Source organism: Aspergillus versicolor, assembly GCF_001890125.1.
Source record: "Aspergillus versicolor CBS 583.65 unplaced genomic scaffold ASPVEscaffold_4, whole genome shotgun sequence".
NCBI classification, from domain to species: domain Eukaryota; kingdom Fungi; phylum Ascomycota; class Eurotiomycetes; order Eurotiales; family Aspergillaceae; genus Aspergillus; species Aspergillus versicolor.
The window spans coordinates 1,314,897-1,825,699 of record NW_024467527.1 but is presented as its reverse complement, the minus strand read 5'-3'; the positions used below and the strand labels follow the sequence as shown (position 1 = coordinate 1,825,699).

The following is a 510,803-nucleotide window of genomic DNA, read 5'->3' as shown; positions in this document are numbered from 1 at the left end:
GAATCTATCCGGGTGATTAACTCTATTGCTGAAATGGCATTCTTGCGCAATAATGCCTCTAAGGCGTTGATAGAGGCTTTGATTCGAGATCGAGGTTCGCCAATTATAATGGCAGGAAGAACAGCGTCCACAAGCTCTCTCCTAATTTCGCCACTTCCAGTCTCATTTCTAGACTTGGCTATGATGGTTGCAAGTGACTCTAGGACCTGTTTCATAGGTCTAGGCTTTACATCTTTGAATCGAGCCAAGAAACTGTCAAAGATCGGGACTATAGTCTGCTGGGACCGAGCTAGAAGTCGAGTCCCCTCACATTGCGAAACAAAAGCCGCGTCGAGAAATGCGCTCAATGCATTGCATGCAGCTGTGGTATGGGCATGAGAGATGACTGCTGAGCTATAGGTTTGCAACAGCGAATTGAAAACTCTCGTTGATTTTCTGCAGATAGCGTCAGAAATTTGTATGCAGCAAGAGTGGTCAGATAGCTAGTAATACGAGGACGTAGTCTTACTCAATATCGTCGCATGTAAGGGTGAATTTCACCAGAGGGCCCTTGGCGATTTTGTCTAAGGTGGCTTCGGGCAGTATTTGTATATTTTGAGAGATCTGCTCCATGTCTATAGGCCCGGCGGTGGCCTCGGCCCTGCGGTCAGGTTTATTTTCCATGACTGTCGCCATGGAGCATTTCCGTACGAACGAGCCGGTCGATAGCGACCAATTTCACCGAACAAGTTGCTTTTTGCAGCCCAATCCCCGCCATCTCTGGATCGCATCTCTTTTTGCCGCTTGTGGATTTTCCAGGTGGGTCTACCGAAAGGGTTTAGCGTCGGCATATCATTTCTCCGGCCACCGGGCGACCGGCTGATCACGGGGCTGAAGTTTTTATTCCCGATTCCTCAGAATTCGAATCCAAGCGAACTCGGAGGCGACGTCCAAGAGCATCAGTGCCCGGCAGCAGCTTGCATCAGCCCCTTTCATCTCCTTTTCCCGTTCTTCTCTTCGAACCTGTATTCTTTTACCGACTTGATTCAGTTCTTTTCCTTCGCTCAAAATGTCTATCTGGGATTCGTTCAGCGGCCGCAAACAGGCCAAGGATAACTTCGACGCGCCGGATGCCACCTCATTCCTCTCCGAGGTTGCCATTCCCGACCCCTCGAGCCTTCACCCTTTAGCTGGCTTGAACGAAGATACCCTCGACTACATCACACTTGAAGACTCCGCCCTTGATCAGCTCCCCGGCTCAGAATCTGTTTTACCATCGCGAGGATGGTCGGATGACCTTTGCTACGGAACCGGAACGACCTACATTGCAGCGCTGGGGCTCGGAGGAGCATGGGGATTGGCTGAAGGATTGAGAAAAACACCAGTAACGGCGCCCCCCAAGATTCGCCTGAACGGCGTATTGAACTCGGTTACTCGGAGAGGTCCCTTCCTTGGAAACTCCGCGGGCGTGGTGGCCATGGTATACAACGGTCTGAATTCATTTGTTGGCTATGTCCGAGGGAAGCATGATGCTGCCAACAGCATTACCGCCGGCGCTATCAGTGGTATGGTGTTCAAGAGTACCCGGGGACTCAAGCCTATGATGATCTCTGGCGGCATTGTCGCCGGTGTTGCTGGAACATGGAGCGTAAGTGGAATTGAACCCGTATCTCGCAATGTTCAATGGCTAACGGCATTATAGGTGGTGAAGAAGGCTGTTCTTTGAACGCGTCCATGCCCGACTGTATTTTTGACGTCCGCCTTTACTCGTTTGCTGCATTTCGGTCAGCGGGGAGGTGTTTTAATTTTATATCTTCATATACTGTGTATTAGAACGACTGCCTTGCCTTTTCACAACTCTCTTCACTCTGGCGCTTCGCATTCGTCTTAAAGCATTGTCCATGGTTTTGGGAACGGGCATGGTAATCGGTTTTGTTAAATTTTACTGTACATATACCAGACTCCTGTGTTTGTGTTCTTGCTGGCGAAAACTGTTGCAGGTTTCAGTCCGTCTCACCAAGCGCCTTTAATGTTGTCAGGAGCATCGAATGAAAAATCTTTAAGGTCATCTGGGTCTGTCGTGTCTGCCAGCGATATAAAAACCGGGGGTCAGTTTAGAGCCGCACAGCTGGCCCCATTTAATTGGCCGGATGCCGACTTTAAGAATCAACACCGTGGGCCATGGTCAATGGATCTGAAACAAGGGCGTCGTAGGGCGATTTCAGTGGATAGTATAGGAATTAGGGCTGGTTCGAGATGTTGCCGGCTCCTGCAAACGTAGACGCGCCCGGTAACGTAGATCTCAGCCGGTTTCTTAAACAGGATCAAATTCTTTTGTCGAAATACTTGGACAGGCAGAGAGCTATGGGAATGTGCCTGGAGCGGCTATACAAACAGTGTTTACTAGTAGCGTTGCGAATAGTGTCGATCGATTACACCGGCCGGTACGAGGTATGTTACAGCCTGCGGTAATCTTCCAGCGATTAGCTTTTTTAAGTTTTCACAGTCGATAGATCACAAAACTTGCAGTATCCCAATCATCCCAGACTAAGCGAAGTGAGTATCTGCAGTAGCCGCCGGTGAGATTAAGATCTCCGAGACTACGTAGACTTTGTCCGTCGCGCGAGGTCACGGGAATCTTCCGCTGGGGCACGATGTCGGCGCGGATTGGCAGGGCGCCTGGCCCGAACAGGAAATTAACCTGCCGGAAGTGGCGATTTATTCAGGGCCTTTCCTTGATGCGGGGACGACTAGGCCCAAAGGAGCGACAAAAACGCCCGGAACAGCCCGCAGTTTACGTCGACAGAACGAAAGAGGGCAATCAAGGAATCAGCTGACCCCGCCCAACGAGCCAAATTTTCCTGCTTTGAGCCTTCAACATCAAAGCGCCAAACGCAAGCATGCAGGAGCTTGATTTAAACTACGCCGCCGGTGCTATTAATATACGGCCGTAATATTACCGGGTCTGCGCGCAGATTACGTCGCTGCCGGGCTTGATTTGATTCGGGCTTAATCTCTTTCATATTACTAGGCCCTGACCCGGACCAGCCCCCCAACCGCCAGCGCTTTCAACTTCCTTCCTGCTTTGCTTGCCAGCGCTTCTGTTGGCTTCAAGCCCTTTCGCTTCGCTTACTTCTGAGTTTGAAACTTACTGATGTGCTGAACCGTCATTATCGTTGTTTCGCTCACCTTCCCTTTATTTTGAGGCCTCTTCAACCTCAGTGCCACCCTCAGGGCTTTGTCCGAGGCGCTCTGTGAAGATTCGCCGGTCTCACCCGCACGCTTTCGCAAGTATGGCTCTGGCTTCGTTAAATGTCGTTTAACGACGAAAAGGGTCATCTAATGTCAATGTAGCGTTCTAGGCTTCATACCCGTTCGATGGTTCACCCGGAATCACCTCCACCGACCGATAGGTCAGGGTCTGTCGTCCACCACTCCGAGTTACACGGGTCTAGCGCCATAACGGTTTCGAGTGATAATGAGCTTCATTCAAAGTCTTCACTGAGTCCAGGCCGTGACGGCCCCGATTTTGCGCCTTTATCCCCCGACAACTTGTCCAACGTCTCCATTCAGGATGTGACGTATAAAGAGCACGACGATGCTGCCGCTCTCCCATCCCTGCAGATTCGCACCGATATCTCGGGGGCTCAGCATTCAAGCCCTCATCGGCTGAGTCCGCATAGAGAGGCCGACTTGTTTGTCCACCATAGTACCTCTGCAAGCAGCCTTCCGCATCGTACGCCAAGTCTACGGGCCTTGATGGCTGGACCAAGTCATAGTGGGGGTTCCCTATCTCCAGCTTCTCTTTTGTCTTCTCCTCAACTAATAGCCATGGGAGATATTACACCTTTACCGTCGCCGATTGGAGGCGCTTCGCCATGGAAACTTCCGCCGCGTCGTAACTCGCAGTCGTTATCCCGGACTTCTTCGATCGCCTCTAGGACTGGTTCGAGCCTGGGCATGCGACCCAGCGACCCATCGCAGTTATCCTTGTCTGGAACCTCGGAACCTCGATCTCGCGGCAAAACCTCTGGAACCACGGATAAACCTAGTACTGAGAAGATCTTGGACTCCCCGGCGGTCCCAAAACATGCGCGCAATCGTAGTTTAAGTGAGTATGTCCCACCAGGTCGAAGTGTTGCGATTAAGCCCCGCCCCGTTGCTGTTTCTGGAACTGGTCTCCCTCAGGGGATTGTTTCCTCTTCCAGCACGGATTCAAAATCGAACAACCTGCACCGAGAGCAATACTTGGCCATCCATCGGGGTATCGCTTTGCCTACAGTTCGGCCGCCTTCTCCTCCACGAAGCAGTGGATACGGGATTGACGACAACAAACCGGTCCTCATCCAGTCGTCTGGCACACAAGGTGCAGATGAAATCTACTCGGTGCGCTCTATTCGGACCCAGCAGCCGCGGCTGTATCGTAAGCTCCGACAGCTTGGACACGGGACATTCAGCCAGGTTTCTCTCGCTGTTCGTGTAGAGATCGAAGGAACTGGCGACTCTAGGCACGGTCACCCCGCAACCCAGAAATTAGTTGCAATCAAGATCATCGATCACGGACCGGCGGGTGGAGCTGATGAGGAGCGATTGGAGGTTTCGCTCAAGCGCGAAGTTGAAATCCTGAAGACCCTGAACCACCCGTCACTTGTGCAACTGAAGGCCTTTGGAAGCGACGAAAAGCGCGCCCTTCTTGTCCTCGACTACTGTCCCGGCGGTGACTTGTTCGAAGTCGTTTCGCACAACACGAGGCCAATGTCACCGGGTCTCATCCGCCGTATATTTGCGGAGTTAGTGGCAGCTGTACGCCACTTGCATGAGAATTACGTGGTCCATCGTGATATCAAACTCGAGAGTAGGTTTTTCCTATCTGCTTTTCCACCACGGTAGATACTGACTGGCTACTTTCACAGACGTTCTTGTGAATCTTCCTGCAGAATCCTTGCAGAAGATCACGGACTGGCGCACTTATGACCGTGCCATAATAACCCTCAGCGATCTGGGTCTCTCTAGACGTATACCCGAACCCCCCGAGAGCCCTCTTCTCCAAACCAGGTGTGGAAGTGAAGACTACGCGGCACCAGAGATTCTTATGGGACAACCGTACGATGGACGGTCCACCGATGGCTGGGCGCTTGGAGTCTTGCTGTACGCTATGATGGAGAGCAGACTCCCCTTTGATGCATTGCCCGGAACTCGGGGTGACCCCGCTAAACTTCGAGCTCGAACCCCACACCGTATTGCCCGCTGTGAATGGTCCTGGTACCGGTATGCTGACAGCGATGGTGAATGGGACCCCGAGAAAGGCAGCCAACTCGAGGGTGCCCGGGAGTGTGTTGAGTCGCTTTTGAAGCGGAATACGAAGCGCAAAACCCTTGAAGAAATTGCGGCTATGGAGTGGGTGAAGGACGCGATTGATGTTCCTGGTGGACTGAAGCGAGGCGACAAAGAAGTCCCCTAGAGCTGGTCTCTCGCGTCTTCTTTGCTGTAATATTGTCTTTGCTGTTCTTTCTCGTGTTTTATGCCATGTGACGCATGATTACTAGGTCGGCGCAAACGCCGAATACTTGGCTAGATCTGATTTATACCCTTAGAAATGATTATTATTATACGCCTGAATTAATTCCCGGTAAGCTGGTCACCATAAACAAGCAACTGTTAGTGGAGTTCCCGCTGCTGCTGCGGCCCTTAGTAAGCCCCACCGCTGATTGGCGCCCGGGGAGACTGGTCCCAACTCCGGCCCCGACCTCGCTGCGGAGGAACTTCAGATCGCCCTCAACTTTTCTGACTTTCTCTTCCTCCCTCGCTCAGAACTCCGAGGTCTTTTTTCGATCTTGCCTGTTATTTAAGCTCTAGCTGTGGTGCGGTGTGATCTTTGAGCATCCAGCTGTGATCCGGGCAGACGTCAATGCTTCTCTCTCAGACTCGGGGCCGCGTGCCCTCTGCTCTCCGGAGCTTGGCTATCCGGACTTCCATGTATGCTACCACCCATTGCACGCTTATAAGGTGACTGCGTCTCTCAATTGTGTTTGTACTGACTGCTGCTACCTCTAGTCGACCCATTTCTACTACCCTCCCCCGGCAAAAAGCCTCCCCTACCGACGATGAGCCGGCTCTCAACAAGGTCTCCCGCCATATCACACAGCCGATCTCGCAGGGTGCCTCCCAAGCTATGCTGTACGCCACGGGTCTCTCGGAAGCCGATATGAACAAGGCCCAAGTCGGAATCTCCTCGGTCTGGTATAACGGCAACCCCTGCAATATGCACCTTCTGGATTTGAACAACCGCATCCGCGAAGGAGTGCAGAAGGCCGGCCTCATCGGTTATCAGTTTAACACTATCGGTGTTAGTGATGGTATCAGTATGGGTACTAGCGGTATGCGATACTCGCTGCAAAGCCGTGATCTTATTGCCGATTCTATTGAAACCGTTATGGGCGGCCAGTGGTATGACGCCAACATCAGTATTCCCGGTTGTGACAAGAACATGCCCGGTGTCTTGATGGCCATGGGTAGAGTCAACCGCCCCAGTCTAATGGTCTACGGTGGAACTATCAAGCCTGGTTGCGCGTCAATGCAAAACAACGCCGACATTGACATTGTCTCCGCATTCCAGGCCTACGGCCAGTACATCACGGGCCAGATCAACGAGCCTGAGCGTTTCGACATTATCCGTCACGCCTGCCCTGGAGGCGGCGCCTGTGGTGGAATGTACACAGCCAACACGATGGCCACAGCCATCGAAGTCATGGGTATGACCCTCACTGGGTCCTCATCCAACCCTGCCGAATCCCAGGCCAAGTACGATGAATGTCTCCAGGCTGGTCAGGCCATCAAACGCCTCCTGGTCGAGGACATCCGCCCCTCAGACATCCTGACCCGCCAGGCCTTCGAGAACGCCATGATTGTTGTCAACATCACCGGTGGATCAACCAACGCCGTCCTCCACCTTATCGCCATTGCCGACTCCGTCGGTATCAAGCTCACAATCGACGACTTCCAGGCCGTCTCCGACCGCACCCCCTTCCTTGCAGACCTCAAGCCCTCCGGTAAATACGTCATGGCCGACCTCCACAACATCGGCGGTACCCCATCCCTCCTCAAATTCCTCCTCAAGGAAGGAGTCATCGACGGCTCCGGCATGACCGTCACCGGTCAAACCCTCGCGAAGAACCTCGAGAAGGTCCCCGACTTCCCCGCCGACCAGAAGATAATCCGCCCCATGTCCGACCCTATTAAGGAAACTGGCCACATCCAGATCCTGCGCGGCTCTCTCGCCCCCGGCGGTTGCGTTGGTAAGATCACCGGAAAGGAGGGCACTGTCTTCACCGGAAAGGCCCGCGTTTTCGACCACGAAGACCTCTTCATCGAGGCCCTCGAGCGCAACGAAATCACCAAGGACGAGAAAACTGTCGTCGTCATCCGCTACACCGGCCCCAAGGGCGGTCCTGGTATGCCTGGTACGTTTCGTCCTTTCCCAAATCCCATCTCTTTCTCCCCTATTCGTCAATCAATCAACAAACTAACGAATCCACAGAAATGCTCAAGCCCTCGTCCGCCCTAATGGGCGCCGGCCTCGGCAACACCTGCGCTCTCATCACAGACGGCCGTTTCTCCGGTGGTTCCCACGGGTTCCTAATCGGGCACATCGTTCCCGAAGCCGCCGTCGGCGGTCCTATCGGTCTCGTGCGCGACGGCGACAAAATCACCATCGATGCCGAAAACCGCGTGCTGGATCTCTACGTTGAGGAGACGGAGCTTGCGCAGCGACGCAAGCAGTGGGAGCAGGATCGGGTTGATGGCAAACTTCCTGTTACGGGGTTGAACTTGCGCGGGACGCTGGGTAAGTATGCTCGGAATGTGAAGGATGCTAGCGCTGGTTGTATTACGGATGCGTTGGAGTAAACGACTTTTGTTGTGGTATGGATGGTGAGCTTTGGATTCAGATGTATGGTATACTTCAAGTACAGTATTCTGTTTAATAGGCCTAGTTTATTTGGCTAGCTGGTTTTGGTTCTGGAGGTGGGATTCTAGAGAACAGAAAAGCGTTTCTTCTTTTCCCTACTGATGTTTGCTTTCATTCATTATATGTCCTGAAGTAGGTACCTACTACTTCTTGGTAGAGGCCGTAGTAATTATTATAGAACGTGTATGCATGAGCTGCAATTTATACAGTAGTTGTACTCCAATGCCTAGGTACAACCCACAGGCAAATCCGAGCAACTGATAATAATATCACTTGGTAGGGTCTACCATGTCGACTCCGTCATCGCCCACAACCTGATAAAAGCCAACTTATCCGCAACATTCAGTCCAACCCGGCCCCCCCTGCCCAACCTCGCCAGCGAGTCCCCAACGGTATCGAGGAGGTTCTTCTCAGCAGGGCTAAGGTCAATCTCGAGCTTCTCCTTCGACGAAACCGCTCCACCCTTGGAGCCACTTACCTCATCCAACACATCAAAAAAGTTAGTATCGTATGTCGAATCCTTCATTTTCTCCCTGACTCCAGGTTGACGACCACCGCCGCCTTCGCCCCCGATCCTAACGGGTTCGGCGATGCGCACGCGAATGTAGTGCGTTGGCTTGCTCAGGAGGGCCCAGATGAAACTCAGGTAGCAGCCTGGTAGCGGAGTGACTACGTCTTCGGGCTGGTAGCGCAAGGACACAGGGAAGACCTTCGTCTTGCTTCCGATGTTGGCTAATGCTGGGGACAGCGGAAGAATGCCGCGCCCATTCGTGGTTGTACATTCCGCGAACGCGACAATAGGGCGGCCACGGTATTTGGCTTCCAGCGCGGCGAGGCTCATGGTCCTCGCGCCGGGTGGAGGATAGAGCTGAGGCGAGGCAAACGCGCGCAAAATCGCCGATAGGAGCGATATTTGCTCTACTTCCCGCGTTGTGGGATAACACGCCGTGAAAATGGGGTCAAATATCGCGGCGAGATAGAGCGCATCAATGGGGGAGGTAAACGAGGCCGCAATGACAGATTCCCGGCCAGGGAGACGAGATTGTTGTCTTGAGAGGTGGCTAAAATAAGCAGACCAATCAGTACGTATGCCCCCGTCTTCTTTTTTCAGAATGTCAGAGAACTTACCCCTTCCGTACGCCGTCTACCTGAAGGTCAACCCACCATATGCTGGGTATCCCCAGTATAAACCACAGAGCCGCCTTTTTGCCCAACGATCCGATCGGGAGCCATCGCAGGACGAGGAAGTAACTAACACAAGCGAATATGAAAAATGGGAGCCGTAGACAGAATAGCAAAGCGCGTATCGGCAGCGGACAGCAGCCAGGTACGGGTTGTAGTGGGACAGGAAGGAAGGGTGCGATGCCGGAGCCTAATGACAGCTGTCAGTTGGGATGTACAAGATATGGATGTTTCAATGGGTATACAAACCTCGGTCCCGAAACTGGGAGTATTTTTCCATGGGGAGAGATGCCAATAAAATAAATAATATGTCGATAACGGTGCAAACGAAGCTGTGCTACTTGGCCATTGCAACAGTAAGCAGGCTTGCGGTGGGGTGTTTTAACTCTCGCGAGCTTGCGAGGAAGGAACGGAGCTGTTTTACGACCTGTTGGCAAGGGCTTTCAGAGACCAAGAGAGCGCCAGCGACTAGTTGCAAGAAAGAGAGAAAGTACCGTGGGGTGGTAGAGAACTTGTGATGAACAGCTATCGCGATATTTGCCCGACCTGAAATTAAACATGTGAGTCGCAGCCTTGTTGCCTCAGGCGCCGTACGGCGGGTCAGGTACATCCCGCTAAGTTGCGTAGTTATCCGGCGAACTACTGATGGCACCGAGATGAAACGACAATCTTAGGCTCTATACAGTCTATATAAAGTAGTATCCAGCGCAGTAATATATATATACATCCAAAAATCACTATATATACATCGAATCCAAGCCCAAGGGGCCTCAATCTCCGTGGTCTTCGGGCGTATCTTCCGCCGTAGAAGGCAGTTTAAATGTCCAAATAGACACGCCAACAAGACAGAATGCCGTAGACGTCATCATCCACGCAAGACCAACCCACGGACCTCCCAATTCAAGTCCAATCTGAAAAACATTCGTGATGGACAAACTGGCAATAACGTTGCCGATAGCTTGCAGGACTTCGATGACAGTGAATAACCGCGCGGTTTCTTCGCGCTTCACAAGGGTTGTGATCAACGACCGTGCTAGGTATGCAAATCCAGAGCCCGTTGTTTGCACAACGAGACTGGGTATAAGCACTGCAGTGCTTGGAGAAAGTCCAATTCCTAGCGTGCCTACCGCGAGGAAGATGATGCTTGCACGGGCGAGCTGGAGGTCTTTCATGTTGGATTTCATGCCTTTCAGTTTGTATTTGCTGATGGCAGGGATAATAAATAAGAAGAGAGGAATCGTTAGGGCCGGTTTGAAGGAAACCAGTAGGTTTGCTTGGGCAATTGTCCAGTTATACCGCGCAGAGATATACTGAACCAAAAACCACGAGGAACCGCGACTGAGTCGGTATACCAAGAACGAGGATAGTAGGAGAAGGACACGCTTTGAGCGCAAAATAAAGGCATACGGCTTGAGATATGACCTGAAGACGCTGCCCAATGCAGCAAAGATCGAGTGCGGTCTTGGTCCGTTCCTGAAATGAGTATCTGCATCGTCTTCATCACGGTCTGCAGTGAACTTCTCCGATGAAACGGAAGTTTTGCGCACTCCGCTCGGAGAGGCTAGCGAGTCAAGCTCCATATCGCGACTTGGCCCAAAAGAACGAGGAGTAACGGCATTCTTCGTCTCGGGCAAGAACAAGGCCAAGAGAACGCCCACAATAACAACGCTCCACCCAACTATCAGAGGAACCCAGGGGTTAAAGACCATTAGCCACGAACTAGCGGCACTAGAGACGAAGTCGGCCGCCATGCTCGCGACGCCGAATCGGAAGAACATCGTCGCCCTGGTACAGTTAGCTCGCGCATTCAAACCGAGCAGGCAGATTAAAGTGACGTCTCACCTCTCATCTTCCGTCGTCACATCAGCCATCATAGTAAAGATAATAGCAACAGTCACAACTGGCCCACCGCCAAATACAAAAGTCAAGCAGGAAGCCCATACCGCGCGCAGCGGAAAGATATCAGAAAACCACATGACAACGAACATAATCACACAATTGAGAATAAACCCCGGGATGCCGAAACAGAGCGCCTTTTTGCGACCAAATCGGTCCGCGAGAAGACCGTATGGCGCAGCCAAGAAAACACCTAAAAGGATCAGCTTAGTTTCAAACAAAAAAGAGAAAAGAAAGAAAAATATGGTGAAACGCACTCAAAACGCCCTCGAAGAACTCCATATACCCCTTCACAGCAGCGACCTCGCTCTGGACTTCCTTGCCCTTACACAGCTCCTCCGCGACTTGGCCATCGGGACCGATCTTGGTCGGATCAAACTCGGAAAAATGCTCACGACAGGCAATCGCTTCGTAAATGCGGGTCATTGGGCCGCCGGCCATTACGAAGCCAACTTCAACGGCTAGAACAATTGCGAGGAGCGTAACCATGAGTCGCGAGCGGATGGCGCCGTTGATAACCACGCCTCCTTTCTCCCCATAGTGAACAGAGGAGTGCGAGTGGCCGCGGGCGTGGCCACTACGCTCACCATCTTGCTGGGACAGAAACGGAGCGTTTTCTTCGTCGCGGTCATTGTTGTCCCGGTATGGGTGGTGCTGGTGCTGATAATCAGACGACATGGTTTCTGTCCATTGAATATCCCCGCCGCTTTGTTGATAAGAATAGAATCGGTTAGATGTTTATATATACGGTCGCCTCACATGAGGGAGAGAAAGGGTAAAAGAGAGGAGATTGAAAGGTCCATTGAAGCCCAGGGGACAGACGGTCTGGTGGAAGACAGTGACACAGGAGGCCTGAAATAAGGGCCACGCAAGGACGAAAGTCGGGGGCGTGGCTGAATTCCCTGCGGAGCGACCGGAGGTGCAGGAGTGCAGCGTCAGATCGAGAGTTGGCTTGGGCGAGGAGCACTTATATGCAGAGCGATGAGCATCCGGAGTTCGGAGCAGCACCAATAATTAAAACGACACAGTTAGTGCCAATCAAGCTGAGGACACTCAGGACAGACTTATTGGGCGTTCGCAATCTCAGCCATCAGATGGGGGCGAGTGGTCCCGCCATTGGCTGCTAATTAAAGATGATTCAGTTGCTGTGCTGATGCTTGTAACAAGGCAACTGAAGAACAAAGCACTGGAGCAGGACGTCCTGTCAGTCACAATGATGGACAATGGCACAGGGGTTGCAGCGCTGTCAAGTCTCAAGTAGACTATGAAGAATAAACTTGCGGGAGTGGATTCAAGGCCCATTGAGTGCTGCCCATCGTTGCCCCTTTTCTTTCTTCTCCACCGAACAGACTGCGGCCACTGAAACTGCTTACTGCACTGCCTGCAGATGATTATTGGGGCCGACTATTTATTCTGGCAGCCTTCTTCGATCTCCACTTATTGGAACAGGCTGAAGATTAAACTACATACTGGTAAACTCTTCATCATACTGGCTCACCATGTCCAGACACTCTCGTGCCCCCTACGTCGTTGACAGGATCCTGGACGCGCTGTATGAATTTCTATGCAAGATCCACAAGCTGCCTTCGCGGCTACTTGATGATGACGTCCTGGATAGCATACTCGACAGGTTCTTCAACATGCTTCTAAACAAGTCCCACGAGAGGTTGGTCGAGAGGCTTCTGGGCGATGTGCTGAATGGCATGGTCAACAACCTTCCGACTAGATGAGACAAGGAAGAGTTGGAACTATTTGAATCAGGGAAAAATATAATAATTCCGTCTTCCGTTGGGTGGCTATCTGGAAATTTGTGTGAATTTCGTCCTTGTATTGTCCTGGTTTGCTTGTTTTACCTTAGTGATATGTACGTATGTATAAACTCGGCTATGATACAGTATGGCAAACTATGTAGCCTACTTCTGAAAGCTTCTAATCTCTTCTAAAAGCAAGGCGCCGCATTTGGTCCAGCCACGAACGCCAAATCACACAACCACAGCTCACAGGTCACCAGCCTGCGGGGCCAAGCCGAGATCCTGGAAGCCGGCTTCATCAAAGAGGGTGCCGCGGGTCTGGACCACTGCCGAAATCTCCAAGAGGAACTCGTACAGAATTACGACGTTGGTGAGGACGTGGCCGAGACTTGCGGTTTCGTCCTTCGGGTTCTGCCCATCATCGACTGCATTTGTGCTCGTATCAGGCGCCGCTTGGCCTGATTCGGCTGTTTCTTGCGCGCCATCTTCAATAGGCGAGTCGGATTTGGTAGGCGTTTCGCTCTTGGGGAAAAACGGCGTGGCCAATCGCTTGCGCAGTCCCTCGGCTACAGCAGAGCGGTCCTCAGAGTCATTCGGCGGAGGAGGCGTGTGGAATGTTGTAGGTTCTCGTAGCGGGGACCCGACAATACTGCGCTGCGGAGACGTGATGTTTCGTAGGTCACGTCGGCCACGCGGTGTTCCTGGCTCGGAGCCCAATTGCGGCTTACGCGGTGTACTTAACGAGTTTCGGTCTGCGGAAAAGATTGTAGTAGAGGTGGCTGGAATCTGTTCGGTATTGCTAGGCGACTCTTCTGCTTCGTGCAACAAGTCTCGACGTGCGGCTACTAGGATATCGAAGTCCGGAACTTGCCTTCGCCATTCTTGTACTTTCTCAACAAGTCGCAGTAGAACGCTGGTAAGGGCAGGCGCATCGGCAGAGGACCAGGATGGCATCTGGTAAACTGAGTGTACCTGATCGAGAATGTCGGTCATATCGTCCGTCTTCAATGCACCCTCAGTCCTGCTATAGCTGTACTTTGTAGGGTCCACAAGTAACCATCCGTCGAGTGCCATAAGGTTCGACGATGCAATGCTCATGAGAACTTCCGTCAAGGCCAAGTTCACAATCACCGTATTAGTAAAAAATGTCTCTAGGCAGTCTAACAGCTCGCCGACGATCAGATCATCCTGGCGAATCTCAAGAGGGACCACTTCTCCCGGGCCAGTACCGGGAGGGGGGAAGTAAAGCCGTGATTCAAGCATCCACGAAGCGTCTTTCAGATAATTTTCAAAGGATTCATCCAACGTTGGCTCATCCATGATCGATGTGGCCATTGTCAGGAGTTGCTCTAGCTCCGCATTCAGTGCGCCAACGGTTCGTTGCTTGGCGGGTTGCCCGGGAATAGTTCGGATCAAGAATCGCGCAAAGGAAGAATGTCGCTGCAGAATGACAGTCAACAGGCGCAATGTTGCTAGGATAGTCGGACGGTTCGTAGACCGTAAGCCAAGGAGGGCGAGGTCTCTCAAGTTGAAAAGGGATGGTGATGGACGAGCCGCCTCCTCCGAAAACGCAGCGAGCACATCGAGAGATTTTCGCCGACTAGCGGACATGTTCTTTTTCTTCTCAGCGATTTGTGCGTCCGAATCAGAGGTCGACGCGAGCAGAAAATGAAGAATCCGCTGGACCAGGTCTTCCTGATCCACCGAAGCGAGGATACGGTAAAGGTAAGTGAGGACTGCAGCTGTAGAGCCGCCTTCGACATCAGATGATTCTAACAATGAGGGATACCTATTCGGTCATAAGTAGCCGCACATGGAATGAATTTTCGAGAACTCACAGTAGTTGTTCTAGGAACAAAACCTGGAAGTGATCCAACAAGGTTGCAACCACCTCGGGCGATTTGCAATGATCAATTGTATCTTGCCAGAACAAGAGGTAGGCCATGAAGGAATCCATCGACAGGCCAAGCGCAGGAGGGAGCGCCGTCTCCTGCTGCGCGTGGTCTGAGTGTGAAATGATATGCGGTACGTCGGAGTCTTCCTCAAGACCAGACGTTAAGCTGCGCGGAAAATGTTAGTTCGTCTTCAATCTGATGGATCAACATGAGTACTCACTTGCCCAGCTGGCTGTACAAGGCACCTAATCCGGTGGCCATTAATGTCGCCAGGTCACTTTCAATCAACCATCGCTCCAGATCCTTTGACCGCGATGCCGTCTCTATCAAATAGAGGAGTCCGGTTCGAGCGAAATCACCCGCCCTTCCCGCATGATGTACATATTCCACCAGCACATAGAACAACGGGAAATCGTCCGTCCTCATGGTACCCGCAAACTCAACATTACTAGTGCTCTGATCATCGTCATCCGATCGGGGAGCAAACCACGCGGGAAGAATGTTAGGTTGAAGACGAATGTTGTTCGCGACGCCAAACAGCAATTCCACGAGCCGCCCTTCAATATCCTCTGACTTCTTATCCGCCCGACGAACCAAATCTACCAAGGCGCGCGCGAATAGCCGGTTATCGACAACACCGTCAACCTCCGAATCTATCAGAGTATTAAAGAGGAGCGTCGCTGAACGAAGCATAGCTTCATCGTAAGACGAGAGCGCAAGTTTGGTAACGGTCACAAAGATCTGAGAGGACGAGGCATAGGCGAGACATGGATGAGGCGCGGGGCCACGAGATTCATCGCCTAGGACAGAATTGAGGCGGTCGATGCAATTGCGCGCGTGTACAATGGCTGCTTGTTCCGCAACTGCTGCATTGCTGGAGCGCCATATTTGCTAATGAGGGGCAGATAATGTTAGGAACTTGGCGAACGACGCGCATGTGGATTCTGGCGACTGACCTGCAGTGTGTTACACGTCCGTTTAAAAGATGTAAGTCGCTCCGTGGGGGAAGCAGACCGCGGGCTCTTTGGCAATGAGCGGGAGCCGCCTATTATTCGAGACCACTATCGTTTTGATTAGGAGAAGCACAATAGGGGGAGCGCGGCGCGTGCAGGTCGGGTGAGGGCGTATCCAACATACAAAGTCCATTTTTCTGTAACCGGCGCATGATACTCCTCCGCAGGAAGAAGTATGAGCAGGGAGTTGACTGCTGGGCGAGAGATAAGAGGGAGAGGAGTGGAAGTACTCCGTCGATATGCGGCCTGATGTCCCTGAATCCGAAAGAAGCATAGCGTACTATTTCCTACTTTGGACTAGCGCGCCTACATTGTCCTCTGTACTGCAGAGTACGGGTCACTGATTTCCACACTACGTAGAAGGGGGATCAAGAGATGAAGTTGAAAGCCTGGCTGTGGCCTCGAAATCAGATAAATAATAAACAAGATTAAAGCCCTATTCACATCGAGGGTGCACGCCGGACCACCTCCACAACGCCGAAAGTATTTGCGCACCATCCCGGTCTAAACACAAAAGAAACGCTACCCATCATCCCAAATAAAAACACGAAGAAACAGAATGATTAATGATTGCAAGAATTCAATCGCTATCATCCTTTGGACGCCGACCGCCACGTTTCCGTTTCGGTTGCTCGTTTTGATCGCTTCCATCGTCCTCGTGCTTTCGCCCGGTCGGTTGATCTGGGACCTTGGCGATGATCTCTGCCAGGAAATCTAATACTTCATCCTTCGAAACCGCTTGCTTGAGATGCGACGCGGTCACGCGTTTCGAATTCCGGTCTTTGGCTTCTTTGGCCGCTTTTGTGACAAGTGAGATCATGAAAAGTTCGAGTGCTTTGGCTATGCAGCATGTTAGCATCGTTTCTCAACTAATAGGAGTTGTTAAATACGTACAGACAGCAATAGGCGTCACTTGCGCGACCTTGCCTACATCTTCATCGGCCTGCATGATGCGCTTGATGCGCGCAACCGGAAATTTGGTCTTAACCTCAATACTTGCAGCTGGGTCTACCTTGGGAGGCTCTAGGGGTTCTAAAGGCTCTAGCGGCCCCGCGGGCTCTTGTGGCTCCTCTGGAGAAACGGGCTCCATGTACTTTGGCTCTGGTACCGGCGCGACGTCAAGTGAACGCGCCAAACGAGAGGATCGGCGAGCCATTTCGGACTCGTAACTGTTATCAGCGAAGGGAGGGACGTATTGCTGGCTTGCCCTCGTCGACGCGACTGGTGGTTGTTGGTATTGCGGGGTGAAGAAGGGTGAGGCGTCGTAAGAAGCGCGGTGGGAGAGGTGGCCCGGGAATTGGTAAACGGGTTGGGAGGGAATGGTGGGCTGGAAGGTGGAGAAGTCGGGAGAACGGGGTCGATAAGAATTGTCTTGCTCTGTCATTGCTGGCAAAATCGGATCTCAGCAATTGTTGACAACGATGATTATAAAGTCGTATCAACCACAGGGTTGATACTTGATAGACTTTGTATGTATATGGAGTATACGGCGCGTCGAGGGACGGACGGGCGTAGAGCAGCAACGAGTGCGTGCCCAGAGTGGGAAAGAGGAAATGGCGCAATTACCTCTGCTGCGAGATCTTCTGGAATCGTAAACTGATCCAAATGGAATCAAGGCGGCTGTGATATCAAGTCGTGATGCAGTACTGCGTAGATCGTTGTTGATGGCCCAAGCTCCGGTGCGTGGGCCCAAGGCGGTCGGGGACGTGGCAGTGAGCCAGAAAAGAGATTCGAATTCTTTCCTCCGGGGGGAGCGGGCGGACCTTTTTAGCCCTTTTAACCCTGCCTTGCCGCGCTAATTTTAAACAAAAATCAGCAAAATCAAAATCACTTTTCGGTTTTTGGTCGAATTCCTTGGTGAACCCTGCTTACTTAATTTCCTCCTTTCTTTTTCAGTCGCTTCGTCTTCTTTTATACCAACACTCCTCGACCTTGTCTCTCTCTCCGACTCTCAACTCCAGCCTGTTTAATCTGCAGCCTGCTCTCACCCACATCACGTGGCACTGTCGTAATGACTCTTACCTTAGCACTGTACTGACGTCGCCACTGCAACCAAACAGTCATCCCTGGTGGACACAGCCCTCATTGGCCTTCTGGCGCGTGATCCTGCCTCTGTTGTTCGTTGATGATGCAAATTAACCTTAACTTATCTCTTACGGAGTGTGTTTTATTTATGATTATTGATTATTGATACTTGTTTGCTATTTGTTTGCTGTTTACTCGTCCCTGTGAACACCTCCATGCCCCGGACGCTACATGATGATACACAGAGCCTCGAGATGTAGAGGACTCGCTGTGCCAGGCTGAAACCTCCACGTCATTGCGGCGGGTATCGCCTGCCACAGGAATCCGTCTTACTGCCCTTTGGCATCTACACCGTGAGGGACCAAAATTACTTGATCTAATCTGATATCGCGTCCTCGATCCCATTCTCAACATAAATGCCCTAAACATGGATATAACGCACTACTAGGCTTAGCGGGGCAAATGAGAGAGAAGGCTGGGAGCCTCGTCGGCAGTCGATGTCACTCTGACATGCACGTTCCCAGGCCTCAATGCTTCGAGCCCCTTCCAGTCAACCTTGCGTCGGAGCCTTGCAGAGCAAGGGTCTAGGCATCCAAGTAACGTAGCTGTTCTCGTCAAAACAAGCTCCTTGTGAGACGTAACCGAGTTAGTGTCAGCCAAAGTGAAGGGTGGGTGCAAGTTCTTCCGGCTCCGGTCTCCGCCTCCACTCCGACGGCTGTTGCGACAGAGATTCTCCTCAGGCACGTCAAGTCCTACCGCCGCCCATTCTCGTGTGACCAGTTGGAGATTGGACTGATGGTCGATTGAAGTCATGTCGCCCTCGTTCGCCTGCTCGGCCACCCTCCCCTTGTCATAAACATAAATATAATTCTCGAGTCGAGTCCGCTTGCTTGCTGTGCACGTGTAGCTTATCTTCGCCATGGCTGCGGCTCTTCAGCCTTCGGGCTTGATGGACATTGCCTCGTGAGTTACTGCCATGATAATATGTTTTGTGCGCCGAGTGCTAACACATCTCATTTATCCTTCAGCTCCTTGAGTCAAGATGATATACCGTTCAAATTGCGCTGCGCCATCTGCAACAAGCTGGCTGTAAACGCCTTTCGCCTTCCCTGCTGCGATCAAGCAATTTGTGAAAATTGTAAGCATTTTACAACCAAACCTGGCCATAATAATCTGTCCTGGCTCTTACAAAACTTGCAGGCCAGGCATCCCTTCCGGATACATGTCCCGTATGCGCGCATACCCCACTCTCCTCCGACCTCTGCAAACCAAACAAAGCCCTCCGAACAACCCTCAAAGCGTTCCTCCGTACGGAAGAAAAGAAACGCGAGAAAGAGCGACAAGCGTCATTACCTGCTACTCCCGATGCTGCACCCTCAGAAGAGACCGCCCCCAGACAAGATACTCAGCAAGAGTCGAGGACTACTGAGACTCCAGCGGGTGGAGCAGCATTGCCGAATCAAACGGAGGATTCATCTACAGCGCAGTCTGTTGATAATGCAACTCCTGCTGTCGTCGAATCCAAAGCGCCCGATGCGGAACAAGAAGGGACGAACGGCATAACTCAGGTACTAGATTCTACCACACATATCAATCTAGGGTGGAGGGCTAATTGGTACTCACAGGATGAACTCACTGAGCAGGCCGGTCCTGACGCAACGAATGAAACGCATGATGCAGAGCAGGATGAGACCGCTGAAGGAGATAACGCCGGTGATAGCGAGTCCGCTCTAAAAGCTGAGCAAGAAAAAGCCCAGGACTCTGTTCCCGACGCTAGTTTCCAAAACGCCATGGGATTCAATATGAACTCCGCAATGTTTCCGAACATGGCATGGGGTGCAAATCCGATGGCTCAGTTTATGGGCAACGGAATGATGGGCTTCCCCAACCCTATGGGTACGTTATCACACTTTACTATCGACCTGGAAAGCATAGAACTAACGAACGTGTACAGGAATGGCGGGAATGGGCATGGACCCGATGGCCGCGAGTCAGGGCATGTTTGGGGGCTACGGAATGAACATGAATGGCATGAGCAATGGCATGAATATGGGAATGAATTTCAACGCTGGTCAGGGGATGTACGGTGGTTGGGACGGCTCTCAAAACAATATGTGGAATGGAGGCGAAGATAAATTCAATCCAAATGCTTTCGCGAATGGTATGGGCGCGCAATTTGGGGATCCCTCTGGATTTGGCGGATATAATATGTCTCAATCCAACGGAGTTCATCCTCAAATGCAGCAACAGCAGTTTTCTAGCCAAGATTTCCAGAATGGCTACAATGGCCCTGGTAATTATCGTGGTCGCGGTCGTGGGTACTACTCCGGTGGCCGCGGCCGCGGCGGCTACAGTGGCCATATGCATTCTAATTTCCCTCATAATGCTAACGCACCAGCCCAAGATAATGCATATTCTAGCATGGAGCAGAGCATGGAGCCCCAGCCTGAGGAAGGCGCAGTGGGTGCAGCGGCTTCTGGGGAAACAGGAAAGAACGCAGATGAGGGTCCAAACCCAGCGGCTGACCCAAGTTCCACCAAAGATTTAGCATCAGGAGATTTGAACGATGCGCCGAATGGTGCTGGCCTGGAAACGCCTCGTGGAGCTCCTGACCAAGTCGCAAACACCGATGAACATCAGTTACAAGGTATCCCTACAATTGACAGTCTTGATCAAACCAATAGTGCCGGTGGCATCGGCGTACCTACTCATATGAATCAAGGCTTTGGTAGAGGCGGTGGTTATATTCGTGGAGGCTTCCATGGTCGTGGCAGTAGCTTCGGTGGACAGCAGTTTATGCCAGGGAATACCGTGCCCCCGCGAGGGCCGGGTGTTGAAGGTGCTCCAGCTGCACCTAGAGCAATGAGACAAGGGCTCCCTAATACCAGCGTCTTTCGTCAGAGGAATTTCCAGCCAGCTGGGCGTGCGTCGATACCAGCAGAACGAAGCGCTAATGCCTCCGAAACGTAAGTCCCTTTCTCATATCACGTATCCTGTATCATAACCTAACAGGATATTTCGCAGGCCACATTCAGAGGCAGTTCAGGAAGATCAGCATCCTCAATCGACAACCCGGTCTGTCTCAAGAGCAAGATCAAGATCAAGAAGCAGAACGCGGTCTCCCTCTCGCTCCCGATCGAACAGTCGTCGATACCGTCAGCGATCTCGTAGTATTGAGAATGACAAGGTCACACATGATCGGCCACGATCACGACATAGAAAACATTACGAGGAGAAAGACAGGGTTGGAGGAGAAGATGGTCAACGCACCCGATCGCCCTCTGTCGAATCCCATCGGTCATCCCGGTACAGGGAGAAATCCAAGCGTTCTCATCGGTCCCGTCGGTCCCAGCGTCATCGCAGCCGCAGTCGGAGCGCAAGCCCTGCTCGTAATGGTGATAGCCGAGATGATGACCGCCTCGCACCCATTGAGGAAGAGAGGGGTAGCTCCAAATCTCGTAGTAGAAACGCCGGTGCTCCAGAAAGTTCGAGTTACTCTCGTCGATCCGGAAAGGATCGCTCAAGTCGACGTGAAGAGGACCGAGAAAGAGATAGGGAAGTGCGTCGACGTGACCGCGATCGAGAGCGTGATCGAGAGCGTGACCGTGACCGTGACCGTGACCGATACCGAGAAAAGGAGAGAGAACGCGACAGAGAGCGAGATCGTCCTCGTGAACGAGAAAAAGATCGGAAGCGATCTCGACGAGATCGGTCTGAATCAGCGATCGATAGTGATTACCACTCTAGGAAGATCAAGCGTAGCCGCGAAGATGATATTCGCGGCTCAGGCAGTAACAGAGACCGTCCGAGAGACTCGAGGGAAAAGGCGGTGCCGTCCTCGAAACCATCTGAACCCGAGAAAGACCCCCATACTCTAGAACGTGAAGCTCGAAATCGTGAACGTTTGCTCAAAGAGCAGCAACGCCGTGAAGCAATGCAAGCTGACCGGGACACCACCAGCAAACCCAGCCGCCGCCGAGACAGTCGTCAGGAACGAGGCGGGCGTCGACTTAACTACAAATACGATGATGAGAGTGATGACGCCAGGGCCGCAAGAGTAGAAAGAGAACGAGAAGCGAGCCGATGGGATTAAGACTTGCACAACATTTTTCCTACCACCATATCTTTATACATGGAAACCCCGAAGTGTATCAAAAGTTAGCAGATAGATGAGGCGTTTACTCGTTACGACAGATGATGGCCCGGGCCCAGTTCTTGCATAGAAAAGGCGAGAATCTACCTTGTGTCTAATGAGTTACAATGGGAACTTAAATATCCAATACACTCTTGAAAAGTATATACTCCGTGAAGTAGGACATACTTCAGTAAACGAGAAGCGTAAAGCCAATAAGTAGGTATCCACATTGCTATCATGCTGTAAGCTAAGCTAAGCTATACAAAAAGAAACGACGAGATCAGTGCATCACATCTACTAACATAACAATGACAGAACCAGACCAGATAGACAAACAAACAGACAGCTATGAACAGGGCTGAAGGGTAAGGGGAAACGAGAGACTCGTCCTGAATATCCTTTCTTTCTATCTTTCCAACTGAATTGAAGGGTACGTCAACTACACGCTAGCTAGAGCACAGCAACCAGGATTGGGAAATCCCGCGAGGCACACAAGAGAGGCAGGCAAGTAAGTAAGCAGAGTAAGATAAAAATTCGGACCAGGAGTGGGAGAGGTTTGGGTGTAATGTGTATGCGTGGTAGAGTACAAGAGCAATAAGGATGGAGGCTAGCCCAGCTGAGCCTTGAGGGATTCGATCTCGGTAGTGAGTTTCGACACTTGCTGTGCCTGTGATGCGATGGTCTTGGTTTGCTCCGCAATAAGGTCCTTGATGGCACTGATTTCGCGCTGGACAGTGTCAGTTGGGACGGATCCAGTGGTGCTTGACGGGGCTGAGGGCTGGGTGCTTGGAGTAGTCGGCACAGGGGAGCGGTCGCCAGTCGTAGGTGAGGCCTGAAATGACGAGTTAGTAAAATCTACGATATAGCTGTTCAAAGTATAATATGAATAGCTTACCGTGGTAGGGGACTGTGCTTTGATCGGATCTTCCTTTTGTACGAACGGGCTAGCCTTGACCGATGGTGAGGAAGTTCCGGGGGAACGAGTAGACCGTTCGACTGGCTTCGAGGGCTCATCAAAGCTTGACTCCTCCACTTTTTCGGGCTCCTCGTCATCCGCGAACTTGTTCACCATAGCAGCCATAGATGCGCCCTGGTCCTTCATGGACGGTGCTGGCTTGGCCACTGGTGTTGGCTCGGAGACAGGCTCAGGCGCCTTCTTGACTGGAGAGGCGGGCTTGGCCTCTGGCTCGCGCTTGGGCTCGGGCTTAGGTTCGGTACTCAAGCTAGAGGTGGGCTTGTCCTGGATACCGGTAACCTCCTTCAAACCTTGGCCATCGTAGAGACTGCCCATGGATATCTTAGGTGGGATGGCCTCCTTGCCGGAGAACCATTCTGAGGCATTCATGGCGGGTGTCACGCCAATGGTAGGTGGGTAAATATCGTCCTGGAATGTTTCGGCTCGACGAGGAACAATGAAAGAAATCGGCTCGATGTAGGTATCGTTAACGGTCTTGAAGGCGCGGGTAACCTCGTTGTCGTGCATGTCCACACCACGCTTAGGCATGAATGCAATACCTCGCTGGGGGTCCGCAGACTTATATTCCGATAGGTACTCAAATTTGTCGTTCTCCAGCTCGTAGTATCGAATGTTGCCATCACTATAGTCATTAGCAATCTACATCTAAAATCCGCGCATACGAACTTACCCTCTACCAGCCAGGTACAGGCACTGGGTACCGTCGTCCCAGAACGGCATGCACACACCAGAGATAGAGTCGAGGGTCTTGAAGCCATCAATGGGCAGTTGGGGGGATCGCATATCCCAGAGAGCCAGCTGGCGGTCACTCATCTTGGAGAAACCGGTGGTTGCAAACCTGTCACGTTCACCCAGCCATACTGAACGGCTGTTCTTGGCCCCTGTGTGCCCCGGACCCTCATGTGCAGGCCGTTCTTGACGGACATCCCATACGCGCAGCTTCTTGTCACGGGAGGTGGTAACGAGAAGAGAACCGTTCGCGCTCCAGGATTGCGATTGCACAATATCACCCACATTCAGCGTCAGCTTGGATGCGCCAGCCTCAATATCCCAGATTTTCACAGTATAGTCTCCGGATGCCGTCGCGAGGATGTTTTCGGCCGCGGGGTTAAAGAGCACGTGGCCTACCTTTCTGTCGTAGGTGTGAGAATGTTAATCGCAAACAGGCTTAATGTATAGGTACTTACTTCGGGTGACCGCTAAGTTTTCCAACAGGCGCGATGTCTTGAATATCATCGGAGTCTACGTCGGGGTTGACCGTGAACCCCTCAGGAACTCGCCAAAGGTAGACCTATGGACCGTTTAGTCTGGCTGGGCATTCCACGAAAGTGATTCAAACTAGAGGTGCACATACTCTGCCATCATCGGATCCAGAAGCAATTAAGTCGTCGTTGAAAGGATTCCTGCACATGTTGGCCTGTGTTGACCATTGCGACAAAGGGTGGTAATGGATCCTGCTTACCAGTCCGTATCTAGAACAACTGCGGTGTGCCCACGAAACAAAGGTATCCGCTCGGGAAGTCTGCCTCGCTCGCTGAGAGGAACTACGGCAAAGGCACCTCCACCACCGGCTTCCCAGTTGACGGAGAGATAACGGGGGTTGACCTGACGGTTTGTTAGGCGGCTGAGAGCGGCGGGCGATTGAAGAGCGGTGACGATCACGAACCTTCACCAGGTTGGTATCCCAGGCATTGCGGGAAACACGGAGGTTATCATAGCATTGATCCTGCGCAATTGTAAGCCTTGTTAAACTCCTGTGACGTGGACTGAGGGGGTTGTGTCGTACCTTTCGTGTTGGTCGTCCGAAGACGTGGCCTTGCTACCTGTCAGATCGCGGGCAGCGCGAGGGGGAGGGAAACAAGCTTACGGTACTTGGATGAGCGCACGAAACGGCCAGACATAGTGCTGGGTATAAGAAGAACCAAAAAGCAGGTTCAACGAGAATCCAATGAAGAAAGGGAGGAGAAGTGAAACTGGGGGGGTGAAAGGGAGGAGCCCAGAAAGCAGTTCGAGGGCGATAAGTAACTTGGAACAATTAAGAATAGAAACGGTGGTAATTACTGGGGCGCCGGGGGAGCTTGAATTCGGTCCAAGTTGAGCACCACCGCATTGAAACAGTTCGAGGGCAACAGTGTTTCAGCCGGTCAAGCAGAGATGGAGCGATAGGCTAGGGCCACAATATTCAAGTAAAAAGGAAGTAAATTAATGAAGATCATCGAGTATGAAGTTGACTCTGTTGCGCATGAAGCCCTTGAAACGTTGAAACGTTGTGACTCCATTACCGCTAGTCCCAGGATGGTATAGCGCGGCCCCGCTGGAAGATGGCTCAGTCAGCTGAATTTGTTTACCGCCCTCCGTCGCTCCAGAAACCAGAAACTAAAAGCAGTTCACCAACAATCAATCACTCGTCCACCCATTCGATATCAATCAACCCACTTTGTCGATAGATACTCCGCCAACTGACAACGCAGCTCGGCTGCCGACACGCTGCAGGTCGCTCATTGATTTGTTTATTGTCGTCCTTGCATCCTTGACTTCCCCATCCATTCACATAGTTTTGTTGTCTGCGAGGAGACTGGTATCATGGAGAACGGAAGCCCGGTACTTGACTGCCATTGAAACCCCAGACGAGGCGTGTCCGTCCTAATATGAATACCAGGTACAGTCGAGAATACAGGGATCGCGCATCCCTGGGCTCAAGGAGATGAACCCGTCCGGAACGAACTCTCGCTCGAGGTTGCCGCAACCAGGCGCAATTGCGAACAAGCCCACCGCGGTGCCGCGTAGGTATCCCGAACAACTCAAGCCGAGTATGAATTTAACATGACAGGTAAAGAACCCTCTCGTACGAGAAGTACCACCGAGAGCGCGAGAGCAGGCGCAGGCACGCCGTCCGCATCGAGATCCGTTAATGGAACGACAAAGGCTCACGGCCGCGCAAACTCCTACGCCTCATCCACCTTGACCCGGTCGGCTTCAGCGGCCTCACGATCCAGGGGTCCGCATTCTTCGTCAACCATGGGGCGCCCCAATTCCTCCATGAGCACCTCCCGCAGACCGAACGGACACTCGATTCCCCGTCCCGCAACGTCCTTGGATACCCATGAAGAAGAAAACTCCCGCAGAGTACTTGGCAAACGTAAGGGTATGCACACCTCATATTTCTTGTTATCCCCGCCTACCCCCCCTGCCCCACTGTTTCCGTCATGGCAAGCCGGTCTTGGTTCTCAGAGGGAAGCACGCGCCGCTCTGTCTCCTCTTCTGGAACCCTGTTTGGAGCCCTCTCCTGACGAGAATTCAATATGCACATCCATGAAGAACTTGAGTTTGGGCCCATTCCCTTGCGATATCACGAGTTCTAACATGTTTCCCAAACATGACAGAGCCCCAATTTTTACCCCGTCAAAAATACCCGTCCCCAAGCCTACCATGTTCACCCACCCCAGCCCTCAGTTCCCTAACCACTCACCCAAAAAGAAGCGGGCACCATCACCTGGATTCTTGAACAAAGAAACCAAGATCAAGGGATTTAACTTTTCTACAGGCGGCGAGTGGGATCAAGACGCACGGGAACAGAACATGGAGTATCTCTTGAGCAGTTTCGTGTCTCAATTGAACCAACATGGCCAAGCGAGTTCAGGCCTCAAGGAGGCAGTCGAGGTGTACAAACTAAGAGGTAAGCAAGCCACTCACCTGATCAGATACAGGGCTTACATACCTTGAACTACAGTTGGCGAATTGGAAGAATCAAAGAAGGAGCTGACCGAGCGAAACCTGGAGCTCCGTGTGGAAGTCGAATCTATCAAATCACGTATCGGAGCGGTGGAGGATACCTTCAAACACGCCCAGCGTGAGCATGAAATTGCAGTGGAAGAGCTTATCTCCCGTCAGCGCACCGAACTTGAGACGGCTAGATATGATGGCCAGAGGCAGCTGGATATGCTCAAGGCACATCACGAATCCGAGATTCGTGAGCTAAATCGGCGTTTTGAGCATGAGTTGAATGACGAGAAGTCCAATCGTCTTCGCGAGATGAACCAGATCCACTCGCAGACCGCGCTTGATGCCCAACTATCACAGATCGAGCTTGACAAGAAGGTGAAGGAACTTTCCTCCGCCCAAGATGATCTCCAAGCCTTGCGAGCCGAGCTTGAGCGGGAACGAAGGAATACCAACAATCTCCGACAGAACTTGGATACAAGCAGCGCCAACAGCGTAACCTTGGAGTCAACTATTAGTGCGCTGAAGGCGCGAATCGAGTTCTTGGAATCCGGAAGGGAGGAGCAATCCGAGGCCTTTGAGCGATTGAACCAGCAAATGATGGATGCTGCGGCCGAAACCAATGCCGCCAAAGAAAAACTCAGAAGAGAAGAAACATTAAGGCGGAAATTACACAACCAGGTGCAGGAACTCAAGGGCAACATCAGGGTTTTCTGCCGCGTTCGTCCCACTCTAGGGATCGAAGATGTATCGGAAGCAGCGCAGTTTACCTACCCGGACGATATGGAAGATTCCAAGGAGATCAATATCATCGGCCCGGAAGAGAAGAGCAGTCTTGGTGCTGTGACCAGAAAGAATCACAATTTCTCATATGACCACGTATTTGGCCCAGCAGCGCAGAATAGCGACGTCTTCGATGAAATCAGTCAGCTTGTGCAGAGCGCGCTGGATGGGTACAACGTTTGTATATTCTGCTATGGCCAAACCGGCAGTGGTAAGACTCACACCATGTCATCGTTGGATGGTATGATACCCAGGGCTGTGCACCAAATTTACGAGACGGCTACAAGCCTTGAGGAAAAGGGCTGGAGATATAAGATGGAAGGCAACTTCGTTGAAGTTTACAACGAGAACCTGAACGATCTACTGGGTAGAGCAGAAGAGTTGGACAAGAAGAAACTGGACATCCGCCACGACATGCAGAGAGGGAAGACTATTATCACCGACGTTACCACCGTCGAACTAGAATCCCCGGAGATGGTTGAGTCTATTCTCAAGAGAGCGGCCGCCAACCGCTCAGTGGCTGCTACGAAGGCTAACGAGCGCTCTTCTCGCTCCCACTCGGTCTTCATCCTCAAGCTGATCGGGGAGAATTACATTACCGGCGAGCGCAGTGAGGGAACCCTCAATCTGGTGGACTTGGCTGGGAGTGAGAGACTAAGCCACAGCGGTGCAACTGGAGAGAGGCTAAGAGAGACGCAAAACATCAACCGCAGCTTGAGTTGTCTGGGTGATGTGATTGCAGCTCTAGGACAAGGCAAGGAAGGGGGCCACATTCCCTACCGGAACAGCAAGGTATGACCCCCAAGTTCCAATCCCACGGAGCAAAAGAACGAAACTTAACATTTCCTACAGTTGACATATCTTCTTCAATTCTCGCTGGGCGGAAACTCGAAGACACTCATGTTTGTCATGGTCAGCCCACTACAAGCTCACCTGTCCGAGACCCTGACCAGTCTCAAATTCGCTACTAAGGTGCACAACACGCATATTGGGACCGCGAAACGACAGACCCGTGTTCGTGACACCTAGGTCACTATCCGACTCTTGCTTCCTATATGTTTGGCCGATATGATCCTGGCCCTTCTTCTGACGATACTGGTGTTTTGGGCGTTTGACTCTTTACTTCTGTTTTCTGCATCGTCAGCTCTTTTGGAGATATTTCCCCCCACTACTACCCCTATCATTTTCTGTTCATAGGTAAACCGAACATTTCGTTGGTTCTGTTTTGTACGGGTTGGTTTGGTGGAATGAGGATTTAGCATAATGATAGTTTTGAATTAAACTCAGTAAATGACTCAGGCACCACCGGTACCATTCTTTCTGATCAGATTACCTCTTCAGACCTTCCTCTTGGTTTATTGGTGCCCTGGTTATACTAAACCATGTCCGCGCCTATATGCGAGGGCCGGGATTTAATCTTATCGGTGCTTGGATTTTGTTTTTCTTCTATAACTAGTTCAACACGCAAATATATATAGTTATATCCTTTAAAAGTTTTTGCTTTCCACAGACTTTAATTAGTATGTATTTCACGTATTTCATCAAAATAAACTTGCCCAGCAGCCGAGGTCGAATGGGGATATAGTGCCTGCCGGGCTTGACAGTACTGTATAGAATGGGCACAGCTGCCTTGAGGCCCCAGGCAGGTAATTCTTCGAAGTGACATGCAGCGAAGAAGGGGCATATGCGGGGCGATAACAATTATTGGAGAAGATGGTAATAGATACGAGACGGGTTGCGCGACTGTCATTAGGCCCGATTCGGGGTATCTCCAAATGTCTTGACTAAAGCGCCGTCCTTCGTGTCCGTGTCACCTCGACAAGCATCCCATCCTGCTTCCCTGAGAACCACGCCCACAACGCAGTCTCAAGATGACCACCCCACGCCAGCCTCCCCCAGCATACACAGCTCCAAAGGACTCCACGGTCCATGGAACAACCCAGATTTATAGGAATATCTCCGAGACGGTATCCAACCCCTCCGCACGGGTTCTCGAGAGTTCATTTACCATCCGTCCCTGCTCGGCTCAGGCGTGGGTAGTGCCGGCCGGACATATCTGTCGCTTGACAACACCAAACGGACCCCAGGTGGGGGATCTCAATATTTGGAACGCCAAAAACCCCCGCGAGCGATTATGGGCTGCGCGCACGCGCCAAATTCACGCCTCGCATGTCTCCGTGGGTGATCGTCTCTGGTCGAACTTGCCGTATCTGCGGCCCCTTGTGACGATCACTGGCGACTCGCTTGCCGGTGGACAGCTGCATGAGGTACTAGATGTTGATGGGAAGCAGAAGGAGGGCAAGGGGTTTGGGACTTCGCGATGGGGAGGACGTGTCCATGACCTCCTGGGTACACGTTGTGATCCATATGGTACGGTCATTCGCGGCATCTTTCTTACATTATGTATGGACTGCGCTGATAATTTGGCTTTCCACAGTTAATCTACTGATGGGAGGGGAGCAATTCGACTTCCACTGTCACTCAAACCTTACTCGTGCTGTGTTACCGCTCGGCCTGACCGAGCTCGATGTTCACGACGTCCTCAATGTCTTTCAAGTAACAGGGTTGGATGAGAACGCAAAGTACTTCATGGAAACCTCACCGGCGAAGCCTGGCGAGTATTTTGAATTCTTCGCCGAGGTCGACGTGCTATGCGCTTTATCTGCTTGTCCTGGAGGTCTGTCAATCAGTCTTGTCGCTCTAATATATCCTCTGGCATGTACTAATTGTTGTTTTAACAGGCGACCTTTCGAACTGGGGCTGGGAAGCAAAGGAGGACGCTATGGGTGCAACCACGCGTCCTCTGGGAGTGGAAGTTTATAAGATCACTGAAACCAAAGCTTTGGAGGGATGGAAAGAGCCCGAGAGCCCGAGGTATACTGGGCTGCATGGGTTGAAAATGCCCCCACGCGAAGACGATGGATCCGGCTTGGTTGGGTTCTGAAGGGTGAAGACACACTGGCATCTTCTGAGGAGCCAGTCGATTCGGACTACATGCTCTTATCATTTGCCAGAGGCACTCCACAATTTTTAGTTGAAGTCTGTTGCTCAAAGTCAATGCTCTTGTCAACCCCTCACTGTATCAGAGTTCGGGTTGCGAGGGGTTCTCCGTGGCGTCCGCCATAACTACCAGAACCTTCCACCCACATGTAGATTGCTTAAAAGCGCCCAGGTACACAGTCGAGAAGACTGAGGATTAAAAATATCCAGTGCAACCTCGAAGTCGTCATTCTGCTGCGGGCGTGCTTGCCATATCACGTGCATGCCCCGCATTTGCTCCCAATGTACGTCATCTGCCACACGAGGCTCGAGCCGATCACGCCAGATGCCAGGGCTGGTTGTATGTGATGCTGAGATGCGACTGCGATGCGAGCGCATTGATTTTACAAACTGTAGATTCTAAGGACAGGGCAAGAAGTCGCAGAGCTTAAAATACATCCTTCAAATTGGCTAAGAGTGGCAGGTAAATATAGTGTTCTACAAAAGACGCACACCTAAAATAGAAGATACTGGGTAGTACGACTATCCATGTAGGCAACCGCTATGGGCCCCTGGTCTTTATCAGCAACTAGTTGCGGTAAATGGTGAAACCCCTTATCTAATTACGGCGGATTGCCTATTGAGTCACCCCTCCCCGGCAACGACAGGCTATATAAATCCGCGCTCCCGCCCTTCGGCTGGAGGACCCTCTAATCTACGATCCACCCTATCTTTCACCCAAGCATCACTCTCCCTCTGCCGCTACTCCCCCACTTGTTCTGCAATCAACCAAGATGCCTCTGTACAATGTTCGCAGCTCTTTCCTATGTTCATTTACGTGATATTGACCAACTCCAGGTTACCCTGAAGAAGGACTCCCCCCCTGAGGAGCTCGAGAAGTGAGTCTATCTATTCCTTCCATCCAATATATGCAAGCCGTGGCTAACGCCGAGTGTTCCACAACAGGGCCAAGAACACTGCTAAGGATAATGGTGGAACAATCAAGCACGAATATACCCTCATCAAGGGCTTCACGTAAGCCCGCCTTCCTCATCTTACAACCACCTCGGAATAAGGCCCAGCTGACCTTGAAAATACTTAGTGTTGAACACTCCGATGACCTTGTTGTTGCTTTCAAGTCGAGCCCACATATCCACGTTGAGGAGGACGCAGAGGTCAAGACCCAGTGACCGCGGACTTTGTTCGTGCGCTTCCTGGGTTTTTTGGCAATGACAAGCGATAGAGCAAGAGATACCGATACCTGGAGGATTTCTCCTTTTTCTTTTCTTTTCTTTCTTTCTTTTTTTTTAAGAAGTCGATGAAGAGATGTACGAGTTACGAATTTGATTTTTATCTCACGATAAGAGGATACATGGATTCGCCGAGGTCTTGTGAGCTGTACAAGTCTCAGTCCTTAGTGTACTACTTCGGTGTTGAGGCGTTCTTCCACTGGATAGTTTGCAAACTGAGAGACAGCAAGATAGAAAGAATCACTAGAAATCCATGTCGAGATGACGAAGGTAAAACTGCTCTGTTAAGAAAAGTATAGGCGGCGTGTTATGAGGGGCTGTGGTGGATGTCTCTCTTTCTGACGTATCTTATCGATGAGCAACACTAGCTGCGATAAGCATGAGCTTATTGCTCCAGTCGCTCAAGGATTGAAGCACCCTCTGCAATGCCGCCAAGGCAACAAAATATTTTTGAACATAACCAGAGAACGGAAATATTGTAGATACCTATTTTTGGGAATTGCGGCAAGGCGTTTGCTCAAACTCTCTGGGCCGCATAGTCGACAATCAGTCTATGGAGCGCTTGGCACGTGAGTCCGTGCTTCACCGCGGACAGCCAGGAATGATTCACCAACTTTTGCTCCTCAAACCACAACGCAGGATGGCTGATATTTGCTATGGCTACAACGATTCCTTTTCAGGCTCGGTCTGTAGGTTGTGGCATTCGAAACAGCATCCTTCGATACCGTAATCCCACCGCAGTGCGCTGCTTTACATTCTCACGCCATTCCCGGTTCGACACCCAGAGTCAACCGACACCCCGGGCGAATGATCAGGTTGCTCAGCTTGCTGCCAGTCGGCGGCATCCGCTGACACTTGCTGATTTGTTAAAGTGAGAATGGCAGTCCATATTTATTTCTTCTAGGTTGTAAATGCTAATGACAACTCCCTAGGCACGGTCGCCCGCCACTGTCGAAAGATGCCCTGCTTGCCTCCGCTAACTTCACCCTTTCTCTCCTCCCCGCACGCCTAGCCTCCCGTATTGAAGCTCTGCGGAATCTTCCGTTTATCGTCGTCGCAAACCCCCATGTATCAAAGATTTACGGCAACTACGTGCACTCATTGTCGACTTTACTCCCCTGGCAAAAGCGCCAGGTGACGAATCTGGAAGAGGAAAACCAATTCGCCGAGGTGCTTGCAGACCTTGTCCACACACACGCAAACACGATTCCGATTCTCGCCAGGGGGTTTCTCGAATGCCGAAGATATATAGACCCTGCGGAGGTAACCCGGTTTTTAGATACGCATTTGCGTGCTCGAATTGGCACGAGGTTAATCGCCGAGCAGCATCTAGCCCTCCATTTTGCGTCGCTGCCTGTTGGAGATGGCATGTCTGGGTCTCAAGAACCGAAAGAATCGCGGAAGAATACGATACCGTCTAATTATATTGGGGTTATTGATACTGCCCTGCAACCAGCTCGGATTGTAAGGACATGCGAGGAATTTGTGGGAGAGATCTGCGAGTTGAAGTACGGAGTGCGCCCACGATTGGAGATTGACGGGCAACCGGACGCCAGTTTTGCCCACGTTCCTGTACACGTGGAGTATATTCTCACCGAACTATTGAAGAATGCTTTCAGGGCGGTTATTGAGAGCGGAAACGAACGGGAGCCGATCGAGGTGACAATTGCGGCTGCACCGGACGTACCGAGCCGCCAAACTCACGAGCCAGTTACGAGGCCGGTAGAGGCCCAAGGCACCCAGTCCCACAGCGATGTTGGGTTCCATGTCGACACTGTCGTTGGCACCGCAGACGCAAACGAGTCCATAAAATTCTCAACGCCCTCGTCGCAGAGTATTACACTTCGAATCCGGGATAGGGGTGGCGGCATATCGCCGGAAGTTTTGCCGCAAGTTTGGTCATACAGCTTTACGACGTTCTCCGATTTGGACATGGGAGAGGGAGGCAGTAGTATAGACGCCCTGAACACGATATCGAACAATAGTGGCCAGCTGAGCAGTATCGCTGGGCTCGGATATGGGCTTCCACTTAGTAGAGCCTATGCGGAGTATTTTGGCGGCAGCATTGCCGTCCAGAGTCTCTGGGGCTGGGGGACTGATGTATACTTGACTTTGAATGGAGTGGGAAAGATTGCCTAAACTAGGCCTTACACATAAACATGGTACCTTTCTTTGGCAGTATATGTCCAGTGTTCGTAGCATGCCCTTTCTCCGATGTCGCGGAGGTATACCTAATCCCCGAAGTCGGCAGTCCCAACCACCGTCGCCATAGAGCGTAGACCATCACCCTCAACGACCACACTTAGTTAATGTGGGGAAGATGGATCCATCCAAGATGCACAACCCCGCAGCGGAATTCGTGCGACGCTCTGGTCAATCTTCGGCTGTACACTCGGAGATATGGCCGATTGATTGCTTTGTGATTACTTTATTAAGCACGTCTCGCTCGTCATGGCCGGCACTCATATACCCACTCTCCCCTCCCTTCAACACCATTGCTGGCCACTTGATCCTCTGTGCTTTGACTGGGCCTAGATACTCTATATCCATCGCAATGTATACGGCCCCTTCGATTGAGTTTAAAAGGTCTGAACTAATGCTCTACCTAGGGTCTACACAGCTTCATTTGCCTTTTTTGAGGCACTATGGGAGGTACTTCTTTTCTGACAAACTGCTACTCTCATAGTATTTCGCCGAATACTGACGGTTTTGCAGGCCGGCGTCACCCATTGCTTCGTCAATCTTGGCTCTGATCACCCCTCTATTCTCGAGGCCATGGTCAAAGGCCAGAAAGAGAAGCCGGATGAGTTCCCCAAGATTGTCACCTGCCCCAACGAGGTACGCCCGAGCTTTTGAGTGTCTGCCCTTTAACAAGGTGCAGGTGCATTATGCTTAGTAGCCGTTACTAATTACGCTCCCAACCCTGCAGATGGTGGCCCTATCGATGGCCGACGGTTATGCAAGATTGACAGGAAAGCCGCAATGCGTGATCGTACATGTCGACGTCGGCACCCAGGGTCTCGGAGCTGCCGTGCACAATGCCTCCTGCGGGCGTGCACCAGTTCTAATCTTCGCGGGTCTATCCCCATTCACGCTGGAGGGCGAGATGCGCGGTTCCCGCACCGAGTACATCCACTGGATCCAGGACGTGCCTGACCAAAAGCAGATTGTCTCGCAGTACTGCCGCTACTCGGCGGATATCCGGACAGGGAAGAACATTAAGCAGATGGTTCACCGGGCGTTACAGTTTGCCACGAGTGATCCCAAGGGGCCTGTTTACCTTGTTGGAGCACGCGAGGTCATGGAGGAGGAGATCCAGCCGTATAGAGTTAATCCGCATGCGGCAATTGGGGTGGCGCCTTCGGCGCTCCCTTCAGAAGGGGTTGAGCTTATTGCGTCTGAGCTTGCTGCGGCAAAAGAACCGCTGGTTATTGTGGGGTATTCTGGACGTGAAGCTCGAGGGGTGAAGGAGCTGGTGACCTTGGCGGATACGTTCAAAGGCGTTCGTGTTTTGGATACTGGTGGAAGTGATATGTGTTTCCCGGGAGACCACCCTGCATCATTGGGGATGCGCTATGGTTTGCATGATGCCATCAAGACAGCAGATCTCATTCTTGTGGCTGATTGCGATGTGCCCTGGATACCCACGCAGTGCAGGCCCTCAGAATCTGCCAAGATCATCCACGTTGATGTTGACCCCCTCAAGCAGCAAATGCCCGTTTTCTATATCCCTGCCATTGCAACTTTCCGCGCCGAGTCGGCAACTGCGTTCAAGCAGGTCAATGAATACGTCTCATCCAACGAGCGATTAAAGCAGGTGGTCAACTCAGAGGGAAACACAACAAAAGGGAAAATCCGAGAAGAGGAATTCCGCAAAGCACGACGTGCTATAACAGCGCTCGCAGTAACACCACCAGGCGGCGACGAAGCAGCTCTGAATGCCCCCTATCTCATCAGCCAGATCCGAAAAGGCTGCCCAATCGACACTCTCTGGGCGATCGAGTCCGTAACCCTCACACCAATCGTCTCCGACCAGATCGCAGCTACAATCCCGAACTCTTGGATCAACTGCGGTGGTGGTGGTCTGGGTTGGTCAGGCGGCGGGGCATTAGGGATGAAGCTCGCAACAGACGTAGAGCATGGCGGATCTAACAAAGGAAAATTCGTCTGCCAGATCGTCGGAGATGGAACATACCTCTTCTCCGTCCCAGGATCCGTGTACTGGATTGCACGAAGATACAATATCCCGGTGCTGACGATCGTTCTGAACAATAAAGGTTGGAACGCGCCGCGGAAGAGCATGCTGCTGGTGCACCCCCATGGAGACGGGTCACGCGCCACGAATGAAGACCTCAACATTTCGTTCGCACCTACCCCTGACTACCCCGGAATCGCCAAGGCAGCGTCTGGAGGACATATCTGGGCGGGTACTGCAGCCACGGTTGCCGAGCTGGGTAAGCTGCTCCCGGAGGCTATTCAGAGTGTGTTGAATGGGACGGGCGCTGTTTTGGAGGCCCAGCTGGACGGGAGAACTGGCAAATATGTCGCGAACTCGTAGAAAGACATAGATTTGTTGCCATATACCAGCTAGTTAGTATATTGCGTTTCCCATAACATACAGAATCACGCGCACCCCGCAGGCTGACTTTGGAGGCGATAAGAGGCCGATGCCGGGAGTAGCCTTATCTATGCGTAGTGGGGTTAGGCATGTGGTGGTCGAGTTGCGTAATTATATTTCATGTATCTTTGCATTTTGTATTGATTGCGGAGTACCCTACTATAAGATCGTCCTTGGTATTGCTGAAGGTGGCCGGCATAGGTTGAGAACATATGTACAACCATGATCTCACTGGCTCAGATCTCATCTAGATATTGGCAGATTTGCTTATTTGTCCTTGCACCTGGCAGCACTCCTACACAGGTAGAGCCGTTGGTACTACGGCTGTATCGCCATACAAACCGGAAATGTTCGATACGGCTTGTCCAACTGTGCTCCACGCCTCACGCCCTTGCGGTGATTCCAGTTACATTCTGATTCAAAGCGACGAACCAAAGTCCGCGCCACCATCTCCAATTAGATAACAAAAACTTAGCTCGCGATTCAAGGAGGCATTGCCTCATTCACCCTCCTCTTGCGATCTGCGGGGTGTCCGATTTAAAAGATGGCGGCCGACCGGCCTACATCTGCCGTCGTCGGAACCGCTCCACTATTCACAACCAGAAAAAAACATCTTCGACTCACCAAACCCTCTTTTGACGACTGCAGTCTCGCTCGCGCATATCTACTTTATAATCACACCTTGGTCAAGAAGCGCTCGCGTTCGAACCTTAACACCTGCCACCTCTCTCGTCTGCCCCTCACACCGAATAAGCTCTGAAGTACAAAATGTCGCCGCCGGCTGCTTTGGATGTGGATGCGAACGGCAATGGCGTTCCCAAGCCATTAACAGTCGATGGGATCGCCGCTGTCAGAGCGCAGAGCGCCAAAATGCCTCCTGGTGTTGCGCCGTCCACCAGCAGCGATATGTTCAAGAGTCCGGTGAGTTTCGCCTGAGTACGATGGTCTTCACAAATTGAGTGGAAGCTAAACTGGGGTGCGCATTGGTAGGCCTGTTACACCAAACCGAAGGCGAAGAGGTTCGATGGTACGTTTCTTGTGTTCGGGTAGCGGCCTGTTGATTGTACGGTTGTCGCTAACGGAATGGTCTATAGATCTGTTGACGCTTGAGGCAAAGGCACGCAAGGTGTCGACATTGAAAGGCGCGGCGAGATACTTGAAGAACCCAGGTAAGAGATTGTTACGCTTTTTGGGGTTATAAATAGATAACTGACATTGTTTCTTCTTCAAGGGCTCATTTCTTTGGGTGGCGGACTCCCTTCCCCAGAATACTTTCCGATTGAAGAGGTCTCGGTCAAGGTCCCTACTCCACCGAAGTTCTCTCACGATGCTGCCGGAGATTCCTTGGTTGCGGGAAAATTTGATATTCGCGAGGGAAAGAGTTTGTATGATCTAGAAGTCTGTCTGAACTACGGACAGGCCACGGGGTCTCCTCAGTTACTCAGATTCGTGACGGAACACACCGAGGTGCGTTGAAAATACGTGTGCGAAGATAGGGCGATAGCTAACAATGAGTAGCTTATCCACAACCCTCCCTATTCCGATTGGCAATGTTGTTTAACTGCAGGCAGCACGTATGCCTGGGACACAGCTCTTCGACTGCTTTGCGAGAGAGGAGACTACCTTTTGATGGAAGAATATACATTTTCTAGTGCCCAGGAAACCGCCCTTCCTCTGGGGGTCAAGGTGGCACCGGTCAAGATGGACGAACAGGGTCTCTTGCCCGATGCGCTCGATGACGTTATGAGTAACTGGGATGAAACGGCTCGCGGTGGTCGGAAGCCTCGTGTGCTCTATACTATCCCAACGGGTCAGAACCCCACAGGTGCTACCCAGTCTCTGGAGCGCCGCAAGGAGATCTACAAGGTCGCGCAAAAGCACAACATTTACATCATCGAGGACGAGCCGTACTACTTCCTGCAAATGCAGCCATACACAGGAGCGAACAGCGAGCCGGTGCCCCCTCCTGCCAACCACGAACAATTCCTCAAGTCGCTTATCCCGTCGTATTTGAGCCTTGATGTTGATGGACGTGTTCTTCGCATGGAATCATTTTCGAAGGTTCTAACACCCGGCTCTCGCACTGGCTGGATTGTCGCCTCTGAGCAGATCGTAGAACGCTTCATCCGAAACACAGAGGTTTCGGCCCAGCACCCAAGCGGTATTTCCCAGTTGATCATCTTCAAGCTTCTGGATGAACACTGGGGCCACACTGGGTACCTTGACTGGCTCATCAACCTTCGCATGGAATACACAAGCCGCCGGAATATCATCGTCCAGGCTTGCGAGAAACATCTCCCACAAGAAATTTCTAACTGGATTGCCCCCGCCGCGGGCATGTTTGTAAGTTTCAAACCTAGTTCTGACAACATGCAGGTATAGCAATAACTAACCGAATTTCGCAGCACTGGGTCGAAGTTGACTGGAAGAAACACCCCGAAATCACATCTGGCAAGACCCGCGATGCCATCGAAGAAGCCATCTTCGAGGCTGCTGTCAGTAACGGCGTCCTTATCTCCCGCGGAAGCTGGTTCAAGGCCGCTGGACGGAGCGAGGAGAGGATGTTCTTCCGCGCCACATTCGCTGCTGCCAGCGAAGAGAACATCACAGAAGCTATTAAGCGGTTCGGGGCCTCGCTGCGCGCTGAGTTCAAACTATAGATTATACTACACTGTAGATACAATCCCTAATATGCATGGCCTCCGCGGTTGTCAATACCCCCAGCCGAGTCCTATAGATAGCAACGCTTATAGCGATATTTAATGAACCCAAATGTCGGTCTCATTGAACTAGATACGTTGCTAACAGTATTTGACATATTTCATTGATTCTGTGGTTTCCGTAATCCAAAACTTCTTTAGCTTAGATTGGCGACCACCAGGAATCCGAAATGGAGGCACCGACTATGTACGGAGACGACTCTTCTTTCATAGGAACAACCGGATGTTAAAATTGGCCGCTCGAGCCGAAACTGCTGATATAGTCTAGAATTAGATCACCTGACTCACAACCAATTTGATGAAGACTTTTATCTCAAGCTATCTCTTTCAAAATATCTCTCTCTACCTTTTTAGACATCTTGGACATGTAGAAGTTATGTAATCAACACTCTTGGATAACTAAAGGTTGTGCACCGTTCGCTCTGATTTGCCCCTGATAGCGCTAAATTAGCGGAGTGGGTTCTTGGCGGCGCCCAGACTGACTCCAGAGTTCAACACATGGAACTTTCCAATGTTCGATATTATTGTTGTTCCAGCCCACCACCACTATATCGCGCTACTAAAAGCACACCCAGGAATGCGTTGGACATACACCCGATGCAGCTGTGCGGTATCAGATATCTCAGCTCGGATTGGAGGTCGGATTTGAAGCGCAAATTTCCACGATTATAGGCCGCTGCAGGCGGCTGGCTTTGGCACGAACATTCGACTTGGTCCTGGCTTTATCGGGATTTGCGATTTGTCGTGGCGCGAAGGCTGCTCTTTAAGTGCAGTGATTTTGTAAGCTTGGGAGCTGGTGACTGCCTGGCCTCATTGTTTTTCGACCTCAAGTGCGAGGCTGTCTAGCAGCCATCTCGAAACACGCTCCTCGTCCTGCTTGGACAAGAACTGACTCGTGTTGAGTCCTTTTGTTCGAGCTTCTTTTCGAGTACATACTTGACTACTGTGAGAAAGGGGAGTCCGCAGTGTTTCGCTTGGGCTCTTTTCTACCTGCGGAACTGCCTAACCAGTATCACTTTGAAACATCAATACTTGGCTCAACGTCGTCATCATCTAATATCGACAAACTTCATTCGCAAGTGTCCTTCTCTATATCCTGAAGTATTACGTGCGGGTCTTCCTTTTTACGCCGAGGATTTTACCATTTTTGTGAGTGTGGAAGGGTAAATTATACTTAACTGCACCATGGAGGCTCCTCGAACGTCCCGTTTCCTGGACCCCACGTCCGCTATGGCTGCCATCACGAAGCACAAAGCAGAGGCCATCAAGCTAGCTCGTGAGCAAGGCATTGCGGTTCGTGAGATGTGTCGCAGAGCAAAAACAGAAACACCGGCATACGAATTTGAAGAGCTCATCGGGAAGGGTGCCTATGGTCGCGTGTACAAAGGCCACCAACTCCCATCTCGAGACGTTGTCGCTATTAAGGTTCTTGATATCGACTCATTAGATTACAAGTCGGTGCGCGACTTTAAGGATGAGTCTATCAAGGATTTCATTCACGAAACGAAGGTTATGAAACAAGTTAAAGATTCCGGAGCGAAGAATATCAACGAAATTATCGAGGCCGTTTCCATTCATTCGCAACTCTGGTTGGTGTGCGAATATTGCCCTGGTGGTAGTGTTAGGACTCTGGTAAGTGTGGCTCATTTTACCTAGAATCAACCCAGGAGACCCTGTCACTAACGGCCCAAGATGCGAGCAACTGGTGATAGATTAGAGGAGAAATTTGCCATCCCGGTAGCCCGCGAGCTGGCTGCTGGATTACGTGCTATACATGATGCAGGCATCATTCACAGAGATATAAAAGGTATGCTTCCTCTCACTTTGGACGCCCAGAAATAGATACTCTGCTAACCTCGAATTCTAGCTGCCAACGTTCTTATCCATGAGGAGGGTAGGTTACAAATATGTGACTTCGGTGTTGCCGGTGTTCTCCAATCCCATATGGATAAGCGATCGACCTGGATTGGCACCCCCCACTGGATGCCACCAGAAATGTTCAGTGCTGGCCAAGGACATCAGTACAGTAGCGAGGTTCGTAAAACTGATTAAACCGCATCATGTGGCGTGTGACTAACCGCAGTAGATTGATGTCTGGGCATATGGGTGTACAATTTTCGAAGTCGCCACAGGAAACCCACCAAATGCCAATTTACGAGAGAGAATGCAGATCGGCAGGCAACTGAATAGGAAGACGCCACAGCTGGCAGACAGTGATAGATACAGTGAAGGGTTGAAGAATCTGGTGACATTCGCATTAAATTCTGACCCCCTCACCCGTCCCACCATGGCGGACATCCTACAACACCCATACATTGCGAACACCGAGGAAGAGTACCCAACATCATCCCTAAGTGAGCTTGTCCGTATCTACTATCAATGGTCCCAACGCGGCGGTCAGCGCATTTCGTTGTTCCATCCTGGCGGTGCGGCGGCGGCGGAAGTTCCAGACGCCGAGTCGGACATAGATGAGGACTGGAACTTTAGTACGACGGATGACTTTGAGCGAAGATTCTCCGTTATCGATCTTGATCAGCTGGCTGCTTCATTAGCAGAGATGGAACAAGAAATTAAGGCCGCGGCGAAGAAGGCCCAGCAAGAGCCGACGGACGAGCCGACGGATACTGAGATGACCGAGCAGGACAAGGCTAATTTCGACGAACGAGTTCGCCGAGGTGCCGCAGCAATGGAAGGCCTTTTCGACGAGGAAAAGCCGAGCTACACATATGAGACGAAACACGACTTCGTACCAATTGAGGAGAAAGCTCCTGTGTCCGATCTGCCGCTCCGTACCGACACAGACCGGTCTTCTGTCACATCGACATTCATTGACATCGACATCGGATCGTTTGATTCATCCCATTATGCCGCTGGTGCCACGACGGCCCAGCCATTCCAACTCGCAGATGCCGACACCATCCGTGCCAACAGATCTAGCGGGCGTCAAAACCGCGGCTCCAATGAGGGGCGGTCGCGCTCATCCAGTAGTGAATTGAGCAATAACCTTGATTCGCAAGAAACTTTCCAGCCCCGTACTGGCCCACGTCCACCTACCATGGACTGGAAATTTCCAATGTTCATGCAGGCTCCCACAGAAGAGTCAGAACCAGAGCCTGAACCTGAAACTGACTCGGGAGCGGAGGCTGAATCTGAATCTGAGCCTGATAATGCCCAGAATACAGACGTACCTGTGTTTGATCCTGCTGAAAAGCGAGCTACAATGGAGTGGACATTCCCCGTTATGACCTCGTCAACTGATGACGAAGCCGCCAGCGAGTCCAGCCATGTGGGAGATTCTAGCCGCACTGATACACTCAAGGCTAGCACTACGAGGCCCGAGCCTGCGGATATTTCGCGACCATCAACGTCTGCGTCTGGCCAGTCCAGCATATCTACAAGCTCCGATACTGACTATGACCCATTCCGATTCGACCGCCCTTCCACTCCTCCGGATGGTGTACCGCCACAGCAGCAGCATTTTGCTGATCACGAGTACCCCGAACTACTAACATCAGTTGACTACCCTTCTTACTCACGATCTTCTGTATTAGAAGGGCCGGGACCAGACGAAGAAGAAGACACCACACCGGCTTGGCAAAACGGCATCCAGACTACGGGGCCACCTCCCCCTTATGACGAACCCTTTCCCACTGCAATTCCGCACAAAGACATGGACGTAAAACATCCCTTTCCCGCCATTCTCGACCAGCCTGAGCCCCTACATACAGCGCGATATATGCCTCCCTTGTCTGCCGCGGAAGGAATCGAGCAAACAATCAAGTTCCCTGAAATCATCCCACCACGCCTCGAAGTTCTGATGGATGGTGCCGGGGAAGGGGCTGTAACAGCTGAATTAGATCGACTACTAGGTGATTTCCTGGATGCGCTGTCTGCAACTGGCGAAGCGTTGTCGAGCGCAAAGGTCAGCTCGGGACCGGGATCAGGAGGGAAAGACGATAGCTCAACGACGCCTGAGAGGTCAGATTAGAAGATTAAATATGTCTGAATAGCCCCATAATGTCTAGCGAGCCATGCAAATAAAAGAATGTAGCTAGATACTAATACCACATAATAACACTATTGACTCAAACTCTGGGTTTGAGAAAGTAGATTACCGAGGAAATTAATCTATTTAAGCTTCTAAGGCGCAGCTTAGTTGTCAGTTATTTCGCAGTCCAAGAAGCCAGCATCGACCGCCGAATCTTCGAATTCATTATACGTACCAGAGGCAATAACCCTGATGTCCTGGGATAATGGTCCATGGATACGGTGGGCCCCTCATCTAGAAGCGGACTAGCTCAACATATCTTTATCGATAAGATTTTCCGCCTGAGGCAGACTGCAGAAAATTATTCGGCGCTAAGAACATCCGCCCCGAAAGAAAAGAGAAATGCGATTTCATGTCGAGCTAGCTTGACAGAAAAATAGAACAGCTCATCGTTGACTATTTCCGGGAGACCTTTCTTTCGGTGCAGGAGGAAATAGACTTCCTGAGAGGTCTTTGACCTCGTTTTCTCTCTTTTTTCCGCAATGGAGCAACAATCGAACAGGGCCCATCGGGTCACGAAAGAAAAGAAGAAATATGATGGTCAGTATACCGTTGAACAAGCTGGGCGCAATGGCGCCATGTTGTAATGGATTATATGGCCAGTTGCTTACTTTAATATTGGAAATATAGGGCCGAATCCGAAGGCTTTCGCGTTCTCGAACCCCGGTAAAGGAAATAAAGCTGGCGCGAGATCTCACGATGTATGGATGATTTGTCTCGCATTCCTAGTGATTTTCGGAATTTGTCGCTAATATTTACTGCCGATATAGATTAAAGAGAAAAGGCTGCATGTCCCTTTGGTTGATCGTCTGCCTGAAGAAGCCCCCCCGCTCGTTGTCGCTGTGGTTGGACCGTCTGGTGTGAGTATCCTTTTTGCAGAGAAATTCGAGTACGCGGCGTTTAACCCATGTTCTTTCCGTATAGGTTGGCAAGACGACTCTTATCAAGTCCTTAATTCGCCGGTACACCAAGCAGACACTTAGCACACCCAATGGACCGTTGACCGTGGTGACATCCAAGCGCCGCCGTCTTACTATCCTAGAATGTCCTTCCGACTCGCTTGCAAGCATGATTGATGTAGCCAAGATCGCCGATATTGTTCTCCTAATGATTGACGGGAATTACGGATTCGAGATGGAGACAATGGAGTTTTTGAATGCCCTATCTACAAGCGGTATGCCCGGAAATGTTTTTGGTATCCTTACGCATCTGGATCTTTTCAAGAAGCAAAGCACCCTCCGGGCCGCCAAGAAGCGCCTGAAGAACCGGTTCTGGAGCGAATTGTACAACGGCGCGAAGCTATTCTATCTGTCAGGTGTTATCAATGGTCGTTACCCCGACCGTGAAGTACATAACCTCTCCCGCTTCCTTTCCGTCATGAAGAACCCTCGGCCTCTCGTGTGGCGCAACTCGCACCCTTACGCCCTTGCAGACCGCTTCCTGGATATCACACCGCCGACACAAATCGAAGAAGACCCGAAATGTGACCGGACCATTGCGCTGTACGGTTATCTGAGAGGAACAAACTTCCCTGCCCAAGGTGCACGTGTTCATGTTCCTGGAGTCGGTGACTTGACGGTTTCTGGGATTGAATCTCTACCCGACCCTTGCCCCACTCCGTATATGGACCAGCAGATACAGAAGGCCACCGGAAAGGCAAGCAAGCGCAGATTAGGTGAAAAGCAAAAGCTACTTTTTGCTCCCATGTCCGACGTTGGAGGTGTTTTGGTCGACAAAGATGCTGTCTATATCGATGTGAAGACCTCTAATTTCAACAACGAGGAAGATGAGGAGAGAGACACAGACCGAGGTCTTGGTGAGCACCTTGTGGTTGGCTTACAAGGCGAGCGGAAACTTCTTGGCGAGGCAGACAGCGGTGTCCGTCTGTTCCGTGGCGGAGAGACCATCACGAAGGTCGATGACGAAGATTCTGGTACCGGAAGGAAGCACAAGAGACAAGTGCAGTTTGCCGGCGATGACAAACAGGACGCATCTGAAGAAGATGAGGGCTTTGAAAGCGCAGAGGATGAGGAAGACGATGAGCCAGATCAGGAAGACATGGAAGATGGCAGTGATGACGAAGGCGAAGGCGATTTGGACGCTTCGGCGCCTGCAGACTTTGGAGAACGCTTCAGAGAACGGCAAAATGGAAATGCATCCCATCAGGAGTCTGATGTTGCGTTTGCAGATAGTGACTCGGACCTTGGCTCTATATCCTCTGTGGAAGACCAGGTTCTTGATAGCGACGAGGAAGATGAGGATGAGGATGAGGATGAGGATGTCGATGAGGAAGACGATGGAACCGTGCGTTGGAAGGATAACATGCTTGCCAACGCTAAGTCACTTCACTCCAAGCGCCCACGTTACCGCATCACGGACCTCTCGCGCACCATATATGACGAGTCGATAACACCGGCTGATGTCATTCGACGCTGGCGCGGCGAGGAAGATGATGACGAGGAACCGGAAAATGAAGATGACGAGGATACATTCTTCAAGAAGACAAATGTTGAAGAAGAAGAGCAAGCAGAGTACCGCGCTGTTCCCGAGTATGACTACGACGAACTGGAGCGGAAATGGCGGGACGAAGAATTGATCGAGTCGCTACGAAAACGCTTCGTGACCGCTAAATTGTCTGGTGACGGCGAGGATGATGAAGATGAGGATCTTGAGGATGGCTTCGGCGAGGACGATGAAGGGGATGGTGATTTTGAGGACCTAGAGACGGGAGAAGTGTTCAATGGAATTGAAGACGGCGAAAACGACGACGGTGAGGACGGCGAAGAAGACAGTGGTCCCGAAGACTTGGAAGCCGAGCGCGCCCGAAACGCTAAGAAGAAAGAAGACTTGAGGCTTCGATTCGAAGAGGAAGATCGCGAAGGTTTCGCGAACTCGAAAGACAATTCGCGGCAAGACGGTGCTGAAGCTGAGGAGGAATTCGGAGAGGATGAATGGTACGACGCGCAAAAGGCAAAGATGCAAAAGCAGACCGACATCAACCGCGCAGAGTTCGAATCCTTGGACCCTACCTCCAGAGCCAGAGCAGAAGGCTTCAAGGCAGGAACATATGCGCGCATCGTGCTTGAAAAGGTGCCTTGTGAATTCGCTACCAAGTTCGATCCTCGATATCCTATCATTGTTGGCGGTCTGGCACCAACCGAGGACCGTTTTGGATATGTCCAGATTCGTATCAAGAGACACCGCTGGCATAAGAAGATCCTAAAGAGCAACGACCCGCTTATTTTCTCCCTTGGCTGGCGCCGCTTCCAGTCTATCCCTATCTACAGTACATCGGACAGTCGGACCCGTAACCGAATGCTGAAGTACTCCCCAGAGCACATGCACTGCTTTGGTACATTCTACGGACCACTTGTTGCCCCCAATACCGGTTTCTGCTGTGTGCAGTCTTTCTCAAACAAGAACCCCGGCTTCCGGATAGCCGCCACCGGAGTAGTGATGAGCGTGGATGAGCACACGGAAATCGTGAAGAAGCTCAAGCTAACTGGTGTGGCTTACAAGATCTTCAAGAATACAGCCTTTATTAAGGACATGTTCAACTCGTCTCTTGAAATCGCCAAGTTCGAAGGTGCAGCCATCCGAACTGTATCTGGAATCAGGGGTCAAATCAAGCGAGCCTTGAGCAAACCCGATGGATGTTTCCGTGCAACTTTCGAAGACAAGATTCTCATGAGTGATATTATCTTCTTGCGCGCATGGTATCCCATCAAACCTCATCGTTTCTATAATCCCGTGACCAACCTATTGGACTTGGAAGAGAATGGAGAATCCGGTGACAACGGATGGCAGGGCATGCGACTGACGGGCGAGGTCCGACGTGACATGGGTATTCCAACGCCCTTGAACAAGGATTCCAAGTACCGCCAGGTCGAGCGACCCGAGCGCCACTTCAATCCTCTCCGCGTCCCGCGGCAGCTGGCTGCAGACCTTCCGTTCAAATCGCAGATCACACGAATGCGCCCACAGAAGAACAAGACTTATCTGCAGAAGCGTGCAGTTGTTCTAGGTGGCGAGGAAAAGAAAGCGAGGGACCTGATGCAGAAGCTCAACACCTTGCGAAACGAGAAGCAGGCCAAGCGTTCTGCGAAGCAGGAGGAACGGAGGAAGGTTTACCGTGCCAAGGTTGCAGAGGGTCTGGAGAAGAAGGCAGAGAGGGAAAAGAGGGAGCGCAACGACTACTGGCGGAAAGAGGGCAAAAAACGAAAGAATGATGATGAGGGAGGTGGCGGAGGAAAGAAGCGCAGGTAATGAGCTGGCTTCTTCTAAGCCAGCTGCGTATATATCCGCTGTTAAAAAGTGTATGGGATTATATTGTACCTACAAGTCGAGTCGCATTACCGATGGCGTTCAGTGATACCTACCCAGCAAAACAATCCAAGATTTTAGACACTGGCAGATTTGATTCTTCCACGAAGCTGTAAATCTAACACGCCTTCAATATTGATTGCAATTCTGTAATATGGCCATTCTATCACAGATGCATATACTGACGCCTTAGGCAATAAAAGGCACGTGACCGTGCCACAGACGCGTCGATCGCACGTGTCGGGCCGTTGACGCCGTGACGGCGTCCAAGTACCAAACCAACTCTCTCCTCGCAGCAGTAGCAGCAGCCACTAGCAGACCTGGACAAAAGAAACAGCTTCCCGGCAATTATCATTGTATTTTGTGTCGACGTTTACGGGTCCAACATGTCCTGAGCGTTTTCGCCTCTGCCTTCGCAGCACCTTGGCTCCCGAACCCCGACCCATGAGCCCGCAACAACTTCAAGTGGAGACATAAACCGTCAACGTCAACTTGTTGCTGGGTACGGCTGGAAGGGCCCGCGTGTGAATCTTCTAGAGACATACTCCTTGCGGCGATCGGCTTGACGAATATTGCTTAAGACACCAGTCCTTCAACTCAATCACTTAGATTGGAGACCTCGGTTTTTGCATGTTCTTACGTCAACGCCTAGAGAGTCCGGGGTATGCCGAAGTCATCCATACCTCGCGTTTATTGGAGCCATTGTCTTTTTTGCGGACATAGATCTTTTCCAAGCACCCATTGAAACTGCAAATTTTGTGCAGTCTCGGCTCGTGGATTTGGGAAAGCGTGCACGGCCAGTGTTGACAAGTACGGTGGGCGCTGCTGTCCTCCGACCACAATGGATAGCTCGCTGCAGGTCGATAGGCACCAAGGCGTGCAGAGTCCGAAACATTCATACCAGCATGAGACTAGTTCACATATTGAGGTACCTGGGAGGCCAGAGCATTATTCCGCGCGCTCTCCAGGAGTACGGCCCGTATCCCTAGAGCCGAGTTCAAGGGCGCATTTGAACGCGAATGGAGCTTCTGCAGCCTATGAAAAGTGGCCCCACGAATCTCCAGAGATGCCTCAAACATTCTCGTTGTCCCAGGATGGCTCGCGCTTAGGGCACGATATTGAAACGACGCCGGTGGGCGGTGGCCAAGGTGTAAGTGACGAGAGCGATATAGTACGGCTAGAAGCTTCAAGCTATACGAGGCCCTCCACAAATCCACCCAGTGTTCCAAATGCGTCGAGACTTGATGCCATTGGGCGGCGCCGCTCTCATAGCATAGGCTCTGGACCGCGCGGCTCTAGAATTGCTGCAGTAGGCCCCTCGCATTCTTACTCTCTCCCCTGATAAATACTGATCTTATTTAGTTATCTGTCCAGTTGCGTACGCGCTTATCCCATGCGGCCGCCAAAATTGAGAAAAAGCGGCGTCCGCATTCAATTCAATACCAGCCACCGATAGGTCTGCTGCAGAAAAATAGCTCGACACCCATCCTCAGCTTGGAGACGTTGTCTCAAACGGGGCATCCGCTTTCGATACATGATATTGATGGTCAGCGTTCGGTTGAAAATGGCTCACCCAGCGGAACCACTGTTTCCGCACCGGATGCTCCAGGAACATCTAGTCCTCATCCTCTTGAAACTCATATGGGACCATCCCTAGTAAGGGTAACGAGTGGTCTATATCCACAACCGCAGCCAGATCCCCAGAAACACATCGGGCGTGCATCATCAGAGCGGCCGGCTCCTCCAATACTGGCGCCACCAGCAGACATTGGTCCTGGACGTGGAAGCGGCCAGCGTCGTCGTCCAAACCCAAATATTCCGGGTAACTCCTCACGCTACACACCATTTCCCTTACACAGACGCTATCATTCGCAGCAAGACTTCCAAATGGATTCAGAAGTTGACCGAGTTCCTGAGACACCGCCCCTTCGACCTTCAACTCTGAACAATATAGCCCCTTACAACGGATTTTCTGATAACTCGCAAAGCTCTTCAATGGAGCAAGATGCTATTGAGACTCTTCTTTTCATGTCCAGCCCTGGTACTTCAGGGTATCACTCCAACTCTCAAAACTCACAGCCCCACCAGGACGTTAGGAATGTTGACAGTAGCACCTCACAAGGTGCACAATGGCACGGAAACCTTGATGACAATCAATCGAGAAACAGGCAGCCTGACCGTCTTTGTAATATTGAAACCCAGGCTGGGGATGAGATTGATTTAATCCTCGACCAAATGCACAGTGATAGTGATGACGACGCCAATTATGTCTCGAACCGCTCAACTCGTGTTGACACCAACTCCCGGGAAACTGAAGCGGAAGGGCACAAGTTTCGGTATCGAACATAGCGAGCTATGAATTAATCATTACATGCTCTCGGTTACGCTGATTAACGCTCATCGAAGACACAACCACTGGGCTCCACGATTTCGGCGCGTTGGTCCTCGTGAAATCTATCTGCGCTATGATTTTTCTGAACTGGCGTTTTGCGAAATGGGTAACTATGAGAGTCTTCGCAGATATGGGTATTTCCCGTGGTGAGCCGGGGAGTTTGTGGACAGCCCCACGGGGCAAGCCGCAGTACACCACTGAAGAGTCTTGCACTCGCCTTTATTGGCGCAGAGAACTACCCACCTATATGCCGTTGCTGAGATAGAAATACCTCACTCTCCCCCAGTTTTCTGATGTGCGAAAGCATTATTTCACAGTCTGATGCGTTTAGCTCCTCCCTGTTCCGAGAACGTTGAGCGTTGTGATCTACATTGGTTGCCAACTCTTCCCACACAGAAGGAACACACTTCTCAAAGCTACAGCATTCACACCCTCAATCTCGAATTTCGCAGAGGTTATACAAGACGGCCAGTTTCTGAGAATGGGCGATTCGCAGACCTCTCCGTCACCCTTCGAAGTCGGAGCTTTCCTCCCCGGCGGCCACCATACCGACCCCGCGCTCCCGGAAAATAGCCCCACGGCAGGGTTCAAGCTAAACCACTTCATGCTTCGCATCCGCGATCCAAAGCGCTCCCTCCACTTTTACATTGAACTCATGGGCATGCGCACGGTATTTACCATGAACACTGGCCCCTGGACTATTTACTATCTTGGGTATCCATCAACCGAAGAAGACCGCGCAGACCTCTCCGCCTGGTCCGCCAAGGTCGGAGATCCCCGCACACTCACACAAACCCTAGGCCTGCTTGAACTATACCATATCCACGGCTCAGAAAAACCAACTGCTGACGGTGGGTACGAGGTATCTACTGGCAACGCCCCTCCCAACCTGGGTTTCGGGCACTTAGGGTTCACAGTCCCTAACGTTCCTTCGACTGTTGAGCGTCTGAGAAAAGCGGGCGTGCCCATTCTCAAGGAACTAGGCGTCACTACTCGCGAGAGCATACCGCTGAGCTCATGGGAGGAGAACCGCGGTGTCGGCGTTGGCGAAATTCATCCTAACTATAAAGCAGTATTTGACCAGATTGCTTTCGTGACTGATCCGGTGAGCCCGCTTCCATCCCCGAACTGATACCTCCAAAGTAGTTGAACTTAGCTAACGAGGCGTTAGGATGGATACACGGTAGAGCTTGTCCCTCAGGCCATGAATTAGTCGCGGTGATAAGTTCACTCCCTGTCCCTCAGGACGACCAACATCATATACATTAGAGCAATCTATTAGAATAACATAAATTTGCCTGTTGAATTCTCATATTGAAAAGACCTGTGCCTTATGGTTTGGAGGGAAGATTCTGCCCCCCACCCCCCCCCGGCTATATCTTGTTTCTTTGACTCTCCCAAAGATGCTCATTGACAACGAATCGGAAAAGTTAATGCCATTTTTGTTGACTATTTAAAGGTGCCCTCCCATCTATTACCTGCTGCTCCTGTCTGATTTAGGGTTTCAGCTCCATCGCGCCTTTTCTCCCGACAGCGCACATGAAATAAGCGGGAACGTGATTGCCTCTACCAAATAGACAACACTTGCCCCTGTAAGTTGATGATGGGAAGAAAAAGAGAGCAGAACGAGCATGGTAGTTGGCAGAAGTAATCAAATGTCAAATGGTAACTAAGTAACCAACTAGTTATTCTTACTTATAGCCAAGTTGAGTTGCCACAGCGAAATAAATATATATTATCTAGACTCCCACGCCAAACTGACCAGGAGAGGCAACCCGGCAGAACTTGAACGACATATTACGCTAGATGGTACAAGCATATCAGATCACTCCACACCCCAGCTATCGTCGACCTCTGCGACATCATAATCAACGTCAGCATTCATGCTCCCATGACCCTCCTTCCCGCGAAGACCACCGGCTGGATCGACAGGTGCCGAATCCATAATCATATCTTCGTCAGAACCGGCCTTAGCATCCAGACCAGACGTTGCCGCAGAAGTTGATAGGTCGGTTGGTTGACTTGGTGAGGCGGATGGGATGGAGATAGGCGGGTTTGGAACCCACGTGAGCTGCACTTCGCCAACCGAGGGGATATCCCGGGGTCCAAACATGAACTTCTCGGCGATATAGCGTTCCTTGAATGCGATGATAAGGGAATCGCTCTCGTTGGGGTTTGGGGTGATTGATTCATATTCACCGACGCCCTGCGATTGCTCAGTTAGTTAGGGCTACTTGAAATATTTTCTTTTCTTGGGGATTGTGATCTAGAATTGGACAGATCAGGGATCAAGGTGACGCAGACTTACAATCAGGAATTGCCGGAATGCCTCGTCCTGCTCGGAGTTTGGCTTTATGCCCGACACTGCAACGCGCTTCGGACGATTATCAAGGCGCAGGACGCCACCTCGGCCGCGTGCAGGGAACCCGCCCCGGCCACGATAGGAGCCGCGAAAGCTCGGATCGTAGCCGCGACCACGTGGTGCGAAACCGCCTCTACCACCAAAGCCTCTCCCACGGCCGCGGAAAGACGAGCTGGTGTCAGGGGAGTTGTTGGGGTCTAAGCCTAGGCTCTTAGCCTCAGCTTCAAGGGCTGCAAGCTGGGCTCGTAGTTGTTTGGTTTGCTCGCTGGCATTTTCGTCAGACGGGGATTGGGTTGCTCCTCCATCTGGAGTGGCACTGCCGGATGTGGTAGCGCCGCCGATTCTTTGCAGGAGCCGTTGCTTTTCCTCTTCCTGCTTCTTGAGCAGCTCTTCTCGCTGTTTTTCTAGGTCTTGTTTCGCCTTTTGTGTTTCTTGACGTTGTTTGTGTTTCTCTTCGTAGGACTTCTGTGCTTCTTCCTGCTGCCTTTGGAATTCCTCTGCATCAAAAGGTTGGGGCTCCTCGCGGTTGCCATTTGCACCAGGACGTTGGTCGTGGTCCCTATCTCCCTTTGGCTTATGCCAGTACACTTTGACAAATCGGTTATCAAATATCACCTTCGGGCTAGACCATGCTGCCTTGGCCGTAGCATGGTCAACATATGTGATTAGAGCAAGTTTCCGGTGCGGCTGGAGTGAGATGTCTGTTATCTCTCCGTATTGAGAGAAGAAATCCCTGACTGTGAATTCATCAAGCTTGTCGTCGGGAATCTGCTCCACAACAATTGTTTTGACGGACGGGTCTTCACTGGGGCCAGCAGCGGAAAACTCAGACCGACGACCGCGGTTGGCAAAGCCGCCTCTGTCACCACCACGACCACGACCGCGGCCGCGGCCTCGATCGCCTCCCCGCATTGGAGCATCAGGCCGGCGTTTAAAGTCAGAAACAATATTGGATGATTTAGGGTCGTACTCTGCAGAATCCAAAGTCAGCACATGTATATTTTTGCAACAAAAAGTCTGAAGATAGCATGCTTACCATCATCCTTCGAGGCACCTTGCACTGTGTCATGCTGGTACGGACATGCAGCACCCAAGTAACAGATGCCCTGTGTCTCGTAAAAGGGGCATCTTTCCGTACTCTTGGGTCCCATTTGGTTTGGCTGCTCACCAGGGCCACCACCTCCCGGCGGCATAGGCATGGGTGGCATACCTGGCATCTGCGGGAATCCCATGCCTTGCATGGCCATCATCGCTGCCATTGGGTCATTTTGGTCGAAGCCAGGAAAACCCGGCGGCATGGCCGGGAATCCACCAGCAGAGGGATGAGGGAACTGCCCGTGTCCAGAGTGATTTTCTCGGCCCATCCAATCGCCTCGGCCACCACGCCCACGGCGGGGGTTCTTGAAGTTGCGGTGATGCGGAACGCCCTCACGCCCCTGGTCTTCGTTGAAGCCATCATCGTAGGTGCGTTTGCGACTCATATTTGAAGTGTCTCCAGGTGTCTGAGAGCTGTATGCGCCATTTGAAGGTCCTGTCGGCGGGTATGGTCGTGCGGATGGTTGGGGGGCTGACCCTGCACCTTGGGCATCTTGTATCTGGGCCTTTGCCGCAGGGGTCTGCTTAGGCGCAAACGTAGCAAACAGCTCCTCGACAAATTCGGTAGTATCTGGATATTAACAGCGAGTTAGAAAACGTATGATCTTCCATAATGAAAGCCACAGTGAAGGCCAAACTCACGCTCGCTCAAAAAGTCCTTCAGACTCTCAACAGAGGCGTTTCGTATTTCCTCGTCTGGTGCGTCAGACCGAATGAGAGCTAAAACGTAATCCGCAAGCACATCTGAATCTGCATCCGAACTATTTTACAGTTAGCCGACAAGATTGCCACGAAACGTCTGCTGCGCGCCTGATTTAACCGCCTTACATGTCCTCCAGCTTTTTCACCACCCACGCCTTGACTTCCGTCGCCTGGTCTTCTGAAAGCTGCATATCGAAGCAGTATTTATTGAAGACGACACGTCGGGAAAAAACGGATTATTCGTTTCGTAAATGTAAGCGAGAAACGTGGCAGCGAGGAGAATGGGAGGCAGCGCCGTGAAAGTCGTTCAACGCACAAGCGGCGCGGTTCAGAGAATTGGTATTTGGCGCGATATCAAGTCATCGCACGGATGATATATTGAGTGCGATAATGGATGTGCAAGACAAATGATGCAAGAGCAATGTAGCAAACAAAAAAAAAAAAAGCGACCTTGCGGACCCGAGGAGCTTGGGATGCGCGAGAACCAGACGCGGAGGCTCACGTGACCCCATGGGCCTCCAGCTTCATCATCCGAACAGTCAGCCAAAGGCCAAAGGCAAAAGGCAGAAAACTACTCTTACTACTCCGTACGTTCAAATAGATTTGAACATTGAACAATATAATATTTTTTCGTGTCCAACTAGAGAATAGCAACTAATACGTAAAAGTCCTCATAGTCGTTAACGTAACAAAAGGAAAAGCAAAAGGCCATCGCAAATGCATGAGCACACCGGTTTCTACTATTCTAGTTAATCGAAAACCCATACGATGTTAAGCTGTATTGCATCGGTTTAATTTTCTTGCACGGTTGTCTCCCTTTTAGCGTTGGCCGGGTATTGCGTTCATCAATCTCATAAACATAGGATTCCAATCCAAACAGACTTGAAACCTAGTCGTTTTGCATAGAACGTTTTTACAGCTTGTCGTAGTACTGTCAAGAATGTTAGCAACTGGACGGATCGCATACATGAATCATTGGTAGGAAGACTTACGTTCTCGTAACCAGGGACCACCTCCTTGATACCCTTGCGCTTACGCATCTCAGTAACGATCTGACCAGGCTTCGTGGTGGTGTCGAGAGGAGAGCCACCAGGAAGGATAGCCCAGTGGTCAAAGACGGACTGAGGGAAGGCCTGGCCACCAGTGGCCTGGCGGAGCTCGCCGGGGAAACCGAAGGACTCGTTGACGGGCAGGTAGGCCTTGACGGTGAACAGAGGAGTACCAACACGCTGCTCCTCGGAGTAGACGTGGCCACGACGGCGGGTGAGGACACCATAGATACCACCCATGGCCTGCTCGGGCACCTGAATTTCGACGTTGAAGATGGGCTCCTGGATACCGGGGTCGGCAAGCAGAGTAGCAGCGTACAGGGCACGACGAGCGGTGGGGATGATCTGACCACCACCACGGTGAATAGCATCAGCGTGAAGGGTAACATCAAGGATGTTGAAGCGGATGGAGCGCATGGGCTCCTCGGCAACGGGACCCTCACGGGTGGCCCATTGGAAACCGGAGACAACAGAGTCCTTGATTTCGTTAAGGTACTGGACGGCCTTGGTCTGGTCAACCAACAAGTTGGCACCAGTGGTGTCGGGACCGAAACACCAAATCTTACGGGCATCGGTGACATCCCAGCCGTGCTCATCAGCAAGGACACGAGCACGAGCCTTGAAATCGTCACGGGGGGTGATCTTGCCCTCCTCGATAGCCTTGGAGACTTCCTCGTCAAGGGGCTCGGCAGTGAGGTAGAGACGGTTGTGCTTGTTGGGCGACTTGGACAGAGCAGTCATGCTGGAAGTGCCACCGACAGTCTCACGGTAGGAAACGACAGGGTCGGAGATGCGGAGGGGGACACCAGCGTGGTCTTCCTCGAGATCCTTCAAGCAAATTTCGAGGTGGAGTTCACCAGCACCGGCGACAACGTGCTCACCGGACTCGTTGATCATGGTCAGGACACAAGGGTCAGACTTGGACAGACGCTTAAGACCTTCGACAAGCTTGGGCAGATCACCAGCGTTCTTGACCTCGACGGAGCGCTGCACGACAGGGGAGACAGAGAACTTCATGACCTTCAAGTTGTGGGCGGTGTCGGAGGTGGTGAGGGTACCAGACTTGAGCAAGAACTGGTCAACACCAACAAGACCGACGATGTTACCAGCAGGAACATCCTCAATGGGCTCAACGAAACGACCCATCATCAGGATGGTACGCTGGATGGCCTTGACGAAGAGATCTTCCTTCTTACCAGGAGTGTAGTTGGGGCCCTGGATGCGGACCTTGAGACCAGAGCGAACAGTACCGGCGTAGACACGACCGAAGGCGTAGAAACGACCCTTGTCAGAGGTGGGAACCATCTTGGAGACGTAAAGCATGAGAGGAGCCTTGGCGTCACAGTCACGGATACCAATGCAGCACTCGTCATCAGAAGGACCCTCGTACAGAGTCTCGGCACGGTACTTCTGGGCAGTAACGGGAGAAGGAAGGTGGATACAGATCATCTCCAACATGGCATCAGCGGCGGGAAGGAACTTGCGCATGATGGTCTTAAGGAGCTGCTTGCCAGTAAGCTCCTTCTCGTCGTTGGCGAGCTTAACTTCGATCTTCTCGAGAAGAGCAGGAATCTGGTCCTTCTTGTCGTTGTTAACGAGGTTGAAGATCTTGTAGATGGGGTCGAGGATGAACATGTTGAAAGCACGCTCAACGGGCTTGCCATCGATTTCGGGCTGAGTCTTGGTCCACTTCTTGGTCTTGGGGTTGAAGTAGTTGTCACCCTGAAAATAGAAATTAGCCAACCCATACCATAGAAAGCAATAGTTCAAGTTGATTACTTACCCAGAGGCGCTCCAACATCTTCTTGCGGTCAACACCGAACTTCTTGGCGAACTTGACGGCGAACTGGCGGACGGTGAAAGCCCAACCGTGGAGACCTGAACCGAAAGCAACGGTACCGTTGGCCGGCTCGACCTGGACGTTGCCAAGGGCAGGGTCTTCGTAGGTAGCGATGATGACGTTGACGGACTCAACGGTACGGAGGAAAGACTGGTACAGGTCCTCCTTCTCGACCTGGAGTTCGAGAAGCGAACGGTCGACCTTGTTGATGATAAGGACGGGCTTGATACGCTCAGTCAGAGCCTGGCGGAGCACAGTCTCGGTCTGGACGCAGACACCAGAGACACAGTCGACGACGACAAGGGCACCGTCAGTAACACGGAGGGCAGCAGTGACTTCAGATGAGAAGTCAACGTGACCGGGGGAATCGATCAAGTTGATCAAGAACTCAGAGCCATCGACGGCCTGGGGAATTTCCTTAAGATCCTCCTCATCGGGGAACTTGGCGTAAAGAGAAATGGCAGTGGACTTGATGGTAATACCACGTTCCTGTTCATCAGGACGGGTGTCCATGAAACGGGCATCACCAGCCTTGGCCGCAGCAATGATACCGGCACGCTGGACCAGGGAGTCACTGAGGGTGGACTTTCCGTGATCGACTATTGTAACACTCAGTATTCAAAATTCACCAGTGAACAGAAGCAGGTCTTCATCTAGTACGCACCGTGAGCAATGACCGACATGTTACGGATGTTGGCCTTGCGGTCCATGAGGGACCGAAGCTAGTAATCGTTAGTTTCATACCACCTCCAAGTCGATAAAAAAATTTATAGCTCCGGGGACTCTCGGATATCCATGGGTGACGGGGGAACGGCATACCTCCTCGATAGTGAAGCTGTAAAGGCAAATGTTAACACACAGATCAAAAGCATTCTGATAATCACCATGATGGTGAGGGATGAAAAAACATACTTAACCATTTTGGCGGTTTTTTTCTGTTAATGCCTTAGAGGCGGGGTTCTTGTGAGGAGGGGAGCAAAAAGGGAAGAGAAAAAGAAGTAAAGCAGAAAATGACACACAAGGGACAGGACCGAGAGCTAGCTCGACCTGAAGATGACCTGGGATATGGGAAGGTCTATGTGCGCTGCTCCAGAGGGAGAGACTGAGGTAGAAGAGGGTTGAAAAAGAAGAGGAGGAAGAGGAGGGAGAGGAGGGGAAGGGCAGTGGAAGAGTGCAAGCAAGCGAGTTAAGTGGTCGTGGGGCCGGCCGGTGGTTGGATTTTTCCCGAGTCCAAATCTGGGATGTGCGTTTTTTCCACCCAATTCCCGCTTGTGCCCCTCCGCCGTTTATCTCCGGCGCCAGCTTTTCTTTGGTTGTTTTTGGCCCTTTGACTCGATATTTACTTGATAATGACTGTGTAGATGCAAGTGACTGTTTTTTATTGGAACGGTATCCAATCTCTTGTTTGTACTGGAGGTGGCTTTCGTCTCCGCCCTCGGTCGTCCATGGGCTTTTACATCATGAGATCCAGTAGCTAGTCATCATAGACTTCCTCTCGGAAAACTTACTCATTTCTGACTCAAAATAGCCCTCCAGAATCCTTTCTACACGGCCAGTCACATACCAGCTGATACTAAATCTATCTGAGGAAATCCCAGGAGTGCAACTATGGTTGGTAAGCGCTTGGCTACAATTTTGCAGGACCTTGATCGCAGGGCACACCGCTGTGCTGTTTGGACGCTCTCCTGACCAATCATTGTTGCCAAATGAAATCAGTGTCGACCTCCGGTTTGTTGCCACTCCATAGTTATCCTGTTGGGAGAGCTGTGCTGCTGCTAATTTCCGTAGCCCTGGTGAGGGGCATTGGTGGGGTAGTAGCCGCTTATTAATCGTCAGAAGCTCTGAAAGCTCTGCAAAAGCACAAGATTTGATTGGGCAAGCTTGGTGGAATTGGGACTCACAGTCCCAAACAAGCTTAGCTTCAGCTGTTGACCCCGCCCGATTCGGCTTGACATGGCGCTGCTTTTACGACGGATGTACTCCGTACTTGCGGACTCTTTTCTTGGTCGGGACTTGATTCAATTCCTGAAGTTAGCCAGATGAATGCCATTTATAAACTTGGATATAATCGCACTGGTAATAATATTCAAATTTAAATACATTATGCAAGGGCAACGCCGCTTGGTAATGGCTATTAAGAGGACCACAGTATCTTAGCATAGGCGTCCTCGACCTCCTTGGCTATCTCCAACAAAGTCACAATGATGATCTGGTGCGTAACATTCGGAAGCTTCTCTCGTTGAAGGCCAATCCACTCTAGCGGCGGTGTCGCCTCGCCCATATCACGCAGTTGTGGGGTCTCGATCACCGGCGGCTCCATTGCCACATACTTGTATTTGGATTGCGGCACATTGACAACCGCAGTAATCTTTTCTTGCTGTTCACTCTTATCCCCGCCACCTTCTGCATTCAGGCCTCCTGTAATGCGAACGGCCGATGGCGGAAGCGGCTTGCCTAGTCGTGAAGTCAATGCACGAGAGTGAGCCTCCCACATATCGCGGATGAAACTGATGCGTGCGTAGTTCCAACCAACGTCGACTTTACCTTCAAAGCTGCTGCGGAAAACATACTCAATTTGCGTAGACCCTGGTCCTTGCCACGTTTCCATGCCGGCCACCACTCGGGGAACTTTGAGGATCGTTCCGCCAGTGGTTTCTATCACGCGGGTGGCAGTCTCGTTGACAAGCAGTTGCTCAACAGCCACGGGGTCAGACCGAGAGATGGGGGAAAGCGCGACACGTAATTGTCCTAGTGTGAGTCCCAAAGCGCTATGTATTTTACCTTTGTCCAGCGACACGTCGAACCGAGCTTGGGCTTCGCGAGCTTCCAACTTGAAAACATGGTTGTCAAAGAATGTGCTTGGGAAAACTCCAATATGGACTGCATGGATTGTCACGACCACACCGGTATGCAGAGAAATCGGGGCAAGCTCCGATTTATCTTCAGTTCGCTTCGCCGCTTTGTGAGTCGACAATTCGGTCCGATCAGAGAAAACAGAGCCTTTTCGACGAAGATACCTTTCAATCTCTCTCAGTGAGGCTTCATAAGCTGCTTGTTTGTCTTGCATAAGCTTCTGCCAAGCCTGAAATAATGCAAGAGATTGTGACGCAGTCAAGGTTGTGCAGAACACCTGGACCTGTCCACCGTCGAGGATACTAAACAGTCTCTCATTCGAATCATCAGAGGATCCTTCGACATTATACATCAAAAAGTCAAAGGATGCTATGTGTGCAATAAGGAAGGGCTGGTAATCAAAAGACACCTTAATCTGAAGCTGATCAAAAGATATCGAAGCCTGTATCAAAGGTGTCTTGATGTCTGAATTATCATCCGGCCAATTGATAGAAGAACGGAGTCTGATAGTTTGAAATTCAGCCAGGCCACTGAGCCTACCCTTGCTTTCGATCCCTACAGATTTGAGGCCGACACAAAGGATCTGCTCACGAGCAGATGTCTTTCTCGATGACAGCCATAGGTCATCAATTGCAAATTGTGCCTTGCCTAACGTAGATCCCATATCAAGTTGAATGGCCACTTTTTCGATCGCAATAGTGGTGTTCAATGGGAACGCCGGTGTCGAAGCTAACTGCTGATAGCGCTGTACGATGTAGGCCTGTGTCTCTGTGGGCTGTGGCTCGAAGCTTGGGCTCGAATCCAAGGACTCATTTGCTGGCACCCAGATCTCACGGAACAGTAGGAGATCTTGGACTTGCCTCGCGTTGAGCATGACTTGCATTGGGCTTACTCGTAGCGCGGCCGAGATTCCTTTCGATTTACCTAAATGTCGGCTGTTCATCAATGACATGATTATCGAGTTCACCTCAAAGCCTGCTGTCGACTCGTTGGAGTATACGTGTTTGGCGGATGCTCTGAAATCGTTGAATGCCATTGACAGTGCGAGGAACCGTTCGTCATCATCAGATTGAACGGTATTTACTGCGACATAGACACTCTCAAATCCCGCGGTAGCAGCGACTCGAGCGATAGGTTGGCAGCTCAAGCTGAACTCTTGTTTACAAATCAAAAGGCCAAGGTTCAACTTGCAGCGGCCCAGTACCGAGGCGGGATCTTTGCCGTCGAGGGGCGTCTCCTGCATAAGCTTTTGCGGCTGCAGCATTGTGGTGTTGGAGGGTCTTCTAGGCTTTGACTGCTGCTCACCCATGACTTCTTTCACTGTGGCAGACACCTGCTTCACCAACGGCACAATGCTTGGGTATAAGACATTTGTGGACGCGTCAATCTTCAATTCTGCATTAAGCGTGGAGTCTTCATGAGCAGCATCCTCAAATTGAACCTTCAGTGCAACACCGGGTGCACGTAATGTTGCAGTAGCTGAATAATCGTCTCGGGCAGACTGGCCGTACTTCGACTCTGATGGTCTATTTCCTTTCAAAGTAGCTGAAAGAAGCGTTTGTTGGTCGTTACTCTGCCTCCCTTGCAGGGAAACAATTGCCCCGGCAAAGTCAACGTCTACAAGAACCGAGCGAAGACGTTTGTTCCCAAATAGAGAACGCTGTTTCACACTGTCGTCAGACGGTTTTGACATGCTGATAGTGTTGGCATCGCGGATAGTCTTGACCGCGGAGGCAATCGAGTTCCGTATCATGTTTCCGGGCAAAATGAAATCAGACGTGGCTCGTATATCTAACGATTTTCCCGCAGCTTGGAGGGCCACACGAACGTCTTTGGCCATTGAAGAGTAGGCAACATTAAAAACCAATTCAGGTAGTAAGGCGGAGTTAAGAGACCGTTTCCTCCTATCCCCTGAGATAGGGACCATCTGTAGTTGGACATCCTCGATCCGAAGCTTAGCAGCAGTAGTTTTCTTGTTTGACAAATCGACACGTTGGATTGAGAACACCATGTCATCAGGCCTGCGGTTTGACGTGTCCTGGGAGAAAGTAGCCATGTTCCAAACCACCTGAATATTATTAAGGGCGAATGAGAATATGGCACCAAAAAGGTCATCTCCATGAGCGCCATCACCGGGCATATTGACAGTGGGGATTTCTGGAGCTTTTGTCTGGGAATGAACTCGATGTCGTAGCTTCTTCAAACGCTTGACTTCATGAGAGAGGTCCATGGTTTTCATCCGTTCCTGAAGATGAGCAGCTACATCCACGACAAGTGCAGCCGCCTCGGGGAAAAGTTCGATATCACAGCTTTTGCTGGTAAGGTGGAAGGCTTGCAAGGACTTTCCATTTTCATCGGTCGTAGAAGTCCCTTTGATCTTGGCATCAACGGCGAAACTGCAATACGAACGAACACTAAAAGTGCCCTTCTTGCTCAAATCAAAGCTTATCTTGGAGGTGTCAACCTGAAATTCGGGGTACTCCATCGGGTAGCCAGCTTCTAGGCCATTGTCAAGACGCATTCGTATCATTCCAAGATTGAATCCCATGTCAGCCGAGTAATTTTTGCCGTTTAATCCAGGCGCAGTTGCGTGTATCTTCGTGCCTGCCATTGTTGTTCGGGCCCTATAGAGAAATATCGAGTCCGATGTGCCCTTGTGTTGCGACGGTGTACTATCCAGGCCAAGCACTTCCCGAGAGTGCAGTTCCAAGGAGTCCATGTTTTGTTTGAGATCAGAGATCAAGTGCGAGAATTCAGGCCTTGTTAGGACGCCAAGGAGGCTTCGCACCGCGCTTGCCTGAAGCTCTATCAGCTCAATTGTGATATCGGCCTCCATTTCTGTACGGTTTGGAGATATGTTCGCCATTACTCGACCGTTGATTGGTGGGATTACAAGCTCCGCTAAGGGTAGCCAGTTTCCCCTCTCGTTGGAGAGGAAAGTATGACGGTTCTGTTTCAAGTCGAAGTCGATTTCCATTTTCGGTTCAAGCCGAGATATGATGGAGGCTCTTGCTACATCACCAGAGATAACGTATGCCAGAGATGGGAGGATGCTTAGGGCTAAGCGATAGTCATCCAGGAATGTCGCAACCTGGAACTTATTCTGCGAGGATTTCTGGATTGTAGTCTTTGTAGGAGACTGGGGCTCCGGCAATTTCAAGTTCTTGATGAGTCGGTGAACGAACTGAACTTCATCATCTATTAGACGGTCCGCCATATGAGCAAGGCCCAGCGGGTCATCATTCATGTCAAATCTTAGTTTTCGGCTTGACAAGACGACCTTCCAATCATGCTTCATCTCAGTCGCTGTTTTCTCAGTAGTGCGAGAGCAGTAGACGTGGGGATCGGTAAATCTCCATTGCATCATGACCTTCGAGAGACTGGAGAGGTCCACAGACGAAGTTCCAGAACTAATTAGCAGGCTGGTGCTCTTGTTCTGGTTGTCTAAGGGCTTTAAAACGGCTGAACTTCTGAGAGCTTTTCCAGTGACAGCCAGTTTAAAATTGATACCGTCGACAATCAAAGCTCCTAAATCTGTACCGAAGATTAACTGCAGCTCGTCCTGTTCTTCTATCCCACTCTCAGGGGGCTCATCCGAAGTTGCAGATTCTAGTGTCACGGTAGACATGGCTTTCACTAGCCCCTCCACCAGATCTAGAATCTCCCACCTAAGGTGAAGATTAATCGAAGAGCAGTAAGACTCCACAGTGACCAGAGAGTCCGACTTCAGCACAGGGCTCATTTGCTGGTCTTTTCGGATACTAGATGTGATGACCGAGGATAGATCCTGGACGACAAAATCGCTCTCTCTCGGTCCAGGATCAATAGAGAAACGAAATAATTTGACTGTAGAGGAAAAACAAGCCGTCGGCGAGGTGCCTCCAGAGGTTGTTGTATCAAGTGAGTCCCATATTCGTCGCATCACGTAGCTCTTTTCGACGTGAGCTAGATCCCAAGCTCGCCACTGATCAAAGCCAGAGAGAACGACACTCTTCGCATTTGGGAGCAGTGTAATGTCATCTAACATGCACTGGTCGACCAATTCTCTTTGTTGCTTGGCTGAGAGGTTGTTAAAGACGTTTCGGATACGAGAGAGGATCTTCCAAGAATCGTGGTGTCGTAAATGTCCAGAGGCAATTCTAAGCATATAAGAAACGCGAGTCAAGAATGCAGGATCCGGTATATGTGCAGCAGATTGCGTAAGGTGATACATTAGGAAGCGCAATCTTTTATGTCGACGTGTGGAGTTACTCTTAAACCCGGATGTTGCAGAGTCAAGCATGGTGGTTGTGCGCCGAACAAGGTAGGCGAGCTGTTCAACGGACTTGGTGGAGGTGACTGTATCAAACGCACGAACCTGCAAGCTTGATCTCGTCATGGGCAAGGTCACAATCCAGAAATTCACGTCTCCCAAGAGACAGCTGACTTGAGATTTCTGCCGGTATTGGTCAATTTGGCTACTTTCGACTGATATCGATAAACTTTCAGCGGCCGCATGCGCAGTGATAGTTTTGGTGATACCCGCAGAAAGATCCCCCTTTTTTCGTTCGATTCTTGTTCTAAACTGGGTGTTCAGGCGAGAAACTTCCAGTATGTATTCGTCTCTAAAATTGGCTTCGTGGTCATCGGAAGATTCAGAGTTGTTGACTAATTTCATTGAGATCGCTGGAGCTTGAACAGAGAAACTCGTAGCTTTCTTCGGTCTTTTTAAAGATTTCTCGGAGGTTATTATATCTGATATGATGTCTTTCTGCAGCGAATCAATCATTTCAACCGGATGTCGAAGCTCAAGAGAATCGAGTAATTCCGAAAGTAGGAATAGAAATCTTGGTGTGCAAATGCCCCTTACTCCCTTGTGTAATTCAACGATAAAGTTAGTATGAGTTGTATTGTCGTTTTCAAACGGTGAAGATCGATGGTCAAAGTTCGGTGCCATACGGTCAGCTTTGGAAGTGCGGGCATCTGACACTTGACTGGGAGGCAGTCGAGACGTGTTCAATTTCATGAGATGGAGAGTAAATTCAGGGATGCTCCAGGCGCTTGCATTATTCCGAGGCATCTTTTCGGAAGCGCTTTCCCCATATCGGGGTGAACTATGGTCTGTCTCGTCCCTACCCTGTCTAGTATATCCCTGATATCGGCGTATGGAAGACGACACACTCCGGGTTTCGTTCATACTAGCTGTCCCTCTTCTTACTCTGTTCCCGCTGCTTGATGCGTCTGAATGCAGAAGGAAGCTCCTTGGGCCGCTTCTGTCCTGAGCATAAGCTTCCGGTGATAGACCCAGCAATCCAGAATCTTTGAATAGAGGTTCAGGCATCGTTGGTATGGCGATAGTGGGCCCGGGTGTCATATCCTGATCCGGATATCGAAAATCCTGTTCAATGTCGTCCCAGTCAAAAAGTAGCCATGGTGTTCGTTGGGTTCTCTGGTCGTGGACTCTAATATGATCTTGTTGGAGTTTCCGGTCATCAACAATGTCATTTTTCCGTTGCACCATCTTCAGGCTTATGGAAGTTTGAATCAAAGCTTGCGGAAGGACATCAGCGTTGCCAGATTTGCCAATAGAGGTGCGGTCGATTGTGGCAACTGATAGGTCAGGAACAAGCAGCCCCATACGCTTTGTGAACTTAGCATTTGCCCAGTCATTAAACTTCGTCGTCACTGTCCCGGACTTCAGTATAAGGGCCTCCTTGTCCATGAGAACGGAAATATGAACCAAAGAAATCTGAGCCCGTAAGAATGTCACATCGTGGAGAGCAATTGGGACAAGAGGCGGAAGAGCATTCTCCTCGTTGTCAAAGGAAAAATCGAAACTCTGTAACGCACTACCCAACGACGATAAAAACTTGGGAGAGCATTCACCAACTATTCTCCCGATGTCAAAGTCCCAATTGCAAACGTAAGTTGGTTCCGCAGGAGGGAGGCCAAAAATACGATGCCCATATACCGAAGCACCATCGATAAATAATTGAGTGTCCGATATTATGGGACACTCTTCCTTCACGTGTGATTCCAATGCAGCTCTCAACGGAGCAAGTGAAAATTGCAAGTCCATGTAGTAGTTCGTAAATCTCAAGTCGATATCTAGACAAGGGGCAGTGAGTCTCACGTAATTATGATCGTCATACAAGTTCTCTGGTAGAAGAGCACAAGGATTGTCAACCGTGACATGCAAAACAACATCTAGATCATTCGTTTTCTTGTTTGGATTGATCCCATTGTGTGCTGCGGAAGCATCCCCAGCGTATGCGACCTCTTGGTACTCCTCCAGGGTCTTGAAATGCACATCTTCGCCAAAATAATTCTCTTTCACGGTCATGAATGACTTGATAAGAAACCCAAACAGGTAGAGTTTCGGAGACATTCCATGCAGGTTGAGCAGTAAAGTATCCGTTAGCTCAGAGGATGTGGAAAGAAAGTAGTTGTAGGTGCCATCGATTGTCAGGGTATCCAAGGCAGCTGTTGTTTTGTTCTTCAAGAACGTGTGCAGCGTGTCCCACATTGGGGCTATGAAGTCAATTTCCGCCTTTCGAAGAGAGACATTGAAGTCTACAGCATTTTGCTCTGCGCAGAATTTGTCCAGTGGAATAACAATATCCGAACTTAGCTCCATGCCCTTGATAGCAAGTAACCGGTTATCACCGAGGTCGGTAGGGTCGCTGACGATGTTCGAGTCGTTGACGTTGATGAAAAGCTGGATGTTCGTAAAAGACAGACTCAAACGGTAGATGAAGGGAACAAAGGTGTAGTAATCCGATGAAGGGCCGGAGCCCCAATCTGTGATTAGGTCTGTTAAAAGGAATATATGGTCCCTCAGCAGAAAGAGCTCCATGTCATGATTCTTGACGTCAAATTTCCAAGCACGGAGCGTTTTCCAAGAGAGTGGAACTGATAGGTCACAAGTAATGAGTTGCCTTGGACAGGTCCACAATAGAGCATGGTTGACACTCGACGACATCTTCGAATCACGAATGTCAATATCAAGCTGACTTGCAAATCCCGACTTCCCCGCCGCCATATCCATGGTATAGTTGATAGTTGAGTTGTCAGCGATACGAAGTGAAAACCACCCAAAGGGGCGAATATCGGGTCCAATGTTGCCTTTCTCGCCTTCCGCAGCTCGTGTCTGCTTTCCGCGTTGTTGCTTCTTCAATTTGGATGCGCCTCGTACTGCATCCCCACGTCCTTTCCACTGCCAATCTTTGGACGGTTCACGTGTGGGGATGCGAAGGATGGTTTCTTGATCGAATTCAACGCGGAACCTAAAGATTGAGCTTTGTCTTGGTTCACCTGGGTGCAGGGGTTCCGCAGGTTGGGAATTTCGGTAGGCATTTGGGAAAAAAATGTTTTGTAGTCCAACACGTTCCCTATCAGCCCATGGCCCGTAGTTAATAAGCCCACCGTCAATTTTCACGTCAATACCCCATTCCGGCGGAGGAGCGCCATTGATATCCTGAGATGTCGCGTGTGGGGCACCTTCAGAAATGGAATGTGATCTCACGTCCCCGGGGATATCCCAAAAATATATGACAGTCATGCCGGGGCTATCCAAAATCGTGGAAAACCTGCCATATTCTATGGCGTCCCATTCGGAATGGTCATCTTGACTGCCCTGGTCTAAGTAACGGGAAAGTCCAACCCAGTGGGAATCACGGTTAGCATTGATCGTATTCCGTGGGTTTGTGCCAGCACGCTTGTCAGATATGTGGAAAGATTCGACCGAGGTCTGAAAATATGGAATGAGATCGCGGATACTATGCCAAACCCTACGTTTCTGGAACTGGTAGTTGAATATGGTGTCTCTTTTCCTTTTTGTTCCAGGTTCCTCCTCCCGTGTTGTGCTTAGCCCTTGCGCAGCAGCTAGTTGAGTCTGTTTGTAATCTGGATTGGGCCTCATTTGCACAACTGGATGGTAAAACTTGAAGCTAAACACTTGCCGGTAAATATCAAGTGAGCTGGCGGCTGAACAAGCCTCGATTAAACCAGTCCCAGAGTCGAATGTTGTAGTCAGGACAGATCTTGTGTTTTCATTCCCCATGACTATCGCGCCCTTGTCACAATCAATTTTCAGCGGCAAAATTTGGAGCAAGCTAGGCAAGCATGACCCTATCTCCTGCCCGGAGGCATCGCCTTGTTGGGAATACCGTCTACCATCCTTTACCTCACTATGGGCAGTGTCACCATCAGCTGCAGGTACGCGATCTGATGGCCTCTCATTTGAGAAGGTGGCGGTAGGCGGGTTGTCCTTCAAACTAGCGTCTGACGAGGCGCTTTGAGAACCAGGTGATTGCGCTGGTTCTGCGCGGTTGAACCCAGCGAGAATGCCATCATAAGCCGGTGTCCGATTATATATAAACCATTCTAGTCCGTAAAGTTTAGTCGTGATGCGACAAGGAAGATTAGCGGGGCAGTCGATCCCTCCTTTCTCGCCACTGCTACCATCCTTGCTGCCGCCATCTTCAGCATCTCCCGGTTGTTGGAATCCTGTCCAGGTCGTGGATTTGAAACACGAGAGATTCGTACGCCTCACCGCATGCTTCCAGAAATTCCAGGTGATAAATCCTCCATGTATGAAGATCGTCTCGTTCACCCCGTGATATCGAATGCCCTTAAAGAAGACCCTCCCTCCAATAAGGGATATCTGGAGCGCGTTTATGTCGACATAGGCGCGGTAGTAATGCCATGTATAGGCCCGTATGCCGTACGATAAAAGGGTCGCAAAGAGTCGATTAAAATAGAGTAGGAAGAAAAGGACCCTAAAGCAAGATTCTTGTTAGCCAATGGCATGGGAGTTGTGTGGGAAACTATCCAACTTACAGGATACAAGACACGATTATTTGGAGAAGAAAGAACCTATAAAACGGTGAGAAAGGCCAGCTAACCACAGCAGGGGCCATACCAATTGAAACTTGGATCCGGGGTCAGGGCCAAAGTCGTGAATGATGAAGCGGACATTTCGTAATACCCGTGGAGTCGCCGATAGTCCTCAACATGGCCGCCGGAATCAAATAGTTTCCCTCAACACGACAACAAGCAAGTCAAGGATGATCGTGTCCATCAATAGTGTCATCTTCAATTCCGGCCCATGACAGCGCCCGAGACTCCCTTGGATTTCTAAAGCAGAGGGGATGGATGGTGGAGAGTGGATGTGATAAGAGAAGGTCCGAAGGCGGTGGGAGATGGGGAAAAGAACGGGGAAGCTCCAAATGGGGTCACGTCAAGCTGCATTTCTGCAGCCTGCTTGTATGTCCCCTTTGCAGGTATCTGTGCAGTATTCTACATTCTCGCCTATCTCCAAATCGGCTTATTTCGCGCGTACATGGTCGGCCGTGTGTGATCTCCTTCCACAGAACTCTCCTGTTCTCCGCCATGCTTTGATCGAGCTGTGGTCAACGCACGCGGTCGAATACCGCGAGTCTTCGCGACAATGATAATAGCTTCGTCGTCTGGTGGGACAGGCTCGAGCTTAGCCCGAGCTGCAGTAATAGTCGCTGGTGTCTCCTCACTAGTTGCCACACTGCTCTCTTTTGTGTACGGACACAGCTTCTCCCCTTCTTGTAAGGAGTTATACTGACGGCGCATCTCCCTACTAGGTCTATATGGCTTCAAACGTACGACCACGGCCCTATAACCCTTGGCCTTACTCTTGTTCTCGGATCTGTACTTATTTATATATTTCAGGAAAAACTACCGCAAACCGCTTCTTCAGCGATATGTTGTTCGCATATTATTGATGTCAGTATTGGACTTCAGTGGACTGCTGCCTGTGCTCCGCTTACTGTAACAGGGTCCCAATATACGCAGCATCTTCCTGGGCGAGTATAATATCACTGAAAGCGTCACTATGGCTGGCTCCTATTCGCGACGTATATGAGGTAATTCCGAATTCCAGCAACATGTTGCATAGCCAGCCGTTAACGGATCGAATCGCAGGCCTTTACGATCTATACTTTCTTCCAACTCCTCATAAACTTTCTCGGTGGTGAAAGGGCTGTCATTATCATGATGCATGGTCGCCCTCCAGTTCAACATGCCTGGCCACTCAACCACTTCCTATCTAAAGTCGATATCTCCGACCCACACACCTTTTTAGCCGTCAAACGCGGCATCCTACAATACACATGGCTAAAGCCAATTCTCGCCATCGCTTCCATTGTAATGAAAGCCACGGATACATATAAAGAGGGCTACCTGGGCTTGTCATCCGGCTACCTTTGGACTGGCATCCTGTATAATATCAGCGTTTCCGTTAGTCTTTATTCGCTGGCACTGTTTTGGGTCTGCCTTCACCACGATCTAACGCCCTTTCGACCGATCCCCAAGTTCCTCTGTGTCAAGCTCATTATATTTGCCTCCTATTGGCAAGGATTCTTCCTGTCTATCCTTCAGTGGCTTGGAGCTCTTCCCAACGGTACCGGAGACTATACTCCGAATAACCTCGCCGCTGCAATCCAAGACAGTTTGACGTGTTTTGAGATGCCCATGTTTGCGGTTGCTCACTGGTATGCGTTCTCATGGCACGACTATGCGGACTCGACCATCTCCGCTGCTCGGCTGCCGGTTAAATACGCCCTTCGTGATTCTTTCGGCGCAAAGGATTTGATCGAGGATACTAAGATAACCCTGCGCGGCGAGAACTACGGGTATAGGCTTTTTGATTCAGGTGACCATATCATTGCCCATGAAGAGTCCAATTCACGAGTGAGGCGAGTCATGCACGGTATGCGATACGAGCGCGGCGGGAAAGGGAAGTACTGGATCCCCAAACCCGGCGAGGTCAATAGTCGAACTCCCTTGCTCGCCGGCTCTGAAGGTAGCAGCGGCACTCGACGCAGTAGCACCCTTGACCGGTACCGTTCCCGCAGCGAATCCGAAGAAACTACTTTGGACAACGATGATGAAAACCTATTTTCCCAGGCCCGAGAATTGGAATTCGGCGACTTCAACGTAAGTGAACTGAGGACCCAATCCAGCTAGAAAGGAAGACCAAATACTGACCTGAGTTAGTATCCCGTTATCACCGCCAATATAGTTCCAAGAGACCAACGCCTGGCTAGTCCTACTCCTTCCCCATCTACACAGCAACCGCAATTGGTGAAGAAGGCGAGGAAAAGCAGAAAGATACGAGCATCAGACGGTAGCCATGGTGGCACCGAACGCCGTCTCTCTGGGAGTTCACGGCGAGATCGCCCTGAGAACCCAGATCTGCAACGGCGTGATTCTAACTCGGCCAAATCCCCGGGGTCTCATCGCAGTCAGTTGGTTGATCTTGTAGTGGAAGACCGAAAGGCGGAGGACGACGAGCGGGCGCACGTTCAACGAGCATTTGGATCAGTGGCCGCTGAACCGGAACACAAACTTTTTCAGTATGTAGCCCACTCCATTAATACGTAAACACTGTGCAACCATTGCTGACTTCCCTACAGAAGACCGTCCGGTGATCCAGTTGACGAACCACCAGCTGATAATGCAGAGGAAATCGCAGAAACCTCAAATGAACGAGACAGACTTCTTGATCCAGATACTGAAGAATTAGGTCCCAAAACGCCCTCCTGGAACTATGGAGACCTGGAAGATGGCAATGTCTGGAGCCGATAGTGCAGCGGGCATAATATCATGTGCAAGGATGAATGATTTTTTTTTCCCCTTTTTCGGCCCTTTGTTTATATTTATTCTCCTCTTCTTGAACCATATTTTTCAATTGTACTTGAAGCGATCTGTAGTATCAGTGAACGAATCTCGTGTTTATAAATATAAGCGGGGGTCAAGACTTGAACCCCTCCTTCTCTATCTTCAACTTCCCTTGCATAACTTTCCAAACACCACCTCATGCTCATCGTTATCTTGCCTATTGTCCACCATTTTTGCTTCAGTAATGCAACTAGTTTGATTTTGGACACTTGGCTCGTTTCCTGCAGACGAACGAGGCCCGTTTGGCCAACGATCAGCAACCCACAAGGTTTGCTTTTGAATTCGACTGACTCAAGCAATGAAATCCCACCATTACGCGCCCACCACGATGCAGCGCTCATTTAGCTCGAGGTGATCTGGCCGACGTCTGGTCGAGTCAATGTGATATCCCCACAGACTACCAGCAAATGAGACGCACGTTCTGCACAAAGGCGGATCGGCAGTCCGACAAGCTGGCTGGGGAGGGCTGCAATGCAGTACGATGACTGGCCTCCAACGATGCTCTGGCTGCTCCTTGTCATATCAGAACAAAAGGGTGCCTGGGATGGTGTGGTGGTTGCCCACGTTGCAGAACGCTGGCTCGGCTTGTTCTTTGAATGCTGTCCAACGAGATGGACCAGGCTCTTGAGGGGTCGCTCCTGTTCGTTTTTCTTTCATTATCTCTGTTTCTGCTGCCGCCAGCCTCCCATCAGCTGGCCAGCGAACTGTCTGATGCAGGGCCCCTCCTTCTTGATGGCTTGATGTCTTCGCAGGTTGATTCCTCGCCCGTCCTTACTTCTGATACCACTTCTTTTTAACGCTCCGTTTATTTCCCCCCACCTTTTCGGTTTATATCCTAATTCTTTGTCGTTTTTTCCCCCTTTGTCCTTCTCTTCTCTCTCAGGTCCCCGGCATTTCCCCACTCCAAGGGAATGGACCGACAGCTTTAAAGGCTCTGGTAGCAATGCAGAAGGCAATTGAGCAAGCAGGATCCGGGTTCACTGGCTGGATCTCATCCTGCTTTTCCTGCCTCGATTCAAGTGGCGATAATGGACGTGCCGACCATCAGCAAGCCGTGAAGCAGAAAGGTATGCTTGCATCGCCATGCGCCATGGCTCGTACTCAACTGACACAGCCTCGTTCGTAGGTGCTGAGCGAGAGATGCAGATATGCCACTCTCAACCTCACCTTGTCCCTCCGATGAAGCTTGTTGTCTATGAAGACCTGCCTAGTCCTGGCCCCCCTCGCGCATCATCATTCTCTACGTGGGTAATGGAGGAGGGTAAAAACATGGCTTCGCGGGCCTCCAGCAGGGCGAGCATGTCGTTCAGGCGCAAGTCAACCGCTCCAGTGAGGATCAGTGCTCCGACGGACTTCAGGCGGGTAACAACTTTGCCCCCAATCTCAGCAGTTTCGACTGAATACCGTCCCTTAGAGCTGAGCTTCCAGAGCCCAACAGACCCTCTGCCTGATCTCCCCCGCTTCAGCGATTTCGGGATTGAGGAAGATCAACCACAGCAGGCACCTATCGCTCGGCCGCCGAGGGCTTTCTCATCAATGACTGAGGCCTCATATCAAACTCGCCCTCGCACTCACCGTCCTTCGTCTTCCTTCAACCTACCTCGAAAGCCCGTGGGGTCTGGGTCCCGCCGGTCTTCCCTCGCAACTCTGGAGCTGCTAATGGAGAAGCAAGTCCCTGTTAGCCATCCTCTGATCCCACACTTTTCCATTCGCTATTCTACTGCTTCTGTAGCCACTGGCCTGGCTACCGCTACTCTTGACTCCCCTCCCACTTGGCCGGATTCAACTGTGGGAGTCCTACCTCTCTCAAATAACCCCCCTCCGCGAGGGTCTCACAATGCTACTGCGTCAACAACACACAGCCCTCCCAACCCAACAACACTACAGGACAAGTCACTCCCGCCAATCCCTGCAAAGCCTCCCCTTGCACCTGGTAGACACCTGTACGAATCCCCTGCCACCCCAGTGGATAATGGTCCCCTCGAGCCCTTAGCCAATCCGTCTCCATCTCGTTCCAGCCGTGTAGCCCAATGGCTTCTTCAACAAACCACTCCACCCAAAACTCATACCAACCCCCATCCAACCTCACGGAGACCAAGTTTCAGCGACAAATTTTCCATGCGCATCCGCTCCCGCACCTTGAGCGGGTCAACCCTCGCTCCATCAATCAACAACATCGATGCCATGCCCCGAGCCTTCAAAGCCACTCCAACTACGACAACGCCTTCGCTCTCCCATACCACCACAGCAGGTACAATGACAACAGCACGGACATCCACTCTCGATTCCCGGATCGAGAAGGAATGCGAAATGCCATACGTTTTCACTCTGAGGCAAACCCACTCAAGCAATTTGTCTGACGAGAATCCCCGCTCCCACCCGACAATTCACGAGGCGCGGCAACATAGCCCTGATAATAAGTCCAGTTACCACACCCCCGCCTACTACCACGACCATCATAATCACTCCGCCATTGGCGTGGCATTTTGATCTTCCTCTTTGCCCCTACCTACATACTTCCGCCACTTGATTCTTGTCAATTTGGCTTTCAATCTATTAGTTAGTATAAATACCCTGGAGGGGCTTATCGGCCTTTATATATAATAATCAAGCTACCCTCTATCAAACCGTAATGTTTTACAAGCTTTTCTCTATCGTTGACCTCCAAGGGACAGCCTTAGTCTAGTGTCAATCATAACTTTTGAGCGGAACCCCACTTGCCCCAGTCACTTCCTTGATATTATCCACCAAGTCTTGGGTATGGATAAGGAACCCACGGCCTATGGTTCCGGGAGCCAGGATTGCATGCCCCCTTGTAACATTGAAGGTTTCCCGCCCGTCGATAATCGTGGTTCCAACTTTGCGCTCTTTAAGCCCTCCGTAAAGCCCCTTTGTGACGCCAGCTCTGGTTCCTACTTTGAATAGACGTTCGTCCAGGTCAATGCGTTGTGAACGATGTGAAATAAGTTCCTTGACGGCGAGTGTCTTATCTCATGGAAGCTGTAGTGTAGGTTAGTATATCGCTTTCATAGCTCTGGGGCAAATCCCTCACATTGTAAGGTTGCTTGCTTCGGGTGGGCGTACGGCTTGACTAGAGCCCAGTTGATGATCCCTGCAAAGCCTCCCCTTGCACCTGGTAGACACCTGTACGAATCCCCTGCCATGTCACGAATTCATGCCGTTAACATCTCTGCTATATTTTATAGTTTAAGAGCCTCGGAATCAGGTACCCCTACTAGTCATTTCCTACTATTCATAATGGATTGTAAAACGACAATTTAATACTTCCAAATCTCCATTCTCTCTCTTTCTCATTCTACACTATACTATCAATAGTGACTCAACTGGGTAAACGACGTTGCAAACCAAACACGAAGCGAACCCCAAAGGAGGGGCTTTCAGAGGTATATAGAAACTAACTTGAACGCATTCAATCCAATCCAAAACGCACGATTGCAGACGATTGATTGAACTCCGAAGCGGAGAGGAAGGGATGAGAAAGAGAGAGGGAGAGAGAAGAGACGAAAACCAAGTAACAACAATAGGATATCAGACTCGAGGCACAAAGCAAACACTGTATGTAACTAACACCGTCGTGCACCATCATTTCACTTGGTATCATGTCTGTCGGGAGGTAGGTAAACGTCTTTTATAACGAGAATTGACTGGCAGGCTGGTATCCCAGTTGAAAAGGCACACTCGACTCCAGGATGTATTTATCGCACGGCTGCATGGGATAGAAAGCCAGCGGTCGAACAGGTGGCGAGGCCTGCGAACAGGATCACAGGGTACTATCCAGCACCAAGTCCTACCACTCTGTCTTTCCGTCCTTCTGAGATCCTCTGCTGTCATGTCGGGGTGGTTGAGTACTGCTCTTCGTGGTATCAAAGTGAAAAAGAAAGAACAAAAACAAGACAAAGATCCGAAACAAAAAATCGCTCGTAACAATGTTGAAAGCACAAAAATTGAAACTGAAATTTCTCTTGGGGTATACTGCTGCAAATTGACATTGATTTTAGCGCGGTGGCCCAATAGGGGCCGGGTATCCAGAAGTAGAATTGGAAGTGCTAGGACGACCACTATCAAAAGACGCCCGGAGGTCATGCTTGGGTGTCATGTCCCCCGGTGCGGTACCGAATGGAAATTTCGTGTCAAAGCGCGCGGGCCAGCCATTGCTGCTGCTGTGGCTGTGGGAACCCCCAAGAGCGGGCAAGTCGTCCTCGGGGAGGTTCACGCCAGAGTCGTTCCACGGGTTGCGGTAGCCGCTGTCCCGGGACTCCATGGAAACCAGTGACGCCTTCGAGGCGTTGCTGGAGGCGTGCTTGAAAAAGGAAGCGGGGGAGGCGGAATGATTCTTGCGGCCGATGAACGAGGAAAACGAGGAAATGCTACCAGGCTTCCTCAGCCGCTCGAAGAGAGATCCACGCTCGCTCGTGTCATCGGTGAAACTGGGTCGAGTCGGAGAGTCCGTTGCAATTGGAGTGGGTGCATGTTGCAGCAGCTTAGAGTCAAAGAACGGCAAGGACTCCTCGAACGAATCCGACTTGGGTCGCGGGATAGCCCCTTTGACCGTAGTCGCATCGAGGCCATGGGCGACGAGTCGAGAAATCAAGAAATCGATTGCATCTTTCAGACCACCAGCGTTGTTGCGCGTGTAGCCAAGTACAACACGGTCCTCGGCAGCTGATGAAGGCGAACTTGAGCCGCTCTCAGATTTGGCCGCTTCAGGAACATCCACCGTAGTATCAACCTCGTACTGGTCCTTGAGTTTGGCACAGACGTCCTCACGGAAGTCTACACCCCTGAAAAAATCGCGCAGTTCGGGAGAACTCTGGAAGAGAAGCTCATGGCTTTCAGGAACCATTCCCTAGATACGAGTCAACAAGATAATCACGCCTAGTAAAACGGAAAAAGTAAGCATACCAGCAACGCATCCACAGCTTGCGGGACCTGATACTCAGGGCCGGATATCGTGACGACATCACTCGCAAGCTCTGTGCTGGGGAACTCAATCTTGCAGTTCCATTTCTTCTCGAGCTCATCGATTTCCGACATGCGGGCAAGCAATTCACGGTGATATAGTCGGTTGATCACAACACGCTCGGAAACATACTCGGCGTCCTGTAGTTACATTAGATATGAACGACGTAAAGAAAATTCAGGAAGAACAAACCACTTTCTCGACCATATCCATGATTTCCTGTTTGACCAGGTCCAAGCTCTGAGCATTGCGTGCAGGAGTACGGCAAATAACATTGTCGACCTTAATGTCATCATCATCCTTGCCCATACCACCGCGGTCCATGGCATTGGAAAACTTGACGAAGACAGAGTACTTCTTCATAATCCGCTGAATATGCTGACCGCCAATACCGATGATTCGCTTGTGGTACTGATCAGGAACGTGGAAGGAAATCGAAGCCGGCATCTCTTGCTCAACAAGATCAAGACCGCTCTTGGTGGACTCAAACTGGTTTCCACAAACGTCAATGTGGAAGTTGTACTCGTTGAAGCCATCGAAGATAATTTGAACGTTGCCTATCAACTGTTAGTGGTGTGCATCAAGACAATTTCGAGTCTAGTAACTCACTTTGACCCATGATCTTGTTGATCTTGCCGTTCTTCTTGCCGCTGACAAACTCTTTGTGCTCGTTCGCCAGCTCAATCTTCACACGCATCTGGTACTGGCTGCGCTGGACGAAGGGAATCTGGTTGATGACCATCATAGCAGCCTTAACTGCGTCGTCGGATCCATTGATGGTAAAGTTCAGATTGTCAAAGCTTACTTCAGCACCAGAGTTCGTGCAGATATCAGAGAGCATCGTTCGAACTTCTGCATGGGATGGACTTCGCACAGCCCCAGGAGTTGGATCAACCGCAAGAATCCACCACGAAGCACTGTAAAATTGACCAGCCTAATGCGCTGTTAGTCAAGTCGGAGAAGGTTGCTTGCCTTAGGAGGAAAATACGTACCAATGCCATGATCTCCCTGACGGTACGCTCGACGTGCAGAACATCAGTTCCCTGAATGCGAATGCCGTTCCGCTGGCTGCCCAATTGTGGGAAAATGACATAAGAACCGTTCATCTCCATGACTTTCCGGACCTTATCCAGACGATCAAGCAAGATGTTGTCAATCTTGTTCCCATTGACCCTGACATCCTTAACATAAACCTTCACGCCCATAACCAGTTCATGGAGCTTCTGCTTGGCCCGAGTGATTTGCTCCTGAGTCTCGCCCGTGATGTAGACTTCATCCTCACTCCGGCGGTGGGCATTGGGAGGGATGTAGCCGAAGATGCGTGGGAAAGGCGGTGGGAAGTAAATTGCAGTGCCAGTAGCGGCCTCGATGAGCTTGACATTCTTGCGGGTCCGACCGCATACCAAGGTGTGCGTGGTAAGGTCGAGCTTGACGGCGTCCACGTGACGTTTGAGCTTTTCGCTGTTAGCGGAGGAAGGGCCCAAGTGGGACAACCAGAAAGGGAAAAAAACTCACAATTTGATCAATCATGATCAAAACTCTTGTTTTGGCATGTTCAGTGCTTTCCATATCTCCATATATAGCTACCCTAAAGCGCTGATCCAATCCATTGTCGGTAGCGTAGCCATAGGACGAGACGATGGCACTATCCGTATCGCGAAGCTTGGGCGTAAGCAAGAAGATATCGGTGCCAGTATATTTAGCCAGAGTGTCCAAATGCTCCAAGACCGGCTGGCGAACTTCCTTTGTCTGGTTATCCGTGATGAGATGCGTATCAACGTCGACGGTCGCACATCGCTGCAGTCGCGAAAATGTCAGTACGGCATGAACCAAAATTCAAGGTGCCGTAAGGACGACAATAAAAACATCTGAGCAACATACCAGTAGGATAGGTGTCTCATTGAGGACCTTGGCTCGCATTTTCTGCACAATCTCGCCGTCTCCCGTGATACAGACATTTGTGGCTAATCCTTGTGGCCGGCGCTGTAGGGATGGGACGGTTTTGGGCTCCGAGGAACTGATGAGAGCTTCAACCCTCCCGTTACTACTCTCCGTTATTTGGCCACACAGTTTCCGTAGGGATTCGACGTTGTTGACGTGAACAGGCAGCTGGTGAATGGGTGTGCCTTCGGGAGTCCCCTCGGGAAAAGACCACCGCTGAAGGGCCTGGGGGCTTGCGTGCAACACGTCATCCGCATCTGGACCGGCAAGAGTCGAAGAGAAGGGCACATTGAAGGAGAGGTTAACCGTTGGGTCGATACCGGTCGGCGGAGTCATCGGGGGCGCGCCATGGGGCCGTCGAAGAGAGTGGGAAGTCATCTCAGCGTGAGGGCGCGACATGCCGAAGGTAGGTGTCATTCGCTCCCAACCATGACGGGCCTGACCCGTAAAGTTAGAGATCTTGTGCATAATCAGAGCAAATCGAATCTCTGACCCCTTGAACGAATCGAGGGGAGAGAGACGATGGTAGTCAGGCGTAAGAATATGGCGGGCGTCCGGAGCGGGATGGGCAGGAAAGCGAGGAAGAGAGGACAAAACGGAAGGCGAACGAGAATCCTGAAGATTTGAGGACGTCTTGTTCGACAGGGATGGCGGTGGAAGAGGAATGGGCGCACAGGACGAGTGGGTTGGGATGGGAATGGGCGGAATGAATTCAGCAACCTAAAACGGGTATCGAGGGATAGAGGGCAGAAGAGGAATGAGGCCGAAAAAGAGAACAAAAGGAGGGCAGAAAAAGAAATAGAGAAGAAAAGGAAAATACAAAGGGACAAGAAGAAGTAAAGCTGGCAGAGAAGGGGGGTATGGTAGTAAGATCGACTGAGGATGGTGAAGGTTGAGAAGGTGAAGGATGAAGACAAGAGAGGACGAGACGAGCGAGTGGGAGTCGAGAGTTGGTGATCGAGACGGATCGAGATGGAGGAAAATCAATGGCTGAATTCAGCACCCAAGCCTGACTCTGACCGGGATCTGACCACCACACAGCTTCACAACAATCTCTTGCTCAATCACTGTCTACTGGTGTGCTTTCCGATGTCTAGATAATTATCTATTCGGGCTCTTCTCATCACTGCCACTTTGAATATTACGCGGGAAGTGCGGATGTCCGTCCCTCCACCACGCATCCAGTGTTACGCATACACTCTCAGCCGAAGGACAAGGACAATCGTATTCGTGACCATCAACATCAAAGCCCCTTTCGGCACAAGTAATACAATGTCTTCGAAGTCTCCAATCGAGGGTGTTTCCAAATACCAAGGGATGTGTCAAGGGCAGCTTGACGACAGAATGTTCCTGGAATCCAAGACTAAGTCGCACTATGTTTACTAGCTTGTGAACTGTGAAGTCTACTGTTGCGACAAACTACTACTACATTTTGCACTCGTGCCATGCCAAACAAGCTGGAATGGAAGCCATCCCCAAAGCATGAACGTCGAGCCCTCGTCATCGTCGCAAACAAGTCTTCAGCACGGTCCACCGGGGGTTCAGACTGGTTCTGGTTCCATTTCGAGAACAAGCGAGGCAGCCAGTCACGTGTGCTCTGGAAAGACCGGGTCTGGACTCGGGAACCAAACTGACAAAACCAGACTCTACACTGGGCTCACTACTGAGCACGGCATGTGTCATTCTCCGTCGTAGCGAGAAGTCATTATACAGAGACAATGCCCTGGGCTGCTCAATCCCTGCGTCTCCTCCCACACTTCAAGCCGAGGACAGCGCATTCGCGGTGTGACAGGGTGGATCGCCCTCCCCCCTTCGACCCGGCGATGATCAGATCAACACCAGTCAGATTGACAACACTGAAACGAACTGGCGGCAAAACAGCAGCACGCCGGAGTATTTAAGCTTACTCTTTGCCTCAAGGGGATAATGTTGCACGACGCAGAGGTGAGTTCGTCCTTCCTCGTCTTGTAGTTTCCCCGGAGTCCTACATATCTTTGGTCACGATCCCAACTCGCGGATCCGAGCCATCACATTCTGATTCAGCCCTCAGGCGCTTAGACCCACCTTTCTTATCCTGGTATCCTGGTCTTCCGGCAAGGATGACGTCGACAGTCTTTACAAACCCATTGTGCATAGGAAAGCCGAATAAAACAACTGCAAGGAACGAGTATTAACGATTGAACCGGATCTGGCAACCCGTACATTAACATTTAGTAGCTATTGCTTAAAGATAAGGTATCATCTCATTCAACGCCGTGGGGTGTGGAATAGTTATAATGCACCACCTATTATGCTTTTTTAAATCCTCACTATACAAAACTCTCTTTTCGATCAGAGAGCCTCCTATGCTAGAAAATCCTTCTACAGCTGCTCAGTAGCGCTGAGAGCTCCGGTGGATTGCATCCCTCGGCCCATCGAGCACCACTCGGTCTGGTTCGCCGTTCTCGTAATACCGCTCTTCATGAGCCATAGGTCGCGCAGCAGCTACGTACATGGGTCGCTGCTCAATATACTCTCTCGGCCGGCGGGCATCCTCGTCAATATATACACTCATGTCGCGACCACCAGGACGGACACTCTCCACGCGCTGGATTACTTCACGCGGTTCTTGATATCTGGCTGTTGTCGGCGGCCTGACACTTGGAATCCTCACTATCCTTTCGCGGGGAAGCTCGGCTTCTTCCGCGTAATGACTCTGCCGGGGTGTATAATCGTGAACCTGCACACTACCGCTCCGCGGATACGGCTCTCTCCCATCAAACGGTGCAGCATATGGGCGCCGTTCATTAGGAGCCGGTCGAGCGTACTCTGTGACCCGTCTATAAGACCCCTGTGGAGGCATCTCTTGTACATATCTTCGGCCGCCGTATGGATCTTCGAGAACAGACGCGGCGCGTACACTGGCGTGACGTATGGGCGGCGGGCCCTCGTATACATCGGCTCTCGGAATTCGACTACTTGGCGGAGGCATAGCTTGTACTCTTGGTGCAGGAAGTGTCTCGTAATACTGATTCCCATGCTCATCAACAACAATTCGTCGCGGCGGTGGCTCCACGACATAATCATTGTAGTAAGCTTCACCCAACTGCGGTGGAACAGGAGAGGCATAATATCTCTGGGGAAGTACTCCGGGGTCATCATAATATCGAACACCATCCTGCTGTGGGCGTTCAACGACTGTGTAAGGTCCGTTACGGGCAGAGTGAGGGCTTTGCGGTTCAATATATTCACGCGCATACTCTGGTTTCCGGGCTTGGTGAAGACTCGCGACTCTCCGCAAATCCTGATCATCGCGCATTGATCGTTGGGTGCCAAGTCGTGAAACCGTGCGCGGAACTCCTGAATCACTATGAGGGTCTTCGTAAGGATCCAGCCCATATGCTGAAGGTCTCACGAGCGGCTCTCTTCTTTCTACCACAGGGGTGTAACGGGGTGAAGAAACATCAATATAGACAGGCCCTTCCTGAGGAGCACGAGCGCGGTACATTGGTGTGGTATCGGCAAATGGCGGAGGAGAAACAGGCTCCTCTTTAATAAATGGCTTGGCCGAACTAGCACCGTGGGCTCTATACACTGGCGGGCGAGACTGATCCCTGTCCCCTTGCAACCTCCTACGCTTCCTAGTCACCAGAGGCTGGGGCGGTACCTCGGGGCTCCCTCGGCGTTCCGGATCATACTCCGAACAGGAATCATGGATCTGATTGACCGAGGGAACTTTCGCGATGGCGAGGGGCGAGACTCTTGATGGCTGGGGGGCTGCAGGAGAAGTAATATGGTTTCGGATGACTTGTACGCCGTCTACTGGGGAGATTGATCGTCTGGCGTACCGGTCTCGTGGGTCAATCACTCGGCGTCTAGACGCATTCGGATCCGCTCTAGGAGGCTCATAGCTTTCAACCATTTCCATCGGTGCCACACCGGGAGCCGGTGGTGAGTATTCGGGTTCATCTAACGGTTCGACCTGTTGGCGGATGTGTTGTACCCTGTACGCCGAAGGATCTTCAGGGTTATGGAACTGTCTTGGAAGATGAGATGACGTTCGGTGGTCTGCAACGGAGTAAGTATCTTGCATTGACTGATCCGATTCAGGACGGTTGAGGGCTTCAAGCCGATGCAACTCATCTGAGTATCTTTCTCCGGTAACTCCAGTGCCATGTTCGTCAGGGATGGAAGACGAGGCCGAAGACGGCTTCTGGTGGTCACCGTGCTGTGGGGAGTCAGGGGCTCTGCTAGAGTAGAAGGAATTCTCATCAAATGAATCGCTAGGGGCCCCAGGCCCAGGAGCCTCAGGACCTGGGGAGGGCTTGACTATCTCAAACGCCCGGTTGAGGACATCGGAGACATCGAAATCAGGAGTCGCGTCCTGTATGGACACCCTCTGCTTTGACTCTTGTTTCCTCAGTTCAACCTGTTCCCGTATTTCTCTCTCCACTCTTTGTCTCTGTAACTGGATTTCTGCTCTCACCAGATCATCCGATTTTTCCAAAAATATTGGATCGATTTCGGAGGCAGGTTTCTGTGTAATACGCGAGGCCGTCGTGTTCGATGGACCATTGGGGGTATTTGTGCTCTGAGAGCTAGCCGGCTTCGCTATAGACGCGACATATTGAGACGGGGGCTTAGAAGGAGATCCCACAGTTTCGTCCGCTTTGCTCTGAGGCGTCGCCGACGCAGGTTGACTGCGAGACGCGACTTTGCGAACAAACTGCTGTGGAACCTTCAACCTAGGGTGAGTTCCAGAAAAGATATCCTCGCTTATTCTGAGGATCTTCTCATACTCCCGTACCTCGTCCGCTGTTGGTACTTTAGACGCGACAGCAGCTGCTGGAAACTGCGTTGCTGCCATGTTCTAGGAGCTTCGTAGAAAAGAAAAAAGAAAACGCTATCCCTGTACAAATTTTGAGCAGTCAATTAGTATTGCTGCATGACCTTTTCAGGTCCAAACTGTAAATGCCAATTTGCTGCACTTTGACGAAAGCGACTTGGCCTTGTCAAAAGTGGATGGCGTTGTGAGCAAGAGCTGAGTATTTAGTGAAAACGAGAAAAGTGCACTGCTGCTTCGGCAGAGGAAATTCGGTCACCTGCCCGGACTCTTGGCCGTGTGAAACGCTAGACCCGGTATGGACCGACCCCGGCCTGCTTCCAGGTTCACCTTAAAGAAAGCAGGGGCCTGATTTCGAGTTCTAATTGTTGTCGCTGATTTGTAAATGCGGCAAGGCGACTGTGACTCATAGCTCACTTGAGGATGAGTTTTCTCGCTCCTCTCCGCCCCTCCAAGTCCATCCGTATTCCCTTCTCCAGCACATCGCAACTTCACCCCGCATATCAACCATCGCCTTCGACCCGCACTCCCTTTCGCATTCACGGTCATAGCCACTGGCCAGGAACCGCCCCAATCAAACACAGGCTTCTCAGCACAATGTCGGACTCTCGGCCGATTTTCTTCTTCGACATAGATAATTGTGTACGTAGCGTCGATTCAAGAATTGGCCTCGCGTCTACTGACAATGCTCTCCAATAGCTTTACTCAAGAAGTGCGAAACCCGTTCACACCCCGCGCTTGCGGAATATTTCATAGTTAGGCCGACAGCTGACCGGGACCTTCGTGCAGAAAGCAACATTCACGATGAGATGCAAAAACTAATTCGTATGTCAATACTCTCTTCACCTACTAGTCGCTCTAGCCATCCATGCTCACCAGCTCCGCACTCCGCGCAGATGAATTCTTCGTCCACCACCTCTCTCTCAAATCTGAAGATGCGCACATGCTACACATGAAATACTACAAGGAGTATGGTCTCGCCATCGAAGGGCTTACGCGCCACCACAAAATCGACCCACTCGAGTTCAACCGACAAGTCGACGATGCTCTGCCACTAGACCGGATCCTCAAACCCGACCTCAAGCTGCGGAAGCTGCTAGAAGACATCGACCGGGACAAGGTAAAACTATGGCTTCTGACAAATGCATACGTCAACCACGGCAAGCGGGTGGTGAAGCTGCTGCAGGTGGACGATCTTTTTGAAGGCATCACATACTGTGATTATGCGCAGCCACCACTCATCTGCAAGCCATCGCAGACGATGTACGATAAGGCGGAGAAGGATGCCGGTGCTTCGGGTAATCAGGAGATTTATTTTGTTGGTTAGTTTCGCCTTCCCTCTTCGCCTGCATTTGGAAGGGACAACTGGTGACGAATTTCGCAGATGATTCTGGCCTGAATTGCAGACATGCCGCGACTCGTGGTTGGCAAGTTGCTCACCTTGTTGAGCCCGAGCTCCGTGCGCCCAAAGTTCCGGTCTCACAATACCAGATCCGGGATTTGGAGGAGTTACGAACATGCTTCCCTAGCCTATTCAAGAAATCATAATCCCGGAGTGGTGGATTAATACTTCAAATACACGTTGAACGGTTTACAATACTTGATTCTACCAGTGGATAGGCGGTGTTTATACTTCTTACGGAGACTTAACCTTATACAGCACATATCTTTAGACGGACATGGATAATAGAATATATTATATAGGAGTTATTATAGTCATATAATCTCAACCAATCTGACAGTCCAGCTTGTCACGACAGGGGGAAAGCAAACAATAGTAAATGATCAAAAACAATGAAAAGGCGTCAGCAAATTAAAGAAGCCAATTTGCAACTCCAGAAAAAGCACACAGAAGAACCATGATATAAGACACCGTAGAGTCGCTCGCAGATGAGACATAGTCGTCGGGTGTATCCTCACCCACGGTCTGGTCATTCGTCACCGTAGGCGTAATATTAGGCGTGGTAACAGCCGGAGTGCTTGTAGGCGTGCTTGGAGGCGTGCACAGCGCGTTCTTGCGTCTCTGGTACCCACACAGCCCCGAACCATTCATCTTCTTAGCTGGGAAGAAGGCCTTTGGTTTTCCAGCATTCATCTCAACGGTAACATTGCCCTCGTCGTCGGCAGTCACTGTCTCGCAGCTCAGAACATCCACTGCTTCGGTACCGGGAGCGAAAGCCCCCGGGAGAGAGAGATTGTACCGGCCACCCTTCGCGCCCAGGTTAGAGAAGACAGATACAATCTGAGAGCCTTCAGCGCCCTTTCGTGTGGCGTAGGTGGATCCGTCGACATATAGCTCTTTGCTGTGGTTGGCTGCGTGATGTTTGTCGAGACGGATGGCGTGGTTGCGGAGCTTGTTCAGGGTTCTTGTTGTGTTGTAGAGTGGGTTGCGTGAGTTGTAGTCGGTCTTCCACAGGGGCTCGCGGTTGTACGGGGCCTCTGGGCCTTGCAAGTGCTGTTCTTGACCTTGGTAGACTGGTTGTCTAGTTAGTCTTCAGTACGGAGGGTTGATCTGTTGAGGGAGCTTACCAATGGGTATGCCGTCAGATAAGATGTTAAAGGCCATGGCATTTTTAGCCAGCTGAGGCCAGGTCAGTATAAACTGGGAAAAGCCATTGTCACTTTTGTGGAAAACTTACGTTTGTATCATTGGTCAAGGCCGCAAATCGTGGCAGATCTTGGCTCTCCGTATACGTCGCGAGCCGGGTGAAGTCACGGCATTTGCTGTGTTGCGACCGGACCTCCTCAGCAAGTCCTTGCATGTCTCCTGCAGTGAAAGCCTGCACCATGGGCTCGTGAAGAGGTTGGTTCAAAATACCGGACATGAAGTCTTCGTATTTGCAGGCATCGCCTGTACTCTCGGTGTCGACCTCTCCCATAGTAAACACACCGGCGGCCCGGCTAAAACTAGTCAAGTAGGCATCATTCATGTTTCTTGCAGAATCAACACGGAGGCCATCAATCGAGTAGTTGCCAACTAGTCCCTTCGCCCATTCTTGGATCATGGACGCAACCTTGTCGTTCTCGGTGTTGAGGTCAGGAAGAGCAACGACTTCGAGATCACGCCAGCACTTTTCAACACTCTCCGGGTCATTTGAATCCGCAACCTTGCAGTACGGGTGGTAGTACTGTTCTTCATCAAAGGGGGTGAGTCGAGACCAGTCAAGATCAGGCTGCTCATTTTCAGAAACTGAGTGGTTAAAGGCTTGTGCCATGTTGTTGATGGTAACATCCACCATGAAATACATCCCTCGCTTGTGCAGTTCTTTGGCCAATTTTCGGAGTTCGTCTGCTGTCCCAAAGTGATCATTCAGAGCATACAGGTTTTGCGGCCAGCGTCCATGGTATGCCTCTCCGTATGTGGTATCTTCAGGGATGTTCTCCACGACTGGAGAGATTTGAACAGCCGTGAACCCCAGATCTTGAATATAGTCCAGCTTATCAATGATCCCGACCCATGAACCTCCACAGTATTTGTAGGGCTCACAGGGCTCATTTGAAGATCCGGCAGGTCTGGCAAAACGGTCCGTCATCACTTGCTGTAATTCCAGGTATTAGTGTTGCTTTCGAAACTTGCATAGTATAGAAAACATACATAGATCGATCTCTCGGCCCATTGTTGAGCTGAAGGGGATGCAGCGGCTATGCTGGCAGAGACCGAAAGGATAGCCTTTAGATATGTGGAATGCCGCATATTTTATGTTTCTAACTTGGGAGTATAAAAGATAAAGGGGGGAGAAGGAGCAAATTCTGTTCAACAAGATGGGCCAGATATATATAATGGTTGTGTGGCCAGTTTTGAAAACAATTGAATGGAAATGATTTGACATCTGAGGATGGTGACAAGGAACACCGAGAATGCGACCAAGAGGTCATCTTTATACCTTTCACTTCCCTTGGATATCCATCCGTACCTTTACTAGATGCTCCTGAAGGGCAAGCCAAGCGCAACCCCCTCTACTGCTCTACTACTGTATATGGAAATATAGGGCACGAGGAGTAACCTAGGAGCCATGCCCCTTTCCGCGCAGTAATATCCTCCGAAATCCCCGGGTTCTCATGATAATCTGCGTCTTGACACATATTTAGCGGGGGATCAAAGGGGTTCGACTTCTAGGGCAACTAAAGTAAGGAGCTAGGTCCTTCTCGTCACATGCTCTCAAAGAAAGCTACGAAGTCACCGGGTGTTCCTGAAACTAGGGTTAACGAGGGGCATAGGAGCGGCATCAGAATTGAAGGGGCGATGGGTACAAACTACAACAACATCAAGGAGGGATGGGGGTGATGAGTTGTGGTGGCTGGTAGAAGTGATAGAGTTGATGCCTTAGGCTGCCAGGCATAATCGCCGGCCGATCGCGTCCTGAGGCCACCAACGGACCCAGTTCCCCTGGCGCGGTCAAACAACAACAATAATCAAGCAACCACTCACACCCACTTCCTGCCCCTCCTTACAGCGCCCGGGGCTTTCCTTTCTTCGCCATTGCTTGTGCAGGAGCTCCGATTAACCAAGATCAGCATGGCGGAGCTATCCACTGGCTGTGTCGTCACGCTTACCGACGGTCGGCAGGCCACCGTCCGGTACATGGGAGCTACGAGCTTCGCGGATGGAGAATGGGTTGGCGTCGAATTGAACGACGATTCTGGCAAGAACGATGGGTCGGTACAAGGGGAGCGTTACTTCGACTGTGAACCAGGGTTCGGCATGTTTGTTCGCCCAACTGTCGTTGCTTCGATCATTGAACGGCCAGCCCGAACAGCGAAAGCAGCTCCCAAAGCAGGCACCGCGACGCAGAGCAGAACCCGCGCCCAGAGTGGTATATCTACAGGCCCAGGTCTGAGGAGGCCGGGCTCTATATCGTCCATGAATCAGAAGCGAAACAGCGCCAATTCCAGCCCAACGCCTGCTCCAAAAGGGCCGACCCAACGGTTGTCTTTGAAGGTAAACCATCGGTGGATGTACTTGCGCTACGAATTTGCTGACTCGATCTGGATGTAGACCCCATCAAAATCACCTACGAAACAGCTATCAAGTTCCACAACCCCCGCTCCCGCTCGTTCTTCAATCAGCGGCGCCCCGAGACCCTCCGCAGCGACACCAAAGACTCGGCCAAGCACCACGAAGTCCTCTATGGGCCCTCCTCCACCTCCTGCTTCGTCTCGCGCTGCCCGTACCTCTGTATCTGGACCCGGCGCTAGGACGAACAGACAAAGCTTGCAGGGGCCCGCAGGGCCAGCGTCTTCAGGATTGTCTAAGCGACCTGCCCTGCGACCAACCGCTCCAAATAAAACACAAGAAGAGGAGACAAACACTGCCGCAGAAGACTCCGACTCTGCCTCTAACGATGCGGAAGGCGAATTCGTGGAAACGGAAGATCCAGTGCCCTCCAAGGTTACACCAACAACACGAACTAGTTCTTTCCGTCCAACACCTGGTCAGCCTGCACCGCAACGGCAAACCCAGAATATCGCGGTGACGAGGGAACTCGAAGAATTGAAAACTAAGTTGAAGGTCATGGAGAAAAAACGAGCCGATGACCGAGAGAGGCTGAAGACTCTAGAGCAGTTGCAGGGGGAACGTGATAAGTTCGAGGGAATAATCCAGAAACTGCAGGCAAAATATCAGCCACAGCAGCTTGAGATCACAGATCTGCGTAAAAAGCTCAAAGAGGCGGAAGCAAGAGTTGATGAAGTCGAAAAACTGCAAGCAGAACATGAGACACTTATGGAAATTGCGACCCTTGACCGTGAGATGGCGAATGAGACGGCCGATGCAATGAAGCATGAATGCGAAGCGCTTCGAATGCGAGTGGAAGAACTAGAATTGGAAGCAGAGGTGCTACGGGAAGAGAACGAAGAATTCGGACAGGTCATGAGCCCCGAGGAAAAATCGAGTCATGGATGGTTGCAAATGGAGAAGACAAACGAACGACTTCGAGAAGCACTTCTTCGCCTCCGCGATATGACCCAACAGCAGGAATCGGAGTTGAAGGACCAGATTCAGGAACTTCAGCAGGACCTCGAGGATTATTCTGCTATCAAGTCGCAATATGAGGCTACAAAGGAAAAGTTACTAGTATCAGAGAACAACGTTGAAGACCTCAAGCAACAGCTCGAGACTGCACTGGGTGCGGAGGAAATGATTGAGGAGCTGGCAGACAAGAACATGCGCTACCAGGACGAAATCAACGACCTTAGTGCAGCTATTTCTGATCTCGAGGCGCTAAAGGAGATCAACGATGAGCTCGAATGGAACCATGTTGAAACGGAGAAGCAACTGCAAGAGGAGATCGAATACCGCGAAACCCTCTTTAACGACCAGGTTCAAAAGATATCGCAGCAGGATGACGTGATAGAGGACTTGGAATACACGCTGACTCGTTTTCGAGAGCTCGTTTCGACCCTACAAGCTGATTTGGAGGATATGCGGGCGTCGCAGCAAATCACAGAAGCCGAAGCCACCGACCTGACAGCGCGCTCTAGAGCAATGATGGATCTGAATCTCAAGCTACAATCATCTGTTGCCAAATCCCAAACCAAGACAATTGATATTGAGCTTAAACGCATTGAATCTGAGGAGGATAGCCAGCATTTGTCTATCGTGAAGATGTATCTGCCAGAGTACTTCGAAGGTGAACGAAGCTCTGTTCTTGCGCTCTTACGCTTTAAGCGAGTCAGTTCCAAGGCGTCGTTGATGAACAGCACTATTGAAGGGATGGTTTCTGAGCAAGCATCCATATCGCCTGCTTTGGAGGATGTTTTTACTGCTCACGATGTCCTGGAGAAGCTTCTCTTTATAGACTCTATCTGCGGTCGGTTCGGGAACTACATCGCAACCTGTTCTGCAGAGGGCTTTGGCACCATCCAAGGTTCTTACTACGAGCTGGAGCCCGTGGAGCGTACATTGAATTTCTGGCTAGAGGCTCTGAAGAAAAATGAGATCAATATGAAAAAGTGCGCAGTGGAGCTGCAAAGATCTATCGCTCTACTGTCGCACCTCGCCGAGACTCTTCTCCCCACGTCGTTGGAAACATTTGCCGACGAACTCTGCATGCGTTCTACATTGACCCAGTCCTACATTGAGAACGCAGTGTCGTCGATGTCGAGACTCCTGTCGCTGTTGCAATCAAAACTGCCGAAGCCCGAAGATGGTGATGAGGAAGCCACCTTCCTATTCGGCAAAATTGAAACCTTTGTGTCTCAAGCCCGGAGCCTCAAGGTTGCTATGGTAAAAATCAACCGCGCGGTTGGCGATTTGCGGTCAAGGTCCCTCGCTCTGTCTCATGATGCTTGCGAACCGTTCAAGAAAGCAGAAGATGCCGCGAAGGACCTTTCCAGCTTGTCGCGACAAATGGGAGAGAACATCATGGTACTCTTTAGCGATGAAAGCCGGGCAGAACCAATTACCTTGCAGGAAGTTTTGACGAACATGTCTCAGATATCTGCAATGTACATCCAGTCCTCTGACGCGGGAAGCGAGAGCAATGGCGGCATGTCCTTCATTTTCACCATGCTGCGTGGCCTCGGCGGCACTCTGGAAGAACTCGGCTCTATTTCATCTGACTTGTCTATCACTTCCGAGTTTGAGAAGCGACGTTCTCCTTGGATTGCGCGATCTGCAGAGCTCAAATCAAACAAGGTGAACTCACCTGATGCTGAGGAGGAAATCCGTCGTTTGAAGAACGAAATCCATGAAGCATCTACCGCTCTGGGGGTTAAAGACAAGACCATCGAGGAGCAAACCATCAAGGTAGAGCTCGTGGAATCACGTATGCGAGAAGCAAGCAAGAAGGCAGCCGCCGTGAAAGACCTGGAAGCCAAGATTGAGGAAATGACAACAAAGGAGTCAGATCTCAAAACTACGGTGGAAAGCCAGCGCAAAGACCTACAAGGCCTCGAGGCAGAGCGGGATGAAATCAAAGCCCAGCTTGACAGGGTCAAGCGCCTTTCTGGAACCGCTGGGGTCACTGCTGGCTCCGGTACCATCGTCGACAACGCTGCCTCGCTGGCGGCAATGCAGGAGAACGAGGCACTCCGCGCAGAGGTGGAAAGCCTTCAAGCGGCTGTTCGCTTCCTTCGCGAGGAGAACCGCCGCCAAAACATCCTCGACCCATACTCCGTGCAACGCTCATCAGAACTCTACTCCTGGCTCGACGCACCACTCACTCAGAAACCCATCGCAGAGGCCCAACGAGAGAAGATCCAGCAAACCGCGTCCGAAAGCCGCGATGTTCTCTCTCACCTCCTCAAGCTCACGCAAGAGTCCAACGTCTGCGACCTCAAATCTACCCACAACCGCGCTGGCTGGCGTCCCTCGAAGGAGAAGCTCCGCTACCAGGTCCTTCAGCAGCGCGAGAACTTCGAACGCTGGGCTGAATGGAAGGACGAAATCGTCGGCCACGAACGCGAACAAGATCGAATGGCGGCTGCCAAAAAGGAAAGAGCTGTTCGTGGACCACGCACACATGGCCACGCTTCCCACCCCTCAATGGGGTATGGTATGATGGGCCGCGCGTGGCAGATCCTCGGCATGCAGCAGGACCGCAAGACGGCCGCTACAAATCAGTCTGTCGAACCGGCCATTGAGCCATCATTTTAGGTTCAACCCGAGTTCTTGCTGTTGTCGCTGCAGGTGGTATTTTGGTTTTGTTTGTCTTTATCTACCTGTGAGCGTATTCGTACATACTTATCTTATTATACCCATCCATATTTCAGAAATGTATAGTCGAAAGAGAATTTTATACACTTATGGCCGCCGTTATTCGAGAATGGGAGTCAATGCATGATCGGCCTCTGTAGGAGATATTCAGGATCAGGAAATGGTTTATCACCCCCACTAGATTCCAGGTGTGGTGAGGAACAGTTATGACAGATCTGAGAAGAAAGCATCACATGATATCATTTAAATTCTATATCATCAATCTCTAGTATCGCTCTATAAGTCTAGTATTTAAAGAAGAAGGAAAGGGCTATACCAGCCTATCTCCTTCTTCGGGTAGTAGTACTGGCATTCGGCCTAGAACTAGACGGACTCCGCCCCGTCGCAAACCCAATGAAGATAATGATAATCGTCGTTAACGCCTCAGGGAAGAACATGAGCACCAGGCGCACCGCGGTCGTCCCATACACAGGGCTAAGCTCCTGCCGTTGCGTCATAACCGCAACATGGGCGTATATTACCCTGATTCCGAGGAAGAAGAGGGCGATGAGGGTTCCGCCGAGAATCTAGACAATACCATAATTAGCCACAATGCATTGTCAAGAACAAGTATACGGGGAAGCATACCACAGTCCCTTGCCAGTACGCCGGGGCGTTTCTACGTGCCTGAGATGGTAGTAAAGAGAAGCCAGCCCAGGCGACCTCGAACACCCATGCGACGATCATCAGCGCCGATCCGACCTTCCAATGGAATAAACTAGTTTGTTTGTGGTGGCCCTGGTAGACATCCATGGCGCCTGTTGCTGTGAGGGCGATTGCGGCGGCCATCAGAGCCGTGATGATGTAGATGAAGCCCCAGCCGAGCCATTTGCTGAGGTTTTGGCTGGGATTGCGGTAGGAACGACTTTTCATAGCAAAATGGGGGTTAGTTTTGTAATTTCTTTATTTTATCGGGCTTGTTTATTTTATTAAAGTTGGTTGGACGTACGCTTCGTGCACGAGGCCATCGACACTGAGGAGTAATGGGGACGTCCCAACACCGATGAGAATGCTGGCAGCTAGACTATCCCCTTGAGAGGTACCGAGGGCACCGGCGACAATTCGTAGTATGCAGAACGCGGTGAGATAATACCAGGCGAACAAGCCAGCCCAGCGATGAGTCCAGAAGTTGTATATACTGAGTGGAAGGAGGATCATATACAGGGTTAGACTGGCCACATAGACCCCGTTCACCATGGTGGTGTATCTAGAGGGAAAGGGTATGGATCTGAGAGTACTAGAGCAGCAGCAGCTCAGGGCGATATACGCGCCGTTTTATTTTTATTTCATCTGTCTCCATCGGTAAATTTGCTAGGCCCGATCGTCGACTAAGTCTGATACCCGCAAGCGCGAATTACTCTAACGGGCGCGTCCAGGGTCGGGTTGGAGTCGAGACTCGAGACACGGGAGCCATCGAGACTCCAGGTCGATTTGGCGGCCGATTCATGTTTATGGCTGGATGAGCAATCAGGAGGTGGAAAAAAAAAACGAGTGGAGAGCAAGAGTCGCAGAGAGACCGTCAGCCAAGCTTCGGCTGGTGCAATTGGGCTGCAGGCTGTCAGACCCACGGACGAGGCGTTGGAGAGTCAAAGAGCTGAGGGTGGAAGATTGGAAGATTGCCCCAGGCTGCATTCGGAGACACAGCCGCAGCTCTCTCAGGCAGCATCGTTCCACTCCGCATCTTCTTAAACCCCCGCTATACTTCGACTCAGCCCGAACGCCATGTCCGTGATCCTTTGATGAAAAGATCTCGCTTATAGATCTTTCGCTCCCGCCTTCCATGGTACATAGAGGGAAACTCAGCGCTGCCTGCGGTCCTTGTCGAAGTCGTCATCTCAAAGTACGCTGGCCACCTTTCTCTTAGCCAACCTCGTATTAATGCCCAAACGCAGTGCGACCAGAAAAGGCCATTCTGCTCCCAATGTATCCGCGCCAAGAGAGAATGTTTCGGATATCGGGACATCTCTGGAGGGAGATTCTACGACCAGACTGACGAGGTAAGGAAGAGGAACTCGCCTTCATCGGCCTCCTCCTCTGCCTTGGTTCCTTCTCCATCGCATAAACGGAGATTGGACCAGTCTGCTAGTCTTCCCCTTATACAGCAGCATATTCCCGTCCTTTCCGGCCCGCTGGCCGACCAGGGTGCAGCTTTCATGCTGTCTCGATATCCAGCCCGAGACCGTGTTGTAGGCGGTCGAGGCCCAGTGAACGGTTTCCTACCCCACGTGCTATGCACACCAGCAGGACGTGCCGTCACCACGAGTCTCAATGCAGCAGGCTTAGCAGCGCTGTCTAATATCCACCAGTCGCAGCAGCTCATGCTGCGCGCACGGGAGACGTATATCTCGGCGTTGGCAGAACTGAATGAAATTCTGAGTGACGAGACGCAGTCCATATCAAATTCTAGTTTAATAGCAGTGGGATTCCTGGGCATGTTTGAGGTGCGTATTTGGACTATTTTCGAAACAAGACCCTCTGCTAATCTAATAGATATTGACGTGCAATGGCCGGCCCCTTTTAGAAAAATATCTTAACCATGCAGAAGGATCCGCCAAACTCCTCCAACTGCGCGGCTCCGACCAACTCAAGGATCCAATTGGGATGGGCTTATTTTCTCAATTTCGGACGAATATCGTAATTCTTCCTGACCTGGTTTTGGTAGTTCGGCTTCACAATGGAACGTATAATAACTGGAACAGATCCTAGGTAACTTCTGGCTTAAAAAGCCCACTCCTTCGTGGATGATCGAACTTTCAAACGAGGCTATCGCTTATCGTGGCAACGGGGCAAGCCCAGATGATGAGCTCTTCTTCCTTATGGCGCAGGTTGCCGATATATGTGCCAGTCTCCGCCACGGTGCATTTATAGAACCCACCAGAGTCGTGAAAGAGGCCCTCAAACTCGACACAGAGCTCAAGTCTTGGGCTATGTTTGTCGATTCCAGCTGGCACTATGCCGTTATTGATAACCCTGAATCTGCGAATGAGAACAGTTGTGATTCGCCTTCTCGACGCGTTTATGGCAAGCAGTACCATCTCTATCCAAGCACAGTGGTTTCAGCAGGGTGGAACGATTATCGCTTCGTGCGTCTTATTCTCTTGGAAGTCGTTTGCGCACTCTCCGATCACCTTGCTCGGAAAGATGAAGTGGCTGCCGTTGAACACCAACGGACAATATCTAACTGCACGGCCGTCTCGCAACAGCTAGCCGAAGACATCTGTGCCAGCGTGCCCTATCATCTCGGGGCAACCGAGAGCTCTACTCTTGAAGATTGGAACGGCACGCCAACCGGAGGCATGACTAGGTTGATATGGCCGTTGTTTGTTGCATCTGACTGCAATGGAGCGTCACCAGAGCTCGTAAAGTGGATTGCCAATACCTTGTCCCGGATAGGTCATGGAGTAGGTATCCAGCAGGCGGTGGTGATGTCAAACCTCTTGAAAGCAGGCCGGCATTTGAGCTGGCTTCCTGAGCTGGGGATGTAATTATTGGAGTTTCTCCCTGTTTTGTCCACTGTATATATACCGGTATATCTCTGATGGGTTACTGCGAAGAATCTATGTAACATACACCTTGTAACCAGGATTAATTTACCCAGTAAGATTTTGCTACTATTATAATTCGAGCACTAAAATGGCGACATGTTAAATAATAGTGAACTTCTCTCATCTAGCGCAATCTTAGTGTGGACCGTGGCTCTTCAACGGCTGATAGTGCTTGTCTTATCTAAATTGATCTCCGCGCAGAGACGCGACTTGCGCGTCCCGATTTTGTCTCCTCTCCAACTTCGCCCTCACGATGGAATTATGGCAACCATCAAGGCCATCGAGGCCCGCTCAGTATTTTACCCCTCGTCTATTTTGTATGCTCCTCCTAATCAAACCTTCTCCACCTCTAGGTTCATCAAATCCAGTCCGGTCAGGTCATCGTCGACCTTAACTCGGTGATCAAGGAGCTCGTCGAGAACAGCCTCGACGCCGGTGCCACATCAATCGGTCAGTCTCAAACAAGCGAACAGGCCTAGAATTCGCCTTTCTCAATATTATGTATTGGCTTACATTTCATAGAGATTCGATTCAAAAACAATGGCCTCGACTTAATCGAAGTTCAAGATAACGGTAGCGGAATCTCCCCGGCGAACTACGATAACGTGGGTACGTAACTGGCTACCCTCCCTCCGCTTCGCTTTCCTCCTAGATCGAGAATAAGCTAATGATAGCAGCCCTTAAGCATTACACGTCTAAGCTTTCTTCCTTCGATGACCTCCTCCGCCTCCAAACCTTTGGCTTCCGTGGGGAAGCCTTGTCGTCACTATGCGCTCTGTCCGATTTCCGCATCACAACCGCCCAAGCCGACCAGGCGCCGCGCGCAACCCGTCTCGAATTCGAACAATCGGGAAAGCTGAAAAAGACACAGATGGTTGCAGGACAGAGGGGCACAACGGCGTCAGTGGAGGGGCTATTCAAGAAACTGCCCGTTCGACGGCGGGAGTTGGAAAAGAACATTAAACGCGAGTATGGAAAAGTGTTGAACCTGCTGCATGCATATGCCTGCGTTGGTACAGGTGTGCGCTTCAGCGTCAAGAATACGCTAGCAAAGAAAAACGCGGTAGTCTTCACGACGAACGGGAACCAGACGACAAAGGAGAATATCGCTAATGTCTACGGCGCAAAGACACTTCTTGCATTGATACCGCTGGATCTTGAGTTGGAATTCGAACCGTCAGGACCTGGACGACGAACTGCTGGAGAAGACACGAATAGGATTCAGGTCCGCGGGCATGTCTCACGACCTGTTTTCGGCGAGGGACGGCAAACTCCTGACCGGCAGATGTTCTTCGTCAACTCGCGGCCGTGTGCACTACCGCAGATCGCTAAGGCGTTCAATGAGGTGTATAAATCCTTCAATGTTGCGCAGTCGCCTTTTGTATTTGCGGACTTCCACATGGATACGAATGCCTACGATGTGAACGTCTCTCCGGACAAGCGGACGGTTTTACTGCATGATGCCGGGGCCCTTATCGAGTCGCTTAAGCAGTCGCTTCAGAATCTGTTCGACTCGACGGACCAAACTGTGCCTCAATCGCAAGTTCTTGGGAAGTTGCCGGTTGCTAGGCAGCGTTCATTCCCGGAAACGCCAAGGGCTTCGATTGCGAAAGTTGATGTTGGGAGCCAGGAATTGGTAAATGCTGAGGATCAAAGTGAGGAAGAACAGGAAAAGGCCCCAATGAACCCGCAGGACAGGATGAAAAGCCTCCTTGGGAGCATCAAGGCGCGTGATACCCAGCCAGATGAACCGTCTCCTACGCGGACGCCTAGCAAACAGCAGCCTCCTGCTGCTCTATCTCCTCCCCGGACGCGCGACGTACCAGCTCAAGAAGAAATCCATGACCACCCTGCCGAAGAGGAACCCTCCGACGATGAGCTCTTCGTTGGTGAGAAAACACCCCACGGAAACACACAGACTACACACGATGATGAGCCTAGTACGCAGTCGAGCCAACCGCAAGAACCCACACAAGATGATTTCGAGACCCCAAATGCTATACAAAATGCATTTGACCGAATGAGACCAAGACGTGTACCAGCCGAGATGGCAACCATCACTATTGGCGATAGGACAGTAACATCAATGGTCGGGAGCGGCTTACCTAGGAAGAGGAGCACGACCGGTGACGCGACCGGCCGCCCAGCTCGAAAAAGACGAATTCATAAACCGTCTCGCCCAAGTATCTTTGGTCATATGCAGGATTTTGCGGCACCGGGGTCTCAAATGGATGCGTCTCAAGACAGTGAAGAAGAATACGAGGAAGAAGAGGACATTGAAGATGAAGACCAAGACGAAGACGAGGGCGAAGGCGATGAGGGCGTAGAAGAGGAAGCAGAAGAAGTTGAGGATGTGGAAAGCGAGGTTGACGAAGGGTTGGAAGATGCCGAATCCTTCGCCCCGACTGATCAGGATAATGCGAGCGAAGCCGGTGAAAAGGACACTCAAAAGACGCAAGAACAGCCTGCAGATGAAGAGATGAATGAGGACATGAACGACGAAGAGAAAAAGAAACACGAAGAAGCTGAAGTCCAACGACTTATCCAGGAAGCAGAGAATGCCGCACAGGCCAACAGCCATACCCGGGCAAATAAACTGAACAAAGGCGTCAGTAATCGAGATTCTACCGTAAACCTCTCGACCACCATCAACGGGTCAATACCCAGAATCCAGTCTCAAGCCGAGCATCTCAACAATGCTACTGAACAGAGTGACCCATCTTCTCAAAACGAAGCCGAGGACACAGGCCTATCCCAAATCGCAGCTGAAGAGCGTTTATCCCTAACAGTCACAAAAGACGACTTCGCACGCATGCGCATCCTCGGCCAATTCAACCTAGGCTTCATCCTCGCAACCCGCTCCACCGAATCTAAGGACGAACTCTTCATAATCGACCAACACGCCTCGGACGAAAAAATCAACTTCGAGCGTCTCCAATCCTCAACGGTCGTCCAAAACCAACGCCTCGTTCACCCCAAACGCCTCGACCTCACAGCCGTCGAGGAGGAAATCGTCATAGAGAACCAAATCGCCCTAGAGAAAAACGGCTTCGTCATTGACGTCGACGATAGCGGCGACGAACCTATTGGTCGGAGATGTAGTCTCCTCTCGTTACCACTAAGCAAAGAGGTCGTCTTTGATACGCGGGATCTAGAAGAACTGATTGTCCTCCTCTCGGAAAGAACATCTACAGCAAATACAAAACCGGATAGTGATATCGACATCCCCCGTCCCAGCAAAGTCCGCAAGATGTTCGCTATGCGGGCATGCCGCTCGAGTATCATGATCGGCAAGACATTAACGCACAAGCAGATGGGGCGCGTGGTGCGGAATATGGGCACGATCGATAAACCATGGAACTGCCCGCATGGTCGGCCGACGATGCGTCATCTTTTCAGCCTTAGACATTGGGAGGAGTGGAATGAATATGATCATGCGCCTGCACATGGACATGATGAGAATAGTGATGAAGATGGAAATGAGTCATCAAGGAGGTTGGATATCTGGAAGGAGTATCTGCAAGGGATGGCAGATGAGGCGGATTAGACTTGGATGCTTTTCTGTAGGAATCTTGGAATGTATTGGGAAGCATTGGATACGATACTCACCATCCTCGTATATAGTGACAGAGATTTTGAACATGAGGTCACTACAACTACGTCCTAGCCTTTTCAGGGCACCTCTGGATTCTATGCCTATGGAGACTAAACCACGTAGTTAATAGGTCAACTACCCACCTGTAGGTATGATTCAGTTAGGGCCTAGGCGTGCGACTAGGGTTAGGTTGCAATCTACTTTTGTATCTTGCATTTATAGAAAATCACATGACTGCCCGATTTCTTTGGTTCTCCCAAATTGATCCAGTCTACCATGTTTCTTCGATCTATACTCAGTATATGCTGGTATATAGATGCCGCCCTCGCTACACCGCCGCTCTGCATTCCAATAGGCCATCATTGTGATATTTTCTGCTCAACGCCAGTGCTAACTGTAGTACTCTCAGCACGGACAATCTGCAGCTAAGCTACTAGCAGTCATGTGTCTGCATAACTGGCTATAGTGTAACCCCTCCACCCTCCACCCTCAACACCAAACCCAACTTATATCCATCTTGTATCCATAGCTATTCCCATCATTAAGACATTCTAAAACATCCAACTTCCCAAAGAAAAGAAAAAACAAACAGACCTATTCCCACCACCAAAATGACCCTCAACCAACCAACCTCTCCCAACTCCCAGAATTTCCAACACCCGCAAGAAGACCCCTCCGACCCCCAAAAACCCAGCCGCGAAGCCGTCTCCGCCTTCACCGCCTCCCTCCACTCCCTCGGCGCAAACTACACATCCGACCTCGTCGACCGCGCCAAGAATTTACATGGGAACTCCGAGGCGCTGCGGGCGCAGGAAGAACAGCTCGCGCGGACGACGGCGGACCTGCACAAGCAGAATAATGAGTGGGGGAAGGTGGCGGATGATGCGCGCAATGGGCTGAAGGAGATTGGTGATGTGCAAAATTGGGCTGAGATGATTGAGCGGGATTTGCTGGTTGTTGAGGAAGTGCTGGGTGTTGTGGAGGAAGAGGATTTTGAGAGGGAGAGGGAGCGGGAGCGGCAGGGAAATATTAGTGAGAGTGATGGTGAGATGGATATTGATGGGCAGGCAGTTAATGGAAGTCAGAATGGAAACGGGGTTTTGAATGGTGGTTTGGATGGGAATGGGAAGATTGGTGGAGAGGATGGGGAGGATGGGAAAGCGATGGGAAAGGGCAAGGCGAAGGCCAAGGGGACAGAGAAGAAAGGGTGGTTTTCTTGGTGGTGATTTATGGATCTCTTGCATTTGCTATTTACTATTGACTATGATGAGTTACGAATTATGATGATAAGATGTTTTTGGGTAGTTAATGTATCAAATCAAGATACGAGTATTAGCATTGTAGAGGTATTTGCATCGCTGATAAATACATTCAGTTCAGTTCAAGATACATTGAGTAAAGTAGAAAGTGAGTCCCAAACGCCATTGATGCCCTGCTTTGTCCTCAAAATTGTTTTTGCACACGAGCGCTACATTAATATCAAATTCAACCCCCCTTAGCGCGTAAAAATATCAAATGAAAAGGCATCACATATTCGCCAACTCGTTATCAATCTGGCGGTCGAGGAATGCTCGCTTGTCTCCGACAAGTGTCGTCTGGAGTCGTTGCTCAACCAAAGCGCGAACTATTACAGAAGAATGAGTTTCCGTTTGATCCGTTGAATATATAAGGGACATAGTGCTTACCTTGCTTCTTAGTGATAGTGTCGAGGTCAACCTCTGCGAGACAGCTTCGAATGGCTTCCGTGATCGAACCCTCGTCAGGTCCATTCATGGCTCCTCCACGGAAATCGAATGCACTGGCAGGCCGAGAGTTGAACCCACCAACCGGGCTGCGCGAGTTTCGGTGCGGTAGGCCAAGAAGGTTTTCGGTGCTTTGCATCATTCCGACGCTGTTTCGGTTGGTCATGCCGCTATTGTCAAACTGGCTGAGATTACCCATGGACATGTGTCGCGCTTGCATGTTAGGACTCTGCAGGGGCTGGTCGGTGTACCTAGAGAAGGTGGAGAAATGAGAGTTTCGGTTGCCTGGTATGTTTCCGCCGGGGATGTTTCCGCCAAAGGGTCCTGGTGACTGTGGTGGCATGTAGGTGTTCCGGCCGTGGCCAGGGAACCCTGTGAGAATCGTCGACGCAGGTTTGACAGATGAATACTGCGAATGCATGTCGTCCATTTCCATCGCGGCGTCATCCATGTAGCGAGGACCAAAATAACCCTTCTCCTGACCCATGGCGAAGTCGCCGCGACGGCCGGGCAGGTTGTTGGCCAGAGCGTAATCATCCCAGCGTTGAAGTGGGATGCTGCGCGGGTCGAATTCCTCGTCTTCCACGGCAATAACACGCTGCGAACCCTTCTCTTCAATAACAACACGAGTGTTACCCCAGCTGAAGTCGTCCTGCTTCCAGAAGGAGTACAAGGGAAGAATAAAACTGTAGATAGGGTAAGCACAGAGATAAATTATCATCCATCCAATGTGCTGCCACTGGCGCTTAACAATGAAAATAATCGCCTGAAGACCGTAGATACCCGCTAGCATAATAATGGAAATAAGCGGGAAGGGACCAGTGTGGCTCGCAACACGGTAGATCAAATATCCGAGATAGACGCAGGTCGCGGGCAGGATAATGGTTCCCAGGAGATCGACCATCACGACGAAACGCATACTGAAACAACAGAACCCACAAAGGTCCTTCAAGGCCGCCAATTCAACCAGGTTGTGGATGGTTGAGTTGATCCAACGACGTCGCTGCGACAGAAGAACCGACCATGTCTCAGGTGCTGCTGTGCTAGCGAAGGCATCGGGTATGAACTTGTATGACATGGTTGGGAAGTGCTTCGTCATTAAAGTAGTGAGGTACCGATCTTCACCAAGGGCCAACAGGTTCTTCTTGTGGAGCGTATCAACGTTGATGTCCGAGTACTCTTCAAGAAGCTTATCCGATACAATCAAGGGTCGACCCTTGTCAGCCGTGCGAAGGCGATACATACAGAAACTGGAGCCGTTAGTTGAAAAGAACGTTAAAAGGGAGTTAAGGGGGTACGAGAGGCTTACCATCCTGGAAGACACGTAACACTGCCGAACAAGGACTCGAAAGCCTTTGCCAGATGATGGGAAATATAATATTCATAGACCTGAATCATCGTCCACCAGCTTCGTTCCTCGTTTTGAAGACTTGTCTCACCACAAATACCAGCAATCCGAGCGTCGTTTGCACATGCAGCCACCAGACGATTGAGCGAATCCTCGCGTACACTCGTATCGGCATCCACCATCAGACAATATTCATAAAGTTCCGGATCGACACCGATGACATTGTTGATCTGGTGGAAGACCTCGAGCTCAAGTGGGGACATTGGTGCACGGTGGTGAACGCGGTTGAGGAAGTTGAGAAGAAGAACCTGAGAGTCTCGCTTACCCCTGTTACCGGGCTTTGACTTGGTCTGCTCGGATTCCTTGCCAACCTTGACAACGACTACGTAGGGTACCACGTTTCCTTCATATTCATATAGGCCCGAGTAAACCTTGCCGTAGTTCAGCTGCTCGCTTCCCTGACCAACGCACTTGACAGGTAATGCGGGAGGGTCGATCTTGGGGTCTACACCAAGAATATCCAAGATGATCTTGGGAGTCGGCCGGTCATTACCACCACCGACGATCATACCATCACAAATCACAAAGATCAGTTTGCGTTTGTTATCATATTGAAGAGCAGTAAGAGAGTCGAGGCCTTTGCGGAGCGAGTCCTCGCCTTCGGTATAGGCGGGGACCATGCAAATGACAAATTTGTCCTGGGGAGCTGGGCGACGCTTGGAGCCAAGCTGGAGAGCCGCAAGGAACTTGATCAAAACAACGGCACAGATCAAAATGGTGAATGACAGGAGAATCCAGTTGTTGACCGTACACCTCGCCTCCTCGCGGAAATCGACATCTCCTTTGTAGAACACGTAGTCCATACAGCTTTGAGCTGAGCTGAAGGGCTCCGACGTCAGCGGCCACTTATCTGAGACGTCCTCACCAGGGTTATTCTTGACAAGATCCGTGATTGCGTTGGGGAGGAAGTTGTAGTCACTGTTGTCATTCTGTTGATCAAGGGTGTAGAAATAGTCCGTAAGGTCATAGATCTTTTTGTGCGCAATGACCCATTGCCGTTGACTGCTGCCCTCTGCTTCCTTTTTAACCTTATCTCGCGTCCAGACAAGTGTTCCTTTGTGATACCCCTTGATTTTGGGCAGGAAAACCTTTTCGTACCATGTAATGTCATGTAGTTTAGTATTCGGGTCAGGCTGGTCGCGGGGTCCAGTTTTATGCACGGCGAGGGGTTGGTCCTGGGTGGCAGCAGTATCATTGTTTCGCAAGCTGATTGATAGGTCAGACACAAAGTCACCACACATCCGGGTTAGTGGAGGCGGGAAGTAAGCATCCAAAATCAACCCCCCTAATGGTTCCATAAGCGAAGGGGTTGCTTCCGGCTTTGTATCGCCATGGGTGAGCTTCGCGAACTTGGTAATATCATAAACTTTGCCATGAACGCTGACGAAGAAGTCATTGTCTGCAGCATGCCAGCTAAGCTCCTTTTCATTCCAGGCCTTGTCCTTATCGGGGCAAAGAAGATCACCAAACGCAATGATGTAGAAACAAACAATACCGTTGAAGAGAAGGATCAAAAGGACCAAGATCACTTTTTCTCGCCAGGCCTGCCGCACATCTGGACGCTTCATTCGTCCGATGTAGCGTAGGGCAAATGATGGTATCCAAAACGTAAGGGCTGCTACGAACATAGTCCAAGCGCGACGGCCAAAGCTGATCTCGTCCTTTTCGAGGTGTTTCCGGTCTCCAAGTTCGGCATCGCCATCGTAATACACGCTGTCCCACTTCTTATCATCGCCCTTGCCTCCCAGGCCATAATCACCAGTCATATTCAGGGTTGGAGGGAGACTAGGTGCAATAGACTTGCCCATAACGCTAGGTGCCATTGCACTCTGTCTGTGTAGGAGGTTATCGCGGCTGCCACCGAGTAGGCTAGCTGATTCGGCCATTGGTGTACTTGCGTAGTTGGGGTCCAGCATGCCATTACTGTAGTTGTAGGAATGCATCGACGGCGGTTCATCCGGTTTGAGATCAATCATCGTCTCCGCTTCCCACCAGGCATTTTCTCGCATCCAGATCCGCTGGTGACCAACAAAGGCATCACCATTCGTCCATCCTCTTTCCATTAGCCAATTTTCCACCCCATCTCTGCCATCAGCGCAGCCTAGTCGAGCATAGCGGTTGACGAACTCATCCACGTCGAAGTCGGCGGTGAAGTCGAATTGTTTTAGACGACGATTGGCCCATTCCGCAAGCCGCCATTCACGAATTTGCCGAGAGACCACAGCTGCTGACCAGGTAGCTGTTGGCGAGGACGGATTCATTGCCTCTGGAAGGTCATCGCTGGGATGGACCGATATGTGATGCCATACTCTGCTGCTACCGAGAGTATGGGCAAAATCAAACCGACCTTTCTTTCCTACGGCAATCCCCTGACTCTCGTCTGGAGTCAATATTTGGTGCAGGAACGAATCTGTATCGAGATCGATCCCCACTTTTTCCAAAACACCCTGTCTCTTGTCGAGTTCGTACTCTTTGGCTGGGTCTGTGCTAAGCCCGAGATCTGGCCCAAACTGCTCCACTGCGGTCGTCATTTCGTTTGAAACGGCCTGTCCGATAGGGGGAACCGGGACACCATCTTCTTTCATCTCCGCATTGATCCCAAGGTTGTCGTCAAACACGTTCCGAAGCGCCACTGCTTTTCCAAAGGCTGGTCGGGGCAGGTCAACAACAGCAATGCTCACTGTGTCGTCATCATTCCACTGCCCATCGGATCCATCAACGCGGTTCTCCTGAAGCTCGCTAGCAATGGCCTCATTGGCCTTGCCTATGACCCAGTCAACCAGGGCCTCATAAATCCCAGTAACGAGAAGCTCCCGCTCATCGGTTGCACATTTGTGCAGAAGGGTCTCGGGATCTACACCAAGCAAATCCCCTACCTCCTCACACGTCTCCTCGAGTTCGTCCTGATCCACTAGGAATCCAGCTGCATTGCCAAGCTTTAGAAGGCCGGCGAGAACAGATATAAGATTTCGTAAGGAAGCTCCCTTGATCCCAATTGCTTTCAGAGCGGCCCTAAAATCTTCTGCGGCGGCGGCATCATCGGCGGTGGGAATATATGAAGGTGGATCATAGGTCCCCGACTTGTTCAGCAGGGCATATGCAGAAGGCTCTTTTAGAGCCAAAAATTCCCGCTCTGCCTGCGTCGAGGATGATGTCAACAGATAGTAGAATACATCAAATGCACGATACCCGGGTTCTGTGGGGATATCTAGCAGGCCCTTTTGAACATTGATGCCCGAAGTTGACAGGGCTAGGTTGAGGGCTACAAGGTCGCCCTTGAGAGTGAATGTGAAGTTGGCGGACAGCGCAGAGTAGAGAGAATACGAAGGGTTGAATGATGTTACAGCATGTAAGAACGGCTTCAGCGCGGCAAGAGCTGTGAAAGTAACGCCGGGAGTCGAGACCGGAAGTGTTGCTAGGAAAGGCTCAAAAACAGATGGAGTTGATTGGTGAGTCGAGCTACAAGGATATTAGCAAAGGGTGTGAATATATTAAAGGGAAACTTACCCTAGAACAATACAGCCATCCTCTGCTCGTCGTCGAGCATGTTCCCATGCCCTTACCGCCAACTCGTGGTCTAGTGTGCCTCCAGTGTGCCCGTCGGGGCTGACCTGGGTGGCAGTGAGCCAGTTATTGACAACGAGGCTTGACCCTGCATCCAGTTGGTAGGCCAGCCCTGAGGTGTAATGTGCATGAAGAGCATTTAATAAGGACGTGGTTGAGATCTGATTTCCGGATGGTCGGCCACTCGGCAGACCAGCCGACTGCGTCGAATAGACGGAAAAACGGTTCGACATGGTGACCGTTTCCGTTTTCTTCAGTCTAAATCGTTCGTTCGATCGAATTATCCCGGGGGTCGGTCCCCTGGAGAAGCGAGCAAAGGTATCGTGCGAGATTTAATGCATGGAATAATGGGGTGATCGCAGAACGTCAAACGCTCGGAAAGCAGATTGGAGGGAGCAGTGCCACTTGATTGCAGATAGTTGTCAGAGGCACGTTTGGGTGATGGATTAAGCGTCGAGGATGATTTCGATGTTTGAAACGATAGGATACGATCGGAACGACTGTGGGTGTCCTCTTTTGTCCGTCCAGCGATTTATCAAGCGAATGTTGGGGAACGAAGGTCGTAAAGCAAAAAGTCCGTCAACTCAGATTAGTATTAGAGAGAGAACGGGATTATGGGAGCTCGAAGCAAAGGTGAACGAAGAACAGAACAAGAAATTCGAAAGCTGGTAGAGAACAAGAAGCAAATATTGAGCAGGACGACAAAACAAAGAGGAGGCGAAACGGAGGAGGCGTGAGAAAAGACAGAGTCGCTTGTGATGCAGCGGAGTGAATTGCTTTGCTTCAGCGTTGTTTGGGCGACTCCATCCGAGCTGGACTACTGGTATTGGTGTTTTGAAATTTACGTGTTATTTTACACCAGTCTCCAGACAACAGGCCTGATGATCGACTCATAACAGAAACCCCTAGTGGCCAATTCTGGAGTGCCAGCTAAGTTTAGAGTTCCTTATCCCGCCCAGGCAGTCCCTTGAGGGCTCTCGCGGTCTCTGAGGGTCCCAGCAGCAACAAACTTTGATGGGATAATATCCTCAATCAGCCAGCATCGAACATTTAATGTCTCGAGATTTTGCATGCCCGAGGTTTGACCTTGAATCAACATCCTCCTCAAATGGACGAATCATGGCTTGAGAAAAAAAAAAGCATGAGCGGGGTCAGTGACCCTAAAATAACATCCAGTGTCTCACCCAGACCCGCGAAGAATTTGGTAAATTTTCTGGTGGTTGTCTCACCCACCACCAATCAATATTGGAGATCGCCACGATTAGCACTCTTCTCTTCTAATCGCCTTGCAGGTGATGCCAGAATAGAAGCAGATGACAGCTCCTTCTCCAGCGGATGGCCCTGTGGATGCCTTGTTGTTATTTATACTCGGCAGCCATCGAAGGTTCTAGCCGGATGGAATTTAAGCAGACGCTAAAAACAGCTTCAAACAATTGATTGTATTTTTCGATGCGCCGAACCCCCGAAAGACCCACTGAGTCTGATCATTGTCTGATCGGTCGACCACTTCCCTCAGAGCTTGTCACTCGGTTGCGCATCCCCTCCTGGTTTCGACTGCAAGCTGTTAATCGTCGGCTCAGCGAATCCACTGTATTCTGCCGTCAAAGCTGGGGTTGGTGCTGATCATAGGCATGACAGCCTATAACGGGCCGATGAATTTTTATCTCGCATCATATTTTGATCCTGCGCAGGCTGCGTGTCCGGCGAGGGAGGAATAGGGGAAGCTTGCAAAAGTTCCAGCCCCTTTTCGAGGATTGAGTGCCTCACTTGAGTCAGTAGTTGTATGCGTGGCGCTGGATGATTGACACTATATTGGTTTACCGATTGGACCAGTCTGCTGTCTCACATTCTTCGATCTGGTCTAGTCCCGTATCATATCTGAGACTATTTTTTTCAAATTTTTCTTCTCGCCTGAGGCCTGCTGTATTTAATAGCTATTTTGGGAACATCCCGTCTCCAGAACCGCATAACGCAGTCTGACCGGGACCCTTGGACCCGAGGTTCTTTTGGTTCGTCCGCCCGGAGCACAACCAAGGGACCAACCAGGAGGTTTTTATTTGTTGACGGTTGCGATAAGAGCAGACTCCCAGTCGAGGGCGAGTGGACAAATAAGTGCCAACTTCTCCGTCATTAGTTCCTGCTGCCAATAAATAGAATAATCGGTGCTTGAATAAAATCGGTAAGGTCGCGAAGAAGATGATCGAGGTCTTCTTTGCTCTATCAAAGTAAAACCGCGTGGAGGCCGGAGGAATGCGTATTGATGTTGTTGTGGTGTATGAAAAATACGTGCCTAAACCCACGCTTGTACCCAGACTGTTACACATTTTCTCCGCCATGGTTTTCCCTTTATCACAGGTCATCCCAGAGAACGCCGCCGCCGATTGTTGTCCGGCCTTTGCTTCTGTTGGTGTTGCTGTCTTTTCCACTTCATTTTCCACATCATTTCGCTTTGCTTTCGTTACTTGCTTGCTGAAAGTTCTGGCTTCTAGTCGTCACCTCTAATCCTAATCTACTTGTGATTGTCTCTCGTTCAACTTCTTGCTGCACTTCAACTTTCTCCATCTCACGATCGCTCCGGCCGCTCGCCTCCTCACGCCGCAATTTTCAGATACAACCGTTCGATCGGCCTTTCTTCACATTTACTCCAGCAATCTCCAATCACCAGCGATCTATAGTGTAACCTCACTTCACCATCAGTTCTTCTGGTGAAGGCGATGTACACTTGGCTCCATCGCTAGAAAGTGTCCGTCAAAAATCTACACGCTTGAAGCTTACGCCTTTGGATCAGTCAAGAGGGTGTTTCGCTGTGGATAAATAACCTATATAAAAATCTCCCGAAAACGATTCCTCGCGGTCGAGGTTTCGACACTCTAACCATGGCTGGGACATCACCAGCGGGACATACCCCGTCCCATGCGCAGTCGTCTCTCCCCTCATTACCTGCGCATCTACAATCAGATACCCATCTGACCGCGCATCTAGCTAGCCGGTATGGCCTTCCCTATCCTGTCCTGACTTACCCCCAGAATGGCCAATCTAACTGTCTACTGTCCAGGTTCCATGTCGGGCTTCCAACCGCACGGCTTTCTTCGCACGCACTGATCAGTCTTAACAATTATACTTCGTCGTCGAAAGGTCCTGATGGCGGCAAGGATGGTAGTGCTATGGGCGAAGCGGAGGATCTTGCCAAAAGGGCGTATACCCGTCTCGGTTCTCGAGGAGAGAATCAAGCGGTTGTTTTCTTGTGAGCATTTATTCCTATTCAGGCTCCAATTCTACTCACTAACCGTAACTTGATAGAGGCGAGAGTGGCTCTGGAAAGACGACCCTTCGCTCACACCTTCTCTCGTCGTTCCTCTCATACTCATCAACTCCGTTGTCGTCAAAGTTGTCATATGCCGCCTTTATATTCGACACCCTTACCACCACCAAATCGTTGACAACGCCTACAGCCTCTAAGGCTGGTTTATTTTTGGAATTACAGTATGATGGATCTTCCGCCGTCCATCCTACATTGATTGGTGGGAAGATCATTGAGCACAGACTTGAGCGTAGCCGAATCGCTTCGGTTCCTACCGGTGAACGGAGTTTCCACGCTCTCTACTATCTGCTGGCAGGAACAAGCGCCGCAGAGAAGTCCCATTTGGGCTTAGATAGTTCTATTCATGTCACAACTGCCGGCGGTAGGCTCACGTCTGCTGACCACAAGAGGTGGAGGTACTTGGGCCACCCAACCCAGCTGAAAGTCGGAATCAACGATGCGGATGGATTTCAACATTTCAAGACCGCTCTCCGGAAGTTGGAATTTCCTCGGAGTGATATTGCTGAAATCTGCCAGATCCTTGCTTCTATCCTTCACATTGGCCAGCTCGAGTTCGGCAGTGGACAGGCCACAACGACTGGTGCGGAAGAATCCGGAGGTTATTCTCACGAAGGAGGCGAGACGGTTACCGTTGTGAAAAACAAGGACGTTCTATCCATCGTTGCAGCCTTCCTTGGCCTTGGTCTTGGGGAATTAGAGACAAGCTTTGGGTACCGCACGAAGACCATCCACCGAGAGCGCGTGACTGTCATGCTGGACCCGAAAGGGGCGCGACGAAACGCAGACGAGCTCTCGCGTGTGCTATACTCACTTCTGGTTGCCTATGTCATTGAGAACGTGAATCAAAGAATCTGTGCTGCTGAAGACAGCGTGGCGAATACAGTCTCGATCATCGACTTCCCTGGATTTGCTCAAGCATGTTCTACTGGTTCTACCCTTGATCAACTTTTGAACAACGCGGCAATCGAGTCTTTGTATAACTTTTGTCTTCGGTCGTTCTTCGATCGCAAGGCAGATATGCTAGAACGCGAAGAGGTTGCCGTCCCTGCAACAAGCTATTTCGACAACACCGACGCCGTGCGTGGTCTACTGAAGCAAGGCAATGGGTTACTGAGTATCCTAGACGACCAAACTCGGCGCGGAAGAACGGATGCTCAGTTTGTTGAAGCTGTGCATAGGAGGTTCGAGAATAAGAACCCTGCCATCAACACTGGCTCCACCGGTGCAGAGTCTGGCTATGGTATGGTTTCACAAAACGCTCGCTCATCCTTCACTGTGAAGCACTTTGCGGGAGAAGTTGACTATGCCGCCACTGGCCTTCTCGAGGAGAATGGAGAGGTTATCTCAGGAGACTTGATGAACCTCATGAAGTCTACTCGAAGCGACTTTGTGAGGGAGCTCTTCGGCCAAGAGGCTCTGCAAACAGTGGCACATCCCAAAGAGAAATCTGCAATCATGCAGGCCCAAGTAAGCTCAAAGCCTACCCGAATGCCTAGCATGGCAAGGCGTAAAGCTAGCCCTCCTTCGCGGCTCACCTTCGATGCCGCTGTGGCTGAAGATCCGTATGAGTCGGAAAGTCAAGCAGGCAGCTCAGCCAAGAACTCGTCAGCGAAGCGTAAGAGCGGAATGCTCATGGGAGGCATGCAAGGCGCTGCTGGGCAGTTCCTTTCGTCTCTTGACATTGTGAACAAATGTCTAACTGCCAACAACCTAAACCCATACTTTGTCTTTTGCCTAAAGCCAAACGACAGGCGTATCGCAAACCAGTTTGATAGCAAGTGTGTGAGAGCACAGGTGCAGACATTTGGAATTGCCGAAATCAGTCAACGACTCCGAAATGCTGATTTCAGCGTCTTCCTGCCATTTGCTGAATTCCTTGGTCTCGCAGATGTAGGAAATATCGTGGTAGGCAGTGATAAAGAAAAGTCTGAAGTCGTCTTAGACGAGAAACGTTGGCCTGGCAATGAAGCCCGGGTCGGAAGCACAGGGGTGTTCCTCAGCGAGAGATGCTGGGCAGACCTTGCCAAGGTAGGCGAGCGCGTCATTCCTTCCTACGGTCTCGAAGATGATGGTGGCGATGCACTACTCCATCCCCGTTCGGCGAACTATGCCGACTCCAAGGTTCGACTACTCAATCCCGCCGACCATTCACCTGGTGCATATATCTATGGGGACGAATCCAAGCAGGGATCCAATGCTAGTCGAGACTTCGATGGACGCTCTGACGCTGGCCTTTCAGCATTCAATTCGGGTGACATGTTCCGCAACTTGGAAACAAGGGAGCAGATGCTTGAAAAGGGGAATGAAAAGCAAATGGAGGAGGTCGAAGAATTAACCGTCTCCGGTAGTCGAAAGCGCTGGATGGCCCTCGTTTGGTTTCTCACTTGGTACATTCCAACTCCTGCCATCCGCTTTATCGGTCGTATGAAGCGCAAGGACGTTCAAGTTGCTTGGCGTGAAAAGTTTGCGATCAACCTTCTCATTTGGCTGTGCTGTGGTATTGCGATCTTTATCATTGTCGGGTTCCCCATGCTGATTTGCCCTACTCAACACGTTTACTCCGCTTCGGAATTGTCGTCGCATGACGGCGAGGACGGTAACACTGCGTATACTTCCATCCGCGGTCTTGTTCTGGACCTTGGTGAATTCATGCCCCGACATTATCCTAATATCGTTCCGGAATCAGCGTTGAAAAAATACGCTGGTAAGGATTCAACAGGCCTTTTCCCAGTTCAAGTCTCAGCCCTGTGTGCTGGCAAAGATGGCAATGTCGATCCGAAAGTGTTGCTCAATTACGACCCGACGAACTTCACCGGCTCTGTTCAGACAATTGGCTCTGGCGACGCCAATTCTATGTACCACGACTTCAGATGGTTCCGAAAGGGTGGTGACTATCGCCCAGACTGGTACACCGAACAGATGAGGGTGCTCAAGGCCAACTATTACAAGGGCTGGATCGGTTACAGTTCGCAATATATGAAAACCCTGGCAGATAAGGACCAAAACGTCGCGAGTATTAACGGAAAAGTCTACGATTTGACAACTTATATCGCTGGAGGTCGTCGTATTCAAGGCCGGGAGGGCGAGGATATATCTGGTGTCGATTCTGACTTCATGGATCCGTTGGTGGTTGACCTCTTCCAGCAAAAACCTGGGTCAGACATTACGAAGCTCTGGGAGAATCTACAGATCAGCCCCAAAATGCGTAATGATATGATGCACTGTCTAGACAACCTTTTCATCGTCGGCCATGTCGATACCCGAAACTCGACTCAATGCCAATTTGCGCGGTACTTCATCCTTGCAATCTCGATTCTCATCTGTTCTGTTGTCATCTTCAAATTCTTTGCCGCGCTGCAATTTGGGAAGAAAAACCTTCCAGAGAACTTGGACAAGTTTATCATCTGTCAAGTTCCGGCGTACACCGAGGACGAAGACTCATTGCGCCGTGCTATCGATTCGATGGCCCGTATGCGGTATGACGATAAGCGCAAACTTCTCGTCATCATTTGTGATGGTATGATCATCGGTCAAGGCAACGACCGACCGACGCCTCGAATTGTTCTCGATATCTTGGGTGTTCCAGAAACAGTTGATCCAGAACCGCTTAGCTTCGAGAGTTTGGGTGAAGGAATGAAGCAGCACAATATGGGTAAAGTCTATTCTGGCTTGTACGAGGTCCAGGGCCATATCGTTCCTTTCCTCGTCGTTGTCAAGGTTGGAAAGCCATCCGAAGTCTCGCGGCCTGGTAACCGTGGCAAGCGTGACTCGCAGATGGTGCTGATGCGATTCCTGAACCGCGTTCATTACAACCTTCCCATGAGCCCTATGGAACTTGAAATGCACCACCAAATCCGGAATATCATTGGAGTCAATCCAACTTTCTATGAATTCATCCTGCAGGTCGACGCCGATACTGTCGTTGCCCACGATGCTGCAACCCGAATGGTCTCTTCCTGTCTGAACGATATCCGTATAATTGGCGTTTGCGGAGAAACATCGCTTACAAATGCCAAAACTTCTGCGGTGACTATGATCCAAGTCTACGAATACTACATCTCTCACAATCTCACAAAGGCGTTCGAGAGTCTTTTTGGGTCCGTTACTTGTTTGCCTGGATGTTTCACCATGTACCGCATTCGATCCGCGGAAACTGGGAAGCCGCTTTTTGTGAGCAAAGAAGTTGTGGAATCCTACTCGGAGATTCGTGTCGACACGCTGCATATGAAGAATTTGCTGCATCTTGGTGAAGATCGTTACCTGACTACTCTGCTCTTGAAATATCATCCAAAGTTCAAAACCAAGTACATCTTCCGAGCGCAGGCTTGGACCATCGCTCCGGAAAGCTGGGCTGTGTTCCTCTCCCAACGTCGTCGCTGGATTAACTCTACTGTGCACAACCTTGTTGAGCTGATTCCACTTCAGCAACTATGTGGTTTCTGCTGCTTCAGTATGAGATTCGTGGTATTTATTGACCTTATCAGTACTATTATTATGCCCGTCACCATCGCCTACATCATTTACTTGATTGTCTGGCTCGCACGCGACACATCGACTATCCCTTGGACGTCGTTCCTCCTCCTTGCTGCAATCTACGGTCTGCAGGCCATTATCTTCCTCCTGCGCCGGAAATGGGAAATGATTGGGTGGATGATTATTTACATCATCGCCATGCCCGTGTATGCACTGGCCCTACCGCTCTATTCCTTTTGGCACATGGATGACTTCTCCTGGGGTAATACTCGTGTCATCACTGGAGAGAAGGGCCGCAAGGTCGTCATATCAGACGAAGGAAAATTCGACCCGGCAACTATTCCAAAGAAGAGGTGGGAGGAGTACCAGGCAGAACTGTGGGACGCTCAGACGTCTCGAGACGATCGGTCCGAAATCTCGGGCATCTCGTATGGCACCAAGTACCACCCTACGGCGCAATCCGAGTATGGCATTCCCGGTTCGAGGCCGATGTCCCAACTCGACCTGCCACGCCATATGTCTCGGATGTCGCTGGCACCATCAGAAATGATGAGCCGCCACATGGACATGGAAATGGAGGACATCAGTCATTTGCCAAGCGAAGACGCCATTCTTTCGGAGATCCGCGACATTCTACGCACGGCGGACTTGATGACCGTTACGAAAAAGAACATCAAGCAGGAGCTCGAGAGACGTTTTGGTGTCAATCTGGATGCAAAACGCCCGTATATCAACTCTGGTAAGCAATTCCGATGCTATTCTTTTTATGGTCTTCGATACTAACTTACAATTTGCAGCCACGGAAGCTGTGCTCTCCGGCAACCTCTGATCAAACCATCCAGATGTCATGGTTACTTCGACTTCGTTAAACGAATTAGCGCCTCTTTATGTTGGATTCAATCGATGAATTTGTGTACAAAATGCCCCATTTGGCCTAATATTTGTATTTTTTCCAAGAATTGTTTGTCTGGGGGATCATTTAGCCGGCGTTTTGATTGTTTTTCCGTTTGCATCTTGGTGCCGAATCTCTATGCTATGTCCTTGTATTTTGCATGGTCGAGCGATCCACTTACTCGTGCCGACCTGTCCATCTTCTAATGACAAGAACCTGTATTGGCCTGTATATAAGAGTGGTAGCGATAGCATGATCAATCGTGGAGTCGCGCCACGCAGCCTCAAAAGTCAAATTCCCACCATCGTGGTTATACAAATCCACGGTTCAGTCCGATCTAGACTTCCATCGTGGCCAAATTCGCGAATAGATTATATTACCCAAACAAACCCTCGAGGGCATGAATCATAGCAATCAACATGGTGCAGCTTCTTTTGGCTTATAAGCAGCTGTGTGCTCACTGTCCCCAAAGTAGTCCTAATCCCAATTAAACGCAATTAAATGCTCTCATACTACTAGTCCATCGTAATCAACATGGCGCCCTTTATGCACAACGGCCCCGAAGACGAGGAATCCTCTTCCTCCACCACAACACTGGCTTCAGCCAAGTCTCAATCCCAATCCCAGCCACCCACCCTCACCTCTCTCCTCAGCTCCCTGCACGCCGACCTTCTAAGCCAGGCACACCGCATTCCCGCTGACCTTCGGACCCTCCGTGAAATCTCCCAGACCGGACTGAATGGCGGCTTGATCGATGATAGGAAGTATCTCGTTCGTCTACTTCAATGCACAAGAGATAAGTTCGGCAATGCTAATTTTGTCTTCTGCAAGATCGAAAATATAATCCAAGTCGCTGCGTCCTTGCCAAATACTTCAGGCCTGAGAAACAAACTCACAGATACATTTGTCTCAACGCTCTGGAATAACCTGCAGCATCCCCCTCTGTCGTATCTGGGCGATGAGTTCCGCTATAGACGTGCGGATGGGAGCTTTAATGTACTACACCTGCTCCCTTTTCTAATCATGGCTCCAATGTTATTTTTGCAAATACTAACGGGCTCACTATGGTAGAATATTATGTACCCCCATCTCGGGGCATCAGGGAGTCACTATGCGCGGACCGTGACACCCAAGCATCCACGACCAGCGGTCTTGCCCGACCCCGGGCTTATTTTCGACAGTAGGTCCTCAGCCATTTCTTCAGGGATACATAGTCTTGGTGTCTAAATACTAATAACTACAGCATTGTTGGCCCGTCAAGGGCCCGCAAGAGAACATCCTACCAAAGTCTCAAGCAACCTATTCTACCTCGCTACTATTATAATTCACGGTGCGGTGTCCTTTACATAGTCTAGCATCCCAAGCAAAAGCTGAAAATATACAGATCTCTTCCACACTGACGAACTAAACCCCACCACCGTCAAAAACTCCTGCTATCTCGATCTCGGCCCACTCTACGGCCACAACCAGGCTGAGCAGACCCAAGTGAGGACCTTCACAGATGGACTCTTAAAACCAGATACCTTTGCCGAAAAGCGCCTTCTCTCGCAGCCCCCTGGCGTCTGTGCGCTTCTGGTCGCATTCAACCGATTCCATAACTACGTTGTCGAAGAGTTAGCAAGGATCAACGAGGCAGGGAGATTCGACTTGCCAGTTGGGAGTGAAGAGAAATCACCAGATTATGTCTGGGCTCTCGGGAAGAGAGATGAGGCGTTGTTTCAAACGGGGAGACTGTACGTCTACACCTGAGCTATTTTATGAACGCCAGTCCCCATTCAAGCTAATCCATTGCAACAGGATAACGTGCGGTCTGTACGTCTCCATAATCCTAAACGACTACCTGCGCACAATCCTCAACCTCAACGACAATCCGCTCAATTCAGATTGGACGATCGACCCGCGCAAGACTATACCGGCTTTCGATTCTGAGGGGCTTCCTCAGGGCGTCGGAAATCAGGTCTCCGCTGAGTTCAATATGATATACCGCTGGCATGCGGCGATCAGTGACCATGATGAAAAGTGGGCGAACGAACTTGCGACTAAGGTTTTTGGCGGGAGGGTAGATGTGAGTATGTATTTCCTGCCTCGTCTTATTTTGTTCTTTGTATTTGTTTTTAAGTGGATAGTTTAAGCTAAGTACTGGTATTTATCAGGCACATTGTCCGTGGAACGATACTTCGCCGGGCTGAGACAGTACCTCGATAAAGCAGCTCCGGATGAGCCATCGGCATGGACATTTGGAGAGTTGCAGAGAGATAAAGAAGGAAAGTTTTCAGATAAAGATTTGGTGAAATTATTGCAGGATGGGTGTGAGAATGTGGCTGGTACGTTTCCATAACTCAAGATATTCATGCAATTGAGGGACTGATCAATCTATCCAGGAGCATTTGGCGCTCTAAATACACCCAAAGTAATGAGAGCCATCGAAATACTTGGGATCCAACAGGGCAGGGATTGGGGTCTAGCCACGCTGAATGAGTTAAGGACGTTCTTTAAACTGAAACCGCATGCAACTTTTGGTATGAAATGCTTTATGTCACGATTCACGCAAAGCTAACAGATATTACAGAGGAGGTCAATTCTAACCCTGAGGTTGCCGAAGCGCGTATGTCTCCCACACTCAAACCCTTTGAGCTTGGGCATCCCAATTAACAATCCCAGTGGAAGCACTATACGGGCACCCTGACAACATTGAACTCTACGTAGGCGTGCAAGCTGAAGAAGCCAAGAAACCCTTCCTCCCTGGCTCAGGTCTCTGTCCTGGCTTCACAATCTCAGTAGCTATTCTATCTGACGCCGTTGCTCTCGTGCGCGGAGACCGCTTCTACACGGTTGACTATAGTCCGGCCAATCTGACGAATTTCGGGTGAGCCAGCAACATTTTCATAACATTTTCATGATAAATGACTTGAATAACTAATTCCAATCAGATTCAATACGGCAGAGTCCGATTTTAACGTTGCAGGTGGTGGTGTTATGTACAAGTTACTCATGCGGGCGTTCCCGGGCTGGTACAGCCCTAACAGCGTCTACGCTCTGTATCCGTTTACAACCCCGGAGAAGAACCAAGAGGTCTTCATCAAGAATGGCCGGGCTGATACCTTGGACTTTAAGAGGCCGTCGTTCACTAAGCCGCCTGTGCCTGTTACGACGTGGAGAGGCGTTGTTGATCTATTGAGTGATCAGAAAAATTTCCATGTCCCTTGTAAGTTCTTGCTCGCCATTCTGCATTGTTCCATATTCGCCGCTGCTAGTGCTTATTCTTCAACTACCAGGGGGCGAACATACCTTCCAGCTTATCAAGCATGATTACATGCTCAGCGGGGATTCCGTAGCAAACGCAGAACAGCGCACGTTCGTTGCAGAACGGCTGTATAGGCCGTCCGATACACTAGATCAAGTGCGGCAGTTCTACGAGTCCATTACAACGGATCTCATCAAACGAAACAGCAAAAAGCTTGGAGGCTCGTACCAGGTTGATATTGTACGAGAGTAAGTCCGCCAATGAATCCGCTTTGAGAAGAATAGAAAGCCCGTTAGATCTAACAAACCCAGTGTCGGAAACCTCGCACACGCGTACTTCTGCTCCGAGTTCTTCGATATGCCCGTCAAAGGCGTAAACCATGCCCCATCCGACGCATACACAGTCAAAGAGCTATCGGATGCGCTTTTCCTACTATTCGGCTACGTCTTCCTAGACGTTGACCCGCCACAGTCATACAGGAACCGTCTCGTGTCAGGCAAAGAGACCGAGCGCATGGGCGAAGTCATGACGAAAGTCGTCTCAGGCTCATCTGGGCACCTATTCAGCCACCCTTCACGGCTCTTCGGCCGCAATAAGTCGAAATTGACTGGGTTTGGGCCCGAGCTAGTAAAGAGATTGCGTGAGGGAGGGAAGAGTGTTGAAGAGGTTGTTTGGACGATTATCCCCACTGCTGCGGCGGCTTGTGCTACTCAAGCTCAGGGAGTATGTTTTTGTTTCTCTTCCAACGAGGGTAGTGGTGTACTGACAATACGGTAGTGGGCACAATTACTGGATTTCTACCTCTCAGACAAGTACGCAGTCCACTGGCCGGCAATCCGGAGCCTAGCACAGTCGGAAGACCCTGAGGCGTTCGAGAAGCTTAAGAAATACGCTCTTGAGGGGTATGTTACCGCCCGCCCACTCACCCACTTTGATGTAAACTTACCATGTTGCAGATTTCGCCTCTCCACTCCAGCCTTCGGCGTCCTTCGCACGGCAGTAAAAAACACCACCATTAGAGACGGAACATCCACAAAGTCAGTCGAGAAAGGAGACACCATTTTTGCTGACTTCATCACGGCCGGTCTCGACCCGGACCAGTTCCCTGATCCGGAGGAGATCAAGCTCGACCGGCCGTTTGATCGCTATATCCACCATGGCTGGGGCCAGCACTCATGTCTGGGCCGAGCAATTGTCACCACTGCTGGTGCTTGTGTGCTGCGTGTCCTCGGTAGATTGGACAATGTCCGGCGCGCTCCTGGGCCTCCGGGGGAGATGAAGAGTAAGATGGTGAACGGGGCGTTCAAGATGTATTTGCCTGAGGATGGGAGCGAGTGGACGCCTTTCCCTTGTAGTAAGTGACCTTTTCTTATCTTTACGAGATATATATTGGAAGAGGAACTAACGGACTAATTTCGTAGATAAAAAAGTGATCTTCGATGGGATGGATGGACTCCGCGGATAAGATAGTTAGGGCAAACTCTTGGAACCATCTGATGGTCATGCCACGAACGTTCCGGATATTCTGGATATGAAAAGAAAAGCACATGCTTGACTCACTTAATTCATGACACAACGACATTAGCCACAATGCTGGTGGCATAAATACCGTAGGACTACCACCACCTACGTAGGCAGTGGTAGTAGTGAGTGTGGTAAATCAAAATGGCCTCGTACAACCCCAACTCTCCAGTCCACGGCAACCCCTTCCTCGACATTCCCTCAGACACAGACAGCAATCCCTTCCGCTGGGTCCATGAGGATGTCCTCTCCGTCTTCCGGCTGTCCCGGCTAGTCCCATTGATTCTTCTCCCATTACACCCCTTCAGGTCCGGCTCTGCGGACGAGCTCTACCCCTCCCTCCCCAATCTGCGAGACCTGGCTCTGCATACCATTCTAGTCATCAGCCAGGTCTGCCTCCTCATATCTCTCCCAATCGCATTCATCACCTTTTGGGCCGTCCCGTTTATAGTGCACGCGGTGTTCTATGCGGCCTTTGCGCTCGTGACTGCGGTCCTGGTGAGGCTGTTGAATGGGCCACCAAGTGGACGCTCCCTTATTGGGGTTCCAACATCAAGACAGCCTGTTAACGATGAGAGAGAGCTATGGTTTTTTATTAATGGGATTGCAACGGGGTATGGACATTCTCTCAGTATCCGAACAGAGTACCTAGAATGCTAACACCACCTGCCCTCCAGAACTCACTGGCATCAACAAAACCTCAACCTCTTAGCAGAAACATTCGGGAGGGAAATCGTCGGCATCCATAACCCAACGTTCGTCTCTATCCCAATACCATGTCCTACTTAAACCAAAACCAAAATCAACCCGGAAACAGAAACTAACTACATAAACAGCAAAGGCCTCATCCTCGACCTAATAGAATGCCTCATCCAGCGCGACCTCGACTACAAAACCGCAGATATCCGACAAGGGCGCGCGCAGCTGCGCGCAGCGCTCGCGGCGCCATCAACACGAAAAGTCGTGCTGATCGCACACTCGCAGGGCGGCATAATCGCGGCCTCAATCTTGGATTGGCTTTTTGGCGAGTTGGGGCATAAAGAGTTACGGAAATTGGAGGTTTACACGTTTGCAAGTGCGGGAAGAGCGTTGCGGAATCCGCCTTTGAGGGATTTAGGGGATGTTGGCGGTGGTGGTGGTGGGCACCATGAGCACGAGCATGAACTTGGGCATGGACATGAGAGTGAGCCTGAGCATGACCATGAGTACGAGCATGGACACGATAATCCCGGACCAGGGGCAATGCCAGGACGCAGACGCGGACAAGGTCCAGGCCGAGTTGGCAGGGTTCTTCGACACGTAGAGCACTACGCGAACACCAAAGACTTTGTATCGAATATCGGGGTGTTGAGGTTCACGAGTCCCACAGCGGCGTACTCGAACGGGAGTCTGTTCTCGGGGTCTGTGTTTGTAAGGGAGGGGTCGGGACACTTGCTTAATATGCATTACCTGGATACGATGTTTGGAGAGGACGGCGGGTTTATGGATCGCATGGTTGATTTGCCCGTGAAGGGGCTGGATGGGGTGGAGAGGATCATGCAGAGGCCGCTGGGCGATTTGTCGAGGCTGTGGAAGTATCGAGATGGGGACAGTCCCGACGAGGATGAGGTTGCGGTTGATGTGAAGGATATTGAGTGAGTATTCTGGTTTAGGAACTGAGGCCAAAAAAAGGTGTGCCTTGATAATATCGTGTTTGGACTACAAAAGTTGCAATCAAATCCAATTCATGATTCACAAACGCTGCAAAATACATATACAACTGACAGTCTCGCCGCCAAAACGAGCGGGTAATAACGAATAAGGATATCAGAAAAAGGAACTTCGAAACAGCAAAACCAAAATGCACGCAAACGCCAAAAAATAATCCCATTTGAATAAATCAATGCACATCAAATCGGTCTGGAAGAAGGATCGGGGCAACCAAAGTCCACAGATAAATAGCATAGCATACCCAGGCGCTGATGATCTTCACCCAGCTGGCCCAGTAGGTCCGGCCCACTGGCGCAAAGTCGTCAACGGACTCGGGGTCCAGGTTCTGCGTCAAAAGGGTGGCTACCCAGGTGGTGGCCAGGAAGAAGATGATGTGGAAGAGCGAGTAGTTGTACTGCGTCGTGCCCTTCTCGTCGTCTTTCACATCATAATCATCATCTTCGTCATCACTGTCGTCCAGAGCACTGGCTGGAAGACTGCCACTGGCGACGGCTGCGCGGAGGGCCTCGGCGCGCATCTCACGGCGGCTCGACGGCTGCTGGGTGACAAGACCATGCTCGTTGTCGTCGGTTCCCAGCTCAGAGTAGTTGTGGCCGCCCTTGGATCCCAGCGCAAAGCCTTGTGTCGCAGCTCGGGTCGTAGTGTATGCAATGGTAGCCATGGTGACGATCGCACCAAGAACAATAGTGGCAGTCCGAGTACCACGAGCACGGATTAGCGGGTTGCATTGACGGTCGTCGGGTTCCATTGAGACAGCGGACAAGGTTAGATAGGTGCAATACGCAGCCACCATCGCAGCCTGCGCCAGTCCAGCACGAGGGTTGTGTTCCTGAACTGCAGGTTGGACTGAGATGAACGAAATGATAAGGAAAACAATCAAGTTGATCTTCTCCTGTCAGCACACACACATTAAAAAATGAGAGAAGATAAACATACCGAAATCGCTGCCTGGTTCATAGCGCATCCACTCTTCGCAAAGAAGACATACATCAGGATCGTCATGACAATAGAAGCGATGAACATGCCCAATGTAGATCCAATAAGCAGCCCACGCCACATACGGGAATCGTTCTCTTCAATCTTCTGCAAGCAGAGCTCCGCCCAAGAGTGCGCCAGGTCGACGAGCAAGATGAGGCCGAGGAGGAGGAAGAGCATGGCGCACAAGAAGGCAATGTAGTGACCGTAGACAAAGAAAAATGACTCCGGGATGAAGAATGACATCACAACGAACAGAAGCCACAGCACAACCTTGGGACCCCAGAAGCCATTCTGCAGTGCTGCACGGCCATCCTTCGACGACCTCACACCAAGCAAGAACACCGCTAAGACTAAGTGGAAGAGCCCAAGACCGAAATTGATGCGATGAACCGCGACCCAACCGTAGCACTCTTTCCCGTCACATTTGATTTCCATGTAGTCCAAAGTAAGATTTTGTAGCTTTTTGAGCGCCCATGGCGTGAGCATAATCCAGGAAACGATCGAGTTGATTAAGAGGATAAAGGCGTAGGCGATTCTCGTAGCCATGCTAGATTAACCAGCAGTCAGCAATCGGCTCCTCCTTGACAACAGTATTCATTATCATCGCTTTCTTACCTGTTGTTGAACTTTCCACATGCGCTACAAACAGCTGAACATGTCGCAGCTCCGCAGCACGAACCGACCGCCGTCAGTACCTAGAAACCCAGTCAGCGCCTAAAGATAGCGGGCAACGTCAGCGTAGGAAAACATACCGTGCCGGCACTTGGAAGCGCCAAAAGAGGCAGGGATAGAAGAGCCCCCATTTCTGTATCGCAATTATTCCCAGTAAGGCAGTGTGTGTTGGTGACCGAAGTCGCTTTGGAGAGAGTTGGAGGTAACCTGGAGTCGGTGATGCAACCGGCATGTTGATCCGACCGCCGCCTTCGTCAGGTGTCCCGTTACGTAAGCGACAGTCACGTGTTTTGTAAAGGTCCACACCACTCCACAATGCTCGGCTGCCCTATATAGCATTTTTTTGCCTCACAATCCACAATCCGATGTGGTGTAATGGTTAACATCGCCGTCTCTCACACGGCAGCTCGGGGTTCGATTCCCCGCATCGGAAGTTGCTTTTTTTTTTGTTTATTTACGTAGGTGGAATAAGGAAAGTGTAGTGATCTAGTTCAAGACAGTCTCAATAAATGTGGTACTGCCAACTATATACAGTCAGATGTCTAAGTAAAGCTGCAAGGAAATGCCAATTAGATGTTAAATAGGGCAGAAATGCATAGTCTCATCTCCGGCGAACCAATTCAAAACCACCAAGTCCGATACAAGACGCCACGAAGGAAAAACGTGAAAGTCTTCTATATATCCTTCGTTCAACCATGCGGTCCATGTACCAGGTATCATATTCAAACGTGGCGATCAGGCGATTCTATCATGTTCAAGTTTTGCATCGACCTGTCCACGCTTCCCATCACGCCAAATGCTCCATACACAAACGACGATACCAGCAACCCCAGAGAAAAAGGTCATGTAGTACGCGGCCTGGTAGCAGGAGAGCCCGTCGGGACAATCCCGGTCTCCATCCTTGTCGACAATGGAGTGGAGATCGAAAATGACACCGTAAAGCAGGTTGAAAACATTACCGCTAAATACCGGCGCGAGGGTCATCACACCAAAGTTCTGAGAAAGACCGTTGATGCCGAAAGTGTGAGCGGTCAACGAAGGGAAAACGCCGAAGAGGAAACCGTAGGCGATTCCAGTTAAAGCCGATACAATAGCCAGCTGGTTCGGGTTGACAATCGAGCCGCCCGCGACCTGTGTGAGCGTGAAAACCACCGAGGACAGAAACAAGCACCAAAATCGTGACATGTTAAACTTCTTAACAAGGATATCAGATCCAATACCTGATAGGTGTTAGCGTAAGCCAGGGTAAGTTGGTAGATACACAAACCACTCAAGAGACGGCCAGCGAAGTTCCCGAATGACAGAATGGACACGTGCATGACCTGTCGTTGCTGTATGAATTGTGACGACGCGCTGTCGTCGTAATGTTGCCAGAGAGATTTGACCTATTAAACAGTCAACATGCGTCAAGTACAGACAGAAGTGCTCCTTACATTGTTTCCAATATTGCTAAGAAGACGTTAGCCAAGTAAAGGAAGAAAGGTAAAGGTTGAGACATACTTAATGGTCATCAGACCAATACCAGAAAGAAGCGCCATTGTCAGGAAGAGTTGCCAGAACTCGACCTTATTGAGCATTGCCAAACCTCTGATGTCTGGTTGATGTGGGTCGGGAACAACATCAGACAGGCCATCATCATCCTCCTCTGGGTCACGCTCATGGAAATAATCCTGGGACGTTCGCGACGGGGTTTTCGAAACCAAGGACGAAAGTTCGTCGATATCTGCACCGTTCCCATGGGCTTGGGCTTTTGAGGCAGTTGAGTATGATCTGGAGTGGATGTCGGATTGGGAGAAAATGGTGGTGGAATGCATACCTGCGTCGCTAGAGTCTCCAATATGGGAGTGCAGTTCGGTAGACTTGGGCCTTCGCAGCGGCCTGGATTCCACGGAGCGGCGTGCAGACACTGGGGCATATGGCCCAGTAGGGGGGAGGGGCGCCAAAAGTCGCATAAAAGGAAAAGAGACAAGGTTCATGACAGAAGTCCCAAGGGACAGCAGGAGAAGGAATCGGCCAGGATCGCCATTGAACAGAACAGCCGACAACGTCGACCAGAAGAAAGCGCTCAGACCAAACGCGGCAAGAGGGAATGCCGTAGCCGTTCCACGGTGTTCGGGGAAGTTTGTTGCAGCTAGACTCGATATTAGACTCGATATTTGAGACAAGATTAAAGCAGGGAGACTTCTTGTGCGCACCAGTCTTGATTGAAGCGCCAAAGGCAGAGCAGCTCCCGAAACCAGTCAGGAACGAGAAGAAGGCCTGGAAGAAAACACCCATCGACCCTTGGCCACCATTATAAGCTATTACAGGTCAGTACATCCTTATCAAAAGTGTGCGCATAACACAATCGTACCGAGATGCAGCGGGAAGTAGCCCACTCCGAGAGCGACAGCTCCGATTAAAGTAGTGAGTCGCGGGCCCCGGTTGTCCGTCAAAAGACCCATTGGCATACCGCAGGCATACATTCCCAGGTTTGCTGCTGCTCCCTAAACAATGGCATGAATATATGGGGTCCATCAAGCGGCGACGTCATCGGCTTACTATGAGGTTGGTTTGGGTGGATGAAAGCTTCATCTTCTCTGCGTACTGGGGCGACCAGGCCGAGTATGCATACTGTTTCACTGTTCAGTAACCTTCTACTAAAGAGTATCTCCCTGCAGTAAAACCATACATTTGTTCCACAAGCAAGAGCCACCATTGTCGCGGCGACAATGGAGACAAGCCGCTTTGCTTTTAGCCCCGTATCCGCCATGTCGTCTGTTGGGTACAGTTACCCGAAAGAGTGTATATTGTCTAATATATCATATAGGTGCGGAATCGATAAGGGGGAGGATAGGGTTCCCCGCGAGGTCAGCTAGCCACAGCACGAAGTCGACGGTCGCGTGGGGGATGGATGGTAACAGATATAGCCGTTATCGGGAGGAGCGCAGCACGCAATCAGCGATTAATGAGGTTGTGAAGGACAAGGTCAGACATAGGAAACAGCATGTAAAGATTGACTGAAGATGGCAGTGTAAATAAGTAATAATAATCACATCGGAGTAATTGGAAAGTAGAGAGTGGAGAGAATAGAGCGACAGACAGCGAGCGACCTCGAGGAAGTCCGAGAGTGATCAGGAAAGGCAAAGTGGCCGCCCGCAGATAAGTTGGAGCCAGCACTGACACGCCAAGGAAGCCTTCCGGCTATCGGCTCCAACCCTGTAAGGCGGGCCAACCGTAACACGAGCAGCAGCAGTCACGCAAGCATCTCACCTGCCGATGAGAAAAATGGTATTATTCATGTTGGGCTTGGCCTCTAAAAACATCCAAAATCAAATTGGAGAAGTGGTCTAAGACTTCATTTTGGAGATAACATCCAGTTATCTTGGTCAATCTGCACTTCAAAAGTTATGCACGTCAATTTTGTCTGACAGTATGACAGTCTTGGCAGGCAGTTGGCTGTTTATGCTTATGATAATGAAGCAAAACTTCCTCAATCTGTTATCGGGGGTTCTCTTCGTTCATGGGGCTGGCAAATGTTGACGTCACTGCTATGACATAAAACTTAAACCTCGCCGTCTGTAGAACGAAACTTATGCCTCGCGGAAGAAACAATATAAAGTTATCGGAACTTCATAAACAAAAAAAAAAAGAAAATTCAGCTTCCGATGCGGGGAATCGAACCCCGAGCTGCCGTGTGAGAGACGGCGATGTTAACCATTACACCACATCGGATGGTTGGTGAAAAGTCTGGGACTATTTGACTACATACCCCAGCGACTATCCCCGGTGCCCAATAAGGTTCTGACGCCTGTCTGGGGTACATTGGATCCGACCATGGCCCTACCGGTAATATGATGCTCAAACATCTCATCCCACCAAAGAGATAACATATCGACCATGGTTCCGCCTCACTAGCATGCAGGGTCTGTTCAGCTTTATTATTGTCACCACCAAGTCGGCACTTGGCAACGCCTACACTGTAAACCTTCGAAGTTGTGGGTTGCTACCACCATGACTCGAAGTCGCCATACCTGTGCGGCTGTGCCGTGGGAGTATCTTCAGCTTGCCCTTTGGGAAACTGAATTAGTGCGATTGGTTAATTGAAGGCCGCCCTGCGAGGCTGAGCCTTGAAGTGGACACTGGCTTACGGTCAGGCACACTGTTAGCGCGGCTTGAGCGAAGGAAAAGCGGCCCAGGCAGGGTCTCCGGCAAGCTGGGACGGCCTTGCAGCGCTTGTGTCCACCATTTGGCTGGCTCGGCCTCTGATATGCCCAAGCTCTCATTTCCACAGGCGCATTTGGAGGGCCAAAGGCCGAGTGATCAACATGAGACCCACGGCAAACCACCGTTGAATTATACCTCACCATAAGCCAGGCCTCCCTGAAATCATACGTTCCTGGCAGTTTTTCAGGGTCTGACGGCTCTGATTGGTGTTCTGGCCAGGTTCTATTACAGAATGATCCAAGGTCGTCTAAGCCTCTTGCCAGTTCCCATTTCACTAAAAAGGTTATGACACTGCTGCGATTGGGGGCCAGATTAAGATATAAACCAGTCCTCACCTTTCTCAACTGATTCCTTTCGTCCTCGGCTTCAATCACCACATAATCTATAATGGCTTCTCGTTCATCACTCCTCGCGCTGCTTGCAGCAGCTTTCCTGTGTCTGGGGTTGTGCGCTGCACATAGCGACCCTACGCCGAGAGACTTACCCTCCGTATCATCTCCCTCTCTCAACGAGGCACTTGAAACAGTGCAGCTGTGGAAGCGCAAGGTACGGGACCATGATAGCACCAGGCGATGCGCCTCTCGAAAATCGAAGACCATCCACAACAAGGGCGGCTACGGCAGCTACTACGCCTACGAGCAGGGCAGGTTCGTCATCCACTCCCTCCTCCATATCCAACTCTCGCACTCATACTGACAGCCGCCTCTAGTAAAAAGAGCACCGCAGGTGGCACAACCCCCGATGGCTCCGGCACAGCGCCCCGCTTCGATAACAGCACCGGCACCTTCGTCACTCTCGCCGATAACGCCGCCGCCAACAACATCGCAACCGACCAGCAAAAGTACCTCAGCTACCTCGGCGGCGCCGCCGTGCCCTTCAAATCCGGCAACAAGTCGCCCAACGGCGTCACAGCCAAAAAGCTCGACAACCTCGGCTTCAACACCGTCGACGAGAACGGCGTCAAGAACGGCGACTGCGCCGTCCCCAGCACTGCATACGGATACCAGTACGAATCCAAGTACAGGCTTTCCACAGGAAATGTCCCGGTCTACTGTCTTTGCGATCCGTATAGCCTGTGCGGCTGCGACGACCACCACGCCAATTCCAGCTTTGTCCCGGCCATGCTCTCGTATGTTGGTATGGGCGCTGAGGCGCAGAATATCTCCAAGGCTTGCACTATCTCGCTTGATGGCGCCACTACCATTCTTGTTGATGGCGGGTTGTCGAATGGTTCGACCAAAGCTGACGCTGCTGCCCCGGCTGTTCGCACTCGCAAGAACACATGCGGTACCCGCGCCTGGGGTACTGGGAATACTGACGACGCTGACGATACTGGCGCTGCGGCGACTCTGTCTGTGAGCAGCTGGCTTGTTAAAGCTGTTGTTTTTGGGGTGGCTTCGCTTATCTGGTTATGAGCTAGTCGAGTTATAATGGTTGTATAGTACGGATAATTATAATGAATAGATTTCTCACGTTAAACATCGGGTCCAAGGACACGTAGGGGTATAGCGTCCAGAATACAAGGAATCCTCTAGATGCAGATGGGAGAGGGCATACTATAGGATAAAGCCGTTCTCGTCGTAAACGTCCTAATCATGGTATGCCGCCCTCACATGCTCCCTTTCAAACCCACCCTGATATAGTCGAATAGTATAATACCACTGAACCAGGACACACAAGCTGAAGTAGGAACCCAAGTCAGCGCTCTACACCTTCTTTAACTCCCAGAAAAATGGGATGAAAAAAACCTACAAAGCCGAAACCCCAAACGCCCCACAAGCAAGCGTGATATTCTCCAACCCACTCACGACACTCAACCCCAAATCCAACACACCACGCTTCTTCAAATCAAGCACCTGAAACGCCTCATCGTCGCTAGCAAACACAAACATAACAGGGAATGCAGCGGCCCAGATAAGCGTCGAAACTACCAGCGCCGCAGTCGCCCGCTGGGGCGGCCGCGGGTCTGTTTCCGAGGCGGGCTTTGAGCTGCCGAAGAAGATGAGGATGAATTGGAGTGTGGCCTGTTAAGTGGATATATATCATTAGTGAGCCTGTATTGTACAGTTTATTGGAGGGTGGTCCATACAGCGGCGACGTTATAGGAAGCTGCGAAGCGCAGCGGGCTAGGACGGGCTTTTGCGACGATTGCAGCGGCCAGGCCCAGGACGAGGATGCCAGAGAGCCAGGTGCCGAATCCGAGTGCAAACCGCCTTTCATGGTAGTGCGCGACAGGATTTCCTGGCTTGTTGGGCGCTACGGTTTGTGGTGTCATTTTTAACTGCTTTGCGTGGTATAGAGTGGGGGTTAAGTGGCCATGGTTGAGGTTTATCTCAGTTATATACCAGTTGGCAGAGTTGTTTGGTCTTGTATGGTCGAGGCATCTCTTCGTATTCGAGGGGTGAGGATACCAAATTTGGGGTTGTTGGCGCACCTGAGGCAGTTTTTGCCTCGTGAGGGAAGGTCTGTGCTTCGCCAACTATATATATAAACTACTCCGGCCAAGTTCTATTCGCAGTCCGCTATTGATTTCTTTTTTGTACCATCACATGATCACTTATAACTAATTAGATGACTGCCTGGTAATTGTGGGCGGGCTGGGCCAAGCGCTCTAGTAGTTGATAGACCTTTCCAGTTCCCTAAGGTTCCCTATACTCGGGTGTTTGAAGAGCGAACTACATTTTTATTTCATGTTAACTCTTATATGGGAAGACAGCCCTTGGAATTCAACAATTCGTCTTCGTGGCGCAACTGGTTAGCGCGTCTGACTGTTAATCAGGAGGTTGTCAGTTCGAGCCTGACCGAGGACGCAAAATTTTTTTCGTCACTTCACTCTCTTTTTTGGCCGACCCAGGGCATTTTGCTGCTGCTGCTGCTTCTTCTCTCTTTTCTTTCTTCCAGTACGGTGCGTCTAATATTTAATACTCTAGCGATGACGCTGACCCGCGACACTGGGGATGTGATGGCCTACATAATAACCAACTCACGTTAACTACTAGTTAACTAGCTGCTGCTTCATTCTCCTTATCAGGATTAACATTGAAGTGTATCTATTTGACGAGCCAATTCCAAATCTCGAATTAGTCTTGACATGTCGCTGTGCTCGATGTAGAGCACCGTAGGTCAGTGCCGAGGATAGAAACATTTAAATAATTTACGTTTTTTACTATTATAGTATTTTTGAGAGGGAGGTAAAGAAAGTCTTTAAGAACAGTTTTCTATAGAACATCGATATCGAAGGCCTTCGCTAATAAATGCTTACTTTGAAATGGAGGGTTCTTGACGAAGAGTTCTAGTAAACAGGTAAAAAGCCCATCGGTGCTGATGAAATGTTAGGTAATGGTGGAAGAGAAACATATCTCCTCAATAGGCGCCGAGAATAGTATATATAATATGCCTTCATCGACTATTTCCATGTCGTCTATATAGAAGACTAAGTCCTGGATAATACTTGGCTAGGTAAAGTAAACTAGAGACAGTAGCACTGTTAAACATGAGGCACTTTATAAAACAACTTTTCAATTTAGTGGGGTCTTGCTCCTCCTCGACTTTGAGGCATACTATAGACAGGATCAAAGTATCAAATATTACCGGCTTTATTAACCCCTTAGTATTCATTTGCACGACTTAAATCCTCCACAGGTCCGTCGATGATATTACAGGCTGCATCTTCGTCAGCCTCTCTATTGAGGCCCAAAGGATCTTCATCCAGCAACTAGTACCGTGGCCTACTAACCTCTATGACTATTGCTTCAACCGAAGTAGCACGCCTTTGGAATGTATTGGAACGGGCTTTGTGTACCAGATTCCTAGTTAGAAACAAATGATGTCTACCTAGGCGCGGAGGATATAGAAATACAACCGGATTTTGCCCCTGCACTAAAAAGGGCCAACCCTCCTTGAGACCTAACTAACGGCTAATACTAACTAATTCTCCGGCTGTCAGAATAGTATAGGTAGTCATCAGTGGCGCTGTTTTCGTGTGAATATTTCCATATTTTTAGATCCTGGTCACTAAAAAAAATGCCTGGGCCGCTTTTATAAGTAGATAAGGGGATGTCTAAGGTATGCTGAGTGAAAGAAATGCGCGAAGCAAATGGAAACTTCTCAAGTTAGGCTTGGTCAGCCGAGCTTCATACTTTTAGAGGGTTGGACCGAAAGACCTTAGAAACGTTTCTTTATGAAATATCAATATTGGAAACCTCCGATAATCAACACTGGTAGCCGGTAGATGGTTGCTTTAGACAGAGTTTTAGTAACGCAAGTAGAATATCATGACGGGGAGCTCCTTACAACAGTACTCGACTATTATACCGATTGTCGGATATATTTTTTGTGCTTTTTATAGGCCACAAGAAGCTGGCTTTAGCCTTTCAATATTAACAACACAAGAAGGCATAATTTAAGGGACTGAAATAGCCAATTTAGTTATGCCTATTTTGATATGGACTTCTAAAAACTTATATTTATCATCTTAGCTTGAAGACCTAAATACTATGAAGCTATGAAACAACACTTCTTGAGGATGGGTAATGAGTAACATCCAGAAAGTAAGAGACACGATGAAATAGAAAGATGGGATAGAAGACAATATAGGGGTAAAAGAAGTAGTAGAAGATGGGTATACACAGCAGATAGAGTAGATATAGACATAAGAGTAGGAGTAGAGTAGGAGTAGATTAGGAGTAGAGTAGGAGTAGATGTAGACGTAGATGTAGACGTAGATGTAGACGTAGTATTATCTATTTAACTGCCCCGGTAATCGAATATTGACAATACAGCGAGGGATAGCTAAGGATAGGGATTCTCTAAAGGTATTATATTAAAGGTAAATTCTGGAACTTAGCCTACTTATAGGAATCTACTCGGACTAGTTGGTAGCTATATATGGAAAACCATACCACCTCCCGTATATAATCCATCAGATTAAGGGTGGTGTTTACTTTGATTAATGACTGATAGTGGGCTCTAACTATCGTAACTATCGGTTAAGGAGTAGAACTAAGTATTCTAAACCCTTTTCAATCTAAACTATTTCCATTCCCCTTGGTTTGGCCATTTGGCAGGGCTTATGTATAGCGACTGCTGAAAGAGCTGGAAATTATATTCAACATAGCATTTTTCTTTATTACTCTTAATACTACATAATGGTTTTTACGGCGTGTTTTATGCCAATATATCATAATTATTCAGTGATTTAAAGAAGCTCTTACTAAGAAAACACTGCAGGGACCGGATGTTTTATACTACATATTTGATAAATATTCAAGGAATGTAGAATCTATACATGCCCCTGCACAAGTCACCCGGTCATAAAACTTTGGAGAAACGAATATTATAAAGATGCTGGAGTAGCAATACTTGGAACTTAACTTCGTCGGTAACAGAAAACAAACGGCAATGGATAGAGTTACCCACAACAGAAACTTCAAGTACTGGTGATTCCATGTCAACATAATAACCCATAACCTCTTACTCCGTAATCAGCAGTCAACCTTTCTCGTGCTCTTTGCTTGTAATATTCAAGTGTAATGCTGCTGTATGTTTGTACTGCCTTCCGCCCTCCAGTGACCCCACCAGCGCCCTGGAAGGGCCATCTCTTGTCTTTCCGAGTACGAGTATCCTTCTAAAATATCGACAAGGGTGTTCATTCTTTTGATGGCCTTGGGCCCAGATGTCGTTAGCCATATGTGAAACTCGCTGGTGCTATCCCGTCCGGTTAGGGAAATCGCCAGTCTACTGGCGGGATCAGTCGGCAAGGCATTGGCAGTGTACTTGAGTGGGTGAACATTGTCGGCTAGGTGAAATTGGACGAAAACTTTATCACCCTTCTTGAGATGCAGGTTAAAGTCTACCGAGATAGTAAACTGAAACTGACCGCATGTGAATGAGGTCCTATCCCAACTAAACCCAGCTGCTGATGTTGTTGTAAAGACATCAACCGCCCGCTCATTTCCTGAGAGGTACTGCCGCATGCTTTCTATTGCCTTTTGCTGCGTGGCATCGTGGGCTGCTTTCAAACTCTCCCCTAGCCTTTCCTTATGATATAACGAGGCGCTATACCGCTAGACCAAAAAGCCATGCACAGCTGGTGGTCAGCCAGATATCTCCAACATGATACCCCCGAATGACCGGGTCCGGGGCATCCCTAAGGGCATGGAACGCTGAACTTAGGTCCGTTACCCATTCCCGGTCATCGGGGTTGGCAGCAACGTATTCCGCGAAAGACCCCTGACTTTGTAAAACCTCGGCCTCCGCCTTCTCTTTTACCGAGAACGGTTGCAGCAGGGGTAAGGCTATGTTAAGGTGACAGCCGGCCCAGGGCTTCTCATAATGATTAGGGAGGTATTTGTCCAGGTGGTGCCCCGTTAATGTTTGGAATATGCAGCACGGCCACATCTCTGCCACGTTTAGGAGCAGTCGCTCCTGTCTGGGGAGGAGATCCGGGCGGCCTTTGTGTGTATACAGGCCCACCCACGTTGACTCCATGTCGTCAGAATTCCACACAGAGTAATGGAGAGATGAACTCTCCTTTTTCAGCCGGTTATAGTTATGGCTATATATTCGCTCCCTAAGGCAAACACTCTGGCCAATATATAACCAGAACCTGCCCGGGCAGGATTTTGGGGCGAGGATATGCAGGTATACACCTGCCTTTGTTGAATGTACCGGGTTTTCGGCATGTTTTCCGAGGTCATTCATTCTAGAAAGCTTAGCATAATCCATGGATGAACTAAACAGTAACTTACGATTCTATGTTAAACACCCCACCCTGGCATATGGATGGGATGGCCGGGTTTAGGCCTTCTTGTAAGATCTCTCTGATTCTTTCGGCGCCCAATTGTCGAGGCCAAATAAAAACCAAAGACGTTGGTCATATACGGTATTTTCAGCCGCGAAGTCTTTGGTCCCGGATTTACCGACAATGAGAGTCCAGACTGGCCAAGCGGGACATGTATAGAAGGTGTCCACTGACCATTTGGTCGGGAGTTGCAGCTCATCAACTGGGGTATTGCAGCTGGGGGGGGATTTCCAGTGTCCCTTTACCTTATCACCTTTGGGATGGTTCATTTGATAAAGAAGGCACCATGTAAACGCGGCCTCGATATGGAAGAGGTGCTCCTCTTTCCAATGGCCTCCGACAGCGAAATCAGAGTATATCTTGTACTCGCGGTACAATTGTTGAATGATATATTCCTTTGCCAGCCCTGCTGGTAATTGCTCCCGAGCCAACTTCCAGCAGCTTTCTGGGTTGAATCGAAGAAAAAATTGCGTTTATTCTAAGGAATAAGTTAGTATTGGCCATGGACGAATCGGCCAGCAACTTACGCCTCTGAACTAAACGTTCTGGCAGGTAAACGGGTTGTCCGGTCTCCCCCATGGTGGACAATTTGGGGGTTGCCGTAGGTGATGCTATTTGAATCAACTGCACAGAGAGTGTCCATATATGGATTTTGGTGTAGTGGTCGAATGCCTTGTCAGAAAGGGGTCCGTGTGTTGGTTTTCTCTTAAGAACGACGGGGTAGACAGGATGACGGTCATTGCTTTGGGGGCAACACGTCCATGGAAGAAACGGCAGATAACACAAGCAGGTGCGACTTGTGTTAAACATCTAATGCGGAATGCGCGTGTTCCAAATCATGAGCCCTGACATGCCCGATTACGGTCGACACTGTCTCCCCGCCCCCTCCTTTCCCTTCCTTTCCTTAGTGTTGGTTCTCATCAAGACCAGTATCAGTAGGACCATCAGGACCATAGGGTTTAATATTCTTGGTATTGGTGGGCTTGGAATAGTGCTCGTCAGATATTTCTCTACCTACAGTCGACTCCGTCATCCAAGCGCTCGGCGAGAAAAAGGAAGGAACGACCATTTCCCGCGCTGGCTTTCGTCACGACAGCCACGTGTTAGGGTTTTAAGGTTTAACACTTTAAGGTTATTGCCACACCCTTAATTCAGTTTTGCACTGGAGAGAGCCAACGCTACAAGAACAAAAAAAGTACGCACCGTACTGGAAGAAAGAAAAGAGAGAAGAAGCAGAAGTAGCAGCTAGATGCCCAGGGTCGAAGAAAAAAAAAAAAAAAAAAAAAAAAAAAAGAATGCGTCCCCGGTCAGGCTCGAACTGACAACCTCCTGATAACTGCCAAGCTGTATAGCTGACATAACAGTCAGACGCGCTAACCAGTTGCGCCACGGAGACGAATTGTTGATTGTGGCGCAGCTTTTAGAGCCAGTCATTCTGTGACTGCAGATATCCGCCAATCCTTTTCTTTCCTGCATGCTGGAGTCTCGAGGAACATATTTGGAACGCAGCCGGCGCCAGCTTGCTCTTCGGTTTGGACGACGCGCCGCAATATTGCGAGCCAGAGCCGGCTGTGATCATAGACCGTAATCTAAGCGCCCACCAGCTCCGAAAAAAAATAACAAAAAAGGAAAAATCAATTCCGGTGCGGGGAATCGAACCCCGAGCTGCCGTGTGAGAGACGGCGATGTTAACCATTACACCACACCGGATGTTGTTGAAAAGGTCTTCACTTTTTGACAAGATGAGGCTGAAGCTAGATATAGTACCGGGATATCGGGATACCTCGGCTCAACAACATATAGATTTCCCGATCCATTATACATTGTTGATGTTTGTCTTCACCGATATCTTGAAAATTATTTAAGCATTGATCGATCAATAAGGGGTTTGGCCCGTCACAAGTATAACTGGTTTTGGTTTCATGGATGCGCTAATTGCCGTCCTCCAATGCCGATGAAGATATATATGACCACCAACCTTACTAGGATAAAAATTCAAAATGCACACGATTCTCATTGCCAGTCCCAAACACTACGACATACGGAGGTCTATTAACTCAGTCGATTCTCGGGAAGCCCAGTCGAAGCACGAAGGAACTCGAAGCCCCCAGTATATCTTTGAACCTCGGCAGGGGACATCTGATAGGGGAAAGATAAGAAACAAGGCAAACAATAAGGCACCCGCCAACAGGATAGAATTGAGCAAGTTCAATGACTAGTTAGATATTACTAAGAACACGTTTGAAGAGGAATAAAGGAATATCCGTGGAAGAAACTCGCATGCACAGCCTTGGGACTTCCCCGGTCTGTGGGTGCTTCACCGCTGGACGGTTATAGGTTATCACGATGCCAGCGCATCAGCCCGGTTGATAAGGAGTCTCACGATGTAGATGGGCAGCACAGGCGCCTAGCGGAGAGACGGTCCCAGGCTGAGTACCATCTCCAGCCAATCACCTGGTAAAGCCGACGAAACGAGTAAAAGAAGATATGCGCATAAATAGAAACAGACAATCAATTCTGGGAATTATAAACACAATCATTGAACAGAAGCATTCCTCCTCTAGCTCCCCCATTTCAAAAGGCTTTTTTGTCATGTCGTTGAGATAAAGGCTTTTTTTGCGTCCTGTGGCCAGGCTTTAGGCCGTTATTTTCATATCAGAATTAAGAATAAGGTTGCATGATTCTATAACAAGCAAGTCGTAGAACACAAAAAATGAAAACGAAGGTAGCAACTCGGACGCGGACCGAAACAGAGGTAGATAGAATTCGATCGGATATATAAGTAGCCAATGTCAAGATTCGCGAAGGGTATCAAAAAACGTAACAGGACCAAGTTACTCGCGACATGCTGGCGGTTGTATCGACAACCTGCTCATTTCACGAAGAATGTCCCTGGATCCTGAAAGTCCGCGCCTAGATGCTCTTCGGCGATTTGGCTGAGTTTGAGGATTGCTCCACCACATCGGAAAGCCTCATTCGCTTGGCCAACGGCTCCAGAGGGTTCTCTTGGGCGGGATTCCCTCCGCCGGTCTGGTCGGAAAGCTGACGCTCCAACTCGGATATGCGTCGCTTCATTTCTTCCTCCCGCCGCTGGGACTCGTCGAGGGACCGCCGTAAACGTACTTCAGAATCGCGGAGAATCATCTCAGACCGGCGCGCAGTTGCATCGCTCTGCTCAAGCTCCGCGACGCGCCCTCTGAAGAGCCCATTGATGAGATCCAGCTCGCTAACACGAGTCTTCAAGGACGTGTTCGCCGCTAGCAGGTCTTCATACGTTTGCGGAGAATCATGGTGGCGGTCCGCTGGCGCAGACGCAGATGTGGGAGAAGGCTGGCGTATCTGGGTAGATGGGAGCGAACTCGGGAGCTGGCTGGTCTGGTCCATGGTCACACTATCAAACATATGCTGCGGCGCGATGTTCGAGTTGTGATGAGATTGCGCATGTTGCATGGCTGAAAGTCCGGGCGTTTCAGTTCGAGGAACTGGAGAGTTTGATCGGTCTGAGTGGCCGGGGGACAGCTTGCGCGATGCGCGACGGTATCCCTGCGACCCCAAAGGAGGGGTTCCCGCCTCCGATCTCGCGGAAGACAGTCCATTCCCATCAGCTGCGCCTGACTATTGCAGATAACTCAAGTATTAGCGACCGTTCCGAGACGTTTAAGCACCCTTGGTAAGGATCGAGAGGCCCTGAAAAAAAAAAAAAAATCCTACTGGGAACTCACTTTGCGCTTCGGGCCCTGGCCCGCAGTTTTGACTCGATTGCGGCTCTTAATGACATCTGTCTTGAGGCTGATAGGGCGCGGCCTGCCATGGAGCTTTAGAAACAAGCCACAGGCGTTGCAAAGCACCGAGCCGAGTTCGTCCCTACGCCACAAGGGAGTCTTGGAAGTGCCGCAATTCTGGCATATCGGCTGTAATTGGGGTCGCTTCTGATCAGCCAACGTGCTCTCCATAATAATTAAGAGAGTAGACAAGAAATGGGGAAAGGAAGGGGGAGAGACAAGATGAGGGGGCTGCGTGGGAAGATAGGCGCTGATAGTGGACGAAGGAAGATTGCAGGGTTGATAAGATTGAGAGATTATTGATGGGTTTGATAAGAGCCGGGTTCGGTGCGCTGCCAAGCCCGCTGATAACAGATTGGGTGAAAAAATAAACCCGACACGAAAGAAGCAAAGTGAGATCGCAAAGCGGAACAACGCAATGCAATTACAAAATATAGAGCACGTATAAGTGGACGAGGAGAAATATACTCACAGGGTTATTTCCTTGTCCTCCAGTAGTAGCAGCGGGAGACGATGTCGCGTAGGTCATGCTAGCCATGCCTGAATGCGCATCGCTACTTGAAGTTCTATCCGATCGGTCTCATTAGCTGGGGCTTTGAACGAACGTTGATAACAGGCAATAAAAGGAATTGGAAAGCAGAAATCCCTTATTGGCAAGACACCGGACACTGCATGTATTCGTACCGCGCCCGGCGCTTATCGCGACGAGGATTAGACCAAGAGTCGGGTACGCACCGTAGATTGGAAGTCGGTGCAGACGCGACCGATGCAAGAACTGACAGGCCAGGAAGCGACTGTCCAAGGGAGCTCGAGAATGCGTTGGCACTGTTTGTACCCTCCTCAGAACTTTTCTCTAGTGAACTCGACGCGAGATCGGGAAGGGTGGTGGAGTACTGCGACGATGCGGACGACACGCCCTGTGCTGTATCCGTTGCCGACTGACTCTCGATGGAGGAGGACGAAGGGTTATAGGCCAGATCGTTCGACTGGGAGTTTGAGGGCGATGGAGGGCGAAGGGCCGGGTCGATGGGCGACGCCCTGAAGAGAAGCGAAGCCACGATGGTGGTCGTGGCGGGTAAACAGCTAGAAACTCGGCCCCTGTTGACCGAATAAGGGAACTTTACGTCAATTGGCCCTCTTTCTTGATGTGTTGCATAAGACGAGGGAGGAGGAAAGATCTCGGGTCTGTCGCGAGGGGGGTCCAGCCACGCAAAAAGGGAGGGCGAAGTGGAATGTCCTCTCAATATCGCCCGCCAGTCAGCGTCCGACGAGGAGTGAAGAGAAATGTGTATGGATAATGGGTCGAGAAAAAGAATAAAGCCAGGAACGCAGTGTGCTCGTTGCGTTCTCGACGTTCGGTAGGATAAGGAGAAAGATCTGGACGAAGCCGATAGATAGCGAAAAGAACCGAAATCGGCGCGGTCTGCAGTGCAATACTGCAAGAAATAAGTAGAGAAGAATCTACTGATCCCGCGAGGCAGGAAAAGAAAACAACAATTAGGGTAACGATATTAAAACGATATCTGTGAAGGAGATGGGACAATAGACGGGGTGATTGATTAAAACGTATCACTATCGGGGCTGCTATCGCGCCGGAGACTATCGACGATTATTGATCACGATCTGTGGAACCCTTCTTGGCCTCATTTACAACCCTCCTTGTTCTGCTCGCCCCAGATCTTTTACTTCGCCCTTAAATGTGTTAAACCAGCGGCAGTTACCTGCTTGGTCTGCTGGCTTCGAGGGCGCAGCCGATAATCCACGATAATCCACGCCATCTTCCAGCCCTTATCGGAGGCTGAACGTCCTGAGCACTTCACCCCTGCATAGTAGCCCCGATGAAAACCAACATCCATCATTGTGCCCGGTTTAGTAGCGCTCCACCTGCGAGAGCCTTGCATGCTGCCATGCATCCTATCTGATAAAAGGTAGGGTCCTCGTCCTGGTTATTATGGGGGCTGATCGGAACGCAGTGGTCGAGTACGGTGTACTTTATTTTGAGGGACCGATCTGCTCTTTAGGGTAGATGGATCGAAGAAGTATTTCTACCTTTCAAATGCACATGTACTGTCCGTATCCTAGGCACCAGAAGCGACTGTAAAGTGTTCATCGGCTGCTTTGCAGCACCAAGGACCCTGGGACATGTCCTTCCAAGCTTCAGTCCCTGGAGACTAGCGGGGACGGTCAATGATCCCCATGCTTTGGTTTAGGGCACCAAATCAATGGCAGTTGCTTCAGAAGATTCAGAATTCGGAAGTGCCATGCCTTCTATTATTGAGATACACTTGGACCATTGATTGAGTTAAGGTCGGACCTGATGTGGGATGAACAATGTGGGATGGATCCGCCCGGCCTGTCAACACAGCAATCAAACTGGATTTTGTGCTGTCATGACGCTAGCTTCCATGATTTATTCCAATGAGAACTGTCAGCGCAGGTGCAATTTGGGCTGATACAGGGACCTAGGATCCCCGCCATGGGGGTTTACCCCGCATGTGAAGACCTGAACTATGGAGCCGCCTGTACTGGGTATAGCATACCTATCCGATGAAAGCTTATGATACCCGATCCATTATCCGACAACGTTCTGAGTACATGAAGCACTTGACCTGACAAACACTGCGTATTGGTCTACTCCGGGTGAGCGGGTGTAGCGAAGTCGAGGGAGAGCCAGCCCCCGCCAATCACCATCTCCCTATACGTACATTTTGAATCGAGAGGTGCCCCAAGCCCCGAGTATCCCATTCCTTGCTGGACGGTCCAATGGAAACTTTACCTTTCCGACGAGCACCCGATACTTGCGGGGCCCTATATGTTGGTGCAGGGTTCCGATGCTCGTCGGACATGGATTCAATGGATCAGCCTCCAGCAACCGTAGAAATTACTGATTGGGGTGCGGTCACCAAAGCGTGATTTTATCGGAGTGAATTTCGGATCGGATAGGCGTGAGCCAAGGGCTCAGAGCTGCTAGGTACCTTTGTAGTGCAGAGCGAAGATATAAAGTCAGGAATGCCGTGTTCGGAATCCAAGACCTGGTAGTTAACACTTGGCAGAACCAGGACACTGTCCTTCAAATTTGACCCAGGATATTAGCTGAATTCCCATCGAAACGAAACTTACAACAATGGGTTCTACTGGTGACGACAAATCCTACGTCGATGTGCTGATTGTCGGTGCCGGGCCTGCTGGCCTGATGTTGGCGGCTTGGCTGGCGAAATGCGGAGTGAAAACGAGAATCGTCGATAAAAGAGGGACCAAGGTATGTTTAAATGATTTTTTTTATTTCTTTTTCCCTTGAAAGTTGGGATATTGACGCAGTTATTAGGTCTTCAACGGCCAGGCAGACGGGTTGCAATGCCGGACCTTGGAGATTTTCGATTCCTTTGGCTTTGGTGACCGTGCATGGAAGGAGTCGAACCATATGCTCGAAATCTGCCTTTGGAACCCAGACTCGAACGGCAAAATCCAGCGCAGTGCCCGGATCCCTGACACCATTCCAGGGATCAGTCGATTCCAACAGGTCGTCCTTCATCAAGGCAGGATTGAGCGCTTCTTCCTCGATCATATGGAGAGTTGTGGCGGCCTTCATGTGGAACGCGGCGTATTACCCACAAAGTTGGAACTCGACGAATCTCTCCTTGATTCATCAGATGCTTACCCGGTCACCGTACATCTCCGCCATCTCTCGGAGGCTGAAGCAACCCCACAGCAAACGGGGACATCTGTCAACGGCTCAGCTATTCAGGACGGTCTTTTCCGGAGCAATCTCTCGGCTGACGATACAGCGGAACTAATTAGGGCTAGCGCGCTGGACGCAAAGGCCAATACAGAGGAAGTTGTCAAGGCTAAGTATATGCTCGGTGCAGATGGGGCACACTCATGGGTGCGCCAGCAGCTTGGATTTGCCCTTGAGGGAGAATCCACCGATTACATTTGGGGTGTCTTAGATATCGTGCCAATTACCGATTTCCCGGATATCCGCATGCGCTGCGCTATTCATTCTGCGGATTCGGGTAGCGTCATGGTTATTCCCCGAGAGAACAAGCTCGTGCGATTGTACATCCAGCTGACGACAGCGGCATACAATGGCGGCCAGAGGGCTGATAGGTCCAAGATTAACCCCGACGTTATCTTGGGCGCTGCCCAGAAGATTATGGCGCCGTATAAGATTTCATACCGCAGGCTGGATTGGTGGACAGCTTATCAAATTGGACAGCGCGTGGGCACCCAGTTCTCCGCCCACGAGCGGATTTTCCTAGCGGGAGACGCTGTCCACACACATAGGTGAGTCACTTTCTCTAAAGAGAGCCCGGATCTGGTGTTGACTTGTTCGTAGTCCCAAGGCCGGCCAGGGTATGAACGTGAGCATGCAAGACTGTACGTAGTGCCATCCGCATACAGCAGAGACCATCAGTTTGACTGACAGTCGAGAAGCGTATAACCTAGGTTGGAAAATTGCAAGCGTTGTCAAAGGGCATTCCCACCGCTCCATCCTCAAGACATACGAAATGGAGAGGAGGAAAATTGCTCAGGATCTCATTGCGTTTGACCACCGATTCTCTAGACTATTCTCTGGTCGCCCTGCCCGCGACATCATGGACGCGGAGGGAATCAGCATGGACGCCTTCAAAGATGCATTCGAGAAAGGTAACCTATTTGCCAGTGGTATTGGTACGTGCACCTTCACCCCCTCCCACAATATAGAAGCCACAGCTGACGCGTTGCCTCCAGCCGTCGATTACTGCTCGAGTATGATCGTTGCGAAAGAATCGGAATCTAACCCTGTAGTCAGTGTACAAGAGCTTGCACCGGAGGTCAAAATTGGCAAGAGAATGCCTAGCGTGAAGGTCCTGAGTCAGGCCGATGCGCGACCCTGGCATATCCAGGAACGACTGCCTAGTAACGGGCGCTGGCGCGTCATGGTGTTTGCTGGCGATGTGACCAATCAGCCCCAGAAGGAGAAGATTGAGCGTTTAGGAGCTGCACTTGGAAGCAAAGGCTCGTTCCTGCAGCGCTACAAACCAACGGGAGCGCGCTACGACTCCGTCATTGAGGTTCTCACCGTGCATGCCGGGCCACGCAATGCAGTGGACATTTTTGATTTCCCCGAGGTGTTCCGTCCGTACGATGAAATTGACGGCTGGGACTACGAAAAGATATTCGTGGATGACCTCTCCTACCATGAGGGCCACGGGCAACTGTACGAGACTTTCGGGATAGACCCGAACAAGGGGTGTCTCGTTGTCCTGCGGCCGGACCAGTATGTCTCGTACGTTGGACCCTTGGAGGATTATGATGCGGTGGATCGATTCTTCTCTGGTTTCATGATTGCACAGCCGGCGCACTAATCGCGGCTAAAGTTGGGTTTGAGCATTTGATTGATCCTAGTAAATAATGGCGTTTATTCAGTGGCTGGAGAATGGCACTGGTATTGAATTTCCTGGATAATCTGCACTGTAAAATAATGTAGAAAGGTTGAAAATCATCAGACTTTAAAGACAAACCCAGGAGAGTCGCTCTGGCACGTCGACGGTTCGAGACGGAGATCGTTTTCAGGGGCGTCTAGAAAAGTCAAGGTGTTATTTTTTTGCTTGTTTCTGTTTTTGGTGCGATGAAGCTTTGGTGGAGCGCCTGGCATGAGATTTGTGGCGGTGCGCCATGGAAATCCTGTAATATTGTGACAATCCCTTTCTGTAAGCCATCTTCTGGCCACTCACAAACCGTAGAATTATCGCCGCCTAGTTTAAATACGGTATAATACAGTACCACACTAATCTCCCGTTCCAGTTCCCACCGAGGCCGAAGCCACCTGGGCAGTCCTTCATAGTGAGACGTGGACGTGCCGGTTCTCGCCTCCCTGTCAGTTGTCTTCATTTTTGCTGAACACCACGACCACGAACTAGATGACGGAGTCGGTCTCAACTACTGGTTTTCCTTTCCTCCGTTGTTGATATTTGTCTTCCGCATATTCTCCACGCATCGCCTTCGCTTTTTCGTCCCCTACGACCGCCTTCTCGTCCATCCCCTTTTTTATACCCCGGATTCGAACCCAGCACCGGTGTAATGGTAATGCCTTGAAGAATTGTCATTTGTCCTTTTTACTTCCCTCTTAATTCGCGGCTTCGTCTTCTCGCCATTCATTTACACCTTTTTACAAACTATATTTTTTATTCGATAGAATTATGCCGAAGAACAATCGACCTGCGACGTCTGGTTATGCCCGTTTGGCCCAGGAGGAGGAGGATAGACATAACGACCCCTACGAATATTCGGACGACGATGAATTGTACAACACTTCCAGCACAGCCAATCCCTATGGTACACAATATGAACCCATTTCGACTCGAGGCTCGATGCCGCCCGGGTCAGGGACACCCCCGGAGCCCCGACGGAGATCGAGCGGGCACCATCGTCGAGGGCGGCGCAACTCGGCTGTGGATATTAAGGCGATCAATGCACGTCTTGAGCGCTGGGCGGAGGAGTTTGCCTCGAAATTTAAGATCCACCGTGTAAAAGGAAAGACACTGGAGGAGGAGAAGCTGGAGATCTATCACTCTGTTTTCCAGCCTCCGCCTGGTATCCAACCGATCACGGCTGAGGAATTGGACTCGGAGGAGGCCGAAACTGCTACAAGGAAGGCTCGAGATGGATTCGAGGAGGTTGTGGAGAGTGTGCGGTTGGCCATAGAACTGGGAGTTCACCCGCGCATGATTTCCCAAGGCAGTTCGGGGAGTTACTTTGCACGCAATGGCGAAGGCAAAGTTGTCGGGGTTTTCAAACCCAAGGATGAAGAGCCTTATGCGTCGCGAAATCCCAAATGGACCAAGTGGATACATCGCAATCTATTCCCTTGTTTCTTTGGCCGTGCCTGCTTGATTCCTAACCTCTCCTACGTCTCCGAAGCGGCTGCCTATGTGCTCGACTCTCGTCTCCGTACCAACATGGTCCCTTATACCGATATAGTGTGGTTGTCTTCCAAGTCGTTTTATTACGATTTCTGGGATCGAAGAAAGGCTTGGATGGGCAAGAAATCCCTCCCTCATAAGGCTGGCAGTTTTCAGGTTTTCCTTAAGGGATACAGAGATGCCAACCTCTTCCTCAGAGAGCACCCGTGGCCCGATCAGACAAATACCGGTTTCCGTGCCGAGGACGCGCCGAGACGCAAGAAACGGCCTTGGAATGAGGCATGCCGACCGTCTGGGATACAGTCCGACGATGAAGATGAGGAAGACGACATGGAAGACTATGCTCGCACGCCATCCCCACAAGAAGAAAGCCAGGAACGGCGGTTTTACTGGACCGAAACACTCAAACAATCTTTCCGAGAAGAGCTGGAAAAGCTAGTTATTCTGGACTACATCATGCGGAATACGGATCGTGGTTTGGACAACTGGATGATCAAGATTGATTGGAAGACTGAGGATGTCTCGATCGTTGCAGAGCCTCCGAAGCAAAACCAAAATGAAACCCAACAGGACGACGACGATTACTTGGTACCCCCACGGCCGGTCTCAGTCAACTCGGACAAACCACGCTCACCTTCATACCCCTATCGACGACACGAGACGATGCAGGCTGTGAGCCGCACGGGAACGCCCTTGAATGCCCAGGAGGCTCCGGCGACTATCCAAATTGGAGCCATCGACAATAGTTTGTCGTGGCCATGGAAACATCCCGATGCTGTGCGTACACTATTACCTACTATGTAGCCGTTGTTTTTTTGCTAACAATTTCTTCAGTGGCGTAGTTTCCCCTTTGGCTGGTTGTTTTTGCCGGTTTCTCTGATCGGGCAGCCATTCTCTAAGAGGACTCGAGACCATTTCCTGCCATTATTAACCTCGACCGCCTGGTGGAGTGGCACTCAGATGGCTTTGCGACGTGTGTTTTCGCAAGACGATGATTTCAAAGAGAGCATGTTTGCGAGACAGATTGCCGTCATGAAGGGCCAAGCGTGGAACGTAGTGGAAACACTAAAACACTCTGATCATGGCCCGCTTGAGCTTACGCGGAGAACCCGCGTTTGTGTTTGGGACGACCTGGTAGATGTCCCTGTTGCCATCCCTCTTCGTGGACCGTCAACGGAAGCCCAGCGACGTAAGGTCAGAACTTACGACGACCGCTACGACCCCGACAACGAAGAAATGGATATTGGCGCTGCTATGGCTGATCAGGACTTGATGGGATTTGCGTCCCCCCCGAGCGACCTTCCTAACCCAAATCGGTTTGAACTCAACCGCGCCCGTGGATCTCAGGATTCTGGACGCCCTCAAACAGCCAGCACCACAGACTATGGGCTTAGCCGCGGCAGTACTGATGCGTCTAGTTCAAGGAAGAATGGTGACGCAAACTGGCCGTCACTTCCACCCAGACCTGGTAACAAACATCAGAAACACAGTTCCCTCTCCGACGCACGAGGTCAAATTATCTGGAGCAGTGACGATTTGGAAGGCGACCTCGGTTATGCCGCCGCCGAGGGCATGGAAGGAAACCAGCGCAAAGTTATTGTTGAACGATTAGAGGCTGTCAAGAGTAAAAACCCTGTTTTTACGTGGTGCTAACGCTTTACTTTTGCTTTCTCTGCCACAATTTACCCTGTCTGAGTTGTTATACTAGATGCGACAGTTAGTTCGCTTGCATGACTCTTTCTCTTTCTTCACCTCCACCCCTACCCTCATCATGACTTTATATTCCTTTCATCTTATTTTTATTTAGCGTCCTTGTTGCGGCAAACAGGCATGAGGAGTCTCTTAGCTACGAGGAGTGGCTTTTGGCTGGGAATTACCACCCCAATGTTGTATTGTATATAGACGTATAGCTAGCTTCTTTACTAATTATCATGGTCCCCGGAGGAATCTCGCCATTTTTCCTGTAAGTTGGAGATGTCTCGAAATTAGGAAGAAAATGAGACTTGTTTTGAGAGGTCGTGAGGCCAGAGTGAAGCTCCGCAGGGTTTGCTGGTAGTGAGGCCATTCCGAGCCGGCGATGATGTCGTGCCGCCTGCGGATATCTTATCTTGGTCTCACTATCGGAATCTTCTCTTGGCGACATCACCGTCGAGGCAGCAGGACTGATCGCGACCTCGTTTTCTCGCTCTCTTCTCCTCCTTTTCCTTTCTTCTTCCGTGTCTCACCTTCCTCCTCTTTCTTCCTTCCGGCGATCTGCGTCGTTGCGATAGAATCCCCACGCTTAGATCGTTTCTCTTTCCTTGCCACCTCGTCATCCCTCCACTTCATCGAGTCCCTCCTATCCCTTCCGAGAAGGGACGGATGAAACCCCAATGGCCTCTCACGCTCATATGCTTCTTAACCCGAGGGCTTATAAAAAGCAAATTCCCAAAAATGGTGAGGATCTGAATGCTGGTCTCCAATTTTTGCCAGAGCCCTCACATGATTCGGACTTTGGCCCCGATACCCAACATGAACCCTCTTCTTCCCTCTCCTCCCCGATACAACAGCCCACCACTCCTGCGAATGGACCCCGCGACGTCGACTCGGAAGGCTCACATCAAGAAACAGGTCAGCAAAACATGAACCATCAGCAGCGCGGCGCCGCCTCGCCTGTTGCGCCGCAATCTGTCGCACACCATTTGCTAAGTCCGCAACGCCCACCTTCCGCTCATCGCGCGAGTCCCATGCGCTCTCAGTACCCTTCGTCGACTGGCTCGACGAGCGCCAGTTCCTCTCCGCAACCCCCGAGTACCATGATGCCGGACCTGGATTTCGAGTTTACGAATGCATCCGATATAGACTTCAGCGACGGGAAACGAAGCGTGGATTTGGTAGATTTGGACGATGATGCCGGCTTGAGGCACGGCAACCTAATCGAAAACATGTATGGGGTGGAGCGACGGACAGGAACGCCCTACAAGCGCATCAAAATGGATAACGATAATAACGAGAAAACGAAGCGAGGACCTATTGCGGGCAATTCTGGCCTAGGGGAATACATGAAAGAAAACGACGGGGAGACGTCCAGTTCCACTGCGATAACGCCAGACGTTGTCGATCTGACTCTTGGTAAGGAGCTGCCTGCGGAAAAACCTCAAAAGGGCTGCATGCTAATCATTTTGGACATTAGATGCTTCGGCGAATAACGACGACGACGATCTTCAAGTTACCGGATCCAATAACTTGAGTGTCCAGAGAGTTTGCTATGGAAAGTTGGAAAATGCGACAATCCAGGCATCGTTGATTCCTATGCCGGCGCCGCAGACGATTTTAGGAGACTCGTCATACTGGCCATCGATGAAGTTGGGAGTTCTTCGACAAGCGGGCCAGGGAAACAATCGAATTGAGGTTTCGGATCCGCATGAGAAAGTTTTTGGTGTTGTCGATTCAAAGACTGCTGCGGTGATTGTACCTCTGCTGGACTCCCCAGCTTTGAAGGTGGAAATTACTGCTCGTCTGGATTTGCGCAAAAAGCTACCTCTAGAAGTGCCATGGAGTCCTTGCTCATCGAACTTTCGAGCATCAATCAATCTATATGGTCTCCGCCAGGATGCGGAAAGGGTTGGCAATTATCTTGGCCAACACAACGTTTGGCTTGCTGCCCCGTTTTCTGTTGAGCAAGGTGTTCCTGTTTTTAACCCGCACGCCGAGAGGAGGCGCCTGCAGCCGAACTGGACGCCAACAGGAACACCGCGGAATCGGACACAGGTCAATTATGAAGTGCGGTCGGCCGAGGAAGTGACCGACGCGGTTATGAAAATGTTTGATCAACTCCAAAGTGCCGACAACATTCCTGAAAGGGAACCCCCATCGCTTGTTACAACGCCATTGCTCCGGCACCAGAAGCAAGCTTTGTGGTTTATGACTGAGAAAGAACGTCCTCGCAAATTTGGGCCCAAGGAGGAGGACAATAATTCTCTCTGGAGGCTAGAACATCGTGCCAATGGGGCCAAGATATTCCGAGAGGTTATTAGCGGCACAACTGTTGATCAGGAGCCACCGCAAAGCTTGGGCGGATTGTTGGCCGATATGATGGGTCTGGGAAAGACCCTAAGCATCCTGTCTTTGGTTGTTTCCACGCTCACGGAGTCCCAGGAGTGGGCAAGCATGATCCCGCCGCCCGAACTGGTGAAGAGCCGGCCGGGCATTCGGAACACGAAGACAACCCTTCTTGTGGTCCCTCTGAGCACCGTCAATAACTGGGTTACGCAAATTAAAGAGCATTTGCAGGCAGATTCAGTTTCGTCATACGTTTTTCATGGTTCTTCCCGAACTACCAGTGTTGATGAGCTCTCCAAATACGACCTGGTGATTACAACGTACAGCATTGTCCTCAGCGAACTTTCCGGTCGTGGCTCGAAGCGGGCTGGAGCCAGCCCATTGACAAAAATGAATATGTTTCGTATTGTCCTGGATGAGGCTCACACGATTCGAGAGCAGACCGCGGCTCAAACACAGGCAATATTCAGGTTGCACTCCCAGCGGCGCTGGTCAGTAACGGGCACTCCGATACAAAACCGATTAGAAGATCTTCTCTCTGTCACCAAGTTTTTGGGTCTTTACCCGTATGACGACAGGGGCCGATTCGGCATGCACATCTTGAGTAGGTTCAAAACAGGAGATACGACAGTGCTTGCTAGTCTGCGTGTCCTGGTCGATTCATTCACCCTCCGGCGCGTTAAGGACAAGATTGATCTGCCGCCACGACATGATAAAATTGTGATGCTCGACTTCACTGAGCCCGAGAAACAGTTGCACGAATTCTTCCGGAAAGAATCGAACGTCATGATGCGGGTAATTGCTGGCGAAGACAAAACTCAGATGAAGGGACGAATGTATCATCATATCTTGAAGGCTATGATGATTCTTCGTCAGATCAGCGCTCATGGTAAGGAGTTGCTTGATAGCGATGAGCGAGCGCGGATCAAGGGGCTGAGCGTGCACGACGCTATTGACCTTGAGGAGGGGCCTAGTGAAGGCGCGGGTGCAACTGACAAGAAGGCATACGAAATGTTCACCTTGATGCAAGAGTCATCTGCGGACACATGTGCCCTTTGCAGTAGGCGCTTGGAGGAACCAAATTCCGACACAAACGGGGCTTCCAACCCCGGAAAGACCGATATAATGGCCATTGTGCTTCCTTGTTTGGATGTTTTGTGTGCGGAGTGTTTTTCATCCTGGAAGCAAGCGTTCGATAATCAAGTTGGAGGCCCGGACTCTTTCGATATAAGGTGCAATGTCTGCGACGGTTGGATCCCGGCTTCGTACTCGAAAATAACGGCAAATGGCCTACAGGAGTACGTAATGGAACAGGCTCGGGCAAAACAAAGCCGAAAGCAAGCAAAAGTTCTAGGCGAGTACGAAGGCCCGCATACGAAGACCAACGCCCTCCTTTCACATCTTGTCTCCACGGCAGAGGAGAGCGCACAACTTCCTGAGGGCGAACCGCCACTCAAAAGCGTGGTATTTTCCGCATGGACGTCGCATTTGGATCTGATTGAAATTGCGCTCCGAGACCGAGGGCTGACTGGATATACGCGCCTCGACGGAACGATGACTCTAGCAGCGCGTAACAAGGCGCTAGATACTTTTCGCGACGACAACGACATAACAATTCTTTTGGCAACAATTGGAGCCGGCGGTGTTGGGCTCAACTTGACTGCCGCATCTCACGTGTACGTAATGGAGCCGCAATACAACCCGGCCGCGGTGGCACAAGCCATTGACCGAGTGCACCGACTCGGGCAGACGCGCGAAGTGACGACAGTTCAATTCATCATGAAAGAAAGTATAGAAGAGAAGATCGCCGAGCTGGCGAAAAAGAAGCAACAGTTAGCGGATATGAGTTTGAACCGGGGAAAACTTGATAAATCGGAGGTTCAAGAGAAGAGAATGAGAGAATACCGCAGTTTATTCAAGTGATGCATCACATTATATATTCATTGATTTTGTTTTCTTTTGCGCAGGTTGGGCTTGGTTTGGCTTCTTCATATTGATACCCAAAGTTTTTATTTTTTGTTATTCCCACTCACCATTTGGTTGATATTTTGCATCATGGACTTAGAACCATAAAGAGAGACGAGACGACGCAAGTCAATGGCATATCTAGCTAATGATAATCCGATTCCAATCTACGGAGAGCGAAAAAAAGTATAGGCAAGAGTGACCCTTCGTAGAATGTATTATTGAAGAAATGAACTTTAATCATTTTGGCGCTCCATAGATACCATTATCCACAGCGCCCAAAACCCCTTCCACCCTCTTACGCAGCACCCTCAACTCCTTCACCCTTCGCTGCCTCTCCTCCTCGACCCCCCTCAGCTCCCTCTCCAACTCCCTTATCCGCTTCTCTTGCTCCGCCTCACTCGACCCAATCCCCGGAAGCACCGAAATCAAGTACTCAATCTGCTGCTCCTTAATAACCAGATCGCGCGCCAACTCCCTCTGCCTTGCTGCAAAAGTCCTTGGTGAGTCTGGCCGCGGCGGTAGTCCTTCTTCCCCCACAGCTCCTGCGGCTTCACCTCCGATATTACTAGGATTTGGCCCCGGAGTTGTTGCTGCGCCTGGTCCTCCGGGCCCGCCGGAGGGAGACGCTTGTGATGTGGAACTGTTGAGGATTGCGGCTGCGCTGGCGGCGATGGGTGGGTTGGTTGAGTTCTTTTGGATTTTGGCGAGGGCGGGTGCAGACGTTGGGTTCTGGGGTGTAGTTGCGGGGGAATTGTCGTGGTAAGTTGTTAAGTAGCCGATTGTTGCGTAGAATTGGGTTGCGAGCTGTGATGGGTGTTAGTTTTGTTGCTGGAGAGGGAGAGGGGCCGACGTAGGTAGGTACCTGGTCAAGACATGTTTGGAGTTGTGTGAGTATGTCTGCCATTTTTATTTGGCCGCCTGATAGCTTGAGTGAAGAGCGGGATTGTATACAGGACTTGAAGTGCGTGAACGTGAAGGATGAGATTGAGATGAAGCTAAAGTGGTCCGCCTTATCAGATGCGATCGTCATAAATTGGAGTCGGACTTGGGTACACCGCCCTGGAGCTCCAACAACTGCATCATTTGGTACAGCAACAACAACAATCAAAACTCAAAATAATACTGTATCTAATCCTAAAATGCCGAGAAATGAAACCCACTCACCCCCTCCTCTCACTCCCGCTTTCGCCTCAAATCGCAACTAAACGATCCATCACCCCTCTCACCCGCCGCCTTTTCCAACTCCCAACTCCCCCCGCAAATCCCTCCCCCTCACACACCGATCTCCCCTCTTTTCTCTCTTACGCCCAGCGCACCGCCCTTCCCGAATCAACGACAACATACCAAGGCACAATTTATGAATATGTCGTGCAATCCCATCTTCGAACCGCTGCCTTCAATCTCCACCGCGTCGGTGGACGCTCAGACCTAGGCATCGATCTGCAAGGAACATGGCACGTCGGGCCAAATCAAGTGCTTGACCCGCCAGTCCGGGTAATAGTACAATGCAAGGCGTTGAAGACAAAGATTGGGCCGAATATTGTGCGAGAATTGGAGGGGGTCACGGCGCGGCATTTTGCACCGAGCGGGGGCGTCGGTGCGGGCGTGCTTGTTAGCCCGCGAGAGGCGACGAAGGGGGTGCGTGAGGCGCTGGGGAGGAGTGGAATGCCGCTCGTTTGGATTATGATGGGGCGGGAGGGGAGTGTGAGGCAGGTTTTGTGGAATGGGAGGGTGGAGGGATTGGGGCTTGGTGGTCTGGGTGTTGAGGTTTTCTATCCTGCCGATGCAGGAGAGGATAGTGATGGGCATGGGTATGGGAAAGGAAAAGCTAGGTTAACGTGGGATGGGACGGAGGTGCAGGCGATGGACGAGGTTGAGGAGGGGATGAGGCTGTTGGAGGATGAGTGGATGGCGAAGTGGGAGCGGACAGGGCTGGGAAGCATCTCGGATGAGGAGTTATTAGATGCCGTGGAGAGGATTTTGCCCGGCACGAGGCCGATAATGATCTCGGAAGGGGAGAGAGATGCGGTGGCTAGAGGTTTGTTATCGAGCTAACCTGGCTCTGCCAGTGTATGTTATTACAAAGATGATATGTATGATATCCCTCAGGTAATGTATATATAGTAAAATAATCAATTGGGTATCTGTCCTACACCGTAACGCCAAATAAACGTGCTTAGCCCTGCATAGTTGACCAGAAATAGTTCGAATAGAAGAAGCGCGAGAACTTCGGATCGAGGTTGACGACGTGAACGTCGGCCTTGCGGCTGTTGCGGATGACAGCCTTGGTGAAGTTTCCCGCCTCATCGGGCTCAATGTCAATGCCCATCGCGCGGTAGATCTTCAAACGTAGCCTGTTACTGTTAGCAAAGATCATGCCTATTTATAAAAAAAAAACATACAGAATGGCGTCGTCGGCCTCCCTCTCTCTCCGCGTCGGCTCATCGCCTTCAATACCCTGCGCTTCCAGATCCGCCAGCCGCTCCTTCAGCATCTCCAGTTCGCTCTCTAGCCGCTCGCTCTCAATTTCTAGCTCGGATGCAGCCTTTGCAACTCGGAATTTCTTCGTGTCTAGCTCGACCATGGCAGTAGAGTGTTTACTTGCATCGTGGGCGGTAACGGCCTCATCATGTTGGGTGTTTAACGACTGGAGGTGACGCGAGAGCTTTCGCAAGGCGGACTCGGCCTCGCGCATGCGAAGATCGCGAGACTGTTGGAGTGTCGCAAGGGAGTCATTGATGCGGGAGACGGCTTGTTTGTCGGGCGCGATGTTAAAGTTGCCGATTGTGTGATGGATAAGCTGAGACGTCAGTATTTAATTAGTTAATACGCGTGGAAGTCCTTACTGTAGAGGGATTCTCGTCGAGCAACATCGTGACTTCGTTAATAATCGTTTCTATTGTTGACCACAAAAAGAGATGAAGCTTTTCGATGACATGGAGGGGATGTATTGAATTTGGTATTGCCGATACCGTTGGGAGGGCAACCGCCACAACTCCACGTGCACCGCCTCGTCATTTGCGAATTATGAAACTGCCTGTTTTCCTGACATCACTCACGATAGCTCATACCTAGACTTTTAAGCCGCTAAAAGCTCTGGTCTGGTATTCTGAAAACAATATGACTTCTTCAAACCTTCCTTGTACGTGTTCCGAGCTGCTCCAGAGCGTGTGTTGTTTACTGACCAAATCCAGATGCCGCTGATGCTGAAAGGTCTCTTCTCTCCGCTTTAACAAGCCATGGGCAGTAACTAACTGAAAATAGCCCGCTAAAACCAGCGGAGCTTCAGGTCCTGCGCGCGCAGTATGAAAAGGAAGGCGACTACGTCGGTGTCCAAACCAAGTTCAACTACGCCTGGGTATGCCCCTCTCTGCAAAGGGTGCCTGAATCCTACTGACAAAGCAGGGTTTAATCAAATCCAACTCTCGAACCGAACAACAAGAAGGTGTCCGTTTACTATCTGAGATCTTCCGTGCTCACCCCGAACGACGTCGCGAATGCCTCTTTTATCTGGCGCTGGGCAACTACAAACTGGGCAACTATGGAGAGGCCCGCCGCTACAACGACCTTCTCATTGACAAGGAACCGGGAAATCTGCAGGCGGCCAGTCTACGGACCTTGATCGATGACAAGGTGTCTCGTGAAGGAATGGTGGGGATCGCTATTGTCGGAGGGCTGGCCCTCGCTGCCGGCGTAGTAGGTGGAATGCTGTTCCGTGGGCAGCGGCGATAAGCAAACGGATATACTTAGGTGGCGGAGCTGTATATACATGATGATGTTGACGATGATATCCGTCTCTCTCCCTCTCTGCTCTCACGCTTCTCTTTGTGTTTGTGCTTTGTTTTATTTTTTTTTTTTTTTTTTGCGTTGGACCGTGAGTGTTTGTCTGGGCTCTTAGCATGTCATACATACTTTAGGCGTTCTCGGCGGGAGAAGAAATGACCCCGAGATTGGAATATAATTCTAATTTTTATTCACCCGTTTATCATCGAATAATAAATCATTTGTGTCACCCAAGGAAAGTGTGAATAAGGCACTGCACAAGGCTCCTTATGGACTGCGCCACAGCAGCCGAGGCTAACGTCATCCAAGTCACAGCTGGACGAGTCAGGCAATCTTATCTGCCGTCTCATCTTCTTGTTCACAGCATCAGTTTGTGAAAGGCCTGATCTGCCTTGTGTATATTAATCCGCCTCTTGCTTCTTTGAGATCTCTGACGCTTCTTTGCGGTGCAAAATGATCATATCCGCTGGTGCCTGCCAGTCTTTCAAATCATGAACAGCGCCTTTATTGCTTGACTGATTGGTTTCATTCAAGTATCGCATTCGACCCCTCCTCCCTGGTCCTTGCCTTAGTTTTTCCATCGGGTTATATTCTGTCACTCTAATCTCTCTCATCTGACCTCTACTCCGCACTTCAACATCATGGATACCGACGATCGCGTTCAGTGTCACGCCTGCGGTCGAGTATGGCCCCGCCGCCTGCATGACAGCCTGGAGTGCCCGCACTGCGGCTCCGATTTTACTGAAATCGTTTGTATTCCGAATCTGACTTTGTTCAATGAACTATATTCACGCGCGCAGATTGAAATTCCTCCCGACACGGACCCCGAACCCGAACTCTCACACCCCGACCCCCCCGAGACCTTCCCTGGCGACCGCTCGCCATCCCCTCCGCCAGTCAATCCTTGGACTGACCACAACCCATGGGTCCGCATGGACCCTGGGAGAGACAATGGTATGCATGGATGGGACGGAGGTCCTGGCTACCGCTATACCCAGAGAACTTACCGGTCTCCCGGCGGTAACCTCCAGTTCTCTTTCTCAGCACACAGCATGCCACCTCGCAGAGTACCTGGTGTACAAAGAGGGATGGGTTCCGGCCCCGCGATGGATGGCTTGGACTCGTTCTTTCACGGTATTTCCGAACTCAACCGGGAAACTGCTGGAATAAACCGAGAACGGGCTGCGCGTGGCCATGGGCCTAGCTCACCATTCGATGATATGTATGGAGCAGGCAACCGGACAGGCCACAACCAGCCGCATACGGGACTGTTTCCCCGTGATGCAGATGGGCCCCAGCCCATGGACAACCCATTGCGGAGTTTGTCAGAGTAAGTTTACCACAAATATTTAAAAAGACAGGCCTTTCATCTAACCCACTACTGTAGTATTCTTCAATTGTTTCAGTCCAACCTCGCCAACACGCAAACTGGCCCCGGTGGGCCCCATGTGCGTGTTGTGACTGGAGGCGGAGCGCCTATAGGGCAGCTCATTTCTACACTCTTAAGCATGCGCAGCGGCGATGCAGTATACTCCCAGGAAGAGCTAGACCGGATAATATCACAACTAGCGGAGCAGAATGGGGACCGCACTGCTGCGCCCCCAGCCTCTCAGGATGCCATTCACGCCCTCCCGAAGAAAGCAGTCACCAAGGATATGCTGGGAGGCGTTGAAAGCACCGAATGTTCGATTTGCATGGACGCTGTCAAAGTCGACGACCAGGTCACCGTTCTTCCCTGCACACACTGGTTCCATCCGCAGTGCATCGAAATGTGGCTGAGTCAACATAACACTTGCCCACATTGTCGACGAGCAATAGACCCAACGAGTGAGGAAGCGACAACAACGGCGCCGTAAGTATACGCCCAGTACAGGCTCACATCATGAATTGGTAACTGATGATCTTTTCTTTTTTTCACCTTTTGTGCAGATCCGAGGGGAACCCTAACCAAACTAGACGACCAGGCTCGTTCTCGAGATCCAGCGCACATTCTTCATTTGATGAAGAGCAGGGTCCCAGTTCACGGACAAGCCGTGGTGAAGGATCGGGAAGTTGGGCTGGATGGGTTCGTAGTCGACTTGGCGGGGGAGATTGATGTTTGGGGTTTGCTTTTTCTTTTTGCTTCTCTTAGTGTTTAATTCCTTTTGTTTTTTTTTTTTTTTTGAAAGTGTTACCCTTAGCTTGAATAGCAGAATAGAACATAGGCCTACGATGTAACGAAAAACAGGAATGGCAATTTGGTATCCATGAAACGAACTACGCTGCGAGAATGGAATTCGAGCCGATTCCCCGCGTACCAAATGCTTCATTCTTCTCTCCACAACTCCAACTCACTACTACCCCGCCATGAAGACTCTCTTTCGCAACGCCGTTATCGCCTCACCAACGGAGGCGTCTTGCCTGGCCGTGGAAGATGATCGTATTGTTTACGTGGGCTCCGAGCAGAATGCTCCTGTGTCTGACCAGCAGGTTGACCTAGCTGGACGGCGAGTTCTGCCGGGTTTCATTGATGGGTAGGTGTATTATCCCACCTCTATGTATTTCACGGTATTAAAAGTAAGATAAAAACAGACATATGCACCTGCTCCTCTTCGGAGCCTCCCTATCCAAAATCGATCTCTCGCAGTGCAAAAACATAGAAGACATCCGGAATGCTATCTGCACAGGTGCCGCTCAACGCCCACACGCAGAACGCCTTTTCTGCAGTGGTTGGATGCATTCCATGACCGATGGCCAGGCACTCGCCAGCATGATCGATGACCTCGACACCCGGCCTATCTTCATCGACTCCAAAGACCTCCACTCCGCCTGGTGCAATTCCGCTGCCCTCGCCGATCTCGGCGTCGACGCTACCACCCCCGATCCAGAGGGGGGAGATATTGCACGCGACAAGGATGGCCGCCCCTCGGGACTCCTTAGCGAAGCTGCGGCCGTTACGATTGTCTGGCCGCATACCGCGCGCGTGGCCTCGGTAGCTGAGAAACACGCGTACGTGCGAAACGCCGTGGCCGCATACAATGCCGCCGGGTACACGGGGATGGTGGAGATGGCCACGGACGAGAATATTTGGGAGACGGTTGCGCAGCTGCGTGCGCAGGAATCCATCCCCATTCGTCTCGCCATGCATTGGATCATCTCGCCTGCCGCGACAGAGGCTGAGGTTCTGTCCCAGGTTGATCGGGCGATCGCCCTACATGCCGAATACAACAAGACGACCTCGCCGGATTTCCGTATAGCAGGGATAAAGGTCATCTGTGATGGAGTAGTGGATGCCTGCACTGCTGCTCTTACTGAGCCCTATAGTACAGCTGTGGCTTCGCCCGCGCCGCTCTGGGAGGCTGGTATCCTCGCCAAGGTCGTGCAGCGGGCCGACGGGGCAGGTCTTCAGTGTGCTCTGCATGCTATCGGTGATGCAGCTGTGCGTCTTGCAATTGATGCCTTAGAGACTGTGAAGCCGGCGGATGGTGTCTCGCGTCGCCACCGTATCGAACACCTCGAGGTCACGGCCCCAGGAGACGCAGAGCGGCTCGCAGCCCTAGGAATAACTGCTAGTATCCAGCCTGTCCATGCTGACCCAGCTATCCTGCGCGCCTGGACTCGCCTTCTCGGACCAGAGCGTGTGCGGCGTGCGTTTGCCTACCGGGAGTTCCATGACAAGGGGGCAAATGTGGCCATTGGGACGGATTCGCCGACGGCGCCGCACCTCCCGTTGCGGAACTTGTATACGGCGACGACGAGACGGTCTGCGCGGGAGCCCCAATGTGAGGAAACCGTGAACCCGGGGTTTGCCTTGAATCTTTTGCAGGCTGTTCAGGCGGCCACGGCTGGGTCGGCGTATTCTTGCTTCGCGGATGATATCACAGGATCTCTAGAGGTGGGGAAGAAGGCTGATTTTGTGATAGTTGATATGGATTGGGATGCAGAGAAGCTGCTGGAGGCAAGAGTTTGCGAAACGTACTTTGATGGGAAGCGTGTCTTTTCCGCTGATGCCAACTAGACAAACTATTTATGTATATATTTGACCTATGCCTCACGAGGGCGGGCCACTGAACCTCATTTATAGACTGGCTTTGGGGACCTTGAGGGTATTCAAAAACCCTTCTACCCCTCCCAGAATCTCCTTTAATATACCAGCCAACCACTCAAAGTCACTTCGATCCAGATAAATTTGCGCACTCAGCCTAGTAAAGAACCACTCTCCATGCGGGAAAATGGGCACGAAGGTGCCCCTTTCCACCAGTTGCGCATGCATCCAATGCGACAAGCTACTCGCATCCTCAGACCGCACATATATCATCCCATTTGATGAATCGGATTCCTTTCGGGCCGGAGGCAGAGATTCAATGATCCTCACCGGCAAGCGTACATTAACCAACGCACATCCCAACCCCCCAGTTTCTCCCTTCACAGCCCTAAGAACTTCCGTCCCCAGCGCCGCAGCGACAACGTCCCCTATTTCCCCCGCCAGTTTCTCAAGGTAGCCATAGATCGCTTCCTCACCGCCGCAGACTTCAGTGCGAAACTTCATTGCAGCGGGGACGCAGGCATATGCGCTGTCGTCGGCTGTCCCGGTGAACTCAAACAGCGTGACGAAGGCTGACTTTGGATCTCCTGTAGTGGGGAGCACAGACGGGAGGAGCTCTTCATCATCTGCTCCCTGGGTGCTCGTTGTAGAAGGAGCCGGTGGGACATAGTTCCATGATGTCGGCAGGCTGGTCCGAATCAGATGCTGGTTCCTTGTTGGAACATAGAGGACCGCGCAAGAGCGCGGGGTATAGAGCCACCTAAACAGTCGAGTTAGCAAAAGAAGAACCCAAGACCAAAATAAAGACACCCATACTTATGACAATTACTCGTAAAAAAGTCCGCCCCGAGCTTATCCAAATCAAGCTTGATCATTCCAACGCCATGCGCTCCATCAATCAGACTCAGAATCCCTAGTTCCCTACAGAGCCTCGTCACCTCTTCAAACGGGAATCTGATGCCCGGGTTCGAGATAATCGTCTCAAAGACAGCGACCCTGGGTACGAGCCCCTCCCGCTTCACCTCTTCCACGACATCGCGAAACCTAGCAACAAGCTCACCCTCTTCAAGCGGGAAAGTATACTTCACTTTCCGCAGCTGAACGCCGCAGCTCTCTTTAAGTGCGAGGAGGCTGCGCTCGACAGCGCCGTAGACTGTGTCGAAGTAGATCACGACATCGTTGGGTGTTATAGTGTGGGTGAAGGCAAGGTTGTGCAGGACCGTGTTCACCCCGGTAGTTGCGTTTTTTACAAGGACGCACTCAGAGACGGGGACATTAAGAAGCGTCGCGAGGGTTTGACGCGATTTGTCAAGAAGGGGTGGTTGGGTGTAGCGGATGAAGATGTCTGGAGCGGCCTCGAGTGACTTTTGAATGGATTGTTGAGCTTCGAGGATTTGAGTCGGGTATGTCCCGAAGGAACCGTGGTTCAGGTTTCGGTAGTTGGGGTCGATGAGGAAGTGGTTTTTCATGGGGCCACCAAAGGAGGTCCGTGAAGCCATATTGTGACTGTTCTTGAGATTTGAAAAGGATGAGATGCAAGGAGGGCGGGGGAAAGTAAAAATTACGTTTTTGGGAATGGAGAAAAAGTAAAAGACGGGGCGGTCCAGAGTCTCACATTAAACTACAAGTGGAGATACAAAATGCCAGCCATGCTGACTATCATACATACATGAGTCACATTCACCGTTTGCCCTTCTTGCGAGGCGCAACCATCTTGAATGCCGCACTGCTAGTATCCTCCTCTCGCGGTGTGCTAGCAGATCCCTTCTTAGCAACCTCGCTCCATCCCCCGCCGTTTGTCTCCGAAAGGGCGCTCGTGGACACCGACTCCACAATGCCCTTATCGGCCAGCTTGCGGCGGCGAATAAACTCATCGGCAAATCGTCGGCCATCGAGCGTCTGCGAGTTGGCATACACTGAGTCCGAAATGATTTCCGCCTCTGCGGGGAGAAGCTGTAGCTGCTGGACAAAGTCATCAACTAGTAGAATGTTAGCTTCGGTTTTTTCAAAAAAAAACTCATTAAGAGGTCATACCATTGATGTTGCTGTTCAAGCCCTTGCCCAGCGTCAGCTTAGCCCATTTGGCAAATTCCTCCATGGGCCGGCTAGGGTTCGAAGGTGCGCTGACAGGAATGGCCCGCGGTGCGGTAGGAACTGCTGTCACCGGCTTGGGTCGGACTGGCGATGATGCGATGGGAACAGGCCCACTGGTGGAGCGCGGACCCGTGGGTGCTGCAGGAGGTGCCTTGGCCTTGCCGCTGGCACCAACTGTGGTCCATGCGCCAGAGCTGGCATTGACTGGAGAGGCAGCTGGCGCTTTGCTGGCCAAGTCCGCATATCGCTTTCCAGCAGAAGAGGGAGCAGGAGCGGGGGCGGGGGAAGTAGCCACAGTATTCTGAGCTGCCTGGGCAGCAGCAGCAGCAGCCGAACGTTGCTTACGAGCCTCTTCTTCTTTCTGAATCTGGGCTAAGGTCTTCTTTGTCGTGGCAGTTGGAGCTGAACCCTTGTTATTCCAGACTGAGCCACTCGATGTGGGAGTTGCGGGGGATCCAGCGCTGGCCCAGTTGGCGCTCGATGGGAGACCAGGAGCTTGCTGAGCCTGAGCCTGGCTAAGGCGCTCCTGCTCCGCAAGTAGCTGTGCTCTGCGAGTGGCTGCTGCCAACTCTTCTCTCTGTGCTGCATTACGTGCCTCGGCCTCTTGGATTTCCTTGAGAGACGGCCCCTTTGGCATCTCGTTCACCTCCTTGGCCCATGGTGCAACGGACGTGGTAGGTGCCTCAACAGGTGTCTGGGTTTGAGAACGCGAGTTGGCAGCGAGGGACTCCGCTACATTCTGGCGGTTACGCTGGGCAGCTGGAGCAGGTAGGGGTGAAGCCGACGGTGGTGGAGGGAAGGGCTGGGGCATGGCAGAGTCACCTTTAGTAGCCCAAGCAACGTCACTGGCGGCTTGTTGCTTCTTCTGCTCCTGTTCCTCCTGCTCTTGGGCGGCCTTTTGGACCTGCTGCGAAAGGGTCAAGACGGGCTCTTCTTGTCCTAGCGATGCCGAGGTTTCCTCGATAGCTGAACTTTGTTCGACACCTTCAAGCGATTGAGAAGGATCGGTAGCGAGATGAGTTGGTAGCCCTTCGGCAGTTTGTAAACCAAATTCACCTTCTTGTGCCCTTAGAGCATGAAACTGACGAAGCCTTTCCTCGCGGGCCTGCTGGTCAAACAAGCTGTCACCGTGGGTGCTGTCAAATTGCTCTTGCTCCTGCTGCAGTCGTGCGCGGTCTTGCAGCATGGATGCTACCTGCGGACTGGGAAATAAATTATCGGGCTGTCGAGCGGCGAGCGACGTTGGGCTACCGAAGGCAAAAGGATCGGATCGACTGTTCACGTTCAAACGATCGAGAAGAGTAGGGAGCTGCTCTTGGCTGCTGTTTAAAAAATCCGTCCCGAGCATCTGGGAGCCAACGTTGGGCAGGGGGTTCGGCCTGATAGGGCCTGGAGCATCGAAAAAACCGGAGCCAGATTGTTGCTGTTGCTGTTGCTGCTGCTGCTGCATCGGACCTTGGATAGGAGAAGGTTGGAAACCAATTGGCGAGGCGATGCTGCCAAAGCTGGGCTGACTGTGAAGGCTGTGAGCACTGGAATGGTGTTGAAGTTGAGGAGGGTGAATTCCAGGAACTCCAGGCTGGAAATTGATCTGCTTCATTATAGCCTGTTGTTGAGCAAGATGCTCCTTCTGCCGCGCCATGAGATACTGTTCCTCTTGCTTGCGACGCTCCAAAGCATTCTGCTGCTCAGCCGTCAGGGTGGTGCCAAAGCTTGGGAAACTTCCTGGGAATGGAGGTTGGGCGGAGCCAGAAGGAGCAGGTCCTCCCCATGTAGCTGCGTTCGGCTCGGGACCATGGGGAACTCCAATCTGTGGAACGAGAAATGGCTCTCGCGAGTTGCCAATGCGCCGCACCAGCTGAGCTAGTGGCTCGAACTCTGGATCCTCTAGCTTCCTGATTTGCAGGTCCGGGCTGAAGAAACCAGCCTTGAACCAATCATGCATTTCCAATCCTGTCCATGGGCCCTGTATGTTTCCTTGCGGATCCCGGTAGATCCAGCGCATTCTGTCCGGCATCACCATGGTCCGCTGCTGAGCTGTGGGGACCGAGCCTGCAGTGCTTCCCGCTTGGCTTGTCTGTTGCCCTTCTTGAACGATGGAAGTCGGAATGGAGCCTACAGCGGAAACTGGCGTATGCGAAGTGGATGTGGTCGCAGGAATCGGCTGACCAGAAGCGTCTGCTTGTAGATCTGATTTCGCGTTAGAACTGTTCGAAATATACGATAAAATGAAACTCACCTTGCTGCGTCTCATCAAGACTGCCCAAATCTTGCCTTTGCTGATCGCCCTGAATTTGTTCCTGCATCGCTTGCGGAAAGAGCGAACCGAGTTTGCTTGAACGACCGATGCTTCCAGTGCCTGAGATTCCAGTGTGAGGACTAAAGAGTCCGCCTCCACCCAAGGTCGATAAACTCGGAGACTGGAGGTCAGCCATTGAGCCAAAAATAGGGTCGCCAAAGCCTCCAGCAAAGGCAGACCTCTCCTTGGTCGGAGTGCCAACAGCTCCGCTAGACGGCCATCCAGAGCCACCAAGAGAGGGGAGCCCACCAAGGCTACCCAGATTGCTGAAACTCCGGTTCCCTGCGACGCTAGAGGTTTGGCTACGGTCGAGAGATGGAAGATCCATTCCAGATCCCACACGACGGACGGAGCCAAAGGTGCTCGAGTCTCGCAGACCACTAAGTCCGGGATGGCTAGTAGTTTGAATGTCAGAACCGTCAGTGTCCACATCATCCGCATCCCCCCTCTCGCCATGTTGTGGGCTTTGGTATGGGTTTGTATTCGTGGGGCTGGTAGGTTCACGCCCATGGAGGTGAGGTGTCGGGTTGCGCGAGTTCTCGTGGCTCTGCATCAATTCACGGAACCCAGGGATGCTAGACGTCATTCCAAAGGCGGAGAATCCAAGCTGGTCCGCCGCCTGCGAAGGGGAACTAACGTCCTGAGACCCCCCTAGAGCAGCGCTCCCACTGCGAGGCTCGTCCGAAAATGGGTTTGTTTCGCTTCGGCCGGCGCGAGTCTTGAATTGTTCACCCCAAGGCGATTGAGACCGCTTTTCAGCTTCACTCTCACCGAGACGTTCCAGATTACTCAATGACGGCTTCTCCCTAATGGAAGAAACGTCTTCCAGGCTATCCTTTGAGAACAATCCCTTCAAGCGACTTTCCCCACGCAAACTACCAAATCCGGGTTTCTTCTCAGTCGTCGGGGTTTGTGCAGCGCTGGATGAGCCCATATTAAACGCTCCAAAGGCACCCATGGGCGAAAAATTGGCGTTCTGAGAAGCAGACGGCCAAGGAGAGGTCGAGCCAGGCATTGCCACAGGGTTCGTAGAGCTACGCTTCAAAGAACCAAAGGGCGAAGAAGCCTCCGCTGTCTCTCGGCCTTGAGCTTCTTTTTCCTTTTCTTCCCACTTAGAAACAGATGTAGTGTCTCGAAAATCGGTTTTGCGGCGCAGGAGCGACGGAGGCGGGGTTGAGGTATTAGGTTCGTCACGGAAAAAGCGAGAGCCGCTCGTCGTGGGCGACATGGGGTTCGCAACTGATTCGCCTGTTTCCCGGCGTCGTGGACCCGGCCGTGCTGAACTGGGGGACGAGGTATTGTAGGGGTTCGCATTTCCTTGCGAGTAGGATACCGAAGTTCTGCGGCCTGGGCCACCGGTAGTTACGTTTTCCTTAGAAGCGTTGGTGGGCGGCGGCTTCAGTGGGGAATTGACCGAGACGGTGAATATCTATAGTAGTTAGCACAAAACTTCGGAAGAAGCAATACAAGCCGCAGATGAGGCCTCAAACAGGGAAGCAAACCTCTTTCTCATCATCGGTCATATCCACCAACCCCAGAGGCTCAACTTCTCCTCCATGATCCCAACACACCTCAGGTCCATTTGAATTATCTTTGTGGTCATCCCGTTTCCCCCAAACCCCATTCATCGACGCATTCTCCACGTGAGGGTTCCATTCGGCGACAAAATAATCCGCAACATTTTTAGTCAGAATCCCAGTATCCCGTTGAGCCTTATACAGGTCGAGAAGCTGGTCCTTTGAATAACGGGTGTCGCTAGACGGCCCGTTACGTGACACGCTCGAAAGAGTGGAAGACATGTGCGTAGGATAGGCACCGCCGGTCGGAGTCGTGGCGGAGAGTGGTTCTCGAGTGTGAGAAGGATTTGTGGCAACTGATGGACGACGGAAAGTTTGTGTTGCTCCGTTCATACGAGTGCGTGACCTAGTTCGAAAAAAAGAAGCAATTAGCAGGCAGGGACGAAAACTAGATAGATAGATTGCTGATTGCAGCCACGGAGAGAGAACGAGAAAACAATGCTGGGTTGCATACCATTCTCCACCAGCGGTTCCATCACCTCTCCTACTCGAGGCATCTTGGGTGTTGCCAGCGGCGGCCGAAGCGAAACTCGAAGGGAGTGGCGTCGGCATTATGTCGAAGTTGGTTTGCTAAAGAACGATGTATGAAGATCGAAGGTTGATAAGAATGAGGAAGAAAGATGCAAATGTCGAGAGTTGGAAGCTATATTAAAGTTAGAACTGCCACGGAGCAATGTGCGGTGTTAGGACGAATCGTTCGACGGACGTGGAAGAGGGAAAGGGCACAAAATCCGCGCTGGATGAGGGCAGAAGAAGCGGGCAGGACGGGAGCAAACAGCGAGGCGAGGATATCACGTACGTGCTCTAGCAGAGTTTCTGAGGGCAGATAGCGGGAGGGGTGAGGTTGAAGTCGAGACGAAAGAAGAACGCTAGACGATCCAAGTCAAGAAGAAGATCTGGAGAGGCTCGAAGTTCCTGAGAAAAATGAAGAGGCTGCGGCGAATTAGCTAGGGCCGTGGCATTAGTGTCGCAGGTACTGTCGACGTCACGGCTGTATCTTATTCTGCTCGACACTAGCCAACCCTCAAATTTTATGAAATTTATTCTGCCACAGAACACACACAAACCATTTCTTCGGTAAAGCTCCCTGGAACACCAATCATCACGAAACCTTCTCACGAGAATACCGAGGAGTTTTTTTATATTGATTTCTATAATGGGCTCTTACTATTTAGCACCAGGAGCTATAAATCTCAGCACGAAGACTTTGAAGTGAAGTTATATTGCAGCTTCGAGAATCTTGGGAAATGGTGCGTGGTTGTTATCCCCTGCCAGACCGAATTGTTTGTAATGCCACGCGCGAAGACCACTGGTGCTTCAGACGCAAACGCCTTCTCAAGTTCGTTCCCTTCGACGTGTCGCTTTTCCAGCGTATGTTTTAACAGTTTGCGCAAAAATAAAAATAAATTTCGAAAAGAAGGTTCCTGCTGTTAAAAAGAAGACAAAGGGAAGATGCATCCAACCAAGTCATTGTTTGCTCTCCGTGAAATCATCCTAATCTTGAGATAAAACCCCTTCGACAAATGCCAGATTCCCTGGTATCTAAGAACGAACACAACCTGAACCTGCTTGCGGGGTGATGGGTTGGATCTGGAAGACTTGCGAGTATCACTAACAAAATCACACTAATTTCTGTGTCATTCAAGTCAATTTCCCTGCGAAATCTGAGTCAACGCAAACAGACTCTTGCTGATAGGTGTGATGGTACACAGCATATGTATCATTCGCGCTCCCCATATCCCGGTGCAATTGAATGGTAATTCTTCAAGGTTCAACTTTCAAACTGACTTCGATTATATCCCAGCCCTGTTTAGGGGTCGGTGACCCAGGATCTGCGAGAAACCCCCAGAATGCGATTGGCACGCGACCTCCACAATCCAACCCCAGCCCCTCGCTGTACTTCTACACTTGCAGGCTCACAGCCACTTGGGCACTTTCTGGACGCGTCTTGGAACGCCAATTACTGCACGGATTCAAAACCGGACGCGCCAACGGCGTCTGGGGTTCTCGCCTTGGCCCTGCCGATATTCTGCGGTCAGCGTTGCGTTGCAGAAGATCACTGGACATTGGACCATTCACCATAGCATGGGGGGCTTTGAACTTCGACTCGCAGCAAGGGTCACCCTGCCATCCCTTACAGGAGAGCACATGCAACTCTCAAGGTCTAAGCCAATTCCTCTCGAACAGCAACCGGGTTGTCATGGCTCCCAGGCCCAGTCAACATCATGGTCATTTACGCAGCCTACAGCTGATGCTTAGTCATCTCTGAACAGAGCTTGGTTGCTTTGGCGGGAGAATTTCGGCTCTTATGTTTTTTATGTTTGGTCCCTTTCCTTTCCAGATACTCGCTCCGCCGGGTACATCTGCTTTCATGCTTTCAGCACGTATCAGAAAGGCTCCCTGTTGTCGCACAGAATTAGTACCGAAGATTGTAGATGTTTCCCTTCTTTGTTTGTCGTATGTCGTACGGACTTGGGGACATGGGATACGGGCAAGGATACAGCGTTTCGGTAGACCCAACCCAATCGGAATAAATACTTGACGATGTCGAAAGACGCAGTCAAACCAACGGAGAACTCGATGAGTCTCATCCAGCATCCCACCTGGTCGAACGGGCTAGCAAATTCCTACTTCCCTTCCTCCTAATCCTCCCTTTCATCAACAACCATGCCCTTGCTTTTCTGGTCTGCGAAAAGGCAAACGAGTCGGAACATTCCATACTCTTGGTACTGGAGCGGCAAACCTCTTCGCGAAGGCTATAAGCGTGGGGAATACATCCGTGAAGTTCGCACTGACGTCTGCGGTCCTGTGCCACCCATCTACTACTCCGACCATCGGTATAGCTATCAGGAACGCAAGCACCACTGTCAGCACATATACAATAGTTGCGAACCGCCGAGATACAAATGTCCGCCAACAAGCTGTTACCACCCACCGGCGGATTTGGGATGGTGTCAACAAGAGAGCTATTATGAGTCTCTGTGCTGCTGTTCGAGATTCTGATATGGGTCCTTTTTTTTTTTTTTAGTTTTCCCACAACCGATGCATGATGCGCTGATAAGTGTGTCCTGATGTTGTCTTGGTACCATGTATATTTTGGCGAACGGTGGAATTGATTGTTGGACCGAGGCAGTTCTATCACAATTCACAATGCCCCAGTTGCATCACGAGTATCGGCTAGGATGAAATGATTGCTTCATCGTTTTGGCTGCACGAGTAAATAATGAATTGCAATACTGTTTATATCGCTTGTCGTCTCGAGTTTTCCTTCTTCTCGTGATATGTGTCGACGCTCCGGACAGCCTCGGCTATCGATAACGCTCGCCCATCCCCGCACGTCGTCTTTTTTGATGATGTGATACAATTTCAACCGAATACTTCTTCAACAATTGGAATCTGACATCTTCATCCTCGTTGCATTGAATAACTGCAGATATAGGAAATTGTCGAACTTTCTATCTCCACCATGTCGAAAGCAATCTTTCTCGGCAAAGCTGAAGGCAAGCCAGGGCAGGTCTACTATCCGCTCTCCCTGCAGACCTTACCCCAACCCTCCCCGCAGGGCACCGAGCTGTTGGTGAAATTGTCCGCAGCAGCCCTCAATCATCGCGATGTATTTCTGCGGCAGCATCTATACCCGGGTCTGACCTTTGATGTACCCATGGGTGCTGATGGAGTTGGAACTGTCGTGGGCGCAGGTTCCGGTGTCACAAACCCAGGTCGATGGCAAGGAAAGCGAGTCATTCTGAATCCAGGAACCGGCTGGAAGGATTCTCTTGAGGGACCTGAGGACCCGATGGGCTATAAAATCATGGGAGGAACGAAGCTTTACAATAAAGGGACATTGCAGGACTATATCACGATTGAAGAGTCGGAGGTTGAAGAGGCCCCCGAGCACCTATCAGATGCCGAAGCAGCCGCCCTGCCTCTTGCAGGCTTGACAGGATGGAGAGCTCTAGTCGTTAAAGCGGGGGAGCACAACACTGGCAAGGGTTCTGCGGTTTTAATCACAGGTATCGGCGGAGGTGTCGCGCTGTTTGCCCTGCTCTTTGCTGTTGCGCGAGGTGCAGATGTATACGTGACGAGCTCAAGCGAGGATAAAATTCGAAAATCCATCGAACTCGGTGCAAAGGGAGGCGCAAATTACAAGGAGAGTGGGTGGGAAAAGAAGTTGCTAGGCTTACTCCCCAAGGGAAAGAAGAACTTCGATGCGGTTATTGATGGAGCGGGCGGCGACTCCGTTGAGAAGTCGGTGCGATTGCTGAAGGTATGATTTAAGCAGGATCACAATGCGCCCCGGTGTTCTCTGAAGCTAACTCTTCATAGGCTGGTGGTGTCCTCTCTATCTATGGAATGACGGTTTCCCCCAAGATGCCATTTGTGATGCCCGCGGTTCTGAAGAACATCGACGTACGCGGTTCTACAATGGGATCCCGGAAAGAGTTCAAGGATATGGTCAACTTTGTCAGCACACACAAAGTCCACCCTATTGTATCACGCGTTGTTCAGACTGAGCTAAGCGATGTTGCGGCCCTCGATGGACTATTCCAGGACATGAAGGATAGCAAGCAGTTTGGAAAGCTGGTCATAGAATTCGGAAAGTCTTCCGGAAGTAAGCTCTAGACAAGAAGGTCTGGGCAAAACCGTATTCATGGTCTGTGTATGCACAGCGAAGTAAGTCAGCTTGGGTTGTTTGATACTGGGAGGATGTAAATGAAATTTGAATGCCTTGCTCTTTCCCAAGCCCGACCATCATGGGGCGACTCGCTCTTTCCTTACCAGCGTAGGTTTCCAATATTACGATAGACCATCCGAGGGCTCTGCCGGGCCCAAGAAACCATCGTTCTTTAGCAGTCAAGGTAGCTATTCCCTTATTTTATCGAAGTCCACTCATTGCTTCGTTGTCGCGGCCACAGCCTTCTCCTTTGGGTTTATCGCCATGAGTACCGACATTGTGCAGAGGTACGGTCCCGGATTGTCCTTCTATCGCTCGCAGATCAAGCCGAGTCGACCAAAGATAAGGCCAGAAGATGCTGCCCTCAAGGTTTGTAAATCTTGAATGGACAAATGGTCGCGGAGCCAATTTGCATGCTGGCTGAACAAAGTTCGAAGGGCAAGCTGACATGGTTTCCTATCAGGAGTATTGTGCGGTTTTGAGGGAGTTAACGATCACGAATAAACTGCTCGAAAGCAAAGTGAAACAACTTTGTTCGGAGAGTGTTCGACTCAACCTTGATATATCGGTGGTCAAGCAGTATATGAGTGCTTTCCACACCGAACTTCTTGTGACATGGCAGGCAGACACCCTCACCCGACTAGTTGAAGTTATTTACGAGAGACACGGTTGGAGAATGCCAGGGGAAATCCTCGTCGGTGACCACGATAGCCTGGATCGATATACGCTTTCGAAGGTATACGTGATGGCAGCAAGGAAAATCAAGAAGGAGACTGTCACAAAAAAGGCAGTTGGCCTCTCAGAGCCGTACTATCTTGCTCTGCAGCGGTTCGACAAAGTAGGTTTCTTACACCAAAATCAAGCCCTTTTACCGACCCACACTCTAATTCGAGAAGGTTGTGCATTTGCGTAGCACGAATCCCTTTCGCACCGAGGGTAATTTTTCCCGGTGGTTGCTGTCGGAAAAGTCAACCCGGCCAGGGATGTACCGTTTCTGGGCGAAGCTGTTTCCTGTCTGCTATAGTCGGACCATCCAGGAGAGCTCTCAGCTCTGACATGTTTTGAAGCAGCCAGCCACATTCAGGGATGTGTACGCGCACGGGAGAGCGTGGAGAACATGTGAGAGTCTCCTTTTGGAGGAGATGATAACGAGGTGAGACATTGCAGGAACAGACGAATGGTTTCGTGAGATACTCTCCACGACGGTGGCTCGAGCGAATGTGCGGTCACCGGACTATTCCTAACAGAGAATTGGCGGTCACTGAATTCATGTTTTCCTCGTCCAGTCTGCTGTATGAGGGATGATCTGGTGGTGATGCTGAGTCTTGACTGGCCAAGTTTCTCTTATTTTTGGTGCGCCTCCGACTTGACTGAGCAACAACTTGGCTTGACCCTATCATCATGAAGAGTTGAATGGAGCCTGTAACAAGCCAAACTTACGTCACCGTTTGAGGAGGATCATTCTCCCAAGGGTCAAGATTTTTGTTGGGATGGTGTTGTGATTATCCCCAATAGAAATGTATATACAGTTATTAGGTAGGCCAGCGGAGCACGCGGAGCACACTGACCACAAATCAACCAGAGTTCAACTTATCCGTGCTCACTGAGGTTTATTTAGATGTACCAAGCCCACAGATGACCGTTGACAGCAAAATCCCCCGGTTAGGCGATGGGAAAGGCATCCGGTAGCTGGGTAGATACAGATGTCGTCCACTCTCTCCCGACCATAAAAGCCCACCCATACCAAGACAAACAATAAGCACACTATCTCGATTAAGATTGAATTTCCCTATTAACGCCTGCCAGTTTACATCTAACGGCGTCGCCGAATGTGGGGAGAGCAAAAAAGTCCTGGGCTTGCGGCTGGTGAGTGCTCATCAAAGTTGCCTCTTAATATGCAAGTCCGCCCCATACGAAGCAGAGAGAGCGTTGAGCCGGAATCTCCATCACTCAGCTCTCCGCCAAAACGCCACACTGCCTTACATCATTACATGATCCCAATAGGAATATCATGATCGCCAGTAGAAGCTCCTTCCGGCAAGAGAACCTGCACCGGCACGCCTTCCGCAAAGTAAACTTGACGTCTCTGTTGTGACCCTTGTGGGAGGCCTTATTTATGCCCTGTGCTTTTTTTTGACACTTCGGGAATAACGCGATCATCATCCCTCTTATTCCGCAGTCCCTACTATTAGTGCTAGTAGCCCCAGTAGGCCCTGCAGGGCAAGTGGCCCTTGGGGAACCGGTAGACACACTAAGTAGATAGATGCCGACACACACGTTCGAAGTACGTCCGTAGTTAATTAACCGAAACCGGATAAGGGGAAGCGCTACAATAACTAATGTCCCCGAGTTCCTGATTACATACTAACTAGAAACTGGGATAGGATGAAATTGGGCAAAGAAAGGGTCAAAAACGTTCCGATAATGGTAATAGGTACCTACTCCGGACTTAACTTATGGATCGCAGTCGTGGGAAGTGGGCATTGGGCACGGGAATTGAGTGCCACCAATTTGAGAAATTCTTTTAGGTTACCTAAAGTGATTTTTGTATTTCATTTCTTTTACGTTTCATCTATTTTTTGTCCGGGACTTTTTATACCATCTCAGACAGACCGAAGCTGAAGAGCTATCAATGTGGCTGGACTGATCAGATAAAAGTTGTGTGGATTGGCGAGGTTCGCCCTCCCCGACTTCTAGTTCCTAAAAATAACCTGCTACAGGGAATTGGATGGTAATAGGGTATCACCAGGAACACCAGTTCTCACATCTGAAAAGAGTTTTACCAATGCCCCTGGATGGAGCAAGTTATTCTTGGACGTTGGAATCTTACGCGGGAAAAAGGTACAGTAATGGGATTTGGAGATCGCTGGATCTCACTCAGCTGAAGGCTTCGCTTCCCGTCCCTTTCAACCGGGGGGTCGAGGGTCAGTCGAATTCCGTGTTTCACACGACTGGTGAGACAAATGGTGTTTGGGCGAACCCGATCTGAGTCTATTAAGGTTTCGACTAGGGTGGGTGGGAGCCCTGATCAGCATCACACCCAATTAAGAGACTTTGAAGAAAAGAAAGAGGCTCCAGGTCCATGGAAGGCATGTAAGTTCATTCCGGTTGACGAAACCCGGTGTTTTGAGTATAGATTATCGAGAGCTGGAGGCAATTAAAACCAGCAAATTTGGACTCGAAATGCAGGGTGCAAAGTAGCGCCACACTATTTTTTTTTTGCTGCAACTGATCATCAAGGCGGGGGGCTGGTTTGCAAGCACGTAGACTACTGGTACTTGGTATTTTCCGCACGGATACAATAATGGCCGCAGAGCGTGGATGGTGTTCGCACTGGCGTGCCGCGTACGCACGCACGGAGGATCGATGGCTGAACTTCGGAAATCTGATCGACAAGGAGAGATCATTACACCAGGGACTCAAGGGATTCAAAACGTGTCGGTCCAATTGATCCTCGGAAATGCAGAAGGAATTGGCATTTCCCAGGTGCGAGGTTGGGATGGAGTTGCGCTGCGGGTAGGGTGGCCTTGCATCAGACAACAAACACTGATCGTGGTTCAGCTCTTGCGGAAAACATTGCTCGTTCGTCGTTCATTGCGTGCCTTACATCTCTTCCCCTGCAGGATGTGAGGGAAAGAGAATGCGTTGGAGATGGGGCAGTGCTGCGCTCCGGTGTGATCATAATGCAAGGTGCAACGTGCAGCTATTCCTCCCTTATGTCGATCAAGCCAAGAAGAAAACCGGGCCACTGTTTTGACGCTGGATGCTTGATGATAACTGGCTGGTCAGGCGGGCCACGGGACGCTTATTTTGGGGCTTGTGAGCCTGTCAGGAAGGGTTGTCAGCTGCAACTGCAAGATTGTGGATGGTGAGAGGCTGAGCGAGGGATCGTCCTACTCTTTGCTTGGAGATTATCGAGGTTACATGGCTGCGGCTGCTAAAGGGTTGTGTCTGTTGTTGAAGATCCTGAGGCAGTGATGTGTAACCTTAAGGTAACCTCACTGACTCGCCCTCAAGACCGTTGGGTTTCTCTCTTGGCCATTATTCCTTCTGCTCGAGTTCATCCATCTTGTTGGGATAATCGACCGAGTATTCGGGGAAGTGTGTGTGTGTGTGACTGTAAGCCAGTGGCCATGTTATTTTTAGTTTCCTACATGTGTCCCGTGTGGATTAGTTTACTCCGCAGTGCACACCGTATTCGCTGCTCAGCCGATGTACCCGGGAGAAATGTTTTGGAGTTTTCGGCCTCTCCAACTCGAAGCATCGTCGCCGTTAAGAAGCACTCTCAAAGTCTCAATTATCCGATCCCTCGGTGGGGTTGTTCTCCGAACTTCCGAGTCCCGGGTGACCATCAAAGATTGACCAGTGTGGAACAGTTTAGGACTGGCCGAAGATCAGCCAAACCCACCATATTTTTTCGTGCGGCTTCGTGCCGTGCTCCGCATGTATCTTTGAGGAATGATCTCCGAGTTTGCTGTGGCGGTGCGTTGAAGGAGAATTGGATAGTTAAGCAGGGCCGAGGATTCGCCGAGATGGGAGCCAGGTCCCTGACAGGTTGTTGTGCCTTTGCCTGAACTTGCCATTCGAGAGTCGGGGGACCGTTTTTGATTGTGGGAAGAATTACGGAGCAGTCAATTCTCAGTGATAAACTTGATACACTTATCTTGGGGACAGGGCCTTCAACAGTAAATAAATACTCACTGAGGACGGAGGTTCTTCACCTTGGTATGCTTGGCCGAGGTTAGCCGTCTGTTCAAACGCCCCGTATTCCGTATTGAAACAACAACAGGAAGAAAACCAAATCCTTCTGCCTATGACTGCTTCTTCCTTCCCCCACTTCTCGCTCGCACTACTGCTGCTCGGCGCTCGTTCGTCCCCTGGTTTTCGTGCGATGCCATCGGTCTACCAACCGATTCGAGGTAAACGAGGCCAAGTCGTTCTCAACCTCCAGTCCATCATGAGCGATGCGGCATTGAATCGAGTTGGGCCCACTTTGTGATAACTTTATGCAGTGTTGTTGGCGGTTTGGCCATCATCTTCCGCTTTTTGGATCCACGGAACGAAACGGTTCCTCTTTGTCTGTGGCTTGCCTTCAGATCACCGGTACTCTTTCTCCGATCATAAAGCCGAAACATGCTCGAATCACGAGGAAGTGAGGTGGGTGAAGCTCGTGTCCATTATGGGTTAGGTGTAAATGCCATCCTCGGATAGACTGCCAGCCTTCGATGAAACCGAAAGGCGAAGACGAGAACCTCACCACTTCCTCATTCATCGGAGCTAGGACTAATTCTTACTGGATCGAGGATGAGGCAACATGGGCCATCCAAGATTTCAACTTTCTTTTCACGAATGTTTTCCCACTCGATGATGAGACTACTCTTCCTTCGGGAGCGATGGAGACTATGTCGTCACTTCCTTGTTGCTGCGCCTTTCGTTTATTTGACCTGGCTCCAACACAACACACCTGGGGAACAATGTACCACTGTATCCGTACCACAGAGCGACTTCCTCGTATTTGCCTTCTTGAGCTTTGCAGCTCCGAAAAACAGATGACAGCTGATTCCACAGCCTTTGGCTCATGATGTCAGCATTTTGGTAATATTCCTCGATGATTTGATGTGGCGGCCTCTTCGATGTATTCCAAATTCACCATGCGCCATAATTATAATTGTGCGGTTCTGGGATGGATGAATACTCATCCTACCGATGTTAATTAACAATTGCATTATTGACTACGGTGGGGATTAACGACTCGGACACTTCTGCCCGTGCTTCTGCCCTTGGGTGAAGATCTAACGACATGACGGACCCTTGGGTGGATGTAGAACATTGTATAGAAATTGATTCAAAGCCTTTAGGATCGGGGTGACATTTGGTCAGGAGACGCAGTTGAGCAATTTAGCCGATTTCTGCCAGCGACTCGAAGCCTGTCAGTCCACCAGCTATACGGTAACAATGCAGCGTGACTTCGGTAACAGTACTACCATGCCTCAGGTACGTACCACCTTGACCGGGGTCACTCAGAAGGATCGTTTATGCATCCCATCGTGCCATTATCTGGGCGAATAAAAACACCCGAGAGCCAGACGGCGGATTCGAGGGAAAACTGAGTGCATCAGTCATTGGTGTGCCGGTAGGTGGTCTCCACATTTCTACCATTTTGTCTCCAATAAGATGGACTCTCCTTGCATCGCGTGGGAACCAATGCACGGTTTGCTATGTTTAGCATCTTAGATCCCCCGCTAAGCGGCCTCCGTCTCGATCTGGTGTGAGAGTCCCGTGGGTGCTTTCGTCGGAAAACTCGGGAGGACGAGGCGAGGAAGCGACTTCCATTATGATTGGTAAGATGGGCTTGCTTCTTTCACTAAAGAGACTTGGAGCCTAACCACGTCCGTACAAAATCCGAGCAGTCCTTCAGAGCTTCGCGGAGGTCCGCCAGAGTTGGACGGTTGGTGAATGGGAACGGCGGGGCCAACCAGCCAACAGCTCAACAGGGCGTTTTGATGGTATTGGTGCAGGTCACCGCCACAGCGTGGATGAACAGGGTTTCGACATCCAAACGATTCAGACGAGACTCCACGGGCAACAGGATGATTGTCTTAACTGGCTGGTGGATTCACAGGCTCGGTGTTTGGTTGTCACAGCTCAACCCAAAGCTTTTCTGGTCAAAAGATTTCGGCAGAGGACTCCATCCTTGAAGCCGGGCAGGGCTTTGCGGAATCGCGGTTGGCTGTTCAAAATGTATCTGGTGGGGTGTTTTTCTTTGGATTTGGAACTTGGAAGTTGGAAGGATTTCTTATTGACGTCTCCTCGGAGACTGGGGGTCCCTCGAAGTTTCGCAGAAGTTCGAGTGCTAACCCAAATTGTCAGTTGTAGCCCCCGCTGGGTACCTAGGGATCGCTGGCCTCCACTAGCACCACGCGAGGGGAAGAATATGGAACGGACGGGGGTGAATCTGGTTTTGTCGTCCCTGAGATGGGCCGGAGACAGCCTGAACAGGAAAGAAGCCGTGGCTCAACTTTGGTCAAGAAACTGGATGGGGGAGGCCGTTTCAGGCTTGCACCTGGCGATGCGAAGGAATTCCCCAGAGGGAAAGGGGCAGGACGGTGGGGGGAACTAAGAATAAAATTCTACGATCGGGTCGGTTTCCAGCGTCCCGAGGTCCTCTCAAGCCCTGGCTGCTGGTGCAGGCTGGGACAATGAAGGTATTTCCAGGCTTCTACAGAGAATAATTCCGCAGGTGACTCTGGACGGAGAACGACTGGCTTGACGACTCAAGGATCCATCCTCATTTCGCCTTTTTTTAGGGTTTTTCATTTTTATTTTTATTTTTTTTTTTGGCACCTCCCAGAACCCTGGGGGCGGCGCTGACTGCCGAGTCGGTGACCAGTACGCAAGAGGGTACGAGGGTGCTACAACTACGTAGTACGGGAGTCTCCCGACCGTGACCTGCGGGGCCCCCATCGTCCATGATATCATCCCGCGACGAAGTCGACTAGAAAGGAAAAGGAAGGAAAGAGGAGACCGACCAAAAGAGAATATGGATGGGAGGGAGAGAGTTGAAAGTGAAACTCCAAGAGCTTTTTTTTAGGAGCTCGTCTACCTGTACCCTTCTGGGGAAACTTAGTAGTGACAGGGGCCCTCGAAGGAGTTAGGCTGGACTTACAAGCTGTTTCCACCGATACCTCATAAATACGGGGTAGACTAAACAGGACCACCGCTACCTCGAGAATGACAGCACAGATCCAGCGAGCTGGGAGAATCCACGGACCCAGGGTCGTAGTGTCGCGGCCCAAAGAGCATGCATTTCCAGCTGCTGTCTCTGAGATGGCCGTGTTAATAATAGTTATCTCGCATCCCGCGTTTCTGAGTGGTTTATTTCTGTTTCTTCAGAGGGTCCACCGTGGTCGGGCGGCGTGGGCCGCCTAAACAAGTGTGAAGGACGGAGTAACTTAAGTTGTTAGCCGTGCAGTGTGAACTGCCAGATATTCGCTCCTAGTCTCTTCGCGGCCTAGCCCCAGAAATCAGTCCCCCTCTAAGAATAAACCTGGCGATTTTATAGGCAATGCCCATATTATTCCGACAGGCTCAAACACCCATCCACCCTCCACTCGTGACCTCACCACCGTTTATGGACCCCGGGTGGGAAGAGGATGAGAAAAGAGAAAAGAGAAAAAGAAAAAAAGCGAGCGCCGCAACCTCGGAACCCGCGATCTCGTTTCGTGGGAACAGTGCTGCTCTTCCGCCATGGTTGAGGACAACCGCCTGTCATTCGCTCAGATCAGAATAGCAGTAAATAAATAAGAATGCTCAAAATTAGCACCATAATAATAAGCAGGAATAAATATAAAATACCCTATCTGATGCATATGTCCAGTCGTGTATTATAGTACGCCCGTTAATCCCTCGAGTCACGGCCTCACATCCTCGAGTCCCCGCCACCCTCCGGCCAGTGCTGCTTCTCTGACCAACGCTTAGTGCGAAAAAAGGATTCATAATTATATCCTCTCTCGTCCTCCGTCGCCTTGCCTGTTCTTTTTCCTTTTCCTTTTTTATCCATCAGCCTTCTGAGGTACCTCACTCGCTTTGGTCACCTTAAATCCTTCTACTCCTCCATCTCGACCCTTCTACCTCTCCTCACATTTCCTCCCTCACCCTCCCATAACTCCCTGTTATGGCATCATAAGAACACGCCCAATATCCTCGTTGTTTTTTATTCATTCGCTTACATTCGCTCGCTATCACACTCGCTTGGTTTGGCATCGAAGTAATCTTACATTCGCTACATTGGTGTTGATCTAAGAAGACGTCCGATAAATCAACTTTAGGCCTTGAGAAATAACTTGGAACCCACCTCACAAGGACTACTGGACGAAGATTACACCTCCATACTCTAATATCTAATAACCAATACTAACGCGCTCGCTCGTCGTTGGACCACTCGCTATTGTTTGTACTCACGGCTTGCCCGTGACGCTCTCCCGGCACTTTCTCGACTACTGCTCTTCACCTGTCGAGGCCCAAGTAGACAATCAATCTACTTCCGTCTCGAGGCCACTCCCCTGCCTCGAACGAGAAACGTCTGTACCGATCGACAGCCGGTATCTTCTGTTTGGTGCGGACCACTCAGGGCTCTGCGTTTGTTTTCGTCTCAAGACTCGCCCCGGCTCTATAGCAACACCGTTTGTTCCGTCGACGGTGCAACTGAAACAATCGCCCAAATCGCGCTCCTCATTTCCACAAGAGCCTCCCATTTGCCATCAGCTCGCCCATCAAGATTCCAACCGAATCAGTTTTCGGAAGAGTGGAGTTCGCCCTGGTCCCATCTTCCAGTACACTGCATCCCTTTTCGTGGAGCCTTGTCTCGGTTGAGAACACCACGGAATACAGAATATAGCAAAAGATCTCACGCCCGAGCTCTTTTGGTTTGTTAAGGTTGGTGAGCCAAGTCCCCTTCAGGTCGCCACTGGCCGTGGTGCCTTGCATTTACACTTCCTCGTACCTCCTTTCATTTTACCCTCCTTGCTTCGTCCAGGTCGTGCCTTGAAAGAAAGGGACCTCGAGCAAGATTAGGGCCGACAATGATTTTCAAGCAATTTTATTTCCCCCTGTGATGTTCGTCATTTAGGTTTTGATTTTGATTGTTGACGTTGTTTTGATTGCAGTGTGTCTTGTCTGTCGCTTCCTGATCGTGAGGATTTTGCATATTACCACTCTGCAACTCCCAGTTACAGACTTGATCTTCTGTCATCTCTTTGGTAAGTCCTACTAGTGCATGCAACGGCCCGATTTATTACCCCCGAGTGTGGTTCGTACTTACAAGGCGGGTAGTTCATCGCTGAGATTGCATTCGGCCCTGGAACTTATCGACCTGGAACAGCCGTGAAACCAATTATTTCCCTTTATACGAAGGAAAGACAAAGAACACGATATACACTCTCAGATCCTTCTGTCTCTGCTCAGCTGTCGTATTCACTCGTTTTTCTGAAACCCAGCCACGAACTTCCGCCGCAATTTCCGTGGGATTGGCCATACCTCAGTCTATTCTTTTGCCTTCACACGGAAATAAGCCCCCTATAGGTGCTTGTGAAATATCTATCGTCAGCGTGGCTTGTGTCTAGCTCTCGCCCTGCAAGCAGCCTTTGGTAATTTCCGTCTTAATCGTTGGACACCGGGCTCTGATCGAAAGTCGCTATTTCCACCCTCGCTCGCTTCGTGTCGTCGCTCGTCCTGTCTCGGAAAGCTCATATCGGCTTTCCCGGCGCACCATCGTTTACCCTAGTTATAATTCAGTGTCATTCGCTTTTTTAGGTTATTGTGTCTCGTTGCAGGCTCTGCAACACCTTCAAGCTGGCTTACTCCAAGACACACGGCGTTTTGGTAAGTTCAAACAAACCGTCTTGTTTCTCCTTCCTATCCAATTACCAGTGTTATGGTTTCGCCTGTTTCGCTGTCTTCCGGCCGGAACCCGAATCGTGATTCACCTCCTGTCTCTCCGTAGGGAGGCGTTGTTTCTTACTTCATTATTCATTGCTCTCCATTATACGATCATCTGCTAAAACTTGCTTCGTTTATAGTTCGATCCGGATTTCCAGACGCCTTTAATTCTGGATGAGACATTGGATTTCTCGGATCCTGAAGAGGCCCAATTTTTTGACGTGTTTTCAGGCGGCCTGTTGGCCAAGTCTGAACCTGTCTTGTCTATGTCTGGTTTCCAGAAGTCTCAACAAGCGGTCGTATTAGGTGAGTACCATTTACAGGCGCACCTCCTACAGCGAGCCGCTCTCCGCAGCCAATCTTTTGTTGCAGCTAGAAAATGAGTTTTCTAATGATTATTATAGATTGTGATTCCACCCACTCTCTGCAGGATGGTGTCTCTTATTCTACATACGGCCAGCCTGCTTATATGTCAACTCCCCTTGCGCCGTCGCCGATGGCCGACCATTTGAGCCAGATGTCAGACTGTGTCCCCTACATGGCGAAACCCGACTATGCAAGCTCGTATGAAGACGAGCAGTCTCCAATGATCAATGCGGACTCTCACCAGTTGCCTGAAGTCATTTCGTACTCTCCTCAGAGAGGCACCGAAGGCACACGAGTTTTTGTGCAAATCCAGTCACCCTACGACCTTCACACTACTCCGTACGCAACACTGTCCATTGTTTTTGGAACGAAGAAGTGCGAGTGCAACCCACACTTTCTGGGATTCCAGGATTCTTCTTTTCAATATGCCCTCTCCGTGGATACTCCGTCCTTCATGACCACCGGTTGTCCCTCTCTGGCCGTCCCTCTCCAGCTATCTATGCGCGGACAGAATGAATACCCTGCCACAACAATTCAAGTGGGAATTTACACTTATGAGCATGCTGGACAGCAGTCACCATCTGATGAGAGCCGAAAGAGACGGATCTCATCATCCTTCTCTTCCGATACCCTTCCCAGGCCAATCAAGCGAGCATCGACGATTCCAGTGCAGGTTAAGGAAGAGCCATCAGCCTATGCCCCTCCTTACTCCCCTTACCTGCAGCCACCACCGCCTGTGAATGGATACGCTGCCTCATACCATACTGACTCGTCACCCCGAATTGGTGCTGCCCAATACTCAGCCATATCGCCGAACTCACAAACTTCGATGCGTGCACCGTCTCCCATGCAGTCTTCGTGGAACTCGTCTTTCCTATCGGCCAATCCAGATCAGAGGGGTAACGGATATACAGTTAGTCATGGTCTTCCCCAGCCAAAGCCATCGTCCTCAGCGAACCCCCCCCTAATCCGTACTTCGACCATACAGCAGCCGGGCAGCATGGTCCAAACACAGTCGTTCAACCCTTATGCCATGTATCCCTCAAAGGCGATCTTGAAGCTTAACGGAGACTTGGGCACTATGACGCAGAGCTGGACCCCTGAGGAACGCGTTGCTCAGCGCCGGCTGGTTCAATTCACTCGAATGCAAAGCGGCAGCACTATCCATGCTGATTTCAAGCCCGTGACCCCCGAAGAACGGGTGCCTAACAGTATTTGCATTAGTTGCATCTACTGGGAGGGCAAAGACGAATGTTTCATCACGAGTGTAGATACAATCTACCTACTTGAATCACTCGTGGGGGTTCGGTTCACTGTGGAGGAGAAGAATCGTATTCGACGGAACCTGGAAGGGTTCAGGCCGCTTACTGTGTCCAAGTCCAAGGCAGACAGTGAGGATTTCTTCAAAGTTATCATGGGATTTCCTGCACCAAAGCCCAGGAATATTGAGAAAGATGTAAAGGTTTTCCCCTGGAAGATCCTGGGCCATGCTCTGAAAAAGATCATTGGGAAATACGTAAGTAACCAGCTAGCTCTGATGAATACCCTCGTCGGCGTTCGCTTACTAACAAATTGTTTTCTAGTCTGCAAGCTACTCATCCACCGCTGGAGCCCTGCCCACTCCTGTTGGATCCAACTACCCAAGCACCGGGCCTGCATCCGACTCGGGAACGGAAGGGTTCAGCGCTCCCTCTCCTCAGTCGATGTCTGAGGGCACGCCTTCTAGTAGCTACCACCCTACTATCGCCGCTCCAGTTTACTCCCCTCCGACTGCAACCGATGGACCAGTTCGAACAATTTTGCCCGCGGTTAGCCAACCATACTCAGCAATGAGCACGCCGTACGCTTACACTGCCGTGTGCCACCAGGGCCAGCTTACACAAAGCGCCCCAGCCCCTCCCACGAGATCTTGGGAATTCAACTCACTTGGTGCGCCATCAAACGTTGACGGAGCATCCAGCAGCTACCAGTATATGCCTCCGATGACCTATACTCTACCCGGTCACCACTAGGGACACCGATATGTCTCTATTTTTTGATTTATCGCATTCAGCGGTTTTGTTTAATTCTGCGTATCCTTTTCTTTTTACATTTCATTGTCACTCCTTCAATTGATACCATAGCGCACTTGGTTTTAATGATGTCTTTGCATACGAAACCACCGTCCGGTTATGGTTTTGACTGACGATTATTCGCAACGATTTCATGTCTCTCCTTTACTACTAATGCTTGATGCTCCCCGAATTTTGTCTATTTCTTAATTTTTATTTATTTGCCTTTTCACGTTGACACGATGCATTATAGATGATCTGTTGTCCATTCCTTTTGATCGTTTTGCATTATACAGGGGGCATTGAGATACCATTCCTTTACGATATATGTACTATTACGCCGCATGGGTTGGCGCTGCTGTCTTTCCTTATTAATTCGCAGGTTTGGGATACCACTATCTGGATTGGAAAAGTGTGGAACGCATTCGTGATTTTGTTTGGGATACCTTGATTAGGCTTGTTTGTGTCTATTTGACAGCTTTTGTGGCACCTGTTTGTTGTTATTTAATTTTGCTACGTCTTGCGTCTTTGTTTGTCTGCAATTATATTGGAGCTCCAGACTGCGCGCGCTCGTGCCTGGTCTCTGCTGCATAGCTTTGGCGTTTTTTTTTGACAGTTTATTTGGTTTCTGTCTTTTATGGGCTGTGTTACCAACTGAAGTGTTCATGGATGGTGGATAATCTTACCATAGTACCTGGCCTCATCATCCTAATGTTGACTTATTCGTCCTGCATAACCTTCGCTCTTACCTTGATCATACAGAAAGTAAATGAGTAGTTGAGCCCTTGGCCGGTATCGGCGCCGTACTCTATCGAACCAGGGCAAGCCTTATCTTATCGCCACACAGGGTCACCTGACCACCCTACTTTGCGGTGGTTCAATACTGGTGTGACTGCAGAAAAGGTGAGTCAACGGCAGCATTCACCCTTCCCTGCAACTATTCCTCTCTTCACTCTCAATTATACTGATTCTGAGTCATTCTTTGCCGCATCCCTTTTAAAACTTCCACTCCTTTCTGAAACTCAACCCCTCCTATCCCCTCCGCCTGCACTCAGTCTTCCCCGCCCCCGCCTTCCATCATGGAGCATATCAAAAACACCTTCGCCAGGGTTAAGCAGGAAAAGCGTGCTGCTTTGGTCGCCTACATTACTGCTGGATATCCTACCATTGAAGAGTCTGTAGATATTATTCTCGGGTTGGAAAATGGAGGTGCTGGTATGTGATTATTTCCCTCGGAATCCTCAATTGACTCACTCATTGTCCCGCACCTACTGCAATTCTTTCCCCCCTTGCTTTTAAACCAGACACTCACAATGTCTACCCACTGTACAGATATCATCGAACTTGGGGTCCCATTCACAGATCCTATTGCCGATGGGCCGACTATCCAAACGGCCAACACGAAGGCACTTGAGAATGGAGTCACTGTTACCACTGTATTGGAAATGGTCCGCTCTGCTCGAAACCGCGGCCTCAGAGCCCCCATCATGCTGATGGGATACTATAACCCAATGCTGCGTTATGGCGAGGAGCGTATGCTTAGGGATTGTAAGGATGCTGGCGTCAATGGTTTTATCATGGTCGATCTTCCTCCGGAGGAGGCCGTTCGGTTCAGAGACCTTTGTACTAGCACAGGGTATGTTAATCATTTGCGGGTTTGGCAGCTTCTTTCTGCCTCGGTCTATTCTTTGGAAGTGGACTGTGCTAACCTTGTTGTGATAGTCTTTCATATGTCCCACTCATCGCCCCTGCCACATCCGAGTCCCGCATGAAGCTCCTCTGCAAGATCGCCGATTCCTTCATCTATGTTGTCTCTAGAATGGGTGTGACTGGTGCTACAGGAAAGCTTAGCTCGAATCTTCCGGAACTGCTTTCCCGTGTGCACAAGTGGTCTGGAAATGTCCCTACCGCTTTGGGATTCGGTGTGAGTACCCGCGAGCACTTCCTCTCTGTCCAGGAAATGTCCGAGGGTGTTGTCATTGGCAGTCAGATTATCACTATTTTGGGCCAAGCACCTGCTGGCCAAGCGGCCCTAAAGGCCGAGGAATATCTCACTAGTGTTACTGGTCGCAGATTAGAAAGAGATACCCAGGGCACGCTGACTCGCGAGGTCAATGTATTGGAGCCTGTTTTGAGGGTTGAGCCTCTTCAGGGATCGCAACCCACCGATGTTATTACAGACGAGGATACACCTGCGGGCCCTGGTCTTGGTGATCAACTCAAGGCACTGAGTGGTACTGGAAGCGCTGATGCATTGCCCGCCCGTTTCGGCGAGTTCGGTGGACAGTATGTTCCCGAGTCCCTTATGGACTGCTTGGCCGAATTGGAGCGAGGCTTCAACCATGCTCTTAACGACCCATCCTTTTGGGAGGAGTACCGTTCATACTACCCCTACATGGGACGGCCCAGTACACTTCACCTGGCACAACACCTCACTGAGAGAGTTGGAGGTTCGAACATCTGGTTGAAGCGTGAGGATCTTAACCACACCGGTAGTCACAAAATCAACAACGCTCTAGGCCAAATTCTTCTTGCGAAGAGACTTGGGAAGACTAGAATCATTGCTGAGACTGGAGCTGGTCAACACGGTGTCGCCACCGCTACTGTCTGCGCCAAGTTCGGCATGAAGTGTGTTATCTACATGGGTGCCGAGGATGTGCGCCGCCAGGCCCTGAACGTTTTCCGCATTAAGCTTCTAGGTGCGTCCGTGGTCGCCGTCGAAGCAGGCAGCCGAACCCTCCGCGACGCTGTCAACGAGGCTCTCCGTGCCTGGGTGGTTGACCTTGACACAACCCACTACATCATCGGCTCTGCCATCGGCCCACATCCATTCCCAACGATTGTCCGCACGTTCCAGTCCGTCATCGGAGACGAGACCAAGCAGCAACTGCAAGAACAAATCGGCAAGCTCCCCGACGCCGTTGTTGCCTGTGTCGGCGGCGGCAGTAACGCAGTGGGCAGCTTCTACCCATTCTCCAAAGACACTAGCGTCAAGCTCCTCGGTGTCGAAGCCGGCGGCGACGGCGTCGAGACAGATCGTCACTCCGCCACCCTGTCAGGTGGCAGCAAGGGTGTATTACACGGAGTCCGCACCTACGTTCTACAAAACGAACACGGCCAGATCTCCGAAACGCACTCCATCTCCGCTGGTCTTGACTACCCGGGTGTTGGCCCTGAGCTGAGCAGCTGGAAGGACAGCAGCCGCGCGCACTTCATCTCCGCCACTGACGCCCAGGCCCTCTCTGGCTTCCGTACGCTGGCCCAGACAGAGGGTATCATTCCTGCTCTTGAGTCATCACACGCCGTCTGGGGTGCCATTGAGCTCGCAAAGACCATGGGCAAGGGCAAGGACATCGTTCTTACTGTTAGCGGTAGAGGAGATAAGGACGTGGAAAGTGTTGCCGAATCCCTCCCTAAGCTTGGCCCCATGATTGACTGGGACCTGCGATTCTAAGCGATGCTGTAGTACATAACCAAAGGAAACCATACGACGTAGCAGTGGTTGGGTTCCCGTCTGGGGTTACTTAGGAACCGTCAATCTTCTGTTTTTCTTTCCGATTTTCTAGATAATACTTTCAAAAGCGATTTCGGTGATTTGATAGAGATATGGTGATTACGAATTTTGTTTATTACTTTCTCTTTCTTTTCCTTTCCTTTTTTTTCTTTTTCTTTTTTTCCCGGCATGCACATGCTATGAATAGCTATGGCACTTTTCAGGTATATTCTAGACTTACTAACAGTACTAGTTTTCAAAGCCCCCCATGTAGATGAATGTCAGACCTTGGCTACGGAAGTGAAATGAATATACTGAAGTATATATGCAGCTAGATGTCCGTAGTACAGAACAAACTTCAAGACGCAAAAATGACAACGACACCAAAAAGTAACAGAGATAGGAAGTATCATCATGGCAATCGTAATGGAGCGCCAAACATGGAAAGTCAGTCAGTTGGGCAGGCCATTTCATCTGCAGGGATTCTAGCAGAATGCTCGATGTATAGATGGAGAAGTAGATAATATTGATAGATAGGCAGGGACGGGACGCAAAAGCAAGATATTTACAGCCACAATTCAGCTAGGTCTCAATCAGATCCGCGTTCTTAGTCTGTGCTTGCTCAGGGGCAGAGTTGTCCCGCGTGTCCTTGTTAGGAATCTTGCGCCCTGAGCGGGCGTAGAACTCGTCGAGGACGCGCTTGGGGATACGGTTGAGGAGGTGTGGAGGGTAGATGCGCAGGAGGTTCCAGGCGATATCGAGAGATTCAAAGATGGAGCGCGATTCGTAGGCGGACTGGTTAATGAAGGTACGTTCAAATTTGTCGAGGAACTCGAGGGACAGCTTGTCTTCAGAGGAGAGAGCTTCTTCTCCGACGACGGCTTTCATGGCAGCTATTTGGTAAAACTAGGTTAGTTACTGCGTGTACCAAGTGCAAGATATCACTAACCGGCATCTCGTCCAATGGCGTACTTGGCGTACAGCTGGTTGGACACATCAGAGTGGTCGTCACGAGTACGGCCCTTGCCAATAGCTGACTTCATCAGACGGGATAGGGATGGCAGAACGTTAATCGGAGGGTAAACACCCTTGTTGTACAGTTGACGGTCAATGAAAATTTGGCCCTCGGTAATGTACCCCGTCAAATCAGGGATAGGATGTGTGATATCTATACCAAAAGTTTAGTAGATGCATGGCGACGCACATGAAGTTTGCGCAGCTAAGGGTACATACCGTCGTTAGGCATGGTCAGGATGGGAATCTGGGTGATAGAGCCATTGCGGCCTTGCACTCGTCCAGCACGCTCGTAGATGGTCGACAAATCAGTATACATGTAACCGGGGTAACCACGACGACCAGGCACTTCTTCTCTGGCAGCTGAGACTTCACGCAGAGCGTCACAGTAGGCCGACAAATCAGTCATGATAACCAGAACGTGCTTTTCTAGTTGGTAAGCGTAGTATTCGGCTGTAGTCAATGCTAGACGAGGAGTGATGATACGTTCGATCCTGTGATATTTGGTCAGTCATTCTGAAAACTACGGACAGATAAACGGAAGCTGGGCTTACGTTGGGTCATTGGCCAAGTTCAGGAAGAGGGTGACCCTCTCCATACTACCGTTCTCCTCGAAATCACGTGTGAAGAAACGGCTGGTTTCCATGTTAACACCCATAGCGGCGAAGACAATGGAGAAGTTCTCTTCGTGGCCGTCGTGGACATCCTTGGTCGGCTTGTTAACCAGACCAGCCTGGCGACAAATCTGAGCAGCAATTTCGTTGTGAGGGAGACCGGAGGCTGAGAAGATGGGAATCTTTTGTCCACGGGCAATTGAGTTCATGGTATCAATGGCGGAGATACCCGTAGAAATCATCTCTTCTGGGTACACCTATATGAAATTCCGTCAGCACTATCCGCTTGTAGCATCCCGGTGTTAGAAGGGCATACTCTCGAGTAGGGGTTAATCGGTTGACCGTTGATGTCCAGGTAGTCCTCCGCCAGCACCTTAGGACCCTTATCAATGGCACGACCAGAGCCATCGAACACACGACCAAGCATGTCCTCGGACACACCAAGCTTCAAGCTGTGGTTGGTGAATTCGACTTTGGTCTACGAGAGTCGACGTCAGCGTTATCACTTTCTCGAGCACCCTAGCACTAGAACGAAAATGGTATATTATACCTTCTTGACATCGATGCCTGAAGTGCCCTCAAACACCTAGTTATATCGCAGCTCGTAAGTTAGTAACCCGTCAAGAATAGGAAGCTCAACCGCTGCGATTGTCGTATAGCGCACCTGGACGATAGCTCGGTTTCCTGTTCACAAGAGCCAGAGTCAGCCATCGAAGCTTGATACACATAAAGCTGTCTGCTTAATAGCCTCGAGAGCATACCTCTAGCTTCCAAAACTTGTCCCGACCGCTCAGTTCCATCGGGGAGCGTCAGGGAGACGATCTCGTTGAAGCTGGGGAATTTGACCTAGTTGAGCAGGTGGTTAGGCTGATGATCATGGCACACAACTATGGGAGAAGCTGAAGGAAAGAAAAGGCTTCATAATAGGAAGATACTGACATTGTCGAGGACAACAAGAGGACCGTTGATGCCTCCGATTGTATTGTAGCGGATGCGAGGCTGGACGGAGGACATTCGCGGGTCGATGAAATCCGCCATGGTTGAGAAAACCGGAGGAAAACACCGGTGGGAAAACGATAAAACCAAGAGAGTAAGAAAGTAGAAGGAGAAGGGCCGCAGTGAGGAGCAGGAGGGAGCTCTTGATGCCGTCCGTCAACGTTCGGGGAAGTTCGACCCGCTCGTTGTTCTGTCGATTTGGCGGAGAGCACGGGGGCCACGTGATGTGTCATCATACAGTAGCAGAGCGAGCTACAAAACCGTCCCAATAAATTATTCCATTCGTCTCATCATTCTCGTTGTCATTAAGGTAATAGCATAGTTATACACATTCAGAATGCAAATTAAAGAGCCATTAATAAAACAAATCAACATAGCCTTCCCGGTCCAATTTATGCGCCTGCCAGATCATCATCAACTCATCAAGGTATTTCGCTAGCATGCGGGCAACAGAAAAAAAAAAAACGTAAAATAATAATTTACTAATCTATTCTTGCCGATGCCAACTTCTTTGGTGCCGTCAGGTTGTTCGAGAAACGCACATTGGTCTTGTTCTTGGCCTTTTTCTTGAGTTTCTTCCGCGCCACCATAACCGGAACAGATGAATGCGTAACAAGATAGTTTGAGAATGATCCAAGGAGTACACTACCAACATGCATTAGCTACTTCCTCACTGCGTTTATCTTGGCAAAAACGAAGACTTACCCTTTCAGCGCACTTCGCCCCCTAGCCCCAACAATCACGAGTGTGGGTTCCAGCCCATCAATCTATAACACGAAGTTAGCAAAGTTTTCAATTAGTGTTAGAGTGTGAAAGAGAATGAACATACAGCCTCTGTGATCATATGCTTGGGACTCTTGCAATGGATTACTTCAACAGCAATTCGGACCTGTAATAAGGTCTTTCGCAGAAGTCGAACACAGGTTTGAGAAATGAGATGGACTGCATGCGAGCGTTCGGCTTCTGCCTTGGACATTCCACGTGAATCAGCAGATCCAGGCCTGCTATCAGTTCCCGAGCCCAGGCGGTTGAGGATCGCACGGGATATATTGGGATTAGAGGATTCGTTTTCTGTTTTCCGAGCCGTCTCGGCTGTTTGGGAGCCCACCACAGCAGCAACGTCTTGTGTTGCTTTGGCACCTTCTCCAATTTGGGTCCCTGTTTCCTCGTGCATAGCAAAAACGGCGAACATGGTGTCTCCATCTCGTAATATTGTCCCAATCGTCCATTCTAGAGCGTAGACAGACTCCTCACTGAGATCCGTCGTCACTAGATACTTGCGTTGCCGCCCTCGGCCGCCCTCGCCATCCTCCTGCATGTTGGTATAATCCCCGCGGATGATGGTTCGGATGGATCGGTTGCGAACTGAATTATCAACGCTAGACATCTGGATGCTGAGTTTCTGAGCGCGTTTGATATCGGATAATTCTGCTTCATCATCGGAGCCAAATGGCGTGTTAAGTACTGAAGGTGAATCGAAACTCGTATGCGGCTGAACCTCTGGGGTTTTCGGCATCGGTCCGGTCTTTGAGGAATGAATCAACTCTGGGCCTTGAGGTTTGGTTTCCTCACCGTCTGTATATTGTCTGTCAGCAACTCTTACTGGTAACTCGGTGCACATCAAAATGCAAGACTTCGGAGCACAAATAGGAATCAAGTTACATACCAGTCTCATCCGAAGCAGGTTTTGACTCTTCTGAGGTTTCGCCTGAACTGGAAGAATCCGGTTCAGCTTCCTTCCTTCGACCACGCTTCACGTCTTCACTGTTATCCTCAGAACCAACTTCGTCGTCACTCGAAGACAGCTCGTCTTCTTCCTCGCTAGAATCAGACGCGTTATTGTCACTGTCGTACAAGCGCTCATCTCCAGACGCGGAGCCTTTGACGTCACCTTCCGAAGATCCGTTGCGAATCGCAGGGGGGCGAAGAAGCTTTTCGTCTGATTTTTCAACTTTACTTTCTTTTGTCTTATCGGTCTGGGACTTGGGGGCATCAGATACCGCAGTGCGAAGATTGGAGTTTGGCAAGCGGCGCGCTGGCGAGCCGGACTGCGCCCTCCTCCCCAGTGTGGGAAGGTGCGAGTCTAAGGAAGTACCCCTCTTCGTGGCACTTCGACTGGAATCCCGTCCTCTGCTGAAACTCGGCAGTCCGACCTTGAGATCGAACCCTGACATCACTGCGGCCATCGCATTCTTGCCCGGAAGCGCCCGGGGAGCCTTCTCCTGCGGCGGGCCGAATCGCCTTCCATTAGCACTAGGCGGCATATCGACACCGGAATCCCAACGGATACTTGGTCGCCTAGCCTCGGGAGAGCCTGCCTTTCTATCACCGCTCTTCTCCTTGTCATTCGAGGCCGGCGGATCCGGACGTTTGAGCGGGGGAGGAGCGGTTTTCAAACTCGTGTAGGGCGTTTTGGGAGTTGTTACTGGCGTAGTTGATGGTGTAGAAGAGGCTGAAGAGGCTGAAGAAGAGGGGGTTTCGTTGGAATCGTTATTCATTGTCGGTGCCACGGCTGGTGAAGTAGGGGGAGAATCTTGGTAGCCGCGACCAGCGGGCGGAGTCACACCAACACCGATGCCCGCAATGGAACCATGCCGTGGGGCGACGAAACCGGGAGAGGGACCGGTGGCGGTGTCGAGTATACTTCGTCTCGGAGGTGCGTAGGTCGTAGTTGGGCGATTTGTGGCCGAATTTCGAAGCTCAGCAGCAAGCTCAAGACGTTCTTCTTCGAGCGCAGCGGCCAGCCCGCCGGGTCTGCGATGCGAAGACATTCTTGTGGGTGGCGCCGCCCACGGCTGTTGACGAGCGTGTGGAGAACCGTCCTCTCAGCGAAAGAGGTGCCCAATGTGGAGAGCTATCTGGACGGCGACAGTTAGTTCCACTGGAACTTTGCGCTTCAGTTGTAGAGATAAGGGGGGGGATTTTTTTTTCTTCTTTACCTAGGATTTGGACGATTTATCGGATATAGGTGGGGGGGGGCAATGGATATTGATATATGCCCAAGGCTGGGCAAGCAGCTAGGCTGCAGCTAGTAAAACTGGAGCTCAGAGCTGAAGGAGGGTTTCGGGAGGCCGTCTCCACGTGTAAATGGTGAAGCCTTGAAGATCTAGACCGGTGGGAAGGCGGCCTTGGTTCGCCGCGGATGGCTTTCAGGATCGGGATCTTCTTTGTTCAGTGGTTTCTCTCGGGCTTAGCATTCCTCGTTCCTTCACCCTCGGATAACGAGTGGTCCAGCGGAGCCAGCGGTGACGCTGTGAATGCAGCCCGCCCAATACCGCGGTAAAAGAAGATTCCCTGCCAATCACAGCGAGAATCACACTGTGCAATTCCGAGTATTTTCTCTCGGACGACGGGGCAGAACGCAAGGAAGGTGATTTCCGGGGAAGGACGACGGGGCCGGGGGACTTGGAAGCTATTTGGCGGGGCTGTGAGAGCGGGGAGTAAAGCAGTCGTCCTCCAGGTGGGATTAGATCAAGTTAAATCATCGCGGGGGATGTGAAGTTCCCATGAGGAATCACAATGGACAGAATGGATAGCCTTTCGAGTTGCAATCCTCGGCATGCGGGGTATAAAGCCAAACAGGCCACAATCATTCAGCAAGCCCGTCCACACCTGCTCCATCTCCCTTGCAGTTTCTCGTTAGCTCGAGCAGATCAGCTCAAGGGACGCGACAAGGTGGCCTCAGCTGTTGGACAGAGGGTGACACTGCAGCTCCCTTCCCTAGCCGATCAATAGTTGAAATGCATTAGGAATGACGCACAGGAGATCTCCAATCAGGCAGCACTAGGAGCTCATTACTGAGTCACTGACGGCGACGGTCCCGGCGTGGTTCTTCTGTCGTGTGATGCTTCTGTGTGGCTGTGGTGAACCAGACTTGGGACGGCAATCATTTGAGCTATTTGAATCACCAGTAAAAGAACCAAATTTCCCATCAAGGCAAAGGCCAAGCAAGACAAATCATGGGATTCTACGAAGACTTGCGACTCTGGACAGCGCGGATGCGATGATGATAACTCCCACAACGCCCCGATACCCAATAAATACAATAATAGACTATGGATCAATCCACTTTCATATCCAAGCTCCTCTATGCCTTTGTCTTGGATTTTGTTTTCTTCGAGCTCCGCCGCGCAGCAGTAGCTTCAAACGCCTCCTCTGGTGGCTCGTCCATCGCCACTCGCTTTTTCCCAGAAGGGTTGTACTTCGCTTCTAGCCGGTCAAAGAACGAGTCCGCGCGAGACGCTTGTCGCTGCTGAATGAGGGCAGCCAAATCATTATTGTTCCCCGGCGCACTGCCTTTGTTGCTCCTTCGCCCCCCCGCTTTTGCGTTGCTCCCCTCCTTCTCCTTCTCCAGCTTCTTCGCTAGCTTTTCTGCCTCTTTTGCCTCTTTCTGTGCACGCTTTAGTCGTTGTCCCCGCTTCTTCTCTGGCTCTTCCGTATAAGCCTTGTATCCCTGGACTCTCCCCGACTCAATGGCCTTGTCTATGATGGTACGGAAGCGGTCGTCGTCGTCTAGAACATTGCAAAGCATCACCGACTCGTAGATCTTATCTAAATCACCTTCATGATTTTCAAAGGCAGCAAGCAGATCCCGTTCCTCTTCCTCTGATCCCTGGTATTCCTCCTTAAATTTCTCGAGGGCGTTCGTGTCAATCGCATTCGAGAATTGTTCCCGGTAGAAGTCCACCCAGTCAAAGGCATCGTCCAGATCAACAGCCTCGGCGGTGCTACCAGTCAGATCGAAGCGCTGTCGTCGTCGGGTATCGGACAAGATTGCATAGGCGAACGCAATCTTCTGAAACTGTTGGTTGGCCTCTTCTCGGGCGTCTTCTCGGGCCTTGTCTTTGGCTTCGTTAGCTCGGGAGCGTACAAGTACATAAATCAGGAGCTCAAGAATAAGTACCAGGATGATGTCTTAACGCAAGTTTCCTGTAAGCTGACTTGATCTGCTCTGGGGTGGCATCTTCCTTGACGCCTAGGATCCCGTAGAGATCTGTCTCAGCAGGCGGCTCGTCGGGGATTTCGGGAATTCCATCTTCCTTGGGGGCCATTCTATTCAATTTCGCGTCGCAAAATCTTCGTAAGAGTCGTAGTGAGCGAAAGCAAGGTAAGTTGAAGAAATAATCATTGAGACGACGACGCGTTGCGACGCGACCAGGGAAGCTCTTTGGTTGCCTAATCGGGTATAGACCAGAACAGACCTCTATTTGGCCGGAGAAGTCACAAACAAGAGTAATAATAATATTCACGACATCCCATGGTCCCCCCTGCTATTACAACGGGCCATCTCAGACTACTCCGATAACTATTCTGCCTAGGTGGTACTTCCTACCTGGTTGCTGCCGGGGCCACATTGGGAATGGAGCTAATCACTTTCCCGACGGGCAACCCAAACTAGCGGTGCTTCTCCGCTATCGAACCTGGTAAGGCTGATATGCACGCTCTCACTCCTTGCACCTATGTATGGACGCCCTGCAACAGAAGAGGATTTGAATATGACCCAGCGTCGTCCATACCGCTCCCACAAGTTCCCAGCGTGCGACAGATGCCGCCGATTTAAGCGGCGGTGCACGGGTGGTGCGCCGGATCGCCCTTGCGTGCTATGCAGCCTTCAGGAAGCTCCCTGCGAATTTACCTCCAGCCCGCTGCAGAAGAGTCGGTCTGCGTCAGAGCGTGCTGCGAGACGCAATGTCGATCAACGAACAGTTGTGCAAAGCCCATTACCCAGACCTGAGCCGGATTCGTCCACTATAGATGAAGAGGCGGGACAAGATCGGGTTGGGCCGCATTATCACGGTGGTCCAAACCAGGATCCCTCCAAGCCAGTCCTCTCTATGGTAGCTAATCCGGTGATTTCGGAGGATATTCGAATCCTAGAGAGATATACGTCCTCCCAGGCACCAACGAATAATCCCATGGTGTACATGAATGTCCCCCGACAGAGAGAAGGGCTCGCAATGGCCGAGAACCCAGGGAAACAACAGGTGGAGATCCTTATGCAGATCCTAAAGCCCTCTGCAAATGAATTATTTGACTTGTGCGTCCTCAAAAAGCTTCGTGGAAAGCTTCTCACATGGTTTGTGTGCCCTGGCTAACGCTGGTCAAGATACTTCGAGCACATTCACCCGGCATTTCCGGTATTCGATCAAGATTCGTTCACTCAATTGTATCGCAGCAACAAGGTTTCGCCAACCCTTACTTGTGACTTTTTTGCCGTGGCACAGATTCTGTGGGACTTTTCGCCCACTCTCAAGAAGCTGCCGCGGCCGGATTCCTTCTTCCTGTGGAACCTAGCTGTCGAAGCGCTGCAGCAAGATTTTCTTGTCCCAGGCTTATCCACGCTTTATGGAGTTGTTTTAGACATGGCAGGGCGTCCCATTTGCTCCGTTGCTCAAAATACAATCAACACAGGACGTGCGGTCTCGCTAGCGTTGAGCCTGGGGTTGAATCGCAATCCGACGGGCTGGAAACGCCCGGTTATCGAGAGAGATCTACGAAGGCGTCTCTGGTGGGCTGTATTAATACACGATTACTGGTAATATCATTCCCTTCTTCTTTCTTCAAGTACTGATCCTGCTTTTCAGGTCAAGTTTTGCGCATGGTACGCCACCGATGATCCGCAAGGATCAATATGATGTCCCGGTCCCTGCCGTTCATGACTTTGTCACATCATCGCATCACTCGGAGCGGCATACCATAGCTTATAATTGCTTCTCGAGCCTATGTCGTCTAACCATAATTCTCGGAGACATCCTTCCGCTTGCATATAATTTGACGATCGACCAAGATGATATCTGGAAACAGATCCGCCGTTTGGAGTCTGATCTAGATGCGTGGGATGATTGCCTCCCTGATGAAGCGCGACCCCGAGATGGTGATAAACGAAGGATCCCGGGTTGCAGCAACTTGCGTCTGGGCTATCTCTCTATCAGGTTACTACTTAAACGGATAACATTGCACGTATGTATATCTTCGCCCCAGTCTGGAACAGTATTGACGGTTTGTAGGCCGCGGCAGTATCAACAGACACGGAGCGCAAACAAAATATGGCATATTACCTTGGTCAATTGCGCAGATCAGCTCAAGACATCGTAAATTTCTTCTGCGCTCTCACAAAGGCGCAGTTCCAAGAATACTGGCTCCCCTGTACGTATATCAACAACTAATACTGTCCCCATACTGATGTAATAATATCGCAGACACCGCCCACCACCTCATTCTAACCGTTATAATTCTCCTCCGCTGCACAGTTGAATCCCGCGAACCAGTCGTCGCAGAAAAATGCAGAACAGACCTTGACCGATTTTGGACGAAGCTGCAAGCTGCGGCAAAGGACGGATGGGATCTAGCGAACATTTGCATTACGCAGTTTGCAGAATCCGTTTCGAAGATTCTGTCCATGTCCGCGTCAACTACAGTCACCGTTGATGCACTCGAGGCGGGGCCCTCAGTTCTCCTTGAGCCACCCGAGGGCAGAAACGGAATACCAATGCAGTACATCGCACCGGACCTATTTCCCGACATCCTTCCATACTCGAACCCAGATATGTCATTTGATAACCAGTGGGATATTGGGAGCTTGTCGGGGCTGGGGTGGATGGATATGTTCCCGAGTACCTGATCCTTTATGTGAGCATGGCGTGATTCCAATGATTTTTTTTCCTGCATGAGGTGCATAATGATGTGCACATATCATTTTGGTTTCTTTGCCTAATCATTAAGGCTGGGTTGTTATTAACCCAACCCTTCCCTTTCTTGGCTGCCGCCAACAAAAACAAGAGTCGAATTGTTCGAGAAGCTGCGCAGCACGTTTCAGAGTGAAGTCCTAGAGTTCAGTGTTGATCGCCTGGCGCTATATAAAATGTGATGGAGAATCCTCCTTGCGTTCAGAGAAGCATGTGATCAACAGCTGCTCAGGACACTGGCACAGGAAGATGAGTCGGTGAAAATCTAGCAGCCTGCAGAACTGGTTGAAAAGGTAGTATCTGGAATTCGAGTTATAGACGTGTTGAGATACTTGTTGGAGCAAGGTGAAGACTGGAGCTGGAGCCCTGGAGCGGGCGGGCGGACGATAGGTCGCACCTTCCCTCTGGGAAATCGCTCTTTCCTGGGTGAGACTGCCATTGTCTGGCCTGCGAGGCAGGTGCGATGGAGACCTTGGTTTTATGGGCTGATGGTTCACTGCTCCTTCCCTTAGGACCTGGATCTTTTTATAAAAGCAGGCCTGCAGAATAGGCGTGAGATCACGAAGATAGGACTCGCGACTATATGTCATCTTATTCAGGCCGAGTTTGTAGGGACCCCCATCTGTCGAGCCACTGTCCACGATAATAGCCTTAGGCGAGAACTATTCAATGCTATACCAGAAGTGCTCCACTCGGTAGCCATAGCCCAGCATGGCATTCGGTGTTAGGATGCTGAACCCAGAGGCCACCGTCGTGATTGCATATGATATGTGCAGATGTCAAGAGCATCCGACTTACCGATGGTTTAAATACAGTAATCAATGATGCTAGTAATGTCAATATGCCAACCACATGCCTGACACGTCTGACAAGTAGTTTCCATCCAGCCAACTTACACAGAGGCCAATTAGGAGACCAGATGCTCAAAGTAAAGAATACAAAGGAAATATTGAGAGGCTAGGCACTGACAAGCCCTAATCCCTTTCATCCTCAGGCTGACCTTGGACCCCGGGGAAATCAAACTTTGGGTAGAGATATATAGGTGAATAAAGCTCACTCCCATATCTCTTCCAATAGTTGCAGTCTAAACGTTTCTCCAAAGAATCCAGGTAAATACCGCTCTCTTATCGTGCAGATGAGCCCGGCCACCCTCCATATGCAAGTGGTGAAGATTAACTTAGTTAATACGACCATCTGTTCAACTCACTCAACAATTTTCTAATCACTTGAAGTGATGTTGTCTTTCTAGATACTGTGTCCACGATAGCTTCAACGCCAAATTGTTATTCCCTGAGTTCGACAACGGCGTATAAAGTTGGGGCATGCACAGCGGAAATACCAAGATGGCAGCCGGTGCTGAGGGCGCATTATTCAACCTCAACATCGTTACGATAAGCATCAAGCAGACTAAATCCTTCGTGACAAAGCGTGGGGATGGAGGCAAGTTCGGACCCAGATGGGGGCCGGACGCTCTATGCATGCATCGTGCACACTAAAACAGGATTTTGCATTAAGGGATCTTGGCGTATTCAGACGTAGGATTGCTCGTTGGGACTAATACTGCCCTCCAAGGGAGAGTTCATGGGGTGTTGTTAGAGCTGCCCTGGAGATGTCTTTGATCGGACTGGGACACTGTTGCGGCGCATCAAGGTTGACGCTGAGGATGTGGCGGTTTGTGGCTTAAGCAGGAAGGTGATTGTATATCTTTAGGAATAAGATATTTAGAGTTAAACTTAAGACAAAGGAGGCCAGGCCTGGTTTCGCTTATACTCTGATGTGGTATCCTGATGTTGGCCTAAATGAGTAGTTTAGGTATAAGGCAGTGCTAACTTAAGTGTAATCAATTGGGAAGAAGCCCATGAGGCAGTTGTATGTGCCAGGAGCGATTAAGCAAGGGATAGCCCGAGGAATATTACTCTGTACTACCTTATGTATAGACATGTAAGCTGCCTGCCCTTCTAAGGCCTCCAAGGCGCATGCCTGAAGACGGGACGGGCTAGCACCTTCCTTGGGGGAAGGTGCACTTTCCTGAAACACTTGTACGTATACATCTAAACTAATCAGGCAGGAGCGATCGGGCACTGCACCGTAACTGCCAACAAGCTTGGCCGTTCCTTCCAAGCTTCCAACCGCAGTCGCACCTTCCTACCCCTACAAGGCTTGTTGTTCCTACCACAGCTGTTGTCTTATCTAAGTAAACGAAGCAGACTGCTCTTGCCGCCCTATGTAATATATCTCTCACCTCACTAGTATTAGAAACGCTGTTCGCACCCCAATTCTTGCCGGCGTTTACTAGTAGTACTGACGGGTAGTGCGTTGTACCTTGCAGAAGACTGCATGCACACGACAAAGTTATCTGATCCGACTTCGAACCAAAGTCTGGAGCAAAAGAAGAAGAAGAAGAAGAAAAAAAAAAAAAAAAAAAAAAAAAAAATTCTATTCGCCTCCACCTCCCTGGACCAGGTGTGAAGTTAGCGGCCGTCACCGATATCGCCTGTTGTCGGCGACGTCGGCAGGTTACAGAAGAGGCATGGTATATACGGAGAACAGAATGGTAATCTTAAGAATACGACAACACTGTTCTCATCCGAAGTTCAAGCGAGACCTGGACAGCCTGGTCTACCGGCCCGAGAGCAGAGCATCGGATGGTAGACCGGTAGCGAAGCTTCCGTTATATTAATCCCGCTGCGAGATACTCCTTAATACTGGTGTCAAGTGGATCAAATGTTCCTGTAGGGCGCACTAGGCAGCATGCATGAGTCAATCCAGTATATTCTAGCGAAGGAGGGGACACTAAGCGGATGGAACTCTTGAACGAGCTCGCTTAGTCCGTACTATGGAGTGCACCAGCCTTGTACCTCAGTGGGTAGTGGGGTGTCGGTGTCCTTCGAGACGTGGGCTGCTAAAAAAATGGGCCCTGCGAGGTGAAAGACAGAAGTGTATTTCGGCGGTCGGTACCGGTATCTTATCAGATTGATAACAAAGATGATCTGATACGGGAATACTTACGGTACACTAACCCAATACCGTGTGGTTAGCGCCCGGCGTATTGTTTTACAGATACGGATGGGTATCATCAAAGCCCACTCAAATCCATAATATGGATCCATCCATGACAGACGACCCGCACCGGAAAAAAGAAAACATAAGGAGGATTGGGACCCAAAAAGCGATTCATGCCGCGCAGTGCGCTGAGGCCCCTTCTCATCCCACACCTCATTCTCGAGTCAGGTCCTGCCTCTGGACTGAACCTTGGGGGGCCCGAAACCGGATCTGCATTAAGTTCTTCACCTCTTCAAATCCAGAACTACGCTCATTGGGCCTCACCAGTTCTCACTCAGCTGCATGAGCTCAACAGCGGGTAGTAACAGGCAAAGCGGGGGAGGCCTACGGAGTTTGGATGCAATCCACAGAATCCACAGCCTCGGCAATACTGGCGCCTGTCTAGACTCCAAGAAGCCAATATAAAGAGCGAAGCCCCAATGCGCACTTCGGTTATATGCTTGTATCATGTCGATCTTAGCGAAAATAAGGCAAACCTCAACGTCGGTCTGGGCCTCTGAGAACTCCAAAGTCATTATCTGATCATCTGATTAGACAGCCATCAATCCAGTTAACAGTCATGTCTCATATATGTGGATATCATAGGATAATGGGCTTTTATGGGAATTTCTCAACAACGAGCTAGGGGAAGCGTTTTAAAAGAAAAAAAAAAAAGTTTGCCGCTCCACTCGCAAGCAGTTGGACACCTACACCGTATAAAGGATATTGATTGATGGTAGATCGTGTCGGTCTTTCCAGGTCTCTGTGCAATTGAGGCTGTTGCCTCAACTGGGGTGATAGAGAGTGGTCGACACGGAGTAATCCAGCTTGCAATTTTAGTGATGGGGTTGTGTCTCGGAAGATTATCTGATTTAGATTAGATTGATAGCGATGTTGCAACAACTCCAACCCCCGAGTGGCTTTTGCTAGTGCTCTTGGCGGAGGAAATATTTTCGTCACCCCGGAGGGGGACAGGGGAGGAAATTCTTTTGCATTCTGGTCTGCAATCAATTGAGGCGCCTGGACTACTGGATGAAAGATTCAGTGTTTTATTGTGCGCTTTATAAATTCATTACCTTGTTAGGTGTCTTCCGAAGTTATAACAGTCCAAGGCCATGCTCCACGAGAGCGGAGGCATCTTTGTGGACCCACTCATCTTCATATCCACTGACTCGAATTGATGCCCCACTGCATTTAGAACAAAAGCTACAGGTTTGGAGTAGTTAAGCGGATTTCATAGTGCGACAAGAACATTATTATTCTGACTCGGAATGCGCTTCCGAGGTAGATTTCCCAGCACTCTACAGCTTCGCGTTCCATGCTGCGCGGTCTGCGCTTTCCAGCGGGCGCTCGCGCCCGTCCCACCAAAGCGGGCAAAGCTGGAACCATTTCTCGCGGCTGCAAAAGACATGGACGGAACGTTTGTGGCCCAGGTCAACATAGCTCTGGATAGTAAGCCCCTGCGCGTTCTCGTAGGAGAGGACAGTGCCACCAGTGGCCTTTGGCTCTCCAACCACGCATTGAGTTCGGGGCTCATCGAGGAAACAGTAATGGATACAACTTGACCACCAGGCGTTCACACGCTCGGCACCGCGGATGCTATGCTCCCCGACTAGAGAATGGCGACCACGATCGTAGTCTCCAGCATCGTAGTGTGCTCCGTAGTGATCCTCCTGTTTATGTGAAGAGCAGTTGTTAGAGTCTAGATCAAGAAATGTAAGTGTTGAGATATTGAACATACCTTGGCCCAGTAGATCTCATAATACCCGAAAGCAAAATCATCAAATCGCCCAAACAGGCACAAGGTGTGCTTGTCTTCATGTAGACGTCGCAAGTACTCGCGGTGCTCGTCAAGCGTGCCTGTCTCATTCCAGCCCTTGGCCACGCGGGGGTCATTTTGCCATCGGTTAAAACGCTCAAGATGCTCGTCGTTTTGCCAGTCAACCACCATAAGCGAAAAGTGCTTATCCAAATGTGGGATATAGCGACTATAGACAAGCGAGCCTGGAGTAGGCTTGGTAGGGCGAACGGGATGGCGGGCATAGATACGCTCTTGTGGGAATTTCATCGAAACCTCGTAGTTCTTAGGCATCGGGGGATATTGACTGCCAGATCCGCGGAGAAGGCCGTGAGTTCCTTGGTCAACTGCCCAGATCGGTCGTGGTCCGAGGGGCGAACCAGCGCCCTGCCAGAACGAAGACCGAAGCAAGATAAGAGTGTCAACACCAGAGGGTTGGCTCTCGTTGCCGAAAGGAACCCGAGGAGATGGATAATCGACTGCCAGCCCGGTGCGAATGCATTCTTCACGCACAATCTCTTTACCGGTACCCTTGAGGTCCAAGCGAAGGACCTCCCGATCGGGGTGGGTTAGAAAGGTAGCATGGATAATATTCCAGATCTGAGCAAAAGTAGGCGCTTCAGCACCACTCCATTGAAAAGTAATCCCTGGAGCTCTCTGGCTGCGTGCCCAAGGACTATTGTCATTATCCGGGATTTGTTTTGCGGACTCATCGAAAGAAATGTCTGTGTAGGTTAATGAATCATTGTGCAAGGTCTTCGGCAGTGGCTCTCCAGGCACTTGCGAGTCATGGAGTCTGAGTTGAAGCACTCGAGGGTTGGAATCGGAAACCACGTGGATTCTGTAGGTAGTGAGGTACGGGTGAGGAAGTTTCACCCATGGATATGCTGCGGTAGGCTGTGTTGTGCTCATTGTGAGGGGGTATTGAAAGAAACGTGAAGAAATGGACTCCAGATCCTGAGGGATCGGGGATGGCGCAGTTTATATATATGGAGGCACCTCAACGGTTACCTCGCCCCATACCTAGACTGCACGAGGTCGGAAGTGGAGAAATGCCCGGATCAGCGAAGATACCGGCCGGAAATCACTCCGAGGCACAAGGGCTGGAAGATCAGGCGACGTGGGACCGCCTATAAGGCTGCTTAAAGACTGCGAGCTGCTCCTCTTCCAAAGGGCCTCAGCACTCAAAGAAACCACCAAATATGCAACATCCACCGGTACAAGGATGTCTGGTCTCGTTTCCGACACCCGAGATTCTACTTCTCACACTTAACAGGCCAGAGAAGCGGAATTCCGTTCCGCTTGCTATGAGCGCGGACATCATACAGCTCTGGAAATGGTTTGACGCAGAGCCTACGCTGCGAGTTGCGATCATTACTGGTACAGGCGAATCCTTTTGCTCTGGAGCTGATCTCAAAGGTATGTCCAAGACTTCGAATCCTGTTGGGGGCCATTCATCTAAGCTAATATGCCGTCTACCAGAATGGAACGAACTCAACCAACGCGGCACTGTAAACAAGATGACAGCCCCTGGGCTGGCCGGTCTCCCTCGACGACGAAGCGTGAAGCCAATTATCGCCGCTGTGAATGGATACTGTCTGGGAGGCGGATTCGAAATGGTCGTCAACTGCGACATCGTCATCGCGAGTGAGAAGGCGAGCTTCGGGCTCCCTGAGGTTCAACGAGGAATTGCGGCTGTTGCTGGTGCTCTGCCTCGGTTAGTACGGCTGTTGGGAAAGCAGCGAGCGGCCGAAATAGCCTTAAGCGGCGTGCCTTTCCCTGCATCCCAGTTAGAACAGTGGGGATTGGTAAATCGGGTGGTGGAACACGATCAGCTCTTGGCAAGTGCGGTCCAAACCGCCAAAACCATTTCAGAAAACAGTCCGGATAGTCTGCGCGTTACACTGGAAGGTCTCCATTATGGATGGGAGATGGCAAGTGTGGAAGAAGCCAGTTCCACTTTGGTCGATTCGTGGTATCCGAAGCTCATGGCTGGCGAAAACTTCCACGAGGGAGTGAGAGCATTCGTGGAAAAGCGAAAACCAATCTGGAGGCCAAGTAACTTGTAACACCTCACACCTAATAATATGATGAACACGAGAATTGCAGAAAGTCATCGAGCTGGACTGGTTTTTCCTTCGCGCGATAATTACAGATACTCGAGACCAACAAAAAAGGAACCAGTATTACGAGCTTGTTACCGCGCTAGGAACGACGCTGCGTATTGTGGATGTGCGTAATTTACCACCAATCTATACTGACAGTACGCGATGTATTCAGAAACAGAGAACCACCCGCTCAAGTCTGCTCCAGTTTTCTGTGTTAGTGCGGGTGCTTGTCAAGTCCACGGCCCACATCCCACCTGCACGACCCGATCTCGGGCAATCCAATCATTTCAATGACTTGAGTCTATCCCCTATGCCGTCACTAAGCGGCTCGTCTATATAACACACACACACACACACACACACACACACACCGATTTCGCATGTCCGACTTATGCGAAGCTCCAGCTGATTCACGGGCTTGACCAGGAACGCTAGGCTCCGGTAACATGGGGTCTATACAGGTCGAGGAGTTCCTCGATCAGGGTCAGCCTAATGGCGACAGCTCCAGGTCTCTCAAAATTGTCGGTCTGACGCCAGACCGGCCCACTGCGACTGGTTTGAGAGAAGAAATCATCCTTTTATCCTGGTACATTGCGCTCCTTCGGACTAGCGAGGGCAGCCAAATCAGCTATGAATGGGCGTACGGAAGTCGCGGTGGTGGCCGCCCAACAGAGCTCGTGAAGAGACGCCTGGCGATAGACGAGCTGAAGATAGGCCTACAGAGCAGCATCGGAGAAGCTGCAATCGCGATTTCTAGTCATCTCGCGACAATCACGTCACGCGAGCATGAATATACTGGTCCCGCCTCTCTCCTTCTGAGCACCAGCTCCCTATCACAAACGTTTGAGTCTAAAGATGAGGTGAGTTGGGTGCGACAATGGTCGGATTATCTTACTAACGGTTAAAGGATGCACTTCGTTTGGAAGTATGCTTCGAATATGGGCGCCTCGAGATCCATCCGATTTGGCATAGTGATAACATGCTACCCTACACAATCACCCGATATATCGAGACATTCGCCGACGTCGTAAAATTGTGCCTTGCGAACCCCCACGCACTGGTTCGAGATTTCTACCTCCGCCCTACCGATTACGACCTGGATAGCATATGGAGCTGGAATCATATTCTGCCTCCGACCTACCAGTTTTGCATGCATGAATTGGTATCAGAGAAGGCTCGCGAATTCCCCGATAAAGAGGCGATCTGTTCCTGGGACGGCAGCTTGACATATGGGCAGATCGATCTGTATTCCTCATTTGTGGCATTCTCACTGAGGGAGCTGGGTGTCAGGCTACATGACGTACTCCCCGTGTGTTTTGAGAAATCGAGGTGGACGATTGTCGCAGTGCTTGGAGTGATGAAATCAGGAGCGACTTTCGTGCTCATGGACCCAACACTTCCTCTTGCGCGACTTCAGAACATCGCGCAGCAAGTGGGTGCGAAGATGATGCTCTCATCGAGCCAGCAGCAAGATCTCGCGACATTGATCATGCCGAACAGTGAACCTTTTGTTGTATGGGAAGACACATTTGCCGAGCCTTCAAACCTGGAAAATATTCCAGAGTTAAGCCCCGTGCCTTCATCCGCCCTAATGTACATGATCTTCACATCCGGCAGCACGGGAACTCCGAAAGGAGTAAAGTTATCTCATGAAACATATACGAGCAGTGCTATTCCTCGAGCCCAGGAGGTGGGCTATACAAAGGAATCGAGAGTGCTTGATTTTGCGTCCTATGCTTTCGACGTCAGCATCGATAGTATGCTTCTAACTCTTGGAAACGGCGGATGTCTTTGTATTCCATCAGATGAGGACCGAGTGAACGACATTAACGGTGTAATCCGCAACATGCGTGTCAACTATGCAGGTCTCACCCCGTCTGTGGCACGGATATTAGACACAGATGTCATTGAGTCACTCGAGGGTCTCGGGCTCGGGGGAGAAGCTGTCTCTGCCAGAGACTGCACGGTCTGGGGCAAACTTGCCAGGATTATTATTGGTTACGGCCCCTGCGAGTGCACGATCGGATGCACAGTGAACGGAAACTCTGCAACCGGTAGAGACTACATCTCCATTGGAAAAGGCAATGGGGCGGTCATGTGGATCACCGACCCCAACGATCACGAGCTGCTCGTGCCAGTTGGCGCTGTGGGTGAATTACTTGTCGAAGGTCCGATCGTTGGACAAGGCTACTTGAATGACCCCGAGAAGACCGCGGCCGCTTTCATTGGAGATCCGGCTTGGTTAGTCGCTGGCCACAAGGGTTACCGGGGCCGTCGTGGGCGTCTTTACAAGACAGGAGACCTCGGAAAATATGACCCTGACGGCTCTGGTGGCATTGTCTTTGCTGGGCGGAAAGACACACAGGTCAAGCTACGCGGGCAGCGTGTTGAGCTTGGTGAAATCGAAAGTCAACTTAGGGACAGGCTGCCTTCAGAGCTCAGCATCGTTGCCGAAGTCATTGTGTCCCATGGCCAACCAACTTTGGTAGCATTCGTGTCAGTTCAACCTCCAAAGAAACAAGATAATGCCGAGATACAGTCGGCAGAGCTTTCTGAGGAATTGAACAAAACAATATCCGAAGCCGACAAAGATGTGGCGAAAGTCTTGCCGCGTTACATGATCCCAACCGCATATATACCTATCAACTACATGCCTGTCCTAATCTCAGGCAAGACTGACCGCAAACGGCTCAGAGAATTCGGAACAAATGTGGACTTGAGACAGTTGGATCAAGGCGGCGCGAGCAGTAGCAACCAAACAGGAGAGCTGAGTGAACTTGAGCAACGCCTACGACTGGCATGGGCTGAGACATTGAAGCGCGACCCAGAAACCATTCGAGCAGACGACAACTTCTTCGCACTAGGTGGCGACTCTGTCTCGGCTATGAAACTTGTATCTATCTCTCGCGCGCATGGTCTTGAGCTCACCGTCGGCCATACTTTTGGCAGCCCTGTGCTAGCAGATATGGCAGCCGTTGTCACCATCTGCGACTCACAAGCACGAAAGGAAACACCTGCGTTTTCATTGTTATCACAGGCTGTCGATAGCGCCACTCTCGAGGCAGCACAAGCATGTGGGCTAGAGCCGTCAGCGGTTGAAGATATCTATCCTTGCACACCCACACAGGAATCACTCTTCACTTTCTCTCTCAAAGCAGTCGTAGCTTACGTCGCCCAGAGAGTCGCTACAATCCCATCACATATCGATCTTGACTCTTGGAAAAAGGCCTGGGAAGATGTTGTCGCAGTAAGCCCAATCTTGCGCACTCGTGTGGCTCAAATTTCAGAACCCGGTCTCCAACAAGTCGTGCTCAAAGAGAACATCTCCTGGAAACATTCAACCGACTTAGCTCAATATCTCAAGGACGACAAGGATGAGAAAATGGAACTCGGTCAAAGTCTAGCCCGATATGCCATTGTTGAAAGCCCAGATGACGGCAAGAGATACATGGTCTGGACGATCCACCACGTAGTCTACGACGGGTGGTCCGAGCCGATTGTGCTTCAACAAGTCAGCAACGCTTTACAAAAGCAACCTATTGAGATTCAATCCCAGATGAGAGAATTCGTCAAGTATGTGCGCGAGACGGATGAATCTGCAATGGAAGAATTCTGGAAGCGCGAATTACGAGGCGCCGTCGGACCTCAATTCCCCCGTCTGCCTTCTCGCGACTTCCTGCCCACTCCGGACGGAATGGTTGAACGCCACATCAGCCTTGAAATTGGTGCTGGATCACCTTTTACGATGGCAACGCTGATTCGGGGCGCTTGGTCACTCGTGGCATCACAATACACCGGGAGTGATGATATTGTGTTCGGTGAGACCCTTATGGGTCGTGATATCGCTTTACCTGGAGTCGAAGGCATTATAGGTCCCTTGATCGCTACTGTACCCGTCCGGGTACATGTCCACCGAACAAGCTCTGTTGAAGCTTATCTTCAGAGCGTACAGCAGGCAATGCTGTCACGCACCCCTTACCAACATATGGGTATGCAGAACATCAGAAAAGTAAGCGAAGATGCTCAGCGTGCATGTGAAACCGGCACGGGCTTGGTCATCCAACCAGATCCTGAATATGTCGGTGGTGAACTAGGGTTTGAAGTGGGAGACGTCGTACGCGAAGCACTGCACTTCAACCCGTATCCAGCTATGCTGGGCTGCGGTATCCAAAAGGGCGGCTTCAGGATTTGTGCAAGTTTCGATACCAGCCTGGTTGATGTTACACAGATGGAACGGATTCTTGCACAAGTAGAGACAGCGTGCTCGCAGCTGTTAAAGGATCCTTCAAGAAGAATCGGCGAGATCTCCTGCGTGCCCGGCGAAGAACTGAACCAGATATGGCAGTGGAATGAGACACCGCCGTTATCTCTGGACGAGTTAACCGGTAAGCTTCGTGCGGGTTCAACAATTAAGCAAGGATCACAGTACCCTCGTGTTGTCGTGCCATGGGTATGCGACCCGCGAAACCCATCTCGGCTGTCACCCATTGGCTGTGTCGGTGAACTTTGGCTCGAAGGCGCTCTGCTTGCAGCCGAAACTGTTGATTCTCCGGCCTGGCTTGTTGCTGGAAGTCCCGCTTTTGCTGGTCGTGTTGGACGAGTGCAAGCAACTGGCGATATGGTCCAGTTACGAGAAGATGGCGGTCTGATCTTTGTTGGCCGAAAGGAAAATGTTGTAGGAGTTCAGGGACATGCGGTTGATATTGCTGATCTCGAGGCTCACCTCCACAAACAACTTCCATCAAACGTTCGCGCCGCTGCTGCTGTATCCCAGGCTCCCTCGGAAGAACCTGAGCTGGTTGTCCTTGTAGAGCAACAACCCTCCGGGGAATCCAATATCACCCTTACATCAGAGAAACATGATATTCCTTTCAACTTGCCGGATTCACAAAGCCCCGAAGCAAGAATCAGTACTGTGATTCCAGTGAGCCTCGGTTTGGCACTGAAGAAGCTCGACAAATTCATCCGCGACAACCTTCCAGCATACATGGCCCCATCGGCCTATGTCGTCGTTGACAAGCTTCCCACAGAGACAGGGCAAGTCGATCACAGTTTCCTCAACCAATTCGCCTCGAAAATCCCTCGAGATACGGTGGCTCAGATACGTGAATCCCTCGAAAGCGCATGGAAGAACATCAATGCACAGTCCGATCTTACAAGCAACGAAAGAATTCTACGAAATTCTTGGGCAGCAATCTTGAAAATCAGCACCGAGAAGATCGATCTTGACGATAACTTCTTCCGCCTTGGTGGTGACTCCGTCCTAGCGATGAAGCTGGTGTCGAGTCTGCGCGAGCAAGGACATAATCTGACTGTGGCCGACGTCTTCCAGCACATGCGTCTTGGGGATGCCGCTAAGAGAATGAAGGTTGACATAAGACCAAAGGGGAAGAAAAAGCAAACGTACAAGCCGTTCTCGACGCTAGAAGACTCCCAGGGCGTGGAACGCTTCTTGTCGGAGATCATCCGCCCCAAATTATTGGATTCAAACTGGTCTATTCGCGACGTATGTCCCGTTACAGATTCGCAAGTGCTGGATATCAAAGGAACCGTCAGCGAACCACGGACTTCTATCCAGTATACACTCTTACACTTCGACCGAGGTATTGATGCAGAGAGGCTTCTTCGCGCCTGTAACGACTTGGTCAAGACACATGACATCCTACGCACAGTCTTTATCGAGCACGAGTCGGTTTTCCTTCAAGTTGTTTTGGATGCGTTGGATGCTCCTGTAACCAAGCAGCAAACGGACAAGGATTTGGAACAATATGTTACCGAACTTTGCACAGCAGACATTGAGTCACCTTTTCAACTCGGCTCACCATTCCTCAATTTCTTCCACATCGAGGGAGCCGCAGGCCAGCACTCCCTGGTTCTTCGCCTATCCCACGCCCAGTATGACGGGATATCCCTACCCCGTCTCCTCCGTGATCTCGAAACCCTCTACACTGGTCAAACCATCACCGACTTCGAGCCCTTCCCCTCATACATCTCCCAAATCCGTGACGGGTCTGCCCAAGACAAAGCAATCTCCTACTGGCGCAACCTGCTCGGCGACTCCTCGCTCTCCGTGCTTCCGGGTAAAACAACCCCCCACAACCCAACAGACAAGGGCGTGTTCCACCACAAAGCCGTCGACACTCCAACCCAACCCTTCGAAGAATTCACCACAGCCAGCCTCCTCACTGCGGCCTGGGCTGTACTTCTCTCCCGCCGCCTGCGCACAAGGGACGTCACCTTCGGCAGTGTCACGTCGGGCCGCATCCTCGAACATATCGACAACACCGAGAACGTTATCGGGCCTACTTACCAATTCACTCCCATCCGCGTCCCCTTCCAGGCTCAGCAGTCCTGGACCCCAACCGCCCTCCTCCATTTTGTGCAGTCCCAGAGCGCGGAGTCAGCTGCGCATGACTTCCTGGGCTTCGATCGTATTGCCAAAAACTGCACAGAGTGGCTGTCGTCTTCATCTTCGTCTTCTGCGACCTTCTTCGACTCCATGGTGCACCACCAGGACCATGAAGACTTTGATGCCATGCCGTTCGCTGGTGGAGAGTGTAAGGTTGATATTTCCAACCCGCATGGTGACGCTGCACACCCGGTTAAGGTTGTCTCATTTGTGCGAAAGGGTGAGTTGCACTTCGGCGTTGTTGGCAGCGAGAGGGATGTGGAGTTTGTGGATGAGGTCTTGGATCAGTTGGCGAGGACTGTTGAGGAGTTGGTTAGGGCCCCTGAAGATGTTTTGGTTTTGGGTGAATGATTTCTTGTATAAACTTTTCAGTATGATATATATACCGTTTTTTTTTGTCGTTGTTCTCATAGATAGCCAGCCCATTGGATGTTAGAGATAGATTATTTTATCTGCGTTTCTTTTTTTCAGGCACAGATGTCTGTCTTCAACTACAAAGTTTGTTCGTCTAGACTCCATCACCAAGCAGGTTTAACAACACCATACCAGCACAATCCAAGCACGGCACCTACCAAAATCGCCACTGCAGGAGGGACCCTAAACCACGCACTCTCGGCATAAGTGACAGCAGCAACAACAACCCACCAAGGCTCCTTAGCCAGACTCTGCCCGTCTTGTTCCGACGGAGCCAAATACCCAATTTCCCAAAGCCGGTACACCGCTGTAAATACCAATCCTACAGCAGCTGCATTCACGCCGCGCAGGAAATCAATAACATACTTCTGCCTCCGCAAGACACGCCAGAAGGATTGGATTGCGACAGCAAGCGTGATTCCGGGGAAGAAGATCCCAAGTCCACCGAGAAATGCACCGAGGATAGTTGGGTATGGTGTTGTCCGGAGAGCGAGTGCTCCAAGAAAAACCGCAAAGTTGAAATTTGGGCCGGGGAAAGCTTGGATTATAGCGAGACCAATTAGGAAGTCTCGACTTGACACCCAGCCTGGATCTACAACGTACGACCGAAGCATGGGGATGACAACAGGGCCGCCGCCGAAGATCACTGTACCGGCTAGGTACATGTTCGCGAAGAGGTCAAGCGCTAACGGTGGTGAAGCGAGCTTGGATCTTGAAACGAGAATGGCGATGAAGGATGCTGCGGTTTCTAGATCAGCTTTTACCTATCTTATTTGAACCTCCAGGTGGGGCATACTGAAGAAGAAGACAAGGATTGCAGCCCCAACACGAGTGCGGATTATATGGTCCTGTGACGGTTGCTCTTCCCTCTCCCCTGAAGCTGAAGCTGGGATATTACTTGGGCTTTGCGCCAATGCCTCCGTACCAGATTTCCTCAGTCGTAACATCTCTGTCCCCGTCCCCTGTCCCGAGTTCCTCGCAGATGTAGGTTCCGTGCTCCGCAGACTGGGTGCATCGCCCTCTGGCTCAGGTTGCCGGTTTCTATTCTTCCAGGCCCTTGCTGCCCTCCCAATCTGCTGATACAACCACCCATCCCATATCGCAGTAGCAAGACCGCCAATAACCATGAGGATAGGGAAGTACCAAAGTGCGCTATAGCAGAGGCCAGCGCACGCGCCGAAGATTACCAAGATCCGGGAGATCTTATCGCGGATCGCCTTTTCAGCTAATTGAACAGCAGCAAGAGCAATTATGCCTACAGTTGAGGCATTCAGTCCAGAGAGAAGGGCGTAGACTGGTGGGGGGAGTGTTTCGTCAATTCGTTGCACGCCGAGGGAGAGGGCATACATTCCGATTGCACCGGGGATGCTAGCAGATTGCTAATAGTAAGCTTTGAAACCATCATAAATGGCGATTTGATAGTCGGTATACATACCACCAGAGGAGAAATACAAGCAAGGCCGGGATAAACCCCGCGTGGAGCAGCGCTAGACAGAATAACATCTTTGTAGAGGCCGGCCCCGGAAGACCCTGGCATATGGCAAACAGCTCTTGGTACTATGTGTATCAATTAGTTTCTCACTATAGCTGTCTTCAGCCAAGCAAATATGTACCGTCTGCTCATCAACCCACTTCTCCTGCTCGACAAACCGCGTATGGAAGATCTGGAAATGAACCGGTGGTCCCCCAAAAGATGTAAATCCTAGATACCAGGTATGGCGAATGGTCTCACTCAAGCGACCCAGCATGCGATCTTTTTGACGCCCAGGGCCTGTTGCTTCTGCATGACTCCGCCATTTCCGATTCAATGCGCGTAGGGACGAGGCAAGTCGCGAGCGTGTTGGGATGAGCATGACAAATTGTTCATCCCCGAGACAGTTAAATCAAAGCGGGTGAGAGAAAAAGAGAAAACAATTATACAAGAAGATGAAAGGTTATAAACCCCGGATGGAGCTGTCATTAATCCAACAAAAAGTCTCCGGCCGAGCACATGGCCGCCAAGAGACCCCCTCAGCGGGAGTCTTGGCATGCTGTATGTCACTGCGCTCATTCAATTGGCCGCGGTCTTTGAAGTTGATTTGAGGATCTTCTCTAGCCAACAAAAAATTACAAATTCTATATTCTATACTCTATAAATTAATAGTACCAGTGCCCGAAAATCACGCTTCAAATCCCTCAGGTTGCCACCGTCTGGTGCATAACGTTGGCCCTGTAGCTCTCCGAGCTGGCCAACAGCTCGTCGTGCGTTCCGTGCTCAACACATCGACCAGCCTCAATCAAGAAAATTACATCTGCTTTTTTGATCGTATGCAAGCGATGCGCAATAGCAATCACTGTGATTCCCTTCGCAGCCCTCTCAAGCCCCTCTTGCAGAAGTTTCTCAGACTCCGCATCAAGGGCGCTAGTGGACTCGTCAAGAATCAACACCTTCGGTTTCCGAACAAGAGCTCTGGCAATGGAAAGTCGTTGTTTCTGGCCACCAGAGAACTGGCTCCCGTTGGGACCACAGAGGGTCTCATAACCGTCTGGTAGGGCTTGGATGGTGTCATGGATATTGGCTAGCTTGCAGGCTTCTTCAATATCGGTCATGGAAGCTTCATGACCAGGTTTCGCGCCGAGACCGATATTAAACTTGATTGTGCCTTCGAAGAGGACACTTTCTTGAGGAACGAGGGCGACTGAGTTGCGGAATGTGACGTCTCGGTGCTTTGTGATGTCGTTACCGTCGATGACAATGGAGCCTGACTCCGGCGTATAGAGGCGCTCGACCAGGGAGATGATTGTCGATTTTCCGGCACCACTAGGACCAACGAGAGCGCAGAATTTGCCCGGTTTAATGTCAATTGTTAGCCCATTGAGAACCTTAATCTCCGGCCGGGCAGGATATGAGAAGTGGACGTCACGGAGCTGGACGCTGGATGCCTTGTTGTCTGACGGGTGAGACGGTTTTGCTTCAATAGCGGCCTCAGCGTCTTCTGATGGTGGTGGTGCAGTGAGAGAACGATTGTGTACGTGTCCCTGCATTTTGTCTGACCCTACCTCGATAAGACCCAGTAATCTAGCCATTGCAGCTCGGGCATTTGAAAGCTCCGGCGCGAGGGCAAACATTTGACTCCATAGCAATGCACTGACAAGAAGCGAGAATACCACAATCAGGAACTGCGTCTGGTCATAGTTGCCCGCTAGGATTTGTTTGGAACCCCACCAATAGGCCAAGGCGTTCACAAGGTTACCCAAGAAGTAAGTCATCGCTTGCCAGAAACTTGCTTGAAGCGTGACCGAAAGCGTCTCCTTGCGTGGACCCTTCAAAGAGCGCCGGTAAGTCCCTAACGTTTCGTCCTCTAGAGAAAGGGACGCAACTGTCTTGATAGATGTAATTGCTTCAACACCAATGTCCACTGATTTGGTATAAGCATTTTCGTGACGCTCTTCAAACTTTCCAAGTACTAGAAGCTCCATAATACCAGCCCCAAGCAGAAGTGGAACCAGAGCCAGACACACCAAAGCGATTCTCCAGGCAACGATATGGGTCATAATGATGGCCGCGATAAGATTGACAGTAATGGAAAACAGGGTTCCAATCACAGAACCACTCAGCCCGGCCAAAGCATTGCCATCTCTGGTTATGTATGAGAGGAGTAAAGGAGGTGTCCGGCCTTTGGATTGATGCCATTGGAGGTCTTGCTCCATCAGCGATCGGAAAGATAGGACACGGACGGTGTAGACAACTTTCTCAGAAACCCACCCAAATCCAGCCCAACTGGCTATGTTCCCAAAGAACTCGATGATTGCGAGTACGAAAAACATGAGTCCGAAGAATTCACCCTTGTTCCGGATGTCTTCCGCACTGTTACATGGGTTCAGACTCCCAACTGTTTTTCCGAAAATCACGGCTTCACCAGAGAAGGCTCCTCCAACGATAGTAGAGCCAAGAAGAGCGAGAGCAATCATAAGCAGGTGTGGCCTCACAGCCGGTGCGTAGCCCCGTATAAGAGCCCAGAGTGATTTAGTCGGCGTCTCAGGGTCTTCCGACTCCTCTACAGAGTCGGTGACCGGGGTTTCACTCGTTGTGGGTTTCTTCTCGTCGATGTCTCCTATACTGGTGTTCTCTAGGTCATCATCGGTTGAAGAGACCTCCGTAGTCTTGCTGTTACTATCAACGCTGGCTGTTGATTCATTCTTGTCAAGGGTAGATCCGAGAGTTTGTAGTTTGACCAGATCAGCATATGCGCCGTTCTTCGCCATCAATGTTGGATGATCCCCTTCCTCCACGATATGACCTTTGTGCATAACGATAATATTATCTGCGTTGGTAATTGTCGATAAACGGTGAGCAATTGTAATCATAGTTCTTCCGCTAGCAATATTCGAGATGGCGCGCTGGATACGCTGTTCGCTTCGCGAATCTAATGAAGCTGTAGCTTCATCCAAAATTAGGACCGCGGGGTCCTTAACAAGGGCCCTAGCAAGAGCTATGCGTTGCTTTTGACCACCGCTAATTAGCCGCCCACTTGAACCGACGATAGTACCATATCCATGCTTCAATGCCGTGATGAAAGCAGCCGCATCTGCGAGTTCTGCTGCTTTCTGGACCAGTTTGACGATTTCGACAAATTCTGGGCCCTTCTTCTCTGCAGCACCCATTAAATCATTTCCCTCTCTAGCCTCTCGCGCTATCTCCACAAGTTCAGGGCTATGGAGAGCAGTTTTCAAAGACGCATGGCTAGCATTGCTCGAATTAACCAAGCCATGTGCGATATTCTCCAAAAGGGAACGGTCCAGTAGGGATGGCTCCTGCTGCACCAGACTGAGGAAGCTTCTCAGATCACGGGTATTGACGTTACGAAGATCGTGACCATCGAAGAGGATATGGCCCTCCGTAGGGTCATACAACCTTGTGACCAAGCCGGCAATAGTTGACTTGCCACTCCCCGAAAGACCGACGAGGGCAGTATGTTTTTTGGCCGGTATGCTGAGAGTAACTTTGTCGAGGACGGTAATCTCGGGCCTCGAGGGATAGGTGAATGAAACCTGATCGAACTCGAAGCCGCCTTCAGCCTCTGGAAGACGAACGCCCGAAGGTGCAGTGCCGTCGATCAGCGGTTCGCGGTCGATATCTCCACGCAACTTCTCAAATGAGGCGACAGCTTGTACGAATAAGTGTAGGAATGGTGCAACCTGGCTCAGCAGCAAAGTCGCTTCGTCTATGTCAGTGCAAACTGCGCGGCAAGGCCGATCCTAGGGTCACTAACCTTCGACCAAAATAAAGATGACCGTGAATGTAGCACCAACAGTGATTCCACCAGACCCATCACCGTTTATGGAACGGGCAATCTGTCTGCTTCCTTCCCAAAATGCCAACCCGTTCGCACCATAAGCAATGAAATACAGAACTCCGGATTGTATGCCAACCGCCGTGGCCTTCTTTAACCCCTCATGTTCTGAAGACTTGAGAGCTTTGGAAAATTTCTCCTCCAAGCGGTCGTTTGCCCCAAAGGCCTGTACAACGACGAAATTTGAAAGCGCTTCTGAAGCAATCGAAGCGGCGGAGGCAGCATAATTTGACATAACGCCAGAATACTTCTCGATATAGTGGCTTCCCACAAATGACATCAAGAAATAGGCTGGAATCAACGAAACCAGCATTCCTGCAAGCTTGGTATCCTTGATAAATGCAATAATGTACGCCGTGACGAAAAAGGAAAAACTTGCAAGGCATATTCCTACCTTCTCCGACGTACCCGAGCGGATTGTTTGGATGTCATTATTTAGTCGCGAGGCTACCTCTCCCGGTGGAAGGTCATCGAAGTATGATGGCTCTTGGCGAAGTAGATTCTGCAGGTAATTTTCTCGCAGTCGCTGTGCCAGTCGAGCGCCGTTCAGGGTCCAAAATGTAAGGTGAATGTAGATTAAAACGAACTGGGCAATTGCCAGGTAGACAATGAGCAGGATCTTGTCGTCGATGCCTCCTTGCTGATCGGAATCGGAATCAGAGCCGGAGTCATTATTACATGTCGCCGAGTTAAAATCGTCGAGAAGCTGACCGAACACGATACCAATCAACGGAAATGGGACACCCGATGCTATTGAGCTCGCGATCGCGACCAACAGCATGCCCAGGTCGACTTTCGAAGGATTGCCGGCCAGCAGCAAGCGAGGGAAGCCCGCAAGATTCTGAGCAAGCTTCATCCTGAGTTTGAAAATCTGCAGTGTGAGCTTGGCGTAATCGCCAAGTGCACCAGCTGGGAGTTGCTCAATTTATCAAAGACCATGTCGTTCGGCTGGCGGCGATATTGCCCTACAAATATGGGTTCCACGCAGAAAAAAAAGTGGCCCTCCCTCCTATCTGATGGAATCCCCACCGTGTTTAGGACGTTTGAAGAGCCACGCTGATCATGCGCAAACAGGTAACAGTGTCTGGAGTAACAAAATGCGCGTCAGTAAAGCATGGGATGGGCAGGGAAAAGCCATAGTTACGTAAGTGGGTCGCAACTATCAATCTCTAGCCAGTGGATGGAAAGATCCGAGATGGGCTGAGAGCCTGAGAGGGCGAAGCGACGTGCCGACATCGCGATGGAGCCTGAACGCTGTTGAATCTTTGGACGAAGAAGCTCTGATGGATACCAAAATCAACAGTCAATTCCGAGTGCGTGGGATCAGTTTCCACAATACTTAAAATACATGGCACATGGGTCCGTATTGTTCCCGCCTGGTAATAAACGGTAATATTTGATCTGATGTAATCTATACAAAACCATACGTACAGCCTGAACCGTTCAATCCTCTCGGATTTTCTCACAATTTTCCCACAATTTTCCTCCGCAGCTCCATCGCTTCTTGGTGGGCGATCATGGCCTGAGTCCCGCGCTTTCCGGCATTTCTTCACCGTCATCTTTGTCGCAAAGTCGCCAACTTACAACCCCCGGCAGAGGAAACCTGCTGTCTCCTTGAACAACTGTGAGAAAGCAGCCAATGCCACAATGTCGGTGTTGCAGAGACCGCAGTCTTCAAACAGTGAAGACTCCCCTTTGCTGGGGGGCAGTCCATTACCGAGAACAGGGCATCATGCCCCCACAGAAAGTCCAGATACCGCTCAGGATGGGGTGAAGCAAGCCGAGGCCATCACGTTGGCCTGGTCGAAGAAATCTTTAGTGGCGGCCTACGTCCTGTGAGTATTCCATGCGATGGGCTTCCAGTTAAAAGCAATAACTGACCGCGACGGGGCAATAGGATGTTTCTTTTGTACTTTGTGAATGCCTTCCAATCCTCAATCACCAGCAATCTCTCGGCCTTCGTCACTAGCGGCTTCGAATCGCATTCCTTAATTCCCGTCATCTATATCGTGTCCAGCGTCATGTCATCCGCAACTTATATGCCTCTCGCAAAGATATTGAATGTTTGGGATCGCTCCATCGGCTTCTTGATAATGGTGGTGTTTGCGACACTGGGTTTGGTCTTGTCAGCGACGTGTACGGGTATCACAACCTATTGCATATCACAAGTAGGTTTACCGGTGCATGAGATAAACATGCGACAAGAAGCTTACTATCGCAGATGTTCTATACCATCGGCTTTGCTGGCGTGATCTTCAGCATCGACGTGATCACAGCTGATACATCGTCGCTCCGCGATCGAGGCCTTGCATATGCTTTCACTTCGTCACCTTATATCATCACCGCGTTTGCAGGCTCGGCTGCCTCTGAGCGCTTCTATGCCTACAATTGGCGGTGGGCGTATGGCAGTTTTGCTATTATCCTTCCCATCGTCGCTCTTCCAATGTTTGGTCTACTGCAGTACAATCGTTATAAGGCGAAGCGCCAAGGTCTTTTGCCCAAAAAAGAACACAACGGCCGGACATTCATACAGAACATTGCCTTCTATGCTATAGAGCTAGACCGTAAGTGACGATATCGCTTAATCTTCATGCATACGCTGATTTCTTTTATCAGTTCTGGGGGTCTTTCTTCTGGCGACTGGTCTGGTGCTTTTCCTCCTTCCATTTACCATTGCTGGGTCTACAGCCAATGAGTGGAAGTCTCCCTATATTATTACCATGCTTGTTGCTGGCGTCGTCTGTCTAGTCGGGTTTGTCTTGGCAGAGCGCTTTGTTGCCCCGGTTCCCTTTCTCCCATGGGAGTTGCTAGCCTCTAGAACGGTTCTTGGGGCTTGTCTTCTAGGGACCTCGTATCAGATCGCCTTCTACTGCTGGAACGAATACTACACATCATATCTGCAGGTAGTCTATGGGACAAGCATCTCAATGGCGGGATACATTAGCAGTATCTTCAACGTGATTTCTGGGGTGTGGCTTCTGGCTGTTGGTTTCTTAATGAAGAAGACATCTCGGTTCCGATGGCTACTTTTTTGGGCCGTCCCATTATACATGCTTGGGGTGAGCCTGATGATCTACTTCCGTCAACCCGGTTGGTCTGTGGGTTATTTGATCGTGTGCCAGGTGCTCATTGCATTCGGAGGCAGTACCATGATCAGCTGCCAGCAGGTTGCAGTTTCAGCCGCGTCTGATCATAACAACATCGCTTCCGCCCTTGCCTTTCTGGGCGTTTTCGGCTCCATGGGAGGTGCCGTGGGAAGTAGCATCTCAGGCGCAATTTGGACAAACACTTTACCTGGGGCGTTGAAGCGCCTACTCCCGGAGTCTGCAGAGGCGGACTGGCGAATCATCTACGAGTCGCTCGACACCCAACTGAGCTATCCCATAGGCTCACCAGTCCGAAATGCCATTGCCTTTGCTTATGCTGAAACACAGACCAAGATGCTGACTGCCGGAACGGCTATTATGGCGCTTTCTCTGATCTGGATGTTCCTGATTAAAGACATCAAGCTCAGCAAAGGCGCTCAAAGAAACGGTGTCGTGTTTTAGCTTCTTTCTGAGCCGGCCTTTACAACCTATTTGCTTACGACCTTTGTACGAATTTACGACTTATTTACTTGACCATTATCGAATGTTTAGACGCAGTTATAAATTGATAGAGAACTACTCTAGATATAGATAAACGAAAGAGTCTATATACAACAGCTGTATCTAGCATTAATCCCTCAATTGAACACTTTATACGCCTTTCAAATACGCCATCACCCTCCCAACGAGGTTTTTCCTCGGCTCTGCCTGATCATCGTTACTCAAGGCATGCGAAGCCCCAGGCACAAGCCCACTCCCCTCTTCATCCCAAATCTCCGCTTCACCCTCAGCCCTCCCACCATCTAGCGCCTTCCTCCATTTTCGTAATAAACCGTCCTTATCAACCCAGTCCGGGATCGCCTGGTCCGACCCGGAAATCAGAATCATCAATCTATGCGCCAACAATCCGCCCTGCCTAACCTTCCCAAACGTCTCCGCCAGCTGCTCGTCGCCCAAATCCGAGCTAAACAAATCATCCTCTCCCGGGCTCGCTGGACTCCCCGGCGAAACCAGACTCAAAAACCGACGCGCCGACAACGGTACATTGCCGGGATACCCAATGACCCCAGTCATATGGAGCGGTAGCAAGCTATCAAACGCCGGGTCCGGATTCCGAGCGACCTCTTCGCGCGCCAGCTTCTCGAGGTCCTTGTAGATTTGTTGCACTTGCGCCGGGGTTCGGCCCATCCAGCCCTGGCTAAGGACCCATTGGATGGCTTCGCGGTCTGAGACAGGCGCTTGCATGATTGCGCCGTCGAGCTTGGTACGCGTAACGTGCTCGAGATCGGTGTCGAAGCCCTTGACGCTTGTGTGGGGGTTTGGTTTGGTGAGATAATGCAGCACGCATTGGCTGCCCGTGGAGTGGCCCATTAGGACTATTTTTGCGTTCGCGTTGAGGGTGGTGTTGGTTAGTTTGCCGGTCTTGTAATCTCGGATGTAATTCAGGCATTGTGCGATCTCGTCTGTGTCGCGGTCTAGGTGGCCTAAGCCCCAGGCAGAGTGTGAGGATGTGAGGTTCAGCGTGAACAGGGACCAGTCTGTTGGTTGGAGGGCTTGGGCAAGGTCCGCCATGTAGGAGGTCGTTGCGAGGCCATCGCCGAGGCCTCCGACAAAGAGGAGAGTGTGTGGTTTAGGAGTTGGGGATGTTGTGAATTCAAATGTTACGAGGGATTCGGTCTGCCGGCGCAAGAGGGTTAGAGCTTGGAGGATGCTAAATAGAACACTTTATACATACGTAGTGGTGAAGACGGCCAGGGAGGCCTCCTGCAGGCCAAAATTTGGAGTACATTCTGGGATATGAAGCTTTGAGGGTGAGGACTTGGGGATTGGAATTTGTATGGAGGGGTAGAGTTGTAGGGAGAGACTCAGGTTGAGCTCTTATCAGATGGTTTCATCATGTGCCTAGTTACTAGCTGGTATTCTAAAATGAGTCCGCTTCTATTTTCCTTCACAATCCCACTTTTCCGTCTTCTCGTCAACTGGTTTCTCGGTCTGTCCAAAATATACGCCTGTATCGGCGTAATCAATACAGTACGTGGGTCATGCCACGTTACAAGTGGATCTCGTTAGCCAAATACACGCTAGTAAATACGCTAAAATGACAGATCCAGGATCTGATAAGATTGTGTCTCGGCGCAGCCACTCGCTTCGGTTAAAGGGCAAAAGAAAATATTATCAATCACTCATGATGGAGCCAAAAAGCCCACATATCGTGGAAGAAGAGCGAGGAGCCGAGGACTCGTCATTTGCTGGGCTGTTTCGAGCATGGTTAGCTAAACAACTCGAATGTTCCATGCAGAGAGTTCTTTTTTCGACATTCATGGTGGGGACCAGCATGAACACTACAGACGACTGGCTCCCTTGCATTTTCTGAATGCACAAGTTTGTGCTACGATCAGATAACAGGAATCTTGGCAGGTACAGGATAAATCACCGTTAATTACGGTGATATGATAAGCTTTTCCTCTCTTATCTGAAAAAAGTTGCAACTTGGATGATATTCATAGTTAAATATATATTTCCATTCTCTTCGTGCCGCATCCAAGTTAACTAAAGCCTCTCTGATTCAAATCACTGGCTCTAGCAATTCAAAAAAGGACTTAAACTGTTAATATGAATGTCGCTCAAACGTCGAATCTATGACCGCTTGTCCCGATGCAAGTAAACAAGGTCACATGACACCATCAACCGCGACCCAAACTCCAAAACTGAGCGGAGGTTCAAAACCGAAGCCACACCATCAACGCCTATATAGACAAACAAAAGTCGCGCGCAGAATTATCGCGGGATACTACACAAATCCAAGAAATGGGAAAATGAGCCCGTACTACGATCTGATCTCATGGCATGGCAACCAATGACACCAACAACAATGCCGCGAAGCTCAAGCCAAAGCCCAGCCTCACCTTCTACCCGGCCTTTTGCTTCAAGGCCTCGCCTACAAATTTCACATGGGTGAAGATAGGTGCTGCGGATGTGCATCGGTTGAAGAGAAGGGTGGGGTTTGGAGGAGGTCCGTTATCGCTATTCCCCTCGCGTTTTTGCTTGTCGAACCTATTGCTAATGCACTCAAACCGGGGGTTAAACAGAACAAGGCCTATTCTTCTACCAAAACCACCCAATCCGCTTTGTAAATCTAGTCGGCATAATCGTGGCGCGCACTGACGTTCCGCGCCGAACGATTCTAACGCTCGACGATAGCACCGGCGTGACGGTTGACATTGTTGTTTTGAAAGGGGATCCTGCGTTCATTTCGACTGCGACTTCGTCTAACTCGCGTACCTTGAAGGGGGTGAATGACGGCGATGGCGACAAAGATGAGACTCAGAAAGAGTACCACGTAACGTCAACAACCCAAACCCCGATGGACATCACATCCTTACTGCCGGGACGGCTTTTCCAAATCAAGGGCACGTTGTCGGTTTTTCGCGCGACGATGCAGGTTCAGCTTGAGCGGTTCTTTACAGTCCCCGATACTAATGCTGAGATGCGCTTTGTTGAGGCGCGCTGCCGGTTTCTACTTGAGGTGCTTTCTGTGCCATGGGTATTGGGGGAAGAGGAGATTGCTGCTCTGAGGGTGGAGGCTGATGAGGAGGGGTGCAAAATCGAGGAGGATCATGCGAGGGTTAGGAGGAGGGAAAGGAGAAAGGCTGAGAGGGAGGAGAAAGATAGAAGGAAGATAGAAAAGGCATGGGAGCGGGAGGAGGCATTGAGAGAGCAAGAGGCTAGGGTCGCTCGGGAGGCGGGAATGGAGTATATGCGCGAGGTCGAGAGACAGCGCAGCAAACCAACCTAAACGGTTGGGTTATATAAGTGTTTATATCACGATTAAATAAATTTAAATAACAGCGCATACATTTGTGGTATACATTGGCTGATAACAAACAGCATATGGATATCATTCGTTCGTCATAAATCGTCAAAGCAACGCTACTTCACCCAAGAGTAGTAAACCATACGAAACTAAGACAACACATGTAAACGACAAATATTAGATGTACAGATCATGAACACATTATGTCCCAAAAAAAAAATTAACAAAAAGCAGCAATTACCGATAGCTCTTGTAGTCGTATCCCGACCCAACTGGTCCACCACCTTGTCCACCTAGCAAGCCGCGGTAGTAATCTTCGTCGCCCGACCAGGTAGACCGCGAGGGGAGGCTATCATGGTACTTGCTCTTCTCGCGCTCCTTTTCACGTTCACGGATCTGCTCGTAGAGTCTCTGGTCTTCTGCACTCCTGTCAAGTTCGCGGTACTGGTCAAGTAGTTCGCCTGTGTGTGCCGATGAAGGCGGCTGGTCGTAGTAGTAGTCCCCGCTCGACGTTTGTCCTGGATTCCGTGGGCCATTCATGAGGTCAGGCTCTGAATGCCTGTAGTCATGGCTGGGATGAAATCCGCGCGAGTGACTCCTGGATCGCGTAGATGTGTCTGCTCTGGGGCGTCTAGGCCCTGTAGACCCGCTACGATATGGAGGGGAGTGAGTAGCACGAGTCACTGAGGGCCGGGCATCTTTGGCGCCTGAGTTTGTGGAGAATGAATTCGCATGCCGGTGTGTAGGCGTTCCCGGTCCTTCATATACTTTCCCTCCTCCTGGGTTTGCAGAGTAGGGTTTGCGCGTTCGTTCGATAGCAGGAGGAGATTGTTCTTCATCCTCATCATCGACAACAGCTACACTTGGCGGGCGATATCCCTTCTTGTCCCGTTCATTCGTTGAGTGATTCGCCAGGTGACTCGCTGGGTGGCTCGACTCTGCGATAGGAACACCAGGACTTGCAGACGACTTATGGCGCTGGGAGGCGACCTTGTCGATCTCTTCATCGGTAATTGGCGGCAGTTCAATGCCACAGTGTTTCATGATATGTTGGTCAAGCACATCGCGCAAACGAAGATTGGGCGTTTCTGGGAATAGCCGCCGGGGAATTTCTTTCGGGAACCGCTCTTTTCTGTTGTCTGGGTTGCTGATTGGCATGTTTAACACGGCCTTCTGCAACCGTTCATACTCTTTGTCCGGATGTGCTTGAATCATCAGTGTAGCGAAAACCTCAAACCCTCGTGGGGTGAGACCAGGAATGTCAGGTCGCTCATCCAGTTTGGCCTGCACCAGATGATGCTCAGCTTCGATGTCACGGAATAATCGCGAAATTGAGGACGTTCGGTCGTCAAAAATATCTAATTCGTAATTAGTAACAAGATAGCCCAAAGGGGAGAAAACCTACTCACCTTGCCAGGGATAAGGGTCTGATGCGATACTGGTATCTGCGTAGAACTTCTGGAGTTTGTCTGGCACCACAACGATTGTGTTCCCAGGAGGATAATTCTCGATCTAAGCGGGTTGGAAGTTAGAACGGAGTTTGTACTAGGTTATTCGGCCTTAACCTACTAAGTGCATTGCGATCCCACGTAAAAATTGTCCCAGCCTTTCAGTAGGCTTGCCTTCGTCAAAGAGCCTTCCCCATATCTTCTCTAAAGTTGTTGGGAAGGTATCCGTCCTCTGCGGAGGCTTCGGGCGTGGATCTCCTCTTTGGCCGTTCTCGCTGAACTGACTGGCAGGCGATTCCCTTGTCTCTTGAGGAGGGGTTGGGCTTGGTCTAGGGTGTACATGGGGAGCACCTGAGAAGTCCGGAGGGGGAGGAGGCTGTTGGTATACCGGGACGGAGGGCGACGGTGTGCTGTGCGAAACTATAGGGGTATGCGGCGCCGAAGGATGCTGATATGGCTGAGGTGACCCCCATTGCGGGGGAGGCGGCTGAGAAGGGTGTTGGTTGCTGACTGGGCTGTTGATGCCGGCTGCACCAAGCTGTTGTATCACATTCGCTGTTATCTGAGCCACGAGGTCAGGCGACACATAAGATGACGGAGCACCACTATTTCCGACGGCTGAGTTCACTGCGTCGTTGATGCGACCCGTTTGGGGGGGAGGTGGAGGGGGCCAAGATGTTTGCTCGCGCGGCGGTTCAGGATAGTAACCCTGAGGAGGGGCAGCATTCATAGGGGCTTGCGGTTGAGGCATATTGAGTTGCTCAGACGCGGACTGGTATGGATAAGGAGGATCGTAGGATGTTGGGTGGCCCTCCGGAGGGTTTATAGGATTGGCATTGTCCGGCTGGCCGTAAGGATTAAAACCATGCTGAAAGCCATCGTATGCCATCAGGACGGTTTGGATCTCCGTTTACCGAATAATCACCATGCAAGATCGGCGTTTGTAAGAGAGGGTCTGGGATGACAAGAGTTATGGAACAATGATGAAGAGACAAAAAAGAGCTTTGTGTCCGGGAAGGCTTTTGTGAGTGAGAGTATGTGGCGCACAAAGCACTCGAGGCAGTGAGGGGCAGCAGAGGAGCTTTGCGTGAGACAGCCGTCCTTTCAGATTCCCCGCAGAAATTCCCTTGTTGTGTCGAGGAGTCAAACAAATCACGAAAGGGTAAAGAAGCGCCAGTACCGGGACCTGCAGTCAGGCATCGAAGAAGAAAAAAAGTAGAAGCTGTCTTCTCTTTCAGCCGCGACCGTTGATGCAGATTCAGGCCATCGGTCATACGTCACAGACGCCCGACTGAAGCCGCCTCCTCAGTAAGCGTGAGATCGGTGGCGGGGATCGTCGCCCTCCCGGCACGTACTTCTGAGCAGGCACCTTTATTTATTTCCTGCATTTACTCTCTTGGAATGACGATAAGAAACGAAGGTTGGCTGGATTGCTCAAATCTAAATCTACCTAAGGCAGAAGAACCATGGTTGCTTCCAATCTGGGTTGCAGCGCGGAACCATTAAAACGGGCTGTAGGGCACTGCATCTAGAGATAGCCAGTGATGTCCTCATCCTCGTCATTGTCAAAATCAACATGATTCTTGACCTCCGGGGTTCGATCGGGAGGGTTTTCAGGGTTTTCAGAACGCCACGCCTGGGATTTTTAGTTAGTACACTGAGTATATCCGTAGTGTCTGGATATATATAAAAGGCTTACTGGGACTTTCGCAAACTTTCTATCGCGAGCATAGGTACGCGCACTTGCAGCAGCGTTGGATCTCTGCACCCCAAATGATGTCCATCCGCTGTGAACCGAGCTTGCGTCCATAGAAGCAAGGTTGTCATGACCGTAAGATCCGTACGCCTTACTACTGTGGGTATCATGGCGCTCGGGCTCAACCCACACCCCTCCTCCCGAGGGAATATTGTCGTTCACGCCAGCAAAGGACGAGTCATATCCAGGATTGTAAGCAGTAAGTTGCCTGGTCGAGCCGGTGATAGAACTATCAATGTGGCTCTTGTGGATTTGTCAGTGTACAAGTCAAACCAGACGTGTGGGTAGATAATCGGAGTGAAACCAACCATAGTAACTGTGGCCTGGGTGTCCGAAATCCCGCCGTCGGTGATCAGTTTGTTTTCGTCCACGACCGGATCTGCCTCCTTGTGACCCTGGACGCAGTCGACGCAACGCTATTCCGATTAAGCCGTGTTAGCCTTGCAGCAACACAGAAACCAGAAAGCGAAAGACTTACGGCGTGCTCGTGCTCCTTGCGTTGATTGATAGCAAAATCATCCAGACCTTTTATCTGATCACAGATACAGCACCGCAGCTCCATGACTTGTCCTCCAGTGCAATTGCGACAGGCCGCATAACCGATATTGTTGGCTCGCTGCCCTTCAACCACGCGGGCGTGGCGGAAGATATCAAGTTGTCTTTTCGAGTAGGCATGCACGTTACGATATTTCTTGCATATCTTACATTTGAGTCTATCTATTGTTAGGACGGGCATCGTTCGGATTCGTGGGAGGCTTGGTATTTCGCTCACTTTTCGGGCAGGGTGACTCCTTCGAGCCTTCGTAGAAGAGGGTATTGTTAGTATGCGTAGTTAGTGTGAGAAGGTCAAGGATATTAAATACTTACTGCCGCTTTTTGGCCTCGCTATAGCCGCCAGCAAATGCACTGGGGGCGCCTGAGACACCATAACCCCGGTGACTTCCCATGGTATCGAAAGGAAAGTGGCCGGGAGTCACAGAGGTTTAACTATCGAGTAGGAGCCCACAACAAATATCCACGTTCAGAAGAGGAGATAAAAGGAGACCTAAACGGCTTCCTGAGCTGCGAGTATTGATGAGTGCTGTTTTCGAATGCTGAGGTTGTTTTCATCCAGCAATCCTTCCCATAGAGATATGTACCGAGAAGCCAATCAGGATTTCAGTGAAGAGCGGGCAAGTGAATAAAAGAATCCAGTCCGTGATGAATGATGGGTAAGGAAGGAGTGTTTAGGAGAAGCAAACGTAACCAAGACTGAAGCTGCAGAAGAAGAGGGAAAAGAAAAGAAGCCGGCAAACAAACAACCTGGAATGACAACATAAGGAAATGCCTGCCACCATTTTAAGTAAGGAAAACAGCGCTGAGCCCGAGCACAAATTCATTCCCATCTGTTTGACTTCCGCCTCACACTCAGAAACCAAAGACAAAGAAACACAGCACCCAGCGTCATCAGGATGGCTAGTTCAGCCCAAGCTGGCTTGTTTGGATATGAAGCAACCAGTGTATGTTAAAATGAGATGTATTATGTCGACACGCGGCTTCCTTATAATTACCTCTATTCTGGAACAAATAAAAGGTATATATCTTCTCCTGTGAATATGTCAGAATTGCTCTAGAACTGACCACAGGTCTTAGACATACCCATACACATTGCGACAACACGCTCAACAACACCGCCAAAACCCAAGATTTTTAGAACCTGCCCCGGCCACAGAGCCTCCTAGGTTATCTGACAATTGCCAGAATAATAAAAAAAGATGCTCGATGAAATTGAGACCAGCTCTCGATGATCGATCATTATGTTTTTCGTCACCAGGGAGGAGCCGTTGATAGGGTGACACTAACATTTATTGTGGTGAGAACAGCTCGGACCCAGATCGCACCCACAGACCACAAGCAAACAGCCTTGCTGGGCCTTCTCGGAGTTTAGTTGTGAAATCAAGGTCTCAGAGTAGGGCGTTGGGCTCGAACATGGTGGCAGTGGGATGGGTACGGGCTGTATGGTTGGCTACCCAATCCACCGCAATGTTCCAACAGAAGTGCAATAAGATGTTCAATTAGACGGAATGGCAAATTTAAACCAATTTCATCAGACTCGGGAAGCGGGAGATCTATCAAGGTCTGCTAACAAACACTTGTCTTCTCGCAAGACTCTGGGTTACTTCTACGTGAGTTAACGAGCACGCCGAAAACTACTTTTATCAACTCCTTTCCTACCTCTTTTTATACCGCTTCCTATGCGTGTTTATTGCGCTTGTGGGTGTAGGGGGGAATAATTGTTTCCAATGTATAACTGCCTTTTTCTTTTCTTTTCTTTTCTTTTTGGTCCTTCAGTAGGATTCAAGCCTTAGGGCACAAGTCAAGCACGAGGTTTGTCACCGACGCGCCAAGGCTGGCAAGGGCGACGGCTGACGAGACGCTTCCCCAACCTCGATCTACACTACTGCGAGAGAATCGAATGACGAGCATATGCGTCAGCTACGATGACACGCATCATGGCGTGTGGGTAGTTTATGCTGTTGGTGTCAGTCTTGATCGCGGTCTCTACTCCACCAAGGCCGGATTACGCTGCTGCCCTCTAGGGCTGCAAACTTATGCAACTAGAGTAACGCATATGGAAACAAAGCGGACCGGTGTTTGCTATGGCTCGTTCTAGATAGGGAGTCTGGCGACCTACCAGGCTACCATCACCGGGAGGAAGCAGTCCGCAATCTGCGAGTAATCGTTTCCTTGAGCCATGGCCGAGCAATCGGATAGGGGCCCCATTTCAACGCCCATGGGGGTTGTGTTTTACGCGAAGTGCCTTGAAATGTGGTGTCAACAATGATTCGATGGGCTTGTTGGATTTCAAACAGTTGCCCTGGGAATCCGGCGAGCCGGAAATTAATTCGGTACATCGGCGTTTGTAGACCATCAATCTGTAACCACTAACAGTGCAAGAAACGGTGGGCGACGACGCAGTCCAAGGGTGATTATTAACCCAGCGGCCCCGTTGATGTCCCGCTGGGACCGTTGAAGGCATGGGGCGTGTTGCGAACTCGTGATGTGCAGGAAAGGGTCGGTTGATCTTCGCTGATGACCTGCTTCTCCAACGGTCTGCTTGCAACAATAATGCTCCTGTCGTCGACGGGACGGGAGGAAGTACCCGAGGCTTCCACCGGATGAAAGAGCGCCAGACGGCAGTCCCACGTTGTCGAGCACCAAATCCCCCTTTTTGCGTCCAGCGCAATTTACGTCAGTCGCCCCTTTGCGATATTCGATGGGTTCCCAGCACTCTGGATGCAGCATCCTTCTGCCGAGTTTTGGGCCCCTAAATCCTTCTGGAAGACTTGGGGAATCGACGGCCCCAGGCGCTAAGGGCACCATTGAGAGTCCGGTGCTCTTGGGAGGAGACGACCACTTGGTGCTGGTGCGCTTTCCCAAGCAGGCAAAGATCACGGGAGCTGGAGGAGCGTGGGCGGATTCGCGGAAGCACTAACTGGGACGGCCCTCCGCCGAGTGGATTCAGTCCGCATTCCCCGAGCGACTCAGCCTGCAATAAAATCGAATCAACCGACCGCCCCACGGCCGAATCCGCAGGCTCGATATCCAGTCACTGGCCATTTCCAGAGACGCGGAACCTCATCTTGCCAATGGTCAGCCGGTCGGCGGGTCACGCACCGTCTCCAGTTGGCCAGGAGGTGGAGGTGAGCCTGGTGAGAAGTTGGGCCACAATAATGCCCATCACCGGCGACCGTGTCTGCGATCCTGCTGCCCGACTTTCGGGACGACAGCAATACGTACTCCCTGGATCTTTGGTTATGGATCTGACATTTGACATTGCTGCGGGCTTTTCCGCGCTTTTCTCGGCTGTCCCTTGGGGGAACCTCCAGCCACGAACCGGAAACCAAAATTTGTGATCCCCGGCTCTCTTCAGGAACACCCGACGCTAAACCAAACTAAAGGCAACGCCGTTTGCTCCCGTCGGGGAGAGTTTGGAACAGGGGAACATCACCCAGGCAATATCAAACCAACCGTCAAGCCTGCACCAATGATAATACATTTTTCAGGCGAGCGTCGGTGGCAAACAGCTTGGATAATCAGTGGATTTTCCTGGAGGGGGCAGGAAAGCCTCCGCTCCTCAAAAGGAATTGGCCTTTCTTTTTGGAACCTTTTTAGGGACCCATGACTTATGGTCGATCATCAGTTTGTCCCAAGTACCGAGGGCAGAGCAGAGCACTCCTTATACTTGGTACTACAGGGCCACCAAGAGCTCAAGATAGGCCGCGATCCGAACCATTTCGATACCTCGGTTTGGTAATATTGAAGTGGTTTTGTTGACCGGGAGAAGGGGAGCTCCTTACTTACTTCAGCTGCATTATTGAGTAGCGATGCCGTCATACGTATGACCACCAAGGGCGTCTGAACAGCTTGACATGAAAGTTCAGCGTCACACCGTGACTTATTCTATCTCTCGCAGCCTTATTGAAATGACAAGAGCTGCGATACCGAAATTTTGCGAGTTGCCGGAGATTCGGGACGATCTGGCATCGAAGTAGAGCTAGCCTTGACTAAACTTATTCGAAAGATCGGTTAGATGACCACCCGACAGCCATGATTGACGCTTCCAGCAGATCGAGGCAATTATTGGTGTAATAGTCCGGCTTGGGAGCATCCCCGAATGCATGAGGCGGAAGCATCTGTATTGAGGTGCATATGAAGCGCTTCTCAGCGATCCAACGACTCGATATCATATCAAACAATCGATAGACCCAACGGGAACGCCTCTGCCCTGATCAAATCAGAGATTTGGACGCAAGTGTTGATGGTATTTACTGGTCACATCGAGAGCTTGGCTCTGTAACCTGGGATCGCTGGTCAAAGTACGAGGTTCGATGCACTGGCAGGAATCATGAGACTATCTTTTCTTTTTCTGCTTTCCAAGAGGAAGTCCGAGCAGGACTTCTCCAAATCGCCACCTCGAGCATTACACCAGTGTAGTTGCCTGATGGATAGAGACGGACCAGCCACGCAGGCTTCTGCGATTATTGCAGGCTTGCAGGTGAAGTCTTGCGTCCCTTACTTGCACAGCAGATGCTAGCTTATTCACAGCCAGGCTGGTGCAGATAAAACATGCATGAACTGTACTGACCCACAAGCTCGAAATATCAAACACAGGTTTCCAGAGTATGGCCAGCGAGAGGCCGAATGAGGGAAAACAACAGGGACCACCGTGTCGCACACATGTCATGCTGTCACTGGAACAACCACCAAAACCACCACACAGTGCACATTCTTGTCTCCAAAAAGGCTCGCCTGACGATGACCATGATTCGAGGCCCAGTCCAAGTGGGCCTCACTAAGGCAGGGCTTTGGCTTGAACCTTCAAGGCCACGTCTAAGATAGTTAATGGAATTTAACCTGAAAACTCTGATCACAATAATCAATCCTTTGTTTTATTGAGCTACTTTGCTCTCGGGTTCCCCTCATTCTTGGTCTGTGTGCGACATTCAGAGACCTGACAATTCATACCTGACAGAGCGGCGGAGGAGAGTTCGGGCCAACAGCCAACCAATGCCCCGAGCAGAGAGACTAAGCAGTCTAACTCGATGTGATGAATTAGCGACACGCCGGGGCGATAAAACGCGCACTGTATCAGGCATCTGTCACTTTCGAACGCGAAGGACAAAGTTCTGAGATCCCGGCCAGGGGCTGGGAACAAAGAAATCCTCCCACAACGAGGTTGGTGGCGAGGTGGAGATTGCGAGTATCAGAAGCCATATTGATCCATCAGTAATTGAGAATCGGAGGCTGTACTTCTGTCCTCGGCGAGGCGGAAGTGAGAAGTTGAAGCTCATCATCAGTCTTCACATTTCTCCATCGGGTAATCCAGTAACAAACTCCTTTTCCTCCCATGGGCGGCGGTGGGGCTTCCCTCCCACCTTATCCGCGCTGACAAGGTACGATTATTTTTAGCTCGCCCATGGACTCTCATTTCTCTGCCTCGATGATGTCCCCGTAGCGGTTGCTGTGCCACTGGAGCGATCACAGACGACTCTCCCGTAACCCCGTCCGTGGAGGTAAAATTGTCATTTGCGATCGCGAGTGAGCCGCGTCTTGAAGAGCGCGGAGCTCAATTTCGGGGGAAAATTACGGGACCGTTTTGGTGGCAGCGCTAGCTAGGATCCTCGTCGAATAACGTCTTCTTCACTGCACTAAGTCGTGTTAGTCGACCTAAAATCCTGTAGCCAGAGTTAGTTCTGCCCAGCAGAGTCGAGAGCAGACGAACTCCGGCCTTGCGCTGTTTGATTCTTCTCGCGTTGCTTCTCCCTCTCTCTCCTGCTCTCGACCACTCGCGTCCCCCGTCACTCCTTCAGCATAATCATCACACTCACGGGCTCTGAACCCGTAATACAAACTGCCGTCGCTCTCTACTTTTGTTTTCCTTTTGGTATTCCGTTTTCCCCCGTGCTCCTCGCTCGTCGCTCTCTTGCCGCTCCCTTGTTCTCTTGTTTTGCTCCTATACTCTGCGCCTCGCGATCCTGTATCATCAGACTGATTGCCTTTCTTTTTCACCCCTCTGTCAGCAGTTGAGGACGTGCCCCCTCTGTCAAGACATAATAACCCCTCTCTTATCCACCTGCATGCTTTTTTGATTTTTTGATTTTTATTACCTGCTGGGATCTACATCACCGACTCTTCATCTGTTGTCGACCGCCTCTTTAGTCTCCAGTCTCCACGCCGCCGCTTTCGACCCTCTGCAGAGCTCGGAAAGCTGTCACCGCGTCAGGGGCTGCGCGCTCTCTCCCTCCCCCCCAAAAGTCCGCTTTGTCCGCAATTAAGCCGGAACCCCCTTGGGATAGTGGTTCCCACTTGGAACGGGCCCGCTCATCTCTTTACATCGATCACGTCCACTGTCTTGGGTCTTCCATCGTGCTTCGAGACACCTCCTTCTTCTCTCAGCTTCTCATCCTGGACCTACATGACTACCCCCTTCCCTCTTCCCTCCTCGTCCTTCTCTACCTCAATCCTCACCCACCCTCATCCCAACCTCCTACATTGACTCTCATCATTGATGGGCAGAGACCGTTTTCACTCCCCGCAGGCTTGAAATCGGTTGACTCCGGATGATGAGGACAGCCTTCTGTTAATCACACTCAAGATTCATCGGAAGAGTTTATATACTCCTAATTCCCTGAAACCCTCCACACTATAAGGGTAAGTCCTCGGAATCGATGCCGCCAGCTTCTGAACAACCCCGGCTAATTTGTATACCGCCCCAGTCTTCAAAATTCCTTCTTACTTTCATCTGCTGGCAGAGAAGATACAAGGACGCAAGATGACAGTCACATACGAGCAACCCTCGCGGGGCATCGCGCCTACCTCAATGGCGACCCTCTCAGATCGATTCGAATTGATGAAAGAAATTGGCGATGGAAGCTTTGGTAGCGTCGCGGTAGCACGTGTACGGACCGCCGGTTCCAACATTGCTCGACGGGGGACAATGGTAAGAGCTCCTTATCTGATTACTAAGAGACCCATTATACTCATCCGAACCACAGGTTGCAATCAAAACAATGAAGAAGACTTTCGATTCATTGGCGCCATGCCTAGAGCTACGGGAGGTGATCTTCCTACGCTCTCTTCCCCCTCATCCTCACCTTGTCCCAGCCCTTGACATCTTTCTCGACCCGCTCTCTCGCAAGCTACACATCGCCATGGAGTACATGGATGGCAATCTGTATCAATTGATGAAGGCGCGGGACCACAAGTTCTTGGACCAGAAGCATGTCAAGAGTATCCTCTACCAGATTCTCTCCGGTCTCGACCACATCCACGCCCACCACTTTTTCCATCGCGACATCAAGCCTGAAAACATCTTGGTGTCTACATCCGCCCCCAACGACTCCACCTTCAGCCGCTACTCCAACCTCGTCACTCCCCCTTCTACTCCTCCGACTTACACAGTGAAGATTGCCGACTTTGGTCTTGCACGTGAAACTCACTCAAAATTACCCTACACAACATATGTTTCCACCAGATGGTACCGTGCTCCAGAGGTTCTCCTGCGTGCAGGTGAATATTCTGCGCCCGTTGATATGTGGGCCGTTGGTGCCATGGCCGTCGAGATTGCCACTCTAAAGCCGCTCTTCCCTGGTGGGAATGAAGTCGATCAAGTCTGGCGCGTCTGTGAGATTATGGGCAGCCCCGGTAACTGGTACAGCAAGACCGGATCCAAGCTCGGTGGTGGTGAATGGAGAGACGGTTCTCGACTGGCACAGAAGCTGGGATTCACATTCCCCAAGGTTTGTTTGTTCTTGCGTCTTGAAAGGGGAAAACTTGCTGACTTAGTGCTAGATGGCGCCTCATGCGATGGAAAGCATCTTACCCTCCCCGCAGTGGCCGGCAGCTCTCAGTAACTTCGTGACATGGTGTCTTATGTGGGATCCGAAGAATCGACCTACCTCTACGCAGGCTATGAACCACGAATACTTCGCCGATGCTGTGGACCCTTTAAGGCCCAAATCCTCTACTGCGCGACTCCTCGGTCGCAAGCAGTCGGAGAAGAGCGTCAAATCCCCTGTCAAGGAAACGCACGATTCGCCCACTCTTTCGACCAAGCCATCATGGTTTAGAAGGTCATTGATTGGCAAATCTGAGAGTCCTGCCCCTACATTTGAACCAGAGCAGCCATCCAAGCCAACCCTAATTTCGTTTGACTCGACCGCAGACTCACAAAATCTGAAACCGAAACACTCAACAACAAAACGTGCTACTTGGGCTCATGGGGCTCCGATGCCAATTCTCCCCTCAATACGCCCTGTCTCGCCGCTGTCTAACGCAGTGACTGCTCAAGCCAACCCCCCTGCTCATGCGGACTCAAATAGCAATGGAGCGAAGTCAACCAAGAAGATTGGTCGCCAGCTCTCGGTTAACTCCCACGGTAACCACTACGGCGATGTTCATCGACAAGAAGCAGAGAGGGCACTCAATGGCCTTGGAAACAACAGCACCAGCACTATCAACCAAAAGGAGAGCTTCTTTTCTCATCTTCGGAAACGTGCACGCAGGCTGTCTGGTCGCAACCAGAACGTTATGAATGATGACATCGAGGCGAACGCTGGTTGCATGCCGTGGTCGAACCGCTCATCACTCGCCTTGGATTCCACCAACATTAGTGATCCGAAGCAGAACTCCGATATGTCAGAGTTAGACAAGGCTCTCCAGAGCGTGAAATATTCTATGGACTCGACAGCCCTTGGCAACGTCCCTGTGAACATCACTTCTCCTGCCGATTCTACGAAACGGCAATCAATGCCACAGGGTTCTGTTCGCTCGCTAGGGGACAGCCCAGCTTCAACTAGTGGTAACGGTGGGCCAATATCGAGCCGCACTCGCCGTGCGATGCAAATGTCCAACCACCCCGTCCACCGCTATGAGACGCCCGAAGAAGAGGATGAGCTCTTAGACGAGGTCCTCCACTCGGCAAGCAGGGCTGCTAGACGCCTTGCACAGTCAGACACGTCGTCGAATTACAGCCGTCCCTTGGCCAACGAGAACACCAACCCCTTGCCTAGTCCTTACCCCACTCCTTCACCGTCAGCAAAGTGTGATGGCGTGTCTTTCGGTAACGTGGACAGTACGCCAGATAGACGCCTACCGCTTTCGGTCGGGAAATCGGATCCTTCCAGCGCCACCCGCCAGTGGCCTACACCGCCATACGACGACGGTGACTGGATGAGCCCAGCCTCGACGAAATTCCTGACGGGCTCTACCGACAGATAGTGCATGTTCCAATCCAGATTTTTGTGAACGTGTGGAATTGTGCGCATCTCCTCGTGACATATTACCTGCAATGTCGTGTATAACCTAATTACAAGGGAAGTTTTGTGGTTGTTTTGCTCAATAAGGCGCATGGGATATGGTGTCAACTATTTGCTTTTGCTCAATACCTTCATTCCCCTTACTTTCCTTTTGCCGATTAAATTGTGTTTCTCTTCCTTTTTCCTGTTTTATAGGGCACGGTGTAGCCCATGGGTTCTTCTCATTTGTCGGCCTTTTGTCTTCATACCCCAACGGCCTTTTATAGATACAGTCGGCCTCGCACAGCGTTTTCGGCACACCAGTTGCCCTTTTTCTTCCTGCCTATATTTGATCTCTTGCATACTTACACTGTTTCGACCCCACCGCGCGGGTCGTGGATTCACCATTCTTTTCATAAACATATCATGTACCTTATATATACCTACACACACACACACACACTCTCTCTCTCTCTCTCTCACCATCTTATCTCTCACTCGAGCTCTTTCGTTTGTCCCTACCATCACTTATTCTCGCTCCCTAATTCCTACCTACCTATTCCCTCATTCTCTCCTGATTACCATTGACCATGGGAAATGATGTGCCACCACTGAAAACTTTCTTTCTGATTTGTACACTTTTTTCGATTATTCCCCATGACCACAGGTGGTCAGGTTGACTGCAAACAACATTGTAATATACTGCTCTTATACGGCAGAGGAACTGTCTTATTATATATATACTCTACAGCAAATGGACTCCAAAATGAATCAACTAATCAATAATTAATTTTGTGTTCTCGGAAGCAGCCTAGACCTCTATTAACTTTATCTTCGCCGTCCTTGCAGCGTGCCTTAACCTTATACTGGCTAGTCGGTATGGAAAAATGATGATCCGAGTGAAGCAGAATTTCCCAAAGAAGCGGCATGAATCCGCATCTGCGATGAAGCTCAACTCAACAGGACAATTCTATTACACATTTGCAGCATGGAATATTTCTACCCGTAATCCCGATAACCATACCAAGCGGGCTATATCCGAATCTTCCCCCGCGAACTCACACATACATACAGTAAACTACCCAGCTTCGGCTGCGAACTACCTGCGCAAGCGCAGTAGTTCCTCATCCTCGCATTTTACTCTCCAAGATTTCTACATCTCCTTCCAATCCCAATTCAGATCCAGAATGACAGCCCAACGCCAAGCTTCTTCTGCTTCGCAGACGCCACACATCTCCCCCGCCGAGCTCTCCTACCTCTACACATCGCTCTCCCTCCCAGGCACACCAATCCGACCGGACGGGCGTTCACCAACCCAGTTCAGGCCTTTGTCAGCAGAGACTGACATTTTACCCGGCACCAACGGCAGTGCGCGAGTCGGGTTCGCAGATGGCACGCAGGCGATTGTGGGCGTGAAGGCGGAGGTGGAAAAGACTGCGCTTGGGGTCCAGGCTCTCAGTCAAGCGCAGCAGCAGGAGCAGGGTGGTAATGATGGTGCTGCTGATGGGAGTGACTCTGGAGCTGCTGGGGGTACTTCGGGACAGGGTTCGTGGGTACAGATGGCGATTGAGATCCCGGGGTTTAGAGACGATGATGCCCTGCCGGTTTTCTTGTCGGAGATGATGAGGGAGCCGTTGGTGGAATCTGTTTCGGGCGGTGCGAATGGGAATGGGAATGGGGATGAGATGGCTGGAGGGTTGAAGGGGAGGCTTGTGATTAATCGGAGGTGGCATTGGAGGTTGTATATTGATGTGAGTTTTTGCCTTCTTTACTTTTATGAAGGGCTTTTGTGGATGTGTGCTAACTCCAACGATGTATAGGTTTTACTACTTTCCCAGCCGCTATCTTACCCGCTCCCTCTCTTATCACTTACGACTCACCTTGCGCTTCTCGCGACGAAGCTACCAAAGCTGAAATCGAAAGGCGAGGAAGATCCATTTTTCGACGACGACTGGGATGCCGCTGAGTACTTGTACCCACGGGTCAAATCCACGAAGAGCTCTATTCCGGGCTCTGTCCCCACACATAAAGTCCGGCCTCCCGTGACCCTCCTTGTCATCTCCGTCGCGGAGAACATCATCTTCGACCCGAGCCGAGAAGAGATTGCCGTCGCGGACGCCGTACTTGCAATCTCAATCACCCACGACACTGACTCTGGTCGCTTGAAACTGCTTTCGATCCGGACGATCGATCCTCCGTCTCGGCTTACGCAGCCTGGTATCGCGAACTCAGAGAACGTGGCGACTGTGAGTTCTACGGCTGCTGCAGAGGAATCCGCTATTGTCAACCCTTCTACTGGTGAAGAGGAAGTTCCTGGTGTTTGGAAGCCGAGACGTGGTGGCGTGAAGAGAGCTACCATTGCACGTATGGTAAAGATGGTACTGGAGCAGGGAGGCGTTGGGGAGGAAGTCTTGGAGGGGCTTGAGGGGGTGGAGGTTGGATGATTGGTTTGAGAAGAAATCTGCCCCTTACTCTCCGGTACACATGTTGCACGGTGTGATGCGGAAGCACTCCACGGACAAATACGATTGCAAAGCTGTGTCTCAGTCTGCATACGCCGCAATGCGGGGAAGCATGAAGACACTGCATACAAACTCTGTTGAAACCGCAATCGTCAGAGTCCGCCATGAGACAGAATATCGCAATGACAATGAACATGTATATACACATAATACATGAGAGATGAGAGAAACACTAGACGAACAATATCTTATATTATACATGGTCGAACCTCGCCCACCACAAACTAAGCCAGTAGTTGTAAATCCCCTCTGTTACCATGGGCATCCCGGAAGTTCCAGGACACTCCGCCTACCAAATTCCCAACCACTTCTTCACAGGCTTCTTCTTCCCCTCCCAATCAACATACTCTTCCCCACCACGAGCATGGCCCTGAGCTTCAACAGCAACAGGCGACTGATCATCAATCTCCGCCTCCTTCCCCTTCTGGCTTTGGTTCTCCTCACTCGGCTCCTCCAATCCATGCGCAACTCGGAACTGTCTCCTCTTGTCCGCATCCTCTACCCGTCTCTTCCTCTTCTCCCGCGTTTCCATAGAGGTATGCTGAACGTGCATCCGGTACACCGCAAAAGCTTGCGAGATCGTATCGATCGGATGAGTAAGAAGGTCCGACCAGGGCGGGAGTAAATGCGCAAAGGGACTCGAGTGCTTGAAGTTAGTCGTGAAAGTGAATGTTGCAAGGCTTGTGAGGACGCCCTGGGAAACCATACATATCAGTATACACAAAATATATAATCAAAATAATGTAGACAGAGCACATACCATGGCAATCCAGACGTGAATCCATCGACTCGTCAAAAACCGAAACATGACCGTCCCCTCGGGCGGGAACATATTCGGGTACTGCTTCGTCTTCCGTTCGGCCTCTTCCTTCTCGCTGAACTTGGGGCCCGGGTAGTTGACGACCTTGCCATTTCTAGTTTGGACAACGCGCCGCGCTGGGTGCGATGGCGGGCGGAATTTATCTGGCTTTTCGAGCACACGCGGTTTTTGGTCCGAGGCTTTTGTTGATGCGCAGCGCCGACTGTAAGTTCCGCCGAGGGCGCGCGGTGTGGGCTTGGATAGAGCGAGAAGGGCTTTTGTTGAGGGAACTCCTCGAGGAAGGAGGAATGGGGCGATTGAAGCTGGGGCCATCTTTGGTTATCCCCGGCGATTTGCGCGGTTGGCTTGCTAGAGAACTATGGCTCGCATGGTCTGTGAGGGTATCCTAACTTTTTCGGTGGTGATTAGATCACGTGTTTAGTCCTTCTCAGGCGTTGAGGCACCGGGGCGACAAGGCTTCAAGGCATAAACTTAATGCCAAGTCAGGCATCAGGCCACTTCGGAGTCGGTTCAAGGCCGGAAGAGCGGCAAAAACTCGCCATGCGTTCGGCGAATAGCCGGGTGCGAATTTGTTATTACACCAGATCCGGAGTGTTGTTCTTTCAACTTGGAAGTATCGATGAGCTGGAATGAGATCATACCTTGACAGCATGCGTCTGATCAACAAATTGACAGCTCTAGCAAGGTTGCTAGGTAGACTAGGGAGAATATCACACTACAAACACAATTATACAAAAATCCTTAATACAAAATCTACCAAGTAAACCTGTAACATGGAGAGAACGAAAATGCACTCATCAAGGCACATGCAGTCTCGATCTGGGATTGCGGTGACCGAATTTCTGTCCCGGCAGTGCCCGTTACGCGCTGAATCATCTGCGCTCTGATTGGTTGTCGCGGGATCACGGGAGGCGTCGGGGGCAAGTCGCTCCCAGCTCTACAAATTCCCTCTCCAAGTTTTTTCCGTTCGGCCAGCTTGCTTGAAATTTCCTTCCATTGTCTCTCTCTCTCATCTGCTACAAGTCCCTGTACTATACCACTTTACTTCTCTACCTCTCTTCTTTCCCTTAATACTCTTTATTTTTATTATTCACAATGGCCAAGGGCGCTGACAGCTTTGCTCCTGGTAAGCTATCCTTTATCGCCAAATCGCTCCTTTGTTCTGGGTTCAATCGCGCTGCTGCCATTCACCAGCATCCACCGGATGCCCTATCAGAATGGTGTCTGCGACATGGTGGAATAGTGAAACAGAAGGCTGTTGAAAGGTCAACATTGGGCGCCTTGTGAGCGCTGTTCACAAGTCTTTGAATATAACACAAGAGGTCATAATGTTTCGCATGCTCTCCTTTGGCATCTTTGTCGCCAGTGAAGCAATTCAATCGTCGCTTGTTTCAATTGCCTCGCGCAACTTGAACGTTTTACAGCCCGATTGCAAACATTTGACTTGAAATCGTGCCCGTCATGACCAGCTTCGACGCCTACTGTTTCACTACCACGCTCAGCATGCGCGAACTCGAACTAGAAGAACTGGAGAAAACGAAGGCGAAACAGAATGCTAATCAGCTGTTTTCTCCAGGTGACTCTAAGAAGGGTGCCAAGCTCTTCGAGGTCAGTTAACTCCCTTGCCAACTCTCTGCATCATGAAAGACAGAAAGCTAACTAGAAATAGACTCGCTGCAAGCAGTGCCACACTGTCGAGAGCGGTGGTGCCAACAAGGTCGGCCCCAACCTCTTCGGCCTCTTCGGCCGTAAGACTGGTGAGGTCGAGGGCTACGCCTACACCGATGCCAACAAGCAGGCCGGTGTGACCTGGGACGAGAACACTCTGGTAAGTACCAATGGTAGTCATTTTCAGTTGGAGTCGCGATTGCTAACGCGGTATTCGCCAAACAGTTCAAGTACCTCGAGAACCCCAAGAAGTTCATCCCCGGTACCAAGATGGCCTTCGGTGGTCTCAAGAAGGGCAAGGAGCGCAACGACCTCATCACGTATGTTTCGCTACCCATCTGACGATGAAGGAGATAATACTAACAAGCCACTTAATAGCTACCTCAAGGAGAGCACCGCTTAAACGTTTCGCTATTAGACACCATAAAAAAACACCCACCTGTGGGGGAAGCCGGGTTTCCGGCTAGCTGGCAGGCGGGAACTGTAACACTACTACAAACTTTTAGACCTGGTTTTGATTGCGTCGGGACGTTGTGGATATCATAGAGTCTTGTTTCCTTCGCCGCCGTGTCTATATTTGATATTCCCTCGATTTCCTTTTTTCTCCAATGGACGGTCATGTTTTCTTCAGCTTTTGTGTATCATGGTTTAACTTTCAGGTCGAGTGACCCTAATGAATAAAAGAGTCTCCTCTCATGACAATTACTCCCTTTCACTCCCTTCCAATCGCTGTCCTAACTCCTAACTCGCCACTCCGTTCCAGGTTCATCTATTTTTAACTCGCTGCCTCCGGCTTCGTCATATCACGTGTTATGCGCTATCACGTGGCTCTGGCGTCCCAGGAAAACAGAGGTTCACTGTTATCAGTGATAAGACAATGCACTCACTTATCAGTCTGGACTCTGAAGGATCCAAGGTGACGACAAGCAGTTCTTCTCAACGCTGCTGCTTGACTAAGTTGCCCAATGATGTGTTGGCAGAGTGATGGACGATCTGCGCAGGCTGTCGAAGCATGGATGCTCGATTGGCTGGGACAAGAGGGTGTTCCTCCAAGCAGACTCCTGCCGCCTCAGGTCAAAGTCTGAGAGAGAACCCTGGGGGTTTATGATTCGTGAATCACACAGTCCAGGACCTCCAAACCGTCACTGACCTGTGCACGGAGCAGGCCGGCTCCCTCAACAGCCCGCTCAGTTCAGTTGGCAGCGTGGCGGCACATGACCCCTCTCACACAGCCCACCTTCGATTGGCCCAGCCTCCTGCCTCTGCGCCCCCTCCATAAATGCCCCAGCTCTCGACCTGGTGAACCTGGTCTTGTAGAGTCAAGACAAGACTGATCCAGGGCGCATGCGAGGGGCACTCCTTCCTGTCAGACATCGCCGATTAGTCGCTTTCCTGCATTTTTCCAGGATATCGGATGAAACACAAGCTATTCAGACTGGGCCGGACTCGGGTGTCGAGCCAGACTGCACTAACGTGGACAACAGTCTTGAAACACAATCGCTGAGAAGAATTCCAGTTCCTACCTATATACCGTCTAATACAAATCGTTTGTAACTCTCCTCTGTCTCTCTCTCAACGGTATTCGTGCGCGCCTGAGACTTGTCAGCCTGTCTTCCCTGTCCTCTGGCATCAAGGGCATTCGGGGATCAACTTGTCCCTCCCGCCGTCGCATTCCTCAACTCCTGCGCTGTCTTCTGCAGCTTTCTTCTAGCCTGCCATTGTCCTTATCGTTTCATCTGCTCCCTACTCTTTCCCCGCTACTCTGTCCTGCTGGACTCGACTTACTTCTCCTGCATCTCCCCCACCTCCATCCTGATAGTCTCACCAATCTATACGTTAGCGCCCTTCGCGAACCTCCTGCCCCCCTCCCTTCTTGAACCACCACCTCAGGCGGTTTAGAAGTGATACCGGGGAGATTTAACGCTGGAAGTGGCCCTCCAACTCCAGAACCCCGTGCGCACCACGCCGTCCATCATGCTGGACGAGCTGGACACCGTCTTTGACGATCATCCATCACTGGATGCCTCGCTCGAGGACTTCGAGAACACTAGCAACCCACATCGTTCACCTGTCTTTGGTCTTCCATCACAACACTCAGGCTTTAGGTCGGAGGAATCGGATATCGAAGATGAAGATGCAACACCAGTCGGCGAGCGCTGGTCACCTCCCGGCTTTCGAAGGTATGATATTGTTCCCGGTAGCGGGTGGTATCGACACCAGCCCTACCCGCGCAAGGTCGACCACGAACGATTCGGGCTAAAACCGACCGTGGGGCTCAGCCCATCGCAGTCGCGTGAACCCAGTCCACAATATGAAGATGCGCCTGAGGCCCCTATGGGAGGGCATCGCGGCCACTCCACCGAAACAGGGGATGTCACTGTCGCCGCCAATGTACCTTTGCCGTCAGAGGCAGATTCACCATTGAAGGGCCGATCGCCCAGTCCAGTCCGAGTGCCTGTACGGCCTAACTCTGATGATGAGCCACTGGAATTCAAGCCCGAAAGTAACATAAGCAATTGTAGGCATCTCTTGGTTTGATTACCCTGTCCAGCTTGCTGGCGTGGGATACACTAACATTTGGATCTCTATTAAAGATATCAGATTCGCTGTGCGTGCAGAAGTTCAACATCGAGAACCTTTCGTCGCATTCTTTACTTACCTGCGGTCCAAGGTCGATCGCATCACTAGCTCGAAATCCAACACAACCCTGACCGTCTTAATTGCGCTGGTGTCCATCGCATTCATGCGCGCCATGTTCATGCCCAGTATTCCATCGGCGATTCCAGACCTTGTGAAACTCTCGAGCTTTGCGCGCTCATTCGAACCACTTATTCATTATTCTGAGAATGGCGTACAGCAGATTGGAACCTTACAAGAGACTGGTGTGGCCGTCTGGGATCTTAGCGAGTCGGTGCGCGGGACCAATATGACCAGCGCACCCATCATAGTGCGACAACTTGACGAACTGTCCGAGTCACTTAAGTCGCTCTCCCTAGAGCTGACGCGCTTCTTCGCCAATGTTGATGCAGATGTCGATTCGATCCTCCTAGTCATGGATTGGGCCAAACGTGAATTGGAGACCTTGTCGTCGCAGCCGCCCAGTAGCTTACCATCCATTATGTTCGATAATATGCAAGACCTCCTGTCACGGCTCGGTACCCTCGAGCATGTCACAGGCGCAAGTGGTGATTCCAGCAGCACCGAGCTCACCTCAACTACTCCCACGACGTTTGGGACGATTGTGACGGCCATATTCGGCCAGACGTCGGCCCAGCGCACTCGCGCGACCCTAACGCGGACTTTCACTGAGTTCCTTTCCGTTCTAGAAGAGTCCATCGAAGGCGAGCTCACACATTCGACGGCCCTATTCGCGCTATTTGAGTCCATCGACCGCCAGTTCCTTAATCTCCAGCGCACGGTCGTTCGTGAATCCGATGCGCAGGAGCGTGCCGAGGGCGAAATGCTCAGCTCCCTTTGGACTCGCGTGCTTGGTCCTGACGCTGTAGTCGTGCGCAAATATGAAAGGAACAAGCGCCTGTTAGCAAACGTCCGCAGCCGAACTGTCGCAAACAAGCATCTCCTCATGGACCACCGTGGCCGTCTCCTCACTCTCAAAGTGAATCTCGAGACATTACGGCGCAAACTCGTCAGCCCGCTCGTCCGGCGCAATGATTCTGTGAGCTTCGCCGGCTCCATTGACTCTGGGAGCAACGGCCGAACACTTGGCCCGGTTGAAGCAGTGATAGAGGGCCAAATACGTGGTCTGGAAGGGACATATGACTACCTCCGCTCCGTGCGGGAAAAGCAAAAGGCAAAACTCATGGAGATGGTGTATGGTGCAGGTCGCAAACTTCCACCCGCTGATGCCTCCGATGATGCAGATACGATAGATGGTGCATGATACTTCTTTTCCTACCGAACTTCTCCCCTCTCCTCTATTCCGCTTTAACCCCCACTTCGCCTCTTCCCCTTCGAACAGTCTTATCTCTGTTCTCTGTGCATCATACATCGGTTCCGGCGTTATCATTCGGCCTACATTGGGTTTGCTACTGGTACTTGGGCTGGGTTGCGTTCAATGGTCATGGCATATAATTCCTTACATACGCATACATCCGTCCCTGCATACATACACCCATCCCACCTTACACCTGTCCCTGGCATCTAACAGAGCCCAGTGGGTCAGCACGGACAGGCACGTGGGAGACCGCCAACTCACCCCGTCATCGCTTCTTTCCCTTTCCATTCATTATTCATCGGCAATCAAGGCGAGATAAAGGCCGGCCAAGGCAAGTAAAAGCAAAGCGATAGACATCTGGAAGGTTTTCTTCTCACTTTCCATATCATATCCGTTCTACCCTGTCATTTTTTCTAACCGTTCTCTTGTTCATCATTCATTCACGGTTCATTTGGTGTCTACTGTGGAGGGCTTGACCACTGGTTAGGATTATATTAGGCGCAGCTGGTTTGCAATGGCTTAGCCTGATTCGCAGTGGTAGGATAACGGCTCAAGGTTCTTGAAGATCTTGATTTTCCGTCTAGCTACTACCCTATCAACTACTGGTTGGTTGGTTGGTTGATTGATTAACTTGGTGGTGTACCTGACCTGTTCATGTTCATACTTGCTTGGGTTTTTCGTTTCTTTTTCCTTCTTTGCAATTTCTCGCTGTGTTTATTTCGTTTCCTTTCATCCCGCTTCACTTCGGCTCGGTTGGTTCGGTTTGTTTGCTTTTATTGGGCATATATGGTGTCTTGTGGTAGGTCGGCTAGACGATTGATCTAATCTAATCTACTACGTACGTTCTTGAATAAACTCTACGTACTATTCTCACTTGAAGATAACAGATTTCCTAAGTGCAGGGTAGCTCTCAGGATATTACGTATAAAAGGTATAGTTCGGTACCATATGGATATCTCTCCTATGTTAGAAACGAAGCGAAATAGCCCTTCGCCTGTCTCTGCTAAAATACAAAGGCGAAAGATGATCACATATACCCTGAACTATCCATGCCAATGGAGTTCCCCTTCATGATTTTGAGAGACGAAAAAAAGGGAGAAAAAAGACAAGACCAATCGAGTCATATATTAGGAGTAGTATACATGAGGTGGGAGATTGTGAGAAATAATTATCAAACATAACGCCATTATGAAGACCTCTAGGGTAAATGATATCGAAAGGAAGACAGCCCGGACGCCCCCAATCGTACAAAATGGTGTATCATACATATGCATCCATAGACAGAATAGACGACCATCCAGGGAGCATAAAGGTAGATGATTGAGTAGGCGCCGTAAATTTTTGAGAGGGTGTAATAAATTTCGGTGGCCGAGTAGGGCCATTTTTTATATACTGTACAGAGAAGGTAGGTGTCGAGGGTGAGGTAGAGAGCGTGGCTGTTTAGTTGTTCTTCACAACACCAACCTTGGCAGCCTAAACAAGAGGGTTAGCATCCTGATATTGTAGTAACAGTTTATACATTGGGAACTCACTCTTAGGATACGGCCATTCAGCGTGAAACCCTTGCTTTGGGTGTACATGATGTCGCCGTCTTCCTTGCCCTCGGCCTTGGTCATGAAGGTGGCCTCGTGGATCTTAGGGTCGAACTTCTGGGCCTTTCCATCCTCGGTGGCCTCGCCGGGGTCAAATCGTTGCAGGCCGTGCTTCTGCAGGGTGTTCATAAGGATATTCTGAGTCATCTTAAGACCATCGACAAGATCTAGAAGGTCCTTGTTCTCTTCGGTCCTGGCGGCGCCTATCTTATCCGACGGGACGGCGAGGAGAGCACGGTCGAAGTTGTCAATACTTTCAAGAAGGTCGACGGCGAACCTTTGGATTGCGAAATTGCGTGCATTCTCCATATCCCGCTTGGTGCGCTCCTGGAGGTTAAGAAAGTCCGCAACGGATCGGACATATTTGTCCTGTTACGAGACAGTCAATTTCACCATTCTTAAAGTGATAAATATTATCGACTATATAGCAATTGCATGCTTGGGGAAATTACCTTGAGATCAACGACCTCTTTGCGCTTCTCTTCCAATTCCTTGGTGACGGGGTCCTCGGCAGCCTCTGCTTCTGCCCCGTTTTCCTTTTGTTCCTTGTTACCATTCTCTGTTGAGTAGCACCGGGCGGTAGGGAAAGCAGCGAAGGGTCGGAGGAGCTGTGATTGGAGCTGCGGCGTCCGGCAAGCATTCAGCGGCGTTGTGGACGCGGAGCGGACGGAGAGCAAAGACCGGGAGGCCTGAGCTTGTCTGAGGAGGGTTCGCTTGAACATTGTGAAAGATGAGGGGTGGTTTAAGGGTTAATCAAAGGGAGGTGCAAAGAAACGTGAAGAGGTGATGGTTGGAGACTCAAGGAACAACCGGCATCATCGCAGAAAATCTAACAGCTTCCCGCATCACCTGACCGCCAAGCTACCAGCCAAGCTACAGAGGAAAATCGTCCGGCCGAACTATACCGAAAGAACAGCGCTTTTTTTCATATATTTATTTTCTTCCAAGAGCGGGAATCGATTTATCTAGCAAATAGGTGTCCGTAAGTATGATATTTCCTGGAAATCTCGTGGTCGCGCTACGAAATAGGTCTCTCAGTACATGTTCTGCTTCTTAGGTCCCGAGTTCTGTTCCGAGTATACGGACACGTGAGCCCCAGTATGACAAACAGAAACTCATGCAGCGATGAGTTATCATGTTCCAAGTATTGAGACGACGTTTAAAGAGTGGTCGTAGAGACAGCTCGTCACAGTCTGGCTCATGTCTTGTATCAGACACCGATAGATTTGGCTGATTGAGGTCCACGATGAAGGCGCAAGAATTGAAGACATCTGCGTCCAATGCAGGTGAAATTATCCAGATAGCAAAATCTTGAGTCTCTCGAAGATTGCGTCAAGCAGTATTACGTTCAGACAAGAAGCCTGTTACTCAGGAGAATCGTGGTACTGCCGATAGTTAACATTATTGCAAACGCTCGATTCAGCCCGCGGGGGCATGGGTAGCATGGTGTTCTGGCAACACTTTACTTTGCCCACCACAAAGGTATAACTTAAATGTGCCACAAGGCGGTTTTGTTGGCCAGGGCGATAGAAACACGATGGTTTGCGCCCTGCTCGTATTTCCCCAGGCTTATCTCTACGGGGTTATATCTTGACCGTCAGGCCGTAAGCAGCATTGAGCCTCAGGCTTAATCTCGAGGTGAAATATGCCGGATACGGGTGTAAGGCGCACGAACCTACTGCAGGAATCTCTCCGCCGTATTATCAATCAAGCGTATTTGAGAAGAGCACCATGATGCGCGGATGGACCTCCGCGAATGTGTGCGGAGTGGCTATGCCGAGAACCACCAGCCTGGGAGGCTAGGCGAGGCCGAATTGCTGCCAAGCCCGCGTTTTCCGGGGTGTTGCATTGAAGTTGAAGAAATGATAAGGACAGGTAGAGGAGGCTGAGGCATTGCCGGCTGTGGACTATGGGAGCCACATTACTGAGACGAGGCACATTGGCGAAGCTCAACTACGGATGGATGGAAGAGGCATGGGCAGTCCCGTGACCGGTGACTCCCATGCCACATGGATAACTCAACGAATGCAGGGAGAGAAGTTTACCAGAGCTTGGCAGAGCACGATCATTCTTCGGGGTCGAGGAGTGCTGAGCCACAAGGAATGAAGGAGCCTGGTGCGAATGAAGCTGGCCGTGGGCCGGATGAAGCAGTCGGGAGGCATCAGCCACAATTAGGTAGATCACAATCCCTCAATTCACAACACGTATGCCGATTATTTGCGGATCGCTCCGGCGACTCCGCCAGCAGCGGAGCTAACGACGCGTTTGTGACTTTGTGTTTAACTTTCTTGTCGCTAAAGCTGTCGGTCGCAGCCTCCGCCGACTTGCCGGGGGGCGGAGTTTGTATGGAGCATGGCCTTGGGGAGCATGTCGTCAGCTAGGGACAGCTGTGGAGGGTTGGCAACTGTATCAGCAATAATCGGAATGGACTAGAGAGGCTTAGAGGCATAAAATAGTATCATTTATGATGCTGCCTATGGCGTTGACGATGCATTCGGCGGAATTGCTATGCACAGGCTCAGGTCTATATGATACAGGCAGGCAGAGTCAGCCATGAGCCAGCACAGCACAAGGCCAACAGCGATGCTCTGTAGGCCGAATTCACAGCCGTCCAAGATCCTGTAATCGTACTCCAATTCTCATAATCCGATGTAATGACTAGATCAGATCCGTGAGTCTACTCCGTCTTGCAAGTGGCAATCAGAGGCCACTGCAAATACCCTGTGGCGACCGGCGACAAGTTAGAGCACTGCGATCGAAAAGGGCGAGACTCGATCTTCAGGAACAGTATCCGGAACCCGGCCGCGTTTGCTGGGGAGAATCCAAAGGAAAGGCCGGGTCGTCTGTCTCATAGGCCAAGATGATGGCAGTGCAGAGTGGGAGAAACCCACCGCGTGCGTCGACTCCGTACGGTGTACGCCGGTGAGGAGGCGCAGCTTCGCCTCCCAGGACCGAACACGGAAAAAACAATCAAATTTTGAAAGAGGCCACACGTCTATAAAAGAAGCATCTCTTGATCTTCATTTCTGGATTCAATCTTGTCTCAGATATTTCAGACACACAGCACATCTTGCTCTTGTGGCGACTCCTGCGGCTACTGCGACTACTTAACGGCGTCCGCCTCCCCTCCATCTCGCTGCCAACTCCTCCATCCCACCTCCTGATTCCTGTGCTCCTCACCTTCCACCCAACAACCGACAGAATGACAGGCACACTTTCCCCGCAATCTGTCCCTTCATCGCCTTCTTTTCAGGCCAACCGCTTCTCGCGCTCCTCCAACAGACCGTCTCTCTCTATCGACCTCTCCAACCTCCCACCGCTCTCTCAACCATCACCACCAACCAACACCCTCCTGATCACCGACCTCAACGACCTCTACCTTTTCCAACCTTCATCTCTCTCCACAATCCGCGCACAAATTGAGTCTATTGCACCTCTCAACTCCTTTTCCCCGCTCCCTTCATTCCGCCGCATCGTCTGCTCCTTCAGAAACGAAGACGATGCAATCCGCGTCCGCAAGCTCCTTGACCGCGAAAGCCTCCTTAACCGGGAAGTCCGCACAAAGATCTACTTCGGCGAGCCAACGCCTCTTCTAGAAACCGACGAGACCGGCACGGGCATCAAGCACAAGCTTCTCGAGGCACCCCAGGTTGACAAGCTCTTCTTCATCAGCCCCCCGCCCTCTCCACCCCACGGATGGGTTATGCGCACCGAGGATCCCCCAAACAAGGAAGTCCACGCTAGCGACCTCGCCCAGGCCCTCGCGATGCTGAAGACCGAGCAGTCGTCAACTGCAGCTCCCGCCGTCGGCAACATCTACTCTACCGCCTCGTCCCAACAGCAGACTGACCCGGATACTCCGATGTCTCTCTCATCCGATAAGCGAACTGGAAGCTGGCCACTGTCTCAGCAGCGCAGCAGGAGCAGCACGCTCATTTACAATCCCGGGGAGCATGGCGGTAGCCCAAATCTCCCTGCTGTCATGGTCGAAGATACAACAGCCGACCCGGATGACATGGACGTGGAGATGAGCCCTCTTGATATGCCGAAGCAGACACCACCTTTTAAGACCGCTCGTCCTCCCGTTGAGCTGATGTCCTAATTTGATCTGAAACTCCATCTGTCTTCATTTTCTACTATTCTAATTCTTTTTTGCTTTTTCCTTGGGTCTTGGCTGCATTTTAGCGCTTGAATTCGGAGTTTTATATGGGATCATGATTGTCGTCTTTACTCCGATTCTTCGTGAATGTGGCTCTTAATTTCTTGCAATTTCTCTCTATTTTCGACAAATCATTGCCCGGCGTTGTGGAGGGATTATCAGAGTCTATGGTAATGGAGCATTTGTGTTAGCAACTCATACGATGAACGTAACAATATAACAATATACGTTTTAATCCTATCATATCAACCTCAACTAGTAGTCCTTGATCCTCTGATTGATCTGGCAATTCCTTAGCTTCAGTAAAATCCTTAATCAAGTTTAATCAAATAACACCACCGCGCTGTCCCTCACTACAATAGGACCCAAGGTCGCGGCCAACTCTGCAACGATCCCTTTAATCGACTGAGGCTCATCAACCGGCATAGTCTCCCACCCAACTAGGTCCTGTGGTTTATTGTCGTCGTTAGCCCATATTCATCAAAATGGAAACAGGAAAGGAAAAAAAGTCGAAACGCTTCGTATAACAGGATTGCAGTTGTAAATGGTAAGAACAGGAATGAGACTCACCGCCATATGAACAAACGACCCATGAACGACTAACGGCCAGCTTCCGAGATCGAGCTTCTTGATTTCCTCTACCGTAAGGACACCCGGCATGTGCAAGGCGAATAACGAGACCTCTTCGTCGTTTATCTCGCCTTCGGCTTCGGTTTCGGCATTAGCTTCAGCCTCAGCATTCGCACCGGTTTCGGCATTTTTGCGGTCTCGCGAGAGCGAAACGTAGGGTCGGGAATTGAGCTTTGTGGTTAGTTCGCCATCGAGGGGGTCCCAATTGTGAGACTCGGGGTCTGGGATTGAAGTGGTTAGCTCAAGTTATGATAGGGTTGGTGGTCGTGGTGGCCGAGGATGGAAAGGAACATACCCAGGATATATTGAGGTCGGAAGGAGCCCTTGTAGCGCATCTTTTGGCAGGAATGGATGTAGTATCCTGGGAAAGTAAGAATCACGATATCAGCAAGTAGTTTCCAACGATATTACGTGGGGGCGTGCGAACCCATGTAGTAATATCCATAGCCTTCTTCGATTGAGAGAGCTATTTCCCTCGTAGCACTGAGCTTTCCGAATTCCCAATGCTCATAATCTGGGTCGTAGCTTTGCACGTTTATTAGGTTCTGGCTCTAGTAGTCAAGTTGTTGAAAAGGGACTCACAAGAGGTAAACGGAGCTGACGCCAGTGGGCATCAGGTCAAGGACAGCAACGGCTATCAAGTTCCCGTCGAGCCGGTAGCACTGGTGCCAGGATCCTAGTCTGCGCTGCCCATCTTGCGCATTTGGTTCGGTTCGTTTGAGGCCTGAACAAAGGAAGCGCTTGAAGTCTTTTGTTTGCCATTTGGAGACATCCTCCTTGTGAACCTTCGTCTGGTACTTGCGGAATAACTCGAATCTGACAGAGACGTAAGTATACAGTGGGAATGATCAAGGGTATTCGCTGCTTACTTTGCCTGGGAAACGGTGTCACCCTCTATGTTGATCTCGAACCGATGGGCCGGCTCCAACGGTTTCTTTGTCTTTGGGTCAACCGGCCGTTTGACGTTATCGTACTCGACTCCATGGACGGCATCAATAAGATCGAAGTTGCATTTGCGATGCTTCTTCTGTCTATCGAGCAAGTTAGCTCACAATGCACTGAAATGCAGAAAACTGAGGTGCTTAGCTTACTCCCGAGATTTCGGGCAGAGATATGCAGCTCTGCGGATGTACTCAGGCCCCAATACGAACTTGTTCCAGCGGTTGATTGCTTTTCGTTGATCTCTTCTTGGTTTATAGGCCGAGGCTTCGAGCCTAGGCTGATCAGCGTTGTCCGAATGGAGTCGGTAGGGCAACCATCAAGCACATACCTCATGGTATAGTGAGGACAGCATGACCGCTGCAGATTCTGCTTGTAGTACAGGGTGCCGGACCTATGTGAGGATCAGAAGAGTGCACCCGCGTTCGCCACTGGATTCGGCCTGACCTTCTCCATCCCCTGTTAACGAGTTCTTCATAGTGTCCAGGACGCACCGATACGGAGCTAGCGTAGTATGAAGCACCTACGAGGTATGCGCTTTTAGCAATCAAACTCAAGTCTGCAGGGTGGGGGCTACAAGGCGACTGACTTCCATTATCTGATTTACAGTATCCGCACGAGTTGCGTTGGTAACCTGAAATGATATATTGGTCAGAGCGCTGCTGGCGGCGACGATGATCATGAGGGATCCATTGTCTTTAGTCACGATGAGTAGTCAATGAGTTGGTAAAGGGAACAGGATTGGGCACGGAGAGACCGCGATGCCGAGGGGAACGGGGAAAAGGGTAAAATAAAATAAAATAAAAAATTAATGCAAATACACGAGAACAGCAAGGAAACGACCGGGATGATCGATCAGGCATCACAAAGTGGCAGCATCAGAAGGGAGATGAGGGGCAGGGTGAGAGACACTCATACATCATGAGGGGCAGAGCAAGCTGTCTCTCCACGCGGAAAGGAAATAAACTAGGGCCAATGGCCATTGCACGGGGAAGGGCAGTGTGTTGTGACTGGCTACTCACCGAGGGGTCGGAACAGCGACAACTGCCTGGCTCGTTCGGCATCAATCGGTGCTCTAGGATCAGAGGGTTCCATGGCGTGGTTGCTGCGAGGCAGAGAGGGCGCGACGGAGGAGACTGGAGCTTGGAGTTTGGTGTTATTGCCTGCGCTCAAGGCGGAAAAGGAAGAAAACAAGGAAGTATCGGGCTGGACGCGAGTGTTGATCAAGAAACAAGGCCACGATGGAGCTCGCGGGGAGATGAGAAGGAAGGAGACGGTGGATGGCAGAACACCGACTGTTCACAGTTCAGCTGAGGTGTCGAATCCAATATATCTCCAGCAGTGGATGCTCGGCTTCATACAGTTAAATCAGAGAGTAAATAATCATCACTGCTCAGTTAGGCGGTACGAGATACTATCTATCTTACATTCAGGCCAGCTCCTCGTACCAGAACCCCTGGTGCTTCTAGAAAACGACCGAGCCTGCTCTCCCCTGTCAGTCCCGTCGTTGGATGCATGTCCCGTTCGTCATGGTCCAATCTGCGCGTCTGGATATTCCTTCGCCACCAAATACGCTGCTCCAACCAAGAGATTGACGATGCCAGCATTGACATGCAGAAGTAGAGGCCAACATTATTCAACTAGCCACAGCCTACCTAGTGTGTTCATGACACCACTAGATCGATCCGTCCGTTCGCTGGATTCCTCTGGCAAGAAATGTACCCCGTACGGTACCGTTTGCCCTGGTACACGAGAGCCCCGTTACAATACCCGTTCGGACATTTCAAGGTACCGGCCCTCCCAGCACTGGACCAATTTCTCTTTCTGTTCTCGGAATTCTGCTTTTGGCTGGTTATTCTTAGACCCTCCTGGTTATTCCTCGTCACGGCCTGATGAACGTGAGCACTGACGTCTGAGGGGGAGATCTGTTGATCCAGGCGATCGACTCCAGAGTACTTTACGCCTGAGCTAATCTATTCTTATCCTTAATTTCCCTCGCAATGAGATTTGCTTTGCCATATTCCGGTTTGAGTTGAAACGACTGGTTACCAAGGAACATCGCAATATTAATATAGGTAATAAATGATAATAAATTCGATTTCACAAAATCTCTGATTGCTGAATGCTGCGTCCATTGCGGACCTCGTTTGGTTCCACAGTTGCTGGTGAGACTTCGAGTAAATTCCACACAAATGAAACGTGGATAGCCCGAAGACACCGCCTGAAGTTCGGGCTCCTGCATCATCCACTCTCGAGATATTCCCATATAAATAACTATCATTGGGTTACCTGCAGCAGACCAGCGCCGGCGCTCCCAGCCCGTTTTCTTGACCGAGGACAGAGCCCGACGGTATTCCGAAAACATCTGGTTATCCTGGTACGGCTGGAGAACACGCAGACCAATCGCGGATCCGGTGTTGAAGAGACACGACAATAGTAATCAAAAAGCAAGCGTTCATAAGTCGGTTAAGCGCCTGTTTGGCGGCCGAAGAAGAATGTTCAAGTGAAGATGCAAAAGAGGAAACTGGGTCTGATCCACCGCGTGAGCCAACGACTATTTCTCCAAGGACCCTTCACGGCGCCCACGATGCCAAATTGCCAAGTTGCCGGCCGAGTTCTTCTTGGCTAGGAAGCCTGAGGTAACTGTCTACGCGTGGCGACTCCGGAAACGAAGCAAGAAAAGGCATCTCCGAGGGTCGACCAAAGTATCCGCATTCCTAGGCACTCGGTAATAATTCGAGAGTATCAAACCTTATTTCCGCATGAAAAATCGTGGAGAAGCTGGATGGCTGTTTCTTTTCTTTTTCTGGTGCTTTCTTTTCTTTTTCTGAGAGAGCTCCTTTCCGAAGTAGATTAGAGGCTTTCTCATCCCTCCGCGTCATACAAGCATGCATACTCCAAGACCCAAGCCCAACTTGGTAGGTTCTCGGATCTGCTTTTTTGAGTGTCATCATCCATGGTCGATCGACGCGGGGCAGAGCGCAGACCAAAAGCACACGATATTATTCAGGAATAGAGCATTCCGACCCAACGTTCCGTCTCTTTGTTTCGATTTGGGTTCTGTGGGCAGAGGGGCGAAAATAACGGGCGAATGACGACTGGCATAGCCTTGTTCCTCATCGCTCTTGCACATCTGCCCCGTACTAGTCTAGTACTTCAGGCGAAGCATGCAGGCAATGCCTGGGGCATCGTGCAGCTGTTACAGAATTCATGTCCACGGCAACGAGGATTATCGAACCATGGGGTCGATCAGAGCGTTGGTATTTGCTCAGCCCATGCTGTCGCTAGCTGCAGGCCACCTGGACTAGGGAAAGCAGGGGATGCACATAAGATTAATTAGTGGCCCGGCACTCAAAAGCGCTTGGGAGCACTCCAGCGGCGATTGGGTTGAGGTGCGACAACACAGCAACGATCTGTAAACTGCGGATCCTGAGATCCCAGTTGGCGCTTCTCCTGCCGTTTCTCTGTTCTGTAATGTTGTCGATGGCTTTCTGGTGATGCCCTCTCTCTGTCTGTTTGAATGTTACGGACAGCCCTGCACGTGATGTCATCGTCGGGGAGGACTTACAGGAGCAAACGCAGGGGAATGCGTCAGAACTAGTTTAAATCAAAGGCACAGTATGAAGCGAGAGAAAGGTACAGCTAAGTATTACTTGACGGGTAAGGAGAGATGGCCATAGTGATCTATTTCGGGCCTGGGGTGGAAGTACTACTCAGAGTATGATGTGTGTAACGAGTCATAGTAATACAGATACGCCGTACGGTTGGAGAGGCTGCTCCGAAGAGACGCTTTAGAGACTTTGCCGGACCGCGCCGCCCATTATCCATCCCAAGCTGTCTCCGTCCTCTCGCCTCCCCTCCGTTTCTCTTCCTCTTCTCTCCTCCTATTCCTCCCCTATTTTTATGCTATTCCCTCCATGAACATGTCTGTTTCCATCTCCAAGTCTCCCTCGAGGTTCCCGTCCGCCACGGGAGTGAACGGGAATACCTAGTTCGTCAAATCATTCCAAGTCTTCCTCTTCCAAAAAAATTTCACTGCCCTTCCTCGGCCGCCTTACTATCCTCCACAGGAGAAAACGAAAGCCCTGGACCGGCCGTGAGCCAGCTCCTATCCACATTAGCTGGCCATCTATCTTGCCAGAAACCCCGTGGCTTTGAAGCTTCCCTCTTTTTTGGAACCTCTATACTTTATATAGTGTCGTCATCCTGTGCCCGTCACTTTCCTCACCTTTCTTGCTTCCGAAACCATTCCATTCATTATATTTACCTTCGTGCGAAGTGCAGCAATAGCTGTATATCTTCGGTCATTTTTATCTTTACTTCTTATATCTTTCTCCTCGAGGTTCCTCTGCCGGGGTTTCTTTTATACCTTTTTCTTGCCGGTCCAACATGGTGGACCAGGTCCGTTCAATGGAGTCCCGTGTAGGACGGAAAAACCAACGTGAGTCATACTACTATGCCTCCGAGTCTCTCATTTCATAATTGTGTCAGCCTCGAGCTCTTCGACCTATTTCGCACCTCGCAGAACTATGCTGACATGCTCTCGCCCACAGGATACGGATCGAAAGGCGAACGGCTAGTAGCCGGTGTCGTCCCTCTATCAAAGGACAAAAGCTTGGTGCTGATGATCCAGTCCGCTGGACGGGGTGGTTGGGTACTTCCGAAAGGCGGATGGGAAACCGACGAAGGAAGTGCACAGCAAGCGGCTTGTAGAGAAGCCTGGGAAGAAGCCGGTGTCGTGTGTACCGTCGTCAGGGATCTGGGAACAATATCTGACATGCGTCCGTCGACATTGTTGACGTCTAACGCACCAAGAGCCTCATATCAGTTCTTCGAGGTCACCGTGGATCGAGAGGAGGACCGGTGGCCCGAAATGCACAAGCGAAGACGGCAGTGGGTGAATTACTCCCAGGCTGCAACCGCTCTAGCAAGTCGTCCAGAACTTCTAGAGGCGCTGAATCGAAGCTCTGTGAAGCGATAGCGCGCGCTCACATCTTCCTCACAATTTCTTTTATTTTTATTTTTTAAAGGGCTAGGTGTCTCATGAGCTCCCAGTTTCCCTTTTACGACTTGATATGATCCTCCTCCCCGCCCAAAAAAACCATTTGCATTACCCTATCTCATATCATTTAATTTGCATGTGCTTGTTGTTTCTGCTTTCTGCTTGGCTCTTTCTGGCTGGTTGGTGTATTTTTGGTGTTCGAGTGGTCCTATTATCACAGCACAATCGGTTGGCGGCTTGATGGCTTTTTTGCATGAGAATGGCTTAATGCGATTGCGACTATAGATTCGGGAATACCGCGTCGCCATAGAAGCTACAGGAGCATGATTGGCGGCATTATTGCGGATGGGTCAAAAGTTCTTGATGTCGCACGATCGTGATTTGTGTCTGGTCATGGGTTGTTTGGATACTTAATGTGACCTTCACACTGGGCCTCTGGGATGAAGTGACCACTATTCTCTTCCTTGAGAAACTACGGCTTAATGCTCGCTGATACAGCAATGCTTTTGTCTTGTCTCCCTTTGGTCTGGGTCTGGTTTGCACACCTGGCGAGCAGCCTACGTCTCTTTGGACTCTTGGATAGTTCAAATCCACTAGACATCTGGACTCGAGAAGACAAAAAAGAAAGATATCTTGGTAACCTCACCTAGATAAACCCCGTAGACGACTAATTATGAAGTAGACTTCGCTGTAGACTGTGCAGGGATAAATATACAAAACTCAATCTAGATTTCAGATAATATTAATAGATATACATGTGCTCTGGGAGAGTATTTGACACTACTAATATCGGTGGTAAAGGAAGCAACCTGAAGGTTTATACTGTTCTTTTCATTGACCTGAGTGGCCGCTTTTATTGCTATTGCCCAATCAGGTAAAGCGTATAATTTCCGCCCATCAAGACTTCACTCCCGCAATATCAACCGCCGACTTTCTTTCATCCCGATACATCAAGGAACACGGCGCCACGCAACTTATAGCTCCTAGAATCTCTAATAACTCCGCGTGGCTATCTTTCAAACAGTTTATTCTTGACATAGGGGCCCAGCCTCATTACCGCCATGGATTACGAAATGGATATCGAGCCCACCGGGCCCCAGGTCACAGTGCGAGAGGTGAGCTCCGAACTCTCCCCCCGCCTCCTCAAAACTGCTCTTCGCAATACATCCTATCCTAATATCCCTAAAACTCATCTAACCTGACTTCTGCGACAGGCCGAACCCTACCGCGTAGACTTCAAACTCAGCTCCGTGGACCTCGCCTTCGCCAACTCCGTCCGGCGCGTGATGCTCGCTGAAATCCCCACGATGGCCGTCGACCTGGTCGAAGTCGAAAAGAACTCATCCGTTCTTCCAGACGAAATGCTTGCCCACAGATTAGGTCTGATCCCGCTGATCTCGAAAAACTGCGACCAGGACGTCGAGTACACACGCGATTGCGAGTGCGAGGACCACTGTGCACGGTGTAGTGTTACGCTTTCGCTGCATGCGCGGTGCACTGGCGATGAGATTATGTGTGTGTATGCGCGCGATCTGGTTGTTTCTGGGGAACGCGCGAACGAATGGGTTGGGAGCCCTGTTATTACGGACCCGGAGGGGAACGGCCCGCTTATTTGCAAGTTGAGGCGTGGGCAGGAGCTTAAGATGACTTGCATTGCGAAGAAGGGAATTGCGAAGGAACATTCAAAGTGGGCGCCTACTGCCGCGATTGGGTTCGAGTATGATCCGCACAATAACCTCAAGCATGTGGATTATTGGTATGAGGAGGATCCCGTTAAAGAATGGTACGTCCCTGCTTCTTTGGGCATTTTAATGCTCGCTCAATTTGGGCACTTATTTTATTTGTTTGAGAAAACATGTATTGATGTTGTGAGAAGGCCCGTTTCCCAAAACGCCGCATGGGAGCACGCGGCGGCCCCCGACCAACCATTTGACTACGATGCACAACCAAACAACTTCTATTTTGACATTGAAAGTATCGGCAACCTTGAGCCTGATATGATTATCCAGCAAGGAATTGTCGTTTTGCAACGTAAACTTGCCTCTGCTATCTCATCGCTCTCCGGTACCGAAGGAGGCGATCACAACGGCGTTCCCGACGAAGACATGATGGGTGTTCGAAGCCCAGACGCCTATGAGCCTCCAGAGGGCATGGACGGTAGCTTCACAGCATATGCTAATGGAGGTGCTGCGAGCGCCTGGGGTGCTACAGCTGCGACACCCTACGGAGCTACTCCTTATGGCGGAGGCAATTATAGCTTCTAATCTTCTGCAGAAAAAATATCTCAATCCTTTCCTTTGTCTGTATTGGAGCTTGAATTGGGAAGGGAAAAGAAAGTGGGGAAAAGAATCTACTTATTAACTTCATTTAGCATCGGACGGAGTTTGCGGCTGGGAGGGTTCATTTGGGCGCCTAGGCGCGGTGTTTTCTATTTCGTTTCTATTTCAATAACCTCTGCTTTGCCCTCCATCGACATAGTATCAGCAGAAATTCTTTTACATATATTCTTTTTGCCCTTTAGTTCATGTAATTATAGAGCAGCAAATGCATTGGACAATGAACTCAATACAACACCACATAGGAACTAAATTTCAAGATAATTGAAGTACACACCGTACAAATAGCCATCAAATATCATTGAAAGCTACCAAAAAAAAAAAAAAAAAAAAAAAAAAAAAGAGTAAATGTAGCTGTCCGTTTTAGTCCGCCATGCCGGTATAACCACAGCTATACCAGCACGGCGGGTAGTTGATCCGAACCGACGGAATATTTCCAGTTGTTTTGCTATCAAGTTCCCATCATCTAACCTTGCTACGCCTTCCACCTCGCTGTCAGGGCCGAAATTCAGACATGCGTCTGTTTGCAACGAGCAGGGCCTTGCGCCTCGGCAGTGGAAGATGGTCAATTACCTCTCCTCAAGGCAGCATTCGCCTTCCGCTCTCGCGCTTCCCAGAACAGCGAGCTCTTGGTTATAGAGGATTGGTATCTACAGCTGTGCGCCACACACAAGATGCGTCTGACAAGCCCAAAACCGCAGCGAGCCCCCCAAAATTTCCAAAGGATCTAAAAATTGAAGGCAAGACATACCCAACTGACGATTGGACGAATACCCCCGACACAATCCTCACACATATCGACCGCCGGCTCTACCTCAACGAAAACCACCCGCTCGCAATCACCCGCAAGCTGATCGAGAGCCAATTCCCTAGTCCTACCTTTGGAAATTACTCTGAAAAGAACCCTATTGTCTCGACCGCCGATAATTTCGACGTTCTAGGTTTCCCCGCTGACCACCCTGGCCGGAGTCGTACGGACACCTACTACCTCAATAACAAGACCGTTCTACGGACGCATACGAGTGCCCACCAGCAGGATTATTTCCAGCAGATTAACCGCAACGAAACGGCTCGCCCGGAGGAGGTTGGGTATACCGTTGTTGCCGATGTCTATCGGAGGGATGCCATTGACCGCAGCCACTATCCGGTGTTCCATCAAATGGAAGGCGCAATGTTGTGGAAGCGCCCTGATGACAACCCTCCGGAACACACAGGCCAAACTGCCGCCGCAATCATGAAAGATGTCAAGAGCATCCCCGCTCATGATGTACCGGTTGAGGATCCGAACCCTACTATCCATGCGGAGCGAAACCCTCTCCAGGCCGCATACCACAGTGAAGAGGAAGTCGAAGCTATCGCCGCCCATCTTAAGCGATCGCTGGAGAGAATGGTCATCAAGGTCTTTAGTGAGGCCCAAAAAGCGGCTGCTGCTTCGGAGGGCGTTGAGCCAGAGCCTCTGAAAGTCCGATGGGTCGAGGCATACTTCCCTTTTACCAGCCCGTCGTGGGAACTGGAAGTATTCTGGCAAGGTGACTGGCTCGAGATTCTGGGTTGTGGAGTGGTCAAGCAGGAGCTCCTCAACAACTCCGACGTGCCTAATCGCGTAGGGTGGGCGTTTGGGCTAGGATTGGAGCGGATCGCTATGCTTCTTTTTAATATCCCCGATATCCGGCTATTCTGGTCAAAAGACGAGCGGTTCCTCTCCCAGTTCAAAGTGGGCCAGATTACCCGCTTTGAGCCGTTCTCAAAACACCCTGCTTGCTACAAGGATGTTGCGTTCTGGCTCCCCTCCGCGGCTGCCAGCGGTGGAAGTGCAGCTGGCGGAGCAGTGCCCGTCCATGAGAACGACATCATGGAGATCGTCCGTGGGGTTGGCGGTGATCTTGTCGAGGATGTTACGTTGATTGATGAGTTCACCCATCCAAAGACTAGCCGCAAGAGCATGTGCTATCGCATCAACTACCGCAGCCTGGAGCGCACGTTGACCAACGAGGAGGCCAATGATCTCAACGACACTGTGCGCGAGAAGCTTGTCAACCAGCTCGGTGTTGAGCTCCGCTAACTACGCGACGCTGGATGTAGGCTATGTATGTATATAATATGTATAATATTTTAGAATGAACGGTATGGAATCTCAGCTTCGGCGATTTGCTTGAATACGTACGAGACAATTGATCTTCGCGTAGCACTTCCGCAACCCCCATACCCGTCAAATAACCGTCTTCCGCGGCGTCTCGGGCGCAGCCCAAATAGTGAGAACCAACACCGCCTCTTACTTTTAAACAGGCTTCTTGACGTCCTTCATACGTCGCGGTTTCTACATTACCGAGGGTTTCCGCATCGCCGCCGGTGGACCGCCGGTCCCAAGCGCAAACCGAGACGGTGATTGGCCGACCCCGCTGGCGTTTCCGAAGCGGCAGACTCTCGGAGCCTTGATCTATCTCCGTTCTGCATCTTAAAATTCTCAGCCTGCTTGCCTCTCCAACCGATCCCCAACTTTCGTCTTACTCTCCACTCTTCCGCCTCCGCGCTGGAATGTCAACGTCTTGTTATCGACGATGGCAAGCACCGCGAAGTTGGAGATGTCGCATTCCTCGCAGGTCGCCGTGCCTGTGAAGAAAGTGCATTATCCCTTCTGGTTTGGCGGTTCTGCGTCATGCTTTGCTGCCACGGTTACGCATCCCCTAGATCTTGGTGAGCTCCTCTCCTTTTGATTTGCTAGAATATACTTATGAGACTGTGACTAATTGCCGGGATTGCAGTCAAGGTAAACTCTCCTTTCGTCCTTTGTCGCATTGTGCTTCAGACATTGAGACTTTTCGTGAAATAGGTCCGCCTGCAGACCAGGGGCCCTGGCGCGCCCACATCGATGTTAGGTACATTTGCGCATATCTTGCGGAATAATGGGGTTTTCGGTCTATATAACGGGGTAAGTGTGGTACCTTGGAAGAACGCAGAGGGAAAGCAGAGAGAAGGGGGGTAAAAAAAGATCTGCGCTGACATCTATACCTATCTGTGGTTTTAGCTCTCTGCCGCTCTTCTGCGCCAAATCACATATTCCACGACCCGGTTTGGAATATACGAGGAACTTAAATCCCGATTTACTTCTCCATCGTCGCCGCCTGGTTTCCTCACCCTTCTTGGGATGGCTACTACCTCTGGTATACTAGGAGGTATAGCAGGGAACCCAGCCGATGTACTGAACGTGCGCATGCAGTCCGACGCCGCGCTTCCCCCCGCCCAACGGCGCAATTACCGTCATGCATTTCACGGCTTGGTCCAAATGACGCGGACAGAGGGTGTCTCCAGTCTGTTCCGTGGTGTGGTCCCAAATTCGACACGAGCCGTCCTGATGACATCCTCCCAACTCGTCTCCTACGACATCTTCAAACGAATCTGCCTTCAGAAATTAGGAATGTCGGATAATCTGGGTACACATTTCACTTCGTCCCTCGCGGCTGGCTTCGTCGCGACGACGGTATGCAGTCCCGTCGATGTTATCAAAACTCGGGTGATGAGCGCATCGCCCACCGAGAGTAGGGGTCACGGCATCGCCGGTCTTTTGCGTGAAATTATCCGCAAAGAAGGCTTTGCTTGGGCCTTCCGCGGTTGGGTACCCAGTTTCATTCGTCTGGGACCGCATACGATCGCGACGTTCGTCTTCCTCGAGGAACATAAGAAACTCTATCGTTTCTTGAAGGGGATATAAACTAACTGACCTTCTTACTGCCGCCAACCATCTAACCGTCATGCCGCTTATGTCTCCGTCCATATACACTTAGAGCCTACGTTCGCACACTTTCTGGGGAATTTTCTCCGATTTCCATTTGGATTACCTACGATACGGATTCGAGGGTACCTTGCCCGTTGGATATGTTTCTGTAAATAAACTTGATGTTTCTCTCTCTTCCACAGGTACTAGCGGGCGACCTTAGTACCAACCACTAACTTCCTCACCCTTACGACACCGCATGAGATACCCTCATCCTCCTCATCTCAACATATCACTGGAATATACTCGACAGCTAGACCGTTGGATTTGTGACTAGACTAGAATTGGAATATCTAACCAATATAGAGCTGCGGGTGGCGTACTCTTTTTTGTTTTGATTTCTTCCTTTTTATGCTTCTTTTTTGGTTGGTTTACATTCGTTGGCTTGATGGGTCAAACATACTCTTGATCCTGGTTGATAGATAAGAAGAATAGACGGTACGGACATTAGACAGGCAAGACAATCAAATATAAATAGCTATGTTACTTTTTATGTTAAAGCGTGAAGTAAAGCTATGGAATATATAAAAAAATTCCCGTGCATCATAATTCGAGCGATTGATGTCTCGAAAAGGGGAGGTTATTTGATTCGTTTATTGCCGCCAGCAGCACCGCATAGACCGAGCTTAGTACGTTAAAACGCGAGACAGTTAACTATTCAACACGATAATGTGCACATTTCAAATACGGCGAGTCTATATACATCAGGCCTTCATCTCCAACTAATCCAAGGACAGAGGAGAGGACTGTATAATATCCCCGCTGATCAGGTAGAGTACATGTTGACAAAGAAACAGCCTTTCAAGCTTAAACCACCACTGGAATTCTAGTACAGAGCTAATTTACCGGTCCAGGCGAACGGGGAAGTTGCCAGCCTCTGCGATATTTATCAATACAGGTTACTGATTTGGGGGGTGGGAGGGAATAAACGTACCGCGCTGCTCGTCCCATCGGTCAGTCCAGGGCTTGGGGCAGAGAGAGCGGAAAGCGAGGTAGAACTGCGGTCGCGATTGTTAAAATGAATTTCTCTTAATTTATTGGGATTGTTTAGGTGTTTTACCTGGCGGCATGGGCGGAAGTCTTCACCCTTAGCGGTGACGCACTTGTGGTAGTCGACGTAGTTTTGCCAGCAGTGCTTGGTCCTGGGGCATGTAATAAGCAATCTAGTCCGGAGCAAGGATTAACTAGGAAGGGAAAACGGGGAACGTACTGGTTCATCTGAGGGAAACGAGCATCGTAACCTAGTACATTGAACGAGAAGTTGTTAGCTCCAGAGACCAAAAATATACAGCGGGTGCGATCGAAAAGCGATTGGTTTGAATCGTAGGTCTGCGAAGAACGTACCAGCTACAGAGAGGTCAGCAATTGAGTCTTATTTGGGCGCAGCGAGAAAGAATTGGCCTCGGAAGAAGAAACTCACCAGTGACGAACTTGAAGGGCTTGGTCTCCATGGGCTCATCGGGATCAGCTTCAGGAATGGCACCCATTTTTGCGGTATTTATTCAATCAACGAAGCTTGACTGAAAGAATTGAACGGGACAAAGGTTGGGGTGGAGAGGCGGAGGAATGGACGTTGACTGAGGTGGTGGTGAGAGTGAGGGTGGAACGATTCCCGTGAAGTCCCATGCCGGGAGCGACCGCCCAGGTAAACGAGCCACTCAGACGCCGAGATTTCCTAAACAACACCCGAAGCCGTCAAGTCACTTGCCTCGCCAGAGCTCCGTCACCACATCCGATTCTCGACCTTCTCATCCCACCCAGTCTCAAGACGTCCGAGCCCTGCTCTCTCCAACCACCACGCTTGATCCGCCATGTACTCCTCTCCAATCCTGAGGATGCAGCCTACACGGCGCTTCGCCTTCCCTACTCCTGTGAGTATCCTCTCATCCCTGGTTGTTGCATGATGTGAAAAAAAGCCTTGGCAGTTACTAACCTGACGTTGCAGAAGGAGGGCCAGAGCGGTACGAGTCCCAGAATATTGTCAATTGACGATTGATATATGGATGCATTGGACTTCGTGGAATTGCACTAACGGATACCACAGCTCACACCATCTCTCAGCGTCTGCGCACTCTGAAGAAGATCCCCCCGGAGTTGCTCCCTCTCGGTAAGTCGCCTCCTTTCAGCCATCTACGACTGCTTCGCCGATATTGAACTCTCGTGCTAATTATTTACAGGTCTCGTCCTTGGGTATGTTATTCTCTGATCTATGGCTTGGATTATTTCACATGATAGAACCTTGATTCCGTCATATTCCGAACGCTGAAGCCCATCTCACTGACATCTCAATCCCAGTGTCGCCATTGGAGCTGCCATTTACTCCAGCACCAATAAGCTCATGACCGACAAGACCCTCCGTCTTACCCCCAACCGTCCCGAGGACCGTGAGCACTAAAATGTACTATCACATTTTTGATTCCATGCAATGGCCGATCTGAGCTTTCTTGTTCGTTTTGTGTTGCCGATATGTATTATCCACGGTCAATTTGATATCGCAGGAGGCGGCGGGAGGTTATATCTCGAGAAATATCAGGCTCATGATTCGAGCGCGTGTGTATATAGTACGGCTTTGAATAAAAGGCTCTGATAGTGTAATATTGTGCAATATTACTGTCGCCTGGCTTCTCTCGGATTCATTTGTATCGTAGTTATTGCATTCAACGTTCATTCAGGCTTGGGGCCCGCAACGTCTAGCTCTTCCAGCCGTCGCATTGGGTCTTGAGAAGGCTCGCCATCTTCCATTCTTGCCTCCTCGGTCGCAAGTTTATCTTCTTCACTCACAGCATATTTGGATAAATAGCCCTCCTATAGAAGTAGTTAGAAATCAACCCTTCATATCATTAGACCGCACGCATGGACATACCTGCTCCCAGATAGCCGTCTTGCTTCCAAGGCCTTCATTGGCATCCTTTTGCGGCTTGGCCGCGGCAACCTTTATCGTACGTCCATACAACTCACTTCCGTCCATATTATCAATGGCTTCTTTCGCATCTTCTGGTAGATCATATTCCACATATCCAAACCCCCGATGGACGTCATTGGAATTGGGCAGGTCAGGTTTCGGAAGCGTAATATCAACGACTTCGCCGAAGGGTACGAATGCCTCGGCCAGCGTCTGCACGGTCACCGCTTGGTCCAGCCCGCCGACGTAGACCGTACACTTCAAACGGGTCTTCTCACTCATTGCGACGGTTGTTTTTGGTATGTAAAACGGGTATATCGACGTCGTGGCCGAAAGCTCTTCTTTGGCTTCCGATTCTGAGGGCGGGCATGCTGGTATCAATCACGTGCCGGTCCTGTTTTGGCGAGCTCCAAATCGGGCCTAGCTTCGAATTGGGCTCCCCGAGGACACTTGGCTTGGTCAAGCGGGAGACCCAGCAAGCCAGACTGAGCCCAGCCCAGGACGACGACTCGATCGCCTCTCCCGTCCTGTTTTCTATGCACCCCTCCGTTCTCAATTAGAGGGGAGAGTTGTTGTTGGATAACTTTGTTGATCTTTTTTTATTTTCTTCTGTTCTTGATTCAAAGCGTCCCGCGTGCACGACCTTCTACTCCCTATCTATACCCCCACACCAACAGACCCCTACTCTCAACATGGTGCGTCTGAGGGAGATTCCCCGGACGGCCACGTTCGCCTGGTCTCCCGGGGCTGCCTCGCCGCTGATTGCTACTGGTACGCGGGCCGGCGCTGTTGACGCCGATTTCTCAAATGAAACATGTCTGGAGCTTTGGGATCTGGCCCTGAGCAACCAGGATGCTGGTGCGGAGCTGCAGCCAGTGGCTAGGATTGACACCGACTCGGGGTATGCTTGCATAATATGCCTAATGGCCTTCTCCGCTCTATTTGAATACAGTCTAATTAGGTTTTCTGAATTTAGGTTCAACGACCTCGCCTGGACGGAATCGGACGATCACAAACGCGGGATAATTGCCGGTGGTCTCGAGAGCGGTTCACTTGATCTGTGGGATGCAGACAAGCTTCTCAGCGGTGCAAGGTTGGTGACCGGTGAAATTAATCATGCCAATGGCAGTTGCTAACCGAACAAGTGACGCCTTGTTGTCGAGGAGCTCAAAACATTCGGGTGCCATTAAGGCTCTACAGTTCAACCCAAAACATTCGAATCTCCTAGCTACTGGAGGCGCCAAGGGAGAGGTTTGTATTCAACAGTTTGGAGTTAATTCGGACACGTACTAACCCTCTGGCAATAGCTGTACATCCACGACCTGAACAACCTTGAGAACCCTTACCGACTTGGAAGCACCACCGCTCGCGCTGACGATATCGAGTGTCTGGATTGGAACAAGAAGGTGGCACATATCCTGGTTACAGGTAGCAGCGCTGGTTTCGTCACCGTGTGGGATGTCAAGACTAAGAAGGAGAGCTTGACTCTCAACAATATGGGACGGAAAGCTGTGAGCGCTGTTGCCTGGGATCCTGAGAAGGTAGAGAACACGCCACCCCTTTACTGAGCTTTTCATGTCTAACGGCAAATAGCCTACCAAGCTCGTGACGGCAACGCCACTCGAATCGGATCCGATAATCAACGTCTGGGATCTTAGGAACTCCCATGCTCCGGAGAGGGTATGTGAACACTCAGCCGCTGTGATACTCTGTGTTTCTAACAATGTATAGACACTCCGCGGCCACGAGGCCGGTGTTTTGTCGCTCTCTTGGTGTGCCCAGGACCCCGACCTTCTTCTCTCTTCCGGCAAGGATAACCGCACGCTTTGCTGGAACCCTCAAACGGGCATTTCATACGGTGAATTCCCTGTCGTTACAAACTGGACGTTCCAAACCCGGTGGAACCCCCATAACCCCAATTTCTTCGCCACAGCCTCGTTCGACGGTAGGATCTCAATCCAGACCATCCAAAACACCAGCACCGAAACCGCCCAGGCTGTTGCCGACCAGAACCAGGCTCTTGACGGAGAGGACTTCTTTGCCAAGGCTCAAACTCAGCCGCAGGTCTCAAGTTTCTCGCTTCCAAAGGCCCCGAAATGGCTCGAGCGACCTTGCAGCGCAGCCTTCGGCTTTGGCGGCCGAGTTGTTTCCGTCAACCTGCTAGAAAAGGGCGGCCGTGCCTCCAAAATCAAGATTACACCCTTCGAAGTCGACGAGGCAGTTGGGAAGTCTACCGAGACTTTTGAAACGGCACTCAAAGAAGGCGATCTGAAGAGCATCTGCGAAAACCGGGTTACAAGCGCTGGTACCGAGGAAGAAAAAGCTGACTGGAGAGTTATCGAAGCCTTGCTGTCGGAGAACCCCCGGAAGGGTCTAGTTGAGTACCTTGGTTTCAACAGCCAAGCTGACGATGTGTCTGAGGGACTGGCCAAGCTTGGGCTAAGTAAAGAGGACGAAGTCAACGGAGAGAAGCCATCGCCCAAAGAATCCCGTGGACCGGGAGCAAAGAAGCATAAACGCCTACAATCCATGTTTGATGCCAGTCCCGACGACAACTTCCTGACAGACCTTGCCGCATCCAAGGGCGCAAAGACCAACAACCCGTTCCAAATATTCAACGGCGCCGAGTCCGAGGCTGACAAGAGCATCACCAGGGCCTTGCTTCTGGGTGATTTCGAGAAGGCTCTCGACTTTTGCCTCAAGGAAGACCGAATGTCGGATGCATTCATGATTGCAATTGTTGGAGGGCAGAAGTGTATCGAAAAGGCACAGGAGCACTACTTCTCCAAGCAAACAGACAGCCCTAACTACGTGCGCCTGTTGGCTTCAGTTGTTGGCAAAAACCTCTGGGATGTTGTATATAATGCCGAGCTGTCCAACTGGAAGGAAATTATGGTGGCACTATGTACTTTTGCGGAAGAAAAAGATTTTGCGGATCTTTGCGATGCCCTTGGTGACCGTCTTGAGGAGCAAATTCGAGGCAATGGCGACAAAACCGCTCGCAAGGACGCCTCTTTCTGCTTCCTTGCCGGTTCCAAGCTGGAGAAGGTGGTTTCTATCTGGATCGATGAATTGCGCGAGGGTGAACAAACCGCTATCGAGACAGCTACCGATGATACCAGCTTCTCCATCCACGTTCGCGCCCTGCAGTCTTTGATTGAGAAGGTGACAATCTTCCGTCAAGTTACCAAGTTCGAGGACACGGAGCGTACCAAGGATTCGGACTGGACGCTCAGTGTGCTATACGATAAGTATATTGAGTATGCTGATGTTGTTGCGACTCATGGACGCCTGCAACTTGCACAGAAATACCTCGATCTTGTGCCGGAGAAGCACCCTGAAGCCGAGATTGCAAGGAACCGCATCAAGCTGGCAACGAGACAGCCTACCACCGGGGCTCAGTCTACCACGGCTGCTACCAGAGCAACCCTAAACAAGCCCCTCCCTCAGCCATCAGCATACCAACCGCCGACGACTTTCTCTGCAGGTGCCAGGGCTGCTACGCCAACCTCTTATGCCTCACCCGGTGCCACTCCAAACGTCTATGCTCCTGCTGCTGCCGCTGCGAACCCTTACGCTGCCTCCCCTGCTGCTGCGGCTCCTCCGAACCCGTACGCGCCAACAGCCGCGGCCCCTGCGCAACCCACAAACCCCTATGCTCCCACGGGCGGAAGCTATGCGCCTCCTGCAGGTTATCAACCGCGGCAGCAATCGTTTGGTGTTCCCCCTCCGCCAGTAGGTGGGGTGCCACCTCCGCCCCGCGCTTCCACTCAGTCCCCTTCAAACCTCACCTCATATACTACTGCTAAGAATCTGCCTGCATGGAACGACCTGCCCGAAGGTTTCGCAAAGCAGTCCGTTTCTCGCAGGGGAACCCCTTCGTCAGGCGCGCCCATTGCTTCACCGTTCCCCAACCAGTCCCCGCCCGTGACCCAGGGTCCTCCCCCCCTAGGAGCTGGTCCTCAGAGAACACCGTCAGTTCCACCGCCACCCAAGGGCGTCCCTCCACCTCCGCGAATGACTTCACCGCCGTCAGCGGACCAAGCGCCGCCAAATCCATTCCCCGCTGCTCCCCCACCGCCAGCGAACCCCTATGCCAGTCTGCCACAGTCTCCCCCAACTACTATGGCACCGCCGGCATCAATCCCTCGTGGGCCCTCTCCTTACAATGCACCGCCATCTATGCCTCCCCCGTCTAACCGGTATGCACCGAGTCCAGCGGCCCAGGCGGCCAGCCCACAGCTCCAGACGAGGGCTCCTGTGCCTCCTCCTCCACAGGCCGCTGCTTCTCCTTACGCCCCTCCTCCGCCTGTGCAGCCTATGGCATCCAACCCGTATGCCCCTAGCACGCCACCACCGATGCAGGCTCCTCCTCAGCAGGTGCCGCCGCCTCCTCAAGCCGCTGGCTCTCGACCTGGTACCGCCTCTTCTATGAAGAAGGCCACCCCCACGCCGCCGAAATATCGTAAGTGGAACACATATGTACTCGACTTTTAATAACTCTAACTGTTGATATAGCACCCGGCGACCGGTCTCACATCCCCTCCGACGCACAGCCTATCTTTGAGATTCTCTCAGAGGACATGCAGCGCGTCAAGGCTCGGGCACCCTCCTCCTTTAAGGCACAGGTCGATGACGCCGAACGGAGGTTGAACTACCTCTTCGACCACCTCAACAATGAAGATCTTCTCAAGCCCAACACCATCCAGGATATGGTGCAGCTCGCGCGTGCCATCCAAGCACGTGATTACGAAACCGCTCGCACGATCCACGTCGATATCATGACGAACAGGAATGAGGAGTGCGGTAACTGGATGGTATGTTCGACGCTTTTTATGTTGATTTGCAGTCTCGATTTTCTAACCTATATCTTTCCAGGTCGGTGTGAAGCGTCTCATCAGCATGAGCAAGGTGACCCCATAGATTAAGTAAAGTATACCAGTGGCCATGTCCATGTATGGAACAAATTCGGTTCTATGACCCTATGCGTTCGTGGATGTGGGAATCGGAGAAAAGGTGTCATGTGTGGATGGATTACCGGCAATACCTCTTTATCTGGTAGAGTATTGATGTTTAACTTGTTCATTATTTCATGTCTCCTCTTCAATTGTCAATTTTATATTAATTGCTTCTGTTACTTTCGATCTGTTGGTTGTATTAAAAGTAGGGTAGGCGGACTTATTCAAGTTGACTTATCAAGAACCATTTGTCGGAGTGCCGCCGGCTGCTGACTGCAGTCGGTTCCAATGCGCTTTGGCTGCAGACTGAAACGGGTATTGGGTGGGTAGCACCTAGAGTTTAACTGGAAGGAACGGTACACATTAGTTGGAAGGAGCTACCGATGTTCGATGTTTACCTGGTTGCTCTTGCCTTCAAGAGTTGATCCGAGGTGCAAGGGGCGGACTTTGGGAAGCACGATGGACCGCGAATAGGATAGGAAGGAACGCTATGATGCCGTATACTGAGATATAGAACAATAACGTTGAGAATTATTGGTCGTGTTTTCTTTAAGTAGATGTTACTATTGTTTTGGGTGGATACAAGATAAGCGGATATATATATATACTAAGGTGCGACACATCAGAGAAATGAACAATCTAAACAATCTAAACCCATCATTTCAGTGAAATGCACCAAATTACTTGGAATGGATGATGCCTATCGTAGAATCAAAATATACAGTGCCATCTATGCTACCAGATGGTACATTACAAAAATCACGAGAGCCGCTAGAAACAAAACAATGGAGCTGGTATAAAAGCAAATCGCTGCACTCCGCAACCATCACCGAGCGAATGAAGATCGCAAGCCCGCGGTCCTCCCTGAGGGGAAGTTTCTCGCACTAAGCAAAGCTCCCTTAACGCCCCTAATATCAGCCCTAAAGTTAGATATCGCATCCTCCTCGGCCTTTCTGACACCCGTTGCCGCAGCGCTACCAGAGTCTAGGCCTGGGGTGCTAAAGGCTCCGTATCCCGTTGTCGCAGTGTAAGGGTATGAGTTCTTGGAGTAGAGGAGGCCGTCGAGGTAGCGCTGGAGATCGCTGATGCGGCTGCGGGTTGTATCGTGGAGGGTGCTGGATTGGGACTGCGCGTCTTCAACCTCGCGGAGATGGGAGCCGATGGATTCGAGGCGTTTCTGATGCGATGTTATTGTTGCTGTCGGGTCGACTGATTCTGGGTCTGTTGCCGAGGATGCATCCGCCGTGGCAGAGGGGGGTTGGGTGAGGTCTTGGGATGTCTGGGTGCCAATGTCCCGATGGAAGAGCTCAGTCGGGTCGGAGGTTATGGATTCCACGTCATCCTCCGTGTCACTGATAGAAGGTGCGGTGGATTTAGAGGCGAGAAGACTGGGTGGGAGCTGGGAGACGTTTTGTTCTAATTTCTCGTTGAGCTTCTTCAAGTTATCCTCGGTGGTTCCAGCTAGGTCGAGGCGCGCGTCTGTGAGGGTGGCGAGCATCGGCTTCACGATGTATTCACTAGCGCCGTATATAGTGGCACCGAGGCCCGCGGCGCCGTAGAGGGTATATAGAACGCTCTGGAGGGTGACAAGAGGGGGCGGCTTGGATTGGTGGAGAAGGAATTCGGGGTAGGTGATGATGGGGGGTACATCGCGGCGAGCTGCCGAGTTGACCTGGCTATTGCCCGAAGATGGAGCTGGCGATGCCGAAGCAGGAGAGTGTTGATTGGGGGTAACGGGAGTCTCCGAAGCCTCTGCAGAGGCCTCTGAACTTGAAGTGGTACCCTTCTCCTCGGCCGAGCCGCTGCTGGCGATGGCGCTGGCTTCGGGGTTTCGCGATACACCAAGCACATTGTCGATTTCTGGAGCCGTAAGACCCTTTGACTCTAAGAATGCAATCTTGCGATCAGTAGACGCATCCCGGATTGAGTCGTCCTGGAGGAATTTCGAAGCTTGCTCCAAGAGCGTTGACCGATCAACATCGTTATCGGCATCTTTGCTGCCATCAGAGGCTGGTGGAGGGGACGAATGCTGCCGTTGCCATTGCGGAATTGACCGCTTAGAATCCGAGTCGGACATGGCCGTATAGTAAATATCTGAGAGAAAGATTGAAGAATAAAGGTGAGAGGAGGATGAGTGAGCGATGCAGACACTGGGGTCTCGGAGGTGGCTCGGATGGGTTCATGTGAGTTGACCTCGGCTTTACAGCTGCACAGATCCAGGTTACCCACATAGTTCAAAGTAGCACGAATAATTTTCAACAATTCGTCTTCGTGGCGCAACTGGTTAGCGCGTCTGACTGTTAATCAGGAGGTTGTCAGTTCGAGCCTGACCGAGGACGTTTTTTTTTTTATTTTCGTTATTTTTGCTCCGGCGACGAACCCTTCCTACGAATCCTAAGATCCTCTTCATGGTGGTTACCTGGCGTCTGGGTTGATCGAAACCTGTGTGTCATCGCGAGGCCGCCATCAGCAGAGTGTAGCTCAAGCAAAAATATCTGATGGAGAGAGAGCAGAAAAGGGAAAGAAAAGATAACAATTTGAAAAAAAAAAACGTCCTCGGTCAGGCTCGAACTGACAACCTCCTGATTAACAGTCAGACGCGCTAACCAGTTGCGCCACGAAGACGAATGATTGGTCAGCTTCCACAGACCTGAGATAGTCGTCCGTAAGTTAGTAGACATGTTGATGGAGAGTAGATATGTTGATAGAGGCTGATTTGGGAGCTGACTCTTTGAGTATTTAATTTGATGTGTGACATCGCACTATACGATATAACCACTCCGTAGTGTATATAAATTAACAAGGACAAAAGACTAAACCCAGGACAACGAACGCTGTGGGTCCGCTACAACATCATTGGCATCTGGTGTTGAGGGCCGATCAGATACACCGCCTGGGCAGAACGCGGTCTTCTGATCGCTCCCGACTGACGAAAGTACACTACTAGTATTGCTTGAAAGAGGTGCAGCTCCCTGTTGGAATAAGAGAGAATTTCTTTTCTCAGGTATTATTTACTGGTCGCACGGAGTATCCCAGAGTCACACTGCGTGCCCTCAAACTAGACGGACGGCAATCGTGCTCAAAGATCGCCAGTCCCAGCCATCAGATCCAAGTATCTCACTTGCTGGGTCTCTCATTTTGTGTGAGTACTTGGAATCCTGTTCTCCCGTCGTATTATTCCCGTCGTCGAGGTTTGCCTTGAGTTGTGGATGATTTCTCTGCCCTTCGCCCCGTTATTCCCCTCCATCCATGATCCCCCGGTCCCGTCCAACAACGGTCGAGGATCCCGATTTGCCCGGTCCTGGCAATAATCCAATCGCACGAACCTGGTGACTGCAGCTCTGCTGCCCGTCTCTCTCTCGCCATCTGGCAATTTGACTGGGCTAAAATGCTCCCATTGGCCCCTTCGTCGATGCTGGTTCCAAGCGTTGCAGTGGCGCATGAACGACGCGATAGATAGGGGTCGATGCCCTGTGGCTTCCCGGATTGTATCTTCTATTCTCCCCCAATGAAGCACTGGCCCACGTCCTCGTCAGCTGCGGACACTGGTTCGACTTGACAAGTGCATGCATATTCACCTCACCTATGACTCCCGTCAAGCTGTCCAACAGCGGCCATATAACTGGAGCCTTGCCCCCATTGTCGAATCTTTCAATCCTCACCTACCCCAATCTACCAACTTGCTCAAGGAAGCCCCTCCGTAATTTGCACACAATCTTTGTTTGCTCTCCAAAATACCGTTTGCAACACTTCACCCGATCATCTTTTTTTTTTGACACTTGACATGTTCACCTCCTTTTGAGCGACTCAAAAATACCTGTTGCCTGCCATGTCCTTGCGACGCTCACTCCGTGCTCGTGCCGGCCGCGATGATCCTCCAGCCAAAGTATCTAACACTAGTACTAGGTTAACTCGACAAACCCGCTCTGTTCTATCGCCGCCATCAGTGATAGTGGTTCGGACCCGATCAGAGTCTCCTGAGAGTGATAGAAAATCTATTCATATTACGGTCAAAATGCCGCCAAGCAAGCTCCGCGAAGCAACTGGCGGTAGCTCGCGAAGTGCTGCGTCGAGGCGCTCACATAATGTGTTTACCGATAACCCTATTTTGAGCGGGCCCCGCACCAGCAGATCAAAGAGAAGGGTAGTCGAGGTGGAAACTAGCGAAGAAGAAGAAGAAGACCTGGAAGACCAGGAAGAAGATGAGGTTGATGATGAAGATGCACCTGGAGAGGATGATGAGGATGAGGAGGATGAGGAGGATGAGGACGCCGATGGCGATGTGGACATGGATGACGCCCCGCCCCAGCCTCCAGTCTCGAGAAGGAACGCAAAGGCCACCGCAGCCTCTGCATCTAGCCGGAAACCGGCCAAGAGCGTGGAGGCGAAAGAAATGGAGCTGGACGAGGAAGAGGAAGAGGACGAAGAGGACGAAGAAGAAGAGGCAGATCTGTCTGAACCGGATTCGGATGCGGATGGCGAGCCAGACGACCAAGATGAGGGTGTGACGATCACATTAAATGATGGTGAAGAGCCAGACGAGGATGAAGAGGATGACGAAGATCTCGATAGCGAGGATGGAATACCCGGTGACACCAGCAAAATGACCAAGCGACAGAGGGGAAACTTGGGCAACGACTTCTTGCAACTGCCAATGGGTCAGTTTTATTGCTTCAGCGTGGTTGATTTATAAGCGAATATGTCATCTAACCCATTTGCAGAACCGCAAATAAAGAAGCACCTGACAGCGGAAGAGCGTGCGATGCGCCGTGCTGAAATGGCCCGACGCCGAAAGAATCTTAGCGAGAAGCGGAACGAAGAAGAAAAGGCATGTCTACAGCGATGCCTGCTATTTTCCAGTGATTCTAACCCTTTCTAGATGGACACAATCAACAGGCTTCTACGGAAACAGGCGCCAAAGCGTCGTGGACGAATTCCCGCTGCTGAAGCCGCCGAAAATGCTGCTGCGGACCAGGAAACAGCAGCACCGGAATACGAACCCGTGGACCCGACCATGGTCAGATGGGTCAGTGGCCGTGGAGGGAGCAATGTTGCCGTGCCAGAAGAATGGATCGGATCTCCTGCGGGACGTATATTCGGAGGGACTCCAAGGAAACTTGTTGAGGAAATATAAACCCACCAGATGCCGGCTCTTCGCCTGGGGAAAGGATACAGTGTGAGCATGGACTACGTGGGCGCGATCTGGATTCGGGCGTATTGGTATTGGTATGCGGCAATAGCAGGCTTACTCGGTTACTTGCAATTTGAAGGAGTTTGTGGATGGAAATGGGTTATTGAGATACTATATTCAGGGCCTGCGTGTCCAAAAATGTATAATACGTTATCATGAAATTATATGTGCTGGTTAGGTGTTCCACTTCACTGCGCGGTGGCTTGCACCGAGGCTCGCCAATGTCAGCGGCTTGCAGAGCGCCAGGTAGCATACGCAAATATGCGAATGTATTGGTGTCCCTGGCGCTTTTTCCGAGTTGACGGGAGCGTTCAATACCCAAAGGTATCTCCAAAACCCCCAGGCTAGTTTCGAGAGTGCTTTCTGTCCCGAAGCAACCCTTAATAATCTTAACTTGAGTAGCTGGCAGCGACTCAGAATATTTGAGGACCGTCGCCTATCAAAGAGACGAACCGGCAAGCTCTCTCAATTCCCATTTCCATCTTCTTTGGAGCTAGGTGCCGGCGTAGAGATAGTAGATGTGGAGGGCTGTTGCTCTGCTGGCGGAGGTTGGTTTCTTCGTTCGGTATTAGCATATCGCATCCGTCTTGGGTTCGCAGACGTACCCAGATCTTTGGATGTTTCCTTTATCGCCTTGAATCTCTCTCAATGCTGGTTGGAAAGTGTAATAGCCTGTATGGGGAAAACAAAAAAAACTGTCAGCCGGTTCTGCGGACTGAAACCGGAGGGAACGAACGGGGTCTGACCTGTAGCAACACCCATTGCAATGGCCAGCGCTGCGGGAATGAAGTTCCGACTCATTATGAATAAAGTATGTTTTTTTTTTTTTTGCGTACGCCTCGACAGTTGTGGTCTGTTCCTGAGGATGAATCGCCGAAGGCGAGCACTGACGTTGAGGTCCGCGGCGGCGGCGGCGGCGCCGAAGAGGAGCCCGGACTTTCGCCAAATGGACGCCATCTTAATTGCCGTCGCGTCTCCCCACATTATTTCCGACGCGTCTAAGACAACCATTATTGAACACTCTCAGTTAACGCTTGGTGTTTAACAACCACGTCAAGTCGCCAACATCCTTCCGCCGATTTATCTACGACAGTCCCCTATTTTCATTGCAACCGTTTTTGAGGGAATGGGTGTTTAGAGACATGGGCGATCGCGTCCGAGGATGCAAATGGAGTCATGGCGCGAACGAGGGTTTGTGCCAGACTCTGATGACGAGGATGGGTTCGAAAGCCAGGAGAAGGGAGTGAATCAGGATGTCCACAATGATAAAGTTGCTCCCACAGAAAGTGCTGTGCAGACGGAGGAGGTTGTCGGGACCGCTGGCCAGGGGAGTGAGGGGGTAAACAATGGCGAAAGGGACGACGCCCATGATGACGACCTTGGATACGTGGAAGGGGACCGAGAAGGCTCTGATATTCTTGAGGATCTTACCGCGCCTGTTGAGGAAGATATCGATTTCCCCTTGCCGGATGCGCAACTGCAAGAACTAAACGACGACGAGAGAGACTATAGCCAAGATTTGGGTGGTCCTGGGTTGGATGATGGTTCAACACGGGGAGAAAATATTTCAAACGTCTCAAGAGCTGAAACACCTGATGGGCTGTCTAAAGGTACTGAAGACAAGCAGTCGTCGACGCCCCGGGCCAGACAGCAGCGTGATTTCTGGGACATGCCGAGCTCTTCCCCGGACCTGTTGCAGCTTGATCACCATCCGTGGCGGAAAAAAGCCTCGCCTGCGGCCACGCCGACACCCAAGGCCAAAGAGACAAGTCAACCGCGCCAGCCAATCGAGAATGTGGAAAGTTCGCCTCCTTTGTCCCCATTATCCTCTGTGCGCTCCTCAATACTGGCCGAGAATGACCATCAACGCGCCGAAAATCTACCGGACCAAGACCTTGAAGAACTGCTGCCACCTCTCGACATACCGGAGGATATACTACGACAACTGGATCAACCTGTGAGAAGATCGCTCAGGCAACGCAATCCCATTCAACTCCACCCTTATCTTCTTGAGGATGCAAAATACCAAAAGCTCATGAAGGCTAGGGGTGTCAAACCTGTGCGCATCACTCAGCAAGAACTACAACGCGCTCGCATCGCAGCTGCTGAAAGCCAGGGACAGAACTTGGCTGATGACGCGGGTTCGAGCTCGGACACCCAAATGACAAGTTTTCAATTCACCCCGTCGTCACCTATAGATCCTCGACAGCTATTCGACATAACACCGCTGGAGGACACAGCGGAAACTGACAATGGGCAAGTTCTTCAAAGACCGAGACCGTCTTTAAATACTACTGCACCGCGTTCGCCCAAGAGACGTAAGGTGTCAGGACCTGGAGATAATCGTCAACGCCAGAATAACCGTCCAGCATCTCCCCCAGCCCCTCCACAGGTTGTGATAAGCAACCCGTCATCCTCTCTACCGCGCGAAGTTTCTTCGATATTCGACATTCCTAGTCCACCGCGCTCGGGCAGTTTATCCTCCCCATCCGTCCGAGGAGATACAGGGTTTCGATTTCCACGTGGGTTCTCGCCTCCTCATACTGTGCCTAGGACGGAAACAAAGAGAAACACCGCCGATATCAATGATAGCACTGCTATTATAGACGAAGCTGAGAATGGGACTGACCAAGAATCTAACGACTCTCGGACCGTCAGATCAGAATCACCCCATAGCCGCCCAACTTCTGATTTGGATGGAGAGGACGACGAGAATGCGCGCGAGGCAGCCGTTCGAAGATATCAGAGAAAGATCAAAGGTGTCCTGCCGGCGTCATGGCTACGACTGGATCAGCAAAACCAGAAAGGACTCCTCGGCTCTACACCACGGAATCATGACAGATTATCCCGGCTGGATGCGGAAGCTGCTAAAGGCGTTGCCAGGAAAATTACGAAAAGGCCTGACGCCTCGGCGCCGTCCAGTGCGAGAGACCAACTTCTGTCTTTACAAGAATTTGCAGAAGACAGTGACAGCGAAAGCGCAGAAAATTCCCTCGATCCTGGCAGTGCTGAACCACACCAACGCTTGGGTAGTTTGCTTGGGCCTGACGACTCTTTCATTGACCAAGATCCCGACGGTGATATACCAGAGGACAACCGAATCGATTACATGTTTCCAGCGATGTCCCGAAATCCTACCCTTTCCAATGGCCAAAAACGCACCAAGAAGCGCAGAAGATCGAAGACAAATGAAACTCGATTCCATGATCAACCAAAGAAGCCTCGTACAAAACGGCAAGCACGACTCACAGAACCTATGTATGGCGGTCAGAAAAAGAAAAATCCTCGGCCGTCACAACGTCTACCAAATCTGGGTATATTGGATGCCCCAGATGTAGCGTCGCAGCCCCGAAAAAAGCAGCCTCAATTCTTGAGAGTTGCTGCAAGAAACGCACGTTTTCGTCAAGACAGGGGAAGACATAGCCCGACCCGCAAGGTGTTTAGGCTGAACTCTAGGTTGGATACAGAAGATGCCAACGCATCTTTGCGCGAATGGCGCGCGGGACGAATGCGACAGGCGACTTTGCCCAGGGCACCGCGTCAACATCAACATCCTCGAAGACAGCCCTTAAAGGACCTCTCCACAAATGCGAGAGATGTTTTCAACGGCCTAGACGCCAAGCGGACAAGGGAGCGCAATTTACCGACCAATACTCAACTAGCGGGCCCGCTAAGAAATGATAATGCCGCAGGGGGAGAAACGGCAACAACTGATGCTCGCCCGGACTCAACATCCGACGCTCGCAATGCTGCGCCGAGGCCTGTACAGCAGCGACGAGGTAATGCATGGGTTATTCAACGAAATCTCGCCATTTCATCCCTAAGCAGGAATAATGCACGACCTGTGATGCCAGGAATCGAGAACCATGCCAGTGTTGCAAGAGAACCCCCGTCGTTGCAGGGGTCACTTGCGTTATTGGCCCGGGATGAAAGGCTACCTCTGAACCGATTTCTCTCCGGCACAGCTGGCCCCCATAACTCACTCGGGGAAACTACTGAGCTTGACAAACCGAAGCATGCCCCGAACCCTGTTGCTGGCTCACGACCTCGCCAGCTGAAGAAGCGGCAACCAAAACGCCTCAATATCACCACAATCGAAGATTATGCACAATCTGTGATACAATCCCAAGAATTGGAATATCCAGAATCTCGATCCAGAGGGCAGCTGCCTCGCGTCAAGACCGTTGGACAACCAAATCGCTTCAGGACGGCGTATTCTGTAGAATTTGGTATCAGCCCTTTGCATTCAGGAACATTCTTTCATGAAACTACATTCATCGGGAGTGGAGAGTTTTATCGCTCGCTTGATATCACCAAGCGTGGACTCGACAAGAGCACTGGCCCCTTCCACTTCAAATTTGGTGATCAAAGTATGCGATGGGGCGCCTGGGATGACTCGGTATCTTCTCAACTGGGCACAGCTTTTGACCATATTACTGAAACCACAGATGCCGGCAAGATTGCTGGAAGCTTAAAAGAAACCTCTGAGGATCTTGTTAATTCAGGCTGCGCTATTTATAGATCGGTGGTGAAGTATACGTCAGAAGCGTTATCATTCATCGACCCCGTTGACCGAGTCGGGTTCGTAACCAGAGCCAACGGCCTCATCTCGAAGACTATGGAAAATTTGTCAAGTCTGGTTTTAGCGACTGGTTTTGATACTGGACGGGTGTTAAAAATCGCATCGTACAATGTCGTCTTTGCAAACCTGGTTTACCAGATTTCCTGCCACAGCCTTGTGAACAAGTCTATTCGGGATGAGGCTTTTGATTTGACAAAGTCGGCTTCGAGGCATGTTGTCACTCTTATCTCGAACCCGAAAGGGCAATCAAGCCTCCAAAGGTTCCTCGCTGCAACCAAGTCCCAAGAATTGCGTGAGGCTGGCATTAAGAACGACCACCCAACTGTCGAGGCATACGTTATTGTGCAGCACGTGTTGCGTAGTGTCGAGGAGTTCAAGGGATGCCTGCAAGTCTTTGTATCAGATGCTTACGCAACACAAGATCTTGAAAGCGCCGACGATAGAGATATTGGCAACCTGGAGAATGGATGGCAACGGGTTTTTATGACTCTACCCTTGCAGGAGATCGATGCGCTGGGGATTTCTCGCGTTGGCTCCCGCTTCAGGGATGGCTATGATAACTGGACAGTCGTCAAGCGTCTATTAGGCCCGATATTTGACAGCGACGAGGCGAATTCAGAGTTCCAGCCCATTTCCTATTACAGTTACTGCCGAGTGCTGTTCCAGAGGTGTTTTACACTCATCAATGGCTGGGGTTGGCGCGATTGCAAGCCAATTCTCGACATGCTGTACGACTTTTTCGCCAAACGGACTTTGTACAACTTGAGACTAGAGGAGAGCCACAGGTCACCTGCTTTCCTTGATGAACTTGACGGCAACCCTTGCTTTGACGTTTTCCCGGGAGATCCATGCTTTCATATCTTGCTTAAGATAATCGCTAGTGGACTGCGCTTTTTATCGAAGGCCTACAACAAGAAGAAGATTCTAAGTTATACCTGGCGGCTGTTACCAAACCATGGACGAAATTATCCCAAGGAGCAGCCTATCCATGAAGCAGACTTGGATGCATTGAGAAACCACCACGACCTCCTTTGCACGTTATACTCCTCTGTTCCTGAAGGGTGTCGCCCTCGGTTGGGGACAATTAAGGATCTAGTTAATCCCGCTACCTCCCACTTCGAGACTTGCAAAATCAGCATTCGGTCATGGACACGGCTTGCACGGTTTAAGTTATCCACCAACGAGGATATATCTGGCTTAGAACCCTTTGCTGAATGGCATTGTTACTTTGTCTTGGAATTTCTCAAGCAGCACAACCTTGCTCGAAGGGAGATTGAAGCGCAAAATGTTGGCGGCAAACAGTTTCCTCAACAGCTGATAGAGAGAACAGTCGCAGAGAATCAACGACAAATCGAAAACTTATTGAAGACGGCTCTTCAGGGTCTGCAGAGCGCGGTCAAGACTGCACCTACGTTAGATCACGCCCAAAGAATCGTGTCTCAGACACCTATCAAGTCGATACTGGACCTTTTCAACAGCCGAGTCGCACGGTTAAATGCCACTGTTTTAGAAGGACTCCAGGTCATCGTGATGTACGTTGAGCAGTGCAGTTCGCTTTCTCCAGAGCAGCCCGTTGTGCCGGCCGGGAACCCTTTATTCTCAACGGATGACGATAGTCAAGAATATGGAGATTGGACGGATATCGAGGCTGTATACGGATATGAACCTCCACCGGTACCTCCAGGGGTGGAGCATGTGGAAAGGGTATTTCACCCTGCAGTATCACGTTTAGTTTCGAATTGCTTTGGTGAAGATCGTTCCCCTGATGATGCGATTCTCAACGGCGTTGTGGATTGCTGGACATCGATTGCCAACACCCTTGTGAGACATGGATTGCGACGATGGGACAGTTACATAAGTCCCTACGAAGTTGATTCCTGGGTAGCGCTTCGTTGGACGACCCAAACAAGGAAGTTTACACCCCAATTCCTGGCCAAATGTATCGAAAAGGATGGGCAGATATTATCGGAATGTAAGATACAGATACTCGGGATATGGCTATCGAGTTTGGTTGAACGAGCATCGATGCTTAAGTTTCAACATTGTTTAACCGAGGCGATCTTGAACCGGGATGCAGAGGATCCCGTTCTAAAGAACCTTCCTTTCTCTCGGGACACAAAAGAAGGACGATACTCGATATCATATGTAGAGCTCATTCAGCGCCGGCTGTCGCTCATCTCATCACTTCTGTCGAACATGCGCACACATCTCCAGGACTTGGATGATATCAAATCACGAGAACTACCAACCATGCGACAAGAGTATAGGGAAGCCATTCAGAAAATGACGACGTCCATGAAAGCAAACTATCAGGAGTTGGGCAACGCGGATCAGGGAGACTATGTCCACTTCGTCCACAGTATCGTTGGTTTCCTACAACAGCATACTAGAGATATCTGCCCTATCGACCCGTTCTTTACAGATCCAGTTTCTTTCCCTCTGCCTAAAAACGACCCGACTTACATTGTCGCCCGGCTGAAGAGCTACGAACCGAAGCTTTCGTCCGCGAAAGTCGCGAAGACACTCGTCATTTTCGTTCAAGGCGTTTCGGAACGTGCCGCACTTGATGGGGAGCAAACGTATCTTGTCAACCAGTTGCATGAGGCAATATCAAAGACCTACGAAGCTGGGAATTTAGATCAGCCAACTCTGCGAGCAACACTTTTGCGCGGTGTCTTTCCTGCGTATCTTGCAACCGCCTTTGAGAACCCAGCGGCGTGGATTCTTAGTTGGCCAATTATCGAGACTATCACTCGCGTGTTCAAAGAATTGCTTTTCAATATGGATGCCACAGATCCAGACTGTGTCCGTTCAGTCGTGGATATCTCCAGTGCAGTTTTCGAGCCATCATATAAGGCCCTACACCGGATAATACTTGACATAACCTTACTTGATAAACCCGCTGCCCTGGTCACCGCCGCAGCCTTTCTCGACATGATCATATCCACCCTCCCTGTCATCGACTACACCGACCGCGTCACAACAGACCCCAGTTCAACAAGGTCAATTATAGCGCAGATCCGTGCCTTCCAAAATCTCGCCCTCTTCATAATCTCCAACCTGCAAAATCGATCTCATCTATCCCCAGACCTACCGATAAACACCGCCCTTCCCACGGAGACTCGTCCCCAGTCATCGCCCCAGCTGTCCACCAGCGACATTTCTCTCTCCGCAACCCGCGAACTCCAGACATACATCAACGAAAGTTGGGCCCAACACCAGGGAAAATATTACTTTACCCGTCGAGGTCACCAGCCGCAAGAGGTCACGGTCGAGGCACCAATGTCCGCGAAACTAGATAGCCTGCCTGAGAAGAGGCTGTTAGACGCTGCGACGATGCTTTTGGATGCGCTAGATAGCCTGGGCTTGCTCGGCGAGGGTGAGGAAGTGGTTAATCGCGACATGCAGTTTCAATCTGACAATGTCTGGGAAGATGAAATTCTTCTACTTTAATGATGCTTATATTACGATGCAAACGAGCACCTTTACTAAATAGATGATCCATGACTCAAAATTATTCTATTCGCATGTATACTTTACGTTTTCTGAATATTAGACTTTGGTGTCCCATGGTAGCTGGAGCCACTATGGATCTGCGATTCCCAAACTGGAATATTTAAAGCTCCCCAGTAACTACTGCGGTGTATAAATCTACAATTACGGTCTACTGTAAATTTAGTATAGACATAGCCTCAGCCCTATGAATGAAGATGTCATAACCTGGTGCTCTAGGCCATCACGTGACGGCCACAAGAAGCTGCCAAAAATAAAGAAACAGCCTCCAGGCGTAGGTGTTACTCCACACTGGTGTGAAGCTCCAAATTACTCTATCATGACTTCTATAACCTGGATATAAGGTCTGATATAGTTTTGAAGGGTGTGGTGACCAGTGCCAGCTTGCATACCGTCCACTGGGGATCGAGCTTGACAGGAACCAGTATACAACGCAGATGGCAATGGCCAACAACAGTCAGGACCTCCACGCCACAAAACACATCACCACAGAAGAACCAGATACTGCGTCTGATGCCAAAAGAATCAAAGATTTCCATGATGAAGTCGCAGTATCAATCGTGAAGCCTTCAGCTATAACACGAGTGATTCCCTTCCCGGATAAAGTATGCCTTGGCTTTTAGATGCTCGGAAACGTGAAGGCTAACTATTCTGACTTGAAGCCTGCAGTTATAGAGGAGCAAAACGGCGAGATTGAATACAGAGTCGTTAACAATGATGGATCTACAGAGAGTATGATTGTCCTAACGGGCCTCAAATGTCTGTTCCAGAAACAGCTTCCGAAAATGCCGAAAGATTACATCGCGCGTCTTGTCTATGACCGCACACACTTGTCCATCGCCATTGTCAAACAGCCGCTGGAAGTTATTGGTGGGATATCGTTTCGGGAAGTCCGGCATCGCGGGTTTGCTGAGATTGTGTTTTGCGCAGTCGCGGCTGATCAGCAGGTGAAGGGATACGGTGCGCATCTCATGGCTCACTTGAAGGATTATGTCAAAGCCACATCGCCAGTGATGTACTTCCTGACTTATGCTGACAATTATGCCATCGGGTATTTCCAAAAACAAGGGTTTACCAAGGAGATCACTCTCGACGGTTCTATTTGGATGGGCTACATCAAGGACTACGAAGGAGGAACACTCATGCAATGCTCCATGATCCCTCGAGTACGCTATCTTGAAGTTGGCCGCATGCTTCTAAAGCAGAAGGAAACTATTCTAGCTAAAATGCGTCCGCTAAGCAAGAGTCACATTATTCACCCACCACCTCAGCAATGGGCAAGCGGCGTCATTACTCCAATTGATCCGCTATCTATTCCTGCTATCCAGGCAGCTGGGTGGTCTCCTGATATGGATGAGTTAGCACGGCAGCCACGCCATGGCCCTCATTTCAACGAGCTTCGACGTTTTCTCAACAAGATCCAAAACCATAAACAAGCATGGCCCTTCCTTCTTCCCGTTGATAAAGATGAGGTTCCGGATTATTATACTGTCATCAAATCTCCCATGGACCTGTCAACCATGGAAGAAAGACTAGAGAGCGATTCTTACACCTCCCCGAAAGACATGATTAACGATCTGAAGCTGGTTATCAGCAATTGTCTAAAGTACAATGACCCAACAACGGTATATGCCAAGTGTGCCATCAAGTTGGAGAAGTACATGTGGACACTGATCAAGGGGATTCCGGAGTGGGTTGAATTACTCGAAAATTAATTCAATCGATGCTAGTGTATCCCAATATCTGAAATTAGACCTTGTGAAGAAATCCGGCAAAGGTGAGTCGGAATACCTTAGGTCCTTTGATATTGCGGCGGTAGCGAAGGCTTCGTCGATGTCCCCAAGCTGACCATACTTATACTTATTGCACATAGCTATCACAGGTGACTGAGTGTGAAAGCTGAGAGTCCATGAAAGGGAGAGTGCGTGGCTTAAGAAAATTCAATGTCCTGCTAGTGCGAGTCGGTTCTCCACGAAAGTCTCGGGGGTTAAGATTGTTGTATGATGCGATGCTCAATCAAGACCCACCATATAGAGTCAGACTGTCAGTTCCACACTAGCGGATCGCCGCACCCGCAATGACAGCAGGCAGTCAATCACGTGGTGCTCTACTACTATTCGAAGACTACTACTCCTTTCGTTCAGCATACTGTACGGTGTTTACTGTTTAGAACAAATAGCTTAGAAAATCACATACAAAGAAAATTCATTGATAAGGCACTGCTATCGTCTGTTATCATTCGTTGTTCTCGATAAAGGCATAAGCTGGTCTATACCATGATGGATCTTCGTACTAGGATTAAAACCCTTCAGTGGCTTTTGAATGTACGAAGCTAGGAAATCCGAGAATATTGGTCTAATGGCCTAATGGCAAGAGAGGAGTTGAGGACTGGACTGGCATCCAGAAAGACAAGGAAATATATATCCACGCATTTCACGGGGAATTTTGGTAAGCGATTTTAGTTTCTGATACCTGCTATGGACAAATAAGAAACATAGAAGGTTGCGTTCGTAGCGGAGTGTAGGACAAAAGGATTACTTATGATATTTCTTGAATTCGATAAAGTAGTCGACTCGAGCAAGTTTCCTTTGCACCAACCAAATAGAGTGGATAAGAGTGCCATAAGTATCCACCAGCTCCGTGGTCAAAGATGAAATACAGCGGGTGCAAAGCAGCGGGGGCGGGGGTAAGATATATAGCCTTAATACCCAGGGGTTATATTCATAGTTGGAAAGGAAGAAACGGAAAGAACAGGAAACCCGAGGGTAATGTAAAATAAAACTTATGTATGAGTATGACGCTCTTATTTATCTGCTTGCTCAGCATCTCCCTCCACGACTGCTGAGCCTTCGGCAGCCCCGGGGAGATCCTCGGGATGTGAAAGGTGCTGGCTTGACGACCCACGCCTGTGGAATGGATGCGGGTGGAACCCTGAGAAATGCAAGACCTTGCGCACCGTGCTCGCGATTGAGGACTTGCGCTTTGACTCTGGCGAGCTTGGCGGATTCCTGTCTTTGTCGGCTGCTGATTGGGGGATAGCGGGAGTATCGGGGTGTTTTGAAGCGGAGGTATTGGTGGGCCGGACAATTGCGTCGTTATTGAGTACGAGATTTTGAGGCTTTGGAGGCCACTGTCCGTCTGCTTTCCAGCCTTGGACCATAGATTTTGTCATGTCCGCGAGGTTTATTGGGACGGTAGGAGTGAGACCTTGGATGACGACCTTCGAGTAGATGGAGGGGTACATTGCGGGTGTTATGGCGGCACGGATTGGGTTGGAGGTTGAAATCAGGGAGGGAACGACAGGGATAAGAGGGTCGTGGAAGGTGTCTGATGAAGGGGATGAGGAGGTGGAACTGGTAGACGGAGATGCCGCCGGGATGGCGGCGGAGGCGGAGAGCGGCTTTGATAAGTCTGCTATCTCAGTAATAGGGCTGGTCGTGATCTCGGCTTTAGTTGCGTCGTTGACAGTAATCTGGTCAGCCACTGATTGTTGGATGCCGTTGTCACGAGTATGTAGCGCATTATCTTCCTTTGCGGTAATGTTCAGAGCGTCTGTCTTTGACGCGAGGTTAGATGGCTCCCCCGTAGCTGGAGCAGCAGCTGGATTGGAATTAAGAAATGCTGAAGTATCCTGGGTATCTGAATCTGGAGTCGCAGTGTTGCCCTCAAGCTCCGCACCAGTCGCGGACACCGACCGCTGTTTTCTCTCCCATGTCTTGACCTGCTTTCGAGACAGAGCCCCGGACCATGCATCGCGTCTCTCTACCCAGGTACGCAGTCCTTCATTCCAACTCATCTCCTCCTCCATCTGTCTGCGACGCTTGCGCCGGCGCTCAGTGTGCCGGGTTTCTTCTGAGGACACTGAGCTAAGACCGCCTGAGAAGCCATCAAAAGCATCGCCCCCCTCTAGAGGCCCGGGACTCGCAACAGGCGAAAACTGAGGCTCTAGCTCTGATCCGGAGCTGTCATATTCGCGCACGCGCCAGTCCAGCACTTCCGTGGGCTCTGGGTTCGCAGGGTACTTTGGAGGAGGGGCACCGGGTTTGGCCGAAAATTCGAAGGACCAGTCGTTTTGGACGACTTCGCGGACGTATCTCTTGGCTTCGCGGACGGCATCGTCTCGAGATTCAGCGGACATGATGGATTATTTTGGGGGATTGGGCCGGGAGTGAGTAGTGGAGGAAGGGGAGGAGGCGATGCGAAGGCGACGAGAACGGAGAATGTGAGGGGTTGATCGCGTGAGGAAAGCCCGCGGGATAAAAGACAGAAGGAAGGTGGGTGGTCTCCTTTAGCTGTCTCGCGGGAGTGAATTTCGCATTCTAAAATGTGTTATTTGTTAAGTATTGTATGATTGACCTTCATTCTCTCTCAAGAGAAAGAATGCATGTTGAAAGAAGGTGACGAAATCCAAGTGCGGATAGAAGCGGCGGTCGACACCTGAAAAATCTGCCAGAACACAACAGCTCAAAGCGTGTTCAAATGCCACCACTACTGGGAAATCAGGCAACAAGAATGGTATATACTTCTTTTAGTCTAACTGTTGGTACATCCCGGTCATATCGCTACAGGTAATGAAAGAAATAGATGGTGGTACATATGTTATCGCATGATCGGACCCGTTCCCTTGCCGAAAGGTCTGCCGAGACACTCTCTATGGAAAGAAAAATAACACCGGTCCAAGTCGCATGCTCTAGGGTATCATGTTGTTGATTTTCACGTTCGTACTCTTGCTGCGTCTGATGCAGCAGCGTCGTCACTGACATGCGTTGCGAATCCCCATCCGGGACTCTTCTTGCGCCGACCTTTGCGATCTCCATACTGCTCGTCGAACTTACGGACCGCGGAAAGCGATGACATGTCTTCGCTGATGGAAGCACTGATCTCTTCCATGCCGCGAGTGAAATGTGCCCATGTCAAGGTTCGCCTTTCAGGATATTGGTATGCACCTTCTCCTGTATGCTGCTGAGCTAGGCTGTTCTCTTCCCGTACACAGGCCAAAGCAGCTGCAACGCAGAGGTTTTTCAAATCAGAGCCGGAGTATAGCGGTGTGCGACGCGCCAATTCCGCGAGATCGACAGAAGGTTCTAGGGTTTCTTCTTTCAGATGAATCTTTAGGATTGCGTGGCGGTCTTGTTCGGTGGGAAGGTCCACAAGTAGTCGCCTTGGGAGGCGACGGAGCGCCGCATCGTCTAGATCAAACGGCCTGTTTGTGGCAACCATAATAAACGTAGACGTGTCGTTCATCCCATCCCACTCTCGCAGGAATTGATTGATCAGTTCTCGATGGGATGTGCGGCTGCTGGCCCCAGTACGGGAACAAAAGATGGCGTCTGCTTCATCTATGAAGACGACGCAAGGATTAAGCTTCTTGGCCAGTGAGAAAATGGCCCTGACGTTCTTCTCCCCTTCACCAACATACATATCGTACACTTCAGACCCGCTGACTTCGAGCACCGTTGCTCCACTTTCACGAGCCACAGCCTTTGCAAGCATAGTCTTTCCAGTACCCGGAGGTCCGTAAAGAAGTAAGCCCGGGATCTTGTCGGTAGCTAATACGCCGTAGGTAAACGCCTCCGGGCGAATGAGAGATAGCGAAGTGAGCGTTTTCAACGCGTCAATTGTCTCAGGCGGGACATGTACATCCGCGAAGGTAGTGCGAATGCTTTTTGCGTCAACAACACCGTTCAACAGCTTCTTCTCATGTGCGTTGCAACTTTTGCGGAGAGAGGAAATCAACTTCTCGCGATTGTTCTCCGTTTTGTTGGACTTGGATTTCGGTGTTCGTTCTTGCAGCCATTCGTCTCTGACCGAATCCGTCTTCTGTATCATTCTGAGCGCACGCTCAATTTGCTCAAACCCAAACACTTCATCCCCACGAAGGCTTCCAAGGGCAAGTGTTGTCGCCCAGTGTACCTGATTATACGACCAATACCCCTCATCGAGACCAGAATCTTTCACCAGATGCTCTTCCAGTGGCCAGGAAGTTGTTTGGAGGACTTCGTCCTTCACTGCCGAGGGCTGTTCCTCAAGTCGTGTCCGGAGCATGCTCTGAAGGTGTCGAATGTTGATATCCAAGGTCCGTTTTCTTCGATCTTCCGCAAAAGTCTTTTCCGTGGCTTCAGCCTTCATGGCGGGCGTGACAAGGACGGTCTGGGAATACTGATCATCAAATGCAGTTTGCAGTAGTCTTGAGGAATCAGAATCGGGGGGAACGTCTTGGGCCGCAGTGCCAATAAATAGAACCCGATGCCCATCCTTTCGGCGATCTTGAATAACTTTAAGTAACAGATTTAAGAACCCGGAACCTTCACGGGTATTCTGTATGTCAACGAAATCTTGGACCTGAACAATAATATCACGCGTCTGTTCCCGTTGCGGACCGTCAGAGTCGCTAGGTGACTCTTCCTCGGCCGTGTTTTGAATAGCTGGTTGTTGTGAGAGCTTTCCAGGGGATGAGAGAAGTTTATGCAAGAGCTGAAGTCTCCGTTCCTCAGATCGATCGAAAGACGGCTGGGATGTGGCGCCGGCCGAGTTGTCTGATGGATTGATTGCCGCGACCAAGCCCTTGAGACCGAATAAGTTGGGAAGAGGAATATCTCCAGGTTCACGAGAATTCTCGATTGTTATGAACTTCGGTCTACCGTAGCCATCCTGGCGAAAGTTCCGTGGGATCATCGCGTCTGTGTCGCCTTCTTCTTCATCATTTATTCCCTCGCTAGACTCCCGCCACGCGTCCGATATTGATGGTCGGTACACCTCGTAGCCAAGCAGTCGGATGGGCGAGGATCTACCTGTATCCGCTAGATCCTGCTCGGTGCAGAGCTGAGCGATGTCTTGTGCATTGAGCGTGATTACGTCGGCACCGAGTTCCTCCGCGAGACGTTTTATTACCGCATCTAAGAATAAGATCCCATCTGTGCCCGGATAGTGGAGGCCGAGGTGAGATTTGCGTGTCGAAGGCTCGGTGGCATATTTTGCGGGCGGTAGTCGTAAACCAGCCCTAGCGGAGGCGCATAGCTCCTCCCATAACGCGTCCGTCAATGCATAGCGGTTTTGGGTGTCAAGACATTCATCTCCCGCAGGGGGCTCGTCCCCGCTGCCTCCAGAAGCTGATCCATTTGCAGAAGCTTTGCCATCTGGGGTTATGGCGCGGATGTTCACTTGCCGTTGCGGTTCCCTTGTGGTTTCCTCGCTGAGTACCGTATTCCGTTCGCGAAACCAGTCAGGGACTGAGACAGTCGGAATGGCCACTTCTTTAGTGCGTTTCCTATTCCTGAGTGCTCTCCGTATCGCCGACCCGTAAGGGCCTGACTCCTTTGTGCTTGGCTGTTCTACTGGCGTCTCAACCGCCGCATGGGGTTCATTCGGGCTGTGTCCGCCATTGAGGGCTGAAATTCCGTCGGGAAGATTATCGGAGATTGGGTCTCGACTGTCCTTCGGATCGGAAGGTGTCGACGAACACCACGCCTGCGAGAGGTGGAAGCGTCGCAACGGAGATGTGACGACTGCGGGATATCGGCGATGCGCAACAAAACGGCAGGGTCGTGCGAGAGACCAGAGAAGCCTGCCCTTTTGCATTGACGAGTACATCCGGGGCAATGAGAGCCGCCGGAATCAGGGAAATATCGAGACTGCTGATGTTGCAGAGAACGGGCGATCGCATCAAATAGGCAGTTAAGGCGACGGAACTTTTTTGATGTCAATCCTATGCCTGGCTGACAAAGAGGGAGCAAGGAGTCACATGACCTGATAGCACTTTGTATACAGGACCAGGAATCTGAGTAAAAGGAAGACCGAACGTATCTGATAGATTAACTGCCTACTTGTCTTAAATATGTACTTGACTATTTGTATGCGTTTGACATCGTCGGGAGTGCACTACTTTCCCACCGCATGGGAAAAGCGGCACATCGAGGCTTTCAGAAGTGTTATCTTTTTACATTCTATCAGGTTGAATCCGACGAACTCAAGATCTGCCGACTCGGTGATCCAAGCCTGAGTTGGTAGTCTTGCAGTATAAGGTCTACAGGACTACTGGACTCTTATAATGTTTCGACCACAACCGACATGCTCATAGTCCTACCCAGTTCTACATGATATAAGAGTGCAGCAAGAATACAGCCCGAATCAACTCAACTGTAACTCGATTGTATTATTTATGCGAACTCTAAATCTAGTCCACGCAGACAAAATCCTTTTGAAATACAGACTGCAAATACACCGTGCTACTGAGACATTGTTGGGTGACCAAAGGTATCTGCAGCCCAATGGTACTAATTCTTCTTTCAGATTTTTCGATTATCACTGTTCTTTAGAATCATCAGCCAATGTACACATAACACGCGTGATGAATCAACAAGTTTGAAGGTATCTCTCAGACAAAGTATACTGGCAAGTAGCAGACCAACCGGGAAAGGAAGGTCCGAATTATCTCGTCATGGGCGATTTGGTAAAGAAAGAAGAAGAGGTATGGTTGTCATCCTCGAGAGATCGGTGTAAAAAACAGGAAAACAAGGAAACACGTTGTAACTCACTCACCTTACAAAGTTAGCTAAACATGATTTGAGTTGAGGCGAGCAGTATGGTCTGATCACATTGCATCATACGCTACTGCGAAGGCTGGCAGTGGCCAAGCCATTGTCTGACAAGAGAGGTTCAGTTAGACGGCATGTTGGTCGATCTCGCAGCAGATATTCCGATCAGATAGTCCACGGTTGAGAATTCTTGCAGGAAGAAAAAGTCGAGGAAGAGAGGAATTGGTGTGGAAGAAAAAGAACTAAAGCCGGCCGAACTGTTTTTCCGCATTAATAAACCTTACCGCTTTTGGCGTAGTGGCTCCGGCCATCGGATTTTCCGGCCAGCGAAGCGCCCCCAGAGAAGAAATCCAGAGGCAGGAGATATCAGTCAAGAGGAGCGCTTTTTCCTGGATTGCCGGGAGATCTCTGATATCTGGAGCTTCCACGCAGTAGCACGCTGTCTGAAGGGTAAGTGTTGCAAGTTGTGGTTGGTTGAGACGGTGAGGACGCCTGGTCGACACCTCCAGATCTCGTCAATTTTCCTCTGCTCTGCTTCTCTCCCTCTTCTCTCCTCCCCCTTGGAAAGCCACCGCATTCCCTTCCCCGTTCACTCCCTTTTCCCCTCCTCCTGATCACTCGCTCGGGGTCTGCCATCTGTGTGGCGCTTTTTGGTCGTTTTTCTGTGACCAGCCTGCGAGACCAAAGTTATCCCGGTCGCTATCAAGCCTCATTGATCTGGCGATCGCGACAGTCGGACAGGAGCCGTCTCGCCGTTCTTTGGTCCTTAAGCCCCTCCACTCCTGTCCATCTTCCTCCACCCGATCTCCCAATTCTCGCTCCCGCCGTTCATCCCATCGCGTCTCCTCTAACATTGATCGCTCAGGGTGACGATTAACCTCGCCGACACCGGTGGTATCTTCCAGGCCCAATCCATGCCTTGGGTTTGATGTGGTTCTGGACGACACCGACGCAGGCTCAATCGTCCGTCAGCCTTTAGGCTTTAGCCTCCGCTCCGACACTAAAAGCGGCCCTGTTGTGTCTCCACGTCAAGCGCGCCTTTTCGAGTCCCACGCCCGCCCAAGCCTCCGTCGCTATCATCAACACCTCATTTTGTCTCTCTCTCTCTCTCTATTTTTTTTTTCTCCTACGCTTCCTTCTCGCTGTCCTCCTCTTTCTTTTAGGCTGTGGAGTCCCGTTATCGGTGACTTCGTAGCCCAGCGATGATGATGGCGCAGCCGTTCGCTGCCCATCCAGGCATTGCCAACCATCCCGGTCTGCCTCCCGGCCATGCATTGGCTCCTGGTCAACACCCTAATGCTCACCCAGGCCCCATGGTGCAGCAAGTACATCCTGGCGTGTCTGGGCCTGGCCCGCAGGTTTCTCAGGGCGGTCCGATGATGGGGCAAATGCCTCCAGGAGCGGGGACCACTGGCCCAGGAGGCCCTGTACAGGCTCATGCTCTCTCTCACCTTGGACCGCAGGCACATTTGTTCCCACAGCCACCATATGGCCAGAATTGTACGTTCCCCTAATCTGCGCGTTTTTTTCTGGTGAAAATCTCTTCCAATCGGCATAGTTCCCCTGAATCGCGTCTAGTCATGGGCTAATATACGTCTTTTAAGTAGTCGCCGGGAACCCCCAGCAGCTCATGCAGCAACACCACCAGAACATGATCAGACAACGCATGATGTTTCAGCAGAATGCACAGCAGCAAGGTCAGCCCCAACAACAGCAGCCACCGCAGCAACCACAGCCACAGCCACAACAACATGGAGGTCTCTCGGTGTCCCTTCCAAATGGGACGCAAGCATTGAATGCAGCGCACATGGTCGCCATGCAGAATCCGGCAATGCGACCCGCGAATATGCAAATGCAGCAACTCCAGCAAATGTCGCATGGACAACCCCAAAATATCCAACAACAGCAGCAGCACCTTTTTGCAATGCAGCAAGCCGCACAAGCGCAGGCGCAGGCTCAGGCCCAAGCCCAACAGGCTCAACAAGCACAGCAAGCACAACAGGCCCAGCAACAGCAGAATGCTGCCGTTCAACCTGGTCAACACACCCCACAGCAACGTCCGGCACCCCAACCTCAAAGTGTGCATGAAGCCCAAAGCGTCACCCCGCAACCTCAGCCAGGACCGCCTCCACACCAAGGAAGCGCTACTCCACAACCAAACCCTCCTCAAGCGCCGTCCTCTCAGCCGCCGCCACAGCAGCCAGCGGCTACCCAACAGCCGCAGCCAACTCCCAATCTCGCGCCTCAACAACTTCCCCAGGCCCAGCCGCCGGGTCAACAGCCACAACAACAACAACAACAGCAACAACAACAGCAACAACAACAATCGCAGCCCCAAACGCAACAGCCCCAGGCGCAGCCCCAGTCACAACCTCAGCCGCAAGCAGGCCAACAACCGGGACAGCAACAAGGCCAGCAACCCAATCCAATGGCCGCGCAGGAGGCGCTCAAAGCCCAGCAGCAGCAGCAACAAAATGCGGCAATGTTGATGCAACAGCAGCGAATGGCCATGAGAGGACAGGCGATTCTATGCCTAGGCAATTTCGCCGAACAGCTAAGTAGCTTTACGGTACGTCCCTTCTATTCATTCTTCTCACAACCCGGTAGTCAGTGCTCGGAGAGACTAATACCTGATATACAGTCCCGCGGCGAGGCGAACGATCTACAATACTGGTCTACTTTTGTGGACAGATTTTACTCACCCACAGGAGTTCTTCGACAAGGCGTGTACAACTCTCAAGCTGGTGCTAAGCAGTTTGAGATTGCGACTCCTGCGCTCGCGCGGTATTATTTGACGCAATTTACGAGTGGTATCCGTCAGATCCAGATGCTTATCGAAGGTGCTCGGGAAAGGGACTCGCCAAACGGGGGTCATATTGTGGAGTGCCCCAGAGCTTCCTTTATCTACTGGTTTACAAATGATTCTCAAGTGAGTTGTATACTTTTCGCAACTTATTTATACATTCTAACAGCATTCTAGCTTTTTACTACTGGCACATTGAAAGCACACTTCGATTTCCAGAACAAAATTGAAATGCTCGATATCGTTGTTATGAATCATACGGAGTATCTCCCGCGGAACAAACTACAGGCATTGGAGCTTGATCAGAAGCAAAGCCCAAAGGTTACCAAGGGACCGGGGAAACGGGCCCAACAGAAGCAGCCCCAGCAGCCCCAACTCACATTACCCGAGTCTATGGTGACGTCTAACGGGGTTACCCCTGCTGTAATGAGCTTCCTAGAGGTATGCTATTATGTCCTTTTGTTGGTTTAATTCGCTCTGTTGTTCTAACTGTCATGGCGGTCTAGGTGGCGGAAACCATGTCGCAAATGCAGCTTCTGCTCCAGTATTCACACCAGAATCCGACGTTAACACCGACGGAGTCATTGCGAAGCCTGGTTAGCAATATTCACAATAACCAGGGCGCAAACCCTGTTTACATGCAGGGTCATATGAACCCCACACTTCAGCCAGGCCCCAACGCACGAGCACCCAGCATGAGTGGGCCAAACCAATTTGCATCTCCGGGTATGGCTCATCTTAACCTACCGGGTGGCATTCAGGGGTCGCCACATCTTTCTGGGTCGGCTCATCCAAGTCCCGGACAGAGCAATCTCTCCGGGCCACCGGGAATGGGCCCGCAAGGCCAAATGCCACAGCAAGTCGCTAGCGCTAGTGCCAGCCCTAACGTGAGCAACAAGCGCAGGCGGCCTAGTACAGTCAAGATGGAGGGCGAGGACGCTGGCGGCGAGGTCAATGGCACCGCCCCTGGGCCTGCCAAAGTTAAGGCTAGTCCCAGGGGAGGCGGTAAGAGGCAAAAAGCGACATGATTTTCCAGAGAACTAATTACTGTTTTTCATTCTATATCAGTCTAAAGAGGTTGGGAAATGGCGCACGCTCGGGTACATTGTCTATTATTGCTTCGTGTCGTATGGGGGAGTCCGCTGCTGCTTTTTTCTTCGTTGAACATATCGGATGGGAGTGTTTCGCTTATTTGGTGTTCTTACTGATGGAAGACATGGTCGCTACCGGTTGTTCATATCGCCTTTTGCGCGGTATATACTTGGTTATGTTTTATGGAACTTTGATTCCTGGACGTGAGGTTTCCCCCTCGTTCTGCAATACCAAACCTTGCGTCGAGGTCAAGGCCCTTCGGCATAGATTGACCTCGGCTTTTGTACTTTATCACTTTCATCGTTTTTGCATCTGGCTTCATTGCGGCCTTTTGGATCTGTTCTTTTTCTCCGGTGTCGGCTTTCTGGCCTTTTCCCCTCCTTTTTGTGGAGGTTGATATCTCGTTGAGCCTGATTCCCGCTAAGCGTGACAGATATTGCGTCTAATGCTGGTTGATGTTGGTTGCTCTTTACTCTTGCTCTTGATCTTCTCTGCAGTGATACTCACGATTTTTCTCATTGGCGACATGCTCTTTATTGGCGTTAGGATTTGCTCTTACGATGGTACTGCCTTTTATGTCGTGCTAGGAACCATCACAAGAATTTTTTCGCTTTTCAATGTGCAATACATCCGCGTCGACCGTTCCCTTAAAAGAAGGGGCTGCCATGAATGATGGCCCAGTCTGTAATGCCAGCATCCAAAGTATTGTTAAAATGGTAGTAATATTCGATCAAGGAGATACTAGTAAACTATAAGTCCTAAGCACTTGGGACCCGACACTATATGATAGAAATAAACCAGCTAAGTATATAAATGTGCATTGGATATTACATATCTATGTATGCAGCACTTTTCTAACTAATGTATCCAATTAAACGCCCTCAAATGCATATTCATGACAGGCTGGCAGAGCTATACTTGCTCCACACATCAGGGTATCTGTGTTGTTCTCCATTTGCTATCATCGCTGACAACGACAGAGCGAATAGAGCTTGGAAAAAAAAAAGCATACAGGCCACCGAAAGAAGAAGGCCAGGAGACAGAGAGAAACGGGGAAAGCACGCGCAAGATTAGATATCCTTCTTTGCAAATCTCGCCAAAGCAGGTCCCAGCTCCTCCCTGTCGCTTCTGAGTCTCTCCTTTGCACGCGCCGAGCGCTCCTTGTGCAGCGCCTGCGCCTTGAGAAGCTTCTCGTCGACGACATTGCGCCTGCCCTTTTTGCGGAGATACTTCCGTAGCGCACTGTTCCGGCCACGGCCACGGTTCTTGAGTTTCTCGATCATGTCCTCCGGGCGGCGATCGAGATCCTTTTCCTCCCTGTTCTTCTTGTCGCTGACTGTGTCGACCCTGCCAATGAAGCTGGGGTCTAGCGAGATCATGCCAGGCTGGAGCTTGTTCATGAGAGCGCGAACCTCCGCTTCTTGACGTTGCTTGGGGTTTTCGTAGGGGTTTACTTCGAGAGCATCGAAGTTGGGTTCGCCAGCGCCGGGCACGATGATGCTTGCGAAGCCCTTATCGTGCGCTACTCCGAGGATATCCTCGTACGGGCACCAGCGGAGATTTTCAATGCGCTGGCCGTCGCCACCCCATGACATGTAGGGAGACTGGACTTTCTGGGTATCGGCGGCTGCGGCGTCGAAAAGGCCGCGCCAGATACTGGCTTGTGTGCCCCAGCCGACGGCTGTCAGACCGCGGTCACTGATGGAGACGGAGGCACCGGGCTGGTAGCATGAGTAGGAGTGGACTTCGCGGTACATGCGGATGTCCCAGACTTGCATCTTGAGGTCCTGGCCTGTTGAGACCATATAGCGGCCTTGCCTGTCGATGGCCATTGAGCGGACAGGGCCGCGATGGACGAGGGCTTTGACGAGCGGGGCTTCGGTGTTGGGCGACCAGAGACTGACGGTGCCGTTTTGATGGCCAACATGTATAATTGCGTTCCAAGGATTTTGGGCCATGGCTGTTGGAGCTCCGGCCTTGGTGGGAATCTCGGCAATGAGCTGGCCGGTGGATGTGTCGGTGTATTTGAGGTGACCGCTCATTTGCTGTACTGCGTATTAGAAGTGAAACTTTCTGGTGCATATAAAAGAGAGAAGATACTCACAGTTGAAGCGAGAAGGAAATGATAGGGGAGAAATTCAAGAAAGTTGGGTTCGACGATTCGGTCCAGGCAGTGCAACTCAACACCCTGGCGGTCATAGATATAAACCGCCTTCTTCTGAGCAACGGCAAAATACTGATTGTTATGCAGCCACCGCGCATCCCTAACAGTTTCCCGTAGATGTAATTCACATCCCAGCTTCCCATTGCGCCAGTCCATCGTTGCGACATGTCCCTTTCGCCCTGCTAGCATCAACTCGCGCCCATTCCGCGTGTAGTCCATCCGGTAAGGTCCAAAGTCATCAAGCCTTAATTCGAACTTCTTCTTCGCCGTCTCGATGCCGACATTTGCTGCGATCTCGTCCTGGCGCACCCGGTACGTCCGCTCCATCTCCCCCTCGGGCTCGAGGAATCCGGCTTCATGTTCCATGAGAATCTCCGCATCTTTGGCGCGGAGAGCGGCATCCTTGTACTTTTCTTCGACAGCCTGTAGATTACTTCGCAGCTTCTTGTCCCTTACACTATGGGTATGGACAGCCTTGCCGCGTCCGTATTTCTTCTGTGCCTCGATCAACCGTTTATTCTCTTTGCGCTGCTTGGTAGGCGCAACGGCCTTTGTCGGCGCTGATTCCGCCATGGCGACGACGGGGTTGGGAATACCAGGGTTGTGGTCCGGATATTCAAAGGCGAGCAAGATCGGTAAGATTGGGTCAGAGTTAATGATCAAGTTATTTTATCTAAGCTCCTCGAACCAGCTTTGGAGGCTGCGGAGAAATTTTAATTTTTTATTCTGCTGGAAGAAAGGCGCCAAGACCGCCTTTGCGGACGCTCGCTTGTTTTTTATCTCCACCGCCTAATTTTTTCAACATCCATCGATCTATATTATTCATTCTTGCGCCGGACCTTGTTGGTTGTTGCTGTTATATTCTGCTTTTGCAATCTATACGTTCGCTATAAGCTCGACACCCTGGCATCTCTTCCGTTTCGCTTCAAGGGCTCTGGCGGTGCCAATATGGCGCCTACTTCCACGGTGCAGCACCACCACCGTTCCACCACCAAGACTTCGCACAAGTCTTACAAGACTGGCCATGCTTCTAAGCGCGCTCTGAAGGACCAGGCTAAAGGTACAGGAGATTAAACCCACACATCTCTCTTATTTCAACCAGAGCGAATACTGACCTTTTTTTTTTCTAGGCAAGGTCGAAAGAGGAGAGCGGGGCACTCGCAAGACCCCTCACCAGCAACTCATGTCGAAACTCGACCGAAGGAACCAGGCTCGCCAGAAGCAGCAGAACAAGCAACAGGAAAGGGCTCAGGCGACAAGCATTTTCTCCGGTCAAAATGGGGCACCCCGTCACGTCGCCATCGTTCCCCTCTCGGTCGACATCGATACCGGTGCCATCATCAAGGCATTGAACGAAAGTGTTGATATTTCAACCGATGCCTCAGCGGATACTATCTCTCGAGTGCGTGTTGATCGCTTCCGACAGAACATACAGTATATTCCGGCCAAGTATGACTTGATGAGTGCATTGGATGCTTGCCGGATGGCGGACTTCGTTGTGGTAGCGGTCTCCGCACAGGCTGAGGTGGAAGAGCAAGGGGAGCTGTTGCTCAGGTCGATCGAGGGCCAGGGTATTTCAAACGTTGTTGCAGTTGTACAGGTATGTTAACTAGGCAATATTTACGTGCTGCCTTGGATTTATGGCTAATACCGTTATCGTTTAGGGCCTCGATCAAGTCAACCCTCCCAAGAAACGCCCCCAAGTATCTGGGTCCCTCAAATCATTCTTGAACCACTTCTTCCCAGCTGTCGATAAGGTTCTTTCAGTTGATTCCCGACAAGAATGTTCGAATGCTATCCGATCTCTCTGCACCGCAACGCCTAAAGGTATCCGCTGGCGGGACGACCGGAGTTGGATGCTCATTGAAAACGTCAAATGGCCTGAAAGCGCTGCGGATGTGGTGGACGACGTGGTGTTGACCGGTGTTGTACGTGGGAAGGGCTTGAAGACAGACCGCCTGGTCCATGTCCCCGGCTGGGGTGATTTCCAAATCGACACTATCACGTCTGCTCCGCTACCTACTGCACGATCTAAGCGGGATGATGCGATGGCTGTCGATGAAAGCGGGTCGTCTCAAGTGTTGGATGGACCATCTGTGGATCAAGATGACTTGGCTACTGTTGCACCGGAAGAAATTGAGATGGAAGATGATATAGAGTCTATGCCGGATACAGATAAGAAGGGTGTTCTTTTAGATGACCACCACTACTTTTCTGACGATAATGACCATATCCCGGCTAAGCCGAAGAGGCTACCGCGAGGTACTTCCGAGTACCAGTCGCATTGGTTCTTGGACGACGTATCAGACTCCGGTTCCGACATTGTAGACGAGGATGAAGATGAAGACATGGAAATGGACGTCTCTGGAGCTCCCGAGGACGGTGTATTCCCAGACAACCGCGATGCGATGACAGAGGGCGGAGCCTCGGAATACCCTCAATCAGAGATGTTCCTTGACCCGTCACCAGAGGAGGAAGCACAGCAATTGGAAGAATACAGAGCCAGCCGCAGGAACGAAGCCAAGGAAGACCTTGAATTTCCCGACGAGATCGAGCTTCACCCCAATGTCCTCGCCCGAGAGCGACTGGCTAGATACCGAGGAATGAAGAGTCTTAAGACTAGCGCTTGGAACACAACAGAGGACCGACCCCACGAACCCGAGGATTGGCGACGACTTCTCCAATTCGGTGACTATAAGGGCTCCAAGAACAGGATTCTAAGAGAGGCCCTTGTCGGCGGTGTTAGCCCTGGCAGCCGAGTCGATGTCCACCTTCGCGCAGTCCCTGCCTCGCTCCGCAACAAACCCCAACCCTTATCTCTCTTCTCTCTCCTTCGCCACGAACACAAGCACACCGTGGTCAACATCAACATGCGCCTCAACGCTGCCGCCGAACAACCGCTCAAAGCCAAAGAAGAGCTCATCGTGCAATACGGCCCGCGGCGCCTAATCGTTAACCCCGTCTTCTCCTCCGCAGACAATACGCCCAACAACGTCCACAAATACGATCGCTTCCTCCACCCCGGCCGCAGCGCTATTGCCACTTGGATTGGGCCACTCACATGGGGTTCTGTCCCCGTCCTCGTCTTCAAGACTCGAAAGGCTTCAGAGGAGCAAGACCCAGAGATGCTCGACTCCGCTGACGGACCGGAACCAACATCGGCCACAGACTTCACAACATCCACACTTGACCTAATCGGCACGGGCACGGTCGTGGCACCTGACCCATCACGCGTTGTCGCCAAGCGCGCCATCATCACAGGCCACCCGTACAAGATCCACAAGCGTGTTGTCACTGTTCGCTACATGTTTTTCAACTCCGAGGACGTGAATTGGTTCAAGGCTTTGCAATTGTGGACAAGACGCGGACGCAGCGGGTTCATCAAGGAGAGTCTTGGGACACATGGATACTTCAAGTGCACTTTCGATGGAAAGCTGAACCCACAGGATTCTGTGGGAATTAGTTTGTACAAGCGGGTATTCCCACGGAAGGCGAGGGCGCTGGAAGAGATTGATAACTAAGTCAGCCCCCCTTTCTATATACAGCGCGTGTTTGATTTGAGTGGTGGATTGTGATGTTGCTAGAGGCTACACAGGTTGGATAAAGAGATGGGATGATATGATACCACAAGATTCCACTGCATGATTTGATGATCTTTATGTTCTGAGTTTTTTTGGGGTATTTTCTAAAAGTCTTTTGAGATACATACATAGATGTCGATGAACGGCTAAACAGGTCGTAATGAATTATGATTGGCTGCTTCATACCTTATGGTAATACTTAAATACCTACCTGAGCAGCCGGGAGCATAAAAAACGAAAAGGATAGAACAGACCATTCCAACTAGCGAGAAACGTAAAAAAAGTAGTTATCATGACCACGTTTAAGAACCACATCCAAGCAAGATACAAATCTTGTATAGGTTGAATAATAAAACCGGCGTTAGACAAGAAAAACGGACATTGAAAAAACGAGTAACTTATGAAGAGCAAGTTTCTGTAATTTAAGCGAAATCATCTTCCTCTGGTCCTTCAATCCCGTTCTTGATCCGCAATAGAATCGTCGTCTTCCACTTGTCTAATTTGCTGAGCTGATCAAACTGGAAGAGTTTATCGGCGAATGCCTCTTGGTCTCGCGCCTCCATGGTCTGAATCAGGTCTACAAGCAGTTGGTGTTCTCTCGTCGAGCTGAATGTGGGGTCAACGTCACGGTAGCTCTCGAGGGCGCGGTTGGCGGAGACCATGTCCTATTGATATGTTAGTATGTAGGGAACTGGGTAATGGTATAAAGAAAACGAACATTTGTGGCTAGATGACAGAGTCCGGCTTTTAGAAGATAATCTTTGACAGACCACTTCATCAGACCATTGTTAATGGATGAGCGGGAAATCCGCTCATAGTGGTCAATTGCCTTGTAGTAGTCGCTTTCAAGCGCGGCTAAGTCGGCTGCTTTGAGGTAGTGCTTGTTTGCAAGACTAGAAAGAAAGCGTTAGCGCTTCTGAAACTAGTATAATTTAGGGGCAGACGTAGAGCTCACGCTTCGGCATTGTCAGCATCAAACCACTCCGCGGTCTTCTCATAAGCTTCCAGTGCGTTCTTTACATCCCCTAGCTCCGTCTCGTATACTTCTGCCAGGTATTGCTGCTGGGTGGCTGCTCGGCGGAGATTCCCGTTCAATACATAGTACTGGATGGCGGATGAAAGCACGCGGACGGCGTCTTCGGGGTCTGACTTGCGGTAGACTTTGAAGGCCTCCTGCAATGTGTTGGCGGAGTCACCGGGTTCATTCAAGTTTTGGGTCTGGATAGTGGCAGCCTTTTCAAAAGCTTGACCGGCTTCCTTGTCTGATTCATCCCAAAAGGTATTTTTTTTTAGTAAGGACGTCAAAAATTTGGGGTGCACATTCCCCGCAGAGAGATGAGGGGTGCGTACTCAGCTTTTGGATTCGGAATGCATTGGCGGCCTGTGTGTATAGATCTGCTGCGTTCTCATATTTCTCAGTACGGCCGCCGAAGAAACTGAAGCCGCCTGAAGCACCTTGAAGCGCTTTCTCGGCCTGGAAGGAGCATGATGTTAGTGATCACTATTGATAGCGGGGCGGTAGAAGCAGTGGGCAACTGACTTTCTGGAGGAGGGCTCGAGGATCTGCAGTCATGTTGACAAGTCCCGAGGTATTATAGCAAGAAGTAGTGTAAGGAGGATATAGCGTTAATATCAAAAAGACACGTTGAGAGTTCAGGTTATCTCAAAAAGTTGCTGGAGGAACTGGGCTGCTCGCATCGTCGTCACTGCCAAGACCCCATGAGCTCCTCAGCCGGGCGGTGTCTGGCTGGTGCCTCCGGGTTCTCCAGCATTTTCCCCCCGACTTACCTTGAGTATATATCCCTCTCATCTCACTCTGTTATTGCACTCTATCAAACACAATTGTATTCTGGCGAGAGAAGAAATATAGATCTATTCTCTATTTTTTTTTCCTGATATCCCATCACAATGCTTCGACGCGCAGCTTCTCGCCTATCCTCTACACCTTGCTCAAGCCTACGAGTCAACCGGCTCACATCTCGATACTATTCCTCAAAACCCGATGATACCGATATCGAGTCCATGCTCGCGAAGCCAACATGGTCCGTCCGTTCTTTACTTCCTGACCCTGGCGCGCGACCGTCTTCCCCGACCGTCACACCTGCCCAGCTTAAGCACTTGCTTCGTCTATCAGCTCTTCCCCAGCCGTCTAGCCCGGCGGAGGAACAGCAGATGCTTGAGACACTTGAGTCTCAAATCCACTTCGTAAGAGAGATCCAGAAAGTAGACACTACTGGGGTTGAGCCTCTGCAGAGTATCCGGGATGAGAGCCCAGAGGCAGTGAAAGAGAACACTATTGGGTTAGAGCAGCTGAAAGAAGCCCTGTCGAAGGAACGAGTCATTGGCCGGAATAAGAAGATTCAGCGCATGGAATCGGCAAGAAATGACCGTCCTGATGGTGATGCTTGGGATGGCAATGCGCTTGGTTATGCTTCCAAAACAAAGGGGAAGTTCTTCGTCGTTGATACCGCCAACTCCTAAGCTATTGGACGATTCCAATTGTCACACTGCATGCTTCCGAGAGACACGGGCGGAATTAACAAGTCTCGCCCTATTGTTTCACCGGCATATTGTCGTCAGAACCCGCGCTGATCCAGTGTTTGGGGGCTGCTGCTGCCTGCTCCAAGTACTTCAACTTGTCTTGTTGCGTCACTTGGCTGAGTCATCGCCTTCACATGGACCGCATCGATTCAACCACTCGCTTATCCCTCCTCCAACAGCCCATCGAGGGCAGCCTTGTATCTTGGTCAATTAATTTTAAAATAGGATATCTCTGTATCCTCCATGTGGAAGAAACTCAATAACTCCTTTGGGTCGGGGCCCAAGGAGGAGTCGAACAGCGACCAAGACCTAACAACAATTCTAAGTCGACCGCAGCGGGCGGACCTTACAGTTCTCGTCGCTGAGATTACGCAGCGCATGAGGAGCTTGATTGAAGAGACCTTCAAAGCGCCAGCTGAACAGCACCCAAAAACTTCCGTATCCAGCCAGTTGATTGATCTGAACGAGGGGGATAGTGACGCTCCACTTCCAAATACGACGGAATTAAAGAAATCAGAGGACGACCATGTCCGCACAGAATATGTTCCAACGCCCGAAGATTTCAAAGCTGAAGCGAACCTCTTGACCCAATTCGACGACTGGAGAGACAGCGTTCTTCTTCGGGTCGGTGAAATTGTCAATCGAGACGCGGAAGACAGGGATGCAGAAGCAAGCTCCGAACAACAGGATGAGGAACGACCTCGAAGCTCGTATGACGACGATGATGATCCCTCTTGGAGCCGACTTTCCGAAGTTTATCATCGGGTAGAAACACCGTTGATCCACCTTCCCAAGCCCAAGAAGTTGTTGATCTTGCACTCTCTACTATTGTTAATGCTTAGTTTGGAACATTACAGTGCCAACTCTCGGGTTTTGATGCTGTATGCCGCTTCCAGCCTAGGCTTGGGTGTTAAGACTCTGAACCAAGATGAAGTCAAGGTGTCGCGAGGGCTACTAGACGCCGCTCTTCAAATGCCAGCGAATGCCGACGCTCAGAGTAAAGGCAGAGAAAGCGACCCATCAAGGAAATGGAAAGTCGGTATTGCATCTGTTGCTGGAGCCGTATTGATCGGTGTTACTGGTGGACTGGCGGCGCCTTTTATTGCAGCTGGTCTAGGAACAGTAATGGGTGGGCTTGGATTGGGAGCTACTGCTGCTGCAGGCTACCTTGGCGCCGTTGCAGGCAGCGGAGTCATCGTTGGTGGTATCTTTGGGGCTTATGGTGGGCGTATGACAGGGCGCATGGTGGACAAATATGCCCGTGAGGTGGATGATTTTGCCTTCTTGCCTATTCATGGTTCTCGTCACCGGTTTGATGACGAAAAGGAAGCAGCTCAGGAGGATCATCGCCTTCGAGTTACGATTGGTATTACGGGATGGCTAACAGAAGAAGACAACTTTGTCGTTCCATGGCGTGTTATCGGCAAGGATTCTGAAGTGTTCGGCCTCCGCTGGGAAACAAAACCCCTTTTGAGTCTTGGAAATGCCATCGATTCCTTAGTTACTTCCGCAGCCTGGGCAGCTGGCCGTCAGGTCTTAACCAAAACAATTTTTGCTGGCCTTTTGAGCGCGCTAGTCTTGCCCATGGGCCTTATGAAAGTCGCCGGCATTGCTGACAACCCTTTCAGCGTTGCCAAGGCTCGATCTGACAAGGCGGGTGAAGTTCTTGCCGACGCTCTGATTAGCAAGGTACAAGGCGAGAGACCTGTTACGCTTATTGGGTACTCTTTGGGGTCCCGCGTTATCTACTCATGTCTTCAAACTCTGGCCAAAAGACATGCATATGGACTAGTTGAGACAGCAATTCTTATGGGATCACCAACACCATCCGATACACCCGACTGGCGTTGCATGCGACGTGTGGTTAGTGGACGACTTGTCAACGCTTATTCAGAAAATGACGCTGTGCTTGCTTTCCTATATCGAACAAGTAGCCTTCAATATGGAATTGCCGGGCTACAGCCTATCGAGAACGTCCCCGGCGTCGAAAACCTCGATGTGAGCGATATTATAAGTGGTCACCTCCGCTACCAGTTCCTACTTGGGCGGATACTGCGCACAATAGGACTTGAATGTATCAGCGCCCGGGAAGTCGCACGCGAGGAGCAAGCTTTGGCTATAAAGGATCGACAACAGGAACAGCAGCGAATCCAGAATGAGCGCCGAGCTGGAATTGAAGGGGATAGTGAAGCAGCGCGCAGGAAGCTGGAAAGCGGCGAGATTGCTGTTGAGCAGCCACAGCTACAGCCACGGGTAGAAGCTCGCCATAGCATTCCAAGACGTCCTGTTCCATCTAGGTCTGTTGAAGAGAACAATACTGGGCGAGAGCAGTTCTAGTCCATTCCGCCGTCATCAGGCCTGCATATGAGCGAGGTGAATTTCATGGTTTTAATATGCAGTTGCGCTTTGGGCACATTACCTACGATATCTGTATAGTTCACAGGATACTATAAACCTTCAATCCGCATCTGATTTATTTGTGAATTGCACGCTGTAAACTCCTTTTCCGTATCCCAGCTATTTCAAGCCCCTCATAATCCGACGAAAAATACCAAATTAAGACAGCAAAAGAGAAGGATAGATACAGATATACGAAGTGGAATGTGTCGGAAAGCTCATAATGAGTTTTGTACGCAGATAATGCAAGTGAAAGCGCCTGAATGGGAAAATAAAATAAAACGAAACCAATCTATGAATCACTCCTCCGTAACTTCCTCAACACGGGGTGCTAGGTCACGCTTTACTGGACCAGATGTGTCTGCGCTTGCAGTTGCAGTCGTAGTTGCCGTTGGAGCCGACTCCGCAGCCTGGGCAGTTGGAGCCTTCTTGGACTTCTTCTTCTTCTTTCCAGTCTGATAGATATTTGGTTAGTAATCGTTGAGAATTCAAAAACGGGAAAAACATACCTCTTGCCATCCCCATGTGGGCTTGAAGCTATCGAAGAAACCGACATCTTCGAAAAGATTGGGGAAGAGCCAGAGACCAGGGGGTACCGCAAAGACGGTGATACAGAACAGAATAAGACGAAATATAGCCATGGCGAAGAAGAGACCAAGGAGGCCCATCATGCCTACACTCAAGTACCACACTCCTTGCCTCAAAACCATGGGCCAAAGAGGGAACAGTACGACCGCAAATATTCCGGCCACTACGGCAGCAGCCATTGCCTTCTGTTTCCATTGCGGGCCCTCATACAGCCAGACGTAGTGCATCATCGGATCGGCTTCCTGGTGCTGCTCGATTTTCACTGTCCATAGTCCCTTGACTCTCTTCGCCTTGCCATGGTTGTGGCCAGCATGAGGATCGACCTTCGAGACTCGAAGGGCAAGAATGGATAAGGGGAGGAGCTTGAATACGTTTTCAGCCGAGGCGCGGTCGGTCACTGGCGGCAGGAGAGCGTTCTTCTTCTGAGCTTTCGCATATGCAGGTGATTCAAGGGCACGGATTGCACGTTTCACTAGAAATCCAGCAAATTAGTAACATCGACACCAATCGTTGTAGGCCATCAAAAACCTACCCTTGAACATATCTTTCCTTTGCCCGTCCATGATGCATGTTCTCGGCTTCAGGTTTTGCGATTGCAGGAATTGCGCAACTGCAATCGCCTTGGGATCCTTTGGATTGTTTGGATTAACAGGAACCTGTTGCGTGTGCGCCTGCGGGCCTTGACCGGGCTGTCGAGGCTGACCAGGTTGACCTGGTTGACCTGGCTGTCCCGAGCCCTCGCCCTTGGCGTTGAGTTGCCGTTGAACCTCGGCGGCCTTCTGCTGGGCAGCCATTGCACGCATCCTGAGTTGCGCGACATATTCCTCAGTCGATACGCCATGTTTTGCGGCTTCAGCATTTAATTGCTCGCGCTGTTGTTTGGCAAAGTCTTCGGGGGTCATTCCTCGCTTGGCCGCCTCAGCAGCGAACTGCTGCTGCATAGCGGCCAGCTGCTGGGGGGAAGGTTGGCCGGGGGCGGCCATCTTGAAGTGAGAGCGGAAGGTAGTTGAGATGGGAGTCCCAGCTAGATAGAGTGAATGTGAGTAGCGGAAAACGAGGGAGAGTTGTTTGAGGCTGAGGGTGAGGTGGTCATAAACGAAGTGGCCAGATAAGAGGGACAAGAAAGGGCATCTCGCTCACCGCCTTGGCAGGCCTCCGCATCGACTCACCAGCCTAGCGGCTTGCAGCGTGAACCGCCCCTTACAGCCACACGTCGGACTTTCGCTCTCTATCGCGCATCATTAAGTAATGCTCATGGGACGGTCTTATGCCGTGCATACAGCACAAGCCTCCCTGCATATCCAATATTCTGCATCTTCATGTCCCTGAAGTTTGATCCGGATGATTCCCTCTTGAATGCGTCCTGGGCCACTGTTCTTCTGGTCAGTCTTGAGAATGCGATGCGAGTACCGCTTACGCTAATTCCTCCAGAGCGAACGAGATGTAGCTGGCCAAGTCCCTATCAACTTTGTCACTACTTCGGCTATATCTTTGCGGGCAGCGTGCTTTGGCGACAACAAGTTCGGACGGGCAGCGGGCGGAAAATGCCTATCTAACTTGCTTGCTATCGGCTACCGGCGTTTCAATGTCGATCTATATTGGTCGCCGGACCATTCGCGTTGGATTCTATGCCCTGTTTCGATCCCCCAAAACCTGCATGTTGTGACAACGACCCCTGGCGCTTCTCCAACCGCAACTGCAGAGGCTGCCCAGGGTACGGTCACGGTGGAATCGGACGAGTCGACGGGGGATATACTTTATGATCTTGGCCCCTATAAATGCTCAGATGGGCTGGATCTAGTGGATGTGCTGGATATTTTCCACGATTACTTCCGGTATACTGATACCGATCTGGTGATGTATACGAGATACCTATCCTTAAATCTCCATGCCGCCGCCGACCCCGCAGAAGCGGGCTCTCCCGCATCGTTTGTTGACAGCGGACAGCTTCCAGCCAAACGGGATCGTGTCAGTTCAATATTGGACGAACAGCTCGGATCATACATCTATGGTCCGTCCAGTTTGTTTAAGGATCGCCGTAACCTGAATGAATCTTGGTATGAAGTTGACGAGACGTATAAACCTATCGTTGAATATTTCACCATTGAGAAAGACCCGGGTGGTGTGCAAAGCACGCCAGATGGGTGGCCTAGCATGAAATTCATCCAACTGGCTGCCGAAAAACGGCTGCTGGTTGAATATGGCTCAATTGATCCCCAGCTTAGCAGTTATGATCTCTCGCAAGAAAACGATGTCATATTTTCTCCTGGTTATATGACTTCTACTATACCCGTCAGCGCCGGCGATGATGGAAGTCTAGATACTGGCTGCTTATACAATCCAAATACAACCGATGTGTCCAGAGTCAACGCATCTTGGGCATTAGCAGACCATATCCCTATTCCGCAAACCCTTAGCGATCAGTCACTTCTGAATGTCTCGGACCTAATTGTGAACCTCACGCAATGTGGAATGACGGCCACTCTCAACCAGACCCTGTTCGGCCTTACTGCGGACAACAAGCCAGACCCATACCGCAACCTTACTTTATCATCCTCCTGGGCGTGGACCCTAGGCGAACCTGCAGCGCGGCCCTCCGACCTTGACTACGCCGAATCGGACGACAAGCGTTGCGCCGTCATGGACCTCACCCTCGATGGACGATGGCGCACCGCAAACTGCAGCGAAACGCACCGCGCCGCTTGTCGCATAGACAATCAACCATACCGCTGGGCTCTCTCCACGGACGCCTTTACATACCACGACGCATACGACAACGCCTGCCCATCACCCAGGCAATTCTCAGTGCCCCGCACAGGTCTCGAAAACACATACCTATTTCGCCATTTGCTCTCTTTGTCACCAGGACTTGTTGACCCTGCATCTTCTGACCCGCTCAAGCGCGAGGTTTGGATCGACTTCAATTCCATCGATACGGAAACCTGTTGGGTAACTGGTGGTTCTGAAGCCAAATGCCCTTATACATCGGATCCAGACCAGCTTGAAAAACGCACAGTCCTGGTTGCTGCTATTGCTGGTATAGTTATTTGCATAATTGCCGCTTTGACGTTGTTCGTCAAATGCAATGCCAATCGGCGGAACTCGAGGCGGAACAAGAGAGTTATTCAGGGTTGGGAGTATGAAGGGGTGCCGTCTTAAATGGCTATGTCTGGCAATGACACTATTCTTAAGCTTTACTTATGCTACAGCTCGACTGAGTAATTCCGGTAGGCAGCAAAGTCCGTAGAGTTAGGTATCATGGTATTTATTCCTAAGCTATCAGCCCTAATTTACTCCAAACAGTTAAGTACAAAATGGCAAGTGAGTATCACAAGGAAGATCCGAATCCCATCCCACCCTATCCTATCCTATCCTATCCCATCCATCATCATGAATATCTCATCTTTCATCCAACGCATTATTCCGGTGTCACATGCAAGTCCATAAAAGCTTGTTTTGTTCCTCCATTTCTTCCATTTAGTTAAATCGAGACCCAGATATCACATATCATAGCCCAGCGAAGCGAGCCCATCCAGCAGCCCTGGGCGTAGAGTTGTTGGTCTTAGGGCTATCGATACCGCCTCGGCCCTCTTCGGCCATCTTCCCGCTAACATCACGTCTTCTTCCAACACCGAGGTTCGCGATATAATTTCCGTAGGACAAATCTGATCTTTGACCAACACGACGACCGAAGTTGGCACCCGAATTACTCACAACACGGCCCTTGCGGTCTCCTTCGGCCACGCTAGGATCAGTAAGCGGGGAAGTCTCATGGTCCTTTGCGCCATCTTCATCGGGCTGCTTAAGGGCGCCATATGAATTTTGCTTATTAGTCTTGCGTTTGGAAGATTTGGTTTTCTTTCCGGACTTCAAGTTAGCACCAGTAGTAGCCATTCCATCTGGTTCGCCATAGAACTGCCCATCTTTCTCGGGGCGCTCGAGAGGGGGTACTTTTTGCGCAGGCGGTGTTGGGGATAGGTTAGGAATATCACCGAGGACCATACGACTAGGCGTTCTTTTAGGCTGGCTTGAAGTATCGAGGGTAGGCTGAGGGGTTGGCGGGTTTAGTCCAAGCGGATTGACCTTGAGGGCATTCGATGTATACTCCTCGTCGCTGTCTCCATTGTCCTGGTAAATATCAATGCGGTGATCCCCAATGTCATGCTCGTCGCCCTCATCATGGTCGTATAATCCATTTTTGCGTACATTGTGATTATCCTCCTCATTGCCGTAATATTCATGCATAGCCAAAGACTCGTACTCGCCACGAACATCTTCTGATATGGTTTCGCCGATATCCCATCCATATTTCTGAGCAATTCCCATCCAGTCGACCACGCCATTTGCAGATGCGGGTGTTTCCGATCTGCTGTAAACGGATGATGGTTCGCGGTGAGCTTGCCCCTCATTTTTTGCGTCGTCAGCCAGAGAAACGGAACGTGACGAGTACGCAACCCAGTTGTCTGAGGCAGGACTAACACACTGAGAGCGAGTGGGTACTTCCGGAGACGGCTGGCGCATCGGAGTACTAGAAGGGATTGAAGAGGTAGGACGGGCCTCGAAGTGTGTGCCGTGCAGTGGTATCTCGTACGTTTCCTCGAGGGTATTTTCTCTGTACTGGAAGGGCATTTGCGGTATGGAAGTTTGCGAACCGCCCCGTTGTTTGGACATATCGACAGGAGGGCGTAGTGTATTGTCCTCTGAAGATTTAGCCCTCGTGTGCGTAAACGGAATCGTGCGAGGTGCACTAATCAAGGGCTGTGCAACCGAGTGAGTGGAATCGAGCGTAGAACTGCTGACATGTTTCTCGGCAATCTCCGATTTAGTCCTCTTGTGAGGACGGGCCGTCAAGTTGTCTTCTAGGGGGTTGAGGTCCGGGGGTAGCCGCGCAATCTGGCGGAAGATGTTGAAGAGGAAAGCGGATAGGACAAGAGAAATTAAGTGAATTCCTCCATTGATAACCGCAAGATAAAATGTCGACTGCGCAATCTTGATGATGACCTCGGGATCAGCGCTCAAGAGTGTCTTCCAGCTATATGACGCCTCGGCGTTAAACTCTTTATACCCCAAATAGGCCGTAAACACATAGAAGGGAATTAGACCCAGGTCTAGCGTTGAGGCGAACAGCATGTAGCTGGCTTGCGAGCCCGGAGGCCTGGTAACCGGGGAGCGGCATAGGTGGTAGATGGCATAAACAGTGTGGAGAATTGCTATCGCGGGCTTGAATAAGTTAGTAACAATTCCAATTGACACCATTGTATTCCCGACTTACCGCGACCCGAATAATCCATACAATGGATGTCGCAATATTCTGGATGACGATGGCACAGAATAAGGAGCCAAGGGCGCCAATCAACGAAAGAACCCGTAGCCCGAGTTGTATCCTCCGACCATAAAGAACATTTCCCTTTGTCCTTGGACTCATTGGAGACCAGCGTGAGCGGCCATCGGGAATGTTGTAGTACTACGCCATTGTCTCTGTTAGCATGGATTCAGCTGTCATTCAAAGAGATCTGTAGTGACATACCGAGTCTGGGTGTCGGTTGAAATTAACCAGTGGTCCTTTCTGCTTCTTTTTAGGCGGTGGCCGAGCCCAGCTCGACTGCGTCACGGCTTTCGGATTGAAAGCATGATCTGTCGGTCCCTTGAAGCTAAAGGCATCAGGGTGGCCGTAAAGGAACGGGGGAGATGAATTCCCCATGGTCGCAGCGAGAGGTCTTCAGCAAAGAATGCCTTCACCCACGCGACAGCGGGGGAAGGAGCGGAATGCGCACAGGCAGAGAATCGATTCTGGAAAGAATGGAAGAATGAGGATGGAATGGTCCTATTCAGAAGGCGTATGCAGATAATGACGGTGTAAATGAGAGAACGAGCATGGGCAGGGAAAGTTGCTAAATCCCCGACTCCTCGTGCATGCACCACGGGTTCTCTACAGACAAGACAGGTTCGAGTGGAGAGACGGAGACTTTGAACCAGACAATCGTCTCGATTGACGGGGATGAGGCTGAACTCGAATAGGAAGTGTCAACATCCAGCTCACGTGGTCGCCCCAGCAACCGATAACAGATAGAGCGGGCTATCGATAATGGTCACGTGCCCCACGTCATTTGAGTCAGTCACTACCTCGGTTTCTGTTCTTCATTTACTTCGACATTGCACGAGATGGGCTTCACACGGGCGCCATATATATGCGCGCAATGCACTATTCGCTTTTCCCACCCTTTGCGGCCTGTGCCCCGTCGGGCCTTCCCCCCATTACGGCTACAACGCCGTGATATCAGCCAAGCGGTCCAAGCCGAGCGACCCTTCCGAGTAGCCATTGTAGGCTCAGGTCCGGCTGGCTTTTACGCAGCATACCGTCTACTAGGCAAGGTTGATGATGCGGTGGTCGATATGTATGAGAAGCTGCCCGTCCCGTTCGGTCTCGCGCGGTATGGAGTAGCCCCGGACCACCCGGAAGTCAAGGTTTGTGATACCGAGATACTTGGACCCAGGGAACTCTATGGAGAGCTGATATTAAGAGTTTAGAACTGTGAAGAGAAATTTACAGAAGTTGCTGAATCTCCGCGCTTCAATTTCATTGGAAATGTTGAGTTGGGGGAAACCCTACCTCTTCAAGTGCTTAAACCCCACTACGACGCCATTCTATTCGCGTACGGTGCACCGAAGGATAAGAGACTTGGAATACAGGGGGAAGACGCATTGCACAGCGTATACTCTGCGCGAGAGTTTGTTGGATGGTATAACGGTTTGCCGGAGCACCGAGATCTTGCCCCGGACCTTACCGCGGGAGGGGATGCGGTGATTATCGGCCAAGGCAACGTCGCTTTGGATGTGGCTCGGATATTGCTGTCGGATGTGGATCGCCTTCGTCAGACTGATATTGCCGACTATGCTTTGGACGCACTATCTCGCAGCAAGATTAATCGAGTTCGGGTAGTAGGGCGTAGGGGTCCTTTGCAGGTACGTTCAATATTCTTGTTTCAATTATCAGCTATCCTAACTCGTTTTTATCAATAGGCATCTTTCACTATAAAAGAAGTCCGTGAGCTGCTACAGCTCCCAGGTGTATCATTTGAGCCTATTCGTCGAGAGCTGTTTCCACCGGAAGATGTCATTTCGGCTCTTCCCAGGGCCCAGAAACGGCTAATCCAGCTTTTGGCCAAGGGGTCCACCAATGACCCTACCACCGCCACCAAGTCTTGGTCTCTTGATTTCCTACTGTCACCGGAGTGCCTTAACTGGTCCCCCGTCGCCCCATACCGCTTGTCCCATGTACGCTGCCATCGCAACGAGCTCGACCCTGAGAATCCATTCTCCCCAAGCTCCAAGGTTACAACAAAGTACCTCTCCAGCGGCAAAGAGGCAAAAGTTAACCTTCCCGCCAACACCTTCTTTCGCAGCGTTGGGTACAAGTCTCTTCCTTTACCCGGACTAGGGGACCTAGAGGTGCCGTTCGACGACAGCCGCGGGGTAATTCCGAACGATGGCTTCGGCCGGGTCACTGTCCCTTTGACTACCGAATCCGGGACCCATGACAAACTCCCAGACGGATCCGTGATTTCCCACCTACCAGGGCTATACTGTGCTGGCTGGGTTAAGCGCGGGCCGACGGGTGTCATAGCCACAACGATGACCGACGCGTTCAGCACAGCGGACGCCATCGCAGCCGATGTATCAAAGAGCGGCAACTCGTTGCTCAACGCCTCCCACGAAAGGACAGGCCTTGGATGGGAGGGCGTCCGCGCCGAGGCTGAACAACTCGGCGTTCGCGCAACGAGCTGGGAGGACTGGGAACGGATAGATCGAGCTGAGCGTGAGCGGGGATCACAGAATGGCAAGATACGGGAGAAGTTCGGACGGGTAGAGGAGATGCTGGGGGTATTATAATAGACGCCACTCTAAGTGCTATATCATAGACATAGATGACCACTGTATAATAGGCTGGAATTTGTTCTCCTCTGACTCAAAAGAGCCACCCGTTTCAAGTCCCTGCTGCCTACCCCAAAAGTCTACCTAAACTCTGGCCTGACTCGACATGGATAAGCCTAGCTGTTTTGCGAGGGAGCATGAACAGCCAAGGACAGTCCATGAATCTACAAATCATTTGATTAAATCGGCCATTCGCAGCCCTAGACCTGGGACGTGATACCTGGATATCCTACGAAGACCGCATGTACCGAACCTCGCTGCGCATGAATCGCAATCGCCGTGTGCTTACTTCCGCAAAGAACTCATACGGGTAAGCCGGTTGGCAACGCTTGTTCTAGGCGGATAAGACATTTCAGTATGGAATAGATCGTTGTCTAGAACGGCGCGGTATTGGCTCAGTATCCCAGCTGGTGAGATTCAATTACAGGTTGAGAAACAGAGAGGTTCCAGATAATGCAAGTCTAATTATTAACCAATTATTAAGGAGTGTGGCTGAAGTACTTCATAAGCGATGCAAATATTAAAAAAAAAGAAAAGAAAAGAAAAGAAAAAGAAAAAGAAAAATGCTGAACATCCCGACATAATCCTAGTTTTCATGATATCTCACCACATTCCCAGGCAAATGGAAATGCAGCAACGCAGTGCAATGCAATCTCAGAGCAGAAGCGAAGAAAGATGAAAGTCTCTCTCTCTCTCTCTCTCTCTACTTGCGAGGAGTCAATCCACAGCTTTCCCGGCTAACCTGGGTCCAAGTCACATCTACACGACCGAGCTCCACGGCGCGGTTTCCAGTCAGCTGGTCCATGGCCCGCTGGCCAACGTTGAAACCACCGGGAGAGGCGTCGATTCCGATCATGGTGATTGAGTTGCTGGCGCCGGTGGCGGAGGTGTATGTGACCTGGTAGCAAGCACCGCATTGTGGGCTGTTGAATCCAGCGATGGTAGGTGTGCCTCCGATGAGCGGGAAAGTTGGGAGGGACTGGAAGTTGGTGAAGCCTTCAGTGATCAGGCCGAAGTCACCGGTAGAGCAGGAGACATCGTTGAGAGAGGTTCCCCCGACGTCATAGCGGGGGTCGTAGGAGAGGCTAGAGGAGCCGGAAGACTGGCGGCGCTCAAGACCCGATGGGGCAGCAAAGGTGAGGGCTGCGGGGAGGATAGAGAGAAGAGTGGTTGAGAACTTCATTTTGGCAGAGTTGTTTGAGGTTGTAGCTGTGTCTTGGTATAGAAGAGTGATGTTGATAATGATGGAGTTGGCAGGGGCAGATGAAGTATTTATATTGCCATCCGGCCTCTGAGTGAAAACATTCACAACTCTCTTCCGGCCAACTCCCGGCTTGCAGGTAGCAATTCAGTCATCCATCGAGGCCTAGACAGCTGTGGCTGCAAGCTCACAGTCCGCCTAGCCGTGCGACGTCATAAGTTGGCCGTGAGAAGAGACCAGGAGCGGGGACTGCCCAGCAGCAGACGAAACCAGAGCAATGGCAGATCGAAGCGATCCGTGCCGAGTGAGACATTTGAACAGGATAGATGAATGATCAGCGCATCGGCTGACAGAGTCGGACACAGACAGGCGGGCAGTGCAGACTCCAACTCGGGTATCGGACGACTCAGTGAGACATGCTTATTTTTGGACGAACGGTGCATGTTTCTGCTGCCGATCAGCGCGGGGAAGGCTGCTTGAAGCGTCTAGGTCGCCTAATTGCAGCAGAATCTGCAGCCTGGTTACGTGCGAGACATGGTGGTATCCCAGAGTTACTTTGGGCAGCTTTCTATCCGCAGCAGAAGGTTTCTATTGACATTCATTTCTCCCTAATGGGGACTCGGAATCCGCTTAAAATAGACCAAAGCCTGGATATTTTTACCGTCCCCGCCCTCGCCTGATTGGCCAGGCTGTAACTATGAATCCAGCCTTATGCCGGACATGGGCTGGAATGTAAACAATCTTCCATACTTTGGTTCCAGCGACTCCTTCACTGTCCACACCGCATCTCAGCATCCAGTCATTATCCACCACGCATATCGGAGCATCCCAAATTCAGCCCCGCTGTCTGACAAAACATAGTTGGGCAACTAAAGCAATCACTGAAGAAAGTAAGTCTTCAGTGCTCAGCCTTATGAAGTTCGAGAATCTGTAGTTCGCCGCTTGGAGACCTCAGACTGCTATGGCCCTGGAACAATGACCCATCATTTCCTCCAGCGAGGACTCCAGTAATCACTGCAGCTTCCTATCCTGCCAGTCTCCATCGTGTCTTCCATTATAATCGTATCATATCACATCCTATTGCCCAAATAGGCAAGAGCACCTTATAGTGCTGAGCGTTGGCTGAATCCCTGCAGGCCCATAGCTCCTTCCCATTGCAGTCATTCCATCTTGTAGGTAAGAGGAAGGAACGATGGCCATTGTGATATGGATGTCCACCCCTCCTTCCACAACCGATCCTTTCGCAATATACACTCTCGGGATAGTCTTGAATAATACGAGTTTCCAGGTATATTCCAACAACACAACAATGTGGCGGTATATATTTTGTGCAACCTACAGCTGTATCCATCATTTGTTTCCTCAGGCATTGAATTCCTCCTCTGTCATGCGCTCGACTAACTGGTAAGTACGGATGACGTCACCCATATATATACTTCGCATCAACTCTATTCTAGATAGACGTTTGAAAGACTCCATTGATCAAAAGTCACGATAAAACATTGATAGCCCTTGGTAGTTCGTATATTCATTACTGATCCAAAATACCAGGCAGCCGAAGGCTGGGAATAGTACGGTAGGTAGCACGAAGTGACATCGCGATGACGGCAAACCCATAGCAGAACAACGTCAAGCTCTATCATCAACGCTGATTCATCCGATTTTCCACTTCTACTTAGCAGCATTCATCCCCAAGCTGTACTGGATTGCTCTGGCCAGGTCGTCGACGGATACGTCACCCTGAAGCCACACACAACCACACCTCCCTCAACCATTATAAAACCATCAATCAATCTACTGCCATCCCTAAACCTTATTTTGCAGTAGCAGATAGCTATGCTCCGCTCCCTATTCAGATCACCAAAACCGTGCAACCCTCTTATCCAAACAATACAGCCCCTTCCTTACTTCATTCCCTCTCTATACAATCCATACAAAGCCAACATCCCAATTTGCAACAACAACAACAACAACAACAACAAAACCCGCCCCGTCACATCCAAAACAAAAGCCAAAATGGCCGCAAAATCCAGCAACGAGCACTTCAGGCTCGAGAACCTCTTCAGCGTGAAAACCAAGGTCGCACTGGTCACAGGCGGCGGGTCCGGGATCGGGCTGATGGCCACACAAGCGCTCGCGAAGAACGGCGCAAAGGTTTACATCACCGGCAGAACAGAGGAGAAGCTCGACCGGGTGGCTGACCTTTACAACTCCAACGTGGATGGCGAGATCATCCCCATCACCGCAGACGTGACGGATAAAAAGTCTATCGACAAGCTCGTTAAGGAGATCGGGTCGAGGGAGAAGTATCTCTCGATCCTGGTAAACAACGCCGGCGTGAGCAGTGCCACGCAGACGGTTGAGCACGAGGACCCAGAGAAGCTCCGCAAGGCGCTATTCGAGGATGCATCGAGCAGCATGGAGGAGTGGGACAAAACGTACCGGACGAATGTGGTGCAGTGTTTCTTCACGACGACGGCGTTTCTGCCGCTGCTGCAGAAGGGGTCGGAGGTTGAGAAGGGATGGTCGAGTACTGTTGTGAATATCTCGTCGATCTCAGGGATAATCAAGGCATCGCAGCATCATTTCGCGTATAATGCGTCCAAGGCGGCGACTATTCATTTGACTAAAATGTTGGCGCATGAAATTGCCAGCTCCAATTTGAGAATTAGGGTGAATAATATTGCGCCTGGCGTGTTTCCGAGTGAGATGACGGCCGGAGAGAGCGACGAGAAGCAGAAGAGTGCGATTCCGAAGGAGAAATACGAGCAGAAGGTTCCAGCAAGAAGGCCGGGCAAGGATGAGGATATGGCGAGTACCGTGTTGTTTACGGTTGCAAACCAGTATTTGAATGGGCAGACCATTGTTGTTGATGGAGGTTATGTGCTGGCAACGGGAACTGTCTAATTAACTCTTGTATCTATCTATATATGTACGTGGTCAAAATAAATTGCAGTTGCATATCGATCTATTATCCATTTCTATACCCATACCGCAATCACCAGTCCCTAAAAGACCAAAAAGAATTGAGCATCAATATTTATATAGTATACAATTCCCTATAAAACACGAATGTTGAATGCAAAACCAAAAATGCAAACGCATACAGCGTGGGATATCTCGAGGAATGAATGGATCACTCACAACATATCAAATGCGTGAACGGAGACAAATGAGACACAAATTAAAAATGTGGTATCATGCGAGAAACAACGACAAAAAAGAAAAGAGGATCCGAGGAAAGGAAAGGATATGAGTGAACGCTAAGTCGCTGCAGATATGCATGCTATGTGATTTTTATCCGAGTCGTGACGAAGGAATGGGATTCACCGAGAAAGAGACGATGTTGTTCGGAAATGTTAGATGGAGTTAACCTTGCTGATTATGTAGGCTCAGGTTATATCATGTTGTCCATGTGACGGGACGTAACCCTTCGTGCGGTCCGTGAAGCCGCCATGGGGTTGACGGCGTCCAGAGCCTTTCCATCTGGAACGGGGGATATTGGCGGAGAATTCTCAGGCCATGCAGATCGCTGAGACGGTTCAACAAAGGCCGATGGAATCTTTGGTAAGGGGCAATTTGGCGGAGGTGCGGTCGGGGGTCCGATGGTGAGTCCGTTAAGACTCTTCCGTCGTGACATGACCAAAGATGAAGGTCGGCTTGCTGGATCGGGCCTGCTTGGCTGATCACGACGGGTGGCCTCACCAGACGTTTTTGGGGGATGCAGCACAGGAGTAGGTACAATTGGCTTGCCGTTAACTGCGGCACCAGGGCGCGAGGAGTTGGACGCGCCAGATGGCATCGCAATATGCTCCGGCAGCTGCGAATATCGAAGACGGCTACGGTCTCGTTCCCGACTCAAGTTCCCAAGCGCATCCTCTGAATTCGATGAACGGAGTTGTTTCTTGATTTGTTCATGTCGATTTGATGGCCGGCGTTGGTCGCGAGCCTCAACTGGTACATTAAATCCGTCCCGACTTGGAGATTGTGGTGGGGATGAGAACAATGACATGGTATCTATTGAAGTATCATCCCGCTGATTCTCACCATTTGTGGGAGGCAAATGAGGGACCTGTGGGATATCTTGTCGAGCTGCAAATCTCTTGCTGAAGAAGGGTACACTGAAATTGGGCGCCGGGGGCGACGTGCTTCGAAAGTGTGCATCAGGAACCGTCGACTGTGCTCGAGGTATCTCAGCAACTTCCGAACTTGCCATCTGAGGCAGGAACATCGACTGTCGTTTTCTTGGAGTTGAGAACGTCGGGCTAGTCGGCCCGGTTACGGATGATGCTGTCTCCGAAATGACGCTGCCATCTGGAAGGGGAGGGGATCCAAGAGCAGAATAAAAGCGTCCTGGTTCTTCAGGATTGGACATGACCTCCGTTTGCGATGTAGACATCGACCATGAACGTGATTCGGCGGGTGGCTGCATAACCATCGACCGGCGATGGAGAGAAATATAGGAGCTCCGGTGAGACTGGTCACCGGCACTGGACTCTTTGTCCTCAAAGGTCATTGATTGTCGTGGCTGGAGGTAGACAGCTGAGAATCTGTTGGGATCCTTTTTGACCATCTGTCGCATGCTCGGTGTGGGCCGCAGCTGACTCTCCATGCCCTCGTCGTACACCTTTTCGGACACGTATTTTTTGCCGCCACGGGCCTCGATTTTTGCACGAACGGCCAATAACCAGGAGCTCATTTCTTCCGGGTCATTGAACACAAGCAGCAAATTCCGCGCCATTCGTCGAGCGTGGGACCTGTGGAACCCAAACCGTGAGAAGAGAGGCCTAGGCGTCTCGGGCGAATTTGTACTACTGTCCACCTCAGAACCCTGGGATACCTGTAGCACCCAATGCTTGCCCGGAATTGCATCGCTGGCAAATGCCACAGACTTCGGTCCAAGAAGAAGCATTTTCTCCGGCAACCGGTCGTGCTTGCCTTCGCCAGAGAACTGTAGAATATACCCGGATGTCGCAATGATATAAATTCTTTGAGTCCATTCACCCTTTTCAATGTTGTCAGACAGAGCACGTAAGTACCTTTGATTTTCCTTTTCGAGCTTCTTCTTTCGCGCCGTCAATTCTTCTGAAGGCTCTTCATTTGCCGGTTGGTTGACTTGCTTGTCATTGTCCCGGAGACTCGCCCCCCTTGCCTTGTGGGTGGCATGTAGTCGCATTATGGAATCGCCTGATAGGACTGGGGCTGGAAGAGTAGCATGTTTCAACCCTTGCGGATAAGCTTTAAACAGTGGAGGTGGTTTCCACGTTGCATCTTCAGCGGCAGGCGGTGAGCCTTCTTCGTCGGTCTTTGTTCTATGTTTCGCTTGCAACTTGGATTGAGGTGTGTTCGTCGCCTGGGTTGGCGTGTCCGGAGCGGGAGTGGAAGTCATGGTAGTCCGCGGTGTAATAGAAGAAGTTGGTGGCGGAGACAAGGGTGCTGCTGGCTCAGATGACGCCTGGCTTACCGGTAGCTCCTGATTCTCCTCGATGCCTGAAAGCTTAGCGTCGGTTGACTTCCGAGGAGGCTTTTCACGACTAAAAATATTGCGGAGACTAGGCCTGGAAGAGTGCCGTTTAACACGTGCCGGCTGTAAGGGAATCCGTTCTACCTTCTCGTTCTCCAAATCTGATGGCCGTTGACGTTGCGTAAGCGGAGATGCGACGTTGACTACCGAAGGGGCAGGGCGGCCGAAGTTTGTCTGTACTTGTAGAGGTGGTATTTGCTGACCCCTGCGCTCACTGACAGAAGGCCGAGAGGTGTTGTTGCTATTGAAGGACATCGCTTTGTCGTTGCTTCTCTCCAACCCCCAGTGGCGGGGATTATTTCAAGAGGCACGACGGGATTGGGAGGAAGATATATCGATGTTGATTTCGCACAACATGCGACGACAGTTGTGTAATGTATGGCCGTGAAACAATGGAGGGAGTGGTTGCGAGGTTCTGTAACGAGTGCCGAGGAAGACTGGATGATTCATTTGAGTAACAACATTCAAGGAGCGATCATATATTTCGTGACGGTGATGTTGGGGGGATTCTGGGCACAAAAAATATATAAGATAAAAGGTATACTGAGGGAGTGACCTTGAAGACAGGGCCGAAAAAAAAAAAATAATGAAAATTAAGGACAGTTGAGACCCGTTTGATTTGAAATTTCGAGGCTCATGCGTGCCGGATCGGATGCCTTCTGAAAAAGGAACGTGCACGATGCAATAAAACGTGGGCTCTGGCACGCGAATCGACGTACTCCGTATCGAGAACCAGTTCGATTACACGCCAGTTTCCAACAAGCCCATTATCATTGTTATTTCGTGTGACGGGAGTGAGAGAGCAGCTGAAGTAAAAAAACAAAACCGCTGCGGGAAGAAGGTCGGAGGAAAGAAAGAGAATGACGGGATGAGGATGAGGAGAAGGATGCGTGCATGCGACGTGACAAGGAAAAATCGGCCGCTCTCAGCCGGAAATGAAATGACTGGTCTGTTCTTTGTGCTGACATTACCAAGAGGTGCCCAATCCTCTCCACTGCTAGGTGCCGACGAGAACGAGACTAAATTACTTAGGGTTGTCTGAGATCAAGTTTGAAACTGTTCGCGAACCTCCCACGGATCCTTTGAGAACCGTGGGACCGCGGGCGCCGCAGAGGAAGATCTATGGTGGGAGTCATCATCGATTCATCGGACGCAAGTTTTTCGATTTGGTGTTCGAGATAAGATCAGGGGATGGAGACGCGAGTCCACTACTTCCTCAAACTTCATTGTTGTTTTGCACTTTTGGAAGAAACCTGAGTCGCGAAACCCCTGAATCAGCTCTGTCCTGCTCCACTTTAAATAACGGTTTTCCGTTGAGAGGAGTCTTAGTCTGTGTTAGTTGGTGACGATAATTTGGTTCCTCTTATCCAAACCAATGAGACCGAGGACGGTGCTGGAGCTGGAGGTCTGGCTTCCTCCGGACTCGTGGATCGGCTGTGAAAGGGGGGGATCAGCATCAGCCCAAGGTTGTCCATCACATTAGAAGTTCCACCTACCCTGACACTCGAAGACTCAGACAGGTCGACTCGCACACTGCCACGCGCTTCGAACTTCAACGTTCACCTGTCATTCTGTCATCTGGGATGACGGGCGACAGTCTGGGTGCAGCTGGCTTGCAGAACACTTCTCGAAGCTGTGATCGTCAACCGTCAACTGTCAAGTCAACCACGAGGTGTCGACCACGCGTTGTGAGCTGACTCATCGCATGCCGTCTCCGCTCCCCGGACTCTGCGCATAAATCATAAACAGTCAAACTTGCTATCACCAAGATACGTGTAAAATTAGTACTAATAATAACAGCGTACGAAAGATTAGGTTATTGGCTCAATTGCGGCTGTATAAGACAAGGGCCACATATTATGCCCCCGGCCCACACTTCAGGCCCTGCCCTTCTTGCACGGCGCCCATCAACTCTGCCGCCTGCTCACAGAACTGCGCCATTGAAACGTCCTTATCGGTTAGGCCTCGAGGATAGTGAGTAGTCCAGTGGACATCAACGGACCCGAATCTCTGTAGTCCATCATCAGCGCGCAAAGATCTTCTCTATCTACGTTGATTGCGTGAAAAATGGCATACTATTGTCATAGTGGCATGATGCTTCTTTGTGGAGCTTTGCGATGCGATTGCGTTTACAAAACTCTATCGTCGATCCAAATTAAATCTACATGTCAGCCCTTGCTGGGAAATGAAGATATCTCGAAACATGAAACCCACCACAGCCTTGAAGTACGATCGGAAATAGAAGGTTTTCTTGATGCCAATTCTCTCCTCATCCAATCCCCACCCTTGGCCCTGCAATTCATTTAGCAAGGGACGCAGCTGCTCGGCATTGATACCCTCGGCAAATTGAGGCTCAGAAGTCATTGTTGAGGCTTTGCGGAGTGTAAACCCGCCGGTTGGATGTGCTTGGTAGTAAACAGAGCTCAAAGGGCCTGATCGCAAATTTTGGGGGTGAAAGGCAAGCGAGTACTGGCGACTGCAAGCTGGACGCAGCTTGAATGACAATTTCTGCAGGTTCTGACAACGTCTGAGTGCGGGGTTCATGATTGGGGGTGGTTTGGACTGCCGGGGCAGGTGGAAGATGAGAGCTTCTTCCAATGATGACGCGGTATGCGATTCCAGTCGCCTTTTGTCACATGACCCCAGTCGCTACCTATTAACAACCGGGGCTGTCAAGTCATACTTTACTTGATCACGCAGATAAATACTACTACTGCTCAGTAGGTTACCGAAATGAAAGATACATATTAAGAAAGTAACTTAAATACCTAGAACCATTATGCAATTATCATTTCGCTATGAGCCACAGTGCAATCGAGCCATTGCCGGTATCTGGGAGAATCATAAAATGAATCGAAAACCACGGGAGCAAAACTAAATTACAGGTCAAAGAACTGATCTACTATGCGCCGATGGAGTACCAGGCAGTTCGCAAGCACCATGAAGCCGTACCGGTCCGCAAGATGAAATGCTGGAAGCAACAGCCGCTTTGAGAAAAGACATGAGACGAAATGAAATAAATATGGAACAAAGGCGTTCCCACCACAGAAATAGAGAGAAGCAGGGAAAAAAAGTGTAGGCGAGAAAGTGGTGTGGATCATATCAACCACACAGCCAGTTTAGATAACGAGGCAAGACAAGGTAAGTTTGCCTTAATTTTCGGATCCATGTGACAGCATTCAATTTTCATTCTTCGTTACCGTCGCGTTTGTTGAAGGCTGTCATACTTCTGCAGAGAAGCTTTGTCGTGCAGATGCATTGCGTGATGTAGGACGAGACGCCGCAAAGCTGTTCTGTCGGCTTCCCATGGTTTGACGAATGCGCAGGTTTTGTTGCGATCGCGCAAAAGAATTCGCCCTCGAAGACGTTGGGACACGAGACAGTCGGCCAGGGCCACCGTGCGTCTGCAGTTCAGCCTTTGCATCGGACAACTGCTGGGCAAAGGGCGACCGCTTGCGGAGTGTCGGGCCGTACCAATAAATGACGTAAACCGCGATGACCAAGAGGAACGAGATGCAGACTAATATAGTTAGTATTTTTGGTCGAATCTCGTGGAGTGTTAAGAACAACTTACAAAGGATGGTAGACGCATACTCCAGATGATATTTGCCGCCAATATCTGTCAATTGAGTTAGCATTAAGAGGCTCGTGTCCGATTAACTCAGAAATACCACTTACTCTGGAAGAAAGGTGTTGCAGGAATTGTAAGAACACCAGCAAGGAAATCTCTCGCCCAACCGTTTCCTCCAGTGGCTGAAGCTGAGTATGGTCCATATGCACAGATCATGTAATCGATGGTTGCCATGTAGATGCTGTAATTGGCGATACCGACAATAGCAGAGAAAACCATAGTACCAATCCAGTGAACAGGGGGTCCTAGGCTAGTCCAAGCGAAACCAATCAAACCAATCGGTAGGCAAGGGGCGGTATAGAGCAGCCACCAAAGACGAGATTCATACTGGGTGTGTTCGTCCTCAGGGTTTTCACGTCTCTCCTTGATGTTCCTCTTGATGGCGGGGACGAATGAGAACCACGCGATAAAATAACCAACAAGGATCGGGAGGAACGACAACCCAAGGGCGATCTTGCCAAAGCCCCATTGTTCATATACCAAGCCAAAGGACTGGATGAACATGAAAATCAGGGCGTCACTGAAACCACTCAAGAGTGAAAGGGTCAAGACAATCGGCTCAGTCAGGAACATCTTGAAGGGACGGATCCAGGTTATAAGGATTTCCCGCATTGAAAAGCGCTCGCGGTAAGGGACGAGTTCATTGGGGCCGTAAATATTAGTGTTTTCACCACTCTCCCTCATCTTTTTCGCAATGCGGTCCATAAGAATCGTAGTTCGGGTCTCCGGAACGAGGAGAAGGTGTGCAATCTGGACAAAGCCTCCGAAGATAAGCTGAATCCAGATGTTCCACCGCCAGGGCAAGAATTCTTCAACAAAGCCGCCGACAACAGGGCCGATAACCGAGCCGCCAACAGAAGAGAAGACAACACATGCAACAGCATACTGCTGGTCATCTGACTCCCAAAGGTCCGCAATCATACCAAGAGTAACCGAGCCACCAGCTGAGCTAAGACCACCCAAGGCACGGCCTACCATAATCGACGCGAAGTTGGGTGCAATTGCCACAGGAAGCTGCCAGATATTGACAAGAAATAGACTCGCCTGTAGGATAGGTTTGCGGCCAAGCTCCTCACTCCATGGTGCCCACAGCTCACAACCAAATGCATACAGCACCAGGAAGATCATTGCACCACAACGGGCAGCCTGCAAACTCACGCCGAACTCCTCTGAGATGCCACCAAGAGCATTAGAGTAAAGACTGGTGTTGAAGTTCATGGAAACCTGAACAAGGAAGATGACGGTGATGATCATCCACTTCTTCCAGCTAGGGAAGGCATAACCGAGCTGGTTATAGCAGTCATCTTCAGTCAACTCGATCTTCTCGTCGGCAGGCTTGTTCTCCAACTGGTCCATGGTAGTGCCAGCTAGATGGTCACGAGGAAGCTGAGACTTCTCGAGGTCAGCCGCGACCTTCTCAATTGCATCATCCTGGGACGATGACGACGCCTCAGGTTCACGCATTCTCTGCGTGGTTTCGATCTCCTTCTCGGAGACTGGGGCCATGTTGGCTGAATCACCACTGTTCGAATCAGCGCTGAAATTCGGAAGCCAAACCGGAGAGTAAGATAAGGAAAGGCTATGAGGTAACAACACAAGAGGAGAGCCGTTGCAATAAGAATTGAAATAACTTACCACGACACTAACCGGGGGATGGTAACACAGAGAGACGAGGCTCAGGCAAGGATCAGCGGTGAGGTGAGGGAAAGGAAGACAAATGGCCACGGATGGTGGAGGGATGAAAGCAAAGAAAGAGGAGGGGATGGGGAAAGAAGATAAAGGGAAAAAGTCGGGGGAGGGCAAGGTAGAAGAATGCGCGAGAATAAGGCCAAGAGCAAGAAGATGGGACCAGAAGAAAACTGGAAAGAGGAAGAGTGAGATCCGGCCTGTCACCATTGTGATTCTGGGGGCAAGTCTGGCAGGAGCTCCCAGAAAGGAAGGAACGGGCAAGGCCGTTGGCTGGACCCAGGAATCGTCGAATGTGACTCTCTAGGACTCCCCGCCTCCTCCAGGTCAAACACTATGCCTTGCCAACTTTGACTTTGACTTCGCCCCAAGCGATTATCATGACGATCTTCCTCAAGTCCTTAGTCGATTACAAGCACCAAACCGCCCAATGAAGATCTGTTCCTTTGGATAGCCATTCTTTTCTTTTCTTTTTTTTTTTTGCCCTCACGTTGCTGACGTTGCGCATCCTGACGTACCCCAAAGGCATTGGGGGTTTAGCAGACCACCGCGTTCGTCCACTGGTCTGCAGTCTGCACCTTGTAATTGCGGTGGCTTTTCCAGATCTGTTCTGTTCTAGGCCGGAATCCTCCATCCAGCCGGATCGGGAAGGCCAACCGCCAAACCTGACCCGGCGGGACTAGACTCCGGCATTGAGAAACTCGCCAGATATTATTATCATTCTAGGGGGTGGAATGGTTTCATGAGAAGAGGGATTCGCCAATAATCTCACAGCATGACATGCAGCACATTGCCGTCAAACTGTCAGTCAACAGAGCATAATCGGTGGTACGACGCAAGGAGTGTCGGGATGCCTAAAGCTGGGCGCCACAGATCCCGAGGGGCGGTCGGACTTGGCCTCCAGGGCCAAAGTCAAAATTGCTATGGCTTGATGGATCCATTATCTTATGCTTTGCCCTTGTTGGGTCGCTGCCTGTGGCGACTGGCTTTAGTGGATTGCCCGAGGGAATAGCCTCTCGGGCCTCTCCTGTCCTGACTTCTTCTCAACTTTCAGTTTTCTGGAACCTCAAGGCTAAAACCAGAATACTCCGTAGAGTCTTCGAGTTTGAAGCGGCACGTCCTGCCGCGGTGAGATGACGTCAAATGCCTGCTTAGACACGATCCTTCGCCTTTGCTTCTTTTTCTTGGCGTGAACTTAGCAAAGAACTGATTGTTATTTACGATTTCTCTTTCTGCACAGGGCGACCGGCGAAGACCAAGACGGTTTGCCGACTGCAACACTGGGCCCGCGGAGCAGAATTTTTCTTTTGACGGGGTTGTGGGGATTTCTCCATGGGACCATCCTAATCTCCAGTCTCCAGATTCCAGCAGAATAATTCGATGAATTCCCCGAATCCCCATAATAAACAGCCTGCAGAAGCGCGTTTTCGCCGATGGTAACTCAATTTGCAGCACATCCGTTTTAGCCGGCAACTCATTTCGAAGAACACGAGACCCCTGGTAGCAGAATGCTTTTCCAGTCACTCTTTCCGGTGTTCCCAAGGCACTTGGCGCAAGATCGTAGGATTAAGCACGCGCTAAGGCTCTCGTAAGACCAGCCACAAAAGCCAAGATGAACCATGTCAAGGATCAGGGTAACCCAAGCTTTGAGGTGTCTGGGCAGCGCATCATCTCGGAAGGACGCAGTAGCATCGCTTATGTTTTTCCCAACAAGCCACTGGGCCAATTCGATGAGATTTAAAGATGCATCCGATCGTCTCCAGATTCTTCCCACGTTTGGATGTAACTTTGAAACCCCCCGGCATTCCACAGATCCACCGGCCAGCGCAAAAGGGGGGCCAAATGGGCGATAGGAATCACGTGTTATGGTGTGAGTCACGTGTTATGGTTTGTGCAGCACTCCGTCATGTTCGGCTGTTTCCGGATCAGGTGAGACTACGCTAGTCCCAGAATAGATAGAATCACCGCACCCGGACGACCGACCGCCTTCTTCTTTGGAAAGTCCCTCCAGTTCAGTCAGACCACGAGAAGACCAAAACCGTCTGTTTACAGCTAGCTTGGCCATCCGTTATCATCATTCCCATCCTGCAACTGTTCTGATTGCCTGTTTTCATATAATCTGTGAAGCTAGGATTGTCTGATAGGGGTCGACTCGCCTGCAACGATGTCTCCGGACATCAATTCCCTGCCCCCATCTCGCTCGGCATCTGCTTCCCCACGCCAACGACGCACACTCTCCAGTCTATTGGACGCTCTCGCTCCCACCCAGCCTCTACCGGTTTCTTCGGCCGGGTCTTCAAACTCGACTCACAACAACAGTAACAACCACCACTACAACAGTAACACCACAATTACTGACCTCCCGCGGCGCCATCACCCAATAGCCATGTCAGAGCGCCGCCGATCTGGAAACCTGAACCTCAACAGTAGCAACGATAGCTATAGTGAGTCGGGTGGCGTAGACATCCCGTCGCCCTCTGATCATCGGCCTTCCATCGGCCACGGACTTCGCAACTCCAGCCCCTCCAACCTCGGCGGTAGTCCCGTTATTGGCACGGGTGATCCCCATCATCAGCGTACTCCTTCACTTGGGGAGTTGCATCAGGAGCTTGAACAAGAACAGGAAGCGCAAGTGGTAAGACATCCCGATCTCCTTTCATCCTCACCGATGATAATCATAATCTTATTCTTATATTTTGCCGTTTTAGAACCGGCTTCTACAAACTATCCGGTCCCAACAGGTTCGGCTTCAGCATTTTGAACACCAGAACCAGCAATCTGCAATTGACGATGCTCCTCTCTCCTCGGAGCGCCCCACGTCATCTTTCCCTCCAGCTGCAGCTCTCTCTACTGCTGGTAGCAGAACTTCAACCCAGTTGACCTCTTCTTTGTCAAGTCGCCGTCCGAGTCAGGCACATTCTCCTAACCTTCGCCCGGCCGACTCATCCCGTGGCTCGGACGCTTCAGAGTGGGTCCCGGCCCCCGGTGAGAGTGCAGGACGGCGGGGTAGCCGAGACGGAAGTAGCTTCTACCACGCCGAAGCCACGGCTCTCGCAAGAGAAAATCAGATGCTACGGCAGCGCGTTCGAGAGCTAGGTGCGTGATATTTTTTTTTTGGCCCCGGCCTAGTGCTACTTAGGATAAGCGCGAATCCAAGTTAAATCCCTCACTAACGCTAAGCTAGAACGCCAAGTGAGCGAGCTGAACACAAGCTTAATGGCCTCTTCTCAAACGCCCGATGAGGCGAATGTTGGAGTACCCCAGGTCGCAGCGGGAGCGGGATCTGATGGCGAGGCGTCAGACAAAACATGATTGGCTGGATGCATTAATCTGCAAAGGGTATTTGGATTGCCCGACTCTCGAGCCATGAATGGATCGGCATTTGTCAACTTGGACATATTCGAAAATCGAAACTCACCGCAAGCACTTAGTAGTATTAGTCTACTCTGTGAAAAAAAACCCCTCGGTTCCAGCGAAAGAAGCACATGGCGCCTCAGTGTTCACCAAAGCTACTCCAACAATCACACCATCAGTACCCTGAGACAGGCGGCGCTCTATTCGGCGTCATTGCAGTCCCAGGCAGTCGAGGCGCGACTGCAACCTTTGGCATACAGAATTATACATATTCCATTCCATTTTCTGTATGTTTAGCACCACTAGTTCTGGACTTGGCTATGCCTCCTTACATTGTCAAAGCACGCAGCATCATCTCAACGAGCTTAGCTCATGATGTATCTATCCAATACAAAGTAACCCAACCGTACAACTTGGCCGACTTCCCTCAAAAATGGCACGCCGTAGTGAGTACCCAACTCCCCTTGCTCGTCAGGCCGTAAGTGAAGTCAGGGCGTCTACACGTGCACGGAGTACACCACGCGAACCCAACGCAAGGCGAATTCCATCCCCTTACTCAATTCACATTCCGGCGTTTGAGATCGATCGATCGGGTCGCTGGCGCCTGGCAGCGCGGCCCCAACGCAAGGGGTCATAGGTCATACCAGGTGCGAACCGAACGAGCCCAGTCGAAGCGCAAATTCGCCCGCGTTGGTGGCTGCCTGCCCTGCCTGAGTGTACGGTGTACACAGTCAGCTCGTAAACGACATTCCTCTCCTTTTTCCAGGCGAAATCTGAGCCGCGCAGCCCAAAGTTCAAACTGCCATCGCGACGCACACCCCCGGTTCCACTGGGCTTTGTTCCCTGGTTTACAGTTTTACATTATTGTAGCCTGTGGTCCAGTGCAATCTCAGTCTGGGAGAGTCTGCAATAATACGTACGTAGTAATAATGGTGCTGTGCAGTGCCTGTACGTACTTGGTTCCGGCCCACTTTATGGAGTACGTAGGTTGCGTCTTTTCCAGAATCTCGTGTCCCCCATCCCCGTTTCCACACCCCCCTACCGCGTGGCGTGTGGGTCATGCCTTGATATACATGTGATACGTATAATGGTATCTCTCTCTATCGAGCTTATAATTGCATACCTGCATACGTACAGTGCCTGCACGGATACTATAATTAAGTATATGTATGGGCCAAGGCTTTAAAATGGAAGGGAGATAACTCGCACGGAATAATGGAATATTCTTACTATATATGTATATAGTTGGAGTAAGCTTACTGCTGCAACCAAGCCGAATTAAACTGAGATTGATTATTACATCCATAAATATATCAGAAATCACTGCTTAGATATTTTCTCAATTACTCATCCCACCTGTACAAAGAACTTCCTGTCTTACTAGTGACATTCCTGCTTTGTACACCTGACACTCGCACTACGCACAATAGACGTGGCTCGGAGATTCCAGCAGAAGTCAATTAGATTAAATGGACAGAGAATTTGGCCATTAACTTAATATCTCGTTGACAATCTGAACAACCCCCCACCCCCTTCTCTTAGAAATTGAATTGCTTACACCCCAGAGAACTAGTACTTGGTAATCCTGTCTTTAGAAGACAAACAATTTAATCCACCCATGAATCCATTCAGCTAAAACCAAGATAAAATACATAGAAAATCAAGCCAGTAGCAGTACTAGTGGCAGTAGTAGATATCTCAAAGCAACCGCAAATCTATGCATGAAAGAAATCTGTCTACAGCGAGGGCCTTCTCTTTCTTCCAACCGACCAAGCCAGGTCGGTCTCCAAGCCAAAGGAAAATAAAGCAAATAAATGAAGTAACGAGTTTACAGCTTAGCCTTCTCGGCCTCGGCGGCAAGATCGGGCATCAGCATGTCGCGGATGTCGCCGGCGGCCTCGTTGAGGTAGTGGCTCATGCGCTCGGCGCCGATGCGCTTGCAGACGATGTTGAAGTTGAGGCTGTAAAGATAGAAGCATTAGCACTTGATTTATTTGTCGGTGGCAATGAGGCTCAAGGGACTTACCTGTTCTCGTTGATCATGTACGCAATTCCGAATCCGTCATCAATGACCTCGGACCATCCGTAGCCGTTGAAGTACTCCGAGCTCAGCTGGGAAGTAGACAGGTACCACGAGCCACTGTAGGCGAAGGCAGGGTCTGAGTAGATGGAGGGAAGAGGCTCGCCCTCCTGGAGGAGCTTCTTCAGACCGAAGAGGTGGCGGTCGACACCCTTGCCGTCGCTGGCCTCGGCGGTGTACTTGGAGTGAGCAGTGAGGGCGGTGCGGAAGAGGCGGACGGCTTCCTCGCGGGGGACGGAGGCATCGGAGATGGCCTTGCAGAAGGCGACGCTGTCGTCGGATACAGTGCGGATTGTCTCTGTGCGGCCCTCGGCGAACTTACGGGTTGATGCGGACTCGTAGGTAGGGCGGTTCTTGCCGTACATCTTGAAGTAGGCGAGCTGGATGAGCATCTGCACGTATGCGTCGGGGCTGCACTTGAACTTCTTGATCAGGCCTTTGCCGTAGCCCTGGTAGGCCTGGACACGCAGCTCGTGAGCCGCGATCTGCTGGCGGTGCTCCTTGGCGGCGACATCAATGGCCTCGTTGCACTCCTCGTTCAGGTGGAAGTTGATGGGGCGGGGGTCGGGAAGGTCGGAGCGAACAGGCTTGGCTGAGAGGTCGATCTTGTTATTGAAGATGAGGGCATTGAGGTGGTCGTTCAGGCGGTGCGTCGGGCTGCCGTCCATCATGCTGTGCTCGCCCATGAAACCGGCAGTACCGTTCTCGTTGATAATGAACTGAAGGGGCTTGTCGAACCAGCGGTTCGAGCCATCACCGTGCCAGTACTGCGAGGCACGCTCCTCAAGAGTTACGGGGCTGGCATCATCCAGGCAGATAAGGAAGCCACTGGACTCAATATCCTTCAAAGCCTGGGCGTTGTTGGGGTGAGCAGCAAGGATCTTCTTACGAGCAGCAGTCCAGTGGTCACGGTTCGCAACAGTCAAAACACCAACAGGAGGAGCCTTCTGCGCAATCTGGTAGATGCGCTCAAACGTCTTCTCCAGCTCCGACACATTCAGCTGCCGTCCATTGACAACAAGCGGCACCTTGAAGAACTGGTTCTTGCGCACAACCACAATGTGCTGATTCTCGTCCGCCTTGTACTTCTGCGGGTAATCCGCCCCGTCGTTCGGAATCCGGCAGCAGTTGAACATGTACTCATACGAGCTCATTGCCTGCGGGATCTTCCTCAGGTACTCCGGCTCAACCGACCCCGCATCAACCTGGCCCTTGAACTCCAGCGCCGCAGTTGCAATCGCCGCAGCACGCTTAACGGGGTCCCGACGCGCCCGGTCATCACGGTACGAGTAGAAATAAGAGACATAGGGGATCACAGGGTCCCGGTAGCCGAGGTAGGCCGCGTGGTTCCACCACTCGGTCAACCAGTTCTTGTGCTTGGGGTCCGCGGCGCGCGCGAGTAGTCGCTCCTGCAGCTTCTGTCCGACACCGCCGGCCTGCACGAACTCCTCCACGGCCTTCTTGGTGTTTTGGTACTCGGCCTCTGATACCACCGCGTGCACGGACTTGAGGTACCGACGGCCGGTCTCTTCTAGTGACGGGACGGGGAGGCGGGGTAGGGAGTCTTCGAAACGAAGCATGTTGCCCTTTGAGATATCTTCTTTGTATCCTGGAGGCATTGGAATCAGCAGGTTGCTCGTTTAGAAAAAAAAAAAAAGAGCATCCTCGCCACGTGAAGTCATTGCGGATGCATGTGATCATTTCCCTACTCACCCTCAGGGACAGAAGAAGCCTTGCGTCTGGGAGCCATTGTTGAAGCCTGCTACTATATTAGCCAATCTCCAATTACTCTGCCGGAGCAAAAAGGTAATAATCATACGACAGAAGATCTAGCAAGGAGGGAATTCGTAGGAGAGAGACGGGGACGAGCAAGAGTAGAAGAAGAGAAACGGCCCCGGGCAGCCGCTGTAAACATCACTCTCGGTGTGAGGGGTATACGGGCGGAAGTAAAAAAAAGACGAGGTCCCTAAATAAGGTAGAAGAGAGAAAACGAGAACGTGATAGGTATAAGAAGAAGGTTTGAACGAGACAGGGAGGTAAGATGAGCACGAGGAATTCACGGGAGACAGGAAGAGGGAACTTGAGTAGAAGATGGAGAGTGACGAAGCGCAACGAACGAACCTCGGTTGAATGGCTGGCCTGTCCGGTGCGTAATGTACCGTATTTGACCGTCACAGCCGCACCCTCGGGCTGTGGCTACGGCCATTCGGCCCGGTAATACAGATACACCGCGGGGAGCCGGGAGGATGCAAGCAGCTTGATTGGGCATTTCAGCCTCGGTCCGATCATATGAGGACAGGATGCCTAGAGAGAGGTCTCTAGTACGCCTGGAATATTCTATCCGGTGTCTAAATACAGTAAACAAGAGGTTTTGACACGCAGTATCCCTCTGTTGCCACAAACTGCGGATTCTACGGCCGTTGGTAGAATGCGGGGAGAGCTCCATGATCAGATACGTAGTGATGATGGATGCGGAACCGAAACTCTCCCCGGACGTTCTACAACCTTCCACAGTGGAACGCTGCCACAGCAGTTGCAAACTTACAACACTAGATATGATAATAGTGCTATTATTTATATTGTCAGAATAAGCTTAGACTTTCCCTTCACCCGTCCCGTTGATCCGATCTGCAAGGATGCATCGTTCACACGTGGTGGACGAATCATCGAGCACGTTGCAGAGGCGTCAACCAAAGAAAAACTGTGATATCAGAACGATGGACAAAGCCAAGGTACATACTGTGAACTGTTGTAAATGACAAGCCACCCTTTACCAAACATGAAAAAAAAGAGGAAAAAAGAGGAGAAAAAAAGAAGAACAAAAAAACCCGATGACCGGCTTACGCCACGCCTCGCTAGTAACTTACACAAACAGTCCATAACTAAGTAACCCGCCCCCCAATTCAAGGCAAAACCAGAAAAGAATTATTAGACTAGAAAATTAGAAAATAAGCAATACCTCATCCTTACGACACGGTCTGCATCGCAGAAGAAGGCTGATCTTGGCTCTTAATCGCCTTTGACTTCTGCTGCGGAGGCTGGATAATCCCGCTGCGGAGCTGGTCGAGCTTAACAGCACTCGGCCCTGTACAGATCCGACCGGTTTGCATGAGATTGCGCAGTCGTTTCCGCCTAGCTTCTCCGCTGCGCTCCTCCGCACGACCAACACCCTCATCCACCCACTCAATACGCTGGACTTTGAAGCTCATGCCGTCATGGTTCTGCTCCCAGGCTCGCGACTTCAGTCCAAACAGTACGCTGGAGTCGTACCGTTCTAGTTTAGGTAGGATGAGTAATGTGATGTGGAGGTCCTTGTCGGACGGTGGCGCTGGAGGGGTTTGGGGGCGTTCTCCTTCATGGATGCCCATGTCTTCAGCTGTTTTGGGAGCATGCTGGAAGGTTTCTTTGATCTCTAGGTCGAGCATCTCGGAATCCACGTCTTCGCCCCACGCGCCACGAAGGAAGCCAGAGTGGATGGCAGCCGCAACGGGGTCCGAGTCATCAGTGTAAATACCAGTACCCCAGAGAGCGCGGCGGGCACAAATCTCTTCGCGGTGGCTGTTATCGACTCGGAATCGGGGAACACGGATAGTGAATGTGCAGTTTTCCTTTCCATCAAAGCGAGGAAGAGGCAGAGGAGTTGTTGTATATCCAAACTTAGCACTCTCCAAAGTAGCTTTTGAGGTTGGCGCTCCAATACGTGGAGCATACAGCGTTGAACCGAGGTGCTGGCGAGGAAGATGAGCGACCTTTGAAAGAACAGGTTCGATCGTAACAACAGTTCGAGGTTCGCGCATCGGCGTTAGGGCAGTCGAAGTCCGGGGCGTATGGTGATGATGATGATGGTGGTGATGGTGATGAGGATGACCAGGCTCCGAGCTAAGCCCATCACTTGGCCGATGGAACATGTTCATGCCTAATGGTCTGTGCGAGCCACCATAAGGAGAATGTTCTTCCTCGGGCTTGTGGTGATGGTGGTGATGGCTGCAAACGATTAGTATATTATATCAATTAAGAAGAAAAGGACAAAAGCACGTACTGATGGTGGTGGTGGTGATGAGAGCCACGACTCCGTCGACCACCACGCATAGGCCCTACACCATTCTCACCTTCTAGGCGATTCTCTTCCTCCGATCTTCTCAGGCGTTTTCCATTTGCAGAAGTAGGTCGAGTGATTTTATTTTCATCCGATGTAGTCTCGGCGTTGGCGGATCGAGCAGTGAAACTGTCACGCTTGAACGGGCTGGCAGTCATTGGTGTCGAAGGTCCACTGCCTGTGCTTGCAGTGACACCCCCCACACCACTCCCGATACCTGCGAAGACACGACCTAGTTCACTCTTGATCCCCAACTCACCAGCGGGCCCAGGAATTTGAGCTTGTGCACCTTGCACGGCTTGAGGCAGTGGGGAAGCGCGACCACGTTTCGTGTCTAGGCCAACCCCAAGCAGGTTACGATGATGCATCAACTCATCGCTACCCTTACGAGACTGATCATCTGGTGAGTTGTGTGCGAAGGAAGAGGGCTGTCCGGACGAGGTTCCGCCGTAGGGCCGAGACTCGCTTTGTCGCTTGTTCAGGTACGATGGCTGCTCTCGCGGGGAGGAGGTTCTGTGGCCCTGCGAAGTCGAGGCTGAGGCCGGATTCTGGCGAGAGCCCCCTGGCTGCGAGCCTAGAGATTTGGTGTAGTTTTGAATCGCTCCAAAGCCAAAACTGTACGATCCGGGCTCCGACGCCGATAACCGCTTCGATTCCGGCGAGGTGGGTTGCGAACGACCTAATTCCCAAGAAGATGTAGATTGCTGCCGACCGGGTGGTGCGTCACGGTCTCCGTAGAGTGAGCCAAACCTTGGAGGCGGAGCAGCGCTCGCCTTAGTTTCCGGCTGATGAGACATACCTCGTTCTTTATCCCGACGGGCTTGGTCCTCTGATTGGCGGTCACCGTATAAACCCCCAAAGCGGCTGTGCTGAGAGTCATGGCTCAGGTATGAAGGCGGTCGCTGGTGCGACGCCCCAAACGAGCTCTCCCCAGGCGCAGGTGCAGGCCTTGACAAAGGACTATAGCCACCAGGCCGCGATGGAGGTTCAAGGTGTTGGGGTTGGCTATTCGGTCGAGGTGGTCCACTGAAACTCAGGCGACGCGGTTCGTTACTGCTATACGGCGGTTCGGCCGGTGAAACCTGTGGTGAAGGGTGCGCAGAGCTGGGTTTACCCGGATACTGCGACGCAGATGATAATCGATTTAGCCCACCGTATTTTTGCTGCTCGGCACTCGCGGTTGTAGGGACGCCTCCGGAACTCGATCGATACGGTCTACCAGGTTGACTACTCCTCGGAAAGGACTTCTCAGGGGTCTGCGATCGACGGTATCCGGGGTACTCGAGCGGCGACGGACGTGCTGGAGCGGTGGGAGGAGACATGGCACCTGGTGCTGAGGGCGGCGGCGGCGGCGCGCTGCCGAAGGGACCGGAGGAAACAGGAAGACGCGAGAAAATGGACGAGCCTACATCTCGCGGTGGTCGGTCAGCGTCCGAGCCTAGCATGGACGATATCGACATGCTGCTCCCTGGACGGTGATGAGCCGCGGTGCTGGGAGGCTCACGCGACAAAAATGGAGTAGAGAGAGAGGAGGGATTTCCCGATTGACCGCGCGACGGGTAATGTGGTGGAGACGGGGGAGGCATCCGACGAGAACCCGACGGGGGTGCGGAGGACTGATCTGGCTGGCCTAGAGGGTGCATGCGAGCGCAGACGTTAGCAAGTTGAACTCGACACCACGATCTGAGAAGGAAAAAAAAAACACAAAAAAACACGGTGTGGGGTGGGCAAAAAGCAAGATAGTGTTGAGATGATGTGTCGGGTAGGGCACCCGCGCCGGCTAATTTCGCTTCTCCTGGCGACAAAAGGATTCAGGAGAAGAGCAGACGCCTGACACTCACCAGCGTAGGCAGGACTGCCACTGCTACCCCAGGATCTCCGGCGGGAGTGGTCTTGCGACTGGGGAGGGTTCATATCGCATGGACAGGGCCGGGGAAGCAGCGAAGCGAACCACAGGGACAAGAGGACAGCAAGGGGAAGCGAGGCGACGTGTCGGGGGCGGAGCGAGGGGGAAGAGACAGACAACACGAGTCGCGCAGAGACTGGCGATAGAAAAGAGGCGAAGAGATGGGAGACGGGGAGATCAGCCGAGAGAGAGATGGGGGAGGCAGGGGAGAGATGAGAGACGGCGACAAGGAAGAGAGCCCAGAGGCGTGGACGGAGCAAGCCCGTGATGATGGACAACAAGCGCTGTGGGTTTGGCTTTGGCTGAACTCTGGGCGCCTGGAGCTGAGCCGCCCACCGGAGCTGCATCGTCCCGCCCCCTTTGGGCATAGCGCCCGGCTGATCGTGGGCCCCTGATTGGCCAGCCCAAACTTTGGGACAGGTTCCTTGCAATCCAGGCAGACAAAAGTACACGCAGAAGACGGAGACTGGATACGCGGAAAGTTCAGAAAGAAGGAAATGTAAACAGCTTACCCTCGCGATGCACACTCAGACTCTCCCGATCGCTGCGGTAACGAGGCCCGGAATTAGCATCAAGTCTGGGCGACGCGCCCTGGAAAACATCCTCCCGATGTGGCTTTTTCCGTGAACTATGGTTCGCTTGTGAGACGTGATACATGCTGTCCCTTCGCCGGAGTGGCGCATACCCATTCTCTGCGGAATATAGCGTGACGGCAGGGGTGCCATCTGGCGGCGGGTGGTGGTAGTTGTTGGCGGCTGACGGAGGTGCTGATCGGGGCATATCGAGCTGCGACTGGTCGACGGGGCCGTTGGACGGACGGAGTGGTCTGTGCGACTGAGAATACGAAGGCAAAGGTGAGCCTGACAGAGACGAGGGCCCTGATGGCGGCGGAGCAGGTGTTTGAGGGGGCGGAGCACCGGCGACAGTGACTGAATGGGGGGCGGGAGGCGCAGAAGGGAGAGGCGGAGGGAAGCGAGGGCCGTGGGCTGGTGTCGATAGTGTATGCAGAGGATATGTCGACGTCGATGGCGAGGGATAGTGCTTGTGGTAATCCATTATGGTGAAGGGGGATGGATAGTGCTGCGGTATTATTATCAGCAAACGCCAGCGACCGGACGGGTGGCGCGCATCTGAGTTTTGCAAGATGAGAATCAAAATGAAAATCAGGATCAGAATCAGAAGGGCAACAGCTGGAGACTTGGAAAAGTTGGATGGCGAGGTGAGGGAGAGCATGCAAATTACGGTGAGAAAGAACCGACACTCCAAGCAAGGAAACAAAAGCCCTTCACGCGACAGACTCGCAGACACTATACTCGCCCTGTCGCAGGCTAGCAGCGCTGCAGCAACGCACTGCTCGATTTATTGGAGACATCGGAGTAAAAAATTGACAGCAAACGGCCAATCAGAGGCACCAGCCAGCAGCTAGTTTTGGTGTGGCAGCGGGGAAAACGGTCGATCCGCCAATTCTGCTGAGGTCGATTTAAGGCATCGTTGGGCTCATCTCCACTTGCAGCGTGATGTATGAGATGCAGTCTTAACGTGTCATGCCTGGGCAGGGTTCCTCTACAATGCACGGAGTGCCCGTGCTGGTCCTTGGAGCGTCGTGGCTAGAGACAAAAAGAAAACAAAACATATTGGGTATAAACGTATAGTACATAACCGAGTCTATATATTAGAATAACCCCTTCATGACTCGAGACAGATCATCCTTTAATGACAGCCGCCGGCATCCCCTCCCTGAAACCACAATTGTAACGGGCCGCAGTACAAGTTCCTGCTCTGCATTTCGATACGACAGGTACCCACTCTCGTTCAGCGCCTTCAGCTGTGTCACGAGCACCGGCCACGCCTTGCGCATCGGCGTTTTGACATCCAAGAATATTGTGAATGTCTGCTGGGGATTGTTGTCGAATAGCCCGACTGGCGTAGCATTAAACTCGCCATCATGTTTTTCAGTTCTTGAGTCATTAGAAGAAGCAGCGTTTCGGGCATCTAACTGGTGCTGCAGTGATTTAAGGTAGACGCCTTTCAGCGTGTCTTTTCTGCCAGGATTTGATGAAGAAGGCGATGGTGAAGAATCTTCGATGAGCAGATCATGGTGTCGCTGCCACACATCGACTTGAACACCAGTACACCCAGAAGAGAGCGCATGCTCGATGGGGTTGTGGGCCGCTCCCCCGGGCTGTGATGGAGGGCCAAACGCGCAAGCGGCTGCACGATCAAACGCCCGATCGACTGTTATGGGCGTTTGAATGAACTCGGGGAGCCCCTTTGTATGGACGGGTTCCAAAAAATAAGATGCGACGTGCGGTAATTGTAACAAGAACTGCACGATGACACTAAATAATTTGTTAGATGAAGCTGAGACCAGCATCTAGATTGGCATCGAGTGACACTCACAGGAACATCAACAGCAGACTCAGCAGGGGAAGAACACGGTCTCGCACACCCCTCCTAACGATCGCATATACCTTCCTGGTGAATGCAGAGATGTCGGGATGGCAATCAGAACCGGACGGGTATGAGCGAAGCGGGTGGTCCTCGAGCAGCAGCCACGAGTACGAGTCGTACTCTTCGGCCTCGAGCAGCGGCTTCGTGGCACCGAGGGCCTCTAGATCTGGCGAAGTGGCCATGACTTGGCGGGAGAAATCCAGAGTCCAAGGCAGATGAGCTCCAATGCGCCTGGACCCTGTAGGGGCTCTGTGCCTCTTTGTCCGACGCGTGCGGAGTGGAGAGCGAGAGAAGCCTCACCTTGTAGCGGTGAGCGAAGACTTCAAGCAGCGACAGGGGCCGGAACAAAAGAGCTGGGGATCACAGAGACTGGAAGAGGCGAGACTTCCAGTGCTCGAGCTCTGAGCATTGGGCTGAGGATTCGGAGCATCGCGAGAGAGGACTGGAGCTGGGGGTGAGCTTAAGAGATGCGAGAGGGCAAATGACTCCATAGCACGCCATTGTTGGTTGAGATGGTTCATCGGCGGTGGGAGCTCGAGCCATGTCCATCACCAGCACCGTCACCAGCACCGTCCCGGGCTCTGCATGCATCTCTGGTTCTGCATTTTTATCGCACTGTTTGTTACATCTGTTCCCGTCCAGCTCGCTTGGAAAAATCGCATTGTTGAATCGTGAAGCTGGCTGCCAAGGAATCGGCCTTATCCATGGTCTTTTCCATGGTCTCCTCAGCCAAGACTGCAACACTGCAGATCATGAGGGGCGCCTTGAATGTCTTGACTGTTGATTCTGGACCTGGACTACGAGAGAGTTGTCCAATTGACTGTTCCATTGCAATCTGCACCTCTTGGTTGCTCCACGTCCACGCCAGCTCATACCAGACAAATTGGAAATCAACCTTTGAATATAAATATAATGCCTTACATTATCTAGTCTGCTCGAAAAATTAACCTACTTAAGTCGGCAGCGTCTGAGCAGGGACCACAACATGCGATCAAGTTCTCGAGACTGTTATTCGTCACCTTAGCATCAGAGTCGTGCGTATAGCTTCGATCCAATAAACAGAGGCTAACATCCACATCCCTTTCTCAATATACCAGGCTACCTAGGCGTATCTTCCGGACAGACCATACTGCACTGGAGGAATTGAGAAGCCAGAGCTAGCGCCGCATGAAAGCAGCTGTAACAAGGATGCTGCAGCAGCTATGTCTACTGTCTGCCCTTCTGATAAAGACACGCGTACCTGGCCGTAGCCGTTTAGATGATGGGCCGGGACGTCGGACTCACAATTTAGCTTGTTCATAGTAACATGATACTATCTTCCTTGAGCGACCCAGTCACTATCCCATGTGCTTTAATGAAGGACGACGTCTTTCGTGAGCGGCAGACTTCCCACTTCTTCTCCAAAGCTAGTGACTGGATGTCCTTGCTTTCAGGTATGATACTAAATAACATGTCAGTATCAAAGGCTTGATATTACATGCTGATGCTCGTTGATGATCATGGAACCGGCCACGCGTGAAGTCTTCGTGATCTGGCTAGCGGGCCGAGCCCTAAACTCAACTCCCCAGTCAACAAAGCGCTATCTACAAGAATATCTAGCAGGGAAACGGCCAGAGCCTCCTCCCATCATGGGTGATTGTAGGACTTTTTCAATTCGCGACGGGCAATGAACGAATTCGGTCCTTTTTCTGGGAAATGGTTCCCACTACCAATTGGTGTATTGCAGGCATCATAAGTACATCTATTTCGCACTTAGAAGTAGATACATAGTCCTCCATTTACAATTTGCGCCCCTCACGGCGTCCGAGCACCCTCGCCTATCCCCATCAGCCCACCAGCCAGCCCAGACATCCGCCGACCCAAGAGGTCATCCTCGCTGGATAGGCTGTGCAAGCTGTGTTCTCTCTCCTGCGCTGGACTCACTGGATCGGAAGCCCATTCCTCATGGATGTTGATGTTTGTCGGTGCGAATGGTCGCCGTTTGCCTAGCCCCTTCGGCCGAGCCGGACGACCTCGAGAAGTCCCACTTTGTCTAGGACTCTCGTCTGTAGCGGGAAGCTGTTCGGGTTGAAACTCATCCGGTACCGCATTTGGTTGTTCTTGGCTGTAACCTGGGGCGCTGGCACAGCGAGCTGTTGGGGATAGAGGTGTCAATTTCCCAATGCTCATTTCCAGTGGTTTGTCTTCGTCTGCGGAAGATTCACCGGTGAGGGTACGCTGGTGGTTACGAGGTGAGTCCTGGCGCTCATCGTCGAGCTTAGGGCTGTCGGAACTACCGAGACTGGACGGCGATTTCCTCATATCGGCCATATTGACTAGGGTTTGTATCCAGGCCGCGCACCTGTTGATATGCTTCCAGCTGTCTGGGAAGAACCCGGCCATCTGTAGGAAGCCGTGTGAAATTCCTGGGAGTAAGGAGACTTCCACATGGTCTTTCTCGTTGAATGATCGGTGGGATTTCTCAAGACCTAGCTCCTGTCTTTCGTGGAACCGGCGCATCTTGGCTTGTCGGAGCCGCCCGGCGAAAACGACTGTGTCGTCGACCAGTGGGTCTCGTTCTCCTGTAATGATGTATGTCTTTGGAAATTGTGCGAGAAGCTCTTCAGGCGCTAGGATTGGTGACAGTAGGTAGTCTGTGTTGAAGTCCGGACGATTGTGGGGTCCGATGTAGAGAATAATCATTGCCCGCATCATTTCCGGCGATAAGATTCTATCATTGACATAAGATATCACGGATGACACTGCCAGTTTGGTTCGGATCTTCTTGGGCTGATTGTTTGCAAGGTATGCGGCTTCCATATCTGGAGGCTCTTGCTTATCCTCTTCTACCGCCATTCCCGGCGTTTCTTCCGCCAGAGTGCCCGCCTCTAGATCCGGCTTAGAGAGGTAGGAATTTTGTCGAAGGTCATCAACAGATGCGCCCGGAGTAGCAAATGGAGTCAGCCGTTGATAGTCAGAGTCCTTTCTTTGCTTGACACTTCGACTAGTGCTCTTGTCCTGAACCAATGCCATTTGTTCTTCGGTCATCCAGCTCTCGATCTTCATGTTCAGAGCCGGGTAAGAAAGAACTAACCCATCTGGTGGTGGAAGCGAGTTTTGAGCTTGGCCTAAAGATTGATCCTTTTGTCCAGACTGGAGAACCATCAGTGCGGTTCCAACGGCAAGATTAGCCCCAGCGCTGTCGCCCGTGAGAATGATGCGAGGCGGTGCATCTCCTGCGAGTCCTAAGCAGCGACCGCGCGTGGTGATTATAGAGTGGTAAACATCATAACACTCATTCAAGGCGTAAGGGTAGGGGTATTCAGGTGCCTTTTTGTAGTTGAGGCTCAAAATCGGGAGCTTGGTTTTGCCCGCCCAGGCAAGTAATCGATCCTCCGAGTGCCGGGGTGTCATGGAGACAAACCCACCTCCGGGGATATCAAGAACAATACAAGTCTGGTCCCTCAGTGCACTCAAAGGCCCGTCAAAGTAGAGCCATGCATCAGTGGGCTCGTTGTAGATAGACTGTCGGGGCCGGGGAATGCGTATAGCACGAGGTGGGTATCTGGTTAGGCGCGGACGTACCAGGCCTGCAAGGGCCCAGAGATACGGTGTCGTCCCTTTGTTCCATGATACCCGCATATGTTCTACCGTTAGTGTTGCTCGTACACGGCGAACCTTATCATCTGCTTGCTCAGCCGCAAACAGATAATAGACAGTGCAGCCCAAGGACGTAACTTCTCGGAGCCATTTGGGCCGGACCTTCATTGCGGTCCAGAATCCAGCATCCAGCGCCGTTGTGATCCATGTCGCACGGAAGAAAGATCGGGAATAGAGATTCGCTAACGGCTCAGGGCATTCAAGGCCCACGACTTTAGCGAAGTTCCGACAGAAGTAGAGCCACAGAACAACAGCAACGGTGGTTTGCCAAACGCTCAGCCTCTTCGAGAGGCGGGATGAAACGCCTCGAACGCCGGGAGGGCCATGTTTATTTCCCCTATCCGAACAAAGCATTTAGCAGCTGTGGCTTGAAATACCATTCCGTCATGACGCACCTTAGAAGGTAGTAGGACCAGAATATGAATACAGCAAGCACCTGAACCTTTCGGAATCTGGTCGATGGCCTCCCCAGAACGTGATCTAGATCGATGTTTAGTGTTACGCAGGGCTTGCTCGGACAAATGGACATACCTATCATCACTACAAGCTAGTGGAAGTATATCGGCGGGACTATTGTGTGACAAGGAGATTTTGATAGACTAAGTGTTAAATAAGGCAGGTAGTCAATGGAGACGTTGCACAGAACATGAGATAGTCAACAGTAAGCAGGGTCGTGTAATTTCGTTAATATGGCAGCGAGATTGGCGGAGTATAGAGAAGAGAGCAGTCAATCCATCATAGAATCTGGGGTTTGTTGTTAAGCAACCCAAAAATGATCGTAATATACCATATATAAACAGCACAAGATGAAACAACCTTGAAGAAAGGAAGAAACAAGCGAGCTGAGGAGGAATTGCAGTGTGAGATGGACAGAAAAGGCCATCGCATTTCATTTCAAAGCCACACATCATCACCCTCAGATTCATTGCATGTGAAAGGCCCCACCAGCCCGGGCCACTCCCACTCCTTACCATTCTTTCTCTTGTCAGCCACGCAGCAGGTGCCCAATGCAGGGAGGAAGGCGGAGCAGCTCCGCGGATTAGTGGAGGGCGCATTCCGCTTTGTCTTTGGCGTGGTGGAATCTTTGTTGTTGCAGAAGACCCACGATCACATGCGTCTGCTGAGTCCTGTGACGCTACTGGCTGTCAGCTGAACTGTACGGTGTAGGGCTACTCCAGCAGTTCGAGGACAGTACAGTTCTATTTTATGGATACCTGCAAACTATTTCAAATCAGGTTCTTCGACAAAAGTCCCTCCCCCGCGAAACCTGCCAATCGCACAGCCAGACTTCAAACACCATCCCAAGAAACCCGGCAATACAAATGCCTCCTGAATCGCTGACCGTGGTGGCCCCGAGCGAGAATTCGCGGTCCTCTCGCGGTACTCGGTCTCCAATTTCTGCAAACGTATTGACATAAACTAGGCCTCCTAGGAGGCCCTCCCAGAAAACTACAAGGAAAACGAGGTAGACGCTGGGAATGAAATCAAACAGGGAGTGCAGCGTCAGCAGCACTAGATTGATGACTTGCAGGAATGACGGAAGGTAGAGGTCATGTACGCGGAAAAAGGGAGTAGACGAGCGAGAGATGAAGACTCCGACCTGGTATATCGCATTATACGCGGGATAAAATGCCCGGAAATTTTCGAAAGGGGACTCTTCTAATGGGAAGAGTAATGTCGGAGATACCCCCTGGTTGATAGTATATTCCGCAATGTACACGAGGAGGAGTGGTAGCATACTAAGCGAACCGTTAGCAAGTATTTGAACAGAAATGCAGAGAGCGCGTACAAAGGAAAAAAGAGTCCCCGCGCGCGTCGCAGGTTCGTTTTCAAACTTTGCCATAAACGTCCTCGAGAGTGTCCGCTTTTGAGACTTTCCGTGGAATGGATGGAGGACCCAAGCAGCCCTTCTCTTTCCTCAAAACCATCATCGTCAAATGCACTATCATTCGCATGTAGCTCCCCATCCCCACCCCCGGCGCGCATCGGCGATCGGGGTAATATCATGAAAAAGCTGACAGCCAAAACAGCCGGCAGGAAAGCGGATGTTAGCAAAGCGGTTTTCACTTGCAGACCCAAGGATGTCGTCGCCAGTGCATATGCACCGGCCCCGACCAGCCCAGCAGCTCCCGTACCGCTCCCCCAAGCCGCCAAGCTAAATGGGCCGTAGAAATGCGTCAACCCAACAAAGCTCAACTCTCCCATGCCGCTTGACAAACTCGCCAGAATAATTCCTGCGAGCTTAGTGGATATCGTGCCGCCATCGACATATGCCGGGCTTAACGCCACCACGAGCATTCCAAGCGCGGAGAGGAAGACGCAAATTACGATTCGTACGGAGTAAGGGACTGCATGGATGAAGTAGGGAGCGACGAGTTTTGTTCCGAAGGATGGAAGGACATCAGCGAGCAGCACGACGCCTTTGGGGACATTGGGCCCGACTAGGTCCAGGGCGGCAGATAAAATGATGACATAGAGGACGTTGTTGATAAGACCTTATGATCACGATTCAGTCAGAGACGGAGCACAGTTGGTGTGTATCGACGCAAAATAGCCTACCAAACAGCCAAAATGCCACGCAAACCTTGGGGTCTGCTCCTTGAAACAATGCACCAAGCTGCGCACGAAAACGTGCCCATGAGGCAGATGGCGCTCCTGGGAGAGGTAGCATTGGTTGTTCAGGCATAGCCTGTTCAAAGCTGAAGGCGAAAATTAGTGCACTACGGAGTAAATGCTGTCAAGCAGCGAAAGCAAATATTGGATTAAGCTGAAGTGATAAGTATACAGTCATATCATAGATAAATATCGAAGGGCCATGTAGCTCAGAGATGTTGTCGAGTGGAGGAAATTGGGGGAAGGTCGCGTGCCACCCCGAGCGGTGAGTTGACAATACCTACCGAGAGATAAGGCAGCCATTTGCAACGAAGGTATAGATAAGGAATAACCACGCAGTATATAAATCGCAGCCAGGGATGCATTGCAGAAGTACAGGGTAGAACGGCAATATCTCAATTATATACAGACTATTCTTAGCCTTGAAGCCTTGCCACTGTCGCCTTTCCTGCCCTACTTTCATTATACCGACCTAGTTCATCACTAATCCATGCACCAATTCTTGACATCTCCTCCAGGTCAACACCAGTGTGCATTCCGAGACCGTGGACAGTATGAACGAGGTCCTCGGTTGAAACGTTGCCTGTCGCTCCCTTGGAGTAGGGACAGCCGCCAAGCCCACCGACACTACTATCAAAAATCCGAACCCCGTGCTCTAAACCTACAATGGTGTTCACCAACGCCTGACCATATGTATCGTGGAAGTGGAGAGCCAGATCGGTGTTGGCAATACCCGCTGCCTTCAGGGCTTGGAGAAGCTCCATCGTGCGGGGTGCGGTCCCCATTCCAGTGGTGTCGGCCACCGACACTTCGTCTGCTCCCATTTCGAGCAAGGTCGCTGTGATATCAGCTACCTTTGCGGGAGAAACGTCTGGGCCCTCGTAGGGACATCCCAGTGCAACAGAAACGTATCCACGAACCCGGATATCTTTTGTCTTGGCCAGTTCTACGATTGGGCGAATGCGGTTCAGCGACTCCTCGATAGTGCAATTGGTGTTGGCCTTGGAGAAGGCTTCTGTAGCTGCGGCAAATAAAGAGACCTCTGTGGTCGTTGGGGGTTTGGTCGTGGTTCCTGTTGTGCTCGCGGATACGCCAGTTGAGTCCATGACTTTGATTAGGCCCTCCAACCCCTTGACATTCGGAACAAGGTAATTGTAGGCAATGGCGTTTTGTGACTGCGGTGGGTTTTGTAACAGCTGCTCACATATTTCTGCAGTACTAGCCATCTAGAAGCCGGTGCGAATTAGCATAGTAGAAACACGTTGAACTTTGCCAACCGTCTCGGTTAGGGGCGGACCACACGCGGGGACATACCTGGGGCACCCATTTTGCAGGCACGAAAGAACCTGCCTCAATTGTTGTTACGCCAGTTCTAGCAAGCTTTGAGATAAGCTCTAGTTTTGTCTCGAGCGATATGGACTTTTTCTCGTTTTGAAGCCCGTCGCGAGGTCCTACTTCGACAATGCGGACATGGTCCGAAGTTAACCGCGCCTCTGTCGCAAAGCGTCTGATTGCAGTAGCTCGGACAGTGGACAAATGCCCTAGCCTAAGCCTGGGCTTGAACATCCTGATGTGGTAGTAAGAAGCAGGGGAATTTAAACACAGATTTTGGACATGGAGAAGAGCAGTGATGAAACCAGGTCATGAAGCTCCGAAATCATGCAACTCCAGGGTGTCTGGTGGGAATGCGGAGAAGCACTCGAAGAAGTTTAGGCTGACAGGGCGAGAACCCCACCTGACCCCCCTCTTAGTCAGAGACTGAGGGAAAAAATGGTTTCATCCCACCAAGGCATCGATCTATACTCTATAGTCTTGCAGTTCCTTGTTAAGACGAACAATCAAAGCCTCAGACTGCATATCCAGGCAGCAGCATGGGCGACTCGAGTGGAACACCCCAGGCAAATGCCTCCTTAAGACAACCGAAGAAAAGATTCGTCGGAAGACGCACAGCAGACGCCCAGGCACAATCATCACCGAGCGTCAAGGATGTTGAATCTACAAGCGTACAAAAAGGTAGAGACAAAAAGAACCTCGCCATATCTACTGCATATGCTAACAATAATAGCCGCCCCTCGGAGGACCCCAAGGACATTAAATCAAGTGCCCCCCGAGATCCTCAATGATCCCGATATTCTCGCTGCCATGGACCTCCTCCCAAAGAACTACTCATTTGAAATCCCAAAAACCATCCACCGCGTTCGAACTTCCGGCGCAAAACGCATCGCCCTCCAGTTTCCTGAAGGCCTCCTTCTCTTCGCGACCACAATATCCGATATTATTACCCAATTCTGTCCAGACACCGAAACCCTCATCATGGGAGACGTCACCTACGGCGCATGCTGCATTGATGATTACACGGCGCGCGCCCTCGGCTGCGACCTCCTCGTCCACTACGCCCACTCCTGCCTGATCCCGGTCGATGTAACGAAGATCAAAACCCTCTACATCTTCGTCGACATCAGCATCGACACCACCCACCTTCTCGCCACTCTTGAGCGCAACTTCCAACCAGGCAAGACAATCGCTACCGTCGGAACAATCCAGTTCAACGCAACACTGCACGGCCTAAAGCCGGTCCTCGAGCGCGCCGGTTTCAACGTCGTCATCCCCCAAATCACCCCGCTCTCAAAGGGCGAAATCCTAGGCTGCACATCCCCAAACCTCTCCGCCCAGGAAATCGACTACCTCCTCTATCTCGGCGACGGCCGCTTCCACCTTGAATCCGCAATGATCCATAACCCCACCATCCCCGCCTACCGCTACGACCCTTATTCCCGCACACTCTCCCGCGAATCCTACTCCCACAATGAAATGCATACTCTCAGGCGCGACGCCATATCTACCGCCCGCTCCGCTAAGAAATGGGGCATCATCCTCGGCTCACTAGGTCGACAGGGCAACCCACACACGATGGCTATGATCGAGGCGCATCTCCGAGACCAGGATATCCCATTCGTCAATTTGCTGCTCAGTGAGATCTTCCCGGGGAAGTTGGCCGCGATGTCGGATGTGGAGTGTTGGGTGCAAATCGCTTGTCCAAGGTTGAGTATTGATTGGGGTTATGCGTTCCCGAGGCCGCTTTTGACACCGTATGAGGCTCTTATAGCACTGGGGATTAGGGAGAGTTGGGAGAGTACGCATGGGGGTGTTTATCCGATGGACTTCTATGCGAAGGACGGGCTGGGGAGGACGAAGCCGCAGCCGGTACAGGGGACTGCTTGAATTATACCCACCTCAAAAATAAATGACGATCGTTTACGACCAGATAGACAGAAACTATAATGTTTACGAATAGAAGCCTTGCGAGTATAGAATGCTTATAGAAATGGGAAATCTTGTAATAGTTTCCCATAGTAGTATTACATAACAGTATCTTGAACTCATTAGTTACAGTAGGACAGTAGGCAGCGACCATCTTTAGCCCTTGACATCGTCCGCGCTATCCATATTGGGGTCACTGGCGCTTTCTCTTCGAAGAGAGAGGACACTCTTACTGGCCAGCTCATCAGCTGTCCGTTCAGCAGCCCGCCATCTAGTGACCGCCTGCTCGACATCCTCAAACATCTCAAGGGTGTCTTTTATGATGCCACCTTCATCATGCTCCGGCACAACTTGGCGTTTTCCAGACCCGCCATCGGCAATCATTGGAAATGCGGGCCCAAAGCCACGTTGTGGAATTGGATTGAACATTACCGCGTTGGCAAACATGCGTATCAGTTCCTTCTCGAGCTGTGCCGAGTTGACTATTGCTTTGGGTGGAATAACATCGTCAGTTTTTTGCAGCATAAGGACCGCATTTTTCGATGGTGTGCCTGTGTTCGGAACTGGGGACTCGCCATCCGCAACTGGCGTGTTGGCAGCTTCTGTCGCGGCTGCCAAAGACTTGCTACCCTGGCTTATGCTTGATTTGATAGACTTGAGGTCCTGCGGTCGGTAGATAAGATCTCGGTATCCTGGCGCATCGCGCTCGGTCAGTGGCTTTGTGAATATAGACGCATGCTTATGAGTCAAGACATCATTCATAATAGGAGCTCCGGTTCTCGGGAAGTTGCGCGCGCACAGCACAAAGGGCGCCGATTGATCTGAATCCTCGCGGTTTGGCTGATGTAGGTCAGGTTGCGGTTGCGGCTCTGGTTCAGGGGCTTCACTAGGAGGACGTTTGCGCTTTGGACGACCCCTACCCGGTCGAGGTTCCGAGCCAGTTGCACCCTTTTGACCAGCCGAGCTCCGTTCAGCTTCGGCAGAGTTAATTCTTGCCGGGGTGCTAGGTACTTCGCGCTTAATCTTGCTAGGCTCCGTTCCCGATTCATCCCCACGTGATAGAATAGATCTTCCTCGACTTCTTGATGAAGCTGCACTTCTATCACGTTTCCTGCCCGTCGGCACTGTTGCCTTCTCTACCTTCTTTTTCGCAGCCCCTTGGTCAGCATCTGTTGCCTTCTTTCTTCCTCGCCCCCTTCGGCGCGGAGGCTCGGGCTCTTCTGGCGTTGCCGCCCGAGATCCAAATGGTGACTGAGCCTTCTCACTAATTGGGCTGACATCTTCCGGCCGAGGGCGGTCCGGTGAGCGGGGTGAATGGGGTAGTGTGAGTTGTGGAGTCTGCTTCCACGGGGTGAGCGATCCAGGTGTGTTAATTGACAACCGTGGTCTTGAGCCCCGTCCTTCCGTAGCCGGTAAACTCTGGGCTGGTCCAATAGGCGTTGCAAACCCAGAGGCAGGAAGAGGAGGAGCTGGTGATTGGAAGGAAGGGCGAGACTGTTGGGGCGTCGACGGAGCCACTGCATCTTGAGGGCCTTTCTGTGCCTTTTTCTCAACCTTTGGCGTTTGTTGAGTAAGTGGTGGCTGAAGGGGCTTAGTGGGGCCTGCAGGTTTGGCGGTAGGGGGTTGCGGCGGTTGTTGTGGTATTTGAGGTTGATTCAATGACCATTGCTGGAAGCTGGCTTGTGGCGGTCCATTGGAAACGGGCGCAATCGGAGCACCCTTCACGGCCGAAGTGGCTTTTTGCGGAGTAGGTGAAGGAGCCGGCAGATTAGCTGGCTTCGGAGGTTTGCCGGGAGGTGGTTGTGTGGGTATAGAGTCGCGACCGGGCCCAGGACTAGGAGCCACAGCAGAGGGGGACGGCAGGGGCTTTTGCAGTTGCGTAGGTGGTACGTTCGCTGTTGTGTCTTGTACCGGCGCATTTGGAGCTGCATCGCCTGGTTTTTGAGGCGGCGCCAGTTCCTTGCCGTTGGGTAGTTCTGTCTGCTGCGGCGAACTAGGCCCCGCAGGTACGCCATGAGGAGAAGAGACGGGAGGTTGTGGTTGAGGCCCGAGCGACGACTGTGATTTCTGTGAGGGTATTGAAGGTTGTTGGAATGTAGCAGAGGGTTGTGGTTGTAATTGAGGCTGCAAGTCCTTCGCCTGGGTTTCCGGCTGTTGTAAAACAGGTTGGGTCGGTGGCTTAGGCTCTGAGGTTGCTGGTGGTGGAAGGACGGGAGGCTGCGATTGCGGCCGTGGCTGGTCCTTGTGGGGTTCGGATTGGGGTGGTACTGCGCCTGCAGTCGTAGTGGGCTTAGTATGTGACACTTTCGCCTCCTTATCCGGCTGTGGTTGCGCAACTGGCTTCTCGTTTGCATCCACATCCATTGGCTCCGGTGCAGACTCATGCGTCGTTTGGGGAACCAGAGCTGGTGTCGGCTCCGTGGGCTTTTTCCGGGGCGCTTCACGCTCTTCCTTCTCTAAATTTTCGATCTCCTTCCTGATCTCTTTAAATCGCCTCTCTTCGTGTCTGATCTCCGTCGTAACCAATTCCTTATACTTGGCGTACAGGTGCGGCACTAAATAAGGAATGACACCAGGATTCCGTTTTCCATCATCAGACAGGCCATCGGGTCGCGAGTTGGTAATCTTGCGCTTCTTGGGATTACTGGGGCTGGTTGATTCTGAGTGGTGGCCATTCGGTTCGTTTGCAGACACAGATGAGTCGCCGTTATCACGCATCAACGTCGAATACAGCTCCTCCAAAGCCTCCGGAGAAAGGCGGTGCGCGTCGAACGCGCCATTTTCGCGAACAAACTTGTTGTTGCGCAGAAGATCGGATATCGAGACAAAGCTGGTCGGTCGCGTGTCGTAGGCCGCAAGAGACTGGAAGAAGAGAAGCGATTCAAGGGGAGTGTAAGTCGACAGAGGAGGCATCCCCCATTGCCCGTGCGACCGGCCACTGGGGGAAGATGAATGAGGGATGGGGGCCACGGTGAGGGAAGGGGTTATGGAGGGAAAACCCGGTGAGGTCAGTTGAGGATGATGAATTGATGCAGTCGCGATTTGGTTCAATGATCAATTCTGAAAAGGTAGGTGAGAGCGGCGATCGCATACGGGTGGCTGTTTAGACCATTGGCGCAGCGGACAAAGGGGGTACGATCCTTGGAAAATAAAGGATGACGCGTGAAGGGAGCCGGGGAAACGGAAGCTCGGCGGGTGGGAAAAAAAACAGAAAAAAATTCGTTAAAATTTACAGCGTAAGACGAGATGGGAGGATGGTGAGACAAGGATAAAAATCGGAGTTGAAGCGCGGAAAATGGACGAGAAAGAGGACGTGAGGCCGGAACAGCGACTGGGGAAAATCTCGTTTCGACGACGTTTCCCATTTCTCTCTTTTCCCAGCCTGCGCCTGGCCGGTACCGTCACGTGATGGAGATCGACATTCACGCAGGCGCCAAGGAATGGATTCCTGTAAAGCTGTAACCAATAGCTGTATGTATCGTAATCGGCTTACTTGTCGAACTATGCAAAATGACGCCACGGGTTGCCCCGGCATTATCGCGAACTACGGGGACTAGGGACATGTTATGCATCGGTAGCCTCACGCATTGAACAGCAGGAATGGTCCGAGCAGAGTCATTCAAGACCTTGCCCGGGCGATAGAATATTCAGAAGGATCTCGGACAAGTTCCTCCACTCCAAATGCTCCAGAGCGTCTTCAAGGGCACAGGATAGCTTGAGTTGAAGGAGGATTATGATACCGTATTATTACAGGACCCCACGGTGTCAGGGGTGGAAATTGCCCGCCCCTTTCTGCTTGAGATCTATAAGACTGTGATGATGAAGAGTATAGTCCTCTGTCCATGCGTTTGGTACCTTTGGCACGCATCTCCCGGTGGGCCAAAGTCTTCATGGTCATGTAGAGTACAGAGTAGAAAGCACAAGATGCTCTCTTGTATCATACTTCTACGCCCGAACGCTTACGCCGGGCCTTGGGAGGAGTCGATGGAGCGAAGCTGTTTGCTCTTCTGATGGAGAGTATCCAGCAGTTGTGGGGAGATTCAAAGAGCTATTGAGCATCCAACGAATGTCAATGGTCATCAAGAGCTGTCGATTCGGGCCCGTTTCTCGCGAAAGCTGATGAGCAGCAACCGTCAATCTCCCGTCCCCTTTCTCTCCCTGTCCCTCGGGCCCCTTGCAAACTCTCGAGTCTCCTTTCTTTGCTTCCTTCGTCGCATGTTTCCCCTCGTCGAATGACTCGAGCTATCGAGATAAACCCCCAACTGCAAAAAAGCCGCCAGCTCCGGATCTAAATTTTGACCTGCCCCCTTTTTGGGCCGCCATCTCTGTCATTCCCCCGATCGTGCAGGGCCCCTGTCAATCCAACTAAAAAGTGGTCCCTCCTGGCGCCGTCAAGAGGAGTGCGACAAGGCTGTCTTCCTTCCACTTTCCCCCATCAACTCTCCCACTCCCATCAACAACTGTCTTCTCCCCTCCTCGGGCCTCCTTGAATAATAGACTTTCAGCTGGTCCTGATTTTCGTCCCTATAATACCTTAATCTCGCCTTTATCGGCGGTACTTCATCTGCCACTGTTATTTTCTCATACCTCGACGTTCGACCCCCAAGTTGTTGTGATACCCCCCTTTGCCGCGGCTCTGCTGAACCCGGACTTGAGCTTCTTTCGATATTCCAACCTTAAGAGGCCTTTTTCCCTTTCTCGCCTGAAGCTTTCGAGCTTATATATTATTTATATATTTAACAGCAAAGATCCCAAGATGTCGGACGCCGACCAAGAATGGAAGCCGAAAGCTCGGCCTCAGTCGTCCGTTTCCCCCTCCCTTTCTGAAACCTCGACCGTGAATACTGACCACTAAATTATAGGACCATGGCACAAGCTTTCTCTTCTGCACTGGACTCTGCCTTTTCGCTTGATAGCGATGTCGACCATCTTTCCTTAACTATTGATCAGAAGTAAGTTCCTGGTCGGACGCTCCAACCCCCTAATCCACACTCTTGTCTAGAGAGACACTAGCACAGTAATAAATGTGAGGGTTTCAGGCTAACAAAGACCCTAGAAAGCACCAGATGATGATCCAAAACCGAGAATTAGAACAGCTCCAAGCTAGAATCCGCGAGGCAGAGGACCGATTGAAAGCGCGTTCGTCAGTGATTGGTGGTGGCCGATCTTCGGATGTGCAAACAAACGCCGGATATCAATCCACAGGTAAGCGATGTCCATACTTGTGAATAGCAGCGATCGGGTCTCTGACAGGTTGTTCCCACGACAGAATCCGCATCAGCAACAACATCCCCAACGGACACGGCAGGCCAGTATTCGAGCGGTGACGAACAACGGCAGATTCCCGGCCGGCAGCAGGGACGTAATTCGTGATCGACGGTTGCCCGCCAGGGTTGGCGGATGGTACAACAATTGGCTAAGAGTAGGGCTCTGATGGGTTCGACTATGACTGCTCCTCGTCTTGATCTCTGGTACTCTGGCAGGCACGTCCGGAGGGATCGATTCTGTTGCTTTGTTTCCTGTGCGCGTGTTTTCGGCTCGTGTCCATCAGGCGTTGGACGATTGAAGGTGTCTCTTTGATCTATATCTCACGGCGATGCATCCCTAGCGCCTATAGCATTATTTGGCGTATTCGGCTTGATCAGTGTATGAAAATCCCGTCGCGGTTACGCTGGCCAGGTGCCTGGGTTTGCTTTGCTGTGGCATTCTTGTTATTGTCATTGCCATCGTTTAGATAGTCATGTACTGGCCTGAATTATACTCCCTATATGTATCATGGTTCAGTTTATATTCCATGCATATTCTCATTGTTTCAACACTTTGCGACAGTTATATGAACGATCGTACGGGACAAGCACGGTCAGCTTCCACTAAAACCAGTTATCAGTTCTCATTGAACCGGCGCCTGAACGACCTCGGGACGGAACCAGGCCCTAGAACGTGGAAATCGTCGGTAATTTCAGTCAATTCGAAAAGCGAATAATATTAATGAGGGAGAATAGAGCCTGTAGTTGCATGCAAGTTCACATGGCATCTCCCCCTCGAGTACACCGAGACGCTTGGATGATGTCAGTGCGCTGAACCTGCTTGGATCCCCACCCCCAAAACCCTGGAAATGGACCATAAGCGCCCGGAAATAGACCAGAAATGGACTGGGTTCGCGGTCCAGACTTTGTAGTACGTAGCTTATGGGCATGATAAGACTGGCTATCATGCAACGGGTGTAGCTCAATTGGTCTCACAAGGCACTTGCAGCTCCTCTCTTGCTGCACCCTTTCCCTGCTCTCGTCCCTCTTAATCTCGCCATCTCCCCTCCCCCCCCCTTCCTCATCCTCTTCCTGTTTCTTGACTATTGCGACTATGGTCCTCATCGACAAGCAGAGCTACACCTCGCGCGAGGAACAGCGATTGAAGGAGGATCGCGAGCGCACCCGGTACTGGAAACGATGGGGCCCTTATGTCTCAGAAAGACAGTGGGCTACCGGTAAGTCTTTCTAAATAGCTACATTTTTCTATCAATCATCGGTGCTCGTCATGGTATAATGATGAGAGGGGTTTGGGCTAACCCATTGCTTTCCAAATTCTCCGCAGTTCGCGAGGATTATTCGTGAGTCTCACATCCGGTTTTCTTTCTTGCCCCTCCCACCTATCCACTCTATGGCTCTAGCCTCCTTTCCTCCTGTGCAATGCCTGTAATGACGCATTGGCATGCATTGACTGACTGACCTATCACTGCTAGAGAAAATGGTGATGCTTGGAGCTGTAAGGAATTCTTTTCCTTCCCACCCTTGAACCCCGCGGGGCGGACTACCGACTGATCGGTTCTAGACTTTACCCACGACCACGCCCGCTCGCGAGCATTCCGCTGGGGTGAAGATGGAATTGCCGGCGTGTGCGATACGCATAACCTACAGAACGTTGCGTTTGCCTTCTGGAACGGAAAAGAGTACGTTTCGTCCGTGGACCTGCATATGGTCCCAGTCGCGACCGCGCTCTAACGGCTCATCTTTATAGTGGGTTCCTTAAAGAGCGACTATTTGGTCTATCGAATCCACAGGGAAACCATGGTGAAAGTGTCAAGGAGGCCCATTTTCACGTCGACAACACGCCTACGGTATGTCCGCTTCTTAGTCCGAAAGGGTGTCGGATTTCTTCTAATAGTTTTACATTACAGCATTCGTACATGAAATATCTCTATAAATACCCACAGAAAGAGTTTCCCTATCAAGACCTAGTTGATGAGAACGCTAAACGGGGAAGGTTGGACCGCGAGTATCAGATACTCGACACCGGCGTCTTTGACGATAACCGGTACTGGGACATATTTATCGAGACGGCCAAGGAGGATGACGACGAAGACGAACTTCTATTCCGTGTGATAGCTTACAACAGAGGCCCAGAGCCCGCTCCTCTGCACATCATTCCGCATGTGTGGTTTCGGAACACTTGGTCGTGGGGCTATGAGAACAGCCAGAAGCCTTCCATCCAACAGAACGCTCCTCTTTCTGTCAAAACGAACCACGAGAAGCTAGGGCAGCGATATGCCCGATTTGCCCCATCCCCGGCAGTCGGTGACGGTCAGGAAGACGTCGTGCCTCAGATGTTATTCACGGAGAATGAGTCGAACAATGAACTACTGTGGGAGACTAAGAATGACCAGCCTTACGTGAAAGATGCTTTCCATCGTTACATCGTCGAAGGGGAGAAAGACGCAGTCAACCCAGCCCAGAAGGGCACCAAATTCGCCGCCTGGTATTCTTTCAATGAGGGCGAGGGAGTCCCTCCTGGCGAATGTGCCGTTGTCCGCTTTCGCTTGTCGGGGAGACCCGAGCCGTTCGTGGATGAGGAGGTGCTAGATGATGTTGTCGAGCAACGCAAGGCGGAAGCCGATGACTTCTACTACCACATCAGCCCTCTACCGATGAGCGATGATCTGCGAAACATCCAGCGCCAGGCATTTGCTGGTATGATGTGGACAAAGCAGTATTACCACTTTGTCTGGGAGCAATGGGCCAATGGTGATCCCGGTATGATTGCACCTCCCCCTGGGCGGAAGAACGTCCGTAATCAGCATTGGAGGCATCTTTACATGGATGACATCCTCTCAATGCCGGACTCGTGGGAATACCCATTCTTTGCTGCCTGGGATACGGCTTTCCATTGTATTCCATTAGCTATGATCGACCCAGAATTCGCAAAACGGCAGTTGGATGTCTTGACTCGAGAGTGGTATATGCATCCGAACGGCCAATTAGCAGCCTATGAATGGAATTTTGGGGACGTCAATCCTCCTGTACATGCATGGGCCACTTTTAGGGTTTTCAAAATGGAACGGAAAATGTATGGTCGACAGGATCTGGATTTTCTTGAGAGGGTCTTCCAGAAACTACTCCTAAACTTCACATGGTGGGTCAATCGAAAGGACTCTAGCGACAAGAATGTTTTCGAGGGTGGCTTCCTTGGACTTGATAATATTGGGCTTTTCAATCGCTCCGAGCCTCTTCCGACGGGAGGGGTCTTAGAACAAGCTGATAGCACCGGTTGGATGGCTTTCTATTGCCTGAACATGCTGAACATTGCCCTGGAGCTTGCCAAGCACCGACGCATTTACGAAGACAGTATGCTTCTCTGCTACACATGGTGGTTATTGGCTAACCTGGACTAGTTGCTTCGAAGTTTTTTGAACACTTCATTCTAATTAGTGATGCCATGACCTTTAGATCGGGAGAGGAAGAGAGTTCCCTGTGGAACGATGAAGACGGGTATGCTACACACGTTGACGTTCATGGTAATGAAATATCTAACACGTATAGGTTCTACTACGATGCTATTTCGTACGGCAACCCATGGATACAGCAGCTTCCTGTGCGGTCCCTTGTTGGCCTGATCCCATTATATGCCGTAGCAACGCTTGAGCCAGAATTGATCAACAAATTTCCATCCTTTAAACGCCGACTGGAGTGGTTTGTCGAGAACCGTTCGGACGTGGCGGAACGAAACATTGCAAGTATGAAGCGCCGAGGAAAGGGCGAACGACTCCTCTTAGCCCTGGTCAGCAGAGACCGCCTAGAGAAAATCCTCAAGCGTATGCTTGACGAGACTGAGTTTCTCTCTGAGCACGGAATCCGGTCAATGTCCAAGTACCATGGAGAGCACCCGTACTCCATGGATGTCAACGGCCAGACGTTCCAGGTTAATTATGTTTCCGGTGAATCAGACAGCGGCCTCTTCGGTGGTAATAGCAACTGGCGTGGACCAGTCTGGCTGTGTGTTAATTTTCTACTTATCGAGTCCCTTCTACGGTTCTACATGTTCTACGGAGACTCCTTTAAAGTTGAATGTCCCACCGGCTCGGGAGACTACATGCACCTAGGCCAGGTAGCAGAAGAAATCCAGCACCGACTGCAACACCTTTTCGCGCGCAACGATGAGGGGCGACGCGCTGTCTATGACGGCTCCAACGTACTGGACTTCGACGAACACTGGAAAGACTACATGTGGTTCCATGAATACTTCGATGGCGACACCGGCCGCGGCCTTGGATCCTCGCACCAATGCGGTTGGACAGGGCTAATCGCCAAAATCATTCACGATACAGGGTATGCGCATCCTTTCCACTTCCTCACTTTGTAAACAACTTCATACTAACACCTAAAATAGAGTCAATTGCCGCCTTCCCCAGACACCGCGTTCCCCCTTCGCCGCAGCAAGCCACTACTTCGACGACATCTTCACCCGCTCTGTCCGCGACAGTCGCCGCGGAAGTACCAAGGACAACAGACCCTTCATTCGCCGCTCTTCGACCAGCCGTTCGATCGGCAACAGAAGCGACTTTGAGTCTGCCTTCACGACTCCCGCACCTCAAACTCCCCATGAAGCTACATTCAATGACGAAAAGGAGAAGAACGAGGACGAACAGCCGGCCAATGGGGCTTCCGGGCAGGGCTTCGATGACCATGTCTCGCATTATGTGGAGAGTCAGCTGCAGAGAGTGAGGAGTCAGGCGTCAATGGGTGCTTATGAAGATGAGTTTGAGACGCAAGTCGATGGGAATGGTAATGGAAATGGAAACGGAAATGCGGCTAATGGTAGATAATCCATTGATTTGCCTGCCGTTCAGGCGGGAAATGGTATATACGAATGAATCGGTGGATTCGAGAACGGGCATATACATATAGTTGTAGAGTTGGACGGAGCTGAGTTGTGACTTGTTCTAGTTGATTTGCTGTTCTTGTCGTCCTTTGATTTTTGCCTGTTTAGAATACATGAGTCGATAGCTTGACATGTTATCTTAGAGCCGAATTTGCAATCTAAATTGGAATACATAATGCAAGAGGTGAATCTGCTCTGTGCTTTGATATCTAACCATCTTGTTACTTTCTACTTAACCAGCTTATTCTACCCAGGAGTTGTACGAAAAACACAATTAAAAAGAACCAACGCAACTCAACTGTCTATTCTCCACCAAACTCAAGTCCAAGTCTCATTCAATGGACTCTCGCGTAGTGCAGCGTGATGCTAGGGTACATAGTGTAGGAAGAAAAGCTATAGATGGTAGATATAGGAACAACAAAAGAGACACGATACGATGCGTAAAGGGGATGTAGGGTGTTGTTAATTTACAAAGCATCGGTAAGGGCCTTGTTGAGCTTGGCGATCTTGGAGGAGACGCTCAGGTCAATGGTGCGGTCGCCAATTTCAACGACGAGTCCACCGACGATGTCGGGGTTGACCTGTAGTTTTGGGAGTCAGTATAAGTTCCATTTATTTCTTACACTTCGCCTTTCTTTTTTTTTTATGCGACATACCTTGGGGACAACCTTGAGCTTCTTGCCCTGGCTGAACTCGGACTTGGAGACGGCCTTCTCGAGACGGGTGATGGTCTTGTTGTCGAGCTCCTGAATTACATCGCGTTAGCATCACCGACAAAAACATATCACGGAATAAAGATGTTTGAGGGGTAAATACCTGAGCACTGGTGATAACCAGCTCGATCTCACCGCGGTGAGCGCTCATGAGGGCACCGAACTTGTCAACGACCTCGTTCAACAGACCGAGACGGTTGTTCTCAGCGAGTGTGCCAAGGAAGTTCTTGACAAGGTCACCCTTGTCAGCAGCGACCTTCTGGAGCTCCGTGACGATGGCCTGCTTGTCGGCGGCAGTGAGGGTAGGGGTGGAGATGATGCCGGTGAGCTTGGGGTCGGCCTTGAGGGCAGCACCGAGGTTGTTCAGGGCCTTGGAGGTGGCATCGAGGGAGGAAGCCTTGGCGGAGGCAGTGTACTATTTGTCCAATTTCAAGTCAATTATCACGATATATTTGGATGTTGACGCTTGCATTTGCCCGGATATTTGGATTGGGATGTTGAAGGGTTTTCGGTTCAACGGATGGCGCCGAACTAGTTATCCAGGCGACTTGGAAGGGGGAAGCATACCAGAGCAGTGGCGTAGGTGCCGTCAACGCCGAAGAGAGAAACAGGAGGCTTGACTTCCTGGGCCGGGGTAGCGTAGGAGCGCAGGCCGTTGACAGCAGCAGTGCGAGGAACGGAGATCTGCTGAGCAGAGGCACGGAGGCCGGCGCGGGCGAGACGAGCGGAGAGCATGGCGATAATTGACGCGAGAGACGAGGCTCCGACAAACAGGAAGAATTAGGTAGAGGGGGCGTAGAATTGGACGCGATACGGCGAAGACGGTCGACACACAAGAGGGGTGCAAAGCGACGATGCTATTCGGATGAGGTCCAACTTCTCCCGGTCCCGGGTCACGTGAGATTCCGCACACGCCGAGAATTTCGGGTCAGTTTACAGCCAACTACGAATTGTTACAGTCGTAAGTTTACTACTGCTTGGAGTACGACAAGAAATTGTCTCTTTTACGTGATGATCGCTATCTCTTATTTTTCAATGCTCAACAGCCGATCTAACTAGCAAATCATGCGAATATTATCCTGCGCAACACCTAAACGCCAGACCCTGTGCATTCGTTTTCGTTACCACTAACCGTAATTGACTTTCTCAATCACTTCGCAGCATGCTGTCCACCAGGTCTCCCAGCGGTCCCCAGAAATCCTTTCCGCTTGCAAGCCGATGCTCATCGATGAAGAGAACATAGTGCTTGAAGCTGGTGTTAAGGTGTGGCTCGAGGCCCAGGTGAACAATCACGGGGTAGTGGTGACAGTAGATGTGAGCATACACACGGTACATTCGTTTGAAAATCTGGCGGACGAGACTGGAAAATGGCTTCGGGAACGGGACACCTGGTTATCCTCACGTTAGACTGCTGGCCTACTGTAGTGGGGGAATTTGAACCTCGGTACCTAATCGACTAGGGAACATCTGCTCGTTGTCGATATTTCCCTGAACCCAGCTCATGAGATGCTCAATATACTCGGGCGCAGACATCTTCGTCGGGCGCTTATAATTCTCCGAATCCTGCCAGAGATACTCGAACCTATTAATCGGTCAGAATGACACGGTCACGATTGAACCGAAGTGAAACTCGTACTCATCGGTCGCTTTCATCTCGGGGCATGTCTGTGGCGAGCAAAATTCGGTGATAGCTCCGTAGAGAAGGTTTATCTGGTTGTAGAAATCGACCACTGCAAAGCAGGAAGGTTAGCATACAACACCAAGTGCTATATAAGAAATGAACGCACCATTGACAGCTAGCCACTCATTAACATCTTCGCCCTCGGGGAGCTTTACAGCCTTCCGTAGGCTTCCACTCCCAAGCGTGGCTTCCGCAAACTGTCTCAATTGATAGCTAGTAGTGCCCTTGGCCGCTGAGCGCGGCTTGAAAGGCGCTCTCGTGCGAGCATTGCTAGGAGGTGTTAGTACACACAATCCCTGTTTGAGCGCACGAACAGCAGGCGATAGGTACGAAGGTGGTTCAGAGAGGGGGGAATTGGAAACATGAACAGTATTGTATGATGTAGAAGGGACAGAGGCTTTAGGTTTCTTGGGTGGTGATGGCGATAGACGAGGGGCAGGCTCGTCGGCAGAGGAAATAGATATGGAGGGGACGGACATTGTGGTGATGAATGAAGCCATTACTGTCTCACGGTTTATCCTCCAGCTGAAACAATAAAGAGCGATTTCCACGGCGAAGGGGTTGGAATTCCTCCTGCCTTGATTGATGTCCTTACGGAATTCCACTGGTCGTTCGAGCGAAGATCGGACGTTTCGTGGGGAGCGATTGTCGCCTGCGTGCATTCCAATGAAGATAGAGTTGTTAGAAGTGTCAGTTTTTTGAATTTCAGAAGTGAACTTACTGCGCGCCCAAGGAGTGTGAGAGGATGATGCGGTGTCGAGCTGAGGGGCGATCGATTGACTTAGATGAGCGGGAAGCAGATGGCAGTCGTAGGGACCGGATCACACTCAGTAATTACCTCCGTAAAGCTGAAAAGAGGAAGGCGCCGAGAAACCAGGGATAAGAACTCTCAAAAGGAAAATCAAATGTATCTTGAAAAGAGTCGCATACCAAGTTCCTGCATGGATCTCCCCCACGATCGGAGCCATGGATAAGTGAGATCCGCCCGCTCGTTGCCCCGGTGATGTGTGATGATGATAACACACAATCAGATGTTCACCAGCGCTCCAGATGATATACAAATGGACATTGCGCTAAGTACTACTATATACTTGATTATTCCACATATTCAACGTCATGATTCATGGAGCAAGGTATTGAGGTCTATATAGAGTGTCCTTCGTTCTCCTCCGGCAAGCGCTCCCGCACCGTCTCTCCGTAGATCGTAATTGGTATCGCAACCTCGAAGGACTCGCAGCCAAGATGCTCCAAAGCTGACAGTGTAGATCCCCGATCGTCCTCAGAGACTGTTTCGAGCAACCGGGCACCCGAAGGCCCGGATCCCATCTCAGGCGGGACACCAGTAGTTACAAACTCCAACCGTAGTTCCCAGTCGACATTAACGCCGCTAGTCAGTATCGTGGGTGTGGCGGAAATCGGGACCGCTGGGCTGAACACGACCCGCGTAGAGTAAAGGGTAATCTCAAAGAAAGATGCATGGACTCGGCGAGTTGCTCGCCGAATACTAGCGCCAGATCGTACAGCCAAATGTGCCCCAACTTTCTCGGAGCTTTCTAATGTGGCTCTGAGTGCATAGCACGGAAGCGCCGCATCAGCTAAGTTGACTGTTGCAATGAGAGTCTCGCCGAGTCTGTGTGCTGGTCGGTTGAGCACTACCACAGCAATCCGACGTCCGCCTCGCGCAATCTCGAAACGATTCGGGCTCTGGGAGGAATTAATCGTCTGGTTACTCCGAAGAATAGCAAAGTCAATAGCATCTTTGCAAGATATTGGCCCCGCAGTCGCATCATAGCTTGGGCGTCTTTCAGCAAGTGTGCCTGGTGGTTTTAGAGAACTGTTGCGGGATCGCTGTTCCAATATTTCATCCACGTATGATAGAAATTCGGGCGCCGATGTCCACATAGGCCGGCTTATGCTCTCGGCCTTTGGTGTTATTTGGGGAATAGAGCCAACTTTCTGCACCCTAGCCTCGTCGCGAAGGAGCACATAGGGACGCATCAGGTCATGGCCCAGTATATTTCCTTGAGCTGTACGACATTAGCGGGGCAACAATGTCAAGAGACAACGGTGAATAATGTTACTTACCGTTTACACCGCTGAAAACACGGAACGGTATACTGATGCGGTTGACCTTTTGAGGCTCGTTGCTTCCGCTAGGTCGCTGTGTCCCAATGACAAGGTTATAAGATATCTTTATGGCCTTCCCTTTATGGCTCGCTGGGAGACCGCTAGGTAGGGTGAAGGCAAAGGAGAAGGATTGTTCCTCCCCCGGTGCCAGACGAAGATCGACGAAGAGAAGTGATTGAGGTGTGGACAACAAGGGGATCGATTTCGACGAGGACACCCCTCGCATGTCCCGCAGCCCATCCAGCTCATTGTTAGAAAGCAACCCACTGATAGATTCTTCTATCGAGTTCCAGTTCAATGCGCCCCAAAATCCACCACCTTTCTTGTTTTTGCCGCTAGATGAAGCAGGCCTCCCGTTCGGCGCAATGCCACCATTCCCTGCACCGCCGACCACGCCTTGCCGCTTAACCTCGTCGAAGGCGGATTGGTTGATCAACGAGCTATCTACCGTGAACGACGCGCTTATTTGGGCATAACCCATGAGCAGCGCCTGGCCTTTCGAGATTGGCGCCGATGACTCCATACTAGACATGTGTCGGCTATGGCGCGGAAAACCTGCGCGCGGCATAGGACCCGAGTAGTTGGTGTATTCTGATTGCAGAGTTTCGGACGACATGTTGCTGGCGGAGTAGAATTCACCGCTGCTTCTATGGCTCCCACTTAAACTAGAAGCCGAGAGAATTTTCGACTGCGGCATCTGACCCGGAGCTGCCAACGAAGAAGAATCCTTGACGTCTGATCTTGCTGTCGCAGGTGTTGCAGTAGGCCTGTCGGTTGAGGCTGTTGCAGGCGAATGTCCCGAGCTCGCTTCGTTTTCTGAGGGTGGAGGAAATTTGAAATCTATAGGTGGTAACTGAGGTCTTCGCCCTGGTGTGCGTGCCGGTGGGGTTGGTCTTATAGGACTGGGACCCCCAGATGCAGCACCACTGGGTCTTAACGCATCTGTATCTACCCTCAGCCCGCCTTGGAGTGGTTGAATAGGCGACTCCGATGGTGGAAATCCACGACTTGGGCCCCGAAAGCCTATTGAAACAACATTAGCCTAGTCGTCGTATAGCCCATAAAATGATGTGAATACCTTTCGCGCTATCTTCATAACCTTCATATCTCCTTGGTACGACTTGCAGACTTGCGGAACGTCCATGACCCCTCGCTGGTCTGGAATGGTTCAATTGGGGTGTTCGCGGTGTTTTATCGTTTGCGACATTTGGGTTTCCTCCTTCGCTATCAATAGAAAGTATAGATACCGATCTTTTATGTTTGTGGCCGGCTGGGGGCCCATTCCGCGGTGTAGAGGGAGGTGGAAAGCTGTGAGAGCCGATCAACGGTGAACTCACGGAGGACGAAATGCGGTGAGATGGGCTCTGTCTAGGGATACTCGGATAGGAGCGACGATTGGGGCTTTTGAAGGGATTAGAAGGGAATCGGAGAGAGAATGAATCTGAACGGGGGGTGAGGGCGGTCGTCCGGGACTGCCTCCTCAGATGGGGGGTCTGCGGCGCATTGCTCGTGTCTTCGGGCTTCTCCGCAACGTTCTTGAAAGTAATTGTGCATTCCACATCTTCCCCAGCAAAAATAGATTGGTCTTTCCATTTCACGAAGACCTGGATGTCCGATGACATGGCGAACGACGGAGAATCACCACATTCGCGGAGGATTGTGAGCTAGAATGAGGGAGCTTGGACAAATGGTGGGTACCGGCCGCCACCTCAGGGAACAGGTATAAAGGTTGGGAATATGAATATGAAACTATAGAAATCCAAATCCGCCGACTAGGGCATCATCGAAGCACGTTCCATCGTTGAGGGGTCGGTCGGGGAAAAGGGGCGTGGGTGGCGTAAGTAGAATTGGGCTGGAGCTTGTTGAGGTTCGAGTTGTCCGCGTCGTCGGAATCGCGGAGATTTGACGGTTGTTCGAACATCAATTAAGCTAGTCCAACCAAGAACAACACAATATCTCGGGATTCTGATAATTTTCCCAGTTTCCCGGTGGGATCTACCCATGCCTTGTCATTACACAAGAAATTCTCGGTCCGAGATAAAATAAGGAGGTGATGATATCCTGGAGCTCTTCCTGCAACGTCATATATGATATGTCGTTATCTACTTTCGACAAACGATCCAGAACAGAGAGACCGTTCTGAAAAATCATAAGAGTAATATTCTATTTAGAATGCATCGCTAGTATACAAATTGCCTTGGGTTTAATGTACATATTAATGTCGAATGGCCCTAGCCATTAGGAATCGCGAGATGCCTTATCTTTCTTGCCTTTGTTATACAATATCGTAGTGGCATCTATGATAGAGTCCGGACGCGTCGGGCGCAAACCCAACTCAGACATATGTCCCCAGATTCGCGCATGCCGCTTCTCCCATCGTTGGCGCCGAGTCTCCATCTCAGCTCCCGAGGGACGCCACTTGCTCTTTAGAATCCTCCGAATAGCTTCGGGGGATACCTTGAATTCAGCCGCAAGGACAGGGGTCGTGAACTTGTCAGGATCAATGTGATGCAAATGCCGTATCCCTTCCATGGCATCAGGGGAGAGTTTCTTGGCTGGTGCCCATCCATCTGGAAATTTTCTTTTCAAAGCTCCTTTCTGAATCTCCCATTCTTCAGCTTTCTTCTGGGGCTTGGGCCCGGCGTTTGTTGCGCCCTTCCGCGCGGTCTTCTTGGTATCGCGGTCGCCTGCTCGTTTTTTGTTGGATGCTTTTGACTCCGTCTTCGTTTCACGTGTACCAGGGGAGCTTGTGGAACTTGTAGTTTGGGCGGAGGCTTGGTCGTTTAAACTCTGGTTTGCGGAGTTCGAGCTGCCAATGGCGACTGATGGCTCATTTTGATTAGAATCTGGTACTTCAGGTTTCTGAGAGGATGTGATAGGAATAGAATCCAGAGAAACGGTGGTAATTGCCCGTCTGCTTCTGCGATCGTGGCGAGAAAGTCGGTTCAAAGGCTGGATTGATGGAGCGCGAAGCGGAAGAATGAATTCGGAATAAACGAGGGTTCTGAGGGCATTAGGAAGCGAAATACTTGCTGAGGTAGAGCAGAAAGACGACATAATGGCAAATTGCTACTTGTACTGAGACTGAAGCGGATGGAGTTATCGGACCTCAAATGGAAATTTTGGAGATAAGGATGCTAGCTGCCTCAGGCATTAATCATGTGATATCCTGCCCAATGAGCCAATCAGACAGCAAGTCCATTGGCCACCAACTGAGAATATCCTGGCATGGCCATGATTGTGACATTAAGCACCAATTTGCTCGCTCAATGGCTTGGTTTGAATGTTTGTCCTGGACGGTCGAGCTGGACGTACCACCGAGGACAGGGACGGCTGCATGAATTTAGCATTACCCTTGAACGGTTACGGAGCAAGCAATCATTGGAAGATTACTGGCTGGGCCAGATGCACTGGCCAGGCGAGGAAAACAGTCAGTGCACCGATATTGAGGCTACTGAATTGCTCGCTGCTAAGACATTTAAGGCGACTTTGTCCTGAATCGTAGTGGAGCCCACCCCGCAAAGACTTTGTCCCCGCAAGCACCGCAGACTTGGAAACTTCGGGCTGTGGAGCTGTGCTTATTATTCTACCACAGTCTTTGATTATTCCTGCAGCGAATGACCTACACACTGCTACTCTCCACCTAGGCCCTTCCTACCGGCGCTTATCATGGACTGGTGACGATTTAAGGTCAAAATCGATGAAAAACTACTTCTGCTAATGACAAGCGCTTTCTTTGTCCCGAGGAGCCCCAGAGGTCTGTATGGTTGATTATATCGTCTTAGATTACCCTGTCTACCCAATACGCCGGTGGCTGGCCGATTGTCTACGCAGAGTAATCTCCTGCCATGACACTATATCCTTATTTTCAAGATGGTGTCAAAAAACCGCCAAAAATCACAACGGACTGCGGATTATCGGCCATTCTATGTGGTGGTGGAGCTATCACCAGCAACAAGGCCGTAGGTATTATTTTGATTACTTACTTGGACGACCCGCATAACGAGTTGAGGTCTCACAGAATGATCGACACGTCTTTGCGCTCTCTATTAGATCTCCATGGTTTTGGGGAGAATTGCGCGAACTGAGTAAAATTGCACGGGCTGGGACCAGAGACGGCAAGCTATAGATAGCAGATGGCTATGGGAATGAGAGAAGATCGGGGCTCTCCATCCCTGAAGCAGAGCGGGCCGTGGCTGGTATGGGCGTCCCGGTCCCAAGAATCAGGGCCAATCGTCCACCAACTCCAACTCAAAGCCGAGAACTGCCAGGGGCACGATTGGACTTGTGCCTGAGGCAGGGCCAGAAAGTCGACGATTGGCGTCTCCACAGTCTACATTCTCCGTGAACCTCGAGCTCCCAAACATTCCGGGCCAGCCATGTATGGGCTCGGCTTTGTTGTTTTTTTGCCATTCAAAGAAACGCAGGTTGGATGTCGTCAGGCTACATAAGACTGCTGCCAGGATCCCGCAGCACCGGGAGCAGGCGACTTGTGGAGCTCTGATTGTCCCAGCCTCCTCATCTACTTCAGCCGCCAGGAGTTCGCTGCCGAGCGGTGGTGGTTCTTGAGAGTTTCCGTCCGTGCTTCAGCATCTCCGCCCACTAAATCTTAGCAGCTCGAAAAGCTCCCCCGATCTCTCACTCTCAGTCTCCGTGCTCGATCTCTGTCTTTGATTGTTTATTCGCTTCCGATTTCTTCACTCATTCAATTGCTCTCAGTCACTCCTTATTCGCGGTTCTATATTGACCGGCTGTTCTCTCCCAGTCTTTCTCGCTACTCCGAAACTCAGCTCTGTTTGCTCTCGAGCCCCTCCTTATCCAGATTCTACGATCCAACTTAATCGCCTGGCCAGCTCGAAAGCCCCCAATCTGCCTCGCAGGAGGTGACTCTGTTCATTACATCTTCCCTCTGCCGCATATTTCGTCGACTGCACCTTCCCTTCTGAGCTCGACATATAAGAGACGGAGCTTTGCTTAAACCAAAGTCTCACCTCTCACCTTAAACCGATTGCTCGCTCGTCTCAACAAATGCAACCGAAATTTATACAACTCTCTGGGGATAGTGCAGCTTCCTAATAGCCCTTGCCCCCGATTTGCTATGGCGTACAATACGTTAAGCGTGAAAAGCAAGCCCGCGGGCCCAGCCCAGTCGCTGCGAATTACCCCATCCAACTCACCTTCCATACGACCGCCAACCCGCTCCTCCAACAAACCATCTCTATATCAGTCAGCTTTATCCCTTCAGACAGTTATCGGCACCACGACAACTACCCCCAATGGGTTCTCTTATCATGATCAAAGCAAGTCGTTTGCATTCTGTGCTGGATCCGCCGGTGTCTTAGCAGAACTGGATGATGGCGATAATGTGAATCAACGCTTTTTCCGTGCTCGGCCAACAGCCAACAGCATAAATCCAATAACGTCATTCTACAATCAATCCACGCCCCCAACCACACCCGATAATAGGGCAAAGTCTCTGCCAGGTATAAAGGCGACACCGCATAACGGCAACTATAATGGTTCATCGTCAACTGAAATGGCGGAAGCACCTAGTCCCCGTTCGTGGTCATCTAGGGAAAGGGTGAAGGCCGTTACTAGTATCGCCATAAGTCCGAATGGAAGGTTCCTTGCTCTAGGAGAGGTAAGTACAAATTGGTTTTCTCTTACAACGATGAAAACTAACAGCCTCAGACGGGCTATAACCCCAGGGTCTTGATCTTTTCAACTGCAAAAGACGCACCTCCCGATATTCCGCTCTCCATTCTCACCGAACATACATTTGGCGTCCGTGCACTTGCTTGGAGCTCGAACTCACAATACTTGGCAACACTGGGGAACGTGAATGACGGGTTCCTCTTTGTATGGTCCATCGGGCTCAAGAATGGCTCAGCCAGGCTCCACTCGACGAACAAATGTACTACCGTTGTTCGTGACATGACTTGGCTAGGTCACGCTTTGATCACGTATGTCTTCTATTTATTTGCCTGACTTCTGGTTTGCTTCATGTACTAAATACTTTATAGTGTGGGTGTCCGGCATGTGAAGGTTTGGAGACTTCCCGATATCAGGCCTGCATCCCCAACCAAATCTCGTGCCAATACCGGCGATGGCCCCAGCAACACCGCGCCAAAGGCCCTTTCTGGAAGAAACTGCGTTTTAGGAGCCCTGGCCGACAATACCTTCACTAGCGTCGTCGGGATTACCGACTCCGAGGCTGTGGTTGGTACTGACTCTGGAGCACTCTGTATTGTTGACGACAGGGATGGCAATGCCAGACTTACTCTCATTCGGTACATGGAGTTCGGCATCACGTCACTAACATCTGACCCAGACCGGGCCTGTTTATGGGTAGGCGGTCGTGGTAGACGAATGCGAAGACTTGCCTTTGAATCCTTGCGAGCAGCATGCAGCCCATCGTCTCCACGCACGTCTAGTCGGTCATCAACGGAGCTAAAATCTAAAGAACCAGCCATCACTTGTATTGGTTCTCTTATGTCTCACGTGGTTACTGTTGATAGTACCAAGGCTATCCATATATATCCCGCCGAAGACTTAAACGATGAAGTTGACAGCTGTGACACGGGAACCACTATGCCTGCCCATAGAGATTCCGTTCTCGGTATAGAGCCACTGAGTACACCAAACTACCTGAGAGCAGATTTTTTTACTTGGTCTTGCAAGGGTGTCGTCAAATTTTGGAACACCCAGGGCGGGTGCTGCGACACGCGGACAATCCCTGTTGAGCCGCTCTTAGGCGGCGATGACGACAATCTTAATGAGCTCAAGATATTGCGTGCAAGCAAGGACATGAACTTGTTTGTCTCCGGGGACAAACTCGGTGTTTTACGGTATTTTCAATCACGCTAGTTTGTTAATAGGCTCCTCTTACTAATTCCTCCCTAGTATATTCCAGGGGCAACCGTGGAAATGTGTGAATGAAGTTAGAGCCCATGGAGGGGAGATCACAGATATCGCTTTATATGAGACTCCAGATTCCTGCATCGTTGCTAGCTCAGGGCGTGATCGGATGGTGCAGCTTTTCGAAAGGCGTGACGATAGCCTTCAGCTGCTTCAAACCATGGATGACCACGTCGGCTCTGTAGGCCAGCTTCTTTTTGTCAATGGAGGAGAACGGCTACTATCCTCTTCTGCGGATCGTACTGTTCTCATAAGAGAACGTGTCACCCGCGAAACCGACGGTGCAACAGCCATTGCCTACATGATATCGAAGGTGATTACCTTGAGATCATCCCCGGTATCTATGTCATTATCTCCGGATGACCCAGACAGCATAATTTTCTCAACTATTGATCGTTGCGTACAACAATATGAAATGAGCTCCGGTCGTCATGTTCACTCTTTCCGCGCAGCTGATTCCGAATCTAATGATACGGTGGTCATGGGCTCGTTAACGGTCACCTCTGCTATCTCCGGACAAAACCCTAAAATGCTCATCGGGGTCTCAGGAACTGATAAATCGATCCGTGTATATGATATGGAAAAAGGGGCACTTCTCACAGGCGAATTCGGCCACACTGAGGGCGTCAGTGACGTCCGACTTCTTGAAAAATATTCTCATCCATCAAGCGACTCACCGGAGCGAATATTGATCAGCTCAGGCATCGATGGGGTAGTCATGATTTGGAACATATCTGTGCAGTTACAACAACCTCAGGAATATACCCAACCTACACAGGCGATTCCTAACGACGAGGAGGAAATTGCTTCTAAGGATCCAACACTATCGAAACCCCCTCTGCGAAAAGTATTATCTCGCTCAGACCTTGCGGGATTTCAACGACCGGACGGCTTAGCGTTGACTCCTACCCCGGTGCGCGAAACTTCGGAGCAGTCTCCGCTTTTATTGCGCAGGCTATCTCGGGCATCTCTTGTTTCATCAATGAGGAACGGGAACGTAATGCCAGCAACACCTCCCTCTGCACCTACACGTCGCTCGCCTACCTCTTCCATTCGCCCCGAGAGAACGCGTAATTCTCCGTCGCCGCCGAGCCCAAAATCCACGGGTGGGAAAAAGGCCTTGGAGTCACGGAGTCACAACAATATTCGCTGTTCATCTCTGGATTTTCGGACACGGGCTCGAGCATCTGGTAAAAGCGAATTTGGAAGTTTGAACATGTCGACCGAACAGGTATGCCGTACACTGAAGGCATACAGAAAGAAGCTCAATGGGTCTACTGAGCATCTACATTCCCAAAAGGAGCTAGAGCGTGAACTTAGCCTCACTTTACGGGCTCTCAACTCTCGAGCAAAGAAATCTGAGACCGAGTCGGGCGAAACTGAGACCGATAGCAGCGGTAAAGAAAACGAGCGGATCCCTCGTCCTCCCATTCCAAACAGAACACCTCGCATACCTCGTCGAATTCCGTCAACCCCAAACCTAGGCCAAAAGAAGTCGCCAAAATATTCTCGCAGGCGTTCCCTTGACGCAGCTGGAGAAGGCTGATTCATTGACATATTTGTGTGATTTTCTGATTCTTCTCACCCTATTCCTTCTCTTTTTCATCTTCTTCCTTTAAATGGCGTTTCGTGGTGACATGGGACTTTATTCCGGAGTTATTATTGACAGATCTTTGCATCTTGCAGTCGCATGTTGTCTTTCATTCTTCTTTTTACCCGGATATTGGGTCTTGTTTAAGCATAGCAGGTGTTGGGTTGGTTTTTGGTCATTTGCGGGTTCAGCTGATGGCTCTAGTTTTGCCTTCTCTATTTCCACCATTATCCTACTGAACCTGAGGGTTGCGGTCACCAATCGTTTAATTTCGTCATTTTTTGTTAGAACCGGCGAGACTGACAATGGCCTGTTTCTGAGGCCATAGTTCAATCTTCCCCCCTGGTCCTTGATTCATTTGCGCAGCCATCTCTAGGCAATTTCCACAATGATACCCATGTTATTGAAATTTGCGACGTCTCTCTGGGCGCAGATTCAAGACTTTATTGCAACTCACTGCGATACTGTATTATTAATGTCCAGGTACCTTGCCTAGGAACGGATTACAACGTAAAATGGGAAAGAGCACACCTCTAGTTAACCGTGCATCGCACTTTGCGTAGGTATTCTGTGGGATATATATTGCAACCTGGAGAAGGAGTAACCCCTGACTTCTCAACTTTAATTTGTTGTTCCTTCCGTATAAGCAACATATATTGACACCTAAGGTGTAAGGATTGGCCGCGATCTACCCTGCCTTTACCCTTTGGTTGTGAATAGTAGTATTAATTAGTACCCTTTAAACGTTTCTAGTTAACTACAGGAAACAATGTTCGTTGGCTTTCTCTGTTTTGAGTTCCTTGGTAATAGGTGACCCATTCCAGGCTCCGTGGAGTGTGTAGGTGTAGTTATATATTATGCTGGGTCTTAGTAGGAGCAAATCTACTCTCTCAAACAGGCCTTAGCTTCGCAAGATTCCGTCTAAGAAGCCTCCCTAACTCACTACCGTCGTCGCCTGATATTGAATCAGCCAGCGCAATAGCTTTCCCGGCCCACCGACGACACTCCCCATCCGCAGAAACAAGAAAGAACTCTACCGCCCGATTGAACGCGGTAGTTGCCAGCCACTGGAGTTCGTCTTTTGGGTATGGAGCCCTTGTATTGCGAATAGAATTGGGACCATCGCGGGCCAGAATGAGGGCTTGGTCGAGGACGGACTCGGCGAGGATGTATTCTTCGGCTTGGATGGAAAGAGAGAATAGGCAGCGGAGGTGGCGAGGGAGGTAGGAGTTGAGACCACCGGTTGATTCAGTGGTTATAGATTGAGACGGAGAGCTGTGGAATGTGCGGATCATTTGCTGTTGTTCCAAGATTCGGTGGGTAATATGTTAGCAATCTAATTTGTATACTAGTTTGGTTTGGATGGTGCTATTCGGCCGTCATCGGACATACCTTGACAAATTGTGATAGGTATGATGAAGGGGCTCCAGACCGGAGGAGACAGTCGAGGAAGACGGAGCTGAGTTTTGCACTTATGACGGGCTTTGATGCTTCGATTATCTTTGCGAGATCTTCCCACTGGCGGAGGAAGACGGTGGCTTCGAAGTCCAAGGAGAGTATGATGCGGTACTTGTCTATCCACGGGTATGGCGGGTTTGTGATGGATATCGAGCGAATACCTAGAGATTGGATGTGGGTTTTAAATTGTTTTATAGCTTCACTTGTTTCTCTATAATAGTTTCCCTATATGGTGTTAATATTTGAGGGCGGGAAAGTAGAGGAGCATTATACATATATATATACCTTTTTGGCGGAACCTTTTTCTCTTCGAGCTTCATTAGCTATAATTATAGATTGCAGGAAAGTGCACTTCAGATAATGCTGTAAGGTATCGGTATTCGACTCTGATTCTGTTTTCTTCTGCTCGAGCTCCATGAACTGTGCAAGGGCATTAGTATAGAGCCCACGAGGCAGAGACCGGGTAACATAATAGTAATATTAATAACTACCTTGGTGGAAATATCTAACAGTTTGACAGCAGCTTGTATAGAAGACTGTTTGTATAGCTCAAGAGCAATATTGTAGCTTTTGCAAGCAAACCATCGTATCTCATCAGAAAAGAATGCCCTTCCCTGCGCAGCAGCAGCAGTGGCCAATGCTGCGCACTTATTAGCGCACGGCTTAATACAGATTTGAGCTCGACTTACCAGACCCTAGTAAAGAAGTTACATGCCCCAGAAAGTCTTCGCAGTTGGCTGTGCTCATCTCGTGAGCTGTACATATCACGCACTGTAGAAGTTGAGGAATATGCAGTCTCTCGAGGTCACCGTCATTTGAGGTGACCATGACATCCTGAAGTGATTGGATCGCTATATCCATCTTGCCTAGCTGTAGTGCATCTTCTACACATGACCAGACATATGTGGAATCTGCCCCGCTTTTGCAGAGTGATTTAATGTATATAGTGCCTTGGCTTTTGGTTAAATCCTATGATATAGATAGAAGTGAAATATGTCTTACATAGTGATGCGTCCCCAGCGAGCAGGGCCAACCTGTACACCAGATACAGGATGAGTGGACAACTCCTGCAGACTTCTGGTATTTCGTCGAATATTTTCCGTGCTGTAGAAGGGCTATAGTTCTCCAAGGCGCAGATGGCCAGTTTTCTACTTTCGGGATTAGCCATGCCAGTGCAAGTGTTATTCAAGCGTACCGAAAATACTTGGCTTCTGCATCTGGGGTATTTTGAAATATTGAATGCTTCAGAATAAATTGACACCATTTTTCGGCAAGGAAGGTAGATCCTTTTGACAACATTGTGTCGATATACTTCCAGATGAGCTGCTCTTTGTCAATACCTTGAGCGTATACCATGGGCCATAACATACAATCAGGGAAGCTTGGGTAACGTTTCCACTTGGCTTGTCTAAGCCGCACTCTGCCAATATTTGTGCTGCTGTTTCAGCACGATCAGGGGGATGGTCCTCGTTGGAGGTGGTGTTTGTCAGAACCCATATGACGGAGACGAAAATCTTCTCCATCCATTGATCTTTTGAATCGATACCAAGAGTGGCTAGTTTATTCAGAAGCTGCTCAGAGGCTTCGAAAAAGTGCTCTAGACTGGATGATGATGATGTTATTTAAGAGAAAGAGCCAACCAGAACCTGCAAAATTTACCTCGAGCTTCCGATTTTCGTGATGTAGTGGTAGACTCTACACTACTGTTTAGATAAGGGTGAATATTGTGGAATACCACTCACATTTTCACGCTTGTATCACAACTATTCATTTCCTTAATGGAAGCTTTGAGCGCTAACATTGGATGAGTGCTCTGTTATTTTAATATCGTGCGAGGTTCCGACTTACTTTCAAAGTACTCCTCATTGAACTCGCCCTTCTTGTTCAGGACTTCGAGGGAGAAGATTAAAACAGGGAAGGAATTTCCGTGCTCCTAGACTGTGATTAGAGTCTTATGGTACTCGGATACTGGAACCTACGGTTCTCAGAAAGCTTAGAGCCTTTCGAAGCTGACTCTCAGAGGATGCCGTAGTAGCGTAAAGATTAGAACGTGCTGCTACAATTAGACATCAAAAGAAATTTAAAAGTAGGCACCCTCACCGTAAGCATGAAAAACCAACAGCTTCTTATCATTCAGTCCTTGCCCACCCCCGGGCCATAGCTCACACACTGCCAACGCTCTACTCAGCCATGTTGTCGCTGTGTTATACTCGCATTTTAGCAGTGCTGCTTCTCCAATACGGTAGCATGTGTCAACAAGCACTCTTTCTTGCTCTGTGGTCTTCGCTTCTGGAGCCTTCGAGAATAGATGGTCTGCGATGTCTGGCCGTCCCTGTGACCAGGCCTATTATATGCTTGTTAAATATATTCAGTCTCCGTAGGTGAAGCTGCTTACCAGATATATCCGTAGCATATAGTATTCAGTGCTAAAAAATTCAAGCTTGACTATGTCAGTCTCAACTTCAGGTGCCTTCATCAGGTCCAATCGCGCAGCAGCTGATTCCATGATATTTTGACTAAGGTCGGTAAGGCCATACTCTAAGTGTCTTTTCATCAGTAAATTGTCCCACAAGGCCAACCCACGACAGCATACCAATGCAGGTCTTGGCTGCTTTGAATGCAAGTTCAAGACATCGGTAGTTTCCTGGGTCACGCATGATAAGAAGTTATGTCCGTCTTACGAGCACAAATCTCGCATATGTAATGGCATATTCTTACCAGGGCCTGTTTTAGGTGCTGCTGCCTCTAGCATCGCATAGGCTAGAGCTTTCACTGGACAAGGTTTAGCACATATAATTGCCTGAAACACAGTTATCCACGATAATACCTTTACAAAGTAACACTTTTTCATTATTATTCTTCTTCTTCGTATCCCTCATCCGCAGTGCGTGTATGTTCCAAAGCTTTGCCCCTTCGTTATCTAGCTGCTGGCGGGTCGACTTCGAAGCAGCCTCTGCCAGAAGTGGAAGGCGAGGCAAGGTTCTCTCGAGCAGTTTTTGGGTTTCTCTGCTCAAAGTTGGCTTATCCGAAGCGTCATGTTGCGTGAGTTGATCCTGGAGGTCTATGGCTAGAGCTAGAGTGTGAGTTGGATGGCATTAGTATGAGGCATTCAACGGACACTGCGTATGCTCGTCTACCTAGTACAGCTTGTGCTTGGTCTTTGGACTTGGCAGAATCATTCACTGCCATGGTGGCCAAGCGGCTTTGATGGAATGAAGGTTTGAGGATGAAATCAATTGATTTTGAGTACTCGAAGAAGTTCAAAGGGTGGGCACATGATCACCCCTCCAGATGTAAATACATAGCACATAGTAAATGGAGCATGAAAAGCAGGCCTCAACCGAAACTCATCAGTATTCCTGAGGCAAAACATGTTGAAAACAAACAATCCTCTTGATAAAAATATGATACAACGGTTCGTGGTTGTAATGGTATATACGAAATTCCACATGTAGGGTCGAAGGTAGACGTAACCCTTGAGAAATAAAGACAAGCAACCCAATATCCGATGAAAGTACCTAAGGGGTCCCGTAAAACGCCGATTAGAATTTGACAATAGCCCGAATCATTTTTTTCGTTGCGAAGGTAGGAAGTTTCCGACAATGAGAGACGGACTAGAATCGGGTTAGTATAGCACACCGCACTCGCCCGTTCCGCATCGCTTACATGTTATGGTTATCTCTCCGGATAGTGAATGAGAAACAACAAGGTATTCCTTCGTTAGGGGAGGAAGCATTTGGGTTCTTCAAGGTACAGCTCGTGAGCATCGCCTTCTGGGTGTTGTCGAAAGCAATGGCGCCAAATTTCTCCCAGTAGCTCACAAGTTGATCTTCCACTATGATCTCATGGATTGCTAGTTTACCCTGTAATAAGCGGTTAATATCATCTCTGAAAGATACCCGGTTGAATTCCGAATGACGTACGTCTCTGAGAACCTCGATAGGGACGCCGATAAGCTCAGCCATTTCTTTATTACCTCGGAATATTTCACCCGTTCGTCTCCAGCAGCAGGCCGGTATCGCCATACTCGCAAAAACGCGGTCATATTCCATCAAGCTGCGCTCGAACCACATCTCCACCAGGATGAGTTCAATATCCGTCAGGCTCTGCATCCTCTCACGAAACTTGGGGCGGAATTTGTCCAGTTGCCGGAGGATCTTTTGCCGCGAGGCTGGCTGTAGGTGTTTCTCCATATATGAGTTGAGTCTTGCATAACCTTTGACGTAGTTGAATGGTCGCAGAAGACCTGCGTCGTATTTCGCTTTGAGAAGCTTGTTCATTCGCTCTTCTGGAGGATCAGACCCTGAAGGGTCCGCTGCTGTCATATAGTACGTTTCCCTCGCTTTATCGTTCCCAATGATGACTGGCCCTGAGCTGTCACCCTGGTTCGCTGTGTTTTGCGGCGGACCCAGAGGCTGAGATTGTTGAAGCAGCGACGTATTTGGGCCCCCGAGCACAGACATGGAGTTGATCAACGTTGGGTCCGAATACATTCTCTGCATATCGTCGTTCTGGAAGATGCTTCCATCGTCAAGTAAACTGTTGCTGAGAAAGTCACCTAAAAGGTTATATTCGTTCGTAACTTCGGGCGCATTGAACATATAGGAAGGGTGAAATGTATGCATGTCTTGAAATTGGCTTTGGCCGCCCACCCAGTCATTGTATCCAAGAACTGCGAACTTATTAGCAAGATAACGAAGTGAACGAGATGCGAAAATGGATAAAACGCTTACGCTGTTGCTGAGGCGTGACACCCAGGTTTTGGCCTGTAGAGGAGGACATGGGTCCAGGTTGCACCGCATTCATAGGGGACGACGTAAGGCCCAAGTTTCCATCGGCCAGGATCTGCTGACCTGCAGCATCTTGGATATCGACCTTCCTAGGCATGGCGTGAACATTCGGGTATTCGTTATTTGAAGAACCCTCCTCGTCTGCAGCAGACTGTTCGTGTTCGCTGCGCGCTCGTTTCGATGGCTCTCTCGGTTCGTCATGACACAGGTGCCCGATATTGCGTTTTATACATCGAGTGCACGGTCGCTCCTTCATTCGTGGAAAGATAAAAGTCAGCAACGATTTGTCCTCTCCCAGCTGCCATCCTGCAATACGTTTCACAACGACTCGTGCGGATATAATTCAGGGTAGGTCTTACCGAATCGCAGGTCATATGCTGTAACATGTGAGCAAGTAGCCTGCCGTCAGCAAATGAATTCCAATGATGATCTGGGTCGGAGGAAAACTTGAGACACCCAAGCCTGTATTTCTTTTCCTTGTCCCAATAATAGGGGGCGTAGAGGGTTGTAAAAAATGAAGGGAATGGTGAGGAAGGTAGACGCCATCCCCCCACGGGGCAATGAGCTTACCGATCGCCTACAGTAGACGCATGCTGCAAGCGTGGTTCCCTGATTAGCAACGTGGTCTGGAAGCCATAGCAGAAAGAGGCAGACGTAGGGAACCGCTGCTGTGACCCTGCTGGGACGTGAATTCTTACCATGATTGACCTTGCGCCGTTTCTTCGGGCTGGCACGAGCCCCCGCAGCAGCACCTTCGGGTTTCGAGGCAGGCGACGTTTGCGCGTTATCTTTGGTGTTTGAGTCGGCTTTGCCGACTGTGCTTCCATCTACCATCTTGCTAGGGGTCGTATTCTCGGCCGTTCCATTGGAGGTATTCTGATCTGGGGCTGGACCCGTTTGCGCAGTAGTTTTCTCCGTCATTGATTGCGAGGCGCAAAGCTGTTGCGCAGAGACCGGCTCGCTGCTGTCGCGGGCGTTGATCGGTCGGAACACAAAAGGCGAAAGTGAAATGGGCACTTGCAGGCACCGACGTGGGTTGAGCGAAGAAGGACACGAGCAACCATCGGTTCAGCTGCACTAACGAGCGCGAAGCTGGAGATACATGCGACCACACTTTTTCCCCGCTGATGGGGCGGGACTTAAAACGTGTGGCAGTACCAAGTAGTAGTGACTCAGGCAGTGACTTGGGACTAGGTTGGAGGCAAGGGCTCGGCAGCCAAGTTCAAGTCCCGGTCTTCTCCGCATTGGGAGTGCCGCCCTCTTAACCTATCGGGCCAGCAGACGGTGCCTCGGAAAGCTCTCCGATTCCTTACTGCTATTGCTCATGTGCAGCCAGATACCTCGGTTTACAATTATCTATATATCAGACATCAGAGTCTAAGCCCATACTTGTATTTCTCTAGTATACGTCACAGCATGTTGGAAGTGGTTTCTTCAAATGTTCTACCCTCCAGCACGGCCCGGGAGTACAGGACGAGATCCGCTGGGCCGCCCTAGCCCAAAGCTAAAGCTACCCAATACAATAACGCTTACTCAACCAGAATCTCGACGCTGTCGGCGTACTCCAATCAGCGCAATGATCCCGCATGGCTCGTGCCCATTTCCATTGGCAGCCTGGATCATTGGTGGGGTTTCATATCGCTGCATGTTTGCGACGCGGTGTACCCGACTGTATCAGGTACCCAGGGCACCGTGCAAGCCCACGGAATATGGTTCCTGTGCGCGTACCCTGCTGTTGCCCATCGTGGTCTCCAGCAAATGATGCCTTTGCTGCCCCAGCCGTTAACGCTCGAGCGTATGCATAACGAGCGGTGTCGACTAAACTATCCCGAAATTGAACCATCGCGACAATCCTCTTATAATGTGTCTGAACAATAGGGCCTGTTTTATCCAGTCAATATTACTGGGTGTTGAATGAAGACGCTATCCGTCGCCAAATTCAGTCATCGGGCATATCTGTTAGGCTCAGCGCAGTCTGAGACCGTGTAATAGCATCTTTCAGTCCAACGAGAGGAACGGTATTGCTCTGCATTGACTTCAGGTGGTTGTTCAATTGCTTGAGTATACCGGACACCTCGGGGTCGGCTTCGAGCTAGATGTGGAGGATGAGTCAGTCAAGCGCGCATAATCAAAAGGTTAAGTCCTTACCTCACTGAATCCCAACTGCGAATTCTTCGGGTTGGTAAGAGTAAACTCGGAGGGGCCCCCGGTTTGTTTACCGGGGCCGTCCTCGACCTGTCGTAGGACAGGGTGTTCCTATCATTGATAAGCCGTGGTCCTAGTATTTTCCGCCGCAGTAAACAACATACATTCTTCATCTGCCTCTTTCGTTCAGTCTCCGCGCGCTTTGCGTTTTTCTCCATTTCCTGCAGCTGCTTTGTTTCCTTTGCAAGAAGCGCCTCCTCCTTTGCAATCTCGTTATCCAGCAGATCGATGCTATCGTTAATTGTCGAGAGAGAAGTCTCGAGCGCGCTCTAATCAGGATAGTCAGTATTCCTGCACTCTAGAACTAAGTAAAACGAGGACATACGTGTTCCTTAAGAGCCGCTTCGTACTCGAAAACAGAGTCTTTCGTCAACGGGGGGAAAGGCATTCGAGGTAATCGCTTTCCAAGACTATAGCAGCCACATAGCAATTAGAGACATATCCACATTATCGTGCGCGTGGGTACGTACTTCTTTACCACAGCTTGAACAGCTGCCTGGGCTTCGTAGCGTTTTCGGTCATTCTGTTGCCGAACGATAACAGGACGCTCCAAGGCGCGGAACATATCACGGATCTTGTCCTGCGTCGGCTCTGGAAGGGTTGACCATTTTGACTTGATTGTTCTTTCCGATATGTGTCGCACCTGAGGCTTCAAGTGGGCGTATTGCTTCTTGCGTTTGGTGGTCTGGCCCCGGTCGGGCGCATCATTAGAATGCTTTCGTTTGGGGGGCATCGCGAAAAAGTTTAAGGTAGCAGAAAGAATCAAAGGTACGCCTATTCGAAAGAAAATTCGTAGCCGACAATAAATACCACAGGTGCCTGAACTTGTCACAGGTTGTTGGAGGCTGTTGATTGTTGCTCTCACAGACGCGCCAAGCATCAATGGCCTTAAGTCACATGCATATTCAATATCGCTTCCACTAAACTGCTTTGGAATCCAGAGCCAGCTCAAACCAACACCATGACCAGTTCTGCTTAGTCTCATCGTTATCAGCGATTTTCACATGTCCATCTCCAAGCTGAAGAATGAGGGGCGATCAAGCTCTAATAGATGATGTCATGGTATTCTTTTCTATGCATCAAAATATTATTATTTAGTCCACGTTTAGCGTGGAGCCTGCGAAATGCCACAAGTAGTAGCTTATATATCAATACAAGGAAGATTGAATTTGAACAAAAAACATAGGTATCATATCCCAGGTCATAATTGCGACAATGCAAACGCCTATAATCCCCAAGTGCAACCCGCGTCAAACCAGACCGCTAAACCGCTTCCATTAAGCCGAACAAGATCGTGTTGTCAAAAGGACAGTAATGAGAAGATCTTTCATCGCGGCATCACTAGGCCGTTCATAGTCTTCAGTTCTGCGAGCTGTGTCTTCAATGTGTTGTTACCGCGTATAACGTCCTCCAACCAGTCGGCGGCCTGAGTGAGCATCGCACTTTTACTGAAGCCACCACCTCGTAACCCGGGAACAAGTATGCATAGGTCCTCGAACCCCTGTCTGATAAGATTCCGCCGTTTTTGTTCTGAAAGAATATGATTGCTTCGTTTCTGTTCTTCCGTCAAGTTTTCTCGCGGAGTTTTCGAACTTTGCGAGCCTCTCGACTTTCGGATCATATCGGTAGATAGTCGTCTACCAGCACCCTTTGTGCGTTTTGACCGGTGACGGAGAGAATCCTCATCAGAAACATCATCGTCCTCTTCTTTAATTGATAATCTCTGTTTTTTCTTCGGGTGTGACGAATCTTCTATAGTTTCGCCGTAGTCTTTTCTTAGTCCATTGATATGATTGACTGCTGGTGTATCTGCCCACGGGACGGCGTGATGGTTCAAGGTCCGATCTGGTGTGGGCGCCCGCGTATTGGCAGCGCTGCTTTGAGGCTCGAGACATTCCAAATTTTGGATTAATTCCTTTGTCCGTTGTTCTTCGCTAGGGTGCTCGGGAGGGGCCACATATCCTTGGTCCATGAAACTAGAGTCAGATCCCCAGTGAAGTGGCCGGGCTTTGGTAGATAATTGTTGTTCGGGTGATATGGGCTGATGTACATCAAAGAACATCTGTGGCGTATGGAACCCGACAGGCAAATGTGTTCGAGGAGTTGTGCTGGGCCGCCTAGCCGGCTGATGACCGTTTTGCTGCCGTTGCTTTCCATTTCCTTTTAGTTGTTGGTAATTGACATTGGAGAAAGCAAACGGCTGGCTCCCAAAGTTGGTGCTAATCTCGGGGCCATTCGCTCCGTTGGGGTATATCATAGAAGCTGCAGCCATGATGTCTGGGTTTGAATGCTCGGGGATAATTCCAAGGGATTTTTCGACACTTTGATGAGGAAACGGTGGTTGGGGTAGAGATGTTGTAGAGCCCTCAAACGTTGGCGGCAGCTCATTCGACCAGTCAAAGCCTGACAAGCCATGAGACTTGTTCGCGTCATCTTGGGGCCCCGTAAGCCAGAAGTCGTTTGCGAAAGGATTGGCGTCTAGTGTTGTGAGGAAGTTATCAAGCATATTCGTTTCGTTAACATCAAGAAGCGCTGGCCCAAGGGGTGAGGAAGGAGCGGGTTCGCAAGGCGTATCTTCAGGGAAAGCATCTGCCAATCGGTTAACTGGGTTAGAACTGGTATGTCTCAATCTTGAAATGGAGGACTCACAGCCAAACGGAAGTCCTGAATTATTGCGTCCATCCCGACCCTGAGTGCCGTTTGGGGTATTGATGCTCATCATTGTGGTTTTGAGTATCGGGGAGGATAGTGAGATATGTTTGGTAGGTAGTATCTCAATTATGGTTCACCGGCATCGAGTTGTGCAGGTCGCGAGTGGTATAGACGAGGCCGATCTCAGCACAACTTTACCCGCAAGATATCACAGACGCTGCAGCTACTTCCTTATGCGCTGTGAGAAATACCTTCGAGAAGTTGAGATGACTCGAAACTCAAGGTCGACGTCGACCGATGGACAGTGCGCTGCGCAAGTAGTTGTTTTCCGTGTATCCCCAGAAAAATAGAGTGGTAGTTCCTCCTGCGGGAGTTGAGTATGGAAATGTAGAAAAAGTGAGGAAAGTGGCAATCGAGGGTCGCTGGGGAAGTTCAAGACAAGGAAATTATAACACGGGGCCAGATCCACCGCAACAAGCGCATATCCCCCGCATTCAATCTAGGTGCACCAAAAAGATGACGACGAAAGCTGAAGATACAGGCGTTGATAGCGGAGCGGGCATGGCCCGTCGGCTCGTGGTTGCTAGAAGGATCACATGCAAAAACTCGCAAAGTCAGGTCGCGTGGGTACCGGGAATACCGAAATTACGAGATTTCCCCACCAGATCTGGCTGTCACAACGTACCAGCCCGTTCTGGGTGCGCTCGGACGAACTTCCAACGTTGGAAGCCGTTAAGCCCAAAAGGAGAATCCCTTGCGAGCTTCCAGGTTCCTTCCAGGCTCTTCACTCTCCCCGTCCAATTGACGCCTCTGTGGCTCGACCATCGTTCTTAATTCTCCTCAGGGCGCCGCTTCACTGGTTTTTGCTTTTTTGCTGCTATTCATCGCGTCTGAGTCGCCTCAGAAAGGGTCTTTCCGTGGCACGACGGTCCGCCGCCGAATTGGACTTGTCCCGTTCTATCCAAGACTCCGGAGGACGACGCCTGTCCCTGCCCCACTACATCGTTCGTAAGGGACTTGACTGGGTGTACCTGACATTCTGCAGCTCCAGATCTTTGGCGAGACCTGTGGACTGCGAGGGCTATCGCGGAGAACTACCCCTGAACCAATAACCTATTCTTGAAAATTGGCCATAACGCCAGGTTTTTCTTGTCCAGGACCGAGGCGACGTCGGCTTGCGTCGCACGGCAGCACGGCAGATCATACCGAAGGATCCCCCCAAATTGGCGACGTCCTAGTGCCAACTCCAGTTAATTACCTGGTTCTGTAAACGTATGGAGTAAATCCCTCGGACATTGAGCTGTTTTACTTTTCCCCAGGAACTTTGTGCTCGCAGCCAATAGTTGTCTTGGAACCGCCCGGTTGCCGACGTCGTTCCAGAGAGCTGCACGGATCTACTCAGCTGTACGACTCGGTCTTGTATGATGATTGGGTTTTGAAAGTTTTCGTGGATCGTTCTAATCTCAAGGTCATAGGCTGATATATTGCGACTGTATTCAATTTCGGCTGCTTCTGTCATGAACTGAGCATTCGAACCACGATGGATTTTGCTGCGCTCACTCGCAGGCGCCATCGAACTTCGCAGCTACTCCAGCCGTAAGTACTACCTTTCATGGCAGCTGTGTAACTTCTATGCAACTTGAAATGCACACAGCCATACCACTGGCTCGTGAATGTTATTGATTGGTATTGGCAATCTTATTTAGAATTTTACGAGCTTATGCCCTGGGATATTTGTCTTCGACAACACCAAAGGTTATATCTTGCCTACGTCGACTCTGGGGTGACAATGGCTTGAGCCACCAGCAAAAACTAGCGGAAGTATGTACCCCTTCACGCTCCCTTCAGCTTGGCTTTTATGCAGCAACGGAAGAATGGCCATCATTGTAGGCCTACTACATCTTGGCCAGCGCTACCTTCACTTTTTTGGGTATGGTGTGGGAATTAAATATTAATGTATTCGCATATACAGTTACTCCGGACGTTAACTTGTACATTTCGGCCGGAAAGCTTTCCGACCTTTTGTGCCGCACTTGTTGGGGGCTCGACTTTACTTCCACTACTGGTTTTGAGAGCCCTACAGGTTGCATGCCGTAGACTTGGCTCGGATTCCAAAAGTCTAAGTTCTCGGGGTGTCTCTCGGTTAATCCAATTGGCCGCGTCATTCATATCTGCATGGTTCAGTTTCCAGCTTCTGAATCGTAAGCCGGTCAGTTTGCAAAAGGTGTACAGAGAGGCCCAGGATGAGAGGGTCCACGAAACAATTGTTAACCAGCCGAGACCTCAATTCGCTGGAAGAACCATGGACCTCACACTTTTTACTCTTGTACGGGCCCTTGATTCGTTAACTTGCATTTCTTGGGGCTGGGGCCAACGGAAGTGGAAAGGCAGCCCTCGTTGGAATTTGGCGCGTTCAATCATTCCTGGGCTTGCAGACTCCGCCATCTTTGCTGTTAGTGCGGCAGTTGTGATGTGGGCTTGGTTTTATTCTCCAGAAAGGCTGCCAAGGTCATATGAGAAGTGGATTGGAGAAGTGGCCAAGGTGGATGAACGCCTAATTGAGGCCCTCCGCCGTGCAAGGAGAAATATCTTTGTTTACGGTAAAGATACTGGACAGGCGCCTTTACTGGAATCTATGTGCAAAGACTTTGACTGGCCTATTGAATGGGGTGACCCCTCGAAGACCGTCCCAATCCCCTGTGAAATGGTACATATGGGATGTGGTCCTAATTGTGAAAAGCATGCCGTCTCTCGGTTCATGAGAACGTTCAAGTTCGCGTGCGCTACCTATATTCCCCTGCAAGTTGCTTTTCGGTTTCGGTCAATGAAGTCTATGGCGTCCTTCCAACGGGCTATATCCGATGCTTTGAGGTCTTCGTCGTTCCTTGCCGCGTTCGTCACCCTATTCTACTATTCAGTCTGCCTCTCCCGAACGAGGTTGGGGCCTAGGCTATTTGATGGGAAAACGGTAACACCGCAGATGTGGGATTCTGGACTCTGTGTCGGTGCTGGATGTGCGATGTGTGGGTGGAGTATACTCGTCGAACACGCAAAGAAGCGGCAGGAGATTGCATTGTTTGTGGCACCCAGGGCCACCGCCACTGTGCTCCCCAGGTTTTATGAACAGAAGGTATGATTGATTCTCCCGGTGAACCCATTTTCTTTGCCTGATTCGGGATGGTTCCACGACTTGAAATGGGTCATTGCGTGTCCAACACGGCCTTTTACTGCAACGTGCTTCAGTTCGAGGGTCCAACTCCTAACTAATTGGAATTTTGTTTAGTATCAATACCGGGAGCGTGCCACGTTTGCTATAAGTGCGGCTATCCTTTTCACTTGTTTCAGAGAATGTCCCGACACGGTCCGAGGGGTTTTTGGCAGGGTTGGAAGAAGTATTCTGAATTGATCTGGTTCAGACGGTTGTATTATTATACATTTGCGGGTTCTGATGTTGGCCGGCCAACACATGCCCGGCTGAATCGACTTAATATATATGTAACAGTATGATACATTAATAAAATCCAGCCAGATTTCATAGCACACTTCTAATGAGAAGACTACGGTGTAGAGGTGAAAGAATCGAGACCTGCGTGGAGTAAATAAAGATGGCGGCTGTTATCGATAAGGGACAAGTCACGTGTTATTAAATCCCTTGTCTGCGGCGTGCGTTGCGTTGATCTTGCGATGCTTCCTCCTCCGCTGATACCCGCACGCAATTCGAAGACAGTCATGTTTTCTCGTCTGACGCCTTCATGGGGTCGGTTCTTATCCTCCGGGACTGCAGCTCCGCGGTCTGCATTTATGCCGACTAGGAGCGTGGAAGCAGGCCGGAGGTATTTCACCCGCAATTCGTGTTTGAATCAATCGTCATCGGCGGCACCATTCAATACGCCCCAGTCGCAAAAGCGTAATGCGTCCACAATGTGCGTTCATGCCGGTCTCTTAGGAATATATCCTAATATGCAGCAGGTATTACACAATCAGTTTAATCCTCGGTACAGTTTCCCTCGCATACGGCTCCGTTCCGCTATATAAGATGGTTCGTCGTCCCATACCAATCGCTCCCCGCGACCTCTGAACCCCCGCGCACGGTACAAATACTGAAATTAATCCCTGCAGATATGCCAACAAACCGGCTGGAATGGACAGCCCGTTCTTACGCACCGTGCAGGTGACGGCGACACATCATCCCGCGTCACGCCAGTGACTGACTCTCGTCGGCTGCGGATTACATTCAATGGTTCGGTATCAGATGTACTACCTTGGAAATTCACACCGCAGCAGCGCGAAGTCCGAGTTCTTCCCGGGGAGACAGCGCTTGCATTTTACACGGCCACGAATAAGGGACCGACGGACATTATTGGGGTTGCAACATATAGTGTTACGCCGGGCCAAGTTGCGCCTTACTTCAGCAAGATCCAGTGCTTTTGTTTCGAGGAGCAGAAACTGAATGCTGGGGAATCGGTCGATATGCCGGTGTTCTTCTTCATTGATCCCGACTTCGTAACGGATCCGGCAATGAAGGGGATTGATACGATTACGCTCTCCTACACATTTTTCAGTACGTTCTTTCGCAGATTTCATAGTATTAGGAGCTGCTGACGCATAAAACAGAAGCGCGATATGATGACAATGGTGTGCTCAAGGCCATTCCGGGAAGTTAATAAGCTTCGGGAAACCATAACCTGACGAACTGGTTACATTTGGTTTCTCTGCGGCCGTCACGCAGCCGCCTCTGAGGCTGAAGTACAACCGGCAATGGTATGTCTAATTGACCGAGCATACAGCACCTGTATTCATCTCGATACCCTCGACAACATCGACAACCTCGAAGAATAACCTACCTCCCTCCTCCAAAGCAAGTATATGAATGTACCATAGCAAGCAGGATTGGCGTTTTTGAAATTTGTATTATAGCATACATATGTATATACTACAACAGTTGATTTACATTGTCTCTCAGACGTTGTAGATCGATCATGCCTAAATTAGCACTAACTAGAAGATATATATCAGATTGGAACCCCCCACTACCGCCCAAATATCTGGATAAAATATATAACACCAGATATAGAATAAGCCTTTATTTTAATAGCATGATACCCAAGTGCCGTCTTAATTGCCTATGTAGATTATTCCAAATACTTACTGTAGTAATTCGTCCACTCACTACAATTGCCAGTCAACCCAGTCAACCCAGCAACCGCCAGAACCCAAACATTCTTATCGATAAGCCACCAAAAACCAACAACCTCCACCCTACCTTACCTTAACCAACCCACCAAATCGCTCTCATCCGGGAGAGAAAATCAATATAAAAAACGGATAATATATATAATGACACAACCTAAAGCAAGCGGCTCAAGGCACTTAACATTCGACCCCTGGAACTCCGCCTCAACAGGCCACCAACGCGGCGAATCAAACCCAGGCACAGCATGGCAGCGCACCCGGGAAGCAAAACTCGCCCAGCAGCTGCGCACGGGAGACTGCACAATAAACCCATTCGCGTATGGCGATGCGCAAGAGAAGGTCTATGAGAAGGGCGAGTGGGAGTGGGATTGGGGTGGTGATGCCAAAGGTGGAAGAGGTGGTCCTGGTGGTGGGAGGAGTATGCCTTCTAGAAGAGCCGGGGCTGGGCCGGATTCGAAGCAGAGGGATATCAGGAGTATGATGAAGGTAAGGAAGGCCGGGGGTGGGGGTAGTGATTCCTTGGGCAAGGCTGTGAAGGACAAGAGTGCGGGATCATCTTTACCAGCTTCGACTCAGGTTCCTGGGCCAGTGCACACGCCAACACCAACATCAACACCGAAACCAAATCTACTGGAAGAGTCTGAAGATAGACTAGAGCAAACGCCCGGCGCAGTCGGTGGGAACGACGGTGCCGCCTCAGTCAACCACAAATCAATACCCGAACAACCACCAACAAAGCCCAGCAATGGCACCGGTATCGAATCAACCATGTTCCGTGGAACAACAATCTACATAAACGGACAAACAGCGCCTCTAATATCTGACCACAAACTGAAGGGGCTGCTCGTCGCCCACGGTGCAACATTATCTCTATCCCTGTCTCGACGGGTAACCCACGTTATCATCGGGAAACCGAATTCGGGGCCTGGGCGTGGCGGGGCTGGGGGTGGGTTGGCTGCTGGGAAGATCCAGAAGGAGATACAGAGAGGTGGCTGGAGGGGGATGAGGATTGTTGGTGTTGAGTGGTACGCTTGCTACTTCCCTTTATTGTTGAATGTTCCTCTAGGTCATACCTCGGGCTGGGGTTGAAAGCTAATACTTCATGAATAGGGTGTTGGCGAGCGTGAAAGCCGGGAAAAGGGTCCCTGAGACGAGGTTTACAGTTAACTTGTCTAATCAAAGGAGTGTGCTGGGCTTCATGTAGCAAAGTTCGCTTTTTTGTCTCTCATGCTTATGTTTATGCTTTATTAAGTCTAAGATACCCTCATATCACATTATTATATCATATTTATACATTATCATATATATCGTGTCATGCTTGTGTTTCATGAACCAAATCATTTGTTTCCCCCGCTACTTGCCGAATCGTGTCGGCGCCATCCACTCTGTCTCCGTGGAATGGGTAACAGCGAACCTATGCTGCTCTCGGAGTGCTGTGGCGGCTGCGGTGGTTGTTGATCCGTCTCTGTATGAGAGCGCAGGTCCAATTCCGACTCGTCATCCGGTAGCGGAGGCAGCGGGTTCACACGGAGTTTCGGAGGGTATAGAGATGCATGCGAGACTGCGCGTTGCCCAGAGGGTAGGCGGTCTTGTCTTTCGCGGTCATATTCATCGTGGTCGTAGTTGTCGTTGTTATAATCGTCATGGCTGCTCTGTGAGCCAGATCTTTCAAGCTTTTCATTCATGTATTCTGCGACAGTGTCACCCTGGACAAGTCCGAGGTGTTCCTCTTCAGAGGTCATATTCCGTTCATGGCCGCGGCGGAGAATGCCACGAGGACTGCGTAGTGGACTCCGCGGTGGCTCGACTGGTGATTTGATCTTATTGAAGATATTGTGGAACGAAAAGTTACGGTGCATTGGTGGTGTTGGGGCAGTTAACCGACGTTGGTCGTCGTGTTGATCCTCGTCTGCCCATGAGATGGCCCGCGGACGGTTCGGCCCTGGGTAACTGGTGTCGATATTCCTTGTGTCCGATCCCGGTGCAGGTTCATTAGTGGGATAGTGGTCATCAGGTACTGGTCTCCAAGGGGAGTTCATGATGCTAGATGTCCGTGATCGGATCTCGTTCATGAACGAATTCACACTAGGAGTTGATTGGGCATCATCTGACCAATCCTCGGGAAAGCGGGACATTCCAAGTGGAGGTAATGGAGTGGGCGTGCGTCGTTGAGACTTCTCACTGAGGACGGTCTTGCGCCTACGTAGCCCATCCCATTCGACAACCTCGTCATCGGCCGGTGGCCTAAGGCCGTCTTCATGCCTCTCGTTGAAATAGCGACGTGCTTCCTCGGCCTCGACATTACGGCGTGGAGTGGATAAGCGGCGAATGATGGCCGCTGTTCCGCGGATGGCATCGGCCTTTGGTTCATATTCCGGTTCTTCCTGGGTTGCAACTTCTCGGATTTGATCAAGATCGCCCTTGAAAACGGCGGCATCTGGGACATCCTTGGAGGACTTGGAGAGTTGTAGCAATACCACGCCTGCGCAGATCTGCAGAAAGCCAAGAATAACCGTAGCAATTTGCATGCCTGACCCTTTGAAGCCTCGGAAGAGGACGGCGGAAGAGATAATTGTAGAACTGGTGAAAAATACGTAATATGTGGGGGTGACCAGGGCAGCGTTGAAGATGTTTAGTGCTTTCTGTTCCTTGTTAGCATAGTCCATCACGGGTTGGGGCAAGAGCACTCACATTGAGATAGATGATCTCAGTCAATAAAGTCGCAATCACAAATACAAGTAGGACATACATGAACCACTCTTTGAATTGAGATTCACCATTGATCTGAGCGAGAAATGCTGCCCCTAATCCCTGAGTAGCCACCACACTCAAGCCTCCGATCAAACTGCAGATGCTGATGTAGACGAACATACTCTGCTTGCCGTATCGCGGCCCTGCCCATATAGCGGTTGCTGCACACGCCACAATGATAACCCCCGCATATGTCAGAAATCCAGGCGCAATGACATAACCTTTCATTTCCTGGATATCGGCGACAGATGATTGCTCCGGCGCATTCAAAGCAATGACCACCGAACCCAGAATACAGGTGAAACACCCCACTTTGCCCACAAAGCTTAGTCGCTCTTTGAGAAATATCGCAGACAGAATCGTTGTGATCACAACAGAGAGAGCGCCTAGAGGCGTCACCAAGATGGCATCAACGAAAGCGTAAGCAACAAAGTTGCAGATTTCGCCAATAATCATTAGGGTCATCCCCGACCACCACCACAGATTCTTCAAGTAGCCATATCCTTCACCGGCCTCCTCATTGTATTTGACATTTGCTCGCAGGAGCCCGACTTTCTTCAGCACGAACGAAACTCCAATGAAGACGCCAGATGCGACAGCCAATGATATTCCGATCGCTTTGTAGGCTGGCGGACGGTCACCACCGCTGCTGACCCCGGAACGAGCAACCAAATCCATGTCCATGGTACTGCCCGCAGTATCAAAGACAGAGGTAGTATATAGTGACCGGGAATCGAGCACGAAAAGATAGGACGGTTATATATAGATCTAGGCCATGCCTGGGGATCGACAAGATGAAACGGGACAGCGTTTGACGGCGGTTAGGAATGCGGGCGGGCGGGCGTTATTGGCGCTCAGGAATGCGGACAAAGAGGCCGAACAGGTTGAGGACGAGAATAAGTAGAGGAGAAGAGAAGAGAAAATGAAACAAAGAATTCAGGGGAAAAGAGCTAAGACGAGGCAAATGGTGGAGCTGACTGCATCATGATTGATGGATCGATGGACTGTCGAGGAGGCTGGGAGTGGGAAACTGCGTGACCCACCATCATCGTCCTCGGTGCTCGTCTGCCGTCTTTTCGATATTAGCTTCCATTATTAGATGGCAGACAAATATTCCGCGGGGCTTGGATGGGATCCGGACGATTGGTTTCGAAGATAACCCTGAGACCAGGCGTTGGCGAACCGTGGAATGGCACATGGCTCTCCAACAACATCGGTCTGGAACTCTGCCATGGTTCTACACCCACTCACTCCGTTTCTAATTTCATCCACGACTCTTCCTTAATTTAGAAATCAACAGATATTATTCAACTGCAGGCATACTTGCTAATGGGTAAATAAAAAAACAGGTAAATCGAAATCTCCAGCGGAAGTAGTTGCCCACCGTCTCTTCTGTCTTCGGTCTTGCGGCGACTCAGGCCAGCAGACAGCCTCGACAAGGTCGCATCGGAGTCAGAGCGCTAATGTGCCGCCGCTGATACGGGCAAAACCCATGGATCTCACTTCTGTGGTCGTCATCCTCGATAATAACAATCCACTGAGGGGAAACAACGCGAGGCCATAACTTAGGGCTAAGCATCCTGCGGAGGATTTCCCGTCCGTTGCCCAGAGCCCAAGCCCGATCAGGCCTCTCTAAGTCTTTCTTCGGTTAGTTGGAGGGTCTGGAGGGTTTGCTAGCTGATCGCAGAATAGCCCGATCGTTGAGGGAGCAACGCCTGCAGAGAGCAGACAAGAACTGCAGAAGACAGCATTGCTCCGTGCCGACTTCGATGCACGGAATCGTTGATAGATGAAAAGTAAGGTCGTACTTAAGAGTATACTTTGACATCGGCAAGGGACATTGATCGCGATCTTGTTTCGTTCGGCCACGTGCATTCCTTGGGCGATGCATAGAGTTATGCTCATAAGTGGTATATTAGTAATCAACATAAATTCCAATTAAGCTCGCGTCACGAGCCGACGCGTCGAGCTCCAAGTTTCGTGATTTCGTGAGAGCTGCCAGAACGCTCGACATCACAACTTCGAGCTTTAAGGTACAAGATTGCGGCTGAAAATATGGCTTTGCTCGTCGATAAGCTGCGGCCACGGTCGCTAGATACACTCTCGTACCACAATGAGCTCTCCGCACGATTAAGGTCTTTGGTATGGAAATTGACCATCTGTTTGAGATCAAGCTCTAACTGATTTTCTCCCCATTTCAGGCCCAAAGCGGCGATTTCCCACATCTTCTCATGTATGGGCCATCCGGTGCAGGCAAGAAAACTCGCACAATTGCCACCCTCAAAGAACTCTACGGCTCCGGTGTCGAGAGAATCAAGATCGACAACCGAGTCTTCCAAACAACCAGCAACCGAAAGCTTGAGTTTAACATTGTCTCCTCCGTAAACCACCTCGAAATCACGCCGTCAGATGTAGGCAACTACGACCGTGTCGTCGTCCAGGAACTTCTCAAAGAAATCGCCCAAACGCAACAAGTCGATCTCACAGCGAAACATCGATTCAAGGTTGTGGTTATCAACGAGGCGGACCATTTGACTCGCGATGCGCAAGCTGCACTCAGACGGACTATGGAGAAATACAGCCCTAATCTGAGATTGATCCTCTTAGCGAACAGCACGTCGAACATCATCGCTCCTATCCGTTCGCGAACTCTGCTGGTTAGGGTTGCGGCACCGAGCGAGGAGGATATTTGTGCTGTTTTGGGCAATGCTGCGAAGAAGGAGGGGTGGAACGTGGCTCCAGGACTGAATAAACGCATTGCAAGCGAGAGCGGCCGGAATCTTCGGCGCGCTCTGCTCATGTTTGAGGCTATCTATGCTCAGAGGTATGAGCCTTTGGAAGACTTTCCGGGCCCTTTAAACTAACCGCGTTCCACGTTAGTGAGAAAGTAACCGACAGTACAGCGATCCCACCACCGGACTGGGAAGCCCTTATCTCGTTGGTAGCGGAGGAAATTCTCGCAGAGAGATCACCGGCCCGGCTACTACAAGTCCGTGCCAGGTTATATGACCTTCTAACCCACTGTATCCCTCCTACGACGATTCTCAAGGTACGCTTATTATTGTCTGAGGAGAGTTTGTGCTAACAATTCCCAGACTTTGACGTTCAAATTAATTGCCAAAGTCGACGATACGCTAAAACCCGAAGTAATTAAGTGGTCTGCATTCTACGAGCATAGAATCACACAGGGCTCTGTAAGAGATCCAATTAAAGAATGACCCAATAAACGGCACTAACAAACGCAACAGAAAGTAATTTTCCACCTCGAGGCCTTTGTTGCCAAGTTTATGCGTATCTATGAAAGGTTCGCAACCCCGTCCCTCCAAGCTATGTTAGGTTTAACTGACTGAAACCCCACGCAGTTATTTGATGGGCATGGACTTTTAGATACTAAACACATGAACTGGCAACTATTAATGATTTACTAATGATTTTTACATTCTGCTAACCTGTAAGATTCCCATCTTCGTAGCTTTAACCCACAAACCCCTTAAAGTGCCCCATACGGCAATACATTCTCTATAATGTAGTCAACTGCCTCGCCCCGATATGTATCTTCCTCAATACTCGACCCATATCCGCTAAACACCATGCTCATACCATCTGTCCCATACACAGGCCATTCCGGAAGCGTACTATCTGTTCGCATAGTCCCATCAGAACGAATCCTTTTTGCAAGTGCAACACACGAACGAAACAAAGACAAAAACTGACCTGCCCCAGAATTTGGATCGAGCCCATGCACAAACGAAACCCAAGCACTACTAAGCTCATACGCCAACGCCCGGTCCCACGGATGGTCAGGGACGAGGTTCGAAAAGACGTAGCGCTGTTCAACGCCGGTCCCGATGCCGGTTGTTATATTTGATGCGTCTGTGTCGTGTGGGAGGTGGTTGAACCTGTACCTGTATACCGGCGCGTTAGCACCACTGCGGTTATTTTTGGTGAGCCATTGCGCGATCATGCGAGCGGGCGCGATTTGGACGATGTCGCCAAAGATTGAGCAGGCTTTTTTGTCTAGTTTTCCGGGTGTCAAGGGCGTGGAGCCGGTGTTGTAGGGGCAGCCGTGACGTGGGTCGTTGGTGTACAGGGCGAGGAGTTTAGATACGGTTGAGTTGGGGAGGAGCGTAGGTCTGTGAAAGCCTCCGGCTATTTTACAAAATCAGTATCATAGCCATACTCGGCATCATCCCAATGTAGCATACCAAGGGGACCGCGCAGTTGGGCAGTGGTATTTATTCCCGTTGGGGCTGAGTTGGTTCCTTCGTCTGTGTTTGCTGTCGTATAGAGTTAGGGCTTGGCTGTCTCTTCAGCGGGGGAATTGGGTACGTACTTCCGACTATTGTGGGAACTTTGACGTACTTTTCCGCTTGCAATGCGAAGTGAATCGAGGTCTGTGTGAAACTGCCATCAATTGACTGACCCGTGTTTGGACCTACACTCGAGAGAAGTGTCTTGATTGGAAGCTTTCGAATACAGTCGAGTTGTTCTGTAGGCGGAGCATCTGCGAATGAGGAGCAGGAGGTGTTTGTTATGAGACCATCGAAAGTGTCTTGAAAAGACGATGTATTAGCAGAAGTTAAAGGGAAAGCACCGCCGCTTTCTAGGATCCCTGCCCGAAAGAGTCTGTCGTCTCGGCCTCCATATGCCATCATGTGGGAGTAGACCGATACAGCCCCTGCACTGTATTGCTGAATTAGATATACTCAATAACAGAGGACTGACTGCAAAAGTTGATTGACTTACGACTCTCCAGCAATTGTTACTGCAGGCGTTTAGCTAATTTATGTCATAAATGTGGACGTTGCTGGGTGTATACCTTTACTAGGGTCCCCTCCAAATGAAGCAATGTTTTCTTGAATCCAACACAATGCCAGTCGCTGATCCAACATTCCAAGATTGAGCAAGCCGAGATCTGTCATTTGTTGCCCATTCAAGAACCCAAGAGGCCCGAGTCGATAGTTCTGCAAGCCCGTTATGAGTGTTTACCGGCGAACTGGGCCTTTTGATCACACGCACCACTGAGACGACCATAATCTCCTTGTTGATTTCGGAAGATATGCGAACAAAATTGGTTCCTTCGAACCTAGGGTCTGCCTACTCCATTTAGTAAGATTCTTTGGTACCTCAGCAGTCACGAACCGTGTATCCAGTCTGTAGCCCCCCGCCATAAAACCAGACCATCACAGGCTTGAGTGAATTGTCTTTATTCTGCCCGGCCGGGCGCCATATGTTCAATGTTAAACATTCCTCACTTGAATTTGGATTCGAATCTATTTCTGGCCCATAGCAGGCTGGTCCGAAAGACTGCGCATGCACAGTGTCGAACGATGTGTTCAATGGTATCGCATGCCGTAGACGAAGGTCGCCTACCGGGGGTTGAGCGTAGGGAATACCTAGAAAGCGTTGTACCTGACTTCTCTCATCGTTGACCCCAATAACAGTTCCGTTGCGAATCTTGACCGATACTGAAGAACGCAGAGGGTCAACAAGTGCGATGGCTTGTCCCAATAGGTATGCAATGAGCAATAGCTTTGCGTTGAGAAACATAGTTTCTGCTTGCGATTGAATTCTCTTCTCTCGTTTCCAAAGCAGAGTATTTGGCCCACTGACGTTTTTGAAAGCACCGGACGTTGTATGTTGAAGCTCTCTTCAACAGCTCCCCACTGTCCCCACGCTTTCAGCCATCGCGAGTGTCCCCACCCCCAGGTATTGCTGTGCGGGGGATGTTTAGCAGGTGAGAAGCATCCTTGGAGTATCCCAATATTCATTGAAGAACTCATAATACGGACAGCCTAGGCACTACAAGCAGAGATGTCTCCACTCCCATTACGTGCAACTGAAAGCATCCGCTGAAGTCTCGGATGCACGTACGGAGGTCGCGGTCTTAGAGAGAAACACGAAAGGTTGTTACAAAATAAAAATAAACCACTTCTAATTGTGACTAGCTGAAAGAATTAAAGAAGGGACCGGCAGTGTATGTACTACATATACCTAGTTGTCACCCTACCACCATCACGCAGCGGTATAGGTTTTGCTTTGCCAGCATTCTAGCGCTGAATTATGTTTATATATTTGAATACAAGGAGGGTAATTTAAGCTTAGAGCTATCCCGCTGAGAAAAGTAATTGTGGCGAGGGTGGATTACGAAGGTGTACGGTGTAACTATAGGCCTGTTGATTGCCTATGGAGCACTTGAACGGCGAGTACACAGAGTGGCCAACGATGCATTATCCAGCAAAAACGAAAGGCAATTACAAGGTAGCTAAACCGTTAGATCGTGTTTGCCGTGGATTCAGGTATGATTCTAAGGCGTGTAAACAGAAGGGTCGAGAACGAGTATCGACGTCATACTCCCATCGCAGTTATTTAGGTCCACTGACGACCTTCAACTCCCCGCCCAACTTGAAGGAGGAAGACAATTTACCAGATCTCACGATTACCTGGTTATTATTAGTACGGGCTATTTGATACCCCCGCGTTCGCTGTAATATACAAAAAGTATCTGCGCCATGTCTGACCGAAAACTCATGGATATTGAGCCTGGTGGCGAACAAACGCAGTAAGTTTATAACGAGAATCCCAGTGCAATATCGACAGATACTAACTATGTGCACAGATACGAAGGCTCTCGAGTGTTCACCGTCACACCAGACAAGCAGACTGGACAGCTAGGTGGTAACGGCTCCTTCCAAAGCGCTGGTCTGGCCTGACTGACCCCTTCTTAGGGAATCTTCCACACACCAAGAGCGAAATGAGAACGAGAATTACGGGCGACCATAGTGAGGCAAAGGCTAAAAGGGAGGAGGCCCAATTGGCGCATAAGCTCGAACTCGGAGAAGGCACTTCTGGCATATCCGGCTATACAAACAGAGGACCGGTATTTCCTTTCCCTATGAACTCCTATATGCGACACCTCTTTATGTGATAATAAGACAAAAGAGAGCCCAAAGCTGATGATAATGTACATGATACTTAAAGGTTGAAACCGAAGACGACGCTGCCAAGTCTAGGAGAGAACAAGGGTATGGCCCTGGTTCTGGTGTTGGTGCGTAGGTGCCGAGGGGGCCAGGCCAGAAATGGTAGGGGTAGAATGCGATAATCTTATTTATTGCGACGCCGAGGGACTGGAAGATGTAGACTTTGGAGGATTGGGCATATCCTTGGTTCCGAGAGGTGTAGCTCTTCGAGGTCGCTTCAGGCTTTCCAGTGTGACACCATTGCCGAGCTTTGTTAAGCCAACAACTGGCGGATCGTCCTTGTTCACGAATTCCCAGAGACCTGAATATAGTTAATTACTTGAACTCTTTGGCTGCTTTGCCCGTATTTTAAGACAACTTACCGGGTAACTTGTGACCTGCTAGACGGAAGGCTTCTCGCGCAACCTTTTCGTGAATATTGCCCTTGAGTTCGAAGACAATCCTGCTCACACCGACCTTCGCAGTCCAGTAATCGAATTTACCTTTACCCTTACCCATACGCTGCTCGTTTCCCTTGGTGTAAACACCAATGTTGGCGCTCACGCGCTTGTATAATGTGTAGTTCATTCCCCTAAGACGCCTTTTGATAGTCTCTTCCGCAATCTTGAGCGAAGAGGCCGGCACTCGGCGGTCATGGTCTTTCATCCGAAGTCCGTAGTCTCCCCACACCACCGTTGTCCCTCGCGATGAACCTCCGGTCGCGACATGTGGACGGCCTTTAGGAGACTTTGATGTTTCCGGCTGTTTCGGTGTGAGCCAGTCAAAAGCCGGCGACGTTGTAGAAAAGCATCGTGATAGCGGGAGAATTGGTATGGAGGATCGGAGACCGAGTGCTGGAAACGCATCAGTTTAGCCGTAAAACTTTTTCGTCTAGAGGTTAATGCTCACACGTTGGCTGAAAACAGGTCAGCTGCGGCCGCGCCAGATATCTGAGGTGCGAAGCCATCGCAATTATCGACCACGACGCTTAGCTTTCGGCGGAATGAAACAATACTGAGAGCCAGAGAGTTTCTGGCCATCGGACTCTGCGCCTCAAAAGTTTCTCCGCTCCGTTCCCGAAAGGGAAGGCGAATATTTGGCTCCGCCCTGGTCTGCACGTGCCATTTACCTCAATTACATAAGCCAATTAATCGCGTGTTGGAGCTCTAGGCAGGCGCGTCGCGCGGTCTTGCCAAGCCGAGACGTTCTGAATCCGAGCTGTCTTGTATTGAACGACAGCCATTCTGGCTTCGTCTCCGATTTCTTGAAAACCTCATCTGCTTGGAAGTGTTTCTGTGGACGTGACTTATCATGCCGGCTGATATTAGGAACTTCTTCGGTGGCAAGTCGAGTCAAGGCTCAAGCTCGTCGCCTGCGAAACCACCTGCGAAGAAAGAAGTATGTATCTCGCTTTGCATATGTTACTCAAAATCTACTTCGCGTGCGTATATTCCATTGAGAATGACTGCTAACCCTGCGATGGCAATAGACTCCAGCTCGGAACAAGCGTAAGACTTGCGACGGAATATACTATGAGGAACATCTTATTGATCTGCCATAGGGACTAGGAAGGTTGTCGACGACAGTGACGATGATGAGGCTGTGGTAACCGAGGCTCCGGCTCCAAAGGCGAAGCCCCCGAGCAAACAGTATGTTCTCTGGTGTCAGATTATAGCTTATTGGCTAACATATGATTCCAAGGAAACCCGAAGCACCGGAGGGAGAACCAACAACGACTTCAGACTATTTCTCGTCAAGCAAAAAAAGAGGGAGGCCCGCTAAGACCGCTGGCGAAGCTGTGAAGAAAGACGACCAGACGTCCAAAGATGGTCCTACAAAAACGGAGAACACAAAAATCACTAAGGAGCTTACAGAACGTTCAAAAGCCAACTCTCACCGCGAAGTGAAACCAGCCCCTGCACTTCTCGACGATGAAAAGCTAGGCGATGATGATATCTTTGCAACCGAGTATAACAAGCCGGGGAAAGGTGGTGATGGTTACAAGGAGGAAGATGACGACGAGAGCGATGATTTTGATATTCCGGTGAAACCTGCCAAAGGTGCTCGAGGCCGACCAGCGTCTAAAAAGCGTTCCGCTCTGGATGAATCTGACGACGACGTGGTTATGGAGGATGCGCCTCGAAAGCCGACGAGCGCAGCGAAATCGGCGACTCCCCAAAAGCAACGGAAACGAAAATCCGAGGCCATTGACAAGGACGATGATGAATTCCAAGTTTCTCCCAAGAAAGCCGGGGCCGCTGCGAAACCAAAGAAGCCAAGAGCGTCGACCGTGAAACTAGATCAGCCGGAAAGCAAAGAAATTCAGGACATTTTCGACAGCATCCCGACGATAAGGCCTCCCTCGCCTCCGGCAGGATCCGGCGAGAAGAAAAAGTTTCCTTTTGGAGGAAGGTCAAGATCTCCTGTTTCAGGGAGCGCGACAATCCCTGCTGGAGCAGAGAATTGTCTTGCAGGACTGTCGTTTGTTTTCACCGGTGTCCTTGACACACTCGGCCGTGAGGAAGGCCAAGCCCTAGTGAAGAAATACGGTGGCAAAGTTACGACAGGCCCTAGCAGCAAAACAAACTACGTTGTTTTAGGAAGCGATGCAGGACCGAAGAAGCTTGAGACTATTCAAAAGAACAAATTGAAAACCATCAATGAGGAGGGATTATTCGAACTCATTCGTCGTCTTCCCGCAAACGGTGGTGATGGAAAAGCGGCCGAAAAGTACGAAGCCAAGAAGAAAGCTGACGAAGAAAAGGTCCGACAAATGGCGGCTGAGATTGACCAGGAGGAAAAGCGCAAAGAGGCAGAGAAACTTAAAGCAAAGAAAAGCACAAATGATACTAAGGACAAGAAGGACATCAAGGGCTCCCAGGAAACCAAGGAGACCAAGGTTGATGACCTCCTTTGGACCTCAAAATATGCACCAACATCCTTGAATATGATATGCGGCAACAAGGGCGCAGTTGATAAGCTGCAAGGCTGGCTTAGAGACTGGCGGAAGAACGCTAAGGCCAACTTCATGAAACCAGGTAAAGATGGGTTTGGGACCTATCGCTCAGTTATGGTTCATGGACCTCCCGGAATTGGCAAAACAACCGCGGCGCATCTGGTAGCGAAGCTTGAAGGCTACGATGTTGTCGAATCGAATGCAAGTGACACGAGAAGTAAGAAGCTTGTTGAGACTGGTCTTCTAGGCGTCCTCGATACTACCTCTTTACAGGGTTACTTTGCGACATCCGAAGAAAAGGTTGAGAGCAAGAAAAAGAACCTCGTCCTGATCATGGACGAGGTGGATGGAATGTCTGCTGGTGATCGAGGTGGTGTTGGAGCGATGGCCGCCATCGCAAAGAAGACACAGATTCCTCTTATTCTAATTTGCAATGAGCGGCGACTCCCGAAAATGAAACCTTTTGACCATGTTACGTTTGAGGTTCCTTTCAGACGACCCACTGTCGAGCAAATTCGAGCCCGGCTTTTGACCATCTGCTTCCGAGAGGGAATGAAAATTCCAGCACAGGTTCTAGATAGCCTAATAGAGGGAACGCATGCAGATATTCGACAGGTGATAAACATGCTTTCGGCTGTCAGACTAGACCAGAACGGTCTGGATTACGACAAAGGGAAACAAATGTCTAAGGCTTGGGAGAAACATATAATTCTCAAGCCATGGGATATTGTTGGGAAAATTTTGAGCCCGCAAATGTTCTCTCCAAGTTCCACCGCCTCACTTAACGACAAGACCGAACTGTATTTCAATGACCATGAGTTCAGCTACTTGATGCTTCAAGAAAATTATCTGAGAACGAGACCGACACGCGCCAGCAACCTCCAGGGAAAAGAGCATAAGCTGAAACTATTAGAACTAGCGGACAATGCGTCATCAAGTATTAGCGATGGCGACCTTGTTGACAGGATGATCCATGGTAGCCAGCAACAATGGAGCCTGATGCCAACACACGCTATGTTCAGTTTTGTGCGACCAGCAAGCTTTAGTTACGGAAATATGATGGAACGCCCTGGCTTTACCAGCTGGTTGGGGCAGAATAGTAAACAAGGTATGCATTTCCTCCCAACTAACCACATAAGTGACTAACATGGTGTTCCTAGGGAAACTTTCTCGGTACGTGAAAGAAATTCAAGGACGCATGCGCCTTCACGCTTCCGGAGACCGCCATGAGGTTCGACAACAGTACATACCGCTCTTGTGGGACAAGCTTGTCAAGCGATTGATGGATGATGGTAAAGATGGCGTTGAAGATGTGATTTCCTGCATGGACAGTTATTTCCTGACTCGGGATGACTGGGATGCGCTGGTTGAGCTTGGACTTGGGCCTATGGATGAGTCCAAAGTCAAGTTGGAGACACAGACCAAAGCTACTTTTACACGTCTTTACAACCAGCGCTCACATCCTCTTCCATATATGAAGGCCAGTAACATTCTCGCGCCGAAGAAGCCGCAGAAGGAGAAGCCTGATATCGAGGATGCGATCGACGAGTCGGACGACGAAGAGGTTCTTGCAGACGAGTCTAAAGATGGTGACGAGGACGAGGAGATCGATCTTAAGAAGGATAAACTTATTCGCATGCCCAAGAAGTCTGCAAAGAAAGGCACGGCAAAGGGTGGTGCTGCAAAAGGCAAGGGCAAGTCAAAGAAGGCAAGCGAAGATGATTTTATCGATGATGGTGAAGATGAACCGAAGGCAAAGAAAGCGCGAGGCCGAAAACCCAAGGCAAAAGCGTAAAGCAGTGATAGTTTATTGTTGGCGTATACTTGCAACTTGAGCGGGTCTGGAATTTCATATGTAATATAGACCGCATAATGCCAAATATCATCATCTATAGAAAGGCCCAGTAAATAAATAAATGTGCGATGGTTTCCCGTACGATAGCACGGGTGATTCCGTAGATATTGTTGTCGATCTGGTGCCTGTCTATCAGGGCTGACCGGCTGGCTCGCTGACCCGTTGGCGGCGTGTGTGTTTAACTTCTGGTCTTGGCTGATTTCCGGGGAGGCGGAGTCGTTGCGCCAACCTCCCCCTCCTTCGCGTTCGGCTCTGTTGCAACACAGCACGCCAGTGTGGTATCTACGAAACCTGGAGCAACTCCAGGAATAAAATTTATTTAACCACACCATCTTTCTCTTTCTCAAGCCTCGGCCAGGCTGGTCCTGTGCCAGTTTCTCTTTCTCCATTCCCCAGTTTCGGCGTATCCAATCTCACTCCGCATCACGGGAAATGACCACAGGACATTTCTCCTCTCTTTATTGACCCACGACTCATATATTCCGGCTTGTGGCGACGCGGTTCATGATTCTGGATTACTCGCTGGACCCCCTAGCTCGAATGGAAAATGTCTCTCCTCCATAATGAAGAGTAGGTTTTGAAGCCTCTCCCCTCCAGCGTCTCACCTTTATGACAAAGCTGACGGTGTATAGCTTCACGATATGGCAGCTGCGCACTTCTTACCTCTCTACGATCAAGGATGGCATTGGTGACAGGCTTATCAATGTGAACCAGTCCGTACTTAACGCGCCTGGATTCCGCGCCGCAGGCTGGCCGACAGCTTCCACGAACCAGCCCTCGCAACTTGCGGCTAGCATCAAACGAGCATACTCCCCTCCGATCCCTACAACCACCGCGGTTTCATCCGAGTATTACCAAATAAACACTAGGGATGTGAATGATTCGCAAAGATTTGGGCTCGGGGAGGACGGAGAAGACGATGAGGGGGGTATGGTAACGGGGAGATCAACTACGGATATGGTTAGCCGCCGTTTACATCTACGAAACGAAAAGCGAATGCATCGAAGAGATCGCCAGCAAAGAGAACAACAGAAGGCAAGGGAAAGGGAGATCGAAGAGGAAGACAGCAGTGATTTGAGTGATGAGAGTGACGAGGAAGGAGTTGCTCCACAGCGACATAGTGAAGAGATCAAATTCGAAAAGGTGCCTGTACGGACCAGGGCGGACTCATCACCCATCAGGACATCTGACCGCCAAGAAAGGCCCCAAGTTATGATTACGCACCCGTCGCAACAATCAGTGACCAGTCATTACCGCACGGGGTCTTTGGGAACAGCTCCGACCGTCAATGAGCGTCCTCGGCGTGACACAACGACGACTACAACTAGCAGTGACATATCTTCCGACCACGAGATCGACACATCGGCCATCCGAAGGCGCCAGATCCATTTCTCCGGCCAGGATCAAGTGATAGGACCATCCGAATTAGGGAAAGCCAGCTGTGACGGCCTCGAACAGTTGGATGAGCAGGTCGAAGACTCCGACGCTGGGTCAGTGGAAAGTACTTTGTCGTCAGAATTTGATGCCACAGCCGGTTCTACTTCACTTCTAGGGGCTGTTGGTATAACGGGAGGCTTGGATTCCTCATCACCAATTGCATTGATGCATAAGCTACCACATGGACCAGGTTCTCAGGCTGCATCCCCACGGAAACCAAAACAGCCTGCGCCTGAATTACAGGAACTACCGCCGCCTCGACCGATAAGCACGGTGCAGCCTGTTAGTTTGCTTTCTACGGCTCTAAATGCTCGCGCAAAGGCGCCAACAAATCCTGTTGAGAAATTCGCAGTACTTTCTGGCGAGGGTCTAAGTGACGCCCTGAACATTCGATTATATGTGCCCTTCTCCGCAGACCCCGAAGACCCCCTCAACCTACCTTTAGCTCGAGAGTCGAAGTTAGCAGAGCAACCAACTACAGTTACTGTTACCGAAGCGATCGGACTGGCACTTTGGAAATATACCGAGGACCGTCGAGAGCCTCCCATCGACCGTGAGAAGCTCACCGTGAATAGGTGGGCACTTCGAATGGTGGAGGACGGCGAAGTTGAGTACGATTTCCCGGCATTGGGTAGAGCATCGGCCATAACGGATTTTACTTCGAACAACAACAATCGAGCAGGCGGAATGCGCGGTCGATCCAGAGGGAAACAATATGACGAGTTCGCTCTAGTAGAAGCTTCCGGTTCAGAGTTCGAGGAGAATGAGCGCTTGTATCCGACTGAGAATGTTTCGGCCCCGGCCGAAGAGCCGGGAGACACAGCGGCAGCAGCAGCAGCATTCCCTGTTCCCGCAAGCCAACCAATCTTAGCGAATAAAACTTCTCGTCCAAATCCGATCTTAGGGCAGCCGTTCTCGTCAGCATTGAACGATAATACCCTCACACCTGCTGATCGGCCAGCGGTGCCCGTTTCTCATGCGACGCCCCGCCTCGGTGTTTCAAAGACGATGAAAATCCGGTATATCAACTTTGAAGCCTCGACCCAAGTTACAACCCTCAATACTTCAACAGATAGCTACATAGCAGAAATTCTCGATTCTGTCTGCAAGAGATGGGGGCTAGAGAAGGGAAATTACCTGCTTAAAGTGATGGGATCCAACACAATTGCGCCGCTGGACCGTACAGTTGAAGCATTGGGCAATATCACGGAGCTAGATCTTGTCCGCCGACGCTTCGGCCCGCAGTTGACGGGATCCCCAGTGAGCTCTTCACCTAACGCACCACTTATGGTTGAAAACCCCGTTGTTCCGAGTAAGAAGGGAAAGAAGAACGAAAAGCGGATGCTACATCCTCTTACCCAAAAGCAAGATCTCATCGGAGGATACTACCGACGGTACTTCGTGCTTCGCAAGCAGTCAATGGGGTTCACCACATCACTTCACCGTGTTTTAACATTTGACAATGACTACATGCACATCATGCCTGCGGATACTGGCAAGAATGGGTCCGACACGAAGACTCGGTCGATAAGCTTCAACGACGTCGTCGGGTGCAAAGTAAGTCGAAGGCATCCAAAGAATTTCCGAGTCGTCGTGCTTCGTGGGACCGATGCAACAGAGCAGAAGCGGTATGACTTCGAGGCGCGGAATGCTCTCGAAGCGGTAGAGATCGTGGACGAGATTAAGAAGAACATGGCGCATTATCGGACGTGAGCGGTCTATTATTATTTCTCTTTATGGGTATTTTTGGGCGCAATACCGCAGGATGGACTGATTATCAATGGACGGATTTGGGTGGGATAAGCATGTATAAAAGCCACCCCAGAGGCTTATAGGTTGTCTTTGTTTGGCGTTGCAGAATGCAAGCATTAAAAAAAAAAAATGCAGGCACAGAATTCTACGCTTGCAAGAGAGCATCGACCCTCGAGAATCCAAGCTCTGAAGCACATGGAATATTTCTAAACTATACAAACTCTATATCCACGAAGCTTTAGGTGTTCGGTGTAGCTATGTGCTGAACAAACTCTTTTTTAAGGTTGGTCCGGAGATACCGTTATGAAGTCATTGCGGCACCAGAAGTAGTGGTGATCTCACCGCGTGGCAGTAGACACCAGGATAGACATCACCGTAACCCGGTTGCAAGTTGGCTCTCCTCGGACCCGGGTCCAGGTATTCTGCGAGGAGGCCGACTTTGGCGGGCGCTCCAGCGGGCTTTGTTAGGGTCCCCGCCGGTCAGAAAGTGTCGACAGAGTGCTGCAGTGAAAGAGGGAGGCAGGTTGGGGAACAAAGACAATTCCTCGACGAACGCACTGATAGGCCGTGGTGGATCGCAGCAGAGAAATGGATCGATTCATCTTGACGCAAAGAACTCAGGCTGCCAGCATGAACCCCGCTTCTTCTGCTACGGCGCTTTCTCCTTCGCCCCCCTCGACGATTGACTCGGGCTTGTCTCAGGTTGAACGTCTCAGAGATCCCTCCTCGCTCCCTCCTGGACTCAGTACACTCTTTGTGTCCAATTGCATTATCGCCGCTTTCTTTCGCGGCTCTTATACTACTTAATAGTCGTACGTACTCCGGTCTGCCATTCCGGCCCTCTCCTTCGTATCCGAGCCAAAGACCAATACGAAAGGACCCCGAGGTCATCGTCCCCTCTCCGTAGCTCCCACGACCAAGCCAGCCGCCTGCATGCTGCCATCCTGGGCCTCACCTCGATCTTGATCTTGTCTCAGGCATTTTTCCATCCTCCATGCCTACTCTCGGAGGTCTCCTAAAGAAACGGCGGACGAAGGATTCGCAGACCCTGTCTAAGGAGCTCCAGGCTGGTTCCACTGGCCACACGACGACGTCACCAATCGCTGCCGAAGATACCCAGCACCACCACCACCTTTTTCACCATAACCACCACTCGTCCAACAATTCTGCAAATTCAGCAACTTCTAACCAACCGGCTGCCAAACAGCAGTCCAACGAGTCTTCAGCCACCAAATCCGCCGACGGCCAAACCGCCTCCATGCAATCCCCCGCACTACAGCCCACCACTTCCGCACACTCGAATTCCGGCCACCACCACCACCACCAAAGCGGCAACGCCGCGAGCATACAAAACATCATAAACCCTTCGCAGCAGAATAACCCGCAAGTCTCCCGGACGGAGCGTACCACCAAGGGAAAATACACGCTCGATGATTTCGCAATCCAGCGCACTCTTGGCACAGGCAGCTTTGGGCGCGTCCACCTTGTGCAATCAAAGCACAACCACCGCTACTATGCAATCAAGGTGTTGAAAAAGGCGCAAGTCGTCAAGATGAAGCAAATCGAACATACAAACGATGAGCGACGAATGCTAAATCGCGTTAGACATCCTTTCTTGGTCACTTTGTGGGGAACTTGGCAGGATGCGCGGAATCTCTACATGGTCATGGATTTCGTAGAGGGCGGAGAGTTGTTTAGCTTACTTCGGAAGTCTCAGGTGAGTCGTATTTTGTCCCTTACTTACCAGAAAAAGGCTAACTAACGTTGGATAATATAAAGAGGTTTCCCAACCCTGTCGCTAAATTCTATGCTGCCGAGGTGACTCTGGCACTGGAGTACCTCCATTCATTGAATATAATTTACAGAGATCTCAAGCCTGAAAACTTGCTCTTAGACCGCCATGGGCATCTCAAGATCACGGATTTCGGCTTTGCGAAAGAAGTCCCTGACATTACATGGACTCTCTGCGGAACCCCCGATTATCTTGCTCCGGAGGTTGTTGCCTCTAAAGGTTATAACAAGTCTGTTGATTGGTAAGTGCTGTTACGAATCGACCAACTATGACCCGCTAACTTGTTTAAGGTGGTCTCTCGGTATCTTGATTTTCGAAATGCTATGTGGCTTCACACCCTTCTGGGATCAAGGATCCCCTGTCAAGATTTATCAAAATATCCTCCAGGGAAGGGTAAAATTCCCACCGTACCTTCACCCCGATGCTGTGGATCTACTCTCACGGCTCATCACCGCGGACCTCACAAAGCGTTTAGGTAACCTCCATGCTGGGTCTGAGGACATCAAAAATCACCCGTGGTTTGCGGAAGTCACTTGGGAACGGCTGTTGAGGAAGGAAATTGATGCGCCTTATGTCCCCCCAATTCGAGGAGGGCAAGGTGATGCAAGCCAGTATGAGAACTACCAGGAAGAGACAGAAGCCTATGGCCATGATGGCGATGATCCGTAAGTTTCTACATCTGCAACTTTCGGTCACTCTTTCTTGCTAACCAATATGACTCTAGTCACGGTCATTTGTTCCCGGGTTTCTAGATCCTCTTATGAGTGATGATGATAATGATATTCATTCTAGAGATTGTTCTCTGATTAGAACTCATGCTTCTTCTACTCTATCATGGAAGGCATGTGGAACCTGGTGCTCTACACAGGACAACGCAATGATCGAAAGCCATTTATTCCACTTGTTGGTCTTGATAATCGCTGGTCGAATGCAACTTAAGCGTTCTCAGAAATGAATATCTAGCGGACGTCGGGCCTAGCATCGATGTTTGCATCAAAAGCATGTCATGGCCCTGCCCCGCTTAAGGATTTGCGGGGCTGCTCTCACTTACCATGAAGATTATTCTCCCTGTTTCACTTATTTGGTTGGGGTGGATTTGTGGCTTCTGTTTGGTCTTTATCTTCAGCTTTCCGGGCATGGACGGTGGGTATGCCTTTTGTCTGGTGTTGGTTTTGGGGACGGTGACACTTATGGTGCCATTGTCATATTTTTGCCGATGACATGTGCGATTTGATATTACCATCTTTCTGGATAATTTTTGAGTTAGCACGGAGCTATTTTTGGTTTATTGTCCCCTCTTACCATACGAGAGGAGGCCTGTATAATCTATGTAAATACGTCTCAGTTCCTCCGTCGTATGGAATGATAAAAGTAGATCAGAAAGGCTATTTTGTATATATATAAAAAACACTAAGTAATATCTCCGCAGCCGCGCCGCACCTAAATGCATATTCAGAAGGATTGAACCAGGTCAACATAACCCCCCCCCCAATTCGATCCGATCTACCCGATACAGTACAATTCCCTTCCTTTATTATCGTACAAGCATTCACTTCCAAACAACCCCCAAGTAACGGCCACATTCATCAATGATTCAGCTTTACACGCCGGAGGCGGACGGCCCACTCGTGGCCAATGAGTTCGCCGCAATCACGTCGAGACCGCCGTTTTTCCTGTCCGACGTGGCGCGAGTAAGGTACGTCTTGCTGGCAACGTTCCATAGTGAGATGTATTTTTCCATGCATTGAGAAAGGCAGGTCTGTTCTCCGGTGCTCATTGTGGATCCGGGGGCTGGGATGCAGTTGTCGAAGCAGTGCTCGTTCACTTTCTGCGTGAAGTTAGTATGCGGGATAACAATGCTGTAAGTGGAAGTAGGCCATGAAATCAAGCGCCAGAAGGGGGGGGAACGTACGCCAATGAGTTGCCGGGCGTTGCTCATGGCAGCTTCTTGTTGGAGCTGCTTCAAGATGGCGGTTTTGACTTCCTGGGCTTCCTGTCCGGAGCCGGGGGCCGCGGCGGCGGGAGTGGAGGAACCGAAAAGACCCATTTTGGATGTGTTGTTATTTGCGATGATAAAGAAGGATGGGGACGGCGCGAATGGTGTAATTAGAGCTGTGGTTGTTGAAAATGATGTCGACAGGATCTGAAGTAATCGGGTATCCGAAAAAGGCTGTGGCGTCGCCGAGGCGGAGAGACGCGCGCACCAGCCACAGCCGCAGCAAGTGGACACCTAACTTCTAAGGCTGGCGAGGGTGCAGTGTGGTGTGAACTCTACTAAGCTTGGTCGGAGTTGACCTGAGTGTCTGATCTGTCCAGTTCTCTCCTGCTCGTCCGACTGCGCCCTAACGAGTTATTTTCCTTGCTCTGTTCCTTTTCTCCCCCGACGCGGGATTCCTTCCTTTGACTTTATTTCCAACCTTGTCGCTTGCGAGCCTATCGATTCCTCGACCGAATCCGTTGTTGTTCCGTTGGTGCCAGGTGGAGGTATACCCTGGTTATACTACCTAGGCAGTGTGCAGTTGAATGTCCCGGCGACATTGAGTGTATTTGCATGCCGTATTACAGTCTATCGTTACTCTCAGCCTTTACATCCACAATCGTTTTGTCTCTTCACCTCTAGCTTACGAAAACAATGTTGTTGCCGCGGCTTTCGACGCTCTTGTGCCTGGTTGGCCTGACGGCTGTGCCCGCAGTCAACGCCTATGACGGGGATGAGAATGTTAAGAGCATCCCGGTGTGTACAGGCCTGCCTTTAGATATTATCACAGCTAACTAACTGTTGAATAGCTTCGAACTCATAGTCTCTCTGCCGTGCGTTTACCTTGCTCACCACCATCCCCGCTTTTCAGCATCGACCTCCCACTGACAGTCGCATAGCCATACTTGGATTCAGACTTCCAAAGCCGCTGGTTCGATTTTGGTGGTGATACAGTGATTCGTGCCGACAAGTATGTGCCCCTTAATATACGCTTAGATTCCCAGTCGAGGAATTGGGGGCTGATCTAGCCTAGATATGTCCGACTTACCGCGGACCGACCATCGCAGCAAGGATGGATATTCTCTCGCGTTCCTCTAACTGCGACAAACTGGGAGGTTAGTAACAATGCGCAAGTGGATACATTAGTTTGAGTGTAAACATTGACCGACCTGGCCTTCTAGATTGAGTTTGAATTTCAGATTCAAGGAGAGGGGAACCTACACGGCGATGGCTTCGCCATGTGGCTCACCAAACAGCGCGCTACACAAGGGCCCGTCTTCGGTTCAACAGATAACTTCGAGGGCCTGGGAATCTTCTTCGACACATACAAGAACAACCGCCCCGGCACATCCTTCCCATACGTCATGGCCATGATGGGTGACGGCAAAACCAGCTACGACCAAGCCCATGACGGCAAGGCCAACGAATTGGCTGGATGCTCTGTACGTCTACATCTCTCGTCCTTTCTAATATAGTTTTACTGACCACACGCGCACAGGCTCGCGGTCTTCGCACTACCTCGGTCCCCACCAAGGCCCGCCTTACCTACTTCCAAGACAAATCCCTAACCCTAGACCTCCAATACAAAGCCGAGGACACCTGGACTAACTGCTTCACGCTCCTGAGCCCCGAAACAAACATTGCCATCCCCTCTGTCGCATATCTCGGTTTCTCCGCGGAGACTGGCGAACTCAGCGACAACCACGACATCATCTCCGTTAAGGCCCAGAACCTATACAACGTCGGTGGCTCGAAGGGCACCGGCGGCAGCGGTCCTTCCCGCAAACCCAACAAGAGTCAGGGCAGCAAGTCGAGGAAGAGCCAGGGAAGCAGCTGGTCGTGGTTCCTGTTCAAGGTGTTCTTCTTCATTGCCGCTTGTGTGGGTGGGTATGTTGGGTGGACTGTGTACAGGTCTCGGACGAGGTATTCGCGATTCTAAGCGACGGGCTTATTGTTGGTGGATGGACTTTATGGATTGATTTCGGTGATGGGTTGATTATTGTTCTGAACTGGTGTGAAGAAAATAACAAAAACATTTCAATTTGTTGTTCTATATTTGATCTGCCTTTTTCACGTTCAATATCTCTATCGTTATTTTGCATAGCCATGATGTATGCGTACATTCTGATTCCCTTTGCTACTATGAAACGAGCCAAAAGTTTCACGATTGTGTATTTCACTGTTTCGAAATATATGAACGCTTAAGTTTCTATGCAAAAACGGGTATCAATAGTATCAACGCTAGAATCCTCCTAAGACGTAAGAAAAATAATAATAATAATAGGGGATATCCCAGTAGAAGACCAACGCCGGAGCCATTCCAATGCAGTTCGTAAATGCTGACTACCGTTTCAAATCGCTCCACAAATGGTCAATAATCTGAAAGACTTCTGTAACGCTGCGCATTACCGACTCATCGATTCCCAGCGCACCGTATCGATGCTGAATTTTGTCTGGATGCCACCGAACTCGCTCCGCCTTGAGCGTAGAGAGCAGGGCATCATTGGGAGTAGATTCGTTCCCAGGACCGGCGGGTTGCGGGGGAGCTCGCCGCATAAACTCCTCCACGTTCTCTTTTGTAATGTCCCTCCTCTTCCCTGTCTCGACGGGCCAAAACAGTAGATTTCGTACCTGAGCCCCTTCCGCTGGTCCTTCACCCTCGCCTTTATTCCGTATTGACTCAATCTCATCCCAGGACTTCACATAGCTTCCCCAAACTCCCTTCCATACCTCCTTCATCTTTCTCCTGTCCCGGCCCCGCCGAAGACTGTCTTCCATCGCTCTTTCAAACTTTCTTTTCTCCTCATTCGCGCCAGCCGCCTTCTCAGCCTGCACCTTTGCCCTCTTTTCCGCTCTTATGCGCTCCTGCTCCTCAAGCATCCCCTCCCTCGTCCGCTTCCACATCTCACCGCGCACATAAGCCGCGTATTCCTCCTCGTCCATTTGTTCGAGCTCTCCCCTTCCGTCTCCTTCCCCGCCGAGATGTCCCGGCGGAGCAGCGAAAGAGTGTACCGACTGCCCGTAAACTGATTCCCAAAACGCCGCGCCTTCATCATCACCTAGAGCATCGAAAAGAGACTCACGGAAAGCGGTGTTTGGCGATAATGGAGGGCCCGGGTATGAAGGGACGGTACCAGGAGAGGGGGAGCGAGTGGTGGTTGTTCTGCGGCGTTTATGTCTGCGGTGGCGGACTTCGTCGTCATCGTGGTGATGCCTGTGTCTGTGTCTATGACGGTGGGAGTCATGTCGGTGAGAATCATGTCGTGAAGACCTAGAACTAGATTTGGATTTGGATTTGAAGCGAAATTTCCCTTTGCTTTTACTTTGGTGGGATGTGTAGTCGTCTGGCTCTGGAGCTGCAGGTTTGGTGCTTGATTCGGCCTTGGATTTGGAATCGTGAGCTGGTGAGGGAGGTGCATTGTCTTCTGCGTCCATGTCCTCTAAACCTTTTTATGTGATCAAGGTAGTTGGAGCGAGGCGAGGACAAAATGGGCGCATCTCGGTAACTTGAGAAATTGATCAGAGGGACGGTCGAGATTCGGGCGGCAACTGGAAGGTGCTGTAATTTACTTTACAACCTTGTGTTTGAGCTAGTAATTTTGCCCATCGAAAGCCCTCAAGCAACGAGCGAACCTTATAATATGTAGCAATCATCAGTTGCGCTTTAAAGGTATTAAGAGACATGCCCCTGATGAATTCTAAGCGGTCTTTCACTACAGCTCCTTGCAAAGATGCATATTGTATCAATATTCACGGTAAATATATGACATCACAGCTCATGAAGTGATGATCAGATAAGATAAGAGTCCAAAAATTACAATTCAAACCATCGCGTGACGTACCACAATTCCTCCTTCAACCTCCAACTGCGCAATTTGCACCATCTCCATCGTCAAACAACACCCCACGCCACATCCCACGACAATTATGGTGCTTGTCGCTTATTCTGACTCGGAAGCCTCTGATTCAGAGCCCGAGAATAACACTCCCGCTTCCGCCCCTGCGTCAGTAACCAAACCCGCCGTATCATCCTCTGGCGCAGCTTCAACCGCAAACCCAAAATTCCCATCCATCGTCGATAAAAGCAACCCCCGCAAAATCCGTGTTGCACTCCCCGAAATCAAACCGGAACCATCAGATGGAGACGATACCGATGGCCCGGCGCGCAAAAAGCCTAGAATAGGAGGTGGCGGCGGTGGTGCGTTTTCGGGTTTCAGTTCATTCCTACCGGCCCCGAAACGGCCAAACGCCACGGCAGAGAAGGAGAAAAAGCTAGGTGGTGGACCTGCGCGAAAGGTGTTCAGTTTGAAGACAGGTGCTGCACCGGGGTTTGATCGGGAGGCTGATGAGGAGATGAGGAAAGATATGGAGTTTGATAGCCTAGGGGGCGCTGGTGGCGATGATGATGAGACTATTCCGAAGGCAGGGAGTTCGCAGAAGGAAGGGTATGAAGAGTTCGGGGATGATAACGGGGAAAATATAACGAAGAAGAAACCGGAAGAGGTAGTCTTGAAGGGAAATCCGATGATGTTCAAGCCGTTGTCTGTGGGGCGGACCCAGAAGAAAAAGAAGACGATGGCCACGATTATTCCGCCACCGGTGCCAGAACCCAAACGGAATGATGGGCATATGGAGGGAAAAAAAGGAACGAACGTACACGCCCCGGCTCAACCCCAGAAGCCTACTGCGCCTCCGGCACCGAGACCCAAAGTCAGCCTTTTCTCCCTGTCGACGGATGAAACAGTTACGCCAGACACCTCAAATTCAGCTAATAGCTCTATATACGAGCCCCTTGTATATACGAATGAACGAGCGCCTGCAGCTGGTCCAGTCCCTGAACCCGAGTTGGCTTCTACCTCATCAACACAAACGGCGCCCCCAACACAATCGTTGGATTACATCGCGGATGATCTGAATCTGTCCCGTGCTCAAAGACGCCAGCTATTTGGCCGCAACGCTGATCCATCGAGTTCTCGGATTCTACACTTCAATACGGATGTGGAATATGCCGCCAACCAGGAAATGGCACATAAGGAACTTGCTGCGACGCAACACAACCCAGTCCGGGCTATTGCCCCCGGAAAGCACACGCTACAACAGTTGGTCAATGCGGCAAGTACGCAAAAGGATGCTTTGGAGGAGAGTTTCGCGACTGGTAAACGGAACAAGAAAGAGGCCGGTGCCAAGTATGGATGGTAAAATGGCCATATCTCTAATGTTACTCTTTGATACGGATACCCTGCCCATGGTTGTAATTGTAATATAAAGACTAGGGATTCCCATATGCAAACAATTTCATTATTCTTGGTTTAGTACCATGCTGGCTCGAGATAGATATGTTGACAATCCTCAATCGGTATGCGGGAAAACCAGAGTAGGTGGTTGTTGTAACTTTTTGTGATCACCCAAACTTCATGCGGTTCGCATGGTAGGATACCTAGGCAGGTACATTGCTAATTGAATAGGGTTGTGAGAGTGATAATGTGATCATATGATCACGGGATCAACTGGGTGGAAAGAGCGAAGGGAGGTATACTATCCTGCTTGCCCTACTGGATGTTTTTGTCAATAACAGGAGACAATTCTGTGGATGTTACGGACGGATGGAAGGACGGTGAGTTCGGAATTGAACAAATAACATAAAATATTCAATAAATGGCACTCTATCAATTCTATACACACTGTGTCGCTTATTTACAAGAGAGAAAACATGCTTTTATATGCCCACAAAAATGAGAAAGACAAACAGACGGAAACGCCACAATGCTACCAATCAATCTAAGAAGAGACGTCCACAACCTCTGCAAACCACTGCTTTAAAGCCGTAGCCAAAACAGCCGGGAGCTCCCTTACATCCCGCACAACGAGGTAATAGGGAAACGGGAACCCTTCAAGATATCTCTTCATCTTCAACTTCATTTCGCCAGTACCGCTCTCAGTGTCCGGCTCAAAACTGGCCTGCGTAAGATCCAGTATGGAGTTTCCCTTCAACGCATCCACAATTATGAAAACGATCATAATTCTTTCTTCCTGGGCTTGACGGACCAGGCGCTGGATTGTTTCGTGATCTTCGCAAATGCCGTCTGATATAATGAGCTCGAGTTGCCAGAGATCAGCACCGCCGGAAGCGGGGGATTGCTTGAAGCGTGCTTCGCGGAAGAGAGCAATTGAGTCGGCAATTAACTTGCGTACATTCGTCCCAGTTTGCTGATAGCTGAAGTTCTGGAAAACTTGGACGCCTGCTTCAGATGAGAAGGGTTTGCCGAAGTCGTGGGCCACGCGAACGTGGTCTTCACTACCAAAACCAAGAACACACAGATCACCCGCCTCAAGCATGCTCAGACTCTTTGCGACAAGTGCGAGGGTTTCAAATGCAAGTTGGCCACTCCCACTCTCAAGCATGGACTTACTATCATCAACCGCAAGCATGATTTGATAGTTGCGCTTAGAAGGAACGGACCGGCGCATCCAGATCTTGTCGCGCTTGTACTGGGAAGCGATGTAGGGTATGATACGTTTGATATTGAGACGCTTACCAGTCCGGAAGTCGCCACGGAGCTTTGTCGCGAGTGTTGGCGCGAGGATCAGGCGGAGTTGTTCGGTTAATGAAAGGGAGAGATCGTTTGTCGCCGATTCGTACTTTGACCATAGTCGTTGGGCTTCATCTCGTGGAGTTAGAGGAGGTAGGGTGGAGGAGAGATGGATGGCGGCTAGGTGGGAGTCGACTTCGTCTAGCTCTTCAGTTTCTGCTTGTTCAGCTAACGCATCTCTCGGGGTTTGCTGGGTCTGTGACGCCCCCGGAATAAATGCACCGGGTGCTTGGTTGTCGCCAGGGGCGCCGACATGATCTAGTTGCATTGTATCCTCTAATTCATTTTCTGGAAGGGCCTGAGACTCTTCAGAGGCGTCGGGCAGCATTTCTTGATCGGTAGGCTTGACATCCGACTCTACACCCTTGTTCTGGTCCAGAGCTTTGGCTTGTTCTTCGTTGGCCTGACCAAGCGCTTGGGTATCAGCGACATCCTCTTGGTCTGCCAAATGCTCAAACTCTGCATCGCCCATCTCCGTGTCCTGGGGTAAGGGCTCGTCTACCTCACCCTCCTCCTGCTTCGAAGCATTCTTAATTTCTTTTTGTCTGCGATGCCATTGCTCAAGGACATCACCTAACTTCTTGAACGCCTGTAACTGGGGGTCTTCTGGGTTGACATCGTCCGCTCCTCCTTCGTCTGTGTGTCTTTGGTTTTCCTCCCCTTCTTTCGCAGCACCGGTTTGCTGGTTCTGTTCGACCGAAGGATCAGTAGAGCCGTCTTCTTGTTGTGCGTTGCCGGATGCGCCTTTCTCCTGGTTCTGGTCTTGCTCGGCACCGAGACCGCCATTAACAGCTTCACTGGGAGCAACTTCTTCTCCGGCAGCTTCATTCTCATCCCGTTGAGCAAGAAAGTCATCTTGCTGGGCATCCTCGGAGTTCTCTCCATCCTCCTGTGCCTCATCCTCGCCTTCAGCTGCATTGGTATTCTCCTCGGCTTCAGCTTCCTCGTCCTGGTCGATTTCTTGCTCTTCTCCAGGCTGGTCACCGTGGCCCTCCTCTTCTGGCCCTTCTTCCTGCATCTCGTTCATTTGCTCGTCATTCGGCGCATCCGGAAGATCATCGAGTCCGTCGTCACTCTCAAGGCCTTCTTCATCAGCTCCTTTCTCGTCACCATCAAGCTGCATCTCTTCTGGAAGATCCAGTGTCTCTTGCTCCTGAGCCTGGGGATCGGTAACATCCATATCTTCGCGTCCAACAGCCTCGCCTTCATCCTCGGGCGCTTCTTCCTCTTCCTCGTTCTCTTCATCTCCTTCCCCTTCCTCTTTATCTCCCTCCTCGCCCTTTTCACCCTCCTTCTGCTCTGGTGCAGCCGTTTGTTGATCAGACTCCGAAGCGCCTTTACCTTCTTCGTTCTCTGTCTCTTTTTGCTGCTCGTCATGACCGCCGTCCCACATCTTCTCATCAACAGCCGATGCGTCCAAGTCATTGACGCTGCCAACCTCCTCATCAATATCACCTTCTTCGTCCTCTTCGCCACTTTCATTTTTCTCCTCGTCTTCTGCTTCGTCGCGTTCGCCCTCTTCTCCTTTCAGATCTTCCTGGTCCATGTTCACCGCGTCCTTGGACTTGTCCATGTCCTCTCCAGCTCCTTCTTGTTGCTCCTGCTGCGCGAGCTCCGACAGGTCCTCATCATCCCCAACATCTTTACTGATATCCTCAGCTCCTTCTCCTTCACCGAGTCCTGTTCCACTTTCTAGCTTTCCGGCCTGCCCTTCCTCAGTTGACTCCTCATGCGGGGTACAGAAGCCTTCGGAAGAGACTTGGACAAATGACTTGGTGAGGATGTAGGATAATTTGCAGGTCTCTCGATGCACTTTTAGAAAGCGGCCAACAATGTCTTGACTTATATCGTAATATTTGTTCATGATGGGCAACAGGCTTGCCAGTAAGGCGACTGCCAACGGAATGCCCATATCTGATTGTTGCTGAACTCGGCGTAGTGTTTCGAGGACATCATTAAGGGCATTTGTGATATCAGACAAATGTGTAGACTTGATGGCTTTGGTGAAAAATTCGTCGCTTCGGGAAAGGGATCCGGTTGATGTAATCAAGGCAGGCACCTCCTTGAGTTTTTGAAGACTGACAAGAATTTTGTCCGTGGCTGAAGTAAGACTGCAATCAAAATCTTCTACGGCTAGAACGTCCGTGTCCTTCGCGGATTCTGTGGATTCTACCTTGAGTTTAGTCCAAGGTAGAAGTTGGTCCAGGACAAAGGTAAGATCAGGGCGCTCTCGAACCCATTTCGCGATATCAGTCCTCAATTGGCTCAGGGAGGATGCGGATTCGTCAATAGTATGCTGGTGAAGTTTCGAAGTAAGTCCACTCGGCAAGTCGGGAAGATGTTTAATGGATTGTCTTAGTCGTTCGAACGTGTCTTTCCATGCTCGCAAGCCAGTGAATATATTCGATGACACAACTTCAGAGAATTTCGAATGTAACTCCACGATTGTTGAGGCAAGTCCGAGAGTTGGAGCGAGCCATGCAACTGCCGTTGTGATTTCTTTCTTTCCGCTCGGGAGCTCGATATCGGACCGAACAATTGAGGACGCTCCTGATTTCCATAGGTTTGAGACCTTAACGAGAGTGGACTGGAGTATTCCCAAGTCTGACAGGGCAGGGGAGAGAGCGGCTCTCTGTTTTCTTATCATAAACAAGAGTTGCTCCATGGAACCCAGACTCCTTGACACCTCCACATTGCTAAGTTCCTCGGAGTAGCTCCGCGATGCTTGGCGTGCACGGGGAAGTAAGTCTAGAAGCCGGTGGAAGTAGGCGTCGCAACTCTCGATCAGTTGCGTGACTTCAGAATTGGCTGGAAGAGATGGACTGGTAGCAAGCACCTTAGCAACGGTCGCCTGTGATTCTATCAAGTCGGTACCAGCGTTGCGCTTGACACCCATCTCCAGAAGTTGTCGCAGAGTGTCCGCATAGAAACGACGTTTCTGGCCTTTAAGGTGCTGAACATCGGCTTTGTTCTCCTCTGTTAGAACCTTTGGCGTCTGTGTTCTGTATTCCTTAATACTCTCCAGGAAAAATTGAACAAAACCGCCCAGTTCGTTGCCGATATCGAATTCATCCGGAATTGAGAGGTACATGCTCAGCATACTCTTGACTGTTCCGTCCGGGTTTGTGAATCGAGGTGGCCGAGTAGACCAGACCTTACCTTTCTCGCATATGGTGAGGGCTTCGGGAAGATATGCAGAAGAGGCAGTCGGCTTGCGGCCGCTAAAGATCACATCGTCGTCCCTTTCAGGCATATCCTGACTTAGGATCTGTTCAACGGGGAGACTCAATATCTCGCGATATTTGCGGACGAGCTTGAACAACTTCACGTGTGATCGCCGAGCACTCTCTCTAAGAGCAACAATATTGGTGTCCTTCCAGCTTGCAAGCTGTATCTGCTCTTTGATGTCTTTTTCGAGAGTAGAACGCTTGTCGATCAGCAATTTATTCACCGCAGGCTCAAACTCGGCATAGTATTGAAGGAAATTGTCAAATGCAGACACAAGCTGCTTCAGCGATGGATAATCTGTGACATAAAGCAGGAGGAGAGATCGGAAGTTCTTGATGAGCCGGAGGCGCTCGCTATACTGCCCTAGCGTAGTTGAGTGAATGAATTGTTCCAATGTACCAACCACCTCTTGCACATGGTCGTATAGGTCTGTTTGCCCTGACTTTGCGATTTGAATAGGCCCTCGGATGAGGGCCTCAAAAGCGATAAACCACCACGAACTCACGTCCTGGTCACATTTTTCTTTTTCTAGATCCAGGAGCTTTGCCCAAGTTGATAGCTCCAGACGCCGCCAGGATATTATCAAGTTCGTAAGCTCGTCGTAGTAAGACGCTGCTGAGTACTCTCGGCTCGCTACAAGCTGCCATTCATGGACAAGGGAATGAAGCTTCTCAACTTTTGTCAGAAACTTCGCGACGGGCTCTGCATGCTTGAACTGATAAATCTCCCTGCAAAACAAGATCACATCACCGGGCACTGCGTGGTCGGGCCAAGCATTCTGTATTTGTGTGAACCGAGATTGGATAGAACGCGTCAGAGACAGGAGTTTCTTGGCTTCAGCCAAGTTTCGGTCCTTGTAAAAGTTGTAACCGCTTGTCGAAGTAGTAGCCCTCTTAACAAGATCATCTTCTAGAAGCAAGAAGATAGCCGAGACCTGCTCTTTAGGAGGGAGATGTGACAAGGGCGAATCACTGCTTTCCGGCCAGATTGATCCCAGCAGCGCAGCAGACTGTTTGACATAATTGAGTAGCACCGTCCCGCTATCCGCAGACTGGAACAACTTTGCATGAAGGTCGGTAAGGCGAACCGAAATAGCTTTGGGATCAGCCGCTGTTGATGGAATTGTATTTTGGTCGGACCCGTCCTCGTATGTCGGGAAAAGCTGGTTCAACTCGTTCGCATCGACCTCCTCGCTATCCTCCCAAGAGCCTTTGAAATGATACATCTCGGTTTTGCGAGCGTGTTCTTCCTGGTCCTCCTTCAACTTTGCCTTCCAGAGCACGTAGAATTGCTCGACAATTCGGAAAAGGGACTCTCGTCCACCCCTTGTGGCAAGAAGTCCGGGCTCCATGGTTTCAGCTACTCTAAGAGACGATAGCTCGTGGAACCATAAGTCGGTCGCGTGTTTTGCGTCGTGTGCGACAGGATCATCGTCTGATACATGTAGTCGCCCGGAAGCCCCAAGGAACGGCGTGCTCTGGCAAATAACCCGTGCAAGATCTGTCTCACGGGATTCATGATCAGGGGAAGAGCCAAGAGAGAGACCAAGGTCTAGTACGTGTAGGAAGCGAACGACAAGAGTTGTGATGTCGTCGTATGATCTGTAATTGGTGCTCAGACGCCTACTTAACTGCTGAATATTGTCACGCAGTAACTCCCTCATGCGCTTGTTCTCGGGTCCCTTCTTAGTCGTGTTAATCAGTTTCTCGGGGTTTCGAAGGAGAACCGATTTTATGATGCTTGAGAATTCACCATGGAGAGTGCCGATTTCCGAAGTTGTTGGACGAGTGACAGATGAGGGTGGAGGAGCTGCACCCAGGCTGCGCAATTCCTTTTGCACGAGTTCCTTCCTAATGTTGGTGGACTGCCCAGAAAATACTTTCTCAAACAGTACAATAGCATCAGTCTTTGCGCTTAGTTCGGCAACACGGTGATGATGTCGTTCTCTTGCGACGACAAGGCTCAAGGACGGATCAAATGGCTTGTCCGGAACAAATAGCCATAGAAGAATAACTGCTAGTTGCACCAACGCACTTGCGGTATCTTGTGCAGCATCCTCGCCCGTAGATCTAGTCAGTAAGGCTGTAACAAGCTTGGGAAGCGCCTTATCCGCAATTGCTCTAAAATAATGGTTGGTCGGTAGGTTGCGCGCTAAGCGGATATTGAGTGAGAGCAAGCTAGGTGGTAAGCCTCGTTTCCCTGCCAAACGTAGGAGGGTAACCAGCTGTTCAAATGACTGCGGATTGAAGAATTCTCGGTGAACATCGACAAACTCCGCAGTAAGCTGTAAAAGCGCCTGCCTAAGGAGCTTGAGCTGATCCAGAGCAATTTCTCGACTTGTCAGAGCCAAAGCTTGAGAAAGGGTTTGTTTCTCGATTTCTAGGGCATCCATCTGGCCTAGACTGACGCGATCGACAAAAGCTAATTTGTGAAGCAATGAAAGAGATACTGTGCCATTAACTGCGGTTCCAGATCCGGAAGACCGTTGGTATCCCGAGAAAAGTGACAGCCGGTGGAGGATATCGGGAACCCTGCTTTGTAAATTCGAAGAGTTCAAAGGCTGAGCTGGGCGACCAGCGAGTAAAGCCATAACGGACTGGAGGGCACTCTGAGACGCCGGGGAACTCTCGGTTAAAGCGGAAATGTCATGGTATTGACATAGAACCTCAAACTCGTTCGAGAAGTAGGGGCTTGGTGCCAACTCAGAGTCTTGGACCACGCTTGCCAAGCCCAGCACTGTCTGTCTGAGGTTTTGGATGAGATTTCCTTCATCGGCCCCTTGCAAAAGTATAGACTTCTGTGTTTCAACAAGGGAATTCCGCACTTGGCTCAGCTGGGACAAATCAAGACGTGTCCGGTTAGCGACGTGCATAAACTCGGATGCTACCTTTTCCAGATCCAATATGGATGTCAGCTGGGCATGGGTTGAAGCTGTCGCAGGCCTCCATGATTCCCAAAGCTTTTGCATGCCAAGTCCTGTATTAAGGGCCCAGTTTTCGTGGAAACGTTCAAGCGCTTGTGATAGAGCAGAGGCCAACGGATTAAAACCAGCACCAAGATCGAGTATTGATGCACACAGTGACTTGCCAATCTGGAGATAAACCAGAAATTCGCCTTCGTTGACTTCGCCACTTGTTGTGATTCTCAGAATATCTGTGCAGAAGCTGATAATTGCACGGATAGAAGGAATCGGATCATGTTGTTGCAGGAAGTCACTATCCAGACATTGGATAAACTCATATACGAGTTGCCTACAATGCGATAAAAAGCGTGCAACTGGCTGTGTTGAATCCTTCATCAGGGAAGGTATGCGTTTCGCGGCTAGAGATCGTTGTAACCGACTCATCTGGCTCGGTTTAAGAGACTTGCTAGATTCATCTGCGAGGAGTAAGGTTTGTTTGATGTTATGTAGGTCAAGCTTGGATTCTTGCAGATTCGCCAGCAGAACAATGGAGCCTAATGGCAGGTCACGTTCCAAAACCAGGGCCAGCGGCTCATTGACTAGAGGGTGAAGAGGCTGCAAATGACCCTGGATTGCGAAGGCAACATCCCCTAAGTTGACGGACTTCTTAAAAGCATCAAACAGTAGGCAAAACTGGTTATCGTGTATGACGGAGACGTAACTATCCAGGAGCCTCGAGAATTGGTCGGCCTGTATACCAGGCAAATGAGGTGAGACAAGATGTTGTGATCGCTGGAGATAAGCTAGGTCCGATATCGATAGGTGGTCGAGGCGAATCTCGTACGATGGCCCTGCCACATCCTCAGAACTGGGATCCCAAAGAGAGCGGAGACGGTATAGGCAAGATTGGCTAGTATAGGTTGGCGTGGCGGAATAGGTGAAAGTGTCGTCTTCCCGAGGTAGAATACATATCTCAACACACCGATTTCGCATTGCGCGAGAGAGCTCTCCGTTCCGAGAATCCATCGTCAAGAAAAGTCTAAAGTTTGGATGGGGTGTAATAACCCTGGCGTTCCCACTTTCAGTGCGCTGCTCATTGAGTATGAGGGCACCATTTGGTTCGGTCAAGGAGTTTAGCCTGTCGAGAACAGAAGGGTTACAGAGGTTGGCATTGTCAAGGACAACCCAATCTCCCTTCTGGACGGCTTGTGTCAACACACCCTCAGTCCACTCAAAGCCGACTTTGAGATTCTCCGACTCCTTCGAAACCTGGAGTAGAGTCCGTGATCGCTCAAGTAACTGCACCACTGAAGGCCTGGGATAGAGTTGGTATACCTTCTCCAACAACCTGCATACTAGGTCTAGAGATGCATCACGACTCAGGTGCTCGTAGAGCCCCACGAAAGTTGAGGCTTCTTCATGAGAGATCTCAGATGGATAATTGGCGAGAATGTGTCGTCGCACGAAAATCAAGATATCCTGTACAAGGGACGATGCTTCTCGATTGTGGTCAATCTGCTCAAAGCCTCCAACAAGGTCCATTGTATCGGTATCAGCGCTCAAGGCTAGCTCAACCAAATTAGCACCATTGATAGCAGCAAGCTTCCTTATCAGTGTTGTCTTGCCACAGCCTGATGCCCCCACTAAGATACTAGGCCATGACTGTTCGATGCAAAGCATGAGAGACTCCAAGATAGAAAGATCCCTCGGGAGCATTTTGAGATGAGGATTAGGCGTTTCTTGCAGCATTACATCCCTCCGCATCACTCCAAGACCAACTTGCATACATTCTGGGGTCATGTTATGGTAGTAACTCTTGGCCGTTGTCCAAGCACCGTCGAAAATACGCTCGTAAATACGGCAGACATGCTCTCGATCCTCTTCAGACCTGAATCGTTGAGAGATGATAACGTCTAGGAAATTCTTTGTATCGATTTGGAGCGTTCCACGATCTGCAAGTTGGAGCCATCTTTGAATGTCGCGCAGATTGACCTCCCAAGGACCTCCCAGAACACCTAACCTCCTTTCCTGAACGATTGCAGTGTTCAGCAAGGACACGAAATCAACCAGGCGTTCGGTTTGCGTGGTGGGACTACCAGGGAAAAGTTTGGCGCAAATACGTTTTAAATCCGTGTCGGTGAAACTGTCCGCGTACACCACGGTAAACCGGTTAACAAATGAAGCAGGCAGGCCCTTTCTACCGCCACCTTGATGGTGCGGATTTTGTGCTGCGAAGAGGACGAAGTTGGGGTGGCGTTTAAAAGTCTGGTCAAGCTCCGCAATATAGACCATCTGGCGATGGTCTAGACAGGCGTTGAGACCTTCGAGGACAGACTGAGAGGCCAAGTTCATCTCATCCAAGAGAACCCAGTCACCGCGCTGCATTGCTTGAAGAAAGGGTGCATCTCGCCATGTAAACTGACCAACATCACCGCCTTCCACAGGCACATCGGACCCAAATAAGTCTGTGAGATCTGTTTGCTCGGACAGGTTGATTCGCGTAAGGGGTTTCCCGAGAGCTCGAGCAAGGGCAGTGACCAAAGTAGTTTTACCCACACCAGGGCTTCCTTCGAGGAGAATGGGCTTCGTTAATTGCAGACCGCGGGCGATCCGTACCGAATTAGCAATGGTTGTGGGAGCATCCATTATGAATTGTGCGTCGGGCTGGGCATCACCCTGTATGGTGAGATCGAAAGGACCCACGCGCAAGGCCCCGTCGTGAACATCAATAATGGACTTTTGCAGGTAGATATTCGACGCATCGACACCAAAAAGCTCCTGCAGTTTGTCCAAACATAGTTGTCGGTTTCCCTCGAGGTTATGTAACGTAGTCGCAAGCATTGCGGCCGGGTTTGCGCCCAATGTATCGATGAATACCATTGCGGCTCCTTGAATAATGGCAAACATAAGTTCAGAACCTTGGCATTTGTTGACAAAATCAACCCAGGCCAAGAGATCACGAATAGACAAAGAATTGCTCGAGGAGCCTTGGAAAGTTCGTTTGAACCATTTCGCAAACTGTAACATTTCCCGAGGAACATGCTCTGACTGCGGCTGTAGTCTCATCTGAAGAATAGGGAGAATATCCTCATCTTCCGACAGCTGGGGGGCCCAAATCTCTGTCATTCGATTTCGGAGGGCAGCAGAAAGTTCTCGCTTGCCGTAGTCTCCGCCAGGGTTCATAGTTGAAAGGAACTGGAAACCACTGTCTGCCACCACCATAGAGTCAACGGGCCCCTTTTCCGCCAGGAGTATCGACCTATGGGGCTCAAGTACACTGTTGAGCCGCTCCAACACTGAGTCGTCCGCTAGAGAAATTTCATCCAAAAGGAAGAATTGGCCCGTTTTCATGGCGGTGATCAAACTCCCGTCTGTCCATTCAAACAGTGCATTGAGACGAGCGATGTTCTTTTCAATTCGCCCAAGCAGATCGGGGTCGCATGCTTGCCGCTGCTCAGCACTGAGAGTACCGAAGACTTGCCTTAGCTCTTCGAATGACTTCGTTTCGTCCCCCAACAAGTTTCGCAAATCGTTGCGCAGGGTGTCTTCAATTGCCGATCTGTTTCTGACCGGTCGTTGGGCTCCGATAAGGTCACCAGTTTCCAGATTCACATGCGCGTTGACGATATGAAGCTGTCTTTTGTAGGCATCGGAGACTGCCTGGCAAAGCTGAGTCTTTCCGCAACCTGTTTCACCTACAAGTAAAACGGGCTCGTTGTTTTCAAGGGCCGTGGAAACTAGCATAAAGAGTCTCCTCATTGCCCTTGTCCACACGATGCCAGGTGTTAATTGCCGTAAGCTGGGTGCACGCTTGTCCATTGCTGAAACACTGTAGAGGGTGTCTTCATCGATGGTGACCCTCATGACCTCTTCAATCACGCCTTTCACAGCTGCGCGCTCCTGGGGGTTTCTCACCCTCTCTGCAAGAAGCATGAAACCATTTATAGCCAGCTGCTCTCGATCGTCTGCATTCCGAAGTGCCCACCGAAAGAGGTCACGAAGGGTGGCAAAACTGTTTTTCTGCTCGAATAGTCGGTTCGCCTGGCGCAATAGTGAGAGTTTCCGATAAACAGACACTATCCGGGTACAAAATGATGGCGCAATTTGTGATCTTTCTTTGAGAATGTATTCAAGTTCACTTTCCGGTATGTCATCAAAATGCAATTCTAGGAAACGATTCCGGAAAGCGCGAGACAATACTTTTCGGCCACCATAAAGGCCTGCTGGGTTCTGCGTCGCAAATAGCATGAAATTCTGGTGAGGGTGGACGACTTCTTGCGTCTCTGGTATGAACAGTTCCCGGTTATCATCCAGCAGCCGATTGAGTGCCTCCAATACGTCCGATGGCGCCAAATTGAGTTCATCCAGAACAATCCAGTACCCGTTTCTTAAAGCCTCTACCAAAACGCCTTCCTGATAACGAAGAGTGCCGTCATCGTCGGATACATAAGACCCGAGATACTCTTGGAGATCGGTATGTTCATGGTTATTGATGCGAACGAATTTATTCCCAGAGACTTTTGCAAGATACTCGATCATACTCGTCTTCCCAGCAGAGGTTGGGCCTTGAAGCAGGACTGGAAATCGACGGATGGAGCTCGCTCTCACAAGATTCTTCAGGTTCTTTTCGATGAAAGGTGTTATGATATAATGGGGTTGTTCTTCAGGTGTCAAGTGCCCCTTTCGCATCCAATAGTGTTTGAATTGTACATATTCTTTGCCATCATTAGGAGGTCTGGGGATCTGCCCCAGCAACGCCTTGATGTTTTTCACATTGCTGAAAATGTACTTTTCAAGCAGTGGCATCAACATCCGCTCCGATTCTTGGCTCAAAATTGTCAGGAAACTCATCGAGAAGCCTTCATATATTGCTCGGCGCAATCCATAAATTTGCGCATGATCTGAGGCATAGATGAGAGTACGAACAAGCGTTCGAATGCTAAAGTGCGGTCGTTGTCCGGCTCCATCCGTGAGTTTGTTCTCGTTACTGAGTCTTTTGGCCTCCATGTAAAGTTGGGCAAGATCTGGCACAGCCCTAGAATCACTCAAAGTTAAATCCCCGAGGTACTTCTGGATCAAAGACAAGAGGTCATCCAGCTCATTATCGGGCGACTGCACATATAGTTCTGTGAATCGTGAACGAAGTCCTGGTGGAAGGTCCTTTTTGCCAGCATCTGTCGCAGGGTTCATGGCACCGAATATCCGGAAATCAGGGTGTCCAAATACACGTTCCACATCACCGGCTTCGGAAAGTAAAACAGAGGGTGAGCCCTCGCTGCCATGGTGTAAAAGACTTGCGATATTTTCAAGAGTATCGGGCGAAGCTAGGTTAACCTCATCAAGAAGCACCCATTCCCCATTCCGCAAGGCGCGAACAATCTTTCCCTGAACAAAAGCAAACGCAAATTTAGCATCGCCCTGGGAAACTTGCGCTTCGAAATCATTAAGTTGAGCTGCAAATCTTTCCCATCTCTGTCGTAGAAATTGATATTTCGGCGAATCCAGCTTCCTTCTCTTGGTGGGTTGCTCTCCTTCTCCGGGCTGGGAAGGACCATTTCCTGAGTTGAAGACGCCATCTGCCAGCCGAACAGCTTCATGCCAATGATTTACCAAACGTGCCCAGTTCCCGTTTGCAACATTCTTCGCAATCGAAGTCAGAAACTTCTGGTTCTTTTTCGCAGAGAATGTTAATTCAAACAAGGAATTGAACTCGTCAAACATGGGAATCGCCATTGTACGAATGTTGACAGGTTTGAAGCCGCCCAGCAGATCAGTGCTCTCGCTTTGCTGGGATAAGTTGACTACCGTGAGCTTCTGCCGCATCAAGGTTGCCAGGTGTTGTATCACAGTCGTTTTGCCGATACCCGTCTCTCCAACAAGAAGAACCGGCTCTGCCATCTCGACAGAGGCTGCAACTTGTTCCATTAACTTTAGAGCGGCCCTTGTGGTAGCAAAGCGAGACGAAGCAGCTGCTAACTTAGATGCAGAACCGCTCGGTACCTTGACCTTACGGCAAACCTCTCTTCCAAGTACAAGACTATTGCCCTGATCCAATAGCGCTGGTGTTCGCTCATGTAGACAAAAACCTGCACGCTGGGGCGAAACCTGGAGGGCTTCTGCAACCTTCAAGGCCAATGACTCTGACAATGTCGAGTCGGGTATATATTTGAGGAATATGTCCACGATGTCGAGAAAGATATCGTCATCGGTTCCTTCAGGAGTCGCTTCATATCCTGTCTTCATACCAAGTCGCCGGATCCTCTTATGCATTCTGCTACAGAGTTTAATAAGATCGCGCAAGCCTGGAGTACGACCTTGGGAGCTTTTGATTGCGAGACTCCCATGAAACGACGAGCACAGCTTTTGATAGACGTTCATAATTGTAGGCACTCGAGATTCAAGGAGAGGGAACTTTTGTGCAATCACTTCTTGAACCTCGTCTATTGTTAGCGGATCCACTTGCACCCTGTTCCAAAGTCTGCTTCCAAGAATGGCTGTGCTCGGGGCAATTTCCTCGCCGGCGATGTTGTACGACGATTTCATGGTTGCGATGATTTTGAAGCCTTCAGCACACTTGATACGCTCCCTTCTGCTAGCTATTGTCAGTTCACCCTTCTCTATTATGGGAAGAATGAGGCCAATGACTTCAGAAGGGGCGCGATCTAGGTCTTCAATCAATATCCATCGTCCCTCTCTTGCAGCCTTCGTCAAGACGCCAGGTTGCCAGGCAAAGCTCCCGGTAGTCGGTGATGTTGAGTACATCCCGAGGAGACTTTTCGCATCCGTCTGCTCGTTCAAGTGAAGTGTTACCATGGATTCTGACTGGCCCATGGTGCTTGCAACATCGTTTATCAAGCATGTCTTTCCCGAATTCGGCAACCCAACTAAGAGAATTGGCTGGGGTCTGGTTAAAGAGCTGGCTATTCGTCGTAGATTATCCACGGCTGTTGGAGTTTTCACAATCAAGGATGGCTTGGGTGATATGTCGGTTTGTCGTGGAATCAACACGCCACAAACTTCCGCGGTTCGACTAGTAAGATAGTCTCGCAATTGCTCCACATGTTTAATTTCCTCGGAGCGTAGCCTTGTATCCCTTGTAGAAGTGAGTTGGCTTTCTACAGCAACCCATCGACGCTCTTCCCACAGCCCGAGGCAACGATAGTCGATTGAGATTCCTTCCCAATCTCCCTCTACCGTATCATCTCCACAGTGTGTCCGCAGAATCCTCTCTGTTGAAGCATCGGCTGCACGCATATAGAGACAGAAACATCGTACCGCTAGATATCGGATTACTTGGTGATCATGTCGAAAAAGGGCTTGCAATTGCGACGGCGCGATGGCAGGTGAAAATGCTTCGAGGTCGAAAGAAAGAAGGCGGAAAATAGCCAATAGTAATGTGTGTATCGTGGAGTCGTCTATTTGCAAATTAGTCAAGGCATTAGATGCAGCCAGAGCCGACAGAGGGCCAGCCCGAGACACGGCATATTGGCTTGCGAAAGATCGTAGGTGTGGTGCGAGCGGCAGTATTCGTGCGAATGCAGAGACAACTTCGACTTGATCAACACCAGATTCTGGGAGAATCCAGCGTGCAGCCAGATCAACGAATATCGGTTCGTATAAATAGAAAAATTTCTCCGTATACCCTCGTCTCAATGCGCCGACTGCAAGCGCATTTAGGTACTGAGTCCCGGAAGCGGTGCGGAGGAGGGCTGCAATCTCATCCGGTAGCTGTTCAAGAAGTTGGGACTCGTTTAGAGTCCCCTCGTAGGCAGGACTGGCGCCCATCCTGAGTCCAACCACGCAAGGAACTCTTTAAGTGAGTGGAGGAGAAAAGAAAGTGCATATCGCAATACTTTTTTCCTATCTTTTTTCTGCCGATATTTAGTGGCAGGTCCCCACACAACCATCCTCACCGCCCTTACCTAAGCACGGAGGCCCGCCGCAGCTCCGATCGTTCATTATCGAAGTACGTACCCAGGAGAGATGCACGGAAGTGAGGTGTCTCAAGCGACAAGGAGGCCATGATTATCTTTTTTTCCATATGTCACGGCATGTCTATATGATCTGCCATATCTATAATGGATTCTGAACCGGACTATGAGGAACAACAGCCCTCCACCGGGTTAAGGAACAACAATCTCCAACTCCCGCGGCTTCGCGCAAGCAGCCTTTCGCGGTATACACAAAATTCGAACGATCCTTTGACTGACGATCTTCGGGAACCGTAAGGGATAAATTCCTTGTATTATCTGACATCAATCTAATCTTCGGTTTGTATAGTATCTCCTTCAAGCGCAAACAAAAGCAGCGATCCGGGCTTAGCATCTCAAGTCTATCCAACATCTTTTCGGGGGACTCCAACAGAAACATTAATTTTGACCGTACAACATCTAGAGATGGACGATCAACAGAAAACGATTTGCAACCAGCTGACGATAGCTTTCAGGGGAATGGACTCTATAATACCCAAAAAGAGGGTGGGCTGTTAGATTGGTATGTTGAAGGTCCTGGAAGACGGGTTGGTTATGATGATTTTACGGCTATCGATTGGATTTTTGAGTATACCAAAGAACGTCAAAGGGTGCGGCTACTTTCAGCTAGTGGGCAGGGAGTGCTAGGATACGCCCACAAGCTTTACGATGCGAGTAATGTTTGGTTGGTCCTGGTCGCTACAGGAATATCAGTTGGAATTATTGCTGCGTTTATTGATGTTGTCAGCGATTGGCTGGGGGATATTAAAGCAGGATATTGCAAGAATGGCCCAGGAGGAGGCAAATTTTATCTAAACCGCAGCTTTTGCTGCTGGGGTCACGAACAAGGTAAGCTTCCTAGTAGTGACTCCCCGATCAACTTTCTAACTCACTTCCTTATATAAGACCCTTCAAAATGCGTGGATTGGGCCCCTTGGGGGAAGGCTGTCGGGGCTACTTCTGCCGGTGGAGCTTTTGCCGTCGAGTATATTTTTTATATACTTTACTCTGTTGGTGCTTCCTCCATTCTTCGCTTACAGCCCATATCTAATACAATAGCTAGGTATTTTTTGCTGTTTGCGCTTGTGTGCTAGTCAGGAACTATGCCATATACGCAAGGCACAGTGGAATTCCCGAAATAAAGACTGTCTTAGGTGGCTTTATAATAAGGCACTTCATGGGACCTTGGACCCTTGCAATCAAGTCACTGGGTCTGGTATGTTGTCTTCCTTGTACAAAGGGCACTGCAGCTAACCGCCTTGAAGTGTTTATCTGTCGCATCTGGTATGTGGCTGGGTAAAGAAGGGCCACTTGTTCACGTAGCATGTTGCTGCGCCAGTGTCATAATGAAAGGCTTCGATAGCCTTAACAGTAATGAAGGTATATATTCTATAGTCCTGCTAATCTTCACGAATGACAGCTAACATATGTAGCGAGAAAACGAGAGGTTCTCTCTGCGGCAGCTGCGGCAGGTATTTCCGTTGCATTCGGAGCACCTATTGGCGGTGTACTATTCAGCTTAGAGGTATTAGCGGCCTTGGAATTGTGTTGACATTTAGCTAATATGGGACTTTAGCAACTGTCATACTATTTTCCTGATAAAGCGATGTGGCAAAGCTTTGTGTGTGCCATGGTGGCAGCCGTCACCTTACAGGCTTTAAACCCTTTCCGCACAGGAAATATCGTTCTTTACGAGGTCAAGTATACCAGAGGATGGCATCGCTTCGAAATGATTCCGTTCATTATCCTTGGTATTGTGGGCGGTCTTTATGGGGCATTTCTCATCCGGTTGAATATGAAGATCGCGAATTGGCGACGAACTCGGGGTTTCTCCCGCCCGATCATCGAAGTTGTGATCGTAGCCCTTCTCAGCGCCTTGATAAACTTCCCCAACATTTTCATGCGAGCGCAAAATTCAGAGCTTGTTCATTCCCTGTTCGCCGAGTGCAGCGCGGAGACTCCTGATCCTTTTGGTCTATGCAAAACCGGAGCAGCATCAGCCAGTACGGTAGCGTTTCTGCTGGTCGCTGCGGTTCTTGGCTTTTTTCTCACAACCATGACATTTGGTCTGGACATTCCCGCTGGCATCATCCTCCCATCTTTCGCCATAGGGGCTCTATATGGGCGTGCTCTTGGCACGACTTTCAAGATATGGCAAGACACTTACCCTGGCTTCTTCCTATTTGGTAACTGTGAGCCCGATGTCCCTTGTGTGACTCCGGGCCTCTATGCAATTGTCGGTGCAGCTTCAGCCCTTGGCGGTGCCACAAGGATGACCGTATCCATCGTCGCCATCATGTTTGAGCTTACGGGCGCACTCACCTATGTCATCCCGATCATGATTGCAGTCATGCTGTCCAAGTGGTGTGGAGATATATTCGGGAAGCGAGGCATCTATGAGTCATGGATACATCTCAATGAGTATCCTTTCCTCGACCATCGCGAAGATTCCACACCTCCCGATGTGCCCGCTCATAGAGTCATGACGAATGCAGACGATATAACAGTCCTTGCAGCTGTCGGCCATACAATCGGATCGCTGCGCAACCTTCTCCAGACGACCTCATATCGAGGATTTCCAGTGGTTACAGAGATATCCAGCCCCGTTCTTCTTGGGTACATCTCACGCAATGAGCTCTCTTTCGCGTTAAAGAACCCAGTATCTCCATCTGGAGGTGCACTGCCCAGTACGACCCAGACGTTCTTCGCGCATCAGCCATTCGCGGATCCAATGGATACCCTCGACCTTCGACCTTGGATGGATCAAACCCCTATAACACTCAATAGTGGGACAACCTTTCTCATCGTGCTGCGGATGTTCCAAAGGCTCGGGCTCCGCTACGTTTTATTTGTGAATAAAGGAATTCTGCAGGGACTACTAACGAAGAAGGATGTTTGGTCTGTTATTAACAATCCTACATCCCATCGGAGCGAGTGGACGAGTGATGGTCCCCGTGGTGAAGACGACACGGATGAAGATGTTGGGCTACTTGCAAACGACCAAGAACCCAGCAATGTCCCTCCACTGACTCCATTAGATCGACGACCATCTCTTTGAATTATCAAGCAGCCTTTTAATGATGTTTTTTTTTTTTCTATAGTTGGGACGGGAACCATTGCGGGCGATTTTGGATCTCGACTACATAGACACGAATCTACTTCCTTGGTTGGATAGACAGACCTTCCGTTAAACCCGATTATTACTCCAAATCATATAGCCTTAATGATTTGCAATGCTTTCTTTGCCTCGTGTTAGCTACCCCGGTCGATAGCTGAGGTCTACCCATCCTTCCCTTCTCATGTACATAGATAGGTACATGCCGCCTCTGGGCTACAGTCCCCACATATTCTGCCGGCATTTATTGACCGCCCAACGTATTCGTTTCAGAGACCAGCCCATCTCTCGTCCTCATTACATTTTTAATCTCAGAGGCATACTACTATAGTCTAGCATAATGATGGCAGACCCGTTTGAAGTGCGCATGCGCTTCACAGCGCAACTGCAGCACTTGAATGCATCCGTCACCTCATCACAAAAAGCCGCACATTATGCGCTCAAGTACCGCGATATGGACGAAGATCTACACTCATGTATTCTAGAGCAACTTGAAAGAGTGGGTTCTCCTCCGTCTTAGAAACATATACATGTTCAAGCTGAAATTAACTTGAACTTTTTCATAGAATAATATGAACAACAGGGCCAACATTCTATACTTCATCGAACAATTCTGCGAAATGGCTACTAAGGAAAACCATATCCAGTACGTCCGCATGATCCAACGAGATATATTCCGAGTCGTGGACTCTGTTGCACCAGCAGACGGGTCGGGCGCTGCGAATGTAAAGCACGTTCGACGAGTCCTGAATGGTCTTCAGAACAAAGAGGTACTCTCTGCCGAAACGGTAGCCGAGTTTGACGCAGCTCTGAAAGAGCGAGAAACGCACCCGGCGCACCTTGACTTGGAGGCTGAAGAGGAAGAGGAAGCTGGTTCAAAGTCGAAGGCTGGGACACCGCGCGGCTCTAAAGCCAACGGCATTCGTGTGGACAAAAGGCAGATCGAGCAACGGATCGAGGAAGATCGCGAGCGCAACAAACGGCTACGAGAGAGTATGTGGACTGTTCGAGGAGATGACACTGATGAACACCGAAAGTTCTGGGATGAAACCAGCGAGATTGGCGAAGATGACTTTACAGCTGCGCATGAGGAACTGATGGAACGGAACGAAATGGTCAGCGCTGTTTAATTCTTTTATCTAATGCGTATCGGATGAACTCAGACATAGCACGCAAGGCGTAATTGGCGTATAGGGTCAGCTTTCGGGCTTTTGGAATGGGCATATTAACATTGAGATTTTAAGATACCAGGACAATATATATATGCATGTTTGCAATATCGAAATAATCAACTTTTCTGGGTCCCCAAAAATTTTTACGTTAATTATTTTTCGATTGAGAGATCTTAGACAATTCTTTAATCCGTCAGAGATTATTTCCATATATTAAATACTTAATATTTTGACAATTGATGATGGCAAGGAAGTGGATGGTTCTCCGCATATATTTGCTCGGATAAACGTACCGCCGGGATATTTTTATAAATCTTTTTGCCCGCTGGTGATTTCAATTGCAACAGCATTCGCTTATCTCCCCCTCTATGTTATCGCAGTTCTTCACAGCGGCAAAAGGCATATTGTTTTCTGAACAAAATCCAAATAACAGCTCTAACATTGCGACACCGGAACAGGAACACACTGCGCCCGCGACAAATTCGAAGATGGTTACCACTCGCCGATCAGCAGCCCATGTTGCTGCTATTCCGACAGAAGATGCTGGACTGAGTGGATCATTAGAGTCAAATGGGAAGCGCAAATCTGATAATAGCACATCAGAGACGCCGGAAGCAAAAGGCAGCAAACGGAGAAAGAGGAGCCGTATACAAGTTGCGGAGCAAGAAGTAACGCATGATAAGGAAGATGCGGGGAAGGAGGCAGCGCCAAAGAAGCACTTTCGGTTTGATAGCGAAGAACCCGTACTGCCCGAACCCACAGAGACAGAGGAGCCGATAGACACGCAGCAAGAGGATCAGGACGAGGGGAGCAGCGACGACGAAGCCCCGGAGACTGTGGACAACTCTACGCAACTATCTAAAATTAAATCAGAGGCCAGGAAACAGGAAAAGGCGAGACAAATGTTCGTATCCATTGAATTTCTGTCAATCGTTACTTCTTGCTAACGAGATAACAGAGAAGAGCAATTCAAACGAGAAAAGAGGCGACAATTGGACGAGGCGCGCAAACAACAAGCCAAAGCTTCAATTAAACGAAAAGAAACCCCTGCTCTTCAAGCCGCGCCAGGATCTGGTACCTCAGCCGAAGATATCGTGTCGGAGAGTTCAGAAACGCTGCAAGGATCCTATACACAAGATTCCCGACGCCCAACGCTTCCCGCCCTTCTTCCAGATGACATCCTAAATGCAGTTCCTGAGGTCCGGCCACCGACACCTCCACCAGAAACACAAGCGCCCCCGCAGAAACAACCCACAAAACTCAGGTTTCTCGAGAAGAAGGAGAAAACTCCAAAGGATGTGAGAATGGGCGATGTGGCGATCCGAGTGCTCGACGGTGGTGGCTCACAAAAACAACGAAGCACAGCTCTTCCTCCAAAAGCCTCGAAGACTGGACGCAATGCGAAGGAAGCATGGTTGAAACAGGCACGTAGTACTGGACATGTCAATGGCATGAGGATGGCCAGCAGCGGCTCAAAGGGCTTTGTGCGCAAGTGATGTTTTCCACACCACTAGAGCCTGTTGGGTGGTGCTTGGGTATTTCATCATCATCAGTACATAGCGCACTGGAAGTTCGTTGTATGGATTTGCAATAGTTTGGCGTTTGGATAGATGCGATGATCACAACGGCAATCATGTACCTAATGTAAGACAAGTGGAAGCACTAGCAATGCATGCTTTCTTTTTCTCCATTGTTTTCTTTTATATATATCTCGTTTATTGGTTTATAATGCTATGTTTATTTCTTTGCCCTTAAAAAAAAAACAAAACAAAAATTATATAAGCTTTCATTCACAACTGCTATCTATATAGTTGGCAGGCAGTATAGAATGTGCTGTAGATCTGCTTTAGGCTCACCGCACGTGAAAAGCTCTCGAGCTCTTTCGTTGGAACACTATCCGCCCAGCTTTCAGCAACCACCAAACTCTGCCTCCCAACCCACCTCAAGCCGATGCCTAATTCCTTCGTTTGGCATGATTCAATATCAATTTTTATGCGCTTAATCTAAAATGGCCTCAGCTACCGAATCCTCTCCCCTCCTCCCTCAACACAACCATGCTGCACCTTCCAATACGTCACCACGAGGAAGCCGGCCTTCACGGACGGTGACATTCAACCCTCTCGCTACAGTCAGCACATACCACGATTCCGCCTCGGCCGACCCGACTTTCAAGCCCATAGCATCAGGATCTCTCCCGGGCTCAAATACCTCTTCCCAACAAAGGTCGACCGGGCTCTCCGCCCTGAACAGCAAGCTTCGCCGTCGCAACAGCCATGGAGCTCCTGGCACGGTCGCCTCGTCTTACCCTACTTCGAAAGTTGGCCCACAAAGAACAACAAAGACTGCACAGAAACTGAAACTTTTACCCGATCCTATAACAGAGGAGGAGCTTGATGAGGAGACATCTCCTTCAGATGTTTACAGGCAAATCGCGCGAATCAAGGAACCCGCTGCTCGCAGCCTTGCGGCAAGGCTAGGAAAAGCTGATCGAGACCGATTGCCTCGAGTATCGGCGTACTGCACGGCCAATTCCTATCGTTTAGATGGTGTGTTCAAATTCTTGAAGTCACGGTCCAAAACCCGCGGTGCCAATCCAAAACTATTTGACGAATGCGTCTACTCGCGATTTGACTACAACCACGAGGAGAAACAGAAATATGGAGCGGACTCCAATAATGTTGATGCGGACAATACCCACACTGTCGAACGGGCACCGAGGGAGCGCAGATTCTCGGACAGTGCGGTAGAAGTAAATGACCAAAGAGAGGAGCTTATTGACTTACATGATCACAATGCCCACCAACAAAGTTCGACCGAAGAATCTATTCTTGATAACGCCCCGGATATTGACACCACAATTGACGCCCCAGAAGTATTCCTTTTTGATTATGGTACCGTCGTCATATGGGGCATGTCACCAGCCCAAGAGTCTCGGTTTTTATCAGATATATCAAAGTTCGCAACCTCAATTCTCAGTCCGGATGACCTCCAGGTCGAGAATTTCAACTTCTACTATGCTCGTGAATACCAAGCCCGGATATACAACGATTTTATTTCTTTGCGTGACCCCCGGAATTATATGATTAAACTCGCCATTTCACATGCTTTAGCTCAGTCTGTGAAGACGTCCCTTTTTGAAGACCTCGTTTCTGAAACCATATCGAATACCGCACCATTACCGGCTCAGATCGCGCAGACGGGAAGTGTCAACCTCTCAAGACAACAAATCAACATGCAAGTCGGAGAGCTATTTATCCTCCGTATAAATATCCACCTGCAGGGCTCAGTGTTGGACAGTCCAGAGTTGATGTGGGCAGAACCACAATTGGAGCCTGTATACCAAGCTGTCCGAAGCTACTTGGAGATGGACCAACGCGTGACTCTTTTGACGGAACGACTAGATGTGATAGCGGATCTTCTTGCAGTGCTGAAAGATCAATTAACTCACCGTCATGGTGAGTATCTCGAGTGGATAGGTACGTACGAAACCACGGATTTTGGCGTATCATTACTAATCTGGTATAGTCATCGTCCTTATTGCCGCAGAAATTCTTGTGGCTGCGATCAACATTGTTGTTGATTTGTACGCTGGTGTTGAATAGATGCAGTCTGCTCTCAGTTCTGGGGATCTGTTCAGGCGTCGGAGTCCGAGGGACTACTTGTTTAAAGCATTTTAACCATTTTATATATCATATCCGAATTCCAATTCCGAGAAATGACCTCGACGCGGACACGCACATGCAGGTCTCAATCGAGTATTCCTTGATGAATTTCTACGCATTCACCTTGTTTATATCAATAACACCCGAAATTCACTTGAACGACTATACATTGAAAGAAGCAGCCCAAGCTGCTTACATGTCACTATGACGTATTTCTGTACTACCATCCCACAGTAGGCACTACCCGGAAAACCTTTGAGCTTACAGCGCGCCGTGGCACGTCAGATGCAAGAGTAAGTAATTAGTGAACGAGGGCAAAAGGAAAGTGTCTTAGCAGCCAAGCCGGTGATAACGAGCTTCCGCTCGCTCTCGAGTCCGAGTGAGGCCGAGTGAGGCCGAGGGCAAGCAAGTGTGAATGTGGACCCACTTGTGACAGTTGCGATCGACAGCCAGGCCCCGCCATTCCCGATTCGGAAACCACTCTCTGATTGGTCGGAGAATATACTGAAAGAACTGGCTCAATGAAGAATTCCCATCACAACTGCTCAACAGGCAGGTGCAAACTTCGGGGTTAACGGGGGCGTTGGAGATTGGCTATTTAGAGTCCGTAAACGCCGATTTGAGTTGCGTGGCTGCTGGTGAGGAGATGGAATTATAAATATGAGCTTTGGTTGCTTGCTTCATTGGTATCCGGTAGGTTTCTTTGTTCTCTGCCTTAAAGTGTATTCCAAAGTCAGAAACTCAACACGACCTCGACTTCACTCAAATTTATCGTCCCGCTTCATTGCATTCTCTTCTACTCTCCGCATCAGCTACTGCTAGCAAGCAAATCAAAAATGTCTGACGAAGTCGCAACCCAGCCTCATAACCTCCCCCTACTCGCAACAGAGAAGAACACTGCAGGGAAAACATACATCGTCACAGGTGCCAACACCGGTCTCGGATTCGAAGCCTCTAAACACCTTGTCAATCTCGGCGCAAAGAAGGTCATCCTCGCCGTACGCAGCGTCCCCTCCGGCGAAGCTGCCAAGAAGAAAATCGACGAGGCTACTGGCAAAGCCACTGTTGCGGAGGTCTGGGCTCTCGACCTGAGCAGCTATGAGTCCGTCAAGGACTTTGCTAAGCGTGCCACTACCGAGCTTGACCGCATTGATGCTGTGATTGAGAATGCGGCTGTTGCTACAGGTGAACAGAAGACCGCGGAAGGATATCATATTGGTCTCACAGTTAATGTGTTGAGTACCTTTCTGTTGGCTGTGTTGCTATTGCCTAAGCTGAAAGAGTCTGCGGAGAAATATGGGACCCTGCCGCGTCTGTCGATTGTGACATCGGGTGTCGGGTTCGATGTGCGTCAGGTCTGGGAAATGGTGAAAGAGGACCCGTTTGTGAGAGCGTCTGGGCTCCCTGCTGAGCAATTGATGGCCACGTATGTTCCCTTCGTATGGCTTCTCTTGGTTTCACTTATGACTAACTACGTTTCTGTGAATAGGTACCCCCTGTCCAAGCTTATGGATACTTTCGCCGTTCGTGAGCTAGCAGCGCAGCTCCCTCTAGACCAAGGAAAGGTAGTCATCAATGCTGTTTGTCCTGGCCTTTGCAAGACCGAGCTTGTCCGCAATGCTCCACCTCCCCAGAAGGAATCAATCATCAACCTACATACACAGTTTGGTCGGACTGCAGAAGACGGAAGCCGCACTCTTCTCGCCGGCGCTAACTTAGGAAAGGACAGTCATGGAGGCTACACTTCCAGTTGTGAACTCAGAAAGTAAGTTGCCCGGGATGCCAATAATTGTTAATACACACTAACAGAGGTGTGCAGTGACAAAGTTCCTGATTGGGCGAAGGACGAGGAGGCGCAGAAGTGGCAGAAGAACCTGTGGGACCTCATTGTTAAGGAAATCGATGCCACCGCACCCGGTGCAGTGGAAAAGGCATTCGGGAAATAAGTTTCACATGGCGAATTAGTTGTTTGATATGTTAGCTTTGAGAACTCAAATTGATTGATACGGGATTTCGAGAAACTTTTGTGTAGAACACAGCACTATGCCTGCTCGGTCGTGCAGTGCATTAACCCAAGGGAATGTAGCTAGTATCCGCCTGACATCTTCCCAGGTAGAAAGATCCAGTGTTTGCATGGCAGTGCGGGTTGTAGGTACGAGCCACTCATCATCTGAAGGTTTGAATATAGCAACCGACCCGATAAAGAGCGTCCAGAGAAGCACGCATTTATCAACCTTGCTCCCCTGACCTGTTTCGACAGATAGCGATAGATCCTTGATAGTGAGACGAAGCCGTTGAGACAATAGAGGGTTTTCTGATATACGCTGATCCAATCCCCTTAGAAACGACACCAAGAACGCAATAAGTCCAAGGTAGATGGCTTTCTCAAGGATACTCATGTTCGGCGCGGGAGTCGAATCAGATTCAGAATCGCTGAGCGGGCTTATTTGCAGAAGGGAATATCCTAGGAATAAAATAGTATGATGAAATTCGTCGGCACCTAGTTTTTGTCTTTGTCCAGCACCAGCTTCGTTGAGCTTTACGGCGACGCTTTTTATGCACTTAGATGTTGTCCATAGATCTTCTCGCAGGAGGTCTTGCAGGAGTCCATCAGTCTCCAAATTGTCGAGTTGGCTATTTGGCCTCGTCTCATCATCAGAATGGACGGATCTTAGAGTACGAAGATACTCGACGCCGTCAAAGCCAAATAACGTCCTTGAGCCAAGTTGCAAAGCGTACTCCAAATCAGCCCTACATTAATAGCGTCAGCCCTAACTCAATGAAAGACAGCCCAATAATTAATCTTAACCACAGAAATGGCACATCGACTCACCTCAGAACCTTTAGGATAACACCACAGCACTCACCACCAAACCGCTTAACACCGCCACGCAATTCAATCATCCGGCGCAAGCCCTGAATATGAACATAGCCCCGCTCATACTGGCCTTGCAACCGTTCGTACTGTGACATAACCACGAGTATCGCAATAGTAATATCCGACGTCGCATCTGTAGCGTTCATCAACCGCTCCTGGATAATTCGATAGGTGCGCGCAATATGGTACATGCCTTGCGTGGTCTCATTGACGAGGTTCTTGGAGCAGAGGATCGTTGTTGCCACGGAACAGTGGAAGTCTACCTCGTTCACCACATGAGTAAGAGTCCTATCTCAAAATAACATGCTTATATTTGAATAGGGGTAACGCACAAGCCTCGTCGAGAAAGAAATATCGCACCCAGACGGACCCCATATGGTCTGGCATTTCTAACGCGCCATCAAGTTCAGGGTTATATCGAGCGCTGCTGAAGAAGAACAGAGCTTCGGTGAAATAAACCGCGTCAGCTTTTTTGTTCTCCCTACAGTGCGCCAATATTGTATGGGAAAGGTACACACCCTCTCGAACCAATCCCCTCGACCTCGCAGGTACCGGTATAGGGAACAATACTCCATCACTAACCGGTCTCTCAATTTCAACCACCTCCGCATCACTAACCCTGTCGCTTGTCGATCGATGGGCTTTTCGAATGCTCGCAGGTGCACGAAACGGAGTCACAGAATTGTCTTTCTTAAGAACAACGGCCTTAGAGGAGCGTGCTAGAGTTCTGTTGGCGTTCTTGCCTCTCGCTGCGTGGGTGCGAATGCGTCGCCTCGCTACGCGGTCGATCGCGACGCTATTGTCGATAAACTCGAATGCCATGGTTATTTATGTGGTTTTTTGTCGCACAGGAGGTTGTAAAATGAAGGAAGTAGCTTCAAGTCTTGGAGAGCTGAGATACAACTGAAGGCCGGAGATAACGGAGCTATCGGCGCATCCAGGGTCGATGGCTTGAAAAGAAATTATAACCGTGGTATAGTATGCGAATGTACTTGCAGCTTATACTTCAAAATAAAATACTCGTGCGGTTTATATTTGCTGATTATATATATCTTAGGATTCTCGCAACTTTAAGTATATATGTTATGTACGGCATTGCATTTATATATGATTATCAAAATATTGACTATACTGCAGCTTCTCAATGCTCTAATATACTCAGAAAGCGAGTTCAAGCATCTCCAGCCTGGTCAGATTTACTAGCATTCGCCCGTCGACGAAGCCGTCCAGCAGCATCATGCTCCTCATCCCATTTTGCAAGCTCATCATTAGGCACTTTAACCATTTTATGAGATGCCTCTCCTGAAGGTCCTGAAATGATCGTCTGACGGAACTCATAGCCACCAAAGTGCGGTAGAACCTTCATATATACAAAGTAATACAAACCGCAAAAGCCAATTCTGGTAAATAAGGTTAGCCCTATGCCACGCGAAAGAAAGAAAGAAATCGAAAAGCCACGTACAGTGAGATCCCAACGACGACATATGTTCCATACCAGAAGCTCACGTCGCCTCCGGTTGCACCAGTTGACGGCGGGTACCACGGCGCGACAAGCAGGTAAAGGTTGGCCAGGATTGCGAAGTAAACAACAATAGTCCAGGCATGCCACTCCGTTCGAGGAATATTGAGGCGCTTTCTATGTCTGCGGGTGAATAACAACCCAACAGCAAGGAAAAAGTTGAACATGCTTTGCGGATATACTCCTAGATCGACGACTGCGCAAGGTATTAGTGATGGGACCCTACGGTGTGTATGTATTCTTCCTGCGTACCAAAATTGAAGGCATCGCCGGCCGGAGGAGCCAGGATCATGAGAGCCGTTAGAGCCCACTTTAACCAGTACGGCCCCAGCGGGGTTCCGAAGGGACGAGTGGATGTCCAGAACCTCGTAAATGGAAGTACTCCTTGTCTGTTCAAATTAGCCCATGGCCCAAGGAAACTTTCTATGGTGTACATACCTGCCACACTCGCGAAGCATTCGAGACTGTCCAATGAGAACAACAAGCAAGTTACCAAATGCACTGACACAGATCAGGAAGTTAAGTGCGCGAGATGCGCCACCACCGCCGAAGACCTTCAGGAAGAAGAGACTCGCAACATTGACGTCAGACTCGACAATCTCCTGCTTGCTCGCAGAAGCAACGTAGGCGATATTTGCAAGCATGTAGAGGATACCCGTGGTAATGAGTGATGCAGGACCACTCCACTTGAGTGTCTTGATAGGGTTTTTGACCTCATTTACTAGGTTGAAGGCATTCTCATAACCCTGATAGGAAAACATCACGTTGATGAGTGAGTTGGTGGCTCCATACACTGTAGCATCCGATGTCCCTTCAAAAGCGTTTCGAAAATGCGCTGTTGGGTCATCAATAGACGAAACGTTGCCGCCAAGCACCACGAGTCCAGAAATTGCAATGCTGCATGGATTAGAAGACACGATCCGAAAATGGGACATGAGCGCTTACAAGATCAATGTAATAAGCTTAATCCACCCAATTGCATTGGAGAGGTGCAGAGACCATTTTGTATTGAAGGAGACGGCTGAGACCCCATAATTAGTATGGGCATATATCAGCATAGTTCTCTCAACTAACCGAGGACTGCCACAGTATACGACGCAAGAGCAACGCCCTTAGATTGCCAGGCTGTGGGTTCCGACTCTCCCAATTGGAAAAGATAATTGGCCAAGACTAGCATGTTCAATGTCAGTTTAGTGAAATTGTATAGAAGTCCGAACTTGCCATACCGATAGCATTACTACTGCTGAAGGAGAAAACCACAGTCTGCACGGCAAAGACCGTAGGAAAGAAGTACCTGGGCCGCGGGTACGCCTGTTCCAAGTACACAGCTTCTGATCCAGACCGACTTGGAAAATATGACGCGAATTCGAGGTATACGGAGAGCATGCTCGATGCGACTGCGAACCCTATCACCCAGTAGAACAGACCAAGGCCGATAGAGCCGGCTCCTTCAAAGACAGACGAGGCTGAACCGAGAAATTAACAATAGATCTACTGAGAGAGAGATAGCTGGAAGTCACCCACGAGTAGAGAAGATTCCAGTCCCTACCATCTTGCTCACATTCATGAAAATCAGCGTAATGAACCCTGCCTCATATCCAAGCGGCGAGACAACTTCAACCGGCGCTCCGCTCGCCTCTTGATAAGTCGGTACGGTGGTGTTTCCGCCCGCATCTGCAGTGTAGTGCAGACTGCCGCCGTCGATGGTATCTTCAGAGGGCGCATCATGTTGGGTCACTTGGGTGTCGGTGGCCTTGGATTTAAAGTCGAAGAAGCCCATCTTGGAAGCAGAACCGGCGATCAAGTCTTAGCCTCCAAAAGCTGGTGGATAAATCGCTGCAAAATCTTTGGCCGGGGGCTTCATCTTATATCCATCCCCCACTGGCTGGGGTTCTCATCGTGCTACATTATGGCGTAATCCAGCCCGTCTCTCCTGACGGGGCCACCTGCAAAAGCAAGAAGCAAGAGATAACATTTATTTATTGCGAAAGAGACAGTGTTACATTCGCCAAGTGTCTTGTCTCTGCTGATTTTTCTTGGGTGTCAGCGGATTGTTATACTCGAGCTCTTGTGGCGAGGGGGTTGGATTGCACAACACCTAGCAGAAATATCACCATCGCGACCAACTTTTTGGGTTTAACCAATTACAACCACGACGATCGACCAAGCGGCAGACATTTGTTTTAGTGGCATTCATTGCGCCGAGCTGTGCACTGTCTTCTGTTCTCCAATGGCGCGCCCCCCAACGAGTTGACAAGGCGGCTCATCGACCGGGCATATTCCAACTGATAACTTTAGCATCTCGAACCTGGAGGATCATAAGGCCTGTAAATGAGAGAGCGCTAAAGATGTCACACGCTCGTATTTGATGGTGCAATTCAACCTGAGATGGGGCCTTTGACTGTTGCAATTTAATGAAGGGAAGGTGTAGATGTGAGATGGAAGCATGCCATTTAACTTTTCCACGCGAGGCGAGCCAGTATACGCGGCTAACTACCTAGTATCTTTTTTGAATTACCCAAAATGGAGATAATTTGTATAAATCTATGAAAGTTATATTGTCCCCTTAAACACCCACGCGATTAAGTACGTTTTTCAAATACCCAGTAGACGAAGTAGAAAATTGCACCCGTAAAGAACCCCGTCCGAAACCCACAAAGAAAATAAAACACAGTCGTCAGAAACAGATGCCAGAGAGATCGCCCTTAGCTCTCCTCCTTTAGCTCTTTCGTATCAAGGTCCATTGGAGTCGCCGGGTTTTCCGCCGAGGGATCTTCTGCTCGCTCTGGAGAAGCATCTCTGTTCTCACCCTCCCGATCGCTCGCATGCGGAGTCTCCTTCTCCGGCCCAGACCCATTACCCTGTTGAATCCGGAATGAAGATGTCATCTCCTCTTGTGATGGCGCGGGCGCGAGTCGAGGCCACGTTGACGATGCCCCCGGCCCAGATGCCTCAGGAGTAGTACCCGTAGCAGGCACATCTTCATCCTCGATGTTCAGGTTCGACTTGCGGGATCGCTTTACGCGGAGTGGACGTTCTTGTGGCTGCATTAGATAAATGGGCAATCAGCCAAAGGGAAGTTGAATCAAGCTACTCGCATGAACTTACTGTGGGTGGCTGTTCGTCTGAGCTCCCTTCTGTCTCATCTTCATAGTATCCTGGTCCCGATCCGTTTCTCGTCGCGGAGATGCCATTTACACCTGCACCGCTGGACATCATAGCCGCAGCACGGGCGCGCAGTTCCGGGTTCACGCCGGCTTGGGCTTCTTCAGCCATTCCCGTAACGTTGGCCAGGCGCTCGAGAAGGATACAGGACTCGAGGCGCATCTTCTGAATGTATTGCCACCCACGTCGGTTGCGGGTGCGCATCAATTCATTTTCAGCTTCAATTTCGCCGAGACGCTTCTTGAGCGCGATACATTTGCGCTTGTAGGCGATTTCGACACTGGGTGGGTTCGTGGATGGCTGGGATGTTGATGTCTTTGGTTCCATCTTGGCTTGGGCGTCGGAGGTGCAGGGATCACAGGGGGCGACAGAAATGGGGATTGACTGCTCTATATATTTTGATTATTTCATGAAATTTAGAAGAGGAGTGATTCGGACACAGGGCTCGTTCGGTCTAGAAACAAGGAAGTTCTCGTCCTACGCTCCGAGTCGATCGCCAAGAGCGAAGGCGGTCAACGACTCCATTGTTCTCGCGTCTCCATTCATCTCCACTCAGTCTACTCGCTGCGTTCTCAGCCTTGGGTTCTCGATTCAACATGAAATTCATTACTATGATCTATCTATAATGCCACCCGGGCTTAGTGGCCCGTCGTTGGAAGACCGAGGAAAACCTTGAAAGAGTCATAACTGTTTTTGTCAGCATTCTAGCTTCTACCATCACTGGGAGACTCACATCAGCCACTGGAAACCGGTCAACGTTCCAAGCATTAGAATTCGCACTGGCAAGCCATTCCATAACCCTGCGAACCCAATGTTCCCATATATCCGAGAGACGGCCGACACAGCCGATTCACCCGCTAAGTATTCCCGTCAGCACAAACTGCATAGTCAGTTAGCACAAGATCAAGAGGCATACCTTTTCTATCAGCGTTTAACTTTGATACCAACACGTCTGCTGGGTGGCTGACAATCGCGCAAAAGATACCAGCGATATAACCACCCGCAAAACTAATACCCGTCTGCTGAAGGCTATTATAGCTCTCCTTGGGCCCTCCCAGCGTCTTATAGATCATGCTAACAGTCTCCTCGAATGTTGCGAACTTCGTCATCGTATACGGGATCTGTCTTGCCCACAACGGGTACAATCCCTTATACAGACCCGACATGCCCTCCTTCGCGACGATCTTACCCCAGCCCTCGCGCAGGCTACTTGCGTATGGCGGTAATGTTGTCTGCATGCGCACCTTGATTGCCTCGAATGGGCAGAGGGCCATATCCGCGAGGAACTCGGCAGAGGCACTTGCACCTAGATATACAACCGTGCGGTTTGTGTTGGGGAACATGTCGCCGTATAGGTATTTGAAGTATTCGTAGAAACCGTATTTACCGGCTCCCTGGAAAGAGTATCCAATGAATGTTGGGGACCAACCAAAGAAGACCCCGCGGAGACCTTCCTTCGAGATGATTGAGCGCCATGCGGAGATGTTTGAGGTGTAGATTTTGGGGTCAACTTGTCGTCGGCATTTCACAAGGTCGAGAGGTGTTACTGAGGTGTGAGTTGGGCCTGCAATGCAGCTGATTAGAGACTGGAATGGATGGAGAGGCTAACAAAACATCATTCGAACGAACCGCAAGCTTTACGAAAGTATGTTAGCTTTATCATTCACTAATAATACGGACGTCAGTAACAAACCGATAATTCCACCCATCGTACAAGCACCGAAGTACTTGAGCGAGTTGGGCTCAATCTTCCCCAGCGGGTATTTCTTTTCCTGCTGTAATGTTGCCATCACGCTTTAATGTTCCTACCAATTGGAATGAACCAAAGAGAAAGTATACCAAATGTAAAGTAGAGGAAGCGATAGGCTCAAATCGAAAACCAAGCAAGATAACCAGTCTCCAAAAGATAAGAAGCTCCAACCTCGAGTCGCGCGAAGGAAGGGCACACCTCCGCTATATAAGTAACTGAACTCTCAGCAGTGGATCACAACTGACAAGGTATGTCGTCAGCAGCACCTCCTCACCCAATGCAGTAACGTAGTACGTTGCCGCTGTGCCCGCACTGACACCCTGGATCTGGGTCTGGTCCAGGGCCGGGCCATCCGATGCATGCGTTCATAATTTATGAACCAGTCTACGGTATGTTATTTCCCTGATTTTAACTAGCGCATTCGAAAGAGCGCGTGCCGATTTCCGATTTCCGATCTGAAGCTAAGATTGTTGCCAATTATTCTCTCCTCCACTTTCTGAGGTGCAGCGGAACTGCTTAGTGCTTTGAACCTTGGAGCCGTGATTAAAAGAGAGGGGGTGTCGGTGACGTCATATGTACAAACATCCAGGGTCGGAATAAATCTAGAAAAAATGTATATACTTTTTAAATATTTAATGAGATGAGTAAATATATACACTCAGAATCTGAGAGGGGAAATCGGAAGAGAAAAACAACGACTAAAAGAGCACAACTCCGGCCTCGCATCCAAGCCCCATTCCCAATCGCTTCTATACAATTACTAGTAATCATGATATGCAAAGTGATAAACTGCCCAATATAAAGTAACCTGAGCGCCCGGCTTGAAATTGTCAATGAGCTCCAAACAACGGTCCAGAGATACCAATAGGTGGTCTTCTCTGGCTTGATGCATCCTCCGCCAGAACCAACGCCAGCTTGATCCCTAGGACGGATCCAACCCTCGACAAACAGTTGCGTATTTGCTGTTCCTGTTCCGGTGTGGCTAGACCGCATGAAAGAATATACCACAGCGGCCAGACCATTGAGTACACCGAGAATGCGCGCGCACGGGGCTGGGGTTTAGATTCTGCGCTGGGGGATGCGGAGGTCGTTCGGTTACCCATAATATCGACGTCGCCGAGGCAGAATGGTATACTGCGGCATATATCTGAGATCATTTTCTGGATGACTGCTGGTACTCCTGCACCCATGTCTTCGGGGACTTCGCCCGTCGCAGCGGCGAGGGCCTTTCGTAGCTCGAGCATTATGACGTGAGAGACAATACGGACCGCTCGGTAGTAGGTCCAAACAGAAGCGATAGAGAGGTGGTGGTATGTGATTAAGAAGTCATTATTGTCGGATTTATCGCGATAAATGATGAGGGGGAGCCAGCGGTCAGGGAGGTCCTGGCTCCAGGACGTGAGTTCGAGATCTATCTGTCTGCCTAATAAGAGGAGGAAGGTGAGTTGTGAAACAGTGTCTGCATCAAGTGGTGTAGATATAGGGAGCAGATGCTGGAGCGATGTTGTGGCGAGGAACAGCTGGCTCATTTTGGATGCGGCAAGGATCAATCGGGCGATTGGGTCTGCACCGCTAAGACGCTCGACAATCCAATCCGTGTTATAATGGGGCCTTCCTCGGAGTGCAAGCATCTCAACGTGCTATCCCACTTGTTAGTATTGCTACCAAATAGGCAACGGAAGGTGAGGGAGAGCTACCGTATGAGTATATGCGAAATGAAACAGACCTCTCCCCTGCGCATGGCCGAGCTGGCTCTCCCCTCTCAGCTTCATCAGAAACTCAAAACCCGCTGCATGGGAACTAGCAAGCCCATTTCGCTCGCCCGTGATGTCCTCAAAAAGCGCAAGCAACACCATGGACGCAAAAGTCTCATCCTTAACAGCGTCATTTTTCTCATATAACGCCGCTTGTAGCCCCTGTAATGCATTCCCATAGTGCTGTCTAGCACGCACCACAAGCGGGGCGGCGTTGACATGATTGCTCAGTGTCATGAGAGCTGTCGCATCAACAGCGTTGCGCAGGCACAAAGCAGTCGGGCTATCGGTCCCATTCTCTCGACAGGCAGAGTACAAAGACGGCAAGAACGACAAATAACTCATAGCTTCGTCCGGTTCTTCGCCAGAAGTATACTGGTCGAAGAAAAAGCACAGCGCTCGCTCCTCCCATGTGGAATCGGCGACCCGGTGAGTGGTCAATGATGACCGGGGAGAAGACTCTCGCCGACTACCCCGCCGGCCGCTGGAAGATGAAGGTGAAGATGAAGATGGCGATGAGCCGCCTGATTTCTTGACAAGCTGCTCGACTTTAGAAGTCTCATTTCTGAATATAGACTCGAGTCTGTATCCCGGACATGGCTTGCCGTACACACGACAGTTGCCGCATTCTGGAAGCGCTTCGTCGCACTTTGTATCACTTAGAAAATTTCCGTGCAAGACACATGGACCAATAGATCCTGATCGGAGAGAAACAAGCATGCATGGAGATCTTGTCATACCTTGATTTTGCGCTTACGGCACAGAAAACACCCTTTGCTGCGCCCAGTATACACCATGTTCGCTTGCTAAAATAGCCGAAGGATACGTGACGGCTCACTGACTCTTTTCCAGATAGTATTAGTGCCTTGCCCGCAAGCGTTGTCGTCTCTGTTTAAACTGATTTGGCTGACTCCGGAGTTTCGGCAAACCGGCATTCAATACAAGATCTCGCTAGTCGGGAATCGGACATGGTGAGTCTCGATACCTAGCACGAGATCCGCCTTTAGGTGTGCTTCTAAAGCGACCGGCCTAGTAGCTTCCAGGGACGCTTGACGGGCTTTATCCAGATATAACTAGGCAGCAGATGTGCGCACCCCGTTGATCATGGCCGAGCCGAAAGGTCGAGCGGAGAAACGCTAAAGCGTTAGTCGACTAGTAGCAGTCAGCTGACGAATGGGATCGTCCACAACTTCTGGGTGACAGTTCCTGAGCAGTGAAGGCACTAAAGTACATAAGTAGGCATACGCAGGGGTTCACTAGCTTGTTGTGTGGTAAAATAGTTGTATGAAAACTTTTGCTATCAAAATCAGCCACCTCCTGAGGTGGCAATATCCTAAACTAAAAAGCACAGGAATTTCGCCTATCAGATTCCAGCTGGTACATAATAAGCCAGTAAGTATGACAGCATCCTCCATATATCTAACTCCGCGTAGTCCATGGACAAAAGCATAGTTGCAGCATGAACCTAAAACACCCAGAATGCAAATGCTAACCAGTGAATATCGGGCCAATTACCCTGAGCCGCCAATGGTGCGAGGTGGGAATATCGTAGAAGCAGGAAACCGAAGCAATAACGCTGAAGGCGCAAATTAAGAAGAAGCTAGCTATATAATCGTGATATCCAAGCATCTCACGATTCAAGAAGGCGCATCCACCATCAGTTGATCGCCATCGCTTCGTTGTGATGAATTTGGAGACAAGAGTTCTCTGGCTAAGCTATTGTCATGTGTCGGTGGCGGCTCGGAGATGCTGGACGAAGCGCCTGCCATCGCTGTATCAAGTGGAAGTTCTTCTGGGGGCGGCGAAAAGCTCCAGACCTAAATACGGATGTTAGAAATACTAAGATCACACGCAGCGCATATCACTCACCTCCATCACTGTACGACCTGATCTGCTAGACATGATGACGGCCTTTTCCTCCTCGAAAGTAACTCTCCAAACGGTTTCTGACGGAGTCGATAACTCTCGAAGGAGCTGTCCGGTTTGTAAACTCCAGACTTTGACCCTGCCGTCGCTGCCACCACTAACAATCCGATTATTATCAAACTGGAGACTGGTTACACTGTTATCGTGGGCGGCTAAGCGATGGATGGGAGCCATTCTAGTCAAAGACCAAACGCGAACGGACCCGTCGGAACCACCAGTGACCAGGGTATCGCCGCTCATCTGTAGTTGTCCTACTAAGGACGTATGACCCTGGAGAATAGCATGACACTGGCCAGTATTCGGGTCCCATATCCGAACACTAGTGTCGAGACTCCCCGTCGCAATTCGACGGCCGTCAAACGCGATCGCATAAATTTGACTGAAATGGCCTGATAGTGCTCGCAGAAATCGTCCCTCCGATATATTCCAGATACGGGCTGTGGTATCGTAGCTCCCCGAGACGACGATATCTCCATGTACAGCGAGGCATCTGACGCTGGCCTGGTGACCCACCAAAACATAGCGGCAAGTTCCCGTTGTTAGATCCCACACCCGTAATGTGGTATCCCTCGAGCCAGAGATGGCGGTGTTCTTATCCGACATTTTTAGACACCGAACTGTCGAAGTGTGGCCGCGTAACAAATAGATGGATGCCCCGGTAGCCATGTTCCATACTCTCACTTCCCGATCACAACCGCCGCTGACCAAAATATCATCCCAGGGAACCATAGCCCACACACCCATCACATGTCCTTCGAGTGTCTTCTGATTCCCTCCGTCCGTGTCGTACACGTGGATTTTAGCATTGTCCAACGAAGCTACAATGTATCTCGGAGTTAGATGGAGACTCGTTACCACACCTTGGTCGGGCGAAATGTGGCGCTGGGTGCATCGGCCGCCTTTACTCCACGCAGACTCTATCATGTATTTTTGCTTGAAATGATATTTGTAGGAGAGAGGCCGAACTCGTCGCTTCCTTGCTTGTACGCTCGACGGCGCAGACCAATCTCCAGATAGTGACCGCGGGAAGTCTGCAAATCCATCACGAGACTGAAGCGTAGCGCTATTAGACCTCCTTTGTAGTCCGCTGAGGGAGTGTGTACGATGATTGTGAATAGGCTCGATGAAGTCTAGGTTATCTTCAGCGGGCCGCCGATGGGTAAACGCATGTCTTTCGCATAGGTTTTTCCACGTAATATCGTCGTTCAACAGATCATGCCATCGTCTTGATACTTGTGACGCCCTGGCCAGGGTTTTCGGGTCGTCAACGAACGAAAGTACCTAGTTAGGAAATCACAAAGTTAACTCCTGGGAAACCATTAATGTATACGGGGCAGCAGTCCAACTTACCCTCAGGGATATCTCGGTTGGAAAAACAGTAAATGGATCCTTCCTTAGGCGAGGGGCGACATAGCTAGACACAAAACTGAGCTGTTGGCTGTTGCACAGGCCCAGGATAGATTCCAAAAATTGCTGCCGCCTAGGTCCCGACAGCGATTCAAAGAATTTGGTATTTGACAGCAACGTATCCTCTTCTTGATCATTAGGACGCCAGGAGGTTGGTCGTTGGTGGGGAGTCGGGCTGGGCGCCGGGGTGGGAGGGGAGGCAGGCGCTGATGGGAGGAGGTTAGGGGGGAGAGAGGTAGGTTTATCGGAGGACGGTATCGATTTCGACTGTGAGCCCATCCCGCCTATCATCGCGGGATCTGACATCCGCCGAATGCCCATAAATGGTCGCGCGACAGAGCGGAAAGGGTCATACACCGAACTATCCCCGCAAGCTTCACGGCGAATGTCGTAGTGTCCAGCTCTTTGGGAGATCGGCACGGCTCATGGATTTTAGGAACGAACGTATGTGCAGCGAAAGATAAAAACTAGCGAGAGAACGAAGCGCCGAAGGAGGAGAAGAAATCAGAGTAGATAGGCGCCTGTGGTCGGTTGGTGTGAGAAAGAGTGTTGGCGGAAGGTTCAGCTGGCCCGGGGGGATGGTCGGAGAATAATAGGGGGCAGGAAAGACCGAGGGCTGGGACGAGGGGGCAAAAGAGGAGCTTAAAAAGGAAGAAGGAGACAATAGAGAATATATTAAACAGAACAAGGAGAGGGGGGGGAGCAGGAAGGAAGAGGGAATATCGCCTTGCCAGGTGCAGTGAATTAGTCCCACGAGGGAGAGGAGCGGAAACGCTTTGGATTTCAAGAGTCTCGATCTCGCAATGGGCCATGGCCGCACCTGACTTGGACTGCCACCGGCTCCAGCAGCCGGCGGGAGGTGGGCCAGATCCTGCCTGTGATTAGTCGGGGCGGCCGATCCAGTCTGGACGTCAGGACGTTGGTACTTCTGCAGCTGCGGCAGCTACCATAGTGGGCTAGGTACTGTATTCACCGTTGTGCTAGTACGGAGTATTCATTGCATGAAGCATCCAGGAACTCCTCTGGCAGTTGTAGGCGAACAGAACTTGGAAGTCTGCCGTTCTCCCTGTCGGCGCATCGATCTTGGCATCATTGTTTCGTCGTTTCCGGGCTTTCAGTACCTGCACGCAAATGATCTACAAATTCCAGGCGGGTTTCATCTTTCCTCGCTGTGCAGCTTTGGAAAGGGCTTTATTATGGCTTGACAGATACCATGCGTAGATTCATAAAATATAATCATGTGATTATGGCTACAGCCCTTACCAATCCAGCAGTAATAAATATCGAAATGGCGCCGTAAAGTACATATATCTCGCAATTATCAATACCAACAACGCAGGGCAAAAAACTCTTGTTAACAGACAGAAGACATCTCAGATGACCCAGGCTAACGCAATCTAAGAGGTTCGAAAAACAGCAATGCATAGATGGATCGCGACTTAGAAAAAAAAAAAAAAAAAATCGGGAGGATCAAAAAGCAAGTTCAATGAGCATGTCCGATTTGGAGAAAGAGGGGCAATATCATGCCAATAACAGAGGCTACCAGGTCTCTGATTGACTTGTCTGGCTTTGCTCCCATATCTCGGGCGTCATAACCATTGACAGGCAATTCCCGAGACAAACTGGAGTTGTTTTCTTGCATCGTATGCATAGCAACGTATCTTGAAGAGGTGGTGTTAGCTCGAGAGATATGCTGTGGTGGAGTGGCCATCTTACAGGAATGTGCCGGCTGAGAAAAGAAGAAGAATTCCTGTGCGCCAGTGCGCACCTGTTTCATCAGTGGATCCCGAGCCTAACAGGTGTACGAATAAGAAAGTCGCCATGGCACCAACAGGCGCAGCCAAACTAAATATGAATAGATGAGTCCTAGCAGCACGGCTTGAGAGCCCCTGCCTGAGGAGAATGGATGTAAGCCCGAAGGAGGCGGGGGCTTTATGGACCATGATAGCTAGGAAAATTATAAAGCTCAGGCCCGTGTCTGAAGTCGATGCCCCGAGAGCAATCCCGTCAGCGGCTGCGTGAATGACTAGACCAGTAGTCGTCGCAAAGCTATGGCTGCTTCGTTGACTATTTGCGGCATCCAAAAGTCCCCCGTCCCGCGAAGGCGATGAATTTCGACGAAGCCCAGATCCCAAGTTGTCCAATGAGATATGATAGGGGGGCCTTTGTGGTTTGGCCGTAGATGCGAACTCGGGGATCTTGTCGATGAGGTACATCAGAATAAAACCACTAATGAGCGCAATGCCAATCCAGGCATGGGGGGAGCTCTCTCCGCTGTGGTCTTCTTCCGATTTACCACTTGACGTGCTTGAGGTATCCTTCTTCGTTTCCTGCTCAACCTGCGACTCCCGCGGGACATGCACAGAAGGGACGTCAATGCCAGGAAGCTCGGCATATCCATCCCACTGGCCTGTGTCTCGGTCTACTTTAGGAAATGTCGTTGCGATAGTAGGGATGCCCGATCGTTCGGGGAGGTGTGGAAGGGTAGTGGTGCGACTGCTGAAATCGTTTCGTTCCGTCGAGACGGAATCGTACAGGGTTTCGACTCCCTCGGGTATAATGACAATCAAGGATGTCCCAACCAGAACTCCCATGCCAAGGGAGGATATCAATCTTAATTGTGAAGGGGAGAGCTTGAATGCTAACGGCAATGAACCCACGACAAAGGACCTGCAAGAAACCGAACAAACAGTTGTTAGCTGGTATTCGCTACACAGCAATCTTATCGCGCATCGAATCCTCACGTAATTGCCATCACAGTGCTCAATGTGAGCAACGTGAAAAGTCCCTCCATGGTCGGTCGCTGGTCCGGAGTCGTTCGCTCTCTAGAGGACTTGGAACATGGCTTCGAACGCAAAAAAATACCAACAATAAATCTTCCAGGGCAGTACAATGACCAGAGTCAGGTTAGAGGTTAGAATTGGTGGACCGGTGGCGCAATGCGAAAGGTGTATTCAGATGGCCGTCAAGGGCAGGAAACGGCCAGGAACGAGCTCGTCACCGGAGCTGGCAACGTGGCGTGGGATGGATCCGCAGTGGGAAACGGGCGGCGGCCGCCTGCACGGTACCTTGGTTATGGACAACTCCAGGCCGGACAATCCACCCGGGGCAATTGAGGAAAAGAACCAATGATTTTTAAAACGGAAATTATGTTGCCAACGCATGCATGGTATCTGCGATTCTGGGCTGATCTGCTATGAACGCATACACGGCATTGCCTTCTCGGTCGTGCAAGGGACGGATTGCTGCCGCTTTAGGAGCACCCTGGCTTTGTCCTCTCGGCCCCAAGGTAGCAGGCTGCTCCCCCGTCGGTTCATGAGCAAAGCCACCTGACAAGGAGAATTTACAAAATGATGCCAACAATTGGGTTACCCTACTAGTCCACTAACTGCGTAATAACACAGCTGCGTGCCGTGCATTATGAAATAACAGATGCACTCAATCATGCCTAGAACCAGCATCATCCAGCAGACGTATATATATGGCTAGAGCATTGTCAATTTCATTCTCCAAATCTCTGCGTTTGTATTCGGATGAACTCGCGCAGCCGTTCTTCCTTCTCGCGAGTCTGTTCCGGTGTCTGAGTCCCATAGGCCTCGTCTGTCTGTTGGATAACCTTTTCCTTCCACTCCGTTCCTTGCTCTCCCAACACATTGACTCTCCCTTGATCATCCCAAACATTTTGCATGGTACCCCCAAGCTTATCCAGGAACGATCGAATGCCACCTTCCCCGCCTCCCTGTTGATAGCTCTCGAACACACCATTTCCCGCCCACCTCGGGCCCAAACTAGCCATCAGAATAGTGTCAAGATCTCCTGTAGTCACAACATCTTCCTGTACCAGGTGACAGGCTTCTCGAAGCAGCGCAAATGCCAGTCTGTTCCCCACAAAGCCTGGTATCTCTTTTCGGATAACCACAGGGCGATGTCTGGAGCCGGGGATAGAGAAGTACTCCCGCGCAAACTCCACTCGTTCCAGGGATGTTTCGGGGGACGGCACAATCTCTAACAACGGCATGATATGCGGTGGATTGAACGGATGCACTACAAGCAAACGGGTCTTATCTTGCATGTCTTGCTGCTGTTTAGAAGCTGCAATGCCTGAGGTACTCGTCCAGAAATGCGCAGAGGCGGGTGCCATGGATTCGACCTTCTTCCAAGTGGACCTTTTAAATTCCAGATTTTCCGGGCCCTGCTCCTGAACGATGGTGGCGGATGCGCATGCGCTCTCAAGTGAAGAGTGGATTTGGAGGCGTCCAGACGAGATTAATGCAGCCACCACCTTTTCTGGCTGTGGCTCGGTGGACTCAGAGTTAGGGCCAGCTAGAAAGCCTGGGAGCGTCTTTATGAGATAATCCACGAAATCAGGCCTTGGGTCGAAGACGTCAACCACGTTGTCGCGGGTAAGATGGAGGGCAGCCATGGACATGCCGATGGTTCCTAGTCCGATCAGAGTGATTCGTTGTGGGCTAGTCGTTGACATTGTGACTGTTTAGCAGGATTTTTATAGATTTTCAGATAAGACCCCGGATCTTTGCTATTTCTTTTTCGTTCAGGTGAGTGTATTAGCTGGATTAGCCTGGGCACATCACCCAGAGATATCACGATTCCCCGCAGAGTCGGACATCCTCCCGACCACAGTAACCAATGGTTTTGAATGAGCCGAGGCAAGAACCATACTAGACAATCATATTGATGTTAACTTCGTATAAGTTAGAGCTCATCGAAGAGCGCATGACATCGTCTTGTATCGTAAAACCGAGTAACCCAACATGAACACCCTGCGAGAGCTCGGACACAGCGACCAAGACACGATGTCATATATGGAGCTAGTCCCAAAAGGGTTATACCCGCTCCGCGCAACGCGATTTGAGAGACGCGCAAAGAAAGGTCGCAACTGGAAGGCTTCATGAAACACACCTTCCATCCCTTTTTTCTCTGCCTACTACTTGACCATCCTCTCCAAGAGAATTCAAAATGTCGGCGGAAAGCGAATGTAATGCCACCCTTATACTTCATCTCATGAGTGTGCTTCGAGCTGACCCTCCAATCCATCATTCTAGGGTCCTGCGACGCCAATGATGCCGTCCAAATCACCATGGTCCAGCCTGACCAGGAAAAGCCCAAGACACTGACCGGTTTCCATCCTGCGTTCACGTACCCAATATTTGGCGAGGAGGAGCAGATATTTGGTTACAAGGGATTAATTGTCCGCTTACGGTTTGCCGCGCATAACCTTCGCCCTCACGTCCATGTCTCCTATGATGAGAAGTTCTCGGCTGTGGAGGATACTGCGCCTGTCGATATTACCAAGGCGCTGAAGGACTTTCTTCCCGAAGGTACGTGCTTTTTTTTTAAAAAAAAGCGGCGGTTACTATACTAGTCGATTGCCTAACACGCGTTCTAATTCAGAGGCCTTTTCTTCGCTACCCGAGTTCGAGAGCGCCGTCCAGGAGGAAGATGCGAAAGACTTCGTGCCACCAGGAAAGCTGGTCCATAGCTACTCCCTTCGCGGGCGGGACTACGAGATCTGGGCGGCATCTCTTGCGGATCCCCGAGTGCAGCTGTTGCTGAACCGGTTTCAGATTATGGTGTCATTTTACATTGAGGGTGGGTTGCCTCTTACGACAGATGATCCTGAATGGACGTTGGAAAGATGGATGGTTTACTTTGTGTACGTTGATGCTGCGGTGGCCCTATAAAGGTATATATGACTGACAAAAACTAGATACGAAAAGGTTGAGCCTCCCACACCGACAGCCTCACCATATTCCATTGTGGGTTACGCAACCACATATCGATTGTGGTTCTACCAGAAAGACCAGTCAGAAAAGCCCACACCCAAGGAGGACCCGTTCCCTGCACCCGAGCCAATTCATCCAGGAGAACTCCCATCGCGCTTGCGAATTGCCCAATTTCTGATTATCCCATCGCACCAGGGGACAGGGCACGGCGTTAACCTTTACAACACAATCCACAAGGCATGCTTCAACGACCCAACAATCAGGGAGCTTACCGTTGAGGACCCAAATGAGTCTTTCGACGTCCTCCGGGACTCGGCTGACTACCACATCCTCCGCCCCGAATTCCTTAAAAACAACATCAACATCAACCCCGACCCGTGGAGCGATTCCTCCAAAAAGACCAGACGTGTCCCAACGTCATCCCTTCTTCCAATCCAGTCCCTCAATAGCATCCGCACAACCTACAAAATCGAACCGACTCAATTCGCGCACATCCAGGAAATGTTCCTCCTCGGCCAAATTCCACTTAAGAATCGCCGAAAGGGTGGCGCGAATATGTCACGATTGCTCATTAAGAAGCATAGAGCCGACGATCCAAATGACCGGCGATACTACTGGTGGCGCATGCTGACGAAGCAGCGCCTCTACAAGCGCTCTCGGGATGTGCTAATTCAGCTAAAGATGAGCGAGCGCCACCATGCCTTGGAGGAGACAGTTACTAATGTAGAGGAGGGGTATGAGCAGCTTTTCGGCTTCTTTGACGAACGAGAGGAGCGTCTGAAGGCTCAAAAGGAGGAAGCCGATGCATCAAGCAATAGAGATCAACGTGCGAAGCGAAAATTCACTGTGGAAGATGATGAGGAAGAGGACGAGGATGAGTCTGTGGCTGCGAAGCGGCCGAAGGCGTAACTGCATACTCTGTATTCGTGCACTTACATACTTTAACTTAGTTATCTCCGAAGCTCCTGAGACTGACCTGAGCTGCCGTGTATCAATATCAAAGCCTACACTTTCAAATCTAACTCGAGTGGTAACCCCCCTTTTTTTTTTTTAAACTAGCAGTTGCCTACGCACAGCGCATCAAGAGGGAGTATTATTCATTACTCGTGATAACTAGGTGGCGGTGTCCCATGTGATGAAAGATCTATATCCGTCTCCGCCTCCGTACCTAAACTAATCGTTCGAAGTGACAAAACCGTCGAAGTACCTGCTGTCGACGAAGATGCTCGACTCCTACCTGCTTTCTGCTTCTCGTGTGAATCCGCTACTTTGGCGCCATCGTAACCTTCAGGGCTAAAGTAGCTAGTTCCGCTTTCCCTGTCAATATTCCTATCTGCTGGATGCCGCACTAGTTCTCCAACGTACTGGAGCGCTTGACGAAAGCCTCTTATTTCGGCTTGTATGGAGCCCTGTCTAGGTTCAGGTTCAGTGACAAGTTCCAGTTCGAAGGGCTCCGCTGCCTGGCGATAGCATTGGCGCTCAAAATGCGGATGTGGTGTCCCATGAGCTGTGAACTCATGGTAGTGTGTGTTGTTCGAAGAGGGGAGAAGAGGTGCCGTGCCCCTAAATGTATCCCACCATTTCTTCCATCGTAGTCGGCGGGCAGCGAATTTATAGGCACGTCGAGTCCGCCTCTCTTCTCGCTTGGCGGCTCTATCGGCGCGGCGTCGGCGGCAGTAAATGGTATTACGGCAGATGAAGAAGGTTAATATTGCTATGCTCGCGATGGTGATAGCGACTGCTCCGAATATGAAGAGGTCGATGGTGGAAGAAAAGGTGATGGCGTTTAGAATCAAATCGTTTATTTTGTTGACGAAACCTGGTTGGGACTCGGGGCAGTCGATTAAGTTGAAGTTGGTAATTTCCCACGGATGGCTGCATAGGTCGTGTATCTTGGGGCTCATGTCCTCAGCGAGAGTAACGCCGAAATCTATGCTCGTTTCAAGATCCGTGTCATCGATTTGTTCAATCTGGACGGTGAGATACTGGCCCATTCCCGAGCACATCCCGGTGCTTCCGCAAGATGCCCCAGTGCAGCCACTCTGCCAATTGACAGATAACACAGCTGTGGTGTCGCCAGAGAATATTGAAATCGCGCTGAATTCATGCTGAGAATCTCCATCACGGTTATGGACCAGCGGCTGTTCATTGAGAGAAATAGCTGAGCCGCCGCAGGCCACGTCAGGTTTGCTGACCTTTAGCTCAAGAGGCTGGTATGTCGTCTTAGCAAGGAGAATACACTAACCAGAGCTTGGATCTTACCAGCCTCGAATGGGATAAGCCTGTGCATTCCGAGCAGACAGCCTCAAACTTCACGACGGTATACGCGCTTGCTATACACAACTTAGGACCAAATGATATCTGGAAATGACATCAGAAGAGTAACTGACTTCCAACAGAACTTCCACCCAGTGGTACTATTTCATTGCCTTGTCCTGGCCCAGTAGCTAAACAGCTCAGAGGCACGGCCAAGAGAAAGCCCAGTGCTGCCGCTGTATACCGCATCTTGGGTCAACGATGGTTTGTATGGTGGAGAGCTACATATATGCAATTCAACCGAGCACTGTCCTATGGAAGCGGGTCTTTTTAAATCATGACAAAGATATATCACACCAGAGGTATTTGATGGCTTCAGAAAACCGGGAATCAGATAATACCGAGTGATTATGACGATGGGTGAGCTGACTCCTTCGCCCAAGTACGCAGCCGGGGCGCGGAGTATCTGATAATCCGATAATTCCGCCGATGTCACAGCCTCAGTCAACGGATCCTTGCTGTGATATGTAGTTAGCTGGAGGCTGCTTGAATTCTCACAATTGTTATTTACCATCCACCTCGGCATTATTATCGCCTCACCCGCAGACTCCGTAGCGGAATATTCACCGTTCGGACTCCCCGCCATTCCTTCCTTGCAACTTTCAACACTCGCTCAATTATAACCACAATGGTAATTATCCAAGCTCAAGCGCCCGATCTCCTTGTCCCTCTTCTATTAGACTTTTGCTGACAACCTATAATGCACAGCTTCCGCTTGGCCTGCTAACGGCCGCGCAAGGCCACCCTATGCTTGTCGAGCTCAAAAACGGCGAAACCCTGAACGGGCACCTTGCCAATTGCGACAACTGGATGAACTTAATACTCAGAGAGGTTGTCCAGACAAGCCCAGAAGGCGACCGCTTCTTTAAACTCCCCGAAGTCTACGTCCGCGGAAACAATGTACGTTGTGCACACTCCCACAGTATGACCGCCCCGCAACTAACCAGCTGTCATAGATCAAATATCTACGGATTCCCGAAGAAATAATCGAAATGGTCAAGGAACAGCAGCAGAACCAGCCTCAACATCGCAACCGTGGGCCTCGCGAGGGTGGACGGGGCGATCGTGGCGGTCGTGGTGGTCGCGGCCGTGGGCGCGGGCGCGGTCGGGGTGGAAACTAGAGATAAAGACTGGCTTTTTGTTGTGATGGAAGAGCGGAGACAATGATAGATACCCTGGAGATAGCTGCGGAGGATTCGTTGGCGGGTTCATGAGCATGGCCTGGCGTATCTGGTTGTTTTTTCGATGGGAGCTTGCCATGTACCTTTATTGCTATCAGCATCAATTTATGATCCACATGGAAATGAAAAACGATATCAGCTATGCAACTAGTGCTAATATCTACTAGACATGAGCTTTACCTTTGTTTTCCCCTTCTCTTTTTCCCCTCTTCTATGTAGTTAAGCCATTTTATATCACGTGATCCGCGGCTTCCTTTTGAAGAACCGAGAGCAATGGACCTTAATTTACTCTCGCAACAAAACAGCTATGATACCCCGCAAGCGGTTCAAACCGGACCAATTATGGCATTATCTATGTCCGGCATTGAGTACACCTAGGTGCCATATCGCTACCCTTCCTGGGACACGACGACGCTGTGCTTCCTCCACTCCTCTCGGCGCGATATCGCGATGCCTCCGAAGACCCTACAGCTCTACTACCGCGCAATGCTTGAACGATCAAAGCCAAAAAATACAGGAACAGATTTATTCGGATGAGGGAACTGAGGAGCTACCTGATTATAACGAATATAGCGAAGAGTGGGACGAGGATCATTTGCTAGGGCACAAAAAAAGACCGAGAGCACCAAGGAACATCGAAAGCTCACCAACGGGACGTCTGGAGAACCTACTTGCCAAAAAGGCGGAACAATCTCCGAACATAATCAATGCAACGCAAATACTACGTGTTTTAATACGGGACCGCGGGATTCGACCTGAAACCCGACATTATAAAGCGCTTATACAATGCCATACCGACCCGCGGTTTGGGTCACCTTTTATGGTGCAGAAGTTGCTTGCGGAAATGGAACAGAACGGTGTTCCAATTGACGCAGGTACGCTTCATGCTGCGTTGCAGGTATGTCCTATGATATGACGATCCTTGAAATCACTCACCAAAACATTATGCTGACCGTGTTTCTTCCTCAAGGTCGTTGCTGTCCATCCAAACTTTGTTCTGAGGGCAGATTTATTGCGCACATTACGAGATCGATGGTTCCCTCTCAGCCCGGATGGTTGGCATTATGTTGTGGCGGGTCTGATTAGGGAGCACCAATTCGAATTGGCTATGGACCACATCGCGCATATGGAGAGGAAAGTTATAGAGGTCAAGCCTTGGCTTCACAATATGCTTATCTACTATCTTTGCGACGCCAAAGAATTTGACCAAATCATCGACTTGATGGAGTCTCGCCTGAGCCAGGGGTACCAAATAAGTAAGAAACTTTGGAACCATGTGCTTGAAGAAGCGGCATTCGCTCGCCATCGTGATTTAACCCGCTTCCTATGGAAAAGCTTTGTTGAAGTGGACAGGACTCCGCCAAGGTCTTACCTAACCAATCTTGTTCTCCAGATGGCGTCTCACACACGAGACAAGGAGCTTTTGAAATCAATAACGAATATACTGGGCCCTAGCGTTGATGATGAAGCGAGAGATTATGAAATAATGTCCAAGGCGAGTATTAAGTCCGGTGGGCTATATGCTGCGTTTCAGACATTGTCCGACATGCAGGATGCGGGCCATGAAGTGGTTTCAAGGTCTACTCAGGCGATTCGGGCGCATTGCGTCCAAAACAAGACCCACCCACGAAATGTCTGGAACATTCTCAAGGAGTTGAAGAATGACGGAGAGAAAGTTCCTTTGGCGTGTGCTAGGGTGGTCGTTTATCTGTGCACAGCAGCAGCGGTTGATGATCCGTTCGCAGTCGACGACGGCATTGCGTTCTACAAAGAGCTCCATACGCTTTGCGGCCGGCACCCTGACACGGCTACATTCAACTCTCTGATAAGCATGTGTCGCGTGGGCAAAAACGCCGAGTCTGCCATGTTCATGGTAAAGGAGATGGCAACGCTGGGTGTTATCCCGGACGCGCAAACATTTGAGCACCTCATGCTCATGTGTGTGGACACTGGGAATTTTGAGTCATCCTATCTTTATTTGAAAGATTTACGGGCACGGGGGTTCCACTTGAGCGATAATGCGCGGCTCGATATCCTAAATCTCTGCGCGAAGTCGAGCGACGAGTTTGCTGCCAAGCTGAGAGCCGACCCAGGACTCTGCCCACAAGGCGCAATGTCGATGGAGGAAAGAGCGAGAAGGGAGTATAACAAGCAGCGGCGCAAGAAGAAGAGAAGGATGGCAGCCATTCGACGGTCTCAAGAAGAGGACGAGGACGAATTTGAGGCTTACGAGCCGGGCCTATCGATACCACAGGATCTATTAGGCAAGGCTAATCAGATCCTAAGGGACGCAATGGGCATGAGGAAAGGGTGAGATGGAATTATGTATTTTATGTACTATAATATCTTGTATATATAAGGGCCGTGAAGGTCTGAGCCAGTATCTCCTGAGCATAGACAGTACACAGAGTACAGAGTTGGCGACGCAATCGCATCCGAAGGATGACGGCCCGGCAGGGAATGATTGCTGATCGCAATGACAAGGGAAACCCCCAACAATTGAATTACGTCTCACTGCAAGCAGCATGAAGCAGTGGAAGAGAATAAGCTCAACCGATGGTTCGAGACTGGTCAGAGCAGATTTCGTCATCTGAGACCGTGGGCGCATCAGGTCAAGACAAGCTGTGACAGGGCGCCGAATTGAAGCATCAGCATTCGAATCACATTGCACGAACTTCACAAAGCGACTCCACTGCTGCTGCGGGAAGGGCGGACCCTAGAGTCGAGGCGTTCAAACCGGTTTGAGAGAGAGCCACCATCTGTGAGCCGCGTCGCAAAGTAAGACAGCCAGATCATGGATGCTTCTTGTGAATCCCAACGCTGCCTATTCCTAGCAGACAGAATTTCGAATTGTAATGGAAGGTCCTTGTGAAGCGCCGAATAAACAGTCTAACCAATTGTCCGCACTAACAGCCCGTGAACTGCGTGAAGGATTGGAGGAAACTCAGTTCAGAACTCCTCGACTACTGCAGCATTCAATATGCCTTTCCTTGCTTCACGATCTCACCCATCTGTATAACGCTCTCTCTCACCGTTAGCAGGCTAGCATCTGTTCCCCTCATTGTTCAGATAATTCTGAGAGAGTACTTCTTCAGCCAATCTGACTGCCTTCCCCTGGGGATCTGCACCGTTCAAACGCCGCCAAGCAGATCGTCAAAGGCGACTCCAGTTGCTCCATTTATAGTTGCAATATCACCAATTGTTGTCTCACGTCGGTACCGGAGGCCATCTTAGAATATCGCTCACTCTCCTGACTCTTATACCCATCCCTTTCCATCGACCTTCGTACAACCTACACCTCTTTCTTCAGACAACCAATTATCCCAAATAATCACTAATAATAATAATCAAAACCAACCACCATGCATTTCTCCAACATCGTCCCCGTCGCTCTCTCCCTCTTCGCCTCCGCTTCGGCCTCAGTGTACGCTGTTCCCCCGACAGCCATGCGCATCCCCATGCGCAACGCCGCCGCCGACCCCACAAACCCAGCCCTAACATGGCACGCCTCCAACTTCACGCTTGGCTGCTCGCCCGGTGGCTGCGCCTACAACTTCAACATCCAGGGCCTCTCGTCCCAAAACACGCCCGGCTTCAACGCCACCTGCAACGGCACAAGCACGCAGGAGGACTACGCACCCTGCAACGACAAGGGCGTTCTTGCGAAGATCAACCCCACGCCCAAGTCTGAGAACTGGACCCTCCATGTTGAGCACACATGGCGCAAGCCTGGCAACGCTGCGTTCTATGCATTTGGCGAGCAGAATGTCACTTCTTCGACCAAGCAGTTTAAGATCAGTGTGAAGGATGTTTATGGAGTTGCTTAAACGTGAAGGAAAAGATGTGATTGGCATTGGGTGGCCGAATGAACTACTCGACTCGTATGCGTATTCATGTTTCTGGGGAGTCTAGATGGGTCTCATCTGAAGGAATTGCAGGATTATTGGCTCCTCCACTATTACTAGGCTATGAATTGTTTTGTTGTATCAATATGTTTTTGTGATGCTACTGCTTAATGTAATGTCTCCAATGCAATGACAAAAATTGGGATTCTAATGATGCCTTGCCACCTTGACTCAGCCTCACCTGGGCGCCTGAGTGGTAATTACAAGTAGCCTTGCGTTTTGTTGGGAGAATTGAGGCTATACAAACAAGACTGCGGCCGATGACATCAGAGGCTTGGCGTCACTTTGCACTTTAAACTTGGAGCTTCGACTCGGTCGAGCACGTTTACTTTCTATCGACCAGTCTCCCACCGTTAATAAGCTCTCTATAGATTCTTCAACGACATTTATTCTGTTTTGTTTCACTTCTGTCTTTACCTCGATACGCGTAACCGCAGGACTGGTGCCTGTACGACTCATGGTATGCAAGATGTCCTTAACTGCAATCCTGACCACGCCCAGACTGACTCGCAGCGCTTGGCCGCTTGACCTCCTCAGGCCTCGATCCTTAGACAGATTGTAGCTGGACCTCGACAACAACACCCAGAAGCCGGTCTAGATCTTTGCTATGTCTCCGATAACAGTGAGATTCTGCCCCCCGCCCGCCCCCGAATCCAACCCCCTTTGCCGGTGTTGCTTTACTCCGCATAAGCAACAAACACCCCATTCAACTCCACTGCGCTTATCCAAACGCACCCACTCCAGCTGTACTGACCTGCTTTACCCATACCAGTCATCGCAACCTCCGGCCCCTCAACAAACTACCCTAAGATCGCCTACAGAACGCCGCTGAAGCAACTCGTCGACTTCCTCGACAGCAAGCATGACACGCAGTGGGGGATCTGGGAGTTCCGCGCCGAGGGTACGGGCTACCCCGACTCCGAGGTCTATGGCCGAATCCACCATTTCCCATTTCCCGATCACCATCCGCCGCCGTTCGCGCTGATTCCCAAGGTAATGGCCAGTATGCGGAATTGGCTACAGCGGTTGGATGGGCCGGGTCCGGCTGGGGAGCAGAAAGAAAGCAAAGACGAAGGGAAGGATAGCGAAGAACAGGGACAGCGCGTTGTGGTTGTGCACTGCAAGGCTGGCAAGGGTCGCAGCGGGACAATGGCGTGCTCGTACTTGATCAGCCAAGAGGGGTGGAAGATGGAGGATGCACTACAGCGGTTCACAGAGCGGCGGATGCGGGTTGGGTTTGGCTCTGGTGTGAGCATCCCGAGCCAGCTGCGGTGGGTGCGGTACGTCGACCGATGGACGAACGAATTGGGGAAGAAGTATGTCGAGCGGCCGGTGGAGATACTTGAGATTCACGTCTGGGGACTCAGAGACGGGGTCAAAGTCGCCGTTGAAGGTTTTATTGAAGATGGCCAGGCGATTAAACAGTTCCACCTCTTCCATCGGAACGAACGCAACAGTCTGCCTGGCGATAGTGTTGCGTCGCAGTCCAACAGCGCCGCAGGGAGCGACAATGAGGGCAACGACAGCAGCAGTAACGATAACCTCAACAAATCCAAACCAAACCCCACGATCAAGACTGCGCCAACTTCAAACCCCGATTCTACCGTTAGCACACCCCAGGAGCCTCCCTCGGCTGCTGAATCGGAAGCTTCTCTATGGACGAAGGCCAGCAACCTCACCTCGGCCCTCACAAATCCAAACCTCACCACCGACCAATCCAATACAGTCACCCATCCCAAGACATCAACGCCCGCTGAAGCGCCCCAGAAACATACCAGTGCCGTCCTCCTGCGGCCCCGCGCACCACTAATCCTCCCAACTTCTGATGTAAACATCGACTTCGAACGCCGCAGCAAAGCCGCCGCCTACACAGGCCTGGCAATGGTAACATCGATCGCCCACGTCTGGTTCAACCCCTACTTCGAAGGCGGCGACAAGTACGATTCCGGCGTCTTCGAGGTCGACTGGGATGCCATGGATGGAATCAAGGGCACCTCAAAGAAGGGCATCAAAGCGCTTGACCGGTTGAAGGTCGTATGGCGGTATGCGGAGCCGAGCACAAAAGAGGTTAAAGATGTGGATAGCCAGAAAAGACCGGTTTCCAGCCAGGTGGTTATGGAGCCGCAGCCTGGAGAGCCCGTCCCTGAGACTAAGGTTGCAGACTGGAGGTTGAGAGACAGTGATGCTGAGGCTGATGTTGGGACTGATGAGAGTGGGAAGGAGGATAGGGAGTGGGAGAGCAGTGCGGAGGAGGGTAGCGGTGGTAGTGGCAAGGAGAAGGAGAATGCTCCTATTGGGAAGGGGAAGAAAGAAGGCGATGATCAGGCGTCGAAATAGATATACTGTACAATTACTACTCAGGTCGTGATGACATAGAGTTGGACATGACATGAATATATTCCGGGAAGCAATATACTTTCAATATAATAGTTAATAAAATAGATATAGTGTGTTGATATACATATTCTGCACATGTACGCACCAAAAAAAACAAACAAACAAAGGAACCAGTGTAGATAAAATAATAATACTAGATATATTCTACTCTAATCTCAACTAAGCATCAAGCCCTCCTTATGGGGCCGATGCTGACTTTCTTCCTTGGCCAACCTATCCTTCTTCTTCCGCTCATAAACGCCCCTCACAACCCGCTTCACCTGCTCCTCGCCCTGCGCAAAGTTCGCCTTGGCCAATCCCACAACCGCGTCAATCTGCTCGGGTGTGTAAACAAAGTTCCATGTTGACAAGAAATCGTCTACGTCAGGATCGATTGTACCTGGGTGCGGAGATAACGGCTTCGTCGTATCTTTTTCAGATGATGGCGCTTCGGTCTCTGATACATGGTGCGAGTTGTTGGGTTTTGATGGTTTTGTGAGGGACGAGGCGGAGGGGAGGTCTGGGGCTGCCGGGTTAGGCAGAAGAGGGAAGTAGACGACTGCGATGCCGGCGTCTGGCCGCATGAGGTGAAAGTCGGATTCAGTGTGGCTGGGATCCGAGTGACGGGCGTCGAAGAGGCGCTTGGAGGGTGGTGGTTCTTTCTCGGAGACCTTTTCTTGCGTGGTGCCAACCCAGACGTTGCAGTATCCTAGATCCGTGTCCGGTGGTGGGGACAGCGAGTCTGGGTCCTTCAAACCCTCTGTAGGAGGGACGTTGGTAGATGCCGGCTGGTGGTGCTCATGACTGGGCGAGTCCTGGGCAGCAGTGATTTTCTTGTTGAGGTCCTCTTCGGAGATATTCTGTGGCTCCCGGAGGTTCTGTTCGGTCTCCTTTGGAGTGTCCTTGGCTCTCGGCCAGCCGGCTCCAATTGGCCAGCCCTTGATACCTCGTTGGCGTGCGTAACCGTCCACTTCAGATAACCAATTTTCCTGCTTAATATCGGCTGAGTTGTCAAAGGCGATGATAATATCGACATCGCGGCCCGGCCGGAGCAGTGGGTAAATCGGGAGATTGTTGCTCATCCCGGCATCCATGAGCCGTAAGTGTTGGCTCTTGAAGATCGATTCCGGACAGGACGGTGGTAGCACATCTTTCATTCCTAGTACAAAATTCGGTATCGTTGCGGGGTCGATGGGGTGTACTCGAACAAGGTCTTCTGACTTGCCCTGGATTAGGGAATCGATACCTCCGAACCCGGTGATTCCTTTAACAAGTGGTCGAATCTCCTTGTAGTAATGCGAAAGTGTCGCGCAGAATGCACTGCCCCATATTCCCATCAGGTTGCCAACGTGTAATTCAGGTATAGGCGAGGTCCCGGGAGGCGCCTCGTTTTTGCCGCCATTGAAATGCCTCCCCAGAGCCCAGGTAGGAATACCTGCACTAAACTCCTCACAGAAAAACTCATACGGCGTAAACTCGAACCATTGGAACCATGACTCGCTCCGTGACTGTCTAATGAGATCCTCGGGCATTGGCTTCTTCTTTCCCTCCTCGGCCTTCTCCTCTAGGATTGGGATTTCATGGCGCACGGCTGTATAAATAGGGAGTGGGTGGGCTCCGCTGGCAACGTTATGGCTTTGATGTGATACTTTGAGGTCATAGTCTGAAGCCCCAAGCTCCCCCTTGGGTACAAGTAACCTGGCGGCTAGCAACATACCATAGATGTCAACCAAACCAAAATCAGCACCGGGATCGCCTTTCAGTTTCTGGACCAAGCCACTGAGGAGGTACTTGTTGGTTGGTGCATGTGTAAGCAGTTTGAGTGCTGCCGGCGGAAAGGCCATGTGCACGCCCAGCCTGTTCTTCAAATGGGCCACAAGTTTGGTGAAGTTGCATCCGGAAATAGATGAATGGTACAGAACTTGTAGCCAACAACTGCCGCTCACGCCAGCAGTATACGTCACGCAATCCCACAGACCAGCCTCTTGAGTAGCCAGATATGAGCCAGTACCAGCAACAAGCGCGCGCAAGCCACCTCCCGATCCGCACATGGAAATTATCGGGACGTCATCAGGGTGTATGTCTGCTTCTGGGATATTCAGGTAAGCTGCCAACGCCTTTACAGAATGTTTTTGTCGCTTCCGTCTGAACTCCAATTCTTCATCGCAGAGGCCATCGCCAACACGGACTGCAGCCTCGCGAGTTATCTCGGGATTCAAATCCGGATCATGTGCTTCCCTCCAAATGTCGTCAGCTAAGGAGCCTGGCGCCATGGAAAGCTCGCGCTGCAACTTCTGCACTGTCTCCGGGAGAAACTTCGTCCAGTCGGGTATTATGTAGTGTTTGATATGCTCAAATTCAATCCATTCGGGCGAGCCGACAGACTGTTTCACCCCTTCAAACCTCTGCAAGATATGTGACCATACCGACGAGGAGTCCGATTCGTCACTATGGAAGCTTCCTTCCCTCCGGGAACTGGGGTCACTTCGGCCAGTGCCGCTATCTCCAATTGAGCTAGGCGACTGCCCGCGGGCAAGCTGCGTGGAAGTGGTCGAGTACGGTGCTCTCGGGTCGGAATGCAGTAGGAATGGCTGCGAATTATTCCGAGCTGTCTCAATTGACAATAGAACACGGCCGCCGACATAGATCATGGCGGCCGGAGGCGCGAAGCGGAGACAGAATGCCCTCGCAGCACCCATTTTGAGAAGGGTACCCCGCGTGGCATGAGGTTGGAAAGGAGGCATTGAGGAGGCATTGGCGGATTGAAGTACGTATTTAGTCGATCTGTGCCTGCAGCACGATTGGCCAGGCCCGACGATCCCTCCAATGCAGGCTTGCGCTTGTGCTATGATGTCACATGGCTATACCGCGGAACAATATATCGGACCGAACATACCTCTATGGGACTAGCGTAATTTTGCTCGCTGTCCGGGGCGGAGCATCGAAGGGAACCGCTGGAGACAACCAGAGCTTGGGCTTTCATGAGCTTTCTCTGCCGGTGTCCTATATTGATTAATCTCTCATTTGACTAGTCATTAATATATGAGAATCGCTGCTGCTTCCTGAGGCCGGGCGCCTCGTCAGCCGTCTATTCTCCTAATTGTTTATCCCCTCCCTCGCATCCATCCGAGACATGACTTGCCGTATCTGTACAGCCTGCAGACAGCTTACTATCTGAATACCTAATACTTCGTTACCGTTGCAACATCATGGTCGCACCAAGGAATACGGCTTTTGCCGAAGAGAGCGCCGAAGTAGAGGTGCTATACGCCAACCTTGAGAAGCTGAACCTCCTGACCAAGAAAATTCAAGGGTCCCTCGTCCGACTTGAAACCGGAGGAAATGTCGTGAAGCATGCAATTGGGCCTATTTATAGCAATACACAGTCACTTCAGATCACAAACAGCAATATCGACAAGATTAATGAAGCTATTGATCGCCTTCGGCAGCCGCTCGATGCGAAGAACCGGGAGGAGGGCATCATTCGCGCTGGGTAGGTGCTTAATCGTATTGACTGGTGTTGCTCTCCACTAACACTGGAAATGAATCAATAGACCGCAGACCGAGGATTTGTCACAGTACCTGGCGGCAATGAAACGAGTGGACAATGCATTGGTCGACCTGACATCTACAAATTTGAAATCGAATCAAAAGGCAATCAGCGAGTTTACGTCCCTATTGGGTATTGGGAATACAAAACTCCAAGATTTACTACGGCTGCAGCTTGGTCAGCATGTCACTCCTATTGAACCTTTACACTACTTGACCAAGGGTAAGTTCCTGCATCTCATTTTACTCACAACGCCACTGATTCGTTTTGGAATAGATCTTCCGTTTCCTACGATCCCAGACGAGAGGCTTGCGGAAATAGCGCCGATTTGCGCTGCCATCGGCTCAGCAGCAGCCCATACCCCGCATCGCGGTGAGGGTGGCAGTCCTGCCCTTAAAATCTACGCGGATATTCGGGGGCCTTACATTACGACAAGCACGCAAAACCTTGCCATTGCATCTCTCAATACGTTAAAACGAAGAGCTGGCGATGGTCCATACAAGCAAGGAACTAATGGGATTGGCATTTACTCCAATGCCTTGGAAAACTTCGTATACGCGGAATGGGAGGCCATCACACGGATTTTCACTGGCGACCTTAAAGGACTGGCTCTACAAATGACTTGCCGCGCCGCGATGGCCGAATATTCCAAGACCCTTCGCGAACTCAACCAGTACATCCGCTCCAATCTCATGACCGATTGCTTCCTAGCTTTCGAGATCATTGAAATCGTCACGGCCATGTCTTACAATGTAGATGCAAAGACAGGTGAGCTCAAGAGCCTATTTCTCGAAGCTCTGAGGCCTGTCCGTGAGACCGCCAAATCGTCTCTGTCAGAGTTGCTTGAGGAGACGAAACGCAAAGCAGCCAGTATCCCTATGCTTCCGCCAGATGGTGGCCCCGTACCTCTTGTGACTGAGGTTATGAGCTCGCTCACTACACTCACCGGATATTCTAAACCTCTTGCGTCTATCTTGACTTCCTTGGGAGACGGGAATTGGCGGTCAACGTCCAATACAGCATCAAACACCCCACTGGATGTTAGTCCGGACAGTTCGACACTCTTATCACACTTCATCCTAGACATGATCGAGGCGCTTATGATTTCCTTGGAGTCTCGAAGCCGGGCATTGCACCGCGCAAAGGCTGTTCAAGGCGTTTTCCTTTCCAATGTCTTTTGCATAGTGGATCGTTCTATTCGATCGAGTCCGGAGCTGGCGAAATATCTCGGTTCTCCAGATAGTATTTCGAGGATCGATACCTTCCGCAAACGGGCAACCTCGACGTATCTGGATGCTTGGAAAGAGACGTCTCACTACCTTCTTGATGTTCAGTATACGTCTCAGGGTAGAGGCGGGGCTCGGCCACAGTCGGGCGGAGTTGTCGATTCCAGTGCTATTGTCAAGTCGCTTTCTTCTCGCGATAAAGATGCGATCAAAGACAAGTTCAAATCGTTCAATACAAGCTTTGATGATTTGGTTGCACGCCACAAGGCTCTCTACATGGAGCGAGAAGTGCGTAGCGTTCTTGCTCGCGAAGTTCAGGCAGTCCTTGAGCCCTTGTATGCACGGTTTTATGACCGTTATCACGAACTCGACAAAGGTCGAGGCAAATACACCAAATACGACAAGGGAAGCCTGTCTGCGCAACTCGCTGCGCTGCAATAATGTAGCCTAGCTATGGTCCCTTGTTGATTTTCAAGACGACTGGCAGGTCCATGTTGTTGATTTGGATGTTCCAATTGGTTTTTGGTTCTCAATATCGGTGTCTAATAATAGCTTTTGAGCGACATACATAGTTACTACCGTGTTTCATGTTGGCCGGTTTCGGCCGTCCCTGAGCGAGGGTGGACCCGATAAAGCTCACGTGATGATAACGAGTCCCGATAACGTGATTGTCATTGATAAGATTATTCAACCCCGCTGAAAAATAGTCGTAGCAAAATTTCGTCTGGGGGCCGTCGACGCACATCAGTATTTTCAGCCATCTTCCGGCCTTTTCGCACACCGCAGCCTCTCAATTTCCTCGAGACCGTTCCAATTGCAGTCTGACACCATGTCCGCAAGCAACGATGTGTACCAGACGCCTCTCAACTCGCGATATGCGAGTAGGTTCCCTTTGCTCAATTCCTAGCGCACGCTGTGCGATTGGAGACTAACTGCCCATCCTGGCATATAGGCGATGAGATGAAGTATCTATTCTCCCCAAGGAACCGGTTCTCCACGTGGAGACAGTTGTGGTTGTGGCTTGCAGAATCCGAGAAACGTGCTTCCCACCCTACCCTACCCTACCAGCCCCACGTCCGATGTACTGACAGGTACAGAGCTTGGATTGCCCATTACCGACGAGGCCATTGAGCAGATGAAAAAGAACACCACGATTCAGGACGAAGAATTCAAGGTTGCCGCTGAGGAGGAGAAGCGCCGGAGACACGATGTTATGGCTCACGTCCACGCGTACGGTCAGGTCGCTCCTGCGGCTGCCGGAATCATCCACTGGGGTGCTACATCTTGCTACTGCACGGACAATGCGGACTTGATCTTCTTGCGTGATGGCCTTGACATTCTCATTCCCAAGTTGGCTATTGTCATCGACAAGTTGTCTGCTTTTGCCCAGCAGTACAAGGATCTACCTTGCCTGGGATTTACCCACGGACAGCCAGCACAACTTGTCACGGTCGGAAAGCGAGCTTGCTTGTGGCTCCAAGATTTGCTCATGGATCTGAGAAACCTTGAGAGAGCGCGTGATGATTTGCGTTTCCGTGGTGTCAAGGGCACAACCGGCACCCAGGCCTCTTTCCTTCAGATCTTCAACGGAGATCACGACAAGGTCGAGAAGCTGGATGAACTTGTTACCGAGAAAGCAGGATTCGATTCTGCATTCATCATTTCTAGTCAAACATACTCTCGAAAGATTGATGTTGATGTAGCCAATGCCCTGGGCTCGTTCGGATCCACCTGCGAGCGTATCGGCATTGACATCCGCCACTTGGCGATGCTCAAGGAAGTCGAGGAGCCTTTCGAGAAGGACCAAATTGGCAGCAGTGCAATGGTTGGTATCCGACTCACACTTAACAAGATGCAATTCGATCTAACCAAATCATGCAGGCTTACAAGCGCAACCCTATGCGGTCCGAGCGTCTGTGCTCACTAGGCAGGCACCTCCAGAATCTCCCCAAGGACGCCCTGGACACCTACTCCGCACAGTGGTTTGAGCGTTCATTGGTAAAATATCCCGTTCGATCCTTTCTGGTCTGTGCTGTCCTCTAATATTGTAACAGGACGACAGCGCCATCCGTCGGATCAGTGTCCCCGAACTCTATCTCTGCGCTGACGCGTGTCTAATCCTTCTTAGTAAGTAACGAACGAGCCAGTTATATTTCTAGTTCTATCAACTTACCGATGATCAGACAATGTCACTTCTGGGTTCGTTGTTTACCCTGAAGTCATCAAGCGTCGTGTAAACGATGAACTTCCATTCATGGCAACGTAAGTCATCGCTATTCCCAATACGTTATATTAACTCCCACATGCTAACCAACTATTGTCCAGTGAGAACGTAAGCACCTCATATCACCTGGTCCTGTTCAAGACACCAACTAATTATATGCATATAGGTTATCATGGCTTGCGTGAAAAAGGGTCTTTCCCGCCAAGATGCTCACGAGGAAATCCGTATGCTCCCGTCCCGTTATATTATCTATTAATTACCACAACCATGTTCTAACAAAAAGCGATCAGGCGTCCTTTCGCACCAAGCCTCCGACAACGTCAAGAAGCACGGCAAGAACAACGACCTTCTCGACCGCATCCGCCGCACTGCATTCTTCGGCCCCATCCTCGGCGAGCTCGACGCCCTTCTCGACCCCAGCACCTTTGTGGGCCGTGCCCCGCAACAGGTTGAGAAGTTTACTTCGACCGAAGTCAAGAAGGCTCTCCAGCCGTACGCATCTCACCTCGCTACCGCCGAAACTTCTGCTCTCCATGTTTAGAGGCAACCAGCCAATCGTGCCCCGGAGATAGCGCTTGGAAGCCAAGTCTATTATGATTTGGTCTGGACTGGGGCTGATCTGAGACAAGGATGGTCCAATGGGGGGCGAGAGTGCATGAAGCCACCCATAATCGCTTGAATAGATTTCTTTTGGACTCCCTTTTTTCTGGTTCAATGATGCAGTACCTATAACTAAAAGCTTGGGCAAATGTATGAAAAGCGAGGTCGATTCACGGCTATTTGCTACTCTACTTAAAAGCTAGAAGGATTGGAGTTTTTGATGTATATGATAACGAATTGATGTTATGAAGCAATGTCTATTTGCACCCCCACCGCGGGAGAAATAGGGCACCCATGCGTACATGGGCACAGCTTTCTCACCATACCCGCAGTTACGCTACTATTATTAACCCCTCCAAGGAGCGAGTCATAAGTTTCAAACCCGAATTTTTTTGCGAAAAAGAGATTGATCGGGGGCACCTGGATTCAACGTCCCTGATAAAGTGAAATGGTTTTGAGAAGGCAGAAATAAAAACCACGACCGCAATAAATACAGAAAGAACCCTGAAATCTAGAGAAATGGAAAAGAAATTGAAGGGCGAAGGTAATAAATAAAAAATGGAAGAGGAAGAGGAAAAATAAAAACATAAATTCCCATAAAGAACCCGGCATGCCTTATCCATTACCTTATCCATAACCTAAAGCCATTACTTGGCCTCGAAATAATACCAACTTTTCCGTCATACATCGCCAACTCCTGTCACACCATTTGGAGAGGAATTTGGAGTTCCTAAAGCGACGCTAACCAATTGATGATCTGTGACATGTCAGCGAGTCGGACATACATACATGCAGGCGGATGCACTGCAACGTGTTGGATATGATCTTACCATCATCGCCTGCATAAGGGCCACCTCTTCGCCGTAACGCAAGCCGTCCCAGCTCTCGGCCTGTAATGTCGCGTTGTACATGCCAAGAACGTCGACGCCTTTACTCTGCGCTACCTGGGTAGTATCTTGGGTGTATTGCCAACTGCTTGCGTGAATATTGCCTCCAGGTTGGTTTTGGTGGCCGGGGGCTGTGGGACCCATCCAGAGGAATGGCGTTCTCCTTGCGCTAGTTTTAGCGAGGGTAAGCCATTCGTCCATGCTTCTTGATGCTGTGGATAGCGAGTATGAAGTTGAGAGCGACAGGCTCTGGATCACGGCTATGGGCTGCTTTTTCTCAGATGAACGAGCGAGGAGGCTCTTGAATTGGGCATGTGCGGTACTCGGCGCAGGTGAGCCGGTAATAGAGAGAAACGCGTGGGGAGTGTCTTGTAGAATTGGTCAGCATTTCTAGAAATATCTTTTCCAGTGGAAGGTAGCGAGGTAGAACTTACTGGTCGAACAAGTATAGGGAGCTTGAGTTTTCTTGCCTTCTTCGGCATATAGTTCTTCGCTCGAAGTGATTCGAGAAGAAGAGCAGGCTGGGGTTGTGAATTGCGAATTGCACTGACAGTTTGTGTCAGTGGAACTGCTTATCTCCCACTCCTTTAATGATCCTTGCTTTAGATCCTGGCGGAGGAGGATGTTGAGGCCCGCGTAGGCATTCGCTAGGGTGTCATCGCCAACGAAAAGGACACCATCAAAACGCTCGAGTATTTCACATATCTCAGCATTTGTATACCAACGATAGAAACAGCCTTTGAATTGGATTAGTAACCAAATATAAAGAATTGGTGTTCAATAGGAGATTTTTAGCTCTGTTACACATGGTGTATCACTTACTTTGGGAAGTATAAGGGGCGCCAAAGCCATGGCGCCCGCCACTGCTCATTGAACTGAGCAACGACGCACGAGTCTGGCAGTACGGCTCATTCAACACAGAACCACCATTGGAGTTAGGAGGTAGATAGAGAACGTGAGAAGAGATGCCGCATTCTTCACGGCCCACGTACTGAGCTAACAGACTGTAAGCAGAATTCAATAAGTATCGTCCACTATCCAGTGAGATGTACCCAGACCAAAGCAAAAGAACTTACTCATCCCCAGCATTCGCGTTTATCGCGTTTTTTGAGGAGTATGAAAAGGGTAAATAGAAGATGTCGCGAATGAGCCAGACCATATAGAGCACCCCCAGCACCCAAAGGGATGCCATGAGCTTGTAGGTGGACGACCGCCAGGTGACTCTTCGAGTCAACCTCCGTCCACCAGGCCCTTCGATCGGGCCGCGCCGCTGGGGTAATGTATGGCTCTGTTGCATGCCGGTGAAAGGATAAGCCACGGCTTCGTTCACGGACGGTGATGCCAACGATTCACTGTTGGAAGCACGACGACGTGACATCTTCTGTTTTATACATGAACCGGCTGAGCAAAAAAGTACAGCGGAATGCTCATCTGCGAAGCGAAGGCGTTTGACCCTTGTCCATAGGCTGCTTTTTAGCGGCAGAGAAAATGAGACGGCTGGAAAAGGGAAAAAGGAAACGAGAAGGCGACAGAAAAAAAAGAAACAAGAAAAATTATTAGCTAGGGCCCAGCAGAGCAGACGATCCACCAGCCGCAGAAAAAACGCGGAATCTCCAAGGGTTGAAGCGGATGGGTCGCTGTTAAAGAACGAGGGACAGCGCGAGAAGCGAAGAGGCCAAAGAGGGGCCCGACTTCTATCGTGCGTTCTGTTGTATTTCCTCTTTGGGCGCGCCTCGTACTTCTTTCATGACGGCCCTTGCCCTCGCTTTTTCTTCTTCTCTTCCTCCAATTCTCGAATTCATCTTTGCTCAGCTTCCTGCCTTTCCCCCTACCGCTCCCCTGCCCTGTCCAGAGGATCACCCTATTCTAGTCTAAACAATCGTTCGCTGCTACACACTAGATGCCGCCGACAGAGCTGCCAGGGGCGGCGACCTGGTCGAATGTGGTTATTATCGCCTTCGCCTTTAACAGCACGAGAGCGAAACGGGCAATCTGGAATCCGCGGATCCTTCCTGTCTATCGCCAGTAAGTGAGCTAAGTGTCGACCCTGGCGACGAACCTAGCTACAGGCGCGGTAAAATAATAAATTGGATCTGAGCAAAAGTACTGATGATGAAATGGCAGCGCGACAAAGTACAAAACGATTGACACTCCAGCGTGCACGCTTGCATCATAATAAAATCTATTCGCTTATGCTGCATGAGGAACCAGAACTTGACAACATACAATTTGATCCACCTCGATGCAAGCCCCTGGTTTATTCCGCCAGAATGACTTTATCGTGTTTACACCGGTTTGGGGCGAGCATCTTCCGGTCCGATGTTGAACTGTCTGCCTCTCTCCCCGCTCATGGCGAGCTCCAAAAAACGGTGCCGCCTTGGGGGAAAGGTAAACACAGGTTCGCCGAGGATAGCAATAATTCGCAGCGTGCATTTCAGATGGTCTAGACACTCTCCGCTGTTGTGGAATGACAGCCAGTGAGACAATCTGCCGACGGATTCGCAGTCGCAAGCTGTTTTGGTTGGTTGGGTCGACAGATGTCAAACCAGAAACGAGACTCCACTGCATCTGCGTTGTCGTAGGCTCGCACAAGGCCACGGGCGGAAGAGGTGGAAAATTAACTGCGGCCGCATTTTCGAGCTTCCCCTCAATTTGGCTTTTTGGAAGCACGTCTACCAGAAAGGAAACCGAGTTAAATTGCGGTTAGCGGATCATCTCCTTCGCAAGAGGCTCTCTTAGCCCTTCCCATGTCCGCACCTAGCCTTTTTCCTTTCGGCGTTTTTGCCGTATCTAAGCATGGGGAGGGGATAATAAAGATGACGGTAACATGATGATACAAAAGGGTTTAGGGTACGTGGATGGGTGCCATTGAAAACCCTTGTCTCTTATGCCGCGTTGCTACTTATTAAACCACCCATAGCCTTAATTATTACGAGGCCTCTAACCGCGATGTTACGCATATCTAGCTGCAGGGTTATTATTAGCCGGCATTGAGCTCAGCGCCGGGGTAGTCGTGTTATTATTAATATTTGACTTTTTAGCAGCGTATGGTCCGACAGTCTATGACGGTTGTCGGAGACACTCCACTAGCAGCGTGATATCTATATAATCATCATTAGGTATTGCGACTTGTCCTTGCTCCGAGTCTAGCTACGGCGATGTGCAGCCACAAGAGTGCAAGTCAAAATCAGCGGCAGAATGGGTTTCGACTTTCGAGGGAACCGAGCCAAGCGATTGAGGCTACTGCGTACTACAATGGCAAGCTAGGGGGTTCGCTCAAGAGCTCCCGCCCCGATGAACTATTGTTATTGCCTGGCTCGTGATTAGAGATGCGTGAGCATCACCTGACCGGACAGCTGAGAGTATGGGGTCGGGGGGAAGATGGGAGGTTGCCGGCGAAGAATTTTGAACCATTTTCGGGCGAAGGGGTGAATCCGGAGCAAACGTTCACGTTCATCGGCAATTCAAGGCAAAGCGCACCTGGGCCGCCCGAGCAAAAGGTGGGGTGCGTGTCGCTGCCAATTCCCAAGCCGCGGGTTGAAGATCCTCGGGTCGATTTGAATCCAGCTCACAGGAGCAACTGCCAGATTGATCGCACGATAAGATGTTGTTTTTGCGGACAGTAGACCTGTAGGACTGAAGAAAAATATAATCAGCCAGAGCCCAGGGTCTTGGGCTTCGTCGAACAAGAGTTACAAGGCTTGTCGGATCGCCTGATGGCAAGCCAAGCACGGGACCGTCAGGATCACCCCCCACACGTGACACCCCCGGGCTCTGTAGGACTCTCCGCAAGACCAAAAGAGTCACTGTTATCCAACTTTACCAAATTCTATTAGTTCTGCCAATCTTCTGCTGGGCCGTGGTGTGACTCTTGTATCTGCGAAGCCGGCTCGACTTTCTTCTCTGTTCTGCCTCCGTAGGTTGTGACTCTACTTGCATCTGCACCCTCGAGCTCCCACTCCTTCAGTTCGGCGACAACCTCGGTAGTAGTTCCCAGAGCTCTCCGGCCTTACGATCCAAGCCCGTCATAATATCGCTCGCTGTTCTCGCACGCCCCGGACTTTTCTTCTCTCCCACCCATCTAATATATTTCTCTTATTCACGTCTATTCGTGTTCAATCCAACTGGGAAATTTCAAGTTGTGACGGCCGCTTGGCCTGATTCGCTTTCAACATCATGTGGAAGCCGTCGGAGCGCCTGATGGAAACCATCAGGCATTACGCCAGCTTCCCAGCAACTGGCGTTTCGCTCCGGCAAATGGTTCAATTCGGAGACAGGCCTTCTACCGGTGAGTTTATTCTGTGCTCTAGAGAATATTCCTCTTTTTCTCCCGGTCTGTTGCTTGCAATGGCTGATCTCATGTCCTCCGCCGAATAGGCACCTTGTTTCGCGCCTCTCAGTTTCTATCGGAGGAACTCCCCATCCGTCTCGCCCACCGTGTCCAGGACCTTGGAGAGCTACCCGACGGGCTCAGTGAAATGCCCTCCATTAAAAAGGTCCAGGATTGGTATGCGCAATCATTCGAGGTATGACTCACCCCAACCCACGCGATGGCCAAACTGTACTAACGCAATGCTCCAAAGGAAATCATCACTCTACCTCGACCAACCCTTACACAAGAAGTCAAGGCACGTCTGCTACGCCCAAATAGAACGCATAACGGTGGATCAAAGATCCTTGCGGAAACTACACAAAACCCAAGCGTCCGTGAGGGACAGTACCGTTCCTCCACCACAACAAATGGTAACGGCAATGGCAAGACTGCTGCCGCCAGGAGATATTTTGTCCCGTCCGATGATCATGGCCATTGGCCTCCCGAGTTGAATGACTACAATGAACGTTTCGCGAAGACTTTGCAACAAATCAAACGACGACATGACAGTGTTGTAACTACAGTGGCTCAGGGTATTCTCGAATGGAAGCGGAGACGGCAGCGCCTCCAAATTGACTCGACAATTCAATCATTTCTCGATCGGTTTTACATGTCTCGAATAGGTATACGAATGTTAATTGGACAACATATCGCTCTGACAGAACAAACACACGTTCGCCATCCAAACTATGTCGGGATCATCTGTACCAAGACAAATGTACGTGAGGTGGCTCTCGAGGCTATTGAAAACGCTCGTTTTGTTTGCGAGGATTACTATGGTCTTTTTGATGCTCCCAAGGTGCAGCTTGTTTGCAAGGAAGACCTAAACTTCATGTATGTCCCGGGACATCTGTCCCACATGCTTTTCGAAACCTTGAAGAACTCCCTCCGTGCCGTGGTCGAAACACACGGCGCAGACAAGGAAGCCTTCCCTATCACCAAGGTCATCATCGCCGAAGGAAAAGAGGACATTACTATCAAGGTCTCCGATGAAGGAGGCGGTATCGCACGGTCTGCGATACCTCTTGTTTGGACTTATATGTATACAACCGTGGAACAAACCCCCAACCTTGACCCCGACTTTGACAAGAGTGACTTCAAAGCCCCCATGGCAGGGTTCGGATACGGGCTTCCAATCAGTCGTTTGTATGCCCGGTACTTTGGAGGCGACCTGAAGTTGATTAGTATGGAAGGGTAAGTGTCTCGTGAATAAATAAAAAAAAAAAAAAAAGTCGATCTTGCCACTGACTGTCCTAGGTACGGTACGGATGTATACCTTCATCTGAACCGGTTGTCTTCCAGCTCGGAGCCCCTCCAATGACAATTACCAGTCATGAGGGATGGTCGCGTTCGGTTTTCTACTTCACACAGGCTCCATCCTTTCTATTCGGAACCCGATCCAGCACCATCCCAAGGATTGACGCCCATGAATATAGGAGCTATCCGCGCACGGATGCGCACCAGGGAAGTCTCTGAGCGTAAGCAGGTCGGGGATGCCGAAAGCTTGCTTAACGCGGAAAAATAAAATGAGACTATGGCCAACATTATTGCGAAAAGCTAAGATAGCGCGCTAAACTTGTCGCGCACACATTTTCATTTGCATTTTGCAAATTGCGCAAGATCCAGAATCGTCCACCAAGATACAGGACACAGAAACCGAATTCATGACCGGTGATGCGATACCACTAGTTGAGATGGTGGCACATCGTCTGCAAATTTGGTCAATTTTGGGATAGAGGATACAAGTCCTTGATCAAAAGAGTTGGTTGTGTGCAATTACACTTGGCCTACGGCCACGATTGCAGGAACATCTGGATTCGTTGGTTCACTGCGATAGCATATTATATTTGGTAGAGTGTCACTTTGCCCTGCACCCCCGCGCCGCATTTTCTGCCTTCCTATTACTCTTCTCCTTGATATCCTTTAGCTTTTTTTTTCTTATACCTTTTTTGTGTACTATATAGCATTCCTTTGTTTGGATTGTCTCGCAACAAAACGGCCGATATGTGTAAGAGTCAAACGTTAAGAATGGCAATTTGGATGTCCAAGCCACGTCTCGAATTCAATAAATATGCATCCATAATGATACGAACCTTCATGACTAACCGGGCATCCGTGAAGTATCAGTCAATTCAAGGATATCAGAATAACGCCCCCAGTTCAAATGCACCCATAAGCAGTCATTACCTTACAATCGTCAATCATAACATAAGCATAAACCCCAGCCAGGCAGGCTCAGGATAAGCAGCCCGTCAAAACGAAGCCCCGGCACCATAATCCTGCCTCTCAGCACCACTCCACCTCCTCCTTCTCTCCCTCGTCTGCTGCTGCTGCCTTCCCGACGAGACCCTCCCTTTCTTAGTCCTCTCCGGCGTCCCAGCCGATCCCAAGGAGCTTCTCCCCTTCATCTTCGTGCTCGACGCCGGCGACGACGATGACGGGCCCGATGCGGCCTCTGCCTCGGGCCTATACCACCCCGAATCATCACTCTCGCAGACATCGACGACGCCCCGCGAAACAACCACCGGTTCGGTATTCGCGGAAGACAAAGGCGATGGGGCGGGGAGGGAGCGCTGAATCGTGAATTGGTCGGCGCGGATAGAGGACGCTGTTACCGGGTCGGAGGGGGCGAGGAGGTTCGAGAGGAAGCGGCGGCGGGTTTGCGGGAGGGTCTGGTTGTTGTTGCTATTGTTAATATCTGGTGGAAGAACTAGTATGTAAGTAGGGATCTCACCTCCTGCGCAGCTAATGCTTGGATGGTGAGGAGTTCGCGATCCATGAGGACGCAGAGCGCGGCGTGCCGCTCCTCGCGGAGCCGGCTGCGAATCTTCTTCTCTTGTTCGATGGGGAGGGATGTTGTGTATGTGGGTGGGATGGTCGGTGGTCGGGGTCCGTGGTGTGGTCCTTTTATAGTGTATTCGAGGTTAGTTTACTTTACACACTTAGTGGAAGTTGCTGGTTGGTGTCGAGAGCAAACATACTGCTATAAGCTGCCATTCCCGGCTGGGGGGGTTCATCGTCGTTCTCGTCTGACTCGGAGTCGATTATAATCGGGTGATTCGTTTCGTTCGGGCTTTGGTTGTAGCGCCATGGATTTGGATTTGGGTTGTACATGGTGAATGAAGTATATACAGCTGGTTAGTAAACTGTTAGAAGTTGTGTCCAAGCTCGAAATAAGATAGAGACCAGTGCGGCCTCAGGCAGAAACTCCACATGCTTCCCCACGTGAGAGCTGTATCTACAGAGTCTTTGGGATTTCCTGGCTCAAAATGATAATAAAAGACAGATGACCAGCAGAGAGAAATTATTACTATTGGGTGCCAACTGCCATTGGACCTTATGACGTGCAAAAGCCTAGGGTATTCGGCCAGCCGGCTATATCTCCCCGACCCCTCAACTGAAGTATATATAGGAACAATGGCGCCCGAGGTAAAAGGACACCAGCAACAACAGCAATTCAATCATCAACATGTCAAGCAACAAGGGAAACCGCCCAGTGCGAGTTGCCAACTGTTCCGGCTACCATGGTATGGTTATCCTTCCTGCGTATAGGACTATGCTAACAACACAGGCGATCCTGCGTACGAGATGTACCGCCAGGCAACGCTAGGAGACGTCGATTTTATTACCGGTGACTATCTCGCGGGTATGAATACTCAAGCCTTGTTTTATCCGTGAGATTCTAATAGAGTAGAGGTCAATCTCGCCAACAACGCCGAGGCCTGGCGAGCCGGAACGCACCCCGGCTACGAGGAAACAGCCTGGGAGGGCATCCAGCAGACCATCGATGTCATTGCAGAAAAGGGAATCAAAGTAGTCATTAACGGAGGCGCGCTGGACCCTAAGGCTCTTGCGTTGAAAGTTCAAGGATTGGTCCGTCTGGTATCTGTCCACCAGCAGATAGAATGCTAATATTCTACAGGTAAACGAGAAAAAGCTCAACCTCCGCGTTGGTTATCTATCTGGTGATGATTTATACAACCGTGTCGGCCCAAACATGCCCACGACAAAAGAGGAACTCCAACATCTGGACTCGGACAACTCGTCTGCTGCCCCGGCATCGCTAACCTACGCCTTTCTCCGCGGTACAGCAGACGGTAAAGCCATCCCCATGGTTTCCGCTCATGCGTACCTTGGAGCTCGTGGGATAGTTCACGGCCTCCGAAACGGCGCAGATATCATTCTCTGTGGCCGAGTAGCAGATGCCAGTCCGGTGATTGCGGCCGCTTGGTACTGGCATGACTGGGCAGAGGACGACTACGACGAGTTGGCTGGCGCTTTAGTAGCAGGGCACCTTATTGAATGTTCAGCCTACGTGACTGGGGGGAACTTCTCTGGTTTTGATAAATATGATCTCGATGACCTTGTTGCACCGGGATTTCCAATCGCTGAAATCGAGGCCGATGGGACGTGTATCATCACCAAGCACCCGGGCACAAAGGGTATGGTCACTGTTGATACAGTGCGGTGTCAGTTTCTGTATGAGCTGCAGGGAACGGTATACTTGAATAGCGATGTGAATGCTTACATCGGCGACATAGCTGTCCAGGAAGTGGGAAAGGATCGGTATGCCTCACCTAGTACCTACTTCTCCGAAGCCACCATCTAATAATGTACTTACAGCGTCCGCGTCTCCGGGATCAAAGGCTCCCCGCCACCACCAACAACTAAGCTTGCAGTCTTCTACCAAGGTGGATATGAGGCCGAGATCCTGATCAATGCCACTGGCTATGCCACGTCTAAGAAATGGGACCTGATCGAAAAGCAGATCAATCAGTTCCTTCCGGACTCTGCACGGAGGGAAATTGAAACTCTTGAATTTCAACGGTATCTCCCCATCTTTTCTCTTGTTGCAATGCAAAGATTGATAATCTTTTTATCTCAGAATCGGCACTCCATCACCGAATCCAACCTCGCAAGCATCCAGCACAACATACCTCCGCATCTTCATTGCCTCGCGCTCCCCTCAAGCCGTAGGGGCTGTTGGACTAGCATTGAAGAATATCTCCTTGAAGCATTTCTCCGGTACACTCCTCCCTATATACGGGATTCTTCCCTTGTTCCTTCTCGACCCCAGTCGAAACTAACAGCTGGAGATAGGCTTCCACAACACCCTCGACATGCGCACCGCAATCCCACGCCCATTCCTAGCATACTACCCAGCCCTAATCGCCCAGTCGGACCTCAACGAGGAAATCAACCTACTCAACACCGACAGCACAATCACCACCCTCAACACAGGCCATCCAAGCACCTACGCTCCCCTCAAACCACGCGAGAGCTACGACCCTCCCGCCGCAGAGTCCAACAGCCACAACCACAACCCATCAAGTCCCACGAAACGAGGCAAGCTCGGCGACATCGCACTCGCCCGCTCCGGCGACAAAGGCGGCAACCTAAACATCGGCTTCTTCATCCCTCAGCATCCTGGAACCGGAACCGACAACGGAAAGGAGTACAAAGAGAAAGAATCCTGGCTCCGTCAGTACCTAACAATATCGCGCATGCGCACCCTTCTCGGCTCAGACTGGCGCGACGAGTATTTCATCGAGCGCGTTGAGTTCCCGCACATCGGAGCCGTGCATTTCGTCGTCTACGGGATTCTAGGACGTGGTGTTTCCAGCTCTTCGAGGCTAGATGGGTTCGGGAAGGGCGTTGCGGATTGGATTCGCGATGTGGAGGTTGATTTTCCTGCTGGTATATACTGACCTAGTCAATTGTCTACCTGACGAAGAGATGTGCTAGCCGCGTCTTCCTAGTTGAGTCATTTCCTCTTAAAGTAGTCGTGCCTTCCCTGGGTAGAATATCATATTACGACACACCGGGAAGGAACATTTTAACATTTGTATCTTGATTTTGTACATTGACTTGTATACACGAACTTAATACCTGCTTCCAAAACCAGGCTACTCACCCAGCAAGGGCAAACAATCCAACATATTCTGAAGTGTATCCGCTCTAGGACCATCGCTGCTCTTTTCTTTCCCCTTGTTTTTTACCGAAATTGCGGGCTCGGACCCTGTAACGGATTTATCATACGGGGATGATGAGATACAGTGAGGGCTTCCTCCGCTTGTGGCTCCAAGTCCGGAGCTATATCTTTCTTCGTGGCCCGGCATATTGCTGCCTGCAGTACTGCTGCTGCTGTCACTGTTACTACTACTTCTGTTGCTACTGCTGCCGTTGCTAATAGTAGTGGGGTCCGTAGTGGTTGTGGTAGAAGTAGTAGTAGTTTGTGGGCTCTCCCCCTCCAACTCCTTCTCCCCGAAATAAACCCAAAAGTAGTCCTCTGTCCACCTGGGACTAGTTGAGTCCTCTGTCTCCCCGTCACCAGAGTAGATTGTACTGGAGTCATGTGGTGAATCAGTAGTAGCGGCGGCGGCGGTTATGGCAGCGCGTTGTCGTATAGAAGAAGCCGAGGTAGACGAAGAGCTTTGCGAATACGACCTTGGATACGATTGTGAGTACGAATCCGTCGGCATCTGCAACTGCAATTGAACAGCGGGAGAAGGATAAATAAGATCCCCAAACCCCGGCGCCCTCCGCAACGACATGAACTCGTCGACGTAGCTCAGCAGCCGGATGTACTCGGTGAGTTTCAGCTGGAAAAGGTTTGGGTGGCAGTATAGATCATTTGCGGTGAGGTCTGTGAAAAAGGGGGGCTTCAGGACTAGTTGATTTCCGTTACTGTTGCTGCTGCTGCTGCTGCTGCCGTTGCTGGCGTTGCTAAGATCCGACGATTGTAACGGTGCAGGAGAAGCGGGCCGACATAGCTCCAGCGCTTTCCATGAGACCGCAAGGATGAGACTCATGTAGTACTGGCTGCGAAGAAAGCGGAATGCCTCGGTGAAGAAGACGAGCATGACTTCGTGGAGTTGCTTGTCTTCAGGAGTGGTGGAGAGCTGGGTTTGAATGCTTAGAAGGATCTGGGGGAGGAGGGTATATGCTACTCTACAATTCCAAAGGTCGTCAGTACATATCTCCAGATTGGAAAGCTGGAGAGTAGAAGGATGGTACGCACGCGCTTATAGGCAATTTATCAGCGACACCGTTGAGAAGAAGCTGTTTTACATTATCCGCAGTAGAGCGGATTGCGGTTGCGAGCTCAGCACGACAGGACTCGATTCGACATAGGTCGGTTTCGTCTGATAAGTACGTATTGTAGCCGATTAATAGACATATGCGGTTACACAGTGCGATGCGAGCGGATCTATATGTCCAGCTATTAGCATGCTCTTGCCAGAGGATTAGAGTAGAGCGTACTGGAAGTATATCGCGCAAAGATTTGTATAGAGGGTCAACGACGGATGAATGTAGTACTCCTTCCCATCTGGGTTCGCCACCCAGCTAAGTTCCCAGTCCAGCAGCGCAAACTTGGTCTCTTCGAGTCTATCCAACTGTATCTGGCGATCTGTTAGGCTAAACGGCATGCCCTGCGTTGTTGGATAAACGAGCATGATAAGATCGGTAACTGCGACAACAAGGTGGCATAGGCTAGCAAGGATGCGGCAGAGAGCAATCTTCGTGTCGGGCGTATACACCTCCGAATGGTAACATTCTTCTTCTAGGTCGCGAAACGACAGCCCTAGTTGGTGCAAGTCGAACTGGTCTGGGGTGATTTGGATCGGACGGCGCATGCCAAGCGAGATGATTCTGTCTCGAATTATGCAGCACCACCAGAGGCGTTTTAGGTCAGATGTCCTCCTCCCTGGCCCCAGACCGGTTTGGGGTAGATGGTGGTATATATGTGCGCGTTCTTTTTTGGCGTATCGGATTGCGATGCGTAGCCAGCGAGAGTTATGGGAGCGCTCGGCGTCGGTGGTGTAGTAGGCCAAAAGCAGACAGGCTTGGGAGGTGACCAGACGGTCTTTTTCAACGCCGGTTTCGTAGAGGCGCTGCAAGGTCAGCTTATTATTCTACTCGTACTCGAAGGTAATACCTTGGCTCGTCGATAGAGGTCGTCTCGCGCAGAGAGTAAAGAGTCATATCCGCACTCTTTAACAGTTTCGACAGGGACAAACTGTATTCGTCAGTAACTGAAAAGGGGGGAAAGAAAAGAAAGAAAAAGAGTAGTACCGGACTAGCAGCAAAAAGCATCGCCTGGAAAAGCAAAGTCGAGATCTTGCCGGCACTTGCATCGACACTCCGGTACTTCCTCCAGAACACCGCCTCGTCAACCACTGGGAGACACGGATGGACGTATAGAAAATAGTGTTTCGTGAATATATCCAGAACCTCTTGGATAGGAACCCTGAGGGCCGTCTGAGATCTCACAAATGTCAAGCCTGTCTGCTGCGGATGCAGTTTGGTGCCGGTATTTGGGGTTGGACAGTGATTCAAGCCGCGTTCCCTAGCAATCGCCTTGAGCATCTGCTTCTCCTTGTCCCTCTTTCCCGAGTGCAGAGTACATGATCGGCCGTCCAGACGACAGTTTGTGCAGGGAAAGCCGGTGATGGAGCCGTCGCAACGGACCTTGCGGGAGTGGCAGCGGGCGCAGGCACGAGCGGCGCGTCTAGAGCGGGCATTGGGTTCCTTTTTGGGCTGAGACGACATTTTGGAGGCGTGGAAGAGTCGAAAGCGAGACTGGAGACGAGGGAAGAAGAAAAGAGAGCAGAATTGCGGGGAAATAAGCTAAAGGAGCCGTGGGGACTCCACAGACACTGAAGGATCAGCCATCAAGCCATCGCCCAGACCGGCCCAAGCTGTCGATGGATGTTCATAATTATTATGCCGGGGCTCAGATCTTTGAAACGAGGCGAGTTGAGCATCCAGACAGCATCCTCAGCCTGCATGGCTTCGTCTTGAGCAGGGAATCCTCCATCTGCAGACTGTGGATCGTCAGTCTCAGTCCCACCAGGACCCATCATGACATCGTCAGCTCCATCAGGATGAACCGCTAATAATGAACGACAACGGGTCTGGCAATCCCAGAGGGAGCTGCATTACCGCGAATTATGCAAGATCGGCACTCGTATTCCGGGCCTCCATCCGTCCGTTGGGAGGGAGAGAGGGAGAGTTATAAAGCCTTTCTGTGGAGCCCGAGGTTCCCCTCGGTTCCATCCTCTTTCTTCCAGCTAACCAATTACGGCAGGATTATATCTTATTGAAGCTCCGGCCGCTGTCTGTCTCCTTACTAAGAAATGGTAGATCTTACTAGTGGCATTAGGCCGTCTTTCTAACTGCATTATATGCCAACAATATCCAGCAAGCTCCGAGGTTAATCATCTCTCGTAGCGGGGTTGCCAGGTTTATATAGTCCGTATAGAACCCTTGTATAGAAAGATAATCGAAGTAAATGAGTTCAACAATGATCTACCAATCCCCCATCGCTCCCTTCGGGGACCTCGCCTCCCTCTCCATCCCCCAGTTCATGACAAGATACAACCCCGACGGCGTCGCAGCAGACAAAGTCGTCCATCGCGATACCTTCTCATCCGACGCCCTAACATACAGTTCTCTGCGCCAGAAAGCCAGCCTCGCAGCATGGGGACTCAAGCACGGACTTGGCGTCAACCCGGGCGACACCATCCTTGCCATCGTCACCAACTCAGTGAGAAACCATCCTGGCCGAGAGATGCAATACAATATCTAACATACGAAGAACGACTTCGTAGTCCTAGCACACGCAACATGGTGGCTAGGCGCAATCTTCGCACCGCTCAACACCTCATCCACCAAGAAGGACATCGAGCACGTCCTGGCCCTGATCAGACCAACCCACATCGCCACAATCAGCTCGAAACTGCAGGATGTCCAGGACGCTGCAGCTTCTATAGAACTAACCCCCAGCCCTCGAGTCTTCACAGTCCTCAGCAAGGTCGTCCCATCCATCCCCCAATTCCCCAACGATATCCTCCCAGCAGCCACCAGCAAGAAGCCACAGCAACTCCCCCCATTCGACCTCGGCAGCAGAAGCGCCAAAGACACACCCAGCACCATCTGCTTCTCCTCCGGCACAACAGGCAAGATGAAGGGCGTGCTGATGTCGCATTACAACCTCGTTGCGAACATCATGCAGCTCCGCACATCCTTGCCCACGCGTTTAAACTCGTCCGTGAGGGAGGTCTGGTTTACGCCGTGTACGCTCCTCAAATCATCCCAGGTGCACCCAAAAAAAAAACACTAAGCTAACTTTATATAATCATGTAGACTGCCACATATACGGCCTCGCAACCGTCGTCCTCGCCGGTATGTGGGCGGGCGGGTCATTCTTCTCCCTCCCATCATTCGATCTCGAGCTGTTTTGTGCCAAATCGAGCGAGATCCAGGCTACGGATATGCATCTTGTGCCTCCGGTTGCGCTGCTTCTTGCGACTTCCGATGTCGCGCGGAGGTATCCTGTGCCGTCGGTGCAGAGGATTGTTGTTGCTGCGGCGCCGTTGAAGGTACTCCCCTACCTACGTTGGACCCTCTCATTATATTGGATCTAATCATGTTTATCATATTAATGGTACCAGGAAGCCCTACAGCGTGAGTTGAAGAGCCGCTTTCCTCGAGCTAGTATCTGTCAAGGTACCTGCGCCCTAGCCCATATTCTCCTATAGAGAAAACTCAGCTAACCAACAAGGCTACGGTCTAACCGAATGCTCTCCCGGCGTAACGCATCAAATCACCGACAAAGACTCCAGCTGCGGCACAGTCGGGACTCTGATCGCGGGCACGTAAGTCAACTCAGCCACAGTATCCATAGTCTAGTCTACCTGGTTAATGGACGAGCATACAGCGAAGCCCGCCTCGTCTCTCCATCAACAGGCCACGATGTTGCGCCGGGAGAAGAAGGCGAGTTGTGGATTCGTGGTCCGCAGGTTATGATGTACATCTCCTAACAGCAGTCGCCACTTTACTGAGAGAACGGTATTAATGGTGTATACGCAGGGGCTACATCAACGACGCAGCCGCAACAACTGCAACATTCTCGTCTGACGGGTGGCTCCGTACAGGCGATATCATGCGAGTTGATGCCGGTGGGGATTTCTGGGTGACAGACCGGTTGAAAGAGGTATGTTTCCATGTTTTGAGAGCTCTGGGTATTATCTAATGAATTTATGCAGATGATCAAGTATAAAGGGTATGTTGTAAGAAATAAAATTGGCGTGACCTGCTAATAGGTAGATTTCAACTCCCACCGTCCGAGCTCGAAGATACACTCCTCCAGCATCCATCCGTAGCAGACGCCGCCGTGTGTGCTGTATACGACGACAGCCAGGCCACCGAGGTGCCACTGGCGTATGTAAGTCTACCACCAAACATGACCAGCTTGCCCTCCAGCGAAATCCAGACCGTGCTCGACGAGATCAGGAAATGGACCGATGCCCAAGTAGCTGGGTACAAGAGGCTGAGAGGGGGCGTGTTTCATTTACAGACACTGCCCAAGACCCCGACGGGCAAGATTCTGAGGAGGCTTCTGCCGGCCAAGGTGAAAGAGGGGAGAGAGGGAAGGCTTTAGGAGACACGAACTCTGAATAAAGTCACTATTAGTAAATAATGTGCCGGGCGAGTCAATTGAAATTATTATCAATATCAAGAACATTAACATCAGAAACCAAAGCGAGCTGCAGCCCTCTGGACTAGACCGGCTCGGAGAAAGTATACAACAACCGCAACGCCAAAGCATATGCCGCTAAACGCCTCGTGAGTCATATCCAAATGGACCGCTCCGTTGTGAGGTAGATAGATACGTAGATATCGGTCAAATAAAAGAGGTAACGTTGAGTGAGCAAATCTGGTAATATCAACATTTATGCATAAAGTCATTTTTCGGCCACTCGTATCCGGTGGAGGCCCTGATGGAGGAAGTCAGCAATTATTCAAAAATCAATATACAGACCCACTTACCAAGTTGTCTTGTTAAAGTTCTGATACGCAAGAGGGTGGTTGGCGATGTACTCCGTGGTCTCATAGCCTGGGGGGTCGCAGGTGACATTAATGTCATCAGGGTCTTGATAAATCCGGATGTAATCGAAGCGCATGTAGCCAGGCATAAGCTTTTCTATCCCGTCATCTACCGGAGCGAAACTGTATGCCATTCCCAGGTTCATGACAATGGCCAGTGGCTCCATTGGAATCGTTCGCTGGCCGACGTTTGCATTCGGGCCTATTGCTCGTCCGTCAAGCGTCCATGTCTTGTCCTCGCCGACGAACCAAGTGACATTTCCAGTCGCACCAGGTGTGTACTCGAACGCATAGGTCTGGTATTCTTTCCCATTATACCATTTGTTATTGAGATTCGTCTCTCCGGACATGGCTTGTTGGTATGTTCCTCCTCTGTAATTGTTGATGGCCGTGATGTCCTGATTGTATACAGCGGCGTAGTCTGCCAAAATCAGTATTAAGCACAGACTTTTTTTGGCTAGAGCACTTACCATAGTCTGGCATGTACCAAATATCAAAAGGGGCCATCTGCAAACTCTGCGACACGGTTCCTACCACCTTGGCCTCGTTGCCCACCAAGGGCGCAACGCTAGCTTCAATAACATCGATTTCGGGGGCACTACGGGATTTTCCAGGACTGGGATGGTCTGCATCTGGGCAAGTGCAAGCCGGTAAACGCATGCCGGGGAGCCAGCTGAGGCCGTCCGGGGAACTTTGGTTCGGTGTGATTCCCGCGTCACATCCATCATAGTAGCTATAGGGCCACATGCCTTCCGTACTCGCAGCGTATCCAGGACGTCCCAGATTCCCCATAGCCCAGAAACCGGGCCAAAATCCAGAAACCTCGCCGTCTCCGGGTAATGATATACTCGCTTCGAGCCGACCACCGCTAAAGCAAAGCTTGTTCCAGCTCTGCACCATTCCTGATCGATATTTGAGATCATGATTGGGGAACTTATCAAATTTAAGCTCTAGCATTCCATCCTTCGTGATTGCGGCGTCGGGATCATACCACTACAGAAGTTAGTACGAGTCTGCTATCGCGTGGAGATAACTAACCTCAAGATCCTGCGTCACACCATACCAAAGATCCACGGCTTGGTAGTAGGGGTCATCCCCATCATAAAATGTACGTCCTGGAGTATTAAACTCGTCCGAGAACTATACAAACATGTCAGTGACACATGTACTCGGCGTCGCATCCCAGTATAACTCACCACAAGCTTGAGTTCTTTACCATCCTCTGCTATCATCGTATGTGCTGACTTGGGTGTATCAGGGTCTATCAAACCCTTGCGAATATTAGACAGCAGAGGTCGGTCTCCAACATTGAGACATAGCGTATCACCCGCCGCACAGTGCGATTCATGCTTATCAAGTCCTCTGACAGCAGTGCTATACCAGCAAGTCAGTCCACGCCTAAATATAGACACTGGTTCGCCAAACAGGTGCTGGAACCTTACATCACGGGATATCCAATAAACAGCACCAAGAACCCTATAGTAAGCAGGATCAAACCTCCAACATTGATTAACCCCCTTCGGTTCCAAATATCGCACTCGCGTTCCCTGTCACTCGGGTCCGGGTTGTGTAAATAATCGTCTTTCTCAACATCTTCCGGGAAAAGCAACAGCCCATCTGTTGGCGTAATATTGTACTTCTCAGTAACCGTCTGAGTATTCACATCATTCTCATCACTTTCCGCGCGCGACGGCACTCGAGATTGGCTGTATCCTCTTGTGTCATAGCTGCCGGCTTCTGAGTCCCAACTTGTGCGCCGCGAAGAGAGAACAGAGAGGTTGGGTGACGCCAGCTCGTCTCTAGTACGGTGTGGCCGTGGTGGTATTAAGAATTCTGTCGAACCGTGGTGATATGTTGTATATACTGTCTGTAGGGTTCCCGTCGATTGGGACTCGCTGACTTGCGGTATCAATGGTGTTAATGGGCGCCCATGCTCGGGAGGTGGAGGGGGCGGAGGAGAAGAGACGGGAGAAGGAGGGTCCTCGTCGGAAAACACATCGTGCTGTCCGGAGTTGAGGCGAATATGAGGGGTCTCCCGAGGAGGGAGTTCTGGAGAGGGGCCGGACATGGTGTCTGAGGTTTGTCTGAAAGCTGTATTTGCAATTGAAGCGTAACCTATGTATATCGTGCTGTGTCAATAATACCAATTCCGTCTCTTCTTTGATTCAGCTACGATTCCATAGGTGTGGCTCCCGTATATCAATCCTGATCCAGTAAGAGTTCGATGATGCGACAGCGCTGACGTTCCTTCTTGTCGGCTTCGAGATTCAAAGAAGTCAATGCTGTCTGTCAAGATAGTCGGCGCCGTAGTTGTCAACAAACAATAACGAGTGGATGGGACAGTTCGTCTGGCACTGTCGCCGAGAACAAGCGGGAAAGTAGAAAACTGCGCCGGGTGTTGCGCAGAACCGTCCAAGGTGTCTGGGTTTTATTGCAAATACTCTCCTTGTCAGTGAAAGAATGGAAAGTCGCGCTGATACAAATCCAAAGGAAAAGACAGGAAAGGGTCAAAGGGAGAATAGCATGCTAGGGAAGAAGAATAAACAGAAAAGAGGGACAAGAATGAGAGAGAGACAGAGGGAGAGAATGAATGAGTGAGGAAGTGAATGAAGGTGATGGGGTCAAGGAAGGGATGAGGAGGGGGACTTCGTCCGCAAAAGAGTGGCAGGACTCGACGATTGTTTGTCGGCTACTGCCTTGATTATTTTGATAATTAGCCTGGGTAATGAGCGCAATTAATTTTGATTATGCTCGTGGTATCTCAGGGTGGTCCACGTCGTACGTACTCCTGTATGCGCAGCGGCTTATCAAGGCAGGCCCAGGCCGAGGAATGCTTGAAGACGCGTTGGCCCCTTGAATAGCTGCTGCGGAGAATCTAGACATCTTCTTTGCAGGATAGAGGTCTTTTATGCTCGCCAGGGTTTGGTGGCGCAGAATAAATAGTATGCGCATGTATACTGCGCTGCAGAGCTCCTAGACTGATGCATGGTAAACCCAGCCTCGCGACTTCAACAAGAACAAAATGTCAAGTGCCTCGAAGGTTCAGCGGTAAATTCGGTAACCATCAGCATAAGAATGAAGAATGAACGAGGAATTTTGTTGCTACAACAAGTCCCGGGAAGAAGAATGTACACGAAGAGCCCAGATACCTAGTACACCCGATTAGGAAAGAAAATCACAGCCCCTCCCAAAGAGGAAAGAACGATGGGCGTGGGCCTAGGCCTCATCCACGACAACTTCTATTGAAGTCCTCGGCAGATAATTTGGGGCCAACCATAACCGGAAATACTTCATAGCTGGCCGTTATTACTCGCCAGACACCCTATATAAACCAAACTCATCTCACATTTCTCATATCAGGGAAAATATTATTATGTACCTCCTCCAACACTCTAACTCTCAATAGCTTTAGCCCGCAGCCCAACAATTAAGCCACCCTCCGCATCCAACGCCGTAACATAGTACTCGACCCTCGACTTGCCAGTCTCCACCCGATAAACCTTCACCTCAACCGCAGACTCATCCCCGCCAGAGCCCTGGGCAGCTGCGGCACGCACCGCCTTCAACGCAGAGGCATACTGGTTCTTTGGATCGAACGACGTAGCCGATAGCGTCTCAATAGACGACGAAAGATCCGTATCCGTTGAAATGAGTTTCGAGAAGTGCGCTGTAGCAGAGAAATGAGTTAGCATCCGTCAGCAGTAAACTGCAGAAACATTGCATGACGGTGTTTCCCTATAGTAGTGTAAAGAAGATGGATAGCAACATACAAGCGTCAGGCCAGGCTCCCTTCCTGGCGCCGTCCCACTTCAATGCAACAGGTTCGAAGGGCTCGTCCGTGTCGGAGACGTAGTATGCGTCAACAGAGGTGAGCGGGGTAGGAACCTTGACGTTGACGTCCACGGTTTCTGTACGGGCGGCGGAGGATTGTTGGGCTGCTGGTTGTGATCGCCCGTTATCAAGATCTGCGTTTGCCTTGTTCAGAAAGGACATGTAGGCGTCATCTGAGGACATGGTGCGGGTAGTAATTGATGTGGGTGAGCCGGAGTGGCTTGCAGTTGACGTAAAAGCTGACGGGATATGGAGGGATTTCTTTCGCAAAGTCGGTGTTAAAATCGACGGGGCGTTGTAACGATAGTTGGATGTAGAGGAAAGCTGTCGGAGTGCTTGGGCTCGAGAAAGCTTTAAATGTGAAGATGAAGCGAAAGACGGATTGGAAAGGTGATCAATGACGCAATGGACATTGCGGGTGCTCGGGCACCTGCAGGAGTGCATTGGGCTTCCTTTGGACAATAAGGGGGGCTTGAATGATATTGCTTTGGAGGTACTAGTGTATTAAGGATTGCTTGCAGCAGAATAAAAAGAAAATAAGCGTTCTAGCTCGTTCGAGAGGTTTTCGAGCTCTTCAGGCAGAATCTGCAGGATTTTAAAAGCTCCGCCTTGGCTCTCCGGCTCCTGAAGCGCACACGACCATCTACAGTTCTGCGATCGCCACACCTGTGATATACAACCAAGCGATACACACCAGTCTACTGAGTAATCCGGTTCTACAGCTGGATCTACAAATTTCATCCAAGACAGAATGTTGGAAGTATTCGCTTTTTTTATTGAACCGCATAATAATCTGTACTACACCAAGCCATAATTTCCGTAAACACCTTAAGCAGACGTAACAAGGTCCTTCTTGAGGGTACCCTGGAAAGCGCGCTTCTCCTCGGGAGTCTGGAAAGCACCGTGACCGAACTTGGAGGAGGTGTCGATCCACTTGAGGTCGATCTTCTCGGTGGCCCTTCGGCTGGTCTGGGGGTAGAGGGTCTTGCGGAGGGTCATGACACGCTTCTTAACACCAGGGATGGAACCCTTGAGCAGGACGTAGTCGTTCTTAACCTCACCGTAGTGGACGAAGCCACCGAGGCTGTGAAATTGTTAGCGGGAATATTCTTTCTGCTTTGAGAATTCCAGGGGAGTACATACGGAGTGATCTGCTTCTTGGAGACATCGAACTCAGTAGAGGCGTTGGCCTCGTCGGAGCCCTTGCCAATGCGGAAGACCTTGTGGTTGCAAGAGGTACGGTGGTGGTAACCCATCTGACCGGCACGAGCAACGGTCCACTGGACGTGGTTAGGATGCCAAGCACCGATACAGGCAACCTTACGGAGACCCTTGTGAGTCTTGCGAGGAAGCTTGGTGGTACCCCAACGGCTGGTGACACCCTGGAAACCGTGACCCTTGGTGACGGCAATGACATCGATCATCTCGTCCTTCTCGAAGATGGAGTCGATCTCGATGGGCTTCTCGAAGAGGTTGCGGGCGAAGTCAACCTTGTCGGCAACAGCACCACCGTTGACCTGGATTTCCATAAGGTGGGCCTTCTTCTGCTTGAGAGGAGTCTTGCGGATCTGGGTGTGGGCGAGCACACGGACGACAGTGCAGTACTTCTTGATGCGCTCAAGGTCGCGGGTGATGGAAGCACCGCTCTCCTCGGAGTGCTTCTTGGCGTACTTGGTGAAAGCCTTCTTCTTGCTCTTGTACCAGTTCTTGTAGAAGCGACGCTTGACCTCGTCACTCAAGTGCTCAGCCCAGACGGTAGCGAGCGAGCGGAGACCACGGGGAGTCTCGATGTAACCGACAACACCAACAGCAATGAGCTAAAAAAAAAACAAAAGCAGAAATCAGTCAGTTCCCAATCACAAACCGTAAGAATACAAAATTATTCGGGTCAACATACAGGAGGGGTCTCAACGACGGTGGCAGCCTCAACAACCTCCTTCTTGTGCATCTTGGCACCAGGACGGTCAAGATCACGGACAATGGTGGTCATACCGGCCTTGTAGCCCATGGAGGCCGTCAGGTGGACGGGCTTCTTGGGGTCATCCTTGGGGAAGCTGTCGCAAAAAAAATTCAGTATTCTGTCCCTCCAAATCCCGATAACAAAAATGTTCATATTCCGAAAACTAACCTCTTGACCTTTCCACGGTGTCTGGCAGCGCGCTTGCGGGGCAGGTAGGCAAGGGAACCTGGAAGAGTTCTTCATCAGTATAATTCCTACACACGCACACAAAAAACCCATATCTCGAAGATCGAGGTCGAAAAGGTAGACCAACCGTGCCGAGGCGCTTCGTACTTCCGGTGACTCCTGTTCAAAGGAAATTATATTAGTGGTTGTCCATTGAGCAAGTGTTTCGTTGGACTCCGGCATCGAGGTACTCACATCTTGACCCTGTTGTCGTTAGTTGTCGGTGGTGAGTGAGAGTGTCTATCTCCAGGTTTGGCCGCAAGTCCGATTTTGCAACGCTTAACGAGTTGTGGGCTGTCTCTAAGCGAGAGGTCTTGGCGGTCTAACTTTTTATAGCTAGCGCATACTTATTTATGCCTGAGGTATTAAAACACGTGCTCACAAAGTATTGTTTTTGCCCCAGGCATCAATTTCTCTTGGGCGATTTTGCCATGCCCAAGCCATGTACTACAGCAGCTACAGGAACTACTCCTTATTCGCGAATGAAACGGGGGAATATCTCAGTTTCAGATAGTTACAAAAATATTAAAGACTACAAAAATCCATGGATGTTGCTTGATAGCTAGACGCAGCCGCCCCATCGTAGAATACAACCTAGGGCTAACCTAAGGGCTAAAAAAACAACAGATACAGATATCCCCGAACACATAGGTTACGCATCGGGCTCCGATCGAAAAAAAATATAAAAATATATAATAAAAAGAAAATGGACAAGTGTAAACGAAGGTACAGGGGGGGTTCTCATAACAAGGGCATCATTGAAATCTTAAATTGCGGCATTGTGGAAAACAATCATCGATATGACTAGACAAAAATGTGTTCACCGTCAAGTCCTTAGGCTGCGGACTCCTTTGACTGAGAAGTTTGAGTGCCGCTAACACCATTGCCGTTTCCATTGGCGCTGCCGGTTGCGCTGCCATGGGGGCTCCCCTTCGCAACGCTCGCCTTCTTATCGTCATCACCATCATCGTCATAATCCTCATCAACTTCCATTTTACGTGCAGCAGGCTCGTGGGCCGGGGCTTGTTCAGCTCGAGAATTCTCCTCCTTCACGGGGACTGAAACCTGGACTTGCGAACTGGGGCCCCCGCTCGAAGGCCCGTTGGAAGGCGCAGGAGCGTTTTCAGCCATCGGGGGCAGGCTAGCACCGGAAGCATGCTGCGGCATGTGCTGAATTGAGGGGAGAGTTGGGGGGTGATGCGCAGCCTCGGAAGGATGGTAGCTTTCATTGACACGGCGTTGCTCTTCTCGGCGAATCTCAGAGGAGCTCCGGCGTTGCATCTCGCCGGGTGATGGGAAACGGGTAGGGGAAGGGACGCGGCGACCAATTTGCTCGTCTAGTCTGGATCGATTTTCTTCACTTGCAATCTTCTTTACTGGGCCAGCTTCAGTTTCCCATTCCCGACCACGCTTCATAGCCGAAGTAGGGCGATCTTCACGTTCACGAGCCGCAGCTTCAGCAGCGGATATAGCAGATGCTGGTGCAGGTGCACCACCTGCAATACCCGCGCTGCCTGCGCTCTGAACCGCGACGCTAGGTCCGTGATGATAATTTTGGTGCGGGTAAGTAGATCCAGGCGAGGAGGCTCGCTCCTCACGAATCGGTCGAATCTCAGTTGGTGGTGTGAAAGGTCGGTGGTAAGGAGGCATAGGGCCAGCGGAAGGAGGGCCACCATTAGGAGCGCTGGTACCTGCTGGAGCAGCGCCAGGGGGCAAGCCTCCACGTGTAGCAGCAGCGAAGCCAGCGCCGCTAGGGGCACGCTCATGAGATGGCGGAGGAGCATTAGCGAGCTGGGGAAGAGCATGCCCCGGCGGATAGACTCCTGGACCACCAAGAGCGGGTTTCGGCGACCGCACGCCTGGCGGGGGACGCGCACCATCAGGCAATCCTCTTCCTGGCTCTTGACGTGGGTTAGGCTGCTGAATAGCACTAGGGCGAGGTCCATCGCGGGGATCGAATCCGTTCGCACCGGGGGCCGGTCCCTGAGTCTGAAGTTCGTTGACGCCGCGGTCCCAACCAGTAATCTGACGGGGTGGAGCAGGAGGCTGCGGCGGCGGTCCCCCTGTCGGAGCCGGAGCGCCCCACTGGGGTGCAGGAGGAGCACCGACGCCAGGAGCCTGGTAAGCCTGCGGGTGGACGTCCTGAGGCTGTGGAGCAGGGCCGTTGCTTTGGCCAGAGCCCGATAGTTGGCTTTGGAGAAGTTGCAGGCGGGCCTTGATATGGACATTTGAGGGATCCAAATCAGCGGCACGGCCATACGCATCCAGAGCATCAGCAATTTGGTTGTTGCAGGACTCGTAAAGAGTTCCCAAGTCGTACCACACCTCCGAGATGTATGGGTTCAACCGGATGGCACGAGAATAGGCATCCAGGGCATCACGGTACTGGTTGATTTGGTAGTAAAGCACGCCGATGGAACACCAGAAGGTCGGGTTGCGACCGTCGCGATATACTGCCTGCTGGTAGGCTTCGTATGCCTTGGGGTATTTGGCTTGCGACATGTAGCAGCGACCCAGAAGGTACCAGCTTTGAGCATCACTATTGTCTGCGCTGACAGATTTCTCCAGGTACTCGATGGCCTTCTCCTGGCTGTCATAACTAGAGCTTTGTTGGTGATACAACCATCCAAGCTGCTGCAAGACCTTTGCATGGTTGGGGTCACGATCCAGGACGCGCCTGTAAGCTTGCTGCGCAGACTCGAACTATAGTATTGTCAGTATCCTATATCTTTCTGAATAGCGTCGCAGTACTTACATCCTTCTGCTGTTCGTGAACGTGTCCAATTTGGAACCAGATGTCTTCTTCAGTTAGAGGGCGTGGAGGATCATTCACAATGTATTTGAAGCACTAGAAATTGTCAGTAAATCGCCCTTGGTAGAAACAATAGCCATCTCACTCACATCCAAACTCTGGTTGAACTTTTGCTGCTGCTTGTAAATTATTCCCAACCGGAAGTAAATCTCGTTGGCCTTTTCGAATTCCGGTGCCATTCGCATAACCTGGGAGAAGGCTTCCTCCGCGTGATCTAGCGACCCATAGCGATCGTAAAGTATACCGATTCCATACCACAGTTTAGGCTCCTGTGCACGTGTTAAAAAGATCGACCACAAAAAATTTAAAAAATAAAAAAAAGGACTACCAACCTTGGGGTCGCGCAGGTGATATAGCGCCTGTTGGTAAGAGGTGTATGCTTCTTGGAGGTTGTCCATCATAAGATAGCAATGTCCTAAAAATCACATGTCAGTAAAATTTCAGGTATAGTTGTTTGTCTCTTGCCAACATACCTAAGCTCCCCCATGTTTCTCCACTGCCGGGATCCAGTTTCAAAATATTCTGGAGGTATTCGATGGCCTTTGGAAACTGCTCTCTCGTTCGCAGGATGCAGGATATAGCGTTCATAGCAGGGCACGACCATTGATTATGCCGTAAAGCTTGTTCATACGCGTTCATCGCACCATCCAAATCCCCCATCACTTCGGTCAAAGTTCCTAATAAAATGCCATTAGCAAATACTCTTAACAACAGCTTTTGCGCAAGGGCGCGTTATGGATGAAGGGGCTTCTGTACCAATTTGCAGCCAGACCTGCTCGTTCAGGGCAGCGATCTTCTGGGCGGTGCTGGGGGGAGGCTTCTGCGCCGGCGACTGCAGAGGCATGTGGCCATTCACTGGGTGGGCAGCGAGGTGTCCATGGTGAGGAGTCACGCCTCCAGTAGGCGACGGCTGAGTGTGAGCCATGGCGCTGAAATTGGGTCGAAATGAAATCACAAAACAGGCTGTTTCGGATGATAGCGATTAACTTTGCGACACAATGATGCAACCAATCCCCGTGTCACTTGAATGTCGCACAGCCCCGGTATAGATGGTCGCGCAAGATGGTGACCCAATGACCTTTTGGATGGATCGCAGTGTTCTTCCGAAACAAAATATACCCAAACGTTCAACCGGGCGAGCACGTAAGGAGGCAGTCACTGGGATGTGTTCAACGGCCTTGCTCTTGGCAAGCAAGGCAGCAAATGTGTTAAAAAAAAAAAAAAAAAAAAAAAAAAAAAAAAAAAAGATATATAGAAACACAAGGCAGTCCAGGAAAGCAGAAGAAAAATAAGCTAAAAGGCGATGAGGCGAAATATGACGCGGGTAGACCGAAATACGGGGCGGTGGCCGGGCCGATGGATAAAGGCCAAATTGCAAGGGGTGGTATAGAAGGGAAGGAAGAAGAATTGAAGTGAGAAGGGAGGATGAAAGGCGAGGAAATATACGACAATATGGCGAGGAGGCACAAGGCAAGAGATCCAAAAGGAATCCGAGAGGGAGCGCCGAAAGGAGGAAAGGAAGAGAAGAGAGAAGGAGAGCGGGAAGAGGGCGAAGAAAGGTCGAGGGGCTTGACACTTGAGCGCCGTGGTGAAAAAGCTAGTGGTTGCGGACCTCTAGCCGTGGTGTCTGATCTCAGCCTGAGGCACCAGCAAGCACCCGTGGACGGAGCTCGTTGTCCGAAGCGCAAGCGGCCAGCCTGAGTCCAGGAACAGCCTAGCCGGTGGAGCCGTCATGGAACCCGCAGCTCGTCAATTCTCCGGACTCAGCAAGAATCGGCTTCGCTCCAGCGGGCAGTTTACTTATCGAGACTACAAAGCCCATTCAGGAAATAATTCAACTTTTTGTATTTTTTTTATAGCAGTATAGATATGCAGTGGACGATATTTACTCCCCGAGCTAGATGTTCATCGATGCCCGCACGGGGCCGCCTCGCATGGACGATTCTAGGTGATCCTTCATTCCTGTTGCGGAAGGACAACTCTGTTGGAGTGTGATGTGCAGAGGCTGGAAGGAGACTAACCTGGTGAAGTGTGTCATGTTGGCAAGCGGGGCAGAAGCTGAGGACATACGTTATAAGGTCCACCAGACGAGCCATGGAGGCGACTAACCGAAATTCAAGATTAGGGGACAAGAATAATTAAAATTAAAATTTGGGCAAAAAAAAATAAAATTAAAAATTAAAAATTAAAAATATAACATTCCGGGGAGCATTATCGAGATCAGTAGCGCAGGGCGCTAGTCCCGTCGAAGACAACAGGGCCAGGATCCATTCACCGTGGCGCATAAGAGAAAGGCCCAGAGCCAAAGAAATACGGGCATGGCCAAAGACGCCAGACAAATAACAAAGCTGAGGCCGAGGGAGCAGCATTCGTTCGTGGAGTCTAAAGCAGGGCAAGGTGTCTTACGAGGATGCAAGCGCCGGAGCGACACTGACACTGAGCCAGGGATAGGGAATGGGATGATGAGAGGGGCTCTCATCCAGCACGAACCCCCAGTTGTGACTCGCCGAGTGGCTGCAGGTGGGCCTCAGAGCCCAGACCCCACAGGGCCCACACTTCCCCGTGCCATGATATTTTAGGCAATTATTTAATTAACTAGCGCATGATTTATGGAGCAGCGCCAATAATTCCAGACGGTGAGGGTGGGTCCGCACACACATCCCTGACTGGGCGTGCAACTCCGGAGTACACCAAGTCAGAGAGGATGGCCATAAGCTCAACCAGCCAAAGGCAGGTAAGCTCCCGGCAGCCTAGGAGTTGCCGGCTAACGTAGGAGTCAGGCATGGAGGCGCCCTCCACTCCCACGGCCACCACCTTCTCCCGCCCACCCATCCATGATCCATGCCAATTCCTTCTTGTGATTGCCGCAAATTGCAGCCCCCGCCCAGACAAATCGTAGTTGGGCGCTTTTCCACTCAACCCGAGCAGTTTCAAATTTCGACTCAGCGGCGCTGCGCTGCTGCAGTAGTAATGGAGTCGATTTGGCACGCACTTGCGCGACTCCACACAACTCCACGCTGTCCTGAACTCCTGATGGGGTCGGGCCTTGTCGAAATCTGCACTCTGCACAGTCCACGCTGCAGTCACGGGCGCCCTCAAGAGTAAGACCCCCTTCAGGATCAATTTGTCGGATCTATCACAGTTGCAGGCCCCCAAATCCCGGTCAACCTTTTTCCCTTTTCCCTCCATCCTCCGATCTGTTTCCCCCTTCAGCCATGTGCCGCAAGGAAGCAGGGACAGCGATGTCAATCCGTCAAACGATGCTGCATACTCCCGGCATGTTCGGCCGACTGTCTCAGCATTGTGCGTTGTCTCGCAGCTGTCTGCACTCTGCCACTGACACAGATCAGAAGATAATCACCCAAAGTTTTTTTCTTTTTTTTTTGCCTTTCCCACGGAAAACCCGCACTAATGATAATTCGGGTCATATTCAGCTGCAACCGTTTGGGGAGTGCTCCGTCATCGCCACATCATCCAGATCCTGAATGATTCAGCCGCTGTGGTCGGTGCGCGGACAGCTTCGATAACCCTGCGCTAAGCCCAATCCAGCCACCAGCCACAGCATTTCTGCCCAGGCTCAGGCTCAGGCTCAGTCAAACTTTGTGTGGGCCGCTCCCGAATGCTGATCCGTCGGCTTTCCCAGTGATCTTGATACATCGCCCAAAGTGGAGCGATCGCTTTTTCTTTTTCTTCCCCCCATCCCTTCCAACTTCCAAGGGCCTGAGTTCGTGCCGAGGATCCCGGTGCACCTCTGAAGGGCCGAAGCGACTGTCTCACTCATATCGCTCCTATTTTTAAGCTCCAGTGAATATCCAGGTACAACCACATGAACACAGAGCTGGAACATGCGACCGAGATTCACTCAAGCAATGCACTCTGATACGAGTTACGACTGACTGGGAGCTGAGCCCGGGGCTGGGTGTAGCGCCCCATGATGGAGCACCCTCGTCGCCTTTTTCTTTGCCTTTTCCAAGGTGAATAATAGACTAATAATAATGCCCACAGAGCTGCCCACTTTCCGTCCCCTATTGTCGGGTCATCGGGTCCGAGGAACACCCGCTTGTCAAATATGGAGTGATACAAGTCGACCCTTGGAATCCAACCGCGGTCTATATTCACATGTATTCGAATATAATAAAATCATGACTTGCTGTTCGGTCTTAAAAAAAAAAAAAAATAAAAAAAAAAATAACAATAATAATACGTACTAAATTAGACGGTAGAGAATGTAACTTCAACCTTCTCGGAAGCCATAAGCCAAGGTCAGCTCCTCTGGAAGTATGTTAGTAGTCACGTCAATTTGCCAAGTTGTCCTGCAATTATAGTACGCATCAATGTGACCTCGAGAAAACCGAGACAGGGATTCCAAATTCCAGAAATGCAGGTTCTTTTGCCGGCATGTCGCCCAAAGTGTATTGTAGCCAGCCGCCCTTGTTCCGCATTTCTCGAATCTCTCCGCACGAAAATATATATCATCCCGTAACCCATGGAAACCACACCGACAGAACAGCAACGACAATGAAGGCGTCCAGTTCTCGAGTAAGCGGGACCCCTTTTAGTCAAGGAACAAAATTTCAGAATAATACAAGAAAACTTCCCATATCAAAGACCCAGGTGCGGGCGGAGCCTTCCAGATCAATTCTCCAGACAACGGCTCTAACGGCGGTCTCCCGAAGTATCCACTTGCGGACGGGGCCTCTCTGCCAGTCTCTGCCTCTCTGGTCATCGTCAAGCGATGAACCGCCGGTAGTATTTCTATATCAAGTTATTTCTTTGTCGCGTCCGTCCCCTGTTCTCGGTTTACTGTGATTGTTGCATGGGGTTGATCAATGGATTTGTACCGAGTCCTGAAAGCTTCCTGGCAAGGGGTCGGTACAGAGTCAGACACTGACATACCCTCAGAATAATTAACATCGACCGAGTCAATTATCTTCTATACCATTCCACACTTTCTCTATCAATTTGATGATCACCGACCCATCTTCTCGTACCAATTTCCGCCTTAACTTCAAGCTGAACCATCAAAACCCAACCCCAACAACTCTTGAATCAGAAAGACAGCGAAGTCACATCCCTCAGGGTACATGTGTGTCCGAGTCTTGATTTCGTACCGCGGTGAACACAAGTCACGACAGCCATCTCCGTGACATAGCCGAGCCCCCCTTCTCCCCGCATCCTGCATCCTGTCATCTCCACACGAACATAACAGTAAACGTCATCTCCAGTATTCCCATCCATCAGAAACCGAAGGGTACGAAGTATAAATCATCACTTAAACAATCCACGTTATTGGAAACTCTAGCGGTGATCCAGAACCCTCGAGCCATGCTAGTATACTATAAACTCCCTTAGTCCACGGCTCGGAATGATGACTCGTTTTTCGAACCGTGGATTCGAAAAGGAAGACTCGTGGCGAATGATCATAGAGATGATATAATTGCAGACTGCCGTAATTATGAACCGTGGATGCCATGCTGTCGCACGGAACACCTTAATCCACGCTACTAACACTCTTTTATATTACGTCAGTTGACTCGATTCGACCGAGGCCAGGCCAAACCAACGAAGATAAATCGCATCAGGTTGGACTTTATTCGCAGAACGTTGGTTGAAGTTTCAGCGTTGGTTGATGGTAGAATCTTCAACCAATGGTAAACTTATCTTATCAGGCTTGGCGCTTAGTACAGTATCTACACCACTATAATAAAAGTGTACGGAGTGGTATATATCCGCTATATATTCTATATCAGCCTAGCATAATACTGTTTAGCTCAGAAATGGTGTTCCTTTTTTCCAAAGTTTTAGTATCTGCATTTAATATGCGTGGTATATGCATACCTCAGTTAGCAGGTTATTTAATAACCTTGAATCAGATTATCCAGTTCCTATACTCAACACTAGTCATGTTTAGATAAAACATCAGGAATCAAGAAGCCCAGCGTTGGCTGAGAATTTAGGTAAAGGTAAGTGTTGCTTGACAAGTTGAAATTCAACCAACGCTGAGCTGTACACCCTTTATTATTCGAGTAATTTCCTCACAAGATTGGTGAGGGAGAATTTCCCAGCTCACCGTGACACAACGTCGCAGATCCATGTAGGTGAGGTCAACCTGGGAGCGCACCGAACTCCGCGGCGGCGACGCAGCCTGAACCATAATACATTCTATACTGGAAGCCGAGTTGGCAATAATATAGTGGAATGGGACCTATTTAGAATCTAACCACAAGGGAAAGAGGGGCCTGTTTTTTAGTACGCACTTCATACTGTGCACTCCAGTCAGACGGGACTGAAATCGAAAACCGAAGGGTAATATGCCGTGCAATCATACTCCAGGCAAAGCCCGAGGGTCGTGGCCGTGTAGCCGGGGTCCAGTTCTGCTGCTGCTGCTGCTGCTAGAACCCGTATGCAGAATCTGTGCTGGACTGCTAGTGGTGGCTGGGTGGAATTCCTAGATTTGAGGCTAACTGTGTCTGAGTTACAGGCTCCCGTAGATTGAGCGTCTGGATTGGTACTTGTCCCAATATAAGTTTTGTTCTCTAGGGAATATGGGACATGATTATACACTCTAGGAGTTTATACGGGAATAGATATCCAGCCGGATTTTAGTATTACAATATACACCCAAGACAACGACACGTGCCCACAGTACTCAAAAAAGAGAGACGGAAAAGAAGAAAAAGAACAGAGCGCATCATAAGAAGCAAACAAACAGATGCCACCACACCCTGGGCTACATACACCTTACAGATACCGACCGATCTGTGCCACTGCCCCCAGTCCCACCCTAGTAAGCACTGCCTGTACTTCACTCAGATTTCTTAGCGTCGTACAACGTCATGCAGCTTTGTTGCCTCCAGTACTGAGCATTTTGTTTCACTTTATTCGAGTTCCCTGCCTGCTGCTGCGATGTCTGCATCGACAACGCGGGGGATACAGGTGGGGACATGCTGAAAATGATGCCTGATGCCCTCTATACTCGAAAATTAGTCAGTTGCACAGCATACAAAAAGGTGCGCGGTGTCGTATTGTGTTACTGGAATCCTCCTGCATTGCTTACACAGTGTAGATGTTGATCGCCATCTTCATTTTTCTTCTTTCTTCCTTTCTTTCTTTTTTCTTTTCAACCTCTCTATTCTGCACCGCTCAGGAACTGAAAATGAAGTAGTACTCAATGGTTTTTCAGTACGAAGGGCCGAGTGGGAATATACGTGCTTACTGTGTACAATTTGCTTCCAGTATACGGATGCCTAATAATAGGCATTAACTTTCTTGCAGGCGGGGGATTGTTTTTCTGCTCCCTGATATGCTTCTCTCAAGTTCTAGAACTCGAATATTGTAACACTCATACTATCTTTTAGTGTTTCAGTGCCCGTGGGTAGGGCGATTATTCCAGGCATCCATGCGAAATATTTTTGGGGTTTGTGGGTATAGCCCGGTAGGTATTAGTAGGGATAGGTGCCTGATTATTCGTTAAATAAAGACTATCCGTTTGTTTTCTACCTAAATACATTAGCCTAGTACGTATGATGGTAGATTATTGTCTACTCTGCAGTATCAGTAGTTTGTTATCACAAAGTCTAGTATGTCTTCACCTCTCCTACGCCTTCTACTCGGCTTTTGTCAAAAGAGCTAGCAGGTTTCCTAGAGTCATAGCAGGAAGTTTGTAGAGGCTATACTTTCCCACAGTATACAAAATCCAACAGGATCTATTCCAATCTCGTCGACAACACCGTAACGTAGTGGGTAAAGGTTCAGTTTGAAATCTTACGGTAGGTGCCAGGTTCCCTTTGAGCTTAGGAATTTTGATACTTGGCATATCCAAGATAAAACAACAAAGTTTTACTAGGAAGATACTTTGTGGAATAGTTTATTATGGCTTCCAATCCATGGACCTATTGGTTAGTGTCAACCTCAGCTAAGGCAGGCACGACTGGACGGG

General features: G+C 50.5%; 174 protein-coding genes and 7 non-coding genes across 181 annotated transcripts in view; 92 read left to right on the top strand and 89 right to left on the bottom strand.

Moving 5' to 3' along the window:
- ASPVEDRAFT_28327 (THADA/TRM732 family protein) overlaps positions 1-675 on the bottom strand; it is a gene marked incomplete at both ends in the record, with an annotated part of 5,476 nt that extends 4,801 nt beyond the window's left edge. Inside the window, 2 exons of the mRNA XM_040810098.1 lie at positions 1-435; positions 509-675. The exon at positions 1-435 is cut by the window's left edge and continues 527 nt beyond it. Of these exons, the coding sequence (XP_040667433.1) occupies positions 1-435; positions 509-675 (602 nt within the window). The remainder of the gene's footprint in view (positions 436-508) is intronic.
- Positions 676-1,048: 373 nt separating this feature from the next.
- On the top strand, positions 1,049-1,705 carry ASPVEDRAFT_83200 (protein transporter TIM23; the record flags this gene model as incomplete). Its single annotated transcript, XM_040817331.1, has 2 exons — positions 1,049-1,627; positions 1,682-1,705. The coding sequence occupies 2 exons, from the start codon at positions 1,049-1,051 to the stop codon at positions 1,703-1,705; spliced, it is 603 nt and encodes a 200-aa protein (XP_040667432.1).
- Positions 1,706-3,357: 1,652 nt separating this feature from the next.
- Positions 3,358-5,440, top strand: ASPVEDRAFT_130414 (putative protein kinase; the record flags this gene model as incomplete). Its single annotated transcript, XM_040806722.1, has 2 exons — positions 3,358-4,834; positions 4,893-5,440. 2 exons carry the CDS (start codon positions 3,358-3,360, stop codon positions 5,438-5,440), a joined length of 2,025 nt encoding a protein of 674 aa, XP_040667431.1.
- A 447-nt stretch (positions 5,441-5,887) lies between these two features.
- On the top strand, positions 5,888-7,884 carry ilv3 (dihydroxy-acid dehydratase ILV3; the record flags this gene model as incomplete). The annotated part of the gene is made up of 3 exons (XM_040814657.1): positions 5,888-5,955; positions 6,034-7,439; positions 7,517-7,884. 3 exons carry the CDS (start codon positions 5,888-5,890, stop codon positions 7,882-7,884), a joined length of 1,842 nt encoding a protein of 613 aa, XP_040667430.1.
- Positions 7,885-8,228: 344 nt separating this feature from the next.
- On the bottom strand, positions 8,229-9,407 carry ASPVEDRAFT_130298 (lysophosphatidic acid acyltransferase LOA1; the record flags this gene model as incomplete). Its single annotated transcript, XM_040806706.1, has 3 exons — positions 8,229-9,006; positions 9,074-9,317; positions 9,377-9,407. The coding sequence occupies 3 exons, from the start codon at positions 9,405-9,407 to the stop codon at positions 8,229-8,231; spliced, it is 1,053 nt and encodes a 350-aa protein (XP_040667429.1).
- Positions 9,408-9,897: 490 nt separating this feature from the next.
- Positions 9,898-11,701, bottom strand: ASPVEDRAFT_130945 (putative MFS transporter; the record flags this gene model as incomplete). The annotated part of the gene is made up of 3 exons (XM_040806770.1): positions 9,898-10,912; positions 10,970-11,216; positions 11,281-11,701. The coding sequence occupies 3 exons, from the start codon at positions 11,699-11,701 to the stop codon at positions 9,898-9,900; spliced, it is 1,683 nt and encodes a 560-aa protein (XP_040667428.1).
- Positions 11,702-13,020: 1,319 nt separating this feature from the next.
- Positions 13,021-15,815, bottom strand: ASPVEDRAFT_52575 (uncharacterized protein; the record flags this gene model as incomplete). The annotated part of the gene is made up of 5 exons (XM_040814656.1): positions 13,021-14,563; positions 14,613-14,834; positions 14,890-15,560; positions 15,626-15,730; positions 15,807-15,815. The coding sequence occupies 5 exons, from the start codon at positions 15,813-15,815 to the stop codon at positions 13,021-13,023; spliced, it is 2,550 nt and encodes an 849-aa protein (XP_040667427.1).
- A 280-nt stretch (positions 15,816-16,095) lies between these two features.
- nctA (negative cofactor 2 transcription regulator complex subunit BUR6) lies at positions 16,096-17,340 on the bottom strand. Its single transcript, XM_040812311.1, has 2 exons — positions 16,577-17,340; positions 16,096-16,522 (listed from the first exon to the last, which is right to left on the bottom strand). Exons 1-2 carry the CDS (start codon positions 17,064-17,066, stop codon positions 16,263-16,265), a joined length of 750 nt encoding a protein of 249 aa, XP_040667426.1. The 5' UTR covers positions 17,067-17,340; the 3' UTR covers positions 16,096-16,262.
- A 1,041-nt stretch (positions 17,341-18,381) lies between these two features.
- ASPVEDRAFT_647803 (uncharacterized protein) lies at positions 18,382-22,011 on the top strand. The gene is made up of 6 exons (XM_040815747.1): positions 18,382-18,670; positions 18,736-18,845; positions 18,908-19,275; positions 19,333-19,603; positions 19,662-20,673; positions 20,732-22,011. The coding sequence occupies exons 1-6, from the start codon at positions 18,627-18,629 to the stop codon at positions 21,798-21,800; spliced, it is 2,874 nt and encodes a 957-aa protein (XP_040667425.1). The 5' UTR covers positions 18,382-18,626; the 3' UTR covers positions 21,801-22,011.
- Positions 22,012-22,044: 33 nt separating this feature from the next.
- ASPVEDRAFT_41273 (coronin) lies at positions 22,045-25,044 on the bottom strand. The gene is made up of 9 exons (XM_040812310.1): positions 24,686-25,044; positions 24,605-24,633; positions 24,485-24,544; positions 24,281-24,423; positions 24,173-24,221; positions 24,006-24,109; positions 23,489-23,950; positions 22,738-23,440; positions 22,045-22,674 (listed from the first exon to the last, which is right to left on the bottom strand). The coding sequence occupies exons 1-9, from the start codon at positions 24,717-24,719 to the stop codon at positions 22,450-22,452; spliced, it is 1,809 nt and encodes a 602-aa protein (XP_040667424.1). The 5' UTR covers positions 24,720-25,044; the 3' UTR covers positions 22,045-22,449.
- Positions 25,045-25,213: 169 nt separating this feature from the next.
- Positions 25,214-28,788, top strand: ASPVEDRAFT_41272 (putative kinesin family protein (KlpA)). Its single transcript, XM_040812309.1, has 6 exons — positions 25,214-25,419; positions 25,478-25,601; positions 25,655-25,963; positions 26,363-26,494; positions 26,549-28,113; positions 28,174-28,788. The coding sequence occupies exons 1-6, from the start codon at positions 25,402-25,404 to the stop codon at positions 28,348-28,350; spliced, it is 2,325 nt and encodes a 774-aa protein (XP_040667423.1). The 5' UTR covers positions 25,214-25,401; the 3' UTR covers positions 28,351-28,788.
- A 133-nt stretch (positions 28,789-28,921) lies between these two features.
- On the top strand, positions 28,922-30,528 carry ASPVEDRAFT_41270 (urea carboxylase-associated family protein). The gene is made up of 3 exons (XM_040812308.1): positions 28,922-29,691; positions 29,759-29,998; positions 30,063-30,528. The coding sequence occupies exons 1-3, from the start codon at positions 29,193-29,195 to the stop codon at positions 30,263-30,265; spliced, it is 942 nt and encodes a 313-aa protein (XP_040667422.1). The 5' UTR covers positions 28,922-29,192; the 3' UTR covers positions 30,266-30,528.
- Positions 30,529-30,862: 334 nt separating this feature from the next.
- Positions 30,863-31,608, top strand: ASPVEDRAFT_41268 (uncharacterized protein). Its single transcript, XM_040812307.1, has 4 exons — positions 30,863-31,109; positions 31,159-31,199; positions 31,267-31,335; positions 31,403-31,608. Exons 1-4 carry the CDS (start codon positions 31,095-31,097, stop codon positions 31,488-31,490), a joined length of 213 nt encoding a protein of 70 aa, XP_040667421.1. The 5' UTR covers positions 30,863-31,094; the 3' UTR covers positions 31,491-31,608.
- A 598-nt stretch (positions 31,609-32,206) lies between these two features.
- ASPVEDRAFT_130575 (uncharacterized protein) lies at positions 32,207-36,108 on the top strand (the record flags this gene model as incomplete). Its single annotated transcript, XM_040806735.1, has 6 exons — positions 32,207-32,421; positions 32,483-33,671; positions 33,886-34,127; positions 34,160-34,202; positions 34,266-34,388; positions 34,480-36,108. The coding sequence occupies 6 exons, from the start codon at positions 32,207-32,209 to the stop codon at positions 36,106-36,108; spliced, it is 3,441 nt and encodes a 1,146-aa protein (XP_040667420.1).
- Positions 36,109-36,936: 828 nt separating this feature from the next.
- On the top strand, positions 36,937-38,828 carry ASPVEDRAFT_130015 (aminotransferase-like domain-containing protein; the record flags this gene model as incomplete). Its single annotated transcript, XM_040806679.1, has 6 exons — positions 36,937-37,089; positions 37,159-37,195; positions 37,263-37,337; positions 37,400-37,635; positions 37,687-38,511; positions 38,574-38,828. The coding sequence occupies 6 exons, from the start codon at positions 36,937-36,939 to the stop codon at positions 38,826-38,828; spliced, it is 1,581 nt and encodes a 526-aa protein (XP_040667419.1).
- Positions 38,829-40,073: 1,245 nt separating this feature from the next.
- ASPVEDRAFT_28313 (putative serine/threonine protein kinase) lies at positions 40,074-42,876 on the top strand (the record flags this gene model as incomplete). Its single annotated transcript, XM_040810096.1, has 4 exons — positions 40,074-40,520; positions 40,581-40,695; positions 40,756-40,922; positions 40,975-42,876. 4 exons carry the CDS (start codon positions 40,074-40,076, stop codon positions 42,874-42,876), a joined length of 2,631 nt encoding a protein of 876 aa, XP_040667418.1.
- Positions 42,877-43,418: 542 nt separating this feature from the next.
- On the top strand, positions 43,419-47,202 carry ASPVEDRAFT_131296 (GTPase BMS1; the record flags this gene model as incomplete). Its single annotated transcript, XM_040806802.1, has 4 exons — positions 43,419-43,476; positions 43,567-43,637; positions 43,707-43,796; positions 43,861-47,202. 4 exons carry the CDS (start codon positions 43,419-43,421, stop codon positions 47,200-47,202), a joined length of 3,561 nt encoding a protein of 1,186 aa, XP_040667417.1.
- An 898-nt stretch (positions 47,203-48,100) lies between these two features.
- ASPVEDRAFT_131011 (uncharacterized protein) lies at positions 48,101-49,608 on the top strand (the record flags this gene model as incomplete). Its single annotated transcript, XM_040806777.1, has 2 exons — positions 48,101-48,568; positions 48,622-49,608. 2 exons carry the CDS (start codon positions 48,101-48,103, stop codon positions 49,606-49,608), a joined length of 1,455 nt encoding a protein of 484 aa, XP_040667416.1.
- A 524-nt stretch (positions 49,609-50,132) lies between these two features.
- Positions 50,133-50,897, top strand: ASPVEDRAFT_150470 (putative lactoylglutathione lyase (Glo1); the record flags this gene model as incomplete). The annotated part of the gene is made up of 2 exons (XM_040808235.1): positions 50,133-50,756; positions 50,823-50,897. The coding sequence occupies 2 exons, from the start codon at positions 50,133-50,135 to the stop codon at positions 50,862-50,864; spliced, it is 666 nt and encodes a 221-aa protein (XP_040667415.1). The 3' UTR covers positions 50,865-50,897.
- A 370-nt stretch (positions 50,898-51,267) lies between these two features.
- ASPVEDRAFT_41261 (CCCH zinc finger and RRM domain protein) lies at positions 51,268-54,247 on the bottom strand. The gene is made up of 5 exons (XM_040812306.1): positions 53,937-54,247; positions 53,751-53,869; positions 53,050-53,679; positions 51,960-52,984; positions 51,268-51,857 (listed from the first exon to the last, which is right to left on the bottom strand). Exons 1-5 carry the CDS (start codon positions 53,999-54,001, stop codon positions 51,477-51,479), a joined length of 2,220 nt encoding a protein of 739 aa, XP_040667414.1. The 5' UTR covers positions 54,002-54,247; the 3' UTR covers positions 51,268-51,476.
- A 206-nt stretch (positions 54,248-54,453) lies between these two features.
- Positions 54,454-57,745, bottom strand: ASPVEDRAFT_41260 (elongation factor 2). Its single transcript, XM_040812305.1, has 6 exons — positions 57,612-57,745; positions 57,519-57,534; positions 57,364-57,421; positions 56,643-57,298; positions 54,803-56,581; positions 54,454-54,741 (listed from the first exon to the last, which is right to left on the bottom strand). The coding sequence occupies exons 1-6, from the start codon at positions 57,617-57,619 to the stop codon at positions 54,724-54,726; spliced, it is 2,535 nt and encodes an 844-aa protein (XP_040667413.1). The 5' UTR covers positions 57,620-57,745; the 3' UTR covers positions 54,454-54,723.
- A 1,088-nt stretch (positions 57,746-58,833) lies between these two features.
- ASPVEDRAFT_83179 (putative fermentation associated protein (Csf1)) lies at positions 58,834-68,510 on the bottom strand (the record flags this gene model as incomplete). The annotated part of the gene is made up of 3 exons (XM_040817330.1): positions 58,834-68,311; positions 68,373-68,408; positions 68,455-68,510. 3 exons carry the CDS (start codon positions 68,508-68,510, stop codon positions 58,834-58,836), a joined length of 9,570 nt encoding a protein of 3,189 aa, XP_040667412.1.
- A 260-nt stretch (positions 68,511-68,770) lies between these two features.
- ASPVEDRAFT_41256 (OSTA/TMEM184 family protein) lies at positions 68,771-71,161 on the top strand. The gene is made up of 7 exons (XM_040812304.1): positions 68,771-69,086; positions 69,149-69,166; positions 69,237-69,290; positions 69,343-69,430; positions 69,489-70,502; positions 70,563-70,921; positions 70,982-71,161. Exons 1-7 carry the CDS (start codon positions 68,983-68,985, stop codon positions 71,151-71,153), a joined length of 1,809 nt encoding a protein of 602 aa, XP_040667411.1. The 5' UTR covers positions 68,771-68,982; the 3' UTR covers positions 71,154-71,161.
- Positions 71,162-72,189: 1,028 nt separating this feature from the next.
- On the top strand, positions 72,190-73,736 carry ASPVEDRAFT_130095 (uncharacterized protein; the record flags this gene model as incomplete). The annotated part of the gene is made up of 2 exons (XM_040806684.1): positions 72,190-72,313; positions 72,373-73,736. 2 exons carry the CDS (start codon positions 72,190-72,192, stop codon positions 73,734-73,736), a joined length of 1,488 nt encoding a protein of 495 aa, XP_040667410.1.
- Positions 73,737-75,261: 1,525 nt separating this feature from the next.
- On the bottom strand, positions 75,262-83,014 carry ASPVEDRAFT_52557 (KH domain protein; the record flags this gene model as incomplete). Its single annotated transcript, XM_040814655.1, has 8 exons — positions 75,262-76,113; positions 76,170-76,367; positions 76,420-76,784; positions 76,837-77,161; positions 77,220-77,681; positions 77,743-78,024; positions 78,109-78,888; positions 80,591-83,014. 8 exons carry the CDS (start codon positions 83,012-83,014, stop codon positions 75,262-75,264), a joined length of 5,688 nt encoding a protein of 1,895 aa, XP_040667409.1.
- Positions 83,015-83,282: 268 nt separating this feature from the next.
- ASPVEDRAFT_41250 (putative pyrimidine 5'-nucleotidase) lies at positions 83,283-84,827 on the top strand. Its single transcript, XM_040812303.1, has 5 exons — positions 83,283-83,632; positions 83,690-83,702; positions 83,780-83,815; positions 83,887-84,312; positions 84,375-84,827. Exons 1-5 carry the CDS (start codon positions 83,414-83,416, stop codon positions 84,536-84,538), a joined length of 858 nt encoding a protein of 285 aa, XP_040667408.1. The 5' UTR covers positions 83,283-83,413; the 3' UTR covers positions 84,539-84,827.
- On the bottom strand, positions 84,804-86,684 carry ASPVEDRAFT_52555 (alpha-amylase; the record flags this gene model as incomplete). The annotated part of the gene is made up of 5 exons (XM_040814654.1): positions 84,804-84,969; positions 84,997-85,465; positions 85,520-85,571; positions 85,630-86,529; positions 86,586-86,684. 5 exons carry the CDS (start codon positions 86,682-86,684, stop codon positions 84,804-84,806), a joined length of 1,686 nt encoding a protein of 561 aa, XP_040667407.1.
- Positions 86,685-87,250: 566 nt separating this feature from the next.
- ASPVEDRAFT_71699 (putative dynactin) lies at positions 87,251-91,879 on the top strand. Its single transcript, XM_040816131.1, has 2 exons — positions 87,251-87,929; positions 87,987-91,879. Exons 1-2 carry the CDS (start codon positions 87,507-87,509, stop codon positions 91,584-91,586), a joined length of 4,023 nt encoding a protein of 1,340 aa, XP_040667406.1. The 5' UTR covers positions 87,251-87,506; the 3' UTR covers positions 91,587-91,879.
- ASPVEDRAFT_41247 (uncharacterized protein) lies at positions 91,874-93,139 on the bottom strand. Its single transcript, XM_040812302.1, has 3 exons — positions 92,635-93,139; positions 92,274-92,550; positions 91,874-92,212 (listed from the first exon to the last, which is right to left on the bottom strand). The coding sequence occupies exons 1-3, from the start codon at positions 92,880-92,882 to the stop codon at positions 91,967-91,969; spliced, it is 771 nt and encodes a 256-aa protein (XP_040667405.1). The 5' UTR covers positions 92,883-93,139; the 3' UTR covers positions 91,874-91,966.
- Positions 93,140-93,330: 191 nt separating this feature from the next.
- On the top strand, positions 93,331-95,170 carry ASPVEDRAFT_191851 (Zn(II)2Cys6 transcription factor domain-containing protein; the record flags this gene model as incomplete). Its single annotated transcript, XM_040809096.1, has 4 exons — positions 93,331-93,525; positions 93,578-94,126; positions 94,176-94,319; positions 94,385-95,170. Exons 1-4 carry the CDS (start codon positions 93,466-93,468, stop codon positions 95,168-95,170), a joined length of 1,539 nt encoding a protein of 512 aa, XP_040667404.1. The 5' UTR covers positions 93,331-93,465.
- Positions 95,171-95,459: 289 nt separating this feature from the next.
- ASPVEDRAFT_41244 (ATP-binding mismatch repair protein PMS1) lies at positions 95,460-99,060 on the top strand. The gene is made up of 4 exons (XM_040812301.1): positions 95,460-95,524; positions 95,584-95,680; positions 95,753-95,839; positions 95,908-99,060. The coding sequence occupies exons 1-4, from the start codon at positions 95,492-95,494 to the stop codon at positions 98,775-98,777; spliced, it is 3,087 nt and encodes a 1,028-aa protein (XP_040667403.1). The 5' UTR covers positions 95,460-95,491; the 3' UTR covers positions 98,778-99,060.
- Positions 99,061-99,131: 71 nt separating this feature from the next.
- ASPVEDRAFT_41243 (uncharacterized protein) lies at positions 99,132-100,451 on the top strand. The gene has a single exon (XM_040812300.1). The coding sequence runs from the start codon at positions 99,437-99,439 to the stop codon at positions 100,049-100,051; it is 615 nt and encodes a 204-aa protein (XP_040667402.1). The 5' UTR covers positions 99,132-99,436; the 3' UTR covers positions 100,052-100,451.
- csmB (putative chitin synthase) lies at positions 100,352-105,772 on the bottom strand (the record flags this gene model as incomplete). The annotated part of the gene is made up of 4 exons (XM_040810095.1): positions 100,352-100,449; positions 100,511-101,817; positions 101,877-105,434; positions 105,483-105,772. The coding sequence occupies 4 exons, from the start codon at positions 105,770-105,772 to the stop codon at positions 100,352-100,354; spliced, it is 5,253 nt and encodes a 1,750-aa protein (XP_040667401.1).
- Positions 105,773-108,415: 2,643 nt separating this feature from the next.
- Positions 108,416-114,117, top strand: chsE (chitin synthase class Va; the record flags this gene model as incomplete). Its single annotated transcript, XM_040806752.1, has 3 exons — positions 108,416-108,528; positions 108,595-108,783; positions 108,840-114,117. 3 exons carry the CDS (start codon positions 108,416-108,418, stop codon positions 114,115-114,117), a joined length of 5,580 nt encoding a protein of 1,859 aa, XP_040667400.1.
- A 600-nt stretch (positions 114,118-114,717) lies between these two features.
- On the top strand, positions 114,718-119,057 carry ASPVEDRAFT_41241 (peroxidase/cytochrome P450 family protein). Its single transcript, XM_040812299.1, has 16 exons — positions 114,718-114,997; positions 115,058-115,222; positions 115,298-115,406; positions 115,470-115,556; positions 115,611-115,959; positions 116,024-116,295; positions 116,380-116,550; positions 116,608-116,745; positions 116,796-116,831; positions 116,888-117,092; positions 117,157-117,431; positions 117,502-117,718; positions 117,782-118,193; positions 118,248-118,372; positions 118,427-118,824; positions 118,892-119,057. Exons 1-16 carry the CDS (start codon positions 114,761-114,763, stop codon positions 118,933-118,935), a joined length of 3,240 nt encoding a protein of 1,079 aa, XP_040667399.1. The 5' UTR covers positions 114,718-114,760; the 3' UTR covers positions 118,936-119,057.
- Positions 119,058-119,072: 15 nt separating this feature from the next.
- Positions 119,073-120,750, top strand: ASPVEDRAFT_645540 (uncharacterized protein). The gene is made up of 3 exons (XM_040815736.1): positions 119,073-119,605; positions 119,669-119,746; positions 119,828-120,750. The coding sequence occupies exons 1-3, from the start codon at positions 119,136-119,138 to the stop codon at positions 120,627-120,629; spliced, it is 1,350 nt and encodes a 449-aa protein (XP_040667398.1). The 5' UTR covers positions 119,073-119,135; the 3' UTR covers positions 120,630-120,750.
- A 120-nt stretch (positions 120,751-120,870) lies between these two features.
- ASPVEDRAFT_28292 (serine incorporator domain-containing protein) lies at positions 120,871-122,482 on the bottom strand (the record flags this gene model as incomplete). Its single annotated transcript, XM_040810094.1, has 4 exons — positions 120,871-121,593; positions 121,638-122,226; positions 122,295-122,374; positions 122,432-122,482. 4 exons carry the CDS (start codon positions 122,480-122,482, stop codon positions 120,871-120,873), a joined length of 1,443 nt encoding a protein of 480 aa, XP_040667397.1.
- A 230-nt stretch (positions 122,483-122,712) lies between these two features.
- Positions 122,713-122,784, top strand: ASPVEDRAFT_t75. The gene has a single exon. It is a non-coding gene; the product is annotated as a tRNA-Glu (tRNA).
- Positions 122,785-122,812: 28 nt separating this feature from the next.
- Positions 122,813-125,482, bottom strand: ASPVEDRAFT_41239 (putative MFS transporter). The gene is made up of 8 exons (XM_040812298.1): positions 125,023-125,482; positions 124,893-124,964; positions 124,705-124,837; positions 124,547-124,651; positions 123,852-124,482; positions 123,785-123,800; positions 123,619-123,736; positions 122,813-123,571 (listed from the first exon to the last, which is right to left on the bottom strand). The coding sequence occupies exons 1-8, from the start codon at positions 125,101-125,103 to the stop codon at positions 123,087-123,089; spliced, it is 1,641 nt and encodes a 546-aa protein (XP_040667396.1). The 5' UTR covers positions 125,104-125,482; the 3' UTR covers positions 122,813-123,086.
- Positions 125,483-125,993: 511 nt separating this feature from the next.
- Positions 125,994-126,065, bottom strand: ASPVEDRAFT_t71. The gene has a single exon. It is a non-coding gene; the product is annotated as a tRNA-Glu (tRNA).
- Positions 126,066-126,574: 509 nt separating this feature from the next.
- On the top strand, positions 126,575-128,202 carry ASPVEDRAFT_645446 (uncharacterized protein). Its single transcript, XM_040815735.1, has 2 exons — positions 126,575-127,204; positions 127,267-128,202. Exons 1-2 carry the CDS (start codon positions 126,945-126,947, stop codon positions 127,970-127,972), a joined length of 966 nt encoding a protein of 321 aa, XP_040667395.1. The 5' UTR covers positions 126,575-126,944; the 3' UTR covers positions 127,973-128,202.
- Positions 128,147-128,832, bottom strand: ASPVEDRAFT_52545 (uncharacterized protein; the record flags this gene model as incomplete). The annotated part of the gene is made up of 3 exons (XM_040814653.1): positions 128,147-128,237; positions 128,310-128,581; positions 128,647-128,832. 3 exons carry the CDS (start codon positions 128,830-128,832, stop codon positions 128,147-128,149), a joined length of 549 nt encoding a protein of 182 aa, XP_040667394.1.
- Positions 128,833-129,293: 461 nt separating this feature from the next.
- Positions 129,294-129,367, top strand: ASPVEDRAFT_t76. Its single transcript has one exon. It is a non-coding gene; the product is annotated as a tRNA-Asn (tRNA).
- Positions 129,368-132,079: 2,712 nt separating this feature from the next.
- ASPVEDRAFT_83160 (uncharacterized protein) lies at positions 132,080-133,046 on the bottom strand (the record flags this gene model as incomplete). The annotated part of the gene is made up of 2 exons (XM_040817329.1): positions 132,080-132,622; positions 132,690-133,046. 2 exons carry the CDS (start codon positions 133,044-133,046, stop codon positions 132,080-132,082), a joined length of 900 nt encoding a protein of 299 aa, XP_040667393.1.
- Positions 133,047-133,355: 309 nt separating this feature from the next.
- On the bottom strand, positions 133,356-134,531 carry ASPVEDRAFT_71686 (uncharacterized protein; the record flags this gene model as incomplete). The annotated part of the gene is made up of 2 exons (XM_040816130.1): positions 133,887-134,531; positions 133,356-133,804 (listed from the first exon to the last, which is right to left on the bottom strand). Exons 1-2 carry the CDS (start codon positions 134,167-134,169, stop codon positions 133,356-133,358), a joined length of 732 nt encoding a protein of 243 aa, XP_040667392.1. The 5' UTR covers positions 134,170-134,531.
- Positions 134,532-134,657: 126 nt separating this feature from the next.
- Positions 134,658-134,755, bottom strand: ASPVEDRAFT_t70. The gene has a single exon. It is a non-coding gene; the product is annotated as a tRNA-Asn (tRNA).
- Positions 134,756-134,997: 242 nt separating this feature from the next.
- ASPVEDRAFT_t69 lies at positions 134,998-135,069 on the bottom strand. The gene has a single exon. It is a non-coding gene; the product is annotated as a tRNA-Glu (tRNA).
- A 1,203-nt stretch (positions 135,070-136,272) lies between these two features.
- ASPVEDRAFT_83159 (putative GATA transcription factor (AreB)) lies at positions 136,273-137,312 on the bottom strand (the record flags this gene model as incomplete). Its single annotated transcript, XM_040817328.1, has 2 exons — positions 136,273-136,974; positions 137,082-137,312. The coding sequence occupies 2 exons, from the start codon at positions 137,310-137,312 to the stop codon at positions 136,273-136,275; spliced, it is 933 nt and encodes a 310-aa protein (XP_040667391.1).
- A 2,953-nt stretch (positions 137,313-140,265) lies between these two features.
- Positions 140,266-142,489, top strand: ASPVEDRAFT_83158 (putative FAD monooxygenase; the record flags this gene model as incomplete). The annotated part of the gene is made up of 5 exons (XM_040817327.1): positions 140,266-140,400; positions 140,467-141,425; positions 141,478-141,518; positions 141,576-141,812; positions 141,873-142,489. 5 exons carry the CDS (start codon positions 140,266-140,268, stop codon positions 142,487-142,489), a joined length of 1,989 nt encoding a protein of 662 aa, XP_040667390.1.
- Positions 142,490-142,992: 503 nt separating this feature from the next.
- Positions 142,993-146,078, top strand: ASPVEDRAFT_71683 (1-phosphatidylinositol 4-kinase LSB6). Its single transcript, XM_040816129.1, has 2 exons — positions 142,993-144,823; positions 144,881-146,078. The coding sequence occupies exons 1-2, from the start codon at positions 143,324-143,326 to the stop codon at positions 145,697-145,699; spliced, it is 2,319 nt and encodes a 772-aa protein (XP_040667389.1). The 5' UTR covers positions 142,993-143,323; the 3' UTR covers positions 145,700-146,078.
- A 116-nt stretch (positions 146,079-146,194) lies between these two features.
- Positions 146,195-150,198, top strand: ASPVEDRAFT_41228 (uncharacterized protein). Its single transcript, XM_040812297.1, has 3 exons — positions 146,195-146,482; positions 146,657-147,157; positions 147,219-150,198. Exons 1-3 carry the CDS (start codon positions 146,419-146,421, stop codon positions 150,008-150,010), a joined length of 3,357 nt encoding a protein of 1,118 aa, XP_040667388.1. The 5' UTR covers positions 146,195-146,418; the 3' UTR covers positions 150,011-150,198.
- Positions 150,199-150,292: 94 nt separating this feature from the next.
- Positions 150,293-150,959, bottom strand: ASPVEDRAFT_83155 (med21 domain-containing protein; the record flags this gene model as incomplete). The annotated part of the gene is made up of 2 exons (XM_040817326.1): positions 150,293-150,859; positions 150,918-150,959. 2 exons carry the CDS (start codon positions 150,957-150,959, stop codon positions 150,293-150,295), a joined length of 609 nt encoding a protein of 202 aa, XP_040667387.1.
- A 305-nt stretch (positions 150,960-151,264) lies between these two features.
- ASPVEDRAFT_112469 (uncharacterized protein) lies at positions 151,265-152,104 on the top strand (the record flags this gene model as incomplete). The annotated part of the gene is made up of 1 exon (XM_040805609.1): positions 151,265-152,104. A coding segment is annotated over one exon (840 nt), but the record flags the coding sequence as incomplete, so codon positions are not given.
- Positions 152,105-152,231: 127 nt separating this feature from the next.
- Positions 152,232-152,928, bottom strand: ASPVEDRAFT_83153 (kinetochore Spc24 family protein; the record flags this gene model as incomplete). Its single annotated transcript, XM_040817324.1, has 3 exons — positions 152,232-152,409; positions 152,458-152,855; positions 152,902-152,928. The coding sequence occupies 3 exons, from the start codon at positions 152,926-152,928 to the stop codon at positions 152,232-152,234; spliced, it is 603 nt and encodes a 200-aa protein (XP_040667385.1).
- Positions 152,929-153,094: 166 nt separating this feature from the next.
- ASPVEDRAFT_41224 (mitochondrial fission 1 protein) lies at positions 153,095-153,913 on the top strand. The gene is made up of 4 exons (XM_040812296.1): positions 153,095-153,197; positions 153,250-153,268; positions 153,320-153,413; positions 153,461-153,913. Exons 1-4 carry the CDS (start codon positions 153,176-153,178, stop codon positions 153,785-153,787), a joined length of 462 nt encoding a protein of 153 aa, XP_040667384.1. The 5' UTR covers positions 153,095-153,175; the 3' UTR covers positions 153,788-153,913.
- A 566-nt stretch (positions 153,914-154,479) lies between these two features.
- Positions 154,480-157,835, top strand: ASPVEDRAFT_28278 (uncharacterized protein; the record flags this gene model as incomplete). Its single annotated transcript, XM_040810093.1, has 6 exons — positions 154,480-155,168; positions 155,226-155,690; positions 155,768-155,903; positions 156,066-156,131; positions 156,191-156,351; positions 156,410-157,835. 6 exons carry the CDS (start codon positions 154,480-154,482, stop codon positions 157,833-157,835), a joined length of 2,943 nt encoding a protein of 980 aa, XP_040667383.1.
- Positions 157,836-157,895: 60 nt separating this feature from the next.
- On the bottom strand, positions 157,896-159,361 carry ASPVEDRAFT_129847 (putative aminotransferase family protein (LolT); the record flags this gene model as incomplete). The annotated part of the gene is made up of 2 exons (XM_040806667.1): positions 157,896-158,622; positions 158,679-159,361. 2 exons carry the CDS (start codon positions 159,359-159,361, stop codon positions 157,896-157,898), a joined length of 1,410 nt encoding a protein of 469 aa, XP_040667382.1.
- A 181-nt stretch (positions 159,362-159,542) lies between these two features.
- ASPVEDRAFT_52536 (uncharacterized protein) lies at positions 159,543-164,384 on the bottom strand (the record flags this gene model as incomplete). The annotated part of the gene is made up of 5 exons (XM_040814652.1): positions 159,543-159,841; positions 159,897-162,146; positions 162,196-163,684; positions 163,758-164,178; positions 164,287-164,384. The coding sequence occupies 5 exons, from the start codon at positions 164,382-164,384 to the stop codon at positions 159,543-159,545; spliced, it is 4,557 nt and encodes a 1,518-aa protein (XP_040667381.1).
- An 832-nt stretch (positions 164,385-165,216) lies between these two features.
- ASPVEDRAFT_644899 (uncharacterized protein) lies at positions 165,217-166,300 on the top strand. The gene is made up of 2 exons (XM_040815734.1): positions 165,217-165,477; positions 165,545-166,300. The coding sequence occupies exon 2, from the start codon at positions 165,586-165,588 to the stop codon at positions 166,099-166,101; it is 516 nt and encodes a 171-aa protein (XP_040667380.1). The 5' UTR covers positions 165,217-165,477; positions 165,545-165,585; the 3' UTR covers positions 166,102-166,300.
- Positions 166,301-167,298: 998 nt separating this feature from the next.
- On the top strand, positions 167,299-169,751 carry ASPVEDRAFT_52535 (putative alcohol dehydrogenase; the record flags this gene model as incomplete). The annotated part of the gene is made up of 5 exons (XM_040814651.1): positions 167,299-168,099; positions 168,159-168,444; positions 168,749-168,876; positions 168,971-169,349; positions 169,675-169,751. 5 exons carry the CDS (start codon positions 167,299-167,301, stop codon positions 169,749-169,751), a joined length of 1,671 nt encoding a protein of 556 aa, XP_040667379.1.
- A 2,560-nt stretch (positions 169,752-172,311) lies between these two features.
- Positions 172,312-173,407, top strand: ASPVEDRAFT_644573 (uncharacterized protein). Its single transcript, XM_040815730.1, has one exon. It carries the CDS (start codon positions 172,485-172,487, stop codon positions 173,079-173,081), a length of 597 nt encoding a protein of 198 aa, XP_040667378.1. The 5' UTR covers positions 172,312-172,484; the 3' UTR covers positions 173,082-173,407.
- Positions 173,408-179,210: 5,803 nt separating this feature from the next.
- medA (transcriptional regulator medA) lies at positions 179,211-181,322 on the top strand (the record flags this gene model as incomplete). The annotated part of the gene is made up of 3 exons (XM_040814650.1): positions 179,211-179,250; positions 179,349-180,826; positions 180,894-181,322. The coding sequence occupies 3 exons, from the start codon at positions 179,211-179,213 to the stop codon at positions 181,320-181,322; spliced, it is 1,947 nt and encodes a 648-aa protein (XP_040667377.1).
- A 1,118-nt stretch (positions 181,323-182,440) lies between these two features.
- On the top strand, positions 182,441-184,815 carry trpB (tryptophan synthase TRP5; the record flags this gene model as incomplete). The annotated part of the gene is made up of 3 exons (XM_040806639.1): positions 182,441-182,576; positions 182,694-182,997; positions 183,084-184,815. 3 exons carry the CDS (start codon positions 182,441-182,443, stop codon positions 184,813-184,815), a joined length of 2,172 nt encoding a protein of 723 aa, XP_040667376.1.
- Positions 184,816-185,436: 621 nt separating this feature from the next.
- ASPVEDRAFT_131212 (H(+)-transporting V1 sector ATPase subunit B) lies at positions 185,437-187,520 on the bottom strand (the record flags this gene model as incomplete). Its single annotated transcript, XM_040806795.1, has 9 exons — positions 185,437-185,747; positions 185,804-186,022; positions 186,088-186,362; positions 186,423-186,739; positions 186,799-186,960; positions 187,033-187,068; positions 187,147-187,166; positions 187,244-187,328; positions 187,422-187,520. The coding sequence occupies 9 exons, from the start codon at positions 187,518-187,520 to the stop codon at positions 185,437-185,439; spliced, it is 1,524 nt and encodes a 507-aa protein (XP_040667375.1).
- A 334-nt stretch (positions 187,521-187,854) lies between these two features.
- On the bottom strand, positions 187,855-190,446 carry ASPVEDRAFT_191795 (universal stress protein family domain protein). The gene is made up of 4 exons (XM_040809095.1): positions 189,145-190,446; positions 188,308-189,053; positions 188,184-188,245; positions 187,855-188,123 (listed from the first exon to the last, which is right to left on the bottom strand). The coding sequence occupies exons 1-4, from the start codon at positions 190,247-190,249 to the stop codon at positions 187,961-187,963; spliced, it is 2,076 nt and encodes a 691-aa protein (XP_040667374.1). The 5' UTR covers positions 190,250-190,446; the 3' UTR covers positions 187,855-187,960.
- A 1,119-nt stretch (positions 190,447-191,565) lies between these two features.
- ASPVEDRAFT_52530 (DnaJ domain protein) lies at positions 191,566-192,529 on the bottom strand (the record flags this gene model as incomplete). Its single annotated transcript, XM_040814649.1, has 2 exons — positions 191,566-192,320; positions 192,382-192,529. 2 exons carry the CDS (start codon positions 192,527-192,529, stop codon positions 191,566-191,568), a joined length of 903 nt encoding a protein of 300 aa, XP_040667373.1.
- A 444-nt stretch (positions 192,530-192,973) lies between these two features.
- Positions 192,974-195,099, top strand: ASPVEDRAFT_83140 (Zn(II)2Cys6 transcription factor; the record flags this gene model as incomplete). The annotated part of the gene is made up of 5 exons (XM_040817322.1): positions 192,974-193,515; positions 193,585-194,013; positions 194,063-194,438; positions 194,486-194,624; positions 194,678-195,099. The coding sequence occupies 5 exons, from the start codon at positions 192,974-192,976 to the stop codon at positions 195,097-195,099; spliced, it is 1,908 nt and encodes a 635-aa protein (XP_040667372.1).
- A 143-nt stretch (positions 195,100-195,242) lies between these two features.
- ASPVEDRAFT_644068 (uncharacterized protein) lies at positions 195,243-196,069 on the bottom strand. Its single transcript, XM_040815726.1, has one exon. The coding sequence runs from the start codon at positions 195,751-195,753 to the stop codon at positions 195,331-195,333; it is 423 nt and encodes a 140-aa protein (XP_040667371.1). The 5' UTR covers positions 195,754-196,069; the 3' UTR covers positions 195,243-195,330.
- Positions 196,070-199,506: 3,437 nt separating this feature from the next.
- ASPVEDRAFT_28268 (GNAT family N-acetyltransferase) lies at positions 199,507-200,915 on the bottom strand (the record flags this gene model as incomplete). Its single annotated transcript, XM_040810092.1, has 2 exons — positions 199,507-199,878; positions 199,947-200,915. The coding sequence occupies 2 exons, from the start codon at positions 200,913-200,915 to the stop codon at positions 199,507-199,509; spliced, it is 1,341 nt and encodes a 446-aa protein (XP_040667370.1).
- Positions 200,916-201,446: 531 nt separating this feature from the next.
- Positions 201,447-202,366, top strand: sidH (enoyl-CoA hydratase/isomerase family protein). The gene has a single exon (XM_040812295.1). It carries the CDS (start codon positions 201,524-201,526, stop codon positions 202,070-202,072), a length of 549 nt encoding a protein of 182 aa, XP_040667369.1. The 5' UTR covers positions 201,447-201,523; the 3' UTR covers positions 202,073-202,366.
- Positions 202,367-202,557: 191 nt separating this feature from the next.
- On the top strand, positions 202,558-208,871 carry sidD (nonribosomal peptide synthase SidD; the record flags this gene model as incomplete). The annotated part of the gene is made up of 2 exons (XM_040810091.1): positions 202,558-202,971; positions 203,019-208,871. The coding sequence occupies 2 exons, from the start codon at positions 202,558-202,560 to the stop codon at positions 208,869-208,871; spliced, it is 6,267 nt and encodes a 2,088-aa protein (XP_040667368.1).
- Positions 208,872-209,038: 167 nt separating this feature from the next.
- ASPVEDRAFT_83136 (chromate transporter) lies at positions 209,039-210,787 on the bottom strand (the record flags this gene model as incomplete). Its single annotated transcript, XM_040817321.1, has 4 exons — positions 209,039-209,673; positions 209,731-210,302; positions 210,370-210,491; positions 210,548-210,787. 4 exons carry the CDS (start codon positions 210,785-210,787, stop codon positions 209,039-209,041), a joined length of 1,569 nt encoding a protein of 522 aa, XP_040667367.1.
- Positions 210,788-210,876: 89 nt separating this feature from the next.
- On the bottom strand, positions 210,877-215,535 carry ASPVEDRAFT_191776 (ABC transporter ATP-binding protein). Its single transcript, XM_040809094.1, has 3 exons — positions 215,412-215,535; positions 214,187-215,351; positions 210,877-214,132 (listed from the first exon to the last, which is right to left on the bottom strand). The coding sequence occupies exons 2-3, from the start codon at positions 215,121-215,123 to the stop codon at positions 211,110-211,112; spliced, it is 3,960 nt and encodes a 1,319-aa protein (XP_040667366.1). The 5' UTR covers positions 215,124-215,351; positions 215,412-215,535; the 3' UTR covers positions 210,877-211,109.
- Positions 215,536-215,914: 379 nt separating this feature from the next.
- ASPVEDRAFT_130135 (uncharacterized protein) lies at positions 215,915-217,815 on the top strand (the record flags this gene model as incomplete). Its single annotated transcript, XM_040806691.1, has 4 exons — positions 215,915-216,102; positions 216,165-216,435; positions 216,489-216,831; positions 216,884-217,815. 4 exons carry the CDS (start codon positions 215,915-215,917, stop codon positions 217,813-217,815), a joined length of 1,734 nt encoding a protein of 577 aa, XP_040667365.1.
- An 82-nt stretch (positions 217,816-217,897) lies between these two features.
- sidJ (putative siderophore biosynthesis lipase/esterase) lies at positions 217,898-219,277 on the bottom strand. The gene is made up of 2 exons (XM_040812294.1): positions 219,089-219,277; positions 217,898-219,030 (listed from the first exon to the last, which is right to left on the bottom strand). Exons 1-2 carry the CDS (start codon positions 219,140-219,142, stop codon positions 218,005-218,007), a joined length of 1,080 nt encoding a protein of 359 aa, XP_040667364.1. The 5' UTR covers positions 219,143-219,277; the 3' UTR covers positions 217,898-218,004.
- Positions 219,278-219,859: 582 nt separating this feature from the next.
- ASPVEDRAFT_191768 (OB-fold domain-containing protein) lies at positions 219,860-221,352 on the top strand. The gene is made up of 2 exons (XM_040809093.1): positions 219,860-220,366; positions 220,443-221,352. Exons 1-2 carry the CDS (start codon positions 220,201-220,203, stop codon positions 221,147-221,149), a joined length of 873 nt encoding a protein of 290 aa, XP_040667363.1. The 5' UTR covers positions 219,860-220,200; the 3' UTR covers positions 221,150-221,352.
- A 52-nt stretch (positions 221,353-221,404) lies between these two features.
- On the bottom strand, positions 221,405-223,504 carry ASPVEDRAFT_129366 (uncharacterized protein; the record flags this gene model as incomplete). Its single annotated transcript, XM_040806632.1, has 3 exons — positions 221,405-222,525; positions 222,577-222,679; positions 222,737-223,504. 3 exons carry the CDS (start codon positions 223,502-223,504, stop codon positions 221,405-221,407), a joined length of 1,992 nt encoding a protein of 663 aa, XP_040667362.1.
- A 639-nt stretch (positions 223,505-224,143) lies between these two features.
- ASPVEDRAFT_83130 (uncharacterized protein) lies at positions 224,144-225,318 on the bottom strand (the record flags this gene model as incomplete). The annotated part of the gene is made up of 6 exons (XM_040817320.1): positions 224,144-224,251; positions 224,315-224,614; positions 224,680-224,787; positions 224,850-225,084; positions 225,144-225,170; positions 225,239-225,318. The coding sequence occupies 6 exons, from the start codon at positions 225,316-225,318 to the stop codon at positions 224,144-224,146; spliced, it is 858 nt and encodes a 285-aa protein (XP_040667361.1).
- Positions 225,319-231,686: 6,368 nt separating this feature from the next.
- Positions 231,687-234,133, top strand: ASPVEDRAFT_52518 (serine/threonine-protein kinase; the record flags this gene model as incomplete). The annotated part of the gene is made up of 3 exons (XM_040814648.1): positions 231,687-231,854; positions 231,910-232,653; positions 232,706-234,133. 3 exons carry the CDS (start codon positions 231,687-231,689, stop codon positions 234,131-234,133), a joined length of 2,340 nt encoding a protein of 779 aa, XP_040667360.1.
- Positions 234,134-235,337: 1,204 nt separating this feature from the next.
- Positions 235,338-236,594, top strand: ASPVEDRAFT_130202 (exosome non-catalytic core subunit RRP42; the record flags this gene model as incomplete). The annotated part of the gene is made up of 2 exons (XM_040806697.1): positions 235,338-235,901; positions 235,971-236,594. The coding sequence occupies 2 exons, from the start codon at positions 235,338-235,340 to the stop codon at positions 236,592-236,594; spliced, it is 1,188 nt and encodes a 395-aa protein (XP_040667359.1).
- A 367-nt stretch (positions 236,595-236,961) lies between these two features.
- ASPVEDRAFT_130327 (uncharacterized protein) lies at positions 236,962-237,804 on the bottom strand (the record flags this gene model as incomplete). Its single annotated transcript, XM_040806711.1, has 2 exons — positions 236,962-237,366; positions 237,433-237,804. The coding sequence occupies 2 exons, from the start codon at positions 237,802-237,804 to the stop codon at positions 236,962-236,964; spliced, it is 777 nt and encodes a 258-aa protein (XP_040667358.1).
- Positions 237,805-238,562: 758 nt separating this feature from the next.
- ASPVEDRAFT_41196 (c-type cytochrome) lies at positions 238,563-239,882 on the top strand. The gene is made up of 5 exons (XM_040812293.1): positions 238,563-238,618; positions 239,069-239,100; positions 239,162-239,320; positions 239,386-239,480; positions 239,539-239,882. The coding sequence occupies exons 1-5, from the start codon at positions 238,588-238,590 to the stop codon at positions 239,561-239,563; spliced, it is 342 nt and encodes a 113-aa protein (XP_040667357.1). The 5' UTR covers positions 238,563-238,587; the 3' UTR covers positions 239,564-239,882.
- Positions 239,883-241,134: 1,252 nt separating this feature from the next.
- On the top strand, positions 241,135-243,061 carry ASPVEDRAFT_83125 (uncharacterized protein; the record flags this gene model as incomplete). The annotated part of the gene is made up of 2 exons (XM_040817319.1): positions 241,135-241,678; positions 241,755-243,061. 2 exons carry the CDS (start codon positions 241,135-241,137, stop codon positions 243,059-243,061), a joined length of 1,851 nt encoding a protein of 616 aa, XP_040667356.1.
- Positions 243,062-244,555: 1,494 nt separating this feature from the next.
- Positions 244,556-245,429, bottom strand: grpE (mitochondrial nucleotide exchange factor MGE1; the record flags this gene model as incomplete). Its single annotated transcript, XM_040806626.1, has 3 exons — positions 244,556-244,588; positions 244,648-245,076; positions 245,160-245,429. The coding sequence occupies 3 exons, from the start codon at positions 245,427-245,429 to the stop codon at positions 244,556-244,558; spliced, it is 732 nt and encodes a 243-aa protein (XP_040667355.1).
- Positions 245,430-247,667: 2,238 nt separating this feature from the next.
- On the top strand, positions 247,668-249,304 carry cbpA (putative calcineurin binding protein). The gene has a single exon (XM_040812292.1). It carries the CDS (start codon positions 247,910-247,912, stop codon positions 248,807-248,809), a length of 900 nt encoding a protein of 299 aa, XP_040667354.1. The 5' UTR covers positions 247,668-247,909; the 3' UTR covers positions 248,810-249,304.
- Positions 249,188-251,530, bottom strand: ASPVEDRAFT_130627 (arginyltransferase; the record flags this gene model as incomplete). Its single annotated transcript, XM_040806741.1, has 11 exons — positions 249,188-249,313; positions 249,437-249,717; positions 249,792-249,857; positions 249,924-250,021; positions 250,079-250,312; positions 250,366-250,527; positions 250,588-250,710; positions 250,767-250,829; positions 250,883-250,958; positions 251,025-251,069; positions 251,458-251,530. The coding sequence occupies 11 exons, from the start codon at positions 251,528-251,530 to the stop codon at positions 249,188-249,190; spliced, it is 1,347 nt and encodes a 448-aa protein (XP_040667353.1).
- ASPVEDRAFT_643366 (uncharacterized protein) lies at positions 251,455-252,368 on the top strand. Its single transcript, XM_040815721.1, has one exon. The coding sequence runs from the start codon at positions 251,529-251,531 to the stop codon at positions 252,342-252,344; it is 816 nt and encodes a 271-aa protein (XP_040667352.1). The 5' UTR covers positions 251,455-251,528; the 3' UTR covers positions 252,345-252,368.
- Positions 252,369-254,824: 2,456 nt separating this feature from the next.
- ASPVEDRAFT_130127 (NUDIX hydrolase) lies at positions 254,825-255,416 on the top strand (the record flags this gene model as incomplete). The annotated part of the gene is made up of 2 exons (XM_040806689.1): positions 254,825-254,876; positions 254,989-255,416. 2 exons carry the CDS (start codon positions 254,825-254,827, stop codon positions 255,414-255,416), a joined length of 480 nt encoding a protein of 159 aa, XP_040667351.1.
- A 956-nt stretch (positions 255,417-256,372) lies between these two features.
- Positions 256,373-258,048, top strand: ASPVEDRAFT_41183 (DNA-directed RNA polymerase II core subunit RPB3). The gene is made up of 3 exons (XM_040812291.1): positions 256,373-256,550; positions 256,650-257,220; positions 257,314-258,048. Exons 1-3 carry the CDS (start codon positions 256,499-256,501, stop codon positions 257,699-257,701), a joined length of 1,011 nt encoding a protein of 336 aa, XP_040667350.1. The 5' UTR covers positions 256,373-256,498; the 3' UTR covers positions 257,702-258,048.
- Positions 258,049-258,244: 196 nt separating this feature from the next.
- Positions 258,245-259,991, top strand: ASPVEDRAFT_41182 (phenylalanine--tRNA ligase). The gene has a single exon (XM_040812290.1). It carries the CDS (start codon positions 258,288-258,290, stop codon positions 259,833-259,835), a length of 1,548 nt encoding a protein of 515 aa, XP_040667349.1. The 5' UTR covers positions 258,245-258,287; the 3' UTR covers positions 259,836-259,991.
- A 340-nt stretch (positions 259,992-260,331) lies between these two features.
- Positions 260,332-261,482, top strand: ASPVEDRAFT_28245 (putative mitochondrial dicarboxylate carrier; the record flags this gene model as incomplete). Its single annotated transcript, XM_040810090.1, has 4 exons — positions 260,332-260,467; positions 260,536-260,540; positions 260,604-260,702; positions 260,799-261,482. 4 exons carry the CDS (start codon positions 260,332-260,334, stop codon positions 261,480-261,482), a joined length of 924 nt encoding a protein of 307 aa, XP_040667348.1.
- An 859-nt stretch (positions 261,483-262,341) lies between these two features.
- On the bottom strand, positions 262,342-263,152 carry ASPVEDRAFT_41180 (cytochrome c oxidase subunit VIb). Its single transcript, XM_040812289.1, has 5 exons — positions 262,964-263,152; positions 262,756-262,787; positions 262,606-262,687; positions 262,480-262,543; positions 262,342-262,422 (listed from the first exon to the last, which is right to left on the bottom strand). Exons 1-5 carry the CDS (start codon positions 263,030-263,032, stop codon positions 262,388-262,390), a joined length of 282 nt encoding a protein of 93 aa, XP_040667347.1. The 5' UTR covers positions 263,033-263,152; the 3' UTR covers positions 262,342-262,387.
- Positions 263,153-263,356: 204 nt separating this feature from the next.
- On the top strand, positions 263,357-263,940 carry ASPVEDRAFT_130960 (uncharacterized protein; the record flags this gene model as incomplete). The annotated part of the gene is made up of 4 exons (XM_040806772.1): positions 263,357-263,416; positions 263,491-263,506; positions 263,590-263,656; positions 263,841-263,940. The coding sequence occupies 4 exons, from the start codon at positions 263,357-263,359 to the stop codon at positions 263,938-263,940; spliced, it is 243 nt and encodes an 80-aa protein (XP_040667346.1).
- Positions 263,941-264,209: 269 nt separating this feature from the next.
- ASPVEDRAFT_83115 (RNA-binding protein) lies at positions 264,210-264,729 on the bottom strand (the record flags this gene model as incomplete). The annotated part of the gene is made up of 2 exons (XM_040817317.1): positions 264,210-264,350; positions 264,409-264,729. The coding sequence occupies 2 exons, from the start codon at positions 264,727-264,729 to the stop codon at positions 264,210-264,212; spliced, it is 462 nt and encodes a 153-aa protein (XP_040667345.1).
- Positions 264,730-265,139: 410 nt separating this feature from the next.
- Positions 265,140-269,370, top strand: sec31 (putative protein transport protein (SEC31); the record flags this gene model as incomplete). Its single annotated transcript, XM_040814646.1, has 8 exons — positions 265,140-265,348; positions 265,424-265,540; positions 265,593-265,698; positions 265,755-265,988; positions 266,041-266,127; positions 266,179-268,912; positions 268,966-269,264; positions 269,326-269,370. The coding sequence occupies 8 exons, from the start codon at positions 265,140-265,142 to the stop codon at positions 269,368-269,370; spliced, it is 3,831 nt and encodes a 1,276-aa protein (XP_040667344.1).
- A 576-nt stretch (positions 269,371-269,946) lies between these two features.
- ASPVEDRAFT_41177 (peroxisomal membrane protein PEX14) lies at positions 269,947-271,909 on the bottom strand. Its single transcript, XM_040812288.1, has one exon. The coding sequence runs from the start codon at positions 271,480-271,482 to the stop codon at positions 270,232-270,234; it is 1,251 nt and encodes a 416-aa protein (XP_040667343.1). The 5' UTR covers positions 271,483-271,909; the 3' UTR covers positions 269,947-270,231.
- ASPVEDRAFT_t77 lies at positions 271,671-271,744 on the top strand. Its single transcript has one exon. It is a non-coding gene; the product is annotated as a tRNA-Asn (tRNA).
- A 47-nt stretch (positions 271,910-271,956) lies between the features above and the next one.
- ASPVEDRAFT_t68 lies at positions 271,957-272,030 on the bottom strand. Its single transcript has one exon. It is a non-coding gene; the product is annotated as a tRNA-Asn (tRNA).
- A 1,011-nt stretch (positions 272,031-273,041) lies between these two features.
- ASPVEDRAFT_642947 (PAPA-1-like domain-containing protein) lies at positions 273,042-274,650 on the top strand. Its single transcript, XM_040815720.1, has 3 exons — positions 273,042-274,063; positions 274,127-274,233; positions 274,285-274,650. The coding sequence occupies exons 1-3, from the start codon at positions 273,235-273,237 to the stop codon at positions 274,537-274,539; spliced, it is 1,191 nt and encodes a 396-aa protein (XP_040667342.1). The 5' UTR covers positions 273,042-273,234; the 3' UTR covers positions 274,540-274,650.
- Positions 274,651-275,061: 411 nt separating this feature from the next.
- On the bottom strand, positions 275,062-275,397 carry ASPVEDRAFT_83111 (uncharacterized protein; the record flags this gene model as incomplete). Its single annotated transcript, XM_040817314.1, has 3 exons — positions 275,062-275,152; positions 275,202-275,268; positions 275,343-275,397. The coding sequence occupies 3 exons, from the start codon at positions 275,395-275,397 to the stop codon at positions 275,062-275,064; spliced, it is 213 nt and encodes a 70-aa protein (XP_040667341.1).
- Positions 275,398-275,607: 210 nt separating this feature from the next.
- ASPVEDRAFT_41175 (uncharacterized protein) lies at positions 275,608-282,805 on the top strand. The gene has a single exon (XM_040812287.1). It carries the CDS (start codon positions 275,765-275,767, stop codon positions 282,629-282,631), a length of 6,867 nt encoding a protein of 2,288 aa, XP_040667340.1. The 5' UTR covers positions 275,608-275,764; the 3' UTR covers positions 282,632-282,805.
- Positions 282,806-283,134: 329 nt separating this feature from the next.
- On the top strand, positions 283,135-284,406 carry ASPVEDRAFT_83109 (bromodomain-containing protein; the record flags this gene model as incomplete). Its single annotated transcript, XM_040817313.1, has 2 exons — positions 283,135-283,296; positions 283,354-284,406. The coding sequence occupies 2 exons, from the start codon at positions 283,135-283,137 to the stop codon at positions 284,404-284,406; spliced, it is 1,215 nt and encodes a 404-aa protein (XP_040667339.1).
- A 1,088-nt stretch (positions 284,407-285,494) lies between these two features.
- On the bottom strand, positions 285,495-286,829 carry ASPVEDRAFT_130107 (DUF4050 domain-containing protein; the record flags this gene model as incomplete). Its single annotated transcript, XM_040806687.1, has 1 exon — positions 285,495-286,829. The coding sequence occupies one exon, from the start codon at positions 286,827-286,829 to the stop codon at positions 285,495-285,497; it is 1,335 nt and encodes a 444-aa protein (XP_040667338.1).
- Positions 286,830-287,404: 575 nt separating this feature from the next.
- On the bottom strand, positions 287,405-290,281 carry ASPVEDRAFT_130352 (ATP-binding protein; the record flags this gene model as incomplete). The annotated part of the gene is made up of 1 exon (XM_040806713.1): positions 287,405-290,281. One exon carries the CDS (start codon positions 290,279-290,281, stop codon positions 287,405-287,407), a length of 2,877 nt encoding a protein of 958 aa, XP_040667337.1.
- Positions 290,282-292,427: 2,146 nt separating this feature from the next.
- Positions 292,428-295,056, top strand: ASPVEDRAFT_130002 (LIM domain-binding protein; the record flags this gene model as incomplete). Its single annotated transcript, XM_040806678.1, has 5 exons — positions 292,428-292,725; positions 292,833-293,794; positions 293,867-294,154; positions 294,206-294,469; positions 294,535-295,056. The coding sequence occupies 5 exons, from the start codon at positions 292,428-292,430 to the stop codon at positions 295,054-295,056; spliced, it is 2,334 nt and encodes a 777-aa protein (XP_040667336.1).
- A 1,134-nt stretch (positions 295,057-296,190) lies between these two features.
- Positions 296,191-297,857, bottom strand: ASPVEDRAFT_130377 (uncharacterized protein; the record flags this gene model as incomplete). The annotated part of the gene is made up of 2 exons (XM_040806718.1): positions 296,191-297,165; positions 297,225-297,857. 2 exons carry the CDS (start codon positions 297,855-297,857, stop codon positions 296,191-296,193), a joined length of 1,608 nt encoding a protein of 535 aa, XP_040667335.1.
- Positions 297,858-298,104: 247 nt separating this feature from the next.
- On the top strand, positions 298,105-301,178 carry ASPVEDRAFT_167515 (small subunit rRNA maturation protein TSR1). Its single transcript, XM_040808660.1, has 3 exons — positions 298,105-298,344; positions 298,415-298,884; positions 298,949-301,178. The coding sequence occupies exons 1-3, from the start codon at positions 298,233-298,235 to the stop codon at positions 300,803-300,805; spliced, it is 2,439 nt and encodes an 812-aa protein (XP_040667334.1). The 5' UTR covers positions 298,105-298,232; the 3' UTR covers positions 300,806-301,178.
- Positions 301,179-301,287: 109 nt separating this feature from the next.
- Positions 301,288-302,438, bottom strand: sec17 (alpha-soluble NSF attachment protein SEC17; the record flags this gene model as incomplete). The annotated part of the gene is made up of 5 exons (XM_040817312.1): positions 301,288-301,530; positions 301,584-301,758; positions 301,821-302,127; positions 302,216-302,339; positions 302,406-302,438. 5 exons carry the CDS (start codon positions 302,436-302,438, stop codon positions 301,288-301,290), a joined length of 882 nt encoding a protein of 293 aa, XP_040667333.1.
- A 215-nt stretch (positions 302,439-302,653) lies between these two features.
- ASPVEDRAFT_191690 (DUF726 domain protein) lies at positions 302,654-305,743 on the top strand (the record flags this gene model as incomplete). Its single annotated transcript, XM_040809092.1, has 2 exons — positions 302,654-303,325; positions 303,659-305,743. Exons 1-2 carry the CDS (start codon positions 302,774-302,776, stop codon positions 305,741-305,743), a joined length of 2,637 nt encoding a protein of 878 aa, XP_040667332.1. The 5' UTR covers positions 302,654-302,773.
- Positions 305,744-306,102: 359 nt separating this feature from the next.
- ASPVEDRAFT_130871 (Sec62 family protein translocation protein) lies at positions 306,103-307,374 on the bottom strand (the record flags this gene model as incomplete). The annotated part of the gene is made up of 3 exons (XM_040806762.1): positions 306,103-306,246; positions 306,313-306,863; positions 306,924-307,374. The coding sequence occupies 3 exons, from the start codon at positions 307,372-307,374 to the stop codon at positions 306,103-306,105; spliced, it is 1,146 nt and encodes a 381-aa protein (XP_040667331.1).
- A 336-nt stretch (positions 307,375-307,710) lies between these two features.
- ASPVEDRAFT_129631 (Lectin C-type domain protein) lies at positions 307,711-309,550 on the top strand (the record flags this gene model as incomplete). The annotated part of the gene is made up of 2 exons (XM_040806651.1): positions 307,711-307,773; positions 307,823-309,550. 2 exons carry the CDS (start codon positions 307,711-307,713, stop codon positions 309,548-309,550), a joined length of 1,791 nt encoding a protein of 596 aa, XP_040667330.1.
- Positions 309,551-309,632: 82 nt separating this feature from the next.
- ASPVEDRAFT_167498 (uncharacterized protein) lies at positions 309,633-312,377 on the bottom strand. The gene is made up of 3 exons (XM_040808659.1): positions 311,919-312,377; positions 311,664-311,855; positions 309,633-311,611 (listed from the first exon to the last, which is right to left on the bottom strand). The coding sequence occupies exons 1-3, from the start codon at positions 312,090-312,092 to the stop codon at positions 309,899-309,901; spliced, it is 2,079 nt and encodes a 692-aa protein (XP_040667329.1). The 5' UTR covers positions 312,093-312,377; the 3' UTR covers positions 309,633-309,898.
- A 170-nt stretch (positions 312,378-312,547) lies between these two features.
- ASPVEDRAFT_41161 (NADPH-adrenodoxin reductase) lies at positions 312,548-314,560 on the top strand. The gene is made up of 3 exons (XM_040812286.1): positions 312,548-312,856; positions 312,920-313,354; positions 313,412-314,560. The coding sequence occupies exons 1-3, from the start codon at positions 312,554-312,556 to the stop codon at positions 314,279-314,281; spliced, it is 1,608 nt and encodes a 535-aa protein (XP_040667328.1). The 5' UTR covers positions 312,548-312,553; the 3' UTR covers positions 314,282-314,560.
- Positions 314,561-315,026: 466 nt separating this feature from the next.
- Positions 315,027-315,506, bottom strand: aspf13 (allergenic cerato-platanin Asp F13; the record flags this gene model as incomplete). Its single annotated transcript, XM_040814645.1, has 1 exon — positions 315,027-315,506. The coding sequence occupies one exon, from the start codon at positions 315,504-315,506 to the stop codon at positions 315,027-315,029; it is 480 nt and encodes a 159-aa protein (XP_040667327.1).
- Positions 315,507-317,540: 2,034 nt separating this feature from the next.
- On the top strand, positions 317,541-318,431 carry ASPVEDRAFT_130260 (SDR family NAD(P)-dependent oxidoreductase; the record flags this gene model as incomplete). Its single annotated transcript, XM_040806702.1, has 1 exon — positions 317,541-318,431. One exon carries the CDS (start codon positions 317,541-317,543, stop codon positions 318,429-318,431), a length of 891 nt encoding a protein of 296 aa, XP_040667326.1.
- Positions 318,432-318,921: 490 nt separating this feature from the next.
- On the bottom strand, positions 318,922-321,303 carry ASPVEDRAFT_28223 (peptidase family M20/M25/M40 protein; the record flags this gene model as incomplete). The annotated part of the gene is made up of 1 exon (XM_040810089.1): positions 318,922-321,303. The coding sequence occupies one exon, from the start codon at positions 321,301-321,303 to the stop codon at positions 318,922-318,924; it is 2,382 nt and encodes a 793-aa protein (XP_040667325.1).
- Positions 321,304-322,905: 1,602 nt separating this feature from the next.
- Positions 322,906-323,412, bottom strand: ASPVEDRAFT_52485 (4a-hydroxytetrahydrobiopterin dehydratase; the record flags this gene model as incomplete). Its single annotated transcript, XM_040814644.1, has 3 exons — positions 322,906-323,058; positions 323,125-323,187; positions 323,263-323,412. 3 exons carry the CDS (start codon positions 323,410-323,412, stop codon positions 322,906-322,908), a joined length of 366 nt encoding a protein of 121 aa, XP_040667324.1.
- A 266-nt stretch (positions 323,413-323,678) lies between these two features.
- ASPVEDRAFT_642062 (uncharacterized protein) lies at positions 323,679-324,257 on the bottom strand. Its single transcript, XM_040815718.1, has 3 exons — positions 324,001-324,257; positions 323,817-323,922; positions 323,679-323,755 (listed from the first exon to the last, which is right to left on the bottom strand). Exons 1-2 carry the CDS (start codon positions 324,147-324,149, stop codon positions 323,826-323,828), a joined length of 246 nt encoding a protein of 81 aa, XP_040667323.1. The 5' UTR covers positions 324,150-324,257; the 3' UTR covers positions 323,679-323,755; positions 323,817-323,825.
- Positions 324,258-324,269: 12 nt separating this feature from the next.
- ASPVEDRAFT_130258 (putative MFS multidrug transporter) lies at positions 324,270-326,185 on the bottom strand (the record flags this gene model as incomplete). The annotated part of the gene is made up of 3 exons (XM_040806701.1): positions 324,270-324,568; positions 324,623-324,667; positions 324,727-326,185. The coding sequence occupies 3 exons, from the start codon at positions 326,183-326,185 to the stop codon at positions 324,270-324,272; spliced, it is 1,803 nt and encodes a 600-aa protein (XP_040667322.1).
- Positions 326,186-328,152: 1,967 nt separating this feature from the next.
- Positions 328,153-329,824, top strand: ASPVEDRAFT_41153 (uncharacterized protein). Its single transcript, XM_040812285.1, has 3 exons — positions 328,153-329,000; positions 329,074-329,461; positions 329,550-329,824. The coding sequence occupies exons 1-3, from the start codon at positions 328,530-328,532 to the stop codon at positions 329,675-329,677; spliced, it is 987 nt and encodes a 328-aa protein (XP_040667321.1). The 5' UTR covers positions 328,153-328,529; the 3' UTR covers positions 329,678-329,824.
- A 1,297-nt stretch (positions 329,825-331,121) lies between these two features.
- ASPVEDRAFT_191663 (carnitine O-acetyltransferase CAT2) lies at positions 331,122-333,790 on the bottom strand. The gene is made up of 4 exons (XM_040809091.1): positions 333,619-333,790; positions 333,513-333,558; positions 331,746-333,408; positions 331,122-331,680 (listed from the first exon to the last, which is right to left on the bottom strand). The coding sequence occupies exons 1-4, from the start codon at positions 333,712-333,714 to the stop codon at positions 331,548-331,550; spliced, it is 1,938 nt and encodes a 645-aa protein (XP_040667320.1). The 5' UTR covers positions 333,715-333,790; the 3' UTR covers positions 331,122-331,547.
- A 573-nt stretch (positions 333,791-334,363) lies between these two features.
- Positions 334,364-338,346, bottom strand: ASPVEDRAFT_41151 (uncharacterized protein). Its single transcript, XM_040812284.1, has 3 exons — positions 337,737-338,346; positions 335,839-337,525; positions 334,364-335,783 (listed from the first exon to the last, which is right to left on the bottom strand). The coding sequence occupies exons 1-3, from the start codon at positions 338,167-338,169 to the stop codon at positions 334,766-334,768; spliced, it is 3,138 nt and encodes a 1,045-aa protein (XP_040667319.1). The 5' UTR covers positions 338,170-338,346; the 3' UTR covers positions 334,364-334,765.
- Positions 338,347-339,473: 1,127 nt separating this feature from the next.
- Positions 339,474-340,434, bottom strand: ASPVEDRAFT_28217 (uncharacterized protein; the record flags this gene model as incomplete). Its single annotated transcript, XM_040810087.1, has 2 exons — positions 339,474-340,140; positions 340,202-340,434. 2 exons carry the CDS (start codon positions 340,432-340,434, stop codon positions 339,474-339,476), a joined length of 900 nt encoding a protein of 299 aa, XP_040667318.1.
- A 1,612-nt stretch (positions 340,435-342,046) lies between these two features.
- ASPVEDRAFT_52478 (uncharacterized protein) lies at positions 342,047-348,070 on the bottom strand (the record flags this gene model as incomplete). Its single annotated transcript, XM_040814643.1, has 8 exons — positions 342,047-344,228; positions 344,287-344,371; positions 344,863-344,866; positions 345,189-345,630; positions 345,681-346,386; positions 346,451-346,580; positions 346,942-347,730; positions 347,819-348,070. 8 exons carry the CDS (start codon positions 348,068-348,070, stop codon positions 342,047-342,049), a joined length of 4,590 nt encoding a protein of 1,529 aa, XP_040667317.1.
- Positions 348,028-349,904, top strand: dph1 (2-(3-amino-3-carboxypropyl)histidine synthase). Its single transcript, XM_040815717.1, has 2 exons — positions 348,028-348,517; positions 348,570-349,904. Exons 1-2 carry the CDS (start codon positions 348,376-348,378, stop codon positions 349,724-349,726), a joined length of 1,299 nt encoding a protein of 432 aa, XP_040667316.1. The 5' UTR covers positions 348,028-348,375; the 3' UTR covers positions 349,727-349,904.
- Positions 349,824-352,832, bottom strand: ASPVEDRAFT_641422 (uncharacterized protein). Its single transcript, XM_040815716.1, has one exon. The coding sequence runs from the start codon at positions 352,676-352,678 to the stop codon at positions 349,922-349,924; it is 2,757 nt and encodes a 918-aa protein (XP_040667315.1). The 5' UTR covers positions 352,679-352,832; the 3' UTR covers positions 349,824-349,921.
- A 1,689-nt stretch (positions 352,833-354,521) lies between these two features.
- On the top strand, positions 354,522-355,138 carry ASPVEDRAFT_83083 (uncharacterized protein; the record flags this gene model as incomplete). Its single annotated transcript, XM_040817311.1, has 4 exons — positions 354,522-354,568; positions 354,628-354,717; positions 354,822-354,970; positions 355,035-355,138. 4 exons carry the CDS (start codon positions 354,522-354,524, stop codon positions 355,136-355,138), a joined length of 390 nt encoding a protein of 129 aa, XP_040667314.1.
- Positions 355,139-356,125: 987 nt separating this feature from the next.
- On the top strand, positions 356,126-359,861 carry ASPVEDRAFT_130485 (uncharacterized protein; the record flags this gene model as incomplete). The annotated part of the gene is made up of 9 exons (XM_040806729.1): positions 356,126-356,249; positions 356,357-356,372; positions 356,505-356,527; positions 356,594-356,711; positions 356,780-356,879; positions 356,940-358,383; positions 358,431-358,527; positions 358,579-359,364; positions 359,426-359,861. 9 exons carry the CDS (start codon positions 356,126-356,128, stop codon positions 359,859-359,861), a joined length of 3,144 nt encoding a protein of 1,047 aa, XP_040667313.1.
- A 359-nt stretch (positions 359,862-360,220) lies between these two features.
- ASPVEDRAFT_191644 (F1F0 ATP synthase subunit 5) lies at positions 360,221-361,435 on the bottom strand. The gene is made up of 4 exons (XM_040809090.1): positions 361,198-361,435; positions 360,734-361,045; positions 360,574-360,663; positions 360,221-360,498 (listed from the first exon to the last, which is right to left on the bottom strand). The coding sequence occupies exons 1-4, from the start codon at positions 361,363-361,365 to the stop codon at positions 360,385-360,387; spliced, it is 684 nt and encodes a 227-aa protein (XP_040667312.1). The 5' UTR covers positions 361,366-361,435; the 3' UTR covers positions 360,221-360,384.
- A 341-nt stretch (positions 361,436-361,776) lies between these two features.
- ASPVEDRAFT_129538 (Mob1/phocein family protein) lies at positions 361,777-362,811 on the bottom strand (the record flags this gene model as incomplete). Its single annotated transcript, XM_040806641.1, has 5 exons — positions 361,777-362,018; positions 362,079-362,212; positions 362,267-362,360; positions 362,418-362,581; positions 362,789-362,811. The coding sequence occupies 5 exons, from the start codon at positions 362,809-362,811 to the stop codon at positions 361,777-361,779; spliced, it is 657 nt and encodes a 218-aa protein (XP_040667311.1).
- A 643-nt stretch (positions 362,812-363,454) lies between these two features.
- Positions 363,455-366,060, bottom strand: ASPVEDRAFT_130464 (putative intracellular protein transport protein (Sat1); the record flags this gene model as incomplete). Its single annotated transcript, XM_040806727.1, has 3 exons — positions 363,455-364,338; positions 364,397-365,461; positions 365,517-366,060. The coding sequence occupies 3 exons, from the start codon at positions 366,058-366,060 to the stop codon at positions 363,455-363,457; spliced, it is 2,493 nt and encodes an 830-aa protein (XP_040667310.1).
- A 504-nt stretch (positions 366,061-366,564) lies between these two features.
- Positions 366,565-367,524, bottom strand: rrg9 (mitochondrial ribosome assembly protein RRG9). Its single transcript, XM_040812282.1, has one exon. The coding sequence runs from the start codon at positions 367,493-367,495 to the stop codon at positions 366,677-366,679; it is 819 nt and encodes a 272-aa protein (XP_040667309.1). The 5' UTR covers positions 367,496-367,524; the 3' UTR covers positions 366,565-366,676.
- A 2,012-nt stretch (positions 367,525-369,536) lies between these two features.
- ASPVEDRAFT_83077 (WD40 repeat domain-containing protein) lies at positions 369,537-372,902 on the top strand (the record flags this gene model as incomplete). The annotated part of the gene is made up of 4 exons (XM_040817309.1): positions 369,537-370,079; positions 370,130-370,401; positions 370,462-371,286; positions 371,342-372,902. The coding sequence occupies 4 exons, from the start codon at positions 369,537-369,539 to the stop codon at positions 372,900-372,902; spliced, it is 3,201 nt and encodes a 1,066-aa protein (XP_040667308.1).
- Positions 372,903-373,659: 757 nt separating this feature from the next.
- On the bottom strand, positions 373,660-377,627 carry ASPVEDRAFT_150369 (uncharacterized protein). Its single transcript, XM_040808234.1, has 18 exons — positions 377,543-377,627; positions 377,233-377,478; positions 377,124-377,177; positions 376,999-377,049; positions 376,801-376,943; positions 376,506-376,749; positions 376,385-376,458; positions 376,254-376,338; positions 376,148-376,199; positions 376,065-376,100; positions 375,776-376,007; positions 375,601-375,728; positions 375,408-375,553; positions 375,095-375,355; positions 374,897-375,045; positions 374,691-374,825; positions 374,340-374,630; positions 373,660-374,245 (listed from the first exon to the last, which is right to left on the bottom strand). The coding sequence occupies exons 1-18, from the start codon at positions 377,592-377,594 to the stop codon at positions 373,838-373,840; spliced, it is 2,787 nt and encodes a 928-aa protein (XP_040667307.1). The 5' UTR covers positions 377,595-377,627; the 3' UTR covers positions 373,660-373,837.
- Positions 377,624-380,396, bottom strand: acuM (gluconeogenesis transcription factor RDS2). Its single transcript, XM_040812281.1, has 7 exons — positions 379,894-380,396; positions 379,766-379,788; positions 379,555-379,572; positions 379,139-379,445; positions 378,329-379,077; positions 378,072-378,268; positions 377,624-378,019 (listed from the first exon to the last, which is right to left on the bottom strand). The coding sequence occupies exons 1-7, from the start codon at positions 380,114-380,116 to the stop codon at positions 377,971-377,973; spliced, it is 1,566 nt and encodes a 521-aa protein (XP_040667306.1). The 5' UTR covers positions 380,117-380,396; the 3' UTR covers positions 377,624-377,970.
- Positions 380,397-381,134: 738 nt separating this feature from the next.
- ASPVEDRAFT_83074 (uncharacterized protein) lies at positions 381,135-382,133 on the bottom strand (the record flags this gene model as incomplete). The annotated part of the gene is made up of 5 exons (XM_040817308.1): positions 381,135-381,287; positions 381,344-381,451; positions 381,505-381,669; positions 381,726-381,810; positions 381,871-382,133. The coding sequence occupies 5 exons, from the start codon at positions 382,131-382,133 to the stop codon at positions 381,135-381,137; spliced, it is 774 nt and encodes a 257-aa protein (XP_040667305.1).
- Positions 382,134-382,727: 594 nt separating this feature from the next.
- On the bottom strand, positions 382,728-384,122 carry ASPVEDRAFT_83073 (basic helix-loop-helix domain-containing protein; the record flags this gene model as incomplete). The annotated part of the gene is made up of 2 exons (XM_040817307.1): positions 382,728-383,989; positions 384,050-384,122. 2 exons carry the CDS (start codon positions 384,120-384,122, stop codon positions 382,728-382,730), a joined length of 1,335 nt encoding a protein of 444 aa, XP_040667304.1.
- A 1,470-nt stretch (positions 384,123-385,592) lies between these two features.
- On the top strand, positions 385,593-387,458 carry ASPVEDRAFT_129544 (uncharacterized protein; the record flags this gene model as incomplete). Its single annotated transcript, XM_040806642.1, has 5 exons — positions 385,593-385,648; positions 385,759-385,873; positions 386,025-386,890; positions 386,990-387,182; positions 387,336-387,458. The coding sequence occupies 5 exons, from the start codon at positions 385,593-385,595 to the stop codon at positions 387,456-387,458; spliced, it is 1,353 nt and encodes a 450-aa protein (XP_040667303.1).
- A 293-nt stretch (positions 387,459-387,751) lies between these two features.
- ASPVEDRAFT_41132 (cytochrome c oxidase assembly protein) lies at positions 387,752-389,083 on the top strand. The gene is made up of 4 exons (XM_040812280.1): positions 387,752-387,975; positions 388,022-388,091; positions 388,172-388,613; positions 388,667-389,083. The coding sequence occupies exons 1-4, from the start codon at positions 387,782-387,784 to the stop codon at positions 388,714-388,716; spliced, it is 756 nt and encodes a 251-aa protein (XP_040667302.1). The 5' UTR covers positions 387,752-387,781; the 3' UTR covers positions 388,717-389,083.
- A 232-nt stretch (positions 389,084-389,315) lies between these two features.
- ASPVEDRAFT_41131 (uncharacterized protein) lies at positions 389,316-390,570 on the top strand. Its single transcript, XM_040812279.1, has 2 exons — positions 389,316-390,270; positions 390,356-390,570. The coding sequence occupies exons 1-2, from the start codon at positions 389,390-389,392 to the stop codon at positions 390,447-390,449; spliced, it is 975 nt and encodes a 324-aa protein (XP_040667301.1). The 5' UTR covers positions 389,316-389,389; the 3' UTR covers positions 390,450-390,570.
- A 12-nt stretch (positions 390,571-390,582) lies between these two features.
- On the bottom strand, positions 390,583-392,680 carry ASPVEDRAFT_28199 (DUF803 domain membrane protein; the record flags this gene model as incomplete). Its single annotated transcript, XM_040810086.1, has 2 exons — positions 390,583-391,887; positions 391,937-392,680. 2 exons carry the CDS (start codon positions 392,678-392,680, stop codon positions 390,583-390,585), a joined length of 2,049 nt encoding a protein of 682 aa, XP_040667300.1.
- A 1,301-nt stretch (positions 392,681-393,981) lies between these two features.
- Positions 393,982-395,755, top strand: ASPVEDRAFT_41129 (replication factor C subunit 5). Its single transcript, XM_040812278.1, has 7 exons — positions 393,982-394,138; positions 394,198-394,820; positions 394,877-395,045; positions 395,092-395,190; positions 395,245-395,300; positions 395,359-395,447; positions 395,615-395,755. Exons 1-6 carry the CDS (start codon positions 394,052-394,054, stop codon positions 395,381-395,383), a joined length of 1,059 nt encoding a protein of 352 aa, XP_040667299.1. The 5' UTR covers positions 393,982-394,051; the 3' UTR covers positions 395,384-395,447; positions 395,615-395,755.
- ASPVEDRAFT_71599 (uncharacterized protein) lies at positions 395,456-397,616 on the bottom strand. Its single transcript, XM_040816127.1, has 8 exons — positions 397,139-397,616; positions 397,016-397,093; positions 396,816-396,960; positions 396,743-396,761; positions 396,330-396,679; positions 396,202-396,273; positions 395,711-396,145; positions 395,456-395,635 (listed from the first exon to the last, which is right to left on the bottom strand). The coding sequence occupies exons 1-8, from the start codon at positions 397,544-397,546 to the stop codon at positions 395,487-395,489; spliced, it is 1,656 nt and encodes a 551-aa protein (XP_040667298.1). The 5' UTR covers positions 397,547-397,616; the 3' UTR covers positions 395,456-395,486.
- Positions 397,617-398,508: 892 nt separating this feature from the next.
- On the top strand, positions 398,509-399,052 carry ASPVEDRAFT_52461 (uncharacterized protein; the record flags this gene model as incomplete). Its single annotated transcript, XM_040814641.1, has 4 exons — positions 398,509-398,558; positions 398,616-398,674; positions 398,725-398,876; positions 398,978-399,052. The coding sequence occupies 4 exons, from the start codon at positions 398,509-398,511 to the stop codon at positions 399,050-399,052; spliced, it is 336 nt and encodes a 111-aa protein (XP_040667297.1).
- On the bottom strand, positions 398,735-399,990 carry ASPVEDRAFT_41125 (mitochondrial 54S ribosomal protein uL16m). Its single transcript, XM_040812277.1, has 3 exons — positions 399,865-399,990; positions 399,339-399,809; positions 398,735-399,277 (listed from the first exon to the last, which is right to left on the bottom strand). The coding sequence occupies exons 1-3, from the start codon at positions 399,920-399,922 to the stop codon at positions 399,105-399,107; spliced, it is 702 nt and encodes a 233-aa protein (XP_040667296.1). The 5' UTR covers positions 399,923-399,990; the 3' UTR covers positions 398,735-399,104.
- A 161-nt stretch (positions 399,991-400,151) lies between these two features.
- Positions 400,152-403,829, top strand: ASPVEDRAFT_41124 (replication factor C subunit 1). The gene is made up of 5 exons (XM_040812276.1): positions 400,152-400,353; positions 400,445-400,463; positions 400,517-400,604; positions 400,657-403,019; positions 403,072-403,829. The coding sequence occupies exons 1-5, from the start codon at positions 400,267-400,269 to the stop codon at positions 403,704-403,706; spliced, it is 3,192 nt and encodes a 1,063-aa protein (XP_040667295.1). The 5' UTR covers positions 400,152-400,266; the 3' UTR covers positions 403,707-403,829.
- A 372-nt stretch (positions 403,830-404,201) lies between these two features.
- ASPVEDRAFT_640433 (Sin1 family protein) lies at positions 404,202-407,370 on the top strand. Its single transcript, XM_040815708.1, has 2 exons — positions 404,202-404,336; positions 404,399-407,370. Exons 1-2 carry the CDS (start codon positions 404,314-404,316, stop codon positions 406,914-406,916), a joined length of 2,541 nt encoding a protein of 846 aa, XP_040667294.1. The 5' UTR covers positions 404,202-404,313; the 3' UTR covers positions 406,917-407,370.
- Positions 407,371-407,949: 579 nt separating this feature from the next.
- On the top strand, positions 407,950-409,499 carry pkaC (cAMP-dependent protein kinase catalytic subunit pkaC; the record flags this gene model as incomplete). The annotated part of the gene is made up of 4 exons (XM_040814640.1): positions 407,950-408,672; positions 408,735-408,988; positions 409,038-409,412; positions 409,472-409,499. 4 exons carry the CDS (start codon positions 407,950-407,952, stop codon positions 409,497-409,499), a joined length of 1,380 nt encoding a protein of 459 aa, XP_040667293.1.
- An 848-nt stretch (positions 409,500-410,347) lies between these two features.
- tim13 (protein translocase subunit TIM13) lies at positions 410,348-410,794 on the bottom strand (the record flags this gene model as incomplete). Its single annotated transcript, XM_040809089.1, has 2 exons — positions 410,348-410,575; positions 410,660-410,794. 2 exons carry the CDS (start codon positions 410,792-410,794, stop codon positions 410,348-410,350), a joined length of 363 nt encoding a protein of 120 aa, XP_040667292.1.
- A 240-nt stretch (positions 410,795-411,034) lies between these two features.
- On the top strand, positions 411,035-412,978 carry ASPVEDRAFT_41122 (legume-like lectin family protein). The gene is made up of 6 exons (XM_040812275.1): positions 411,035-411,481; positions 411,535-411,558; positions 411,625-411,695; positions 411,759-411,840; positions 411,907-412,167; positions 412,224-412,978. Exons 1-6 carry the CDS (start codon positions 411,380-411,382, stop codon positions 412,662-412,664), a joined length of 981 nt encoding a protein of 326 aa, XP_040667291.1. The 5' UTR covers positions 411,035-411,379; the 3' UTR covers positions 412,665-412,978.
- Positions 412,867-414,262, bottom strand: ASPVEDRAFT_640330 (uncharacterized protein). Its single transcript, XM_040815707.1, has one exon. The coding sequence runs from the start codon at positions 414,158-414,160 to the stop codon at positions 413,069-413,071; it is 1,092 nt and encodes a 363-aa protein (XP_040667290.1). The 5' UTR covers positions 414,161-414,262; the 3' UTR covers positions 412,867-413,068.
- Positions 414,263-414,402: 140 nt separating this feature from the next.
- Positions 414,403-416,055, top strand: ASPVEDRAFT_41121 (uncharacterized protein). Its single transcript, XM_040812274.1, has one exon. The coding sequence runs from the start codon at positions 414,653-414,655 to the stop codon at positions 415,922-415,924; it is 1,272 nt and encodes a 423-aa protein (XP_040667289.1). The 5' UTR covers positions 414,403-414,652; the 3' UTR covers positions 415,925-416,055.
- A 448-nt stretch (positions 416,056-416,503) lies between these two features.
- On the bottom strand, positions 416,504-431,230 carry ASPVEDRAFT_28188 (AAA family ATPase midasin; the record flags this gene model as incomplete). Its single annotated transcript, XM_040810085.1, has 1 exon — positions 416,504-431,230. The coding sequence occupies one exon, from the start codon at positions 431,228-431,230 to the stop codon at positions 416,504-416,506; it is 14,727 nt and encodes a 4,908-aa protein (XP_040667288.1).
- A 293-nt stretch (positions 431,231-431,523) lies between these two features.
- On the top strand, positions 431,524-434,473 carry ASPVEDRAFT_83056 (chloride channel protein; the record flags this gene model as incomplete). The annotated part of the gene is made up of 7 exons (XM_040817306.1): positions 431,524-431,669; positions 431,726-432,264; positions 432,322-432,425; positions 432,479-432,631; positions 432,681-432,795; positions 432,849-432,940; positions 432,992-434,473. 7 exons carry the CDS (start codon positions 431,524-431,526, stop codon positions 434,471-434,473), a joined length of 2,631 nt encoding a protein of 876 aa, XP_040667287.1.
- A 360-nt stretch (positions 434,474-434,833) lies between these two features.
- On the top strand, positions 434,834-435,840 carry ASPVEDRAFT_41118 (CTD kinase subunit gamma). The gene is made up of 2 exons (XM_040812273.1): positions 434,834-435,029; positions 435,097-435,840. The coding sequence occupies exons 1-2, from the start codon at positions 434,871-434,873 to the stop codon at positions 435,658-435,660; spliced, it is 723 nt and encodes a 240-aa protein (XP_040667286.1). The 5' UTR covers positions 434,834-434,870; the 3' UTR covers positions 435,661-435,840.
- Positions 435,841-436,070: 230 nt separating this feature from the next.
- On the top strand, positions 436,071-439,304 carry ASPVEDRAFT_131259 (uncharacterized protein; the record flags this gene model as incomplete). Its single annotated transcript, XM_040806799.1, has 6 exons — positions 436,071-436,606; positions 436,661-437,194; positions 437,313-437,337; positions 437,514-437,523; positions 437,721-439,178; positions 439,228-439,304. The coding sequence occupies 6 exons, from the start codon at positions 436,071-436,073 to the stop codon at positions 439,302-439,304; spliced, it is 2,640 nt and encodes an 879-aa protein (XP_040667285.1).
- Positions 439,305-439,752: 448 nt separating this feature from the next.
- On the top strand, positions 439,753-441,333 carry ASPVEDRAFT_640172 (putative short-chain dehydrogenase/reductase family protein). Its single transcript, XM_040815704.1, has 3 exons — positions 439,753-440,790; positions 440,854-441,129; positions 441,184-441,333. The coding sequence occupies exons 1-3, from the start codon at positions 440,201-440,203 to the stop codon at positions 441,308-441,310; spliced, it is 993 nt and encodes a 330-aa protein (XP_040667284.1). The 5' UTR covers positions 439,753-440,200; the 3' UTR covers positions 441,311-441,333.
- On the bottom strand, positions 441,245-443,110 carry ASPVEDRAFT_640180 (uncharacterized protein). Its single transcript, XM_040815705.1, has 4 exons — positions 442,761-443,110; positions 442,575-442,685; positions 442,198-442,501; positions 441,245-442,115 (listed from the first exon to the last, which is right to left on the bottom strand). Exons 1-4 carry the CDS (start codon positions 443,062-443,064, stop codon positions 441,356-441,358), a joined length of 1,479 nt encoding a protein of 492 aa, XP_040667283.1. The 5' UTR covers positions 443,065-443,110; the 3' UTR covers positions 441,245-441,355.
- Positions 443,111-443,413: 303 nt separating this feature from the next.
- ASPVEDRAFT_130158 (high affinity methionine permease) lies at positions 443,414-445,328 on the bottom strand (the record flags this gene model as incomplete). The annotated part of the gene is made up of 8 exons (XM_040806692.1): positions 443,414-443,642; positions 443,705-443,957; positions 444,014-444,150; positions 444,200-444,658; positions 444,707-444,782; positions 444,836-444,931; positions 444,988-445,227; positions 445,286-445,328. The coding sequence occupies 8 exons, from the start codon at positions 445,326-445,328 to the stop codon at positions 443,414-443,416; spliced, it is 1,533 nt and encodes a 510-aa protein (XP_040667282.1).
- Positions 445,329-446,466: 1,138 nt separating this feature from the next.
- On the bottom strand, positions 446,467-448,716 carry ASPVEDRAFT_130407 (uncharacterized protein; the record flags this gene model as incomplete). The annotated part of the gene is made up of 6 exons (XM_040806721.1): positions 446,467-446,805; positions 446,870-447,258; positions 447,389-447,483; positions 447,660-447,783; positions 447,843-448,436; positions 448,620-448,716. The coding sequence occupies 6 exons, from the start codon at positions 448,714-448,716 to the stop codon at positions 446,467-446,469; spliced, it is 1,638 nt and encodes a 545-aa protein (XP_040667281.1).
- Positions 448,717-449,267: 551 nt separating this feature from the next.
- ASPVEDRAFT_41112 (putative C6 transcription factor) lies at positions 449,268-451,534 on the bottom strand. Its single transcript, XM_040812272.1, has 3 exons — positions 451,171-451,534; positions 450,374-451,078; positions 449,268-450,316 (listed from the first exon to the last, which is right to left on the bottom strand). The coding sequence occupies exons 1-3, from the start codon at positions 451,225-451,227 to the stop codon at positions 449,507-449,509; spliced, it is 1,572 nt and encodes a 523-aa protein (XP_040667280.1). The 5' UTR covers positions 451,228-451,534; the 3' UTR covers positions 449,268-449,506.
- Positions 451,535-452,067: 533 nt separating this feature from the next.
- Positions 452,068-454,042, bottom strand: ASPVEDRAFT_28178 (F-box/WD repeat-containing protein; the record flags this gene model as incomplete). Its single annotated transcript, XM_040810084.1, has 3 exons — positions 452,068-452,247; positions 452,300-453,637; positions 453,707-454,042. The coding sequence occupies 3 exons, from the start codon at positions 454,040-454,042 to the stop codon at positions 452,068-452,070; spliced, it is 1,854 nt and encodes a 617-aa protein (XP_040667279.1).
- Positions 454,043-455,246: 1,204 nt separating this feature from the next.
- ASPVEDRAFT_52443 (Mn(2+) transporter ATX2) lies at positions 455,247-456,557 on the bottom strand (the record flags this gene model as incomplete). The annotated part of the gene is made up of 3 exons (XM_040814639.1): positions 455,247-455,424; positions 455,480-456,433; positions 456,508-456,557. 3 exons carry the CDS (start codon positions 456,555-456,557, stop codon positions 455,247-455,249), a joined length of 1,182 nt encoding a protein of 393 aa, XP_040667278.1.
- Positions 456,558-457,265: 708 nt separating this feature from the next.
- On the bottom strand, positions 457,266-458,246 carry ASPVEDRAFT_130611 (uncharacterized protein; the record flags this gene model as incomplete). The annotated part of the gene is made up of 1 exon (XM_040806739.1): positions 457,266-458,246. The coding sequence occupies one exon, from the start codon at positions 458,244-458,246 to the stop codon at positions 457,266-457,268; it is 981 nt and encodes a 326-aa protein (XP_040667277.1).
- Positions 458,247-458,663: 417 nt separating this feature from the next.
- On the top strand, positions 458,664-460,547 carry hat1 (histone acetyltransferase catalytic subunit HAT1). The gene is made up of 4 exons (XM_040812271.1): positions 458,664-458,759; positions 458,827-459,102; positions 459,176-459,437; positions 459,492-460,547. Exons 1-4 carry the CDS (start codon positions 458,741-458,743, stop codon positions 460,414-460,416), a joined length of 1,482 nt encoding a protein of 493 aa, XP_040667276.1. The 5' UTR covers positions 458,664-458,740; the 3' UTR covers positions 460,417-460,547.
- Positions 460,513-461,721, bottom strand: ASPVEDRAFT_639783 (uncharacterized protein). Its single transcript, XM_040815703.1, has one exon. It carries the CDS (start codon positions 461,511-461,513, stop codon positions 460,608-460,610), a length of 906 nt encoding a protein of 301 aa, XP_040667275.1. The 5' UTR covers positions 461,514-461,721; the 3' UTR covers positions 460,513-460,607.
- A 575-nt stretch (positions 461,722-462,296) lies between these two features.
- Positions 462,297-463,178, top strand: ASPVEDRAFT_41107 (U6 snRNA-associated Sm-like protein LSm4). Its single transcript, XM_040812270.1, has 3 exons — positions 462,297-462,454; positions 462,532-462,723; positions 462,780-463,178. The coding sequence occupies exons 1-3, from the start codon at positions 462,452-462,454 to the stop codon at positions 462,942-462,944; spliced, it is 360 nt and encodes a 119-aa protein (XP_040667274.1). The 5' UTR covers positions 462,297-462,451; the 3' UTR covers positions 462,945-463,178.
- A 133-nt stretch (positions 463,179-463,311) lies between these two features.
- ASPVEDRAFT_129630 (pentatricopeptide repeat protein) lies at positions 463,312-465,318 on the top strand (the record flags this gene model as incomplete). Its single annotated transcript, XM_040806650.1, has 2 exons — positions 463,312-463,902; positions 463,975-465,318. 2 exons carry the CDS (start codon positions 463,312-463,314, stop codon positions 465,316-465,318), a joined length of 1,935 nt encoding a protein of 644 aa, XP_040667273.1.
- A 1,048-nt stretch (positions 465,319-466,366) lies between these two features.
- ASPVEDRAFT_52439 (uncharacterized protein) lies at positions 466,367-466,831 on the top strand (the record flags this gene model as incomplete). Its single annotated transcript, XM_040814638.1, has 1 exon — positions 466,367-466,831. The coding sequence occupies one exon, from the start codon at positions 466,367-466,369 to the stop codon at positions 466,829-466,831; it is 465 nt and encodes a 154-aa protein (XP_040667272.1).
- Positions 466,832-467,253: 422 nt separating this feature from the next.
- On the top strand, positions 467,254-469,420 carry ASPVEDRAFT_41104 (putative phosphatidylinositol-3,4,5-trisphosphate 3-phosphatase). The gene is made up of 3 exons (XM_040812268.1): positions 467,254-467,369; positions 467,447-467,531; positions 467,682-469,420. The coding sequence occupies exons 1-3, from the start codon at positions 467,367-467,369 to the stop codon at positions 469,244-469,246; spliced, it is 1,653 nt and encodes a 550-aa protein (XP_040667271.1). The 5' UTR covers positions 467,254-467,366; the 3' UTR covers positions 469,247-469,420.
- A 40-nt stretch (positions 469,421-469,460) lies between these two features.
- Positions 469,461-472,000, bottom strand: ASPVEDRAFT_41103 (putative phospholipase A2 (PlaA); the record flags this gene model as incomplete). The annotated part of the gene is made up of 1 exon (XM_040812267.1): positions 469,461-472,000. The coding sequence occupies exon 1, from the start codon at positions 471,982-471,984 to the stop codon at positions 469,462-469,464; it is 2,523 nt and encodes an 840-aa protein (XP_040667270.1). The 5' UTR covers positions 471,985-472,000.
- Positions 472,001-472,494: 494 nt separating this feature from the next.
- ASPVEDRAFT_83037 (EXO70 family protein) lies at positions 472,495-474,502 on the top strand (the record flags this gene model as incomplete). Its single annotated transcript, XM_040817305.1, has 3 exons — positions 472,495-472,778; positions 472,840-473,057; positions 473,112-474,502. 3 exons carry the CDS (start codon positions 472,495-472,497, stop codon positions 474,500-474,502), a joined length of 1,893 nt encoding a protein of 630 aa, XP_040667269.1.
- Positions 474,503-474,696: 194 nt separating this feature from the next.
- On the top strand, positions 474,697-477,239 carry ade13 (adenylosuccinase ADE13). Its single transcript, XM_040815699.1, has 9 exons — positions 474,697-474,942; positions 475,014-475,100; positions 475,159-475,886; positions 475,943-476,059; positions 476,116-476,188; positions 476,245-476,323; positions 476,387-476,393; positions 476,452-476,509; positions 476,576-477,239. The coding sequence occupies exons 1-9, from the start codon at positions 474,891-474,893 to the stop codon at positions 476,824-476,826; spliced, it is 1,452 nt and encodes a 483-aa protein (XP_040667268.1). The 5' UTR covers positions 474,697-474,890; the 3' UTR covers positions 476,827-477,239.
- A 413-nt stretch (positions 477,240-477,652) lies between these two features.
- On the bottom strand, positions 477,653-479,150 carry ASPVEDRAFT_130633 (uncharacterized protein; the record flags this gene model as incomplete). The annotated part of the gene is made up of 4 exons (XM_040806742.1): positions 477,653-478,140; positions 478,207-478,509; positions 478,595-478,776; positions 478,849-479,150. 4 exons carry the CDS (start codon positions 479,148-479,150, stop codon positions 477,653-477,655), a joined length of 1,275 nt encoding a protein of 424 aa, XP_040667267.1.
- A 2,523-nt stretch (positions 479,151-481,673) lies between these two features.
- On the top strand, positions 481,674-483,807 carry ASPVEDRAFT_638979 (PDK/BCKDK family protein kinase). The gene is made up of 4 exons (XM_040815701.1): positions 481,674-482,060; positions 482,150-482,298; positions 482,356-483,338; positions 483,402-483,807. Exons 1-4 carry the CDS (start codon positions 481,949-481,951, stop codon positions 483,463-483,465), a joined length of 1,308 nt encoding a protein of 435 aa, XP_040667266.1. The 5' UTR covers positions 481,674-481,948; the 3' UTR covers positions 483,466-483,807.
- A 589-nt stretch (positions 483,808-484,396) lies between these two features.
- Positions 484,397-484,998, bottom strand: ASPVEDRAFT_129249 (uncharacterized protein; the record flags this gene model as incomplete). The annotated part of the gene is made up of 2 exons (XM_040806621.1): positions 484,397-484,816; positions 484,879-484,998. Coding segments are annotated over 2 exons (540 nt in total), but the record flags the coding sequence as incomplete, so codon positions are not given.
- A 407-nt stretch (positions 484,999-485,405) lies between these two features.
- On the top strand, positions 485,406-488,078 carry ASPVEDRAFT_167350 (acyclic terpene utilization AtuA family protein). Its single transcript, XM_040808658.1, has 8 exons — positions 485,406-485,503; positions 485,557-485,671; positions 485,716-485,790; positions 485,839-486,017; positions 486,067-486,710; positions 486,768-486,971; positions 487,030-487,169; positions 487,245-488,078. The coding sequence occupies exons 2-8, from the start codon at positions 485,614-485,616 to the stop codon at positions 487,850-487,852; spliced, it is 1,908 nt and encodes a 635-aa protein (XP_040667264.1). The 5' UTR covers positions 485,406-485,503; positions 485,557-485,613; the 3' UTR covers positions 487,853-488,078.
- ASPVEDRAFT_130186 (uncharacterized protein) lies at positions 488,051-496,104 on the bottom strand (the record flags this gene model as incomplete). Its single annotated transcript, XM_040806694.1, has 13 exons — positions 488,051-489,095; positions 489,166-489,354; positions 489,408-490,039; positions 490,084-490,164; positions 490,221-490,727; positions 493,128-493,167; positions 493,598-493,720; positions 493,980-494,457; positions 494,507-495,029; positions 495,075-495,176; positions 495,233-495,297; positions 495,373-495,410; positions 495,479-496,104. 13 exons carry the CDS (start codon positions 496,102-496,104, stop codon positions 488,051-488,053), a joined length of 4,449 nt encoding a protein of 1,482 aa, XP_040667263.1.
- A 1,324-nt stretch (positions 496,105-497,428) lies between these two features.
- On the bottom strand, positions 497,429-498,050 carry ASPVEDRAFT_52429 (uncharacterized protein; the record flags this gene model as incomplete). Its single annotated transcript, XM_040814637.1, has 2 exons — positions 497,429-497,703; positions 497,807-498,050. 2 exons carry the CDS (start codon positions 498,048-498,050, stop codon positions 497,429-497,431), a joined length of 519 nt encoding a protein of 172 aa, XP_040667262.1.
- A 645-nt stretch (positions 498,051-498,695) lies between these two features.
- On the bottom strand, positions 498,696-500,235 carry rpL3 (60S ribosomal protein uL3; the record flags this gene model as incomplete). The annotated part of the gene is made up of 5 exons (XM_040808233.1): positions 498,696-498,951; positions 499,011-499,684; positions 499,765-499,921; positions 499,996-500,053; positions 500,103-500,235. The coding sequence occupies 5 exons, from the start codon at positions 500,233-500,235 to the stop codon at positions 498,696-498,698; spliced, it is 1,278 nt and encodes a 425-aa protein (XP_040667261.1).
- A 651-nt stretch (positions 500,236-500,886) lies between these two features.
- cyc8 (putative transcriptional corepressor Cyc8) lies at positions 500,887-503,789 on the bottom strand (the record flags this gene model as incomplete). Its single annotated transcript, XM_040814636.1, has 6 exons — positions 500,887-502,755; positions 502,808-502,900; positions 502,954-503,133; positions 503,197-503,279; positions 503,338-503,541; positions 503,621-503,789. The coding sequence occupies 6 exons, from the start codon at positions 503,787-503,789 to the stop codon at positions 500,887-500,889; spliced, it is 2,598 nt and encodes an 865-aa protein (XP_040667260.1).
- Between the last annotated feature and the right edge of the window lie 7,014 nt (positions 503,790-510,803).

What these genes read in the sequence shown, in the direction of transcription:
- ASPVEDRAFT_41132 (XM_040812280.1), top strand. Translation starts at nt 387,782, where the DNA reads ATGTTTTCTCGTCTGACGCCTTCATGGGGTCGGTTCTTATCCTCCGGG. An exon ending in AAGCGTAATGCGTCCACAAT is followed by an intron (nt 387,976 to 388,021) that starts GTGCGTTCATGC and finishes AATATGCAGCAG; the next exon opens with GTATTACACAATCAGTTTAA. An exon ending in CCGTTCCGCTATATAAGATG is followed by an intron (nt 388,092 to 388,171) that starts GTTCGTCGTCCC and finishes TAATCCCTGCAG; the next exon opens with ATATGCCAACAAACCGGCTG.
- ASPVEDRAFT_41256 (XM_040812304.1), top strand. Translation starts at nt 68,983, where the DNA reads ATGATAATAGCTTCGTCGTCTGGTGGGACAGGCTCGAGCTTAGCCCGA. An exon ending in TGGAATTCGGCGACTTCAAC is followed by an intron (nt 70,503 to 70,562) that starts GTAAGTGAACTG and finishes GACCTGAGTTAG; the next exon opens with TATCCCGTTATCACCGCCAA. An exon ending in CCGGAACACAAACTTTTTCA is followed by an intron (nt 70,922 to 70,981) that starts GTATGTAGCCCA and finishes ACTTCCCTACAG; the next exon opens with AAGACCGTCCGGTGATCCAG.
- ASPVEDRAFT_41131 (XM_040812279.1), top strand. Translation starts at nt 389,390, where the DNA reads ATGACACAACCTAAAGCAAGCGGCTCAAGGCACTTAACATTCGACCCC. An exon ending in AGGATTGTTGGTGTTGAGTG is followed by an intron (nt 390,271 to 390,355) that starts GTACGCTTGCTA and finishes CTTCATGAATAG; the next exon opens with GGTGTTGGCGAGCGTGAAAG.
- ASPVEDRAFT_41250 (XM_040812303.1), top strand. Translation starts at nt 83,414, where the DNA reads ATGAGTTTTCTCGCTCCTCTCCGCCCCTCCAAGTCCATCCGTATTCCC. An exon ending in TGAGATGCAAAAACTAATTC is followed by an intron (nt 83,816 to 83,886) that starts GTATGTCAATAC and finishes CACTCCGCGCAG; the next exon opens with ATGAATTCTTCGTCCACCAC. An exon ending in TCAGGAGATTTATTTTGTTG is followed by an intron (nt 84,313 to 84,374) that starts GTTAGTTTCGCC and finishes CGAATTTCGCAG; the next exon opens with ATGATTCTGGCCTGAATTGC.
- rrg9 (XM_040812282.1), bottom strand. Translation starts at nt 367,495, where the DNA reads ATGTCGTCTTTCTGCTCTACCTCAGCAAGTATTTCGCTTCCTAATGCC.
- ASPVEDRAFT_167498 (XM_040808659.1), bottom strand. Translation starts at nt 312,092, where the DNA reads ATGGGGAATTCATCTCCCCCGTTCCTTTACGGCCACCCTGATGCCTTT. An exon ending in TCAACCGACACCCAGACTCG is followed by an intron (nt 311,856 to 311,918) that starts GTATGTCACTAC and finishes ACAATGGCGTAG; the next exon opens with TACTACAACATTCCCGATGG. An exon ending in TATGGATTATTCGGGTCGCG is followed by an intron (nt 311,612 to 311,663) that starts GTAAGTCGGGAA and finishes AACTTATTCAAG; the next exon opens with CCCGCGATAGCAATTCTCCA.
- ASPVEDRAFT_645446 (XM_040815735.1), top strand. Translation starts at nt 126,945, where the DNA reads ATGGCTTCTCGTTCATCACTCCTCGCGCTGCTTGCAGCAGCTTTCCTG. An exon ending in TACGCCTACGAGCAGGGCAG is followed by an intron (nt 127,205 to 127,266) that starts GTTCGTCATCCA and finishes AGCCGCCTCTAG; the next exon opens with TAAAAAGAGCACCGCAGGTG.
- ASPVEDRAFT_41228 (XM_040812297.1), top strand. Translation starts at nt 146,419, where the DNA reads ATGGCCTCTCACGCTCATATGCTTCTTAACCCGAGGGCTTATAAAAAG. An exon ending in AAAGCAAATTCCCAAAAATG is followed by an intron (nt 146,483 to 146,656) that starts GTGAGGATCTGA and finishes ATCAAGAAACAG; the next exon opens with GTCAGCAAAACATGAACCAT. An exon ending in CGTTGTCGATCTGACTCTTG is followed by an intron (nt 147,158 to 147,218) that starts GTAAGGAGCTGC and finishes TTTGGACATTAG; the next exon opens with ATGCTTCGGCGAATAACGAC.
- ASPVEDRAFT_191644 (XM_040809090.1), bottom strand. Translation starts at nt 361,365, where the DNA reads ATGCTCTCCGCTCGTCTCGCCCGCGCCGGCCTCCGTGCCTCTGCTCAG. An exon ending in GCACCTACGCCACTGCTCTG is followed by an intron (nt 361,046 to 361,197) that starts GTATGCTTCCCC and finishes TTGGACAAATAG; the next exon opens with TACACTGCCTCCGCCAAGGC. An exon ending in AGCTCAAGGTTGTCCCCAAG is followed by an intron (nt 360,499 to 360,573) that starts GTATGTCGCATA and finishes CCAAAACTACAG; the next exon opens with GTCAACCCCGACATCGTCGG.
- ASPVEDRAFT_41153 (XM_040812285.1), top strand. Translation starts at nt 328,530, where the DNA reads ATGTCTCCGGACATCAATTCCCTGCCCCCATCTCGCTCGGCATCTGCT. An exon ending in AAGAACAGGAAGCGCAAGTG is followed by an intron (nt 329,001 to 329,073) that starts GTAAGACATCCC and finishes TTGCCGTTTTAG; the next exon opens with AACCGGCTTCTACAAACTAT. An exon ending in GCAGCGCGTTCGAGAGCTAG is followed by an intron (nt 329,462 to 329,549) that starts GTGCGTGATATT and finishes ACGCTAAGCTAG; the next exon opens with AACGCCAAGTGAGCGAGCTG.
- ASPVEDRAFT_41122 (XM_040812275.1), top strand. Translation starts at nt 411,380, where the DNA reads ATGTTGTTGCCGCGGCTTTCGACGCTCTTGTGCCTGGTTGGCCTGACG. An exon ending in GAACTCATAGTCTCTCTGCC is followed by an intron (nt 411,559 to 411,624) that starts GTGCGTTTACCT and finishes ACAGTCGCATAG; the next exon opens with CCATACTTGGATTCAGACTT. An exon ending in ACGAATTGGCTGGATGCTCT is followed by an intron (nt 412,168 to 412,223) that starts GTACGTCTACAT and finishes ACACGCGCACAG; the next exon opens with GCTCGCGGTCTTCGCACTAC.
- ASPVEDRAFT_41118 (XM_040812273.1), top strand. Translation starts at nt 434,871, where the DNA reads ATGATGGCAGACCCGTTTGAAGTGCGCATGCGCTTCACAGCGCAACTG. An exon ending in TTCTAGAGCAACTTGAAAGA is followed by an intron (nt 435,030 to 435,096) that starts GTGGGTTCTCCT and finishes ACTTTTTCATAG; the next exon opens with AATAATATGAACAACAGGGC.
- ASPVEDRAFT_41177 (XM_040812288.1), bottom strand. Translation starts at nt 271,482, where the DNA reads ATGTCCGACTCGGATTCTAAGCGGTCAATTCCGCAATGGCAACGGCAG.
- ASPVEDRAFT_41224 (XM_040812296.1), top strand. Translation starts at nt 153,176, where the DNA reads ATGACTTCTTCAAACCTTCCTT. An exon ending in CCAAGTTCAACTACGCCTGG is followed by an intron (nt 153,414 to 153,460) that starts GTATGCCCCTCT and finishes CTGACAAAGCAG; the next exon opens with GGTTTAATCAAATCCAACTC.
- ASPVEDRAFT_640180 (XM_040815705.1), bottom strand. Translation starts at nt 443,064, where the DNA reads ATGGCATTCGAGTTTATCGACAATAGCGTCGCGATCGACCGCGTAGCG. An exon ending in TTTCTTTCTCGACGAGGCTT is followed by an intron (nt 442,502 to 442,574) that starts GTGCGTTACCCC and finishes TGAACGAGGTAG; the next exon opens with ACTTCCACTGTTCCGTGGCA. An exon ending in GTTATCCTAAAGGTTCTGAG is followed by an intron (nt 442,116 to 442,197) that starts GTGAGTCGATGT and finishes CTATTAATGTAG; the next exon opens with GGCTGATTTGGAGTACGCTT.
- acuM (XM_040812281.1), bottom strand. Translation starts at nt 380,116, where the DNA reads ATGACGGAGAAAACTACTGCGCAAACGGGTCCAGCCCCAGATCAGAAT. An exon ending in TGTCACGCCTCAGCAACAGC is followed by an intron (nt 379,078 to 379,138) that starts GTAAGCGTTTTA and finishes ATAAGTTCGCAG; the next exon opens with TTCTTGGATACAATGACTGG. An exon ending in CTATCGAGGTTCTCAGAGAC is followed by an intron (nt 378,269 to 378,328) that starts GTACGTCATTCG and finishes CGCTTATTACAG; the next exon opens with GGTAAACTAGCAATCCATGA.
- ASPVEDRAFT_647803 (XM_040815747.1), top strand. Translation starts at nt 18,627, where the DNA reads ATGGCTGCGGCTCTTCAGCCTTCGGGCTTGATGGACATTGCCTC. An exon ending in GGCTTGATGGACATTGCCTC is followed by an intron (nt 18,671 to 18,735) that starts GTGAGTTACTGC and finishes TTTATCCTTCAG; the next exon opens with CTCCTTGAGTCAAGATGATA. An exon ending in TCAAGCAATTTGTGAAAATT is followed by an intron (nt 18,846 to 18,907) that starts GTAAGCATTTTA and finishes CAAAACTTGCAG; the next exon opens with GCCAGGCATCCCTTCCGGAT.
- ASPVEDRAFT_41180 (XM_040812289.1), bottom strand. Translation starts at nt 263,032, where the DNA reads ATGGGTGCCATTCCTGAAGCTGATCCCGATGAGCCCATGGAGACCAAG. An exon ending in CCTTCAAGTTCGTCACTGGT is followed by an intron (nt 262,788 to 262,963) that starts GAGTTTCTTCTT and finishes TTCAATGTACTA; the next exon opens with GGTTACGATGCTCGTTTCCC. An exon ending in CCGATGGGACGAGCAGCGCG is followed by an intron (nt 262,423 to 262,479) that starts GTACGTTTATTC and finishes TAAATATCGCAG; the next exon opens with AGGCTGGCAACTTCCCCGTT.
- ASPVEDRAFT_41112 (XM_040812272.1), bottom strand. Translation starts at nt 451,227, where the DNA reads ATGGTGTATACTGGGCGCAGCAAAGGGTGTTTTCTGTGCCGTAAGCGC. An exon ending in GCCGTAAGCGCAAAATCAAG is followed by an intron (nt 451,079 to 451,170) that starts GTATGACAAGAT and finishes AGTGATACAAAG; the next exon opens with TGCGACGAAGCGCTTCCAGA. An exon ending in ATTTCGCATATACTCATACG is followed by an intron (nt 450,317 to 450,373) that starts GTAGCTCTCCCT and finishes CAAGTGGGATAG; the next exon opens with CACGTTGAGATGCTTGCACT.
- ASPVEDRAFT_41239 (XM_040812298.1), bottom strand. Translation starts at nt 125,103, where the DNA reads ATGGCGGATACGGGGCTAAAAGCAAAGCGGCTTGTCTCCATTGTCGCC. An exon ending in TGGCGCTTCAATCAAGACTG is followed by an intron (nt 124,483 to 124,546) that starts GTGCGCACAAGA and finishes TATCGAGTCTAG; the next exon opens with CTGCAACAAACTTCCCCGAA. An exon ending in CGCTGGCCGTCTCTTGAGTG is followed by an intron (nt 123,572 to 123,618) that starts GTTTGTGTATCT and finishes AACACCTATCAG; the next exon opens with GTATTGGATCTGATATCCTT.
- ASPVEDRAFT_41104 (XM_040812268.1), top strand. An exon ending in TTGCTATGTCTCCGATAACA is followed by an intron (nt 467,532 to 467,681) that starts GTGAGATTCTGC and finishes TACCCATACCAG; the next exon opens with TCATCGCAACCTCCGGCCCC.
- ASPVEDRAFT_41241 (XM_040812299.1), top strand. Translation starts at nt 114,761, where the DNA reads ATGGCGCCCTTTATGCACAACGGCCCCGAAGACGAGGAATCCTCTTCC. An exon ending in TCGATGATAGGAAGTATCTC is followed by an intron (nt 114,998 to 115,057) that starts GTTCGTCTACTT and finishes GTCTTCTGCAAG; the next exon opens with ATCGAAAATATAATCCAAGT. An exon ending in CGCTACTATTATAATTCACG is followed by an intron (nt 115,557 to 115,610) that starts GTGCGGTGTCCT and finishes GAAAATATACAG; the next exon opens with ATCTCTTCCACACTGACGAA.
- ASPVEDRAFT_640330 (XM_040815707.1), bottom strand. Translation starts at nt 414,160, where the DNA reads ATGGACGCAGAAGACAATGCACCTCCCTCACCAGCTCACGATTCCAAA.
- ASPVEDRAFT_641422 (XM_040815716.1), bottom strand. Translation starts at nt 352,678, where the DNA reads ATGCCTCCTCTGTCGACTTACACTCCCCTTGAATCGCTTCTCTTCTTC.
- ASPVEDRAFT_644573 (XM_040815730.1), top strand. Translation starts at nt 172,485, where the DNA reads ATGTGTAACCTTAAGGTAACCTCACTGACTCGCCCTCAAGACCGTTGG.
- sidJ (XM_040812294.1), bottom strand. Translation starts at nt 219,142, where the DNA reads ATGTACTCCAAATTTTGGCCTGCAGGAGGCCTCCCTGGCCGTCTTCAC. An exon ending in CTGGCCGTCTTCACCACTAC is followed by an intron (nt 219,031 to 219,088) that starts GTATGTATAAAG and finishes TTGCGCCGGCAG; the next exon opens with ACCGAATCCCTCGTAACATT.
- ASPVEDRAFT_41183 (XM_040812291.1), top strand. Translation starts at nt 256,499, where the DNA reads ATGGATTACGAAATGGATATCGAGCCCACCGGGCCCCAGGTCACAGTG. An exon ending in GCCCCAGGTCACAGTGCGAG is followed by an intron (nt 256,551 to 256,649) that starts AGGTGAGCTCCG and finishes GACTTCTGCGAC; the next exon opens with AGGCCGAACCCTACCGCGTA. An exon ending in GAGGATCCCGTTAAAGAATG is followed by an intron (nt 257,221 to 257,313) that starts GTACGTCCCTGC and finishes TGTTGTGAGAAG; the next exon opens with GCCCGTTTCCCAAAACGCCG.
- ASPVEDRAFT_41268 (XM_040812307.1), top strand. An exon ending in CCCCCTGAGGAGCTCGAGAA is followed by an intron (nt 31,200 to 31,266) that starts GTGAGTCTATCT and finishes GTTCCACAACAG; the next exon opens with GGCCAAGAACACTGCTAAGG. An exon ending in ACCCTCATCAAGGGCTTCAC is followed by an intron (nt 31,336 to 31,402) that starts GTAAGCCCGCCT and finishes GAAAATACTTAG; the next exon opens with TGTTGAACACTCCGATGACC.
- nctA (XM_040812311.1), bottom strand. Translation starts at nt 17,066, where the DNA reads ATGACAGAGCAAGACAATTCTTATCGACCCCGTTCTCCCGACTTCTCC. An exon ending in AGTGACGCCTATTGCTGTCT is followed by an intron (nt 16,523 to 16,576) that starts GTACGTATTTAA and finishes CATGCTGCATAG; the next exon opens with CCAAAGCACTCGAACTTTTC.
- ASPVEDRAFT_41244 (XM_040812301.1), top strand. Translation starts at nt 95,492, where the DNA reads ATGGCAACCATCAAGGCCATCGAGGCCCGCTCA. An exon ending in AGGCCATCGAGGCCCGCTCA is followed by an intron (nt 95,525 to 95,583) that starts GTATTTTACCCC and finishes CTCCACCTCTAG; the next exon opens with GTTCATCAAATCCAGTCCGG. An exon ending in GGCGAACTACGATAACGTGG is followed by an intron (nt 95,840 to 95,907) that starts GTACGTAACTGG and finishes TAATGATAGCAG; the next exon opens with CCCTTAAGCATTACACGTCT.
- ade13 (XM_040815699.1), top strand. Translation starts at nt 474,891, where the DNA reads ATGTCCGCAAGCAACGATGTGTACCAGACGCCTCTCAACTCGCGATAT. An exon ending in TCTCAACTCGCGATATGCGA is followed by an intron (nt 474,943 to 475,013) that starts GTAGGTTCCCTT and finishes CCTGGCATATAG; the next exon opens with GCGATGAGATGAAGTATCTA. An exon ending in AAATTGGCAGCAGTGCAATG is followed by an intron (nt 475,887 to 475,942) that starts GTTGGTATCCGA and finishes CAAATCATGCAG; the next exon opens with GCTTACAAGCGCAACCCTAT.
- ASPVEDRAFT_191795 (XM_040809095.1), bottom strand. Translation starts at nt 190,249, where the DNA reads ATGTCTTCGCATCGCAGACCCGGCGGGCTGGCCGCTGCGCTCGAAGAA. An exon ending in AGCATATGATCACAGAGGCT is followed by an intron (nt 188,246 to 188,307) that starts GTATGTTCATTC and finishes TTCGTGTTATAG; the next exon opens with ATTGATGGGCTGGAACCCAC. An exon ending in GGGCGAAGTGCGCTGAAAGG is followed by an intron (nt 188,124 to 188,183) that starts GTAAGTCTTCGT and finishes GCATGTTGGTAG; the next exon opens with TGTACTCCTTGGATCATTCT.
- ASPVEDRAFT_642947 (XM_040815720.1), top strand. Translation starts at nt 273,235, where the DNA reads ATGTCCTTGCGACGCTCACTCCGTGCTCGTGCCGGCCGCGATGATCCT. An exon ending in CTTCTTGCAACTGCCAATGG is followed by an intron (nt 274,064 to 274,126) that starts GTCAGTTTTATT and finishes ACCCATTTGCAG; the next exon opens with AACCGCAAATAAAGAAGCAC. An exon ending in AGCGGAACGAAGAAGAAAAG is followed by an intron (nt 274,234 to 274,284) that starts GCATGTCTACAG and finishes AACCCTTTCTAG; the next exon opens with ATGGACACAATCAACAGGCT.
- ASPVEDRAFT_150369 (XM_040808234.1), bottom strand. Translation starts at nt 377,594, where the DNA reads ATGGCAGTGAATGATTCTGCCAAGTCCAAAGACCAAGCACAAGCTGTA. An exon ending in AAAAGTGTTACTTTGTAAAG is followed by an intron (nt 377,178 to 377,232) that starts GTATTATCGTGG and finishes AACCTTGTCCAG; the next exon opens with TGAAAGCTCTAGCCTATGCG. An exon ending in CAATGAGGAGTACTTTGAAA is followed by an intron (nt 376,200 to 376,253) that starts GTAAGTCGGAAC and finishes ATCCAATGTTAG; the next exon opens with CGCTCAAAGCTTCCATTAAG.
- dph1 (XM_040815717.1), top strand. Translation starts at nt 348,376, where the DNA reads ATGGGCGACTCGAGTGGAACACCCCAGGCAAATGCCTCCTTAAGACAA. An exon ending in ATCTACAAGCGTACAAAAAG is followed by an intron (nt 348,518 to 348,569) that starts GTAGAGACAAAA and finishes TAACAATAATAG; the next exon opens with CCGCCCCTCGGAGGACCCCA.
- ASPVEDRAFT_642062 (XM_040815718.1), bottom strand. Translation starts at nt 324,149, where the DNA reads ATGATCCACACCACTTTCTCGCCTACACTTTTTTTCCCTGCTTCTCTC. An exon ending in GCATTTCATCTTGCGGACCG is followed by an intron (nt 323,923 to 324,000) that starts GTACGGCTTCAT and finishes CCTGTAATTTAG; the next exon opens with TTTTGCTCCCGTGGTTTTCG.
- ASPVEDRAFT_41247 (XM_040812302.1), bottom strand. Translation starts at nt 92,882, where the DNA reads ATGGTGAACGGGGTCTATGTGGCCAGTCTAACCCTGTATATGATCCTC. An exon ending in GATGGCCTCGTGCACGAAGC is followed by an intron (nt 92,551 to 92,634) that starts GTACGTCCAACC and finishes TGCTATGAAAAG; the next exon opens with TCGTTCCTACCGCAATCCCA. An exon ending in CGTACTGGCAAGGGACTGTG is followed by an intron (nt 92,213 to 92,273) that starts GTATGCTTCCCC and finishes GGTATTGTCTAG; the next exon opens with ATTCTCGGCGGAACCCTCAT.
- ASPVEDRAFT_41124 (XM_040812276.1), top strand. Translation starts at nt 400,267, where the DNA reads ATGCCGGCTGATATTAGGAACTTCTTCGGTGGCAAGTCGAGTCAAGGC. An exon ending in GCGAAGCCCCCGAGCAAACA is followed by an intron (nt 400,605 to 400,656) that starts GTATGTTCTCTG and finishes TATGATTCCAAG; the next exon opens with GAAACCCGAAGCACCGGAGG. An exon ending in GGGGCAGAATAGTAAACAAG is followed by an intron (nt 403,020 to 403,071) that starts GTATGCATTTCC and finishes TGGTGTTCCTAG; the next exon opens with GGAAACTTTCTCGGTACGTG.
- cbpA (XM_040812292.1), top strand. Translation starts at nt 247,910, where the DNA reads ATGACAGGCACACTTTCCCCGCAATCTGTCCCTTCATCGCCTTCTTTT.
- ASPVEDRAFT_643366 (XM_040815721.1), top strand. Translation starts at nt 251,529, where the DNA reads ATGGCGTGGTTGCTGCGAGGCAGAGAGGGCGCGACGGAGGAGACTGGA.
- ASPVEDRAFT_41196 (XM_040812293.1), top strand. Translation starts at nt 238,588, where the DNA reads ATGGCCAAGGGCGCTGACAGCTTTGCTCCTG. An exon ending in AGGGTGCCAAGCTCTTCGAG is followed by an intron (nt 239,101 to 239,161) that starts GTCAGTTAACTC and finishes AACTAGAAATAG; the next exon opens with ACTCGCTGCAAGCAGTGCCA. An exon ending in GAGCGCAACGACCTCATCAC is followed by an intron (nt 239,481 to 239,538) that starts GTATGTTTCGCT and finishes GCCACTTAATAG; the next exon opens with CTACCTCAAGGAGAGCACCG.
- ASPVEDRAFT_41125 (XM_040812277.1), bottom strand. Translation starts at nt 399,922, where the DNA reads ATGGCTTCGCACCTCAGATATCTGGCGCGGCCGCAGCTGACCTGTTTT. An exon ending in GACCTGTTTTCAGCCAACGT is followed by an intron (nt 399,810 to 399,864) that starts GTGAGCATTAAC and finishes ATGCGTTTCCAG; the next exon opens with CACTCGGTCTCCGATCCTCC. An exon ending in AGCAGGTCACAAGTTACCCG is followed by an intron (nt 399,278 to 399,338) that starts GTAAGTTGTCTT and finishes AACTATATTCAG; the next exon opens with GTCTCTGGGAATTCGTGAAC.
- ASPVEDRAFT_640433 (XM_040815708.1), top strand. Translation starts at nt 404,314, where the DNA reads ATGTCTCTCCTCCATAATGAAGA. An exon ending in TCTCTCCTCCATAATGAAGA is followed by an intron (nt 404,337 to 404,398) that starts GTAGGTTTTGAA and finishes GACGGTGTATAG; the next exon opens with CTTCACGATATGGCAGCTGC.
- ASPVEDRAFT_167515 (XM_040808660.1), top strand. Translation starts at nt 298,233, where the DNA reads ATGGCGCCTACTTCCACGGTGCAGCACCACCACCGTTCCACCACCAAG. An exon ending in TCTGAAGGACCAGGCTAAAG is followed by an intron (nt 298,345 to 298,414) that starts GTACAGGAGATT and finishes TTTTTTTTCTAG; the next exon opens with GCAAGGTCGAAAGAGGAGAG. An exon ending in ACGTTGTTGCAGTTGTACAG is followed by an intron (nt 298,885 to 298,948) that starts GTATGTTAACTA and finishes GTTATCGTTTAG; the next exon opens with GGCCTCGATCAAGTCAACCC.
- ASPVEDRAFT_41151 (XM_040812284.1), bottom strand. Translation starts at nt 338,169, where the DNA reads ATGCCCAAAGGGGGCGGGACGATGCAGCTCCGGTGGGCGGCTCAGCTC. An exon ending in TGGCAGTCCTGCCTACGCTG is followed by an intron (nt 337,526 to 337,736) that starts GTGAGTGTCAGG and finishes TGCACCCTCTAG; the next exon opens with GCCAGCCAGATCAGTCCTCC. An exon ending in CATCACCACCACCACCATCA is followed by an intron (nt 335,784 to 335,838) that starts GTACGTGCTTTT and finishes AATCGTTTGCAG; the next exon opens with CCATCACCACCATCACCACA.
- ASPVEDRAFT_191776 (XM_040809094.1), bottom strand. Translation starts at nt 215,123, where the DNA reads ATGAAGCTTGCTCAGAATCTTGCGGGCTTCCCTCGCTTGCTGCTGGCC. An exon ending in CATCTTTATTTTGGTCGAAG is followed by an intron (nt 214,133 to 214,186) that starts GTTAGTGACCCT and finishes ACATAGACGAAG; the next exon opens with CGACTTTGCTGCTGAGCCAG.
- ASPVEDRAFT_644899 (XM_040815734.1), top strand. Translation starts at nt 165,586, where the DNA reads ATGGTAATTCTTCAAGGTTCAACTTTCAAACTGACTTCGATTATATCC.
- ASPVEDRAFT_41175 (XM_040812287.1), top strand. Translation starts at nt 275,765, where the DNA reads ATGGAGTCATGGCGCGAACGAGGGTTTGTGCCAGACTCTGATGACGAG.
- ASPVEDRAFT_640172 (XM_040815704.1), top strand. Translation starts at nt 440,201, where the DNA reads ATGTCTGACGAAGTCGCAACCCAGCCTCATAACCTCCCCCTACTCGCA. An exon ending in GCTGAGCAATTGATGGCCAC is followed by an intron (nt 440,791 to 440,853) that starts GTATGTTCCCTT and finishes TTCTGTGAATAG; the next exon opens with GTACCCCCTGTCCAAGCTTA. An exon ending in TCCAGTTGTGAACTCAGAAA is followed by an intron (nt 441,130 to 441,183) that starts GTAAGTTGCCCG and finishes AGAGGTGTGCAG; the next exon opens with TGACAAAGTTCCTGATTGGG.
- ASPVEDRAFT_41261 (XM_040812306.1), bottom strand. Translation starts at nt 54,001, where the DNA reads ATGCAGCTTTCAGAAGACCAGGCGACGGAAGTCAAGGCGTGGGTGGTG. An exon ending in GAAGGACTTTTTGAGCGAGC is followed by an intron (nt 53,680 to 53,750) that starts GTGAGTTTGGCC and finishes GTTAATATCCAG; the next exon opens with ATACTACCGAATTTGTCGAG. An exon ending in CATTCCGGCAATTCCTGATT is followed by an intron (nt 51,858 to 51,959) that starts GTAAGTCTGCGT and finishes GAGCAATCGCAG; the next exon opens with GGCGTCGGTGAATATGAATC.
- ASPVEDRAFT_638979 (XM_040815701.1), top strand. Translation starts at nt 481,949, where the DNA reads ATGTGGAAGCCGTCGGAGCGCCTGATGGAAACCATCAGGCATTACGCC. An exon ending in CGGAGACAGGCCTTCTACCG is followed by an intron (nt 482,061 to 482,149) that starts GTGAGTTTATTC and finishes TCCGCCGAATAG; the next exon opens with GCACCTTGTTTCGCGCCTCT. An exon ending in AAGTTGATTAGTATGGAAGG is followed by an intron (nt 483,339 to 483,401) that starts GTAAGTGTCTCG and finishes TGACTGTCCTAG; the next exon opens with GTACGGTACGGATGTATACC.
- sidH (XM_040812295.1), top strand. Translation starts at nt 201,524, where the DNA reads ATGACAGCCCCTGGGCTGGCCGGTCTCCCTCGACGACGAAGCGTGAAG.
- ASPVEDRAFT_639783 (XM_040815703.1), bottom strand. Translation starts at nt 461,513, where the DNA reads ATGTGCTCGGGAATGGGCCAGTATCTCACCGTCCAGATTGAACAAATC.
- ASPVEDRAFT_41129 (XM_040812278.1), top strand. Translation starts at nt 394,052, where the DNA reads ATGGCTTTGCTCGTCGATAAGCTGCGGCCACGGTCGCTAGATACACTC. An exon ending in GAGGCTATCTATGCTCAGAG is followed by an intron (nt 394,821 to 394,876) that starts GTATGAGCCTTT and finishes GTTCCACGTTAG; the next exon opens with TGAGAAAGTAACCGACAGTA. An exon ending in CTCCTACGACGATTCTCAAG is followed by an intron (nt 395,046 to 395,091) that starts GTACGCTTATTA and finishes AACAATTCCCAG; the next exon opens with ACTTTGACGTTCAAATTAAT.
- ASPVEDRAFT_41260 (XM_040812305.1), bottom strand. An exon ending in CATGTCGGTCATTGCTCACG is followed by an intron (nt 57,299 to 57,363) that starts GTGCGTACTAGA and finishes GTGTTACAATAG; the next exon opens with TCGATCACGGAAAGTCCACC. An exon ending in AGATGTTGGAGCGCCTCTGG is followed by an intron (nt 56,582 to 56,642) that starts GTAAGTAATCAA and finishes TTCTATTTTCAG; the next exon opens with GGTGACAACTACTTCAACCC.
- ASPVEDRAFT_71699 (XM_040816131.1), top strand. Translation starts at nt 87,507, where the DNA reads ATGGCGGAGCTATCCACTGGCTGTGTCGTCACGCTTACCGACGGTCGG. An exon ending in CCCAACGGTTGTCTTTGAAG is followed by an intron (nt 87,930 to 87,986) that starts GTAAACCATCGG and finishes ATCTGGATGTAG; the next exon opens with ACCCCATCAAAATCACCTAC.
- ASPVEDRAFT_41243 (XM_040812300.1), top strand. Translation starts at nt 99,437, where the DNA reads ATGACCCTCAACCAACCAACCTCTCCCAACTCCCAGAATTTCCAACAC.
- ASPVEDRAFT_71599 (XM_040816127.1), bottom strand. Translation starts at nt 397,546, where the DNA reads ATGTTTCTCAACGCAAAGCTATTGCTCATTGCATACCTATTGGGACAA. An exon ending in GGCTACAGACTGGATACACG is followed by an intron (nt 397,094 to 397,138) that starts GTTCGTGACTGC and finishes TAAATGGAGTAG; the next exon opens with GCAGACCCTAGGTTCGAAGG. An exon ending in AGATTATGGTCGTCTCAGTG is followed by an intron (nt 396,961 to 397,015) that starts GTGCGTGTGATC and finishes ACGGGCTTGCAG; the next exon opens with AACTATCGACTCGGGCCTCT.
- ASPVEDRAFT_41182 (XM_040812290.1), top strand. Translation starts at nt 258,288, where the DNA reads ATGCGTCTGTTTGCAACGAGCAGGGCCTTGCGCCTCGGCAGTGGAAGA.
- ASPVEDRAFT_41107 (XM_040812270.1), top strand. An exon ending in TCTACGTCCGCGGAAACAAT is followed by an intron (nt 462,724 to 462,779) that starts GTACGTTGTGCA and finishes CAGCTGTCATAG; the next exon opens with ATCAAATATCTACGGATTCC.
- ASPVEDRAFT_41121 (XM_040812274.1), top strand. Translation starts at nt 414,653, where the DNA reads ATGGTGCTTGTCGCTTATTCTGACTCGGAAGCCTCTGATTCAGAGCCC.
- ASPVEDRAFT_41272 (XM_040812309.1), top strand. An exon ending in CGAGGTGTACAAACTAAGAG is followed by an intron (nt 26,495 to 26,548) that starts GTAAGCAAGCCA and finishes CTTGAACTACAG; the next exon opens with TTGGCGAATTGGAAGAATCA. An exon ending in TTCCCTACCGGAACAGCAAG is followed by an intron (nt 28,114 to 28,173) that starts GTATGACCCCCA and finishes CATTTCCTACAG; the next exon opens with TTGACATATCTTCTTCAATT.
- ASPVEDRAFT_644068 (XM_040815726.1), bottom strand. Translation starts at nt 195,753, where the DNA reads ATGACATATAGTCGCGAGTCCTATCTTCGTGATCTCACGCCTATTCTG.
- ASPVEDRAFT_191663 (XM_040809091.1), bottom strand. Translation starts at nt 333,714, where the DNA reads ATGTTTACAGCGGCTGCCCGGGGCCGTTTCTCTTCTTCTACTCTTGCT. An exon ending in TCCTTGCTAGATCTTCTGTC is followed by an intron (nt 333,559 to 333,618) that starts GTATGATTATTA and finishes ATATAGTAGCAG; the next exon opens with GCTTCAACAATGGCTCCCAG. An exon ending in GGCTTCTTCTGTCCCTGAGG is followed by an intron (nt 333,409 to 333,512) that starts GTGAGTAGGGAA and finishes CAATGCCTCCAG; the next exon opens with GATACAAAGAAGATATCTCA.
- hat1 (XM_040812271.1), top strand. An exon ending in GAAGGACTTTCTTCCCGAAG is followed by an intron (nt 459,103 to 459,175) that starts GTACGTGCTTTT and finishes GTTCTAATTCAG; the next exon opens with AGGCCTTTTCTTCGCTACCC. An exon ending in AGATGGATGGTTTACTTTGT is followed by an intron (nt 459,438 to 459,491) that starts GTACGTTGATGC and finishes GACAAAAACTAG; the next exon opens with ATACGAAAAGGTTGAGCCTC.
- ASPVEDRAFT_41270 (XM_040812308.1), top strand. Translation starts at nt 29,193, where the DNA reads ATGACCACCCCACGCCAGCCTCCCCCAGCATACACAGCTCCAAAGGAC. An exon ending in TACACGTTGTGATCCATATG is followed by an intron (nt 29,692 to 29,758) that starts GTACGGTCATTC and finishes GGCTTTCCACAG; the next exon opens with TTAATCTACTGATGGGAGGG. An exon ending in TTTATCTGCTTGTCCTGGAG is followed by an intron (nt 29,999 to 30,062) that starts GTCTGTCAATCA and finishes TTGTTTTAACAG; the next exon opens with GCGACCTTTCGAACTGGGGC.
- ASPVEDRAFT_645540 (XM_040815736.1), top strand. Translation starts at nt 119,136, where the DNA reads ATGGCCTCGTACAACCCCAACTCTCCAGTCCACGGCAACCCCTTCCTC. An exon ending in ATTAATGGGATTGCAACGGG is followed by an intron (nt 119,606 to 119,668) that starts GTATGGACATTC and finishes CCTGCCCTCCAG; the next exon opens with AACTCACTGGCATCAACAAA. An exon ending in GTCGGCATCCATAACCCAAC is followed by an intron (nt 119,747 to 119,827) that starts GTTCGTCTCTAT and finishes CTACATAAACAG; the next exon opens with CAAAGGCCTCATCCTCGACC.
- ASPVEDRAFT_41273 (XM_040812310.1), bottom strand. Translation starts at nt 24,719, where the DNA reads ATGTCTGGCCGTTTCGTGCGCTCATCCAAGTACC. An exon ending in GGGATACCAACCTGGTGAAG is followed by an intron (nt 24,424 to 24,484) that starts GTTCGTGATCGT and finishes ACAAACCGTCAG; the next exon opens with GTCAACCCCCGTTATCTCTC. An exon ending in AAGCACAGTCCCCTACCACG is followed by an intron (nt 22,675 to 22,737) that starts GTAAGCTATTCA and finishes TCGTCATTTCAG; the next exon opens with GCCTCACCTACGACTGGCGA.
- ASPVEDRAFT_71683 (XM_040816129.1), top strand. Translation starts at nt 143,324, where the DNA reads ATGCCGAAGAACAATCGACCTGCGACGTCTGGTTATGCCCGTTTGGCC. An exon ending in CATGGAAACATCCCGATGCT is followed by an intron (nt 144,824 to 144,880) that starts GTGCGTACACTA and finishes CAATTTCTTCAG; the next exon opens with TGGCGTAGTTTCCCCTTTGG.
- ASPVEDRAFT_167350 (XM_040808658.1), top strand. Translation starts at nt 485,614, where the DNA reads ATGTCAAGCAACAAGGGAAACCGCCCAGTGCGAGTTGCCAACTGTTCC. An exon ending in CAACTGTTCCGGCTACCATG is followed by an intron (nt 485,672 to 485,715) that starts GTATGGTTATCC and finishes CTAACAACACAG; the next exon opens with GCGATCCTGCGTACGAGATG. An exon ending in GAAACTCTTGAATTTCAACG is followed by an intron (nt 486,972 to 487,029) that starts GTATCTCCCCAT and finishes TTTTTATCTCAG; the next exon opens with AATCGGCACTCCATCACCGA.
- ASPVEDRAFT_191768 (XM_040809093.1), top strand. Translation starts at nt 220,201, where the DNA reads ATGGCAACCAATGACACCAACAACAATGCCGCGAAGCTCAAGCCAAAG. An exon ending in AAGGGTGGGGTTTGGAGGAG is followed by an intron (nt 220,367 to 220,442) that starts GTCCGTTATCGC and finishes GGGGTTAAACAG; the next exon opens with AACAAGGCCTATTCTTCTAC.
- ASPVEDRAFT_41161 (XM_040812286.1), top strand. Translation starts at nt 312,554, where the DNA reads ATGGGCTTCACACGGGCGCCATATATATGCGCGCAATGCACTATTCGC. An exon ending in CGGACCACCCGGAAGTCAAG is followed by an intron (nt 312,857 to 312,919) that starts GTTTGTGATACC and finishes TTAAGAGTTTAG; the next exon opens with AACTGTGAAGAGAAATTTAC. An exon ending in GGCGTAGGGGTCCTTTGCAG is followed by an intron (nt 313,355 to 313,411) that starts GTACGTTCAATA and finishes TTTTATCAATAG; the next exon opens with GCATCTTTCACTATAAAAGA.